General features: G+C 37.9%; 27 protein-coding genes, 4 long non-coding RNA genes and 1 pseudogene across 65 annotated transcripts in view; 17 read left to right on the top strand and 15 right to left on the bottom strand.

Moving 5' to 3' along the window:
* ap2a1 (adaptor related protein complex 2 subunit alpha 1) overlaps window positions 1–39,237 on the bottom strand; it is a 99,582-nt gene extending 60,345 nt beyond the window's left edge. For 2 of the 3 annotated variants that reach the window (XM_067416432.1, XM_067416441.1), the window contains exon 1: window positions 38,475–39,237. In XM_067416432.1, the coding sequence (XP_067272533.1) occupies window positions 38,475–38,541 (67 nt within the window). In that variant the 5' untranslated portion in view covers window positions 38,542–39,237. The remainder of the gene's footprint in view (window positions 1–38,474) is intronic. The other variant, XM_067416440.1, reaches the window with a different exon arrangement.
* Window positions 39,238–46,272: 7,035 nt separating this feature from the next.
* On the top strand, window positions 46,273–51,459 carry prmt1 (protein arginine methyltransferase 1). 2 transcript variants are annotated; one of them, XM_067416412.1, is made up of 10 exons: window positions 46,273–46,373; window positions 47,564–47,659; window positions 47,749–47,904; window positions 48,111–48,174; window positions 48,299–48,441; window positions 48,563–48,650; window positions 48,739–48,854; window positions 48,965–49,115; window positions 49,235–49,356; window positions 50,167–51,459. In XM_067416412.1, the coding sequence occupies exons 1-10, from the start codon at window positions 46,347–46,349 to the stop codon at window positions 50,248–50,250; spliced, it is 1,047 nt and encodes a 348-aa protein (XP_067272513.1). In that variant the 5' UTR covers window positions 46,273–46,346; the 3' UTR covers window positions 50,251–51,459. The 2 variants fall into 2 exon arrangements, with proteins under 2 accessions (XP_067272513.1, XP_067272520.1); XM_067416419.1 differs by having other exon boundaries at window positions 46,315–46,373; window positions 47,573–47,659.
* A 1,771-nt stretch (window positions 51,460–53,230) lies between these two features.
* LOC137048904 (GTPase IMAP family member 8-like) lies at window positions 53,231–62,118 on the bottom strand. Its single transcript, XM_067427251.1, has 4 exons — window positions 60,668–62,118; window positions 57,906–58,070; window positions 55,569–55,647; window positions 53,231–54,315 (listed from the first exon to the last, which is right to left on the bottom strand). The coding sequence occupies exons 1-4, from the start codon at window positions 61,880–61,882 to the stop codon at window positions 53,231–53,233; spliced, it is 2,544 nt and encodes an 847-aa protein (XP_067283352.1). The 5' UTR covers window positions 61,883–62,118.
* A 3,092-nt stretch (window positions 62,119–65,210) lies between these two features.
* prl (prolactin) lies at window positions 65,211–69,556 on the bottom strand. The gene is made up of 5 exons (XM_067428943.1): window positions 69,438–69,556; window positions 69,121–69,242; window positions 68,457–68,564; window positions 65,939–66,121; window positions 65,211–65,789 (listed from the first exon to the last, which is right to left on the bottom strand). Exons 1-5 carry the CDS (start codon window positions 69,469–69,471, stop codon window positions 65,601–65,603), a joined length of 636 nt encoding a protein of 211 aa, XP_067285044.1. The 5' UTR covers window positions 69,472–69,556; the 3' UTR covers window positions 65,211–65,600.
* A 1,443-nt stretch (window positions 69,557–70,999) lies between these two features.
* Window positions 71,000–77,434, top strand: LOC137040618 (uncharacterized). Of its 2 annotated transcripts, none has more exons than XR_010897939.1 (4): window positions 71,000–71,147; window positions 73,021–73,146; window positions 76,704–76,809; window positions 77,147–77,434. It is a non-coding gene; the product is annotated as an uncharacterized lncRNA (long non-coding RNA). The 2 variants fall into 2 exon arrangements; XR_010897938.1 differs by lacking the exon at window positions 71,000–71,147 and adding an exon at window positions 71,236–71,398.
* A 2,487-nt stretch (window positions 77,435–79,921) lies between these two features.
* brsk1b (BR serine/threonine kinase 1b) lies at window positions 79,922–104,256 on the top strand. Of its 3 annotated transcripts, none has more exons than XM_067416382.1 (19): window positions 79,922–81,281; window positions 82,709–82,803; window positions 83,193–83,278; window positions 83,420–83,560; window positions 85,845–85,961; window positions 86,047–86,080; window positions 86,206–86,274; window positions 87,686–87,832; window positions 88,335–88,366; window positions 88,890–89,054; window positions 91,183–91,280; window positions 92,782–92,932; window positions 93,935–93,995; window positions 94,780–95,065; window positions 95,172–95,220; window positions 98,449–98,572; window positions 98,662–98,875; window positions 98,957–99,046; window positions 100,998–104,256. In XM_067416382.1, the coding sequence occupies exons 1-19, from the start codon at window positions 81,194–81,196 to the stop codon at window positions 101,213–101,215; spliced, it is 2,265 nt and encodes a 754-aa protein (XP_067272483.1). In that variant the 5' UTR covers window positions 79,922–81,193; the 3' UTR covers window positions 101,216–104,256. The 3 variants fall into 3 exon arrangements, with proteins under 3 accessions (XP_067272483.1, XP_067272474.1, XP_067272489.1); XM_067416373.1 differs by having other exon boundaries at window positions 94,459–95,065; XM_067416388.1 differs by lacking the exons at window positions 79,922–81,281; window positions 83,193–83,278 and having other exon boundaries at window positions 82,719–82,803; window positions 94,459–95,065.
* Window positions 104,257–105,516: 1,260 nt separating this feature from the next.
* cpt1a2b (carnitine palmitoyltransferase 1A2b) lies at window positions 105,517–150,372 on the top strand. Its single transcript, XM_067416342.1, has 19 exons — window positions 105,517–106,482; window positions 108,191–108,333; window positions 111,445–111,584; window positions 112,184–112,355; window positions 115,845–115,946; window positions 116,104–116,241; window positions 116,783–116,860; window positions 118,565–118,672; window positions 120,707–120,794; window positions 120,873–121,068; window positions 124,405–124,593; window positions 124,678–124,783; window positions 125,109–125,225; window positions 129,559–129,723; window positions 129,988–130,116; window positions 135,787–135,942; window positions 146,305–146,418; window positions 146,545–146,637; window positions 148,562–150,372. Exons 2-19 carry the CDS (start codon window positions 108,193–108,195, stop codon window positions 148,670–148,672), a joined length of 2,343 nt encoding a protein of 780 aa, XP_067272443.1. The 5' UTR covers window positions 105,517–106,482; window positions 108,191–108,192; the 3' UTR covers window positions 148,673–150,372.
* LOC137040600 (uncharacterized) lies at window positions 146,249–151,408 on the bottom strand. Its single transcript, XR_010897933.1, has 3 exons — window positions 151,182–151,408; window positions 146,575–146,635; window positions 146,249–146,426 (listed from the first exon to the last, which is right to left on the bottom strand). It is a non-coding gene; the product is annotated as an uncharacterized lncRNA (long non-coding RNA).
* Window positions 147,274–147,390, top strand: LOC137056795 (5S ribosomal RNA; annotated as a pseudogene).
* Window positions 150,543–180,957, top strand: LOC137040591 (uncharacterized). Its single transcript, XM_067416353.1, has 14 exons — window positions 150,543–150,765; window positions 158,009–158,093; window positions 158,303–158,374; window positions 162,192–162,251; window positions 163,202–163,306; window positions 163,391–163,517; window positions 163,762–163,782; window positions 166,588–166,635; window positions 166,742–166,789; window positions 168,719–168,760; window positions 177,761–177,837; window positions 177,971–178,018; window positions 180,179–180,212; window positions 180,381–180,957. Exons 2-13 carry the CDS (start codon window positions 158,064–158,066, stop codon window positions 180,200–180,202), a joined length of 702 nt encoding a protein of 233 aa, XP_067272454.1. The 5' UTR covers window positions 150,543–150,765; window positions 158,009–158,063; the 3' UTR covers window positions 180,203–180,212; window positions 180,381–180,957.
* Window positions 180,958–181,564: 607 nt separating this feature from the next.
* Window positions 181,565–192,831, top strand: pih1d1 (PIH1 domain containing 1). Its single transcript, XM_067427237.1, is given in 12 exon segments — window positions 181,565–181,612; window positions 181,761–181,844; window positions 182,779–182,834; window positions 182,932–183,006; window positions 183,008–183,118; window positions 183,360–183,420; window positions 183,948–184,029; window positions 184,143–184,239; window positions 192,090–192,122; window positions 192,293–192,371; window positions 192,465–192,608; window positions 192,748–192,831. Coding segments are annotated over 12 exon segments (906 nt in total). The 3' UTR covers window positions 192,784–192,831.
* A 2,478-nt stretch (window positions 192,832–195,309) lies between these two features.
* Window positions 195,310–207,840, top strand: tnnt1 (troponin T type 1 (skeletal, slow)). Of its 2 annotated transcripts, XM_067416330.1 has the most exons (13): window positions 195,310–195,317; window positions 195,732–195,767; window positions 197,669–197,695; window positions 198,089–198,106; window positions 202,273–202,294; window positions 202,407–202,467; window positions 202,659–202,775; window positions 202,882–202,959; window positions 203,076–203,189; window positions 203,271–203,380; window positions 206,178–206,268; window positions 206,454–206,494; window positions 207,436–207,839. In XM_067416330.1, exons 6-13 carry the CDS (start codon window positions 202,411–202,413, stop codon window positions 207,479–207,481), a joined length of 654 nt encoding a protein of 217 aa, XP_067272431.1. In that variant the 5' UTR covers window positions 195,310–195,317; window positions 195,732–195,767; window positions 197,669–197,695; window positions 198,089–198,106; window positions 202,273–202,294; window positions 202,407–202,410; the 3' UTR covers window positions 207,482–207,839. The 2 variants fall into 2 exon arrangements, with proteins under 2 accessions (XP_067272431.1, XP_067272422.1); XM_067416321.1 differs by lacking the exon at window positions 195,310–195,317 and having other exon boundaries at window positions 195,702–195,767; window positions 207,436–207,840.
* A 4,138-nt stretch (window positions 207,841–211,978) lies between these two features.
* On the bottom strand, window positions 211,979–218,683 carry syt5a (synaptotagmin Va). Of its 2 annotated transcripts, XM_067428941.1 has the most exons (9): window positions 218,563–218,683; window positions 215,931–216,097; window positions 215,192–215,364; window positions 214,649–214,738; window positions 214,320–214,487; window positions 213,942–214,109; window positions 213,723–213,840; window positions 213,351–213,484; window positions 211,979–212,478 (listed from the first exon to the last, which is right to left on the bottom strand). In XM_067428941.1, exons 2-9 carry the CDS (start codon window positions 216,085–216,087, stop codon window positions 212,269–212,271), a joined length of 1,218 nt encoding a protein of 405 aa, XP_067285042.1. In that variant the 5' UTR covers window positions 216,088–216,097; window positions 218,563–218,683; the 3' UTR covers window positions 211,979–212,268. The 2 variants fall into 2 exon arrangements, with proteins under 2 accessions (XP_067285042.1, XP_067285043.1); XM_067428942.1 differs by lacking the exons at window positions 215,931–216,097; window positions 218,563–218,683 and adding an exon at window positions 215,536–215,593.
* A 10,887-nt stretch (window positions 218,684–229,570) lies between these two features.
* On the bottom strand, window positions 229,571–236,514 carry LOC137053224 (uncharacterized). Its single transcript, XR_010899941.1, has 8 exons — window positions 236,101–236,514; window positions 234,892–234,997; window positions 234,406–234,547; window positions 233,793–233,948; window positions 232,334–232,529; window positions 231,922–232,074; window positions 231,112–231,175; window positions 229,571–230,988 (listed from the first exon to the last, which is right to left on the bottom strand). It is a non-coding gene; the product is annotated as an uncharacterized lncRNA (long non-coding RNA).
* A 787-nt stretch (window positions 236,515–237,301) lies between these two features.
* On the bottom strand, window positions 237,302–238,781 carry LOC137053208 (ferritin, middle subunit-like). The gene is given in 5 exon segments (XM_067428940.1): window positions 237,302–237,652; window positions 237,779–237,904; window positions 238,008–238,136; window positions 238,138–238,155; window positions 238,487–238,781. Coding segments are annotated over 5 exon segments (528 nt in total). The 5' UTR covers window positions 238,592–238,781; the 3' UTR covers window positions 237,302–237,502.
* A 5,020-nt stretch (window positions 238,782–243,801) lies between these two features.
* On the bottom strand, window positions 243,802–245,135 carry LOC137053192 (ferritin, middle subunit-like). Its single transcript, XM_067428938.1, has 4 exons — window positions 244,892–245,135; window positions 244,526–244,672; window positions 244,242–244,367; window positions 243,802–244,147 (listed from the first exon to the last, which is right to left on the bottom strand). Exons 1-4 carry the CDS (start codon window positions 244,994–244,996, stop codon window positions 243,998–244,000), a joined length of 528 nt encoding a protein of 175 aa, XP_067285039.1. The 5' UTR covers window positions 244,997–245,135; the 3' UTR covers window positions 243,802–243,997.
* A 7,642-nt stretch (window positions 245,136–252,777) lies between these two features.
* Window positions 252,778–254,120, bottom strand: LOC137040561 (ferritin, middle subunit-like). The gene is made up of 4 exons (XM_067416309.1): window positions 253,848–254,120; window positions 253,532–253,678; window positions 253,257–253,382; window positions 252,778–253,163 (listed from the first exon to the last, which is right to left on the bottom strand). Exons 1-4 carry the CDS (start codon window positions 253,947–253,949, stop codon window positions 253,014–253,016), a joined length of 525 nt encoding a protein of 174 aa, XP_067272410.1. The 5' UTR covers window positions 253,950–254,120; the 3' UTR covers window positions 252,778–253,013.
* Window positions 254,121–255,452: 1,332 nt separating this feature from the next.
* aldh16a1 (aldehyde dehydrogenase 16 family, member A1) lies at window positions 255,453–274,836 on the bottom strand. 5 transcript variants are annotated; one of them, XM_067416198.1, is made up of 17 exons: window positions 274,719–274,836; window positions 274,503–274,582; window positions 273,142–273,241; window positions 272,922–273,048; window positions 272,670–272,827; window positions 262,766–262,843; window positions 261,957–262,303; window positions 261,413–261,571; window positions 261,136–261,292; window positions 260,959–261,034; window positions 260,742–260,847; window positions 260,457–260,587; window positions 257,753–257,920; window positions 257,426–257,630; window positions 257,154–257,339; window positions 256,081–256,206; window positions 255,453–255,844 (listed from the first exon to the last, which is right to left on the bottom strand). In XM_067416198.1, the coding sequence occupies exons 2-17, from the start codon at window positions 274,542–274,544 to the stop codon at window positions 255,668–255,670; spliced, it is 2,343 nt and encodes a 780-aa protein (XP_067272299.1). In that variant the 5' UTR covers window positions 274,545–274,582; window positions 274,719–274,836; the 3' UTR covers window positions 255,453–255,667. The 5 variants fall into 5 exon arrangements, with proteins under 5 accessions (XP_067272299.1, XP_067272307.1, XP_067272285.1 ...); XM_067416206.1 differs by adding an exon at window positions 273,404–273,450 and having other exon boundaries at window positions 274,503–274,822; XM_067416184.1 differs by having other exon boundaries at window positions 274,503–274,601; window positions 274,719–274,735.
* On the top strand, window positions 273,618–286,849 carry baxb (BCL2 associated X, apoptosis regulator b). 8 transcript variants are annotated; one of them, XM_067416295.1, is made up of 7 exons: window positions 273,627–273,757; window positions 273,931–273,970; window positions 275,574–275,604; window positions 276,401–276,571; window positions 276,681–276,816; window positions 276,951–277,055; window positions 286,160–286,849. In XM_067416295.1, exons 1-7 carry the CDS (start codon window positions 273,719–273,721, stop codon window positions 286,307–286,309), a joined length of 672 nt encoding a protein of 223 aa, XP_067272396.1. In that variant the 5' UTR covers window positions 273,627–273,718; the 3' UTR covers window positions 286,310–286,849. The 8 variants fall into 8 exon arrangements, with proteins under 8 accessions (XP_067272340.1, XP_067272396.1, XP_067272330.1 ...); XM_067416229.1 differs by lacking the exon at window positions 286,160–286,849 and adding an exon at window positions 277,208–277,621; XM_067416286.1 differs by lacking the exons at window positions 273,627–273,757; window positions 273,931–273,970; window positions 275,574–275,604; ... (1 more) ...; window positions 276,681–276,816; window positions 276,951–277,055 and adding exons at window positions 278,845–279,996; window positions 282,262–282,321; window positions 282,417–282,447; ... (1 more) ...; window positions 285,724–285,856; window positions 285,984–286,076.
* A 995-nt stretch (window positions 286,850–287,844) lies between these two features.
* Window positions 287,845–363,261, bottom strand: kcnc3a (potassium voltage-gated channel, Shaw-related subfamily, member 3a). Of its 12 annotated transcripts, XM_067416055.1 has the most exons (9): window positions 362,987–363,261; window positions 362,353–362,513; window positions 356,641–357,325; window positions 321,571–322,555; window positions 316,835–317,041; window positions 313,328–313,348; window positions 296,405–298,397; window positions 293,197–294,742; window positions 287,845–292,396 (listed from the first exon to the last, which is right to left on the bottom strand). In XM_067416055.1, exons 2-7 carry the CDS (start codon window positions 362,412–362,414, stop codon window positions 298,234–298,236), a joined length of 2,124 nt encoding a protein of 707 aa, XP_067272156.1. In that variant the 5' UTR covers window positions 362,415–362,513; window positions 362,987–363,261; the 3' UTR covers window positions 287,845–292,396; window positions 293,197–294,742; window positions 296,405–298,233. The 12 variants fall into 12 exon arrangements, with proteins under 12 accessions (XP_067272156.1, XP_067272150.1, XP_067272193.1 ...); XM_067416049.1 differs by having other exon boundaries at window positions 362,353–363,261; XM_067416092.1 differs by having other exon boundaries at window positions 321,661–322,555; window positions 362,353–363,261.
* On the top strand, window positions 359,287–366,815 carry LOC137040509 (uncharacterized). The gene is made up of 3 exons (XR_010897912.1): window positions 359,287–359,574; window positions 359,769–359,915; window positions 366,683–366,815. It is a non-coding gene; the product is annotated as an uncharacterized lncRNA (long non-coding RNA).
* A 248-nt stretch (window positions 366,816–367,063) lies between these two features.
* Window positions 367,064–379,219, bottom strand: zgc:193811 (uncharacterized protein LOC559801 homolog). The gene is made up of 6 exons (XM_067416158.1): window positions 378,873–379,219; window positions 378,665–378,783; window positions 378,112–378,291; window positions 377,775–377,891; window positions 375,770–375,858; window positions 367,064–367,561 (listed from the first exon to the last, which is right to left on the bottom strand). The coding sequence occupies exons 2-6, from the start codon at window positions 378,758–378,760 to the stop codon at window positions 367,207–367,209; spliced, it is 837 nt and encodes a 278-aa protein (XP_067272259.1). The 5' UTR covers window positions 378,761–378,783; window positions 378,873–379,219; the 3' UTR covers window positions 367,064–367,206.
* A 197-nt stretch (window positions 379,220–379,416) lies between these two features.
* lin7b (lin-7 homolog B (C. elegans)) lies at window positions 379,417–395,363 on the bottom strand. Its single transcript, XM_067416173.1, has 6 exons — window positions 395,082–395,363; window positions 386,419–386,537; window positions 382,978–383,049; window positions 382,697–382,906; window positions 382,141–382,304; window positions 379,417–380,314 (listed from the first exon to the last, which is right to left on the bottom strand). Exons 1-6 carry the CDS (start codon window positions 395,155–395,157, stop codon window positions 380,293–380,295), a joined length of 663 nt encoding a protein of 220 aa, XP_067272274.1. The 5' UTR covers window positions 395,158–395,363; the 3' UTR covers window positions 379,417–380,292.
* Window positions 395,364–395,457: 94 nt separating this feature from the next.
* Window positions 395,458–403,831, bottom strand: snrnp70 (small nuclear ribonucleoprotein 70 (U1)). Its single transcript, XM_067416146.1, has 10 exons — window positions 403,642–403,831; window positions 402,970–403,123; window positions 402,731–402,793; window positions 402,367–402,421; window positions 402,217–402,281; window positions 402,030–402,092; window positions 401,861–401,942; window positions 397,455–397,556; window positions 397,084–397,183; window positions 395,458–397,006 (listed from the first exon to the last, which is right to left on the bottom strand). Exons 2-10 carry the CDS (start codon window positions 403,114–403,116, stop codon window positions 396,196–396,198), a joined length of 1,488 nt encoding a protein of 495 aa, XP_067272247.1. The 5' UTR covers window positions 403,117–403,123; window positions 403,642–403,831; the 3' UTR covers window positions 395,458–396,195.
* Window positions 403,832–404,252: 421 nt separating this feature from the next.
* Window positions 404,253–408,479, top strand: rnf113a (ring finger protein 113A). Its single transcript, XM_067428937.1, has 10 exons — window positions 404,253–404,394; window positions 404,535–404,611; window positions 404,731–404,829; window positions 404,965–405,072; window positions 407,158–407,267; window positions 407,354–407,460; window positions 407,575–407,664; window positions 407,734–407,827; window positions 408,039–408,145; window positions 408,304–408,479. Exons 1-10 carry the CDS (start codon window positions 404,292–404,294, stop codon window positions 408,369–408,371), a joined length of 963 nt encoding a protein of 320 aa, XP_067285038.1. The 5' UTR covers window positions 404,253–404,291; the 3' UTR covers window positions 408,372–408,479.
* Window positions 408,480–411,936: 3,457 nt separating this feature from the next.
* Window positions 411,937–423,480, bottom strand: strada (STE20 related adaptor alpha). 3 transcript variants are annotated; one of them, XM_067416016.1, is made up of 14 exons: window positions 423,341–423,480; window positions 422,841–422,913; window positions 422,707–422,764; window positions 419,895–419,923; window positions 418,347–418,412; window positions 416,944–417,046; window positions 416,709–416,830; window positions 415,161–415,269; window positions 414,932–415,055; window positions 414,611–414,782; window positions 414,162–414,266; window positions 413,832–414,085; window positions 413,035–413,077; window positions 411,937–412,931 (listed from the first exon to the last, which is right to left on the bottom strand). In XM_067416016.1, exons 2-14 carry the CDS (start codon window positions 422,850–422,852, stop codon window positions 412,776–412,778), a joined length of 1,353 nt encoding a protein of 450 aa, XP_067272117.1. In that variant the 5' UTR covers window positions 422,853–422,913; window positions 423,341–423,480; the 3' UTR covers window positions 411,937–412,775. The 3 variants fall into 3 exon arrangements, with proteins under 3 accessions (XP_067272117.1, XP_067272126.1, XP_067272135.1); XM_067416025.1 differs by lacking the exon at window positions 418,347–418,412; XM_067416034.1 differs by lacking the exons at window positions 418,347–418,412; window positions 419,895–419,923; window positions 423,341–423,480 and having other exon boundaries at window positions 422,841–422,914.
* A 646-nt stretch (window positions 423,481–424,126) lies between these two features.
* Window positions 424,127–435,583, top strand: ddx42 (DEAD (Asp-Glu-Ala-Asp) box helicase 42). 2 transcript variants are annotated; one of them, XM_067415992.1, is made up of 18 exons: window positions 424,127–424,257; window positions 424,616–424,840; window positions 425,158–425,314; window positions 425,426–425,487; window positions 427,014–427,050; window positions 427,426–427,578; window positions 428,258–428,362; window positions 428,447–428,566; window positions 428,676–428,852; window positions 429,032–429,160; window positions 429,505–429,604; window positions 430,202–430,249; window positions 430,368–430,465; window positions 430,549–430,825; window positions 430,971–431,197; window positions 431,295–431,405; window positions 431,631–431,732; window positions 434,188–435,261. In XM_067415992.1, the coding sequence occupies exons 2-18, from the start codon at window positions 424,626–424,628 to the stop codon at window positions 434,773–434,775; spliced, it is 2,706 nt and encodes a 901-aa protein (XP_067272093.1). In that variant the 5' UTR covers window positions 424,127–424,257; window positions 424,616–424,625; the 3' UTR covers window positions 434,776–435,261. The 2 variants fall into 2 exon arrangements, with proteins under 2 accessions (XP_067272093.1, XP_067272103.1); XM_067416002.1 differs by lacking the exons at window positions 424,127–424,257; window positions 424,616–424,840; window positions 427,014–427,050 and having other exon boundaries at window positions 425,239–425,314; window positions 434,188–435,583.
* A 6,264-nt stretch (window positions 435,584–441,847) lies between these two features.
* zp3e (zona pellucida glycoprotein 3e) lies at window positions 441,848–443,944 on the top strand. The gene is made up of 8 exons (XM_067428936.1): window positions 441,848–442,441; window positions 442,517–442,638; window positions 442,721–442,824; window positions 442,885–443,062; window positions 443,150–443,267; window positions 443,519–443,604; window positions 443,675–443,763; window positions 443,836–443,944. Exons 1-8 carry the CDS (start codon window positions 441,881–441,883, stop codon window positions 443,901–443,903), a joined length of 1,326 nt encoding a protein of 441 aa, XP_067285037.1. The 5' UTR covers window positions 441,848–441,880; the 3' UTR covers window positions 443,904–443,944.
* Window positions 443,945–446,084: 2,140 nt separating this feature from the next.
* Window positions 446,085–466,223, top strand: limd2 (LIM domain containing 2). The gene is made up of 4 exons (XM_067415980.1): window positions 446,085–446,348; window positions 461,026–461,070; window positions 461,319–461,455; window positions 463,128–466,223. The coding sequence occupies exons 1-4, from the start codon at window positions 446,346–446,348 to the stop codon at window positions 463,285–463,287; spliced, it is 345 nt and encodes a 114-aa protein (XP_067272081.1). The 5' UTR covers window positions 446,085–446,345; the 3' UTR covers window positions 463,288–466,223.
* Window positions 466,224–466,820: 597 nt separating this feature from the next.
* On the top strand, window positions 466,821–505,368 carry map3k3 (mitogen-activated protein kinase kinase kinase 3). The gene is given in 20 exon segments (XM_067415968.1): window positions 466,821–468,141; window positions 489,401–489,441; window positions 492,599–492,689; window positions 494,455–494,585; window positions 494,675–494,715; window positions 495,096–495,195; window positions 495,550–495,663; window positions 495,885–495,929; window positions 495,931–495,996; window positions 495,998–496,007; window positions 497,064–497,197; window positions 498,698–498,771; window positions 498,884–498,951; window positions 499,043–499,135; window positions 499,226–499,387; window positions 499,532–499,680; window positions 500,139–500,270; window positions 500,661–500,790; window positions 502,498–502,675; window positions 504,035–505,368. Coding segments are annotated over 18 exon segments (1,860 nt in total). The 5' UTR covers window positions 466,821–468,141; window positions 489,401–489,441; window positions 492,599–492,685; the 3' UTR covers window positions 504,264–505,368.
* An 8,734-nt stretch (window positions 505,369–514,102) lies between these two features.
* gfap (glial fibrillary acidic protein) lies at window positions 514,103–523,454 on the top strand. Its single transcript, XM_067415957.1, has 9 exons — window positions 514,103–514,647; window positions 519,804–519,864; window positions 519,950–520,045; window positions 520,339–520,500; window positions 521,023–521,148; window positions 521,241–521,461; window positions 521,544–521,587; window positions 521,784–521,869; window positions 522,249–523,454. The coding sequence occupies exons 1-9, from the start codon at window positions 514,151–514,153 to the stop codon at window positions 522,288–522,290; spliced, it is 1,335 nt and encodes a 444-aa protein (XP_067272058.1). The 5' UTR covers window positions 514,103–514,150; the 3' UTR covers window positions 522,291–523,454.
* A 12,852-nt stretch (window positions 523,455–536,306) lies between these two features.
* On the top strand, window positions 536,307–575,670 carry kcnh6a (potassium voltage-gated channel, subfamily H (eag-related), member 6a). Of its 2 annotated transcripts, XM_067415933.1 has the most exons (16): window positions 536,310–536,912; window positions 539,812–540,042; window positions 544,600–544,752; window positions 546,132–546,235; window positions 546,317–546,563; window positions 553,470–553,672; window positions 565,961–566,386; window positions 567,916–568,333; window positions 568,660–568,859; window positions 569,056–569,308; window positions 569,666–569,859; window positions 569,971–570,067; window positions 570,163–570,456; window positions 571,754–571,937; window positions 572,034–572,232; window positions 573,559–575,670. In XM_067415933.1, exons 1-16 carry the CDS (start codon window positions 536,837–536,839, stop codon window positions 573,826–573,828), a joined length of 3,549 nt encoding a protein of 1,182 aa, XP_067272034.1. In that variant the 5' UTR covers window positions 536,310–536,836; the 3' UTR covers window positions 573,829–575,670. The 2 variants fall into 2 exon arrangements, with proteins under 2 accessions (XP_067272043.1, XP_067272034.1); XM_067415942.1 differs by lacking the exons at window positions 571,754–571,937; window positions 572,034–572,232; window positions 573,559–575,670 and having other exon boundaries at window positions 536,307–536,912; window positions 569,975–570,067; window positions 570,163–570,444.
* The last annotated feature ends 1,046 nt before the right edge of the window (window positions 575,671–576,716 follow it).

The following is a 576,716-nucleotide window of genomic DNA, read 5'->3' as shown; positions in this document are numbered from 1 at the left end:
TTTTATAAAGATCGGACTATAGGTGGCGCTATAACTGTTAAAAAGCTTTAAAAACCATGCATTTCCTATGGTAAATTGCCTATATTGGCTGTAAATGGACTGTTCCATCTATTATTTTAGTGTTTAAAATCTCGCTAAATAAAACTTAGTCTTTAATGCATATGTGCTTAAAAGGCCTTAAAGGCTTGAACCCCGCTAAATGCTGCTTGCAGCTTTAATTATTATTATTATTATTATTATTATTATTATTATTATTCTCCGCTAAAACGCATCGTGCAGACCAAACCGTAAGAGCTGGAAATTTGAAACTTTGTCAGATGGTAGTACTCATGTTGGGGAGACCCTGAAAAGCTATGACCCCAATTGGCCCATAGGTGGCGCTATAGCAATCAATTGCGAGAAAAGGCTCATAACTCCTAAACCGTTTGGTCCACACTCAAGTGTCATATATCATTGGAAAGCTGAGTCCTTGGCGAACAAAATGTATATCTCAGATTTTATTTCCAGTATGCAAATTTTTCCGCCATTTTGAATTTTATTGAAAACCTACTTTTGCAAACTAGTCCCTGGTTTTTTGACCGATCGGAACCAAACCAGTGTCAAAATGTTCTCTGGTCTCTGTTTATCAATAGTTATCAAAAAAAAGTTGAAATTTCGATTCATTTATGCTAATTGGCTTCAAAATGGACGTTCAGGGCGGAGCCTATTTTACTAAAAAGGCTATAACTCAAGAAGGAAATGAGATATCGTCACCAAACTTGGTACACATGTATATCGGCTCAATTTGAGGTCACGATAAAAAAATCGCGATGATTGGCCACTTGGTGGCGCTATAATGCGAAAAAAACATGAAAAGGGCTGTAACCACGCGACCGCTAGTCCGATTGACCTGAAAATTGGTATGCAGTGTCTTGGTCCAAGGCCCCATGTACTTCTATGAGGACATTGGCGTATCTCAAAAAACATGGCCGCCATCGGCCAATGAAATTTGAGCACCTATTAGATGGGGTTAACAGAGGCCGATCGGAACGAAACTTGATGGGCATGTTTGACTCATGGTCCTAGAGGTCTGTAAGAATTTTGAAAGAAATCGGCCACTAGTTGGCGCTAACGAGTTTTATGGCTCTGAAATCACGTGTTTTTTCACGCATCCACAAAATATGCATATCATATGATAGATCTCCTCATGCTGAACAAATTTGCCTCTAGAACCATTGCTGTCAATCAAATCATTAATTAAATATTCACAATTATGTTAAAAACCTACTTTTGCAAACTAGTCCCTGGTTTTTTGACCGATCGGAACCAAACCAGTGTCAAAATGTTCTCTGGTCTCTGTTTATCAATAGTTATCGAAAAAAAGTTGAAATTTCAATTCATTTTTGCTAATTGCCTTCAAAATGGACGTTCAGGGCGGAGCCTATTTTACTAAAAAGGCTATAACTCAAGAAGGAAATGAGATATCGTCACCAAACTTGGTACACATGTATATCGGCTCAATTTGAGGTCACGATAAAAATATTGCAACGATTGGCCACTTGGTGGCGCTATAATGTGAAAAAAAACATGAAAAGGGCTATAACCACGCGATCGCTAGTCCAATTAACCTGAAAATTGGTATGCAGACATTGGCGTATCTCAAAAAACATGGCCGCCATCGGCCAATGAAATTTGAGCACCTATTAGACAAGGTTAACAGAGGCCGATCGGAACGAAACTTGGTGGGCATGTTTGACTCATGGTCCTAGAGGTCTGTAAGATTTTTGAAAGAAATCGGCCACTAGTTGGCGCTAACTCAAAAGGGAAGCTCAAAAATTCACGAAAATTGTTGGGTATATGTAGCATGACATGTTGATGAAGCATGAAAAGTTTTAAAGAGATCAGACTATAGGTGGCGCTATAACTGTTAAAAAGCTATAAAAACCATGTATTTTTTATGGTAAATTGCCTATATTGGCTGTAAATGGACTTTTCCATCTATTATTTCAGTGTTTATAATCTTGCTAAATAAAACTTAATGTCTTTAATGCCTATGTGCTTAAAAGGCCTTAAATGCTTGAACCCCGCTAAATGCTGCTTGCAGCTTTAATTATTATTATTATTATTATTATTCAGCCGAAAAACGCATCGTGCAGACCAAACTGTAAGGGCTAGAGACTTGAAACTTGGCCAATAGGTAGTACAAAAATCGAGGAGAGGTTATCAAATTATGAGCCAGATTGGCCCATAGGTGGCGCTATAGCAACCAAAAGCGCGAAAGGGCTCATAACTCCTAAACCATTGCTCCTAAGGGTCAAGTGTCTTATATCATTGGAAAGCTGAGACCATGACGAACAAAACGTATATCTCCGATTTCATTTCCGTCATTAAAAAATTTCCGCCATTTTGAATTTTGTCAAAATCCTACTTTTGCGAACTAGTCCCTGGTTTTTTGACCAATTGGAACCAAACCTGTGCAGAAATGTTGTCTGTAGTCTGAATATCAATATTCATTGACAAAAAGTTGAAATTTCGATTCACGGAAGATAAGGGGATTCAAAATGGACGCTCAGGGCGGAGCCTATTTTACTAAAAAGACTATAACTCAAAAATGAAATGAGATATCTTCACCAAACTTGGTACACATGTGCATGGGCTCAATTTGAGGTCACGATAAAAAAAAATCGCGATGATTGGCCACTTGGTGGCGCTATAATGTGAAAAAAACATGAAAATAGCTATAACCACGCGACTGCTAGTCCGATTCACCTGAAAATGGGCAAGCATTGTCTTGGTCCAAGGCCCCATGTATGTCTATGAGAACATTGGCGTATCTCAAAAAACATGGCCGCTATCGGCCAATTAAATTTGAGCACCTATAATACAAGGTTAACGGAGGCTGATCGGAACAAAACTTGATGGGCATGTTTGACTCATGGCCCTAGAGGTCTGTAAGAATTTTGAAAGAAATCGGCCACTAGTTGGCGCTAACGAGTTTTATGGCTCTGTAATCACGTGGTGTTGCACACATCGGCAAAATATGCATATCATATGATAGATCTCCTCATGTTGAACAACTTTGCCTCTAGAACCATTGCTGTCAGTCAAATCATTAATTCAATATTTGCAATTATGTTAAAAACCTACTTTTGCAAACTAGTCCCTGGTTTTTTGACCGATCGAAACCAAACCAGTGCCAAAATGTTCTCTGTAGTCTGATTATCAATATTCATTGAGAAAAAGTTGAAATTTCAATTTACGGTTGCTAAGGGGTGGAAAAAGAATGTTGTGGGCGGAGCCTATTTTACTAAAAAGGCTATAACTCAAGAAGGAAATGAGATATCTTCACCAAACTTGGAACACATGTGTATGGGCTCAATGGTTGGTCTCGATAAAAAAATCGCGATGTTTGACCAGTTGGTGGCGCTATAATGTGAAAAAAACAACGACCGCTAGTCCGATTGACCTGAAAATTGATATGCGGTGTCTTGGCCCAAGTTACTATATAAGTCTATGAGGACATTGGTGTATCTCAAAAAACATGGCCGCCATCAGCCAATGAATTTTAAACACCTATTAGATGGGGTTAACGGAGGTCGATCGGAACGAAACTCAGTGGACATGTTTGACTCATGGTCCTAGAGGTCTGTAAGAATTTTGAAAGAAATCGGCCACTAGTTGGCGCTAACCCAAAAGGGAAGCTCAAAAATTCACGAAAATTGTTGGGTATATGTGGCATGACATGCTGATGAAGCATGCAAAGTTTTAAAGAGATCGGACTATAGATGGCGCTATAACTGTTAAAAAGCTTTAAAAACCATGCATTTCCTATGGTAAATTGCCTATATTGGCTGTAAATGGACTTTTCCATCTATTATTTCAGTATTTAAAATCTTGCTAAATAAAACTTAATGTCTTTAATGCCTATGTGCTTTAAAGGCCTTAAAGGCTTGAACCCCGCTAAATGCTGCTTGCAGCTTTAATTATTATTATTATTATTATTCAGCCGAAAAACGCATCGTGCAGACCAAACTGTAAGGGCTAGAGACTTGAAACTTGGCCAATAGGTAGTACAAAAATCGAGGAGAGGTTATCAAATTATGACCCCGATTGGCCCATAGGTGGCGCTATAGCAACCAAAAGCGCGAAAGAGCTCATAACTCCTAAACCGTTGCTCCTAAGGGTCAAGTGTCTTATATCATTGGAAAGCTGAGACCATGACGAACAAAACGTATATCTCCGATTTCATTTCCGTCATTAAAAATTTTCCGCCATTTTGAATTTTGTCAAAAACCTACTTTTGCGAACTAGTCCCTGGTTTTTTGACCGATCGGAACCAAACCAGTGCCAAAATGTTGTCTGTAGTCTCAATATTAATATTCATTGAGAAAAAGTTGAAATTTCGATTCACGAAAGATAAGTGGATTCAAAATGGACGCTCAGGGCGGAGCCTATTTTACTAAAAAAACTATAACTCAAAAATGAAATGAGATATCTTCACCAAACTTGGATCACATGTGTATGGGATAATTTTTTGGTCTCGATAAAAAAATCGCGACGATTGACCACTTGGTGGCGCTATAATGTGAAAAAAACATGAAAATAGCTATAACCACACGACCGCTAGTCCGATTGACCTGAAAATTGGTATGCAGTGTCTTGGCCCAAGGTACCATGTATGTCTATGAGGACATTGGCGTATCTCAAAAAATATGGCCGCTATCGGCCAATGAAATTTGAGCACCTATAAGACAAGGGTAACGAAGGCTGATCGGAACAAAACTTGATTGGCATGTTTGACTCATGGCCTTAGAGGTCTGTAAGAATTTTGAAAGAAATCGGCCACTAGTTGGCGCTAACGAGTTTTATGGCTCTGTAATCACGTGGTGTGGCACCCATCCACAAAATATGCATATCACCTGATAGATCTCCTCATGTTCAACAACTTTGCCTCTAGAACTATTGCTGTCAATCATATCATTAATTAAATATTTGCAACTATGTTAAAAACATACTTTTGCAAACTAGTCCCTGGTTTTTTCCCCGATCGGAACCAAACCAATCTAGGGCAATTCTCTAGACGCTCTAGATAAATATTCATTGAAAAAAAGTTGAACTTTTGAATTTGGATGACTATAACAGGGTCATTTAAAAAGAGGGGGCCTGGCAAAGCATGCTCAAAAACCTATTAATCCTGAATGAAAACTACAAACTTCACAAAAATAGGTGGGCACGTGCAGAATATTACTCTAAATAAGCATGAAAAATTTCATGGAGATCGGGCAATATATGCCTCTATAAAAGTGAGAAATGTGATGAGGTACCATTGCTTTAAATGGTGTGTTCCCAAAAATTGCTATAATAAACGGCCACCAGAGGGCAGCAGAAGACCACTCATTGGTTCATTCTGGTCAGTAAGCCAGTTTAGAAAATCATTATAACTACATTGCAAATGACATTTTGACAATGTTGACCAATTAATTTGTTCATACTAGAACGTGGTAAATCACAATAGAATCATAGTAAATCATACTACAATGTGGTAAATTGTGGTAAATCATGGTAAACTATGGTAAATCACTATAGAATCATAGTAAATCATACTAGAACGTGGTAAATCATGGTAAACCATGCCAGAACATGGTAAATCATGTTAAACTATGGTAAACCATGCTAGAATCATGGTAAATCATACTAGAACGTGGTAAATCATAGTAATGTATGCTAGAATCATGGTAAATCATTCTAGAACGTGGTAAATCATGGTAAACTATGGTAAATCACAATAGAATCATGGTAAATCATAATAAAACATGTTAAATCATGGTAATATATGCTAGAATCATGGTAAATCATAATACAACGTGGTAAATCATGGTAAACTATGGTTAATCACGGTAAACCATGCTAGAACATGGTAAATCATGGTAAAATGCTAGAATCATGGTAAATCATAATACACCATGGTAAACTATGGTAAATCACAATAAAATCATGGTATATCATTCTAGAACGTGGTAAATCATGGTAAACCATGCTAGAACGTGGTAAATCATGGTAATATATGCTAGAATCATGGTAAATCATAATACAACGTGGTAAATCATGGTAAACTATGGTAAATCACAATAGAATCATGGTACATCATTCTAGAACGTGGTAAATCATGGTAAACTATGGTAAATCACAATAGAATCATAGTAAATCATACTAAAACATGGTAAATCATGGTAAACCATGCTAGAACATGGTAAAATATGCTAGAATCATGGTAAATCATAATACAACATGGTAAACTATGGTAAATCACAATAAAATCATGGTAAATCATACTAGATTGTGGTAAACTATAGTAAATCACAAAATAATCATGGTTAATCATACTAGAATGTGGTACATTGTGGTAAACTATGGTAAATCATAATAGAATCATGGTAAATGAAACTGAGCCAATGAAAGATTCTCTGCTGCCACCCTACTGGTTAAATTAGTCATTTTGTTCTATAATTCATATTTAGACTTTGTAAAGTCACTATTATAACATTTAAAAATCACATTTTGTCAGTTTATCACTTCATTTCACCTGATATCTCTCAAATTCATTCAGTGCTTAAAAACCTTTCATGCAAAAGGCGTCAAATGCTTTAAATACCTACTTTTGCGAACTAGTCCCTGGTTTTTTGCCCAATCGGAACCAAACCAGTGCCAAAATGTTCTCTGTAGTCTGAATATCAATATTCATTGAGAAAAGTAGAAATTTCGATTTACGGTTGCTAAGGGGTGGAAAAAGAATGTTGTGGGCGGAGCCTATTTTACTAAAAAGGCTATAACTCAAGAAGGAAATGAGATATCTTCACCAAACTTGGTACACATGTGTATGGGCTCATTTTTTGGTCTCGATAAAAAAATTGCGACGTTTGACCAGTTGGTGGCGCTATATTGTGAAAAAAACAACGACCGCTAGTCCGATTGACCTGAAAATTGGTATGCATTGTCTTGGCCCAAGGTACTTTATAAGTCTATGAGGACATTGGTGTATCTCAAAAAACATGGCCGCCATCAGCCAATGAATTTTGAGCACCTATTAGATGGGGTTAACGGAGGTCGATCGGAACGAAACTCGGTGGGCATGTTTGACTCATGGTCCTAGAGGTCTGTAAGAATTTTGAAAGAAATCGGCCACTAGTTGGCGCTAACCAAAAAGGGAAGCTCAAAAATTCACGAAAATTGTTGGGTATATGTGGCATAACATGCTGATGAAGCATGCAAAGTTTTAAAGAGATCGGACTATAGGTGGCGCTATAACTTTTAAAAAGCTTTAAAAACCATGCATTTCCTATGGTAAATTGCCTATATTGGCTGTGAATGGACTTTTCCTTCTATTATTTCAGTGTTTAAAATCTTGCTAAATAAAACTTAATGTCTTTAATGCCTATGTGCTTTAAAGGCCTTAAAGGCTTGAACCCCGCTAAATGCTGCTTGCAGCTTTAATTAGGGGTTCAAGCACGAAGTGCTGAAACCCTATTGTAATTGTACTGATTTTTAGGGGTTCAAGCACGAAGTGCTGAAACCCTATTGTAATTGTACTGATTTTTATTATTATTATTCTGCCGTAAAACTCATCGTGCAGACCAAACCGTAAGGGCTAGAGACTTGAAACTTGGCCAATAGGTAGTCCAAAAATCGAGGAGAGGTTATCAAATTATGAGCCAGATTGGCCAATAGGTGGCGCTACAGCAACCAAAAACGCGAAATGGCTCATAACTCTTAAATCGTTCGTCCAAAGGGTCAAGTGTCTTATATCATTGGAAAGCTGAGACCTTGGCGAACAAAACGTATATCTCCGATTTCATTTCCGGTATGCAAATTTTTCCGCCATTTTGAATTTTGTCAAAAACCTACTTTTGCGAACTAGTCCCTGGTTTTTTGACATATCGGAACCAAACCAGTGCCAAAATGTTCTCTCTAGTCTGAATATCAATAATTATCAAAAAAAAGTTGAAATTTTGACTCATGGACGAAAAGGGGCGTGGAAATGTACATTTAAGGCGGAGCCTATTTTACTAAAGAGGCTATAACTCAAGAAGGAAATGAGATATCTTCACCAAACTTGGTACGCATGTGTATGGGCTCATTCTGAGGTCAGGATAAAAAAAATGTGAAGATTGACCACTTGGTGGCGCTATAATGTGGAAAAAACATGAAATTAGCTATAACCACGCGACCGCTAGTCCGATTGACCTGAAAATTGGTATGCCGTGTCTTGGCCCAAGCTACCATGTATGTGTATGAGGACATTGGTGTGTCTCAAAAAACATGGCGGCCATAGACCAATGAATTTTGAGCACCTATTAGACAAGGTTAATGGAGGTTGAATGGAACGAAACTCAGTGGGCATGTTTGACTCATGGTCCTAGAGGTCTGTAAGAATTTTGAAAGAAATCGGCCACTAGTTGGTGCTAACGAGTTTTATGGCTCTGAAATCACGTGGTGTTGCACATATCCATGAAATATGCATATCATTTGATAGATCTCCTCATGATGAACAACTTTGCCTCTAGAACCATTGCTGTCAATCAAATTATTAATTAAATTTTTGTAATTATGTTAAAAACCTACTTTTGCGAACTAGTCCCTGGTTTTTTGCCCAATCAGAACCAAACCAGTCTAGGATAATTCTCTGGACTCTCTAGATTAATAATTATCAAAAAAAAGTTGATTTTTTGCATTTGGACGGCTATAACAGGGCCATTTAGAAAAGAGGCGTGGCAAAATACGCTCAAAAGCCTATAAATCCTAAGGGAAAACTCAAAACTTCACGAAAATTGTTGGGTATATGTGGCATAACATGTTGAAGACGCATGCAAAGTTTCATGGAGATCGGAGTATAGGTGGCGCTATAAGTGTTAAAAAGCTTTGAAAACCATGTATTCCCTATGGTGAATTGCCTGTATTGGCTATAAATGGTATTTTCCATCTCTGTAATCAGGTGGGGTTAAAACAGCCACATAATATGCATATATTATGATAGATGTTCTCATACTGAACAACTTTGCCTCAAGAACCAATACTGTCAATCAAATCTTTATTTAAATATTCACAACTATGTTAAAAACCTCGTTTTGCAAACTAGTCCTTGGTTTTTTGCCTGATCGGAACCAAACCACAGCAGTATGATTCTCTGGACTCTCCTGATCAATAGTTGTCAAAAACATGTTGAACTTTACACTTTAGGTAGCTATAACAGGATCATTTGGAGAATAGGTGTGGTAAAACATGCTCAAAAGCCTATTAATCCTGAAAGAAAAATCAAAATTTCACAAAAATAGGTAGGCAAATGCAACATGTGACTCTAAAGAAGCATGCAACTTTTCATGGAGATCGGGCGTTAGATGCCTCTATAACAGTAAAAAAGGTGACAGTGCAAATGCGTATATGGCATATTACCTAAAATTGCCACCGGAGGCCAGCAGAGGACCAGTCATTGGTTCATTCTGTCCACTGAGCATAAACTTTAAAAAACATTATAATAGCATTTCAAATTATATTTTGTCAGTGTTACCAATTAATTTGTTCATTTGATTTATGTTTCACAAATAATTATTATATTACAATAAAAATAATGCCGGAAAATGTTTTAAAATGGGAAAACCTGGAATAAGCTAGTTGTTACCTATCATTTATTTCAAATATCTGTATCTTCAACAATATGTGCATGTGAGAAAAGCATGTTTGATTGCATTAACTTGGAAAATGTGCTCATTTAAAATGAAAATGAGTGGTGCTCTGCTGCCACCTGCTGGCTCATATAGTCATTTTGTCATACTATTTACTGATCATGTTCTATAATTCCTATTAAGACAATGTAAAGTCACTTTTACAACATTTACAATCACATTTTGTCAAAATAATTTATTTCATATATATCTGCAACTAAATTAAAGTTTAAATGAGTTAACATGAAAAATGTGCCTATTACATATTCCTTACAATTACAATTACAAAACCACCAGAGGGCAGCAGAAGACCACTCATTGGTTCATTCTGCTCACAAAGCATATAAATAAACGTTTTAAAATCATTAAAATAATATTGCAAATAAAATGTTCTCAATGTTTGCCAGTTTGATGTGTTTTTTTTAACAATAATATTACATTACAAATAAAATAACACCTGAAATTAAAGGGGAAAACAATGACTAAGCAATTTGTTATCTATCATTTATTTCAAATATCTATATAAGCATTATTTAATTTATTCATATGTAAAACAGAAGTGTGTGTGTGTGTGTGTGTGTGTGTGTGTGTGTGTGTGTGTGTGTGTGTGTGTGTGTGTGTGTCTGTCATGCTAGCAAACAGCATTTGCAACATGCTACACACGCTAGCAGTGATTAGTAAAGTGTTAAATCAGGCAAAGAACATAGTAAGAACTCTATAAACATTATAGTAACCATCTGTGACAACTAACAACTGACAAGCAACACCATAACAACCATCAAGAACAACCTAGCAACCACCTAGCAGCATGTTAATCCTGTTAGCAAAGTAAAATAGTAATTTTGTCATACTATTTATTAATATTGTTCTATAATTCATATTTGGACTTAATAAAGTCACTATTATAATATTTAAAATCACATTTTGCCAGTTTATCACTTCATTTCACCTGATATCTCTCAAATTCATTCAGTGCTTAAAAACCTTTCATGCAAAAGGTGTCAAATGCTTAAAGACCTTAAATGGCTTGAACCCCGCTAAATGCTGCTCGCAGCTTTAATTAGGGGTTCAAGCACGAAGTGCTGAAACCCTATTGTAATTGTAAAGATTTTTATTATTATTATTATTATTATTATTTTTCTTCTCCCCTAAAACTGAACGTGCAGACAAAACCGTAAGTGCTAGAGACTTCAAACTTGGCCAATAGGTAGTCCTCAATTTGGGGAGAACCTGAGAAGCTATGACCCCGATTGGCCTATAGGTGGCGCTACAGCGACCAAAAGCGCAAAAGGGCTCATAACTCCTAAACCGTGTATTCCACACTCAAGTGTCTTATATCATTGGAAAGCTGAGACCATGACGAACAAAACGTATATCTCCGATTTCATTTCCGTCATGAAAATTTTTCCGCCATTTTGAATTTTGTCGAAAACCTACTTTTGCGAACTAGTCCCTGGTTTTTTGACCGATCGGAACCAAACCAGTGCCAAAATGTTCTCTGTAGGCTGAATATCAATAATTATCGAAAAAATGTTGATATTTCGATTTACGGTTGCTAAGGGGATTCAAAATGGACGTTCAGGGCGGAGCCTATTTTACTAAAAAGGCTATAACTCCAGAAATAAATGAGCTATCTTCACCAAACTTGGTACACATGTTTATGGGCTCATTCTTTGGTCACGATAAAAAAATCGCGACGATTGGCCACTTGGTGGCGCTATAACATGAAAAAAACACTAAAACGGCTATAACCACGCGACCGCTAGTCCGATTGACTTGAAAATTGGTATGCGGTGTCTTGGCCCAAAGCCCCATGTATGTCTATCAGGACATTGGCGTATCTCAAAAAACATGGCCGCCATCGGCCAATGAAATTTGAGCACCTATTAGACGGGGTTAACGGAGGCCGATCGGAACGAAACTTGGTGGGCCTGTTTGACTCATGGTCCTAGAGGACTGTAAGAATTTTGAAAGAAATCGGCCACTAGTTGGCGCTAACGAGCTTTATGGCTCTGCAATCACGTGGTGTTGCAAACATCCCCAAAATATGCATATCATATGATAGATCTCCTCTTGCTGAACAACTTTGCCTCTGGAACCATTGCTGTCAATCAAATCGTTAGTTAAATATTTGCAATTATGTTAAAAACCTACTTTTGCGAACTAGTCCCTGATTTTTTGCACGACCGAAACCAAACCAGTCTAGGACAATTCTCTGGACTCTCTAGATCAATAATTATCAAAAAAAAGTTGAACTTTTGCATTTGGATGGCTATAACAGGGCCAATTAGAAAAGAGGCGTGGCAAAATACTCTCAAAAGCCTATAAATCCTAAGCGAAAACTCAAAACTTCACGAAAATTGATGGGTATATGTGGCATAACAATGTGAAGAAGGATGCAACATTTCATGGAGATCGGAGTATAGGTGGCGCTATAAGTGTTAAAAAGCTTTGAAAACCATGTATTCCTATGGTGAATTGCCTGTATTGGCTGTAAATGGTATTTTCCATCGATTATTTCAGCATGCTAATTGTGTTACCAGTATGTTAAAAACATGCTAATCGTGTTAGCATTTTGCTAAAAACATGTCAGCAGTGTAGGGTAGCAACAGGGCCACAAGTTTTGCCATTGCAAGCACAACTCAAATTCAGTCTTTATAAAGTCACTATTTTAACATTTGCAATCGAATTTTGTCAATGTATCACTTCATTTCACCTGAGCTCCCAGATTTAATTATTTTACTGCTTTAGAGCCTTAAATGCAATACGCCTTAAATGCTTAAATGCCTTAAGTCGCTTGAACCCCGCTAATTGCTGCTCGCAGCTATATTTATTATTATTATTATTATTATTCTCCGCTAAAACGCATCGTGCAGCCCAAACCGTAAAGCGTGGAACTTTGAAACTTTGTCAGATGGTAGTCCTCAATTTGGGGAGAACCTCAGAAAGTATGACCCCGATTGGCCAATAGGTGGCGCTACAGCAACCAAATGCGCAAAAAGGGTCATAACTCCTAAACCCTTTGGTCCACAATCAAGTGTCTTATATCATTGGAAAGCTGAGTCCTTGGCGAACAAAACGTATATCTCCGATTTCATTTCCGTCATGAAAATTTTTCCGCCATTTTGAATTTTGTCGAAAAACTACTTTTGCGAACTAGTCCCTGGATTTTTGACCGATCGAAACCAAACCAGTGGCAAAATGTTCTCTGTAGTCTGAATATCAATATTCATTGAGAAAAAGTTGAAATTTCGATTCACGGTTGCTAAGGGGTGGAAAAAGAATGTTGTGGGCGGAGCCTATTTTACTAAAAAGGCTATAACTCAAGAAGGAAATGAGATATCTTCACCAAACTTGGTAGACATGTGTATGGGCTCATTCTTTGGTCTCGATAAAAAAATCGGGACGATTGACCACTTGGTGGCGCTATAATGTTAAAAAAACATGAAAAGGGCTATAACCACGTGACCACTAGTCCGATTGACTTGAAAATTGGTAGGCAGTGTCTTGGTCCAAGGCCCCATGTATGTCTATGAGGACATTGGTGTTTCTAAAAAAACATGGCCGCCATCGGCCAATGAAGTTTGAGCACCTATTAGATGGGGTTAACAGAGGTCGATCGGAACGAAACTCGGTGGGCATGTTTGACTCATGGTCCTAGAGGTCTGTAAGAATTTTGAAAGAAATCGGCCACTAGTTGGCGCTAACTCAAAAGGGAAGCTCAAAAATTCACGAAAATTGTTGGGCATATGTGGCATAACATGCTGATGAAGCATGCAAAGTTTTAAAGAGATTGGACTATAGGTGGCGCTATAACTGTTAAAACGCTATAAGAACCATGCATTTCCTATGTTAAATTGCCTATATTGACTGTAAATGGACTTTTCCATCTATTATTTTAGTGTTCAAAATCTTGCTAAATAAAACTTAATGTCTTTAATGCCTATGTACTTTAAAGGCCTTAAAGGCTTGTTATTATTAGGGGTTCAAGCACGAAGTGCTGAAACCCTATTGTAATTGTACTGATTTTTATTATTAGGGGTTCAAGCACGAAGTGCTGAAACCCTATTGTAATTGTACTGATTTTTATTATTATTATTATTAGGGGTTCAAGCACGAAGTGCTGAAACCCTATTGTAATTGTACTGATTTTTATTAGGGGTTCAAGCACGAAGTGCTGAACACCTATTGTATTTGTACTGATTTTTATTAGGGGTTCAAGCACGAAGTGCTGAAACCCTATTGTAATTGTACTGATTTTTATTATTAGGGGTTCAAGCACGAAGTGCTGAACACCTATTGTATTTGTGCTGATTTTTATTATTAGGGGTTCAAGCACGAAGTGCTGAAACACTATTGTAATTGTTAGGGTTTTTATTATTATTATTATTCTCCCCTAAAACGCATCGTGCAGACCAAACCGTAAGGGCTAGAGACTTGACACTTTGCCACATGGTAGCCCAAAAATCGAGGAGAGCTTATCAAATTATGACCCCGATTGGCCAATAGGGGGCGCTACAGCAATCAAAAGCGCGAAATGGCTCATAACTCCTAAACGGTTTAGTCCACACTCAAGTGCCTTATATCATTGGAAAGCTGAGACCATGGCGAACAAAACATATATCTCCGATTTTATTTCCGTCTGGAAAAATTTTCCGCCATTTTGAATTTTGTCGAAAAACTACTTTTGCGAACTAGTCCCTGGTTTTTTGACCAATCGGAACCAAACCAGTGCCAAAATGTTTTCTGTAGTCTGAAAATCAATATTCATTGAAAAAAAGTTGAAATTTCGATTCACGGAAGATAAGGGGATTCAAAATGGACGCTCAGGGCGGAGTCTATTTTACTAAAAAGACTATAACTCAATAATGAAATGAGATATCTTCACCAAACTTGGTACACATGTGTATGGGGTCAATTTGAGGTCACGATAAAAAAATCGCGACGATTGGCCACTTGGTGGCGCAATAATGTGAAAAAAACCTGCAAATAGCTATAACCATGCGACTGCTACTCCGATTTACCTGAAAATTGGTATGCAGTGTCTTGGCCCAAGGTAGCATGTATGTCTCTGAGGATATTGGCGTATCTCAAAAAACATGGCCGCCATCGGCCAATGAAGTTTGAGCACCTATTAGACAAGGTTATTGGAGGCCGATCGGAACGAAACTCGGTGGGCATGTTTGACTCATGGTCCTAGAGGTCTGTAAGAATTTTGAAATAAAACGGCCACTAGTTGGCGCTAACGAGTTTTATGGCTCTGTAATCACGTGGTGTTGCACACATCGGCAAAATATGCATATCATTTGATAGATCTCCTCATGCTGAACAACTTTGCCTCTAGAACCATTGCTGTCAATCAAATCGTTAATTAAATATTTGCAATTATGTTAAAAACCTACTTTTGCGAACTAGTCCCTGGTTTTTTGCCCGACCGGAACAAAACCAGTCTAGTACAATTCTATAGACTCTCTAGATAAATATTCATTGAAAAAAAGTTGAACTTTTGCATTTGAAAGGCTATAACAGGGCCAATTAGAAAAGAGGCGTGGCAAAATATACTCAAAAGCCTATAAATCCTAAGGGAATACTCAAAACTTCACGAAAATTGTTGGGTATGTGTGGCATACCATGCTAATGAAGCATGCAACGTTTTACAAAGATCGGAGTATAGGTGGCGCTATAAGTGTTAAAAAGCTTTAAAAACCATGCATTTCCTATGGTAAATTGCCCATATTGGCTGTAAATGGACTTTTCCATCTATTATTTTAGAGTTTAAAAGCTTGCTAAATAAAACTTAATGTCTTTAATGCCTATGTGCTTAAAAGGCCTTAAAGGCTTGAACCCCGCTAAATGCTGCTTGCAGCTTTAATTATTATTATTATTATTATTATTATTATTATTATTATTATTATTATTCTGCCGTAAAACTCATCGTGCAGACCAAACCGTAAGGGCTAGAGACTTGAAACTTTGTCAATAGGTAGTCCAAAAATCGAGGAAAGGTTATCAAATTATGAGCCAGATTGGCCAATAGGTGGCGCTATAGCAATCAATTGCGCAAAAGGGCTCATAACTCCTAAACTGTTTGGTCCACACTCAAGTGTCTTATATCATTGGAAAGCTGAGACCTTGGCGAACAAAACGTATATCTCCGATTTCATTTCCGTCATGAAAATTTTTCCGCCATTTTGAATTTTGTCAAAAACCTACTTTTGCGAACTAGTCCCTGGTTTTTTGACATATCGGAACCAAACCAGTGCCAAAATGTTCTGTCTAGTCTGAATATCAATAATTATCAAAAAAAAGTTGAAATTTTGACTCATGAACGAAAAGGGGCGTGGAAATGTACATTTAAGGCGGAGCCTATTTTACTAAAGAGGCTATAACTCCAGCAAGAAATTAGATATCTTCACCAAACTTGGTACACATGTGTATGGGCTCAGTCTTTGGTCACGATAAAAAAAATCGCGACGATTGGCCACTTGGTGGCGCTATAACATGGAAAAAACACAAAAAGGGCTATAACCACGCGACCGCTAGTCCGATTGACTTGAAAATTGGTAAGCAGTGTCTTGGCCCAAGGCCCCGTGTCTGTCTATGAGAACATTGGCGTATCTCAAAAAACATGGCCGCCATCGGCCAATGAAATTTGAGCACTTATTAGACAGGGTTAACGGAGGTCGATTGGAACGAAACTCAGTAGGCATGTTTGACTCATGGTCCTAGAGGTCTGTAAGAATTTTGAAAGAAATCGGCCACTAGTTGGCGCTAACGAGTTTTATGGCTCTGCAATCACGTGGTGTTGCACACATCGGCAAAATATGCATATCATATGATAGATCTCCTCATGTTGAACAACTTTGCCTCTAGAACTATTTCTGTCAATCAAATCGTTAAATAAATATTTGCAATAATGTTAAAAACCTACTTTTGCAAACTAGTCCCTGGTTTTTTGCCCAATCAGAACCAAACCAGTCTAGGACAATTCTCTGGACTCTCTAGATCAATAATTATCAAAAAAAAGTTGATTTCTTGCATTTGGATGGCTATAACAGGGCCATTTAGAAAAGAGGCGTGGCAAAATACACTCAAAAGCCTATAAATCCTAAGGGGAAACTCAAAACTTCACGAAAATTGTTGGGTATATGTGGCATAACATGTTGAAGACACATGCAAAGTTTTATGGAGATCGGAGTATAGCAGGCGCTATAAGTGTTAAAAAGCTTTGAAAACCATGTATTCCCTATGGTGAATTGCCTGTAAATTGTATTTTCCATCTCTGTAATCAGGTGGGGTTAAAACAGCCACATAATATGCATATATTATGATAGATCTTCTCATACTGAACAACTTTGCCTCTATAACCAATACTGTCAATCAAATCTTTATTTAAATATTCACAATTATGTTAAAAACCTCGTTTTGCAAACTAGTCCTAGGTTTTTTGCCTGATCGGAACCAAACCACAGCAGTATGATTCTCTGCACTCTCCTGATCAATTCATATTTAGACTATATAAAGTCACTATTATAATATTTAAAATCACATTTTGTCAGTTTATCACTTCATTTCACTTGATATCTCTCAAATTCATTCAGTGCTTAAAAGCCTTTCATGCAAAAGGTGTCAAATGCTTAAAGACCTTAAATGGCTTGAACCCCGCTAAATGCTGCTCGCAGCTTTAATTAGGGGTTCAAGCACGAAGTGCTGAAACCCTATTGTAATTGTAAAGATTTTTATTATTATTATTATTATTATTATTATTTTTCTTCTCCCCTAAAACTGAACGTGCAGACAAAACCGTAAGTGCTAGAGACTTCAAACTTGGCCAATAGGTAGTCCTCAATTTGGGGAGAACCTGAGAAGCTATGACCCCGATTGGCCTATAGGTGGCGCTACAGCGACCAAAAGCGCAAAAGGGCTCATAACTCCTAAACCGTGTATTCCACACTCAAGTGTCTTATATCATTGGAAAGCTGAGACCATGACGAACAAAACGTATATCTCCGATTTCATTTCCGTCATGAAAATTTTTCCGCCATTTTGAATTTTGTCGAAAACCTACTTTTGCGAACTAGTCCCTGGTTTTTTGACCGATCGGAACCAAACCAGTGCCAAAATGTTCTCTGTAGGCTGAATATCAATAATTATCGAAAAAATGTTGATATTTCGATTTACGGTTGCTAAGGGGATTCAAAATGGACGTTCAGGGCGGAGCCTATTTTACTAAAAAGGCTATAACTCCAGAAATAAATGAGCTATCTTCACCAAACTTGGTACACATGTTTATGGGCTCATTCTTTGGTCACGATAAAAAAATCGCGACGATTGGCCACTTGGTGGCGCTATAACATGAAAAAAACACTAAAACGGCTATAACCACGCGACCGCTAGTCCGATTGACTTGAAAATTGGTATGCGGTGTCTTGGCCCAAAGCCCCATGTATGTCTATCAGGACATTGGCGTATCTCAAAAAACATGGCCGCCATCGGCCAATGAAATTTGAGCACCTATTAGACGGGGTTAACGGAGGCCGATCGGAACGAAACTTGGTGGGCCTGTTTGACTCATGGTCCTAGAGGACTGTAAGAATTTTGAAAGAAATCGGCCACTAGTTGGCGCTAACGAGCTTTATGGCTCTGCAATCACGTGGTGTTGCAAACATCCCCAAAATATGCATATCATATGATAGATCTCCTCTTGCTGAACAACTTTGCCTCTGGAACCATTGCTGTCAATCAAATCGTTAGTTAAATATTTGCAATTATGTTAAAAACCTACTTTTGCGAACTAGTCCCTGATTTTTTGCACGACCGAAACCAAACCAGTCTAGGACAATTCTCTGGACTCTCTAGATCAATAATTATCAAAAAAAAGTTGAACTTTTGCATTTGGATGGCTATAACAGGGCCAATTAGAAAAGAGGCGTGGCAAAATACTCTCAAAAGCCTATAAATCCTAAGCGAAAACTCAAAACTTCACGAAAATTGATGGGTATATGTGGCATAACAATGTGAAGAAGGATGCAACATTTCATGGAGATCGGAGTATAGGTGGCGCTATAAGTGTTAAAAAGCTTTGAAAACCATGTATTCCTATGGTGAATTGCCTGTATTGGCTGTAAATGGTATTTTCCATCGATTATTTCAGCATGCTAATTGTGTTACCAGTATGTTAAAAACATGCTAATCGTGTTAGCATTTTGCTAAAAACATGTCAGCAGTGTAGGGTAGCAACAGGGCCACAAGTTTTGCCATTGCAAGCACAACTCAAATTCAGTCTTTATAAAGTCACTATTTTAACATTTGCAATCGAATTTTGTCAATGTATCACTTCATTTCACCTGAGCTCCCAGATTTAATTATTTTACTGCTTTAGAGCCTTAAATGCAATACGCCTTAAATGCTTAAATGCCTTAAGTCGCTTGAACCCCGCTAATTGCTGCTCGCAGCTATATTTATTATTATTATTATTATTATTATTATTCTGCCGTAAAACTCATCGTGCAGACCAAACCGTAAATGCTAGAGACTTCAAACTTTGTCAATAGGTAGTCCAAAAATCGAGGAGAGGTTATCAAATTATGAGCCAGATTGGCCAATAGGTGGCGCTACAGCAACCAAAAACGCGAAATGGCGCATAACTCCTAAACCGTTCATCCTAAGGGTCAAGTGTCTTATATCATTGGAAAGCTGAGACCATGACGAACAAAACGTATATCTCCGATTTCATTTCCGGTATGCAAATTTTTCCGCCATTTTGAATTTTGTCAAAAACCTACTTTTGCGAACTAGTCCCTGGTTTTTTGACATATCAGAACCAAACCAGTGCCAAAATGTTCTCTCTAGTCTGAATATCAATAATTATCAAAAAAAAGTTGAAATTTTGACTCATGAACGAAAAGGGGCGTGGAAATGTACCTTTAAGGCGGAGCCTATTTTACTAAAGCGGCTATAACTCCAGCAAGAAATGAGATATCTTCACCAAACTTGGTACACATGTTTATGGGCTCAGTCTTTGGTCACGATAAAAAAATCGCGACGATTGGCCACTTGGTGGCGCTATAACATGGAAAAAACACAAAAAGGGCTATAACCACGCGACCGCTAGTCCGATTGACTTGAAAATTGGTAAGCAGTGTCTTGGCCCAAGGTACCATGTCTGTCTATGAGAACATTGGCGTATCTTAAAAAACATGGCCGCCATCAGCCAATGAAATTTGAGCACCTATTACACAGGGTTAACGGAAGTCGATTGGAATGAAACTCAGTGGGCCTGTTTGACTCATGGTCCTAGAGGTCTGTAAGAATTTTGAAAGAAATCGGCCACTAGTTGGCGCTAACTAGTTTTATGGCTCTGCAATCACGTGGTGTTGCACACATTGGCAAAATATGCATATCATATGATAGATCTCCTCATGTTGAACAACTTTGCCTCTAGAACCATTGCTGTCAATCAAATCGTTAAATAAATATTTGCAATAATGTTAAAAACCTACTTTTGCGAACTAGTCCCTGGTTTTTTGCCCAATCAGAACCAAACCAGTCTAGGACAATTCTCTGGACTCTCTAGATCAATAATTATCAAAAAAAAGTTGATTTTTTGCATTTGGATGGCTATAACAGGGCCATTTAGAAAAGAGGCGTGGCAAAATACACTCAAAAGCCTATAAATCCTAAGGGGAAACACAAAACTTCACGAAAATTGTTGGGTATATGTGGCATAACATGTTGAAGACACATGCAAAGTTTTATGGAGATCGGAGTATAGGGGGCGCTATAAGTGTTAAAAAGCTTTGAAAACCATGTATTCCCTCTGGTGAATTGCTTGTAAATTGTATTTTCCATCTCTGTAATCGCATATATTATGATAGATCTTCTCATACTGAACAACTTTGCCTCTATAACCAATACTGTCAATCAAATCTTTATTTAAATATTCACAATTATGTTAAAAACCTCGTTTTGCAAACTAGTCCTAGGTGTTTTGCCTGATAGGAACCAAACCACAGCAGTATGATTCTCTGCACTCTCCTGATCAATTCATATTTAGACTTTATAAAGTCACTATTATAATATTTAAAATCACATTTTGTCAGTTTATCACTTCATTTCACCTGATATCTCTCAAATTCATTCAGTGCTTAAAAGCCTTTCATGCAAAAGGTGTCAAATGCTTAAAGACCTTAAATGGCTTGAACCCCGCTAAATGCTGCTCGCAGCTTTAATTAGGGGTTCAAGCACGAAGTGCTGAAACCCTATTGTAATTGTAAAGATTTTTAGGGGTTCAAGCACGAAGTGCTGAACACCTATTGTATTTGTACTGATTTTTATTATTATTATTCTGCCGTAAAACTCATCGTGCAGACCAAACCGTAAGGGCTAGAGACTTCAAACTTTGTCAATAGGTAGTCCAAAAATCGAGGAGAGGTTATCAAATTATGAGCCAGATTGGCCAATAGGTGGCGCTACAGCAACCAAAACCACGAAATGGCTCATAACTCTTAAACCGTTGATCTTAAGGGTCAAGTGTCTTATATCATTGGAAAGCTGAGACCTTGGCGAACAAAACGTATATCTCCGATTTCATTTCCGGTATGCAAATTTTTCCGCCATTTTGAATTTTGTCAAAAACCTACTTTTGCGAACTAGTCCCTGGTTTTTTGACAGATCGGAACCAAACCAGTGCCAAAATGTTCTCTCTAGTCTGAATATTAATAATTATCAAAAAAAAGTTTAAATTTTGACTCATGGACGAAAAGGGGCGTGGAAATGTACATTTAAGGCGGAGCCTATTTTACTAAAGAGGCTATAACTCAAGAACGAAATGAGATATATTCACCAAACTTGGTACGCATGTGTATGGGCTCATTCTGAGGTCAGGACAAAAAAAATGTGAAGATTGACCACTTGGTGGCGCTATAATGTGGAAAAAACATGAAATTAGCTATAACCACGCGACCGCTAGTCCGATTGACCTGAAAATTGGTATGCCGTGTCTTGGCCCAAGCTACCATGTATGTGTATGAGGACATTGGTGTGTCTCAAAAAACATGGCGGCCATAGACCAATGAATTTTGAGCACCTATTAGACAAGGTTAATGGAGGTTGAATGGAACAAAACTCAGTGGGCATGTTTGACTCATGGTCCTAGAGGTCTGTAAGAATTTTGAAAGAAATCGGCCACTAGTTGGTGCTAACGAGTTTTATGGCTCTGAAATCACGTGGTGTTGCACATATCCATGAAATATGCATATCATTTGATAGATCTCCTCATGATGAACAACTTTGCCTCTAGAACCATTGCTGTCAATCAAATTATTAATTAAATTTTTGTAATTATGTTAAAAACCTACTTTTGCGAACTAGTCCCTGGTTTTTTGCCCAATCAGAACCAAACCAGTCTAGGATAATTCTCTGGACTTTCTAGATTAATAATTATCAAAAAAAGTTGATTTTTTGCATTTGCATGGCTATAACAGGGCCATTTAGAAAAGAGGCGTGGCAAAATACGCTCAAAAGCCTATAAATCCTAAGGGAAAACTCAAAACTTCACGAAAATTGTTGGGTATATGTGGCATAACATGTTGAAGACGCATGCAAAGTTTCATGGAGATCGGAGTATAGGTGGCGCTATAAGTGTTAAAAAGCTTTGAAAACCATGTATTCCCTTTGGTGAATTGCCTGTATTGGCTATAAATGGTATTTTCCATCTCTGTAATCAGGTGGGGTTAAAACAGCCACATAATATGCATATATTATGATAGATGTTCTCATACTGAACAACTTTGCCTCAAGAACCAATACTGTCAATCAAATCTTTATTTAAATATTCACAACTATGTTAAAAACCTCGTTTTGCAAACTAGTCCTTGGTTTTTTTGCCTGATCGGAACCAAACCACAGCAGTATGATTCTCTGGACTCTCCTGATCAATAGTTGTCAAAAACATGTTGAACTTTACACTTTAGGTAGCTATAACAGGATCATTTGGAGAATAGGTGTGGTAAAACATGCTCAAAAGCCTATTAATCCTGAAAGAAAAATCAAAATTTCACAAAAATAGGTAGGCAAATGCAACATGTGACTCTAAAGAAGCATGCAACTTTTCATGGAGATCGGGCGTTAGATGCCTCTATAACAGTAAAAAAGGTGACAGTGCAAATGCGTATATGGCATATTACCTAAAATTGCCACCGGAGGCCAGCAGAGGACCAGTCATTGGTTCATTCTGTCCACTGAGCATAAACTTTAAAAAACATTATAATAGCATTTCAAATTATATTTTGTCAGTGTTACCAATTAATTTGTTCATTTGATTTATGTTTCACAAATAATTATTATATTACAATAAAAATAATGCCGGAAAATGTTTTAAAATGGGAAAACCTGGAATAAGCTAGTTGTTACCTATCATTTATTTCAAATATCTGTATCTTCAACAATATGTGCATGTGAGAAAAGCATGTTTGATTGCATTAACTTGGAAAATGTGCTCATTTAAAATGAAAATGAGTGGTGCTCTGCTGCCACCTGCTGGCTCATATAGTCATTTTGTCATACTATTTACTGATCATGTTCTATAATTCCTATTTAGACAATGTAAAGTCACTTTTACAACATTTACAATCACATTTTGTCAAAATAATTTATTTCAAATATATCTGCAACTAAATTAAAGTTTAAATGAGTTAACATGAAAAATGTGCCTATTACATATTCCTTACAATTACAATTACAAAACCACCAGAGGGCAGCAGAAGACCACTCATTGGTTCATTCTGCTCACAAAGCATATAAATAAACGTTTTAAAATCATTAAAATAATATTGCAAATAAAATGTTCTCAATGTTTGCCAGTTTGATGTGTTTTTTTTAACAATAATATTACATTACAAATAAAATAACACCTGAAATTAAAGGGGAAAACAATGACTAAGCAATTTGTTATCTATCATTTATTTCAAATATCTATATAAGCATTATTTAATTTATTCATATGTAAAACAGAAGTGTGTGTGTGTGTGTGTGTGTGTGTGTGTGTGTGTGTGTGTGTGTGTGTGTGTGTCTGTCATGCTAGCAAACAGCATTTGCAACATGCTACACACGCTAGCAGTGATTAGTAAAGTGTTAAATCAGGCAAAGAACATAGTAAGAACTCTATAAACATTATAGTAACCATCTGTGACAACTAACAACTGACAAGCAACACCATAACAACCATCAAGAACAACCTAGCAACCACCTAGCAGCATGTTAATCCTGTTAGCAAAGTAAAATAGTAATTTTGTCATACTATTTATTAATATTGTTCTATAATTCATATTTGGACTTAATAAAGTCACTATTATAATATTTAAAATCACATTTTGCCATTTTATCACTTCATTTCACCTGATATCTCTCAAATTCATTCAGTGCTTAAAAACCTTTCATGCAAAAGGTGTCAAATGCTTAAAGACCTTAAATGGCTTGAACCCCGCTAAATGCTGCTCGCAGCTTTAATTATTATTATTATTCTGCCGTAAAACTCATCGTGCAGACCAAACCGTAAGGGCTAGAGACTTGAAACTTGGCCAATAGGTAGTCCAAAAATCGAGGAGAGGTTATCAAATTATGAGCCAGATTGGCCAATAGGTGGCGCTACAGCAACCAAAAACGCGAAATGGCTCATAACTCTTAAATCGTTCGTCCAAAGGGTCAAGTGTCTTATATCATTGGAAAGCTGAGACCTTGGCGAACAAAACGTATATCTCCGATTTCATTTCCGGTATGCAAATTTTTCCGCCATTTTGAATTTTGTCAAAAACCTACTTTTGCGAACTAGTCCCTGGTTTTTTGACATATCGGAACCAAACCAGTGCCAAAATGTTCTCTCTAGTCTGAATATCAATAATTATCAAAAAAAAGTTGAAATTTTGACTCATGAACGAAAAGGGGCGTGGAAATGTACATTTAAGGCGGAGCCTATTTTACTAAAGAGGCTATAACTACAGCAAGAAATGAGATATCTTCACCAAACTTGGTACACATGTGTATGGGCTCAGTCTTTGGTCACGATAAAAAAATCGCGACGATTGGCCACTTGGTGGCGCTATAACATGGAAAAAACACAAAAAGGGCTATAACCACGCGACCGCTAGTCCGATTGACTGGAAAATTGGTATGCAATGTCTTGGCCCAAGGTACCATGTCTGTCTATGAGAACATTGGCGTATCTAAAAAAACATGGCCGCCATCGGCCAATGAAATTTGAGCACCTATTAGACAGGGTTAACGGAGGTTGATCGGAACAAAACTCAGTGGGCATGTTTAACTCATGGTCCTAGAGGTCTGTAAGAATTTTGAAAGAAATCGGCCACTAGCTGGCGCTAACGAGTTTTATGGCTCTGCAATCACGTGGCGTTGCACACATCGGCAAAATATGCATATCATATGATAGATCTCCTCATGCTGAACAACTTTGCCTCCAGAACCATTGCTGTCAATCAAATCATTAAATAAATATTTGCAATTATGTTAAAAACCTACTTTTGCGAACTAGTCCCTGGTTTTTTGCCCAATCAGAACCAAACCAGTCTAGGACAATTCTCTGGACTCTCTAGATCAATAATTATCAAAAAAATGTAGATTTTTTGCATTTGGATGGCTATAACAGGGCCATTTAGAAAAGAGGCGTGGCAAAATACACTCAAAAGCCTATAAATCCTAAGAGGAAACTCAAAACTTCACGAAAATTGTTGGGTATATGTGGCATAACATGTTGAAGACACATGCAAAGTTTTATGGAGATCGGACTATAGGGGGCGCTATAAGTGTTAAAAAGCTTTGAAAACCATGTATTCCCTATGGTGAATCTCTGTAATCAGGTGGGGTTAAAACAGCCACATAATATGCATATATTATGATAGATCTTCTCATACTGAACAACTTTGCCTCTATAACCAATACTGTCAATCAAATCTTTATTTAAATATTCAAAATTATGTTAAAAACCTCGTTTTGCAAACTAGTCCTAGGTTTTTTGCCTGATCGGAACCAAACCACAGCAGTATGATTCTATGCACTCTCCTGATCAATTCATATTTAGACTTTATAAAGTCATTATTATAATATTTAAAATCACATTTTGTCAGTTTATCACTTCATTTCACCTGATATCTCTCAAATTCATTCAGTGCTTAAAAGCCTTTCATGCAAAAGGTGTCAAATGCTTAAAAACCTTAAATGGCTTGAACCCCGCTAAATGCTGCTCGCAGCTTTAATTATTATTATTATTATTATTATTATTTTTCTTCTCCCCTAAAACTGAACGTGCAGACAAAACCGTAAGTGCTAGAGACTTCAAACTTGGCCAATAGGTAGTCCTGAATTTGGGGAGAACCTGAGAAGCTATGACCCCGATTGGCCTATAGGTGGCGCTACAGCGACCAAAAGCGCAAAAGGGCTCATAACTCCTAAACCGTGTATTCCACACTCAAGTGTCTTATATCATTGGAAAGCTGAGACCATGACGAACAAAACGTATATCTCCGATTTCATTTCCGTCATGAAAATTTTTCCGCCATTTTGAATTTTGTCGAAAACCTACTTTTGCGAACTAGTCCCTGGTTTTTTGACCGATCGGAACCAAACCAGTGCCAAAATGTTCTCTGTAGGCTGAATATCAATAATTATCGAAAAAATGTTGATATTTCGATTTACGGTTGCTAAGGGGATTCAAAATGGACGTTCAGGGCGGAGCCTATTTTACTAAAAAGGCTATAACTCCAGAAATAAATGAGCTATCTTCACCAAACTTGGTACACATGTTTATGGGCTCATTCTTTGGTCACGATAAAAAAATCGCGACGATTGGCCACTTGGTGGCGCTATAACATGAAAAAAACACTAAAACGGCTATAACCACGCGACCGCTAGTCCGATTGACTTGAAAATTGGTATGCGGTGTCTTGGCCCAAAGCCCCATGTATGTCTATCAGGACATTGGCGTATCTCAAAAAACATGGCCGCCATCGGCCAATGAAATTTGAGCACCTATTAGACGGGGTTAACGGAGGCCGATCGGAACGAAACTTGGTGGGCCTGTTTGACTCATGGTCCTAGAGGACTGTAAGAATTTTGAAAGAAATCGGCCACTAGTTGGCGCTAACGAGCTTTATGGCTCTGCAATCACGTGGTGTTGCAAACATCCCCAAAATATGCATATCATATGATAGATCTCCTCTTGCTGAACAACTTTGCCTCTGGAACCATTGCTGTCAATCAAATCGTTAGTTAAATATTTGCAATTATGTTAAAAACCTACTTTTGCGAACTAGTCCCTGATTTTTTGCACGACCGAAACCAAACCAGTCTAGGACAATTCTCTGGACTCTCTAGATCAATAATTATCAAAAAAAAGTTGAACTTTTGCATTTGGATGGCTATAACAGGGCCAATTAGAAAAGAGGCGTGGCAAAATACTCTCAAAAGCCTATAAATCCTAAGCGAAAACTCAAAACTTCACGAAAATTGATGGGTATATGTGGCATAACAATGTGAAGAAGGATGCAACATTTCATGGAGATCGGAGTATAGGTGGCGCTATAAGTGTTAAAAAGCTTTGAAAACCATGTATTCCTATGGTGAATTGCCTGTATTGGCTGTAAATGGTATTTTCCATCGATTATTTCAGCATGCTAATTGTGTTACCAGTATGTTAAAAACATGCTAATCGTGTTAGCATTTTGCTAAAAACATGTCAGCAGTGTAGGGTAGCAACAGGGCCACAAGTTTTGCCATTGCAAGCACAACTCAAATTCAGTCTTTATAAAGTCACTATTTTAACATTTGCAATCGAATTTTGTCAATGTATCACTTCATTTCACCTGAGCTCCCAGATTTAATTATTTTACTGCTTTAGAGCCTTAAATGCAATACGCCTTAAATGCTTAAATGCCTTAAGTCGCTTGAACCCCGCTAATTGCTGCTCGCAGCTATATTTATTATTATTATTATTATTATTCTGCCGTAAAACTCATCGTGCAGACCAAACCGTAAATGCTAGAGACTTCAAACTTTGTCAATAGGTAGTCCAAAAATCGAGGAGAGGTTATCAAATTATGAGCCAGATTGGCCAATAGGTGGCGCTACAGCAACCAAAAACGCGAAATGGCTCATAACTCCTAAACCGTTCATCCTAAGGGTCAAGTGTCTTATATCATTGGAAAGCTGAGACCATGACGAACAAAACGTATATCTCCGATTTCATTTCCGGTATGCAAATTTTTCCGCCATTTTGAATTTTGTCAAAAACCTACTTTTGCGAACTAGTCCCTGGTTTTTTGACATATCAGAACCAAACCAGTGCCAAAATGTTCTCTCTAGTCTGAATATCAATAATTATCAAAAAAAAGTTGAAATTCTGACTCATGAACGAAAAGGGGCGTGGAAATGAACATTTAAGGCGGAGCCTATTTTACTAAAGAGGCTATAACTACAGCAAGAAATGAGATATCTTCACCAAACTTGGTACACATGTTTATGGGCTCAGTCTTTGGTCACGATAAAAAAATCGCGACGATTGGCCACTTGGTGGCGCTATAACATGGAAAAAACACAAAAAGGGCTATAACCACGCGACCGCTAGTCCGATTGACTGGAAAATTGGTATGCAATGTCTTGGCCCAAGGTACCATGTCTGTCTATGAGAACATTGGCGTATCTCAAAAAACATGGCCGCCATCGGCCAATGAAATTTGAGCACCTATTAGACAGGGTTAACGGAGGTCGATCAGAACAAAACTCAGTGGGCATGTTTAACTCATGGTCCTAGAGGTCTGTAAGAATTTTGAAAGAAATCGGCCACTAGCTGGCGCTAACGAGTTTTATGGCTCTGCAATCACGTGGCATTGCACACATCGGCAAAATATGCATATCATATGATAGATCTCCTCATGTTGAACAACTTTGCCTCCAGAACCATTGCTGTCAATCAAATCATTAAATAAATATTTGCAATTATGTTATAAACCTACTTTTGCGAACTAGTCCCTGGTTTTTTGCCCAATCAGAACCAAACCAGTCTTGGACAATTCTCTGGACTCTCTAGATCAATAATTATCAAAAAAAAGTTGATTTTTTGCATTTGGATGGCTATAACAGGGCCATTTAGAAAAGAGGCGTGGCAAAATACACTCAAAAGCCTATAAATCCTAAGGGAAAACTCAAAACTTCACGGAAATTGTTGGGTATATGTGGCATAACATGTTGAAGACACATGCAAAGTTTTATGGAGATCGGAGTATAGGGGGCGCTATAAGTGTTAAAAAGCTTTGAAAACCATGTATTCCCTATGGTGAATCTGTGTAATCAGGTGGGGTTAAAACAGCCACATAATATGCATATATTATGATAGATCTTCTCATACTGAACAACTTTGCCTCTATAACCAATACTGTCAATCAAATCTTTATTTAAATATTCACAATTATGTTAAAAACCTCGTTTTGCAAACTAGTCCTAGGTTTTTTGCCTGATCGGAACCAAACCACAGCAGTATGATTCTCTGCACTCTCCTGATCAATTCATATTTAGACTTTATAAAGTCATTATTATAATATTTAAAATCACATTTTGTCAGTTTATCACTTCATTTCACCTGATATCTCTCAAATTCATTCAGTGCTTAAAAGCCTTTCATGCAAAAGGTGTCAAATGCTTAAAAACCTTAAATGGCTTGAACCCCGCTAAATGCTGCTCGCAGCTTTAATTATTATTATTATTATTATTATTATTATTATTATTCAGCCGAAAAACGCATCGTGCAGACCAAACTGTAAGGGCTAGAGACTTGAAACTTGGCCAATAGGTAGTACAAAAATCGAGGAGAGGTTATCAAATTATGAGCCCGATTGGCCCATAGGTGGCGCTATAGCAATCAATTGCGAGAAAGGGCTCATAACTCCTAAACCGTTTGGTCCACACTCAAGTGTCTTATATCATTGGAAAGCTGAGACCTTGGCGAACAAAACGTATATCTCCGATTTCATTTCCGTCATGAAAATTTTTCCGCCATTTTGAATTTTGTCGAAAACCTACTTTTGCGAACTAGTCCCTGAGTTTTTGACCGATCGGAACCAAACCAGTGCCAAAATGTTTTCTGTAGTCTGAATATCAATAATCTTTGAAAAAAAGTTGAAATTTCGATTCACGGAAGATAAGGGGATCAAAATGGACGCTCAGGACGGAGCCTATTTTACTAAAGAGGCTATAACTCCAGCAAGAAATGAGATATCTTCACCAAACTTGGTACACATGTGTATGGGCTCAATTTGAGGTCACGATAAAAAAATCGCGACGATTGGCCACTTGGTGGCGCTATAATGTGAAAAAAACACTAAAACGGCTATAACCACGCGATTGCTAGTCCGATTGACCTGAAAATTGGTATGCAGTGTCTTGGCCCAAGGTACCATGTATGTCTATGAGGACATTGGCGTATCTCAAAAAACATGGCCGCCATCGGCCAATGAATTTGAGCACCTATTAGACAAGGTTATCGGAGGCCGATCGGAACAAAACTCGGTGGGCATGTTTGACTCATGGTCCTAGAGGTCTGTAAGAATTTTGAAAGAAATCGGCCACTAGTTGGCGCTAACGAGTTTTATGGCTCTGTAATCATGTGGTGTTGCACACATCCACAAAATATGCATATCATATGATAGATCTCCTCATGCTGAACAACTTTGCCTCTAGAACCATTGCTGTCAATCAAATCATTAATTCAATTTCCGTAATTATGTTAAAAACCTACTTTTGCGAACTAGTCCCTGGTTTTTTGCCCGATCGGAACCAAACCAGTCTAGGATAATTCTCTGGACTCTCTAGATCAATAATCTTTGAAAAAAAGTTGAACTTTTACATTTGGATGGCTATACCAGGGCCATTTTAAAAAGAAGCGTGGCAAAATACACTCAAAAGCCTATAAATCCTAAGGTAAAACTCAAAACTTCACGAAAATTGTTGGGTATATGTGGCATAACATGTTGAAGACACGTGCAAAGTTTTATGGAGATCGGAGTATAGGGGGCGCTATAACTGTTAAAAAGCTTTAAAAACCATGCATTTCCTATGGTAAATTGCCTATATTGGCTGTAAATGGACTTTTCCATCTATTATTTCAGTGTTTAAAATCTTGCTAAATAAAACTTAATGTCTTTAATGCCTATGTGCTTAAAAGGCCTTAAAGGCTTGAACCCCGTTAAATGCTGCTTGTTATTATTAGGGGTTCAAGCACGAAGTGCTGAAACCCTATTGTAATTGTACTGATTTTTATTATTATTATTATTATTATTATTATTATTATTATTATTATTATTATTATTATTATTCTCCGCTAAAACGCATCGTGCAGACCAAACCGTAAGAGCTGGAAATTTGAAACTTTGTCAGATGGTAGTACTCATGTTGGGGAGACCCTGAAAAGCTATGACCCCAATTGGCCCATAGGTGGCGCTATAGCAATCAATTGCGAGAAAAGGCTCATAACTCCTAAACCGTTTGGTCCACACTCAAGTGTCATATATCATTGGAAAGCTGAGTCCTTGGCGAACAAAATGTATATCTCAGATTTTATTTCCAGTATGCAAATTTTTCCGCCATTTTGAATTTTATTGAAAACCTACTTTTGCAAACTAGTCCCTGGTTTTTTGACCGATCGGAACCAAACCAGTGTCAAAATGTTCTCTGGTCTCTGTTTATCAATAGTTATCAAAAAAAAGTTGAAATTTCGATTCATTTATGCTAATTGGCTTCAAAATGGACGTTCAGGGCGGAGCCTATTTTACTAAAAAGGCTATAACTCAAGAAGGAAATGAGATATCGTCACCAAACTTGGTACACATGTATATCGGCTCAATTTGAGGTCACGATAAAAAAATCGCGATGATTGGCCACTTGGTGGCGCTATAATGCGAAAAAAACATGAAAAGGGCTGTAACCACGCGACCGCTAGTCCGATTGACCTGAAAATTGGTATGCAGTGTCTTGGTCCAAGGCCCCATGTACTTCTATGAGGACATTGGCGTATCTCAAAAAACATGGCCGCCATCGGCCAATGAAATTTGAGCACCTATTAGATGGGGTTAACAGAGGCCGATCGGAACGAAACTTGATGGGCATGTTTGACTCATGGTCCTAGAGGTCTGTAAGAATTTTGAAAGAAATCGGCCACTAGTTGGCGCTAACGAGTTTTATGGCTCTGAAATCACGTGTTTTTTCACGCATCCACAAAATATGCATATCATATGATAGATCTCCTCATGCTGAACAAATTTGCCTCTAGAACCATTGCTGTCAATCAAATCATTAATTAAATATTCACAATTATGTTAAAAACCTACTTTTGCAAACTAGTCCCTGGTTTTTTGACCGATCGGAACCAAACCAGTGTCAAAATGTTCTCTGGTCTCTGTTTATCAATAGTTATCGAAAAAAAGTTGAAATTTCAATTCATTTTTGCTAATTGCCTTCAAAATGGACGTTCAGGGCGGAGCCTATTTTACTAAAAAGGCTATAACTCAAGAAGGAAATGAGATATCGTCACCAAACTTGGTACACATGTATATCGGCTCAATTTGAGGTCACGATAAAAATATTGCAACGATTGGCCACTTGGTGGCGCTATAATGTGAAAAAAAACATGAAAAGGGCTATAACCACGCGATCGCTAGTCCAATTAACCTGAAAATTGGTATGCAGACATTGGCGTATCTCAAAAAACATGGCCGCCATCGGCCAATGAAATTTGAGCACCTATTAGACAAGGTTAACAGAGGCCGATCGGAACGAAACTTGGTGGGCATGTTTGACTCATGGTCCTAGAGGTCTGTAAGATTTTTGAAAGAAATCGGCCACTAGTTGGCGCTAACTCAAAAGGGAAGCTCAAAAATTCACGAAAATTGTTGGGTATATGTAGCATGACATGTTGATGAAGCATGAAAAGTTTTAAAGAGATCAGACTATAGGTGGCGCTATAACTGTTAAAAAGCTATAAAAACCATGTATTTTTATGGTAAATTGCCTATATTGGCTGTAAATGGACTTTTCCATCTATTATTTCAGTGTTTATAATCTTGCTAAATAAAACTTAATGTCTTTAATGCCTATGTGCTTAAAAGGCCTTAAATGCTTGAACCCCGCTAAATGCTGCTTGCAGCTTTAATTATTATTATTATTCTCCGGTAAAACGCATCGTGCAGCCCAAACCGTAAAGCGTGGAACTTTGAAACTTTGTCAGATGGTAGTCCTCAATTTGGGGAGAACCTCAGAAAGTATGACCCCGATTGGCCAATAGGTGGCGCTACAGCAACCAAATGCGCAAAAAGGGTCATAACTCCTAAACCCTTTGGTCCACAATCAAGTGTCTTATATCATTGGAAAGCTGAGTTCTTGGCAAACAAAACGTATATCTCCGATTTTATTTCCGTTATGAAAATTTTTCCGCCATTTTGAATTTTGTCGAAAAACTACTTTTGCGAACTAGTCCCTGGTTTTTTGACCGATCGAAACCAAACCAGTGGCAAAATGTTCTCTGTAGTCTGAATATCAATATTCATTGAGAAAAAGTTGAAATTTCGATTCACGGTTGCTAAGGGGTGGAAAAAGAATGTTGTGGGCGGAGCCTATTTTACTAAAAAGGCTATAACTCAAGAAGGAAATGAGATATCTTCACCAAACTTGGTACACTTGTGTATGGGCTCATTCTTTGGTCTCGTTAAAAAAAATCGCGACAATTGACCACTTGGTGGCGCTATAATGTTAAAAAAACATGAAAAGGGCTATAACCACGTGACCACTAGTCCGATTGACTTGAAAATTGGTAGGCAGTGTCTTGGTCCAAGGCACCATGTATGTCTATGAGGACATTGGTGTATCTAAAAAAACATGGCCGCCATCGGCCAATGAAGTTTGAGCACCTATTAGATGGGGTTAACAGAGGTCGATCGGAACGAAACTCGGTGGGCATGTTTGACTCATGGTCCTAGAGGTCTGTAAGAATTTTGAAAGAAATCGGCCACTAGTTGGCGCTAACTCAAAAGGGAAGCTCAAAAATTCACGAAAATTGTTGGGTATATGTGGCATAACATGCTGATGAAGCATGCAAAGTTTTAAAGAGATTGGACTATAGGTGGCGCTATAACTGTTAAAAAGCTATAAGAACCATGCATTTCCTATGTTAAATTGCCTATATTGACTGTAAATGGACTTTTCCATCTATTATTTTAGTGTTTAAAATCTTGCTAAATAAAACTTAATGTCTTTAATGCCTATGTACTTTAAAGGCCTTAAAGGCTTGAACCCCGCTAAATGCTGCTTGCAGCTTTAATTTAAACATGTTATTAAATGCCATTATTCATATACATCAAAATGATTTAGAATCTTTAGAAATTATTTTCAATGATGTTTAATATCATTAAAATCTAGTATCTTAAACACACACACACACACACACACACACACGTCACACTGTTATTATTACCAAAAACCCTGGCGTGATCATTGCAGATATTATGAAAATTAGTGCATTGAAAGTGAAATGAAAGGAGGGCCAGAAGAGCAGATGATGGTAAATGAAAAGGACAGGAAACCAGGAAAGACAACAGGAAATAGCAATACATTTTTGGGGAGTTTGGGGTTAAACAGGATGCAATTTTTTTTTTTTAAATCTACAAAAGCCTAAAATGGAACCAAACAATACATAGCCTAGCTACATTACATTTCTGATGTTTGCACCCTTGCATGACACAAACATATTCTTACAAGTGTATCAAAAAAAAAAAAAAGTTGTAGGGCCCTATAAAATCAGTTATATTTTTTCCCAAATTCCGTTTTATTTTTTCCCAAATTCCGTTTTTTCCATTTTAATTTTTGCAAATTCCTTTTTTTCCGTTAAAATGTTTGGCAATTCAGTTTTTTTTACCCTTTACTGTTATTTTGGTGAAAAAAGAGTGTGCTTTTAATGTTAATATAATAGAACATAAAACAAAAAATAGGAATGACCTTAAATTTATTGAGGTAACAAACATCACATTTACTTTTTAGGACAAATATGATATTTGACATAACACTGCACTTCAAGTACTTCAAATATTAATGGTTATTAGCTTTAAACTTTCCGGTAAAATAAATTATAATAGTTTATATAAGTTAAAATGAAAGTGCTCCAGTAGCTTTTTCTTTCAAGTAATTTTTAAAAAAAAGAACTAAAAAAAAAAAATCATAAGAATCATCTTTTACATACAGATCGCGATTCCGTGATCGCGGAAATTATAGGGCCCTACAGTTGTTTTACGAATAAGTAATTTAATCTTTGATTCAACAGATTCATTCAAAACGTTGAATCATTCAGTAACACACTGTTGTTGTGAGATGTGTTATGTTCCTGATGTGATCTTTGTTTGGAACTGTTTTCGCTGCTGAAATCGCGATAACAGTTAATTTTGCATCTAAAATGTAGATGACCTGATGTTAATGAACTGTTTATGGAACAGTCATATTTTTCCAATCGCGATGGTATTCAGGAAAACAGCACAATATAAAAACTCCACATTTCTCTGTGTGAGAGGCACTCATTTGTTTTGGTTTCTCCTCGAGAGGCTGCACGAGCATCAACATTGCAACCTTGTTACCGTCAGTTCATTGTACATTATATATTATCCACTATCGATTGCAACTTACAATAAATTAATGCAGAATCATTATTATTTTTGTTATTGTCATTTTAAACAGGCTAGACTAAACTACTTGTCCAGTCGGGCAAGTAAAATTTTCTTTCACTTGTTCCTTAAAAAAAAAAATCTACCTGTCCTGGACAAGCATTATTGTCGAGCCCTGATAAGGAATCTGATGACATCCAAATAACTACTGACACATGAGATAATGCTACAGTGAAAATAATACCTTTGCTAAAAGCCAAATTAATAAATACAAAATTAATAACTCAGAAACTAATGAATTAAACTGTTCCAAATTGTAGTTTGCAGTGGTTTCATAAGAATTGCAAACTACCCACTATTCTTGCAATGACGGTAGCAATGACAGACAGAATTAGCTTTTATCCACATAATACAATCGTATTGAACCAAAGTAATCTGACATAGCTGCAGAAAGCATGGGTCAGCAGATTGGGCCTCATTCATGAAACAAGAGCAGAACAAATTTGTGTAAATCATTCGTAAAGCCGCTCTGGCGTCAAATTTTGGATTGACGAAAATGTTCGTATTTTCAAAATGTTAGATGTTCAGAAAAGAAATTTACACCTGCTCCCTACCACTTGTAAATGGTGCTGTAAATAGATACTAGTAGTAACACATTACTGCCATGGATATTCTGTTTCAAAGTATCTCAGCTGGAAAAACGATGCCCTTGCAAAGTGCTTTCAAGCGCCACCAGCTGGCCGTTTTAAGAGCACCAGGTGTTTAGCTGGTTAAAACATGCTTTGGTGGACACACGATTATTTAATATTTATTGCTAGTCATATGGCCAATTAGTCTCTTCAACATTTATGCAAAATCCTGGAGCTAAACCTGAGAAAGAAGTCCAGAAGGGTCCACAGCATTCCTGGTCACGTCATTTGCAGTTGTAACTCATAGGCAGGGATTATGCTAATTATGAATGAGCGTGCACACGCTTCTTATTTACGCATGTTTGGAATTCACTAATATACACACGTTTAACTAATGAATCCGTGGTATACGAGGCGTTTGTGAATCTGGAGGAGTGTTTTCGTAAAGGTCCATTTTATGCGCAAATTACTCAGAATTTGCTATATATTTACGAAAGTTTCATGAATGAGGCCCCTTATTCCTACAATTTATGTAACTGTAGATGGTAGCCAACTTAAAGTTCAAGCTGGCTTCTCTGTGCGAAAGCTTGCAGTAACATGCAATCTGATTTCAACCGTAGCCACTAGCCAACACCAATCCTCACGAGCTCTTACACAAAACAACAAAATAAACAGTGACAATCCTTTTGCATACAGATGATAAAAAACAGATCAGCATGTTAAAAACATCAAGTGTCTCTAGCTGTACAATCCTAAACATTCACAAAAGTTTAATACACAAATTTAACCAAAGACTGACTCACATCAAAAGGGATCAATGACCTATCTATGGTTTGTTTGTTATGATTAACTGACTATGATTTCAAAATTAAATATCAGCTAGAATGTTAGCATGTACATTCATTTGCATATTTTCTGATTAAACAATCATTTTCTAATTCAAATCATGTCATGTTCAAATGCCCCAATGCATTCTGATCTTATTTTGGAGAGCATAATTGAGGGCTGTGTCCAGAATCATATACTTCCCTACTATAGAGTAGATGAAAAACAGTATGACAAAAGAAGTGTCCAAATTCACATGACTAATAAAAGAGTAGGCAAAACTACCCGGATGACCTATTTCTTCTGGTTAGATTCTAAAGTGTGCATACAATGGACAGTAGAGGATTTGTGAATGGCAGAGAAAATTCAAAGTCAATTAAATGTTTGGTTTTTTTTTTTTGGGGGGGGGGGGTGTTTTGGGTATATATAATATATACGTGTGTGTGTGTGTGTGTGTGTGTGTGTGTGTATATTAATCAAAGGGCACAAAAATCGAATCAAATCGTATCATGGCATGTTTTGAGATGTCTGCAAATATCATATATCGCTGGCTGAGGGATTCAATGTCAGATTGTACCATGACAAAACATTCAATTTACATTGCTAGTGAGCATATCATCTCCACAAACTCATGTATCCCCACTATGCCTATGACATCTGCTTGCTTTGTGGTATGGAAGCTACACAGAGTTGTGTGTATAAAGCACTAAAAGAAAATGTGGGTATGAGAAATCATAAATACAGAACAATAGCGAAAAAAGAGGAGCATGCCAGAAAAACATCAATCTCACAGGACACCTGGAACTAGGTGTGTTTGTGTGCACGATAAATTACAATACTCAGTATAAGAGATAAGATGTGTAAAACAATTCACTTTCAATTAATGACGAAATTTAAAGTTACTTTCGAAAATGGGTATTATGGGTTTTTTAGCAGAAAATGTGGATATCAATCTTTTGAAAAATTATCAATATCACCTATAGTAACGTAATCTTATTTGCAGTCATTCTTTAAAAACCAACAAAATTAAGTTAAAACGAAACTCAAACTCCTTCCATGACCCTTAAGAAAGCTTTTCAACATTTTAGAATGAAAATGTTTTGAGGTATAACACGGTCAGGTGCAGAAGACAACTGTAGACACATCCAAGCAAGATGACCCTCCTATAACGCTTAACGTTAGCTCAAGGCGACAGCTTGATAACTGGATTATCGTGAAAAACACATCTGAAACAAGTCCTCTTGGCGAGCAGCGATATCAACCGCTATCCAGCTAGTCAAGGTGACGGGAGCAACAGAGGCAAGACATGCTGTGGACAGATCATCTGCAGTGAAACACGGTTTTCGGTGGCGGCCTAGCGGGCTCTCTAACGCATAATTTCATCACCGGAGCTAAAGCTAACGGGCCTGAGTGATCGCGATTACTCTTATGACCTCCTTCACCAAGAGCCGCTGATCTGACTTGCACCGTTTAACTTTTAGTACTGGCTAAAAAAACATCACGGAGCAGATTACATGCCATTTGATTCAGTTTAGGGCGTACGTTGTATAGGAAGAGAGTTGAGTGCAGCTGTTCGCTTAAGAAAATGACTAATGGTGTATGAGTGTGCCAGGGACACTTACAGTTTCTGATGTCCGAAATGAACACTGCTAATCCTCGCATTCCATCTCCCTTCGACACAGCCGGCATGTTTGCAGTTTTTTCTTCAAGCCGGCTTCAACACGAAACAAATGACTTTCAGATGTTCAGGGGTGCAGGTTAAACAGGCAAATACACCGAGCTAGAGGGCTAACTACGTTACTAACACGAACTCACTAACACTAGCTGAGAATTAAGTCTGGGATTGTAAGCGCTCGTAAAGCACACAAATAATGTAGCAGCGAGAGTTTTTATGATTAAAAGATGTGAATGTAGTGGGTGAGAGAAGCTGGGGAGTCAGCAGCGCGACTGGTGTTTCCGTTGGCTAATTCATTCAATCCTGTGAACTCTCTTCAATGGGAAAGCGAAGCAAGGCGAACGCTTACGTTGCGGCACTAACTAATTAAAAAAAAATGAACCAACGTGTTGTTTATATGGTTACACACCTAAATGTCGATGACGTTAAAATAACAATTGATACCTCTCTAGCTTTGAGTCACGCACGGCAAGCTAGCCAAATAGCTAGCGAGCTGGCTAGCTCTATCAAATTTTAGAACACATCACCCAAATGACCGCGATAGGACAACGAGAATCCTACTTTTTGACGAACTAATCTGACAGACCTGTTTCTCGAAAAAGTTATAGCTATATGTTATATTTAGCCGTCAATAATGTACGAGACTTTTCGTTTGGTCGGTGTACCCGGACGGAGCTCGTGACAGAACGGGCACTGAGCTCGCTCTAGCGCTTCCTTCCAATATGTCCCGCCCCCAGTCCGTTTCTACTAATCTGATTGGGTACTTGCACTTCCGTGCCTGCCATTCAGTGCGTAATTTGTCCGTTAATACGTCAATTCATTTTTGTAACCATTTTAATTGGCTTGAAAACAAGATCGACACTGTTGAAAGTATCAAAGTACAAGTATGTGAGTATGATAATAAGTTCCCAGAGAGGTTACTATTATGCTAATTAATCTGACAATTAACGTTAGTTAAAACTGCTATTTACAAAAGAGCACGATTTTGACATCTATCTATCTATCTATCTATCTATCTATCTATCTATCTATCTATCTATCTATCTATCTATCTATCTATCTATCTATCTATCTATCTATCTATCTATCTATCTACAGAATATTTGATTTAATATTTTACATTAAACATTTTTTAATCCATTTATCAAATTGCTTGTAGGGTCACAGTGAAGCTGGAGCTTATCTGGGAACACCCTGGGTGGATCAAAGCAATAAAAGCTGCTTTTCAAATAATTTAGAGGTTTTTTATTTGCTTTGTTTTTCACAAGTAAGGTCTACATTTTCAAACCTCTTAATACAAAACTCCAAACTGATCGCACTTGTAAAAATAATAATTCTTTCAAAACCTGTAAACATGTAGGCTAATGTTTTCATTTGAGTTGCATTTCATAGTCCACATAATTATTGTTTCAAACACAAGATTATTATAATATGTAATGAGAACGATAATCGAAACACAACAGTATGATCTTCTTTCAGTTTAGTAACAATCAGTTCATCCAAAAACAAACAACACATGTTTCAAATCACCTGCATTTCTGAATTAAATACAGTAACACATGGCTACAGATGCTACATAAAAAAAACACACTTACTTTGTTTGTAATAGTATCTATTCAGCATTTTATCAAAAGGAGTGATAAAGCCATGATGTTCTGGGCTATAAAAACCATATGACAAAATGCTGTATTTGATGCAACCTGTCTGCCTTCTTCTTGCATTTCTGGTCAGTCTAAAGTGTAAGTGTCATTTAATATTTACTCTCCCTTATACTCTGTTCTGCTCTATGTGCAGAAACCGCAAATCTTTCTGTCCCATCTATCCACACACATTTCACTATCTCTGTGGGCACTCTCTATAATGGTTTTGATACTGCACAATCACACAAAACCTTCTAATTTTTTGTTACATTTTCAAAAAAACTCATTCTGTATGATGGGGACAAGGATTTAGGATATTGCCATCTTTATGGGGAGAAGGGTAGAGTCAATTAGGCCACACACATAGTGGTTCTGATTGGTAAAAAATAAATAAATTATATATATATATATATATATATATATATATATATATATATATATATATATATATACATACATACAGGTCCTTATAAAAAAATAGCATATTGTGATAAAGTTCATTATTTTCCATAATGTAATGAAAAAAATAAACTTTCATATATTTTAGGTTCATTGCACACCAACTGAAATATTTCAGGTCTTTTATTGTTTTAATACTGATGATTTTGGCATACAGCTCATGAAAACCCAAAATTCCTGTCTTAAACAATTAGCATATTTCATCCGACCAATAAAAGAAAAATGTTTTTAATACAAAAAAAGTCAACCTTCAAATAATAACGTTCAGTTATGCACTCAATACTTGGTCGGGAATCCTTTTGCAGAAATGACTGCTTCAATTCGGTGTGGCATGGAGGCGATCAGCCTGTGGCACTGCTGAGGTGTTGAAAGCCCCTTTCACACTGCACGTCGGACCCGCAACATTCCCGGAACATTGCCGGGTCGCCTTCTGTGTGAAAGCAACCACGTCCCGGAATTGATTACCGAATTGAACCCGGGTCAGGGACCTAGTAACATTGCAGGGTTTGATCCGGGATGAGCACTGTGTGAACAAAAGCCAAAACTAATGCCGCAACGTGTACGTAGTTATCGTGCGACTCTTAGAGCTTGTTTTTTCAATAATACAACTCTGCAGTGCCAGAAGAGCTAGTCTGTGTTTTAAACGCAGAGAGTGTTCGTATACAAAAGAAACTAAAATTAAACAAGTAGAAATATGCGCAAACCGGACACAAGTCGAGACCACGGAGCTCCTTACTATCCGCGCTGAAGCTGAGATCGCTTGCCATTATACGTCACATTCGGATGTTACATGTTAACTCGATCTGTGACCTCGTTAAGCGTTGTGTGTGAAAGTGCACATATTACGGTATTTTGCTGGCAGTGTGAATGGACCAAATCTAGCGGCCCTGGAACAAATGCCGGGTCCCATTATCGTGTATTTGCCGGAATTGCAGTGTGAAAGGGGCTATGGAGGCCCAGTATGCTTCGATGGCGTCCTTAAGCTCATCTAGAGTGTTGAGTCTTGCCTCTCAACTTTCTCTTCACAATATCCCACAGATTCTCTGTGGGGTTCAGGTCAGGAGAGTTGGCAGGCCAATTGAGCACAGTAATACCATGGTCAGTAAACATTTACCAGGGGTTTTGGCACTGTGAGCAGGTGCCAGGTCGTGCTTAAAAACCGAAATCTTCATCTCCATAATGCTTTTCAGCAGATGGATGCATGAAGTGCTCCAAAATCTCCTGATAGCTAGCTGCATTGACCATGCCTTTGATAAAACACAGTGGACCAACACCAGCAGCTGACATGGCACCCCAGACCATCACTGACTGTGGGTACTTGACACTGGACTTTTTGGCATTTCCTTCTCCCCAGTCTTCCTCCAGACTCTGGCACCTTGATTTCTGAATGACATGCAAAATTTGCTTTCATCCGAAAAAAGTACTTTGGACCACTGAGCAACACTCCAGTGCAGCTTCTCTGTAGGCCAAAAGTGTCTTGACCTGGGGAATGCGGCACCTGTGGCCCATTTCCTGCACACGCCTGTGCACGGTGGCTCTGGATGTTTCTACTCCAGACTCAGACCACTGTTTCCGCAGGTCCCCCAAGGTCTGGAATCGGTCCTTCTCCACAATCTTCCTCAGGGTCCGGTCACCTCTTCTCGTTGTGCAGCGTTTTTTTGCCATACTTTTTCCTTCCCACTGAGATGCCTTGATGCCTCTGGGAACAGCCTATTCGTTCAGAAATTTATTTCTGTGTCTTACCGCTTGAGGGTGTCACTGATGGCCTTCTGGACAGCAGTCAGGTCGGCAGTCTTACCCATGATTGCGGTTTTGAGTAATGAACCAGGCTAAGAGTTTTTAAAAGCCTCAGGAATCTTTTGCAGGTGTTTAGAGTTAATTAGTTGATTCAGATGATTAGGTTAATAGCTCGTTTAGAGAACCTTTTCATGATATGCTAATTTTTTGAGTTTTCATGAGCTGTATGCCAAAATCATTAATCTTTCAGTTGGTGTGCAATGAATTTAAAATATATGAAAGTTTAATTTTTATCATTACATTATGGAAAATAATGAACTTTATCGCAATATGCTATATATATATATATATATATATATATATATATATATATATATATATATATATATATATATATATATATATATAAAAATATATATATATATAAATATATATATATATATATATATATATATATATATATATATATATATATATATATATATATATATATATATATATATATATATATATATATATAGTAGGTTAACCATATTGGAAATTGCAAACAAAGTACAAACTATGTCTATAATTGATATTGATTGAAATGTAAGTGTACCAAATGATTCATTGATTAACCATTAAGATCAGTCGGAATACATAACAGACACATGTATTTTTCTGACCGAGAAAGATGCAAATCAAAAGTTTGATATAAGAGCTTTATGAAAGGCAGTTACTGTGAATGAAACATTTATACAGAGGGGCAAAAAAGTATTTAGTCAGCCTCCAAGTTCTCCAAGTGCAAGTTCTCCCACTTAAAAAGATGAGAGGGGGCTGTAATTTCCTTATAGGTACTTTATAGAGACAGAATGAGAAAAAAAAATCCAGACAATCACGTTGTCAATTTTTTAAAGAAATTATTTGCAAATTATGTGGAAAATAAGTATTTGATCACCTCCAAAAAAGCAAGATTTCTGGCTCTCACAGACCTCTAACTTCTTCTTGTCCTCTACTCTTTACCTGTATTAATGGCACCTGTTTGAAATTGTTATCAGTATAAAAGACATCTGTCCACAACCTCAAACAGCCAGACTCCAAACTCCACTATGGCCAAGAAGACCATGAGCTGTCAAAGGACACCAGAAACAAAATTGTAGAAATTTTGTAGAAAATTGTAGGAAAAACCATGCCCAGCGACAGCTCCAAAACACCACTGCTCCAGAGGAGATCTGAATGGGCCAAACTACCAGCAACAGTGTCAGGGGCGTGGGACTGGGGGGATAAAGGGTACTGAGTAACCAGGGCCCGAGGCGGGGGGCGGGGGGCTTAGAAGTCAGTTTTCTATACATACACATACAGTCCCTGACAAAAGTCTTGTCGCTTGTGTACAAATTGACCTAAAGTGCCGCTGAAATATATTTCTAATCAAGATTTTTTTTACAAGAAATGGCTTATTTTAATCCCACCAGCTTTTGTGATAATGTTTCAGTAAAAAACTAAACTTTCAAAAAGTATTCTAATATTCACAGCTTGGTAAAGCCCATTGAGTCAGTTTTTGCAAAGACATAAGTGTTGTCATCTTGTCATATGAGCTTTACCTGTGACTAAGAATGGATCAATTAGGTCTCAAGTGTGTATAAAAAGAACCCCAGTACACTAGACCTTCACATCAACTGCAACTAGACCTCTGCAAACATGCCTAAGATTCACCCTGAGACTAAAGTTTTGATTATCAAGAGGCTGAAGACCAGATCCACTGCTGATGTGGCAGACACCTTCAATGTGTCTCAGCGTCAAGTACAGAGGATAAAAAAAAGATTTGAAGAGACTGGAGACGTTTTTGACAAGCCCAGGTCAGGCAGACCCCGCAAGACAACTGCTCGAGAGGACCGTTTGTTGGCTCGAAAATCCAAGGCCAGCCCATTTTCCACTGCAGCAGAGCTCCACGAGACCTGGTCACCTGAAGTCCCTGTGACAACCAGAACAGTTTGTCGGATTCTGTCTCGAAATGGCCTCCATGGTCAAATCAGTGCCTAGAAGCCAGCACTAAACAAAAGACAATTGAAAAACGTGTGGCATTTGCCAAGGCCCACAGCCTGCTAAAAGGATGGACGCAGGAAAAGTGGCAGAAGGTAGATTTTTCAGATGAATCTTCTGTTGAATTACACCACAGTCGCCGCAAATATTGCAGGAGACCAACTGGTGCGCGAATGGATCCGAGATTCACCCAGAAAACAGTGAAGTTTGGTGGCGGAAAAATCATGGTCTGGGGTTACATCCAGTATGGGTGTGTGCGAGAGATCTGCAGGGTGGAAGGCAACATCAATAGTCTAAAATACCAAGAAATCTTAGCTACCTCTTATTCCCAACCATAAAAGAGGCCAAATTCTGCAGCAGGACGGTGCTCCATCGCATACTTCGATCTCCACATGAAAGTTCCTCAAGGCGAAGAAGATCAAGATGCTCCAGGATTGGCCAGCCCAGTCACCAGACATGAACATCATTGAGCATATGTGGGGTAGGATGAAAGAGGACGCATGGAAGACGAAACCAAAGAATATTGATGAACTCTGGGAGGCATGCAAGACTGCTTTCTTAGCTATTCCTGATGACTTCATCAATAAATTGTATGAATCCTTGCCAAACCGCATGGATGCAGTCCTTCAAGCTCATGGAAGTCATACAAGATATTAAATTTGGATCTCACAGCACCACAACTTAATTTGCTGACATCTTTTTGTATTTGCAGTAAATTTGTTCAATTTCTGTATAGGCGACAAAACTTTTGTCTTGCCAAAATTTGACCTTTCTGTCTTGATTAAATGATAAATATTTTTTCTGTGAACATTATTTATTTCAGTGCATTAAACATCATTTGGGAGGGTTTTAGCTTTTCATATGAGCTAATTCTAACACCAATGAATTAATTAAAAGTCAGGTTAATATCAGGTATTTCTAGAAAATAGATAAGCGACAAGACTTTTGTCAGGGACTGTACATGGTACGGGGGCCCAGCAAGATGGTTTGTACCCAGGGCCCAAAATTTGGTGCTACGCCCCTGAACAGTGTAAAAACCTTGTGATGACTTACAGAAAACGTTTGACCTCTGTCATTGTCAACAAAGTGTAAATGACAAAGTATTGAGATGATCTTTTGTTATTGACCAAATACTTATTGTCCACCATAATTTGCAAATAAATTATTTTAAAAAGATTTTATTTTCTCATTCTGTCTCTCATTTGATGTGTATGATGAAAATAACATGCCTTTTTTATCTTTCATAAAGTAAGCGCTTGGACAATATAGGTTGCTTGATGATTGTTTGATTAGCCTAATTCATCATCATCATCATCATCATCATCATCATCATCAAAAACAAAAACATGTAGGCCCTACCTTGTGATGTTCCAAACCTGCATGTCTTTATTCTGAGAAACACACAAAAAACAATATATTATAACGTTTTGGTTCAAAAACTATTTATTTTGACTGGGGGAAAATACAGGGAAGAATTAAATGGACACGGGGTTTGGTTTGCTTTGGGGGGAGGGGGGTCCATGTTTTTCTCCCTTTTCTTCTGTTTAAGTTTGGTAGTTCTCTGTTGCATGGAATAAATTCATTCAAACCATTTCTTGAGCGCATCACTGTTTGTTTAAACGATTATAAAATTACATCAGCCCAAATCTGATATCTGCCTGAAGGCAATGAATCATAATTGTCAGATACATAGTAAAATGTAAAATCTGTAGCTTAAAAAAATAAAAAAAATAATCGCCCAGCAGTTTGGTCCAATGAAAGTCACGCTTAAAAAGAGCGGAAAAAACGCAGAGAAGTTGAACCTATGACGGAGAGCTGCAAGAAAGAGGGCGAGGCTTTTAGTTAGTCACGTGATTGTCGTCCAATCAAATAATTTAATAGTCACAGCAAAGAGGCGGGAGCAATACAAGTGTGTTTTACATGAGCTTTGCTGCAGTCGTGGTTCTGGAATCCAGTTTATCGAAATGGCGGAGACGGCAGACGGAATGGAGGTAAGCTTAAACGACTTAAGGCCATTTCGCCTAGAACACCGATGATATCAATTAGCTTTGCGCTATACCAGCATCGATACAGGAACTTTGCTTCAGTTCTGGTTATGATTTTGTAAAAATCGTTGAACACATTTGTTTGCTGCGTATGTAACGTTAGTTATCAGGTGGCTAGAAAATGTGCGCACACGCATCTTGAGCATCCATTTTAGCCAGCCTCGGATAATTCATTCATTTCGCATCACGTGTTGGCTATTGCTAATTAGCTAAAAAATAGTTATTTCTGATATGTGCAGCCCCTAATTATTGGAATGAAATATATTAGTATGGGTCATGTTAGCTATCTCATCGTTTCGTTTCCATGAGGGCAATTTGTAGCACGCTGGTTGAGTGCTTGAATGACTTATTGTTGGGTAACGTTACGTTACAGACCGCATGGGACTGAACATCGCAGCTCGATGGCTATTATAGCTTTTGCTACTTATTGCAGTTTTGGTCCTCAGCCACGATTAATCTGATTTTAAGGAACAATTTTATTAGTGTTCTATAATTGGTGTGGCCTTTTTTGCCTTTTTTTTTAGCGACCACGTTTTCCCCTCATGCATGCATAACGTTATAATTTAAATGTTCACGAGGTCATCCGACGCTGTTAAAACGCTTAACGTTAATACTGATTTAAAGGCTGTATAACCTTTTCTCTCATTTAAGTTAAATGTTGCTGGAAGAAATAACTTATGCTCTAAGCCGGTTTAAAGAGGTAACGTTAACGTTAAAGCTGGTCTGTAAGCGCTAACGTTATGTACGATGAATCAATTTGCCAAAAACACTTCGTTCAGTGACTCTAAATGTTGTTTTTTTCTGTCGGCTGGTGGCGACAAATAGTTGTGTTGCTACTTAGCGAACATTAAACTTGACGTTAATAGATTTTTTTTAAGACGAGTCATTCGCGAACGAAACAAGTTATATTAATTGAAATGTGCGTATGCAAAAACTAATACTCCGGAAATTGTGGAAGCTCCATGGATACAAATAACAACAAAGCAGATCTGATAACCATTTGGTGTTTTTTTCCTTATAATTTTGTGCTTGTTTTGCAAACAAAACACATCTAGAACTTAAAAGAAGCCCTGCTCATGCTGCTTTCATAGTGTGTAGTTTGATTATTTTTTTTTAATGTCTTTTTGTTTTTTGAGGTATCCCAGGGAGAGAGCTCAGTGAAACCTGCAGCAGAAGATATGACTTCCAAAGACTACTACTTTGATTCCTATGCACACTTTGGCATTCATGAGGTACATTCCTATTGCTCCATGTCTAGTGGAATGTGATACAATTATTGTCTTCATGTCTGTGACTAATGTAACCCATTCTGTGTCCACAGGAAATGCTAAAGGATGAAGTTCGTACTTTGACTTACAGAAACTCCATGTTCCACAACAAGCATCTCTTCAAGGATAAAGTGGTGCTGGATGTGGGAAGTGGAACTGGCATCCTCTGTATGTTTGCAGCCAAAGCTGGGGCCAAGAAAGTTATTGGGGTCAGTGTAAATCCTTTACAGTTCTGTAAATGTCACCTCATTGTTTTCATCTTTTTTTTGTTCTGGATACAAAACGTATGTAATTGTTCTTATTCTGAGTATTTTAGTTGAATGAGGTAATTGTCCGTCCTGTTTAGGGAATGAGTGGGTTACCTTTCTATGCTTTTGTCAAGTTTTTCATTATCCTTTTGTCATTTGTTCACCAGATTGAGTGTAGCAGTATATCAGACTATGCTGTGAAGATTGTGAAGGCCAACAAGTTGGACCATAGTAAGTGCTTCTCAGAGCTTTTGACTTCCACATTCTTACAGACTTTATTTGCACAGCCAAGCTATAGCTTTTGTGATATTTTGAGCTGAATGTATTAAATGGTTCCCTTATATTCCCTGTCTAGTTGTTACCATTATTAAGGGCAAAGTGGAGGAGGTTGAGCTTCCTGTGGACAAAGTAGACATAATCATCTCTGAGTGGATGGGCTACTGTCTTTTCTACGAATCCATGCTCAACACTGTCATTTATGCAAGAGACAAATGGCTGGTGGGTGTATGCTGATGTCCTTTTAACGCTGTGGAGTGTTGCAGCCATTCAGTATAGAAATTGTGCGTGCTGACTTTAGTTTGAGTCAATGTTCACATTTCCCTTTGTTTTTCTCTTTCAGAAACCTGATGGTCTGATTTTCCCTGACAGAGCCACGCTCTATGTCACTGCTATTGAAGACCGACAGTACAAGGATTACAAAATTCACTGTATGTCAATCTCTGAACGCACTCTTGAGGGTTTTCAGCTGTGTCTGACAGATGACGTCCATTTCATTTTTTTATTTTTTTATTTTAGGGTGGGAGAATGTTTATGGATTTGACATGTCCTGTATCAAGGAAGTGGCTATTAAAGAACCTCTAGTGGATGTCGTTGACCCCAAGCAACTTGTTAGCACTGCCTGCCTCATTAAGGTTAGTTTACGCCACCAAAAATTCTCATACATGATAGATAGATGGGCTGTTTTTATTTTATTTTTATATAAACCTTGCTTTATTCACCCTGTATATTTTCTGTGCTTTAGGAGGTGGACATCTACACGGTGAAGATTGAGGACTTGTCCTTTACGTCACCTTTCTGCCTGCAGGTGAAAAGGAATGACTACATTCATGCGCTAGTAACCTATTTCAACATTGAGTTCACTCGCTGCCACAAGAGGACTGGCTTCTCTACTAGTAAGTACCATTTTTGTTTTCTTTCCCCCCCCCCCCCCCCCCCCCCATTTTCACAATTAGTTTTTTTAACGTATAAATAAATAAACCCTGTTGACAGACAAGTGAAATTTGTCTTTTAGGCCCAGAGTCTCCTTACACTCACTGGAAGCAGACGGTGTTCTACCTTGATGATTATCTGACGGTAAAGACCGGAGAGGAGATCTTTGGCACCATCAGCATGAAACCTAACGTCAAGAATAACGTAAGCCCCATCTGCACTTTAATATTCTAAGTAAGGGATAATGTACACCCAGCTGGTTGTCATCGCAGAATAAACTCCGACAGAGTGATCAGGACCCCGACGCGAAGCGGAGGCCTGGATATTTAAAAAGTCCAGGCTAACATTAAGCCAAGCTGTAGTTGTTTGGAGTCCATAAAAACGCAGCTGTCCGTCAAATAACGTGCTCCACACGACTCCGATGGGTTAATAGAGCCTTCTGATTCGAATCGATGTGTGCGTGTAAGAAAAATATCTATATTAAAAACGTTACAAAGGAAACCTGCCTTGAAGTCTTCCATTGTAACCCACTGCTGTTTAAGCCACAAGATGGCGCCAGCGTTAAGCATAGAAGTAGTACCGGTCAAGATAACTCGTAGTACCCGTATGAGCGGGTGTTATCTGGAAATAATATACCGCTGGAATGCGTGATTGAACAATCAGAATCAAGTATTTCACAGAGCCGTGTAATAAAATCTGTTATAGGAGTCTTGCATGATAGTGTAAAACAGTCTTTTAATATCTGTTTTGTAATTATATAAAGGTTGATTTAAAAAAAATAAAAAAAACTGCCAGGGTTTTGCCTTGTAAGGTACTTTTAATATTTAAGCCACATTTGATCAAATACAGTAGAGTACTGTCGGAAAATATATTGCTAGTTAAACTAACACTTTTCTATGTTGACATCATTTGGAATTTTTTATAAATTATCGGTCCTGTCTTTAATGTCACATGATCCTTCAGAAATCATTTGGTGAAGTTATGCTGAAGTTATACCCCCCCTTTGTCTTTCAGAGAGACCTGGACTTTACTGTCGACATTGACTTCAAGGGCCAGCTTTGTGAGGTGTCCAAGACGTCGGAGTACAGAATGCGCTAGATTCCTTTAGTATCAGTGTGTGCGAGGCAACTCAGAGCAGTGTATGCGTGTATGAAACATGTACTTTGTTACATGACTGCGCATGACAGACATTTTTATAAACTCTGTTTTTGCAGAATATTGTCTGGCATGGAGAATTGAGTTATTGACCATTTTTAAATTAACCTTTTTTTGGATTGCGTAGTGCACCAAAGGGGACTAAATATGGCAGATTTGTGCTTTTCCCCATATGTGCAAATTTTCCTGTTTTGTCTCTGCTTTTGCCCAAATTTTAGGTGCACCATCTTGGATGGGATCCATCGACTTTATGCATGCACGGGTGCACACATACAACTGCTCTCTTTTGTCTGACATGTCATCCATGTGTATGTCTTTTTTCTTTTTCTTTTTTTTTTTCTCCTGCCATGCCAACATGTCTGTGTTGGTCACTGTAAAAAAAAAAAAATGCAAATCAGCCATTCGTGTTTTAATATTCCATCTGATAAAGGTAACATCTTTCATATAGAGAGAACCTGTTGTCATGTTTCACTGTGGTCAGGACCTCTGCCCAGTGATATGCTGAATAAGCCCATATCATTTTGTATTTTTGCTGTGGGTTTGGACCATCAGTAGAGGGCACCTCCATAATGTGCCATTTGTCTTCTGTGGAGTAACTGTTTTTATTCACGTAGTGCCCCCATGTCCTCGTTTGTTACCCTTGTTTTGTTTTTGTTTTTTTTAAACAGTGGCAATGACCCAATTGGAGGATAATATTATGGATAAGATGGCATGGTATTCTCTTGTACAACTTGTAGATGGTGTTAATGAGCACTCTTTCAGATCTTTTGGTCTTTTTAATGTCACGTAGGAAGAATCTTCATCCAATGGCTGACTGTTTAGTTTAAGCTTATCTGCTGCTTTTTTGCACTATAAGCACTTAAAGCTAAGTTTCTCAGACCCAGAAGTACAATTTAATTCCACAGAGGAAAACCTTCAGACTAAATTTTCCATAGAAGTGCTTTTATTGATGGGTGACACTTTACCTGTGTTTGAGTAACTTCACATTTGTTCCATATTGTGATCTTCTCTCATAGTGTTGCTGTGTACTACAGTGTTTTGTCAAAGGGTGGGAGTTCATGTTTTGTGTCTAGCACTGGTGTGGATTATTACCAGGCAGGCATTTGTCCACTAGGAATTTCTTTTTTTTGAAATAAAAACATATTAAACCTGCATTTGTTTCAATGATTTAAAAAACAACAACGTTCTTGCTCAACTAGTTTATCATTTAGCAAACTAATGAAAGCATTTTAGGCATCTCTACTTAATGATAATCAGTTCCTCATGTTTAGTGTGAGGCCGCCCAAATCGTCCCAATGGTGGCTATAATGATCGGCGGGTAGATGCACGTTCGGTCTTTTCAGCGGGGCATAGGGATTATATTCAAATTTCTCTTTTATCTGACTCCATTTAATCACAATTTTGAATTTAGGTTAGCATTCCAATTGGTTATTAGGTCATTTATATTTAATTGTTTAAGTAGGCTACACATTTAATTATTCCGTTTAACACTTTGTTGAAATTATACCCGTTCGTAACCTGAATAATTGCATAGCAAGTCAGAATAAAACAAAGTGTAGCCATTTATTAACAGTCAGGTAAATGTATAATGCAAATTACATAATCAATTCAAAGGTAGCCTAATCCATACATAACATCAAATACTCTGAAGTATATACCTGACTTCTGAAAATGACATAATGCTAGCTATCTTGAGACGTCCAGCATTAGCCTACAGGCTGACCTTTAACGTGTCGAGCCCTGAGCTCTTTGCAACATTCCCTCAAATGCACAAACTCTTTCAAATGTAAATATGAGTTCACAATGGGTATTTGCATTAATCAAGTCCTATAGACTTAAATTGATGTAAAGGCCAAATGGCTGAAAGCCACACCCACCATATTAAGACAAGATATTTCTGAACTCTTAAAACATTGATTATCTTTTGGTTAACTTCTGAGGGGATGAGATCTTTGTAGGCTACCAGTCGCACTGAGACATTTCAAACGATATTAAACACATATAATACTCTTTCGTGTGGATTGACATTGTAAGAGAAAGATTTTGTGTGTATTTTCAGTGATCTCAGCATGAGAGAGGGTCAACAGGGAAAGATGTAGATTAGCTGAAGTGAGATGCGTCTCCAGTGATGTGTGAGGGACAGTTCAGATGTTAATTTACTCAGAGTCCTTGTTCCTCATTTAGACATTTCGCTATCTACTACTTTTTTCAGCCTTACATTAGAAATCTCATGGTTCTTGACATTTTTATATATGTTCAGCTGCTATTTATGCTGGAGCTATAGTTTTCTGTTCTGTGCTTGATTTGTTCAAGTTGAATCTGACCTAAATCAAGCATTCAAATGTTACTTAGAATTTGAAAAGAAGGCTTATATGTGGTCAGTTCTTGCACAAAGGTTTTCAGTAACAATACTGGCAGACAATTGCTTGCCATTTAAAATGATAGTCATTTATTAGCTGCAATTTTCCAGAAATTAAGGCAAACTAAAGTTTCAATCAAAACTTATCTCCTGTTAGCTCTCCTCTTTGGCTCTTCTCCTTTCGGTCTGTATCCTTTTTGCCTGTAAAATGTTGCTTATCTAACATAACACTCAAGCATTTATTTTTTAATCTTAATACATAAATGCCTCCTACTCTTAAGCGATACAAAGTTGCATACACAAAAGTATTTCTTTGTTATTCTGTGTGATGTGTCTGAGATGAAGGAATTCACTTTTAAAAGACATTTAAGTTAACTACTAAATTGTATTTATTTTGAAAGAGTCCATGAAAGCTCTTGTAGCTTTGAAGAAATTATAATTTATGAATGTGCTGCCACACATTAGAGAAATAGTTATTGAACAGCATTTATAACATTTCATGAAATAGATATTTTAACATTGTAAAAATATCAAATAATGCTCATTAATCTACGAAACTAGTTTTTATGAAATAATGCATTTGCTTTTCTTTATATTTTTCTTTAACATTCCCTCTCTTTCAGCTTCTGCCTGACGCGTCTGTTCTTTCAGCTTGAGTATTCTTTCTTCATACTTTAAAATTTCTTGCTTCTCCTGTTCAAACCTTTGCCTCTCTCTCTCCATTCTACGTCTATGCTCATGTGTTTCATTTTTTCTTCTCGTCTCCTCTTCTTGAATGCGACGTTGATAACTCAACCAGTCCTCTCTCCGTCGTTCTTCTTGTTTCCTGACATTTTCATCAATGTGCATTTGTTCCAGCAAAGAAAATATAGCATTGGCGCTGTTCGTTTCCTGTTGACTCAATTGTTCCCGCAGATGCGTTTCTCTCAACCTTTGACACTGCTGCTCCTGTTCCATGAGTTTTATTCTTCTTTGAAGATCAGCCTCTCTGATTTTCATCTCCTTTTTGGTGGCATCAGCTTTCTGTTGTAACTCAGCTTCTCTTTTCTTATATTTCTCAAGCAGCTGGTATGTTGAGTTGGTGTAGCATTCACCACCATTGTGTTTCACCATGTCTTGGATTTTTTGCAGGAGAACGGCCACTTGGTTATGGCTTTTATCTTTATTGTTGAAAACATGATATCTGCCATTGCACTTGGAAACCAAGGCTTGAAGATCTTCTGCAGCCCCTTTTAGATAGCTGTCAATGCTTATGTTCTCCAGGTCATCTCCCCTCGTGAACAGAATCATTGTATATCTTGTACTTCCTTCCCCAAAGACATCCTGTATCTGCTGGACTGTTGTCTTCTCTTCGGCTGTAAAGCGGCCAATCGCCAAGATGAGAAGAAAGACGTGGGGCCCTGGGTATGACATGTCGATGCATTTCACTGTTGCCTGTGTGAGCTCAACCTCAGAGAGCTCTGTGTCACACCAGCCAGGAGTGTCCACAACCTTGATTATTTTGCCGTCCATAATAGTGGTAGCCAGACTGCACTGCTTTGTCACAGACTTAGAGCTTGCTGCTTTGTGAAAACGATCTTTTCCAAGGATGCTGTTACCAGTGGCACTTTTCCCCACCCCTGTTTTACCAACTAGGACAATTCTAAATTCTATAAAAGGGGAAAATGAAATAAGTCTTTTTCACAGACAAAGCCATGCGATTTCTAAATAATCATTATATTTTTTATAATAACAGAGGCATTATTATTATTATTTTATGAAACTATGCATATACAACAACCTTTAGGAATACACAAATAAAATCTACAAAACAGTCTCAAATCTTTACAAGATACATCTGCTACAGACCTGACATTTGTTTATTCATTTTGGTTCAGTTTGTCAGAGATCCAGACAGAGAGTCTGTGAGAGAGAAACTAGAGAGAGTTTTTAAGGGATACCTCAGTCCATCCCATTTTTACGTAAACAGTTTGGCAAGTTGTCAGGTTATAACCTGATATCAAAATCGAGAGACAAAAAAAGAACTAAGCAACCAAATTGTTTAGTTTAGTTTAGTTGCCTTTGTTTCCAAGTGTTTGTTAATTGGGTCTCAAGGTTAAGTTTAGACCTGATTAATCCCTAGTTAGTTCCCTTAGTTACTAATTAGATTCACATGTCAATAATTATGTCTGTGTGTTTTTAAGCCCTTAGTTTCCATGGTTCTTTGTTTGCACTTGTCTTTGTATTCTGTGGTAGTGATGCTTTATTCCTGGTAATACTCTGTGTGTTTCCTTTTTGAATTTATTATTAATGAATTTCCTGCTTTAATGACTTTACTGTTCCTACTCCTGTGTCTTGCGATTCTTTGCAGCCACAACATGATATCTAGATATATTTTTTAAATTGAATTACAGGGTGAAAAAATGTCTCTCTTTTTTTTTTTTTTTTTAAGTCAATTGGATACATATTTAATATAGCTATGTCCTTTAAAGGGTTAGTTCACCCAGAAACGAAACGGATGTCATTAAGGACTCTAATGTCGTTCCACACCCGTAAGATCTCCGTTCATCTTCAGAACACAGTATAAGATATTTTATATTTAGTCCGAGAGCGTATCCAAGTGTATACACTATACTGTCCACGTCCAGAAAGGGAATAAAAACATCATCAAAGTAGTCCATATGGGACATCAGTTAGTTAGTTAGAATCTCTTCAAGCATCGAAAATACATTTTGGTCCAAAAATCACAAAAACTATGACTTTATTCAGCATTGTCTTCTCTTCCGCATTTTAAAAAAAATCCTCAAACAAAGATTCAAACGGTTATGAATCAGCGGATTGATTCATGATTCAGATCGCCTCTCAAACTGCTGAAATTTATAGATATCCATAAAAAAGGCTAGATGTTTTACGGCGGAGTCACCATCGTCATCACCGGCGGCCATCTTGTCACAGGCAGGCTTTCTGTCGAGCTCTGTGGAACCTGATGTAAGGTGATTGATCTGTACAAACATAAATACTTTTATCTCGTTGAAATCTTGACGGATTTACAAATGGTTTGGTTTCGTACAAACATTATTAAAAGGGGGGGTGAAATGCTGTTTCATGCATACTGAGCTTTTTACACTGTTAAAGACTTGGATTCCCATCCTAAACATAGACAAAGTTTCAAAAACTAATGTTGGACGTTTGATGGAGTATTTCTGTGTCAAAAATACTCCTTCCGGTTTCTCACAAGTTTTGGAGAGTTTTTTTTCGAGTATAGGTCCGCTTGACGTCGATAGAGCGGAAGGTCCTTGTATGGGCCGTACGGGCTCTTCTCCCGGTAGGGCGCGCGCGTGCGTGACTAGAGCGAGAGAGAGGAAATGCACGCCCATAAACAACTTCGTTTTTGAAGTTAAAATAAACTTAGTTTGCATGTTTTTTTTGTTGTTTTTTTTAATACAAATTATTTTATTATAATATTCTTGTTGATATTCTTGATATTCTTATTATAAAGTGTGTGTGTGTGTGTGTGTGTGTGTGTGTATATAATAATATATAATAAAGGCTAGAGTTATCCGTATATATATATATATATATATATATATATATATATATATATATATATATATATATATATATATATATATATATATACAGTATATATATATATATATATATATATATATATATATATATATATATATATATATATATATACAATATATATATATATACAGTATAAAATATTATATATTATTTAGTTATATACAGTATATTTATATTTATATATATATATATAGCTCTGGAAAAAAAATTCAGAGCTGTATGTATATGTATATATATATATACTGTATATATATATATATATATATATATACAGTATATATATATATACAGTATATATATATATATATATATATACAGTATATATATATATATATATATATATATATATATATATATATATATATATATATATATATATATATATATATATATATATACAGTATATATATATACATATACATACAGCTCTGAATTTTTTTTCCAGAGCTATATATATATATATATATAAATATAAATATACTGTATATAACTAAATAATATATAATATTTTACACAGTTTTAGTAGCCTATATATTGATTTAACATAAATACCTTGTGTGTGTGTGTGTGTGTGTGTGTGTGTATGTATATTCATTGCACCTATCTGTTCTGTTCAATGTTACTTTCATATTGAAGTCCATGGTTATAATTATTCATAGTGTCATAACTACATCTCTGACGTTTATAACAAACGAAACGATTGAAAATCGCTTGAAATTTTAGCAAGTTATGGTTATTTAAAAGTACATGCACCATTAAAACACACTGTTACGAGTGAGTGAGCTGCCTGTGACAAGATGGCCGCCAGTTGCGGACGGCGACCTCCATCAGCGCGACCGAGACATCTAGCCTTTATTATGGATATCTATGGCTGAAATCATGTGAAATTGCCGATCCGAATCATGAATTAATTCACTGATTCATAACCATTTGAATCTTTATTTGAGGTTTGAAAACAAACGTGGAAGAGAAGACAATGCTGAATAAAGTCGTAGTTTTTGTTATTTTTTAACCAAAATGTATTTTCGATGCTTCAAGAGATTCTAATTGACTAACTGATGTCACATATGGACTACTTTGATGATGTTTTTATTCCCTTTCTGGACATGGACAGTATAGTGTGCATACACTTGGATACGCTCTCGGACTAAATATAAAATATTTTAAACTGTGTTCTGAAGATTAACGGAGGTCTTACGGGTGTGGAACAACATTAGGGTGAGTCATTAATGACATCAATTTCATTTTTGGGTGAACTAATCCTTTAAATTTATGTTCTGTTTTGTTTATTATTTAAAATATATATTTATATATAAATATATTTGAATACTTTATATTCTGTTTTGTTTGTTTTTTGTTTTCCTTGCACGATATGACTTAAATTATAATTTGTCTACCTTGTACTTTTTGTGCCATTGCCTGGAATAAAAAAAAAAATGAAAATGAAAAATGAGTTTCCCCCAGCGGTCCTGCAGCAACATGAGAAGTGCTGGTACGCAAGAAAAAGTGGGGGTAGGCTTACACTACAGATTAAAAGATAAATGTTCTGGTATTGCATACTGGTGTGTAGCCTACTGACCCACTTCGAGCACTGGTTATCAATATTGCAGAACAGGGGTTTGTTTTGTCTTTCCGATATTGGCTGGTCTCATCAGCCCTTCGCCTGCACCCTGGTCTCATCTTCCACTGGCTCCATGTCAGTCGCCCCCCTGAGGTCATCCGCCAAATCTCCAGCATGGCTCCTTCCTTCCTTGACTCTGCCATGGGTCAACGTCCTGGCTGTAATCTGGTCCCTTCCTGGATCTTTTGTCATCATTGCCGCCTTTCTAAGGCCCTGTACCAAATGGCACCCTTAATCCTCAGAGTCTTCCAACTCCGAGTCTGCCCTTTCACGACGTAATGCCGATTTGAATGCGGGGTAAGTCCTCTGCATAGCTCGCAAACTCCTGGGCTCAGCTGAAGTGTGCATCGAGGGCGCATAGCAGCTACAAAGGGGGCATTCATGAGCACCCTTCTTTAAACTTAAATGACAAATGCGACACCCTACGGTCTTGTGGCCTTAACGGACACGCACTTTGATCCAAAGTGCACCTGCCATTTCGGACAGGACCTAATCCATTTTAATCGCTAGTTAGTTCCCTTAGTTAGTAATTACATTCACCTGTCACTCAATATGTCTCCCTGTGTTTTAAGCCCTTAGTTTCCTCAGTTCTTTGTTAGTTCTCGTCTATGCTTATCTTATAAATGACCGTTTTTGTTCCTATACTCTACAATTTAGGTATAGGAACTATTTTTGTAACTTACAAATATTTACAGGTTAAAAAGGTTCTATCCTTTTTTTTATCTGCCCTCGGGTAAAATCATATTGGCTGGGCGGTCAGGTCTTCCAGCACCATATGAGAAGTGCTGAATGCAATTGCAATGCAGCTCTTGTTTTCATTTTGATGAATATGCATTGTATCTGTGTTGTGCTGATAATAACTATTAAAAATCAAGCAGTTGTAACTAAGGGTGGTTTGCCTACAGTGGTTCAGGCTGAAGGGTTTGCCAATGACTAAAGAAACGTTATCAGCAGACTAGATCGAAAACTGTACATTTCTTGTTTATTACCACCCACTGCTACGACGGAAAGAAGCACAGTTACATTAGCAAAATATGTGGGAGAGCATTGCTATAGTGTAACGAAATTGTATTGCAATAGAGGTAGCAAAGTTAATCACAGTTATAGTTAGCACAATTAAAAGGGTTTAATATTCAGTAATTGTTACACTTAAAATAGTTACAAAATAGATGTCTGAGATGATAAAAAATGTATACCATTAATCGTACCCAGCATGTATAGAATATTACCTGAGAGTAGAGGTGAACATACAGAGTACACAACTCTATTACTTGAGTAATAGTTACAGTAGGCTACTACTGGTCAAGTATTTCTCTGTTACAAGTGAAAATTCTAAAAACAGATTTTTACTTAAGTAAAAGTATGTATTTGTTTGTAAAAGTACTTATCAAAAGTAAATTTCCTTTTTTATGTCAATGCATTATTTTATTATTGTTGTATAAATGCACATTATGCCATCATGATGGTTTAAGCCAGTCAGTAATGCTTCATCTGACATGCTAGCAACTACCTTAAACTCATTTCATTGTATAAAAGTTACAAAGCTCTTTACAAAGCTGCTGTCACTTTGAGGCCGAATGCACAGACCCTACATCTGATATTCTCCCAACTGTTTACTCTTCTCTTTCTCCCAGCCATTTACATTTCTAAACATTTTATGAGATATGCTTCAAGTGTATGCCAACTAAATTAATATTTAATCTTTTCAGAAAACTGAAACATACTTTGTAATTATGGCCGAGGAACTGTCTTCTTCCATTTTGCTATAAACTGATCAGTGTTCAAAAAATGTTGGGAAACTTCACATGCCCTTTTAAAGAAGAAAAAGGTTATCCAATGACTTTAAAAGCTGCTACAGAAACGACTTTCGACTATTATTGACTATTATTTAGTCAATAATAGCACAATGACACAAAAACACTATAACACAAGATGGAATTACACATATTCCATACACATACCTCTCCCTAATGCAGGCATTTTTCTTACTTTTGTGTTGGTATATTGTTTGTTTGTTTTGCAAGATCAGCACAAAAAAGCCCTCTTTTACCTCTTTATACCATTTGGTCATGTGATTGAAATAACATCAACACCTGAACAGCTCTTAGATGGGAATCAGCTGTGATTTATATTTTTGCATAACTCCAGGCCGTTGTTTCTCAGTAATAATGGAATAAAATATATGGGATATATAGTTGTGTTTTAGAACAAGGTGTTATCTGTTCTGATACACAGTGTTAAAGCATTGGTAAATTTGGTAGTAAAAAAACATAATTTTGGTTTTGTTTGAGTTGTGTGTAAAAGAAGTTTAAGCATTAAACATTTGTGTTAACTGTAAGCATTTTGTATAGAAACAATAAGAAAACAAAAATTGTAATAGCGATTATAAAAAACTGTATTTTGTCAAACATGATATACAACTGAGAATGTACTTAACAAACTCGGTTTCTGTGATTTATAGTCTCAAAAGCCTTTAATTGAATCAAAGCTCAGAATCTTTAATATTTAATAATTTTGAAATGATAGATAGATAGATAGATAGATAGATAGATAGATAGATAGATAGATAGATAGATAGATAGATAGATAGATAGATAGATAGATAGATAGATAGATAGATAGATAGATAGATAGATATAACTTAAGAATCATGATAAATTCCCCACAAAATTATTCATAATATTTTTTTAACTCGCTAAACATTTCATAAAGAACATTTGTTTTTGTTTTTTAATTTATTGTCTGTTTGCTTGGTCATAATTTCTTCCATCTGCGCAACATCATTCAGGATGGCCGTACTATAGTCTAACCACCTTTAGTCTTTTTTCTTCTTCTTGTAATTGTTCATGTTGATTTATAATCTGCTGCAGTAGTTCCAGTTTATTATCCGTTTGTTCAAGCTCTCTTCTCGTCTCTTCCAATATTTTTTGCAGTTCATTTTTTTTAACTTTCTCTTCTTGCAACTCCTGCATTTTGTCTTGCAGAATTTTCTCCAGATTAATACCTTGAATCTCTTGTCTCTCCCATGCATTTTCCACATTTCTCCTGCTTTTGCAATTCTGCTCTTCTATCACATTGCTCTTCAAAATGTCTTTTTCCTTTCTGTTCTCTGTCTTATGTTCGAAAATGTCTGTGTAGCATTTGTCCACATTCTTGTCTCCCAAATCTCCTTTCCCGTCTTGTAACCCCTCATGTTCCCTGTTTTGTGCGCCGTTCTGACGTAGTGTCATTTTCCCCGGACAACACTCTTGTTCCTTTGTGTCCTCTGATATAGATTTTCTCTCACCATCGTCTCCCTCAGCATCATATCTGTTTATCCTGCCTCTGTTTTCACTTTCAGACAGGTCTTTGTTTTTGTCCTGGTCAGAATGATCTGCTTCTCTCCTAAACTGTTGTTCTCTTCTGTCACCCATCTGTTTGTCCTTCACTGTTTGATACATGGCTGTTGTGTAACATTTTCCCTCATTCCTCTCCACCATCTCATTGATCTTCTTCAGAAGAGAAGCGACTTGCTGGTGATTTTTTTTGTCTCTGTTGTTGAAGACGTGATATCTTTTTTCACATATCTGAATGATTGTCTTCAGATTTGGGTGGACTTCCTTCAGGTAGTCTTCAATGGGCCTGTCCTCCAGGTCATCCCCTTTGGTGAACAGCACTATCATGTATTTGGTGACTTCATCCCCAAACTCCTTCAGGATATTAAAGACTGTGTTTATCTCTTCATTGGTAAACCTGCCAATTGGCAGCACCAGAAGGAACACATGTGGCCCAGGAATAGACATGTTGATGCATTTGATGATTTCTGGCTTGATGTCAGTTTCAAATCGAGAAGAATCACACCATCCAGGAGTGTCAATCACTTTGATTGTTTGCTTGTCCTCAGTAAACATGCCCATTACACAGGCTTCAGTGACCCGCTTTGAGCTGGCCGCTGTGTGAAATGATGGTTTAAGCAGAAGAGTGTTTCCTGATGCGCTCTTTCCTGCTCCTTGCTTTCCCAGCAAAACAATTCTCAGCTCATCCATTTTAGCTTTCCTCTGACACAAAAAGAACAAATAAACATGTGCGTCTAGTAGGCTATGCTGCCTGAATCATGCATTCGATTTTTTAAAAACAAAATATAATGTTGATAGCTTTGTTGATGGGTTTCAAAACATGAAACATCCGATTGTTAATTCAAACCTCTTTCCATTAATGAATAACTATTACAGTACCTGTTTAGTATATGTGCTCTGTTGTTGGCGGTTTCAGCTACAGTGAAAGCATTTCATAAATGCCAACAAATACAACGGTTGCTATCAGCTCTGAGCAGGATGCTCCGCCTCCGTCTGTGTCACAGACTATGGTCAAGTTTGTTTAGAGCACCATCCACTGGAGCTGACTTGATGCAGAAGCAGGTCTTTGCTTTTATGTTTCACTGATTAAATTTTTTTAATGTCCAATGTAATTAAATGTTCTGTACATTTGGGTATATTTTTTCTCCCAAATTGTATGCATTTATATTGTACCACAAACGAAACAGAACAGAACACAGTATTTTTTGCTACAGAAAATGAAATTGTAGCCTTCAGTAGTCTAAATTAAAAAAGCTTTTTCAGCCTGTATTGGTCATAAAATTAATAATGAATGTGTGCAATATTGTTAATTAATTTAATACACACATTTACCTAGCTTTCCTGGCAGCCTTTAATAAATGAACGTGTCTATGAAAATTTTTCATAAAACATTTAAATATCAGTTAACTTTCTTCACAGACGAAAATGGAAAAACTATATCAGTCAAAGTTCAGCTTTAGGAGGGGAAGAGACAAAGCAAGATAACAAAGAGAAATAGAGATAAGAAAAAAGACAAATAATACTGCCCACTGACATGGTTTTCAAACTACTGTTATCTATTTTTTTTTTTGGCCTTCAGAACATCTTAAAATGCACATGTAGAGCAAGCCCCAACCCCCCTAATTACCTCACACACTGTAAAAAAACAACAACAAAAAATGGTATGTCTCCAATTGAAAAATTTCGATATAGTGACTGACATTTACGTTTTTCCGTTGGCCAAATTGAATTTCTGTGAATGTATGAATGCAGTTTTAATTCAATTTGGCCAACTAAAATATTTTGATGTGATCAGTAACTAGAAAATGTTGAGTTGGAGACCTGATTTTTTTTTACAGTGCATTATAAAACCCTGCCTACATTAATTTTGCCTATAATTAAGGAATGTACAATATCATGATGCAGAATAAGGCATATCTATTTTTGCCTTTATACATAATGTGAGGGACCAAGCAGTCAAGGGCAAAGAACATAGGATCACCAACCCAAAAAAGTATTTATTAAATGCAAATAAATAAATAAATAAATAAATAAATACATAAATACATAAATACATAAATAAATAAATAAATAAATAAATAAATAAATAAATAAATAAATAAATAAATAAAGTCATTTATTTATTCATTCATTCATTCATTAAATCACAAATTAAATTACTTGACAAATTAAATAACAATATAGTCAAGTCAAAAATAAAAAAAAATAAAAAGTAAACTAAAAAGAACCAATTTAACAGTTATCAAAAAATCTAATCAAGAAAACATGGCCACCCAATGCCACACATGGGGGAAACTTATATACACAAAGGACTAGTCCATGGCATTGGGAATAACAAACATCCATTAACACAATTAGAATGAATGAAGTTATTTCACAAAGAAGTTACTTAACTACTCCACAAAAAAAATAAAGAAAAGGGTCATAAACAAGTTATATACACAAATAATGATAATCATTTGTTTTTTAAACTAATAAACAAACAACCTTACACTTGTGTGTTTTGGTGTTTCATGTTTTTAGGTGTATCATGTTCACTGTCATGTTCTATGTTTTCCTGGATTGTCATGTGATTCCCTCATTTGATCCTGCCATGTTATGTTGTCATGTTCTCATTGGTTCATTGTTAAATCATTGTTCATGATGTTCCTTGTCTAGTATTGAATGTTTGGTGTAACCTGCTTTTGGTGAGTGTGTGTCAAGTCTGGTCAAGCCAAGTCTTTTGTTTATTGTTTTGGCAAGTCTTTGTTGTATGTTTTGGATTTAAATAAACCACACTCCATTACCAAATGGACCTCATTGTTACACACTGGGGGCTGAGCCCCCCAACAATGAAAATCCTAGAGGTAAATTATACTTAATTTGTCTTCCGGGAAACATATTCCATATCTTCATCCTGTTCAAAAGTTTGCATCCCCAGCTCTTAATGCATTGAGTTTGCTTCTGGAGCATCAGTGAATGTTTGAACCCTTTGGACACTTTTTTTGTAAAGTCCCTCAATTGTCCTTAGTGTGAAAAAGATGGATCTCTAAAGTATGCAGTCACGGCTGGAAAGGGTTCAAATGTCAAACGATGTCAAAATGTAATTGAGTGTATATTAGTATGCAAAAGTAAAAACTGAAAAATGTGCAGGACCTGGAGGATTTAAACAAGGGACTCAAGAACAGCCATCACAAAACATAAAAATAGCCTTGGATCAACTAGGTAATGACACAGTATTAAGAATCAAGGGTACACAACATTTTGAACACAGTACATTTTATAAAATCAGCTTTCTTTCTTTCTTTCTTTCTTTCTTTCTTTCTTTCTTTCTTTCTTTCTTTCTTTCTTTCTTTCTTTCTTTCTTTCTTTCTTTCTTTCTTTCTTTCTGTTATTTATTTATTTATTTATTTTACTTGTGAATGTAAGCATCTTATGTTTACATTCAAATATATTATTCAGGACCGTACTAAATAAAAAAGTAACATGCATTTTGTGAAATCCCTCTTTGTATTGTTTCACAGATTCTGCAAGGGGTGTGTAATCTTTTGAGCAAGACTCTATAGCAATCAGTCAATACTGTTATCTTTACCTTTAATGCACCTCAGTTTTTCATGTGATGTTATGTTAAGACTAGGGTCAGCAGATCATAAACAGATTCTTCACTTTGTGATACACTGTAAAAAATGATATGTTCAATAAGTTATGACAACATATGTTTTTACATTGTTTTAACTCATCAAAATAAGTTAAGAAATGTTAAACTTGTTTTTATTAGTTATACAAGATGTAACTATTTTTTTAAGTCAGTTTAACATAATTTAAGTTGAAATAACTTAAACATCCAAGTCGATTGTACTGCAAAAGTTCAAAATTTGCCTTTTTTTTTACAGTGACATGTCAAGTGGTAGAATAAATGTCAATAAAAACAATGGAAAATATTGGCAATTGAAAGTCTTCATTATCTTACCATGTGTGTTTAAAGAGATTTCATGAGTCAATATGAATTTGCATGATAGAATTTTATTGATTGGTGCAAAGCTCTAAATATTGCATAAGACAATGTTAAAACAAACTTGTTAAAGATCCAACATTTCTTAATAAATAAATTTGAGTTACCTACTATACAAATGTCTCATCAAACTTTGTATGGTCAAACATTTCAATATACTCTGCATTTATTCATCAAAGAGTATGACTGCATGCAGAGCTTACTTTTTGTTGTCTTTTATCTTTGGGGACAGAGTAATCTGACCTGTTGGTCCAGTCATTTATTCAAGTACATAAGAAGGTGAATCAAATATCTACATATTCGATACAAATAATAAAAGGGAAGTTGTGCCATGTGATATTATAAAGAAAAACTTCAAATGATGTTACTCACTGCTTAACATCCACAACGAGAGAAGCAGACTACAACATTTTCACTCTAGCACATCTCAGGTCTCTTCTTGGCTGCCCGGCAGCGGAGAACTTTGAGGAAACTGTCAATTTTGTGGGAGTCCCTGCGGAAGCAGGACAACAGGAAATGGAAATTGACAAGTCGAGAGGTTTTATCCTGGCCAAGACTGTTGGTGTAAAAAGGGAGAGAGGACAGATTGTCTGAGGATGAGCCCATCTGTAGGGAAGAGAGAAAGGGACCACATATAAATCAAAGCGTGTTTTATATTCATGTTTATATCCAAAAATGATTCAGATTTACTTGTAATCTTACAAATAAACATGCACAATATATGCACTGTGAGCTGCTCCTAAAAGCGCACTTACCTTGTTAACGACATGCTCCAGACCGGCACCCAGGCTGTTGATGTTGTCTTGCAGCTCTTTGGTTTTGCTGTTAATGGTGTTGCGTTCTGGATGTGCCAGGCTGGACGCTTCAGAGGAGAGGAGGGCGAGGGGATCAGACCATGCCAGCAGCAGAGACCGGGCCAAAGAAAGTAACTCATCCTCCTGCAGAAACAATCATATAAAACTTCTCTCAGTGCCTTTCTGTCCTGCCTGTAATTATACAGAAGCCCACAAGAGGGAGATGTTTGCTTATGATCGTCCCTGCACAATAAAGTTGGTATGACGCGGAAGTTGCAATTGTGATTTATATCCGTGAAATGAACGGCTTTTCCAACAAGAAAGAAATGTAGGGTGGAACCAATTTTTTTTTTACCCATTTGTGACTTTTACAAAAGACTTGGCTTAAAGAGCTTGATTCATATGCCCCTGCCTGGTGCCTGTACCATGATGGTAGTTTAACAAACTCAGGGTTACAGGATTAGTTTTGAGTTGACAAAACCAAACCAATCTATTCAGGTTTTGTTGGTCCCATGATGCTGATCATCAGCTTTCTCTGTCAACTCGGGCTTAGATCCTGAGTTAAGCTGTGACATCAGCAGTGAACAGCCAATCACATGTTGTCGATCAAAATTCACTTCTCTTGAGAGAAGCAGCGAGATCCTTTTCTCTCTTCTGCAGAATATTACATGATTAAATAATATTAAGAATTTAAACAAATTTACACAGCATGAAGAAAAGTGCTGTCTATGAAAGAGGACAACTTAAAATAACTTAAACTTAGATTCATGATTTGGATAGCGTGTCAAACTGTTGAAATCACGTGACATTGGCGATCCGAATCATGAATCAATCCGCTGATTCATAACCGTTTGAATCTTAATTTGAGGATTGAAAACAAACAGGTAAGAGAACAATGCTGAATAAAGTCATAGTTTTTGTGATTTTTGGACCAAAATGTATTTTCGATGCTTCAAGAGATTCTAACTAACTAACTGATGTCACATATGGACTACTTTGATGATGTTTTTATTCCCTTTCTGGACATGGACAGTATAGTGTGCATACACTTGGGTACGCTCTCGGAGTAAATATAAAATATCTCATACTGTGTTCTGAAGATGAACGGAGATCTTACGAGTGTGAAACGACATTAGAGTTATTAATGACATAAATTTCTTTATGTAGGCTATATTAATTTTAACAAAGTGCATATTAATGATTGAGTAACTAAAATGATAAATGTGTAATTGATTATGGGTATAATATTACAGAAATTATATCTAAATCACGCAAAATTTTATTATTATTAATAAGCATTGTTAAAAGCCAGACGCTTTAGTCTTTAAAAACCATTTGCTCTGTGACCTTTAATTTGGAGCAGAAACAGGGGGAGTGGCTTTATTGCATCAGAGGCGTGTCACTTTTCTCACACCTGATTGGTCCAGTTTCAGTTTGAGATATTTTATCCAGAACATAACCTGCCCTGGAGCAGGTTAGCCGTGGAGCATTAGTTACTATGGAGATGAACTCTGCTAAAAGCCAAACCACGTTAATGGTACCTAAAACCCAGGATTGGCACAAATAAGCTTAAACATATCTGGCTAGCCGGCTAAACCGGCTTCATGGTATAGGCCCCTAGTTTCACAGACAAAGCTTAAAGGAAGTGTATGTAAGATTGTTGCCAAAACTGGTGCTGGAATCACTATCCCCTCTCCCCCTCCCCCTGACTCGAGGTTGCCAGATAGGCTGCAGGATCCTGCATTTTATGATTAATTAAAATACATTTTTTACATACAATTCCTCTAAACTTGTCTCAGACTAAAATGCATGTTTAAAGTTTGAACTGAAATCAACTTGCAATGGCATCTTAAAATTTGCCAATGCCATTGTTTTATGTTAAAATGCACAAAAGTAATGTTTAATTTCTATAAGGCATGTTTATAAAAGCTACTTAAATATCCTAATTAAAATAAGGTCTAAACTTGGATTAATGTAAACCCTGTCTGTGAAATCTGGCCTGATCTCTTTAAGGACATACATCTTAGATATCTTAATTTGTGTTATGAAGATGAAGAAAAATCTTATGGATTTGGAATGACTTAAGGTCACGTTCATCAAGAATTGTAATTGAATTTGATATTGTGAACTAGTCTTTTAAGCTAAAATAGGCTGAAAAAGTTGGAATATGAAGAGACTGAATAAAAAAGCTATTAGGATTTTAAATATTTGCGAGCTTTGTAAAGCATTTATATGTAAATATATTAACATAAAGTGTTTTAATCATGTGTTTTTGTATAGTTTGTTATTAAGTTAAAGTATAATGATTATATAATTATAATTTAGAAATTACAATTAAAATAAAATTATGCTGCATTATATATTTGTAATTTAACAAAAAAATATTAATATTTACTAAATACCAAAATAAGCTGGAATAGGAGAAATGATTTTAACATTTTAAAAAAAGGAAGATGAATGCAGCAATGTGTGCTCTTACCGGCACTTTCAGGGCTTGGTCTTTGTCATTGGGAATTTGAAGGGAGGATGTGTGGCACATCGACGGACGGGGCATCATTACCCTCCCAACAGGAGGAAAGTGAGAATCCTGTGGTGGAGAGGTTAATATCAAACAACCAACATAAAAAAACCCTGTTTGGATAAAACTGATTTAAAAAAGAACCCAATTGGCAAAACCCGAGATCTATCTTGAGTTGTGCTGGGATGAGACCCTTAAGTACATTTTGGAGTGGGATGGATGAAATCCTCGGCCAGATGTTACTGTTGAGTGAGGGTCATATAGTTCCTTGGTGGACTTCATTGATTACACCCTGTGGGTTTGTGGATCTTTCTACACGGTGGAGGAGCAGACCCACCAGCCCATCTCCCTATATGAGTATCTCCACCTCGGACTCCACCTCGGCTCCCTTGTCCCTCTGGCTCCACCTTGGTCAATTGTTGCTCTGGCACTGCTTTGGACTTGTGGATCTCATGCTGCGCCTCAACCTGAGGATCCATTGTCTTATTGGATCCATTGTCTTACCTGTAAACTCACCTGTGTCTTCAATAAACCTGGTTTGGGTTCTTTCCATCACCCATTGTCTGAGACAACATTACTGTAACAACACACATACACAATTTTTAAAAGGGTGTTTAGTACTGACCAGATCATTGGTGAGAGAGGTGCTGAGGGAGTGAAGTTTGTCTGAAAGTTGAGAGGCTCTTTCCAGTAAATCATTCAGACCGACACCATTGATAGAGACAAATGCACACATCAGGACAGTCACTGAAAAGAAAAGAGAAGAAGAACAGTTAAACAGTATTGTCATCAGAAGTACGAAAAAGAAAAAAGGCAGAGATAAGGAGCTGAAATCAAGTAAGCACAAACAGATAAAGGAAAAGGGGATGTAACAAGGGAGTAGAGATAAAGTGTAAAATGTGGCGGGGAAAGGTTAGACTGAAGAAGATAAGGTTTGCTTACCTGCAAAATATAGTCTAGATCCTAGAGCCATCATTTTAACTGGGTTCTTTATTCTCTTGCTTGAATCTTTGCTGTCTATGTTCCTCTCTTGAGCTTTTCATTATATAGACATACTCCTTTCATTTGAATATGCATTAAGTCTTACACTCCAGGTGTATTGTACCTAAACTAGTTCAATCCTGAAACTAATGAAAAACATTGTTTTGAGAGTTTGGTTAATCAATATTGATAAGCTGCTTGAGTAGATACAGGACACAGGAGGGTAAAATTCAAAAATCAGTCACATTTCTTTTAATACTGGATGAAAAAAAGAGCTTACCAGTATTTAAAGTGAAAAGGGCGTTTGGCGTTTTAAAGGTTTTTTTTATATAGTGTGATGCGACAACTTTTGGATATTTAGGATATCTGAATGGAAGAAGAACAATTGGAAAGTGAAATGATTTTCATAGTGGAGGTATACCCATTCTGCACTCTTGCAGCCATGTGCTGTTAAAAGAATGTCTACACATTACAGACCCTTCCCCCATCAGAAACACTCATTTGTCATGTCCTGCTGTGGACTGAGAGCTTTTATGCCCTATTTGTGTCTTTTCTTTTCTTACCTGGTATATCTATGTCTGAATGTACTGGTTATAATTCAATTCTTATGAATGTTTCGTCTTCTATTGTGTTTTCTTTAAGGTTCTTTCAGTTATGAACAAATGTTCTTCCAGTAAGTTATTTGGTTTGTCCTTAAAAAAATCCACATTTTTTATCTATTCATTGTTCATGGAACTTTTTTCCTGAAATGTTTGTTGGAAGTTTTTTCAGCATTTTTTAGGCCCACTTGATTCAAAATTTTCAGAGAACTTTCAAAAGTAATGTTTGCAAAATGATAAAATGGAATGTTCCCTTGGGGAATGGGGCATGAGCAAGACACCTAACCCCCAATCGCTCCCCGGGCACCACAGCAAAATGACTGCCTGCAACTCCGGGTGTGTGGGCTCGCTGTGTGTGTGTTCACCACTCACTACTCAATGTGTGTGCACTTTGAAGGGTTAAATGCAAAGGACAATTTCCGAGTATGGGTTAACATACTTGGCCTTCATGTCATGTCATGTTGTCTTAACGTTTGTATAACCAACAAAAACTTTTCTAAAACATTTTTCTGAAGCATTTTAAAAATACTGATTTTACTATTATTGTTAATTTATCAATCCAGTTACATGACCTTACACAACCCCGAAATGTAAAACTTCACGGCCTTATGTAACATTTGATGTTATTTTAAATTCATTGATTCATTGATTCATGGATGGATGGATGGAAGGATTGATTGATTGATTGATTCATTCATTCATTCATTCATTCATTCATTGTTAGCTCAAATTACCTTAAACTATTTCCAAACTGCAGGGAACTTAATTTTACATATATTTGTAGGAACTTAAACATTTTAGAATTTCATTTGACCAACCTCTAAAAACCTAATCAGTAGACCCCCACTGCTGTAAAATACATGTAGGGCCTATAGAAGGACAACAATTTCAACAAACAGCAATATTAAAGCCAGAACAGTATCGTTTCCCAGTGTGCCCACTGCATTATGGGGCGTTTCTGCTCCCCACAGACTCCCGAAGGAGGCGTGGATCCAGTAGGCTTTTCAGTTGAACAATATTCATTTTGTTTTCCAGTTAACTCTTGCCAGATCCTTCCGGACTGCAGATCCAGGTAAAAACGGTTGACATTTTATGCAAATGTAATTAAACCACTTTAGCTCGTTGACAGCATTATAAATATACATGAATGGGGAGTTGATTGTTAAGAGAACACGGCGTTCTGCTCGCATTTAAGTACCTCCGTCATTTTAGATGCGTGTGCTGCTTTCAGTCATTTGTTCCTACAGGTTTTATCGCATACTCTTGATTTAGACCGAAAGGTAGGCTTAACCGAGCTTAACTTTTCAACTCACCGTTGAGGAGGTGAGTTGTTGCAGAGATCCGCAGAAGTTTCAGATATTTTTAAAGTGGCTATGTATGCCTAAAACATGTCTTTTGTTGCAGTTAAAAGTAGCCTATCCACTCCACATGCTCAAAACCTATTGAATGCTTTTTAAAATGAATGCACAGATAGTGTAGTGTTCACCGTTTCGAATTTGAAATTACCGAAACTACTGAAAGCTTTAAAAATAATTTGGTTTATTATAAAGAACATAATGCAATAATAATTAACAAACAAAATAAAAATAAACAATAGCCTACAAAATTAAAAATTCACATAAATACATTATACAATAATATATAGCATATAGCCTACGTTTGAGTCCTATTAAGTAGCCTATTGATTTATAGGTTTACATTTGTTGTGCATCCAACCCAAACTGCGTCAACTTGACTCAAGGGAATTCAGTTTATTTGAATAGATTATACAGATTGCTTTTTAACTATTTTATTTAAGTTCCCAGCCATCACCAGCAACTTAAAAAAATGGTTAAAAAGCAATCTGTATAATCCATTCAAATAAACTAAATTCCTATTTAGTTTATTTGAATGTCAAGTTTAATGCAGTTTTAATATATATTATTCTAGCTTATATATTATTTTTTGGAAAACATCTTATAATCAAAACTTATGTAAGTTTAATAAAAAAAAGCAAAAAAAATGTAACAAAAAGCTACAAACATAGTTTTTTCTTTTTCTTTCTTTTTTTCTTTTCTTTTCTCGAGCTTCATAACCCGTAACACATTTTGGCCCAGGGCTTGAGGTCCGAGGCTGTCGGCTCCACGCTGCATGTTACTCCACAGTGGAAAAGCAGACTGTAGTGTGCAACTCACAATAGTTTAAAGTGGAAGTTTTACATTATGAGCTCTAAAGTGGCTGGTGCTGCTGTTAACTGTTGTTTAGTTGAGAAAACATTTTATTATTTTATTTTTTACTTCTTATGATGTGTTATTATAAGAAGTATTATTTAATTAACCTGTTTATATGAGCTACATTAGGGTATTATACATAAGACATAGTTCAATACATATTCAATACCTAATATTACCTAATACCATACCTAATACCTTTTTAAAATGTATTTTTGTTTATATTAATATACTAATGTCAGTTATACCTGATGTGTCTGTAAATCTTTAAAACATAAATAATTGAAATATAATAAATTGGATGTAATTTAAATTGTGTTGCTTTCATATGAACACATCAGGTGCTTGAAAGCTGTTGCAGTGCACCTGTCATGTAAACATGTTGCCATTAGGGGGTGTCCATGCACAAGTCTATGACATAACACAACAAATAGTGCCGCTTTTCTGTGTCCAAATGCAAGTTTCTTTGCTGCATACTTTCCACTGTCTCATTTCTTATAACTTTGTTACTGACTGTGCTTTTAGTTGCAGAAAGAATCCCAACTTTTTTTAAATGTTATCTTTGCTGAGTAAGGTTGAAGCCGATCACCGTTTGATCTCTTGCGCATGTACACATATGTGCACTCTCATGTCCCCCCCCTCCTCCCTCCCCCGTGTACTATGTACACTCCCCCTCCCTCTTGCACTAACACTAACTCCCCATTCTCTCTTTTTCTTCTCCACATGCAACCACAGGAGCGCACAGAGCAGGCACGCATAAACACCAACACCATAGACCATGTCGGACTCAGAGATTGCAGCTCCTGTCGAGACCCCTGTCCCAGCACCCTGTGTGGCCATCAAAACAGATTTAGACAAATGGTAAGTGACTGAGGTAGCAGTCATGTATAGTTCGTAGTACTGGTCCATTGCAACCCTGTATGGACCGCATGAATATTTGTTAAAATCTGATTCTATAGGTTTATTCCCACAAAGCTGTATTGTATAGATCAATAGTTAGAATCGCGGTGGGAAAGATGATATTTAGCAGAATGATGAAATGCTGTGTAAATTTTACATTGTGATGGCGATCCAAAATGGAGGGAAGAAAGGACCTTCGCGCAGGGGGTCCAGTTTTTCTAAAGATGTAACTTGATTAAGTTTTGAGTGTTTTTTTAAATGGTTTGATTGGTGTCAGTTTTATTCTAGTTGGCAGCAGCAGTGGGGGTGACGGGGTTGCTCATTAAGAGCATTCTGGGGTTTTTCTTCAACTTCTGTTCTTCCTCACGGCTGATTGGCTGTTGGGAATGTGTCTACGTCATGCTTTGCCTCTCGCTCGTCCTGCCATCCCTGTTTTCCCCTCTCAGTCTTCGCCATTTCTGTCCTTGCAGTCTCCGTAAGCTCGCTTTGTCATGTTTGAGGGTTGACAACTGAAATAAGAGGAAATTACTGATGTTTGCGAATTAACCTTTTCTCCGTTTTTCCCTGCCCTCCCACTTTGTTTCATATTCTGAAAATGAAGGGGATTGTGATGGCAAGTGATGAATGTTTGTTTGATATGTTATGTCATCCCTACTTTTTATAGTTTCATTGTTTCCTTTCTCCTGATCATTGACACCAGCCATTGCTCAAGCAGTATTTTGACCCACACCCGCTTACCACCCAAAAAAATGCAGATTGGCTGCTTTTGGTGTTTGTAGTGTCGACAGGCCTGGGCAGCATGAGAACACTGATAAGGTTGCACATACCCTGACCTTTGGTGTGGTAGGACCTGATAGTGTGAGGGTGTGGGGTTAAGAATTTGGTTGAATAATGTGTCACTGTTCCATCTGAAGCGTGCACTGTCCATCAGAATCACCTCTCTTTACATGATATCAAAACACCAAAAATCCACTGATCCAGAAATGACTGCTGGAAGGGCTAAGAAAATGGAGAAAAGGTGCATTTGCAAATATGAGTAATTTCTTCTCATGTGAGCAGTTAGCCACCACTCAAACATGACAATGGGAAGCTGCAGGGACAGACATGAGTAAGTCTATCAGGGAAAAAGATGGAATTGCAGATGGAAAATGGAATTGTCTGTCATTGAGCTTTCTGTGATCATTTTGACCAGCATCTTGCATGTGTTGCTGACTAGCTGAATGTTAAACCTCACAGAAGGCCGGCCTTTAAGTAACGTACACCACACTGGTATTTATAGCACACTCATACATGGTTATGCATAGATGTGTAAGTCATTTATTATACAGTGTGGCTTGTTCTGTTTACGGGATCACTTTACACCAGGTCTAAGCATGTCACAGTGGCCATCTTGTCTTTTTTTGACATGCTACTCCACAAAGGCGAATCACCTAGGCTTTAAAACCAGAAGAGGATTACCGTTACAGGTTTAACCCCAGAAGCCAGCAGTTATTCATTGTGGAGAATGCAATGTTGTGTGTTTTGGAACATGTGACCTTGAGTTTTCCTTTTGGTGCTTTCTGGCGGTAAATCTGTGCATAGTGATGACCTTATGACCTTGAGGTGTTCTATCTTTTGCTGTCTCAAAGTTTAACATACAGCCATTTTGTACTAGGGATGTCCTTTCAAGAATCATAATGCAAAGCAAAGTTAATCTTTTACACTTGAAGCATTCCCCCCCCTCTCGTTTATTAACATGCCTGTTCCTGTAGCAGTTGGAATGCAATATTCTAGTTTTGCAGAAGCCCCCCTCAGGGTAAACCCTGTTACTCAATCTATCAATAAACAAAGACCTGTGGTTTATCAGCACAGGGTGAGCGTTGTTGTTGGAGGTCCACATGGAAATCTAATCAATTCCATATGGATTCAGTAGTTATTAGATACCAATTGATTTATTTTCTTTTCTTTTTTTTTCTTTTCTTCTTAAACTCAAGTAAAACTATCCGATTTTTAGAGCACTATTTCCTGTTTCTTGTGTTTAAGATCAGGGCACTCCTGAGCCATGCCCTGTTTTCCTTTTGCATTATATATGTGGAGGACTGGCCATCATGTGAATTATTCAGTTTTAATTTGGGGAAGGTGATCATCCTTTTCCCATCCATCTGTTTGTTGCTCTTATTGTAGTTTTATATCCCAGATTAAGGTGTTTCAATATTTGACTCCCAAATAGCACATTTCGTTTTTTTTAATGCACTTTTGCAGTGATTTAACATATTTTAAAAACAATCTATCTGTCTTGAAAGGACATTTCACCCAACAACGGCTCACTCTCATGTAATCCCAAATTGTCGGTTCTTTCTACTGCAGAACACAAAACAATTTAAGTTTAGATTACCATTGATTTTCATTTTATGGACCAAAAAAACATCTTTTGTTCCACTGAAGAATGTAAGACATACAATTTGGGAACAACATGAGCGAGAGAGAGAGTAAGTTCTTGGGTGAATTACACCCCTTTTAAAATGTATTGTGCTTTTTCGCACCTCTTTCGATATTTGACTCTCAAATGAATGTCTTAATAACCATGTTCTGGTTCATTTAATGCAGACCAAAACAAGAGGGGTTTTTTAGTTGACTTAACATGATTTTATGATCTCCAGTTATTTTGTTGTTGAGGATAAGGACTTAATCTGCCCCAAAACATTTTATTTTGTACACTAAAAGGCAGGTTGTCTCACATTGTCGGTCCATTGTCCCCTTGCGTTTCCTCTCACAATCCCAGAAGTGTTAAAATGGCTGCCTATGAAAAGGAAATGCCCTTGGCAAGTGCTATCCCCCATGCATCCTTACACCTACGTCACATTAGAAACATGTCTGCATAAAGCTCTTAATATTTAAATTGACCAGCTGTGTGTTACATCACTGCTCGCGGAGGAGAGGGAGAGCTCACTTATGTCAGCGTGTGAGATGCAGCAGATGATCTGTGGGGGAGGAGACACTGAAATCGTTTGCTAACCAGGGGAGGGGCTCTCTCTGTCACGACATCTCCCTCTTTCAGCAGTAGGCATGTCTTTTCTATTACCTGCTTTGTCACGTGATTCTAGGGCTCTATCAGATGGATTATCTGGCTCCCTCTCTTTGAATTTCTTTTTCCCCTCTGCGCTGTTATTCCAACCCTTGTTTTCGCTCCATCAGTCTAATACAGTGTGTCAGTGTCTGCCGTTGTTTGGTGTGGAGAGGCTCAAATAATCTCACTCGCACAATTGCATACATACTGTCTCATTGAGTCCCAGCAGAATCCGGCCTGTTATGAGCACACATTTTATATGACTAAAGACACAAGTAAAGTTATGTAATATATATCTAAAGGGTTTACAGAACCTATTCAGTTTGTGTGCTTCAGAGTGACAAATCTTATTTTGTCAGCATTTATGTTTTTTTGTTGTTTTTTTTTTGATGTGAGTGTGTGTGTGTGTGTGTGTGTGTGTGTATAGGCCTGTGCATGGTGGAGTAATGACCGTGTGTTCTGTGTGCTTAAGTGTAAAGGAGAATGGCGAGGAAGCATGTAAGGAGCTGATGGAGGCGTTTGCTGCCTGTGTGAAGAGCAATGCTGAGGCGTCATGAGGAGCTCAACATGCAGGAAAAGTAATGCATTTTAACTTGCTTCATTCCCCTCTACTTTGTAAGATGTATATTTTATTGTTGTTGGTTCAGCCAGTGTATCGTGTACATCATGGTGTTGCATAAACAGTTAAAATAATTTTCTCCAATAACAAAAATAAGTTGATTTTAACTTTATGATTGAGACAATTTTTTTGCAATTTCTTTTAAATGCATGTTTACTGCAAATATACAGTACATATAGATAACAATGGGACTGTTATATTGTGCATTGCTATATAAAATATTTAAGAGTTCAGTCGCATTGTGGAATTTTGTGACTTATAAATCTGTGATTTATCATACTTGTGTTTGTTCACAGAGGTTTACTGCACTGAGTCCTCCACCTTCCCAGCATTCCCCGTAGCTCATGGCACTGGACTAAATGATGGGGTTTGGGGTTTGGCAGCAGAGACCAAACTTGTGTCTCCTCCCTTCTCCACTACTCATGTGAAGCTTACATGGATTCCTCCAACCACCAAACCCCCTTCCCTTTTGTGGCTGATTGTATTGATCTGATTTGTTGAAAGTTTGGAAGAGCTCATGATTTGATGTAAATGATGTGTCTCAGATGCTTACAAAATTTAATAAAGATTTTAAAATGGTTCAACATTTGTAACTGAATTTGTTTCTCAAACATTTAACTCACTTAGCAGATCCTAATGAGCCTAATGGTTTATACAAGTGCAAACCTTTAAGGTGGCTGCAGTGAAGTGGATTAATTTGTAGAAAAGGATTATGTAGATCTTTGTAATGGGTTTTGGTGAACTAAAGAAGGAGATTATGCTTCACAATGTCACTAATACTCTAAACTCCTCGCTTCGACTCATCAAGACACACATAAACACACCCACTCAAATCCCAAACTGCACATCTCATCAGTCAATCAGATCTGAGGCATTTTCATGAGCTGATATATTGGCAAACAAGAAAGGTAAAGGTGTGAAGACTTGTTCTATAACAAGAAAAACAAAATCATCATGGTTTGGATTATGTTTACACATGCAGTAAAGACTGGTTTTGTGTCATTTAAATAGTTCCAAACAAGAAATGTGAGCTATAATTAACAATGCAAAAGGCTTGCCACACCAATTTCACTTCTTGCATAAACTGAGAAAATTCTGAAATTTCGGATATTGATGTCCATGAAGGACTGCTCATGTTGAGATTGTTGTTTGTGAGTTGAATGAAATCATAAAAGTATATGAATAATTTGTATGGAAAATAAAATAGAATAAAATTCTGTTTAACCTGCATGTCACCATTAACTTTCATCAAAACCTTGCATGAACATGAATGTACTGTTAAATTATTGAAATACTTAAAATCTCAAACATTTTAGGGCAAACTGCTTTGGCTGACTATAAAAGTTATGGAATCCCTGTTCTGATACATGAATTGTTGCACTGGAGGGAAATGTTGATGTGAAATAATTTTTTTGCAAGTACAAGTTTGTTGTGAATGATGGTAATGAAATAGTGTTGCATCAATAATCTTATATCAGTAATCTTATAGCGCTATTAAAAGAGCTTAATATAGGCAACTGCAAAGTTAATCAATACCTTTCACGGTTTGCTTTATGCAAAATAGGCAAAACGCTATGGTTTGTTTTTATGCATAGCCAATACACCAAATAAGAGCTAGACCTATATAAATATACCATATTGTTTTCCCCACTTGAATGTGGCTTAGTTGTCACCTGGATTGGATAATTTTTTGTTTGTTGTTAATTTTGTCTATTTAAATTAGGACTACATTTGTGTGAGGGAAAATATGAAAGTTGAATGTCCAGGTGAATCCTGCAGGAATCACAATCACATAGGCTGACACAGTATTAGAAACCACGAATCAAGTCAGAAGATCTGACAACATTCAAATGTGCACCTTTGAACTGACTCGCGATGCAAAATATATTGAGTTTCATAGAGGCCTAGCGCAGGGGGTTTCAAACTTTATGATGCCAAGAACCCCCAAATATGATGAACACACACACACACACACACACACACACACACACACACACACACACACACACACACACACACACACACACACACACACACACACACACACACACACACACACACACACACAACAAACACAAACAAACATTAATATAAAAACATGCTAGACAATCTGCAAGTGTGACATAGTCTACATACAACATATTGTTTCTAAACTTAAATTGGCTATACTTAATGTTGGATGTATAAACCTGAAGAAGGACATTTCAATAAAAAAACATTTGTATAAACAATTTTCACAATAAATGTATGCAAGCAACTTATGTACTGTGTTAAGAATACTGCCTTACAACCCCAGTTAGCAAGATAAAATGGACTATGGTGAGGAAAAACTACAATAAAGGAGAGAAACATTTAGAAATGAAACGGATAGAATGTTCGCGACTTAGACAGTAGACCATTTTTGCTTTGTCTTTTTATTCTCTAAAATTTTCTGGTGACCCCATAGAAACTTCTGGAGGACCCCTGTTTGAAACTCCCCAAAGGCTATAGCCTACACAATATTTTCAATATTTAAAAATATCTTAATAAATAAGAGATCAAAAGAGCTAGACAAATGCCTCCTGCTGTCAGGAGGAAAAAAGAAAAAAGAAGAGCCTGACATACATGCGCATTAGATTGTTGGAGATTTTTCAATGACCTCTTGCCTGCTGAACACGCCCTATGTCTTTGTCTCTACTGTCACCTTGTGTTCATGCCTGGAACGGCAGGGATGATGCTTTAATTTTAGCAATAAAAAGTAGTTTTATAGGAGAACATACAGTTTCCTAATCTAGCATTCTAAAACCTAGCACTGTAGCCTACAGTGAATATTGTTGCCTCTGTGGCGAATTATGTTCCTTTATTTTTCTTTAAAAACAGGATTAAAAATGACAACAATCCGTAAATATTATGACAACAAATGATATGAAAAAATTATCTTGCCCATATAAAACAAAAATGACAGATGTGTCCAATGACAATAAAGTGCGGAATGGGTTCAATAATGTGAGGGACGTGCTCTCGGGCGGAAATGGGGTGGGGGTCTATGACGAGCATATTCGATGGGAATCGCGAAAGGGAGGGGACGCAAGCATCGCAGAACCCGGATGCTGATGCTGCTCGTGTCGGATGGGGAAAAGGAATACAGGGAGAGTGAGAACTAGAAAACAGAGAAAGGCCCCACTGACAGAGGGATTTCTATCCTCATGGTCACAAGGCAACCGAAGGGAACGGATTAAAGCCAGGTGGTTTCAAGCGACTGTAACTCAAACTCGAGAGAATGACTCCACGCGCGGTAGCCGAGGCGACGGGAGGAGAGCGAGAGAAGATGCTGTGATATGCACATAGCCAGCGCGAGCGGGAGGGAGGGGGAGAGGAGGCTCCTACGCTAGTTTAAGATGCTTGTTTTTTGACCAGGAATGTGTTCCGTATGCATAAAGCAAGGGATTTCTGCGCAAACACTATAGCTTACAATAGCGCGATGCACACTTGACACGCGCACTTTGTGGATTAATAGGCAGATTCATGTGACGGAAGACACTGAGGCTTTCTTTCGCGAAAGGGTGGCTGTTTTCTCCCTTATTTCCGGATGTGAGGCCTGGAAGAGACCGTAGTTTATATCAGGCACGGGACGCCCATTCTTTACATCCGCACATCGATTTAAAAAAGACGAAACACTTTAAAGAGTCGTTGACAAAAGAAGGAGGCACTATTAGACAGAGTAATACGTAGGCCTATGAGGTGTCACAAACCGGGTGTGCGGCTATTTCGCAGGATAGATGTGCCCAAGTTTTTAATAAATAGGTCACTTCTAGATTGACTTTAACGGCATACTACATGAATATTTATTTTTAAAGATAATATACCGGCGAAAAAAAACACCCTGATGACTGAACCAGGCTATCTAATAATCCCGTTATCTTTAACTGTCCATAATATTTATAATAATTTTACTGTTGCTCACAGCGTTTATCTGATGTAGTCATATAGCGTTAGCCCATACACTGAGATAGCCTACTTATCATCATTCTTACAACACAGACACCACAGGCCATGTAAATCGCAACGACAGCTGTCATTTGGTATAGGCTCGGCTGGTCGCGCACCCCCTGTTTATTTTTGGTATTTTCGAACGGATAATGTAAGCAAGCGATTTCCAGCAACTTTAAGGAGACGACAGATGTTTGGGAGTAGGCCACGGCACTGAAATCTCGCCTCAGCATCCCTGTGTCATCATCGCTCACCGTCGGTGATGTCTGTACGGCGGAGTTATTACGTGAGCAGGACAGGCACCAGTGGATACATTGTGAAAATACACTGATTTACCCCCTTTATATTGTCACACAAAATCGCTGTCGAACGAAATGTCCAGTAAGGAGTTGTCGGGGAGTCAGGCAGCTCAGTATGTCGGGCCCTATCGACTTGAAAAGACGCTGGGGAAGGGCCAGACAGGTAAGAGCATTTCCTCTTTGGGATATTAGTAGGCCTACTCACTCAGTTAATGCATTGGAATAAATTCTGCTCTACTTCGCTCTAATTCAAGAATTAATCCATCGAAAGGTTGATTCGGCAATAAGCAAAGCGATTAATGTGTGAGCAGTGGTATTTCAGCTGATGAAATGAAATGAGGCATAGAAGCAAATGACAGTATGGGCAGTGATTGAAGGAGGAGTATTATTTGAACTGTTTCAATGCCTGAATGTAATTGCTTGTTTTCTCCTTTATTTACTATTGTTGTCTCTAGTGCTTACTATTGTTATAAAATAGGCTAGTAACTATATTCAATGTACCTACTAATTTTCCTTTTATGCTAGTTGCCACTTATCCCAGCCTGTCAGACATCAGGCATAGTCATTCAATTATTCTCTGTGACAAGTTACTATTCTTTAGCTTGATGTACTGTTTAATCAGAGACAGATATAGTAGCCTACTTTTTATTTTTACTTTTAAAAAATGTGAACATTTTTGAAGTTAAAGTCTATGGGAATATGTGGTTCAGATATTCTGTTTACCTCTGACTAATATGTATTTCCATTGTATTCAAATGTTGAATAGATTCTAGTACTTAGTTACTAATTTAGTAGTTAGTAGTTTATTTATTCTAGCAGTTTTACTAGTGCAAATGTATTTGAGAAGTGTGTATTTATGAGAAAGTAACTATCAAAAAAGTATCATTTGATACAATTACTTTTTACCCTGTTGTGGGCAATGACTATAGTCTTCTACTTTAGTTCAGTTAAACAAGTAACAACTGGAATACTGCATAAACCAGTGTTTAATAAATAGGCACTTGTGATTAATCATCAAATTGCAATTTGTTACCAGTAACAAAAAGATGAAATGCAAATAAATAAATTAAAATGTATTTATTGTATAGTATAAAAAGTTAATAGTAAAATTGAAATTAATTCCAGTCTCCACTAGTCATGTAAACCTGTATACGCATTATCTTTGAGGAATAACAATGGCATGTCACTGATCTGCTCTTAATTCAAAGATCACAGAGATCCTGTTTGTCAGTACATTGTAAATTGAATGTAAAAGTGCACACTAGTGAGTGAAATGGATCTATGCATTAAGAGACCAGTTTTTGGCAAGTAAAACAGGGTGTGCCATTAATGATTTATGTGATTGCTTATATGGACAGTATTGGTGTTTTTAGGATATCGTATCAATAGTTTGGTAGTACTTTATTTATTTTTTTCAGGTGTAAGAGTTTGTAAATGAGCTTTGATTACATAAAATTGTGCAGTGTGCTGTCTGAATGTTGATGTTATATGCTGCCGACTTTTCAGTTTCTGAAAACTCATCTGGATTTGAATGTTATTCTCTTTTACAATGCATCTCATGAACCATGACCATCTGTGTTCCTCTTGCAGGTCTGGTGAAGTTAGGAGTTCACTGTATCACAGGACAGAAGGTGGCCATAAAAATAGTTAACAGAGAAAAGCTATCAGAGTCTGTTCTTATGAAAGTAAGTTTTGCATACCAGAAAATTGTACAACTGAAACATCGAAAAGTTTTTCTAGTTTTTCTTTTCCCAAGTCATCTCCCTGCGTATGCGCCATTTTCTTGTTTGCAGTAGCTCTTCAGTAACACAGCAGCTGCATAACTCCAACTGCTTTATTAACCACAGTTTATGCTGCATCTGCCCTAATGTTCTGTGCTAAAGAAATGCAGGACTCTCCCTGTTCAGTCATTTTTGTCCATGTCTACTGTGTACTGTCAAACTCTTGTTAACTTATTGAGTAGTAGTTCACATCTAAATGAGTGATCCTTTTGGTTGGTCTTTCCAACATTAAAGTTGCTCCTTTTCTCTATTCAACTCTCTTTCAATGTCCCTCGCTCTCCCTGTTTCTGCAGGTGGAGAGAGAGATAGCTATTCTTAAACTAATAGAGCACCCTCATGTCCTAAAACTGTATGATGTGTACGAGAATAACAAATATCTGTAAGTACTGCTCTGTTTCTCCACAAGCCTGGTCTTGTCTTGTCTAGACTTACATCCTGCATTCTCTTCTGGTGTGCTTACGTGGACCATTTCATGTGCATCTATCTCTGTGCATGTGTTTCATGAATGTCTTTATCTCAGGTATCTAGTGCTGGAACATGTATCTGGTGGGGAACTATTTGACTACCTGGTAAAGAAAGGCAGATTGACCCCTAAAGAAGCTCGAAAGTTCTTCAGACAAATCATATCTGCTCTGGACTTCTGTCACAGTCACTCTATATGGTAAATGTCTCTTTTTACTTTTTTATTTAATATGCTGCATACCCATGTTCCTTTTAGGCATTTTTTCATAATCATTTTTCATAATTAATATTCTGTAGCAGGTGTTGCAATTTAAGACAACATGGTTGTGTGTTGAGATTAGAGCTTGTGGCCAAATGAAGACTAAGTTGACTAGCATTATCTCCATATACAGTGGGTACGGAAAGTATTCAGACACAGAATTGTTGATTTACACAGATTTATTCTAAAAGAATTAAGTAAGTATTCAGAGCTTTTGCTGTGACACTCATATATATTTTACTCAGGTGCTGTCCATTTCTTCTGATCATCCTTGATATGGTTCTACACCTTCATTTTAGTCCAGCTGTGTTTGATTATACTGATTAGACTTGATTAGGAAAGACACACACCTGTCTATAAGACCTTAAAGTTCACAGTACATGTCAGAACAAATGAGAATCATGAGGTTAAAGGAACTGCCTAAAGACCTCAGAGACAGAATTGTGGCAAGGCACAGATCTGGCCAAGGTTACAAAAAACGTTCTGCTGCTCTTAAGGTTCCTAAGAGCACAATGTCCTCTATAATCCTTAAATAAAAGACGTTTGGGACGACTAGAACCCTTTCCAGAGCTGGCCGTCCGGCCAAACTGAGCTATCGGGGAAGAAGAGCCTTGGTGAAAGAGGTAAAGAAGAACCCAAAGATCACTGTGGCTAAGCTTTAGAGATGCAGTCGGGAGATGGGAGAAAGTTGTAGAAAGTCAACCATCACTGTAGCCCTTCACCAATCGGGGCTTTATAGCAGAGTGGCCCAACAGAAGCCTCTCCTCAGTGCAAGACGGATGAAAGCCTGCATTGAGTTTGCTAAAAAACACCTAATGGACTCCAAGATGGTGATAAATAAAGTTCTCTGTCTGTTAAGACCAAGATAGAACTTTTTGGCCTTAATTCTAAGTGGTATGTGTGGAGAAAACCAGGCACTGCTAATCACCTGTCCAATATATTCCCAACAGTGAAGCATGGTGGTGGCAGCATCATGCTGTGGGGGTGTTTTTCAGCTGCAGGGACAGGACGACTGGTGGCAATAGAGGTAAAGATGAATGCGGCCAAGTGCAGGGATATCCTGGATGAAAACCTTCTCCAGAATGCTCAAGACCTCAGACTGGGCCAAAAGTCCACCTTTCAACAAGACAATGACCAGAAGCACACAGCTAAAATAAGAGTGGCTTTACAACAACATTTACATTTACATTTAATCATTTAGCAGACACTTTTATCCAAAGCGACTTACAAAAAAGGGGAGAGTAATAGAAGCAACGAAACAGACAAGGCCAACAACCTGTAAGAGCTGTAAGAAATCTCAATTAATTAGCACAGTACACAATTTTTTTTTTCAACAACTCTGTGACTTTTCTTAAATGGCCAAGCCAGAGCCCTGACTTAAACCCAATTTAGCATCTCTGGAGAGACCTGAAAATGGCTGTCCACCAACATTTACCACCTAACCTGACAGAACTGGAGAGGATCTACAAGGAGGAATTTTTCCCAAAAAGACTCATGGCTGTATTAGATCTAAAAGGTGCTTCTACTAAACACTGAGCAAAGGTTCTGAATACATAGGACCATGTGATATTTCAGTTTTTCTTTTTTAATAAATCTGCAAAAATATCCACAATTCAGTGTTTTTCTGTCAATATGGGGGGGGGGGGGGGCTGTGTGTACATTAATTAGAACAAAAAATAAACTCAAATGATTTTAGCAAATTGCTGCAATATAACAAAGTGTGAAAAATTGAAGGGTGTCTGAATACGTTCTGTACCCACTGCATGTGCCAGTTTGTATATACACAGATATACAATAACTCCTGTTCAAAAAATGTTCCCCATTTTATTCAGCAAGCATGCATCAAATTCATCAAAAGTGATGACTTCTGTTTTCAACATTGATAATAATACAAAATGAGCAGAACATTTTAGAATGATTTCTGAAGGATCATGTGACAATGAAGACTGGAGTAATGATACTGAAAATTCTGTTTTACCATCACAGGAATACATTATATTTAAAAATATATATAAAAATAGATTTTTTCAATGGAATAATATTCTACAATATTACATTCTACAATATTTTGAAATGTATACTTGTAACATACTGCAGAAAATACAACACAATAAATAGGTCATTCTTATTCTGTAAATGAATTCTGGTTTTAGATACTTCAGGAAGAACATAACAGAATGCAAAAATATACTACAATGATGTCATTACGTCCTTTTTTTATCAGCCACAGAGATCTTAAACCTGAAAATCTCCTGCTGGATGAGAAGAATAATATCAGGATTGCTGACTTTGGCATGGCCTCCCTACAGGTTGGGGACAGCCTGCTGGAAACCAGCTGTGGGTCAGTAGCTTGTGTTTATGTGCATTTTATTCTGTGCTACTAAAGATGGAAGTTGCTATTAATGCTCTGCTTTATGTATCTGCAGATCACCCCATTATGCATGTCCTGAGGTCATCAGGGTAAGGACGATGCTCTTTGGGCATAAGCACCATATGTTTTATTGTCTAAGTCTCATAGATTCAAATCTAACAAAACTGCCAATGCTTATTTGTGTTCAGTGTTTTTTTTGTTGTATTTTTTACAGGGAGAGAAATACGATGGGCGTCGGGCAGATGTATGGAGCTGTGGGGTTATTCTCTTTGCTCTGTTGGTGGTAAGAAGCTTGCTGCATCTTATATTTGACATTTTCAATATTTCTCCAGCTTCTAAAGGGTTAGTTCACGCAAAACTCACCTTCATGTTCTTCCAAACCCGTAAGACCTAAGACGTTCATCTTCAGAGCACAAATTAAAGCTGCAGTCCATCGTTTTTCCTCTTTGTCACCATCTCTGTTCGAAATCTGCAATTGCAGTTATTTGCGGAATATTTACTTTTTCACTTACTTGTTCAGATGACATTTGACTTTTCAGATGACTCTTCAAAATTATTTTTTAAGGAGAATGTGCGGTTGTCAGTCACCACGCCGATGTGGGTACTGTCAATTGAATTCACAGATTCTACTTTTTGAAAGTATGACCTACAAGAATTTTCACTGTAAAATGTCATCTGAACAAGTAAGTAGCTAACATTCACTTTTGTTCTGACCAACTAGGTGGAAAAAGCATTGCAGTAAATCGTGATGATTAAATCTAATAATCGCTTATCATATCACGTCAAACCATGCAAGCTATGCTTTGTTTTTAAATTGTTAATGTTAAAATCAGCATTGCATGACCACATTTAATGTGTATTAGGGCTACCTGTAGTTCAGTTTCCATTTCTGTGAAGTCTAAATTCTACTTGTCTTATACCAACAAATTAATCTGCAGTAAAGGTGAATTGCTCCCTCTCATAGCTAGCACAAAATAATTTATATTTACCGTAATGCACATAGCAAAACGAGAAAGGCACAACAAAGAAAACTACATAACTTTATGAATTAAGCGCACAAGTGTGCTACTGTTACCTAATTTAACCATTTAAATCTCTTAGGCCTACCTGTCCAGCAGACAAAAAGCTGTCTCTATGTCCATTTTGAACCCCTTCAAAACACGGAGTTCACGCAACCTTTCAAAAGCCTTTTTATTTTTGTTTTCACATGGACCTGTTGCAGTGTCTTTTTTTCTGTAGCCACCCCAAAAGTCAGAAGTATTTGTATTTTACAACGGGATACTCCACAGTTGTCACTGGTGATTATTATTATTTTTCACAAAAAATATTTTCGCTTTTTTTAAAATTAAGGTTGAACCTTAATAGTAGTGACATGGACAATTTTAACAATGTCTATAATCTTTCTGGGCACTGAAAGTGGTAATAACATTGCAGTCTATAGGGTGTCAGAGAGCTTTTGGAGTTCACAAAATGTCTTAATTTGTGTTCCGAAGATGAACAAAGGACTTACGGATTTGGAACAACATGAGGGTGAGTAATTAATGACAGAAGTAAACCCTTTAATAAATTCTTTACGGGTCTATAGCAACTTATTAAGCATATAATGGTTAAGAAAATAGGGGTTTTATAAGTGTCTTAAAATTGCTAGCTCTCCTTCACTTTTAAAAATGTGTATGAATTGTAACACCTCACAGGGAGCGTTGCCCTTTGACCATGATAACCTGCGTCAGCTGTTGGAGAAGGTGAAGAGTGGAGTATTTCACATGCCTCACTTCATTCCTCCAGACTGCCAGGCTCTCCTCCGTGGCATGATTGAGGTCAACCCTGAGAAACGCCTCACGGTAAAGAACATGAATACAGCGCACCTCTTTTTATATATAAATATACTATATAATGTATGTTTCCTTTCATTCAAAAGTTTGGGGTTGGATAAAATACTGCATTTATTTGATTAAAAATACAGTAAGAAAAATAATATTGTGAAATATTGATTAAATGCAATTTAATCCTGAGATGGCAAAGCTGTATAATTCAGAAAATAATTTAGATGAAGCAGACCATGCCAATGACCAGGACTAATGTTAGGATATATATCAATGTTGAAAACAATTGCTGCTTAATATTTTTGTGGAGACCGTACAGAATGCATACAGTATTTTTCAGGATAAATCGAAAGTTCAAAATAACAGCATTTGTTTAAAATAGATATTATTTTATAATATTATAAATATCTTAATACTGTCACTTTTGATCAATTAAATGCATCCTTGCAGAATAAAAGCGATAATTTCTTGTGTACTGCCAAGGCATATTTATGATAATTCTTGTTTTTTCTTTTTTCAGTTGGAAGAAATACAAAAGCACCCCTGGTATCAGTAAGTATTGTGTGAGCTATTTTGAATAGTTTACAAAAAAAAATGTATTCACCATTTGGAGTTTTTTCCATTGAATAAAAAAGGAGAATTAAAAGAATATTTGAGGTGCTCATACATCAACAGTTATGTGACAAACAATGTGTGTTTTTCAGGCTCAACAATGTTTTGTGTAATACTGCATTTCTTGTCTTTCTTGTTTTTTTAACCTCAATTTTGTGTTCAAATTTCATGTTATGTCAGTGACATGATCAAACATCATGGGTTCTCAAATGTTTTATAAACAAATGCCATATTTAGGAGCAGAAATTTATGTCTGCTCTTCACACAAATTTGTCACGTCCAAATATGGAATATAGCGTACAAGTCATACAAACCACTTTTATGGTCTTTTCTCTGTCTGCAAAAATTATTTTGCGTTCCACAGAACTATTCCATTAAAATCTGATTTTCTTTTTTGTAGTTTTGTATATAAAGTGTACTCCACATCGATTTGTTTGTGTGTCTGTTTGTCTTTCTGTCTCAGAGGGGGCAGGAATGAGCCGTGTCCCGAGCAGCCACCCCCGAGGCGCGTGTGTGTGAAGAGGATTCTGTCTCTTACAGATCTGGACCCTGATGTTCTGGAGAGCATGCATTCCCTGGGCTGCTTCAGAGACCGTGTCAAGCTCACCAGAGACCTGCAGTGTGAAGAGTGAGTCTTAACTTCTGTGTGTGTGTACTCAAGACATTTCAGCCTTTCATTTAGAAAAGAATCCACTTGTTAAGTTGTGACGTAAGGAATGCTGTTTCTGGGCCCAAGTCTCTACTCGTTTCATGTGAGAATACTATCTCAACAGCCATTTATCAGCACTCTTATTTATATTAGACATTAAAGCTAAGCATTTAAAAACGTACAGTGTACACTACACTATCTATGCTTTTAAACAATTTATAAAAGATGAAAAACTACCTGGCCATCTGCGATTTCAGTATGGAGATAAAGGTTAGGATCATGATTTTTCAGTAGTATACCATCACATTGTGAGTGTATAGTAGCACCGGATCATTTGGATCTGGAAGTGGTGACGCGTGATGTCAGACTAAAAAAGTGGATAGTGCACAATCACAACATTTTCACCCAATTGACCTTAAAGTCGCCATTCTTATTTCTTTCGGATTATTGCGTTGTTTACTATAAATGATTTATCTGTGTTAATATTTGTTTTAAATGAATGTGGCTAAATAATCAAAATCTTTAATCAAATTAACTTCTCCTCCCTCTTGCAAGGATATCTATTCTCTTTTCTGTTTTTCAGAGTGAGGGCTGGAAAACCTGTCACTCATTTGAGATCTAAGTCCTACCCTACTGTTTTTTCTTGTTCAATAAGCCATTTGTCTTAGGAAAGAAAAGGCTATCACAACTTCTACTTTAAAGGGATAGTTCAGCCAAAAATCATTTACTTATTCAGGGTTTCCACTGGTCTTTAAAAAGTCTTAAACAGTCTTAATTTGACATTCAACAATCAAAGGGCCTATTAATGTTTTAAATTGGAGGAGACAGTCTTAAGTTCAATATCCTGGCATTGAATTCGGCCCTATGATTTCTGCAATGCAGGAAACATGGACTGATTTGCAAAATCCATTCATAAAAATTGAATTACTGTATAATACAGAATGTCACAGAATTTGTCAAATTTTGGATGAATAAATTCAGTACAAAAGTAGATCAGTACACTTAAAATGATAGTACACCCAAAAATGTAAATTCTATCATCATTTACTGACCCTAATGTCATTTCAAACCAATAAGAATTTTGTTCATCACATAAAGCGATTGAGTGTCTTCAGAAAATGTTGAATAAACTGCTTTATTTGTATGGATTAGTTTTAGGTTCTCTTTATGAACTTTTTTCAAAGTGGTAGCTGCTTAGACTCTCAATGGAGCTACAGAAATCTCTCTAATTTCATTCTTGTGTTGTGAAGATCAAAGAAGGTAAAATGTAATTTAGCCATTAAAGCAGAGTTTAAATTAGTTTAAATTAAAATAAATTGAATTGTAAAATGTAATCACATGCACTGCAAAAAAACGTTCTCCCTTAGGATTTTTATTTTCTAATAATAATTTAATAATAAAAATGATAATAACATTTATATAGTGCTTTTCTAGGCAATCAAAGCGCTTTACATATTGAAGGGGGGAATCTCCTCAACCACCACCAATGTGCACCATCCACCATGCAGACGGCGCCATATTGTGCCAGAACACTCACCACACACCAGCTGATTGGTGGAGAGGAGACGATGTCGAGTGATGAAGCCAATCAGTGTATGGGGATGATTAGGAGGCCATGATTGACAGGGGCCAATGGGCAAATTTGGCCAGGATGCCGGGGTTACACCCCTACTCTCTTTACCGAAGGATATCCTGGGATTTTTAATGACCACGAGAGTCAGGACTTCGGTTTAACGTTTTCTAGTTCAAATTCAAAACATCCTTGAAATCAAGTTGAATTTACTTCAAATGCAAAGTGTAGAAAATAATTCTTGTTTTCTGAAAAAGTGAACATAAAAGTGATTTAATGGTTAAACCAAGAACAAGTATTTCATTGGGTACGAAAGTTGACAGTTATTAGTTCTTGTTTTAATCATAGAATCACTTTAATTTTGTTTAACTTAAATTTTTATTAAAAAGCTCTTAATTGTACCTTCATAAAACCTGCAAAACCCCGCTATTCCAATTCTGGATGACTTACTTTCTTCAATGAAAAAATATATTTTGGGATTTTGTCAATACAATGAACATCATTTGGGTCCTCTGACTTGCATCTCTCCCTTCCCAGAGAAAACCAGGAGAAGTTGATCTACTACCTTCTGTTGGACAGAAAAGAGCGCTACCCTAGTTATGAAGATGAACATCTTCCCCCTAGAAATGATGTTGGTGAGTGAATTTTTGGAGTTCGACCTGAGTTCCATGTGTGTGTTACTGTTTTGTTCAAAGCTAGTCAGTGAACATCTTGACAAAAGTTGGTAACCTAGAAAGCATACTGGTGCTTTAGGCCTGAAAGTAAGCCAGTTTAATTTAAGGGCTCTAAGGCAAACATCAGTGATTTGTAAATGTAACGTATTGAGGGCTCGTTCCCCAAAATAAACAGATTAAGACCAGGACTAAAAAGAAATTTCAAGGTGAAGAATCATCATCATTAAGAGCGTGACAGGGAAGTTGAAACACATGGCTGTTTTAGGGCAGTGTAGGTGGGAAAACAGGTGCTGCAGGTTGGATCAGAGTGGGACTCTCCTAATGTATACAGAGAAAAAGCTGTCATTGATGCTGACATGCTTTTTCACATTTACCATTTACTGACATAATTATTTGAAAGGAATTTCTCTCCCTGATACTAGGGCAGCACAATTAATCAAAATAAAATTTGAAATATCATTCATAAGTCATTCATAAGATGCACTGAGAAAAGCGGCAGATAAACCTTTTTTATTATATCGTGAACGTAAACATGACAAGCAGTTCTATTGTAGTACTATTGAAATATTACTATTGTAATCTAAAATAAAAAGGCTAATAATAACAATTATTTATTATTATTATTTACATTCATTGGGACAAAACAAATGTCTAAATGGAATGAGACTCAAAAGGGGACTAAAAAAAGATTTGAGTTCCCTTTAAGTGACTTGAACAATGTGATTTGGTTCTTTTGATGTGTATACCCAATTGCACACCCTTAAAATATAACTATTTCTATTGGCAGCAGAGCAGAGTCCATACATAAATTTATAAAGTAGTTCACTTGTTAGTTTGTAGTTTTTGCACAATCTATTTAATTTAGATTTAAAATCTTTTTGTTTTCCATTTGCCTCAATATCTAAGCTGCAGCAAATTGCTAGATGGTAAATGTTTATTATAGCGTAGTTGTCATGTTGGTTGCCACAAGGAGAGTTGAGAGGCAGGATCTAATTTAGCAGTCCTTTTCTTTTAACAATACAAACTAAATAACAGATAAGCAGGAACTCTGGATAAACACTGGAGAACAAGATAATTCATTCAGCCCTACTGCCTGACTAATGATACCTTACTGTCCATCATCTCATTGTCACACCATAACTCATCTTTCACATAGGCCATGTTGTATGCAGGTACTATTTACCCTGTTGCTTAGAAGCTCTGTCTCTCATCAACACTGAAAAGGACTTCTTTTTCAGCTTCTATGCTAATTTCCCTCCTAACACTGTAATACAGATAATCTCATTGCAGTTGCTGCATTGCAGTTGTACATTTTATATATAGTTATATATAAAAAACAAACAAACCTTAGATTCCATCTTGGATGTAGTAAGGTTTGTAGTGTAACTTGTTCTTGAAGTGTACACAGTAGATGTTTGTGTTACAGTGGAGTGTGTGTGTGTTGTTGTGGTTGTGTGATCAGATCCTCCCCGTAAGCGGGTGGACTCGCCCATGTTGACCCGTCATGGGCGCTGTCGGCCGGAGAGAAAGAGTCTGGAGGTACTGAGTGTGACAGAGCAGGGCTCTCCAACACCTCCCCGCAGAGCGCTGGATACCTCTGCACATAGCCAGAGGTACATGCAAACTGTTTAAGATAACTGTATGACCCTTTATCAAAAAGTCCAGCTTGATGTATCACATGTCCTCTGTTCAACTTCAAGTTCCTTCAAAAAATGTGCAGGTGAAACCTTGAGGGGAAAATTCACAAATCAGTTTCACCACTTTTATGTATGATATTTTAGTGTAAATGTATGTCTTATTCAGTGATCAAACACAATCACGGTACACTATATGCAACACGTTTTTCTTACAATCTTATATTTTTTTCCATGTTGTTTTTTGACAACAAAAGCTAAATGCTGGTTGTGAAAAAATTCATTTCTGATTTGCCAACTTTTGTTTGCAATGTCCTCTTCCTGTATTTGTCAACGTCTCTCATGTGCCCTAATAATGTTGTAATAATGAGTTCTCAGCACTTGATTGACCAAGCACAGTCATGGGAAGTGGTGGAAAACTTACAATTCGAGATTATACCTTAGTTGTCAGATTGTGATGTTGGAAGTGGTGTGTTGGATTGAAACATGGTGAAAACAAAACATTAATTTGTAATGTACATAAACCCCCGGTTTCTCAGACAAGGCTTAAGCCTATCCCAGACTAAAATGCATGTTTGAGAAAAGCTGCAACTTGCACTGACATATGTTACCCTAGTTTCTACTGATACAAAGCCATATGCTAAATCACTGAAATAACCCTTTGAAATATGCTCACCAATAATGTTTTTTTTTTTTCCTAAGGCACATTTATAAAAGCTACTTAAATGCCCTAATTTTACTAAGGCCTAGTTTTAGCTTAATCTAAACCCTGTCTGTGAAACCAGGCCAATATCATACAAACTATCTATATATAAATAGAGATAAGTAAATGGAAAGTCCATTTTGAGTTGTGTAAAGTTAATAATTCCTTTCACAGTTTCTAAGACTTGTATTGTCAATAGAAATGCATATATCTAAGTACACAAACATATACATGAACATAAAGGAATGTTTGACTGATATGTCCTGGTGTTCTGATAGGTCTCGATCCGTTAGCGGAGCTTCAACCGGCCTCTCATCCAGTCCTCTCAGCAGTCCCAGAGTAAGTTACTCCACAATTGTTGGCCATACTAATATTGGATTAGAAGTAAAATTCCACTATGCAGTGCTCAGTTTAAAATGGTGAAAGGTATTGTGCCTTGTTGTTGTTATTGTCGTATGAATAGCAGAGTTGAATTGGATTGAATTGCTCTTTTTATGTTCATCTACCTCATACTGTCCTCATACTGGAGTCATTATTCACATCAAATACATGCACACACTCACAAATATATGTAGCTTGCATTTTGCACATTAACTAATGTCCTAATTTTTTACTAATTTATAATGGATTTCACATGCTTCTCAAAGAGCTATGCATCATTTTCCTAACTCTTCTCAGTTTAATTGTAATGTTAATAATCATATATCATAGCTTTCATTAACGCTCATGACCATTGCTGTGTCCATCTCTCCATTCCTCTTTCCCTCTCCATCCTTCTATCCTTTCTCTTCCTACCTGTCAGAGCCCAGTTTTCACTTTCAGCCAAACTGAAGTCACCTCTGCTTCCACCGCCCAGTCTAAAGAACCCAAAGCAGGAAGTTCCACCACAACCCGGGCGTCCCAACGCGTGGCTGACCAAAAAACCCAGACCCTACCCTCAAAAGCAGCCTCTGACCGTCCCCACCTGCAGTCTATGAAGTCCCTCCCCCTGCAGACTCCTCCGTCTCCTTCACCTTCCCCCTCTCCGCTCCTGTCCCCCATCCCTCGCTTCTTCTTCCCTACTCCTTCTGTCCTGAAGTCTGTCACTAAGACCATCTATCCTAACTCTGCCCATGTGTCGCAGGTCACCCCACAGGGCTCCCCACTCCCCACCCCTCTTGGGACCCCTGTGCACCATCCCCAGCACCCCCCACTCACCCCACCCTCCTCCTCCTCCTCCTCTTCCTCCTCACGAGCTGAAGGGGGTGGTGGTGGTGTGGGTGGTGGTTCCCTGTCCCTAACCCCGCCCTCCAGTCCTGGGGGAAGTGGTGGAATGGCTGCCAGTAGTTCAGCTCACTGGAGGACACGCCTCAACTCCTTCAAGAACAACCTGCTAGGATCGCCACGGTTCCACCGCCGAAGACTACAGGGTGAAAGAAACGTCAACCACCATCTTATAATTGTTAATCATTCAAACATCATTGAAAGTCAAATGTCACTGTAAAAATGTTTTGATTTTCTTGTTTGTTTCAATAGTTCCTACATCAGAAGACATGTCCAGTTTAACTCCAGAGTCCAGCCCAGAGTGAGTATTTAGAGGAATAAATGAGTAAAAAACATGGTCTGATATTAGCCCCTTTCACACAGCTATCTCTATCTGTTCAATTTGACACCATTTTTTGACATCTGATTGACAGGCATAAGGGGATGATCAAACAGAATGCGTTGGCTCTTAAAAACAGGAAATGCGCATGATAGTATTAGCAGTGATGAATGGAAAAGAAAAAGCTGCAAAGATAGTCTACATAGAAAAACTATTGAAAAGCTTACTGGAAACAACAGAGTAATCGCATCATCTCCATAAAAACAATCTTATGACTTGCATTAGCACATTCTGACTTTGTACGTGCTCATTCTGTGTTGACACACAGCATCATACTAGTCATTTACTAGTAATGTTACAACTTACACACCAGTAAGCTGATAACAAAAAAAAATCAGCTTATTGAAATAATCAGTTTTTCCCATTTACATGCAAACCAGTATACTGACAACGCAAGTAATCCGCGTTTACATGCCTTTATTAATAAACCGGGTTATTTCCTTGTAGTGACGTCATGAATAATAATGTTTGTATCTGACTCTGAGTATTTTAAATGTTACGTCAGTTGTGATGTTAAATAAAGCGTGCACCATGTCAGCGGGAGATTTACGGCTCATATTATCCCTCATGCAGCGTTTTTTGACTGAACCTCTTCTACTTCTGCTGCATGAGATGAGAACACATCTTTACAATTTTCTGGGTCTTAAAAGAGCCTGCGTTTGTGATATATGCCCTTATTTCATGCAAAACACTAGCTCCCTCTGACTGGATGCTTTAAATCTGCTCTAAGTTTGCTTTTTAGTCACCTATCACACATGCGCTCTTCAATAAGCTGACAGAAAGCAGGTTAATGCGTTTACATGCAGCACGAAATCAGGGTAAGAGGCAAAAAACTGCCTGTCCCGACCGGTTTATTCTTACGCCGTTTATGACCTTACTCTGATAAAAGAAAACGGGTTACCGCATTTACATGGCCATGTTCATTGACGGCTAATTATGCATAATCGGCTTAAGAACGTGCATGTAAACGCAACCAGTGAATCAATCAAGACAGTTACTGCTGCCACCTACTGTTGGTTTAGTTTCATCTTTCTAACATTTTTATTTGTATATTTAAACATATTTAAAACAATATTATAACATTATTTAATGCGGTTGTCATTTTTATTTGTTTGTGTAAATTATTTAATTTGATTGGTAACAGCCCTTTAGTTCCTTATTCTTGTTTAATTTCTAGATTTAATGAAAAAATACATTAAAAAAAAGCTAAAGCATAGCCTATATTTAATAAGATTATGGAAAAAATGCCCTTTATAAAAGGTAAAAATATCACAAATATGCAGATTTAAAATATGTCAAAGCTGATTGAACAATGGTGAGAATATTGTTTCAGAATAAATTGTATTTATAACACAAATGTAAAAAAAATAATAATCCAGACAAGCACATTTTTTACTTGGACAAGTGAATGACAGATTTAATTGTCCAAAGGACAAACACATGAAAAGGCTTAATGTCGAGCCCAGTAATATACTTGAGTACTCTAATTTACCTCTGTGTACTTTATATGTGTTTTTCATACCAACAATGTTAATGAAATGATTAAATGCATTTAGTGGCACTCATAATTTCTCTTATTTTTACCGGAAAAAAAATGTGGCCAGTGGAAATTCCAATTGGCTGGTGATCAAAAAATGTATTTAGATAAACTAATTTAGATTAATTAATTTAGTAAATTTAGAACTCTGAGCACAAACCGCACGTGCACACACATACACCCACACAAACACACACGTGTGCGCAGCCTTTAAATGTCAAGTCAATAGAGAGTGAACAGTGCAGATCAAGAAAGGAATATTATTTGACATTCCACCAGCCTGCTGACAGGCTTACGTTTTGGTAGCCTGTCTGGAAAACACATTGCCCCTGGACGTTGGGCTTTACGAGCCCTGGCCCATACATGTGAGTCCAGCATGCTAAAGGAATATTCTGTTAGACACGTACACAAAATCAAAACAATCTATAACAATGCAATACTATCACCTGTAAAAACACGTTTTACTTTGTGTTGTACCATTCCTGAGCCAATATAGAAGAAACAGTGTTGTGTTTTAATCTCAATATGTCTGCAAATCTAGCATCTGAGACTTGTTCACAAATGATTCCGCAGTGAAATGAAGCGAACACACAAATGTTCTTCCCCATGTGAGCTGGAACTTCATTAAAAATAAATGAAGTATCACACATTCCTAATATTACGATCAGAAGGAAGCTTATGTGACTGTGTTCTTCCACAACCAGGAGTAGTGCAATATCTTGCTATCTTCTTCTGAATGTTTATTGCTGTTGGCTAGCGCAAGACGATCAGCTCCATGAGTCGGTGGTCGGTGTGACTGAATTACATGTGCTTATTATTCTATAGAGGAGGATATGTTTCGTCACACGATGATGTATAATTGCGCACACGATCGTTTTCTGGGCCTGGTGTCTTTAAAAGCTTTTCTTTTATTAACAAGGAAGTTTTTAGCTCTGAAACTTACAGGATATTCTTATATTACCATGACTTTTTTATATATCAAAAGCTCGAGGGAAAGTTAATTTCTCAGTTCATCACCCCTTTAATTTATTTTCACAAAATAGAAATTTAAAGTTCAGAAGACAGAAGACCTCAAAACCAGTGTGGAAAATAGCCTATTACTTATTAGTTATGATGTTTTTGAATGTAAAAACCACACAAACGTCATTAGTTGACCTCAGACAACAGTATAAAAAAAGAATAACACCCAGTTCATGACTCCTTTAATGTCCTTTAATTTGATATTCATTTTGACAATGAATTTTATATTCTTTAATTCTACATGTGTCAAGTTCAATGTTGATACAACAACAACCTGCTCCTATGATTCAGTGTGTTTATTTTGAAGCTTTTTCAGTATATTCTGCTGCTTTTCCTGGAACGTGTATCATTCTAAGAATGAAGACAGATCAGACTTATGGTGGCAGTTTTATTTGTGCACTTGCAGAATTAGCTTCTGTATTTTCGAAGATAGAACTCTTAGCACTTAACTCTCAATAGATAAGTCCATAATGATGCTATAAAGTCTCTAATGTGTAATGCAGTGTACTAATGTAATTAGTTTTTGTGTTCAATGAGTCATGAAACAATAGCAAAATGTATTTATCTGCATATATTTTTATCTTTTGATATAGGCTGGCAAAGAAGTCGTGGTTTGGAAATTTCATCAGTCTGGAGAGGGAAGAGCAAATTTTTGTGGTGATTAGAGACAAACCACTAAGCTCTATCAAGGCCGACATTGTCCACGCCTTTCTATCAGTTAGTATCTTTTTAGTATGTTAGGTGTTTACTTTCCTCTTCCTCTTCAGTTAAAAAAAACTTTGATGCATGTCTCTGTTCTGCTCTAGATTCCCTCCCTGAGTCACAGTGTCATCTCTCAGACAAGTTTCCGGGCAGAGTACAAGTCCTCTGGGGGTCCGTCTGTCTTCCAGAAGCCTGTCAAATTTCAGGTTGACATCGCTTTCTCAGAAGGAGAGAGAGAACGAGAGAGAGAAAAAGAAAGAGAAAGGGAGGGAAGGAGGGAGACTGGCATTTACAGCGTCACCTTCACCCTATTATCAGGTATTTAAAAAGACGAGAGAGCCGGTGTCATGTGTCTGCACAAGCTGACATTTCTACAAATGTGATAATATTGTTTTGCAGGTCCTAGTCGCAGGTTTAAACGAGTGGTAGAGACCATTCAAGCTCAGCTTCTCAGTACACATGACCAGCCTTCTGTGCAGGCGCTTGCAGGTGAATGTTCCACATCTACACTTCCATCCAAAATCATGCACACATTCATAAAAAATATTATATGTAAACATTCATTTATTTTCATTAGTTTTTTCCTCCATTTATTTTAATTTTAATTTTAATTATTTTCAGGTTATTTATTTTTTATATTATTTTTCATATTTTAGCCAAAGTTAATGTTACATTGTGATGAAAATGATGATACACAGAGCATAGCGGATAAACAGCTGAACTTTATTAAAACCAAACAAAAGAATGACATTCAACAAGAAAACTAAACTAAATGGCGTGATTTAAACACAACCAAGACAATGAACTGAGTGAAGTGAAGGCATTATATACACAAGAAAATGTAACTCAATATGAAACCGGTGTGAACTAATCAATGACACAATTGATAAATAGTTGCGTTTACATGGAGCACTTTAATCAGTTTAAAAGTCCAATCTGAAGAAAATGCTCCATATAAACACCTCAATCAGAATAAAAATGCCCAAACTGAATGAAATTGTAATCGGTTTGAGAGGGGGGAATAAACCTTTTCATGAACCGATCAAACGAAAAATTTAACCACATACAGGACCTGACCCGATTACTTTGCAGTGTGCGTCCTTATATGACGTGATACACAGCGTGTGCCTTCACCACTGACCGCGCGCCGCGCTTACACTCAGGATAATGTTGAGAGGAAAGTTAGTTTTTTTGAGGGGTAAACTTTTTATTTCGTTAGAAGTTATGAAGATAATGTTGGCATAATAAAACATCGTCTCATCTTGACAGCGTTTGTCCCAGGCACTTTTTACTTCAACAGCGCCTGACAGAAGAATTTATTTTTTCTGAGATGATTACACTTTACAATAAAAAAAAATAGCTTTTATAAAACCGTATATGTCCTGGTGGCCATTGAGAGTTGCTATGGCACCCGTGAACACATTCCAGCTGCTGGAAAGGGCAGCTTCTGATGCGGCGATTGAAAGTCAGCACACGTAATCCCCAGATCGGTTTAGATAATGTCTCATGTAAACAGTCCACTAAAATTTTCAATTGGAATTATTTTAATTGGAATAAAAAAAGTGTGCATGTAAACGTGGCTACTGTGACAACAAAATGAAAACAGGAAGATGTGGACAAGAGTGGGAAATGGCTCTGCCAGTAAACCCAGTCTATCAGCCACTTTTAGACATCCAGCTCCACTAATACTCCCACAGGCACAGATATATAAACCGTCTCACACATCTGTGCCCTGTACCATGATGGAAGTTTAACAAACTCAGGGTTGCAGGACTAGTTTCGTGTTGACAAAACCAAAACAATCTATTCAGGCTTTGTTGGTCCCATGATGCTTATCATCAGCTTTCTCTGTCATGAACAGCCATGCTCATGCTGTTGATCAGTGAAACTGAAATTCACTTCTCGCGAGACAAGCAGAGAGATTTGGGTGTCACTTTTCTCCCAGCTGATTGGTCCAGTTTCAGTTTGAGATCTCTTCTCCAGAACATAACCTGCCCTTGAGCAGGTTAGCTGTGGAGCGTAAGTTACTATGGACAGGAGATGAACACAGCTTAAAGCCAAACCATTTTAATAGTACCTAAAACCCAGGATTGGCACAAACTAAGCTTAAACATATCTGGCTAGCCAGCTAAACCGGCTTCATGGTATAGGCCCCAGGCCAGACTGGATATCAGGGTTTGTTTCCGAGACAACTAACTGCTGTTATTTAAAAATGTTTAGCAACTTATATTGTTAAATAAATATTCAGTGGATTTTTCATGCACAGTGCAGATAAAATATACTTTTTATACTATACTTATTTTTTACTTTTTATACAATACTTTGTATCAAAATCTAAAACTAAAATGAAATAAATTAGTTAATTCACTTTTATTTGTATTTGAATTAACAAAAATGTTTTCAACTATAAAGCACACATCCTGATGTTTTCTTTTCCTAGATGAGAAAAATGGGCTTTCGTCTCGCCCACCCAGCACACCAACCCGTCAGAACTCTCATCGCTCCGAGGGCGGAGGTGATCGCGGTGAGCGAGCAGAACGCAGCGATCGAGGAGAAGGGAGCAGTATTGGTGGTAGTGCGAGTGTTCTACAAAGGAAGGGGTCTGGCAAGGATAAAGCTCGCCTCCTTTCCTCAAATGGAACCCAGTCTCAGCCCTAAGTGAACTAATCAGACAAGCTGTTGAATGGGTGGGGGAAAACCCCTCCTTTGATTCCCCCCAGACACGACTCCCTTAATGTCCATCTGCACAGTACACAACAACAGGTATACTCAGCCCTGAATTTCACATCACTTGCAGAAACCCTGAGATCCAACTGCGACAGAACAGTCAGGAGTCTATCCACATGGAAGTGTTCTTACATGCAAATGTTCATCTGAAGAAAAAAAATTCAATATCACTTATCCTTTTTAGGAGCAAAGGATTTGAAAAGTGACAACGAGATGTATCGCTGAATATAAACCCTAGCTACAAATTATTTCGTACACTACAAACAAGGGATTTGACATCCATGGTCATATCAAGTGATCTTATGGCAACAAACTATACAAACCGAGGAACAAACACCAAGTGGGACAGGAAAGAATGTCTCCCAAACGTATCATCGTCATTATCATAATCATCATCATTATCATAATCACACTGAGCTGCTTGAGGTAGAGAAAAGCAAACAGAATAGGAAAAAAGTGGGAAGTTCTTCATTCTTATCACCACTTGGAGCACAAAAAAAGGATTTCTAAAACACTGTGTAAAGAAAACAGTAGGATTTTTTTTGAATGGAATCTAAATTTTGTATCCCAAAATGCTACTATAGTCCAATGTGACTACAGTTTTATGTTTGAGATTTTAAGTGTTGAAGATATAGGCTATGTTAAACACTGATCCGTGTAGATCCTGAACTCTGTTGTGGGTCCAAAATCAGTCAGTGTCAGATATGCAGTGGAGAGCTGCCCACTGGAAGCTGCTGTTGGAAACAGTAAAGATTGAGCTGTTGTACGTCATTGCAGATCCCAGATCCACCCCACTCAAAGTAGGGCAAAGAGGGATGAGCAGGCATCTAGATTTCCTATGACATGTTCACATAGAAACAGAACAAGAGGAACGAAATGGAAGAAAAATGTTAAAGCCACCATCTTCTCATGTGATTCATAGTAGAACTTCCGTCCGTTGAAGTCCAAAAGTCTTTTTTTGTGTCCCCTTTTATATTTATATTATATTTTTGAGCTGAGATGTGAAATGTTTCCATTAACAAAATGAAAAAGCGAATGTCAAAAAAATTTACATTTTTAATTTGTTTATTTAAAGACACATTTATTTATTTATTTAAAGACACATTTATTTATTTATTTATTTATTAGTACTGGTCCAGTCAAAATGACAGGAGGAAAAATTAGCAATTTTGAAAATGGCAGTAAAACTTCCTATTTGTATTTGTTGTATGCTGCAAATGTCCTTTTAAAAGCCATTTCAACAACCTAATTTTCTCCATCTCATTTTCATTTCATTTTGAATTAAAAAAAGCAAAAACTCACAAAGGAGTAAGCTGGAGAACAAAACAAACCAAGCAATGACTCCATGCCTTGGATGTCTCCCACGGGGAAAATATTTCAAAACCCTTAAGGATGTACGACGTAAAGACTGAAGTGAACCTTATGGAAGCAGAGGAACAAAATAGAGGGAACAAGAAAGAGGTCCTCTCTGTTCGCTCTTCATCTTTTCGAATGTTACCCAGACAAGAGCCCAAAGTTTCGGACTCGTGCGTACCAGGCCAGCCCTTCGTACGAAACGCGAGCAGTATTCTGTCTTTTTTCACACATGCACACACACACAGACAACAAGAAGACTCTCCTTAAAACTGACAATAGGAAACAAAATGAATGATAACTGGATTTTGAAACTGGAATGCACTGTCCTAAAAAGAGAAATGTATTCAAACAAATAGTTGTCCCTTTCCTCGCCCACCCACGGGAATCAGTGAAGTGCTCTCTTAAGTGCAGACTCAGGATCAGTGGGGCTTTTTAGCTCATTACATTTGTGAATGAGGGGAACCTGATCCTGAATATCCACTTAAAAGCTCTTTCTTCAATGAGCCTCTGCCCTGAAGCCCAGAATCTGACCGTAATGCTCCTCTCTCTCTGATCCACTCTTTTCCTAATGCAAGGAGCACTAAATGCAAAGCAAGGTTTTGCTCTGGTCCTCCCTCTGCCACCATCCCGCAGCCATCATGTCCATTTTTGCCCAAAAATAGTATAGCGGAAATACATATACACTAAGCTTTGGACTGCGTAGTTACAAGCAGCTCCTGCATCACCATGAATTGATTTGGCACATTGAATATATTTCACCACTGTTGAATGTTTAGGAGCATTGTCCATTAGATATAATAAGGGGTATGTTCTTATTTTAGTACACTCCAAATGCCTTAAATCCACATATACAAAACGGCCAGCATGTGCGCTCTCATGCCCAGTCACTTGCAGAGGCAGAGGAGATGCCAGAGCAAAACCCTGAAAATGTTCTATGTTCACTTCTGTTAGTTCTCAGGCAGGGTAAGTCTGGGAGTGTGCAAATACAGACTGTCTGGACACCAGCTCTGAGTGAATGTGAAATACACTCCACATACTTTCTCTGTGTTCATGACACTCCTGCTCTACATGTCTGTCCCTTCCTCTTCCCCACATTATGCACTGAATGATATTGTTTTTGTTACTCACCTCACACATACAGCACACGTATCACATTTCATATGTATTGTTAGTCTTCACTTATTTACCATACATTATATACCTCATCCTGCTCCTGTCCCCCAATCATAGAATTATACTTTAGACCACCCCTTCCATCTTCTATCTCATTATATACATATGCCCTGCCTGCCCCCAATGTATGCTCACCTCTCCCATCTCTGTTCATTGTAAACAGAAAATATTACTCGTATCTTCATTCTTTATCCATTCTATATTCACCTGAGGATTATTGATTATCTTTGTCATCATAACTGATTACTCCTCTTAAGATTGTAAAGCTGTACTCTTTCTTCCCCATTGCGCACAGTAGGAACATTTTTTTCATAAGAAATGCAAGTCATTAAATTGGAGGGAAAAAAATAATGACAAGAAAATAAATGTCTGTGTTAAAATTTAAAAAATGAAAGTGCACTATTATTGCCTGTGATAAAGAACAATAAATCATACAAAAACTATTCTACGCCATGATGTTTTCTCTTTATTAAGTTCATAATAATAATAAAGTAACCTCTTGTTAACAGAGGTGGACAAAGTACACAACTCTTACTTGAGTAAAAGTAAAAGTACTGGTAGTCAAATATTACTCCGCTACAAGTGAAAGTTGTAAAAACAGATTTTTGCTTGAGTACAAGTACATAAGTATTTGTTTTTTAAAAGTACTTGGGTATCAAAAGTAAATTTTCTTTTTATGTCAATGTATTATTTTGTTATTGTTGCATTGTTGTTTAAATGCACATTATGCCATCCTGATGGTTTAGGCCAGTGAGTGAAGCTCCATCTAATATGCTAGCATACGACTAACTTAAACTCATTTCCATACTTGTATAAAAGTTACAAAGCTGCTGTCACTTTAAGGCTGAATACACAGACCCTATACTCTGATACACATCTGATATTCTCCCAACTGTTTACTCTTCTCTTTCTCCCAGACATTTAGATTGTATTAAATTGTATGAGACATGCATCAGGGGTACTAGCCCAATTAAATTAACTAATATTTTATTTTTTCAGAAAACTGAAATATACTTTCTAAGTATTGCCATGGGTGCACACTGTGCTGAAGAACCGTCTTCTTCCATTCCAAACGTTTCATTTATATAAACTGATCAGTGTTCAAAAATTGTTGTGAAATTTCACATAACCTTACAAGAGTGATTACTGATAGGCTCCAAAAAAGGGGAAAAAGAAGACTTTTTAAAGGAAAAAAAATAATCCACTGTCTTTTAAAGATGCTATATGAATGACGTTTGACTTTGAGGACCTTGATAGAAATCTAGTGGAGTAAAAAGTATGATATTTGTCTTTCATGTAGTGAAAGTTAAAGTCATAAATCATATTTCCAAAAAAAAAAAAATACTCAAGTATAGATACTCAAAAAGTGTACTTAAGTGCAGAACTCAAGTTAATTTACTTAGTTACTTTCCACCTCTGCTTGGTCACGTTTTCCGTGCTTTTTTTTTTTTTTTTTTTGCTGTGGAACTTGCTTTATATTGCAAAGAAGAAACAGCACTGTATTGAAATACAAAGAACATAAAATGAAAAGAAAAGATACAAATACAAACAGGTAAATGAAGGACACTCAATAATAATAATAATTAATTACATTGATATAGCGCTTTTCAAGGCACTCAAAGCGCTTTACATAGAAGGGGGAATCTCCTCAATCACAGCCAATGTGCAGCATCCACCTGGATGATGCGACGGCAGCAGCCATATTGCGCCAGAACACTCACCACACACCAGCTTGGTGGAGAGGAGACTGAGTGACAGTCATTAAATGGGGATTATTATAGGAGGCCATGATGGACAGGGGCCAATGGGCAAATTTGGGCAGGATGCCGGGGTTACACCCCTACTCTTTATCGAAGGACATCCTGGGATTTTTAACGACCACAGAGAGTCGGGACCTCGGTTTAACGTCTCATCCGAAAGCAGGATATAAGGAAGATACTGTCATAGCCCTTTAGAAACGAAGATATTTTACAATATACAGTGCACAGGCTACATTCAAGAAAACTGTTAAGAAATATGTTCTTGTGAATAAAATGTGCAATACAAAAAAAAGAAATTAGCAGTAGCTAGCTAAGCATTAATAAACATAAGTTTAAATCACATTGTTTTAAAAAATAGATTGTAAAAAAAAGAATGAGAATATGCTATCTGATATTGATAATGGCTTACACGTGAAAACATCAATTGGGAGCAAACTGGATAGCTATAGCCTATCTGAAAATAGGCTAGTTCTTGTATTGTTTTCGAAACTCTGTATTTTTCAGTGATGTTCACCATGGTGAAATGTTAAGAAGGTGTCTTTTTATGATTTTCAACTTTGTCGAAATTAAAAACTTAAATGTAAATTTTACAAGAACAATTTTTGACAATTCACTAAAAACGAGCATGCATGAAAGACATAAATTATTCATGCTCAAGAATGCTGACATTTATTCGAGTATGTCTTTTTAATGTTATTTTCATGCGAGTTTGATATCGATATCTCTGTGCCGAGCGTGATGTCATCGCGTATGTAAATGAGAGAGTGCGTGCGTGTGTGTGTGAATGTGTGTGTGTATAAACACATATTTCCTCAGGTATGTGTTGCTGCTTTCTGGAAGTGAAAGGGTGGAGAACCTAAAGTTTACATCTGTGTCAGAAAACTGTTCCACTAACATTCAAACTTACAGGTATGATTTTTCAGATGATAGCCTTTTTGTGTATGCATGCTTTTGAAAATACGGATTTAACGTTACTTTAGATTTGAAAAGTAACTTACTTTACATTTGTCACCGGTTAATATTAGCAGCGTGTTGTCGTGTCATGACTGCAGTGAATAACGTAACGATACAGCGTTCAGGAATATTCTCAATTGTTGAAGGGAGTGGAAAGATGTATCTAATATAGAGAAACGTTGTGTTAGTAAAGTCAAACGTTTGTATAATCAATGATCCCCCCCCCACCCCCAAGGCACTTCAAGTTTGATAACTCGCTACGCATCCGCACTTACTAATGTCCGTATAATAGCTAAACTAACACAAACTAGTATACTTTTTTCGTTTTAATACTTTTTCCTCTTCTGCTCAATATGCAAAAAAACTAAAACTTATGACCTGTACTACTCGGTCCTAAAGCTTTGACGCCACACCCAAACATTTCGTCACGGAATCCCCGAGTAGCCTAAGTTAATTTCTTAAGAGCTCCAGTAAGTTAAACAATTTCTCGCGCTGGTTGTCGAGTTTCGTTAGGCTACCACGTTTGACCAGTTTAACAAGATTCAAACCTCCCTCCCAACCTATCGCTTTCTTTATCGACCCATTCTATGCAAAATGGAAATATGTCTGTTTCTAGCCCTACTTCTTATTTCCCCCCACGTGTCCATCAGTTTAATATGGATGTTTAAATTATGTGAATTTCTGGCCCCGCGGTGTCTTATAAAACAATAAACTATATTAAAACGCGTGTTGTTTTGTTTGGAATTAACAATGTCCAAAGATGGAAAGTCAGTTTTGTGATTCTTTTCCCCCATCCTGAATCAAATCTGCAATAGGCTGTTTTTTTCAATTGCACTTAAGAAATAATGTAAACATCATAAAACTGTGCATATGCTTCTGTGGATGTGCGTTTTCTCTTTTGTTAAATAATAGAATAAATTCGTATACTTTATTAATAATCACCTAATTGGAAACCCTTTTGAATGAAGAGGTTATGTTTTACATCTTCCATATCCGCCATTTGGTAATTCAAAGCAATTCCTAGTGTTGCAATTGTAAATAATGAGTGGCAGAGGAGGACAGGCTTTTTTTTTTTTTTTTTTTACACCATAACTGCTCACTTTGCATAAGCGTGTTCATCAACTGTGCTTGCCCACATGCATATTCATGCTAAACTTTTATTGTTGCAAGTGCACCAGGTTTTCTAATTGGTTTTATGCCATGATTTCTCAGATTAATATACAAGGACACACATGACCAAAACTTTTAGTATGATCTTGTTTATTCTGTGAATACTTACAATTTTTTATTTAATTTTATATAGGGCTTTAAAAAAAAATATATATATATATAAATACACCACTAGGGGTCATTGAAGTCTTTGTTGTAGCCTCAGTTCATGATGTTTGGCCTTGCATTGCACCATTTTTACATTGGTTTACTAGATGTTACTGGCATATTGACAGCAGTTTCCTTCAGTGAACTTTCTGAAGATTTTGTCAATTTTTTTCATTCAGTTGGGCTTGCAACGTTAGCTTTAATAAAGCATGGAACCTGTTACAATAAAACTATTTGGTGCAAAATGTCTTTATTTTGAATACTATGACAAACAAATACCATGAGTTAATGAACACTGCTTTTTGTGTTTCAATGATCCAGTATATGTTTTTGTTTCTGTCGATAGTGATGGCAGAGGCTCACCAAGCAGTAGCGTTTCAGTTTACCATCTCTCCTGAGGGGATCAACCTGCATTTGTCCTACCAAGCCCTTAATCAAATCTACCTCTCCGGACTGCGATCCTGGAAGAAACGCATCAGCAGGATTAAGGTCAGTGACTCAAATGAGTGTGAAAAAATAGCATAAATCTTAAAATCTTTTTGTAATATAAATGGATACAAATCTCATAGGAATATTAGGAGTATGTAAAACTCTCAATAAGAATTAAAAACAGGACATTTGTTCTGCCATGAAATTAAGGGGGGGGGGGGGGGGTATGGACACTCAGTTTCAGTCAATCTCATGTCAATCTTGAGTACCTATAGAGTAGTACTGCATCCTTCATATCTCCGAAAAGTCTTTAGTTTTATTAAATTTTTATAAAAGTAAGATAGGCTGTACCGAGTCTTTCCGAAAAAAACCTGAGCGGCTGGAGGCGTATCGTGTGGGCGGAGCTAGAGAATGACGAGCGCGGAGCTACAGCACGAGAGCTTCTGAAAGCTGACATCGCCATGCGTGGAAAAGAAAACATCACCCTAAATAAACCATGGCTATCAATCAGATTCAACTAATACATATATGATCGAGAATCAGATCCGGAGGCTGAAATAAATTGAACAGGAGAAGCAACAACTGCAGGACATCCGTCTCTGTGGTATGTACTGTATTTAGTGGCCTGTCAACATTTGCGTTTACTTGTGGATTGTGAGGACATGATTTGGTTTATGGACTATTGTATGCAAATAAAACTTAGCGGTAGCAACTAAAACGGTTTTGCATGTCAGACTGTGTTATAGTGTTACATAGAAAAACAATGGAGTAGTGCATTTTAATGTGCTTTGTGTGAATGTCCCCTAGGTTTATGTTTGGGGTGGTTTTACAATAAACAAACAGAGACACCTATAGTGGTCAGCTAAACAAATGTATTTAAACACACACCATTAAAGCCCTGCATTTATGCCCGAGCCCGACGGGCCCCGACTTTTTTACGCCCCTCGGGCCGGGCTTCGGGCCAATTTTCATGTCATACCTAAAACGCGGGCCGGGCTTCGGGCCTTTTTATAGGCTTCTCCTTCGTTTTATATTTATTTTATCAATTAAAAGGAACAATGAGTTCTGCGCTGGTGGAAACAACACGAGACCATAATAGCTAACGCGACTGTCAAGATGGCTCGCACAGTGTTCAGAGCATAGGTTCAGAGTCCGCGCCAGCAGCAGCGCGCGTTTCTTCAGCACGGAGACACACTGCAAGCGTGGTGTGAGCATGGCGTTTCTGTTGCGTGTCATCCGCGGGGCGTCTGGTGCTATTAATGTACAGGGAAGCCCTATACTTCATGTTAAATATAAATATATTGCCTATTTATACAGCAAAGACAACTTCGGCAGCAGCCGGCCCATGCCATATCCATGGTATTGACGGCAAAAGGCTACAGAATAATTCGTTCTGTATTGACTGGTTTAATATTTCAAAATCGATAATTAGGCTATGTTGTCTTTTATTATTACAATTAGGCCTATCTGCATTTATGTTAACCTACAGACTTTCAAACATTATGTCATTATGTGTCACAATGTTTTATGGGCTATATGTTGTAGTCAGATAGATATGATGGTGCTGCAACACGCATCGCCGCAAATGACTAATGCAAGCCAACGCAAATGGCCGTAAATGAAACTTAAAATAAGTCTAAGATAGTCAAAAACACCATCATCTTCAATAAAAATGAATGAGATGAATGAGATCATTATCTTACCAGTGCGTCGCGCTCTCTTATGTGGTATTTGAATCTGAAATAAGCTGCTGAATAAAATGCATCTTAATCTTTTGCTTCCGTTGCTGTAAACTCCGTTAAATGAGCATATACCCCGGGAATTGAAGATGGGATTTATATTCATTTGCGTAGGTGTAAGGTAGGCTATAAGACAACCTGCATGTGCTTTTTTTATTTTATTTGTTTAGCTCCGTTTGCGAGAGCCGCGAGCAGAATCAGCCTGCCTCAGCTCGTCAAAAATGCCTTTTAGGCTACTGTGGTGGTAATAGTTGGCGAAATTAACTAACATTGTGATGCTTGACGTGTTTTATGGATTTTATTATAGGCAAGACAAGTCAAGAGTTGATTTGAGAGACTAAATTAATTAAATATGCGGTTAACTCACTGTCGGCCGCTGGCCGCTTTTGGTCGTCACTTAAAAAAATTAAAACTTTAATTTAACAAACAAAAAAATGCTCTAAACATTTTTCTAAATTAACGTACTAAAGAAACGAAACGAAAAATAACTACTTTGACATTAAAAACAAAACAGAACTATTTTAATGGCTGCAACAATGTAAAAAAAAAAAAAAAAACGGGCTCTAGTCGGACTCGGGCCGAGAATTTTGATAAGCTGTCGGACACGGGCCGGGCTAGGGCCTCAGCGTCTCGGGCCCGGGCCGGGCTAGGGCCTAGATTTGAGGCCCGTGCAGGGCTCTACACCATAAGTTACATCATGCTTCATTGATAAATTAACTATACAATCGTGTTGCTTACTGATGTTTACTCACGTGACCATAGCCAACAACATAGACATTTGAAGCAGTTTTACTCACCACCTGCTTCCAAAGCACGATCGTGCTCCATCAAAAACACACTTCTTTGGTGATGTTGTTGATTTAGTGAAGTCCTGCGACAGCAGTGAGAGCAGTGTTTATGGACGCCGTGGATTTGCTCTCGCTCTAGTCACGCGTGCACCCTTCTGGTAGAAGAGCCTGTACGGCCCATACAAGGACATTCCGCTCTGTCGACGTCAAGTGGACTCGTACTCGAAAAACTCTCCGAAACTTTTTGACACAGAAATACTCCATCAAATGTCCAACTTATTCTTTTAAAACTTTGTCAATGTTTAGGATGGGAATCCAAGTCTTTAACAGTGTAAAAAGCTCAGTATGCATGAAACAGCATTTAAACCCCCCCCTTTAAGCTCATTGATGTCTTGTATAAATACTGACTTGAAGTCAGTATTTATTGTAAGACTATTGTAAATGATCATTTATAATAAATACTGCAATATTTCACTTAAAAAAATAATTGCCTGTTTTAATTTCATGGTGACTTCACTAACTGCAGGGTTGGCATTATTTTTCAGTGTTAAAATCCAATTGTTTCACTACATCTCAAATGTGTAATGTATGTGTTTTAACATATGTTACATTAATTCTTATGGCCTCTTCTTTCTCATGGACAGAATGGAATCATTAAAGGCGTGTACCCAGCTAGCCCCTCCTCTTGGCTTTTTGTAGTCATAGCAATCATGGCCACTATGTATATGCAGTCCGATCCATCCATGGGCCTCATTGCTAAGATCCAGGAGCACCTGCCCCTCAGGTAACACCTCCTTTTACCCTTCAGTGGGCTTTATCTTCTATCTAAACAGTAAGCAGTTGAATGACAAAATATTCAACATTATGTCCAAACTTTTTATTGGTATTTATTATGAAAGTGTTTCACCTATTTTTTTGTTTAGAGAACTGATGAAGTAGACAAATAAAGAGAGCTGTTAACATACAACATGAGTATAGAGCTAGAGAATTTGTTAAGAAATGCTTCAATGAGTTAATATTGAAATCTCTCTCTCTCTCTCTCTCTCTCTCTCTCTCTCTCTCTCTCTCTCTCTCTCTCTCTCTCTCTCTCTCTCAAAAATAAAATAAAATAATTGTTTTGATAGTTTGCCATCTTTGGCAATTCTGTGCACAGTTTGATTCTTTTGGTATCTTTTCTGAAACTTCAGAAGATGCAAAAGTGCCAAAGTGTTTTGTTGTTCTAGCAATGTTTCATATGTACATCAACAACTGACATGATGCAAGCTTGTATTTACTTTAAAGCCTGTGTGAAATGATAACGTGAGCATATGTTTTACAGCAAATATTAAATATTAACCTGGAAGTGAGAATGCTGATTTGGTCCACTGTTTCTCTCTCTGTTAGTCTGTCATTGAGCTCTCAAGGTCAGACTATGCTGTCGGCGCTGCTGTTCAGTACTCTGCTGTGGTTGTCTCTCATTCTGACTCTGAGGTTCTGCCTGAAGCTTCTTCTGTCATACCACCGATGGATGTTTGAGCAACATGGATGTATTTCTACCAAGACCAAAGTCTGGGCGGTTCGTGTTTCATAATAATTTATTGGAGGGAAAAAGATAAAGTGCGTCCGGCAAGTATTTACAGCGCTTCACTTTTTTGTTACAGCCTTATTCCAAAATGGATTTCAATCATTTCCTTTGGCACCAATTACAGCCTCGAGTGTTTTTGATTATGATGCTGCAAGCTTGGCACACTTTTTTGTGCAGTTTATCCCATTCTCTTTGCAGGACCTCTCAAGCTTCATCAGGTTGGATTCCCCATGGTGCACAACAATTTTCAGATTTCTCCAGAGATATTCAATCGGGTTCAAGTCTGGGCTCTAGGCCACTCAAGAACATTCACAGAGTTGTCCTGTAGCCACTCCTTTGTTATCTTGGCTGTGTGCTTAGGGTCATTGTCCTGTTGGAAGATCTTTGCCCCAGTCTGAGGTCCAGAGTACTCTGGAGCAGGTTTTTATCAAGGAGGTCTCCATACATTGCTGCATTCATCTTTCCCTTGATCCTGACTAGTCTCCCAGTTCCTGCCGCTGAAAAACACAGCATGATGCTGTCACCACCACTCTTCTCTGTAGGGATTGGCCAGGTGATGAGTGGTGTCTGGTTTTCTCCAGACATGACGCTTACCATTCAGGCCAAAGAGTTTAATCTTTGTTTCATAAGACCAGAAAATTTAGTTTCTCATGGTCTGAGAGTCCTTCAGGTGCCCTTTGCGGCTTTGTCTGGCCACTCTACCATACAGGCCTGATTTGTGGAGTGCTGTAGAGATGGTTGTTCTTCTGGAAGGTTCTCCTCTCTACACAGAGAAAAGCTGGAGCTCTGCCACAGTGACCATCGGGTTCTTGGTCACCTCCCTGATTTAAGGCGCTTCTCCCCCGATCACTCGGTTGGTAGTCGGGTGGCCAGGAAGTGTCCTGGTGGTTCCAAACTTCTTCCATTTAAGCATGTGGGAGGCCACTGTGCTCATTGGAACATTCAGAGCTGCAGAAATTTTTCTGTTCCCTTCCCCAGATCTGTCCCTCAATATAATCCGGTCTCGGAGATCTACAGACAATTTCTTGGACTTCATGGTTTGGTTTGCGCTCTGACATGAACTGTTAACTGTGGGACCTTATTAGCCTGACAAGCCAGACCCACATCAAGATGTTTGGTCTGGAAACTCACCATAGACAGGGCTCAATCCGAGGGGCAGGATAAACAGTTGTCTTTCAAACTCCCTCTGCACGCGATAGGATAGCGGTACACCAACCGGAGCAACGACGGTGAAGGGGAGCTCGCTGAATGCATTCGCCGTATCCGGTCGGCTAAACTCCGAACACATCTTCCCTTTTTAAGAATGACTTCAGTGCCGTTCTTTGTTCTTTTCTCAGAGGAAAGCTTAACTCCAAGTCTTCCGGAGGCGCGGGCAGAGCTGATTCGAAAGACCGCCGCCGTTCGCCAGTTTCTGTGTTTACTAGAAGACAGTTACTAGAAGCACGCAAACGCAACTCGGCTGTCGTCATTATGGCCCCGCCCGCCGACTCTATAGCCTACCTACACGATGTGATTGGGCCGTCCAGATTCTGAGGAATACAGCTCAGATAGGAATTGAGAGTTGCTAGACCACACTTGCGGGCAAATTAAATTTGCTGCCGCTAGGGTGCGTCTAGATTTCTAGGCTAGGACCTTATGTGAGTGCCTTTACAAATCATGTCCAATCAACTGAATTTAACACAGGTGGACAACACAATTAAGTTGCAGAAACATCTCAAGGATGATCAGTGGAAACAGGATGTGCCTGAGCTCAATTTTGAGTGTCATGGCCTCTCAATAAAAACCCAAGGCTGTGAATACTTATGTACATGTGAATTATTATTATTATTATTATTATTATTATTACTATTATTATTATAAATTTACAAAGATTTCAAACAAACTTCTTTCACTTTGCCATTATGAGGTATTGTTTGTAAAATGTTTATGAAAACTATTGTACTATTGAAAACTATTACAACTCAATTTGAATCCATTTTGGAATAAGGCTGTAACATAACAAAATGTGAAAAAAGTGTAGCGCTGTGAATACGGACCAGATGCTGTCATGACTTTCCAGGGGGTCAGTTTTTATTGATTTATTTTAAATTAATACTTACATTTTAAATGGATTAAAAGTTACAGTAACAAGATAATGTTGCAAAAGGTTTATATTTCAAATAAATGCTGTTCTTTTGAATTTTCAATTAATCAAAAAATCCTGAAATCCAGCATATTTGATTCATTTCTGAGAGATCATGTGACACTGAAGACTGAAGTGCTAAAATTCAGCTTTAAAATCACAGGAATGCATTTACATTTTAATAATACATGTAATAAAAAAAAATAAAAAAAACATTTAAAACTTAAAAAAATGCATTTAACATTTTAATTTGTAATAATATTTCACATTATTACTGTTGTTACTGTTTTTGGTCCCATATATGCAGCTTTTCCGTTAATATTAACTGTATGGGAATTTACAGTTAAAGACCCAAGTACTAGATATGCTGAATGAAGACCTGGAGTCAGAGGTTCAATTAATTAAAGACATTTTTTAGTGAAGAATAGTTTGCAGTTCATCAGCAAAAGTCAGCTTCAACACTCACAAGGAGTTCATAGGCAGCTCTGTGTAGTGCATACATTCACTTTTCCATAGCAATTATACCTTATACAAGTCCCTCAGCTACATAATTTCTTCATGTTGAATTATTCTGATTAGCTAAGAAATGGATAATTTAATAAACTTTCCACACATGGATTGATAGACATAAGTATATAAGTATATCTTTATCAATTATACGGATGACACCTGGACTCTGGTTTTAGGCACGAAGTGAGCCTCTGAGGTCACAAAACAGTGTTTCTAGGTGCCAGCATGTTGAGGAAAACAAATAATTCCATCACCCCAGGGTGTCAGTCGGCCACCTCACCAATACAGGACCTGTAACCAAGAATACTAACACCACACACACACACACACACACACACACACACACACACACAGATACTCAGAAGACCCAGCTTCTCCAAGATTGAATTTGTTTGAGATCTAACTATAAATGACAAAGTTTCCCAAAACATACTGATAACGTGTTCTTTATCATGGTGAGAGTTCATCATGGTGAGAGTTCATCATTATTATCTCGTATTGAAAATGAAAAGTAATTGCTTCAACTAAGAATTGGTTATGTAAGCGACAAGCTGACCCCAAGTGACCCTAGTGACATCAGATGTCTTGAATGGCTAGATTAAATCTACTGTATCTTTTAACACATGTTGGGGGCCTCTCTCAAAAACATGGAGAGAGCACATTCCAGTAAACATCCAGGTAATGATATGATTAAGTAAAATCTCATAAGCTTGAAGAAGTCATTCAAATAATTTAATATGTTGAAGGATACATGTTGATTAATACCTTTGTTATAAATGACTCAAAAGGATATATATAGATAAAGCTTTTATATGTTTTCTTCTTGACTGTTTCTTTCTCTTGTACAGACTTTAGTGAGGTTGCTGTCTGGAAGAAAACCATTATTGTACAGTTATCAGACGTCTTTACCACACCTTCCTGTACCTCCCATTAAAGACACTTTGGAAAAAGTGAGTCAGTACAATATGGATTTAATTGTTGGCATGTAATGTGTATGAGTGCTGGTTTGCTAGAATTATGTAGTCTTATAGAAATTGGCAGGGTTCATGGAAATTTAGGCTTGAAAAGATACCACTGAATGCTATCTCAACCATTTTTCTGTTTCAGTATCTTGAGTCAGTGAAGCCATTACATGATGCGGCCGGTTTTCAGCGAATGAAGAGACTTGCTGCTGAATTTGAGAAAAGTCTGGGTAACCGACTACAAAGATATCTCAAACTCAAAGCGCTCTGGGCCACAAACTATGTACGTGCTGAAATCTGTATGGTTATTTTCTGGTCAATGTCATAACTATCATTAGTCGTTAATCTCATTCATGAGCATGTAGTTGCATTATTGATCGTTAACACACATGCTTTGGTATTTAATGTTAGATGCTTAAAACAACTTTATCAGATTGACAATGATTTTCTAATACTGAACAGGATACCCACACACACACACAATACGTCATGGCATTATGATTGAATTATACATTTGTGTATTTACATTATATGCACTTACGTGCTGATTGCCAACAAAACAGATATTTTCTGCAGTTTAACTCCCGCCTGCAGTTTTGACTCATGACTGGGAACAAACAAACACACTTGCAAAACTCCGTTGAAGGGTGGCTACTGGCTACTCTCATAGCCAACTCTATGATCATGTGATTGGTGTGTGTGTGTGTTTGTCAGCTTAACACAGCAATATCATAAAGTATTGATACCTATAATTAATAATTTATATTGTTATTTATAGACATTTCCTTGGGATGTCATATTTAAAGTTTCTCTGTATTTTCCAGGTTAGTGACTGGTGGGAAGAGTATGTTTACCTCCGGAGCCGGAGTCCTATCATGGTCAACAGTAACTATTATGGCATGGTATGTGAGCCTACAGTGTTACTCATTGTCTCGTATCACCTCTATTTTCATTAAACGTTTAAACTCATTAAGAGTAAGATATTTACTGAATTCCTTTGCTGTTCTGGATAACGTGTCCAACTCTTATGGGATACTTGACCCAAAAATAAAAGTTAACCCATGAATTACTCAACCTGAAGTCACCCTATGTGTATATGACATTCTTTTTTTCAGACAAATACAATCAGAGTTATATTAAAAAATAAATAGGCTAGTGTATATTTATATGACAAGGATATATATATAAATTATATATAAAATTCTTCACCCTGTGACAAATTTATATATATATATATATAAATGTGTCACAGGGTGAAGAATCACACAACAAGGATGGCTCAAACAAGGTGCCCTGAGGGTGGATTTATTTACAAAGTGACAACAAAACCCAGTGAATAATTATGGAGCTAGAAATATGAAAAAATGACCTGAATTGTATAAATCTGTATTATTGACTGTATTAGTGTAATCTAACAAAATTGAATATGATGTTGAATTTTACATAGTTCTGAATTTGAATTTTTAATTGTTGAATATAGAATATTTGAAATTGAACACATCTGAAATGTTTTTATGTCAAAATTGTATAGACATGTATTTTCAAACAGAAGATATTTTGTTCTGAATTAATAGACTGGAAAAAATCAGTTTTTGAAAATACAGATTAAATATTTCAAAAGAAGAAGAAATTCAGAACATCAAATTCAATTCTTTGTTCACCCACTGTCTGCTTAGAATAGCTTTCTTCCCGAGCCGATCATCCTGCTAAATTTCAATCTCGTTTCCAGAATTTCACATTTCAATTTCCACAGAGAAAATAAAAATGTAGTCTGCACAAAAATTGTTTCTAATAATTTATTTCCCTTGTCAAGATACAAAATTTAACATTTTGCTGCCAACACAGTAGGGGAAAAAATGAAAAAGACTCCCATAAATTAGACTTGCCTGACATGGGTTTCCAGTCCAATTTGAATGTCCTTAAAGACAGTGCATCCACACTTTGCTCTTCCATCCTTATTTTGCACTATCAGTCAACAACAACCTGCCTGTTCTTTCTGAGAGCGGTATACTTACCACCAGTACAGTCTGCCCTGAGGCCCGTTATGCACATTCTGCGCTCACGGACCCCGCAAACACAATGCATGAAGCAGAAAGAACTGCTGCATGTGTCAATAACGGTCCTGAGTGCAGGCTGTATACCAGGTGGTCGATTAAGTAAAGCAAAGATATGCTGTTCTGAAAGGACATCGGAAACGTGATATTGAATGACCAACCGCTCCCTTTCAAATTACACCAGTTACCGACCGCTATTTAATTAATAGGCACAAAATATCTGGTTGGGTGCAGACCTCTATTTCAAATCTACATTTTTTATGTAAATGTCATCTAAATGATTGCTTGAAAGGGTTGTATCCCTTGTGCTTAAAATGTGTTCAATCACTTATATTTTATCGGATGAAATAACATTCAGGCATTCAGATTTTTAGGTGTGGCTTTGTTTCCTTTGATTTCAGCTGTGTTTCAGTATTTAATACTATAGAAATCTAGGAAAGGAAAACTTCAGATGTGTTTCAGTATTTAATACTATAGAAATCTAGGAAAGGAAAACTTCAGATTTTGGGAAAATGCTTTTCTTATCTAATTGTCTGTATTATTCATGTGCAGGATTTCTTGTTTGTGACTCCAACTCCAAATCAGGCAGCTCGAGCTGGGAACACTATCACTGCCCTGTTCCTTTATCGCCGCAAGGTCAACCGTGAGGAGCTCAATCCTGTATGTTACGCATGTTCTTAGCAGAATTTGAATCAAACCCCACCTAGCACCACACTCACTTTCTGAATGAGAAACTGCTTTAGTAATCATGTCTCTACATGTTAACTCTCTTAGTAATTTCCCTGGATATCCAATTCCTTTTGATTTGGTCACTGGCCAGGCATACAAGAACAATGAAGACTAGTGTGTGCTTTAAGCACAAGTAGCATATGTTAAATATACAGTGGGTACGGAAAGTATTCAGACTCCCTCAAATGTTTTACTCTGTTATACTGCAGCCATTTGCTAAAATCATTTAAGTTAATTTTTTCTCTCATTAATGTACACACAGCACCTCATTCTGACAGGAAAAAAAAACAGAATTGTTGACATTTTTGACATTTATTAAAAAAGATAAACTGAAACATCACATGGTCCTAAGTATTCAGAGCTTTTGCTGTGACACTCATATATTTAACTCAGGTGCTGTCCATTTCTTCTGATCATCCTTGAGATGGTTTTACACCTTCATTTGAGTCCAGCTGTGTTTGATTTTACTGATTAGACTTGATTAGGAATGCCACACACCTGTCTATAAGACCTTACAGTTCACAGTACATGTCAGAGCAAATGAGTCATGAGGTTAAAGGAACTGCCTGAAGAGCTCAGAGACAGAATTGTGGCAAGGCACAGATCTGGCCAAGGTTACAAAAAACTTCCTCTATAATCCTTAAATGGAAGACGTTTGGGACGACTAGAACCCTTCCTAGAGCTGGCCGTCCGGCCAAACTGAGCTTTCGGGGGAGAAGAGAGGTAAAGAAGAATTTAATATCACTATGGCTAAGCTCCAGAGATGCAGTCAGGAGATGGGAGAACGTTTTTGAAAGTCAACCATCACTGTAGCCCTCCACCAATCGGGGCTTTATGGCAGAGTGAATCGACGGAAGCCTCTCCTCAGTGCTAGACACATAAAGGTTTGCTAAAAAAACACCTGAAGGACTCCAAGATGGTGAAAAATATGATTCTCTGGTCTGATGAGACCAAGATAAAACTTTTTGGCCTTAATTCTAAGTGGTATGTGTGGAGAAAACCAGGCACTGCTCATCACCTGTCCAATACATTCCCAAAAGTGAAGCATGGTGTTGGCAGCATCATGCTGTGGGGGTGTTTTTCAGCTGCAGGGACAGGACGACTGGTGGCAATAGAGGTAAAGATGAATGCGGCCAAGTGCAGGGATATCCTGGATGAAAACCTTCTCCAGAATGCTCAAGACCTCAGATTGGGCCAAAAGTTCACCTTTCAACAAGACAATAACCTGACGCACACCGCTAAAATAAGAGTAGCTTTACAACAACTCTGTGACTTTTCTTAAATGGCCAAGCCAGAGCCCTGACTTAAACCCAATTTAGCATTTCTGGAGAGACCTGAAAATGGCTGTCCACCAACATTTACCATCTAACCTGACAGAACTGGAGAGGATCTACAAGGAGGAATGGCAGAGGATCCCCAAATCCAGGTGTGAAAAACTTGTTGCGTCTTTCCCAAAACGACTCATGGCTGTATTAGATCAAAAGGGTGCTTTACTAAATACAGACCATGTGATATTTTCTTTTTTAATAAATCTGCAAAAATGTCAACAAGTCTGTGTTTTTCTGTCAATATGGGGTGATGCGTGTACATTAATGAGAAAAAAAATTAACTTAAATGATTTTAGCAAATGGCCGCAATATAACAAAGAAACAGAGTAAACAATTTAAGGTGGTCTGAATACCCTCCATACCCACTGTACACATTTAAATGAGTAAATGTTTGTAATTGACAGGAAATTATTTTGTAAGGTGACGTGACCTAAATTTAAAAAGAAATAATTAATGCAGGTTTATTACCTAGTATTACACCACAATGCCAGACCATTTAAAACCAACAAGTCACACCTAGTAAATTAATTATAAACAGCAACACTGTCATACTCCTATATTGTTAAATTCAGAATATTGAGAATTGTTGGACAGTTTTGCTGTAAGTCATTGAGATCCTTTATTCTGGTTTATCTAGAGTCGTATTCCTGGTACGGTCATACCATTGTGTGCAGCTCAGTGTGAACGTATGTTTAACACCACACGCACACCTGGAGAGGAGACAGGTAAACACACACACACACGCACACACACACACACAAAGAAAGTGATCTTCTGTCCTTGACAGTCTCTTGATATCTCAGATGTGCTGCAGCACTGGCAGGACAGCGAGTTTGTTGCCGTGTACCACAGGGGCCGATACTTCAAGTTATGGGTCTACCGAGCCGGACGCCTTCTGTCACCCAGAGAAATCCAGTATCAAATTCAAAGAATCTTGGATGACCCTTCACCTCCTTCTCCAGGAGAGGAAAAGCTAGGAGCACTGACAGCAGGAAACAGGTCAGATATTTAGACAATCTGTTTGCTGTCCAGCAGGGAGCGCTATAGGGTTTTTATGTCAAGCACAGCTTCCTACAGAATGTATTTACTATATCACATCCATTTGTTCCATATTGTCTTCTAGAGATTTAAACTGAGAGAGCCTAAGAGATTTTTAGAGAGAAAGATTTTTAACATGGCTTATATTATATTTACATATTTTCATGCTGATATGCTGATTCATGCTCCCTGAAGATAAAATAGCTGAATGTATAAAAATAACCCTGTCCAAAAATGTATGTACCCTGGATTTTTAGTACTGTGCGCCGTTACCTGGATGATCCACGGCTTTTTTTATGTTTTGTGTTGGTTGTTCTTGAGTCCCTTGTTTCTTCAGAAAAATCCTCCAGGTCCTGCAAATTCTTCAATTATCCAGCATTTTTGCATAGTTGAACCCTTTCCAGCAGTGACCATATGATTTTGAGAGCCATCTTTTCACACTGAAGCCAATTCAGGGACTTAAACACAACCATTAAAAAAACTTGCAAGTGAAAACTTTTGGAATTTGAAGATTGGTAAATTTTACTTAATTTGTCTGGGAAACATGTAAGTATCTTCTGCTTCCGAAGGGGAGTACTGAATTGAAGAAAATGTATATTTATACAAAATAAGAAAAATTTGGATCTCATCATGTTCTGAACCCCTGGTGAAACATTGTTCACTAAAGCAAATCAATTAGTTAAATCATTATCTGTAGACATTTCTGCAAACAGTGTGCACTGCCACCATTCTTTTTTTCTTTCTTTTCAAAATATTTCACTTACCATATTTGCCATCAATTTAACAATTTGCATGCCTTAATCATTCACAATGCTGCATAAGGCATAGAGATTGTACTTAGAAATTATGTAATTATTCTCAAACTCACTTTTATGTCATTCAAATCAGTCGAATATTAATGCTGCTCTTTTCCATAGAAATAATCCATGAAGTGATCAGAGTGTGGGTCTCTAAGTTCAGAAAGCACCATAAATTAACAACAATAGTCCCAAATATTTGTGAAGTCATATTATAGCATTGTGTTACGAGAACACATTTTTTAATTTATTATTTTATGTAATTTGGGCTCAAGTTTGCCTGGCAATGTTGCCTCACTTTACGAGGGGCGGGATAACGGTTGTCTTTCAAACTCCCTCTGCACGTGATAGGATAGCGCTACACCTACCAGAGCAACGAAAGTGAAGCAGAGCTTGTAGATAGATTAAACATTCGCCGTATCCGGTCAGCAAAACTCAGAACTCATCTTCCCTTTTTAAGAATGACTTCAGTGCCGTCCTTTGTTCTTTTCTCAGAGAAAAGCTTAACTCCAAGTCTTCCAGAGTCACGGTCAGAGCTGATTCGACAGACCGCCGCCGTTCGCCAGTTTCTGTGTTTACTAGAAGCATGCAAACGCAACTCGGCCGCCGTCATTATGGCCCCGCCCACCGACTCTATACACGATATGATTGGCCTGGCAAGAGTTTGCCGTTTACAGCTCAGAAGGGTATTGAGAGTTGCTAGACGACACTTGCGGGCAGATTAGATTTGCTGCCGCTAGGGTGCGTCTAGATTTCTAGGCTAAATGTTTACCACACCAATAGTCAGATAGTCAAATAGTATGAATATGGCATAAAAGAAATTTTCAACCAATTCCTATGGAAACCTGTTTCCAACACTAAATTAAAAAATAAAAAGAATAGTTGTAACTTTTTATCTCATAATTCAGATTTTTTTTTTCCCCGCACAATTGTGAGTTATTCTGAATTCTGAGATATAAACTTGCAATTGCGTGACAGATAGTCACAATTCTGCACAATTGCGAGTTTATATGTTAGAATTCTGACTTTATAACTCACAATTGTGAGATAAAAAGTCACAATTACTCTTTACTTTTTTATTTAGCGGCGGAAACAAGTTTCCATAAATTTCTCCTCCTAAATTCAGAGAAGCCGATTGAGATAAGATGTTTAATTACCACACACAGCCCTGGACTTTGTCTAAAAACAGTAGATCATTTTAGACTGAATGTTTTCCAAGAGAAACACTGTTTGGATGCCATTAATTCACTAGTAAAGGCTAAAATTACATCATGTACCCCATAGAAATTATTACTGTCCCTTGAGGGCCTTTGTAATCTTAAAAATCCAATAACTTCTGAAACTATTTTTTATTTTCCGCTGACATCACAGATGCCACATAGGCTTTTGGATAATCGAACCAAAAGTTAAATAGGCATTGCAAAACAAATTTGTATTTAGGTCTGTCTCCATTCTTATATGGAACATCCACTTTTGATCATCAATTTATTCCTAATAGATAAAATGGGTAAAAGTCCTGTGCGGTGTTTTAACTTCATTGGAATATCATTGGAAGTAAAATGGGTTGCACGTGCCAGTGAATTTTTACTTTAAAGGTTGGGGATCAAGTGCTTGCAGAATAATTATTTAATTTTCAATGGAAAGTTTAAATGTCCGGAAAAGAGGTTTTGTGCCTCATTATGATGGCAACACAAAGCACTGTCTCACGGACCTGTGAGGTCTGCCATACAGATGTGCACCTAAGAAAGAGTGTAGGTTGGAAGACCAAGCCATTTGCAACATTAGTGCCTTAAACCTGATGAGGGTTCAACCTACTCAATGCCACTACTTTCTATGTGATATTTAAAGGTCTCTGCATGTTGGAATTTTTTAGATGACGCAAGCCTGACTGTGCATTATGCTCAGATGTTGTGCACTAGATTATAAATCATCTGAAATGACCTTTACTAGAATGCAAAAGCATTTGTATAATATTCACCCTCAAGAATTGATACTGAGTCAGTCTGCTATACATCTGCTATATAATGTGTGTAATATTTATGGCAAACAATTTTTTTTTCTTTCTTTAATTTATTTATTTTTGTCTTTTTGTTCCTGGATCGCTAATGATAGAACAGCGAGCATACTTTCTCCTCTATAATATTCATTAACAAAAATATTGACATTTATGTATATTTCAAGTGTACTTAAAATCGATATACAGCAGATTTTTTTCAAATGTTCAGATAGTCAGCAAAAGACCTGTTTGTCACCATATTTTTTCCCCATACATATGGCAAATAAAAACAGAAGAGAAGAATGAGAAAATGAATGTTCTTCCTGATTCAAACCAGATACGATAACTAACATTCTTAAGGTTTTCTCTTTCATTCAAATATGTTTACAAGGAAGTTTTTTTTTTTTTTTTGCCTTATCAGTTAGAAGTGAATTGATGACTCAATAATTTTTTGAATGAGACCAAGGAAGTCGTTTTGTATATCTGAACTATCTGTCCTGTCAGAACACCCTGGGCTCAGGTGAGGAAACAGTTCTTCAGCTCTGGAGTTAACAAGCGGTCACTGGACTGCATTGAGAAAGCAGCATTCTTTGTCACACTAGATGATCAGGAAGAAGGCATGATGGGGGAAGATCCCTCTGTGAACTTGGACCGATATGCCAAATCCCTCCTTCACGGAAAATGCTACGACAGGTGGGAGAGCAGCAATAACTTGATTTTAGTTTAGAAACTTTGCATCTCTAGGACATTTTTTTATATCCATCCTCTTTCTCTCAGGTGGTTTGATAAGTCATTTTCTGTCGTGGTGTATAAAAATGGAAAGAATGGGCTGAACGCAGAACACTCATGGGCCGATGCTCCTATAGTGTCCCACCTGTGGGAGGTGAGTGTTTGAGAAACTTAGTGGTCATCATCGATCAAATGTCATGGTTCAAGTTTCTGTATTACTCACCAACCCACTTCCACTGTCTTTAAAACATTTGAACACACAGTTAAAGTGTGTGTGGGGGTTTTGCATGGACAAAGACCTCTTTTTATCTCACCCACAGCATCTTTTGGCAAAAGACAAATGTGTCTTCCATGCTCGCCTCCACACATGTTAAAAATGTATATCAAACATGGTGTGTTTGATAATGAACGTACTGTTGTGAAGTGTAAGCATCATTGTTTGAGAGATGTTTTTTAGATTGTCTCTTTCACTTTCTTAGTTCACTCTGGCCACAGACAGATTTCATTTGGGTTACACTCCTGATGGAAATTGCAAGGGAGAGGTTGAGCGCTCCTTACTGCCTCCTCAACGGTTGAGCTGGGACATACCATTGGAGGCAAGATAAAATGTTTCTCTTGTCACCTGTTATACATTCCGTGTTGTTGGTATGTCATTGTCACACAGCAGGTTTTTCATGGAATCTGAAAAATATCTGAGGATGCAAGATGTATAAACACACACAAATAATGCCTTCTTCCTTCTTCCTCCTTCATGCTTCATGTTTTGAAGAGATATTAATTTACAGATACTCTGTTTATACACAGTCACTTACAGTATTGGCCAAAAGTGATGTCTAGAGTGGATATTTGTTTTAATAACCCTACAAGTTTGATCAAACCATCAAAATATGTGGAAAATATTTTAATGATCTTTATGAGGAAAGAACAAATCACTACACTTGGTTAAGGTGTTTACAGCTAAAAAACTACAGCTACAAGTTTTACTTTCCTATGCAAAAAGAAAAGGTCACTGAAAAAGCATACAGTGACCAATCAGTTTGCACTACAATGCAATTAGTTTTTGATCTTTGGTTGGTTCTCGCCTTTTTGCACGCATTCGTAATTTCTTTGTATGTCATCCTGGCCCAACATGATGCCCACAAGATTTAGCATAATTAATTGTATTATCACAAATAAAATGATTGACAAAAACTAAGCACAACTGCGCAATGGGCTTACAAACATCAATGTTAACAAAATTTGAATGGTTACATCCCAGGTCAGGGAAGCAACAAAAAAAAGGCATCAAAGCACAAATATATCACATTAAACAAAACTTTTATTTAGTCTTAAGGTTTAAATTATAAAGATTATAAATGAACAACAGTTAACTAGCAAGGTCCAGCTCCTGAGCACAACTACAGGGTGTTCTAACAAAAAAATCAGGCTCCTGCTAAAACAAAGGCAAGGTGAATTCATTCATATTTTTAATGAGCGTTTTCATATTTCTAGGGCTGTGCAATAAATGGAAATTATCGAAATGGTGCAAATGTACATATTGCAACTGCTCGCAATATCTGAATGATTTTAATAGGCTACAACATTGTGAAAAGTGTATGTTTAAGTTGACGCATTTAGTAGAGAATAGACTGGGCACATGACTGTTCCTCATGTGACTTGCTTGACGTTTAATAGAGTTATTAAACGCAATAATTTGCAAAAAAACAATAACTCTGACACACACACACACCGAACCGTGAACAATTTCTGACGTACATTTTTGCTAAAACACTGCTGCTCACTTTCAGAAGTTGTAGTGATGCTTTCTTTTCCAAGAAAGAATGTGAAACACACATGGTTTCATTCTCAGTTTTTAAATATTTTTTTAAAATATAATTTAAATAGATTTTACAAACTAATAGCAATATCGTATCGCATATCGAATATCGCATTATTTAACAAGATATTGCATATCAAATTTTTCTTCAATATTGCACAGTCCTACATATTTCATACATAATGGTAATTGTCTGAATGGCCCCTCTCTAAATGGACGAGTCAGATGGCTTCGTTTGAGACTCACTAGTAAAAACTTCACAGCATACTAGTGTCTTTTTTACCCCTTAAAGGAGTGAAGTATCCTCCACACCGTCTGCCTCTGATGGCTTCTGGTGCTATCCTGCTGCAACCTAGTGTCTTACACTCACATCTGAGTGTGTAAACCCACTATCTCACTTCCCAGTTCTCTCAAATCTTCCAACCAGCCAAAAAATATAAATAAAACGAACAAAGTAGAAACAAGGATAATAAAACCATTTTAAAAGAATTAAAAAGTAAAAATGATGATAAAATAAAGTGCATAGATAAAATAAAGTGCAATCCGTCAGACAGTGGCATTAAACAAGTTAAGAATAAAAATGAGAATGCAAAAATAAAATATAAAAATAAAATAAAAGACAGACAGACAGACAGACAGACATGCATCTTAAATACGCAGTTCTCACTTTAGAACAGGTGTGGATCCTTCACTGGTAGCCTGTAAAAAATAAAAATAAAAAAAATAACAACAGAAATACCCAAAACAAAACTGAGCCGTAACAATTATATTTGAATAAAGGGTGAGGATGACAGTTTGTATAGGGCGGACAACACTTTTGGCCATAACTGTATGTCTGGTGTAGGATAATGACATTAACATAACAGAGTCCATTACCTATCCTCACCACATCTAGATAAGATTTTCTGACATTATAATGAGTATCATCTCCAAACAACAGGCAGTATATTTATGTATATTGACTTTTTATAATAATCATAGGGCCACTTTACTGTCTGATTGGACCATAAGTGCTTTATTTTCTGAAGTGAGATGCATTATTTGAGAATGTATCTCACTTCAGAATACCTGCTTGAAGTTGATTCTTGGTTCATTGTAATTGCAAGTCAGTGTGTATATGTATATATATATATATATATATATATATAAATATTTTGTAGGCGTTTACTTTTCTAGAGTTTCACTATTGACTGAGCTGTATGAGTGGCACTTAAGATCAAATTAAACAATCAATTAACAGATGTGTTAGTAAACGTACAGAATTATTGGCACCCTTGTTAAATAAATCAGCATTGTTAACCCTTTTGATATTTTATGTAAAAAAATAATTGAAGTAAAATAATTGATAATGTGGGGAAAATCTTTTTTATATGACTACACGTTGGCCACAATTATTGGTACACTTTCTTCAACCTCCTTTTGCCAAGATAACAGCTCTGATTCTTCTTCTATAATGCCTAATGAGTTTGGAGAAAACTAATATATAACACAAGAGATCCGAGACCATTCCTTCATACAGAATCTCTCATGGGGTGTTTTTTTTTTAATAATCTGGTGGATTTGATGCCGAAAAGCTCTTTTTATAGTTTCCTCTGACCACAGAACCAGGTCCAGGTTTGAAGTTTCAGCCATGTCTGACAATTGAATATTCTGGAATTTGTTTCTGGATGAGCGAGGAGAATTTTTCTAAAAACCCTCCCAAACAACATGTGGTGATGGAGGAGATTAAAAATTAATTAATTTTTTTAAATGAATAACGCTTTCTGTCTCCTAGGCTCAACTAATCTCAGCGATTCTCCATCTGTGATCTTTAGAGAGTCTTTGGCCTCTCAAACTTTTATCTTCTCCATGCATCAGGACAATACAGACACACGTCCTCTTCCAGGCAGATTCATAACATTGTTGATTGGAACTTTTTAATTATTGCCCTGATGATGTAAATGAGAATTTTCGATGCTTTAGCTGTTTTTCCTACAGCCACTTCCTATTTTGTGACGTAATCTCAACTCAGCTCAACTATATTTCATTTCATGAGACCCCACTTTCAATTTTTTTTTAATATATTTTTTTAATGGAAGATCAAAGGAGATAAACAATTTAGATTATTATTTGCGGCTTGCTTTGATCATATTTACAACGGGTGCCAATAATTCTGAGCATGAATATATAATAAATAAATTGACAAACAAACACACACATAGATATATTTATAACACAACCTTTTTTGTGCAGCCTGGCAGTCTTATCGAAGTGTAATCTGAGGATCCCGTATCAGTGGGAAATCTTTCTTCATGTTTTGTATTTTTTAAGGTTCTCTGATGTTGTACTGGCTCATACTAATATTTGTATGCAGGCCATTTGCCTGTTTTTGTAAAATAATTTATATTCCTATTCTTTGTACAGTAATTATAATTACTATACTCTTTGTAGTTATAATTTTGATTGCTGAAGCACTGTTCAGCAAAACTCTGCACTGAACTTTCTGTATACTGTGGTATTGTAGCTCTGAAAAAATGTGTCTGTTTGAGCAGGGATTTCCCCTCAGCCTGTCCTGCGTGTCAGTTATTCACTTTCAGCTTAGCAGTGGGGATTTTTTAAGAACTACGTTATGTACATGTACGACAAAGCAAGGCATTATTTATATTATTCCTTTATTTAAGTTCTGGTACACAGTGACAATATCAGTAACAATTTGATTGAAGGCTGTATGTATAACTTATTATAAAAGTACTCCCCAAAAATAAAGAAATGGTCATAATTTACTCGTCATTCCAAATGTCTATGCTTTTTCAGTGAAAACACAAAAGAGGTCATTCTGAAGAATGTGGGGAACAAAATAACTTTAAACTATTGCCTCAATGTTGGAGATTAGTTGGCAGTGTTCCCCTACAGTGAAGCCCAAAGTCCTCTTTCTGAGTTTCCAAATTTGTCTTACATCATGTTCCTAAATATATTTCTCTTCATTTCCAATGCCCCCATTGCCAACTTTATTTGTTCTTTTAATTTGAGTTGGCATCAGTAATACAACAATCAGCAATGTTCTTCGAGTACCAAAATAAATGAAAACCATACGGGCATACTGATGTCTCCTCTTCTCTCCTGTCTTTCTTTAGGTTCAGACACAAGTTTCTGAGTCTCTTGCTGTTGCACAAGCACTGGCTGATGATGTAGACTGCCATGTGTTTCCCTTCAGAGAATTTGGGAAAGGCCGCATTAAGAAAATGAAAATGAGTCCAGATTCATTTGTCCAGCTGGCCCTGCAGCTGGCTTACTACAGGGTACTTTCTCATTCTGATACAAAGGCAAAAGCTTTAATTTCGATACATATGTTTGGTGTCTTTATATGCATGTTTCAAATATTGAATTCCAACATTCCTAAGAGGTCATTTTTGCCCCTGGGATGGAACTTCCTTTCATTTGTCCCATTCAATGCTTCCTTCCATATTTTTATTCTGCTTGTTCTACAGCTTGAATTAATTAAATACGTTTACACGGGAAGCTGTCTTTCTAGACCACCACTTAATTTGTTCTTTGAACTTTAGGATAGAGAAACTTTCTGTCTGACCTATGAAGCCTCCATGACGCGCCTGTTCCGTGAGGGTCGCACTGAGACCGTACGCTCCTGCTCCAATGAAAGCTGTGCCTTTATCCTTGCGCTGGAAACAGGGGAGGTGATGTCAATGCTTTACATTTTTTGTATAATACTTCCTTCTACTATTCAACATTTTTTTGAAGAAGGAACTGTTGAAAAGTTCCTAAATCAGCAGTTCATAATGCACTTTTCACTTTATCAGTATGCTTCAGATGACTTGAAAAGCTAGCTGGAAATTCTGAGATTCTTACCATTTCCATCTTGGTTTTTGACAGCACTGCACTTGTATATAGAGGACTAAAAATGCCACTTAAAATAACATGAAGGAGTCCATTATCAATTTGTCAAATCAAAAATAAAAATGTAATTATTTAAATATAACAGTAAAATAAATTAATGAATCACTTTTCAAGTGGTCAAATAAAAATATAATGAAAACGTACTAGGTTACTTTCGTAACCTTGGTTCCCTGAGAGGGAGGAAAGAGTATTGTGTATGGGAAAAACTCCTTTTCTCGAGAATGTGAAGCAAAACTTTATTAATAAAGGTATTTCTGTAAAGTGCAGTGCAGCTGCACGGCCATAGCCCGGCGCGAGGAGCGCTCTGATTGGCCGGGCCGCGGCAACTGCAGGAACCTATGGTGAGGTGGCTGAGAGGAGCGAACCAATGGGGGCGCTCCAGAGAGACCGCCGAAAAAGGGGGCTTATATTTGCATACAGGAGGCTATATAAGACCCTGATTCACCATAGGTGTCAGGTTTTAAAATCGACTGAAGCGACACCTGAGAAGCACGAACACGGCACGGAACGGAACGCAATACTCGTTCCCTCTCTCTCAGGGAAACGAGGTTACGAAAGTAACCGAGTACGTTCCCTTTCGAGAGAGGTTCCTCGTATTGCGTATGGGAACACAACGTAAAACGCTGTGTGTGCTGACTGACCCAAAATCCCCAACTGAATGAGGGAAAGTCAAAAAACCTTTAGAGAGACCGACACAGGCGGGCTTCATAAGGAGAGTGAAATAACCGGAAGAGTCGGTTCGTTTGAACACCTGACCGGACATAGTCGGATCTATGGTAGAGTGTAATGGTGCTATGAACGATTGAGTATAAGCGGAACGCAATAAGCAATCGTGTTGCGAGGGCTGCAGAAAGAGCCCCAGATGGAGAAAACCACTGCTTGTAAAGCTGGGACCTCCAAATTGTAGAATCTGATAAAAGTGGGCAGAGAGGCCCAGCCTGCCACCACACAAATATCTTCCATGGAAGTGCCACATGACCAAGCCCAAGACGAGGCCATGCCTCTAGAGGAGACCTATATGCTAGTGGGATTGCATCCACTATCCAGTGTGAGAGTCTGTTTAATGACAGCACAAACTTTAGTGCGGCCACCGAAGCAATGAAGAGCTGATCCGACTGCCTGAAGAGCACAACCTTGAGCACAACCTTGAAGTTGCTGGACACAAACTCAAGACAGGAAAGGCTCACGGAGAGTGTGTGTAAGCCACCCAGTCGCTTAACCGAGGTCAAAGCCAGCAGAAAGCAGTTTTGAGTGATACGTGCTTCAAGCTCGTGGTCTGAAGTGGTTAGGAGGGGGGACCCTTCACGGCTTCTAAAACCCGTTTAAGAAAACATACAATAAGATCACTTTTCCCTAGTGAATGTGCCGTGATCGGAGCGTGGTTAGCTGCTATGGCGGAGACATATACTTTGAGCGTGGAGGGGGAACGACCCGCGTCCATTAGCTCTTGGAGAAAGCGAGCAGTTCCACCAATTCGCATGAGTGTGTGTCGATGTTTCGCGCAGCACACTGATTAGAAAACCACTGACCACTTCAAAGCAGAGCTGCCAGATAGCGGGGGCTCTAGCTTCCGAAATAGTGTTCATAACTTGTCAGAGAGGTTCCCGGATACTTGTTGATGGGCCATACGTGGAGGGCCCACAGCTCGGGACTGGGATGCCAGATCTTCCCTTTCCCCCCTTACATAAGGAGGTATTTCCTCAGCGGAATGGGCCATGGGGCTGTGTCTGACAGCAGAATCAGTTCGGAGAACCATGTGCGGTTCTTCCAAAGTGGGGCTATTAAAAGCACTGTGGATACTGTCTCCCTGATCTTTTTTGATGGTTTGTAGCAGCATTGCGATCGGAGGGAGCATATAGAGGGAGTCTGGGCCAAACATGGGCCAGGGCGTCCCTGCGTTTGCAGAAAAATATTGGGCAGCGTGTGCTGTGCGAGCTGAATCGTTTGTGGGTGAAGAGACCATTCCCCTGGGGGAATGGGTCCTCTGGATAACATGTCCGGACCCTGATTCAGAATACCTGGCACATGAGCCACCCCTAGGGAGCTCAGATTGTGCTCTGCCCATAAAAGGAGATGCTTAGCCATGCAGTGAGGAGAGTCTGATCTCGGCTGCCCTAGCGATTTTATGTACGTTACCAAGACGTGGTGGTTCTTATGCCGTAAGACGCTCGTTGAGTCTTGAGTCTATGACAGTGACTGTACTGATAAGCCTGCCCCTCGAAGGCGAATCTCAAGAATGGCCTTTAGTGGGGGGGCTATCTGAACATGAAAGTATGCGTTTTTCAGATCTATTGTGAAAACCAAATTCCCCGGGCGAATATGCGCGAGGGTTTGTTTCACCGTCAGCATCTTGAAACGAGCGTGTCATAAGTGCTTTGTTCAGATGTCTGGAAAATGGGCCTGAGACCGCCATCCATTTTCGGGACGAGGAATTAGCGACAGTAAAAACTTTCTTACTGAGGGCTCGACCACGGCTTGAATCGCGGGGGTCTGCGAGCAAAACTGTAGCGAGAACCTCGTTTTATATGTTATATACCCAATATTATATACCAGGAATGGCCTGCCAGGCCTGGGCTCGTGAAGCCAGGGGTTGAATTAGATTCAGGTGTGGGCCGCTTAGTAATAGGGGCCTGTTAACCCGGTTGCTTGTGCTGTAACACTGCTTGTAACACTGTGGGGATAGTGTTAGGTTTTGACGGTGCAGGCTTTGCAGTGGGCGCGCGCCTCACATTTATATTGTGTGTGCGAGAGTGGGCTTTGTGAAAAGTGCTTGGGTGCAGGAGTGCAGACTGTAAAGTGGGCACATTTCCTACATAGAAAAGCTCTTTTGTGTGTAGTTGTAAACAATGTGCAGTGGCGCGCAACCTACGTAGAATACCCACGGTGCAAATCAGTGAGCGAGTCCACAGGGGTAAACGCACACAGCATTAGTGTGCAGGCGAGCGTGTTTAACACAGGCTAGTTGACTGCAATATTTCATCTCCAGTCACTTAACTAAGGGAACTGGGAGAATGTAAGGAAGTGCGGGTGGTATGGGATCCATTCCACAATGCCGTTATGCTCTTATGTTCACACTTGTCATGTTTGGTTTGATTAAAACGAACCCTGGTGCGGTTGCTCGGTTAGTGCGGTTCATTTGAACATATGTGAACGCTGCCATCCGAACCCTGGTGCGCACCAAACAAGCGGACCGTGACCGCTAAAAAGATGGATCTCGGTCCGCTTCCAAACGAACTCTGGTGCGGTTCGATTGATATATGAACGCAACGCGGACCAAAGACATGTAAACGGACCAAAAACCGGACGTATAATGTCACAAGATGCGACGCATAATGCAGCTGATTTGACGCCGCGGAAAGATCAGTGTATCCAAAATGAGTAACTTTAACATTAGAGGGCAAACGTGGAGCAACGAGGAAGTGCCTAATAAATATTTGGTCAGACGAGCATGTTTCGAAAATGCTAGAAAAAACACACAAAAAGCATAGCTGGCTCTTCTCATCAAAGTTCCTGTGTTGCCCATTATTAGCAGGTACAGACGACAGAACGCCCGTCTCTTTTCTGCACAACGGAGGAAATCCTGCTGCTGTTTTGAATGTTTTGAACATTTTATGAGCTCTTCATGAGTTCTCTGGTAAAAAATAATGCCATATGTACACGCATAAAATGATCGCTTTTAATCCAGCACACAGCATTATTTTGAATGTTCTGAACATTTCATGAGCTCTTCATGAGTTCTCTGGTAAAAAATAATGCCATATGTACACGCATAAAATGATCGCTTTTAATCCAGCACACAGCATTATTTTGAATGTTCTGAACATTTCATGAGCTCTTCATGAGTTCTCTGGTAAAAAATAATGCCATATGTACACGCATAAAATGCCCGCGCGTGTAATCCGCACACAGCATTGTTTTGAATGTTCGGTAAGCGAGCTCCTACGTCATATAAGCCGACCAATCAGGTTGTTACCGTCTCCCTATGCCTTTGGTTCTGTAACTTTAGGTTCGCTGTTAAAAATGCCGGTGTGAACACTAAGCGGACCAGGACTATTATGTTTTGTTTTTGTTTTTTGGTCCGGACCAAACGAACCAAACTAACTGAACTACAAGTGTGAACGCACCCTTAGTCTAGACTGAAAGCGCGTGTGCAGACAAGCGTGTTTGACCACAGGCTAGTTGACTGCAATAAGGCTAGTTGACTTTACATGGTGTAATCCGGCTGCGGCGGGATTTATTTGTGATCTTGTGGGGCTGAATTAACAGCGCTTATGTAGGGGTGCACACTGTGTAGTGGACACTTTGTCTACAGTGTAAAAAACCTTTCCAGCCGCCTGAATAAAGGGTACTGGAAGTGATAGAGTGAAAAAAGGCTTAGCTTGGCAGCCATATTCCGACGCCCTTATGCTGTGACAGTGAGCGCGTGCTATGACGTAAGTCGCGCTCTAGTCAGCAAACATCAGCTAACAGCAAACATCAGCTAAGTCAGCTATCATGACAAGGCAGCCATTACAACTTCCTTGGCAGTAAGCGCGTTTCACCGCGACGGAATGAAAGAAGAGGGAGAGAGAAGAGCTCTGTCTTTCCGCGGCGCTTATACTGCGCGGCGGAACGAGAGAGTCCTCGCATAGAACAAGCCTGTAAGCTCTAGAAGTGGCGTTGCAGCGGCAACACACACACACGTAACACTCAACATAGACACACAGAATAAAGGATATTTAATGCCGGATGGCGCAGCTGGAACGCAGGTGGCTGAAGGCGGAGACCCGGAAGGAATCCGGCGTCCTCAGGGATGCAGGAATGTTCCGCTGGCTGCTTTTCAACGGCGGTTTGCTTGATTCCGGAGGTCAGCAACGGTGTCGCTGAAGGAGATAAAATCTGACACCTATGGTGAATCAGGGTCTTATATAGCCTCCTGTATGCTAATATAAGCCCCCTTTTTCGGTGGTCTCTCTGGAGCGCCCCCATTGGTTCGCTCCTCTCAGCCACCTCACCATAGGTTCCTGCAGTTGCCGCGGCCCGGCCAATCAGAGCGCTCCTCGCGCCGGGCTATGGCCGTGCAGCTGCACTGCGCTTTACATAGATACCTTTATTAATAAAGTTTTGCGTCACATTCTCAAGAAAATGAGTTTTTCCCATACGCAATACGAGGAACCTCTCTCGAAAGGGAACTGTTTATTTAATTCAGATTTAAAACGTTTATTGGCTGTTACCATATTCAAAGTGCACAATACTTGATTTTTATTAATGGATAAATAAAATTGTGAATCCTTTATACAAATTCAACATAAGAACAACATAAATTTTAAATTACATAAGCAGTCTTTATTATTTGTATTAAATACATTGATAGCTAATTTCTTCACTTTATTTTTAAGTGCCTTTATAATTGACATCCTCCTTGTTTAGTTACGGTGATTTGCATGTCAATTATCTTTTTTCATTTCTAGGAGCGAGAACATTGCCGCAAGCTTTTCCGAAAAGCTGCCGAGAAGCATCAGAATCTCTACCGCTTGGCCATGACTGGATCTGGCATTGACAGGCACCTCTTCTGCCTATATGTAGTCTCAAAATACCTGGGAGTAGAGTCTCCTTTCCTCAAAGAGGTCAGTGTGTCTTTGTATTGGAAGATGTGTGTGTTCATTTTGCAGAGTAAAAATGATAGTTCACCCAAGTGAACTATCTAGTTGGCGTGCGTTTTCCGGGAATTGTCCCAAAGCAAGAGCGTAGTGAGTGTGGGTGAAAGTGGTAGCCGTCTGTGGCTGGTAAGAGTGAGTTCTCAAACTTGTTTTCTTTGTAAGTGTTTTGTTTGTTTGTTTTTTGTTGGATAAACCTTGTGAGGATAGTCTACTTCCAGCTTTTTGCTGGGAAGCATGACGACTCCAAACATAATGGGTTTTGAACATTTAACTCAGCGTCATGAAGTGAAAATAGATTCTAACGCCAACGTGGAAGATGTTTGTTTGGCCGTAGGAGACTTGTGGGTCATAAAGCTATTGTGTCAGCTTCCTCTGAGTACTCCAGCCAATAAAATAGTACTTTCAAATGTTCCTCCTTTTGTAAAAGTATAAGAAAGATTGTTTCCCCTATCAAAAAAATTCTGCTCGGGTGTAAATCGCCTTTGGTAAAACATCTTGTCTTTTAGGAGACAGGTGTTTATGATTTAAAAAAATGGTGAAGATGAACTTGAGCTGGTTTTTAAATTCAAAATAGATGGGTTTGATTGTGCCGTTTTTGCATCATCTGATACGACGATCAAATGCTTTGGTTGTAGAAAGATCGGGCACCTCATTCGTAGCTGTCCTGAGGCCTGTTGCATAAAGCTAGTTGAACAAACTAACAAACCAAAAGTTTCAGAGTAGGTTTAGAGTTGACAAATCCAGATAAATCCAACCTGGTTTAGATCAAGTTCAACCATTTCTCTAAGCTTGGTATAAACTTTCTCTGTCAACTCAGGTTTCATCCAGAATTAGCAATTAACTCTGAAGCGCGTGCACCTGAAAGTGGGACGTGCGGCAAACAGCCAATCACAGTGTCCATTTGATTCACTTCTCTTCTGAAGATTGAGAGATCGTTTTGAAAATGATAATGAAATAAATGTGTTACAAAGCAGGAATAAACTCTGCTGCTGTAGCGACAGTTTGAGAAGGCAGCTTAAAGAATATCTGACTATATCAATTCATGACGTGAATTAAAGAAATATGTCTAATAATTATAGGTTCACAAAGAGCTCAAATGAATGTTGTTTAAAAGAAATTATGAATGCATGTATTATATTTACTATTTGGCTACTTGTCAATCAATATAGTATTTATATGAACATATTTTAATTCAAAGTGAGTATAATTCATATAATATAAATATAATAAATAATTAGCACTAAAAGTTTTTAGAAAATTTAAAGAACTAGCACCACAATTTTATCATTATGAATTAGTTTTTTCATTATGAACTGCTTTAATTTGGAACGAGAGATACAGGGGGTGTGGCTTTGTGTCTTTACTTGTAGTTGATTGGTCCAGTTTGGGTTTGCAATCTCAAACCCAGAATAAAACTTGCTCCAGAGCAAGTTAGCCGTACAGTGTAAGTTACCATGGTGATAAACACAGCTAAAAACCAATCCATCTTCTTGAGCCCAAAAAAACAGAGTTTGCTCAAACTAACCTCGAACTTACCTGGGTAACAACTAAAACCAGCTTTGTGCAACAGGCCACTGATAAAGTTAACAAAAACACAGGGCAGGTTGACGCAGATAAAGCGTGGAGCGCTGTCGTTGAGACTAGCGCATACGCGGCCACTCCACTGGAGGTGGAAACTAGCGCATCTGCTGGTATACCGTTAGACAAGTCGTCGCGGGAGAGAGTAATATGGGGTCGCTCCCGGTGTCTGCTGCTGGTGTTGATGGAGGTGTTGTGGTTGAGTCCAAGTCCGAGTGCGTGGCGGCAGAGATCGCGGTTGGCTTGAATAATGCGGTATCTGTACTTGTAGAACAAGACAGTGAAGTTATAACTGCATACTTCAGATTGAATGACTGTGAACTGGACATGGAAGTTGAATCGGAGTTTAAAACTCCTATTAAAAGGAAAAAAGGTTGAAATGATAAAAACAGTAAACAAGTCAAAAAATGTGGTGGTAATGATCATATTCGGATGATGATGATTCGGACTGTAGTGCTTCTGTTTGTTCAGAGTTCTCTGCTTGTTCTCAAAATGAAAATGAGACCCTTTTGTATAAAGCTGAAGATATTAGTGCTTTTCTTCAGGAAACGAAAGGGCTAAAAGGTGTACAGATTGAGGATTATTTCCCTAACCGTGCTCCGTTTGTGAAGGACACCAGATATTTGATTAAAGAAGGAGCTTTTTCTGATCTTGAAGTGTACTGTTTAAGAAAGTTTGTAAACAAGGTAAAAAAAAAATTTTTTAGAGATAAGGACGCTATGGTCTAATTTTCCGAGTTTGGTGTTCTTGATGTAAGACTGAAAAAACTAGTATATGCCGAAATGTCTGAATGAAGAACAAGGACTCTCTGAGAATATAAAGAAAATTAACATCTGAACTGTCCCTCACACACCAATGGAGACGCAAGTCTCACCTCACTATCAGCTAATCTACATCTTTCCCTTTTGACTCCCTCTCCCCCAATTCCTTCCCTCTCTCATGCTGAGATCACTGAAAATACACACAGAATCTCTATATTACAATGTCAATCCACACGATACAGTATTATATGTGTTTGATATCATTTGAAATGTCTCGGTGCGACTGGTACAAATATCTCAACTCCACAGAAGTTAACCAAAAGATAATCAATGTTTTAAGAGTTTCGAGATATCTTGTCTTAGTTTGGTGGGCGTGGCTTTCAGCCATTTGGCCTTTACATCAATACAAGTCTTGATCAATGCAAATTCCCATTGTGAACTAGTGTTTACACTTCAAAGAGTTTGTGCATTTGTTTCTGGGTATTTAAGGGAATGTTGCAAAGAGCTCAGGGCTTGACACCTTAAACAGGTCAGCCTGTAAGGCTGGACGTCTCAAGATAGCCAGCATTATGTAATTTTCAGAAGTCAGGTGTAACAACAATGACTATGAGTTTAATATCTCTGGGAATAATTAACTCAAAAGGGATTTAATATTCAATATTCATGAATTTATGAATATAATTTGCCAGTTGTTCATTACGTATTAAAATTTTCCGATAGGGAAAAATGTTTAATTAAATACAAGTAACCCTTTACGGACTTGCTTGAAATTATCCTACTAAGTTTGTCCACCAAATTAGTTTATAGACTTTTCAAATCAATTCTTAATAAGGGATTACTGCTTTACGAGCGCATAAGAAACATTAACTTTACTGATCAGGACAAGTTCAATATTTCAAATGGTCATACAGTTTACTTTACTAAAATAGTAGCATGAGCAGTTAGGTAACGTTAGATTGTAAGTTTCATTGACTTTGTGTATGTGGGAGAACAACAGACTCAACTCATTAAATGTCTTTTGGAGGTTTAATAAACACAGACTAAAAATAACACTACGATTCACATAGAAAGTACACACTAAATATGCATCAAGAGAGTAGACATATAGATATTAACGAAAGAATACATAAAATAGAATAATGAATAGACTGAAATTAGAGAGAGATAAAAGAGAGAGAGAGAGAGAGAGAGAGAGAGAGAGAGAGAGAGAGAGAGAGAGAGAGAGAGAGAGAGAGAGAGAGAGAGAGAGAGATGGTACAAAGAATTAGAGGTAAGAAGCAGCTTTCCTTCAGTTCATCAAATACAACCTTCACGGAGTTAACTTGTCCCAACGGGAAAATAACACACCCTCTTTACAGCAGTTTGAATTTGGAAGAATAAGAATACTTGCTTTCTTTTTGGTTTCGTTTTGGCTTCTCGCGTGTGTGCGTGTGTTCCTGCGTGTCCGGTGGTTCTTTCCGAGGTCGGGAGGGAAGCAGCTCTTTCTCTAGCGGCGCTTTGTGTTCTCCTCCTGAAGAAGGCCCGTGGGGCTAGTAAGTTGATGAAACGAGGAACAAAGGGTTGTTGAAGACCGGATTGTAGAAGATTTCGGAAGAGAGGAGATTTTCAGAAGAAGAGGATTTTTAGAAGAGACGCGATTGTGGTCTCCACTGGTCTTTTAAGACAATTAATCCACGCCCCCTTCTGGATAATTCACCCAATCCAGAGGGTGAATTCTGAGCGGGAAAAGTTCTCTTTGTCTTAGTTTATGACCTGTTTTGCATGTTTCTGAGGTGTCGTAAAGGGGTGTTGATTTTGTATGGTTTTACTCCCAAGTCGGCTAAACATATTAATGATACATTTCACAATCCCATTTTGTGCATCGTTGAGTAAGTCAAAGAAATAGGAATATTTAGATATCAAACACCTTATGGCTGGGAGATATTAAAACAGAGATACAATTTTACACAGGAATACAAGCATTTAAAATGAACTTACATTGTTTCTACGCCATGACTGAGTAGGCATGAGTCAAGGAGCATGCATATACACACCAAGCTACCTCGTATACAGTCTAGAATAGTCTTAATTAAAGCTTCATAAGGAATGTGTGTGTGTGTTTGTGAGTCCGTGTGTATTGACAGGAGTCTTGGCGCCTTTCTGTCTGGGGAATGAAAGGGGGGGGGGACAGGGTTCGAGTCGTGTGACCCGATCACCGGCAGTTTTACGACCCAGTCCAAATAAAACAGGCAGAGTTGTCACTTCCCCCAGACTCTGTGGCGTGGCTCTTAATTCACATGCGGCTAAAAGCTATCCCCCCCCTTTTTACAATCAACATTGGGTTCATCTTTGATCCTCATTGTAAGAGACCACAGACGCTACACAGGTATACATTTCATTCTTTACTTCAGAGTATTTGATGTCATATGGATTAGACTACCTTTGAATTGATTATGTAATTGGCATTATACATTTACCTGACTGTTAATAAATTGTTACACTTTGATTGATTCTTTCTGACTTGCTCTGGAATTATTCAGGTTGGGTATAATTTCAACAAAGGGTTAAACGGAATAATTAAATGTGTACTTAAACTATTAAATATGAATGACCAAATAACCAATTGGCATTCTAACCTAAATTCTAAATTATGATTAAATGGAGTCAGATAAAGAGAAATTGGAATAAATCCCTTTTTGCCCCGCTGAAAAGACCGAACGCGCAGCGACCTTCACCCGCCGATCGTTAGCCTCCATTGGGACGATTTGGGCGCTCAGCTCTTTCCCCTCTTAGCTTCTTGTTGAACTTTAATAATACAATGAGTGAGCTAAGAATGGGAACTTTAAATATAAATGGAGCTAGAGATGATGATGTATGAGTTTATCAATCAGAAGTCTGTTGATGTTATGTTTGTACAGGAAACGCATAGCGATTAAAGAAATGAGGTTGACTGAAAAAGAGAGTGGGGAGGTTCACTTTTCCTTAGTCATAAATCATCTATTAGTGGAGGCGTGGCAATTTTGTTTTCTAAAAATGTGACTCCAGTTTTTTTATGATTTTGAGGAAATTGAAAAAGGTAAGCAACAAAAGCATTTATATAGTTCTGTGGGGGGATTTATATAGTTCAGTGGTGGGATTGCGGGAAAATACAAATTAACAGTTTTTGCCAGCAATACACTCTTAATGTTACAAGAGAAATTACCCGATCATTAAATTCTTTGGAGGCTGAGATAGTTGATCTGTATAGTTTGAGTTTGTCTGCATTTACACGCAAAAAAGAACATACTGAAGCTCTGACAGTAAAGAAAACGTTATTGTCAAACTTGTTGGACATTAAGGCACAGGGAGCGTTAGTTCGCTCACATTTACAGAAAGTTACACAAATGGATGCACCTCCCAAATTTTTCTTCAGTATGGAAAAATAAATAAATAGTCAAACCAGAATAATTCATTCTTTGATTTCTGACACAGGACAGGAAGTGACTGAAACTTCAGAGATAAGAGAGGTTGCTGTGCAATTTTATGAAAAATTATATAGAGCTGATTTAGCAAATGAACAAATGACTGTTTGTTTTTTTGAAGGTCTGCCACAACTAGATGAAGAGAGTAACGAAAGTTTGAAATTACCTTTGACGATACAGCAATGATGAGCATGGAGAAGGGGAAATCTCTTGGAATTGATGGTTTACCCATTGAATTCTATAAAACTTTCTGGCCCATCATAGGTGCAGATCTATTAGCAGTGTTTGATGAAAGCCTGAGTAAAGGTTTTCTTCCACTAAGTTGCAGAAGGGCAGTTTTCACTTGTTGTGGAAATTCTCAATACGAATATCTGACTTCACCACGAACAATTCAAAACAACTCCCAGTTGTTGATATAAAGCTAAAGTATCTCAAGGTAATCCCCTTCTCGAATACATCTAACACAATTTCAATACTTCGAGGTAAATCACCTCTCGAAGTAAGGTGACGGCGTCCTGTCGAGAAGCTACTATCACCAGCGTATGCTCAAACATATGTGAGCACACAGGTCTTTAGCATCTATACACTGTCACCGTCCTTCTCAGCCCTACGCTGGTCTCTGCAGGATCCTTAATACTTTCGTATTACAGCCTCACCTGGAGGACGTCTCTGTAGTCTTCCAACACTATCACTGTCTCTGCCATGATCTATTGAGCGCAGAATCTTTAGTACTTCTATTCCTCAGCTACGTAGCAAACTGACACCACTACCAAGTTGCTATTTGCTGAAATGAAGTTTTATTCACGGCCGGGAGATCACTGGTCACAACAACCAAATGAGTCTCTCTGAACAGAAAGAAACATGTACATTTAAACAATACAGCTTGAGTGAAAATCAATGTCACTCAAGTTTCCTTTACTGTGATTGGTTCTGGTGATTGGTTTATAATGTATCTATCATATGACTTCTATTGTGTTAAGCACCTTTTTGGGTGGTCTTTGACCTGAACATCCTTAGTCTGCGTTTTTCTGTAGTTCCATGTTAAATAACCCTTTTACCACTTCTGAGGCCATTATACCAAATATTTCCATCACACACTCTATTGCCCAAAAAAGGTAATCTCCAAAATATAAAAAATTGGAGGCCTGTTTCTCTCTTGTGCTCGGAGTACAAAATCCAGTCTAAAACTTTGGCTACAGATTAAGTAAAATAATTGGGAAGGTGATCAAACATATTGCATACCAAATAGATCATGTTTTGCTAACAACTCTAATCAGAGATCTAATAGAGGTTTCAAAACTTTTTGGAATTAATACTGGCCTTATTTCTTTTGATCAAGAGAAGGTTTTTGATCGTGTTGAACACTTTTATTTGTGGCATACATTACAAGCCTTTGGTTTTAATTCAAATTTTATTGATATGATCAGAACAATGTTCTGTGAAATTGAGAGTGTGATCAAAATCAATGGTGGTCAGTGTACCCCTTTTAAAGTACAGAGAGGGGTCAGACAGGGTTGTGCCATGTCTGGGCTATTATATGTGCTGGCTATAGAACCCCTGCTTTTTATGTTATGAAGCAAGTTAAAGGGTTTGACATTGCCACTGTGTAATACTGCTTTTTATTTGTCTGCATATGCTGCTGATGTTATTGTTTTTATAAATGACAGTGATGATGCTCGAATTTTACAACAAACTGTTAATGATTTTAAAGATATTTCATCAGCAATTGTAAATTGGGGAAAAAGTGATGCTTCATTGCTTGGGAATTGGGAGGGAGGAAATCCCATTTTACCTGGTGGTTTACTATGGCAAAAAGACGGGTTAAAATACCTTGGTGTTTTCTTAGGCAATGACTCTTTCATACAGAAGATCTGGGAAGGGATGGCAGATAAAGTAACAGGATGTTTGATAAAATGGAAATGGCTGCTCCCTCAATTGTCTTTCAAAGGACGCAAACTTGTTATCAACAATCTTGTGGCTTCCACCTTGTTGACCCTCCTGTTGGTTTTTTTATCTTAAATTCAAGCAGAAATGGTGGACTTCTTTTGGGACAATTTACATTGGATCCCTCAAAGTGTCTTGTTCCTTGCTAAATAAGATGGAGGCCAAGGTTTAGTGCATTTGACAAGTAGATGTGCTGCTTATCGTCTTCAGTTTCTGCAGAAGTTTATGATGGGATCTGAAAGACTGGTATAGAGACCAGGGGCTCAATGCATTTTATGCAGAATAAGTGGACTTGGCTTGGACATTGCTTTGTTTTTAATGGATTTCAAAAAACTTGATTTTAGAGGAGTTCCTTTTTATTTTATTTATCAAAGTCTCTTTAAAGTATGGAGTCTGTTTAAACATCAGTGGATAGAACCTTTAACGTCCCTATACTGGGTACTTGAAGAGCCTATTGTGTGTGGAGCACGGCTTGATGTATCTAGTGAAGAAATACCTGGTCTTAAAGATTTGCTGTACAGAAACGGATCTCTACAATTGAAACACATCATAAATAATGCAGGCCCTGATTTTAAAGATGCAGATGCAGTTTCAGCCTTTTTAAAGGTAAAGTCTGCACGCTTTATTAAACACTTTTTAGATAAACTGCAGGGGGCCTTGAATGTACAAGAAAGATCTCTACTTGAGGAGTATAATAAGAAATGCATATTTCCAGACTGTGAAGATTTTTTCCCAGATATAAGTATTGTACCTGATTTTATTTCATCAAATTACACAAACCTCTTGTTAAAGGAATTTGATGAGCAAATAGACTTTTTTGCAGCTAAAGGCAACATATTGTACAGAAGTATTGTGAAAGTGACAAATATTAAGTGGTTGAAGAACAGAAGTGATACTGTATGGAGAGACACGTTAGAAATGACTGAAACAACAAAACCAGTGTGGAGGGTTCTTTATAAACCCACCTTACCTAAAAGAGTTGGTGATCTTCAATGGAGGATACTCCATGGAGCTATAGCAATTCATTCTTTTGTGGCAATGTTGAACCCAAATTTAAGTGAGAATTGTCCTTTTTGCAATGAAAGGGAGACTGTGTTTCATTGTTTTATGTTTTGTAAGAGACTTCCCATTTTGTTGAACCTTTTAGAGCTTCTTTTTGAATCTTTTGAAGTGTTTTACAAAGCAGGATTTTTTTCTTGGTTGTAGGTATAGTATGAAGGAAAAAAGGAAATGTCAATTGCTCAATATAACTAGGAGAAATAAAATTGAACAGAAAGGGGACAAAGAACTTGTACCAGTTTTAAAAAAAATGGTAAAATCCCGACTTGTAATTGACTTTTATAAACTAATAGTGTGTTGAATGTTTTTGAAATTGAATGGTGCTGTGAAAATGTGTTATGTGCATTAGTTGATAATGAAATTGCTATTTCAGTAGTGTTGATGTAATTATTTAATTATAATTTTTTATCTTATTTTAATTGTATTTTCTTTATGTTTATTTGATTTTGTGACTGGAGTTTGAGAATTTTTAAATAAATGGATTGCTAAATTAAAAAAAAAATTCTCTCTCTCTCTAAAAAAAAAAAAAAAAAAAAAAAAAATCACACACACACAGCTGTGCCTTTATCCCGGAAACGGGAGGTGATGTCAATGCTTTACATTTTTGGTATAATACCTTTTACCATTCAAACATTTTTTTGAAGAAGGAACTGTTGAAAACCCTATCAACAGTTAGGAGGAGTCATCAACTATTATAGTCAACCGCCTCCACACATGGTGACACGGGATTTTTACAGAAGTGTCAAGGAAGTAACGCGAGACTGAAATTATTAAAAATATAGACTGCAGAAAGCTTGTCTGTGACAATTTGCTGATTTACAGCAAAAAAGAAGAAAAAGGAAAAAGTTGGAAGAGGAACGTGTTTGGGGAGACTTAGGGATCAAGGATTGTGTTCTGCACAGAGCTGGAGATAAATAAATAAATAAATAAATGTTTTCAATGTGCTGCTGTTGCGGCTGGTCAAGCAAATGTTTGTGCTTTCTGTTTGTGCTTTATATATCTGATAGAATTTTTAATATTTCTATTTTAATACTGATATTCTGCTGCAATAACTCCTCCCCGAACGTTCCACTGCCCTGTATCATGCTCTCATTTGCTGTAGGCTATTTTCAATCAGAACATATTTCACACAGCAGGATTTTTAATCGAGCATGCCAAACATCCGGCCACGGGTGTTGACGACTCATCTGCGATTCTCTCAGATTGCGTCTTTGATAATTCACACATGTGGGATTGTCACTCACATTTTGGGCATTTGTCTGCGATTTCGCAAAACTGGTCACAAAGTAAAAATCTGGGCTAAAATTGGGCAGTGTGAACTCGCCATTAGAAGATGTTAAATAGTACCAAAAAATAAACTAAAACAACTCTTTAACTAAAATAATGCTTGAGCATGCAAAACTACATTAGCAGCTGATTTTTTTTTGTTAAAAATGTTTTTGTGATATAAAGGGTATTCATGGGTGAGAAAAGAGTTGCAAGCGATGCGTGTGTGCGCACATTAATTTGTTTAATTATTTGTTGGTTTGCCTGTATGTGACATGCAGGTTTTGTCAGAGCCCTGGCGCCTCTCCACATCTCAGACTCCTGTGCAACAGATTGAGCTGTTTGATCTGGTCAACCATCCTGAGTTCATCTCGCTGGGAGGAGGCTTTGGTCCGGTGAGTAACTGATCATCACATACACACACACACACACACACACACACACACACACACACGCACACACACACAGACAGGTAAAAGCACTCCTTTGTTCACTGTGTTTATGTTTTGTTCCTTTGTAAGGTGGCTGATGATGGCTACGGTGTATCTTACATCATCATGGGAGAGGAAATGATCAGCTTTCATGTGTCCTGCAAGCACTCGTGCACAGAGACTGTAAGAGCAAAGCATAATTAAGGACAGTTTATTTGCTTGCCTTTTTAGATATTTATGATATTTTTAATATCCAGATCATGGCATTATTTTAACTTCTTGTTCTGCACTGCAAATAGGCTTAATATCAGTATACAGGTCAACTAATACAAACTATTATAATTTTTATAAAGAAGCCAAATTCTCAATATAATATGATAATTTATATGAAGCAGTTAAACAAGTACAGTACAAACCAGGTCTGTGTAATAAAAGCAGCCCAAATGGCAATCAAAACTAGCCCATTGACCCTATCTATAAATATCAAAACTCAGCACATGCCATTTCCCATACCTAAAATACTTCACTGTTATGTGTTATACACAATTTCAATTTGAAAATCACATATAGTAGCCTAGGGATTATAAACAGACAAGGATCCTCCCTCGCCAAACTAACATGTAGCACATGCATTACACATGGTTAATACATAATTAATGTGCCAATGTGTGCAGCTGATGCTCTCACCAGATGTTTTTATTATACACTTGCACTTGCTCCAGTGTCGTCAACTTGAAATCTGATCAGCTATTTAAATATGAGCGATTATCTAATTGGTTAAAGCGCACAGTTTCATTGCTATTCATTGTAAGCTATATTACCAGCAGCCATATCACCCTGTAGCCCAAGACTGGTTTCCCACTGAAGCTAAGCAGGGCTGAGCCTGGTCAGTACCTGGATGGGAGACCAACTGGGAAAACCAGGTTGCTGCTGGTAGAAGTGTTAGTGAGGCCAACAAGGGGCGCTCACCCTGTGGTCTATGTGGGTCCTAATGCCCCAGTATAGTGATGGGGACACTATACTGACAAAGAGCACTGTCCTTCGGATGAGACGTTAAACCGAGGTCCCGACTCTCCGTGGTCATTAAAAATCCCAGGATGTCCTTCGGAAAAAGAGTAGGGGTGTAACCCCGGCATCCTGGCCAAATTTGCCCATTGGCCCCTGTCCATCATAGCCTCCTAATCATCCATCATCCCCCTATTCTGATTGGCTTCATCACTCAGTCTCCTCTCCACCAATCAGCTGGTGTGTGGTGAGCGTTCTGACGCAATATGGCTGCCGTCGCATCATCCAGGTGGATGCTGCACATTGGTGGTGGTTGAGGAGATTCCCCCCTTCTATATGTAAAGCGCTTTAAGTGCCTTGAAGAACGCTATATAAATCGAACAAATTATTATTATTATTATTATTATATTGATTCTGAAGGCCTCAAGGCCATATATAATTTTAGTCAGTGATTCTGATAGTTATCAGGCCACCAGAGAAGACCTTGCTGGCCCTGACGGCCCACCACAGGTAAAATGCAAGCTATTTCAATACAAGCTTTTCAGAGAAATACTATTTATGCAACATGTCAAACCTTTAACCTGCAAGACAAAAAAAATAACCCAAAAAAGCAGAGAAGCAGCTCATTATTGAGGGGAAACCGAAAACTTGGCAACCCTGAGTACAAAGTAGGTTATAAAAAAACAAAACATACTTCTGATATAGATTATATCTCAGGTTTCAATATACATTTTTAAATAAAATGTGTCTAGAATCCCTATTAAAAATACTTGTTATAATTTATAATAATTAATTATTTATAATATTAAATAAAAGAGAGCTAATTATATAATTTTGAAAATTCATAATATACTTGAATTGTGGCGTTTTCTTTTTACATAGTTTAGAAAGGTTTAGTGTCCATATATTTAATTTATGCATCTTTTATATCTTTTATGTGTATTTTGTGTTTTGGCTCCTCCAGTATTGTGTATTTGTAATTTCATTTTGTTATATAATAGACTCAGAATTAGCTCAGATCTGCATGACATATGTGAATGTTGTGACATATATGAATTTGTTTCTCTCTCTCTCGCTCTCTCTCGCTCTTTCTTGTGCGTAGGATTCTCATAAATTTGGCTCTCAAATCAGTCAAGCCATGATGGATCTTATGTCTCTGCTGAACCCAGACATCAAGGAAGCAACAAAAGCCAACCCTGTCATACAGTCATGAAATTATGACAGGAATAATAGATTCACATTTGTTTAAAGATGGGTTTATATTTATGTAATTTGTGGATTTTATATTTAATTATTTGATGTTTGTAGGGTTTGAGAGTGCTATATAGTGGAACTATCCCAATGTCAATACTGAAAAAAAGTGTAGTTTCTGGTTTTGCTAATTGTTGCTGATTTGCTAACACGCTTTTACAATATAATGTTTGTATAAAATATCTCACTACAATAGGTGTTTTAAGAATACATTTGTCTGTCTGATAGTTGTTTTTTTGTGTGGGTGCAAGTGTGTTGACATATTTGTCTTTCCAGGGTGTGGTTATGATATGATAAGATATGATGTGTGGTTTAAGCTACAGCATTAGCATATCTGGGAGTTAGCAAAAAAAAAATCTCACGGCAGCTGTAATGCTAATATGTTCTGTAATTTTTATTCACTGTGAGAAAAGATATGTGCAAAAATTGTGCCTTTTGGTACCTTAAAAGGTCATATTTTTACTTTTATATAACCCTTTAAAAGGTGCATATTCATACCAAAGAGTAGTTATATATCCTAAAGGTACTACTACCAACCTTTTAGGGGTGAATAAGACACAAAGTTAATCTTGTAGTGTAGATTTGAATGTGCGTGTTGATTTTCATTGTTTTGTAAATTCATTTGTAAAGAAGATTATTTTACTGGCAATGACGATTCCCTCTGTGATTTAAGATTATTTAAGGAATGTTACTGTTGTTTTTTTCTTTTTCTTTTGGAATATCAGATATAAAATGTCTATAACACCTTTAGGATATCACTGAATTGTTAATTTGAAGAAATTAGGCCTAAATCTGTCTCTGTTACCCAACAAAAAGATCTACAGTACCTGGAATAAGCTATCGGGCATTCTTGTTTGTCTCAATGTCTGGTGCTCTGCTAACCCTGTAATTTTGTGGGGCCAATAACAAATTTACTGGAGTAGGAATGACATGTCAGACTATTGTCAGATGTTTAATAGATCAACTTACCAAAATGATAGTGCTAAAGCAGTGGTAATAATGGCTTAATTGATCGGCTTGCTGCCAGCTGATGCAGCTCAGTTTAATCAATGCATTAGAGTTCTTGGGAACTAAATTACAGCACAAATAGTGATGTCCAGAGGGGATATTTATTTTAAATGGATATCAAACTCTACAAGTTTGATTAAACAATCAAAATAAGGAACATTTTATATTTTTCTAATATTTTATCAAAACACTACACTTGGTTAAAGTATTTATCTGACAAAATTATTTGGCATTTTTGTTGGTTCTCTTGTTTTTGCATGCATTCATACTTTCTTTGTATGACAGACTGGCCAAAGTTATGTCTGCAAAATTTAGCATCTTTCAATGTACTATCACAAGTAAAACAATCGACTTTCTAATACGCAATAGACTTACACAATATTTGGCAAATGTTTAATAATATTCTAATAACGGGTGACGTCATTTTCCCCAGGCTGGACATCACTTTTGGCCAGCAAAAGATTGTTACCGAATTATACTGTAGTTTATAATTTACATTTGCCCTTCAGTCTTGTATATTATGATAATCTCAGGGAAATATGAGTAGGTCTATATGTTCAAGCAGAGATCGACTTTGTAGACAAACAAAGTCGATCTCTGCTTGTGACGTATGTGACAGAAGGAATTGTTGGAGAGACACTGGTAAAATAAAATTTGTTAAATTGCTATGAAATATGAGGTATTCCTGTGACATCTTTCCCACGTTATAACTTTTATACACGTTGCAACAAAAAAAGTTTTATTGACATTTAAGTCCAACAGCAAACGGTGCAACGAAAGGGGGTGGGGACTTCCTTCATATTGCGTCTAAAGTTGCGGTTGGTTTTTAAACAGCGCTACACTTTGCACAGTAAACCCACGCGACGTAAGAACATTGTATATTTGGTCTATATTTAAATATACACTGGGATGTTCCACTCGGTCACTTTCTCACGCTTCCTGTCTGGTATCTTGGGGGTTTTTAAACTACAAACAAACACAAGGGGGCTCGTATATAGAGGCAAGAAAGCGAAAGTATGTTACAGATCAAGACAAGGCGGCTGAAAGGTAAGGCGTATATCTGAGTTCTAGATGCATGGTTTTCGAACTCCAATTGGGATTACTGTTATAAAATATTAAAAATAATGAAATGTATTTATTTACTTTTTAAATATTAATACAAAATACAAAGTTTGTGTAGTCTTTTTTATATAATCCAGAATTTTCCGTCCTGTTTTTAGTGGCTAGCTATTTGATATGAAAAGTTGAAAGTATGGCATCTGACACAGTTGACGGCTGACATGGTGACGAGGAGCATGGGCTACATTACGTTTTTGCCTGCGTAACTGGTGGATTTAAAACAGATTTGAATGTCAGATATAGGCCTATATATATATATATATATATATATATATATATATATATATATATATATATATATATATATATATATATATATTGCATATTTGTAATATTAAACATACCTTTTAGGAAATGTATCCATTGCAGTAGCCAGCTATGCGGTAATCCGGACGTGTTAATATTCAGTTCTCGTAGTAAAGAAAAATCAGTAGTCTAGCTTCTGTTTGTCTGCACGTATGATTTCGTTTTAAAGGTTGTCTAACAGTTTTCGGTTCAGTGTCCTATTTGTGATAGTCAGATCGATCGAATCACGGCACGTCACTGCCCAACTGCCGGTGTGTTAACGAAGCTTGAGAGGGTTCTGAGTGAGGGCACGCGGGTGCAACCACTCCCACCCAATGGTCTGACAGATGATGCTAGTACACTATCTGTAGGACAGGTAGTAGGCCTAGGCTATAAAATATGACCATTGACCATAATGAAGGCAAAGCTATTGTTCGTAGTGACATCAAGCAGGGTCGTGAAACAGTTGTTCTCTCCTCATTGTGGATCATATCTGATATGGGCCTGTGATAAAATGAAATGTTCAAAATTCAAAATAATGACCATGGCTATATTGTATTACTAATGAAATAATAGGCCTATTAGAACAGCATGCTAATAGTTTGTACCTTGTCTGTAAATTGTCATATAGACCATCTAATCAAGTCCCACCTTTATATTTTTTTCTTGTCAAACAATCCCTTTTACTCGGATATACTGTATGTCACAATAGAGAAGAAACGACTTTTGCAATTTCCGTTCCATGCTGACTTTAAAATATCTTTTGCAAACAGCTACAAGTCTCTATTTAAGTTAAAATACATATACACTATAGCAGTTGTTCACGGGACCCACATTTTCATATGGGTGTGCCGCCCGCAACACACTCTTTTAGGAATAATACATATATTTTTAAAAACAAGCACATTTATTTCACAAAAACTAACACACACACACAAGCACTTTATGCATATATTGAAAGGATATGACTATAATATTGATGACTAAATAGTAGGCCTAGGCAGGGCTATTAAATAGCAGTCCCAAACTATTTTTTTAATTAGATTTTTTTTTTTTAATACAATACATTTGGTAAGTCAGTATATGAGCCACCACCACAGTCATTTAAAAATATACAAAAAAACACAATATTTAATTGAAGTGGTATTTTGCTCTATGGAAACAAACATTACCATGGTGAATACACAATACTAATATCACAAGGCTAACATGAAAGGTTAGTATTGTGTATTCACCATGGTAAAATGCAAATTATAACTGCATGCAGATTCTTCCCAGATAACACATAACATACCAATTATGTGATTTATTGATACTTTTATTTCAAGACTTGCTAATTGACAATGCAACTACAATGTTGCATGCTACATTGCAATTGTAGAGTTGCGACCAAGCCTGCCACACTCATGTTAAAAACTGAAGCCAAAATGTCTCGATTGCCCCCAGGTGGTTGGTCCCAGTATAGGTCATAACCCCGCCCCTCTATGTATTCTAATTGGCACGAGACAAACTAAAGCCCCGGTTATACTTCACTTTCTGCTCCCGGACGCATCACGCACGCAGCCCTGTCTGTGCGTCTTTCAAAGTATACTACACCACCGCACCACGGATGTGCAAGTACACCTGGCTGCAGCCTGCAGATCGAGGCGGGGTTGCATGTGGGGGCGGGGCTGCACGTGTCCCCCCGCCCACAACTCGTCTCATTGGTTAGTGCCAAAGTATGACGTCGATTGAGGCGGGGTTGCACCTGGAGCGGGACTGCACGACTCGTCCCGCCCGCAACTCTTCTCATTGGTTAGTGGCGTCAAGTCTGACGACGACGTTGCGGCAAACAGGAAATGCGGTTAATAATATCGTTTCTTATACTTATGAAGTACTAGCATGCATAAAAAACAAAACGGTGAATCCGTTAATGACTTATACCTGGTGATAATATATAGTATCAAACACAACACATTGTAAATTGGTTAATTTTTGGAAAACGTTTTATGTATGTAGACTACTTTCCTAACAAGGTTAGGTTACTGCTTTTGACTTTTCACATCGCAATTGTAATGTTACAATGCAATAGTTTTAAATTATTTGTAATCTGTATATTATTTATTTATAACTAATTTGTAAGTTATATATCTTATTTGGTTGTTTATATTGTTATTTTAGTATATTCTTTATGGTTACACGCATGCATTAACATATAAATAAAAGTTTAATGTTCTCAGCAAGAATGTCAAGTCTTATGATGTTATTAAAATGAATAGATTATGGGTTTACTTGATAATGAAAAGGGTTAGGGTAAAAATACCAGCATGGTTTGTATATGAATAACATGCCAAGACAAATAGTTAAATGTTATTGAGATATAAAAACCGTTTAATTAATTCTAATAAAGAAGGTGGGATTTGTATATACAACTACACACACACACACACACACACACACACACACACACACACACACACACACACACACACACACACACACACACACCTTCTCTATAATTCAATTCAAGAAGCTTTATTGGCATGACAAAAAATACATTTTGTATTACCAAAGCATTCAAACAATAGAAAAATGATTTGTAACATCTGAATATATTTAGAGATATTAGTAATAATAATAGAACTAAAATAAAAAGACATACATAGTAGGCTATGTGCAGATGGCTAGATATAGCCTAGCAAAATAATACATTTTAATAAAATATTAATGATAAAATAAATAAATAATAATAACAATAAATAAAACATGTAATACAGAAATCATGTAACAACTGAACATATACATTATATACGATGTATAATATCTCTCTATTTCTCTATATCTTTCAGATATAGATCAGATTCAGATTTGTTTTATTGGCATGAATGTAAATCATATAATATTGCCAAAGCTAGGAATTTATGAACATAATTAAAAATACATATATGAACATTAATCATAATAATAATATATAATATATACACATAGCCTACATACACACACACACACACACACACACACACAGAGCTGAGGTTACTGTGGTGGACAGTAGAGAAACACACTGAGTTCAGATGCAATACATACATTACACACGTTTCAATGCCTTGGCAATACAAAATTTATTTTTTTGTCATGCCAAAAGCTTCTTGAATTGAATTATAGAGAAGCTGTGTGTGTGTGTGTGTGTGCAATGAACTATTTGTCTTGGCATGTTGTTATACAAACCATGCTGGTATTTTTTTTTTTTAACCCTTTTCATTATTAAGTAAATCCATAATCTATTCATTTTAATAACATCCTAAGATTTGCTGAGAATATTAAACTTTTATTTAAATGATGCGTGTACCATAAAAGATATATATAAAATATAATTATATTAACCAAATAAGATGGAAATAACAATAGAAATAACTTACAAATAAGTAATTAAGTTAATGTATATTGTTATAAACAATATACATTAACAAAAATAATTTTAAACTATTACATTGTACAACCCCAAATCAGAAAAAGTTGGGACAGTTTGGAAAACGCAAATAAAAAAAGTAGTGATTTCTAAATTTACTTTGACTTGTATTTCATTGCAGACAATATGAACACAAAATATTTCATGTTTTGTCAGGTCAACTTCATGTCATTTGTAAATATGCATCCTTTCCTGTCATTCAGACCTGCAACACATTTCAAAAAAAGTTGGGACAGGAGCAATTTAGGGCTAGTACTGAGGTAAAAGGGTTAAATAATGATGTGATTTGAAACAGGTGATGTCAACAGGTGATTGAAATTATGATTTGGTACAAAAGCAGCATCCAAGAAAGATCTAATCCTTTAGGAGCAAAGATGGGCTGAGGATCGCCAGTTTGCCAACAAATACGTGAGAAAATTATTGAAATGTTTAAAAACAATGTTCCTCAAAGAAAGATAGGAAGAGATTTGGATATTTCACATTCAACAGTGCATAACATAATTACAAGATTCAAGGAATCTGGAGGAATTTCAGTGCGTAAAGGACAAGGCCGCAAGCCTAAGCTGAACAACCGTGATCTCCGATCCCTCAGGCGGCACTGCATCAAGAATCGTCATTCATCTAGAAGCGATATCACCACATGGGCTCAGGACTACTTTGGCAAACCTTTGTCAAGTACCACAATACGTAGTTACATCCACAAATGCCAGTTAAAACTGTACTGTGCCAAAAGGAAGCCTTATGTTAACAGTGTCCAGAAGCGCCGTCGACTTCTCTGGGCTCGGAGGCATCTGGGATGGACCATCATCACTTGGTGTCTTCAGCCCCTAAACGTCTTTTAAGTGTTGTGAAAAGGAAGGGCAACATTACAAATTGGTAAATGCTTTACTGTCCCAACTTTTTTTTTAAATGTGTTGCAAGTCTGAATGACAGGAAAGGATGCATATTTACAAATGACATGAAGTTGACCAGACAAAACATGAAATATTTTGTGTTTATATTGTCTGCAATGAAATACAAGTCAAAGTAATTTTAGAAATCACTTCTTTTTTATTTGCACATTCCATACTGTCCCAACTTTTTCTGATTTGGGGTTGTAACATTGCGATGTGAAAAGTCAAAAGCAGTAACCTTGTTAGGAAAGTAGTCTACATACATAAAACGTTTTCCAAAAATTAACCAATTTACAATGTGTTGTGTTTGATACTATATATTATCACCAGGTATAAGTAATTAACGGATGCACAGTTTTGTTTTATACATGATAGTACTTCATAAGTATAAGAAATTATAAACATTGTTATTAACATATGTTTTTTTTATTGCGAGAAAAAACATGTAATATACAACAAATAAAACATATTAATACATATATACAACAAAATAAAATAAAAAAAGAACAATGAAACAAAAAAATGCCAGAGTGTACAAACCTTGATAAATTAATTTAAAAAAAAGTATATTCATTAAGAATATTACAAGTCTTTCTTTCTTTTTTATTCACAATATTATTCAAACTGGTGCAATAGTCCTTAGTCTCCTGAAGAAAATGAATAAAATGTGGCTTGGATCTTGACCATTTCTTTTTGTGTTCCCAAAATAATAAAAGGTTGAACAATAAAGGTGAAATTATTATTATTATTATTATTATTACATTCATTGGAATAATATACATATATCAAAATTATTTAATTTAAATATAACATTTGTTTTCCTTCTAATGAAATTTTCCACGTCCACCCAAAAAAATCTTTGTGTATATACAATAACAAAATAGATGAATAATATATAATTTTTCTATTGAACAAAAATCACATGAATAATCAATATCTAGCCTAAATTAAACCTCTCTATCGCACTTTTAGCTGGATATATACCATGTAAAAATTTAAATGTAACTTCTTTTACTTTATTATTTAAGCAGTATGCTTCAAAAAACACCAAGCTTTATTCCAGTTTATATTTCTAAATACACTGTTCCACAATAAACTTTTATGAGTAGCTGTTTCACCTGTTATAATATCCCTAATATGTTTATTAGTAGGCCTACAACTGTGTTTCAGAATATCAATGTCTCCTAAAAACATGCTGTCTTGAACATATACTGCCTCAGGACATTGTTATTAACCGCATTTCCTGATTGCCGTAACGTCGTCAGACTTGAACGCCACTAACCAATGAGAAGAGTTGCGGGCGGGACGAGTCGTGCAGTCCCGCTCCAGGTCCAACCCCGCCTCAATCGACGTCATACTTTGGCACTAACCAATGAGACGAGTTGTGGGCGGGGGGACACGTGCAACCCCGCCCCCACATGCAACCCCGCCTCTTTTTTCAAGCATGTGGCTGCGACAAAAATCACGTCATGCGGACGGCCAAAGTATACCCGGGGCTTAAAGGGTTAGTTCACCCAAAAATGTAATTTCTTTCATTAATGATTTACCCCAATGTCGTTCCACACCCGTAAGACCTCTGTTCATCCTCGGAACACAGTTTAAGATATTTTAGATTTAGTCAGAGCCAAGGCCTTTCTGTCCTTTGAATGTAAGTGTATGCCCACTTGCTGCCCACGTCCAGAAGGTAATGAAAACATCATCAAAGTAGTCCATATGTGACATCAGTTAGTTAGTTAGACTCTTTTGAAGCGTCGACAATACATTTTGGTCCAAAAATAACAAAAAAAATGACTTTATTCAGCAATGTCTGCTCTAGGTGTAATTACAGTACAGTTCTTAATATTCTTTCCATACATGATGTGATAAAATTGTTCCTGTGACAGCTCCAGTTTTCTTTTTTATATTGTGCACACAACTGCCGCATGATTTCAGGCTTAGTGAATGAATAAACAAATGAGTAAGCATTTATGTACACCGTGTTTTTTAATCCCTGCAGCATAACTTCTTCATGTTTTAGATGTCTCACTAATTAAAACACATAAACTCATCAGCTTTTTCGTGTGTTTGAAAGGGAGACATCTAAAACCTCCTGGGAGGTTGGTCCTAAGGACTGGAGTTGAGAAACAATGATTATGAGTTGCATAACTAACTATATGCATGCATTTAACATTACAGATTTTAATGCTTAAAGTATGTAGATCTTTATACTTGGTTGGCATCTTAAGATGATTTGTAATTGGTATAAACTCTTTCCAGTTATGTGATATTAGTGCTGGTGATCAACATGCTCTGCGTTTTTTTTAAGTGAAAATCAATTCAATTTATTCTAGAGGCCGCTAGAGGTTTTGGTTTCCTCGGTGGTTCACATTTATTGAGGAGAATCCATTAGCCAAAAAGATAGAGTGCATTCATCTAGATCAATAAAAGAGTCCATTACGGAATGAGCTAATGGCCGATTTTAAACTGATATGATCCCATATTTGTTGTCATTTCTTAAATATTTTTTCTTCGCTCTGACTCACTTCTGTGTTCCCTTTGTTATGCACAGGACGGCGAAGATTTGTCATATGGAGCAAACCTCTGATGGTTAACAAGGCAACGTAATGATTGGGAAAGTCTGGATACTCATCACTGTGAGTTATAATTAATAATTTAGCTAGTGAATGTCATTGGAATTAAATGTTTAAGCCACTTAGTTATGTTTTTTAGACCATGTTAAAGATGTCCATTGTATTACAAGAAGAGCTGGCCTAGTCAGAGTGTTTCCAGTCTTACATAAGACAAATTCATTCTAACGAAGGTTGTACAATGATTAATTTAATGACTTTTCTTTCCCTCACAGGCATTTTCATTCATCACGTATGTTCATCATGTCCGATCTGAATGTATGGATCGCGATATTAAGACACATCTGGTAAGTCTATCCTTCATAATTTTTGATGTTCATCCAAAAACCTTTCATCTTACACATTTCTGAATTTGTAACTTGGGAAAATAGCCTCCAATACTGCGCAAAATTGGTCAAAGGAAGTCAATGCCATGATGGTATGCCATATTATATGTCCATAACAAGGAGCTAACAACCCTCAATGAATGTGTAGTCATCAGTCTTACATCTAAATATTTTATTTTAATGACTCCATTGGGTGACACTCACTAGGCCATCTTTGGTAGTGAAATCAATAAATAACAGTTGGAAATGTATTTTACTGTTCAATAAGTAATGATCCACTGTATTCAATAGACACTAAAGCCACAATCAAAATGTATTATATTATATTATATTCAAAACATCAGTTGGCTTTTATTTTCAGACTTTGTTTGTTACATGTTTGTTAATTCGATGAGCTACTATTTTGTCTGAGTTTGAGGGGATCACACTTCATACATCCATGAAAGTGGTTAAAATGAAAGTGAAAGAGTGGTTCAGAAAAGTGAAATTAGTTCTTAGAAAGGCTCTAGCATCATTGGGAACACTTTAGTATGGGAAACACGTATTCACTATTAATGAGACTTTTGCCTCAATAAACTCCTAATTTACTGCTTATTAATAGTTAGTAAGGTAGTTTAGGTAGCGTTTAAGTTTAGGTGTTGTGTAGGATTAAGGGATTTAGAATATGATCATGCAGAATAAGTCATTAATACATGCTTTTTTGACTATGGTACCAAACAGAGATCAAGTTAGAAGCGACCAAACACCTCCACGTTTTCCCTATTTAAATACAGTTTAAACGACCTAGTATGGTGACACAGAGCGATTAAGTGCACGCACTGAGACGAGAGAGGTATGTATCAACTCGTCTTAGTTAAGGGAATAACAGTTTAATATGAACAAGCGGCAAACAAAAGATAGGACATCACTCACTGCTCTTGATTGAATAGCTTTTGTAAGTTTAATAAGGATTCATTTTTAATTTAAACAGTTAAATATGCAGTTATTTTACATTTGATTACTTTATTCAACTTCTCTACCTAAAAACTAACGTTAGGGGCGGGATAAACGGTTGTCTTTCAAACTCCCTCTGCACACGATAGGATAGCGCTACACCAACCAGAGCAACGAAGGTGAAACAGAGCTCGTTGACAGATTAAACATTCGCCGTATCCGGTCGGCTAAACTCCGAAAGTGATCCGAGTAAAAGTGATCCAAAAAAAAAAAACACCCACCTAATTACTTCTTGTTTATTAGAATTTATAAACTTAAAATAGAATTTATTGTGTATTCACAACGAGAACAAATAGCGATGCAGATTAAGATGATGTACTTTTCTAGGAAGATATTGACATGGGACTATTACAGGTCCGTCTCAAAAAATTAGCATATTGTGATAAAGTTTAATAAATGAATAAATGTATTATTATAATATTAATAAATTATTAATAAATAAAGTTTATTATTTTCCATAATGTAATGATAAAAATTAAACTTTTATATATTTTAGATTCATTGCACTCCAACTGAAATATTTCAGGTCTTTTATTGTTTTAATACTGATGATTTTGGCATACAGCTCATGAAAACCCCAAAATTCCTATCTTAAAAAAATAGCATATTTCATCCGACCAATAAAAGAAAAGTGTTTTTAATACAAAAAAGTCAACCTTCAAATAATTATGTTCAGTTATGCACTCAATACTTGGTCGGGAATCCTTTTGCAGAAATGACTGCTTCAATGCGGCGTGGCATGGAGGCGATCAGCCTGTGGCACTGCTGAGGGGTTATGGAGGCCCAGGATGCTTCGATAGCGGCCTTAAGCTCATCCAGAGTGTTGGGTCTTGCGTCTCTCAACTTTCTCTTCACAATATCCCACAGATTCTCTATGGGGTTCAGGTCAGGAGAGTTGGCAGGCCAACGGAGCACAGTAATACCATGGTCAGTAAACCATTTACCAGTGGTTTTGGCACTGTGAGCAGGTGCCAGGTCGTGCTGAAAAACGAAATCTTCATCTCCATAAAGCTTTTCAGCAGATGGATGCATGAAGTGCTCCAAAATCTCCTGATAGCTAGCTGCATTGACCCTGCCCTTGATAAAACACAGTGGACCAACACCAGCAGCTGACATGGCACCCCAGACCATCACTGACCGTGGGTACTTGACACTGGACTTTTTGGCATTTCCTTCTCCCCAGTCTTCCTCCAGACTCTGGCACCTTGATTTCCGAATGACATGCAAAATTTGCTTTCATCCGAAAAAAGTACTTTGGACCACTGAGCAACACTCCAGTGCTGCTTCTCTGTAGCCCAAAAGTGGGTTGACCTGGGGAATGCGGCCCTGTAGCCCATTTCCTGCACACGCCTGTGCACGGTGGCTCTGGATGTTTCTACTCCAGACTCAGTCCACTGTTTCCGCAGGTCCCCCAAGGTCTGGAATCGGTCTTCTCCACAATCTTCCTCAGGGTCCGGTCACCTCTTCTCGTTGTGCAGCGTTTTTTGCCACACTTTTTCCTTCCCACAGACTTCCCACTGAGGTGCCTTGATACAGCACTCTGGGAACAGCCTTTTCATGATATGCTAATTTTTTGAGACAGGAATTTTGGGTTTTCATGAGCTGTATGCCAAAATCATCAGTTTTAAAACAATAAAAGAACTGAAATATTTCAGTTGGTGTGCAATGAATCTAAAATATATGAAAGTTAAATTTTTATCATTACATTATGGAAAATAATGAACTTTATCACAATATGCTAATTTTTTGAGAAGGACCTATGGGGAAGCACAGGCGAAGCACTGTTACTTGGGCTGCTACTGAGATATGTTGGCTCTCATCCTCACGTCCTCCGGCTGTTGAGCGATCGCAATGTGTTGCGTGATATTTCTGCGCCCAAGTAGCCGTGCTTTGCCTGTGCTTCGCCTTAATCTGCGTCGCTATTTGTTCTCGTTGTGAATACGCAGGCCACAATAAGTAATTAGGTGGGTGGTTTTTTTTTGGATCACTTTTACTCGGCACATGCTAGCTGGCAACATAAGATCCCATTCATTAAGCTAAGCAACTTTTCGTCCACTAGAGGGCGCCTATTCTAAACGGCTCGCGAGTACCGGGACTTTTTTTATTATGACGGGACGGAATACAGTCGCCGGGCGCCCGCACTTACGCTTTTGCCGGTCAGGTAAAAACAGCTTTTTTTATCATATCAGATACATTTAAGGGGCCAAGGGCTTCGGCCATCCGTCACTCTCTTCCCTGAACTGAAATTAAGTAGTGGGCTGTACTTTCCACACGATTGACATCAGGTTCAAGTACGCCAGGTTGGCTGGTGGTTATGTTGCCCGCATACCGCCTCCCATGGCCGAGACTGGTATTACGATACCTGTCGGGCCGGGGCTAGTAATGCTACTGCTAATTAAGGCTGATATCTCTGCAGCACTATAACTTCATATTTTGTTAATGACATCATCGCCCTTATTTCTTCTCATTCTTTTGATGCGTGTAGCTAATTTTTTTGGATATTTTTACCTCAATTTTTACACATGGCACCTTTAAGTGTAAAATGAAGACCAGTTTTATACAATGTGTTTTATTCATGTCTGTTGTGGTTGTGGTCTCTTTATTCTACAATAATAAACAATCGTAAACAAATTAACCCATTTAAGATGACACAAGATACAAGATGATATCCTGATCACCCTGTCAGATGTTTGTTTTATGATTGACTATATATACTGACTGTATGATTCTTTAAATATGTACATTATCTATACATGTGAACTGTATCTTCTGGGAATCCTCTTAGGATGATCTGTTGTTGGAAGAGCACATGTTTGAGATTAAGAAATTCTCAACTAAAATAAAGGTAAGAGCAAACAACATAATATGACTTTTATTTACTTATTTACTTTTATTAGTTGTATACTGTATTATGAACAGCATTAGCCACTTAATGCTGTCCGCTAAAAGGACAGACAAATTATATAACAATTTATTAAAGGGATACTTCACCACTTTTTCATATTAAAGTATGTTATTCATTTAACTAAGACGAGTTGAAACATACCTCAATCGTCTGAGTGCGTGCACTTAATCACTCTGACGCGCGGTGACGATCTGATAGCATTTAGCTTAGCCCACTAAGCCCAGTTCATTCACTATGGTACCAAACAGAGATCAAGTTAGACGTACCAAACACCTCCACGTTTTCCCTATTTAAATACAGTTACACGAATAGTTGAACAATCAAGTATGGTGACACAAATGAGAGAGGGAAAGTGAAATGTGAGACAGGATTTTACAGCCGTGACTTTTTACTGCGCCGAGTCGAAGTACTCTCAGAAGTGATATTCCACCATACATTATAGTTCTCCTTTTTAATCCGCTTAGAAAAGCGTTTTATTTTGTCACCATACTAGGTCGTTCAACTATTCGTGTAACTGTATTTAAATAGGGAAAATGTGGAGGTGTTTGGTGGCTTCTAACTTGATCTCTGTTTGGTACCATAGTGAATGAACTGGGCTTAGTGAACTAAGATAAACGCTATTAGATCGTCACCGCGCATCAGAGCGATTAAGAGCACGCACTGAGACGAGAGAGGTATGTTTCAACTCGTCTTAGTTAAGGGAATAACATACTTTAGTATGAAAAAGCGGTAAAGTATCCCTTTTACTTAAACCAAAAAACTGCAATTATCAATCAGTCTACACTGATTTTCTACACATGGATTTTAGTTTAAAAAATTGAGTTTACTAAATAATTACGGTTATGATATTTTCCTGTTTAATCAGTGTGTCCTGTTTGACTTTTTCTCAGGAGCATGAGCTTCTTTCAGTAATAAACAGCCTATGTTCAACCTGGACTAAAAACAAGAAAAAGGCAGAATTAAAAGTAATACTTACTTTTAAAATAATGCTAGATGTGAGTATACTGCTTATACTATCATATTCTGTCATATCAAATAGAATAATTTCTGACTGCATGATTTTCCTATTTCTCTTACAGTGTTTTTCAGACGAGTCTGAAAGTTTTTGTGCAAATCTCAATTGCACAGATGCTTACACTGTAAGCTGGGTAAACACAACTGTATTTGGTGATATGTACAGAAGATCTTGTAATGGATCAATATCAGGTAAGGACATTTAATCTTTCATCATTTACCCTGTTTCTTTTCATTTTTCCCTCCAAACTTCATTCATTTATAGTATATCAATGGTCACTATAAATCTCATTGGCAAGGCTTCCTTTATTAATAGCTGAAAGCATTTAATAAGCCAGAATGTTTAATAAAAAAACTAAATTGCATGTCATGGTAAATATGTAGTTATGTATGGAAAATGCAAATTTCGCTCACATTTTCTCACTTTTCTTCTTAGATCTGAAATGTCCATTAAAAAGTAAGTTATTTGACTCTGCCTCCCTTTATACAAAATCAAAATTCCTTAAAAGGAGTTTTTTTTTGTTTACTTGCTGAACCAGATATGAAGCTGAAAATTATACTAAAGAAAACTTTGTACTTAAACAATAACTAAATATTTTTCATACATGTACACACACTTTGGGTCATGAAATTTGGTTTGGATGTTTCTAGTAACACTTAGGGACCTATCATACACCCGGTGCAATGTGGCCATGTGTAATATGATAGGTACAACGATCAGCCCAAACAACATATGCAAACACAGATATTTCACATTCACAAGATACATTTTTCATTGGTTCATGTACATGATAATGTACAATATAAAAACTATGTGAAAGTACCTGAACTAAACAACCCCTACTTGTCATGTCTAGTTTTGGTTTTGGTCTTCGTTTTTTTTTTTACCCATGTCTTTTATTCTGTCCACTTTCATTCATAGTCCACTGACAGTGAGCTTGACAAACCAAGTTTAGTTTATTTTCTTCCAAACATGAACAAAATACAAAGTAAACAATGAACAGACTTAATTGCATGAACTAAACGTAAACTTGATTATACACATAGCAGATTAACCAAAATCAGTTAGACAAACAATACTAGACAAGAGACAATGAAAACGTGAGGTCTATTTTTACTGCTTTACTGCTTCACAAAATGTCTACAGCACAAAATGAATAGCCTAAAACGGTTAACTTGCAATGTTAACTTATGAATTAATACAAAAGAAACATCAGAAATATTGTGTTTGATAAAATTACAAGAATGATGTTTGACAGGGAACACTTCTCCTCAGCATAATTGCCTGCGCTAGTCGCAAATATTAAAGGTGCCCTAGAATGAAAAATTGAATTAACCTTGCAATAGTAAAATAATAAGATTTCAGTATATGGACATCACAAACTCCATTGCCTCCTCCTTCTTATGTAAATCTCTTGCATGAAAAACACCACAGAAAAATAAGTGATGTGTGCCCCCAACATTTGCATATGTCCGAATTTGTTCATTGTCAAGCGGCACTGATGGAGCCGAATCATCGGGACTGCAGATATAAACAAACGATACTCGAGGATAGCGAAACGGCAGCTCTCATGGACACAGATGTCATGTTCCAGGCTGTGCAGGGGACGTGAGGACTTTTCATACCCTACCCACAGATAAAACAATGTCAACAGTCATGGTTGATGTTTATTATAATCGGATACCGCAACAATTTAATTCAATTTAGTTCGTTTGCTCCGCCCATTTAAAGCAAGCTTCGCACAGCATCTTAAACTGAAGAAAGGGGCAACTGTATTCCTGCAAGCAGTAGTGATTTATCCACTTATTGACTAGCTGTTTAAACAATTTCTGATTAAATTAAAAGTTTCTTAAAGAGTCCGCAATGTCTAGATGACGCAAGATGCTAGTACAGTAACAACAGGAAACTCCAAGTACCATACAAAACTAAATAGTGTGTCTAATGACAAAGGTTAATATTTTTTTGTATAACAAAATACAACCGTAGATACGCTGCTTACAGATCGTTCACTCGATCCTTCTAGCAAACGTCACCTTTTCCACCATGTAAGTTAAAACGATAGTCATTTGACAAGGCTATTCATTTCAAGTATGATGTTTTTGCATGCTTTTATTAAGAGTACATCATAGTCACCGCATAGCCTACATTGTGACTAACGTTATGTAAACATGCAATATCGTTGACGAAAATGTAGTTTAAAAAATAAAAACTTGAACAAAAAACACTGGTTTTGGTTTTGTCAGAGGAAAGAAGAGCGTTCGAGCGTTTGTGATTGCGGTTGCCAGATTTCAGTAATTAAAATCCCCCAATCAGAGCTTTTCTGTGAACTATCTGGTGTTTTACCTAAACATGTGCAATCTGACAACCATATGCACGCGAGCTCTCACACGCGGCGCAGATGATCTGAAAACACCAATAAGTAAGCTCCATTTTATTAATCTTTATTTGAGATGTTCTGCTGTCATTTAGTCGGTCTGTGTTCTGTCAGAACTCACGAGCTGCTTCGCTAAACAGCTGAACTGCTGTGAGCTGAAATAAGCAAATCAGAGCAGAGCTCAATATTAATTTTCATGACTCTTCCAAATAAGGCAAAAACAGAGCATTACATCCTGGGACAATTTATAGGGTTGTAAATGGACCTGTAAAAATGTATCTGGACAATTTTTGCCCTCAAATAAGCCACATACCCTCTGTGTAGATATCAGAGAACAATGTAACATTTGTTTCAACTCAGTCTAGGTCACCTTTATACATGTTTAATAAAATCTTTGTGAGAGTGACTGGCAACAGCTGGTTCTTAAATTCTAAGACTAGAATCTTTAGATACACTACACCGCATGATTTTTCGCATTGACTGTAAACACAAACTGAACAACCAAATTGCATTCATAATCGGCCTGTTTGGCCTTAACAAGGAACACCTGTGAACAATTAAGACACTAAACCAATCACAAACAGAAATGAGTATCACATGACAAAAACAACCAATGAGAACATAACACAACAAAAAAAACCATGACAAACCAGGAAACCAAAACTAGACATGACACTACTAAACAAACCCAATTATTAGTAACAACTATCCACAAAGTATCTCTTTCTGCTCTTTGATGTATCTTGTTGAACCACATATGAAGATAATGCTAAGCTAAAACTTATTAAACATTAAACATATTCAACATATTTTTTCTTTCAATTTCTGAGCATGTCTGGTTTTATATTGTTCTGTAATGTATTCTGTTTTCTAATAAATCACTTAAGGCACCACAACCACCACAATGGTTGATTCCATCACCACAGCTTATAAAAGTAAGCAAAGTCAATATAGTATTTCCTATTCAAATACTCAACAAAGATTACAGCATAGATACTTGGACATGTGAACTGACCTCATACCACGTTTTCTAATGCATAGGTGCAACATCTTTAACAACGGTCAGCCCAAACACCACTTGTCTTGAAAGTAAGCAAATTCATTCTTGAAGACATAAAGGCTGTAGTGTTGCATTCAGACAATTTTAATCTTCTTAAAGAGTTAGTTCAACCAAAAATGAAATTGATGTCATTAATGACTGACCCTAATGTTGTTCCACACCCGTAAGACCTCCGTTCATCTTCAGAACACAGTTTAAGATATTTTATATTCAGTCAGAGAGCGTATGAAAGTGTATGCACACTTTACTGTCCATGTCCAAAAAGGTAATGAAAACATCATCAAAGTAGTCCATATGTAACATCAGTTAGTTAATTAGAATCTCTTGAAGCATCGAAAATACATTTTGGTGCAAAAATAACAAAATCTACGACTTTATTCAGAATTGTCTTCTTTTCCGCGTTTGTTTTCAAACCTCAAATAAAGATTAAAACGGTCATGAATCAGCGGATTAATTCATGATTTGGATTGCGTGTCAAACTGTTGAAATCACGTGACATTGGCGATCCGAATCATGAATCAATTCGCTGATTCATGACCGTTTGAATTTTTATTTGAGGTTTGAAAACAAACCTCAAATAAACGTGGAAGAGAATATCTTTAAATGTGTTCTGAAGATGAACGGAGGTCTTACGGGTGTGGAACGACATTAGGGTGAGTCATTAATGATATAAATTTCATTTTTGGGTAAACTAACCCTTGAAAATAAGTACATTGATTATTTGCATTGATTATCTGTCATCCTTTACTCACCCTCAAGTTGTTTCAAACTGTATGAATTTCTTTTTTCAGCTGAACACAAGGGAATTTTTTTTTGAAGAATGTCAGTAACCAAACAGTTAACTGGAGCCATTGACTTCCATAGTAGGAAAAAAAAAATACTATGGAAGTCAATGGCTCCAGTTAACTGTTTGGTTACTGACATTCTTTAAAAAATCTTCCCTTGTGTTCAGCTGAAGAAAGAAATTCATACAGTTTGAAACAACTTGAAGGTGAGTAAAGGATGACAGAATTTTCATTTTAAAGTGAATTATCCCTTTAAAGGGTTACTTCAGCTTAGCTTTGTATCAGTAGAAACCCGGTAGTATATTTGAATTATCGTACTTTCCCCCCTCAATTCATCCCTGAGACAAGATAATTATGCATTTTATTTCTGGTAAAAAAATCCTTTGACGGCGCAAATATCGTCATTTTGCGTCATCAGAGGATTTTTTTGGCTTGAGGCTAAAGACTACAGCCAGTAGAAAGAGCTATTTCCACATGTTATCAAGGGGTGGGATCTCACTCACACAATGTGTATGCACACAGCCAGCTCAGATCTGGCATTTATAATGGAGCGGTGAAGAGCAAAGTGAGTGTTTCAACTTTTCAAATTAATTCCTATTAAAGTTGAGCTTCCATAGGAATGATTTGAAAATGCTCCAGACTGAATAAACGCTGTGAATTTATGCCGTGGCCGCGATTCCCTCAGCTCTTCTCAACTCTTGTGCCGTCACTTTCATTTGGCTATACTCACACTTTATTGAACAGACACTACAATTAAAAACTGAACGTGTCTATTCTCTAACTGAACAAAATGATTATTACTATGAAAATCATAACAATGGTGGTGGTGGCACATTCCAAGTGCATTCTGGGAGTTCTGGTCTTTCAACCAGTACATCTTTTGATTTTTCGCAGTATAGAAGGCACCAAATTCAAAAATAATTTCACATTTCTACTACATAAATTACCCAGTTTAAAAACACATTCATATTCCCAAAGCTGAAGTACCCCTTTAATAGATTAAGCATTACATCCTGCCTTTGTTTTTTTTTTTTTAAGTACAAATTTAATCAGATTTGAATAAAACAACAGAAATTTAACTGGATATATGCTTGATTTGCTCATATGTGGAGATCAGTCATGTATGGCCTTATTTAATTCAGTTCTTAATTGTGAATATGCAATATCTTGTAGATCTTTCAACAGTTTCATCAGCATTTACAGCAACCAGGAACGGTAAGTTTGTCTCTTGTGAAAACAGCTTGATATGTAATGAATAGCATGCCTTTAGCATTCACTCACAAGCCGCTTAAACATAACAGAACTGTGCCTGCAGTGGCATTAGTTTTTAGTTACACTCATAGAAAAAAAGGTTCCATGGAAGCTTAAAAAATTCAGTTAAAGGACAACTCCGGTGAGAAATGAACCTAGGGGTAATTAACAGATGGTTACAGAGTAGATCGTTCTCTGGGATGCGTTTTCATGGAAATCGAATGTAAAGAGTTTTATCTTTAAAAACAGATTAGCTTATAACTAGTCTATGGGGCACAGAGTAGATAAATTAAATCGCTAGTTAATACCACTAACAAGGCTCAAAATAGCCCCACACTAACACAGTAGCATAATGAGGGTCCCTACATGCAAACCGAAGCATTGAGAACTTTGTAAGAGTACAAACGGTTTAATAAGAAGACACTTTATAGACATAGTGCATTACGCGTTCACGGACAGGCACCATCTTGGAAAACAGTCTCGACTCATCGAGCCACGAGCGCTCGATGAACTGTGACTTGGAATCTCATATGGTCCGTTGTTTCCGGAAGAAAACCCTGAACACAACAGAGAAAATAAATAAATAAAACTAAAAATGTCCATGTTATTACATTTCACAAACTTAATTCCTATCGACCAGCTCACTTAGAACAGCGCTCGTGGATCGATGAGTCGAGACTGTTTTCCAAGATGGTGCCTGTCCGTGAACGCGTAAGGGTCTATGTTTATATATTATCTTCTTATTAAACTGTTTGTACACTTACAAAGTTCTCAATGCTTCGGTTTGCATGTAGGTACCCTCATTATGCTACCGTGTTAGTGTGAGGCTATTTTGAGCCTTGTTAGTGGTATTAACTAGCGATTTAATTTTACCACCCTGTGTCTACCCTGTGCCCCATAGACTAGCGTTATAAGCTAATCTGTTTTTAAAGATAAAACTCTTTACATTCGATTTTCATTACAACGCATCCCAGAGAACGATCTACTCGGTAACCATCTGTTAATTACCCCTAGGGTTATTTCTCACCGGAGTTGTCCTTTAAGAGCTTCATACATAGAACTTTTAAAGGGGTTTCAACCATTTGATTTTTTTATGGATTTAGTTGCAAATGATTCTTTAATTTTATTAAATTTTATTGACAACTCGTAAGCATACTTTATTAACAACCTTAGGATTCTATATAGTACCCAATTGAAACCCTTTTCTAGAGTGTAGAAAGAGTGTAATCCAGTGCAGTCTGGAGTAGGCCATCAGCCATATTGAGCATAGATATGAGAGAAGTTCTTCTGCTATCTATCTTGCTATCTTCTCATCAGCTCGAAGTAGTCTCTCTTTGACAAGGCCTTAAACCAGCAGTTCTGCTATCTGGCTGCTTTTTCTCAAATCATCATGTTTTGAAACATTATAGTTCAAACAGTAATGCCAAGGTCAAAGTCAACAATTATCCCTCATTCTGAAGTCCATGTATGAACTCTTACTCATTGACTTGTTGATGACTGGCTGATTAGATCTATCTAGCAGATTCACTAATAACATTGTCACTAATTACTAATCTCACTAATATAGCCATTTACTAATCACTAATAATGCTGTACATTGCAATGATTACTAATATTTTTGTTCGACCCCCCCTTTAACCATGTAAGATCATCTTTAAAATCAAAAGCCAACAAACCACGCATTTTATAGTTTGTCATGAATGGCCATATACAATATATCATCTTGTAAGTTGGTTGATGATGCCCTTTACTTCTCATGTTTTTGTATGGTTTCCATTTTTATTACAGATACTCAGAAACTCAGAAGTACAGTCCCTGACAAAAGTCTTGTTGCTTATCTATTTTGTAGAAATATCTGATATTAACCTGACTTTTAATTAATCAAGTGGTGTTAGAAATAGCTCATATGAAAAGCTAAAACCCTCCCAAATGATGTTTAATTCACTGAAATAAATAATTTTCACAGAAAAAATATTTATCATTTAATCAAGACAGAAAGGTCAAATTTTGGCAAGACAAAAGTTTTGTCGCCTATACAGAAATTGAACAAATTTACTGCAAATACAAAAATATGTCAGCAAATTAAGTTGTGGTGCTGTGAGATCCAAATTTAATATCTTGTATGACTTTCATGAGCTTGAAGGACTGCATCCATGCGGTTTGGCAAGGATTCATACAATTTATTGATGAAGTCATCAGGAATAGCTAAGAAAGCAGTCTTGCATGCCTCCCAGAGTTCATCAATATTCTTTGGTTTCGTCTTCCATGCGTCCTCTTTCATCCTACCCCACATATGCTCAATGATGTTCATGTCTGGTGACTGGGCTGGCCAATCCTGGAGCATCTTGATCTTCTTTTCCTTGAGGAACTTTGATGTGGAGATGGAAGTATGCAATGGAGCACCGTCCTGCTGCAGAAATTGGCCTCTTTTATGGTTGGGAATAAGAGGTAGCTAAGATTTCTTGGTATTTTAGACTATTGATGTTGCCTTCCACCCTGCAGATCTCTCGCACACCCCCATACTGGATGTAACCCCAGACCATGATTTTTCCCCCACCAAACTTCACAGTTTTCTGGATGAATCTCGGATCCATGCGAGCTCCAGTAGGTCTCCTGCAATATTTGCGGCGACTGTGGTGTAATTCAACAGAAGATTCATCTGAAAAATCCACCTTCTGCCACTTTTCCAGCATCCATCCTTTTAGCAGGCTGTGGGCCTTGGCAAATGCCACACGGTTTTTCAATTGTCTTTTGTTTAGTGCTGGCTTCTGGGCACTGATTCGACCATGGAGGCAATTTCGAGACAGAATCCGACAAACTGTTCTGGTTGACACAGGCACTTCAGGTGACCAGGTCTCGTGGAGCTCTGCTGCAGTGGAAAATGGGCTGGCCTTGGATTTTCGAGCCAACAAACGGTCCTCTCGAGCAGTTGTCTTGTGGGGTCTGCCTGACCTGGGCTTGTCAAAAACGTCTCCAGTCTCTTCAAATCTTTTTTTTTATCCTCCTGACGCTTAGACAAATTTGACGTGTCTGCCACATCAGCAGTGGATCTGGTCTTCAGCCTCTTGATAATCAAAACTTTAGTCACAGGGTGAATCTTAGGCATGTTTGCAGAGGTCTAGGCAAGGCAAGGCAAGTTTATTTTTTATAGCACATTTCATACCCAATGGCAATTCAAAGTGCTTTACATAGAAATTAATTAAAACAGTGGTAACAAATGCATGAGAAAAAAAGAATACCATATGGACGAATAAAAAATTAAAAACAAGCATAGTTAAAACAGTTGTAAAGATAATAATAGTAATTAAAAAAAATAACAATAATAAAAAAAATAAGATAAAATAAAATAAAATGGTCAGATCCACAATAATGGTCTGAATATAAAAATAAAACATTCTTCAGTTTACAGCCTACATACATGTACCATCTTAATTAGAACACCTCTCATTCATTTCTTTCTCAAACACATTCATAACATCCATTTTGATCACTATTCCCTGATTTTTACTCAGAAACCTTCTTGTTAAACCCATACTCACTCATCATACCCTCCACAGATTTACACATACTCAAACCTTATTGTCAAACTTACTATTTCCATCAAACCCAGTTTTCACTCATCATATTTAACTCGAAAGAACATATAAAATAAACAATAACATTATAAAAAGAATAAAGAGATAAGATAGGGTGCAATCAGTCGGACATACAGTGCTCAGAGCTCATTCAGTAAATGCACAGCTAAACAGATGTGTTTTGAGTCTGGATTTGAATGTGGCTACTGTTGGAGCAAATCTGATCTGTTCAGGAACCTGGTTCCAACTGTGGCTATCATAATAGCTAAAGGCAGACTCTCCTTGCTTTGAGTGAACTCTTGGTATTTCTAACTGACTTGATCCTGCTGATCTGAGTGATCTGTTGGGTTTGTATTTAATCAGCATATCTGCTATGTATTGAGGTCCTAGCTCATTGAGTGATTTATAAACAAGTAATACTTTAAAATTGATCCTAGATGTAACTGGAAGCCAGTGTAAAGACCTGAGGACTGGTGTGATATGGTCATATTTTCTGGTTCTGCTCACAATCCTGGCAGCAGCGTTCTGTATGAGCTGCAGCTGTCTAATGGTCTTTTTGGGAAGGCCGGTGAGAAGGCCATTACAATAGTCCACCCTACTGGTGATGAAAGCATGAACGAGTTTCTCTAAGTCTTGCCTGGAGACAAAACATCTAATCCTTGCAATATTTTTCAGATGATAGTATGCTGATTTAGTTATTGCTTTGACATGACTACTGAAACTCAAGTCTGACTCTAAAATCACTCCAAGATTCCTGACTTGATTTTTTGTTATCAGGCCTTTAGCCTCAAGATATGCATTCACCTTGACAATTTCATCTTTGTTTCCAAATGTAGTGATTTCGGTTTTGTCTTTGTTTAACTGAAGATAGTTTCGGCACATCCAGTTGTTAACTTCATCAATGCATTTGCACAGGGAGTCAATGGGGCTGTAGTCATTAGGTGATAGTGCTAAGTAGAGCTGGGTGTCGTCAGCATAGCTGTGGTAAGCAATATTGTTCTTTTTCATTATTTGGCTCAGTGGCAGCATATAAAGGTTAAACAGGAGTGGTGCTAGAATGGACCCTTGTGGGACTCCGCATGTCATGGATGTCCACTCAGACTTATGGTCTCCTATACTCACATAATAACCTCTCCCTTCTAAGTATGACCTGAACCATTTGAGGACCATTCCAGAAAGCCCAACCCAGTTTTCCAGCCTGTCTAGAAGTATGGTGTGGTCAACAATGTCGAATGCAGCACTGAGGTCCAGTTGTACCAGAATTGATGTTTTGCCTGTATCAGTGTTTAAGCGAATATCATTTATAATCTTTATGAGCGCTGTCTCAGTGCTGTGATGCGGACGGAAACCAGATTGAAAATTGTCAAAGTATCCATTTGAGCGTCAGAATTTGTTCAACTGATTGAAAACAACTTTTTCAATGATTTTGCCTATGAAAAGGAGATTTGAGAAGGGGAGGTCTGTAGTTGCTCAGTATGGAGTTATCCAGATTTCTCTTTTTCAGAAGAGGCTTAACTATTGCAGTTTTAAGGGCGGTTGGAAAAGTCCCACAGAGAAGTGAGGAGTTTACCACTTCTAGGAGATCTGCTTCTAAACAGCTAAACACACTTTTGAAGAAAGAAGTGGGGAGTGTGTCTAGGGCACAGGTTGATGTTTTAAGATGCTGTACTGTGTCTTCTAAAATTTTGCAGTCAATAGCGTCGAAATCTGACATTGTAATTTTCCGAGGGTTTGGTATGATCTGACTGACCCCAGAGCAACTAGAGGATGTGCCGATCGCCTTTCTGATATTATTGATTTTCTCGGAGAAGTAGGAAGCAAACTCACAGCATTTACTGTCTGAGAGCATTTCACTAAGAGTCTGACTCGGGGGGTTTGTTAGTCTCTCGACAGTAGCAAAAAGAGTGCGCGTGTTGTTTATGTTTCTGTTTATAATATTTGAGAAGAAGGTCTGTCTAGCTTTGCCTAGTTCAACATTGAAAGCATGAAGGGTGTCTTTATAGATGTTATAATGGACTACAAGTTTTGTCTTCCGCCACATGCGTTCAGATTTTCTGCATTGTCTTTTCATTATTTGTATTGCTGTTGAGTTTCTCCAAGGTGCTTTTTGTTTGGTACTCTTTTTCCTGACTTTTAGAGGAGCAATATCATCAATTACACTCTTAACTTTTGAGTTAAAGGAGTCAAGGAGAAAACAGATTCTGCAGATATGCTTGGTGTTAGAGATAAAGCCTTCATAAACAGCACATTAGTGTTCTCATTTAAGCATCTCTTTTTGACAGAGACAGACCTAGCTTCAATGGCAGGAGAGATTGATATATCACAGAAAATACAGAAATGATCAGACAGTGCCACATCCTTAATAACAATTGATGAAATGTTTAGACCCTTACTGATAAGTAAATCTAGAGTGTGTCCACGATTGTGTGTGGGTCCATTTACATGCTGTGTCAAATCAAAAGTGTTAAGAACAGTCATGAGCTATTTTGTTGTACTGGATTCAATATTGTCTATGTGAATATTAAAATCCCCAGCAATAGCAAAACAGTCAAACTCTGAGGAAATTATTGATAGCAGTTCTGTAAAGTCCTCAGTGAAGCCTTTTAAGACAATACCCAGATATTCTAGAGACAAATAATCACCAAATTATACTTGCTTACATTGAAAGAAATCTTTAAAAAGAGCAGCAACACCTCCACCTCTCCTAACAGCTCTGCAGACACTCATAAAAGTAAAGTTAGGAGGGGCTGCTTCATTGAGGACTGTTGCACTACAGTTTTCTTCTAGCCACGTTTCATTTAGAAGCAGAAAATCTAGGTTGTTAGTGGTTATTAGGTCATTGACAATAGCTCAATTTAAAAGCGCTAACTTAACAGTAATAATTTTTTTCTCCACACTAATCCTATTTTGGCAGGTAACAGGCAGCAGATTATATTGGTTTGTTAAACGGCCTGACAAGGCCTTAGACTTTCTTTCACGTAACAGAACAGAGATAGAGAAAGAGGCAGGCACACTGGGTTCCCCCTTGTTTTGTAAACATTTGATAAAGTTACTGTTATCATAGCAGGGACCCAAAACACATCACTGAGAGCTGGAATCAGTTGTTTTTGGTTCACCTACAACGGATGGAGGAGGGTGTGGGCCCTGGCGTTGTGACCGAAGAAATCTCACAGGAGGAGGGCGAGGGCGAGCTGGGCCCACAGGCTTTGGTGTTTGTGGGGCTCAACGATTTTTGGTCGATATTTGGGGGCTCATAGCGATCGAGTGTGATAGTCTGATTCCAGCATGAACCAAGTCCTCCATTTTCTCTGAGAAGCTCAGATGCGGGGATGCTGGAGAGAGGAATGACATGTCCGGTGAGAGGGGCTGTTGCTCTGGTGTTATCGGAAGCTGAAATATGTTGTCCTGGCTTCCCTGTCCATTTTCCAGAAAATCATCCTTGGGTGCTGAATCTTGGAGCAGATCTAATCCTTCACAGTCAGTCTGTGGTGAGCTCTGTGGGCAGGGCTCAGCTAGAAGTGTGTCCGTGAGCAATTGTTGTTGTGGGGGCGTGGTCTTATCATTGTCCTTGTGGGATGTGTCAGCCACATGTCCATTCAGCTGCTGAAAAGAAGTCCTGTGGTCGTCCATACTCTGTATAAGGTTGAGTGGGTTAGAACAAACAGCTGAAGGATGATGAAGGGAAAAATACATATTGTCCTTTAACACTCATGCACCAAGTTTGTTTGGGTGGTGGCCATTTGATGTAAACAATTGTCTCTGACTCCAGAAGAGATTAAAGTTGTCGATGAAATTCACTCCCTTCATCATGCAGGTTTTTTGCAGCCATGTATTAAGCCCAACCAACCGTGAGAATCTATTTGTTCCTCTTGCTGGCAGTGGTCCCCTGATGAACGGCTGAACTTTCAGTTTGCTAAGCGTTTCAAAAAGTTCATTGAAATCCCTTTTAATGAGTTCTGACTGCTCTCTCTGAATATCGTTCTTCCCTACATGAATGATAAGTCGATTTGCGGTCTTATGTTTTATCAGGATGTTCTGAATTTCCCTGTTTACATCAGAAATTGTTGCTTGTGGAAGGCAGCATGTAGTTGTATCTCTGCTGCTAATGTTTCTGACTGTAGAGTCACCCACTATCAGAGTCCTTGGCTCGGCTGCGCTCTGAGCTGAGGGCCGCTGTCTGCTCGAACTTGAGCGCCTGTTAGCATTAGTGTTAGCTGTGGGCTGATGCAATCTGTGTTCGATCACATTCATCACGTTTTGGGATTCATCACCCTCATTCATTAATACTTCAAATCTGTTTTCGAGATGTATCGATGGTGGTCGGAAACTAGTGTTTGCAATCCTTGTGTCTGGGGTAGAGCATGCAACGGCAGCAATATATGAAGCTCGTGACAATCTGACGTCTCGAGTGCGTTTGGGTCTTGCCCCCTGTTTGTGCCATCGAATAATGTGTTGATCAGTTTCATGTTTCTCTATCTGTTGAGTAGCACTAAATTTACGGGACTCACAAGCTGTGTGCAGAGGACGTTCGTGATGAAGCTCTGCTGTGTGATTCGTCCGGTTTGGTAGTTTCGCAAATAACTTTGTTTCAAGAACTGCAATCCGTTGTGAAAGTCTGTGGCAGTTTATGCAGCAAGTAGATTCTTGAACTAAAAGAGGCATTTTCTTATCCTTTCGATAGTAGGCAGCTGTGTTTTCCCTTCCGGAATGTAAGCTGATGGCAGGGAGAGGCTGGTTCGGATGAAGTGTTCGCTTTTTTGTAGTAATCCAGTCTCCAGAGTTTCAAGTTTTATCATAAAAATTAAGCTTTGTTGTTTGAGCGCTGTGTTGATTTGCTGAAGTTGAAGTTATGAGATAAAATATAGAAGCGATAGAGCAAAGCGCGGAGCAGTAAGCAAGAGCGTCCGAACAGTAGCGCAGCAGGAAGTGGAAGTTGCAGTTGATGTGAAGGTCTAGTGTACTGGGGTTCTTTTTATACACACTTGAGACCTAATTGATCCATTATTAGTCACAGTTGAAGCTCATATGACAAGGTGACAACACTTATGTCTTTGCCTCAAGGCTCAAGATATGCAATCAATTGACTCAATGGGCTTTACCAAGCTGTGAATATTAGAATACTTTTTGAAAGTTTAGTTTTTCACTGAAACATTATCGCAAAAGCTGGTGGGATTAAAATGAGTCATTTCTTGTAAAAAAAAAAAAAATCTTGATTAGAAATATATTTCAGCGGCACTTTAGGTCAATTTGTACACAAGCGACAAGACTTTTGTCAGGGACTGTACATGTGAGAGCTGTTAGTCTTTCTGACCAATTATTTCTGCATGCCATTGTTCTCTCTCCCTGCAAATCTCTTTGTAAACCAAATTATTGCTTCTTTTTTATCAAGGTACCATTAAAACATTTTCTGGAGTCCTTGTTGTCTCTCTACTACTGAATATCATCCTATTCCTGTTGGTTTTAAAGGTAAAATGCTCTAAGCATTAATGTGGCTTGTAAGTTTGTATAAAATTTAAAGCAGGTTACCTTATTTAAGTAAGACTTATTAACCTCAGATATGCAACTTTTTTGTCTAATAAATTTTTTTATTTTTTTACAGAGAGAGAGAGAGAGAGATTTACAGAAAAATAGGCAGACAGCTGAGCAGGTGAGGCTCTTACTTGCTCTGCATCTCTAAGCCAAGATGCTACCCAAGTTTAGGGGTTTAGCTGTTTATATCTTGACTTGCACTTTTTCACCATCAAAATGGAAGTGTTGCTTATAATACGCTTTTATTTTGGTGTGTTTGTGTGTAAGAGAGAACATGCAGCATTTATGTGCAGCATACTGGATATCTCAGAATGAACGTTTTTATGAAGTCTGTTTTTGACTTGTTCTGCATGTCCGATATAGAAGCTCATGGAACCAAGACAGTGTGTTTGTCCAAAAATCATGAAAAAAAAAAAAAACTTTGATTGCACCTTTAGACACTTAGACAGCTTAGCATCTTTAATTCACACATCTTTAGATGAGAGAAACCAGCTCTGATGGAAAGACTATCTGGCTCAGCTGGGATTCAATCCAGGGACCTTCTTGCTGTAAGGCGACAGTGTTTCCCACTGAGCCACTGGTGCTGCCCTTAATCACAGACATAAGAAACAGACACTTTGACTATTTCTGTCAGATGTCTACAGAAGCTCTTACTGAGAGTTAACAGAGGTTTAGATGTTGATATTTATGTTTGATTTGAGGTCACCATTGTGGTGGGAAGTGTTTGCTTTAGTTGGACTTTTGATCCTCGTACTTCTTTTGTGAAGAAAGCTTTTCTTTGGCTGCTGTAACTGTGTTTGTGAAACACACTAGTTGTTGCTGAGGAAGCCAAGATAAATTTCAGGTGTCAAGATGTACATAAATTATAAAAATGGCCATTAAAAACGTGTGCTTTTTTGAGTTTGATCAATTTTCTATCCAATATGAAAACATGCGCATAAATTACAATGGCAATGCTTTTACCTGAAGGCCTACTGTCTTTTTTGCTTCACTATTTCAAATGGAAACTTTATTGAAATAAACATTGAGTTTTAATTTGATTTATCATGAGAGTTTATTTAGTCTAGAAACGGTATATAAATTGTCTAAATGAGGCCTTATATGATGTTGAAAATATGTCCACAATAAGCACATTTGAACTAGTGTTTACCCTTGAGGTTCCATGAGCGTCTATATCGGAAGTGCAGAGCAGGGGCGGAGCCAGACGATGTAAACATTCGGGGCATAGCCCAAACCTAGGGGGGTCCGGGGGCATACTCCCCCGGGGAGATTTTTTTTCCCATTTACATCAGCTAAATGCACTATTTTCCAGGCTTTTTGAGATAATAGAATGCCTAAAAATCTATATACTATCTAGGAAAATAAAACATTTGCATTCACAAAAATGTCTCTATTTATACAAACTGCAGCACATTCATGCAAGTCTGTGTTTTGCACATACAAGTTGAAAGACATTTGTTTGTGGATAGTAAAACGTTCATGGATAATTGCTCGTGAATGTATTAATCATTTTGAGTCTAAAATCATCCCATACACTTTTGTCTGATGCAGAATCTCTCTCTGGCCGGTGAGGTTTAGTGTTCCTTTTAAAAAAATGTGTAATGTCCATGTTAACTATAGTTAACTACGACGCCGGTGAAATACAAAAGCCCGCCAATCCCTGATGACAACGACGAAGAAGAAGATGTATATTCTTCTCCGTTAGTTTTTATTGGCAGTTGGCCTTGGCAAACAAGCTGAGTGATGTGCGATGCATTGCCGACCGCCACACACACCGGTAATAGAGCTTTTGCTTCATTTTTTTGCCGCTCCAGTCCGAAAGACTGAGAGGAAATGAAGCAACATTTAAGGTTTTTTTGTTTTTGTTTTGTTTTTACTAAAAGATTCAGGGCTTTTGACAAAACATTCGGGCTTAAGCCCAATTTTCATTTTTTGCAATGAAGTTGTGTAATGAAGAACAACAGAGCATTATCAGGAATATCAGAAATTGGGGGAACATATTTAATTAATTGTTAAGGGGACTTAATAATTAAGGGACTTAAGGGGACTCTCAGATGTTATGGCCCTGATACATAAAAGAGGATCCATAAATCATATTTAGATTTAAAATGTCATATTTCAAATTAACTAGCTACATACAGTATTTATTACATAACACACTGAGCATTTATTGCTACCATTTCAGAGAAAAATATAGAAAACATTTTTAATATTTTGTAGATTTGTTCATTCCTTACCAGGCACTTTTTATTTATTTATGTATTATTACTTTTTACAGGCACGTGGAGATAGGATGCTTTAAATGGAGACAGGTAACACCATTTTGTAGCTTTTGCAGGGTGCATATAAAGTTTTTACAACTTGGACATTGGTCAGCCATGTACCAATCACATTATAGAGAAGAATGTTTGATTAATCACATTAATCAACAGTGTTTGAAAACAGTTAATTAATGCTTTTCACCTTTCTTCTTGTTCCAGTTGATTGTCTGGATCTGTTTCCCCCAGTTTCAGTCATCTGTTATTGCTACCACATGTGCATGACACACTGCTGTTGGAATTTGTGACTGACAAAAATAATCCCAACAAGTACAGCTTTAGACACTCACACACAAATATGGAAAGTACCCATGTGACTGTTATTCTTCATCTATCAAGCACCTCTGGCCTTGGTTTTGAAGGTGCCATTTCTAAGTCGCTTTGGTTAAAAGTGTCTGCTAAATAATTAAATGTAAATGACCAAGTGTGCACTGTGATAATCCTGTTATTTATTAATTAAAAATGTACCCTTCAGTCCTTAAATGGTTGTGCTAGAGAGTTTCTTTCGAAAAGAAACAAGGACCTGAGAGTATATTTTACTGTTAAGATACTGGCCTCATTAATTTGAATATATACTGTCTTTTTCAGCAGTTTATGCAATATATGCTTATATTTTGGTGTGTTCGTTTGTGTGTAAAAGGGAATATGCAGCATTTATGTGCAGATTCTGGGTATCTCAGAATGGTTATTGTATTGTGTTGTGTTTTATTGTATTTAGATGTGTGGGTGTGTGTGTGTGTGTGTGTGTGTGAGAGAGAGAGAGAGAGAGAGAGAGAGAGAGAGAGAGAGGAGAGAGAGAGAGAGAGAGAGAGAGAGAGAGAGAGAGAGAGAGAGAGAGAGAGAGAGAGAGAGAGAGAGAGAGAGAGAGAGAGAGAGAGAGAGAGAGAGAGAGAGAGAGAGAGAGAGAGAGGCTCTTACAGCTGTTTGCTTTGGGCCAATTCCCGGAAAACGTACGCCAAATACGCATGTTCTTTACTCTATTTAATTTGATGTAAGTGTGAACTTGTGAAACAAAAATAAAAGTGGTTTAAAACAATTTTTGTTGGTTTCGTGGTTAAATCTAATAATGTTAGGCATGTTAGGTTGGTTTAATTACACAGCACACAAGCTCCCACGCCATTGTCCTTAAATGACCATAAAACAAACTTTAGTGAATGATCTGCAAGACTTTCTGCAAGATCTGCAAGGGTCATTGATTCGAGTAACTGGAGTGAAACCGAATGAACTTTTATTTTGACACCTACAAGAAAAGCTCCTGTATCGTCATGCTAAACACATTGATTTTAATATTTCGTATTTTCATATTGCATGTCTGAGGCGCTCAGTGAGTATATCATGTTGTAAACATGCAGTATAGTTTTATGGTTTTATTTGTGTTCTACTCTCGCAAGCGCGTAGGTAACGCGAGATTTTAGTTGATCATCATATTAGCATTTTAGCAATGCTGTAGTATCTCACTCCGTAACACCTTGTTAGATAACTGTTCAAATACATGCTCATTTGTGTTTTATACACTGCTAACTTGTCCTGTGCGTCCAATAGTCATGGAAACGGAACGCGTCTCTCCTCGGTGTTGAACTAGAGCAGAAACAGCAAGAAGAGCTATATCAACAACTTTTGCTTCAGGTAACCGCGTTGACATATCTAACCTCAACAGTTACATACATTATGTGCTGTGTTTTGAAGCAGGTCCCAGCTATAAACATTATTAAACTTAGTGAATATAGACAATCACAGTAAACGAACACTAGTAGGCTACCAATGCGTTGTAGCAGCAGTGCAACAAAAAGAGTTCACCCGAAAATGAAAATGGTAACGTTAGCTGTCATCAATTACATATAATGGCTTTGACTAACAAGACTCTTACATTTCACATTTGCTGTCGGAAAGTGATTAGTGACCGAGTTTGCACACCTTTTTAAAAGACGGAAAAATATAGAGAAGCAGTTAGAATAGAGAAGTTAAAACAATAACTTTAGGCTATGTGTTTTACACAAAGAAATACAATATTTTTATTTACACTTTATCATACAATACAGCATCTGTGTGTGTTTCGTACTGTAAAAAGTAATTTCATTTTAGGGTATCCCTTTAAGTCAAGAAGAAATGTTATAAATTTCAATTTTTATTGGAATTTATTAGAATATTTTTTCTTTTGCATATCTAGACATACTGTATGTGTAGAATATAGAGCTTTTTTAAAATCTATGTTTGTAAATTCCAATGCTTTACCTTTGTATAGTTTTTATATTCAGACGTGTCTCTTCAGTTTGAATTGTTATTGTTTTTTGTTTTCTTTCTTTTTCCACTCTGTATGTATCATGAAAATATTATAAATGCATCATTAAAAAAAAGAGAAGAAACGTTACTTGCATATTGAGCTAGAGCTCATGCACTGGTGCTAACAAAATCAGTAAATGTGTTTGATATATAATATGTAAGATATATAAAATTTACAGCTTGAGTGCACTGTAAGTCCCTTTGGATAAAGGTAACTAAATTGGGGGACTAGTCTTTAAGTCTAATACAAAAATATTATTTGTTTTGTCAAAAATCACAGACTATGGGACAAATGAAGGACAGTCCCCCTTCCAAAGTCATCCGTCCAGAGCCAGGTTAGTTTGATATTTCAAAACATCTTTTCAGGATTTATGAGGACCCATATATCATTAATCCCACCCAAGTTCATATGAATTTTCTCTCTATGCCAGGCATGTTGCGTGAAGACCTCCTCAGTGTTAGACAAACAGAAGGTATTTATGAATATCTGTCAGTCACAGGCAGTACCCCCCTCCTCATCTGTCCCAGGATGCACTTGTGAAACTACTGGAGTCAGAGGACCCGACGAGTTACAGAGTGCCTATGAGTCTCGGCGAGCCACACACAGAAGTGGAACAACAGTGAGAAATGCATTAACATTTTAAATTTACTCCATTTTCCTTTTATTATTGTTTTCTCTATCCAAAAATCTATTGTTTCAATGCAAGGAAATTAAGTTTCTGCTATGGGTGACATAAATCACAAAAATGTAAATAACTCATTAACTGTAAAATGGCAAAACAATCTCCTTCATTTGTACTAACTTCCTTTTATAAAGCATTTGATTTGTGTTCAGATTTTTTTTTTCTTATGTTTGCCAGGCTCACAAGGCTGTACTGTGTATGATGTTGTGATCAATGATGAGTTCTTCCAGAAATGTCAGGTATGTGTCTCGTATGGGAATGTACACATTGAAAGTATGCAACTGCATTTACTGTGTAGTGAGCTAGGTTTTTACATCCCGCTCACTGGAAGTATTATTGTCCAAGATGGAAAAATGTAAATGATGGCCCAACTCACAAATACACTGTGGTGCAAAATATGGTGTTTAATTTATACAGTGAGGGGTAGTTGTAATTGCAGAAATGTGACGTTGAGATACAAATAGCAACTCTCGATACCAACAATTACGTTTAATCTCTGTCTCCTATGCGCTTGGAATCATACAACATATATCAACCAAGTGGGAATTATACTGAAATGTAAATGTATGCAGTGAGATTATTGTAGGGGGATGATGAGTGCATTGACTTTGAATGAACAAGAGCTATCGGTCTCGTGTACACCCGGGCCATAGCGATAACGGGAAAGGCAAATTAAAGAGTTTGTGTCTCTCAGAGCCAGAGCCATCCTGCCACCTGATCAGGTCTCTTCACTATTGTCATCACTGTGTATCCTTGTACCCTACAGAAAGATACCCTGTTCCAGCAGTTCCTTATTGCAGTTTCTTTGGAGGGACTGGAAAATAAATACAACCTTGAATTAAGCAGAGGTACGCCTACATACAGAACATTTGATATTAATTTATCTGCATTTGTCTACTTCAGAACATGCCTTTTCCATGCCATGTCCACTGATCCTATCATTTTTTCTTCTTCTTCTAAGATATTAAGATTTTGAAGAACAGGAAGTTCATGGGCTCTGTAGCAGAACAAAACATTCGTACCAAGAGCAAGCCAGTTATCCAGGAAATTGACTCAAAGTGAGTTCTTCATCTCTTTGGTGGATTAGGGGTGGTGCCAAAGCAGGTTGTGAAAAGGACTGGGAGATTGTATCCAATAATAGAACTAATATTCATTACTAGGTCTACTCTACTCTAAATTCTTTAAAAACATGTATTATAATCTACAGAGCCCTGCACATGACATTTGGGAAAACAAGTATAGTGTGGCCAAAAAAATTAACAATTTGTTCCCACCGTTAGATTGTGCCAACATGTTAAATCGTATGGATCTCCACATCAGAAATATCAAATTTTATAGATCCGACCCCAAAGTATATTATATTATTTATTATATTAAGTATTATATTATTTATAATACGCTTTAATACAATATGGATTGTTTCTGCAAAGCAACTTTACAATAACAACAGGAAAATAACCCAAACTCTATCTGGTGATAGAATGGAGAAAAACTTGGTGAATGGGGAGAAACCAGGCTTGGCCGGGGGGCCAGTTCTCCTTTGGCCAACAATATTCACCTGGTTCCTTTTGCTTGAAGTTTCATTCATCAAATCATCTCTTATCTCCAAACATCTCATTAAACCACACAATCAGATTCAACAATAATAGCAAGCGTTGCAATGGTAGGGAAATAAATAAAATAAGAAATAAAATATAAATACATTAAAAGGGCATAAATAAAAATAAATTATTAAATGGTAAATCAATTGACAACTACAAATGACAAATGATTATAAATTGAAATAAAATACAACATATGTATGGTTACTTTTGAGAATCCTTAGATCCTTCTCCACAACTTACTGATATGTCAGCATTTTTAACTATACTATATTATAATTTGTTCTCTTTTTTTAAGTTAAATCAAAATTAGGGAATGAATCAGTTCAACTTGGCCACGATTTACTAAAAGTCATGGAAAATAAATTATTAAACGTGTCATGAACTGGATTTTTTTATGCTGTTGTCTGAGGTCAACTTATGACATGTGCATGGTTTTTACATTCAAAAAACATCATAATGAATAAGTAATAGGCTATTTTCTTCAATCAGGGTATCTTCCATCCATTTCAAATCTGTTTTAGATTAAAAAACAGAAAAGTTTTTTTTGTTTTTGTTTTTTCATTTGTTTTTCAGAAAATAAAAAGTATGTGTATTTGGTTTCTACATGTGGTTGGTAATTATATGACCCTTTCTGCTGATTGGTCAGCTGAAGATCAAAATATTGTCATCAGTTCTTCCTCAGTTCCACACAGCAGAATAAAAGTCCTGCACTGCTACAGCTGTACGGATTCTTAATGCATTTATTGCAACTACATTTCATATTTTTCTTGTCAAACAACCAGACTAATGAATAGCTTGACACAACCTGTACTGGGGCAGAGCCTAGGCAGGGTTTTTTCGTATAGATATAAATTCACCTCTTTGCATCAGCTGGCAGGATATATGACGGCTGTCATAGCCTGCCTTGGTTAAGAGGTATAAAACATGCCTATATAAAGATTTTAAATACTAATACAAAAGGAAAAGAATAATGCGTTGCAAGCAACAACTGGAGAAAAACAGAGATATTAAAGGTGCCCTAGAATGATTTGAAACAGTATTTGAAATTGTTCTCTGATATCTGCAGTGAGGAAAATAAGTATTTGAACACCCTGCTATTTTGCAAGTTCTCCCACTTAGAAATCATGGAGGGGGTCTGAAATTGTCACCGTAGGTGCATGTGCAGTAGCCTTAGAGGTCAAACGTTTCCTGTAGTTTTTCACCAGGTTTGCATACTGCAAACACAGATCCTCCACACAGATCTTCTCTAGATCAGTCAGGTTTCTGGCCTGTCACTGAGAAACACAGAGTTTCAAAAGATTCTCTATTGGGTTTAGGTCTGGAGACTGGCTAAGCCACGCCAGAACCATGATATGCTTCTTACAGAGCCACTCCTTGGTTATCCTGGCTGTGTGCTTCGGGTCATTGTCATGTTGGAAGACCCAGCCTCGCCCCATATTCAATGCTCTAACTTGGGGAAGGAGGTTGTTCCCCAAAATCTCACAAAACATGGCCTGCATCCTCCTCGCATCCTCCACTCCTTAATACAGTGCAGTCGCCCTGTCCCATGTGCAGAAATAAACCCCCAAAGCATGATGCTACCACCCCCATGCTTCACAGTAGGGTTGGTGTTCTTGGAATGGTACTCATCATTCTTCTTCCTCCAAACACGTTTAGTGGAATTATGACCAAAAAGTTTTATTTTGGTCTCATCTGACCACATGACTTTCTCCCATGACTCCTCTGGATCATCCAAATCGTCATTGGCAAACTTAAGATGGGCCTGGACATGTGTTGGTTTAAGCAGAGGAACCTTCCGTGCCATGCATGATTTCAAACCATGACGTCTTAGTGTATTACCAACAGTAACCTTGAAAACGGTGGTCTCAGCTCTTTTCAGGTCATTGACCAGCTCCTCCTGTGTGGTTGATTTCTCACCTTTCTTAGGATCATCAGTCCCCACGAGGTTAGATCTTGCATAGAGCCCCAGTCCGAGGGAGACTGACAGTCATGATTAGCTTCTTCCATTTTCTAATGATTGTTCCAACAGTGGACCTTTTTTTCACTAATCTGCTTGGAAATTTTCCCGTAGCCTTTTCCAGCCTTATGGAGGTGTACAATTTTGTCTCTAGTGTCTTTGGACAGCTCTTTGGTCTTGGCCATGTTAGTAGTTGGATTCTTACTGATTGAATGGTGTGGACAGGTGTCTTTATGCAGCTAATGACCTCAAACAAGAGCACCTCATATTTACACAACAAAATCACCAGCACCTCAGACACACGGACACTTTTCAGAACTTTTAACTCTCTCCTCTGTCCCCCTCCACCACCTCCCACCACATCTCTATCTGCAGATGATCTTGCCCATTTTTTCACAGATAAAACCACAATTATCAGCAGTCAGTTCTCACCTCCACAACCACACAATTTTAAATCAGCCAGATCCACAGCCAAACATTTTCTCTCCTCCTTCTTTACACTCACTGAGGCTGAAGTATCCAAACTTCTCCTCTCCAGCCATCCCACCATCTGCCCTCTAGATCCCATCCCCTCACATCTTCTACAAGCCATCTCCCCTACACTCTTACCAGCACTCACACATATCATCAACACATCTCTCTGCACCGGCATCTTCCCCACCACATTCAAGCATGCTTGGGTAACCCCACTGTTTAAGAAACCCACATTAGACACATCAGGCTGCTATTTATGTAAAGAAGGCTTCGTACTTCAGTCCAGCCCCAAACACATAGGCTAAATTGGCATCTTCACATGCAGAGATATTTAGTTTGCAATAACAGCAAGTTCTGACTGGCACAGTATTGTACAACAGGCAAATTAAATTAAGCTTGAATTAAGATATGTTATGAGCACGCAAGTCGCCGGTGACATCACTTAATTTTTTAACTTTTTGTACATTTAAAATTACTACAAAATCTCATGCCTTTGAAAAATTAAGAAAATAACAGGAACTGCTTTAGCGTGTCTTGGTCTCAATCTTTCTGACGCACACCTCAGACATGAACTAAAATACAGCGAATAGCCTACTGGACGCATGTACTTTAAAAAGTCAACATTTCTATTATTTTCCGTTAAATGATAATACATTTAACGTAAAATAATCGAAATGTTGACTTTTTAAAGTACATGCGTCCAGTAGGCTATTCGCTGTATTTTGGTTCATGTCTGAGCCTGGTGTGCATTATGTCAGTATGTCAGTGATTATATCAGTCACTTTGGAATAAATTAGGCATGTCATGATAAAGAAATAAAAACGCATCCGGAAAAAACTTTTTTACTTTTGTCCACCCAAGGACACTAAGTAAGGTAGTGATTGGTACTCACGTCACCGCTGACGTTGTGATTTTTGGATCACACGTCACTTAAGGTGTGGTTATGAGTACATCAGATGACCACCTTCCCCCCTCTTAGTTTGGGACACTAGTCAAGGTCTTTTACCTTGGCTGTATGAGAACACTCCGAACAGGAGGCTGCCCAGTCATTTATAATGAATGTAAAGGGGGGAGAGTTGGTCAGCTGATTTATCTGAAAGATTGGTGAGATTTCTAACTTGTAGAGCCTTTTCTGTTTTATCAGCACAAGGACGACACAATTGTAATAAAATAAATTTTATTAACAAAAGATAAACAGAACAATTAACACAACTACTTAATGAATACAATGAATGATAAAGGAATAAAGTGCGTAATATGTATAAAATACATGTGAGTAAGTTAAGTGTGGCTATAGAAGAGGTACGTTATCTTATGGAAAGATAAACTGTTGTTTCTCTGAAACTAAGGTGAAGAACCTTATTATGTATCAAACAAATAAACGAAAGATTATTTGTTATGAACTTGCATCAGTTATCTTACTTGTAATGTAAATTACAAAATCATATACTGATAATATACAACAATGCCAAGGTCTCTATAAAGAGGTTTGGTTAAGTGATATTTACGTTCCACGTGGTTGAGTAAGCTGTCCGATGGTGATGACTTCTTCCACTGGTTTTGGTGGGAGACAGTGCAGTGAAGAAAGGAGCTGGAATCTGTTTCAACAGCCTTGAACACAAAGATCTGTGGGATGCTGATCTCCTGGGGCACCAAAGGGTCCTAAAATCTGGAACACGCAGATGAGGCCCCGAAGTAGGTGCAGAAGGTCCTTAATCTGGAACACGCAGACGAAGGAACCTTGAAGTGAAGGTTTGCTCTCCTGAGCTTAACCTTGTTGCAAATGTCTCTGTGTGTCTTCTGCCTCTTTGGACCAGACACTCAGAAGTTGGTCAATCTGCTCTGGTCTCTTTAGCATGGAGACTCGATAGTCGTGCTGTAGTCGTCTCGCTGGAGTAAAACTCTGAATGTAATGTTGGTTAATGTCTCTTTCCTTACAGGCTGGAGGCTCAGAATGTTGTCGTATCTGTTGCTGCCTCACAAGCTGTAGATTCAGATCCTCGGATCTTGTGTTGTCTCTCTGGTTAAACCAGAGGCTCAGAGCTTCGTTGCTCTGTCACAGTCTAATCCTTGGCGGACAGACTCAGAACCTGGTAAACTGTTTGTCTCTCAGATGTGGAGATTTAGAACCTGGTTGCTCTGTCACAGTCTAATCCTCGGCGGACAGACTCAGAACAAGGAGTGTCTATTGAAAGGGTACCTTTATCCTTTTCCGAAAAGGAGGAGATTGCAATTTGGCACTTCTCCATTCCAGTGTTGCTATTGGCTGCTGGCATCAGAGAGGGCACACAGTGTGACCCACCCTTCTTTCCCCTGTGGAACTAATTTGCATACAAAGTTTATCAATGCATTTCTCACTTTCCAAACCACCATCAGAATACCCTTGGCAAAATACTATGGAAAATTATTGAACTGTTCATTAACAGCTGATTCTGTGTAAGATGTTGCATTACAAATAGCTGTCACTGAGAATACTTATTTCTCTGAATAAGTATGAGATGGATGTGTGTAGTTTACATCAGTCTTAAGGTTTCCAAACATAGTTGGGTTTGGATTGGATTTGGATGGATCAGTTTTGGTCTTTCTTTGTTTCACCCACTACTGCAGAGGTCCTGAGGAACGTTTATGGCCGTCACAAACCAGGAAATTAGGGATCAGTCTCTAGGTGGGTGAAGGGCAGAAACTGCATGTGGACCAATGAGAAGTCCTGTCCTTCCTGGGCTTGGTACTAGAGGTCTTCTTCTTGCCCTCAAAGAGGTGTCTGGCTGTTGTCCAAGCATCTTTATCTAATGGCGTTGGACATCTTGTTTGTGCTAGTCCAACAAGATCCAATCAAAATGTAGCAAACCTTTGTCCACTGTTACGGGCAAAGAGGGGCCCGGCCATAAACTGGGCCCTGGAATGTGCTGTCCACTACACCAGTCATATAATAAATATCAATGGGGTGTTTTTTTATGAGTGTAAAAAAACACACAAATCCATATTAAACCCTGCAGCTCGTGGCAACACATTGATGTCTTAAGACACGAAACAATCGGTTTCTGCGAGAAACCGAGCAGTATTATATATATATAAAATCCACATTAGTGCATGTGCGGATCGGTCAAATGAGGCATCTATGTACACATAAAAGATCACGGCGTCATTTTGACCTTCTCTGGCAGAAGTAATGGCATTGAGAATACTGGATAAGATTCATCTTGTCTTAAGACATCAATGTGTCTCCACGAGCCACAGGGTTTAATATGGATTTGTATGTGTTTTTTACTCTTATATTGACTCAAATAGAAAAACACCCCATTGACATTCATTATATGACTGGCACAGTGCAACGGTTGGAATTAACAATCTTAATTTGTGTTCTACTGAAGAAACAAACACACCTACATCTTGGATTCCCTGGGGGTAAGCAGATAAATATCATATTTTTATTTTTGGGTGAACAATCCCTTTAATTTCACAGTGAATTTTAAGTACATGTTAAGTACAAAATGTAGTAGAATTTGTATACACTGTTTTCTAGATAATGCTATTAGCATCAGCCATTGAAAACACACTCTAAAAATTGTGCTATATATAGCACTAAAAGTGGTTAGCTCGTAATCATAGGGGAACCACTTTAAGTGCTGTAAAGTGCCAAATCTGGGTGCTTTAGTGGTTCTTCAGTGGTTATTTGGGATGACTGAGGTGCTGTATAGCACAGCTCTTTTATAGAACCTGTTAAGCCCCTGTATGGTTCTTCAGCGGTTCTTTGGGGTGGTTTAGGTGCTATATAGCAGCACAACTGCCATACAAAGAACATGTTAAGCTCCTTTAAAGGTTCTTTATGAGCCAAAGAACAACTTTTGGTGCTGTTTAGCACGATTTATGTTAAAGGCATAAATTGCGATATGCCACCTCTTATGGGTTCTACATTTTTAAATGTTTTTATGCACCTTTTGAAGATATGTTGCTGTACAGCACCAAAAGTGGTTCCCCTATGATTACGAGCCAAGAACCACTTGTAGTGTTATGAAGCAACATTTGTTTCAATGTATAAATGATGTTGGATCACTGCTGTGAAAAAAATATTGATAAATAATACAAAACCTTCATCACTTATCACAGAAAAACAATTTACAACAACCTTGTGTGGCATTTCTCATTTAGTTATTAATTTATTAGATGCAAAAGCAAATGTATCAATTGTTGTAACTTACTAACCAACCATACAGAAAGCCTTCTGCCTATGTTCTAACATGTCTGATGATACATAACTGAAACACAATGGATTGTTGCTCATACTTGACATGAACAAGGTGTGTCTGAAGAAGGAGTGGGATTTCTATACTTTAATTGTCTATAGTAGCAATCTGAATTACAGTATTTAAAATCTACCTGTTAGAAAATATAATTATCTCACAAACTTCTGCACATAGCCAGGCACTTGTTTGGTTATATGATAATTATTTAATCTAATGGTTATGCTTTCAGTACCAATAAGAGTTTGATGCTCACTGTTGACTATACCCTAATGGAATTCATTCCATAGAATGCTGGCAATTTTGTTTCAAAATCAGTGCCAAAAAAGTCTGCAGATTAATTTATCAGTGACAGTTTGCCTGTGTGTGTGTGTGTGTCTGTGTGTGTGTGTGTGTGTGTGTGTGTGTCTGTGTCTGTGTCTGTGTGTGTCTGTGTGTCTGTGTGTCTGTGTGTCTGTGTGTGTGTCTGTGTGTGTGTGTGTGTGTGTGTGTGTGTGTGTCAGTCAGTGTGTGCCATCCATTCGGTTAACATACGCAACTGCAGCTCATTACTCTTCTTTACACTTCATCCCTCAAGTAGTTTAAATAACTATAACTAGAATCGCTCTAATCACTTTTTCCTTTGTGAACAGGGAACCTGACTCCTTGCCTTCATCAACCAAACGGTACGTTTATTTGGAGTTGTTTAAATGTATTTGTGTATCTTATTGATTTGTAAATTGTTTGGTTTGGGACCCCCACCCCCCATTTGTTGTTCTCATAGGTTATGTGATATATTGGTTATTATAACAAAAACTTAATCATTCATACTTCTATTGTGCTTCATTAATTCCAGTCCAGAATTCAGTTTATTAGTGGAGCCCCCAAGTGGAAATGCAGAGTATTTGATCGCTGAGATATTGCTTCCTGGAGTGGTGAGGAATGGTTGCCTGGTTTTGTATTATATTCAATCACATGTTAACAAAAAGTAAGAGATTCTACTTGCTTTACTGTGTCTTCCTCACTAGATATCTGCTCGCTCTCTTGTTCTGGACTTGGGAGAAGACAGACTAGTGCTGATTGCTAGACCTGCTCTTTTCCACTTGGATATTTTCTTTCCTCTGATTATTGACCAAGAAAACAGTGTTGCCCAGTACAACACAAATACACAGGTAAGTTCTGTCAATAGTGTGCCTTGCCTCGCTTCCTTCCAATGAAAGTCTTTTTGAGTGCTACACAAAGTCTGCTCATTATATTTGTGCTGTTGCAGATTTGCAGTATGTCTCACAGTCTTTTCCTGTCTCCTTTCAGACGCTCACAGTGACCATGCCGGTAGTGTCTTCATAAAATATATTGTATGGCTATTATTTCACAATAAACTGACTTCATTTTGTACACTGTGTTGTGTGTTTTTCCAATTTACTCAACAAGATTTAATCGTTAACATTTCTGAAGATGTCTTCTTTGTTGCCTTTGACATTTGTGTTTTAAACAGCAAAAAGAGGCACTTTTGAGAAAGACCATCATGTCAAGAATGGAAAACCGTGAAACTATGGAAGAACAGTCTGTGGTCTGTTGAGTACAAATGCTTGCTTGTTTTTGTTATCTTCATGCGTAGGCACAGACAGACGGGAAAAAGTTGGCATGAAAAAAAATAAGTTTGATGTTCTGGATATGCTCAAATTTGAAGTGGGCGAACACTCAGTTGAAGTAAATTTCCATCATCCAATTGAACAGCTGTGAGACACAAGAAGAACTACAAAAAGAAGAAAGAAATGTCTCTCATTCTGATTCAAAATTAATATTCTAAATATTACAAGACTGCAAGCTCTTCTAGTTTGCAGACAAACAATGCTTTGTTTTATTGTTACAGTTTTAAAAAACAAATGAACTGAAAAGTCTGTTGTATTGCAAGCCAAGCAAAACATGCCTTAACAGCAACTTTCTCCATCTACCCATCCTTTGACCTTAAAGTTGTCTTGGCTATTACCATATTTTACTTTGTGTCAAATAGAAAATATGTCTTCTGGGAAGAATTGGGTCTAAATCCCCTGTGCTATTTTTGTCTGCAACTGTGCCTTTGTTTTTTCTATCTCTTTTTATATCCCTGTGTTTGTCGTGTGAGGTCATTCCCACTGTCTCCCCTAATCCCTTGTGGTGGTCATCTTTCTGTCCCTGGGTTCATTTCTAATCCATCCATGGTCCTATGCCGTAGCTGCTAACACCCTCCATCTGTCCCTGTCCTCATATAAAAACAACCCATTGTCCCGCATTACAAAACTCTCATAATTCACGGGGACTCTCCTCTCATCCTTTGTGAGCCTGTGTTTTATCCTTTTCCACCGTGAACCCATCCTTAAAGGTAAAAGTATTTTTGTTACTTCTTAAAAAACTTCTTTTAAAAACTTTAGTCCGTTCTTTCCATCTGGCGAAAAAGTAACGGAATTCATCAGTATAATTCAGACAGTAAATTAGCAGCATTTTATACAAGGTCTTATTTTTAGTTCTTGTGTGCAGTTATAATAATGTATCCATTATTATGTGCTTTATTTTCTTGTACCAGGCTTTTGTGCTACTTTAGGAGCAAAAAATATATGTAATTAAATAACTATGCAAAACAATGGTCATAACTTTCATACTTATTTAATTTCCTGTAGTTGTCTGTACTGATTTTTGTAGAGTTTGAGTGCGTCCTGGACCAAATGGAATTGGAACTATTAATAAAGTTCACTCTCTGAACAATAAAGATAATTTGACTCATGTAATCCTTCCCTGCGTCCTTGGCTAAAATGATCCTATCAGAATTCTGTGGTTAATGCTGCTAAGACACTCAATAACTTTACACGTCCCCAAATCAGCCTCTTTGTCTGCCTCTTTCCCCATCTTGCTGTCTCAAAATGACTGTTGCTTCTATTCCTACCTGGGACGATCCAGAACGAGGGGCATCTTTCATTTGTAATTTGATCAATTGGTGCAGAATTTAGCCAGACTTGTGCCCTTTAGATGCAGAGAATCTCCTTAACAAAGTGGGCGAACTGTTGAAAGGATGGTTTTAGATGGGCACAGCTTACAAGCCTTTGTATGGAGACAGTAAAGTACAAGTGGCGTGGTGATAGCTACATGCCTCATAAATTCTCTTTGCTGATGACAATGCAGCTATAACATTGTTTCAAATAGCAGAGATGAAATGGCACTGACGTGAAAGACGAGGCACAAGGAGAGAAATCTCTCAGTGGAGGGTTATAGACGGCAATCAAACAGTGTGAGTGTGTGATGGTCATCAACTGCAATTTGCAAGTTCCAGTTAGGAAAAAACAAGCAAAGGCAGAGTCACTCTGTTATCTCCATGATCTCACAAGCATGCTGTTTTGTCTACTTGCATGGCAGAACTAGATGCTTCTTGTTTTCTGAGATCTGAAAAAAGTGCAAGTTAAATGGAAGATCTGAACTGTAGAAAGTGTCAGAAGTTGCATCTCACCCGGTCTTTGTCTCCACATTCCCACCTGTTCACACTCCATCGATCTTCAAATGAAGCATTCAATGAGGTGTCAGCACTTTGGAACAATGGAACAATTTACATCTGGTTCTAATTTTGTTTTGTCACTCTCTCCTGCTCTCTCATCCTCTTTCTAAAGTAATAGCGAAATTTTAAGTTATGTGGTACTGCTTTAACATTCTTTCCTGTCTCACTCTCGCTTTCTCCCCTTCTGTCATGCAGTTTTATCATGTCTGATGTAGAGGAAGAATATGAGTGAGTAATGTTTCCTTTTTTAATCATTACTGACAATTTAACTATTAAAGTGTTACATTTAAAGTGTATACAGTAATGTTTACTCAGTCCTTTCTCTTCCCTAAATGGCCCGTTAGGGAACAAGCAGAGGGTAAGTCTTTATTTATTTGTTTAAATCTTTTTTTCTTAAATTTTTGCCCAGCTTGAACTGTAGCTTTAGTGATTATCAGTAAAGCCTTGGTGTAATGTGTACCTAGAGGCCAGTTATAGATGCCTCTAGAGGCCCAGATGAGCTACGCGCAAAACTGATTGGGTGCTTAAGCTTGTTACCCTGCCTTTTCTTGGAAGGGTTATTATTACACAGTGATCTCATGTTTCTGCTAGCATACATCCCAAACAAATGCTGTACACTTACATAATCCTTTGTGCACACTTATTTATATGCACACACTTACTCTTTTCTGATTGTCCTCACGTGCTCTGTCTGGCACACAATTGATATTCACTTAAGTGTTCCTTTCATTTATCACCCTGTCATTGCTGCGGATGTATTTGGGAGAAGCAGAGGAGGAGGAGGAGGCTGCAGAAGATGCAGGAGCAGGTAAAATAATATACCTCAGTGAGGGTTTAAGCATTGAAGCCTCTTCAAAGTTAACGTGAAAATAAGTACAAAAACACACATTATGAAATATGAGCTTTAATGCACTCATTTACTCAAGCAACACACCAGCAGAAATAGTGTGAATTAGAGGGAGTAGCTGTGAAATCCAGCAAGACAGACTGAGTGGCTAGTCACAGTGTCAATGGGAGAATGGGCTATACTGTTTCTGTAGGGGAAATACAGTTAAGGCACATAAAAAGACCAGTATTCTCAATGAAGACCAGGAGTCAAAGTTGACATTCAATCATTGGACAGATCTCCACACTTCCAAAAGCCATATTGACCAATAGTGACTAATGGTGCTATAGATTCTAAAAAGATTAACACACACTAAGTATGCATGATACATGTAATGTATTGTTGACCTCCATCCCAGCTAACAGGGAACGCTCTCAGAACGTTGGCTAACGTTCTCTGAAAGTTCTCTCAACGTTATCAAAAAACGTTCTCGCAGTAACGTTATTAGAACGTTGTGCCAACGTTTTGCTATTGAGAAACGTTCTAAAAACGTTAGCTATAAAACGTTATTCTTACATTGTTAGTGGAACGTTTAAAAAACGTTACCACATTAAAAAAGTATTAGTCATTACAAATTAGTCATACAGCTTTTTTCTCAAACTTCAGATACATCATTTGTATATCCAGAGACAACTTAATGACACTTAAATGCTATTTTCGTGTAAATAATTATTTTTTTACAATCAGAAGAAAAATCTAGTAAACTAATTATTTACTAAATATAAATGTAATATAAATATAAAAGTGGTTTTAGCTTTTTTAAGAAAGAATAAGATGTCAATAAACAAAAGCAAGTACATTAAAGGAGAAAACAGGAATATTTTATTTGATCATACTCCACACCCTTATAAGAACGTTATTTAACATTCTTAGAACCTAATGAGAACGTTAATACAACGTTCCACAAACTGGACATTTCAACGTTCCTAGAACATTCAAAAACGTTTTTAGAACTTAATGGGAATGTTAGGGAAACGTTCTCATAACCTAAAATTGTTAGTTGGGATGACCTTCTCTCATACAGCTATCACGAGAAGAGCAGAATAAACGGAATAAGAACAAATAGACAATTCGCTTTCTACAAAATATAATTCTTGATTAATTTGGTTGTATGGGCAAATTAATTAAAAAACAAGTACATACGGTATTTGTTCTGTGGAAGGTGGGCTAAATGAGTAAAAGCAGTTTGTGTATTCCAGACATGGGTCTGACCCTCAGTCACCTCTCAGATACCAAATACCGACATTGCCTGTATTTACGGATTGTAAGTCCTCTACCCTCAGTATAACTGGTGAAAATGGACAAACCAATAGACCAAAAAACTATATTGAATTAAATTAAATGACTGGTCAACTACTTTTTTTGTTGTTGTTTCTTCAGTTTAAAGTTTGTAGTGCTAGCTAATTGGTTTGGTTCCTGGTTTATAACTCTTTAACAAAGACTTTTTTTTTTATAATCCCCCCCAAAAAACACTTCTGTAAATGTTAAAAGTGTCTGTAACCAAGAGACCACTGACCATTTAAAAAAATGCATTCAAAGACCTAAACGAAGAGGGCCTCATTTCCCAAGTCAAAACCCACAGTAGCTCACACACAACTCATTATTTTTTTTAGTCTTGTTAAACAAAAGGAGTGAGCATATGGACATAGGCCTTTGAGGTCATAATATTTGCATCACAGTGGCAGGAAATCAAAAGTTCTGCATGAGAAGAAAACATGATTATTAAGTAGAACTAAATACCCATTTTGCTATATATCTGTTAAAGTTATTGATTTGTTTGACTTGATTTGATTGCATGTTTCTTTTCTGGATCTGTGTTACAGAAGAGCAGGAGTATACGGATTATCAAGGTACTTTGTTTATCTTCGTCAAAAGCAATCAGAACAGCATGTCAAATAAAAACCTTATGGAAGGTTGATGGTAGCATGCTTGTTTTATTGTTTGTAGTTAGTACTTCATTTTCAACAATGTTGAACATGTTTGTGAATATAGTGTTTTTTTGTAAATGTTTGGCTAAACTTAACAATAATGGCTCACTGGAGACTAAGTCATATGCCCACAGTGGGAAACTGGAAATGGAAAAAGAAGGTTTGTGCTGCGTCTGAACAGTATTTTTTGGAAAGCAATGCATCCACACACATCATTGTGTGATAATATTTTTAAGTCCATTTTATTTTCACCAAGCCCATTTTTCTCTGATGTTTTTCTTTTGTTATTTGTAATTTCCTTGTTTTATTTATCAGAGGAGACTCAGGAAGAAGGTGAGTGCCTTTATGAAAATTCTTCCTTCTCCTTATCTTTCCCCACCCTGCTTATCACTGTGAAACATTTGTGCCTTTAAATTTTTCATTGACATGAATGGCATTTTAATTATAATAAATTCTTCCTGTTACTAAATTTAACATCTGATGTGGCAAGAATCAGTTTTGAATATAATGCTCTGAAAAAAATGAAGAGACCACTTAACATTGAGAAATCCATGTTAAGCGGTCTCCACATTTTTTCCAGAGCTGTATTTGGACTAATGTGTCCAGATTATAAGTTAAATGTTTATACTATTCTTTTGGTCTGTTTATAAGTTGTCATTCCAGTCATTTCACACGGTTTTTGTATAAAAACAACAAAACAGTCTAAAAATATATTCTCACACATACTATGTATATACTGTACAGTCTTGCTCAAAAGTTTAAAATAATTTTAATAAAATAAGAGGGATCATACAAAGCACATGCTATTTTTAGTACTGTACTAAATAAGGTATTTTACATAAAATATGTTTACATACAGTATAGTCCACAAGACAAAAAAATTGCTGAACTTAAACAAATGGCCCCTTTCAAAATGTATTTATCCACCATTGGGTGACTCAAACACATCTATTAAAATGTTTGAAACATTCTCTGATGCTCCAAAGGAAACACGATGCATTAAGTGCATTTTGCATAATCCCTATTATTTTATTAAAACTAATCACATTTTCATCATATTTTATAGTGTGTGTGTGTACATATATACATATATATTTTATCCACATCAGATCAGTATAAACATATTCTAAATGTGTGACTGAATCTAACTTTTACAGCTAACTTTGTACTTACCACTGACATGCTTTTTACACTCAGAATGCAGAGGTGGACAGTATTGAAGTATTTTTACTTTCCAAGTAATTTTGCTTTTCGAGTATATGCACTTCATCAGTGTTCTTATTTGGAAAACTTTTACTTCACAACATTCCAAAACATAATATTGTACTTTTTACAGCAATACATTTCACACTTACTATCATTTAATACTTAATTACATAAAAAAATGTAGCACTGTATACTTTTTCAGAAGTATTCAAAGTTTTACTTGAGTACAAGTAAGAATGTACTGCATTTTTAATGTAATTAAGTATAAAAGTTAAGAAAACAACAACTTTTATTTATGAAATGTAGTGCAGTAAAAAGTATGACATTATATAAATAGTGCTTTGGAAATGCAGTGAAGTAAAAATGTTCTAAAGAAAAATACTGATAAAGTATATACTTAAAAATGTACTTGAGTAGAAAGTAAAAATACTTCACTACTGTCCTCCTCTGACAGAATGTTATATACTGTAACTAATGAACTGTAATTCTATTATTCAAATGTGGCCTGCACTGTAAATTCTAACAAGTTCAGTTTACTTAAAAAAAGTTTGGAAACCGATTGCCTTATTTCTGCAAAGCAAACTTAAAACTGAAGTTAATTTAATATTCAGATAAAAGTAAAGAAATCTAACACCTCCCAAGTGAATTAAGTAATACATATCAAGTCAATTTAATGCCTATTCTAGTTAACATACTCTAGATATTTACTAATCTTATTTAAGATTTATTCGTAATAATACTTGAGTTGTTCCATTTAACTAACAGTGTTAAATTATGTTATGCAAACATCTTAAATACTATTATACTCAACATAGTTTTAATCTGTCATTTTTAGCTATAGCAACTTAAAAAACTATGTGCAATCGGTTTCCAGGTTTTCTTCAAGTAAAGTGAACTTATTTTTAGTAGTTCACCTAGCATGAATGCACTTAACACTCAATTAAGTAAGCTTAATTGCATCAAGTTGTGCTTACTTAAACCATTCAAGTTGTTTCGACATAATTATATCTGTGAGCTGAGGAAGTGTACTCCCAGAATGCATTGCAGAACAAATAAATTAATCGCAGGGCAATCGTAACTTTGTTTTATTATTTTTGGCCTTATTTGACCATTTTATTTGCTGTATTTTGGTATATGCTGTCATTATTGGTATATTTATAACGCCAATAATGACAGCAAATGAACTTTTAAAGGTTGTATTAAGTGTTAAAAAAAAATAGTTTTACCATTGTTGTGTTTCGCATGCTGAATGTTTAGGTCTGTGTGTGACTTAAGCATGGTCAATTGTTAGATATTGTCACAAATATAAAAGCATTATATCAACACAATTAAAAGTTGGTCATAAGTGTTAGCAATTAAATGTTAAGAGATCATTAATTGGCATTATATATATATATATATATATATATATATATATATATATATATATATATATATATATATATATATATATATATATATATATATATATATATATATATGCGTGTGTGTGCGTATGTATACAGGGATTGCAGAATTATTAGGCAAATGAGTATTTTGACCACATCATCCTCGTTATGCATGTTGTCTTACTCCAAGCTGTATAGGCTGGAAAGCCTACTACCAATTAAGCATATTAGGTGATGTGCATCTCTGTAATGAGAAGGGGTGTGGTCTAATGACATCAACACCCTATATCAGGTGTGCATAATTATTAGGCAACTTCCTTTCCTTTGGCAAAATGGGTCAAAAGAAGGACTTGACAGGCTCAGAAAAGTCAAAAATAGTGAGATATATTGCAGAGGGATGCAGCAGTCTTAAAATAGCCAAGCTTCTGAAGCATGATCATCGAACATTCAAGCGTTTCATTCAAAATAGTCAACAGGGTCGCAAGAAGCGTGTGGAAAAACCAAGGCGCAAAATAACTCTCCGTGAACTGAGAAAAGTCAAGCGTGCAGCTGCCAAGATGCCACTTGCCACCAGTTTGGCCATATTTCAGAGCTGCAACATCACTGGAGTGCCCAAAAGCACAAGGTGTGCAATACTCAGAGACATGGCCAAGGTAAGAAAGGCAGAAAGTCGACCACCACTGAACAAGACACACAACCTGAAATGTCAAGACTGGGCCAAGAAATATCTCAAGACTGATTTTTCTAAGGTTTTATGGACTGATGAAATGAGAGTGAGTCTTGATGGGCCCGTGGCTGGATTGGTAAAGGGCAGAGAGCTCCAGTCCGACTCAGACGCCAGCAAGGTGGAGGTGGAGTACTGATTTGGGCTGGTATCATCAAAGATGAGCTTGTGGGGCCTTTTCGGGTTGAGGATGGAGTCAAGCTCAACTCCCAGTCCTACTGCCAGTTTCTGGAAGACACCTTCTTCAAGCAGTGGTACAGGAAGAAGTCTGCATCCTTCAAGAAAAACATGATTTTCATGCAGGACAATGCTCCATCACACGCATCCAAGTACTCCACAGCGTGGCTGGCAAGAAAGGGTATAAAAGAAGAAAATCTAATGATATGGCCTCCTTGTTCACCTGATCTGAACCCCATTGAGAACCTTTGGTCCATTATCAAATGTGCGATTTACAAGGAGGGAAAACAGTACACCACTCTGAACAGTGTCTGGGAGGCTGTGGTTGCTGCTGCACGCAATGTTGATGGTGAACAGATCAAAACACTGACAGAATACATGGATGGCAGGCTTTTGAGTGTCCTTGCAAAGAAAGGTGGCTATATTGGTCACTGATTTGTTTTTGTTTGGTTTTTGAATGTTAGAAATGTATATTTGTGAATGTTGAGATGTTATATTGGTTTCACTGGTAAAAATAAATAATTGAAATGGGTATAAATTTGTTTTTGTTAAGTTGCCTAATAATTATGCACAGTAATAGTCACCTGCACACACAGTAATTTTTACTTCGGTTTTCTTAGTAACAAAGGCATAGCATGCAAAGAGTTCAGATTACATTTTTTTGTAAGTAAGTTTAACAAGTTATTGGACATTAAGTAAAGTTAATTAAAAAGTCTAAGTAAGAATTACTATTGGCTTTTACAGTTTGTGAGTCCATGAAAGAACTGTCAAAGTTGTGTCCTTTGGTCTTATATTGCTTCAGAGGAACCAGCTTTATTAAAAAAATAATTTCCAGATATTTTTTAAAATGTGAAAAGAATGCATAAAATCCGTGTAATTCAGTCTAGGGCAGAAAGACTAGTATCAAATTGTACAGTTTATGTGGGAACAAGAAGAGCTGAATAATTACATTTAATACGAACTACCTTGTTTCTTTTGTCCTTATTCTTTGCCTCTTTTATCAGAGGAGGAAAGACCCCGGCCCAAGTAAGTGTTTGAACACACAGTGATCCAACCACAGACACGTTCTGCATTTTCCAGATGCTGTCAGGCCTTTAATCCCTGAAACTTCTTACTTTTATCACCCTTTCCCACACAGGCCCATGGTTCCACAACTTGCCCCTCCAAAGATTCCCGAGGGTGAGCGGGTAGATTTTGATGTAAGCATTTCAATTCAGTTCAATTTAGAATGAATTGTAAACTGAATGAAGCCTAAGCAGAATGTGTTTGTCTATTATTGAGGCCCCACTATACCCAATGAATTACCAAATGTAATCAAAAATAACCTTCAGCTTGGACTTTATGGAAGTTATGGCTTTCTATTTCTAATCTATATTATTTTCTATCTAAGGATATTCACCGAAAAAGGATGGAAAAAGACTTTTTGGAGTTACAGACTTTAATTGATGTCCACTTTGAGCAGAGGAAGAAAGAGGAGGAAGAGCTGATCGGTCTCAAGGAGAGAATTGTAATTGTTTAATTTTCATGACTTATTTACCACAGAAACATTCTGGACTCACTTTTCTGTTTGCTTTTGTCATAATTTTCTCCATGTTCTGTCCATCTGTCCTCAGGAGCGGCGGCGGGCAGAACGAGCAGAGCAGCAGCGTGTTCGAGCAGAGAAAGAAAGAGACAGACAGACGAGGATTGCGGTAAATTAGAAATCAAACTTAAATCATTGTAAAAAGAAATGCTTAAAAGTGTCTGTGGAATTTAATACAGAATATCAAAATCATTGTGAAATATAATGTCTGCGTTCTGTCATCAGGAAGAGCGCCAGAGGAAAGAGGATGAGGAGGCTAAAAAGAGAGCAGAAGACGATGCCAAGAAGAAGAAGGTTTTGTCCAATATGGGGGCAAACTTTGGTGGCTTCTTGGCAAAGGTATACTGAGCCTTACCATGAGTACATTAATGTACCATTAATACATGTTTGTGCATATGTGCTTTTGTGTTTGTGTTTTAGGCAGAACAGAAAAGGGGGAAGCGTTTGACTGGAAGGGAGATCAAGAGAAAGACTCTTTCAGAGAGGCGCTCTCCTCTTGGCATAGAAAATCTGCGAGAGGATGGGTTGAGGTAACCACACACGTTAAACATATAACATAACATAAGATAACATAAGATAACATAACATAACATAACATAACATAACATAACATAACATAACATAACATAACATAACATAACATAACATAACATAACATAACATAACATAACATAACATAACATAACATAACATAACATAACATAACAACAACTTTCCCTTAAACTTTTGATATGTAAAAGTTCATGGAAATATGAGAATATCCTGTAAGTTTCAGAGCTAAAAACTTTTATTGACACCAGAAAAATTAAGATACTTATGTGTGTTTGTCAAATGGTAGACATTTGAACTTGGAAATAAATGTCAAAGACTTTGTAACAGTGTTAAATTTGATTTTCCATGTATATTTCCACCATGTATATTTCCTTGTCTGCTGTAGAGTAATGCAGGGAGTTTTGTGAGAGGTTGTTAAGCCAGCCTATCAGATTTTAGCAGTCTCAGCTCTGATTGGTTGGAGTTATGTCATATTGTAATGTTGAGTTGTGTTGAGCAAACGAGCCGTCGAGCAGTCAGAGCGGGTATCGGAGCGCAAGCAAACGAGACGTTGCACATGTGAAATATAATGTCGGCGCACATCCAAATAAACTTATTTTAAATGCAAAATTGATTTTCGTTCGTTTGAAATACTTGCTTATTTGTGAGACTAACGTTTCTCCGCAAAACTCAGTTCAAAATATAATCTTGCGGGCACAGAATTGTGGCAGAATAGTAATCCCACAGAACACAGGCCGACTGAATGACACGTTAAGAAGAACATCTCAAATGGAGATTGCTAAAATGCAGTTTACTTGTTTATTGGTGTTTTCAGATCATCCGCGCGCGAGAAAGAGTTCTTTTTTTTTTTGCGTAAATTGCGTTCTTGCAGATTTCAGTAAATCCCCCAATCAGAGCTTTTCTGTGAAATATGTATATCCGGTGTTTTACCTAAACATGTCCAATCTGACAACCATATGCACACGAGCTCTCTCTCACGTGCGGATGATCTGAAAACACCAATAAACTAGTAAACTGCATTTTAGCAATCTCCATTTGAGATGTTCGGCTTAAAGTGTCATTCAGTCGGCCTGTGTTCTGTGGGATTACAAAGTTAGCTGCATTTCAGCAATCTCTTTGAGATGTTCTGCTTAGTGTTATTCTGTCTACATTTTAGACTTGTCTTTTTTCCTCAATGACAAGCCAGACCCACATCAAGATGTTTGGTCTGGAAACTCACCATAGACAGGGCTTAATCCGAGGGGCGGGATAAACGGTTGTCTTTTTAAACTCCCTCTGCACGCGATAGGATAGCGCTACACCAACCAGAGCAACGAAGGTAAAACAGAGCTTGTTGATAGATTAAACATTCGCCGAATCCGGTCGGAAAAACTCCGAACACATCTTCCCTTTTTAAGAATGACTTCAGTGACGTTCTGTTCTTTTCTCAGAGAAAAGCTTAACTCCAAGTCTTCCAGAGTCGCGGTCAAAGCTGATTCGAAAGACCGCCGTTCGCCAGTTTCTGTGTTTACTAGAAGCACGCAAACGCAACTCGGCTGTCGTCATAATGGCCCCACCCACCGACTCTATACACGATGTGATTGGCCCGGCAAGAGTTAGGCGAATACAGCTCAGAAGGGTATTGAGAGTTGCTAGATGACAGAGCGGGCAGATTAAATTTGCTGCCGCTAGGGTGCGTCTAGATTTCTAGGCTAGTAAAATGACACCAAAATTTTGAACCTAGACCACTGTATGTGTGTATGGGAGGCTTTTCTAATTAGGTAGGCCAAATCCAGGCAGAAATCCTAAAAAATGGTCCTGGAGTGTAAGAGATTAAACAGGATATCCCTTGCACTGTTGACCACTTAACCCACCCATAAACATGACATGAAGATAATAAGTACATTGTACTTTGTAAAGTGGGACTAGTCATTCTTAAGCCCCATTCGCACGGGACTAGTATTATCCAGGGACCTCTATTATTTGAAATAATTGCAGAGATCTTGTGATCTTAATCCCGTGCGAATCGGCCATGTCTGTAATTTGGTCAGGATTAGGCGGATCGTATATCATTTTTGCAAGCTTTTTTTCTTCCTGTGAGCATTTCTATCTTTATCTTTCACGAAGAATAAAGTCTGCATTCATAATGCGTTATGAATTCCTGTGCAGCCGTGCCCGCACGGATTATACTTTCACTTTAGAATGAGTATCAATTTGGGAGTAATCTGATTGAATGGTGTGTTTAATATTAACATCAATACTGCTCTTAATGAAGAACAGAACAGTACAGTACAATGACAAGCTTGTTTAAATAGGCGCTTTTACATTTAGTTTTGAAACTGAATCTTCCGCCGTATATATTCAGCTTCTCACTCGTGATAAATGAAATCTGACTCCTGCCGCTGGTCTGAGCTCAGTTCATGGCGTCTGTTTGCTAATTGAACGAAATTATGTTTATTTACTAGGCTTCTGTAAAATAATCAAAATGATATTGATGCCCGTTTATGATTTCATACAGCTATATCTATAACGAAGTCTTGACATCATATCCAGGAGAAGTCAGTAAATTCAAGTAAAATCACAGGCTTGCTTATCCCGTGCGAATGTGCCACGCAAAACTCAGATGTGGAGGAGTCATTTCTAAATCACAGAGGTCCCTAGATAATAATCCTGTGCGAATAGTGCTTAAGTCAGTAATTCAGATAACTATTGCTATTAAACATGTTTTTTTCCATGCTCCATGAATAATTGTTTTGCATTATTATCTGTTCCTTAACAAAAAAAAAAAAAAAACAGGAAGCGAGCTCAGGAGATGTGGAACTGGATTCACCAGCTGGAGTCAGAGAAGTTTGATCTCTTGGATCAAATGAAGAGACAGAAGTATGAGGTGTGGTCATTTCGTCTGTTCTGGACTGAGGTTTGAGAAATCTAGGTGGTGTCGACTGGAATGAAACCTGTGTTTGTTTTGGCAAATATTAATCTGTGTTACATTTAGAGAAAGCAGGATAGAATTAGTGTAAAAATTCAAAGTGCAAGGAAAACAGTATCTGAAATGTGCTTCCTTCTCAACAGATTGTTGTTCTTCTGAACAGGATTTCTCATGCTCAAAAGTTGTAAGTCATATTAAGTTAATAAGCAGTTTGTTTCTGATTAAGTAATTCTAAACATAACAAAGTTGTGCCTAAAAATGCGCCTCTGTGCTAAGAGACAAATTAAATGACAAATGAAAACAATATGTGTTCTAAAATCAGCTCAAAATATTGAATGTTTGATATCATCCACCTCGATGGATTCAATGTCTGAAAAAAAAAATTACTAACTTCTGAGCAAAAGGCATATAGTGATTTAATGAAAATGCTGTCATCATTTACTCATCCTCATGTCTTTCCAAATATGTATACATTTCCTTCTTCTACTGCACAAAAGAATATATTTTAGAAAAACATTGATAGCCAAGCAGTTTTGGTTCCCACTGTGACTTTGACTGTATGGACAAAAAACAATGGAAGTCAATGGGAACTGAAACTTGCTTAAAGGGTTAGTTCACGCAAAAATGAACATCATTTACTCACCCTCATGTTGTTCCAAACCTGTGTGAGTTTCTTTCTTCTGCTGAACTCAAAAGAAGATATTTGGAAGAATATTTGTAACCAAGCAGATAGAGCAACCATTCACGACCATATTGTTTTCCCCCTACTATGGTAGTGTATGGTTGTTCTATCGGCTGTGTTACAAACATTCCTCCAAATATCTCCTTTTATGTAGAAGAAAGAATCATACAGGTTTGGAATGATGACAGAATGTTCATTTTTGGGTAAACTATCCCTTTAAGCCAAGTTTCCACCAAAATTATCCAGAACAATTTGTCCCACGACAAGGAAATGTTGTTACCAACATTCTTTAAAATGTTCCACAGAAGCAAAAATAAGTATTTTTTTGGACTATCCCTTTAAGCGAAAATTTCATGAACAAGACATAATAACATATAATAATCTGTCTATATGAAAAATTGTCTCTCAGTTGTACTGAAGCTTCACCTCTTTCTTTATCACAGCAAAAAAGTCCATGGTAAAGGAAAGGTCGGAGGTCGCTGGAAATAAGACATAAGAAATAAGCCAACATGGATGCTTTTACTTCTGAATCTTCTGATTTCACAGCCTCTGCAAAAGAAAAACATTTCTGAATATGTTCAAAACCTCTCTCAGATCTGATGTGCTTGGATTAGATTAAGTGCTTCTGCTTGTTTTATTCTCATTTGTAAGGCACTGTGGATAAAAGTGTCTGCTAAATTAAATGTGAATGTAAACTGTGTCTGATTCATTACTTATTCACAGACTGACTTTTGGCAAACTAGACTGGTTATGCAACTGAAATCATTTCACTCTGAAAGGGAAGATGAATGTATGTTTAGGAAATGAAATTAAACTATCTGGGAGAAGCAACTTTAATGTGATTTAAAAACATTCTTCATTCACACTGAGAATCCTGTCTTCATGATACTGCACAAAAATGTTGCTTTCCAGTTCACATGTCTGGCTATTGATAACGAAAGTAATTTCCAAGTACTTCCCTAAAAATCTTTTGGTCAGTTTTCATTGGGTTTGCTGAAGTAAGGAAAGGAAACCAAAAGTAGGAAAAACTGTGTGAGGGAGTGTTCACCTGTTTCATAAAACATCATGCCGTTTAGCTCCCATCAAATATTTGTGTTTCAATTACAAGAATGATTGTAAAAGAAAAGAAGGTGTGTGCTCTAATAGTAAGACTATTAGAAGGCTCCATGAAGGCAATCGGCAGTAACATACGAGAAGTTAATGGAAGCCTAAGCAATAATTTAATATGGGCTGCATTTATATAAAGAAGGGCAAAAAAGTATTTAGTCAGCCACCGTTTGTACAAGTTCTCCCACTTAAAAATAAGAGGTCTGTAATTTCCATCATAGTTACACTTCAACTATGAGAGACAGAATGAGAAACCAAAAATCCAGAAAATCACATTGTCTGATTTTTAAAGAATTGATTTGCAAAGTAACAAAGGCTACCGTCAGTAGCACACTACACCGCCAGGGACTCAAATCCTGCAGTGCCAGACGTGTCCCCCTGCTTAAGCCAGTACATGTCCGGTCCTGTCTGAAGTTTATTAGAGAGCATTTGGATCCAGAAGAGGATTGGGAGAATGTCAGATGAAACCAAAATATATATTTTTTTGGTAAAAACTCAACTTGTAGTGTTTGGAGGAGAATGAAACCTGCGTTGTATCATATCTACTGTGAAGCATGGGGGTGGAAACATCATGCTTTGGGACTTTTTTAGCCAAGGGACCAGGAAGACTCATCGATGAAAAGGAAAGAAAGAATGGGGCAATGTATCATGTGATTTTGGGTAAAAACCTCCTTCCATCAGCAAAGCCATCTTTTAGCATGACAATGATCACAAACACACCACCCGGGCAACGAAGGAGTGGATTTGTAAGAAGCATTTCAAGGTCCTGGAGTGGCCAGCCAATCGCCAGATCTCAACCCCATAGAAAATCTTTGAAGGGAGTTGAAAATCCATGCTGCCCAGCGACAGCTCCAAAACATCCCTGCTCTAGAGGAGATCTGCATGGAGGAATGGGCCAAACTACCAGCAACAGTGTAAAAACCCTGTGACGACTTACAGAAAACGTTTGACGTCTGTCATTGCCAACAACAGGTATATAATAAAGTATAGAGATTAAATTTTGTAATTGACCAAATACTTATCTTCCACCATAATTTGCAAATAAATTATTTAAAAATCAGACAATGTCATTTTCTGGATTTGTTATTATTTTGTCTCTCATAGTTGAAGTGTACCTTTGATGAAAATTACAGGCCTCTCTCATCTTTTTAAGTGAGAGAGCTTGCACAGTTGACTGACAGCTGGCTGACTACAGTGTTTGCCCCACTGTACATATAATAAAATTGGGCCCACTTCAAATTAAGTCTGAAGGTTATGGAACAATATCTGTTGTTTGATTAAGTTTAAGGTTGAGTTAATGGAAAGGGTCAACAGTGTAATAATAGATAAAGAAATTAATTACAGATCTAATTACATGCAAGTATACATACCATGTGAAACATGCATGTATACATGTACTCCGTATCAGATCATTAATTGAAATGTTAGTACATAGTAGCAATATTATATAAAGTGGGTTAAAAAAAATTGGATAAGTTTTACATTTTACAATAATCATTATATATATATATATATATATATATATATATATATATATATATATATATATATATATATATATATATATATATATGAATGATAAATGATTATTGTAAAAAAACTTATACATTTTTTTCTATACATTGTTATTGTACCTAAACTGAATAGGTTGATCTGCTATTGCCATCTGGTGGCCGGTGTATGTTTTATGTTCTTTTAGGTTTTATGTTCACAATTAGGCCTCCAGTTACAAATTTTGTTTCATGAAGTATGCTGCTGCTTCAGTATTTGTATAATTTGAATTTCAGTTTTCAATTTTTTTAATTTCAGTTTTCACATTCCTATGGCAGGCTATACTTCAGGGATCTGGGATCACATAAACGTCGCACACCTGTGTGTGATAGGTGCGTAGGAGAGCAGGACAAAAAAGTCCTATTATCATCAAATGAAAAGGAGAAGTCCCGCACACTATCAACTCGCAATTAAAAAGATTTATTGTTTCATTGCAACGTTTCGATCTTTCGATCTTCCTCAGGCATGAAAAGTTTCATAAGATAAGCACTTAATTTTCACAAGTTTTAAAGGGTTTTATTGGCAAAAACATTCATGCAAAGAGTCAATATATTATAGTTGACCCATTTACTTAATATAACCTCTGCAATTTGCTCTGGCATGCTTGCCTTATTAGGGCTTGCAGTTGATAATAATGTGTGGACTTTATCTTGTCCACTTGCCTTTATTTCTCTTTGGGTTTAATATACAGTTAAAGGTTTTTTCAGGTGCAGTATTCTTTGCAGCAATTTCCTGGAAAAAATGTGAAATTTGTGTTTCTGTGATAAAGTAAAAACTTTTGGCTAATGAAGATTTTTACAGTTATTTAAAATCCATTTGATCACTCTGAACAATATTCTATAAACAATTTGAATCAACAGCACAAAAACTGAAGCAGCAAACAGCAAAACACACCATTTGTGTCACTGCCAAGACATTTGGCCATTGATGTAAACTTTTTTGCTGTATAATAATATAAGAGCCTTTGGGAAGCAGATTTCAAAAATCATTCAGTCTAAGATAGTCTAAAAACATCAGCGTTGTAGCGTGACAATCAATGTAGATTAATTAGCACTCTCGGATTAAGGGGATTTTTCAGATGACTGCCAAATTATAGCCTGACAAGCCAGACCCACATCAAGATGTTTGGTCTGGAAACTCACCATTGACAGCTCAATCTGAGGGGCGGGATAAACGGTTGTCTTTCAAACGCCCTCTGCACGCGATAGGATTCGATACACCAACGAGAGCAACGAAGGTGAAACAGAGCTTGTTGAAAGATTAAACATTCGCCGTATCCGATCGGCAAAACTCCGAACACATCTTCCCTTTTCAAGAATAACTTCAGTGCCTTTCTTTGTTCTTTTCTCAGAGAAAAGCTTAACTCCAAGTCTTCCAGAGTCGCAGTCAAAGCTGATTCGAAAGACCGCCGCCGTTCGCCAGTTTCTGTGTTTACTAGAAGCACGCAAACGCAACTCGGCCGTCGTCATTATGGCCCCGCCCACCGACTCTATACACGATGTGATTGGCCCAGTAAGATTTTGGCGATTACAGCTCAGAAGGGTATTGAGAGTTGCTAGACCACACTCGCGGGCCGATTAAATTTGCTGCCGCTAGGGTGCGTCTAGATTTCTAGTACAATTACTGATCTAAAGCTAAACTCATGACCATATTCTAAAGATAGAAACTGTTTTGTGAATTATTCTGATTTGTTTGGATAAACTCTCTCAGTCACGATAATTTGCTATCTTGGCTAAGTTTGCAAAATACTTACTGTTCCATATAGCAAATATCAGTGTGTGTTAATCTATCTGTTTTGTAATCTTTTACCTATTCATATTTAACCAGTTATCTAACTTTTTATTTAAAACGTAGTCTCTCTATCTGTTCAACCTTCTCCAATCTCTTTTTCTCTTGATGACTTTGCCTGTGTGACCTTTCTGGTCTCCTTCATCCTCTCTCCGCACACCCGCCCTTCCCTGACTCTAATTCCCTGCTCACATGTATGGCTTAGTCCAGCACTGCACTTGGAACACAGCCGGAAACAGCACAAGATTAATCCAGGCTTCCACCTACAACTGGACATCTCTAAATACGGCTGAACCCAACCAGACGAATGCTTCTGATAGACATGTTTACAGACAGTAACGGTTTCCATATTATTAAAGCCTTTTATAGTATAGTGGTGCAAATCTACATCAGTTAATTACTAGGTTTTACTCCTAGGAGAACTTTTGTGTCAGTATGTATTTAAAAGAAAATCACATTTTAAAATCTGTTACAATATATCCAGTTGCTGTTTTTATAGTCAACTTGGTTCACAGAAAATAGACGAGGCAAATCAGGACAGTTCTCATACAGTAATAGACAGACAGATACATACATACATACAACACTTTCAAAAAAACCACACACTTATCATACACACACAAACACATTTGAATAAGAAACAATCCAGATGAACAGAAAATACATAACATTTATAAAAGTTAATTCTCCTTTGTTTCACAGTAAAGCAGGGTACAGGAAACAATGAAATTAATAATGTGACAGACAGAAGCTCCTCAGTGACAGGATGTATGAGATTTAAATGATGTTTTAGCAAAACCTTTTATTTGAGGGGTGGATAAGTACGATATTTAGCGGATGGGTGCTTTAAGGGCAGCGTCTATTTCCTCTTCAGGCTGAAGGGTGTGCCACTGGGCCACAGGCCGTCTGGGATTGGCCAACATGTCTGACCAGTGTCGCAGACCCACCCCACTAGCACCAAACCCAATCCAGCACTTCCCAATCGCATCATTGCTTCCCAGTTTATCATAGTCATAGACAGTGATCAACACCTGGATCTTCTGCAGGGACACAGAGGAGCAGAGAAAAATAGGTCAATACGCATTTAATTCACTTTGTTCTTCGGTCCCGCTTTATATGAAGTGTCTTTAACTACTATGTACTAACATTTAAATGATATATTTAAAAAAAAAAAACATGATGTTAGCTGATGTTGGCCAGGGCAAAAAAAAAAGCAGTGTTGTAGCGTGACAATCGCAGATTCACATAGATTAACACTGTTGATTAGATAGATTTTTCAGGTATCTGGCAAATTACTAATCTAATTACTAAGCAAAAAACGTATGACAATAATGTAAAGATAGACTTAATATATTTCTATTGAGTTGGATAAGCTCTCTCAGTCATGGCCATTTTCTATAATTTTGGCTAACTTTGCAATGTACTGATACAAAAATACATGCATATAATTACAGATGTTTTTATAATCACATCTATAATTACTCTGTTGACCTTCTCTAAACCCACCCTTAAACCTACCCTTCCCACCAAAACTGTCCCTAATCTTAACCATATCCCACCTCAATAGCAGCAAAAGTGTTTTTTAAAGGGGTGATGAATTGAGGAATCAACTTTTTCTTGAGCTTTTGATATATAAAAGGTCATGGTAATATAAGATTATCCTCTAAGTTTCAGAGCTGAAAACGTCCTTGTTAGTCAAAGAAAAGCTTTTATAGACATCAGGCTCAAGAAACGGTTCTGTGCTTTATACTGACGTCAGTGCGCGACGAAACACGCCTCTACAGAATCTAATCAAACTGAATTCTAAAAGGACAGTGGTTAAAGACACCTAATATAAAGTGCGACCAAATATGTAATTCTGCAAACGTATTAGAGATGCAAGTACAGTTGTGTTTCAAACAGATATGTTTACCTGAATCTGAGCGAAGGGGATTTCAAAGCTGAAACTCTCATTGAAGTAAGGGTTCAGAGTGTTCTGCTTAACTGTTGTCTTCTTCTTTTTGATGCGCTTTCCGTTGTGTTGCAAAACCACTTTCACAAAAGGATCTAAGAAAGAAAGGGAAAGAGAAAAGTAAGAAAGAGAAAATGCCATTGTGATGAACACAGAAATACACTTTAGTACCACATTTCCAAAGAAATTTTTTAATTAAATAAATTCATTTAAATGATAAAGTCTAATTATATTAAAATAAAGTCACATTTGATGTGTAGAAAATATTTTCATTTTAATATCAAGTAAATCACAGAATGTAACCTAATTTGAACATAATGCTTCCACAATCACCTGATAAACCACCCACGTCCATCTTTTTCAGGTTCTTGGCTTCCATGATACAGACGGTCAGTTTACCGGAGGTAGGCACATAGCGCAGGGAGATGCAGATGTCTCCAAGCTTTTCTTGCTGTTGGAAGAGAAGAGGAGCGTAATAAGCTAAAAAGCATTAAAAACAGACTATGGCAGCTAATAATTTTTTTTTTTTAAAAGTCTGAAAGACAGCCTTACTTCTTCTTTCTCTCCTCCAACCAGGTCTTTCCATTCGTGTATGGGCTGGCCCAGGTCAATACTGTTCATGGGGATTTTGATCTCTCCAATTACATCATGTTTACCAAAGCGGTCAAAGTCAAACACCTGCAGGACCAGAGTCTGTCCTGCTAGATCGTTGAAGGGGATCTGGAAACATAAATATAAAACATCATATTTGAACACGGACCCAGTACCCTTTATGCAAAGAAATTGCATTTGCTTTGTTTGGGAAAAAAAAATTCAGTTGCACTTTCTTTTTTTACAGTACAATCACGCATAAAAGATAGAGTGTACAACAAATTTCCTTTTGACAAATCACCCAAAAGATGCATGATATTACGAACATAATTGCAATACCTTAAATAGGAATGTCTCATTGAAAACAGGACACAGGTTCTTGCGCTGGACCTTTGTTTCAAACTTTTTCTTTTTGTCTGGTAGCATATAAACTTTGACATAGGGGTCCGACGTTCCACCCAGATCCATGGCAGGAAGGTCTTGTGCTTGCAAGATACCGACAATGAGCTGAAGATTGTGGAAGAAAAGGTTGTTGGTCAGGTGTTCAAAATCAAGAAGCTTGTAAACATTATTTAAAACAGCACGTTTTGCTGATTTGTATAAAAACTAATAATATCATCTCACAAATAGCATGCATACTGTATTATGAACATTCACTTTCAACCAACCTGATTTTCAGTGAAGTTATAGTCCAGAGAATACTCCAGTTTGCCATAATATTCTTTTTCTCCCTCGCCCTCTCCTTCTTTAGGTTGTTCCTAAAGGGGTTGAATATTGATCATGGCCAGTATACATTTAAAGTACTTGAAGGAATAGTTCACCCAAAAATGACAATTCTGTCATCATTTACTCACACTCCATTTCTTCTAAACCTGTATACATTTCTTTCTTCTGATGAGTAACACACAAATATATTTGGAAAAATATGGGGAACTAAACAGATGATGGACCCCCACTGACTTCTATAGTATGGAACAAAATACTATGGAAGTCATTGAGGTCCATCATCTGTTTAATTACCGACACTTTAAAATATTTTCTTTTGTGTTCAGCAGAACAAAGAAATTCATACAGGTTTAGAACAACTTGAGGGTGAGTAAATGATGACAGAATTGTTATTTTTTGGGTGAACTATTCCTTTAAGCAAACCTTTAAGCCAAACTGTTTAAAATGTAGAATTTGATCAGCTTTGAGCTTTCATGCTCTCTTACCTCGCCTGCTTCCTCATCTCCCTCTTTTTTCACCCTTCTTCGTCCTCCCTTCCTCTCCCTGACTTTCTTTGCTTTCTTCTTCCCTCCCAAGCACTTCTTATAGATACAGAAAGCAAAGCAGCCAACCAAGGCTAGCACGACCACAACTATGGCACCAATAGCCCACATGGGCACTGTGCAGTAGAGAAATAAACAAAGAAAGTTAAAGGAAAAATCTGAATTATGTAAAGAAATTAAATTCTGTCATTATAATTTCTGTATTTTCAAACATAATTTCTGCTAAATTGATGTATGGATGGATGGGTGGATGGAGGGAGGGATGACAGAAAAAGACCGGAACTTACTTTTGATCTTGGGGTCTGTTTATGGAATAGATGAAAACATGAATAATATACATGGAAATGAAAGAAAGTGGAGGAATTAATTGATCACACACAGTTTGATGGGAATGTATGTTTTAATAATAATATGATGAGATATAAATTATCCCTGCTGGCACATTGGACAGATGTTTCATTTTGGTTGAATTTGTTTAATCAGTTTATCGTCAAAAGCACTGGACAGATACATTTTAGTTACTTAATACAATGAAATAACCATCTGATAATGCCATTAGACGTTGTTGTGGCATTAAATTTTGGTCACACATGTAGACCAAATTTCTATGTCTTATGACGTTGGTGGCCAGCTGAGATAAGATTAAGTGTGGCATATATCTTGACATAAAATCATTACTTACTAGGTAGATGGCCAAGCTCATTGAAGAACTTGTTCTTCATATTTAGGAAGTTGTGGGAGTGGTGAGAGGGAGGGGGCGGAGGGGGTGGAGCAGGATTAGGCTCCTCCTCTGATTCTGCTGCCCTCCGCCCACGATGCTGCATACTGACCAATCGCATGGCTGATCAGCTAGAGACATAAATCAGACTGTAACTGTCCTGAAATAACCTATGAAATGCCCCAAATCACATATATACCCTAGATCGTTCTTGTATTCTCTAAAGTATTCATTTAATGTCCCTCTTTTTTATAATGTGCTCCTTTCCATCCCATCCACCACCCCTCCTTCTGTCAAGCTTTGCGACTGGCGTGACTTTTGATTGAGTAAACTCTGATGCTATAGGGCTCCGCATGTCCCTATTTAATCCTTCTGGAATATAATGCACAACCATGCACACATGATGCCCACATGTGTTCAAACACTATAATGTGCTCAGAAATATAGTTCACACACATTAACACACAACGGATATGTCTCCACCTGCCCTGCTCGGCGGATCTGGCCTCGTCACTCTCAGCAGATGCATAACGAGATTAATTGCCAAAGCTAATCCAAAAATCCTTGGCTTTAAGTAAATCAGGAACAAGGTCCCCTCCCCTTACGGCCTCACTTTCACACTTGAGCCTACAATAACAACATCTTGTCACCAGACTGATAGACTTTAGACTTCAGGAAGCCACTGCCCTTTTTTGTGTAAGAATTTGTTGAGCAGTAAGGTCACGGTTGGATTAATGAGGGCAGGACTTTGTGATAATTATTTTCCAGTTTAGCCATCAGCCACATGGACTGACCACAGTAATGAAAGATGATGAACATAAAGCTTGTTAAAAGGACGAAATTCCTTCATTTCTAGAAGCTTGATTCAGAGATAGCCCCAAAGCTTGATTCAGAATCCAACTCTTCCATAGCCTACGTAACCTTGCTGGTTCATGATGATTAACAGGGTCCCATTTCCCCCACTTTGCATTCACATGATATATAACACACCAATAAAAGGGTTGACTTTTTTTTATATATATATTTAAATTATTTAATATATTTTTATAAATTACATGTATGAAATACATTAAACTGGTGATCACTTTAATATTATTTTCCAACACTGGTTAGATTTTTTAGAGTTTTGAATTCCTTTTTCATGCATTAAAAATGTTTTTTATTTATTTAAAACATTTTCCATTCATTTTTAAACATTGAACGTCCTACATGATGTGAATATATTAGGGTTATATACTTCAATGAGTTTGCTGCTTAGAAACATCATTGCTACAGTTGATTTGTGTGTGTGTGTGTGTGTGTGTGTGTGTGTGTGTGTGTGTGTGTGTGTGTGTGTGTGTCACGCCTTAGCCTCTTTTTTTATTTTACTTTTGTTCAAATTATTTTATTTAGATACAAGTATATATATATATATATATATATATATATATATATATATATATATATATATATATATATATATATATATATATATATATATTGATATTGATATAGGCTATAAATATATTTAAAGAACCTTCTTAAAAATATTCATTAATGAATTTGGAATGAATGTCGTATTTTTTCCATAACATAAAGTGTTAAACCAGCGCTGATTTCTTATCTTGTCCGAATAGAGAAGATACTTAATCTGAGAGTTCAGAAACCATAATTTGTGTCACATACAGACAGGGCTGTCCTAATCTGCATGGCTAAAGAAGGCCTGTCGCTCTGCGTCACGCGCCATCAGGCGGCGTCATACGGCCTTGGTTTTTTCCCCTTTTTTCTTCATCGGTACTTTGTCCACCAGCGGGCATAACTGCTGTATTTTCGGATTACCTAAATCTCATCCAGAAACCCCTTTTTCGTTCAAAAAAGGATGCTTAGTACACACAGTGAAAAGCATCTACGCACACATATAGACTAAGCATTAATTTAGTCGAGAAAGAAAAAACGCAATGCCAGATCATAGGCTAGAGGAAATATTATGCTTATACAAAATGTGAAGAAAAAATACAAAACGAAAAACATTTTGCTTGTTGTTCGTTACCGTCATTGTGCTATAGCCTATTACAGTTTGAATGGCCTTTTTTCATTTAGCTTGTGTGTGGTCTGGCCTGTATTTCCTATATAATCTCCATGAATTTAACTGGTGACAATATTTTAATAGCACTTGCACTGTAAAAAGATAAAAATCAGGTCTCCTTTTGAAAATTTTCTAGTGACTGATCATCACATCTAAAATTTTCAGTTGGCCAAACTGAATTTCTGTTAATTAATTTGCATCAATTCACAGAAATTCAATTTGGCCAGATGAAATGTTTAGATGTAATGATCAGTCACTAGAAAACCTGAGTTTTTTTTTTTTTTTTTTTTTTTACAGTGTGCTGTTAATTTCAACATAGAGGCATATTATTTTACATAATATTTAACTATTAGTTTCATAAAACTGCGTAGATTATATTAGACCTATGTGATATAGCACAAATAGGCCTAACTAAAAACTACTTTTTAAAAACACTTTAAATGACACTGCTTGGCATGTCAATCAACTGCATGATAGTTGCCTAGCCTAATATAAATGCATACCAAATCGATAGATAATAATCAAATTTACCTGAAGATCTGCAGCTGATCCAACTCTGTTAGCCTATACAGACAGAAACTTGCGCGTTGGATAGAGATGCACTAGCCCTCTCACACACTGCTCTACTTACACTTATCATCCACTTTATCATCTGTCCCTCGCTCTCTCTCTCCCCAAAGCGCATTTGAAGCGCCAAACCCTCTTGGATTAATCGTGCTCTCCCTTCTGTTCACAGTTATGTGCCCTGGGTTTTCTCATGTGACAATCTTATTTCGTCCATTTCGTATGTCGTTTATCAATTTGTTAGTATCCCATATAATCTCCTGTATGCTGTTTATCCGATTCTAATTTCCAATATAATTTTCGTTCAGTGACCCCTCTGAATCGGATTATGCTCGGTGGCTCACGTACCGCTGCTAATAGACGAGATTGATATGGCATAAGAAACTGAATTTAAATGGTTTTGAAATTAGAACAAGGTGTATCCCACAGTTGATGATTAATGAGATATATTAAATAAAAATGGTTGTACCAAAAAGGGCCTCGCTACACGCTGAGGGTTTATGCTGTGTGATTTGATAGCCTATAATCAATATGCGATTGTAGCCATACGGAGGAAACACCACCCTCGTGTGGTAAAAATTAAATTCTAACCTTCATATTTTTTACGGTGGAATTTCATGTGGATATTTACGTTTATTCATTTAGCAGGTTAAAGTAAGTATTTCTGTAGGCTATCATTTTAGTTTTCAATTTAATTAAAATACTAGCCTAATACAAATTTTACTAATAATAGGCTACGCCATCATCCTTGCAGGATGAAAACTCGAGGGCAGGTGTTGTCTCTTTTTTTACTTTATCTTCTGTTTTGTGAGGTTCGGTGTCCCTGTTACAGTCATTTTGTACAGTAATCAAATAGCCTGCCCTACACTGTAAATATTTTATATATATATATATATAAAATTCTATCATCTTAAAAATATATCTAAATTACGGCACATGCTTTCAATGCAAAATGCTGAACAGTTAGTACATGCGTTCATGAGCTCAAGGCTAGATTATTGTAATGCTCTACTGGGTTACTGGGTTGCCCGGCTCGCTTAATAAACAAACTCCAGCTAGTCCAAAATCCAGCAGCTCGAGTTCTTACTAGAACCAGGAAGTATGATCATATTAGTCCAGTTCTGTCAACACTGCACTGGCTCCCTATTAAATATCGCATACATTTTAAAATCTTGCCTATTACTTATAAAGCACTAAATAGTTTAGCTCCCCGGTACTTAAGCGAGCTTTTAACACATTATACTCCATCACGTCTATTCCGGTCTCAAAACTCTGGCCAGTTGATAATATCTAGAATATCTAAATCAACTGCAGGCGGTCGATCCTTTTCCTATTTAGCTCCTAAACTCTGGAATAGTCTTCCTAGCATTGTTCGGGAAGCAGACACACTCTGTCAGTTTAAATCTAGACTAAAAACACATCTCTTTGCTATGGCATACACATAGAACATTTTTAACTTTCATTATTCAAATCAATTGACTGATTGTTAGGCTGCATTAACTATAGGTCAGCCGGAACCGGGAACACTTCCCATAACACCTGATGTACTCGTTACATCATAAAAAGAGTGACATCTACGCTAATGTTAGTCTCTCTGTTTATCCCGAGGTTTATCCCGGATCTGGGCCCTGTCCGGATCGGATGGTGGACCTGCCTGGACATGACCAACGCATCCTGGAGTGTCTGCTGAGCCGTGTCAAATGGTGTCTCCTCCGAATTTGCCTCACCGGCATGACATGCTCAAAACCCGTCTTCGGCGCAATAATTCCGATCTTTCATGTATTCATACTCTTGTGTAATCGACGCCCCATCCTAAATAAATCTGTCTCTTCACTCAAAAAAAATGAACTTATGATGCTGTTCACTTTATTTAAGCAATTCATATTGATTTAACACCATTATATCAGGTTTCTGGTTCAAATGTGATTGATTCATGTTAAACGGACTTAAAACCGTCACTCTTTGACATAACTTGATGTGTTTATTTTGAAATAACATGATTAAATCAAGTAAGCCGAACAAACAGGACTTTCACTTCCCATCATGCTTTAAAAATGGGCTGAATTTGGAGAGTAAATGTTTAAATAAAGTGCTATTTTATGCATTTTTTAACGAGATGAGAAAATGGAGAGACTTTTTAATGTTTAATGTTTTGTTTGGTTGTTATTTAAAAGTTTGTGTTATGTTTGTGTTTTTGGACGTTACCATTATAGTGAAGTGTAGACCTTGTGGTTAAGCTGTGCTGTTCTCAATGAGCTGTTAACTGTGCTAATGCCAGTGATGAGAAATGCTTTACTTGATCATTGTTTGCATGTTACAATTCGCAAGTGATCAAGTGTTGTTGACTAATAGTTTTTATACAAATAAAGAAAACTAATTCATGTGACGCAGTTCCCATAGAATAAAAATGGACAACATTTCTATCCCTCTCTATCCTACTTTATCTAATTGGAATGACATGATTTTTTTTAGTAGTTTTGACTAAATGATTTTAAGCTAATACAACAAGATTACAACAAATTTGTGTAGTTGAGCTGACACTATTAAATTAAGCTGTGCCCAACCATAGTAAATAAGTTGAATCAACCTTAATAAATAAGTACATTAAATTGGAATAACAGAATTGTATAATGCTGAAATAAAGCAAGTTAATCATGTGGAAATACTTTCCATGATTTTTTTATGTTCATTCAAACAGTAATTTTTTTGAGTGTTCCGTGATACCCTGAAATTTTGAATATTCCAATCTAATATGATTTCTGACCTGTAAGGTTGCCAGAATAATAATATTACACGGTGTGTTAATAGGCCAGAGGAGAACTGGCACCCCGACTGAGTCTGGTTTCTCCCAAGGTTTATTTTTCTCCATCATGCCCTGATGGAGTTTTGGTTCCTTGCCACTGTCACCTTTGGCTTGGCTTGCTCAGTTGGGGACACTAAAATTATGATTAAAGTTATTCAACTAATTATACAAAAAAATTATGAATTAGGCTTTTTTTTTATTCTATAAACTATAATGCTGATATGCCAACATTGTCGCTATATGATAAATTTAAATGGGCTGATAACATCACTGTTTTCTCCAGTACGACTGTACAGCCAAATCTAATTTTGTTGCAGTGTAATCCTGTTTGACACTGTGAAGCTGCTTTGACACAATCTTGATTGTAAAAGCGCTATACAAATAAAGTTGATTGATTGATTGAGTTTTAGTAGCCTATATATTGATTTAACATAAATACCTTGTGTGTGTGTGTGTGTGTGTGTGTGTGTGTGTGTGTGTGTGTGTATTCATTGCACCTATCTGTTCTGTTCAATGTTATTTTCATATTGAAGTCCATGGTTATAATTATTCATAAGTATATAGTGGCATAACTACATCTCTGACGTTTATAACAAACAAAACAGTTTGAAAATCGGTTGAAATTTGAGCAAGTTTTGGTTATTTAAAAGTACATGCACCATTAAAGGGATACTTCACCGCTTTTTCATATTAAACTATGTTATTCCCTTAACTTAAACAAGTTGATACATACCTCTCTCGTCTTAGTGCGTGCTCTTAATCTCTGACGTGCAGTGACAATCTGATAGCATTTAGCTTAGCCCACTAAGCCCAGTTCATTCACTATGGTACCAAACAGAGATCAAGTTAGAAGCCACCAAACACCTCCATCTTTTCCCTATTTAAATACAGTTACACAAGTAGTTGAACGATCAAGTATGGTGACAAAATAAAACATGGCGCGTTTCTAATCGGATTAAAAAGGAGAACTATAATGTATGGCGGAATAGCACTTCTGAGAGAACTTCGGCTCAGCGCAGTAAAAAGTCCCTGCTGAAACATCTTCCCTCACATCTCCCTATTGACAGAAATGAGAGAGTGAGGGGGAGGTGTGAGGAAAGATGTTTCGGCCGGGACTTATTACTACCTCAGGTGTTTCTCAATGTCAAGGATGCTTACTTGGAAGGACGGATCCTTCCAAGTCACTTCCTTCAGAGGCTAGGCGAGGCTCCTCTTTAGCATTTGGAGAGCACACGTAAATGGAACAGGCTAGCAAGTGCACGTCATTGCGTCATTACGTCAGTGAAAAGGTCCGTTGGCCATCAATAACGTTATGTGTAACATTATTATTATTATTTTTTTTATCGATACAGTAGTAATTTGTACCGGTATTTAAAAGTTAAACTTTACTTATATTTACTACGGTTATAACAAATGTTTGGTAACGTAAATAAAAGCATTGTGGTGGCAATCAGCGAGGTGAGGGACCGTGGAGTGATAATGAGCGGCAGCTGATCGCCGCCACACCGGTCTCGGCTCACGGCAGTGACGGGAGTATAATTGGAGGAGCATGGAAGACGAGAGAGGTCTAGGCCTGGACTTTATGTTATGGTTTGTTTATGTTTTATTATGTGTGTGCTGGCTGTCGCCCGTGAGGGGGCTATTATAAAGTTGTTGAACGTTTGCCGGTTCCCGCCTCCTTCCTTCCCATCTACAAACCCCGATACAAGCATATTTGCCCCGTTCACGCTCCGACTCCGGGAACGTCTTATAGCAAAGCTGCGCGCATAGGATTGTGGGTGATTTGAGAACGCGAAGTGCGCAAAGGCTACTCATATGCATCCTTTCCTGTATATGACATATTTTCCGAACGAAGGACTCAGTCCTTGGTTGAATTCGCCTTATTCACCTGGCGGCCATTTTGAAAACTCTAACGCTGTTGTGAAGTACACAAACCCGGAAGCTGGACTCCGATACAGTACTAATCAATAGCAGCATTCTGTTTCACTGCACTTCGTCACTCAGGAAAAAATCCTACGGAGGATAAGGGATTACATGGAGAGTGGATTAAAAAAATATCAGAAGGGATCCTGGTCGTAATTTCTGCATTTTACTACAGACGAAGTTCGAAAGACTTAAGCAATAGCAAGACTGGGACATGTCAAGTCAGCTTTATTTAGCGCTTTTACAATACCGATTGATCCAAAGCAGCTTCACGGTGTTAACAGGACAATATTGCAACACAATTTGATTCGGCTGTAGTCATTCTGGAGAAAACGGTGATGTTATCAGCTTATTTTAATCTATCATATAGTGTCAACGTGGGCAGATCAGTATTATAGTTGATACAGTTAATTTACATGTGGGAGATATGTGTATGTATAAGCTACTGGATCTTCATATATGTAAAATAAAATGTCCATTTATCTTAATAAAGTACAATTTTATTTCACATGGATGATGTCTTTCATAACTTGACAACTGGTCAGAACAACACAGAATGCTGCTATTGATTAGTACTGTATCGGAGTCCAACTTCCGGGTTTGTGTACCCCACAACGGCGTTAGAATTTTCAAAATGGCCGCCAGGTGAATAAGGCGAATTCCGAGGAACCTCGACATTGGAACAGTCCTTCGTCGGATGTCGATGACGTGGCATCCTTAGAATTCTGGCTTCCGAGGATCCTTCCTTGACATTGAGAAACGCCTTCCGAAATCCTGTGAAAGAAGGACGCATTCGGAGGTCGCATTAGGAGAGTCCTACTCACTTTTTTGAAATGAGACGGCCTTATGACGTATGCACCCTTCGAATGCGACCTCCGGAGGACGCAGCCTTCTGAAATGAGACACAGCTTTTATGTCTGGGGGAGATTTTATTCACTTAACGAGGTAAATGCCCACTAGGGGGAGTTGTTGTATTATATGGAACAGGGGCTGCGTCCGAAACCTGGAAAATGCTGCCTTCGGAGGCCACGTTTGGAGGCAGGAAGGCATCAGCTGCATCCGAATCTAATGTTTGCTTCCCTTCCTATCTCCTGAGATACCTTCTTCTGATCGATTTTTGAAGGCAGCGTACATGTGTCCTTCGCTGCCTTTGATATCCCACAATCCTGTGCTTTCTATTCAGTGACAGTTGAGCTGGGGGGAAAAAGATGGCGTCCAGAAGTTGCGTCCGCGGGTCAGTTTGTGTGTAAATGTACGAATTTTACCAACATATTACACTTCTAATGTAATTTCCAGGGAGAAATCACTACTGTAGTAATTAAATATGTGTTTAGTTCTCACCAAAGCTCTCTCTATTTTGCTGTAGATCATTAAACTCTTAACCTGCCTTAGAAGTCTGTCCGAAATTAGTTTCATGAGATGCCTTCATCCACAAAACTGCTGTCTGATGAGGCAACGAGTCAGCAGCCTAAGTTTTCGGATGCAGCCAGGGTAAGGTTGCACCAGTTCGTTAGCCTGACAAGCCAGACCCACATTAAACAGCACTAGGTAACTTTTCAACCTTCATAATATATTTTCAAGACTCTTTGCGATGATACATCGACTTACAATAGGTTGAATGACACGTCTGCCAAATTTTGATGGGGTCTTTATCGTTTTAAATCGTAGTTTTAAACTTCGGGTTTTGGTTAGTAACCCGAGAACAAGAAGAACTACAAAATTCAACTGCTTTACGGCATATACGTCACTTCCACCAAAACCCACACTTTCTTAAATTCGGACGTGCGAGCTCAACTTTGTTCGTCGGATAATATAGTCATGTCCGTAGCAGCACAGACAAATAAGAAAGAAAAGGTTTTGTTGGAGGAAAGCAATAAGAGGAAACGAAAAAGTGATCGGATTAAAGGCAGGACGCAAGGATCAACATTGGACCAGCGTTTGCTCGTCGGCGTGAGCTGAAGGAGGCGTGCCCGACCGATGCTGTCCTGCTTGTTATGGTGATTACCTACCACTCAAACATTGAACTGAAGTATCATATAGATTCTGTAAAACTGTAACCAATAGACTACTATAATGACTCTGGCTTAAAAACGTGATCATCGTGATTATTTGGTGCTTGAAAAAAATAAAACCCATGAAATTATATTCATATGACATGCTGAAACATAAGCCACTGACTGTACCTGGGATGAAGACATTTCACACGTGCCGCCAGAAGAACACCTGCATGTAAACTCCTCCTGCAGTGTTCAGGTCAGGGTAACTGTTGGTGCTGCACCAACCCGTGGGGGCGCTTTTATTAAGTTATTTGGCCCGTCCCGCACCACTGTATTTTTACAACCCGCCCGCACCCGCAACCATTAAATAGACATACAGGGTCCACGGGTTATGAGACGACCCGCGCATTACTAGTTCAGGGCTGTCAGGGTTGTCATGTCAACAAATGCACGTGCGATGGCATCCCCTGTTGTAGGATGACAGAGCTTATGACAGTAGTTGAGGACATTATTTTTTCCCAACTGTAGGGGGACCCCGAGAGCAAAAGTTGCCAAGTGCTGCTTTAAGATGTTTGGTCTGGAAACTCACCATAGACAGGGCTCAATCCGAGGGGCGGGATAAACGGTTGTCTTTCAAACTCCCTCTGCACGTGATAGGATAGCACTACAACCAACCAGAGCAACGAAGGCAGAGCTCGTTTATAGAGTAAACATTCACGTATCTGGTCGGCAAAACTCCAAACACATCTTCCCTTCTTAAGAATGACTTCAGTGCCGTTCTTTTAGAGAAAAGCTTAACTCCAAGTCTTCCAGAGTCGCGGTCAAAGCTGATTCGAATGACTGCCGTTCGCCAGCTTCTGTGTTTATTAGTAGCACGCAAGCGCAACTCTGGCATCATTATGTTCAGCCCCGCCCACCGACTCTATACATGCTGTGATTGGCCCGTCAAGAGCTTGGCATTTACAGCTCAGAAGAGTATTGAGAGTTTCTACACTCACGGGCAGATTAGATTTGCTGCCGCTAGGGTGTGTCTAGATTTCTAGGCTACCAGTTCGTAAGTTCTTTCTTAAATTTGAACGTATAAAGTCCACACTGGGAGCTTAGTAACTAGCTAGTTTGTAACTAACCCTGTACTTTTTTCGGTTGCTCCATTTGATCTTAATGCAGAATGTATAGGTCGTAAAGTAGCCTAGCCTCTGCGTAGTCGCAAACATGACGTTTACCCTCAGTGATCCAGCCGTAAAATATGTGAGCAGAAGTTGTGTTGAAATGCTCTGAATTTCAGTTTATGCTTCATTATAATAACTTATTTTGCCTCCTGTAGGCTAACCAACGGTAAAAATACGTTTCCATTAAAGTGTTTTTATTAAACTTTCAGAAGCATTCAGTAGGCTAGCCTATACGAAACGACATTAATAAGGATAAATAAATAGTGAAACTAAAACAAAACTAAAACATAATAAACTACTTATATTGATTTTGACTGATTTTATTTAACATCATGACATGCACAACACGGAGCGATGGGATGCTGTATTTGCACAGGTTCAGGTCAGAGCTGCTAATGTATTTAATGTTTTCTCTCTTAAAATATAAGTAAGTCTAAATGTCAGCATTATCATTTACGTGTAAAGAATTGAAGTCTGTCATGTAAAACAAGAGCTTTATTATGCTTTTCACTTTGAAAGTGAAAGTGCTACCCTTTTCAATCGCACCACAGTGGCCCTGCGAACGCTATTTCCACCCCAGAACGAGCGTGCAAATCAGGAACAAAAATTGGAGATCAAAGAAACAAAACACTTTACACTGTAAAAAAAAATGTTGGTTTTTGTTGGTTTAACTTAAAAAAGTAAGTAACCTGGTTGCCTTAAAATTTTGAGTTTATTGAAATTAAAAATTATAGTTGATACAATGAAGGAAATTTATTTAATAAATAGAAACTCAATATATTATTTTATCTGAACCACATAAAAAATGTGATAAATCAACACAAAATCTTTTAATAATCTTTCAATAAAGGTTGCCGAATCTCAAAAAATGTTCATTGTATTAACTCAAAATTTTAATTTCAATGAACTCAAAATGTTTAGGCAACCAGGTAACTTTTTTTCTAAATAATTTTTTACAGTGAACACGTGATTTTAGTTAACCGTATGTAATTCTGAAACATTAATCCAAAAGAGTTTGAATGAATAAATAGGCTAGGCCAAACCCTATATAAGGGAAATCATGAGATCATGAGATGAGAAAATTTGATACATTTCTCAAATGAGATGTATCATACTGTTAAAAAATTATATGTTCAATAAGTTATGGCAACATATGTTTTTACATTGTTTTAATTCATCAATATAAGTTAAGAAATGTCAAACTTGTTTTGATTAGTTATACAAGATGTAACTCATTTTTTAAAGTCAGTTTAACGTAATTTAAGTTGAAACATCCAAGTCGATTGTACTGCAAAAGTTCAAAATTTGCCTTTTTTTATTTAGGGCTACCATACCCATGTTGATTAGAGTATTAAAAACTGGAAACATATTAATTTAAGGTACATTAAGAACTGATAAAAAAAGTGCGATTAAATTATTTTCAATATTTTAATCAATTGACAGCCCTACTAATAACACAATATGAACAGCCATCAACAGGGGCACTAATACGATCACTTATATACTGCTACGTGCAAAAAACAAACAAACAAAAACCTGAGGAAGACAAGTCGGCCTTCTAGACAGTTTGTGATTGGTCCCTGGATTTCCGGAATCAAATCGCAGCAGAATGGCTAGCACGAAACATAAGGAGAAAGGTGGATGGAAAAAGGTTAAAGAAAAGAGGGCCAAGTAGGCTACAGTGTAGTTAGTAGTACATAGTACAGTGTCTGTCTGTTGCACACGGCTAGGGGTGAATGGCCGGATGGTGGGCCTATTTGGGAGAAAGTCCAGGGCTGTTTTTTAGCCCCAGTCCGTCCCTGGTTAAAAGAGTTTATTTGTCCTTTTCAACAAGAGAATTGAGTGAGAGTCAAAACTTTGTAAATTATTTTGCGACGTAAACTGTCTTATCAGACTTCATGTGTCCTGCAACCAGGCACCTGGTTCTGTTAGTTGCAGTTAACTCTAGCCAATGGTTTGCTTGTTGGGTGAGGGATATTATGGATTATGTGTTGAATATAACAAATAATTCCTTTAAAACGCTACAAAAATAAACTGGCCCCCGGAATATGTTGTTGTATGAATAGGCTTAAAAAAAGCAAAAAGACAAAACAATAGAACATTTCAAAAAATTGTTTTGGAATAGTTTTGCTTTTGAGATGTGTGATAGAAGGCAGTACATTATGCAACTGCCTGTACAGTGGAACCCCACACTATATTATAGAAGCATTTAAGGCAAATATCACAAGACAATCCTGCAATAACATGTTTGAGTTGTGTGTCTATACAGTTTTGTACCAGAAATTGCCCCAGGAGTGGCATCTCTGTGACTCAGCATTTTCTCCCTCTCATCTCTCATGTGGAACATGCAAGTATATTTGAAACCTATCGATAAAGCATGCTGGATACTGCAAATGGAACTGTAGTAATCGGTTCACTTAATGTTTTTTATTATTATTATGTTGTTGTACAAAAACGTTTTAGTAGTATTAGTGTGAAATTTATTAGTTTGTAACACTTTACTGTTACATTTTAATATCGCACCAATTTCTGTTGTAGTGTTTTTGCTCATTGATACTTTAATTAGCTTTTTTACAACAAAAATGGTATACCTATAAGTGAAAATAAATTTTGATATTTTCATTATTCATTGACATTTATGGCAAGATGAAACCTAAATTCTATACATGCAGTTCCAAATGTATTTGGTAAGAGCCTAATCATTCTGTCATGTCAATCGTCATTATGAGTGTAAGCAGCAGTCATTGCACATTGCAGTCATTCCAACTCCCCACACTGTTAGAAAAAATGTGCAAAATTTGTACCTTTTGGGGTACAATGGCTTGTCACTGGGGCAGTACCCTCAAGGGTACACCCGTTGTACCCTTATACATGGGTACAAATCTGTACCCTTGCAGTATGTACCTTTCAAAGGCAAATATGTACCTCTGAAGACAAATTTGTACCTTATAGTGCATGGTACTATAATGTACCTTTAAAAAAGGTACATATTTGTCCTTTTAAGGGTACTGCCCCAGTGACAAGCATTTTGTACCTTGTGATGGCAAATTTGTACTCTATTTTGCACATTAAAAAGGCCAGAATAATTTTAATCACATTTATTAAATTCTCACATTTTCAGAAGAGGTTTCAAGCAATCACAATGTCACAACAGGATACATATATTGCACTTTTTTCAACAGTACATTAATTTATTAACATTAGTTAATTAATTGTAACTTTATACCCTTAACATTTTATCACATATTATTCTCACAGTCATTACAGGATGCTTATATATTAAGCAATTTTACTGTTAGGTTTATACTAACTTCATATAAATAATATTAAGCTTTCAAAATCAGTACATACCATTTTAACCGTAATAACACAAGTAACATTAACAAAGTTATTTCATTTTTTTTAAAAACAGTACTAGATCTCATTTTAAAGGTCCCTTTCTTTGCGATTCCATCTTTCAAACTTTAGTTAGTGTGTAATGTTGCTGTTAGAGCATAAATGATACCTGAAAAATTATAAAGCTCAAAGTTCAATGCCAAGAGAGATATTTTATTTAACAGAAGTTCCCTTTCAAAGCCTACAGCGAACGGCCGGTTTGGACGACAGCAGGAAGTGCCGGGATGTAATGACGTCACTAGAACCGTTTGTTGACTAACCCTCCGCCCACAAGAACACAAAATAGGGGGCATGGTCTCGTTGCTCTCCCATGTGGAGAAGAGCGCGCATTCAGCGCATGCATCTCCCCGTTATGGTAAGAGGCGGGACCTTTCCGGGCAAAGTGCGCTAAGCTGCTGTCCAATCACAACACAGGAAGCGCTGGCCCAATCAGAACTCGTTACGCGTTTCTGAAGGAGGGACTTTATAGAACAAGGAAATCATCAGGCCGCTTTTAGGACAGAGGAAACAGCAGTGTGTAGATAATTAAATTGTGTGAAAAATACTTTTTTTACGAAACATGAACTCATGTTATATTGCACACTGTAAACATCATCAGTGCTTCGAAAACACACGAAGAACGGGACCTTTAACATTTTCTATTAGTCTACATGTTCTAAAATGTTTTGAACATCAATAAATCAAAGCAATCTTTTTTCAACAGTAAATTCATTTTAACTTTATACCCTTAAAACATTTGATCACAAACACACATTTCACTAAATGCAGTATCTGTAAGAATTTTCTGTAGCTCTAATGGGAGCAAAGACAACATAGTCTCTTTTAGTACAGGATATTGATTATTCGGGTGACAGTTTTTGGAAGGGGCTTGCCACCCACCTCACCAATCTTTGCTATGGCATGCTACAGGAAGGTCAGTGTATTCTTCATGTAGGGTGGATGAGCCATGTTTAAAAGATAGTAGGCACTGAAGGCTGCAATTGTCCCTTCTTCAACTCCTATTTCCCCTGCACACCTCCACTTTGACTGGAAAATGGCTCTCTCCAAGAGGGTTCAAGTCAGTGTCTACCAAATGTATGGTTGGGTATGGCGTATCAGCATCACACTGCAAGGAAAAATAAAGAACGTGTTAAACATCTATCAGTTAAACAATTCAATAACTATCAGAACTTTATAACAGGACATGTATCAGATTATTAAAAAGTGAGTTTAACAAATGGTTCCATACCTCTCAATGCGAATAAGCTCTCAGCTTTCTCAGTGCTTTAAAAGTGCTGCCCGAAAGTCAGAATCTGTAATAAAAATAGATAACACACTCCTCAATAATGTAATATTATAAACTTCCTGCTTTCATATTAATTTATACCCTCCCAAAAGTGGTTTCCTTTATTCATTGTAAGTCATAGTTCAGAAATTTTAAAAACAAAACAAAAACAAATTAACTGGAAATATCAACAAATGTAACATTAATATAATTTTTTTCTACTAACCCTTAAGTGACAGCAGCCTAATAATCCAATAATCTAATAATCCTAATAATTATTTAAAAAAATGGTTTTGAATAAATTCAATGAATCATTAATAAATACGTTTTATAACTGGATGAATCAGTGTTTTTGAAGAATCTTTTGAATGAATGATTTATTGACAAAACATTTCTAACGGTCACTTGATTGCGTAATATGTAAACGATACAACCGTTAATTTCAAAAGGTGGTTTGCTCTATTTTGATCACTATTATTTATATCCTGTGTGGTTTAAAACTTTTCTCTCTGGCTCAGCGAAGCAGCACGAACACAGAGTTGAATGTTTTTGAGTTTAAAAAATTCTTATCTTTTTATGGTTAACTTGAATTAGGGATGTGACAGTGAGGAAATTTTCCCACAGGTTAATGACGTGTGACAACACCAGTAATACCAGTATCACCAGCTGGGCTTTTAAATCACTAAATCTATATAAACTGAAAGTAACATGCACATGGTCGCTTGGGCACATTAATCCGTAATTGCTCAAAACCACTATGTTTTATGTCAATACCTGGTAGTTCTTTTGCAAGCATCTCTTCTTCTTTGTAGACTTTGGCCAATGGAGCATTTCTTTGAACAAGCTCAAGCACCTTTGGCACAATACTGGTGAAGCCAACCCTGAATCGCTGGCTTAAACTGACAGATGAAGAACTTCATCACACAACTGAAAATTGACAGAATGAAAAAGTTAATCATTCACATGAACTAAAAATACTTTAAAATCAAATCAGTAATTTTAATATTCTTTGTCTCAAATATTTCTAAGCTTGAATGGACATATTTCATCACCTGAAGGTTTAGAAAATTACAACAATTTTACAAACTCTTAACTGTAAATTAACATTTTTGCATACTTTGTTTATAACGACATTCAACATTTATTTTAAGCTGCAAACTGATTTAAAATCCGTGATATCACTGACCCTTGAGGTTGTTTTTAAGAAAGGATATTTCTTAAGGATATGCTCCAGTCATTCCATCTCTTATCTCCCGTCTTCGCACGCAAAAGTCCGCTGCATTCGGTCATTGACCACAGCAGTGTTTGATCGCATCTTGCTGGATATGTAGGACATTCACAGGACCCTCAGAGGATGCATCCTCACCAATGAAAGCAATCGCCTATTGGATCAAATGTTAAAAAAAGTAAATAATAATAACAACAACAGTTAAACCTCAAAAACACATGATTCCATTCACTAATTCTTTACCTTACAGAGATATTCAATTAAAGAATGCACAATGAATTCCTTAAAAAAAATACTATGCAAATGGTTCTTTCCATGTCAATGGTTAAACCTTAAGTTTATAAAGCGACAAGAATACTTTTAGTGCGCAAAAACAAAATGAATGACTTTATTCAACAATATCTTCTCTTCTGTGTCAGTTTCATGTGCCCTTTACATTCAGCACTTCCATTTAGGTTCTACATCAGAATGCTGGCTCAGTATTGGCTGAATCCCGAGTCAGCATCACATGTATGCGACATGCTGCTCAGGTTAAAGGGTTAGTTCACCCAAAAATTAAATTTATGTCATTAATGACACCCTAATGTCGTTCCACACCCGTAAGACCTCTCTTTATCTTCGGAACACAGTTTAAGATATTTTATATTTAGTCTGAGAGCGTATGCAAGTGTATGCACACTATACTGTTCATGTCCAGGAAGGGAATAAAAACATCATCAAAGTAGTCCATATGTCACATCAGTTAGTTAATTAGAATCTCTTTTTAGAATCGAAAATACATTTCATGATTTGGAACGCGTGTCAAACTGCTGAAATCACGTGACTTTGCTGATCCGAATCGATTCACTGATTCATAACTGATTGAATCTTTATTTGAGGATTAAAAAAAACAGGGAAGAGAAGACAATGCTGAATAAAGTCGTAGTTTTTGGAGCAAAATGTATTTTTGATGTTTCAAGAGCTGCTTAATTAACTCACTGATGTCACATATGGACTACTTTGATGATGTTTTTATTCCCTTTCTGGACATGGACAGTATAGTGTGCATACACTTGCATACGCTGTCAGACTAAATATAAAATATCTTAAACTGTGTCTGAAGATGAACGGAGGTCTTACGGGTGTGGAACGACATTAGGGAGAGGAGTTAATGACATCAAATTTACTTTTTGGTGAACTAACCCTTTAAAAGCGTCGGCCAATAAAGAGTTGGAATTCTGAAGTAGAACCTGGAAATGCTGAATGTAAACAGCACATGAGATGGATACAGAAGAGAAGACATAGTTAAATTAAGTCTTTATTCATGACCTGAAGGCAGACAACCTATTGTAAAATTTTTAATTAAATTACTCTTTAGTTGTCAAATTATATTTAGCTCTTGTTTAGTAACCAATTTTAACTACAGGAATCCACTTACCCCTGACTCAGATCTGCAAGATGCTGCTGGAGATTGTACAGGGAGTCTCACATTTTTGTGCCCAAACTTCTCCTTACTCTTTCTTACCTCATCTTCATGGACCAGAGCTGCACGCTCAGCTTTAAATTTGCGCTTGAGGGACTGGTGCCAAGTGTCCTAACACATGTGGGAAAAATATGGTATAGTTAATACAGGCAAGATACTTTGAATGCATATAAACAGAATCTACCACTTTCTGTCAATTAGAATAGCTAAGATGTAAACAAAATCTAAGACCAATTAATAAATGGAACAATAACCTTAAGGAACTAATATTTACACTGGTAAAGTCATTTCACATGTTGTAAAGTCTACCATTCCTTGTAACTTACATAGCCGTTCCCTTCAATATCCTTTAGAAAAGGGTATTTCACAATAAGTTATTTTGCAACCTGCACATATTCTGCATTTGTTGGATACCTAAAAGATTAATTTAAAATCAATTGGAAAAAAACTAAAAAAAATTTAATTCTTATTACTTAAGTAACAAATACTTCAAATGCATGTCAACAAAGCACTGTTTCACACATATGCATTCAAAATATTTATGTTGCTTTACAAGTTGCTGACTTACATTGTGTGTTCTATCATGAAGAACTCTGATGATTCTGTGTCTATCCTTCTGGCATTGTTCTTTGTAATCAAGCTTGGCCTGAAAATCTCCAGAAAAGACTGGAATGGCAAATCCAGCAGGCAGTCTTCCTCTAGTTGCATTTCTGCAGTGAGGGTGGAGTAGTAGTTAAAAACTTGCATTAGTAGTAATACTGATGATTAGCCACAATGCTGAACAATTTTCTAATGTGACACATGCATACGGTTACTAATGTACCAATGAAGATAAGTAGTGGTCGGCTGATGTATTGACAAAGCAGACATTGTCTGAAAATTGGCCTTTATAAATTTCACCATCGGCTTGTACGTTTTCTGGCTGGTCGATGTTACTTATTTTGACAGCGCTGAGAAGCACAGTCTTGTGATATTGAAAAAAAATCAATATCGGTTGATCACTAAACATAAGGCAAATATAATACACAAACTACACAAAAAATGTTATACTTACATTTCTTTAATCGAAGTTTGTTGATAGGATTCTGCTGGCACTGGTTCTAATGTTAGTGTCCCCTCATCTCCTTCACCTCATGTAAAAATTTGTTTTTTAAAGGAGCCTTGAAATAAATGAGAGATCATGTTATCTGTAGGCCACACTCTATTGCTTCTCCATCTACCTCATTTTCTGAAATTTAAAAAAAATTTTTTTTTTGATTTATCAGTGAGTTGGATGTTTTAACATCAACAATAAATACAATGTCTTTTTCAATAACCATTCAGCAGTATATAAAAAATCAACTGTAATTAAGAAAAATACATAATAACACTACTTGTACATACTGAGAAAAGGTACAAATATATCACTGGAGTAGTATCCTAAGGTACAAAATATAAAAGGTACTGATATGTACCTTTTAACGTAGTAACAGATAAATTAACTTTTTTCCGAGAGTGAGAGTAGAGGCAAAATCTTTTAAATTAGCAGCTCAAAGACTAGAAACTTATTTCACTAGTTACCGTAACCAGTTCTGCTTAATAATGGTAAACTAATTTCACTTGCTGTCCTTGGCCAACGCACAATTCCGGGCACTCGCCTCAGTTGACTGCTGCTTACGTTGTTCGCTCTTGCATGACTGACAGGACTAAATTATTATAACTCACGTGGACATATGTTTGCGTTATTTATAGAATAAAACTGATATAAAATCAACTTCGATAATATTCGTAAGGCATATGATTTTAGACTGACCAAGAGACACGTTAAAATTAACCCAGACAGGCTTTCGCTCGCATCCACAGAGAACACGTATTAACGTTACTGTAATAAGACAATGCTGGGAAACTGAATTAAAAAATCTGGGGTTACTTATTGAGACCCAGCTTTAGTGAATAGAAAAGTCTATTCACACAAAGCGCGGTAGTTAAATCTGTTAACGTTATATGGCCGTTTCATTGCTTTTTTTCACAACACATTGAGCAATGTCTCGCGGTAGAGTATAAGTTATCTTAATTTATGTTTAAAAAATAATTTTAATAACAACAATAAACTAAAAAAACATAACAATGCGTTGGTTTGTCAGGTCAGTGTTTTCGAATAAATTTTTCCCTCACGCGTCAGGCAGGCCTAACCTAAAAACGTTACAGAGGCAATGTGAAGGTGAACATGATTTGAAAGGTAACCAATAATTTTCACTGTAAAGTTACTTAAACCTAAACTTACCTCTGAATTTCTGTGCTTCGTCTTCAGTAACATGTATTCCAGCTTCTTCCATTTTTTGAAGAAAACCCTCCATCGACAGCGTCAGATTCAGAAAAGAGCCATATTGTCGAATAACCGTCGTGCACAAGCTCAACTTCTTTACGCATGCACTGCGCGGTGCGCGCGGGCTACAATCCCATTTGACAACACGAATTTAAAGAGGACTCGCAGCAAATATGCGTGCTTGAACTTTGAGACAATGTAAAAGTATCCATATAAAAGTATCCATTATCCAACGTTAAATAGTTTCATCTACATTGTGCGTTTGCTACGAAAATTACGTGCATGTATTTGTTTAACGTTATATTAATAGAAGAACTTAAAACAGCTTTTATATCAGTTTAAAATTACAATACAAAATTCAGGCTTACTTTAACAAAGTTGCTTTATGTTTAAAAGTTATTATCTTTATACTTTGTATAATCAATAAAATGTCATGCGCAAAATGTACAGAACTAATCATTAAAGATGTGGGCTTTTAAATATATATTTTTATATTTTGTATATCTAAAATATACAATATTTTAAAAATATTATATTTTTATAAAATTTTGTATATATATAAAACTATATGAAAATTAATCTCTTGCTCAATGTTGAATCTATTTGTGGTTGAATAATGTTTTGTTCACTGAATTGTTCAAATCAGATCACTGTGGATGTTTAGCCTGGAATAAGCTTTTACTGTTTCATCCACTTTGGCTTACTCATTTTGTCACACATGCAATTGTACCTTTGTTTGTGGATTTAATGGTTCAAACATGGACCCTTTGACAGTTGGGAACATATGTGTACCTTTTTATCCCCAAAATGGTACATATGAGTACCATAAGGTGTAATTATGACCCATTGAGGGTACAACTTCACCATTTGTACCCTAAGTGTTCACAAACGTACCTTGCCCGTACCCTTTTTTCTGACAGTGCATCTCCTCCTCTATTTAGCTGATTCATTCTGTTATACAGGGATTGAGCCTCCAATTGAGACAGCCAATCAAGTTCACTTTTTCACCTATTAAGACTAGATGGGCAGTTTTGTCCCGGCGGCTTGTCTCTGGGACAGTACTTTTAGAAGTATGCATTTGTGTCTTATATATTTATTCTAAAAGTGAATGTGACTTCATGGCCAGGTCTCACCATTGTAAAAAATAAAGACAAGTGAATCCAGTTAATAAAAGATTTATTAATCAATTTTGTGCACATTCAACAGGGAAGCATAGGCTTGGCTAGATCATGACTAATAAAAAGAGCAAAACTGCATAATTATTATAGTAATATCACATTTCATTTTCAACAAGAGCTGTGTGATGAGAACATATTGGTTGATGATTTAAGCCAAGTGCACATGGTCTGCAGAGCTGCATTTAGCTGCTCAGGGTGTGCTTGTCAAACAGGTACTCCGCCATCCTGTTGTTGCCAGCATCCATCTTGGAAAGGTTGGTGATGTGGTCACCAAGCTTCTTGATGGCCTCAACCTGCTCATTCAGGTAGTGAGTCTCCAGGAAGTCACACAGCTGTTGGACAACACATCCGAAAAGAATTAGGAGGATGCAAACTTCCCTAGATGTGAAACTTAAAAAAAGAACGAAAAAAAAGAGGCATTTATGTGTCTCAACTTTAACAAATGAACATTGACTTACATGAGGGTCTTTCTTCTCAGAGGCGACCTTATGAAGGTCCAGCAGAGCCTGGTTGACGTTCTTCTCCAGCTGAAGAGCGCACTGCATTGCGATCAGCCCATTGCCCCACATATCACGCTCCGGTTTCTGGAGAGCACAGATCAGTGAGCATGTTACATGACATAAGGTCATTCCATAACAAGAGGTCTTGAGTCTTTGGTAATGTTACAATGTCATTCTATCAAAGCACCTTCATGTCTTGAAGGACAATTTTTCCGCCTCTCTTGTTCTGGAACTCCATGAATTTATCAGCATGCTCGCGTTCCTCCTCACTGTTCTCCTTGAAGAACTTGGCAAAACCAGGAAGAGCCACATCATCCCCGTTTGAAGTAGAAAGCCTGAACAACATCGGACCAGAATAGATTTAGAATATGTCAAGGAACAAAGAACAACTTAAGTAACGGCTTTTAATCAAGGACTTATAAATTATTTTTATTATTTTTATCTATCCAGCGAACACATCCAATCAAACTCAAGCAGTTACTCCAATAACAACTGTAGCTGGGATGTTCCCATCTGGCTATTGCCTTCATTGCGCATCAGATGGGAACATCCCAGCTATAGTAGTCTTCTATTTAAAAGCTAAGTAGGCTATATTATATTTTTATATAGGCCTAACGGAACGTATAACGATTTCACAAAGTGATAAAACCAATAAGAGATACTTGCCATTGAAGTGTAAGTGTAAGAAGCGTAAAGCTCCAAATTGATCATCTTGTTGATCAAAGCCTCGCAGTCGCGGTCGTAGTTCTGGCGGATCTGAGAAGTCTCCATTTCTGCGGTTTTATCACAACGTTGGTGAAAAATAAATAAGAAATATAAATAGTTTTAAATAAATTGCGTCGAGATCGAAGTTCCGTTCAATCACTGTTGAAGCAAGAACCTCTTCAGATCTTCCTGAAGCTGTGAGTAAAATGAAGGTGCTCGCTTGTCTTATATACGATCAAAACATGATGCGTCACTGGAACATGAAACCAGTAACTGGAACTGAGTCACGAAGTGACTTGACAATCCGCTGTACTAGGTTAGACACCAAAGACAATATCACATTTCTTTTTCACAATTAATAGCCTACCATGTAAGTAAGTAAATGTAAGTGTTATTTATTTATTTATTATTTAATTACAAGCATGATTTGCATTCTGAAATGTTACTATAGAAACGTAGCTGTAAATTGACATTTAAATTAACCATAGACCTTTTTTACTAGAGCAAATGTTCTTATTTTTCATCAATAGAAAACTGCATTACGAAGTTCCAGGTTATGCTAAGCCTGATAACACCATATTACAGGAGCCTGTGCATAATATGCTATATCAAATATCATGGGACAATAGCAAATCATTCTTCTTTGGAGTTAATGCCATTTTTCACTTGGTAATTGCCTTTAGATACCTGACACCTGACTGATTAGAAGACTACAATGCAGACAGGTGACCATTACAAAGCAATTTTGTACCAGAAATGGTCCATGAAAGATCATTCTGTGTCAGCGATAAATGCAAACTCCCAAGAGCTGACATGGAGCTGAATCTCTGTGACTCACCATTTTCTCTCTCATGGAAGATGCGTGTATGTTTGTAACCTGACCAACTTGCTATAGGCTACATGTGTGAACCGGAACCCTATTCCTTTGTGGATTATTTTCAAACTTTGTTTGTAATCTGTCCATTTATGAATCAGTGTAGGCCTACCTGTCAATTATTTATACTCTGTATCATTATTTATAATTATAATGTAATGCAAATTAATTTTAACGGGACTAATTGTATTAACGCGCGGTTAATGCAGCGCACATTTTCTTGTTTGATCTGTGGCGTAGGCCATAGTTGGAGAAATCGAGAGAAGCCATAGACGTAAAGGATATAACAAGTGCAGTTATAGCTTACATAATATACCATATTTTCTGTTTTACTTTTTTAGACTCCAGGTTGAAAGAAAAGTGCATTTTTACACTGAGCAGCACATTCTCTGCAGTCCAAGTCAGAGCAAGATGCACAAATACACTGCAAGCTCACTCTCCACATATCACCACTTTCAGTACATGCAGTGCCGGCCCCTGAGGTTGTGGGGCCCTAGGCAAGATCATAAAATTGGCCCCATAATTGGAGTAAAAAAAAAAGATCTTAAGATTGAGGGGCCCCCCCAAGATAAGGCGGGGCCCTAGGCGACCGCCTATATTGCCTAATGGAAAGGCCGGCTCTGAGTACATGTGTTTAATTAAAGTAGCCATACATTTCAATCGGCTAAAACGAATATGCGGGTTACTTTACTGAATAAGAGCGCTCCATATTAAATATTTTAATCGATTGACAACCCTAATATATATATATATATATATATATATATATATATATATATATATATATATATATATATATATATATATATATATATATATATATATATATAATAGACACATATGTTACACATACAGGCGCTGGTCATATAATTAGAATATCATCAAAAAGTTGATTTATTTCACTAATTCCATTCAAAAAGTGAAACTTGTATATTATATTAATTACACACAGACTGATATAGGCTACATTTCAATTGTTTATTTCTTTTAATTTTGATAATTATAACTGACAACTAAGGAAAATTCCAAATTCAGTATCTCAGAAAATGTTTAAAACCAATACTAATAAAGGATTTTTAGAAATCTTGGCCAACTGAAGAGTATGAACGTGAAAAGTATGAGCATGTACAGCACTCAATACTTAGTTGGGGCTCCTTTTTCCTGAAGTACTGCAGCAATACGGCGTGGCATGAAGTCGATCAGTCCGTGGCACTGCTCTGGTAATATGAGAGCCAAGGTGTCTCTGATAATGGCCATCAGCTCTTCTGCATTGTTGGGTCTGGCATATCGCATCTTCCTCTTCACATGGGGTTAAAGGGTTAGTTCACCCAAAAATGAAAATTATGTCAATAATTACTTACCCTAATGTCGTTCGACACCCGGAAGACATACGTTCATCTTCAGAACACAATGAAGAGATTAGTTTTTGTGCGCAAAACAAAAACCTAAATGACTTATAGTGATGGGCCGATTTCAAAACAAAGTTTTGAAACGTTATGAATCAGTGTATCGCTGCATGATTCGGAACAAATGCGTAGTTTGATGACGGAAAGTTTGAGCGCAGTATCTTGGGACATGTGGTCTTCACCTCACAGAAAATAGGACTCGGGCAGAAATCACGTTCATGCAAGTGGTTATTACCGTTACCACATCTTTTTTCATTCCTTCGCCTCTCTGTTAATGTGCTTGGACACAGCTCTGTGAACAGCCAGTCTCTTTTGCAAGGACCTTTTATATCTTGCCCTCCTTGTGCAAGGTGTCAATAGTAGTCTTTTGGACAACTGTAAAGTCAGCAGTCTTCCCCATGATAGTGTAGCCTACAGAACTAGACTGAGATACCGTTTAAAGGCCTTTGCGGGTGTTTAGAGTTAATTAGCTGATTAGAGTGTGGCACCAGGTGTATTCAATAATGAACCTTTTCACAATATTCTAATTTTCTGAGATACTGGATTTTCCTTAGTTGTCAGTTAAACTCATAAAAATAAAAAATAAAATAAAATGTTTAAATGTATCAGTCTGTGTATGAATAATAATAATACGCAAGTTTCACTTTTTGAATGGAATTATTGAAATCAACTTTTTGATGATATTCTAATTATATGACCAGCACCTGTGTGTGTGTGTGTGTGTGTGTGCGTGCGTGCGTGCGTGCGTGCGTGCGTAAAAGGAAGAGGTCACTGCAATTTTTGTCTTAAATCAGCATCTTTGCATTATGGAAGCTTTTCCATTCCGATGTCTGTTGAATTCCAACACAGGCACATTCGGTAGAATGAGGTGCTGATTATGTGATCACCTGAACCAAATCTTATCTAATAAGGAAAAGTACAAAAAAAAACACTTCTGTGGTCATCACTATCCTCTTGCAGTAGGACCAGGTGGATGGCAAAAAAAAGTGCTAGTACTACCTCAAAAGTGATTTGAATCAAAAAATAACTATTGACCATGCCAAAAAAGTTGTAAAGGAAAGTTTTGAGTACGGAAAAATGGAAAATAGACTGCATTTATATAGCGCTTTCAACAGACCCTATGGCCATCCAAAGCCCTTTACATTTTGCCTCACATTTACCCATTCATACAACAACGCCAATGTCAGCCATGTAAGGCTGGGCATACACTGAGCGATTTCTATGCGATTTCAGCAAGGTTACCTACTCAGACTGTACGAGTAGATCACATGTGATGTAAATGCAAAGCTCACCATTTGCTCATGTGCTCACACTGTACTGGTGAAAAATGCGCAATAAAACCTCCGTGCCTTGGTGCGATGATAGACCATGGACGATAGACCATGGTAGGCTAGAGAGATAGCCTATCAAATGCATCAGCTATCAATATCAAGAGGATTTAGAATTTATGTATTAAAAATATGAATATTATTACTAGAGTAGGCCTACTTTTATTATTAAATTGATATTACATTAATTTGTACCCCCCAACAATTTGTAATGCATAATCGACACACTGCATAATAAAATAATAGATTACTCCTCACTATTTAAAAATTAAGGAATTATAGGTCTATAATTAAATGATTATCAGTCTATAATGTCAGAACACTGCAATAATATCAGTCTCAATGAAAAAGAGAAGCTTTAGTAGGCCTATTTCGTATTAAACAATTGTTTTTAGATAAAGCCTGTATCTAAAAACAACTTGTTTAAAGGTGCACTATGTAACTTTCCGTCCACTGGAGGGCGCCTATTCAAAACCAATGTGTAGTTTGATGACGCAAAGTTTGAGCGCAATATCTTGGGCCATGTGGTCTTCACCTCACAGCCGGTGGAAAATAGGAAATCACGTTCATGCAAGCGGTTATTAATGTTACTGTTGTGTAAAGCGGAGCAGGACCGAGTGTTGTGGAACTGAGCACAGCTGCTGGAGCAATTGTTAAACAAATACCCGCCTCGCGAACACCGGGACTTTTATTATGACGGGATGGGACACATCCCCCGAGCGCCTGCACTGATCTGCTCTTCCGGTTATGATTATGAGGTAATGTAGTTCTGTTTATCATATTAGATACATTTAAGTGTTTTGAAACTGTGTGCCAGGAAAATATAGAACTTTTTAGGAGAGTTTAAGAAACAACCAACATCTATCAACTGCACACACACTACAGTAAAGATATACGGTTACTGGTCAGTACCTGCACAGTAGACATCCTTAAGGAAACTAGTTTGCTGTTGGAAGAGGTGTTAGTAAGGCAGACAGAGGGGTTTATCCTGTGATCTTTGTGGATCCTGATGCTCTAGGATACTTTTGATAACACACTGCCTACACATGACTCTCTGTAGACAGTATAAAAACAAAGGTTTCTCTCAGGTGTAGCCCTACAGTCATAATAATCCTCATGTTACATGTCTGTATCACACTTGCCTTTCCCCAAAATGACTGACTGTATTGGATATTGTTTGCAGTTTTTTTTCCTGAAGTTCACTTGCTGTGCTGTGAACAGATTTTTAAAGGGATAACCAAAAATTAAAATTCTGTCATGTTCTCACTCTCATGTCATTCCAAACTTATATGACTGTACTTCACTTTCTTCTGTGGAACACAAAAATATTTTTGTCCGTAAAACAAAAGGGATTATGCATTGTTATTTGGACCACATTCTCTTAATATCTGCTTTTGTGTTCTTGCGATACTGCTTCACATACATGTTATTCTTATTGAATTACATTAATACGTTCCTGACCCTCAATCCTCACCTCAGATAACATAATCTGCATTGATTATATAGGTAACAAGTTTCAAGCGACATGAGGGTCAGGTAGCATTTTTCTTTTTCAACAAATAATAAATAAAGTTATCAATCATGAGCCTATTCCAGCACTGCACATCCTGGATGTGACTACTACTGGATATAGACTACTTGATGCTCACAAAAAACAACAACAATCAATCCAGCCCAAAATGTTTATTCGTCAAATCCACAAGATTACAACCAATGAATGTACATTTAATAGTATAGGCCTGACAACTATATTTTATTAAATTACATTAACTAGATGTAACCACATGTCTCAGACTTTCAAAATTTGCATAAGAGCAAAACTAAGCTTGATGATTTCTGCATGCAGGTGATCCGAGAGCTGCATTTAGCTGCTCAGGGTGTGCTTGTCAAACAGGTACTCCGCCATCCTGTTGTTGCCAGCATCCATCTTGGAAAGGTTGGTGATGTGGTCACCAAGCTTCTTGATGGCCTCAACCTGCTCATTCAGGTAGTGAGTCTCCAGGAAGTCACACAGCTGTTGGACAACACGTCAGAAAATATCTTAGGATTTTTAATACAATAAATCAGGATGGAATAAAAGCATGAAATAGCAATGAACGTTGATTTACATGAGGGTCTTTCTTCTCAGAGGCGACCTTATGAAGGTCCAGCAGAGCCTGGTTGACGTTCTTCTCCAGCTGAAGAGCGCACTGCATTGCGATCAGTCCATTGCCCCACATATCACGATCAGGCTTCTGAAGAGAGAAACAAACAGAAGTGAGCAAAGACCTCCATAATATAGTGGCTTACATTTAGGCATAATTTCATTCCAGAACAATTGTTCTAGAGTCAGCTTTGCCTGTTCAAAACAAAACAGGGAGACACTGCTTAGTGCAGAATACTATCAAAGCACCTTGATGTCCTGAAGGACAATATTTCCCCCTCTCTTGTTCTGGAGCTCCATGAATTTATCAGCATGTTCGCGTTCCTCCTCACTGTTCTCCTTGAAGAACTTGGCAAACCCAGACAGAGCCACATCATCCCGTTTGAAGTAGTGAGCCTGATTGGAGCGAATTAAAAAAAAAATATATATTTCTGTTATCTTTAAAGAGTGCACACAGCTGCGTTTAATGCCACGATAGCTGATGCTTGTGGAAGGGGAAAAGAGCATTAGGCTATGAAGTAAAAAATAAATAAATAGACGCAAAGTTGCAAACTTGTTGCAACCAATACACGACATGCAGAGGTTCTAAGAATAGAATAAACAAGAGGGAAATACCATTGAAGTGTAAATGTAGGAAGCGTAAAGCTCCAAATTGATCATCTTGTTGATCAAAGCCTCGCAGTCGCGGTCGTAGTTCTGGCGGATCTGAGAAGTCTCCATTTCTGCGGTTTTATTATCACAACGTTGATAAAAAAATAAATAATTTAAATAAATTCTGGTGAGATCAAAGTTCCGTTCAATCACTGTTGAAGCAAGAACCGCTGCAGATCTTCCTGAAGCTGTGAGAGTGAATGAGTGAGAAGGTGCGTGTTTGTGTTATATAGGCTACGAGCACAACATGCTGCGTCACTGGAACTGAAACCAGCCAATCAAAGAACGAGCTGAATGCGCACGCGACAAGACAGTTTCTTACGATAACAAGACATATCAACTTTCATAGTGGTGTCCTTTATTTCCTTCTTTAAAAAATTTAAATCTTTAGTAGCCTACATCAAAATATGCTTATTATAACAGTACTAAACCTTTATGTAGCCATTAGATAGCCTAAAACTAAATTCAGATACAGACAAATTCATTACTGAACAATAATTATTTGAAACTTCAAGTAGGAGAGTTTTGAGTAATATATTATAATATATTCAAATATAAAGTAATTCAAAGTGTGATGTAATATTGCTCACTTCTGATCATTTTCACAACAATTAGGTCAAATCTGTATCCATGCCTATTCTCTGCCTTCATTCCAACTGCTTGGCTGTTTATACCCATGAGCTTGATGGGAAGTGAAATGTTTACAAGCCAATTGACCCATAGGAGTCTCATGGTGGTTCACACTGGTTTGAGTGGTTAGGCCTGGTTCCAGCTCACATGACTATGGGCTAAGCTCAGGATTTAAGATGGCTATTTAAATGCTATTATTTAACTAATTGTTTATTTATCTTAAATTTAAAGTAATTTAGATTTAGAATTTAAAATAATTTAGCTTTTATATCTAACAAATAAAAAAGTTACCAATTTACTAATTCTTCTGCATGCCAACTGTATGTCATCAGTAGACCATTAGTTTTCGAGAACAAAAGGTTCTTCAGATTATTTAATGTTCTTCACACTATGCGAAAAAACAGTTCTTTTAATAATTGTTCACTAAAAGGTTCTTTGGGGAACCCAAACTGGTTCTTATGGTATCGCCTTGAAATGCCCTTTTTGGAAACAGTTAAGTCAGGTGACAATGACAAAGCATTATTGCATCAACACAAGCACCCTTAGTGTGTGTCAGCAACAAGTGTAACCACACCTGACACTGAGCTGTGTCCTGTGTCCTGGTTTTCCCCCAGTGGCCAACACTGATCTGCTGCGGGTGGAATCAGCTGTTCATTAGTCTCTCTTAATAGCAAGGTTGATGATTAGCTCTTATAAGCCTGAAACAAATTAATATTTTTTCCTGCAGCTTTTGAGGTCACAACTCATTCAACAGTAGAATACTCAATAGTGATGCACCACAGGACAAAATTGATGTTCGGAAGAGATATTTGCATTTAATGACATTTCAGGTTCTTTTTAGCAAACAAGTATATTATATTGGGAAGAATACACTATAAACTTGGTTAAGGTATTAAGTAGCATATCATTAAATATGAGTGTTATTGTGCAAAAAGATTTCAGAGAAACCAAAGGCTCGGGAAATAAAGCAAATACTGACCACAATGTAATCCTTGTGGAAATCCATTTTGATTAATTTTTTTTTTCAGCCAGGGTGCTTATACTTATACTAATAATACTATGGTAAATACCCCCCAAAAGCATTATTTGTATAATCTATTTTTTTTTTTAAATAATTAAACGTGTTATCAGTGGGAGTGCAATCAGAAAAATACCCATCCATCTATGAAGAAATAAAAAAATGTAGGCAAAATAAATATTAAACAATAAATCTGCTAGATAATAATTGATCCCTTTTTTCTATCATAAGCATGTCTATGATGTTAGCTGACAAAGCGATTTAGTGGAAACAAATCAATAAAACCTTTTTTTAAAAACCTGCATTTAATTCTATTTATGATGATGCACACTTTATGTGTCACATAATATGCAGTCGTCAACAATGACAAAAGATTTTGCAACCTTAGCTGTCATGGTGTAAATCTGAAGAGGGCCAGATCTGACCCCATGGTTCCTATATTATAAAAATAAAAAATGTGACTATATCATAAGTTACCCCTAATATCTGTAAATACTGTGTGTTTCTTTGGTTTATATTTTTTGTATAAATGTTTGTTAATGTTTCCCATTGTTTGTTTGAATATGCTTTTGGTTAGCTTTTCTAGCCTAAGGTGCACATTAGATTAAAGAACAAAGACATCAAGAGTTGTCTTTATTTTCTTTATTTAGAATTTATATAAACTACATATTCAAAACGTACTCATGGCTGCAGCATGGTTCCAGGGGCGGGTGTTTAAGAGGAAGTGCGGCCTTCCTGTTCCACATTTTATGCCATCCAAACCATCCTAGATAATTGTCTTTTCTTTTTCTTTTTGACTTGTTGCAATGTTACATTCAAACATTTTACAGCATAATTCAGCAAATGATTTTCTCAAGTTAAAAAGAGTTAATGAAAATGGAAAGAGTTCATTATCTAATTTTTCAAGGATGCATATGACCCTGAATACTATAGCAACAGCCGGTATCATGGGACTATTCTGCAATAACATGCAATGGTGATGAGATTCATCATGTTCACCTGGTCATAGAATGACAATGACAATGACAAAGCATTATCGTACCAGTCTGTCCGCAGCAAATCGAAATGGAAACAGACATGACACAGCTGTATTGCTATGACTCAGCAATTATGGCACATGTACGTACTTGATCAGCTCTCTAGGGTCCAGGGGTGTAACCTTTAGTTTTACACCTGCCATCATGTTTTACACCAAAATCCCATCTAAATCCATTTTATTATTCTAATGTAAACATGATATCTATTCTATCTTCTGTTACATTTAATTCTTAAACAACAACAACAAAACTAACAATTACAGACAAACACACAAGAGTGTAACTTTTTTTCTAAATAAAACACTACAAACACTACTTTACATGATAAAAGACAAATTTTTACCTCAAAATGAAAATGCTGTTACCATATACAACAACATTTTTACACAGATTTGGATGATTTGAGGGTGACTAAATACATTTTATTTTTGAACGAACTATCCATTTATTGCCATTCATTTTTATAATGGGAAATTCATTTATTTAAAAGAGTCTTAAATCTGTTTGACTATTTAGTTTAACTGGAAGGCTGTTCCAAATTTGTGTACCTTGAACTGAAAATGTGGATTGTGCAATTGTAGTTTTCCTTTTCGGTACTGTGCAATTCTGATTAGTCGTACCTCTTGTAGTCATTCCCTTACTATGTTGTTTTGTTATTAATTGGCAAACGATAGCTTTAGCAAGATTGTTTATACATTTAAAAAACATTTTAATAAGAGAAAGCTAAGCAAATTATACTTTTGTAAAATGTTACAATGATGCCATCTAACTGGTTTCTTATCCAATATTTTTAATGTTCGTTTATATAAAGATCTAACAGGTTTGATAGTCGATGAGAAACCTGACTCCAGACAGACAATAAGATAAATGGGAGAATACATTGCATGCCTATATATGCATATGAATATATCCCTGTGCTGCTTTTAGGGGTATATGCGGCCTAATCATATCAAAACAATTCAAGTTTGTTCTGATGGTTCTACACAACCCTTTTACATGCACATCAAATTTTATTTGAGAATCTAAAATAACACCTAAATATTTAAAATCATGAACTCTCTCTATTGCCTTTTGATTGATCTTAATTATAAAACCATTCATTTCCTAATTGAAAAACACATTTTAACAATTCAAGGTCAAACAGTTGTTTTGCAGCCACCGTGACACACCAGTCATTTCATTTGTTAATATATCTGCAGCTAACTGAGGAGTCAGTGCTGATACATAAATGACTGTTTCATCTGCATATAACTGACATTTAGTTTCTGTACAACAATTGAGTAAATCATTAACATACAAGGAAAACAACAGTGGACCTAAAATTGACCCTTGAGGGAGACCCATCTCATTGTTTTGTAAAGATGATTTTTAATTATTTATCTTATCACTGATCTCGAGATTCTGAATATGATCTTAATCAACTAATTGCCTGCTCAGAGAAACAAAATATAATTATTTTATGAATGAGTATTTCATGATTCACAGTATCAAATGCCTTTTTAAGGTCTAAAAATACTGCGCCTACCACATTACCATTATCTTAAGCTCCCTTAATGAATTCCATGAGATGGCAATTTGCCATTTCTGTTGAATACTTAGGCCTAAAAGCAAACTGATTAGAGTGAAGTAGACAAGTTGTTCAGCTACCAACTTTTCCAGAATTTTAGAAAATACCGGGAGTATAGAAATTGGTCTAAATTTTGAACCTCATCAATCAATCTTGGCTTTAAAATTGGGGTTATAATAGAAGTTTTCCAGTCTGAGGGGAATTTACTTTCTCTAATAGATTAATTTATCAAATGTACCAATGGCTTTAGCAAACAAGCACTATATTTTTAACAAGTTCTGTATCCATTCCAAATATATCCTTAGCTCTTGAATTGTTCAATTGATTAATAATTTGGAGAACCTTATCTTCATCAACCTCAGAGATACGAAAGGATGAAGGTGTATCTTTTATTGCATATTGAGGCAATTGTACAGGTTCAAAACATATAGCAAGTTCTTCCACAAACTGGATAAAATATCTTTTAAATTCATTAGCAATTTCGGTGCTATCAGTACTACGTCTTCCATTTATATTTAGCTCCAAAAATGGTTTTATTCATCCCTTCTAGTTTAAAAAGTTTGTTAATGCACTTCCAAAGAGATGAGCTATTCCCCCTGATTCTGCAATAAGTTGCTCAAAATAGGCAGTTTTTGCCTTTCTCGTTTAACTAAATACTTAATTTCTTAAAGATTTAAAGATTAGAATATCTGTCTGTTGTTTTGTAAGCAAAATCTCTCTTTTTCCTTAATTGATGTATGTCTGAATTTAGCCGTAGTAAGGATGCACTATTTTGTCTATATTTTAACGGTTCTGTATACTTTTGAATATTTTTTTCAGTGGTTCTCATCACATCACATCACAATCAATGGTTCTTGATCAATACCCGAAGTGAATTGCAAAGTAAACCACTCCTTCTGGACATGACACGACCCATAATAAACCACAGGGAGAGAAGAAATTAAAAAGTAAGAATGCAGATGTTGCAGAATCACGTCAACCATAATTGTCATTCTGAGTGTCACAGAACTGGAACAACTGGAACAAATCAAGTATATCAGCAGAAGCAATCTATAAAAGTTTGCTCAATCGTGATGGGACATGATTCATTTTAGATGACAACTGACACTGGACAGTGGATTTCTAATTCCTAACATGCTTTGTGTGGGAATTGTGAAATGTTATTAATTTCCTAGTATTTTTTTATAACCTTGAATTGCAGAAAAGTTTTTTCTCAAAGTAAAGAAATATTGAAGTACATAGTGCTGTTCAGAACAGTGTTTCCCAACCTTTTTTCACTCATTGCACCCTTTGACAATTTTCAACATTTTGTGGCACCCCTCACATACGTTACGCTAGAGGTGTTATGGTTCAGATTGCTCACGGTTCGGTTTGTATCGCGGTTTTAGGTTCACGGTTTCAGTACGGTTCGGTATTTGCTATGTTCATGGAAAATACTGTCAAATAAAAATGAACAAAATAAGAACAACTAAAATACAAGCAGCAGCACAAATAAATACTATTGAGCAAAAGATACTAATAAAATAAACAATGCTTTTCCAAACTGCTGAAATCACGTGACATTGGTGATCCGAAACATGAATCAATCCGCTGAATCATAACTGTTTGAATCTTTATTTGAGGATTGAAAACAAACCAGGAAGAGAAGACAATGCTGAATAAAGTCGTAGTTTTGTGCTTTTTTGACCAAAATGTATTTTCGATGCTTCAAGAGATTCTAATTAACTAACTGATGTCACATATGGACTACTTTGATGATGTTTTTATTCCCTTTCAGGACATGGACAGTACACTGTAAAATCCAACAGCTGTTCTTACTAAGACTTTTTAGTAAACTTTACTTAATGTCCAATAGTTTGTTGAACTTAAAACAATTTAGTAATCTGAACTATTTGCATGCTATGCCTTTGTTACTTAGAAAACCCAAGTTAACATTACTTGACTGGTTTGAGTAACATTTTGCCAAAGGAAAAAACAAAACAAAAACAGGTGGGCGGACAAAAGGTTGAGGTGGGGCAATTCTTAATAGACTTTTCACTAATGTCCTCCACTTCTGCAGTCATCGTTCTTCTTAGTTGCATTCACTCATTTTCCAGTCATCTTGAATGTTATTGAAAATAAAACTAAATACTTTTGGGAAAGCGTCACATAAGCTAACTTCATACATTTATATTGATTTCCTAAAACCACCATTATGGTGATCAGTGTTCCCTTTGGCCTGGCACTTGGAACTTAAGTGATATTATTATAAATCTCTTCCTATTGATGAAGCAATGCAACACAAAATCACAGTTATCTGTTTTCAAAGGAGGGGAAGGTGCGTGCGTGCGTGCATGCATCTACATGCACATGCACATCTACACCTATGTATAAAAATGTAATGCCAATTAATGATCTTTTAACATTTTATTGCTAATACTTATGACACACTATTAATTGTATTGATATCATTTATATAGCCTCCATATTTGGGCCAATATCCAACAATTGAACATGCTTGAGTCACACACAGACTTCAACATTCAGCATGCAAAACACAACAATAGTATTATTTTTTACACTTAAGACCATTACAAGTTAATTTGCTGTCATTATTGGCGTTATACTGACAAAAGACAGCAAATAAAATTGTAAAATAAAACCAAAAATAAAACGGTGTTACGATTGCCCTGAGATTAATTTATTCGTGCTGCAATGCATTCTGGGAGTACACTTCCTCAGCTCACAGATAGAATTATGTCAAGGTCTGCTTACGAACCTTAACTTATATAAGTTGGCTGAACTTTTGAAATTGAGTTACTTGTACTCAAGTTTTATGGTAACCTCTACAAATACACAAGTTAACTCTAAGTAGTTGCAAGTCAAAAAAGATGACTTAATTTGCTTAAATTCTGAGGCAATCTGTTTCCACAGCTTTTCTCAGTAAAGTCAACTTATTACATAGCGTACACTTTCATGAAGGAACAGAAACGCACTCGGATTAAATAGATCTTAAAACTGTGTTCCGAAGATGAACGGAGGTTTCACAGGTGTGAATAAAGGAATAAATTGATATAACTTTAAAAAACAAAAACCTTAAAGTTTGAATAGATTTGCTCCCAATACGAGATGTAAATAACTTTTTAAAATAACTCTGATCACACACAAACCCAGTAGTGGTCATTTTGATGCAAATCTCAATTTTAAAATCAAGACACATTTAATCAAAATGGCAAAACATTGTCAAATTGATTTTATGATTAAAACAAAGCTGCCAATGGGTTAAGAAATCAACTGAATTCAGCACACTTCATCATAGGGCCTAATTTAAAGCCATGAGCTTGAATTTAAGATGTTTTACTCCAACTTAAGAAATAAAGCCAGATTGTAGAAGCTAAAAAGACCCAAATTCCTAAAAGAGGTTTCCTCCTGCAACCAGTCACAAGCGTAACTAGTTTAATTATTACCATTTTGTACAGAAGAGAAATTAAATGCTGAAGTCAACATGGTTCAAAAACCGTGCTCACTGTCACATGTCTGTAACAAACCTTTCAAAGCACCCTTCTGTTTGTGGAGTACAAATATTTTTACAATTCAAAAACAGGCCAAGACAAGTCAATCCAGCCAGGAGTGTTTATTCACCAAATTCACATAAAACCAGTACATTTAACACGTTTTTGCTTGAATTAGATTCTAATGCATGTTATACAGTGACACATAGCCACTAAAATGTTAATGTTTCAATCTTTCAAGGTTTAAAAATTTGCCTTAGAGCTGCGTTACAACATTAGCTTGATGACTTAGGCCTAGAATATAGCCGGAGGTTCTGTGGCATACAGATAATGAGAGCTGCATTTAGCTGCTCAGGGTGTGCTTGTCAAACAGGTACTCCGCCATCCTGTTGTTGCCAGCATCCATCTTGGAAAGGTTGGTGATGTGGTCACCAAGCTTCTTGATGGCCTCAACCTGCTCATTCAGGTAGTGAGTCTCCAGGAAGTCACACAGCTGTTGGACAACAGGTCAGAAAATATTTTAGGACATTTAATACAATAAATCAGGATGGAATAAAGCATCAAGGAGCAGTGTTAATAGACTTACATGAGGATCTCCCTTCTCAGAGGCGACCTTATGAAGGTCCAGCAGAGCCTGGTTGACGTTCTTCTCCAGCTGAAGAGCGCACTGCATAGCGGTCAGCCCATTGTCCCACTCATCGCGCTCAGGTTTCTGGAGGGAAGAGAAAAAAGAAAAGACGTCAGTGAGCCTTTATGCCCCCTCCCGCCTCAATTTAACAGGCCCTACAAAGATGCATAACCCCAGAGTCCATTTTGCTTATCAATGTTCAACGTCAAAAATGACATTTCAAATGCGGTCACCTTTACGTCCTGAAGAACAATGCGTCCGCCCCTCTGGTTCTGGAACTCCATGAATTTATCAGCATGTTCGCGTTCCTCCTCACTGTTCTCCTTGAAGAACTTGGCAAACCCAGAAAGAGCCACATCATCCCGTTTGAAGTAGTGAGCCTGATGGAAACAAATCGATGGGTAAATATTAAAAAGTGTTGTAGTCTTTCACCGATTCGAGGCGTCGTGAAAAAAGGCGTAAAATGCCTAGAGTGAACAAATCCAAGCTGCAAGTCTTTTGAAAATATGAATATTTATGACGAATAAATAAGAATAAAACTTAGCTTACCATTGAAGTGTAAGTGTAAGAAGCGTAAAGCTCCAAATTGATCATCTTGTTGATCAAAGCCTCGCAGTCGCGCTCGTAGTTCTGGCGAATCTGAGAATCCATTTCGGCGGATTTTTTTTTTTGTCGTTTTATTATCAAAATGACGGTAAAAAATAATAAATATGAAAGAAGAAGAGTTTTTCAAGGCGAAATTCCAGCGAGATCGAAGTTCCGTTCAATCACTGTTGAAGCAAGAACCTCTGCAGACTTTCTTGAAGCTGTGACTGTGAGTAAAAAAAGAGGGTGTGCGTTTGCTTTATATACGATCACAACATGCTGCGTCACTGGAACCAGCCAATCAAACAACGAACTGAAAATAAGGAAGTGGTAAAACAGTCAGCTGAGAGTCAGAAGACAATGAAGATAAGACAAATTAACGCATTTTCCACTCCTTTTAATAATTAAAGGTAAACCGAATCCACAAAAAAACGATTTGTCATTCCAAATAAATGAAAACAACTATCAAACCTTTAAGAATAGTAAATTCGATGTCGTTTTGTAATTAACAAAAGATGTGCGATTCTTACATTATAAGGGGTGTAAATAAATAAATACATTATTGAACAGTAATTCTGATTCTAGGATGCGCACTAAAATGATTAATACGAATAGATTTTTTAGTATAGGCCTACTTCAGCATGTTGTTCGCCATGGTCAAGATGACACTTGTGCCTCATTCTTTTTTTAAACTGTTTTTTTTTTTTTTTTTTTACAGCAAACATTTAAGTTTGAACCTTAAACTATTTACAGAAAGGATGAACTGACCCCTGCCTTCATTGCCACACTTGTCTTTGTTCACTCAGGTCAAACAGTGAAATAAATAGTTTAATAAGGCTTAAAACAAGTAATTTTTTTACAAACATTACGATAATCGTGTTGCTGCCTGTGCAACGGAAGCCATGGTGACGTGTCATGGGATAAGCTTTTCAATAACAGCCATATGGAGCCGTTTGTTCACTTGGTAACTGACTTTGGATACAAGTAATCCATCAGGTGACACTGACTAAGCATTTTGATATTATAAACTGCACACGAAAACTCTGCGTCGGCAATAAAAAATGTACACTCACAAAAAGACGTGGCAATATGTGCCGTCTCACCGTGACTCAGCATTTCTCAATGTACTTCCTATTGGGGATTACATGACTACACGCTTCAAACTTTGATGAACTCGGCAGGGTGTGGTGGAGTAATTTCACCTCTGTCGTAAACAGCGTTGAGTGTCGAGTTTATATTTATGTGTGTGACTATTTTAGTAGTTAAAAGAGTAAAAGAGATGTGTGTCATTTCGTGAAGTTTAGTTTTTATTAAAAGAGTAACACAGACCCGTTTTCTGACCATCTAATCTTTTTAGTTACCGTTTTCATTTAAGCAACTATATCTACATAATAACAATCTTGCAGCGCTTAATGAGGCCCCTCTTATATGACAACAGGGAACTGAAATTCACTGCAATATGTAAGGACACAATGTGTTTAACAAATTGTTAGGGCTGTACAATGGTAATCTTTTTTATTTTTCTATTGTAATAAATCCTGATTAGTGTACTGAAACAAACAAGTTAGACTAGTTATAACAGTTATTTATTTGTCAGAATACATTCGTCTATCATAATGAACAATAAGAAAAAAAAATGCATCTTCCTTATTTTACATGACTGTAATGAAAATGAAACAAAGGTTTTCGTAACATCCACAGCAACTCTATTCTTGGCTTGTGTGAAAACTTCACTGAATATCTACTAACCCCCTTTAACTCCTAAAACTGAATGACAAGTGATTTTATGCAGTAGGGATCCATATACTTTTCCAGACCACAGCCTTTCTCCAAAGTTCTTCTTGAAGAGAGGGATTTGAATTGGTCCAGTTTCGGCCTGCTTCCTTCTCCTCTTCCTCTTCACAGTGTAGCCACAAATGTTTAAGGGGACTGATACATGAGTACTGAAGAAACTGACAGCCCTAAAAAGAGAAGATTCATATTTCCAATACGACCAGTGCTGACAGAACATTTTCCTTGTTCAAAGCAGTCACAATAGCATGTATGCTTATACAGTTCTATATAACAGAAAATTAATAATGGAGCTCACCATACATGCAAAATAATCTATCTTGCCATGGTGAAATAAACAGTTTTACCATTCTCTGCATCTCAATGCCTACTTTTCCCATTTAAAGATTTTTAAAAATCCCCTTACCTCTTTACTTCCCCAATACCAAATGCTTTGAATCACACTGTGATTGGCAAATGCCTGGGTCAGTTGGTCCCTGCCTCCTGTTATTATACTGACCAGACCGGCAGGGATATCAGAGGCTTGCAGGACCTTTGAGCAAAAAACAAAAACAAAAAAAATAGAAGTTACACAATTTACAAACATAAATTAAAATGTGAAGATTTATTCTGAAAACTGAACTGTAATGGTAGCAGTGAGATTGATGTGTCTCCTGCTACCACTTTAAAAATGCACATATACAAAAATACAGATTTTTACCTATAAAGCCCTGAATGGTCTAACTCTTCTGTTTAACTGATCTTCTATCATTCTATAATTCCATCATGCTCTTTAAAGTCACAAAATGCTGGATTTTTGATAGTTTATTTATTTCAAAGTCTATTAAAGGTGGTAGAGCGTATTTTTAATTTGGCTCCTAAACTCTGGAATAGGCTTCATGATAATATTTGGGGCTCAGACAAATACTCTCTCATCTAAAGTAAACTTGTACTATAATTATATCTGATGAAATAGTACCAAATACACCTTTTGCCTAAATTGCTATGAAAAGGCAGTGATTCTTCTCCCTTTGCTTCCCTATTTCTGCCATAGGATGCCCATCCTGGAGTAACTACAGATTGCACTAGCTCTGGTTTGGATCCAGACTTTGTAATGGTTTCAGGAGACGTGAAAACTGCTAAGATTTCAGATGACAGCAACATATGATATGCAAAATTTCAAATATGATCCCATTATTGTAATATAATCATTATTTTGCATTGTAATCATTACGAGCATAGGTATTAATTGCTGCTAACACGTTTGTTGTGTTAACTAATGCATGAAGTTAACTAACCACAAAACACAAACTATATTATAGCTGTATATTACTGACAGATGGACTCTGCCTGAGAACAAATTACTTTCTAAATTTTGAAATGTTTTCAGTAAATCAATATGCATTGTTAAAAGCACCAAACAAACTAATTGGGTTGTTTTGATATACGTTGTTACAGGATGTTGTTTTATTTATATATAAAATGTAAAAAAATTCAAACCTGTATAAATTCAAGAGCTGGCAGAGGGTATTTTTCACTTGGCACCATGACAACAGCATTGCCCATGGCAACGGCTGCCCCCAGCAGAGACACCAAAGAGAGCAGAGGTTCAGAGCTGGGGAGAATCACTCCCAGCACTCCTAAAGCCTCAGGAGATGACAGGGCAGAGCCAGACTGGGGCGGGAACTTTAATAAGATGGACATGTAGTTAGAAAGCAGGCACATTAAATCTAGGAGTAATCAAATAATTATTCCAATAATCATGTTCTTACTGGAGTTCCACCCTGAACTTTATCACAGTGTGCAGCCCAATCAGAGAGCCTGGAGATGCTAAGCTCCACCTCTTTCTCTGCCTCTTCAAATGAGATGCTGGTTTGAGTTTGGATTGACACAGCCATGTCCCGCCTCCTCTTATCCAGGCTGTCAGCAAGTGAATAAATGGATTGAGAGCGTGTAGCAGGGCTCTTCTTCATCCACCTGTAATGACAGGAGTTCATCACAGTAGTTCTGTCACTATTTTCTATTAAAAAAGGTTGGCTACCATAACTGGTCCATATATTTTATTTTAAAACATATGGAACCTTTCCATGTGCTCTTACCCAGGCTGGACTTTAATGGCGGCCTCCACTGCATTCCGGACATCCTTCCTGCCTCCATCTGGGCAGTGAGCCAAAACATCGCCCCCAGGGGCCATAACTGACCTGCTGCAGCCCGAGTCAGCTTTACGCAACTGACCACCCACTAACTGTGAGTAAAAGCGAGGGACACTGCGAATGAGAGAGAGACAGACAGACAGAGAGAGAGAAATAAGTCATAGAAGAAGGCAATAGAAGGTCTGAGTTTAGCAGTAATGGTCACTTAGCATGACACCCCATAATAATAAGCACTAAAAATAATTTGTGTTTTAAAAATATAAAGGATGCCCCTTTTTTTATGGACATTTTTTATCCCTCTTCTTTTGTAGGCCTACTGTTATCATAATTCATTTTGCCTCTATTTTTGGCTTCTAGAAGTTGAATAGAGTTTTTAATAGCAGACCATTTATCCTATTTCAATAGTGCAGACAGGAAGTAAGTGAAGTGCGGGGAAGTATAGTGAACTATAATAAAGGAAGCGAAAAGGGGTGAGTGGAAAGTCCCACAAAATCGACACAATCTGCTACTGCTATTGTCAGTAATCATAAGACAATCTTGCAAAATATTAACATTTTTGGTACATTCTGTGTCAAATCACCAAAATTCAGAAACGTTCCCAGATAAATGCTCAGATACAAATATTCCGCTCTGTCTTTCAAAGCATACTCTATTGACTGAGAGCGCAGATGGATGTGTTTTGCAGGTGTGCACCATGAACTAGACTTTTTTTAGCATTCAATCATTCATCATCGAGCACAGTCCATGTTGACACAAAAATCTGTCTGCACGTGGATGGTGTCCAGGAAACTCAGCATGGAGCCACATTAAGCCTATAACTCTGATATTGATTCTTTAAAATCAAGGTTCTTTCTTGGCATCAATAGTTCCATGGAGAACCTTTAACATCCATGGAAGCTTTCTATTGCATACAAGATTATTTAGATGATTAATATTTTCTTCACTAGGAAAAATGGTTCACTGAAAGGGGAATTGTTCTTTTGTGACATCACAGCAAAAAAAAGCATTTTGGAATCTTTATTTTTAAGTGTACAGCCTTAAAAATGAACAAAACATTTAAGTAATAGAATTAAAGGGATATTGAAATGCCTTTAATACTTATTGAGAGACACAAACCTTGGAGAAAAGAACATGAAGCATGTCCTTTTCCATTTTTGAACTGTCACCATTGGCATATAATGCAACAAGGGTTGCTTGTTGTCAACAGATATTACATAACAAATCTCTCTTTGTACAAAAAACAAAAGTAATGATGATGCCCTCTTTCTAAAGACCCAGCAAAATAGTGCTATTTACAAAATAGTGGATCATTTAGTAAATAAATTGACACAGAATGACCCTATAGAGATGAAGAGTTAGTGCTAAAACCTAAATTCAATTGAAATACTGCCCAGGATTAGGCTGATGTTGTCATACTCATACTCGTGTTTCAACCAAACCAGGAAAGACCTTAATTGAATAGACCTACAACCAATCAGCACAACAGAGCGACTCATAACGTTAGTTGTCAAATGTCAACAGAACTGCACTGTGTTGCCAAGTCTTCGGTCTTCCCGCGGGTTGTTTTCATTGTCCACAGGTTGAAGCGACCTCAATTATGTGATACATAGACCCAGAAATGCGAATTTTAGCTGGCAACCTTGCCAAAAGAACACAAATTTTACCCCCCAAATGCCATTTTTTTCTGGAGAACACCCCTGAGAGGCTATTGGGCTTGTTTTGGGCTGAGAGTTGGCGGGTTTTGTTGTACAAACTTGGCAACCCCGTCTGCACGCTGAAATAAATGATAAATGAAAAAAAAGAATTTAAAGCTACACTGTGTGATATTTCCCCCATTTAGCGGTGTAAAGGTTTATGACCATCCAGTGAATAATAGTTTCTGTTCCTCTCAATTCTGATTTCGTTTTAACACCTACGGTGGCCGATTTAGTCCAAGATTAACATGGCAATCCCCCTCTTCACATTCAACGGTGCCATCGAGTGTTAAAACGCGAAAGGCAAAACTTGAATTTATGGGTATGTCCCTCTTTGGCTAATGTACTTTCAAGATGGAGGGGCAACATGGCGACCAGCATTCAAACCCCTCACCCGTGTGTATTTTCAATGGCATATTATAAACTTTTACTATTACTTGAAAGAAGTAAATATACATTAATGAGCACATATATTTTTGAAAGAACTAAGTGTTTTTAGCTAAGAATAAACTAAAAAAGTTACACAGTGTAACTTTAAGTAAACACAGAGCACTTGCCAACATCATCATCATCTCAGAGAGAAACAGTGAAGGCGAATGCATATACAAACAAGTTTTCTTGTTTAGGATTAGAACAAATTCAACCAAGTGCTTTTGATGACATGGATGATTACGTTACTGTCATCATCTGTCCATCATTGTCTAAAGCCCACCCTGACAATTTCATTGGTCTGAACAGTTTCTGTTCGGGCTTAATCCTGACAGAACTGCCCGAGCTCAAATGTTGTGAGTGGGGCTGACTTCGGCTGGCATCCAGGCTAGCCTAGGATAGACCTTTGATCAAATTTAGATGTTTATACTAGCTGGGCTGTTTGTGTTTAAAATGTTTATGACCATCTACAAAACCTATGTTAATTTCTCAGTTAACCATTAAACTATGAGCCACAATACACGCACCTGGAAGGATCAAATCCTTCGGGTATCATGAATTTGGATGCCACAGAGCCAAATGCAGCGTAGTTGATAGAGCTGGGACTGGAGCGAGGGAGGGAGGGTGAAAGCGACGGCCGAAGGAACTGATACAGCCCCTATAGAAGAACAGAAATCACTGAGACATTATGAACTAGACACCAAACAAAACCATACAACCAATCAGAAAAATAGTACAAAAGAACAGAAACAAAGGCCTACACACTACTTTTAGCACATGAAATGTCACTTCTTATAAATCTTATTATACACCTCTCTGCCTCCATCGGTGCAGTTCCCGCTCTCCCTCCGTCCACATAAAGGCAGTGCGGGATCCATTACAGAATGACAGTTCACCCACACCGAACCCAAGCAAAGACTATGGGGAAAGAAAAAAAGAGGGTTTGAAAAAAAACTGAGAAAGGAAGAGAAAGATCAAAATGAGATCAAGAACACAGTCATATGCACAAATACATGACCAGGCATGCACCTCTTTGCAGACTCCAAAGCCAGAGTCAAATCTTCAGTCCAGATGGAGGCAGCCTGACCATGAGGGCTGTGATTCCCTACACACAACCACAGATTAAAAAAAAACTTTCAACTTTTCACTACATATATAGACAATATATTCTTCATAAAAATCAGTTCTTTTACATTTCACCCTCACCAAGTGTAACTCCCTCAGCAGGGCTTCTGAAGGATATGAGAGGCAGCACAGGGCCTGGAGGAGGTGAAATCACAGACTCACAGGAGGGAGCTAGCCCACATAGAACAGTAGGGGGGTAAAGACCACCAGTCGAAGGAGGAGAACATGACTGGATCAGCTAAACAAAAAACAAACATTTGTAATGTTTGTAAACAATTTGTAATTGTCTAGTAAATTATGTAACGATCTGTACTCAAATATTTGTTCTGGTGACATCAACAATTAAAAATCTACACACTGTTGCTCCCTGCTGCTGTGCCTGCTGAACAACAACATCTATAAGGTTCCTGTCAGATTCAGTGACAAGAGAAACACATTTCATCCCAGCCATTCTCAGCTTCAGCCTGGCCACAACACTGTCCAGCACTGACTCCTGCACACAGAGCACCCACTGGAACTGGAGAAGAGAAAGAGAGAAACAGGCAAAAAGATAAATATTATATATTTTTCATGACTCTGCTGCATTGGTTTTCGATCTGTGAGCACCCCAGTGGAGCATGATATAGTTAAATAACCACTAATATATATAAATTAAAAGCACAGCATTATATATAAAATATCATATACTATTTTGCTATTTTCTAGGCTGCTGAAATCCTTGGAAACATATGGAAACATATTGGAAACATGGGTCATATATTTATATATTGGAAATTTGAATGTTATGATTTTTAAATGTTTTTGAACGAAGTCTCTTATGCTCTCCACAGCTACATTTATTTGATCAAAAACATTGTAAAACAGTAATACTGTGTAAATAACTGTATTTTGTTTGTTCTTACGTCTCTCTTCTTCTTAAAGGCCAGCTCTATCACTGCATCCACAGCACTGTCTAGGTCTGCCGAATCAAAGATGATAAAAGGGCACACAGAGCTGTGTGTGAAAGAGAAAGACATTGGGACTCCCCAGCCAGCCGCAGCTTTAGCCACAGCTTCTCCGGTCTGTTTGCATCCACTATAGGTCAGGTAGCTCACTTGTGGATTTTGAGCCACTTTGGCAGCCAGTGATGCTTCACTACCTGTCACCACATTTAACACTCCAGCAGGGATTCCAGCCTCCATAAACAGCTGAGCCAACAGAAGGGCAGGAAGAGTGGTAGTCTTGCCAGGCACTACAATAACAGCATTGCCTAGGGAAATAAATATAGATGGCAAACAAATAATAGTTGGCCCACAGTTTGGTTTGCATAGGATTTACAATGAATTATGCTATTTTAAATAATGAACTATGATCTAGGTAAACCAAAGGTAAACCCCAACATGTTACAGTAACAATGTTCAAAATACTGTCAATACTAAGGACAAAAACATTTATATTTAGTATTATTACTTTAAATAGAAAAGAATAGCCCAATTTCTAGTTTACCACTGGTTGAGCGAGGAATTTTTTTAATACTGGTAACTCCGTTCACAGACGTTAACCTACAAATGGTTTAACTGTCTGTGAGATTGATCTTATTTTCCTGAGGTTGTTTAAATCAGATTCTAGGTCAGGACTATCTGTTTTACGTCCCTTTATTCATCCTGGAAACGTGAAACTGACATGAGTGAAACTTCAAAACAAGAAAGTGTCTGTTTTAAGAAAGACTCACCCATAGATAGGGCTGGTAAAACTTTCAGCAGAAGAAAATAAACAGAGCAGTCATCTGAAACTACCACAGCCACGACACCTAGTGGAAAGAGCAAAACATGACATCAGACTCGCCGTCAGGCTTCCTGCTTATTTTCACTCAAGTCGATTATGCAGGCCTTGTCGATGTTCACGCGGCAATGATTTACTAAAAACAAAAGGTTTTCCTTTGCAATTTTCATATAGAGGCAACAATGCTGTCACAATGATCCCCGTTCCCACATATCTGTGAAAATAATCAAAAACTCTGTATTGTGCTGGCAATGTCACTTTGTAAAGTAATAGTAGCCTACACTTGCGCATCACATTTTCACAAATTCTTGTTTTTGTAGAAGATGATAACGGTATCGTTTTCAAAAATGTACACTTTGAAACCCACTCTCAGGCCCCAAAACACCGTTGTCATGTCAATGAATGAGCGTCCAAAATGCTAAATGTTTTTCATTTTTAGTTTAAAACAGTGTTGAGTTTAAGTCGCCCCTTACATGTTAGTTTGAAAACAATTATTTTTCTCTCGGTGTGGAGCTTCGTCTTACGTTGAGACAACATTTTTGTCAATGAAGTGCTTTTTAAAAATGTTCTTCCAAGCGGATACATTTGAAAATGCAGTTGTCGCGTTGTAGTAGGCCTATGGGCTGTGAAAATGAGTTGGCTTAGAAATCTAGACGCACCCTAGCGGCAGCAAATCTAATCTGCCCACGAGTGTCGTCTAGCAACTCTCAGCGTGACTAGAGCGTGACTAGAGCGTGACTAGAGCGAGAGAGGAAATGCACGCCCATAAACACTCTCTCAGCTGCAGATCCAGTCGTTGTTATAGTCCGCTCCGCGCTCCACTTTATTCCTATGGGTGACATCAAGCGACTTCAACGCTTCAGCACAGCAAGTCACTGCTGTCAGGACTTCACCAAATCATACCAAAGAAGTGTGTTTTTGACGGAGCGGTCCCAGCAATAAAGGTTCGGTCCTACTTTGGAAGCAGCCGGTGAGTAAAACTGCTTCAAATGTCTATGCTGTTGTCGCGTGAGTAAACATCAGTAAACAACACGATCGCGTGCTTTGTCATTCAAATGCGCTAAAGGACTCTATTGTTGTTCTATGTATAACGTTACACTAGTCTGACATGCAAAACCGTTTTGCTTGCTACTGCTAAGGTTTAGTCGCATACAATAGTCCATAAACCGAATCATGTCCTCGTAAACTGCGAGTAAACCCACACAAATGTTGACAGGCCACTAAATACAGTACATACCACAGAGACGGACGTCCTGATGTTGCTGTTTCTCCTGTTCAATTTATTTCAGCCTCCGAATGATTCTGGATCATATATCTATTAGCTGAGATCGATAGCAATGAGTTTCTCCACGCTTGAGGACGTCACCGCTTAGCGCGCTCGTCATTCTTTAGCTCCGCCCACACGATACGCCTCCAGGCGCTCGGTTTTTTCCAGAAAGACTCGGTACAGCCTATATTTCTTTTATAAATATAATAAAACTAAAGACTTTTCGGAGATATGAAGGATGCAATACTACTCAATAGGTACTCAAGATTGACATGAGATTGACTGAAACTGAGTGTTTCACCCCCCCCCTTAAGCTTTTCTCTGAGAAAAGAACAAAGAACATCACTGTTAAAAAGGGAAGATGTGTTCGGAGTTTTGCCGACCGGATACGGCGAATGTTTAATCTATCAACAAGCTCGGTTTCACCTTCGTTGCTCTGGTTGGTGTAGCGCTATCCTATCACGTGCAGAGGGAATTTGAAAGACAACTCGGATTGAGCCCTGTCTATGGTGAGTTTCCAGACCAAACATCTTGATGTGGGTCTGGCTTGTCAGGCTAAAACGTGTAGTATGAAGCTGCAGACTCGGAGCCTGCATTGACAGTCCCGCATTCACAGACCCCTCGTTTTTAAGAAACGGGGCCTCCTGCTGTTCTGAAGATCGTACAACACCCTTATCCAAATAAGATGCATTGTACAATTACAATTACAATACAATTACAGATTGAACTATCCTTTGAAAATGTTTGTCATATATTTCTACAATGTTTTAATTCCAATTCCAATGTTTCTTTCAGGTCAACCTATGCTAATGGTCTAATTAACATATACACTGCTAGCATTTCAAAACCTGTTGATAGCAAAACTCACACAAGAATAGACAAAACACCAATAAAAAACATCTGTACAATTTTAAAATTGTATTACTAATTGTAAACTGTATTATTTACAGTACAGTTATTATTTTACTATTTCTCTGCTTTGTCCTGTTTACAGCAAGATGATGTTTAGACGATAGTTTAAGTACAGATTTGTTTATTACTGGTGTTTCGACTATTCTTGTGTGAGTTATGCCTTGCATTCCAGATATCAAAAAACAGGTTTTGTAATGTTAGCAATGTATAATACAGGTCCTTCTCAAAAAATAAGCATATGTGATAAAAGTTCATTATTTTCCATAATGTAATGATAAAAATCATATATTTCAGCACACCAACTGAAATATTTCAGGTCTTTTATTGTTTTAATACTGATGATTTTGGCGTACAGCTCATGAAAACCCAAAATTCCTGTCTCAAACAATTAGCATATCATGAAAAGGTTTTCTAAACGAGCTATTAACCTAATCATCTGAATCAACTAATTAACTCTAAACACCTGCAAAAGATTCCTGAGGCTTTTAAAAACTCCCAGCCTGGTTCATTACTCAAAACCGCAATCATGGGTAAGACTGCCGACCTGACTGCTGTCCAGAAGGCCATCATTGACACTCTCAAGCGAGAGGTAAGACACAGAAAGAAATTTCTGAATGAATAGGCTGTTCCCAGAGTGCTGTATCAAGGCATCTCAGTGGGAAGTCTGTGGGAAGGAAAACGTGTGGCAAAAAACGCTGCATAACGAGAAGAGGTGACCGGACCCTGAGGAAGATTATGGAGAAGGACCGATTCCAGACCTTGGGGGACCTGTGGAAGCAGTGGACTGAGCAGGGGCGTAGCCATTTTTTCAGAAGTGAGGGGGACAGAAATGTCGTAATACCATTTTTTTTTTTTTTGGACCAATATAATTTATCGCATCTCTTGCTTTTAATTGGGCAAGATATCAAATACACTGCTGAAAAATAACCAATAATTAATATCTATAATATTATTCTCCTATTTTTTTGTGTGGCAATTTTATGATTGGTTTATATACTACAAACACTTCTGCATTAAGACTCCATAGATTTACTCATCTGTTCTCTATGTGAATATATAGTAAAATGTAATTTATTCCTGTGATCAAAGCTGAATTTATCATCATTACTCCAGTCTTCAGTGATCCTTCACTAATCATTCCCATTTGAGGATCTGATGATCAACACACATTTAGGATTATTATCAGTTGTGCTGCTCATGGTGATGCTTAATTTTCTAAACATTTGTGGTAAAATTAAAAAAAGAGAGAAATTAATACTTTTATTGATCAGACATGCATTAAATTGATCACAAGTGATATTTGTAATATTACAAATTAGATAATTTATTTAATAAATGCAAATAAATGCTGTCCATTGAACTTTCTATTCATTAAAGAATCCTGAAAAATAACATGTAGGCTATCATGGTTTCCACAACATTTTGGGAACTGTTTTCAACACAGATAATAATCATAAATGTTTCTTGATTATGAAATCCTCATCTGAGAATGATTAGTGAAGGATCATGTGACACTGAAGACTGGAGTAATGATGATAAATTCAGCTTTGATCACAGGAATAAATTACTATATATTCACATAGGGAAAAAAGCGGTTTTAATTTGTAAGAATGTTTAAAAATATTACTGTTTAAACTATTTTTGATTACATAAATGCAGCCGTGGTGAGCAGAATACTAAACATTAAAAAAGCTGCATTATTCATATGATACTTTATTGTCAATAAATAGCCTACATTGAGATGACTTGAAAAACACACATAAAGCATATATTGTCGCAATCGTCTGATTGTCGTCGTCACGTTTCATCACTCATAACGTTTGTTTTCCTTCAGCTGCAGCTCTAGCGTGACAGGGTATTACGAATCCACTTTTGGACTTTCTGTGAGAGCGCCCTCCTCATATTAAGATTCGGAAAAAATTACAGGTCATGCATAGATAATTTTTTGTCTCTGAATATAAATCTTGATGTATTCACATTGGTTTCTATGTAAATACACTTGCCCGTGACCTCAAGAAGCGCGCTATCAACCGAGATTAGAGAAGGCTGTCGTTAGCGTCCCTGTTAACTTGTCCGCCCCCGCGCAGGGTAACGCTGGTTCGAATCCCGCTCGGAGTGGGTCGACTAGGATCGCTGAGACCCAGTAAAAGTGCGGGGGACGAAAATACATTTTATTAAAAGTGAGGGGGACACGTCCCCCGCGTCCCCCGCGTAATCTACGCCCATGGGACTGAGTCTGGAGTAGAAACATCCAGAGTCACCGTGCACAGGCGTGTGCAGGAAATGGGCTACAGGTGCCGCATTCCCCAGGTCAAGCCACTTTTGGGCTACAGAGAAGCAGCACTGGACTGTTGCTCAGTGGTCCAAAGTACTTTTTTTGGATGAAAGCAAATTTTGCATGTCATTCGGAAATCAAGGTGCCAGAGTCTGGAGGAAGACTGGGGAGAAGGAAATGCCAAAATGCCTGAAGTCCAGTGTCAAGTACCCACAGTCAGTGATGGTCTGGGGTGCCATGTCAGCTGCTGGTGTTGGTCCACTGTGTTTTATCAAGGACAGGGTCAATGCAGCTAGCTACCAGGAGATTTTGGAGCACTTCATGCATCCATCTGCTGAAAAGCTTTATGGAGATGAAGATTTGGTTTTTCAGCACGACCTGGCACCTGCTCACAGTGCCAAAACCACTGGTAAATGGTTTACTGACCATGGTATTACTGTGCTCAATTGGCCTGCCAACTCTCCTGACCTGAACCCCATAGAAAATCTGTGGGATATTGTGAAGAGAAAGTTGAGAGACGCAAGACTCAACACTCTAGATGAGCTTAAGGCCGCTATCGAAGCATCCTGGGCCTCCATAACACCTCAGCAGTGCCACAGGCTGATCGCCTCCATGCCACGCCGCATTGAAGCAGTCATTTCTGCAAAAGGATTCCCCACCAAGTATTGAGTGCATAACTGAACATAATTATTTGAAGGTTGACTTTTTTGGTATTAAAAACACTTTTCTTTTATTGGTCGGATGAAATATGCTAATTTTTTTTAGATTAATTTTTTGAGATTTTTTGAGATTGAGAATTTTTTTGAGGTTTTCATGAGCTGTATGCCAAAATCATCAGTATTAAAACAATAAAAGACCTGAAATATTTCAGTTGGTGTGCAATGAATCTAAAATATATGAAAGTTTCATTTTTATCCTTACATTTTGGAAAATAATGAAATTATCACATATGCTAATTTTTTGAGAAGGACCTGTGTGTTAATTAGACCATTAGCATAGTTTGACCTGAAAGAAACATTGGAATTGAAATAAAATAAAAAATCATTGTAGCAATATAAAAATCACATAATTGCACCTATTGAAACCGTTAGTGTTCCTATTCTTCTTCTTCTTCTTCCGCCATGGGAGTCTATGGCAGCCCATAGAAGTGCTTGCAGGAAAGTTATGAAATTTGGCACACCGATAGAGGATAGTCCCATTAGTAATCACACCAAATTTGGAGTTTCTAACTCATTCTCTCTAGCGCCACCACCTGTCCAAAATTCCAGTCATATTTATGCTTATAACTTTCGACCCCTAAGGGCTAGAAACAAAATTCTTTTTTCCTCTGATTCCTTGGCTCAAGCCGATTCTATAGCACCATATGATGTCATTTTCCGATATGCAAATTTTCCCGCCATTTTGAATTTTCTTAAAAACCTACTTTTTCGAACTCCTCCTAGGCCGTTGCTCCGATTTTCACCAAAATTGAAACAGATCATCTTCAGACCATGCCGACAAAATTTTTTGCAAATCATGTTGATTCGTCAAATAGTTTTCAATAGACGCGCAAAAATATTTTACGTAACGTTTGTAAAAACACACTTAAGGCAATATTTCCGCAACACTTTATCGTATTCAAACTAAACTTGGTACATGTCATCACAAGCATGACCTGAGGCAGCATGCAGTGTTTCGGCGCAGCGCCAGCTGCTGGTCCGGAGATACGAAAAATGCCTCTTTTTGATTATAACTTCTGAACGTTTATCCAAAAATCATAAAATTGGTCTCATTAGATTCAGGACGTCATGCCGAGTCGACTGATAATCGATTTTACCATGTCGGACATTTTGGATGTCGGCCATTTTAAATTATGTGCTAAAATGCTGTGTTTTAGGAACGCATGAGCGGATTGTTATGAAACTTGGTATGGGTCATCACCACAATGCACTGAAGTAGCCTGAGAAGATTCTAAACAGCGCCACCTAGTGGATAATTTTTTTTTTCAAACGCCTATAACTTTGGGTGTGGTTGACATATTTTATAGGGAGTCACTTTTTTGGTCTCCTGAATCCTTGCCGAGTCCAACGATACCAGACTTGCCAGGTTTCGGCATATGGTTTGCGCAGCGTTATAATTTAGCGCTTAAAAAACATTTGCTGATATCTTCGAAACCGCTAGTCCGATCGAGTCGAAACCAGCGTCAGAAGTTCGGAAACATAGGTCGAAAGCTAAATGCTAATGCCCAAATCTCAAAATATTGATAGTAAGGGGTAGTAAAGTCAGGTGTCAGTCATTTTTTACATGTTTTTTCATATAAAAGTCTATAACTCCAAAACAAAATGAGATATTTTCACCAAACTCGACACATATGTATGGGTTCACTATGAGGACACATAAAAAATTGGTGGGATTGTGCCTCTTGGTGGCGCTATAATAAACCAAAACATGATATTCCCATTGACTTCAATGCAGTATTATGGTTTAAAATGCTAATGCTATAATTTACGAATGCATTAGCTTATCGTTACAAAACTCAGTATGTGTCTTCCGCTTCCATGCATTGAAGATACTCAAAAAGTTTCTGGGCAGCACCACCTTGTGGTCAAAAGTTGTAATAAAATGAACAGAAATGCTAATAACTTTTGATTAAATTAACCCATTGTAATGAAACTGGTCATAATACATTCATTGGCTCATGCCGAGAACATGGATACCAATTTTTCCGTATTTTGCAAACCTATCTGTCCTCCATCTTGTTATATGTTAAAAACCTACTTTTTCAAATTCATCCTAGACCGTTTGTCCGATTTTCAGTGGATTTCGTGTTGATAGACAAAACAATTTTCATATACCACTGCAACAGAGTTGAGCCATGACGCAAAAATGACTCTTGAGGCTGTATCTCTGCAATGCTTTGACATATTGACACCAAACTTTGCATGTGTCATTGTTATCTCAATCTGACTAAACCACATCATTTTCGTAACAGTAACACCTATTGGTTGAAAGTGATAATCCATTAAATCATTATTATTGACTGTATTTAAAATTCTACTTCTATTTTGCCTAAAATCAACTTAATAAGTCTTTAATGGCTCATTGTTGCAGTTGGTTTGAGACTTCCAGCCATGCTGGCATGTAGGGGTGTCAACAATAATCGATTCGGCGATGCATCGCGATGCGGGGCATGAACGATTCAGCATCGATGCGGCAAAGTGCCATAATCGATTATGTGCAATTCACCTTTATTCCACAAGGTGGCAATATCTGATACCCAATGATGAAGTGACGTTTCACTCATAGTTACCGCTGACAGAAAAAGAAAAGATAATTATAATCTGCAAAACTTGAAATGGGTTAGTGATTTACTTCAGAGAGCAAGTACTAAACACAATCATATGTTAGTGTCACTGTCTCTTGATGATGGATGTGGTCAAGAAGCTGTCAGTGATCAAAATATTGATTTTGAAGACGTTGAAAATGAGTCTGGAGAATTTGCTCGAGATCGCGAATATGAGGCAGATGCTGAATCTACTGGTAAACTCTGACGAGGTCATATGATGATGGTATTAAACATCTGCTCAAACTGAATCCTTCCAAGCTCCAAAAGGTAACGAAATAGGTTTTATTTTATTCTTCTGTAGCTGTTACTCTAAAATCAGGAGTTTTATATATTATGAAGACAGGTAGAGGTCTATCCATGTTAAATATAGATCCGGGTCGCTAACGACCTGAATATGTAAGAATGTTTGGTGAAACAGTCATGCATTTAAGGGTTAATTGCATTTTATTTAATTTTATTTAATTACATTTTATTTTATTTAATAACTTTTATGTCAAAGATACAGGAGACACATAGCAGCCAATACAATCTGTTGTTTAATATCTGCTTGTATTGCCTCATGACTGATGAAAAATTTGCTTTGTGTGCAGTAGAATTTTGATGCATCACAATGCATCGTAGAATCGAATTGAATCGAATCGTTACCTGGTGAATCGTAATCGAATCGAATCGTGAAGGCAGTGCCAATGCACACCCCTACTGGCATGTCTTGTCTTCTTATTTACGCTTGTTGACTGTATTTTAAATTGTACTGCTATTTTGCCTAAAATCAACTTAATAAGTCTTTAATGGCTCATTGTTGCAGTTGGTTTGACACTTCCAGCCATGCTGGCATGTCTTGTCTTCTTATTTGCGCTTGGCCCCGATAATTGCTGCTTGCAGCTATATTTCAATTTGTAATTGTATCTCTTCCATCAGTAATTTTCTTTCAAAGTAATATAGCATCCTATTTGGATATGGGTGTTACGATCTTCCGAACAGCAGGAGGCGCTGTTTTGGAAAAAAACGAGGGGTCTGAGACTCGTGAGTGCGGGACTGTAGATGCAGGCTCCGAATCTGCAGCTTCATACATTTGGAGTGAATAGAGGATTACAAACCAGATGGCATATGTTTAATCTGTGATTCATATTTTACCCCATACATATCTATGGTTATACAGGCATTTCTGTACCTATTATACTTTCATAGTGTTATTAAAGAGAAATTTTCCTTTGTACAAAGTTCATATTGCACTCCTGCAAAGATGAATATAGAAAACGTGGTTACACTTTTTTTTAAGGTGGCTTTATTATGTTTGACACCCGTAAGACCTTGTTCATCTTCGGAACACAAATTAAGATATTTTTGTTGAATCTTGAGAGGAAATGAAATTGGTGTCAATGGAGGCCTTTCTGAGCCATCGGATTTTAACAAAAATATCTTAATTTGTGTTCCGAAGATGAACGGAGGGGTGTCGAATGACGCGAGGGTGAGTAATTAATGACAGAATTTTCATTTTTGGGTGAACTAACCCTTTAAGTACTGAGTAATATTAAGTAACTACATGTACTTAATATAAGGTTAGGGTAAGATTAGGGTTTGGTTTATGATTTTTTGGATGCAATTGTGCATAATTTATAATTATTACTATAGTAACTATTTGTGACATATATAACAATGACACTGTAAAATAAAGCGTTACCAAAAATATAATTGCGATTGCTTTCCTGCATAAAAACATGACAAATGCATTATAGAAAATGCGATTTTGAGAGCAATCTGGATGCAACATTGAGTGGTGGGGTATTTTTCTAAAAAAATGATAATGCTAGAAGAGTAGAGTGAGAACTTTGTTATGTCTGTTCTTTCTTTATCATCTTGTGAACTTTTATTATCTTTTATGCATGCACAGAAAGGTGATTTAAGCACTTTTTCAATGAAGATGAGAAACTTTTGGAAAACGCTTGAAAATTCTAGTGTGACTGTACACATAAATCTGTTTTCAGTCGTATCTGAATTAATCTAGAAATAGCCACATTTTCTCCCCTTTTATGAGTTCTGTTCAGATTCATTTAAACGAATAAACGCATACATACCTTGTGGAGTCCACTCAGGCATGAGTGTGTCTCGCATTTGAGCCCAGCTGGCGTAGTATTGGGCCAGTCTAATGAGCACCGTAGGAGAGGTAGAAGACTGAGAGAGCTCACACAGCTCAGAGACACACTGACTGTGTCTTTGCAGAACACTCGCTAACCTGGGGCACAAACATATATTATAACGATATAAACCTGACAATTATTGTGAAAGGATAATTGTTTATGACATTATTTTGAGTAAAGATCTAGTACTTGAGTAAGACTTTGGCTCTCTGGTAACAGCTCAGTTCACTCCAGGTTTTGAAGCCTCCAGCTGCAGAGGAGGCAGCAGACGCAACATCCTCATCTTTAACACACACAGTGCTGCAGACCACTGCTGCTGCAAAGAGAGAGGAGGGCAGCAGACGTTATCTTATCATTTCATGGAAGACTGGATAACGGATAAGAACTTCAGGAATCCAATATTGTTCACCTTTGGAATCAGTCACATTCTGGGTTTGCCTGTCTGCGGGACTGGAAAATTTCCCATCAATAAAGAAACCAAGAGTGCGAGAACGCTTCTCCAGCCAAGACTGAGGGAGAGAATGACATGCAGGAAAATTGACAACATTGAGAAAGAAATTAAGATACTATACTTGAGAATTAGGTGCAACTTATGTTGAAAAAAAAAAAAACGAATTTCTCTGATAATTTATGCTTCTAACTACAAGCATGTTTGATTGAAGTAAACATACTGTGGGTTGGTGTGTGTTCCACCTCATTGAGAGAACCAATAGATTGGCTTGGTGAAAACAGGGTGAAGGTTACAGTAGATCATTCACAAAATACATGAACAGTTAACAGTTTTGAACTTTGCTCACAACAATGACTAATACTAACCTGTATAACTTTCACTTGGGTTTTTGTAAAGCGTAAAATAAGACATACACTGATCAGGCATAAAATTATGACCACCTTCCTAATATTGTAATGGTATTACCCTTTTGCTACCAAAACAGCCCTGACCCATCGAGGCATGGACTCCACTAGACCACTGTGCTGGCACCAAGATGTTAACAGCAGATCCTTTAAGTCCAGTAAATTGCAAGGTAGGGCGTTCATGGATCTGATATGTTTGTTCAGCACATCCCACTGATGCTCGACCGAACAGTTAACTGGAGCCATTGACTTCCATAGTAGGAAATTCCTACTATGGAAGTCAATGGCTCCAGTTAACTGTTCAGTTACTGACATTCTTCAAAAAATCTTCCCTTGTGTTCAGCTGAAGAAAGAAATTCATACAGGTTTGGAACAGCTTGAGGGTGAGTAAAGGATGACAGAATTTTCATTTTAAAGTGAACTATCCCTTTAAGAGATAATCAGTGTTATTCACTTCATCGGTCATAATACTATACCTGATCAGTATTAAACAGACAGCCTCAGTCACTTTATTATCAAAAAGATGCAATGGAAGTTAATGGTGAAGCTATCAGTTTTTAATCTTCTACCATCTAATTTTGTATTTTACATAAGAGTTATGTGGATTTAGATGTAACGGATGGATACATTACTGAATTTACATTTTTAGCTCAACTATTACTTGGAGGAGACATGCATCAAGAAGGACAATCCGCATAGTGTTGTTTTTAATGCAATTTTACAGCAAGAGGACCACCAGATTACTGTCACATGCTTTTCTCGTGAGCTGTCATGCACCTTGCTTTATACTGTCACATGTAAACCCTTTTCACATTAGGTGAAAACGTGACAGCATGCTATGCTGCTTGAAATAATACAAAGTTGCCCAAGATACATTTAAGATACAAATTTCCCCCTCAGGGGAAAGCGCTTTACCTGTGCTGTTGCAGTGCTCGTGCTGGATGATCCATACTCCATAGTCTGAAAGATTTCGTGCACAGTCTTTGCAGAAATACCTGCCATAACAAATTAAAACTAAAGAAATAGCAATTACGGATTTCTTAAAATATGCCAATTCAAAATAAAATAATAATAAGTGTGTATGATATTCTAACCGCAAACAGATATAGAAATGTGCAAAGCTGTACTAACAAAAATATGGAACAGACGATATCTCGATCGCAAAAAAACACGTAAATGTTGAATAAGTCTCACTATTTCAAAAGAACATTCAACGTGAGTTCTCACGTCACGTCCACGCGGGTATTTCTTCCTGGGTTGTATTTGTGTTGCCAGATATTGCGCAACAGAATCAAGCAAAGTGATCTGCAATAACAAGCACCCCGAAAAGTTTTTCTCGATTTAGAGAAAGTTTTTATAAAATAGTGTATTTTCAATAATATATATATAATTTTTTTTATTTTATTTTTTTATTTGAATATTTTCATGAATTGATAAAACGCAACCCTTTACGTTTATAAATAAAAATAACTTTCTGAACAAAAATCCCAGACAGATATGCTGATAGTACATGGACATGGCAACACTGGTAGTTCATGTCAAATGGAGACCCTAATCATACTACTGAACTACACAGCAGAGGAACTCATTCACAACACTGTATGGCATGTAAACAACATATACAAATTTTAAAAATTGAAAACAATTCCATGTTTAACTCGCTAATAAAATAATTTAAGGAAGGAGTTCCCATCTGTAGTACCGACAAATGGCAACTCCAGAGGGCGTAGTCTCTTCGTCAGAAGCTGCGAGGAAGAAGAAGCTCGTGAAAAAGTTGTGAAGGCTACTGTCCTGAAATAGAGTAGGATTCCCCCCAGAGCTACATTCATTAGGAAACATTATCTGAGAAACTAAATATCAGCAATAATATATATAGATATATTTTACTAACATGGCTTGCGAAGTCTCGCAGGGTAAGTGTCTGTTTGTTTGTGCTCTTCAATCGGTGTTAGATGTTTGTTACATGTGTTCCTCTTCGATCTACAGATGATCAGATTGGAGAAGCAATCTTAATCAGGTATGTTTCACTTTGTAAACATTTTGGATTTGTTTGTCGCAGTATAAACGTAACGTTTCCATTAATGGTTACTTTCCTTACTTTTTTGACACACACACACACACACACACACACACACACACACACACACACACACACACACACACACACACACACACACATTGTCCTGTGTAGAAGGTTAAATTATGATTAATTAAAAACCATTCTGTGACAAATCATTCATTATCACTAGTGGACAGTCACACAGGTAGGCCTATGTCATGAGTCATGACTAATCCAATACATGGCTCTACGCTTAGTTGACAGGCAACATAAATGACAATTTCACCGTTTTAACATCATTTCAATGGCCGACCTTGTCTGGCCAACCATGTCATTTTCTTTATCTGGTAAATAACAAGTCTGGAAATATATTTGAATTGAAATCATGAAAATATTGCAAACCGTAATTACCATAGTTGGCAGTCAAGATTCTCCTATTATTGTTATTGTAGATAGAATATTGAACAAAATGAGAGAACACTTAAAATAATGTTGTCAACATTTCCACCACAGAAGAAAATAGCATCATATGATGCTGGTCGAATGGTGTTGTTATTGTTCTGGGGGTTATTCAGTTAATAACATAGTTGAAAGAACTCTTGTGGACTGTACAAAAATAAATGACTTCTTAATTTTCTCATATCTTAATATTTCTCTAATATCTGTGTGTGATTTTATAACGCTTTTCCCTGCAATAATAGCTCTAAATATTTGACTCCAATGCAGTTAACATACAGTATAAAATGTCTTTCAGGGTGGTAAGAAATGAGGTGATGAATGTGGCAGCTGAAGGGAATGCAGCCCCACCAGACCTTCCCGAAGATCGACCAATAAGCAACCGCCAGGACCAGAAGCTTGTTCTACAGTTGGCAGAGACCATTAAAGTGATCGGTGATAGGCTCGATCAAGATCAAGCATTTAATGAGTCAGTTTGAGATTTTAATCTTTGTCTGTCTTTACTGAATATCAGTGGTGTTATCTATACAGGTTTTTAAAAACCTATGGTTTCTCTTTCTGTTGTTCTAAACTCACAGCATGATTGATGGCTTAGTAAAAGTAGCTGATCAAAGAAGTTTTTGGAAACTGGTGGAAAAGGTTTTCACAGATGGCCAGATCAACTGGGGGAGAATTATAGTTCTGTTCTATTCAGTTGGAAAGCTGTCTTCAAAGGTATTGGATTAGCTAGATCCTGTATGTTTTCTGTCAAAATTATTAATGTAATGATGATTGTCCAAATGCATATCTTTATGTTAATATTTGTACAGTTAATTTGCTACTTCTAAGCTCCTCTTTGCTCTCAATAGATGGTCCTTGCACGCTTACCCAGAGTTGTTTCAGGAATTCTGAACTTATGTCTGGATTACTTTAGGAAGAATCTGTTGGAATGGATTCGCAAAGTGGGAGGATGGGTAAGAAATATTTTACATTACTCCTTACTGTTTCGAATACTGGAATATAAAGAAGCATTTGACTTGTTGTATTTTCTTCTTTAGAATATGTGTTGATCATTATTGGTCAAAATATCACATGTGTATTTGTTTGTATATATGCCGTAATACAGATGCACAGTATTCCCGCATTGGCCTGTTTCTCCTTTGAGCAATTTTCTGGTTCTTCACTGAGAAGGTATTTTCCCTATTTCGGGTCGATGTTTGCCTTCAGCTGCGGCCTACTGTTAGGTGGCTTCATCTTCTCAAGACTTCAGAAAAACTAAAAGAGAGAGAATGGAGATACAGCAACAGAAGTATCAAGTCTGTAAACCTGAAAGAAATCATGTGAATCATGCCGATCTGCAGAATGATTTAGTAATTAGTTTTATATTTTATTTTATATGTATTTATACTATTTTGTAAGAAAACATTTAATATGGTAATGTTATGATAATTGAGTTAAATAAATGTACATGCTCAGGACAAATTGTACAGCAATAAGAACTGAGCCTTAGTTTTTTTTTATTAAAAATTGTCATATGCCATGTAAGTGTTGTGCATTTAATGTGGCTAAAGTTCCCAATTTCTGAAACTGTTTTTTGGTCTTCTTTTTTTCTGTTTTTAAAGGGATACTTCACCACTTTTTCTTATTAAACTGTTATTCCCTTAACTAAGACGAGTTGATACATACCTCTCTCGTCTGAGTGTGTGCTCTTAATCTCTCTGACGCGCGGTGACGATCTAATAGAGTTTAGCTTAGCCCACTAAGCCCAGTTCATTCACTATGGTACCAAACAGAGATCAAGTTAGAAGCCACCAAACACCTCCACGTTTTCCCTATTTAAATACAGTTACACGAATAGTTGAACGATCAAGTATGGTGACATAAAATAAAACGTGGCCCTTTTCTAAGCTGATTAAAAAGGAGAACTATAATGTATGGCGGAATAGCACCCTCAGGGGGAAGATTTTTCAGCCGAGACTTTTTACTGCGCCGAGTCGAAGTACTCTCAGAAGTGATATTCCACCATACATTATAGTTCTCCTTTTTAATCCGCTTAGAAATTTTATTTCACTATTTTATGTCACCATAATTGATCCTTCAACTATTTGTGTAACTGTATTTAAATAGGGAAAATGTGGAGGTGTTTGGTTGCTTCTAACTTGATCTCTGTTTGGTACCATAGTGAATGAACTCAGCTTAGTGGGCTAAGCTAAATGCTAAGCTAAACATCAGAGAGTTTAAGGGTGTTTTCACACTTGGGTCCTCTTTAAAAGAACCGAACTCAGACTCCTTTAAGTGGACCAAGAAGTGAACCAAGTGAAAAAGGACCCAGTTCTCTTTACGTTCACACTCTCCCTGTCTCTGAAAGAGGACTCAGATCATTTTTGTTCCCCTTTAGTAGGAATGTGGTCTCAGACCCCTTTGTGTTCAGACTGTTGCTTTTTGGATCTAGTCCAGTTCAGTTTTTGATGGCTGACCCTATGGCGTTCAACATTTGATCCCATTCACTTACATTGTTTGTTCCTCAGTAACTCAAGATATTTGTTTGTAAAGATTATAATTACTTTATGACAGTACAAATGCTGTTGTATTAGTTTATCTTAAAAAAAAAAAAAAAAAAAAATATATATATATATATATATATAGGCCTATATATATATATATATATATATATATATATATATATATATATATATATATATATATTATATATAATATTACATATTCTTGCACTAGCTATATAACACGTCCTTCTTTTCAACTAACATTTGAATTGTTTTCCTTGATTCATGTTTATTTTATTGCAGAAGGCAATGATAACATCAGCATACAAAAAATAAACAACACAATAAAAAAATAAAAGAAAGATGCAAATTAAATAAACTGCTTTCAATTTCCCAGGTAAAGTATAGATATGCCTAAAAGCAGCATTCAAGAAAGCAATGGAATAATCACATGAAAAAATAAAACCGCATTCTTCACTGTATGATGAACTGCATATTCTGCATATTCTCCACTGATTCTTTTATTAGGCTAATGCAGATGTTTACATTCATTTAAGACAAAACCACCTGTTTATGTGAAACTTGTGTGTTTTTGACGCTTTAAAATAAATGCAATAAGACGCTAAAGATTCAGTTTATTTCACGCGCTGTGACAGCTGCTTCTGCATGTGCTAGGTGTGTGTGCTCGTAACACCATTTTAAACTGGCGCGCAGCCGCGTCTCTCTCACACAGTTCGGAAGCGGTTGAAATTGCAATAAACAAGTGTATGTTGTGAACGAATAATTTGTAGAGATTTGTCAGAAGAATCAGCCGCGATGAACAGCCGATTTGTACGGAGGCATCTGATGACCAAACTACATTAGAATTCAAGAACAGAAAAAATCAAGTAATCCCAGAGCGGTTTGTGTTCAGACTGCGTGTTTTTAGCGAACCGTACCATAAGATGAGATCGAACCGTACCCAGACCGTCTCGGCTCGGTTCGCTTTAAAGGGGTCTGAGATCGTTAGGAGTGTTCACATATGGGCCAAAAATCACGCGAACCTCGCTCAGACCCCTGAAAAGGACCAAGTGTGAAAACACCCTAAGGGTGCTTTCACATCTTCGGTTCATTTGGTCCGAACCAAGGGCAAACAATTATACATTGTTGCATTTTTTCTGATTTTTTGGTTCCTTTTCACACCACACTGATTGCTTTGGTCCGAACCAGTTGAAACGAACCAAAACGCAGGCATGTGACAACATCCACATCACTCATTGGCCATGGCGTGTTTCCTAAACTGCTTTTCGTTTGGTCAGAATTTACATGTGGGAAAATTCCAACAGGAGAGGCAAAGCCAGCAAACTATAATAACACTATGGAGAGACGACTACGCGGGCCAGTTTTGTCCCTGGCCATAATCTACTACACTGTGTGTATTTACCACAGTATGCAAACAAAACATTTCTATAGTGAAGCGCAGATGCGACATGAAAACAACGTTCTAATGCACTGCAGACGGCGAACGCGCATCGCTCGTCACTTCAAGAGGAGGCGTGCATTAATTATTAACTCTTGACATGCTTCCATCTTCCGAAAATATTGCCAACGATCTATCAGGTAATAATATCATGCACACAATGTCAGCGCAGCTAACTACGGCAGCTGGTTCAGTCCAAAAATGATCAGTACTTTTGCAGTTGGTTCTGTTCGAGGTCGGATCACGTTCTCACCTCAAACAAACCGCTCCAGAGTTCGTTTGAAATCGTACCGAGACCACCTCTTCAAGGAGGTCTCGGTACGCTTGTTTGGTCCGCTTTTGGTGCGCACCCGAGTGCGATTGCTGCTTTCAGACCTGACCAAACGAACCGCACCAAAGAGGGAAACAAACTCTAGTACGATTCAACCGAACTAAATAAGGCAGGTGTGAAAGCACCCTAAGAGCACGCACTGAGACAAGAGAGGTATGTATCAGCTCGTCTTAGTTAAGGGAATAACATACTTTAATATAAAAAAGCGGTGAAGTATCCCTTTAAGATAAATATATTAAGGTATTTACAGCTTCTATGCCCCATTGACATGATTCTGTGAGAAAACACACGTGTGTGTGTGTGTGTGTGTGTGTGTGTGTGTGTGTGTATGTATATGTATATATATCACAAATACACACATACAGGCTACGTCGCCAAGACGCTTGAAGAAACCTTACCTCATAGCTACAGTAAGTATTAGCACTTGTGTAAAAATGCTCTAAAGGATTCTTTTTAAAACTAATGTCATAAATAGTTTTTATTTATCAGTTAACCTCTGTTAACTAAATTAAATCAAGTTGTGACCACCCTTTGCGTTTAAAACAGGTTTTGTCCAAGTACGCATGCACATAGTTTTTCTGGTAACTTTGCAGGTAGGGTTCTTCAAGCATCTTGGTGATGTTGCTGCAGTTCTGGAATTAATCTGTCAGTATTTCTCTTTTTCTTCATGTAATCATGGACAGACTTGATTATGTGAGATCAGGGGCCTGTACCATGATGGTATGGTTACAGGATTAGTTTCGACAAAACCAAGCCAATCTATTCAGGCTTTGTTGGTCCCATGATGCTGATCATCAGCTTTCTCTGTCAACTCGGGCTTAGATCCTGAGTTTAGCTGTGACATCAGCAGCCAATCACATGCTGTGGATCAACTGAGATTCACTTCTCGGGAAAGCAGCGAGATTCCTTTATCTCTTCCGCAGATTAATACATGATTGAGAATATTAAGAATTAATATTAAGAAAGAGCATAAGTTACTATGGAGATGAACACAGGTAAAAGCCAAACCACTTTAAAATCCAGGATTGGCATAAACTGGCTAACCAGTTAAACCAGCTTCATGGTATAGGCCCCTGATCTCTGTGTGGAACACTAGCTGTTGTGAAATAAATAAATACTATTAATGGGAAAATAAATGTAAATTGATATTTCCTACTGACACTACAGCAAAACAATTTTGTCTTAAAACAATTTTTCTTCGGTGAAAATACTAACGTGCACAAGACTTTTGCATGATAGTGTATATTACACACTTTTTCCACTCCATGTCATTACATTGTTCAAAGCATAAGACACAAATTGGTAGAAAAAAAGAAAAACATTTACAAAAAATTATATTTTATTCATAGGTTATGATATTTCATCTGCAGTGGACCCCAGGACACAGCTAAAATGACATGACATTGCATGTATAGGCAAAAACAATGGGATTTTTTCAATATTTAGGTTTCAGGATTTAAAAAAAAAGAAAAGAAAAACGATTCTTAACTTGCTATGGAAGATATAGGGAAATTAATTGATATACCGTTACTTTATGCAATATATGGGTAAAATGGTCATACATGGGTTTTCCCAAATAATATGTTGTGCCTATACACTGTGTAATTGGAGCAACATGTAATGAAACAAGAAGTGTAATAATGGGAGTAATAATGCAACATCTTCATCATGTTATTTGATCGACAGACAAAAGGAAATGCACCAAACAACACTTTCACTTTTATTTTCACTTAGACTATTTCGACGCTAGCAGTAATGCGGAACTGACGAATATTGTCTATGGCTATTGTTGATTTAAAACAAGACTTACTAAACCTGTTAGAAATTTGCATTATGTTATGACGTATAGGCAATAGATAGGTACACTTTCATTTTGTTTTGAGAAGTGACCATCAAAACCTGAGGACCAAAGAGGAAGATCAGTAAAGAAGTGCTCATGGCATCAGGTATTCAGACTTCACCAAACTGGCCTTTTGCATGATTTATTATCGTGCGCTATTATAAAATCCATTAATGTGACATTTACGTTTGTATCTTTTAGATGAACAGTTTTCAAAGAATCTTTTACTTCGGTAAGTTTCACACATAGCTATTCCTATATAGCCCAAGGCTACATATTGGTTTGTATATAGCCTATTGACATATTTGTTTGATATTGAGCAGATAGCTTTATAAATAAACTAAAAAGAGATAAATAAAGACTTGTAAGTAATCATTTTTCATAATGTCAATTTAAAACGTAGTAATATATGTAGCCTAACTATTGATTCATATTCTCAATGTTATTCGTTGTGCCATTTTTATTGTAATTCATTTTACGCATTGAATAAAGTATCGGGTTGCCATTAGTTTGGTTTCTTTAAATCATCGATTTTCATACTCATGTTTTCAGATCGGTGAAGGACCAGGCACAGAGGGCGGGAACATGTGCACTGTCTCTTCCTGAACCGCTGCCGATGAGTGAGGAGCAGGAGCAGCTCCTGGATCAGATGGCTGAACTCATCAGGAACATCGGCGACATTGTCGATCGGGATAAAAAATTAAAGAAGTTAGTATCGAAAGGTCTTTTTGCTATGCGAGTGTATCACTGGAACCTATAATAATCATGGGAGTTTTTTAACCATGAACGTGAAAAAAGTGACAGTTTTAAATAGCCTATATCACAAAAGAGAAAGTAGCAATTACAAGGAAAAAGAGTTGAAATTATGACACAAAGTTGCTATCTTATTATGGAAGCAGGAATAATGAATTGTTTTATCAAGCAGGGGAGAGTGTTGCACAACCTAGCACTTTTTATTCAATTTATTTAAATCCACTTGGGGTTCAGAGTATTTATTTTATTACACATTTATTTCACACAAATCTACTACAATTATGTGGTTTGTTTAATTAATACAGTGTACTTTTTCATAATTTAACCCGAAATAATTCAAGTGAAATGTGACAACATGCCCCATAGCACAATGACACCAAATGACCGCTTTAAATGTTACCTAATCTAATAATAATAATAATTAAAAAAAAAAAAATCCAAGACAAACTAAAATATTTAGTCAATATAATACAATAATTAACTTTAAAACTGACAACAACAAAAAACTAGTACTGGGGAAAAATACATCGTGATTAAACGCATTCAAAATAAAAGTTTGTGTTTACATAATATGCGTGTACTGTGTATAATTATTATGTATACATAAATACACACACACAAAATATATATTTTTATATAAGATACATTTTATATACAGTATGCAAATATTTCTTAAATATAAACATGCATGTGTGTGTATTTATACATAATTATACACAGTGCACATATATTGTATGAGCCATATTCAGTTGTAATTTTAATTTTGTAATTTTGTCCTGTGCCACTATAGGGGGCTGGATGTGCTCTGTGGCTCAGCTGATGTCAGGTGCCTGTACCATGATGGTAGTTTAACAAACTCAGGGTTACAGGATTAGTATTGAGTTGACTAAACCAAACCAATCTATTCAGGCTTTGTTGGTCTCATGATGCTGATCATCAGCTTTCTCTGTCTACTCGGGCTTAGATCCTGAGTTTAGCTGTGACATCAGCAGTGAACAGCCAATCACACGCTGTGGATCACCGAGATTCACTTCTCACGAGAAAAGCAGCAAGATTAATTTCTGTTCGCTTTTCTGCAGAATATTGCATTATTGAAATATATTAAGAATTTAAACAAATTTACACAGCAAGAAGAAAATAGCTATTTATGAAAGAGGATAACTAAAAGAAAAATATAATTATACGTCAATGCAAGTAAAAGTTATGAAGATAGTTAAGTTGATATAGAGAAACATTTAACATTTGTTAACATTTGTTTATTTAACATAAATGTTAACATTTAACATTTAAGCTCAGTCAGCTTTTTAGTAGATTTTTTTAATAGCTTTGTTTATTGATTTTAAAGCTTATTTGTATGACTGTATAGGCTATTAATATTAATTTAACAAAGTGCCTATTAATTATTAATTTACTAAAATGATAAATGTGTAATTGATTAAGGGTATAATAATTACATAAATTATATCTAAATCATTCAAAATTAATATTATTATAAATAAGCATTGTTAAAAGCCAGACGCTTTAGTCTTTAAAAACCATTTGCTCTGTGACCTTTAATTTGGAGCAGAAACAGGGGGAGTGGCTTTATTGCATCAGAGGCGTGTCACTTTTCTCACAGCTGATTGGTCCAGTTTCAGTTTGAGATATTTTATCCAGAACATAACCTGCCCTGGAGCAGGTTAGCCGTGGAGCATTAGTTACTATGGAGATGAACTCTGCTAAAAGCCAAACCACGTTAATGGTACCTAAAACCCAGGATTGGCACAAACTAAGCTTAAACATATCTGGCTAACCAGCTAAACCGGCTTCATGGTATTGGCCCCAGGGCAGCACGGGTATGTCATTTAACTTGGAGGAAGTTCAGAGACAGGTGTTGCTGATTGGGAAGCAAACTGTTTTCGACTGTCAAGTTGTGTCTTACCTTTATGGTGAACAATAGGGTTTGTTGTTTTGGTTATGTATTGTGAGTTAAGAGATTTCCTCTAAAAGATGTATTGGAGGAGAATAAACTTGCTAGATAATAGTAAAAAGACTGAACTCTTGATTTGTATGAGACCGCATGGGCACACGTCCGGACTTAATCCATTATATTAGCAACCAGTATTAGACTTCGTTTAGGACTTAGTCAATACATATATATTTTATGTAAACACAAACTGGATGCAAACACATTTTGGATGTGATTAATCACTATTAATTTTTCCCCAGCACAAAGAGCTCAGCATAGTTCAGAACATAATAATAATGAATAATTTCTGAAAATTGACACTGTCATTTCATTATTCACCTTTTTCTATGGTTTCTCAAAAGAATTCATGAAAGTATAGAATATCGTAGTTCTAATAGTGGCTCATTGTAGTGTTATAACATCACCCCCCTGCACAACTAGGATTCAAACCATGACTCGTGTCTTCTGCTGATAGATCAGCATTAAGGAACAATCTCAACTGTTAAATAACAGATATTAGATTGAAATAATAACAGATTTGTTTAAGTTTTAAATGAACAAAAAATTATGAAAAATTTGCAAAAAAAGTAGGTAATTTACTTTTGCTATGGTTAAATAAACATTAAGTGATATCTTCTAAAGATTGTTTAATTTTGGCACATTTTTTCTCTTAATAGTGTTGATATGGGAACAGTAAATGCACGAAGTTTCATCATTCTGGCATGTGTGGAAAGTTTTAAACCGTGTGTGTTACAACAAGCCCTGCGTTAGGTTGTGCCCCGCTCACCTCTTTGTGTTTAATTTTAGCATGGTTGATGGGTTTGCACGAGTGGTGGACAAACCGAGTTTCCTGAGGCTTGTAGACAAAGTGTTTGTTGATGACATCACATGGGGGAAAATTGCTACTTTCATCTGTGTTGTCGGAAAAGCAGTTGCAAAGGTAGGCCTATGCAGTGCTTTCTTACTTCTGCTGTAATTTGTGTGTTTCAGTGCCCAAAGTGTTAACTTTGCGGCCAGCTGTGGGGTTGCACTGCATTTGTACTTGTTTTTTTGTTTTGCATGAATAGATTCTGGCAGATTATGTCTCAGGGATTGTGTCTTGGACACTGGATTACTTCAAAGATAACTTACTGAACTGGATCTGCAATAGAGGAGGATGGGTAGGTATCAATAAACATGACAACACAGCACTGATGAGACACATCGGTAACAGTCATTGATTAACTCTTTTAAATACCTTCAGATCAATAGTATCTCTTCCTTGGCTCGGTACTCCTTTGAGCGAGATTTCTGTTCCTCGTCCCGCCTGATCTCCCTCTCTTCTGGAGTCCTCTTTATCAGTGGAGTACTGCTGGGTGGTCTCATCGTCTGGAGACTGAACAGATGTGCCTGAGGAGGGGCAGTCGAGGAGTGGCGAAGTGCGACAGACGTACTGTGATATTTTTTGTGTGCATCTCTCAGTCTCTCAGGATAAAAGGAAGATGAAATTTGACGGCCTTTTTCTTTAATTTCCAAAATGGGACAACATGCAATTACCAGCAAGACTTGAAATGTTATATAGATGCTGTGCCAAGAACTGTTCAGTCATTTTGAATGCTGTTGTTATTAAATAACCTCTACCTCATTTTCATTAGTGTTACTATTTTAACTCCATGCATTTTGTTGAAAGAACCTCTTTTAAATCTGATCTCATCTGCGCCTAATTAAAACGGACTGGTTGTGGATCAGTGCATATAGACAGTGCTTTATAAATAGCCCTGTAGTTACACAAAATAACTACATATATGGAGTATGAAAAATTATATTGTTATATTTGAATTTCACAATAATGTAGATTAAAGCTACACTTTGTAACTTTTTTTGTTTATTCTTAGCTAAAAACACTTAGTTCTTTCGAAAATATATGTGCTCATTAATGTATATTTACTTGAAAAAAAATATGGACGACTCGACATCATCCGTTTCCACTTGCCAGAGTTGAAGCTTTAAGGCGGCCTGCACGGCGCTGACATCTTGGGATCGAGTCTGCGCAGTAGCGATTTCGGGACCGGAGTTGCGCAGTAGAGCGCAGGAAGTACAGTCGCGATATCAAAAGCCCGCCCACACTCTCGCAGATGCAGAACAATTAATTGTGTTGGTGTGAAATAAACAGTTATGGAAATGTAGAAATTAAAGCTAAAGCTCCAATCTGCTCCCAAAAATCCCGAAAAAAGTCTGTTAGTGCCTCAGTGACAACTTCACTCAGAGAAGACATCAATCTCAGCTGTCAATCATGAGGTCACACCCCCCGTTTTTATTGCATCAAATGACTAACTCAAACTAAACTTATTTTAAAAACAAACACTTGAAATGAAATCATCGTGATGATAACTGCCTCCGGAGGGGGGGGGGGGGGGGGGGAGGGGGGGGGGGGTTCAAACCAGCATTGAATGCTGGTCGCCATGTTGCCCCTCCATCTTAAAAATACATTAGCCAAAGAGGGACATACCCATAAATTAAAACTTCACCTTTTGCGTTTTAACACTCAATGGCACCGTGTTGAATGTGAAGAGGGGGATTGCCATGTTAATCTTGGACTAAATCGGCCACCGTAGGTGTTAAAACGAAATCAAAATTGAGAGGAACAGAAACTATTATTCACTGGATGTTCATATACCTTTACACTGCTAGATGGGGGAAAATATCACACAGTGTAGCTTTAAGAAAGCCCAATGCTACATGTAGAAAAATGATTATTAAATTTAAAATGTATTATTAAATCATTTGGACATTTGCTTAAGAAGCATGCAAAAGAAATTAGGCTATTTATTCTGAAATGGAAAAAAAAATCTGAAATAAAAATAGGTACTAATTATTACGTACATATGTATTGGATCCCAGAGTAACATGAAGAAATCACAACATTCGAAGAATCACACAGGACACATGTTGAAAATTTTGGCATGAGCTTTTAACATTTTTATTGACTTTTTGATAACTTTTTCTTTTTAAATTGGATTTCATTTTTCTAATTGTTTTTTTCCCTATCTAATGGAGAAGATTTGATCAGGTAGGTTAGCATTCACGTTCAAACTTTCATACTTTTAGTAATATAACGATTTTTAAGTCTCATTTTTCACAAACTCTGTTAAATTATTACAGTTTATTAATTTTTTTCTTTATACATTTCAAAAATATAAAAGGTAAATAATAAACATTCCATTGAAATATATTTTATACAGTTCTTGATATTTTTTTCCCTTTTTGTATGACAATAAAATTGTATCCAGCATCAATCTTAATAGCATAGAACTCATCCATTTCTTTGAAGGACCTTCTCTTTCTCACTGGTCTCTCTCTCTCTCTCTCTCTCTCTCTCTCTCTCTCTCTCTCTCTCTCTCTCTCTCTCTCTCTCTCTCTCTCTCTCTCTCTCTCTCTCACACTCCCCGTTTCTTAACCATGGGAGTTGGAGGGAAGGGGGTATGGTTAGGGTTGGGGTTGCGCTCAGCAGTAGACACAGCAGCTCCATTAGCTGTGATAGTGCAATGAATTTCCCCCCTTTAAACAAGCTACATAAAGTAAAGTATAAAAGGACAATATACAAAAACAGGTAGTGCATATTGGGCCAAACTATACTATAGCAAATGTACAGACACACGCAGTGAAAACTGAGTTCCTGCAGGGTGTTTTGTTGACATCTGCCCTCACAACTGCTGCATCTGTTCCGCTCTGAGTCTGTGGAAGCTCTGATAAATATTTACTACAAGTACACTGACATCGCATTTAAAAATATAATCTCGAAAACAATATATAAACATGTTAATAGAGTCTTTCGAAATGGCTAGCATACAGCCATAACTTGTATTTGGTGCGGCTACATTTTGAAGAAAAACTGAAGGGCAAGGAAAACTAGAAACGATATGTTCTTTCTTCCTCTCTAAGTGTCTCTGAGAGAGCAGTCGCAGAGTAGAGAGCCCAGGTGAAAGAGATGGTTACCTCATTCTGGCCATTCACAAATTATTCACAATTTATGTCCTCATTGTACTCCATGCATGCATTATAATTCAACTTCAAACAATATGATAGAAAAACACAAGAACAAGGGATGCAAAAAAGCTTCTTCCTCAAAAATTGAGAAGGAGAGGAAACAGATGAGAGAGAGGAAGGGAATGCAAACAGGAAGTTGAGAAAGCGTGGAGACTGATTCTGGCTTTGTTCTGCTCCTCTCTGATATGTTTTGTATTTGGGTTTCAAGTAAAGGTATGTGAGCTGTCAGCCATCTGGAGGGGTTGTGATCTCATTCACGCTAAGACAAACCCTCATGGGAAGCTTTTGCAGAGAGAGCATCTTCAATTGATGTGGCTGTTTACATACACATTCAGGGAACAGTTTCAGGCACACTGGGATTCCTATTAGGGATGAAATGAACATGTCCCCCCGATTTCTGATGCGGACAATGAGTAAAAGGTGGCCATCCATCATTATTGCTCCAAAACACCATCCGATTTGACTTTATGAACGACCAGAGAGGTACACGTTATCTTAACCACTAAGCAAATGCTTGTGAGATGCTATTTAGAACAGATAAGTTCTGGTAACATATATATCCTATATACCCTCTGAGATGAGTATATGCTTACATATAAATGTATATGCTAAATCGAAAAGTGCATGAGTGTCTTCCTGCACCCAGGAGCACACGGGAAAGACATTGTAGAAGACGCAAAACAGGCCTGACATATTAACCGAGAAGGAAAGGGAATTCAGTGCACCACTAAAGAAAGCGACATGGCTACTACAGCTGCACGCGTCTGCCGCACCTTCAAGCTACTTGGACCAGCTGCTAACGTTTGAAGTAACACTACATGGTCAGCAGATAACGCTGGCTCTTGTGGTGATGGAGCTGCATCTGTGTCGCTTTCCCTCCCTGGACACACAGCACCGGTAAACAGACACCAGCCAGCTGGCCTGAGCGCATGGCATGTTTTGTGTGTGTGTGTGTGTGTGTGTGTGTGTGTGTGTGTGCGTGAGCTGCTAAGGTCTTGCTTAGGTGTTGCATAGGTAGTTACTAAACTAAGCTTACATCATATTCTGAACGATGAATGGTGACAGAACACATTCATGGGGTTTAAAGACAACAAATGACACTTTAAGTGACATAAAACAATGTAAACATACTCTAACACCTAGCCAGACTCTTTAAACAAGAACATCAACTTACAACATATGCTGTTGGTGAAACAAAAAAGACAAGAAAAGTTCTGAACAAACTGCCAAAGACTTGATCACGTGTCTAATCTATGATTTAAAAAGAGATATTGGTGGAATCATGTCCTCCTCTCAAACAGGATAATGCTAATACTAATGCTAATATCAGAAACCTGCTGCCAAGTTAATAAGGAAGTCCATTTTGGTGTGGCATGGCTGGTTTTAGTGAGTGCTCAGCAATATGCAACTTTTTTTTTTAAACTTGTGTAATAAAATGTAGTAATCCAGAAAAAAAATATTAAAGAGAGAGTGTGTGTGTGTGTGTGTGGGGGGGGGGGGGGGGGGGTGGATACATCTCAAAGCCGAGACGACTTAAAAACTACAAAACCATGTTCAGCATGTTCTCCTGAGCACAGTTGAGCTCAGAAGATGGCGCTACTCTCACATTATGGCTTCCTGATTGGACAATAGTGCTTTGCAATGTAAGTGCTTGGGTCTCAAGAAAGCAATCCACACAATGCTAATATTCACTAGAGTGATATTAAGTGGACTCAGGCTCACTTTTGATGAATAAAGCTTTGATTTACCCACAGCATGTGGATGAAATAAAAATAACAAACATTGCAGAACCCAAAACTTTCCATCAGGACTCAACTTGAAAAGAAAACTTCACCCACAGCCTTAAAATCCCCTTTCACCTTGCTCTTTAGACCCATAACCGTCAAATGAAAAGAGCCCTGTAGGTGTCAGAGGTCTCCAGAGGAGCTGTCATGCCACTGCTGGAGGCTGCCATGACTGAGGGAGATTGTGAAGGGCAGGGCAGAGCAGAGAGCCAGGAGAGTTCAAGTAAAAGGTGAAACGGCGGAGAAAGAGAAGGAAAGAAATGTCACTTGAAGCCATGAGGGGAGCAGTAGTAGTTGAAGGAGTTTGTCTCATCATTCAGCTAGACTCAGTGGGGTTTGTTTCTCTTTTATACAACAAAATCTTATATATTTTTACATTATTCTTTTTTTTATTCAAAAACAAAATATAGAGCCTCTCTTTTTTTTAAATATATTCTTTTTTTCCCCTAAATTTTGTTGCATTTAGCATAAACTTTTATCGTTTCCATTTGATTTCGGTGTTTAGTGATTCCAAGCCCTCTAATTTGGGGTTCAGGGCTTGCAGAAGTCATGCAGTTTAGTCATGCTGGTAAACAAAGTGAGAAAAATGCATTTTTAGTTTTCTCTTTTTTTCAGCTTTTGTTCATAGTTCAACCAGTCCACTTAAAACCCCTCTGTCCTTCATCAGGTGTCATGCACTTATGTTGTATTTTGTGTTCCCCATTTAAAGGTCATCCGTGACCCCATCCACTGCTCCAGAGTCACCCATACTGTACTGTGCAAACAGAGCGGTCAAGTCTGCAGTTTCCTCTTGTTCCTCTCAGCATGATCTCTACCATCTTTCTCTCTGTTTTGTTTTTTGTGTTTTTTTTTCTCATTCATGCCATGCAGTTCATCTACAGTGGAACAGAAATGCTGAGATGCAGAGAGCTGAACTAAGAGAGAGAGAAAAGAGAGAGGCTGACGCTCTTTTCTTCATAGGGGGACAAAGTCACCTTTCCATGGGCCCTGAGAAGGACACTAAACAAGATTTCCAATTAGATGAATGGGGAAACTGTTCGTACGATATAGGAGAATGGCAGGCTGATGACGCCGCTGTCTATTTTTATTTAAAGCACGTGCAAGATCTCCAAAAGGTAAAGGAGTGGAAAAAGTTTGGCTAATAAACTGTTCAATCGAAGTGCTTGATGAACTTGCTTGTGAATGTGTGGTTGAATTGCATAGCGTTGAAGGGCATGATGGGTGTTTTTCCACACATTATTTGTATTTGAGACTGGATTGAGGGTTTTGTTGTCCACTTTCAGGTGCATTTATCTTGGTTGGTGGAAAGCCCCACAAAAATTGTTCTCATCACTTCAAATTTGCATCCATTTCCACCAGGAAGGGTCTTGCCAGGACATACTACAGTTTGTATGCTGAATCCCAAGGCTGGCAATCCTTGTAGGAAGAAAATGTGTTCCGTATCCTCCCAGGATATCTTATGCTTATTGCACCTACGTTGGGGGTTAAAATTAGTAATGGAGAGATGAGCGTTACAATGTTTTCTTCAAGTCAGTTTAGCGCAGCACTCCTTTCATCTCTCGTTTTCTCTCTTTCGCCGTCTCTATTTTCTGCAGTGACCCTGGGGGTTGCCCCTGGACAGGTTTTGCAGTTGGGGAGCTCGAAAAAAGGGGCAGTTCAGAAGCTCAGCACTGTAGGGAAGAAAGACAGAAAGAGAGGGGAATAGGAAAACGGAGGACAGGAAAATCAGTATCGCATCACACATTGCATCGGCTCAATACAAACACATTAAAAGCTACACACCGCTAGAGGCTATCGCAGATGACGGTCGGTTCAGACTGCGCAACTGCGAGAGCCAAAGCTAAAGAAGCCAAACACACATTTTTTCTTTTTCTTTGTTTTGGAGTGATGTCCATAGAACATTATTTTCATAGTCTCCTAAATATCAATGTACAAAAATTGAAACAAACAAAAAACCCAAGTGTACTCATAGCAAAGCCCATGTAACATGCGCTCAAAAACAAAACACACAAACGCAAGACTCTTGGAATCACACTCACAAAAAACAAAGACACAGAAAGCTGAATAAATGTTCCAGTCGTTGAGGGCCACAAAAGCGTGTTTTTAATCTAGGTGAATCAAATCAACAGAATCAATTAACAATCATCGATTTTGTCAGCCCTCTAGGATGGACCAGAACAAAGCAAATTTTCAAAAAAGCTCATTGTACATCAGTGAACTCCTTCACACAAAGGGTGCGTCCCAAAACGACTCCCTATTCCCCATGAAGTGCCCTTTATTTTGATATTACCAAAGAGTAAAGCTGGCATAGGGAATAGAGAGCGAATGCACCATTTGAACACAGCGCCAAACATTAGAGCGGGAAAACAAAGTGTCACACAATAAATAAATAAAAAACACTAAGCACACAGTCAGGCACATCACATGAGAACACAGTGTGAGACACAGAACACCATATGCACATTCTTACACTGAGAAGCGTTCAGCTCCCTTCCTCCTCTCTTTGCTTTTTGTTCTTTCTTCCTCAAACTGTCCTCCATTTCACGATGCCTTTCTTCATTTGTTGACAATCCTCCCAATACTCTGTTCCCCAAACACACAATCTGTCCATCTGACCCTCATGCTTTCTTGTCCTGATTTTGGTTGCGTCCTGATTCCACATACAGTTTTTTTGTAATCCACTTATGGCAGACCTTGTTTGAAAAGTTCTTTTTTTTTTTTTTTTTTTTTTTTTTACAGATCACTGATTATTTTTCCTCGGATTCTCATAATGTCATCCGGGCTTTTTTTGGTTGTTAATTGGAAGCAGTAAGAGTTTGTAGTTGGGAATAAATGAAAGTGAAAAATGAAATGAAAAAAATAAAGGAAGAGAAGGACACTGTGGGAAAGGAAGACTTGTAATGAGTGTTGGGATCAAAAATTATTTCATATTTACACAGATGCATGTGTACAAGTGGTGTGTGTAACTCATCCGTCTCTCTCTCTTTGTTTCGAATGACATCATTTTGGAAGCACTGGTATAGACGAACAAAAAGAGATTTACCTGAGTAGTGACAGGGGAGCATAAGTCTGACAGGGGCAGAGAGGATACAGGGTAATGTTGCTAAATCATTTGAACTCGACCTGCTCTCCTGGTTTCAAATGCCACATTTGAATCAAACAATAGTTTCGGTGCTGTTAACTCCACATGCAGTCTGTGTACAAGAGAATTATTTACACTGTCCTCCGTGATCGCATGCAGCCTCTGCTTACCAGAGGCATTTGATAAACTAAGCTAACTAGTGGCAGGCCTCTCTCTTCCACGTCATAATTTCAGGATTGAGATAAAGGGATATAACTGTTCCATCCACTCTGTCCACCCTGACTATGCATTTACTGATAGATTACACACAACAAAACCACAAAATGCACTAGGATGCTAAGTGCTAGCTATCGTGTATGTGTGGAAACATGCATTGCTGTAGTGAGCAGACTTGTTAGCATTAGCATCTTTCTGTCTGCTCTGATCAGTGTTTTTGTTGTCTTTTAACTCATCACACAAGAGAGAACAGAAAATCCTTCAGGTCCGAGCATGTTAAAAAATGCCTAACGTATCTTTTCGTTAAACTTATATATAACAGGTAAACATTAAGGGCTAAATCAGTATTTTAGCCTCTAAAGTGACCAAAGAGTGCTTAATGATCTACGACACCGAATGCTACGTCCGTCAGTTCATCCCTCGTAAAACCAGCAGAGGGGGCTAGAGCTGAGGTAAACACAACAGCAAGGGGAAACAGGACAACTAATCTCCTCATTAATAATGCTCAGATGATTAAAGAAGATTGATGATATCATGAGATGAGAATACAAAACTAAAATGGAGTTACACTGGAGCTGATACTGGTTCAGGGGCTCAGGTGTTCGTATGGGAATGTTTTTTGTGAAGGAAGAAGTGGATTTTCTGTTCTAGTCTTAGTTCACAGTTACTGCTTCTTTTTGCATATATCTGATAAGCACTGGGCTTTCAGAATAGTTCTCTGTGAAAAGATGAAAAAGAATAAATCATAAAATGACCATTTGCAATGCTTTTGATGTCTAACAGAGAAAATAAAATAAAATCAAACATGTACAGAGTTAAAGCACATTCAAAACCCCATATTCAATACAACAGTTGTAATGGTCTCTGCCACCCAATAGCATCTTAGCATGCAGAACTAAGCCCCGCCCCCCACCCATAGCAATCAAGTCAAAAATGACAGATTGGTAACAAAACAGCAATGAAAGAAAAAAAATTGTACATTTGTTTCATGCAAATCATTAATATGCATGTGCATATGAAAATACACATCCATATGTACACACAAACATATACATAAACCTCATTGTTAAAATACATTTTTTATAAAAACAGATATATAGACTTATAATTTCCTTATTGCTCGCAATAGAAACCCATGCATGTGGAAATTACAAAGTCAACCTTCAAAACTGTACATTTCATTAAAACCTAAACTGTACAACCTCATAACGAGCATTAAAAACACAAATGCAAAGAAAAGAGAGATGAAGAGAAGGAGAAGGACATGGAAGAGACACAAGGTGGGAAATAAAACTGAGTTTTGGCTGAACCTGAATCATTCAGGGATTTAGTCTCCTTCTTTCTCTCTTTCTAAATATACCAGGTCATTTGTCTAAATTTAAGGTAATACATAATGCACACTTGCAGTTGCTTGTTTTACAAGGCACCTTGTAACATACATTTTTAATAGACACCTTTTAAAAGAATTTAAAAAATCTATGTTAGATCATTTGCCTTAAACAATGCTGCTGTGCAAAGACAAAACGCAGTTATTTTCAAGATTGAGTTATAATCTTGTGATGGATGGGTTTGGCTCAACTATGAAAAGCTGTGTGGTGTAGTTACTGCGTTTTGACTTTGCACGGCCGAATAACCTGCTGGTTCAATAATAATAGTAATAATAATAATAATAGAAAAAACACTTAAGACTCAAGGTCTACACTTAAATGTCTAACTGAACACTTCACAGAGCACACGTATGGTGTCGCATACATCCAGCAGATGGCCCTCGCTCGCTATCCTGAGACCTTCGATGTATATGAAGCATGTACATAAAGCAGTGCAGCGCACATGCAGACGAATAATGATCGGTGATTTACTCGTTAAAGCACCGTGCCACACATTTGTTTTTGTCGCCATGCAGATGCTCCATGTAATCAACAACCTCCATGACTTTCTTCACTCTAGCAGTGAACGTCTTTAACCAAGAAAGAAGAGAGGAGGGAAAGAGGAGTGTAACAGGCAAAAACACATGAAAACAATATTGATTCATTCAAAAGAAGGATTACAGATGAACTGTAAAAATAATAACAAGTAATTAGATATGGGTATGTTGCAAGACAACAGAATCATCGAAATAAATAATGCCACTTTGCTTTCTGATAAAACTGAGTCACGTATATACCCCAGGTTTTCTGTTGTTTCACATGGAGAGAAAGACAAGAAGAAGCTTTGTGAGCTGCCATTGCAGAGATATCTTCACCAGAGGTGTGTTTTGCATCTGTGCACTCAAAGATGCAGCAGATCGACACAAATGCCCCACACAGTGAAACATATGGCTCATATATCTGCATTACAGAAAGTTCATTTTGTCATCTTTTCTTTTTCTTCTCTTACTGACCGCTGTCAATCCAGCATCCATTCAATGTTCCCTCCTTTATATTGGAACGAAGGTCAGCATCCAAGAGACAGAGCAGGCAAAAAATATATTTAAACAGAGAAAGAAAAGAAGGGGACCAAAGAGAAAACAAACTGAACTGATTCAAATACTGCATTCAAATAATAGGAATAACAGTAATCAGAAAGTGATTATAATGAGGGAGGGTAATGCCAGTGATGGCGATGATGAGGATGAAAATGTCCAGCTAATTCTGTCCTTAGTAGGAAAACTTTGAGGACACTCTCTGGCTCAGCCCAGCCCCGGGATATGCGAATATGCAGTGAGGAGTGCAGTTCAGCTTGATATGTCTTCATATTTATGAGGAAGTACCATAGGAAAGGATATATTTTAAAGGAAGTTCCTTCATGCACTAGTATACAAATTGGAAAGGGTCCCGAAGAAGTGCAGAAGGTTATAGGCCCTTAATAGGATGGCTCCTTCATATTTTTTTATTATTATAATAATTTTTTTTTGCCATGTGTCCAGACCACTGCTCTTTTGGTTCCGTGGTACTTGGAGTTGAATATGTAGAGTCAAAATACAAAAACCAACACATTAATTGTAGATCTCCATGCAACAGCACGATATCCTGTCCTCCCAAAATGTCAACTCAAAGCCGCCCACGCAACTCCAAACCCCGATCCGAATCGCAATGTCCAAACGCTTAGTACAAAAATAGCCTATTTTTTTGTTTCGTTGTAATTATCAGTTCTCGGTCTCTCTGTTAAAGTTAGTAGTTGCACATAGTAAAGTTTGATGGGTTCATCTTCAGCTCCTCTGTGTCATCATAAGAGTTGATATTGCACAAGAATGGTTTAAGCATTTTTCTTTGTCCTAAATAAAGAGCATAATAATAATAACAACGGTGTGAATTATATGTTCAAATATTGAGTGACAACAAGTTGCTGCAGGAAATACTCTGTATATGAATAATTGAGGCCTATGTGTCCTTGTGTTATTATAATCATAATACGTATCATATTCTATGGCCTGAATCACCAAAAACTCCTTCATCACAGTCAAACCATTCATTCTCGACTGCAGGGCTTATTTGTAAGTTCAAATCAGTCCAGCATACAGTGCGTTCAAATCTTCATAGCAGTTAAAGGGAATTGGGAGTTTAGATATATTCTACTTGCCTAACGGACATCTTTTCTTGCATGCACTTGAACTACTTGCATGTTGTCTGTGACCTATGACCTTTTTCATTCCAAGCTTTGATATGAAGTGGATTTTTCAAGGCCTATAATGGTGTATCAAAGCTGATCTCAGCGTCTAGTACTCAATGAATAAGCCTGCTGGATCACAGTCTCGTTTTTTATACAACCAGCTATCAGGCAGGAACGTGTGGGTAAGCCAACTACTGTCATTCAACTACAGGGAAAGATTTCCTACGGGGGTACTCGTCGCTGCCTATGGACCAGTGAGGAGTTTTATCCTAATAATATTCAGTGCTTCTTCTTTTTTATATATATCTTCGATAATAAGGCATAATCCGCTGACGTTACAGCATATAATTGTTTTTAGTTGCCTGTCTGAAATATTGCCTGAAGTATATGTGATGAAGTCGTTTTAGTACTTAAAGCTCTAAATCCCTAAATAAATGTATCCCGTTCCCTTTGAGGCACGACATATTAAAAAGAGTGACGTGTACCCCCACCCTGTCCAGTCAATGGAGGAGCGGAGGTGTGAGTACTTAGCATCCTTATCACGATTATTAATACTGTTGCGTTATGAGGTGCGTGAGTGTCTTTTATTCTGTTTATTTAGTTGCTTTTCCCTAAGATGTGCTACAGAATGGAGGGTATGGGGGATCGGCAGCGCCGAAGAGGGCCAGGGGACTCGTAGGGTTCGTAGGGTGGGTTGTTGATGGGGGTGATGGGGGTAAGGCGCAGGGGGGCCCCTGTCATCCCCGAAATATTATTCAGGCTGCGGGACTTCTCGTAGCCAGCAGCTACAAAAGCCGAAAATCCAGAAGGGATGGATGGTTAATGAATAGATTACATACATCAGAGAAGGATGGATCAATGGAATTATTATGGAAGCAAAAAATATTTGGATTCATTCATGGTGAATGACAGAATTGTTATTTTTTAAAGTTCAAAAATCAGGGGAAAGAAAGAGAAGGAGAAAAACAAAATTAAAGGCAAAGAATGACGAAATGAGATGGATGTAAAGGACACAGAAGCAGACAGACAGAAGGACAGACAGGGACAGACAGAGACAGAGACAAGGACAAAACAGGAAAATGAGAGTTATGAAATGTCATCAAGTTTTCTTTTCAAATTCTTTTGTTGTTGTTTGTTGTTGTTATGGCACAGCAGTAATAAAAAAACTCCCTTTAGTCGCAGCCACATACAATTTTCAGGGAGAAATAAGAGCAGATGTGTAAAAGAGCAGGTGGATGAAGCACCTGATGGCTGACTCAGACCAATAGTGAGGTACCGAGCGTAGCTTCCAGGTGTTTGACCCAGTCTCAGATAGAATACTCTGCGTTCTGATACTAGCACTGGAGTCCAACAGAGGAGTAGCAGAGGAGCTCCGTCTAGTCAAAGCAGCCTTTACTCAGCACTGTGGGCCAGGTGAAGCTTCTGCGTTCCAGACTAAATGTCTTTCCACTATTAGCAACAAATTTATCTTCCTTCTACACAGAAGTGTATTTCTGTAGATTAATAGTGACTTAAAACAGCTTCACGTGACCCGAAAGTGCCTGAAAGCTTTCCTTCCACATCCATTTCTGGCTTTGGTAAACTTCTCATTTTTTTCAGTTTGGCCAAACTTTAATAAAAGGTTTGGCTTTCATTGCCAAAGTCCAGTGTTGTTGTAATTTGGTTACATATTCCCTTAAGATCTCAGTGATCTTTGTAGGCCATAACAATTGATCCAGACAGATTTCAAACAACTTCAGGAGGAGTTCACTAAAAATGCTATGTGCTAATGACAGTGCAAACACAGCAGGAAAAAAATGTAAATGTAATTTTTACGACACAATCTTGCAGATCAAAGCTGAGACTAGCTAGTGGACGATGCATCGCAATGTGTCGTTCTTTACCGGGACTGCGTTGTTCCACCACTGTAATGAAGGCACTTGAACTGGCTTTTTTAAGTAAGAGATTTGTCGTTCTAAACCTGCGTGAATTTCATTCTTCTGAGGAACACAAAACCTGACTTTCATTGTATGGGCAAAAATATAACTTCAATACAAAATCTTCTTTTATGTTCAGCAGAAGAAAGTCATTCATTTGATTCGTTTTTCAATAGGGTGTTAACTTGTTTATTGTTTTATTTTGTTAATATTCATATATTTATTGTTTTACTTATTATTATCATTATTCAGGTTATAAAATAAAAAAAATATATGTTTGATTGTCTATGAGAACTGGACTCACATATTTGCTGTTTTTGTTGAAAAAGCCAACACAAATTGATATGGAAGGAAGACCCGGCACGTTACATAGTAGACAACCCCCTCCTGACACAGGAGAACTTCCCACACGGACACAAACACAGTGAGTTAGAAGTCTTAACAGAACAAAACAAGAGACACAAGCTCACAAGGAAGGAAAAACACGGGGTGTTAAGAAGGTCCTACTGTCGTATAGTCGGCAATCCTATCTCCAGTCCCTCGTGTGAGGTACTTCTGTTAGGAAGTGTGTGTGTGTGTGTGTGTGTGTGGCTCAGAGGGCTGCTGGGACACTCTGGGTGCTGCACAGCCACTTGTCATTCAAAATCTACACCAAATCATTAAATCATTGCCTATAGGAGCTGCAAAGGAAGGCAATGGTAGACAGATTGGGGTCATCATGTTCCTCACACCAGACCACTGGTGCAAGCCAGAAAGTGTTTGCCACAGAGGATTTGAGGGAATATACATATTTAACTATTTGTTGTTTTACACAACAGAGTCAAAAGTGTTCATTTAGTGTGTGTGTGTGTGTGTGTGTGTGTGTGTGTGTGTGTGTGTGTGTGTGTGTGTGTGTGTGTGTGTGTGTGTGTGTGTGTGTGTGTGTGTGTGTGTGTGTGTGTGATGCAAACACTGTACAGATAAGAACAAACATTTCCTTCCTATTGCTGGACATGTCTTTAGCTCTCTATTAGTATTTGCTTTCTTTGTATGGGATTAATTATGGGTCAGAATGTACGCCTTGCGGTGTTTCTCCTTCTCTTTCTCTGAACAACTGCTACGTTAATGTGACGGTTAAAAAACATTCTTAACATAGCTGCTTTAGGAGAATGCCTACATGAAAATAGTCCAGTTCGAAGATATCTAAAACGACAGATCTAAATACCTATAATGCAAACTAAACACAAAAAAAGAAAAGAAAAAGAAACAAATAGAAATATAGCTGCAAGCAGCCATTATCGGGGCCAAGCGCAAAGAAGAAGACAAGACATGCCAGCATGGCTGGAAGTCTCAAGCCAACTGCAACAATGAGCCATTAAGGACCTATTAAGTTGATTTTAGGCAAAATAGCAGTAAAATTTTAAATACAGTCAATAATAATGGTTTAATGGTTTATCACTTTCGACCAATAGGTGTCACTGTTACGAAACTGATGTGGTTTAGTCAGATTGAGATGACAATGACACATGCAAAGTTTGGTGTCAATATGTCAAAGCATTGCAGAGATACAGCCTCAAGAGTCATTTTTGCATCATGGCTCAACTCTGTTGCAGTGGTATATGAAAACTGTTTTGTCTATCAATCCGAAATCCATAACTATTTGTCAGCATGGTCTGAAGACGATACGGATCAATTTTGGTGAAAATCGGACAAACGGTCTAGGATGAGTTTGAAAAAGTAGATTTTTAACAAATAACAAGATGGAGCACAGATATGTTTGCAAAATATGGCAAAATTGGTATCTATCTTCTCGGCATGAGCCAATGAATGTATTATGACCAGTCTCATTACAATAGGCTAATTTAATCAAAAGTTATTAGCATTTTTGTACATTTTATTACAACTTTTGACCACAAGGTGGCGCTGCCCCGAAACTTTTTGAATATCTTCGGGACATAGCGCGGAAGACACATACCGAGTTTTGTAATGATACACTAGTGCATTCTTAAATTATAGCATTAGCATTTTAAACCGTAATACTGCATTGAAGTCAATGGGAATTTCATGTTTTGTTTTATTATAGCGCCACCAAGAGGCACAATCCCACCAATTTTTTTATGTGTCCTCGTAGTGAGCCCATACATATGTGTGTCAAGTTTGGTGAAAATATTTCATTTTGTTTTGGAGTTATAGACATTTATATGAAAAAACACGTAAAAAATGACTGACACCTGACTTTGATTGGATTTTACTACCCCTTACTATCAATATTTTGAGATTTGGGCATTAGCGTATAGCTATCGACCTATGTTTCCGAACTTCTGAGGCTGGTTTCGTCTCGATCGGACTAGCGGTTTCGAAGATATCAGCAAATGTTTTTTAAGCACTAAATTACAACTCTGCGCAAACCATATGCCGAAACCTGGCAAGTCTGGTATCGTTGGAGTCGGCAAGGATTCAGGAGACCAAAAAACACACTCCCATCAAAATATGTCAACCACACCCAAAGTTATAAGCGTTTGAAAAAAAAAATTCTCCACTAGGTGGCGCTGTTTCGAAACTTCTCAGGCTACTTCAGGGCATCGTGGTGATGACCCATACCAAGTTTCATAACAATCTGTTCATGCGTTCATAAAATACAGCATTTTTGCACATAATTCAAAATGGCCGACATCCAAAATGGCCGACATGGTAAAATTGGATATCAGTCGACTCGGCATGACGCCCTGAATCTAATGAGACCAATTTTATGATTTTTGGATAAACGGTTCAGAAGTTATAAGCCAAAATAGGCATTTTTCGTATCTCCGGACAGGTAGGTGGCGCTGCGCCGAAACGCTGCATGTTGCTTCAAGTCATGCTTGTGATGACATGTACCAAGGTTGGTTTGAATACGATAAAGCGTTGCGGAGATATAGCCTTTAGTGTGTTTTTGCAACCTCCACGTAAAATTTGTTTGTGCGTTTATTGAAAACGATTGGACGAATCAACTTGAATTCCATAACTTTTTGTCAACATGCTCTGAAGATGATCTGTTTCAATTTTCGTGAAAATCGGAGCAACGGCCTAGGAGGAGTTCGAAAAAGTAGGTTTTTCAGAAAATTCAAAATGGCGGGAAAATTTGCATACCGGAAAATGACATCATAGGGTGAAATCGAATCGGCTTGAGCCAAGGAATCCGATGAAAAAAGAATTTTGTTTCTAGCCCTTAGGGGTCAAAAGTTATAAGCATAAATATGAGTGAAACTTTGGACAGGTGGTGGCGCTAGAGGGATTGAGTTAGAGGCACCAAATTTGCTATAGTGACAGCTCAGACTGGCCTCTATGAGTGTGCCAAATTTCACAACTTTTTACCATACGGTTCTATGGGCTGCCAGAGACTCCTATGGCGGAAGAAGAAGAAGAAGAAGAAGAAGCAGAACAAGCAGCCATTATCGGGGCCAAGCGCAAAGAAGAAGACAAGACATGCCAGCATGGCTGGAAGTCTCAAGCCAACTGCAACAATGAGCCATTAAGGACCTATTAAGTTGATTTTAGGCAAAATAGCAGTCAAATTTTAAATACAGTCAATAATAATGGTTTAATGGTTTATCACTTTCGACCAATAGGTGTCACTGTTACGAAACTGATGTGGTTTAGTCAGATTGAGATGACAATGACACATGCAAAGTTTGGTGTCAATATGTCAAAGCATTGCAGAGATACAGCCTCAAGAGTCATTTTTGCATCATGGCTCAACTCTGTTGCAGTGGTATATGAAAACTGTTTTGTCTATCAATCCGAAATCCATAACTATTTGTCAGCATGGTCTGAAGACGATACGGATCAATTTTGGTGAAAATCGGACAAACGGTCTAGGATGAGTTTGAAAAAGTAGGTTTTTAACAAATAACAAGACGGAGGACAGATAGGTTTGCAAAATATGGCACAATTGGTATCCATGTTCTCGGCATGAGCCATTGACTGTATTATGACCAGTTTCATTACAATGGGTTAATTTAATCAAAAGTTATTCGCATTTCTGTACATTTTATTACAACTTTTGACCACAAGGTGGCGCTGCCCCGAAACTTTTTGAGTATCTTCGGGACATGGAGCGGAAGACACATACCGAGTTTTGTAACGATACGCTAATGCATTCTTAAATTATAGCATTAGCATTTTAAACCGTAATACTGCATTGAAGTCAATGGGAATTTCATGTTTTGTTTTATTATAGCGCCACCAAGAGGCACAATCCCACCAATTTTTTTATGTGTCCTCATAGTGAGCCCATACATATGTGTGTCAAGTTTGGTGAAAATATCTCATTTTGTTTTGGAGTTATAGACATTTATATGAAAAAACACGTAAAAAAGGACTGACACCTGACTTTGATTGGATTTTACTACCCCTTACTATCAATATTTTGAGATTTTGGCATTAGCGTATAGCTATCGACCTATGTTTCCGAACTTCTGAGGCTGGTTTCGTCTCGATCGGACTAGCGGTTTCGAAGATATCAGCAAATGTTTTTTAAGCACTAAATTACAACTCTGCGCAAACCATATGCCGAAACCTGGCAAGTCTGGTATCGTTGGAGTCGGCAAGGATTCAGGAGACCAAAAAACACACTCCCATCAAAATATGTCAACCACACCCAAAGTTATAAGCGTTTGAAAAAAAAAATTCTCCACTAGGTGGCGCTGTTTCGAAACTTCTCAGGCTACTTCAGGGCATCGTGGTGATGACCCATACCAAGTTTCATAACAATCTGTTCATGCGTTCATAAAATACAGCATTTTTGCACATAATTCAAAATGGCCGACATCCAAAATGGCCGACATGGTAAAATTGGATATCAGTCGACTCGGCATGACGCCCTGAATCTAATGAGCCCAATTTTATGATTTTTGGATAAACGGTTCAGAAGTTATAAGCCAAAATAGGCATTTTTCATATCTCCGGACAGGTAGGTGGCGCTGCGCCGAAACGCTGCATGTTGCTTCAAGTCATGCTTGTGATGACATGTACCAAGGTTGGTTTGAATACGATAAAGCGTTGCGGAGATATAGCCTTTAGTGTGTTTTTGCAACCTCCACGTAAAATTTGTTTGTGCGTTTATTGAAAACGATTGGACGAATCAACTTGAATTCCATAACTTTTTGTCAACATGCTCTGAAGATGATCTGTTTCAATTTTCGTGAAAATCGGAGCAACGGCCTAGGAGGAGTTCGAAAAAGTAGGTTTTTCAGAAAATTCAAAATGGCGGGAAAATTTGCATACCGGAAAATGACATCATAGGGTGAAATCGAATCGGCTTGAGCCAAGGAATCCGATGAAAAAAGAATTTTGTTTCTAGCCCTTAGGGGTCAAAAGTTATAAGCATAAATATGAGTGAAACTTTGGACAGGTGGTGGCGCTAGAGGGATTGAGTTAGAGGCACCAAATTTGCTATAGTGACAGCTCAGACTGGCCTCTATGAGTGTGCCAAATTTCACAACTTTTTACCATACGGTTCTATGGGCTGCCAGAGACTCCTATGGCGGAAAAAGAAGAAGAAGCAGAATAATAATAGGAACACTAACAATTTCAATAGGTGCCTCCGCACCTTCGGTGCTTGGCCCCTAATAAAGAGAACTGGAATAGATTAGAGGAAGAGGGCGGGGTAAAAAAAAAAGAGAAAGAAATGTGCATCAACTTCTATTAAACAAAACATTTAAGATATATTTATGAATTGAGCTTTTATGGTCATGGAAGTGCAAAAGTCTAACAAAATACTGATGTGTTGTAATTTTCTGTACTTACTAACAGTACAATGATTCCAGCATAATCATTGACCTGTTGATTCGTCTCATCATCACCATCACACGCACAGAAACACAACTCCAGCCTTACGCATGCAGCACAGAAGGGCTTCGGTGAGAGGTTACGTATGAAGAATTACAACAGTGTTGTGGACTGGTGTAATTCAAACTTAAGCTCGACAGACTCTGTGCTCCTGCAATTCTTCAGCATCTGTGATAGAGATGTGGCGTAATAATTCAATGTGACTGTTACTGTACGTGCAGTATACAAGGCTTTGTCAAAACGTATTAAAGTTATCCGAAGGCATGAAACTCAGAGTCTTAACTTGATAGCGTCACTGCTTAGCATAGTTTATGGTGGCTAACAATCATGCCAATAAGCCCATGGAGATGACGATACTACTGCATCCGTATAGGCAAGCTCTTGATCTGACATGGGTGAAAATCCCTCTCTGCTGTGTGCACGTACCTCATGTCAAACTTTAGTGACACTACGAGGACTGTACGAGTGGCCTGGGGGTGGGATGGAAGGTGAGTGTTAGTAACTAGCACAAATATTAACCGCAGGATTGCTTAGATATTGTACAGCAATAAAATGATACTGTGTGGAACACTTTTGGTCTGTTGCAGTAACTAGCATGTTAAAGAAAGTGCATCTTTTTATGTGACATTACAATGGTCAAGTGAGGAAAGTAGGAGCTTTCGCATTGTTTTTACTAGTCGTCAATTCATATTTAATGTTATGACGTGAATGCACCAATATAGACTATAATGCAGCTATGCTTCAATAGTGTGTTTGAGTTCATACACAGTATTCTATTTCATCTGTGTAATTCTATCCAGGTTAATATTTGCAATATCCACCAGTGGATATTTTTGTTCTTCCTTTAAACACGAACACTGATAGTCACATACACGTTATATGACATCTGCATGTATGATTTAGACACCCAATAGCATGTAGACACAGCTCAACACGACACAACAGTACACAGCACGATATGAACACAACACGAAATGACAGTACACAATCATTACACAGCAAAGACACAAACACTGATCATTACAAAAGAATACTTAAAAGAGAGCAGGAATATGTGATGTAATGACTGCAGTGAGAAGAGAGGAAATAGTTTACATTCAGTTCTTGCATATGCAGTGCAAGGATGGACAGAACTATAAAATGAGTACATTAATATGGTCAGTGATAAACAATTAACACAGAGCGCAGTTCCCAGTAACAGTGTTTGACATCACTGTGGACTGCAGAACAGTATATGAAATGATATCAATAATAAAAAATACAATTTTGTAACACTATTAAGCATTAGTTAACTCATAATTTATAAAGCATTAATTTACATTAATAAGCAGTTTATAAATACAGCTATACATGCTTTATTCTATAAAGCAAGAAGAAAATCTGTTTAATAATTGTATTTTCATACTTTATTAATGATCAATTTATCATTTCTAAATGATGTATTATATTATTTACAAACTAGTTAATTAGAAGTTGTCAGTGGTTCATAAGATCATTTAGAAAGTGAAGGTAAAGGATTAATTTAAATTTATATTATAAGCATTAAAAGCATTTATTAACACACTGAGTAACTATATGTCCAAATAATATGTATACATATACATTTAGTTAGTTTATTAATTCTTTACTTACACTTTTAAAATGATCTTATGAACCACTGACTACATCTAATTAATTGGTTTATAAATAATGCAATACTTAATTTAGAAATTATAATACAATTAATAAATACATTATAGATATACTTATAAATCAAGAATAAAGCATTTATAGCTGTATTTATAAACTCCTTATTAATGTCTAATGCTTTTTAAATAATAAATTAACTATTTACTAATGCTTACCTGCGTCATAGCATGCAGTTATTATAAAGTGTAACAAATAGGGTATAAAAACATATGCATCTAACAGCAGAATCTAAGACAGCAGAGAACACAGCGAAACAGCAAACGCTGAAATAATATTCACAGCACATCCACATCAGTGTGATATTTTACATGCAGTACACCGTCAGTGATGGTGGAAGAGTCACGTACATCCATAAACAAAACATCTGATTTGAAGAACAGTTAGATAAAAAAATAAAATAAAATAAAAAACACGTAAAAAATGTACTGCATCCTTTTCCTAAATTTTGATAACAAATTAATGAACATAAACTGGTCCCAATTTACCATAAAATGGAACCTGAACAAATACAATTCTTACTATTTATCTTACTTGTTTTATCAACTGTGCTCAGGGCTTCAGTGCTACCGAAATAAAATGCAGTGGATGCATATTTTGTTATGACTCAAATAATAATTTTTAATACAATTAATAAGAAATGCTGCAGAGACAACGGTTAAATCCAGCAGTCTGGCCTAGCAAAAAAAGATATAATGAATATACGAATTAACATAAAAATAACGATATAAACTTCACTATAAAATTGGCACTCGTACTAAATGAACCCTTGCCATATTTAAAACGACAGGCAGACATTAAATTTTCACTTCTTTTCACAGGTTCTTATATAGAAGAATTATGAACTATTTTTAATAGCCTTTATGAGGGATGTATTTTAAATAAAACACTCTTGTGACAGGTCCCTCCCCCTTGCAGTGTTCCTCAAGGGGCAGTGACCTAAACAGAATGAGAGCACTGACCCCTCTGGAAGCATTATCGGCCAGGCCAGCAACATCTCTGCCATATTTTGTCGCTCAATTTTTACTGCACTGCAGTCGAATTCTCACACCGATGCAACCTGGAACTCTGACAGTTGGCTGTAACGCCTGTGGGAACTGCATGAAAAAGCAGTTGCAATCAGCAATTATGTCAATTCGGTTGTTGGGGAATCATTCTGGACTGCCGTTCTGTGGACATATTCACTAATTTATAATATGATTTGATTAATTTCTGCAGACTGTAGCAAATATATGAATATAAACGGATTACTGGCATATACCATTATATAAATACAGAGTGTCAGAGAGAGAAAGCAGTTAAGGTTTTGCAGCAACTTTAAAAATGAATGAAAAGGACAGGGATCACTTTTGATACACATTGTGATACATGATATGGTGAAATTGATAATGAATAGGGCTCATCTCATCAAGAGCCCTGGAGAGAGAACCCTCAGGTTCTCCGGTTACGGCAAAGATTCAGAAGTGAGGTTAAATGAGAGTACAGGGGAAAATCAATCAGTCTGCAGAGGGAGAGGAATGGAAGGGAGGGAGAGAGGGAGAGAGGGTGGGGGGAGAGATGGTGACTGCAGCCCTGCAGTGCAGCACTATTTCTACGCTTTAAGACAATGGCCAGAGAGGAAGATGACCACAATGCCCTCAGTCATTGTGCCAGCATCCAGACTGCAGCACTCACACATTGAGCCTCACCACCAGAGTCTGTCAATGGCAGGGCCCAAGGGTATGTGTCAAAGCTCTCAGTGTGCTTAAAATATAAAACCACATCGAAAGAGCACTTTAGACTGAATAAATGATTGATAAAGGTGTGTGTGTGTGTGTGTGTGTGTGGGGGGGGGGACAAGTGCATCATGGGAGTAAGTGGGAGTCTGAACGTTAAGGTTGTAACCAATTTGCCAGGTTTTAAAGGCCAAATTTCATTTCTTAACTTGAACCACCTTGAACCCCTTCGTTTTATATTTCACCATGTTTCGCTTAGTCCCAGAATGCTCTCTTCTACTGTTTCCTTGGCAACAGTGGGCAGGAAGGAGTGTGAGGGGAGAAGGTAGAAACAGAAAGAGGCAGAAGTTTGAGTGGGGAGAAGACAGAAGAACACATGGTGTGGGGATTTAGGAGGAGAGCGAGGGAGAGGAATATAAAGGGATAGTTCACGCACAAATTAAAGTTCATTTACTCGTATGACTTTTTTCCCATAAAAGGAGATATTTTAGTCCATGCTGCTCTTTTCCACATAATAAAAGTGAAAGATCACACATGAAGCTATTCTACACTGTAAAATATTATTTAAAAAATAAGTTACCTGGTTGCCTTAAAATGTGAAATTAATTTAATATTTTGGAGAATCGACAACCTTTATTCAAATATTATTCAAAGATGTGGTAAGCATATTGGGTAATTGTGTTATATTTGTGATGACGCAGTGAAAAATGTTAAATTGTGCTATTTTCATGATTTATCACATTTTTTATGTGGTTCAGATACAATAATATTTAGATGTTTTATTTATTAAACCAAATGCCTTCATCTTATCAACAAAACATTTCAATTAAAAAAAAAAAAAAAAAACTCGCATTTTTAAGGCAACCAGGTTACTTACTTTTCTAAGTAAAACCAAAACATTATTTTTACAGTGTACCGTCTGATGTCAGAATACTTGGAAAATAGAGTGCAAAAGCTGGAAATACACTACACAACTTTTGCCTTGAGATTTTTGCCTTGAGATTTTTGCCTTGAGATTTTTGCCTTGATTTGCAGTCTAGACAAGTCAACATGGAAAGTCATAGTCAGTCTATAGATTTTGGGTCATCAGTGTAGACAGATTTCACCTAAAATTGTGTAGTGTATGATGGGCACAGACTCTTCGAACATGCTTAATATTTTGAGCTGATTTTTAGAACATATTGTTTTCTTCTGTCATGGTTCTTAATGAGTGTTTTTCTGCAAGAGTTTGTTATGTTTGCAATGACTTGTAATGTGTGGTCCTCAGTCTTTTAGTGTATGATGCCCAGTTTTTTCTGTAACATTTACAAAATTGGTAAGGATGATGCCTACCCCCGGGTTCACACACTGTAAAAAATATTGTTGGTTTAACTTAAAAAAGTAAGTAACCTGGTTGCCTTAAAATTTTGAGTTTATTGAAATTAAACATTTGAATTGATACAATAATAAATTGGTTTAAAAAATAGAAACTCAAAATATTATTGTATCTGAACCACAAAACAAATGTGATAAATCATGAAAATAGCACATATTTTCACTGCGTCATCACAAATAAAACACAAAATTACCCAATATGCTTACAGAATCTTTTAATAATATTTTAATAAAAGTTGTCAATTCTCAAAAAATGTTAATTGTATCAACTCAATTTTAAGGCAACCAGGTAACTTATTTTTTAATTTTTTTTTTTTTTTACAGTGCAGATAAGGCTTAAAGCTAGTCCCAGACTAAAATGCATGTTTGAGCTGTTTTATCTGAAAGAAACTTGCACTGACATATCTTAAAATATGTTATTGTTTTATCTCCAGATACGGCACACCAGTAATGTTTTTTTCTTTCTAAGGCATGTTTATAATCCTGGCTTAGTCTCGGCTTTGAAACCAGGCTCCAACGTTTTTAAATATGTTCAGTTTTTATGTGCTTAGTTTGTGTAGTAGCCTAGAAATCTAGACGCACCCTAGCGGTAGCAAATTTAATCTGCCCGCAAGTGTCGTCTAGGACAGGGGTTTTCAAACCATTCCTGGAGCCTCCCCAGCTCTGCACATTTTGGATATCTCCCTTATTGGACACACATAATATCCAACATATGCAGCCCCCTAAGAAATGCATCTCAATAGATATGTTTACTTGCACTACTTTTCCAATCCGATTGCAGATTCTTAAAGGGTTAGGCTTCTGTATAGTAAAAGGTGCTGCATATGATGGATGGGTGTCTTATTTAACACAGCTGTATTAACTCATCAGCTGATTAGTTTAGTACTCCATGACCTGAGCTGGGTGTGTCCAATAAGGGAGACATCCAAAATGTGCAGTGCTGGGGAGGCTCCAGGAATGATTTGAAAACCCCTGGTCTAGGAACTCTCAATACCCTTCTGAGCTGTATTCCTCACAATCTGGACGGGCCAATCACGTCGTGTATAGAGTCGGCGGGCGGGGCCATAATGACGATGGCTGAGTTGTGTTTGCGTGCTTCTAGTAAACACAGAAACTGGCGAACGGCGGCGGTCTTTCGAATCAGCTTTGACCGCGACTCTGGAAGACTTGGAGTTAAGCTTTTCTCTGAGAAAAGAACAAAGAACGGCACTGAAGTCATTCTTAAAAAGGGAAGATGTGTTCGCAGTTTAGCCGACCGGATACAGCGAATGTTTAATCTGTCAACAAGCTCTGCTTCACCTTCGTTGCTCTGGTTGGTGTAGCGCTATCCTATCGCGTGCAGAGGGAGTTTGAAAGACAACCGTTTATCCCGCCCCTCGGATTGAGCTGTCAATGGTGAGTTTCCAGACCAAACATCTTGATGTGGGTCTGGCTTGTCAGGCTATTTGTGTAGTGTATTCCAGCCATATTATTTTTATGTCTTTTATTAAACTTGACAGCCCATTTACAAATTGTATGAAAGACAGCAGCTTATATTCTTATATTACATTCTGATAAACATCTCCTTTTGAGTCCCATCGAAGAACGTCAGTGCGCATGACTGACTTTCTTGTGTGAGACACAAAAGGAGATGAAATTGAAATAACAAACTGTAATAAAGATGAGTAAATGAATTGTCGTATTGGGGTGAACTATTTTAAAACATCTATACCAACCGAACACACTGAAAAGCAATAGCACAAATATAAACTAAAATAACAAAAACCTCAGAAACCCCTTACTTTCATACAACATATAAACATATACAACTCCAAACAACCCTATACACACACACACACACACACACACACACACACACACACACACAAACACACACACACACACACACACACACACACACACACACACACACACACACACACACACACACACACACACACAGGTCAATATTATGGAATCTATGAAGAAAAATTAAGAAAACATCCAAAAGAGACACTTTTGACCTTTCCTGACCTGTGCTCTTCTACATTAGTCAACAGAACTAAAAAGTGTAATTGAAGAGGCACGAAGTAATACCAGTAAAACACACTCTTGGGGACAACTCAAGCAGCCAGAAAGAGTGAGAAAGGAGAAAGCAAGAAACAGTCCCACATTAAAAACAAAAACACACTATTTGTGTCAATTTCCCCCAGTTTAGAGCCTTAACATATATGTAAACCTTTCAGTTTCTATTCATAACTACAGCACCACAGCACTTATAGTGTCCGGTTAAAATGACAACAGCCCAGGTATGTCATTACAGCCCTACAATAACTTACCTGTGTCTGTGGGCATCAGTAATATGTGTTTGCTGAGCTTTTAGTGTCTGTGTTGTGTTTTTTCATCTTACCTCACCATAAAATTCCCTTTAAATGTCCATGCGTCTTTTTCAAGTCTATCAGGCAGGTTTTGTGTATATGTGCGGCAGAATTGTGTCCCTGATCAGTTAGACTACAGGACTGTAGCACACATCCTAACAGCCTCAGTGTTTCAGCACAGCCCTAGACAGCATTTTCAATATTAAAATACTCTTCATGGCTAGAATGTTGGAGAATATATTTCATATAATGAATGGTTTTCATCTGCTGGCTGTGATGAAACACTGGTCAGTGGACCCCAGAGTGGAGGGCAGTTCCAGGAGAGAGAAGAAACCAGCTTTATTCAAAAAATAAAACAGAAAATGCAAATAAAACACAACCCTTCCCAGTGACCGTTCACCAAAACCCCTAAGGCACAAAAAGGCATTCCTCTTTGGACTTCTTTCAGGTAGTATATATAATGTGGGATGGCAATTATACAGCCCTAAAAAGGCAAAACAGAATAACTACACCCACATTGGATTCACTGGTTTTATATGATTTCCATGTTTTTTTTCCTGAATCAGAACATAGTTGAGCCAAACCGGTTAGTAAAAGGTGAAATCAAAGTTTAACAAATGCGATTTTGGACATGCAATGTGTAGTTACTGCGCTTTGCCTTTTAAACGACAGTATAGTGAGCAATGAATCTCTGTACAAAGACCTGAGGGGCACTATACTAAAGTGAAAGGTCACCGCTAGGGAGGAGAAGGAGGAGGAAGAAGTCACAGCAACACCGAATGGATTACAGTGCACACACACGACAACACACGAACAAGGGAAGACATGTGAAACAGTGTAGCAACAAGAGCTGACATACAAACGCATGACACGACACAACCTGAGGAAGGAGATAACACAACAACAGCTCGTCAGACAAGCGCACCTCAGAAACACACACATTATAGAATACATCCCCAAACACACAAATTAAGCAGAAATAACACATAACCACCTGTCAAAACACATTTAACATTTCAATTTCTTCCAGTCTGTGGGTGTTTGAACTTGAGTGTGTGCTGAACTATACTAGCCCGAGGGTTAAAAGTGCAGTGCTAACTTGTGCTCAGTTCAGTCAAGAGAGAAGAGTGTGAACAATGAATAAACAGGATGAAGGAAAACAACTGAAGAAATAATCAGAGGAAAAAACAATTAGAACTACTTCATAGGGTAAAATGAGAGTGAGTGAGTGAGAAAGACAGTGATGAGGGAGATAGTGCTGTAATGGTGTCACTCGTATATTGAACGCTTAGCCTTTGAGATATATGTAGGCTAGATATATATAGTGGTTTCAAAGCTAGTCCAAGCAAACCCTTGTTCATTTTCGAGTCAGAGAGACACAAGGTTTGACTCTAGTTTGTTGTGAGTCAGGTTAGAAATTAAAAAAAGGCTCGTGAAAAGTTACAGAAATGCTCTTGATATTTAGAAGAAAAAAAGTTAATTATTTTATGATGAATCATATATTGAATTTTATGTATATATCGGGATTAGTATGAAAATACAAGCGACAATTATTTAAAATTGGTATTCTAGCATTTTTTTGGTTAAGACATCTTTGGACTACTCATTTCTTAATTTATTTTATATTTTATATAAATTATAAAAAGGAACTTGATGCTGTTTTTATGGGGTTAGAAATAAAATTCCGCTCTTTAACGGCTAAAAATAAATTATTCATTCATTAATTCCAGGTGCAAACTGAAAGAAAATGAAAAACAATATATATGTACACACTCACCTAAAGGATTATTAGGAACAACTGTTCAATTTCTCATTAATGCAATTATCTAGTCAACCAATCAACATGGCAGTTGCTTCAATGCATTTAGGGGTGTGGTCCTGGTCAAGACAATCTCCTGAACTCCAAACTGAATGTCAGAATGGGAAAGAAAGGTGATTTAAGCCATTTTGAGCTTGACATGGTTGTTGGTGCCAGCAGGGGTTGGTCAGAGTATTTCAGTTACTGAAATCTGCTCAGTTACTGGGATTTTCCCGCACAACCATGTCTAGGGTTTACGAAGAATGGTGTGAAAAGGGAAAAACATCCAGTATGCAGCAGTCCTGTGGGCGAAAATGCTTTGTTGTGGCCTGGTCTGATGAGTCTCTATTTCTGCTGAGACATTCAGATGGTAGAGTCAGAATTTGGTGTAAACAGAATGAGAACATGGATCCATCATGCCTTGTTACCACTGTACAGGCTGGTGGTGGTGGTGTAATGGTGTGGAGGATGTTTTCTTGGCACACTTTAGGCCCCTTAGTGCCGATTGGGCATCGTTTAAATGCCACGGCCTACCTGAGCATTGCTTCTGACCATGTCCAACCCTTTATGACCACCATGTACCCATCCTCTGATGGCTACTTCCAGCAGGATAATGCACCATGTCACAAAGCTCAAATCATTTCAAATTGGTTTCTTGAACATGACAATGAGTTGACTGTACTAAAATGGCCCACACAGTCACCAGATCTCGCCCCAATAGAGCATCTTTGGGATGTGGCGAAACGGGAGCTTCGTGCCCTGGATGTGCATCCCACAAATCTCCATCAACTGCAAGATGCTATCCTATCAATATGAGCCAACATTTCTAAAGAATGCTTTCAGCACCTTGTTGAATCAATGGCACGTAGAATTAAGGCAGTTCTGAAGGCAAAAGGTCAAACACAGTTTTAGTATGGGGTTCCTAATAATCCTTTAGGTGAGTGTATATATATATATATATATATATATATATATATATATATATATATATATATATACACACACTGTATATAGACCGTTAGTACAAAAGTGAATTTCTGACACTGCTGTGATTGATGCTACTGTGATATTTAGTACATGCGAATATTAAATACTCAAGTTAGATTAGTGTACTATGGTACAAAATTGTCAAACACATAGACAAAACACATTAAAGGCATATTTAACACAAAATTGATATTGTTTCTGTTAAACTCAGTTTAGTAGTGTGACTTTAGTACTGAGTGTGACTAGTGATGTTTGTGTTTCATATCTACAGTTGCTCTAAAGTAAGAAATTGCTAAATATAGTACAAATAATAGTAAATGTGTTGTTCTTAAATATAAACGTAATCATAGCAGTATGCTGTATGGAGTAAATGTTGACCATTTTTGTACTCTAATCTCTACGCTGCATCACAGGTAGCTTTTTTAAGTTTTACCTCTTATTCATTATGGTTTGATCCAGGAAGAGGCAGAATTGGCATTGAGGTCCTGCTGTAGCAGTGGCCCTTCCGGCTTGAACCATTCCTCTCCTGGGTTGGCGTCTGCAGCTTCTAGTGTTTTTTCAGGGGGTTGGATGTAGGATTTGGTTGTGTAGACGGGTGTATTTAGGATATGTGGAGGTTAATAGAAAGGTGCAGGAGTAGGATATTATAGAGAGGAAGGCAGTAGATATTAATCATGCCGTTGCAAAAAAGTAAAAGACATGAACAGACATAAGAGGATGTGTCGCAAAGAGCGTGAGGTTCAGAAGATTGGGAGAAAAGAGGGCAATTTGAAAGGATGGAAGGAGGGAATAATACATGAAGAGAGTCAAGACAGGGAGGGAGGCCAGGAAGAGAGAAAGAGAATGAAGTAATAAATCAATGAATGAGAGCAAATGCAAGCCTGATAGATAGATAGATAGATAGATAGATAGATAGATAGATAGATAGATAGATAGATAGATAGATAGATAGATAGATAGATAGATAGATAGATAGATAGATAGATAGATAGATAGATAGAATTTGAAGAGCTTCTTAACCATACGCAGTTTATTTGCTTAATAAATCTGTTTATTTAAATTCTGTAATATGAAAGGATTACTTTCACTGAAAAGTTCTGATTTTATGAAAGATTAAACACTATTATCAAAGATACGAATTAAATTATTACTGCGTGTGTGGTAGCAGCTTTGCTAACAATGAGCGCCCTTCAGAATGATTGATGTGGTGAATAATGAGGAAAAAATGCAAGAGATGGAGCTATGCTGTTAGTATGGATGCAGAGAGTATGTTTTATGGCGTATACCTCTGATGTACTTAGTGAAGTGCATCTCAGTGCATGTATATTTGAGTATAAATGTGTATAATTCAAATATCTGTGTATATATATATATATATATATATATATATATATATATATATATATATATATATATATCTATATATATATATCTCGCTGCAGTCGTTTTTTGTTGTTGTTGTAATATGTGTCTTTGCCCTAATACGAAATAACAAGCATTTGAACATTTAACTTACCTTTCTTTGTAATGTACCCTGAAAATATGAGTATAATAACATGTTTGTTTGTGTGTGCCGCATACCTTTCCTGACATTGCTGTCTGTGGTGCGGAACTCTCCGGTACTGAGAAGGAAGCAGGCCCTATCGTGGGGGTAACGCTCACGCCCCGTGCCTGTCCCCAACCCACCAGTGGCCGGACTCCTGTCATCTGGCCCCAGCACCTGATCTATGGTGGGACAGTCCTCATTAGCCAGAGCTGCGTTTGCAGCGTCCCCGTTTTGCTTTGAGTCTGAAAGAAAGAAAGAAAGAAAGAAAGAAAGAAAGAAAGAAAGAAAGAAAGAAAGCGACCGTTAGCGGGTGATATTAGAGAGAGTATAGTAACATGAAAAGACAGGGGGGGGGGGGGGTTAGGAAGAAAAAAGTCAGGGATGAAAAGGGATAAATAAAAAGGAGCAAAAATAGAGATGTGCTACAAAAAGAGCATCAGCATCACTTGATTAGAATGGAGCAGGGGGGTTCAGAACATCACGCATACACACACACACACAACATGAATGAGTGTGTCTGAAAGACTGAGATGTGTGCACACTCAAACAAAGAAGCTGCAGGGGCACTTGTTCTTATAGCTTCCGACACAGCTGTCAAATCTAATCTGACGTGAGTTACCGCTCAACAATTTACAGAAATAAGCCAGGGGGCAAAGCCTGCTAAAGACATGGAGAGAGATAGAAAAAAAGGAGAATGGGAAGGCGAGGGAGAACATGGCATAGAGACCGGTTATGTAATTTGACCTCATTGGAAGGAATTACAAATATTTATCTGTGAAGACCGCAGTCCAAATGACTGTGAAATCTGGAAGATGATGAACATTCACACTGGAGTGGTGATGAATGGATGTCACAAAAGTCTATAGCAAAGGTCATGACATAAGGTTTGCCACACCAGATATAACTCACTTCTCTGACAGCCATTAAATTACAGTCATTAAACGGATCATAAAAATGCTTATAATACGATAAATGTAAATAAAATACATTTATTCACCATGTCTTTAACCCTCATGTTGTGTTACCTTTTTCTAGAAAATGCTAGTTAATGTTATCGCATTGGACTAAAACTTACTGACATTACTCACCCAGGGTATAACTTGTCATACATGTGGTGTACAAAAAATTACTCTTTTTCACATGATTACTATCACCAAATATTTGATTCAATTTTTTTGTTAACTTGTTCAATTATAGGCCAGGGTTTGTATTTCTTTGATCTGATTTGTGTCATTTTGGCAATATTGAATACAATGTAAAAATATTCCCTGCTTTAATGTTTAATGTTTTGTACAAAATGGCACAAAGTCACACGTGTGGTGTTCCTGGTCAAAAATGGCCGGCCTACAAAAATAACTTTTAAATTGCTGGCAATGCTATATTATCACCAGATATTGTATTCAATCTTTTTCTCAACTTATTTTCTTTCAGTTAGTATATGATTTGTATATATTTATTTTAAATTGACTGATTGTATGCCTCACTGATCTGAGCTTATATTGGTTGAAAATGACCATCCATTGAAAATGAACGGGCAAGATCAAAAACATGAGAAACATTAAGTGTTCATGAGCATGTTCATCCTATTCATGTTCACATATTTATATGTATGCATGCAATGATAAAGGCCTCGGACCGGTGCATGTTTGGACACATGCACACTCACGCTAATGTGCAAAGACACACACACACACACACACACACACACACACACACACACACACACACACACACACACACACACACACACACACACACACACACACACACACACACACACACCTACACACACACTCACACACACACACACACACACACACACACACACACACACACACACACACACACACACACACACACACACACACACACACACACACACACACACACACCTACACACACTCACACACACACACACACACACACACACACACACACGTTCATGTACACAAACAAACTGAGTATTACAGGCTTTCTTTTTCACACAGACAAACCTTATTCTCAGATTAATGAGGCCTACAACCAATCAGATCCAAAAAGAAATAGAAAACCTGTCTTATTTGAAAGAAAACAAGTTGACAAAAAGATTGAATCTTATATTTAGTAATAATATTACTAAATAATAATCTTTGACCGGGAACACAAAAGTTGGGCTAAATATCTACATGAATTTAGTTTATCTGTGGAACACAAAATGAAAAATCTAGTACAATGATCAAGCTGCTCTTTTCCATACAATGAAAGTAAATGGTAACCACGGCTGGCTTTTGAGTGCATAATGAGTCAATTTCTGTCTGTTCATCATATAAAACTATTGCATTGTTTTGACTAATTTTATTATATATCATATTTAATTTCTTTGAAGCTTGACAGCCCTTGGTCCCTATTGACCTTCACTGTATAGAGGTGAGCAGCTCGTCATTCTTCACAACATCTCCTTTCGCTTTCCATTGAAGAAATACAGTCATAAGTGTTTGGATCGACATATGGATGAAAAATGGTGAGATTTTTAATTTTGGGTGAACCTTTTAAAAATCTCAAGTATAGAAATCAATCTACAGAATCAGAGCATCTCTCACACATCCCCAAAAAACACAATCATACATGGGGACGGGGGACAAACAAATGACCAAATATTTTAGGTTTTATACTTTTAGTTTTACACTACTTAAGAGGCTACTTAATAAAACGTAATTCATAGTACACACGATGGATATGATGCCAGTATAGGTGTCAAGGGCGTGTGGGATTTAAAGCTATGGGAGGGCACATGTGCTAAAGCGCCTCTTCACAGCAAGTGTCTCAGGATGCTTATGCTTCCTTTTATTTTCCCCTGGAACTTCCAGCTGTGAGGACTCCGAGAAAGATTAAAACAAAGAAGGGAAGCTGAAAACTAGCTCTCATTCACTTAAGAGGCTGCTTGTTCTAAAAAATGTTATATGAAAAACGATCTAAGTTGTCCTATTTATAAGGATGCTATGCCAAGTCGATTACACATCTGGCATAATCCGTTTCTTTGGTGTTGAAATCAGATGAAATCGTCAGAGGTAAGCAGAGTGCTGTTCATCTGAAACCTTTTGCTTGCATTATAGATCAAATATAGCATATGCTAATCTGAGTTGCCGTGACTCATTTGCCTCATGTTAATCTTAGCATGGGGTGTGTATATCGGTGTTCTGCACAGTAATGACAGACGGAGCTCTCTCGGCTGCCTGAACTCACTGGCTCAACCTGACTGACACCTTCACATGGAAAAACACGCAAACTCATAGCGGAATAAAATTTTCGTAAACAGTATTTTGATCTGGTTTTAATTAAAACATCCTTAAAACAAGAACAACTACTTAGTAGCAAAATTTTCTGAGAATTGCTTGAGCAATGTTATTTTCTACTAACCAATAAGGTTCTTTAATATCAGGTCTACCAATAAATAGCACCATTTGGTGGGTTATAAATAATAATAATTACTATTATTAATAAATAGTGAAATATTCATAGTGCATGGTATGCTTTTCATAGAAATTTTTTATTTATTAAATAAATTATAATGATTAGTTATGTTTTAAGGTTTTGCTAACATTCCCATTATGTTATAAAATGTTATTTGAATATTTGAATTGTTTTGGTTAAAGGAACATTCCATTTTATAATTTTGAAAATTATCTGAAAATTACTTTGTTTTGAATATTCTCTGAACATTCTGAAACAATTAGTAACATTTAAAAAAACACACATCAAAAAGCTAAAATTTTCAAAAAGTAAAAAAACATTCATACTTTTACAATAAACTAAAAAGTTCCATGAATGATGTATAAATAACACTATTGTGCTAACATTTTAAGAACATTATTAAGGTCCAGATAACTTTGAACGAACATTGTTTTAATTTTACTGGAAGAAATTTTGTTCATAACTTCGAGATATCCTTCCCAGAATTCTGAGAACCAGTGTGTATCAACTAATGTCACATATTAATACGCTGATTTGGAGTTGACTGAACATTTAAATGTTGAAAACATCTGTGCTGCTTTTTTCAGGAGTCTTGGATGAATGGAAAGTTTAAAAGAACAGCATTTATTTTCAATAGATTTTTTTTGATAAAATGTATGCAAATTTAATGCATTTAATGTTTTAATTTAAAGTACTTTGTATATATATTTGGAATTTTGTAAAAAAAAAAAAAAAAAAATCCAACTGATTCCTAAAATCAGTTTGTGCATTGAGTGTGGAAATAAACTTCACACACAAATAAGACAGTAAACTCCATGTCAATCATCTACCAAAAAGCTGTTAGCTAGATTCAGGGTCATATTCCCTTCCCTTCTGATTGGCTGCAATGTTTCCAAGTAGTCTAAGAAACTGATTGGAACACATGAAACATAATCCTGCTATAATTTTAATAACATCCCTGCCCTCTGTCAAACCCAGCCGTGACAGGCCAGTTTCGCATATTACTACTCTCAAATATTTGTCAAGTGTATGTGTGTAGACAGCTACACGAGATTACATAAAAGACCCAGTTTAGGCGATGACAGTTCATTATAAAGATCTATAAGTGATGGGCACAGGCAGAACTTTCATGATGGGTGAGACATCACACCCAAAAATACATTCACTTTAAGCGGTGTTTGTTAATGGCATCCTTTGTTTGTAATATAGCAATTATTTGGCTTATTGTTGGAAATGATAGCTATTAATACAGAAAGACCTCACACACACACACACACATACAGACATGTAAACACATGGGTACACTCACACGCACACACACCTGCTCTGTTAATCTCTATGATTTCCTCCTGTGCAAGAGGACAGTCTCCTGCCATGCTTCCAGAGCCCACCATACCGCCCAGCACATTACCCATGATCCTGTGCGGCGAGGCAGTGGCCATGGCCAGGGCATCTGGCTTACAGTAGTTGGGCGATCCAGGCTGCGGAGCCCGCGGGATGTGCTTGTTCTTTTTCTTGGGCAGCTTCTGCTTGGCCATGGCCAGAGAGTAGTACATGCCGAAGTTGTTCACAATGACGGGCACAGGCATGGCGATGGTCAGCACGCCCGCCAGAGCGCACAGGGCACCCACTAACATTCCAGACCATGTTTCTGGATACATGTCACCATAGCCCAGTGTTGTCATGGTGACCACTGCCCACCAGAAGCCAATGGGGATGTTTTTGAAGGTGGTGTGGGCGCTTGCCGTGGGGTCAGCCGGGTCAGCGCCAATGCGCTCGGCGTAGTAGATCATAGTGGCGAAGATGAGCACTCCAAGAGCAAGGAAGATGATAAGGAGCAAGAATTCATTGGTGCTGGCGCGGAGCGTGTGACCCAGCACTCTCAGCCCCACGAAATGCCGAGTAAGCTTGAAGATTCGCAGGATTCGGACGAATCGCACTACGCGCAAAAAGCCCAGCACGTCTTTCGCCGCTTTAGAGGAGAGGCCGCTCAGCGCCACCTCCAGGTAAAAGGGCAGGATGGCTACAAAGTCAATGATGTTCAGCGAGCTCTTGAAGAACTCGGCCTTGTCCGGGCAGAAGATGACACGGGCGAACACCTCGATGGTGAACCAGATGACGCATACGCCCTCCACGTAGGTCAGCCAGTTGTCAGTCACTACCTCAAACACAATCTCCTCCCGCGTGACGTTCCCCACTGTCACGTTCTCTGTCTTATTGTAGATGGTGTTGAAGGCCTCGTGTGTCTCCAAGCAAAATGTTGAGATGGAGATGAGGATGAACAGGAGCGAGCCGAACGCCACATACTGAAAACAGAGAGAGGAAGACACAGAGAGAGACAGGAAGACACAAAGAGAGATGAGAAGATGAGCACAATTATATTATACAGAGAAATCAGTGAGATCACTTTTGGATCACTATTTAAATGTTAAAAAAAGTGTTACAGTGTCATTTCTATGGCAGAATTGCACAAAAATAATGACCATCAACACGATCTAGATCAGGGGTCTTCAACAGGCGCCCTGCCATTTATTGCTTTATAACAAACTAAAGTTGTGTCCCAAATGATGTACACATTAGTGAAATTTCACGGACTATAGACCCGGTATAGTTTGGCTTTGAGTAACCTACTTATAGGCCAAATAACCTTGACCTTGGATACGTCATTTTTGCCTTCATGTAAGCAAAGTCAGCAGTGATTAGAAGGTGTTTGGTTTCATTTATTGGAAATGTTCATGTTCTAGATGACTGGTCTATTCTTGGGCTATGGCTATACGTCTATTAAATTGTCACTGACAGTATATATTTTGCCTTGTTTTAGCCTAGACGTCAGGGCTGTGCTTGGATGGCTATTAGACATCTTTTTAACACAAAATTGCTTGCTGGGTAGTGATGTATTAAGCATGTTTGCCAATGTGTTGAATCCGCAAACTCTGCATGACTATCTTGCGAAATCTGCGATGGGAAATCTCTCGTCCTCATGTGAAATTCAATGAGAGGATTCCTATTAAATTGACTTTTTATATTGAATTTTGCCTGCATAACAATGTGTCTGCAGCTTAATATATGAATTTCAGAAGATTATTTTCTCGTCCAGCATCAGTCTAAAAGCCATTCCCCTTCCACTAAATAAAACAAAATCAGTTTCAGTTAAAAAAGGGCATGATGCAAGTATTTTACTTGTTGGTATTTTCAGTGAACACACTATTAGGCTACTGTATACTACAAAATGGTTACAAGTACACAAATTGGGTCGCACCTTAAATTTAGTTAAAGATTTACCAAACTAAACCTTTAACTAATGAAGCTGGGTTCCACTAAACATAACCCATTGTTCCTCACACATTAATACTTTAAAATTATGTAAAGTTTAAATGTAATAATAATAGTTTTTTATGGCTTTGCAGCTTAAGTATCCTAAAGTATGTTAATGCATTAATGTGAATAAGCACGCATTATTATAGGCCAGGCTTAAAATGCAACACTCAGTTTTAAACAATATTTAACAGAGAGTCCCTGCTTAGTCTTTCTATACAACAAAGGCTTCTTAGATTGGAGAAAGGTTGAAGACACCTTTTCTAGATAGAATTTCTTAATCAAAATAGCATGCTGGGTTTCTCTTTCTCTGGTTAAAACTGTAAGGCATCCGTTACACAAGAACACTGAAAACAAGCACTTGAAAATAGACAGAAAGACACATGACAGAATAAGCTCTTTAACATCCAGAGGCTGCTGTGATGCAGTTTGGACCACTGCAGAGGTCCTTCACAATCAGAAAGAGACGTACCACAGATAGAGGGCGCCAAATACCACAACAAAACAGCAAAAGTGCTCTGCGAATCGTGGGGATGGTGTGAATGCAGCAGTCTCATTGACACACTGAGGAAACACCACAGAGGAAGAAGACGGGGGTAAAGCAGACTCTGTGGAATGAGTGTGAAGACGAGGAGAATAGATTATGAAGGCAGTGAAAGAGAGAAGAGATGGTATGTATCCAAAAAACTGCAATGAAAGGGAATGAAAAATAAATGTATATTAAGAAATAAAAAAGAGGGAGAAAAGGGGAAGCGAGAGGCCAGTGAATTATAGTGGTCACCATTCTAAAAACAGATGTCATGTTGTCTCTCCTGTAGATAGATGTGCATTGATTTGCTAGTACACGTCTCTTGTTAAAGCCCACGGCCTCTCCTCCTATCACCTGCAATCAATATAATCGCAGTCCACCTCAGTGTCAGCATTTATACTATGATTTTTTTATGTAGCCCATCAAAGTCATTTATTTGGAAGTATATGGGTGTGAAACACTGCTGCTGCCATTCCCCTCCGCAGTGCTCACATTTTTCTCCCCACTCCTCGCTCCTCATTTCTCCCCCACCTCTCTGTCCGTCCATACTTGCCCCTCCTCCCTTTACTGGGGTAAACCATTTCTTTTTGCAGAGGAATATCTCTCCACCTCCTTCTCTGTCTCCAGTCTTCTGGCTCCCCTGCACTGACAGTCCTCCTACCATGTTTTCAATGTTTCTGTCTCTGTGGCTTTCCTTCAAGTTGCCCAGATGTCCCACACATCTCACAATGGCATGGCAGACATTTACAGTGCAAAAATTTCCATAAGCAGTGTTTTAGCTTGTTTTAACAGTACAATATATCAATTCAATTTATATAGCCTACCTGAGAAGATGTGTGTAAGATTGGTTTTCAGAGAAAATATTGTGAATAAAGTTTTTTTTATCTTACACTATTGCCAAATAGTTTTTTTAAAAGAATGAATATCACAACATTACGATAAAACTTGCCAATGGGGTAAGAACAATAAATGTAATGTATTCTCTGGAAAGAAGACTAACTATCTTTATCATTATTTTGTTTATTAAAACAGAAGTATGGATAGATTTTTTATTTCGTATTGTGACGTTCGTCCGAGTTAAACAAATTATGAAAAATAAAAACAAATGTAAGATGGGGACTTGGTTTAATCAGTTGTTGACTAGATTTTAAGATGTGGACATTGCACTCAATTAATTAAATATTACATTTTGATTAAACATTATGAGGTTGAAAAATGTAAAAGAAAAAAATTAAATTAGGTTGCAATCAAAATTATTTAACCCTTGGAGAGCTTTTCTAAAGATATTTTTTTTTTATTGCATCTATAACAGTTTAGTGTAGCAGATAAAAAGTGATAATGTCAATATATAATGTTGCGCTTTTTTGTAATGGTGTGGTACAAAACTGTTAAAACAATTAAGCATTTGGAAACTCTATATCAAAACTGTATTAGCTTGTGCTGTTATACATACATACATTAAGCCCATGCATGTGCTAAAGGTAGCAAATATGGACAAGTCAAAAAAGCTCTCACAAACGCTATAGAAAACAAATTGTTTTATTACATTAGAAAGTCTATGGCTACTAGAAGATTTCCAAACACTAAAAGCTCCTAGAGACACAGCTGGCAGTCTTATTCGTAATTCTAAAATGTGTTGTACCAGAAAACCTCTGAGGGTGTTGAAGAAAAACACAGTATCATTAAGGGGAATAAAATGTTTGATTAGATCAACTGAGAAATTAAATTGAGAAACCATTACATTTACTGTCAAGGCCTTGCAAGATGATCTGATGAAAGGAGGAAAAAACATTTCAATGCAGAGTATAAGAAGAACATTAGACACGCATGGACTTCATGTTGGGACTTTTGTGACGAATGCCACTCTGGGCCAAGAAGAACATAAAAGGCCCACTTGAATGTGCTAAAATTCCTTTGGATAGACCTGTGAAGTTCTGGAAGAACGTTTTATGGGTGATATGATGACCACACTGGAACTTTTTGGACCCATGGATCAGAGGTATGTCTGGTGGGGAAAAAAAAACTGCAAAGCTTATGAGTAGAACACCATCTCCATGGTCATATATTATCCAGTCTTGTTATGGGGTGCTTTGTTGTAGAGGAAAGTGGAAATCTTGACTGAATGAAGGACATCATGAATTATTTGAAGTACCAAGCCATTTTGGCAAAGATGGTGATTGTTTTGGCACACAGACTGAAGCTTGATGATCAATGGTCTTTATTGCAGGACAGTGATCCTAAAGTATACATCCAAATCTACTTAAGGTTGGTTTAGGGATCATTCGTAGAATGTTCTTCAGATTTTCTGTAAATCTCACTGAAAATATTAAGTGGAATTCGAAGAAAGTGATGGGAAAACCAAAGATGATCCGTGAAAGATGATCTGGAATCTTTTTCAAGCGAGGAATTGGGCCAAGATTGCAGAAGAGAGGTAACACAAGCCTCTAAGCACTTACATGTAGCGGAAGCTATAAAGAGTAAAATATTCTGCACAAAATATGACTTTTGGGTGGTTTAATTATTTTGTATATGAATGTTTAGATCCAAATATATATTTCTTTTTTTTATTTATTCTTTTTTTACATTCTCAGAATCTCTCAAATGTGTATTAATAAACTTTCTAAAATAAATTGTTTTCATAAAATTTTGTTCTTGGCAGCAAAATGTCTTGAACGTCAAGAGGGTTGAATAATTCGATTAAGAGAATTAAATTAAGAGGGTTCGATTGCAACTGTATGTAAAAGTGAAGCATATATACAGTACATTCACAATAAGCTTTACGACATACATCAAACATACTAATCAATATGACATCAATTTAACATCTAAAACATGACATTGCTGTAAATTGAACATCAAACATATTGGCCTACATACATTAAACCAATTTCACTGTGGGATTAACTTCCTATTTTCACCCAATTACCACATGCATTTACAAAATAGATAGGGTGAATTTTTATTTCATACTAGAGCTGCACTTGTCTGGCTAAAAGCGTACCAGTTGGATAAGCCAGTAATAGGCTATTGTGTACACTGGTTTTGAGGCTCTCTCCTGAACGCTGAGTTTTGATGGGTGTGCCGCACTGGAGACTAAGAGCTAAATGCCCACGGCTAGGATTGGATAAGATTTGCATATTTAATGAGCTTCTGTTTCCCCTGTCAGTTCACATGAGGGAGGGACTGTTTTAAAAGCGGCAACCAGAATGCTTCTCCCGACCACAGGGCTCGTAAACGTCTTTATCAAACAAACACAATGATTTATTTCTCATCCAACCCTGATTACATGGCCTGCCTGATCTTTGCACATAAGCACGAACTGCACACGCCCTTCAAATGTCAAGTGACATTTGGCAATTACACATGATTAAAACAATCTATAACAATGCTATACTATTACATATAAAATGCATATAAAAAACACGTTTACTCACATAAGTGAGCTGCACCATTCCTGTCGGATCCAGTATAGAAGAAAGAGCACTGTGTTTTAATTTCAATATGTCTACTAATCCAGCATCGACCTGAGACTTCCTCACATGACCTGGAATTTTATTAAAAATAAAGTTCAAGAACTCATTCCTAATATTACGATCCGAAGGATGCTTTTGCAGTGACTGTGTTCTTCCACAACCAGGAATAGCGCAATATCTTGCTATCTTTATCGACATGTTCAATGCTGCTGGCTAGCATGATCCGAAAAGATGAGTCAGTGGGCGGAGCTACTGAATTATGGGCCTTTCACACAGAACGCAGCAATGGCTCCGCTGCGCTAAGAAATCCATTCATTTCAATGGCTTGCACCGCGCAAGGACGGTTTGTTTCTGCGTCGAAACAAAGTGCACGCGCAGAGCGCACCGTTGACGAGCTTGCGTGCACGCAGTGGTCAAAGTGCAAACATTTTTAACTTTTGCCAGTGCTCTATGATGGTTACCCACGCGGCCAATAGAAACGGTACATCGAAACAAGCACGGAAAGCAAAATGGATGGGCAGCTCGAACTGAATTCGGCTAAATTCACCGAATTGTTCACTGGACCTGAGGGTTTCATTCACCCACAGCCTCTTCTTCCTTGACGCTCTTCCTTCTTCTCTCTCTCTCTCTCTCTCTCTCTCTCTCTCTCTCTCTCTCTCTCTCTCTCTCTCTCTCTCTCTCTCTCTCTCTCTCTCTCTCTCTCTCTCCCCTTCTTCTCCTTGCTTCTTAGCACAGGATAGATACATATTTACTCCTGCCCGAATGAATAGAAATATACATATAGAACTCCCGCTAAAAGTTTTAAAATCTCTGCCTAATCTTTTAAAAACTTTGCTCTGGCCAGCGAAGCGCATTCTGCATCCTGTGTGAAAGCCCCAGACATGCTGTAGAGGCGGTGTTTTGCAACAGATGACGGTAAGATGTGCACATGATCATTTTCTGGGCCTGGTGTCTATAAATGCTTTTCTTTGACTAACAAGGAAGTTCTCAGCTCTAAAATTTACAGGATATTCTTATATTACCATGACCTTTTATATATCTAAAGCTCAAGGGAAAGTTGATTTCTCAATTCATCACCCCTTTAAATCTCTGCGTCGGCGCTGCTGCTGATCCAGAGAGAGCAGTTTCAAATAACAACTGAATTAATGACATTGTTACACCACTAGGTGACAGCAAACAACTTTTATGCATTCATCATTGAATCATTCATTCAAGATATCTATTCAAAAACGCTGATTCATCCAGTACTGAAACAAGTAAGGTATGTTCATTTGGAAGCAGACCGATCAGTGTATGAGATCAAAGCACAACGAGAGCGGTCCGATAGCATGTGGAGCTTCAAGTTTAACACACCTGTAAAGTATTTATGAGTGAGTCATTGAATCATTTATTCAAACTGATTTTTTAAAACTAATTCAAAAATGATGAATTATTAAATAGACTATCAATTTGAATTTTTTTCAGTAGTTTACATGTTATTTTGTTTAGTTGTCTGTTCAGAATTGTGGGGGACATCTATATTTGAAAAAATAGATTAAATATATTATTTAATATTATATTATAAATTTTAATTGATCAAGAATCGGATACACAGATACACCACTTTCAGTTCCTTTGAGTACTAAAAAAACAATAACAAATGAAGAAAACAGATAGGCTACAAACAAAACTTAACCATTTAAATGAAGACACCTAAAAAACAGTTTTAAGGACATCTCTCAAATAGCTGCAGTCAGGTCAATCGTCCCACGATAAAGGAGGAGCAGTCAAATGAAGGACTGAGGCATCCTGGGAGAATTAACTAATTCCCCAACCCGATTAGCATGGACTAATTTAACGAGCCCATCTTGTCGTGCCCTCAAAATTCTGATGAGGGACCCGTTTGTGTGTCAAGCAGACACTCCACCACGCATGATGTCATCAGCGCTCCACACGTTCTGCTCCAGATACAAGCAAGCTGCAATCTCTCAACCTCGGGATCACAAATGGGATGTACTGAAGAAAAAATAAATTAAGATGTCATACTGTTTTGAAAAAAGATATATTTTTATATTTTGGAGAGTAACGTGTTTGTATAAAAATTGCACCAGTGCAGACTGCATCATTCCATGAACATCAATTAATTAAGCTAACTCACTTGGAATGGCAACAATTTCTGATACAGAGTATAGGCCTATAATTTTATGTCTCTATTTTGCCAACACCGACTGCAGTGTCTGACAAGTCTTCACAGCAGCTGGCAGTCGTCACTTATTTGCATAAAGTTAAACTTCTTTCTCAACTTTGTCGGCATGTCGCGTGACTTGCATCGACAAAACTCAGTTCGCTCAGGTGGCCAGTTATCTTTGAAAATCAACATATTTCGGTTGGCTTTCACACTGCACAGCACTACGAGTGAACACCCCCTTGATTCTTGATGGACACAAAACCTCAGTGCTTATGCAAGAACAGAATTGAGATTTTCTCGTATCACTGCAGTCTGGCTCCACAGTCGTGGAGCGAAGTCTAAGAGCATCACTGTTTAAAGATTTAGAGGATGCATAAGGACTCCAGCAGGAGAGACTCTCCTGGAATGAAGTAACTCTTCACCATAATGCCTTAATGCCACTCCTGGGAGTGTAGACACGCTCCTAATGGCTGTTTGCTGCCCACATATCTGCTCTTGTTCCTGTATTCCATTACAGGATCCACAGCATGTTTGTAACCATCATGACCACCTTTTTCTGTAAGAAAGGTTGCATGAAATATGACCTCTTGAGATGGTGCCTGCTGACTTGATACATGCAGCCAAACTTTCTAAGAACACACCATGCAAAAAGTGAATGCGATAAAAGATGGGTTTTAACTCTTAAAACCAGCCTAATAAGAGTTCATTGTGTATATAAGACACCCATATCTGAACTGCAGGAGAATGAGAAGGGATTTTACACACTCTACAGTATAACCATCCCCTAGCGCACCAGTAACGATGATCACATAAGTTCAACATGGAATTTCATACTATTTTTGGCCCTTTACATTTAAGTGTGGGTATAAATGTTCATATTCTTGAGAGAAGTTTATAAAGGGAACAGGCTCAGGCTGCAGTTCAGCAAAGACTTTAGCCTACTTGTCAGACAATGAAAATGCGCGTGAAGCTGCCACCATGAACCATAAGCTCATAACCTTAAAAAATGAGGGGGAAAATAACTATTTGGAGCTTTTTGTTTATTATTATTTTCATTGTGACATTTTCAGGGAAATTAAGCTCATTTAAATGATGCACATGTTTGCAATGAAATTTTAAAATGAAATCAATTGTTTTTAAAGGCAGAAAAATCATGTGAACATATAGTTTAATATTAGTTAATATAGTTAAATAATAACTTAATATATTCATATTTCCATATTTGTCATGTTATTAATGAGACTCTACATATTGCATTAGATTAATGAAAATTAATGAAACTTAGCTCAGTTGTCTATAAAATATAGTCACAAAATAGTTTTCCTACTTTAAGCAATATGTACATAGCATAAGATCATCAAGTGTATGATTCTAAATTATTTCAACAACTAATTACATATTTATATTCATATTGATATATGTATATTTACAGTGGAGTTCATTTACAAGACCAAGTGAAAGCCCACACTCCATATAGGATTAGTACAATCATCATCTTTCCACAGAAATTTGCAGCAACTGTTTCAGAAAGCTCAGGAGAACCTTCACTATTACTTGGCTTGAGAACGGTCGAGTAAGTAAGTAAAGCGAGCTATTCCAAGAGGAGCATTTAAGTGTTGCTTTTCCCAGAGATACTGTGTCAGCTCTGTGGGACACGCCTGCTAGATTTCTACAGGAATTGCCTGCAGAGCAAGTACAAAAAACATGCTCTAGCAAATCATAAGGCCTGATGAGATCAAAAACCAATGCATCATGTCTTACAAAACAACAATATTTTGTTGTATCGTGCAGAACACTGCATAGAACACAGGACTGCACATTCTTTGAAGCACAAAAGGTCAAAGCTTTGGTCTTAGACACCTCTGAACATTTTTTCTCAGATCAGCAGTGTGTGTGTGTGCTGCATAGTCACACCGTGTCTACATCGGATGCAACCAAGACCAAGACTGAGAGATCAAACAAGTCCACAAGTAAAACAAGTCAAATTAATATAGGCAATGCTGTGTATTTGATTAGTGAGCAGCACATTACAGCTGCCAGTCATGTTTTAGGGACCGTTAACACGTTCTTGTGTATAACAAATATTTATGTCCCCATTGTGATGTATATCTGAGTAAAATGGTTTGGACAGGACTGGAGGACAGGACTTGATTTTGTCCAATAGATGTTTAAATATGTTTAAATAGAAAAGAGTTTGAGTCATTGATTATCATATTTTGTCAGGATAATCTATAAATCACTCATGTGGGAACCATTGTAAAATGCACAAAGCCAGACAATATATGCTACATCAAGATAGAACATGCTTTTATGACATGCTATTGGAGTTGTGTTATGTACTGTATTGCAATAAATGTGAAAAGATGGATGCGACAGCTTGAACAGACTCCTAAATGTGCTCAATAAAAACTCTTCCTCTTCTCTGCATGGCCTCACCCCCATTGTTGCGTGTTCCAGGGAGTGGGGTTTATGTAAATTTAAGGGTCAGTGATGTCACTAACCTGTGAATAAGCTTTTTGTAGTCCCCACCAGCCGTTTGTTGTAGTCCTTTTGTTGTAATAGAAAACATCTCCCTTTGATTTGAAAATTGAGCACCATAATTTTGCAGATGTTGTTTATGCTCAAAAAGAAACATCATACACAGACTAAGGTTAACAAAACGGAAATCATAATCAACCACCCATTTGATAAAACTTTGCCAGAAAGGTATAAAAAGGCTGTTGTCTTCCTTTTTGCTAAAAATGTAAGAAAACTTCAACACCCATAATACACTCTAAAAAATGCTGGGTTGTTTTAACCCAATGTTGGATCAAATATGGACTAACTCAGCAATTGGGTTATTTTAATCCTGCGGTTAGGTTGAATATTTGCTTAAGACAACTCAATCGCTGGGTTAAAACAACCCAACTGCTGGGTTAGTCCATATTTGACCCAACATTGGGTTGTTTTTTACTCAGAATTTTTTAGAGTGTACACTGGGCATCTTGCTGTCCTAGGCCACTCCCACCAGTCTGCTCCGGATATGTTAACATAATCAAATACCAACACTACCTTGCTTTATTAGGAAATACTTAGCACATTTTTAGTCATAATAGTGTCGGCCCTTTTTGTTCCCGGGTGCAAGAATCCAAAGAGTAAACGTTTTCCAGTGAAGGATCCAACACACTGTAGGCCGTGGCTAAAGGCCGTAAGGAATCTTAACACGGAGAGAATGCTCCACACATTGACTCTGCAGTGAGCAGCCTCTCTTTAAAGAGTAGACCATCATTATTAGTGATAAACTAATATCTGTTCAATATCAATTTCTCTTTTGTTAATAAACCTCTATTGATCTGATTGTCTGTGGGCAGGAGGCAGGAATTCTTCTCTCTAATTTCTAATTTCTAAATCCCAAAGCTTTCCCAAATATTCTTTATGTGTTCTCAGACTAACACTGCAGCAGAGTTTTAACATCTTGTCTTAGCCAACACGTTGCTGCACGATACTGCGCCACAGATAAGGCACTACAGAGAGGAGAGTAACCACTGAAATGAACAGGAATTACCCATATGCAAAGCTAAAACCACAGCTGAATAATTTTTTCTATCATTAATAAATCATCTACAGTTGGTGTTTATGAATATACATAGGCTCTGGGCTAAAAATAGAAGTCTAGATTTGTCTGGTGTATTGGAAACAGAAGGCAGAGTCTCTAGTAAAAGGAGCAATCTGGCCAAAGGCGCACAAGTTTAAAGAGCAGATGACTGGAGAGGAGATAGGAAGTAGATACAATAGAGGAGGCAGATGTCGTAGGTTAAAGAAGCAGAACTCATCTATCACATCCCTCCACTACACACATATGCATCTACGAAATGTTCTGATCTCTCTAATCTGTCAGGAGAAAATCCCTTCTTTTTGTTCCAGCAATTTCTGTATCCTCATTCTCTTCACCCTCCTTCTTCATGTCTCTGTTTTCTCCTCTAACCACATCTTTCATTTGACATGAAGTGACCTAATTTTTATTAGCACTGTGCAGTGCATCCTAAATATTACAGAACACACTGTCTTACGCACATCATAGTTTGCAGACTGCCACTCTTCACTTAATCTTGCTGTCATATTCTCAGTGTTATTCTCTTTATCTCCCTTCTCTGTCCATCCCTTTGTTCCTGTCTTCTTTCATCATGAATAATGAATACAAGTGTAAATAGGCCATATCTGACTAAACACACTTAGCATTAGCCAAACGCCTGACCTCAGACAAAAGACCACGCAGCATCATTTGTTTCTTTTTGTTGTCTTTTAAGCACCATGCTTTACTTGAATGCTTTTTTTAGCCATGTCCCAAAAGCAGACTTCCTGTTTCAATGCAAATAAATCATAGAAATATGAATTTTAATCTAAACAAAGAGTGTAATAAACAAACCATGTTTTTCAGTTGCTACATCTTTATAACAAAAGTGTAACCCAATAAAGCTTTCTTTAAAAATTACGTAGAATACTTAATCAACCAGAACAACACTGTCAGTGAATAGCAGCATCAGAGCAAATATGAAATGTGACAAAAATAAAGACAAACGAAGGCAAATATCACTTGTGAACAAATTATTTTAATTAATGATTCATTTGCAGTGACACTGTCAGTGTCAAATTACGCAGGAAGTGTGAAAGTAGTGATTCATTGTGTGTATTTGGATGCTAGCTATGAGAATAAAATGCAATAGTTAACAGTAATCAATAATCAAGTCCACAAGGGCAAATGTGCGCATAGTTAAAGAAACACCCAAGAGAAAAATACAAAGAAAGATGCAAAGTGTGTTTTTGTGTGTCAAAGATGTAAGAGAATTAACAAAATGTAGAAAAGAAACGTGGAAGCATGGTGGAAGAGTCGAGAGAAGTACAGTAGGATTAAGAGAAGGAGAAACAGCATTTCCGACAGAAGATTACAACAGACTATTAGCATCAATTAGCTGGGATGTATAAAGCCCTACAGACAGGTCTATACTAATCAGAGCCCGGTGATGCTTACGTGACCTAACTATGCCACAGAGATAGTGATACTGATACAGAGAAAGAGAAAGAGAGAATGGGAGAGAAAGAAACGAGCAAAAGCAGGGCAGGAAGCGAGTACATCAGAATTTCATCAGAACCGAACAGAAGAATGTAATTCCTAAACGAGAATGCACAGAAAAACCCTGCCTTCGTAAAAAGCAGAATTCAGATCCAAATATACAACACACTATTAAGTCAGCTCATCTGCACTTTCTCTTCACACAAAGGAATGCTCTAACAGCCATAAAAACAACATCATTGTAAAATGTTCAGGCAATATCGCTATTTTAGGTTTAATGCACATGGATGCAAGTCTCATTGTGTATTTTTCAGAAATAAGCTATTCAGTACAGTGATCGCTTAAAGGAACACTCATTAAAAGTTTAACCAGTGAAGAAGAAAAAAATGTATTTATATATATATATATATATATATATATATATATATATATATATATATATATATATATATATATATATATATATATTCACAAGAATAGCCTAATAAAACATTATACACAAAACAGGGCCAATTCATAATCAAAAAAATATTTTTTCACGTACTGTGATGTACCTTCCTCCTATACCTCACAGTAAACGAGGGATGGTATTAACAAGAGAACAGAGAGACACAGTAAAATTAAAATGCATTTGCTCTAGGAAACATTCAAGATGTCATGTTTGCAGTTATATGAATGTGACACCTTGGAATAAGAGACAATGGATAGGATTTATGCATTAAACTGTAGCATTCAAAATGATTTATACACTATTAGATCATTTAATACAAACCAAAAGCAGATCATTTACATTAAAATAAATCCTTTACTTGAATTGTCTCGAAGAGCTTAATTTAGGCCTTTTTTTCAATCAGTAAACTGGTTTTTAATGATCTCAAACATCTGTTTGGCTTAATCGTTTTTTTTCTGCACACCATACAGTAAATAGCATGTAAGTGTGAATATAATCGGAGTGTGTAATGGTGTGTAGCTCCCTGAGGTCACATAGCAGTTGTCTGTTTCTGCAGTGACTGGGAAGTGTGCGTGTACATGTTGCTGCAAGCCACAAATTCTGCATTCACTGCAGAGATAGAAGAGTATCAGAAAGAGAGAGAGAGAGAGAGAGAGGAGAGGAGAGAGAGAGAGAGAGAGAGAGAGAGAGAGAGAGAGAGAGAGGAGAGAGAGAGAGAGAGAGAGAGGAGAGAGAGAGAGAGAGAGAGAGAGAGAGAGAGAGAGAGAGAAAGAAGGACTGGAACTAGATACTGGGGATGTTAATAAGGTCATATAAAAAGCGCCCCCTTTATGTCAGAGGTGGAAGTGCAGGTCTCTCTGAGATCTGGCATGGGAAAACTGAGGGTCCTGCTGTTCTCCCCATTCAGAGCTCATGTTTCTGCCTGTTGTTGCTCCCTGCACCCCAGGTCTGTTCTATTCATATCCAGCAGCGCTGTGTGTGAGTGAGTGTGAGAGAGAGAGAGAGAGAGAGAGAGAGAGAGAGAGAGAGAGAGAGAGAGAGAGAGAGAGAGAGAGAGAGAGAGAGAGAAATCCTGCGCTAACCTAATCTGCTATATGCCAGTGCACTGCAGCATTTGCCTGATGCAACTGCACATACGGACAAGAATATTGTGAATCACAATATGCAAAATTAAAAAGCATACACGCATATTAGGAATCATTAGGGAGTGCGGAACACAGTGAGAGAACACAGACAAACACTCTCCTCTGTCAAGCAGGGTCATGTCTGCCAACATTACAACACTATGCCAGTTGCAGACACAACAACAGCAATGGTTGTGCAACATTTCCATATTAAAAGTGTTTATATTTCCCCAATCCTATCTGAAATTATATTCGTACATCATGATGAAATGTAATGCATTAAATTGTTTATAATAAAAAATGTATGGAAGTCAAAACTATATATAAAAATAATGATGCACTTGTAATGTGTCTCTTCATTATGTGTCTGTTTATATTTGTCTATTTATACTCTTAACTTGTATATAATATTTGTATATAATCATTGTCCATTTAAAATTCCATTTGTACCCTTCACTGAGTAAACATCACAGCATATATGTGGACTGAAGTTGCCATTTCAGAAAGGAAAAAAAAAACGATTCAAGCTTATGGCTATGTCAGGCGAAAGTTTTTTATTATCTAAACACAAGTATAATAAAAAAGTAAATAATTAACCCTTAAATGCATGAATGTTTTGCCAATCATTATTACATATTCAGGTCATTATTACATATCTAACCCAGGGATGGATCTTTGCCTGTTGTGATAATATACAACTCTCCTCATATCAAAATTGACAATTGCAGTAGAAGAAAATGAATCATATTTTGTTACCTTTTGGAGCATGGAAAGGTTCAATTTGAGCAGATGTTTTATACATCATCGATGTCCTCATCAGAGCTCATTTAGTATATTCAGCTGGCTCATATTAAGAATCTCTCAAAACATAAGAACATATTCTCAAATCTATCATTTTCAACATTTTCACAATAAATATTTTTTTATCAGAATAAATATAGTTCGACAGCTTCTTCGATAGCTTCACCATCAAGTGACAGTGACACTACCATTTGAATGTGTTCAGAAATTGCTGAGCCATTTCAAATTTTCCTTATGATTCTTCCTATTGTTTTACTTTCTGCCTGTGGTGACTATGAGTGAGACGTCACTTTATCATTGTGTATCAGACATTGCAACCTTGTGGAATGAAGGTGATTTGCACTTATTCAGTCTTTAACGATTCAATTATTGTTGTGCAGAATTTATTTTTTTACTATAACACGTCATTAGCGACCCTGTACAATTTTTTACAAAACTTAATGAGAAAACAGGCATTTTTTTATAATTGTATTATAATTGTATTATATAATTATATTATCTATTCATAAACATTATTGTATTATGTTTATGAATAGATTGAGGAATTACTAAGAAAGTTGACAGTTAACTTAAAAAAATGAATGATGTCCCAGGTCACCAAAGACCCCAGGTTTACGTTAAAAGTTTAAATTGCACAGCAAAGGGCTAATCTGGTGAGTTTTAAAATCTTAAAAGCTTCTGAAACATGTCAATTAAAAGCTAAATTATGATTTTAAAGGGGTGGTTGCATGTGATTTCACTTTTTTAACTTTAGTTAGTGTGTAATGTTGCTGCTTGAGCATAAACAGTATCTGCAAAGTTCAATGCAAACATAGATATTGTCTTTTAAACTTATGGCAGTTTATTGCCTACAAAAACAGCCGGTTTGGACTACAGCGAGCTTCTTCCTGGGTTGGTGACATCATAAACCCTTGCCAGTCACCACAGATGTAACTTCTGCCCGTAATGGTAAGGGGCGTTTCCAGACAACCTGTGCTTGGCACTTCAGCCAATAAAAATACATTTGGCCATCTAACCAATCTAAGACAATTGTGTTTTTCGGAGGGGTGAGCTCCATACACTCTAAAAATGCTGGGTTAAAAACAACCCAAGTTGGGTTGAAAATGCACCAACCCAACAATTGGGTTGTTTTTACCCAATGGTTGAGTTGTTCTTACCCAGCAATTGGGTTGTCTTAAGCAACATTTAACCCAACCACTGGGTTAAAACAACTCAACCACTGGGTTAAAACAACTCAACCACTGGGTTAAAACAACTCAACCATTGAGTTAAAACAACTCAATTGTTGGGTTGGTGCATTTTCAACCCAACTTGGGTTGTTTTTAACCCAGCATTTTTTAGAGTGTAGAAGCAGGAAGCAAATGAGCCGTTCAAAGGACAGTGGACACAGCGGTGTGGAATAAAGGTTAAATATAAGAAAAATATGAAGTATTAAGATGTTATACTGTGCCCCATATCTTATATCCATATCCATATCCATATCCATATCCATATCTTAGTATTGATTCCATGGCTGGTAGATCACACTTCTGATTTTGTTCAATATTGATATTTACCCTAAGGTTGCAGTCACATTGCTCTGTGAAATTGTGCAGGCAAGATCCAGTCATTTTAATAGGAATCTAGAATTTTGCACAATGGTGAACATTTTTGCAACAGGATCATTTTTTTTTCATGCAAATTTGCTGCATTGACCAAAAGAAAGCTGCTTGGTTTGAAAGTGACTTCTGTGTGATCGGTGCTTTATGAATCGCAACACAATTGTTTGCTTTGTCTAATAAACCTACCATTACGAATATCGCTGGCTCTGTGATAAATTGCTTTTGTTCCTCTTTTGTAAGTTGCTTTGGATTTTTAAAAACTTCTGCTAAATGCGTTAATGTAATTGCATTGACAAAGGACCCTTTTTTGCCCACAAAATTTCACTAACATGATCACACCTTAAGTCATGTTATTATGCATATTATTAAGTCTATGCAACAATACATTAGGGTACGTGATTTATTTTTTTGGGCCATTTTTGCCTTTATTGGATAAGGCAGTCAAGGAGAGAAAGGAAACGATAGGGGAGTAGAGAGGGGCACATGATCAGGAAACTCTGTTAAAAAAAACTACTGTTGCGTGATGTCAGAGAACTGCCTACAAGCCTATGGCGCAGATGATACATGATTGTAAAGAGAGTTTTGTGTATCTCTGTGCAATAAACACTTTTGGTATTGCGTTGGCTCATCCAATATAAAATCTGGATCCTTAAGCAAAACCAGTTGAGAATCACTGATCTAATCAAGTGCATGCACATCATAAACACGTATACACACGCCTGTGTGTGTGTGTGTGTGGGGGGGGGGGGGTAATTGGTACCACTCAGCGCTTGCGGCTGATCACTGTACTGAATCAGCATGAAAAAAATCAATAGGATAATTTAAATGAAAAACAAAGAGTGGTGGAGAGGATTTCATTATAAATCAATTGATAAATCCATTGACTAAAAGCATCTCATTTAATATGTCAAAAATGTGCAGCCTTCTGCTATACGCATACCACAGGACACACTGGGTCTTACCGGACAAAATATCATACTTGGCCACTAATGTAATGTGCTAAGCAAGCATGTTAGCGAGACGGAAAGGGAAAAGTAGAGAAAGAGGGGGAAGCGTTCTGAACCGTCACAGTAATGTATCGCCTCAAGCCCTCTCCCTCTTTTGCCTTACTGCACCATAACGACAAGAACCAACGGATACCCAAGGTGGAAAACAGATGGAGGAGGGGCACAAGAGGAGAAAAGGGTGGGAGAAAGTAAAAGAGATGGGAGAGTGGGTAGCTGAAACGGTCGTTTGCTAAAGAGAACCCATCCATAATGCAAAAACAACCTATAACCGGCATCAAACCCACTTCGAGTGTGTGTGGAGATGCATAAAGGGGTTAGCGGGTGTGATAATGGAAACAACAGAAGAGCACACCGCTGATGAAAAGACATCAAATGAACGTCGAGGGGGAGACGGAGGGATGTGAAATGCAGAGGGAACGGCGATATACGGGAGGAGGGGGAGAAGCGAGAGGCGGCTCGTTCTGCTGTGTAAGGAGCAGCTCTGTGTGCCGAGCACTGATTGGTTGGGGATTCTGTGCAGTGGCTGGTGCGGAACTCTGTAAAAATGACACGGACACCTGCCAGATCCTCCTCCTCCTCTTTCAGCCAAGGCCGTATAGCACTCGACTGCCAAGCTAAGATCCTCCCGATAACGTCAGCGAGAGCCTCTGGTGCAGGGATGCTGGGAGCACCGTCTCACACACACACCTACACGGCGCAACGATATAACAGCTATAGCGGGAGGGATGAGAAAGAGGGTTTAGGGAAATAACTGGCAAGCACGAGATTGTACTGTGGATTGATACTGTATGTTGCTTCAGCTAACCATGAGAGTGTATATGGCTACATCATACTGTAAAAAAATGCAGTAACACTTAAGAGGTTGAAATGTTAAAATTAAGTTAATGGGCTAGGTACATGAACTAACAATGACCAATTCTTTTAAAGCTTTGAATCATTTAAACCAATGCGGCTCTAATTCAGCAAACCTTTAAGGAAGGTTCGAGGTGAGATTTTTATACATTTTGTGAATATACAATCGATTTCTCTTTTGCGCTTGAATAAACAGAATTAAGCCAAAATATTTGGGTATTCTCATAAGAGCAGTCTTAAATGAATGTTCAGCAATGGAATATCTTAAAGTGACAGCGGCCTAAAAAACAGTTGCTGTATGTGATGTCTATCACTGTTAATTTAAGAGCAAAGGTAACAGGGAAAATTGTATCAGTGAGACTGGCTTTCATTCATAAAAAGATGCCATTAAACAAATATTCACACACACACACACACACACACACACACACACACACACACACACACACACACACACACACACACACACACACACACACACACACACACACACACACACACACACACACACACACACACACACACACACACACACACACACACACACACACTTCTTGGTCACTGTAAGTTCATGAGACCTAATGCATTAACCAATGTTAATGTATAGACCCTTGTTGTTTACCTAAAATGTTTTGCCAAATTATATTTAAAAAACACAGTTCCTGTGGTAACATCTAAATCATTTCAGTATTTAATATGACTGAATCAAAATTAATTGATTTAGGTTACAGAAGTAAACCTTTTTAAAAGTCAGATCAGATAAATATCGTAATTCATATTCACTTTCTACAGTGCATTAAGCTTTATCCGAGTGAAATTCAAAAGTAGATGTAGGGCAAAACACTATTAGACATCTCTTATTAGTATAAAACCGGCAGGGATGCCTCTTGCTGTGAGGTGTACGTGTGTGATGTCATCCTCTATGGAGGCCATATTCTCATAACGCTTTTCATATTGATCTGCTGTCAGCTGAACTGCTGAGTTTACATGAACGAGCTGTGCGAGAGCGTGTTTATATGTGATAGTGTTTGATTAGAAGCATAATGTGATTGAATGAGAAAAAAAACAGTGGATGAATGAAACAAGATAAGAGAAAAAGTGGACAGTGAGAGAGAGGGAGTTCTGCCGCAACAGCCATCTGGGAAGAGAGCAGGACAAGCTGTGCTCCACCCTCAACCCATCTCCATGTCCCTCTCTCTCAAGATCTGGCAGGACACCAGGGTGGGGAGAAGGCCAGAGCCCTGGAACCCCATTGGATCAGCATCTGGTACCTCCACCACCCAGAGAAAGAGAGAAAAAGTGAGAAAGAATATGTTTGAAAGAGAGTGAAAGAAAAAGTAGTTGTGCCATTAATACATCTACCTTTCATCAATCCTTTCACATTTTAAGAGGTCTTATATATTTATATATTTCTATGGTTAAGAGTACAGTGCTTTTGGAGATTTATAAACTGACATAAACCACAACTAACTACTATCTTATATACCTTCCCTTCTGAGTGCAGGGCGCTAGAGCGCAAGTCCAGGTCTCCAGGAATCCAGTTACAGACAGAAACAAAGTCAAACACTAAGGTCATGGCAAGCGGCTTGTGTGCTCTGATACTGCTGATAACCACCACATGGACACATATAATGAGAGAGGGCAGAGGCTAAAGTAAATTTAACAAGACGTTAATGACAGCATACAGTGACTTGGTAAGTACATATCATTTGGAATAAATGGGTCCAAATGAAGAGAAAAAAACAAACAAACTATGGCAGGAACTCAAGTGCTTACTGCACAGAAACAATGAAAAAAACTAAACAATAAAACATGAACATATTAATTGTTAATCACTGGTAATCATCTTTTCTGCCATGTATTGCCAAAAGTATTGGGACACCTCTCCAAACATTGAATTGAGGTGTTCCAGTCACTTCCATGGCCACAGGTGTATAAAATCAAGCACCTAGGCATGCAGATGCTTCTACAAACATTTGTGAAAGAATCGGTCACTCTCAGTGAATTCAAGTGTGGTACCATGATAGGTTGCCACCTGTGCAATAAGTCCATTTATGAAAAATCCTCACTACTAAATATTCTACAGTCAACCATTAGTGGTATTATAACAAAATAGAAGCAATTGTGAGCAACAGCAACTCAGCTATGAAGTGGTAGGACACATAAAATCACAGAGAGGGGTCAGTGCATGCTGAGGTGCACAGTGGGCAGAAGTTGGCAACTTTTTCAGACTCAATAGCTACAGACCTCCAAACTTTGTGTGGCCTTCAGATTAGCTCAGGAATATATACAGAGCATGCAGAGAGAGCTTAATGGAATGGGTTACCATTTCCAAGGAGCTGCATCCAAGTATTACATCACCAAGTGCAATGCAAAGTGTTGGATAAAGCATGCCGCAAGTGGACTCTAGAGCAGTTGAGACATGTTCTCTGGAGTCACCAACCATGCTTCTCGGACTAGAAATCCAATGGATGAGTCTGGGTTTGGTGGTTGCCAGGAGCACACTTGTACTAATGTATGAAGTACTTGTCTTACTTCATTGTGCCAAGTGTAAAGTTTGGTAGAGGGGGATTATAGTGTGTTTTTTTTTTTTCAGGGCTTGGTCCTTAGTTCCAGTGAAAGAACTCGTAATGCTTCTGCATACCAAGACATTTTGGACAATTCCAATTTTCTCAACTTTGTGCGAACAGTTAAGGGATGGCCCCTTCCTGTTCCAACATGACTGTGCACCAGTGCACAAAGCAAGTTCCATAAAGACAAGGATGAGCCAGTTTAGTGTGGAGGAACTTGACTATTCTGCACATAGTCCTGACCTCAACCTGATAGAACACCTTTGGGATGAATTAGAGCGGAGACAGCGAGCCAGGCCTTCTTGTCCACGATCAGTGCCTGATGTCACAAATGCTCTTCTAGAAGAATGGTCAAAAATTCCCATAAACACACTCCTAAACCTCATGGAAAGCCTTTTCAGAGGAGTTAAAGCTGTTATAACTGCAAGAGTGGGCCAACTCCATATTAAACCCCACGGATTAAGAATGGGATTTCATTAACGTTCATGTGCTTGTAAAGGCAGGCGTCACAAAACTTTTGGCAATAAAGTGTATGTTCTAAATTTCTTCAAATTTACAGGTTGAATTCTTCTCGCTGAATTGATGTTATAAGTGTTTATGGAGCAAAACAAATTTGATATTTATTTCAACACCAATCCCTCTAATTCAACACTCTCTTTATGTATGTTACATAAATATGCAATATAGCAAACATACTTCATTTATTAGAGGAACAAAATGAAGCTAGATGTTTTTATGTCTTACACATACTCCCTCACTCACACACATTCTCTCTCTCTCTCTCTCTCTCTCTCTCTCTCTCTCTCTCTCTCTCTCTCTCTCTCTCTCTCTCTCTCTCTCTCTCTCTCTCTCTCTCTCTCTCTCTCTCTCTCTCAGCACTTTAACAGATTAATTACAGTCACTGACTGACAGGACAGAATGAACCCTCTCAAATCACCACAAAAGAAAAGCAGCAGACACAGCGCCTCTTACAAACACAGACATGCTCAAACAATCCACCTGATTACTTCTTTCCTCCAGTGATGTCCAAAAGTCTGAGATAACTACTAAAAATGCATTTTACATGAACACAAAATTTGCCATTGCAAATTGTATTATGAGAATAACACTGAGTGGAACACTTGGAAAATCTTAATGTAACGTTTGTCCTTTCATGCTTTAATGGCGGCAGCACAAGCTGCATTAACTCAACAAGTTTGAGTAAAACCTGATGTTCTCCAGCATGATATGAGAAAACGAGTAAACATCCTCATGTCTGTGGTGCGAGTCTGGAGTGTGGTGTTGTGATTGACAGCTCAGGGAGAGTAAAAGATGAACCTTTGAGACTGAAGATGAGTATATTGCATAACAGTAGTTGATGTAGTGTGATCGAAGTAGCTCGGGGATATAGACAGAGAGAGTGAAAGAAAGAAAATCTACTATTGAGTTTAAGTGTTTGTTTTCTTTTGGGGGGTGGGGGGGGGGTGACGCATTGGTTCCCGTTGATAAAACACAGAGGGTCTCTGCCTAATGGAGGACAAGAGAGTGACTCACACTCCCACCAGAATCTATCGTTCTCCTTTTCATATCCTCATATACATTTCCCAGGACCTTTTGGAGATGTTGAGGTTACAACAAAGACATAAAGAAGAGAATTTCTATAGCCTGTTCACTCAAGGAATATATAAATCCCATGTGAGGTTTGTGTTTAAACAATAAATAGTGTAATTTCTGCACAAACAATTTAACAAATAACATGAAATTCATGTATTCATGTATTTTTATTATAGTCTCAATATTCATTACGATTATTTCACTTTATAAGGTGCATAATGCCTACACAATAATAATAATAGAATTCTATATATTTATTATTATATAGCTTATCACATTATATAGTACATACAACAAATTATTAATTATTATATACTATATTGCTTTATGGTCTTTGTCAACAATCTAACTCTATCCAAAACTGTCTGCTCATGTACCACACATTTGAAGTATTGACAGACACGCATGCCAAATGCATCTAACTCCCTGACATAAACAAAAACCACACACACACTCGCTCCATCGAGGTGAAACAGAGGAAATAAGTAGCACAGCATTTTTTTCTGCTTAGTATTCGATCCTGATAACTGCAGCATACTACACACATTTGTCCTTGCAAATTTTCCGTCTCCCTTCCTCTCTTCATCATTGCTCTCCTTGTAATCACTCCTTCCTAGTCTCTTCCTATCGCTCTAACACTCTCTCCTCCTTGCATGTCACTTCTCCCTCCCAGTCTGGGCCATAGTTTGGCAGTGTTCTCCTTCTCTCTGTACTCTACGCCATTAGCTGGAATGATAGAGTGCCTTTCCCTTTGTCCTTAATCCAAGTGAGAGCCCCACTCTGCGAAAATGCTAAAAGCTAGCATGCAGTAGCTAGTGCCAAATGCACAGAGACGCACAAACCTCTCTCCGATGTACGCATACACAACTGAAGAAGAAAAACACCCAGATTTAGAAGGGCACATACATACACCTGCGATTTACACAGCAATTTTACTGAACTCTGCACAATTATTTCCCTACAGATCAAAGCTAGTTTACTGGACTTCGCTTTTCTCCCAGCTCTGTTGACTGGTTTTAGAGATTAAATCAGATGACCATCTTAAATAACATCAGATAGCACCTGCAAACCAGTTTAGACCTTGGTTAAGATTGTAATTTCCAGACAGGTAATCAGTCATTTTTGTCCTGTTTTCCAGTAAAAATGATGTAAACATCATTAAAACAATCGCACACTTTTTGGAGGAAACCTCAAGTTCACAGAGAGAGAAAAAAGACCTAGTTATAAACCACCCTTAATCTTTCCTCAGTTTCTGTAACCAAGATGTCACATACTTGGTCATCATTTTAACCTTATTAAAAAGTTTTGCACATAAAGAAAATAATTAATGTTTAAAATCATGTAAGGCCACATGAGAAGTCATAACAGTAGAGTAATAAAATATCTTATTTTACAGTTAGCGGGTCACCTCATGGGGTCGACCTGTCGAGATCACACGACCAGCTGAATACTACTTACTTTATCTTAGACCCTGTCTCAAATGGCACCCTAGACACTTGCGGTAATGCTGCTTTGACTGTCAAGAAGAAGTTTGTGGAGCTCGCTTCAGTGCAAAACTGAACAAACAAGTGTATGTGTATATATATTGACCACAAAGGGGGTGCTCGATAGAACCCTTCTGAAACCTAAAATGACAAATGGGACACCCTAAGGTCTCATGGACTTCATAATCCATAATTGCAAGTTCACAAGATCGTGAGTGCACATGAAGTGCATGTGCCATTTGGGACAGGGCCTTAGTAACGCCCCACCACCCCACTCCCCTTTACTGGACACTTGCAGTCCAGCTTGCAAATGAATTAAAGAAATTAAGCATTATGGAAACTGACCCAATTATGGCTCACTATGTATAGAGCATTTCTACAATGACATAATTAACTGACACGGTTTGACTTTGTGTTAAGCTGCATCCACAGCACTAGGTGTCAGTACACTTGCAAAGACGAACATCAGCCTGCGCAAAATAAAAAAAGCAAAACAGCTGTATGGATCAGTAGAGCAAATCTTTGATGCCATTCAGCTATCATTATGTCAGCCATCTTTACTCTTTCATTGCCCAATGCTCCTTTTACCATTTTTCTGTTTTTCTTCTCTCTATATTTCTAACAAGAGCATCTCAATTTACCACCTTATCTTTGCTCTCATTCAGTCTTACTCCCTCATTTCTCATTTGCAATTCCCCTCTCCCTTTCTTGCTCCTCCATCCAACATGCTGCAGTATTACCACCATCAGCATCTTATGAGCGCTGCTCTTTCTCCCCTCGGTTCCAGTGCGCTCACACAGACACACGAACATGCAATCTAGCCACATCCATGGGGAAAAGCCTTATCTGAAACTGGCTGGCAAAAAAAAAATGTGTTTCATAGTAATATTCTGGTGTGAGTGTGTGTGTGTGTGTGAGAGAGTGATGCTTGTTCCTTTCCCTTTTTCTTTCTTTCTTTCTTTCTTTTTTTCTTTCTTTCTTTCTTTCTTTCTTTCTTTCTTTCTTTCTTTCTTTCTTTCTTTCTAACGCTCCTTCTCATTACTTGAAGTCTTGTGGGAGTATGCCTAAAAAAAAAAACGCAAGGGAGTTGGTAGAAAACGGAGGGATGAGGGTGGAAAGTGAGAGATAAAGAGTGTGTGTGTCATGTATGCCGCTTCCATCAGAGACCGCAGAGTCCCTCTTGTGACTGTTTTGAATATATTTTTATGTGCCATGAGCAGACATCCAAATAGATGTTTTCACTCCCGTTTGGGAATGTGTGTCAGTTTGTATTGCTGTCAGTATCACTAACAGCATTAAAAAGATAGTTCACCTAACAATGAACATTAGTTCCTCATTTTCATACCGCTTCAAAACTGTTTGACTTGCTTTCTTCTGTGGACATTTAAAAAAATGGCTAGTCTAGTATTATTGCCAAAAACAAACCAGTTGAAGCATTCTTTAAACGTTTCTTTAAGTCAGATAGGTTTGGAACGGCGTGAAGGTGAGTAAATGAAAATTAAATCTAGACTTTTTTTAATACTAGACTCAAAGGGTTAGTTAACCCAAAAATGTAAGTTCTCTATCACTTCCTGCATTTTGTTATTTTTCTAGTAATTTACCTAAAGCAGCTAAGAAATCAGAAGCCTCACACATTTTCTTTTTTTTTTTACAAAAATAAAATAGAAATTGCTAACCTATCAGAAAAAGTTTAATAAAATAATGTGCTAATGACAAACTCCACTGAAATCAACTGAGAATATTTTCTTTGAGAATTAAGGGGGGAAAAAATCAACACTTTACTTGCAAACAAGCAGTCTACAAAATGTAAAATAAAAATGATGTCCGTGGGTAAGAAGAGTTATTGTCCTGTTAGGCCCAGAAAAAACCTCTTGGAGGTGTATAGGGCTGAAATACAAGGATTTTCTTTTCTTTTTTTAACTGGCTTTTCCCCTATGTGACCAACGAGTCCTCGAGGGAACATGCTCTTCCATTTGCCCTATGGACAAAGTGCTAAAGTGGTGAAAAGGTGAAGCAAAATGAGCAGGGGTTCCTGGACATTGCTGGCCATCCTATGATTATTTTGGCAGTATCGTTGTCTTGCAATGAAAAACTCCTAATGTAGGTGATTTCACACTAACTTGTTGGCTCTGGCATTGGCTGGTCTTCAACACCTATTTAAATTTCAAAGTAGGAGCACTGCACCACATTTGCCGGCATGTACAAGTTCACTGGCTGACTAGACTTCAGGGTGGAGGACCGGCTCACTGCAGTCTATAGGGGTTTGGGGGAATGGGGATTGTAGCTTGAGCCAAGAGAATATCTTTCTATCTTCATCGGCATGTTTTATGCTGCTGGCTAGCATGATCTGAACAGCTCCATGAGTCGGTGGGCGGAGCGAATTAATTAGACGTGCTTATTATTCTGTAGATGCGGTGTTTCGTCACTCGATTACATCAGGATGAAGCACACGATGCCTTGTAAAACCAAATACGCTGCAACTGAACCGAATCATTCGCTGGCGAGCTGGCTCCACTTTTATAAACACCAGGCCCAGAAAACGATCGTGTGCTTCATCCTGACGTAATCGAGTGACGAAACACCGCATCTACAGAATAATAAGCACGTCTAATTAATTCGCTCCGCCCACCGACTCATGGAGCTGTTCAGATCACGCTAGCGAACAGAATTAAACATCCCGATAAAGATAGAAAGATATTGCGCTACTCCTGGTTGTGGAAGAACACAGTCGCTGCCAAAGCTTCCTTCGGATCCTAATATTAGGTTAGAGTGGTTGAACTTTATTTTTTAATTAAGTTCTAGCTCGCGTGGGGAAGACATTATACGTGTGTTTACTTCATTTCACAGCGGAATCGTTTGTAAACAAGTCTCAGGTCGAGGACATTTTGAGATTAAAACACAATGATCTTTCTTCTATACTGGACCCAACAAGAATGGTGCAACACACTTATGTGAGCAAAACGTATTTTTTTATATTTAATAGTATTGCATTGTTATAGATCGTTTTGATTATGTGTACGTGTCTAACAGAACGCTGTCACAAGGGTGGAGAATCCCTTATTTGTTGGTTCTTTGCAATGCGGGGTCTGACTCGGACATGTATGGGCCAGGGCTCGCAAAGCCCAAAGTTCCCGGCGCTATGTATTTCCAGATGGGCTATCAAAAAGCCTGTCGGCAGGCCGGTAAATCTCAAATAGTAAAATAATATTCTTTTCTTGTTCTGTGCTGTTATCTCTCTCTAGACTTGACATTTTAAGGGTGTGCGCATGGTTCGTGCTTATATCCACCGATCAGGCGGGCCATGTAATACAAAAATGAGATTGCAATCAATCGTGGTGGATGAGAAATAAATCAGTGTTTTTTTTTTTGATAAAGACGTTTACAAGCCCTGTGGTCGAGAGAATCATTCCAGTTGCCGCTTTTAAAACAATCCCTCCCTAATGTAAACTGAACTGACAGGGGGACAGAAGCTCATTAAATATGCAAACCTTATTCAATCCTAGCCGTGGGCATCTCGGTCTCCAGTGCGTCACGCCCATCAAAACCCAGCGTTCAGGACAGAGCCTCAAAACAAATGTAGAAAATAGCCTATTACTTATTAGTTATGATTTTTTTAATTTAAAAAACACACAAACATTATTAGTTGACCTTAGACAACAGTATAAAAAAATAAAAAAGCCAGTTCATGACACCTTTAAAGAAATAAAAACATACATACATAGATGCATACACACACACACACACACACACACACACACACACACACACACACACACACAAACACATACATTGGATTTCCCAATAGCACACATGTCCCAAAACCATCTTATAGGGCTGTCTCCCCACCAGGTGTTTGTAAACAGTTAGTGAACTGAATGTGCCAAAAATAACCTTAAATGTCAGGACTCCAGGGACCTGAAACTATTTGAAAAGTGTGTCGCTCCTTGCGTGCAATGGAAAATGAATATTACTTCTTGCTCTTTTTGCAATTTTTTATTTATTCATTGCAAACACGTTAGAAGTGCATTCTCAAGGGCCGCATAGACCACGGCAGTGTACAACACATCGAATATGACTGGATTCCTTCAGATGCTTTCCTTTTAACTGCAAGCTTTTTCTTGTAAAATGGGCCTGTGTTTATCAGTTCCTTGGAAGTATCTTTTGTGTTCCATGTAATGATCGTGCTCATTTGTAACCTGAGTTAGTCTGCCTATAAAATCCTTCTTTTCAGATGAGACCTCTTTTGGCATCCGTGCTCACACCTCCAGTCTTCCCCCACTGTTTTTCTTCTTCTGCTTTTACTACATCTCTAAATATAGTAAGAAAATGAGGAGATATGTGGGACAAGATCTCAGGCCTCCGCTCTTCCTCCTGTACTGTTCATTTGCACAATACTGGCAGCAAAAGCTTAACCAAGCCGCCGAGGCAACTTGGTTTTATGCAGTATCTGAGCCGCACATGTCTTCTAGCCACACATTGCAGCAGCAAAATGCATGATAATAAAGCTTATTGAACCAGTCATGCTGAGACCAATAAATCGGTGAATAAGAGGTAGGGCGCTGAATGCGTTTGAATCGCCCCCCCCCCCCCACCCCCCACCCCCCAGTTGCAGCGTATTTGGTTTTACAAGGCATCTTCTCTTGGCTCAAGCTACAATCCCCATTCCCCCAAACCCCTATAGACTGCAGTGAGCCGGTCCTCCACCCTGAAGTCTAGTCAGCCAGTGAACTTGTACATGCCGGCAAATGTGGTGCAGTGCTCCTACTTTGAAATTTAAATAGGTGTTGAAGACCAGCCAATGCCAGAGCCAACAAGTTAGTGTGAAATCACCTACATTAGGAGTTTTTCATTGCAAGACAACGATACTGCCAAAATAATCATAGGATGGTAGATGTATCATACTAATAAATAGGTGAAAATCATACATTGTGATTTTATTTTAGATTTTGTTTCTCACAGTGGACATGCACCTACGATGACAATTTCAGACCCCTCCATGATTTCCAAGTGGGAGAACTTGCTAAACAGCAGGGTGTTCAAATACTTATTTTCTTCACTGTATAACAAAAGCTCAAGGGAAAGTTGATTTCTCAATTCATCACCCCTTTAAGTTATTTGTCTTTTAGTTGAAGGTTAATCAAATGTTTGCAGTATGCTACCCTAAAATAATTTGACCTAAAAATGAGTCATACTGGGAAAAACATTTTGATTTGGTGAATCCTTTTTGTCCCTAACTTTGATCAGAATAGAATTAGATTAGAATAGAAGTACTGGGAATGCAGAGTTTCTTTCTAGAGTTTTCCCCACAAAATCTTTCCCCAATATTTACATTTATTGAATTATTTATTAAGTGATTATTTTTATTTATACAAATTCAAATGTCGAATGTTTGTTGTATGGTACACCTAAAAAGAAGTCATTATTATTTATAGTACTAAATATTGGTAATGTGAACAGTATTTGTTAAATCACGTATGATCTAATCTAGCATTAGATTAGAATAGAAGTACAGGCAATGCAGACTTTTTCTACAGATTTGATTTACTTTTTTCTCTAGTTTCCCCACAGCATTTTCCCTAAAAAATTTTTTGATTCTTTTTTATCTATTGAAATTAACTGTCTTTTAGAAAAGGGTGATTAAATGTGTAAATGTATGCTACATATAAGAAAGGATATTATTTGTGAAAACTAAATATTGGTGAGGTAAACTAAATATTTTGTTAAGCAAATTCCTTTGACAAGAATATAATTAGATTGGATTAGATTTAATTACTTTCAGCACTGGACAGCTCCAGGGACGTCATATTTTTCCTGGTGACATGCCGATGATGCCCACAAATGCTGTCTAGTTAGGAAGCTCACTAAGGTTCGGGACACTCCGGTTGGATTTTCTGACATAACATAAATGAAAGCAGTTATTTAGTAATGAGTGTCATGACAAATGCAAAGCGACAAAACAAACATACATTTCTAAATACATACCAGATCATCTACCATCAGCTCTCTTTCTGTTCTGTTTTCTGTGTTGGTTGATTGTTTGTAGTATTCTATATTTTTACTTGTTATTCATTTTTTTTTTTTTTGTTATTTTTTCCCCCCTTTGTTGCACTTTGAGATTCTTCGGAATGAAAAGTGCATTATAAATAAAATCTATTATTATTATTATTATTACCTCAAGCAAGGTGAATTGTGAAGTTAAGTAAAGGCTTTCTGCATATATATATATATATATATATATATATATATATATATATATATATATATATATATATATATATATATATATATATATATATATATATATATATATATATATATATATATATATATATATATATATTACGCGTGGGAACAAAAAAACAGAGCACTGCAACATGGGATTATTTTGACTACGGGCTGTTGCTAAGAAACACTGCTAGAGCTCTGTAGTTCATTTAATAGTTGTTCATCCTTATCGAATAGGATTTTGCACGTGAATGACTATGCACCCGCAGGTTGTTATCCATCCGCTCATACAACATGTGCTCGACTACAAGCTTGAGATGCTGAACAACAGTAAAGCCATTCCGATCATTCTTAATACAATGCATTTGCTCCTCAGGTAACTGTCATCGAGGATGTTTTATCGTGCGATCCTGTTACTTCTTCCTTTATTAATCTGCCCTACAACGTCAGTGTGTAAAGTTCCTTTTGTGTCTTCTCTCCAAGAGATGCACCTTTTGCTCTAGCTCATCGCAAATGAATTACAAATAACACAATAGTGACAAGTGTCAATTAGATCAGTGGTTCTAAAACTGGAGTTTGAAGTGTGCTAGAAAAATAAAAATGCTGGGAAGAAAAAAATACATCACCAATGTAATAGAAACTAAATATTTTCTAGATCATATTTCACACATATTTATCATGATTTTATTCACATTATAATAGTAAGATAAAATAACTATAATGTGGGTAGAAAAACTTATTTTACAAAGATAAAATTGTACAAGTTTTTTATATATTTGTAACAGTATAAATTGTAAAATAAAATGCAATATAAAAATAACTCTAATGGTAGGTAGAAAAAATACAGTGTCTGCTTAATAGAAAGTAAATAGTTTTCAGATATATTTCACATATTTATTATACATTCTTTTTTCAATAAAAATCTTAAGAAACTAAACGAAATGAAAAAAAAACAGTACTCTAAATGGGGGAAGGAAAAAATACAGTGTGTACAATTGAAAGTACTTTATTCACAAAAAAGTGCTTCTTTAGACATGAAAAATATTTGCCTTTAATAATTTAGGAAAGGGATCTCAATGCGGATCATTGTATTTTGAAAACCCCTGATTTAAATGATACTTTAGTTAACTGTTATCTGAATCCTTTAATCTGGCCAATAAGGAGCCAGGGTTTGCTGCAACTGTTCACTTATGTATGGGCTCACTGGATCATCCGATTTAAACCAGGGATTTAACCAGAGAGAGAGAGAGAGAGAGAGAGAGAGAGAGAGAGAGAGAGAGAGAGAGAGAGAAAAGAGAGAGACAGCCCCTCGTCCTGACACCACAGATCAACTCAGATGCTCACGCCAGTCTTTTAAAAGTCAGCATTTACTTTGAAGACACATTCATCTTCATAAGTGCTTGAAATGAAAACTGGATCAGTTAAAAATGTTGCCAAATATCTAGATAATACACTTCTTGATTTAAAAAAGTGAATAACAGCAATGCCTCCACGCACATACACAAATGCTCTGCCTCTGTTGCTCTGCAGCAGAAATCAGCACGCAGTCAGCTAGTATGAGACGCCGCAGTGTTACGCTATAGCACAGCCAGAGAAAGGGACATGGAGGTTGTAAGTGATGATTAGCAATCCGGCACGAGGCCCTGCACCCATACAGCAGCCCGCTAATAAAACACTATGCGTGTCACGCTTGATAAAAGACCTCCGTTCAATGACGACGCAGTAAAACGATGACGACATCTCTCCCTCCCCTTGAGAACTGTGAGAAGAGCTGGGTAACTTACAATCGCAGACCCTTCAAACACATTAGGAGCAATTCTGCAATTAAACGCAGTCAAAAATGCAAAGTAAAACTAATCAGTTAAATGGAACCCAGGGGAATTAAGAAAGCGAGTATGTATCGACTGCTCATGACTATGATCTATTGACCTAGATGTGACGAGGGAGATAAATATCTTAAATAACCAGCCTGACCTGATAAAGGAGATAAATGGTGGCTGTGCACTAGCTCGTGAATGACGTTCTGAGAGCCAAAGGGTGAATTACCTTTCATGTGCTCCAGCTGAAACATCTCTTAACACACAAGGGTCACTAAGTGACTTTGCTTTCCTAAAATCATTACAGGTTTTTATATAACGACAGAGATTGTCTGACAGGGGGAGAAGATTATGTGATTACTCACTTAAATTGGCAAGCAAATAGTTTGGTGCATCTTATTGGGATGTGTGAGGTTTAGGAATTCATATAACCTTCTATGTTCATTATCCCAAAACTGGCATCTCAAGAGTGGCACCCCAAAACAAATAAATCTAATTTGAGCCTCAGGTCTGGCTGTGAGAGGTAGGATGTAGTTATAATCAGGTGATTGTGGTGCCAGTGACATACGGCGCTTCTGCTGAGTAAGCAGGAAACCGATTCAGTTAAACGCAAGACCTGCGGGAATCTCTAGTTCCTGGGATACCGCGAATATCCTGTGACCCAATGTGGGCGCATAAGCACAACCTGATACAAGTAACTTGCTTTGATAAGCTAGAATTTTCTCAAATATCTTGTCTGCTTAAACATATGGGCTACCTTACCATTGGTATGGGTCACATCATTGACCCAATAAAAGGTACAAAATGACTAAACAGTTTGAAAGCATCACAACATATTTACTATCATAGGGTGCATCTCAATCAGCTCCCTAGTTCGGTCGTCAGGGCACTGATGAGGGAGCCTGCAATTTTAAGGGCGTCTCAGTCGTAAATTCTTTCCAGTGCACTGAAATGTTCCTCCTTCAAAAGTCCCACAATGTACCTTAATGAAAGTTCTGAAGCACGAAACAATCACATGAGCCAATGACATGTAAAACAGCCGCTATTTAATTATGTATCAGCATAAACATACAAAGCTAGACAGGTAATCAACATAATCTAGCCAACGTTTATTAATAATTTACACTTGAAATGTTGCAACAATCAAAGTATTTATCGTAATGTAATATTCGTGATGCTGTTGTTCATAAATGCCGGTAGAGGCAGTGTACATTGAGGACATTGCCGGGGAGAATGATTGTCATGGGCCCCAGCCTTATAGGGAGGCCTCTCGGTTTCAAATGAGTTGGACCCACAGCAACAACCTGCACCGGGACCCCGGATGCCCCAAATAGAGCTCTATCTTCATATATAGAGTCATCTGTGTCACAAGTAAGGGTCCTTACCAGTGCCGGAATTCATGTACATGATATACTGATTCACGACCTAGGGAGCTGAATGAGACGCATTCATTCAGGCAATGAGCAGTTGCTTTCCCATTTGTTCCTGCTTTGCTGAAACGTTCTTCTAACAAAAACATTCAAGATCTGCAAGGCAATGCAATGTTCATAGCCAAAACTCAATAGTGTACACCTCAGGGTAAATGGCATGACGTTCAATATCGTAGGGGTCTGCCAGGTACCGTTCTGCAGTATGGACAACAGCGAAATGTGCATACTCAATGCACATGCGCAATGACAGACGGCTGTGATCTGAATGCGTGTATATTAATTAGGGGGTTTGATTAAGCTATGATGACCGTCTGGCTGTAGATAAATTAGCTTGCTACATGTATACTTGGTAAATAAATTAACATTAAATACATTTGATCGCTGAATGCAGCAACTGACCAACCAGCACAACGTAATTAAACAAATAACGGAAGAACAATGTTCTTCAAACCATTCAAATAACTTTTTTTCAACATTTTATAATTTACATTGACAACAGAACCAAAAAGGTACGTTTTAAAAAGGTGCGCATGCTGAGAGCTCGAGACGCAGTGTTCACCGCCAAATAATGCGCGTGGAGAGTGACAGCCAAAATACTGCATTTTCAGAGAGAGTGACAGAGAATAAGTACACATAACGAACCAAAGTCTCTTTTCTCTGCGAACTTAGCTAACAAACTTCCCAGAAGTTTACAACTTATCAGCTCATGCCAAGTACTACGACAGTGGACTATTCCTTTTGCTGCAAATGTCATGAAGGTGTCGAGTAGGCTAGTAGGCTGGCTGAACATGTCACACAAGAACGATAATGCCATACTACAAGCTCACATAAAGCAAGCTCAACATCTGATATAGACACGTTTAATAAAGTAGATTTCGAACAATTCCGATACACTCACTCACCCTGGCGTATTTCGAGGAGTAGGGGTCCTCAAACAGCGCCCAGATGCGGGGCCGCCAGATACTCCACCAGCTGGTGTTGCGACCATCCTCCTGTAGACACAACCTCTTCAAGTCCCCGTCAGCACCGCCCGTTAGCGCCGGGTCGTCCTCTGGCAGGTCCGGCTCGGGCGTCTCGAAGCTGTCCAGCGCTTCCTCGGCGTCCCGATGCTGTCGGTAGTTCATCCAGCAGCAAGCCTCCACGTCCGTCTCGTCGATACCCCAGAAAGCGAGCTCCTCCTCGAAGAGAGGACCGCAGACATCATTGGGACAGTGCAACTTCCCTGTGCGGTAATAGTTAAGGATGAAAGCAAAGGTGGCAGGGTGACGGTCAAAAAAAAATTCGTCGGATTTGGGGTCATAGTCAAAGTTACTGAACGCATCTGGCTCCGTGAGCCAGGACAAGCGGGTCCCAGGCAGCGTCTTGAGTGTGCTGCGGTACGTCTCGTGCCGAACCCCCCCGCAGTTTATTACTATTTTCTCGCTGTCTGAAGGACAAGTCATGTCTGCGCTGTAACATGCTTTGTTGGACGACTTGTTCCCACCCTTGCGCCCTTTGAAAGAGGAGACACACACCGAACTGAGCATAGAGGAGACGGGGGAGGGAGAGGAGGAGAGAGAACCGTGGTGGGAGGGGGGGAGGAGGAGCCTGCGGTGGGAGAGCAGAGGAGAAAAGAAAATTAGTGATGCTCATACCTTTAAACATCATCAAGCTGGTTAAAAGTAACCCGCTTTTAACTTGTCACATCATTAGTTCTTAACCAGTCACTAATGTGGCTCTGTATAGGTGCTGCAATGCAATGGCAACGGTCAAATTCCAGTTAAAATTCTTGAGAAAGTGCAAATATAAGGCTACTGGAAACAACGTGAGGGGTGCCCACTAATGTCTTTTATGGTATAGTATACTCATTAGGCCTAAAAAAGAAAGTACCTGTCCATAAAAATAGTGTTATTTTAGTGATGACCCTGGCAAACATACAAAATAAGGCTGGATGAATGTTGATGCAGGTACATGGGATAGGCATTTTAATGAAGGAGTGACTTCTATACAGCCAAGTGTCACCTAATAATCAGGAACGAGACCCCTCCTCTTCCATTTCCATCTTTTGCCATCACTCAGCTCTCATGTCCCTCAATTCACTAAAACACTCTGCTCAATTACAGCAAAGGGAGATGAAAATGACTGAATGTTTCAAAGCCGCCCCCCTCCCCACACCCTACTCTCAGCGTATCCAATAGAAAGAGGGAGAGGAAGAGAATGAGAGCGAGAGGAAGGGTGGGAGGAAGAGGGAGAAAAGCTAAAGGCAGAACGATTATTTGCTGAGCTACACAAAATAGGGAGAAAAGACTGCAGAGCATTAACTCTTACACTATCTCTGGCTTTCTCTCTTTGGCCAGTGCTAATGTTATGCAGGCCGTTTAGTACAGTCAGTGTACAGTATTACACTTTTGTTGCAGTCATAACTGTCTGAGTATGCAATCTTCAAAATTAAAACATTCTATTAAAAAGGGTTGCATTCATATGCACGAATGTGCATTTATATATTTTTGGTATTACACAGAGAAGGTGCTTAAAAATGGATTGTTCTTATTTCTCAGCTGTAGTGAAACAAATGAGTAGGTGCCGCTCTTTTTCCAATCATAATGGTCCCATTTTGGAAATATGGAGCAGGGAAGCTATTATCTTTTTCTCTTGGGATGATCATACACTGTAAAAATGGTAACGTGCTATTGGATTTGTACCTGATTTAAATTTTTATAATAACTTTTGTTAGTGTAACCTAATGTAGTTAAATTGATTCAACAAGGTTAAACCCATTAATGAAACAAGTTAATTTAGAAGTTACAACATTTTTTTTTTTTTTGATTGCTTAGCAAAACAGTGTACAAGGGTCAGATTTCACCGACAAATGTCCTCCTCCCATGTTTTGCTGTGCTGTCTTTTCCTGCTTTCACAATAACTCTCCTATATCTGCTCCTCTTGTTTGGCTGTGCTGCATGGCTGCTCCACACATATCTGTCAAACTGTCTTCCTTCATTACTTAGCCACTCTTATCCATTCCACTCAGCTCGGGCTTTCTCTTGCTTTCCCTTATGTCCCCCTTTGATTAACTGTAGAAACAACAAAGATCACTGGAGAGTGAGACCCATCGGAAGGAGAAAAGCTGAATCCTACGAAACAAGGTAAATGGATTCGCTGCTTCTCTAAATGAAGATAATTAGGTTGGTTTCTCCTTTCAGCACCATGGACAGCGCACGCGTTTCAGTTTATCATTTAAAGCAAAGTGCTATAAAAGCACTGGGAAATAGTTGAAAAGTTAAGCAAAAACAAATTGTATACCAGACATCCAACAACGATTCATAAATAAATAAAATAAATAAAATAAAATAAATCGCACAAATAATAAACCAAAGTAATAATAACAAATAAAAGAATATTTTTAAAAACTCTCACAACTATGCAGGCGTTACTATAAATGATCATAAATTAAACTAAATACTCAAAACACTATTTGTGTAATGTTTGTCAATGGCGTTTTTGTGAGGTGTTTCAATATGACAAGCTTGGTGGTGAAATAGATCACTACAAGGAACACAAGTGGGGAAATAAATAAAATGATGAATATAGGAAAAACTGAAACAGAGGAAACTGGGTTGTGCTGACAAAGCAAAAAAAAAGGCTCCCACAAAAAGGGAAATCATTGTTAAGTGTGTGTGCCCGGATAAGGGGGAAGTACATTAAAGTGTGCATGTCCATCGGGATGGGGGTTGGTTGTAAGGACAGATACGCCTATAAAAGCCAACAGAACTGTATCGACAGAGCGCGAGGAGAGAGGAAAAACGGAGAGAACATGTTACGGCCACTGAGGGGAATGTGAAGGAATGACTGCAGTAAAGGTAAATGAGGCTCTATTCATAAATTATTCAGTTTAGAGAAACAATGTCAAAGAGAAGTGATGCATACATGCACTATTATGAGAAGGAAGCAGAACTGAATCACATCCACGCTACTTTTCTTCTATCTAACAGTGTGCTGTAGTGCGTCTGCATTATACCTTCACTCTCTCTCCCTTTCTCTCTGTCTGGTGCAGTGTTGGTTCTTTGGGTATTTCTACTTGCTATCCCACTGCAGTTGAAGCTCAGTGGTGCTCAAAGGCCACCTAGAGGACTCATCTGGGAACTGCACGGCACAAAATACTGCAGTACCCCCTCCTCTTCAAGCTTTCTCCCCGACTGAGGTATGGATGCCTTATGCAAACCATCTGTCGATGCATTGCATACAGGTTTGTGTGCCTTTTTAGCCCATGCACTATTTTAAGTAACTGAATTTACTTAAAAAAATGCAATATAATAGCTGATTTATATGAACTGAGCAGGTATTTTCTCAGCCTCAACCTGCTGCTTGAGCCAAGTGATTGTTGAGGTTTTTTGCAATCCCTCCCTCCCTCCCTCCCTCCCTCCCTCCCTCGTTCTCTCTCTCTCTCTCTCTCTCTCTCTCTCTCTCTCTCTCTCTCTCTCTCTCTCTCTCTCTCTCGTGTGCACTAAGCTACTCTCAGCCGAGTTGCTCATATCGACGTCTCCTGTGGAATAGCACTAAAAGAAAATAAATTAACAGAGCAAGGACGCTTGCGTACACAAACATAGTCACATTGTGGGAAAAAAGCTATGTCGCAGCACAATTAATTAGCTTAAAATGAAATTGTGCTGCGCAAAGACAAACTACAGAGTATTGGCACACGCGCTTAATACGATATATCCTCAGAAGGTCATCAGTCAGACTCTGACCTCTGCTTTGAAACTAATCACACGGCTCTGACGGCTGAGAACAGAAGCCCTTTTCAAAAAGCCCTCTCTTTTTCAGTCAAGAGAGAGAGAAGGAGATACAGAAAGGAGCTTAGAAGACTCATCTTACAGTGACAGCATTGAGACTATAGTACATGACTATATTCCCATATCTAACACTAACAGTGTTCTTAAGATAGTTATACCCCCCTCCCACCCCCACCAGCCTTAGCTCTCGTTAAAACCTAATTAATAAAAGTGCCCTCTCCGGTTAATTACCATCCCTTTATAGTCTCCCATTAAGTACTCAGGGAATGAAGCCGGAGAGAGATGGGATATAATTGTGTTAAGCCAAATCACACATGAACTTGATGGAAACTATTCTTAGTGGTGGGAAAGAATGGAGCAGGGTGACAAAAAAAAAAAAGGAATTAAAAACCAGACGGAGGACAGAGAAGGTCATCTCAGGTGATCGGTAAGGGTCACAGGGGGGTATTTGTGAGGATGCGAAATCATGGAAAGACATCAGCAGGAGGGAGAGCAAATTATTTGAAATAAGGCGCTGCCAATAGGATGTGAGTGAGTGAAAGAGGGAGGGAGAAAGGGAGGGACCAGAATCTGAGAGAAACAAACAGAAAAAGTTCAACTGGTGTGCGGTAAGATGAGAAAGTGTCGAGAAAGAGGAAAACGAATTAGAAAGAAAGTGCTGTTTTAAGATCAGTAGTTCTTAACTGATTCAGGGCTTAAATGAATGCCCATATATCTAACATTATAAAAGTAAGTAGAATTAAGAAGCACAGACAAATGTTTCAACAACAAAAGACAAAGGGAAATGTTTTGTCTTTTATTTTAACAGCTGTTTTAGCCATGCATTTTGTTATTTAAATAATGCAGATTTATTATTTGTATAGCAGTGTTATCTACAACTTTATCTGTTATTTTGGGGACCCTCTAGTTAAGAATTATTGGTACAGAATTGGCAAAAGATTTGGGCGAGATGGGAGGGTGAAGAGAGCTCCATCTACAGCCAAAAAAAATTAACTTTAAAGAGTCATAATGACACACACACACACACACACACCTTTATGCAGTGGATGGAATGAGAGTTCTCTAACATGCAGTATGGCATATACTTGGCCACTCTCTTTCAAATAAAACAGAGTTAGGGATCTGCTTCAGAGGAGAAGAAAATAGATATAGGTATACAGGTGTGTCGTGTATGCTAAGTGAAAAGACACATCAGCTATCAAGGTGACGCGACTAAATATCTAAAAATAAAAAATAAATAAAAAAAACAACAACAAAAAACAGACACCAATTATTGTGGGACATGAAACTTCCATATATTTGTTGGACTTACAACTCAAAATGTAACATACCAGAAATACCTTAAAATAATAAGAAAATACAATCATGAAGGGGTTTAAGTCAGTGTGCGAATTATTGAGTGACTTTTATGGAGCCTGTGTAATTTTCGTCTCGCACCATAGCTAACAGTCAAATAATAAACCGTGACATTTTTATAATTATGTACATCTATGATTATGTGACAATAATGACTAATAGATAGGCAACCATGGGTTGATTCGCCATGATAGCCTACTCCGGCTAACAGGAATTATTTTCGCGAACTTATATTGCGCATTATTTTTTGTAATGTGACTTATGGTAACCAAATTCTTCCATAATTCGCACGCTGGTTTAAACAAAGTAATCCTGACTACTACTTGTTGAGTCCGTTGACTGGCAGAGGCAGAGGGTTGGCAGGCCTGCCTCTCTGCATGGGTACACCGGGCACACAGACAGAAATACTCACGACAGAAGTGATAGGTTGTCACTTGTACACAAGATCACGACACATACACAGCACAAACACCTATATTACATACTTACTCGCTTTGGGTCTGGCTGTGTTCGCGTGCGTGCAATGTGCGTGTTGCTAAACACACACACATGAACACACAAACTGCACAAAAATGCTACGTGGAATTGACTGTTTTCTGACTGAACAGAGGGATCCTCTTGGCGTGGGGTCCGAATGACTGTACAGAATACTTGAACATAAGATTGTTTTATATAAAATGGCTTCAGTTATGAATAATGTAATAGCCTATGTTTTTGCTACAACTGCCAGTTCAAAAAAAATTGCAATAAGCTACTGCGTAGTCGCGCAGTTCCTTTTTTTGATAGGTATAAAAGACTAGCCTCCTTAAAATATATATATTTATGATAGGTCGCCTATGTTGCACCTCTGCTACCCTCAAATAAATTATTCTCGTTATATACATGGGTGTTACAGGTCTCATATACAATTTCCACCCCCTAAATAAATAAGCATTTCTATGATTTAACAAAACTCGTCTTAACCAATTAGCTACTTTTATTCCCTAAACGAATTCCAGCCTATCCAACCAAGCGAAACGAGCAGCGGGGAAACACCTCTCTATTTCTTTAATCCTCATGCACTCACTCCATTAACAGTCTATCCCCTTCTTCTGTTTTAGCATCCTTTCTTCCGTATGTTCACCTGTTCCCGTTGTCCAGGGTCAAAAAGACCGTAACCAGGTCTTTAGTTGCAGACTGAGAGGTCTGTGTGAATGTATTTATGCCGAACAAACAGCATGCCGGGCACGACTAGAAATGTTATTCCTTAAGCTTAAGTCTCCCTTATCTCTTCCGTCCGTTTCCCTCCCTCCTTTCTCTGTCGATGTTTTTGTTTTGTAAATCTGTATTTCCATGCAATTTAGTCCTTAATCTAATGGTGACATGGGATCCCTCTGTGTTGTTCCCTCCCTTCAGCTCTTTAAAGGGAAAGGTGGCAGCTGGTGCCCCCTCCCCAAACCCCACCCTGTGCCATTTAACCATATACACGCCAATAATCAAACCTGTCGCTATTTCCAGCATTTTGTCCGGTGTCACGTTTTCTTAAAAAAAAAAAAAAAAAAAAAAAAATCTTGAACAAATTCTAATACCCACTTCATGAAGAATTTATATATATATATATATATATATATATATATATATATATATATATATATATATATATATATATATATATATATATAATTAAGTTGGATGGATGGATAGCCTGAAGGACACACCAACATTTGGAATCTTCTGAAATTTAGCTTGCATTAAAAATAGTCGAATTTACAAATTAAAAATATACCACCTGAGGACAATAAGACGTCATAGGTGTCTAGACATGGTCAGTCGTGTTTATTCTTTCTGATATTTTGTTAACCCTTACCCATTTTATCTGCTTTTAATAGTTTTCTAAAAGATAAATCTTGCCTCCTCTGCTTTGTAATCATTGCCTTCACCTCCTGTTCCTTCATTTTTATTAAAGGGGTCATATAATGCCATTTTTGTACAAGTTAATATAATTATTTTGTGTCTAAATGAAACGTTTTTAATATACTTTAATTAAAAATTCTCCTTAGTATTATTAGAAAACATTTAACATAAAACTCATTTAACCTGGACAAAAACAGCTGTTTTCAACAAGCCATTCTAGTGCATATGGCTTTAAGTGATAATGAGCTTTGCTCACCCCGCCCCTCTGTTCTGTGGGGCACTTTGAGAGGAGAGTTGCTTCGACAACAGTTGCGGTATATTTTTGAGAAAGAATGGTAACAGGACTCTCTGAGGACACATCGTATCAATTTGAACCCGGAACAAGATGACGGCTGTTGAGCTGGACGTTTCTGAATAGTTGGTTAACGTAATATCACTTTGATCTATCTTTGTATGTTCTGGTAGGGTAATGTTAGTGCGAATGCTATGTGTTTACTGATGTTAGTTCATTGACAGATTAATGTTACAGCTAATGGTCATGAAGAACTTTTTTTCTGTAAATATAAGCTTGTCAGTGATGCGTAACGTTATCTATGCAGTGTTAGGTAAAACTGTCAGGGCTGAAGCACTGACATTATAGCCTAGAAATCTAGACGCACCCTAGCAGCAGCAAATTTTATTCTGCCCGCGAGTGTCGTCTAGCAACTCTCAATACCCTTCTGAGCTGTATTCGCCTAACTCTTGCCGGGCCAATCACATCGTGTATAGAGTCAGTGGGCGGGGCCATAATGACGACGGCTGAGTTGCGTTTGCGTGCTTCCAGTAAACACAGAAGCTGGCGAACGGCGGTCTTTCGAATCAGCTTTGACCGCGACTCTGGAAGACTTGGAGTTAAGCTTTTCTCTGAGAAAAGAACAAAGAACGGCACTGAAGTCATTCTTAAAAAGGGAAGATGTTTTCGGTGTTTTGCTGACCGGGCGAATATTTAATCTGTCAACAAGCTCTGTTTCACCTTCGTTGCTCTGGTTGGTGGTAGCGCTATCCTATCGTGTGCGGAGGGAGTTTGAAAGACAACCGTTTATCCCGCCCCTCGGATTGAGCTGTCAATGGTGATTTTCCAGACCAAACATCTTGATGTGGGTCTGGCTTGTCAGGCTACTGACATTATGTCACCACAGGAATGTTTCAACAGACACCGTTATAAGCCATCTACAGAAGTAAGCTTAGTGTAGTGTTACCACGTTAACTTTATCACCAGCTTACACAGTTTGTAATAACAAAATAACCATAACGCGTTGTTCATTATAAACGTGGGATTATGAATTATATTGAGAAAATATGCATTCAACGTGAAGCGTGCAAGCGTTTCAAACTACACACACTTCTTCTGGAGGTGCAGCAGGACCACGAATAGTACTGATCTTTTTTTCAGGAGCAATTTCTTAGCAAAACCTGCTTCATACTGACCATCGTTTTAAAGCATGGTGAGAAATAATTCACACGGCACAAACATGAAAGCGTTGAGGTTGATCGAGGTAATATTCCCTTCGAAACCAAAACTCAGCCACTGTGTCTTAAAGCCCCACTTGGCTACTTTTGCTCTCGGGGTTCCCCCACAGTTTGGAAATAAAAAAAAAATGTCCTCAACTACTGTCGTAAGCTCAGTCATCCTACAACAGGTGATGCCATCGCGCGTGCATTTGTTGACATGACAACCCTGATAGCCCTGAACTAGTGATGCGCGGTTCGTCTCATAACCCGCGGACCCCGTATGTCTATTTAATGGTCGAGGGTGCGCGGCGTGTTGTAAAAATATATACAGTGGTGCGGTGCGGGCCAAATAACTTCATAAAAGCGTCCCGCGGGTCGGTGCAGCACTAACAGTTCCCCTGAACAGTTCTTCTGGCGTCGCGTGTGAAATGTCTTCATCCCAGGTAACGTTACAGTCAGTGGCTTATGTTTCAGCATGTCATATGAATATAATTTCATGGGTTTTATTTTTTTCAAACGCCAAATAATCACGATGCTCATGTTTACAAGCCAGCGTCATTATAGTAGTCTATTGGTTACCGTTTTACAGAATCTATATGATACTTCAGTTCAATGTTTGAGTGGTAGCTCACCGTAACAAGCATGACAGCATCGGTCGGGCACGCCTCCTTCAGCTCACGCCGACGAGCAAACCCTGGTCACATTTTGATCCTCGTCCTGCCTTTAATCCCATCATTTTTTAATTTCCTCTTATTGCTTTCCTCCAACAAAACCTTTTCTTTCTTATTTGTCTCTGCTGCTTCGGACATGACTATATTATCCGACGAACAAAGTTGGGCTCGCACGTCCGAATGTAAGGAAGTGTGTGTGTTGGTGGAAGTGACGTATATGCCGTAAAGCTGTCGAATTTTGTAGTTCTTTTCTTTTTCTCGGGTTACTACCCGAAACCCGAAGTTTAAAAGTAAGATTAAAAACGATACAGACCCCATCAGGCTATGGCAGACGTGTCATTCAACCTATTGTAAGTTGATTTATCATCACAAGAGTCTTAAAAAATATATTATGAAGGTTGAAAAGTTACCTAGTGCTGCTTTAAGCGGTTCAGATTTAGGAACATCAGAATGACTGCTGTGTTCATTATTACACCCAAGAACAGAAGCCCACAATCGCTTAGACAGCATTCTGCTCCAGCCTATCAACAATGGCGGATATAGCAGGTCTGTGTTGAAACACTGATGTCAATCAACAGTTGTGGGAGGGGCATCTGACCATGTGACGCCACACGGACGAATGGCTTGATTTGAGACAGGGGAACAATATTTGATGTAAAAGAGCACATACCATTATATGACCCCTTTAATATAGCTTCCATATATGGCCTTAAATCATTCATACTCTCTCTCTCTTTCTCTTTCTCTCTGGCACATTGCCGAAGGCAGAGGTGGGGGAGCAGAGTGAGATGTCGCAAGAACAAGTAGGTGGAAGAAACTGGGTGGGTCAAAACTTTTAACTAAATTGCAATATTCTTTCGAATCATCTGTTTCCCATTACCACCCTCTGTTTTGTTTTTGGCTCACTGCATGAGAGTGTATTTAAGCACACACTAATATGCAACCCTCTTGGGTTGTCTAGGTGTGCAGCCAGCTACCTTCTCAGCGATATTTCTGCCTCCCCATGGTCTTCCCTCTTTATTTTCCCTGAATATTTCTCCATGATTTTTTTCTCCAAGATTTTTTTAGCATAGCCTACTTCATGTAATCTTGAATAATACATACCCACAAAAGGCACACACTCCAGATCAATAAATCAATAATGTTTCCACCAATCACTTCTAATATGTTTTGTTCTCCATTTATTACAGACCCTCTGAGTGACAAAAGTACAGAAATGAAGCAATATTGATGAAACCATTTTTTGAAGTCCAGATAAATTACAACATAACTGAAAATCATTATTTTCTTATACCATAGACCTCTTATTTCTTCCATAAGTTTGATTCTCAGTACTATACATTTTAGGAACACCTAAAACGTCCAGTAACAGACCTCTACCGTTATCTTCTTCCCATTTCACCCGGCTTTGTGCAATATCAGCAGGTTGCAATGTTGGGGGAGGCACAGGTTCCGTAAAACTGTCCATATACAGACTGCTTTTGCCCCTATGGGGCAAAGGCAGAGGTGGGCGAGGCAGCCGGGGTTGACATGATAAAGTGGATGGAGCTTTGTGAGCTGGAAATCGGCTGTGAGCGCCGCTCTTGGTAAGTTTTCCATTAAAGGTATCTGCATCCAGGACAGAGCGAGGAGACAAATCTGACCTGAAAAAGAGGATTATCAATGACTAAGAAAAAGAAAGAGAACATTATTTAGTGGTAAAGAGGAGACACAAGGCTCACAGAAGAGTTTTAATACATTTCATGCATTATGTTCTTGCTTTATCACTATGCTGACCATTCACTTAGCCCATACATTACTTTGTTAATAGAAACACTTTTTCCTCGCGCTTCATTCCTTAGCATAGGATACATCTTTGTGTATATGCCATAACACTGCTCCCTATAAAAATATAAGCTAATACACAGGAAGCTTTAAGAACTCTTAAAACAATTTGTTCTTAGTTATGAAGTCAGCAAATCAGATGTACCAGTATAAAAAAAATGCACAAAAAGAGACATTCCCCATTTGTTACACTGTCATACATAAACCCGCTGTGAAGAGCTGTGTGAATTAGTGTCAATATGGGTTTGTGACCTTCAGTGTAACCCACCAATCAAGAGCTGACAAGGTTCAGGAGGGCAGGAGGTGAGATGAGCTATGCTACACTAAATCATTTCAATCTGCCTGCAACATGAAAAATAAAACAGCCATCTGATGCACCATATTCAAAGCTGGATGAACCAAAGTGTTTGCCTGTTATGCAAAATTCACTTTTACATGGTGTTTTAACATAAATGTGTGTTGCCAATGTGTGTACACAACCTCCCAATAATGGTAAATATCCACCCACCTCCTTTTTTTTAAATCCTCATAAAATCATAAGCACTGTCTCAGAATGCGTTTGCAGATTCCTGGCAAAGTGACATCACATTTTACAGGCGTTGCCCACTAGTGTTGATGGACACTGATAGATCTCGCCCTCAGAGAGCTGTACAAAATCTGCCATTTTTATCTCCTCGCCAGAGCACAGCAGCATTCAAGTGAGAAATGTGCTTTTCATAAAGCTACTAAAGTTCATTTAGTCAAGAGCAGTAAGTGATTTTCTTATTTAACTCTTGTTGTTTGATTCATATAACAGCATATATAACAGTAGGTACTGGATATTACACTGCTCTCACTTTCATACACAGATCTAATAAAATATATACAGGATTTCTGTACTTTTTTGTTTAGTTTAGTTATGTGAACTTTGTGTAACCAACTGTTTTCATGTGAACTTTGTGTGTTTCTGACATAACCTTGTGTGCATTTGTCAGTTTAATCACAACAAAACATTGAAACACTCAGTTTCAGTCAATCTCATGTCAATCTTGAGTACCTATAGAGTAGTATTGCATCCTTCATACCTGCAAAAAGTCTTTAGTTTTATTATATTTATAAAAGAAATATAGGCTGTACCGAGTCATCCTGAAAAAAACTGAGCGCCTGGAGGCATATCGTGTGGGCGGAGCTAAAGAATGACAAGCGCACACAAAGCGGTGACGTCCTCAAGCGTGGAGAAGAAAACGCTACCCTAAATAAACCATGGCTAAAAATCAGATTCAACTAATACGATCCAGAATCAGATCCGGAGGCTGAAATAAATTGAACAGGAGAAACAGCAACAGCAGGACGTCCGTCTCTGTGGTATGTACTGTATTTAGTGGCCTGCAACATTTGTGTGGGTTTACTCGCAGTTTACGAGGACATGATTCGGTTTATGGACTATTGTATGCGACTAAACCTTAGCAGTAGCATGCAAAACGGCTTTGCACGTCAGACTAGTGTAACGTTATACATAGAACAACAATGGAGTAACCGTTAGCGCATTTGAATGAGGAAGCATGCTTTGTGAGAATGCTAGGTTTATGTTTGGGTGGTTTTACAAAAAACAAACTGACACCTATATTGGTCAGCTTAACAAATGTATTTAAACACACACCATAGATCGCATGCTCCATTGATAAATTAACTAAAGTTATACACGATCATGTCGTTTACTGATGTTTACTCACGCGACGGTAGCCAACAGCATAGACATTTAAAGCAGTTTTACTCACCGCCTGCTTCCAAAGCAGGACCGAACCTTTATCGCTGGGACCGCTCTGTCAAAAACACACTTCTTTGGTAACTGTTTTGGTAATTTCGTGAATTCCTGTGACAGCAGTGACTGTGGAGATCCACTTTTGCGACACGACTGAAGCGTGATGTTATGAAGCTTCTCGTCATTTCTGCGTTCAAATCGGTTCAAATGCAGCGCTGCCTTCCCGGAATGCTGTGCTGAAGCGTTGAAGTCGCTTGATGTCACCTATAGGAATAAAGTGGAGCGCGGCGCGACCATAGGGCGCGTCAGAAGTGTTCACGGATGAGTGGATCTGCACCTTGAGAGCAGTGTTTATGGGCGTGCAGAGTCAACTTCCTTTCTCACTGTAATCACGCGCATGCGCTCACCCTTCCGGGAGAAGAGCCCGTACGGCCCATACAAGGACATTCCGTCAAGCCGACCCATACTCGAGAAAAACTCTCCGAAACTTGTGAGAAACCGGAAGAAGTATTTTTGACACAGAAATACTCCATCAAACGTTCAACATTAGTTTTTGAAACTTTGTCTATGTTTAGGATGGGAATCCAAGTCTTTAACAGTGTAAAAAGCTCAGTATGCATGAAACAGCATTTCACCCCCCCTTTAAATGATCTGTTAGGAACTGTTGTCTGAAACTTCACAATACACACTCTTGGGATACCTGAGACTTATATTACAACTTGTAAAACGAGCATAATAGGTTAGCCTGGTCTTACCAGACTCTTGTACATTTCGTTTGTACATAGAGTCTGGCCACTCTCCATTGACAAGCGTTTATTTCAACGAAGGCGGGTATCTGTTGAAGTTTAAAGCTATTGGATCTGCCCTGAGCCACTCTTGATCTGCCATAACCAATGGCTAATGTTTGGTCATGATGTATGTCATGCGCTCTTCGCCTGTTTCACTCAAATCAGTCAAAATAAATGTGCACTTGTGCAGGCCACCTCAGTTATAAAACTATAGGATAAAACCTAAAACTTGTGCATTCGGATTGTGATTTATTCACGTGGTCCGTAACATGATTGTATGATGTAAATAAAATGTTGTATGCTTGGTATGATAATAAATGCTGATATAAATAACGGACTAATTCAAATGTTAACGTGCTTTTATTTTCATTTGTTTGAGTGGTGATGAAATATATTGCTCTTGCCAGCATTTTAAAGAAATACAAGCCTAGAAATGCATCCAAATAACAGCAATGCGCAACCGTACAATGCCCTGCAGTGGTCAAAAATGATTATAAACAGTGAATTTGGAAGTGATATATTCTTTAAAACTAGGAGATGTGGATTTGGACAGCAATTACACCACCACAAAACCTCTGTGTTTGTCAAAAGCAGGAGGTAACTCGGCCTGGGGATTTTTATGTGGGTGGTGGGAAACGGACGGCAATAAAATCACTGACTAGCCCCTGTAAATAATGGCAATACCTTCTGAGCCCACGAGAAACAATTACCATCCGAATAGGGCTTCAGCCAACTCCTTCACCACTCACGGAGTGAGCTGGAAAATTAAACTTTCCCGAATTCACCCTGTTGGGGAGGAGGGCCACAGCACCATAGCCACCAACACACTCCAGCAAAGGTTGCTATTGCTCCGGCTTTAACTTCTGGATATTCGGCAGCGGTGCCACAACGGAATAAATGGTTTCGTTCGCATCTTTCTCTACTGCCATTACTGAACTACAACTCAAACTAGCGCACGACATCAACGTCATCATTTTCAGCCACTCCCTCTGTTTGCTGACTGGACCGGTAAAAATTTGTTCGAATAAAACCTAAGAATGCACCGCAGTACTGAAGGAAAATTAAAATTGAGCGGAAGTATGTAGGAGGGCAGAGCCAGGCTAATAATAGGTGCCCTTTAAGCCTTATAATTAATAAAGGGATTGTTTGCTCAAAAAGAAAAAGAAAAAAGGAAAGTACCTCATATTAGCTGTGTCTGATTTCATAAAAGTGAGAAGGACACTCCAAATGGGACCTTCAAATGCATCCTTCTTTCACAGGAATTCGGAGTGTGCATGAGGTGTATCCTTCGCGGCTGGAGATAACCCACAATTCTTTGCGTCGCCGTTAACTACTACTACTTCTTTCGGCTGTTCCCTTCAGGGGTCGCCACAGCGAATCATCTGCCTCCATCTATTTCTATCCTCTTCTCTCAGTCCGTTAACAACAGTCTTTTTTTTTTATATTATATGGAAAAACGGCACCACCGCAAGATACACAGGTCCTTCTAAAAAAATTAGCATATTGTGATAAAGTTAATTATTTTCCATAATGTAATGATAAAAATTAAACTTTCATATATTTTAGATTCATTGCACTCCCACTGAAATATTTCAGGTCTTTTTTTGTTTTAATACTGATGATTTTGGCATACAGCTCATGAAAACCCCAAATTCCTATCTCAAAAAATTAGCATATTGTGAAAAGGTTCTCTAAACGAGCTATTAACCTAATCATATGAATCAACTAATTAACTCTAAACACCTGCAAAAGATTCCTGAGGCTTTTAAAAACTCCCAGCCTGGTTCATTACTCAAAACCGCAATCATGGGTAAGACTGCTGACCTGACTGCTGTCCAGAAGGCAATCATTGACACCCTCAAGCGAGAGGGTAAGACACAGAAAGACATTTCTGAACGAATAGGCTGTTCCCAGAGTGCTGTATCAAGGCACCTCCGTAGGAAGTATGTGGGAAGGAAAAAGTGTGGCAAAAAACGCTGCACAACAAGAAGAGGTGACCGGACCCTGAGGAAGATTGTGGAGAAGGACCGATTCCAGACATTGGGGGACCTGCGGAAGCAGTGGACTGAGTCTGGAGTAGAAACATCCAGAGCCACCGTGCACAGGCGTGTGCAGGAAATGGGCTACAGGTGCCGCATTCCCCAGGTCAAGACACTTTTGGGCTACAGAGAAGCAGCACTGGACTGTTCTCAGTGGTCCAAAGTACTTTTTTCGGATGAAAGCAAATTTTGCATGTCATTCGGAAATCAAGGTACCAGAGTCTGGAGGAAGACTGGGGAGAAGGAAAAGCCAAAATGCCTGAAGTCCAGTGTCAAGTACCCACAGTCAGTGATGGTCTGGGGTGCCATGTCAGCTGCTGGTGTTGGTCCACTGTGTTTTATCAAGGGCAGGGTCAATGCAGCTAGCTACCAGGAGATTTTGGAGCACTTCATGCATCCATCTGCTGAAAAGCTTTATGGAGATGAAGATTTTGTTTTTCAGCATGACCTGACATCTGCTCACAGTGCCAAAACCACTGGTAAATGGTTTACTGACCATGGTATTACTGTGCTAAATTGGTCTGCCAACTCTCCTGACCTGAACCCCACAGAGAATCTGTGGGATATTGTGAAGAGAAAGTTGAGAGACGCAAGACCCAACACTCTGGATGAGCTTAAGGCCGCTATCGAAGCATCCTGGGCCTCCAGAACACCTCAGCAGTGCCACAGGCTGATCGCCTCCATGCCACGCCGCATTGAAGCAGTCATTTCTGCAAAAGGATTCCCGACCAAGTATCGAGTGCATAACTGAACATAATTATTTGAAGGTTGACTTTTTTTGTATTAAAAACACTTTTCTTTTATTGGTCGGATGAAATACGCTAATTTTTTTAGATTTTGGGTTTTCATGAGCTGTATGCCAAAATCATCAGTATTAAAACAATAAAAGACCTGAAATATTTCAGTTGGAGTGCAATGAATCTAAAATATATGAAAGTTTAATTTTTATCATTACATTATGGAAAATAATTAACTTAATCACAGTATGCTAATTTTGTATATGCAAGCGTAGGTGTGGTGTTTAAAGGGGGGGTGAAACACTCAGTTTCAGTCAGTGTCATGTCAATCTTGAGTACCTATAGAGTAGCATTGCATCCTGCATATCTCCGAAAAGTCTTTATTTTTTTAATAATTATATAAGAAAGATGCGCTGTTCCGAGTCTTTCCGAAAAAAGCCGAGCGGGTGGGGGCGTGTCGTGTGAGCGGAGCTAAATAGTGACGTGTGCACCGCCGTGTTGAGTGCGTCGTAATGCTGTCATCCCTAACAGCGGGAAAAACTTTATTCAAACTAAAAATATGGCTTTTAATCAGATACAGCCATACATCTATGATCCGGAATCAGACCCAGAGGCTGCAGTTGAACAGGAGCAGCAGCAAAAACGACTAGAGCAGGACGTCTCTATCTGGTACAAGTTATACACTAACTATATAATATGCTTAGCGGCTTGTGTTATTTACATATTTATACTTGAATTATATCGTCGTATTTTTGTCTTTGAAGGTGTACATGTGGGAAGTGCAGTTGTGCACGTGTGTGTGTGTGTGTGTGTGTGTGTGTGTGTGTGTTTACGCGTGGTTTGTGTAGACAACACGGAATAGTAGCACATTTGAATGAAGAAGCGCGCTTATTTAGTTCAACATATTTCCCCACTCTTTGTGTATTGTTGTTTGGAGTGCTTTTACAATACACAAACATAAAGTTACACATATAGTGGCCAGCTAAACAAATGTACACGCACTACACATCGCATGCTCCATTGATCAATTTCTATATATAGTAATATATATAGTAACTATACGTGATCATGTTTGGGCTACTTGATGAGCATAGACACAGACATTTGAAGCAGTCTAACTCACCGCCCGCGGTTCTATCGTTGGGACTGCTCCATCATTCAGCATTAGGCGATTGGGAAAATCCGGCGTCGAGCTGGGCCTTGTTTATGAAACAGTCGGCACCGACATGCAGTGAACAGATATAAACATTCGCGCAACTCAGTTGCTGATCCGGAAAAGCAAATTACATCCACTGTTGCCTTAACGCGGGGTTTTTGGAGAATCTGTGCAGGACTGTCTTGGTCTGGCAACCAAAAACGCACTTTTTGATGTCATTGTTAATTGTGCACATTACCTGTGCAGCGCAGACTACGAGCCAGCGCTTTGATGGGCATAGCCTGTTGCTTTCGCTCTCTCCCTCTCTCTCTCTCTCACGCTCTTCTGGTAGAATTGTCCGTACGGCCCATACAAGGAAATTCCGCCCCCATTAACGTCAAAGGGGACGCATGATCTCAAAAAACTTGCCGAAACTTATGACTAACCGGAAGTAGTATTTTTGACAAAGAAATACTCCCATCAAACGTCCAAGTTAACTTTTGAAACTTTGTCCATGTTTAGTATGGGATTCCAAGTCTTTAACAGTGTAAAAAGATCAGTATGCATGAAACAGCATTTCACCCCCCCTTTAAATGTAAGTAGTTTAAGCTTGTTTTTGTTTTTTAAGCTCTATTACCTGAAACAGATAGTTGTGGTAAACAGCATTACTAGTGCTTTTTTAAACGTTCAGAACAGTACATTGCTGTCAAGGCAAGAAACATTTCATAGTCATTTTCAAGTTATAAATAATTTTCATTCAAAACTTGCATGAGAGCGCAACGAGGCTGAACGTGTTGCAACATGATACTTCCAGCCTGTGTCCTACGAAGGACGTCTCGTTTAATTCTGATTGAGGAAACTCCGTAAACTGCACCCTACAGAGGATGTGTCCTCCAGAGGACGCAGCCTTCAAAATTGAACGAAATGAGACACAGCTATTGTTTCAAACCTGTAGGACTTTGTGGAACACAGAATATATTTTGAAGAATGTTTCAACAGTCTTTGAAAGTAAATGTGTTGCAAAACAACATTGTACAGACAAAAACAAATACTAAGACATTTATTCAAAAATATTTAAAAAAATTGTGTTCCACAAAATAATTCACATCATACAAGTTTGAAATGAAATGGGGGTGAAGAAATGAAGACAGAATTTACATTTTCAGGTGAACTATTCTACTAAGTCACCCAAAAAATGTGTTGGGATCATTCTGACACACCATATCTTATGTGTTAAAAGCAGTTAGATAACCAAAAGTGTATTATGTGTAATTCCGTAATTCTAACTCATTTTAGCAATGTGAAAAGTCAGGAACCACTTGCAGCTTTAACTGCACATGAATCACTATGGGCCAGATCACACAGATTTACATCACCCCTGATGTTCTTGGGATGGATACTTTGCTCTAATGGTATCCAGAAAGCAGATTACACAGTACATTAGTTCATTATCCTCCACTTACATTTTAGGACCGAGTCAGATCGGGATTGTGATTGATCTCCATTATTTCTTTTGAGAAGCCATCATTGTTGACCTCAGAGCTCAGATCAGTGCATTCACACTGCCCTCTGGTGGTGGACAGTTACCTGTAAAATTGCTTGAAGTCAGTCTTGGTTGTGCTACGAACTGGTTCTTGCAGGAACACCTGGGCTGTTTCCAGCTGTCTGTACAGTGCCTGTGTAAAAATCCAGAGAAGTGTAATTCATTCCATCAGCCCAAAAAGCTCCGGTGGATATTAAACCCCATCCATTAAGACGTTTAGCATGAATTAGCATTATTTTAATATTTATGTTTAAAATTCCCTTGTCCACACAATTATTTCACTCGCCAAAAAAAAAAAGTTATGTGGCTCAGTGCACAGTTTACCCTAATATTCTTGGTTTAATACAAATTAAAGGGAAAGTTCACCCTAAATCTACATTTTGTCATTATTGACTAACCTTCATGTTGTTCCAAAATTGTTTGACTTTTCTTCAGTGGAACACAAAATATATATATTTTTGATAAATGTATCAGTGTTTTATCTCAATACAATGGAAATCAAAGATCAGCAAAACTGGTTACCAAAGTTCTTTAAAATATATATATTTTTTGTGTTTCGCTGAAGAAAGTATGTCATAAAGGTTTGGAAAACATGAGGTAGAGTAAATGATTCCAGAAGGAAACATTTTGGGTAAACTAACCCTTTAAGATCACATGACAACATTTGTAGCTTTAAAAAAAAAGGTTAATCACTCATTTTCTTTAAAGGGATACCGCTTTTTAATATTAAAGTATGTTATTCCCTTAACTAAGACGAGTTGATACATACCTCTCTCGTCTCAGTGCGTGCTCTTAATCTCTCTGACGCGCGGTGACGATCTAATAGAGTTTAGCTTAGCCCACTAAGCCCAGTTCATTCACTATGGTACCAAACAGAGATCAAGTTAGAAGCCACCAAACACCTCCACGTTTTCCCTATTTAAATACAGTTACACTATTAGTTGAACGACCTAGTATGGTGTTGTGGCAAAAATATGTTAAAAACATGTTAACTCCGTTGCATTACCGAATAAGAGACAAACATTAGCCAATTGTGTCTTTATAAAGATTTATAAAGACACAGCTTTTATACCCCTCCCAAGCTTTTATACCCCTCAGTGTCTCAGTGTTTTTCCTTACAGAGAAAAGGTGAAACAAATGCCTTGCCCCACCTTTCTGTCAAGGGACACAATGGTCCCCGTACCTACACGGGGAAGGTAAGAAACACACACACACACACACACATACACGGCCCCCATTCTGTCTTAGATCTAATTAATAAAAAGCAACAAACAGTGGTCTTAGATCTAATTTTGATTAGCCGGCACCTTTTATGAGGGAAAGCTCTCAACCTAGGGGTCTCGTCACTACCCCCCTGGGTTTCAACAGACACTGTCTTTTGGTGTTTTATTACGGCAGAAACAGATGTTGACTTCATGTGTGAACTCAAACATTAATTATTAAAATTTCCCTAACAGTGAAAAAATAAAACGTTTTATTTCATGTCACCATACTAGGTCGTTCAACTAACTATTTAAATAGGGGAAACATGGAGGTGTTTGGTGGCTTCTAACTTGATCTGTTTGGTACCATAGTGAATGAACTTTGGGCTTAGTGGGCTAAGATAAACTCTATCAGATCGTCACCGCGCGTCTTAAGTGCACGCACTGAGATGAGAGAGGCATGTATCAACTCGTCTTAGTTAAGGGATTAACAGTTTAATATGAAAAAGCGGTGGTTTCCCTTTAAATAAAGCAAAAATCGAGATTACACTGTAACACAATTTATTTTCCTGTTAAATCTTGGAATTTTTACAGTCCTTTTAGCTCTTGCATTGTCTTGCAGAAGAAGTACAATTTAAATCAACTTTACGCAGAAAAGGTTAGTAAGTGATTGTTTTTACACTAACATCATCTTACAATACAGATTACAGGGTATTTAACATTATTTTAATGTTTACATACTGACAGAAATCAATAATATTGTAAATGCTTAGCTGTAACCTAGATTTTGCTTTTTTAAAAGAAAGGGATGGACAAGTGGAACCAACATTAACAACCTTTATCTCACCTGCATCTTGCTAAAGTGTTCACCAAGAGGTTCACATGCTGCTAATTGACCTCTGTACTGGTCCTGCATTTCACTAATGGGGTTGGAGACCACGCGCACTGTTGGATGGTCTCTGAGCTGCGGAGGATCAAACATTAATGTGCATATAGTCCCAAACACTTACAAGGCATTGTCCAAACAAATCTCTCTCTCTCTCTCTCTCTCTCTCTCTCTCTCTCTCTCTCTCTCTCTCTCTCTCTCTCTCTCTCTCTCTCTCTCTCTCTCTCTCTCTCTCTCTCTCTCTCTCTCTCTCACACACACACACACACACACACACACACACACACAGAGATCTCACCCTCTGGGCCAGCTCATTGAGGAAGTGTGTGGTCCAGTGCGGATGGGCTTTAGAGTGGATTTCATTGTACAGAGGTCCACTTAATGGTTTTCTGTCATGTTCAGTGTGTGAGGTGAGAGAGAAGTGAGCAGAGGCCGGCACTCTGTTCTGATGCTGGATGACTGGAGGAAGAGGGGCATTCTGGGACAGTTAGAAGATGATGGTTGAAGGTATTTGTTAGTACATCTTGTTTCTTCAGGTATTATTTCATGTAGGCTATACAGTAAGTTAGGCTAATGTTACATGTGGTATCAAAGCTCTTAATTAATGACGAACAACAAATTACCACACTAACAGTTTTTGACCAAGTGTAATTCTACAATTATTGGCTTGACCGTTAAAAAAAAACAGTTATTAAAAATTATAGTTCATTTGGGCGTACTTCAAACAGACGAAATTTATTTTAATGTGGTTAAGTTTCGTTTTTGGTCAAGTAATGTTAGCCTGAAGTTAGTCGGCTAACAACTGCTGTAACCATAATTTTAGTATATTTACAGATAGTGACCCTCCCTACCTTGTATGTTTTTAAGTAAAATGGAGAAGGCTGCAAATGCATATGTCCAATGGTTGTGCTAGTTTGGACCTTTCGTCTTTTGGTAACGTTATCCATTTTTCATCCACTCATTCGCTGAACTGAAAAAAACCGAATACATTCAGAGATGCATATTTTTCTAATATCCATAGAAAATTAGATAAGTGACATATAACAACAAAAAACAAACCTCGATGTGTTTACTCTGAGATAATGCTGCTTGCTTCTATCGATATGTGGAGAGTGGAGTCTGCTTGTTTCATAGGCTTGTTTATCTGCTGCTATGGAAACGAAACCGCGTCCATCTCCGCCCATCAGCGGTTACTTTAACGTAAGTTAAAAATAAAAATTGTCCTCGATCATGTGAGCTTCATTTACACTAACCTACATAGTTAAAAAGCTTAAATAATAAAATAAAATAAAACATAAAAACAAAAATGCCTGTAATTTCGGCTACTAATGCAAGATTTTAGAATATTTCCTTTCATTCGGTTTCGTTTTTTTTGTGCGACAAAATTAGTCGGGCTATTCACAACGGTAGAGGGGAATTTAATACATTCAAAACATATTCTAAATGAATCAAATTAAAACATTCTATTCCATTTAAGTTTCACTCGTGTTAAATAAAATACATGTTTGTTTGTTTTTGTAACCATTAAGATTTATTTGTTATTCTTTTCATGACAATCACAGTTAAATTTTCATAAACCATAATGCAAAACAAATGCTCACTCTCAATAAAACAAAAATAAATGGTATATTATTTAAATAAGACTATAAAACTCAACAAAATAAAATACCATTACCATAGTAAATGTAAATTTAGTAATATTATAGTAAATTTAAACAACCGATTGAGGGCATAAACTATAGCTCACCAGACAACTAAATTACATGTTTGATTTTAATAAACATAGACACTATGACTGGCAGCACAAAGCCACTCAGCAGCACACTTTCATGACAACCCTATTTGAGTATGACATGCTTAGTACAGAGCAATCAGTTCATTCCGGAAGTGTCTTTTGCAATAACAGTGTTTGTCCTTCTGATATATTTCTCTCAGAGCGGACCACATGATGCAAGAATACTTATACTGTAAATGGGATGCATAGCTTTAACTATTTTCAATGCATGTTTTCTGAAACAGACTCAATAAGTGAGTGAATAAATAATAGCCTAAGTAGGAACCATCATGCCATTCAATTCATCAATAATCCTACAGCAAAAGACAGATTTTGTCCTACAAGTACACATACTGTGTGCTATTTTGCACTCTCAGACAATTGTTAAAGCTCTATCTTCTGTGCTGACACACACAAACACACACAGACAGACACGCGCACAAACACCCCAGCATATCACAGGGTGCTCATTCCACATTATAATACAATTGAAAATCAGACTCAAGACAGACCAGATGCACTATGCAGTATCTTCATCTGCATGGCCAAGGAAAATAGTATATTTGAGGTCTACATGTTTTGAGATCGTTCCACTAACATAAATATCTATGGGTCTACACTGATCTCCCCAGGGACTTCTGTCTTCCTAAAGTTGCAGAAATTGTGGGAGAACAGATCAGCAGTCCATTCAGAAGTTAAGATTGGTTAACCTCTGGACTCCAAAGACCTGTTGGTGAAAAGACAATGGGCAAATGTCAAAATACAGATAAGCTAACTTGCACGTTCAATAGCATTTCCCATGTTTCATAAAAAAAGTTTTTTTTTGTTTTTTTTTTAATTAACAATGCTGTAAAAGTGCAGTTCAGTATTTAAAAACTAAACTAAAGTAGTTAACTAAAGTATTTTTTAAAAACTGTGGATTCTGTGTGATAGAGTGGAGGTGTATACTAAAGGAAGCAAGGGTCTTGAGTTACATTCAAGCTATTTTAAAAGGCATAAAATACATTTGACAAAAGAAAAGAAAAAAGTAAATGTCATTTTGGTGATCAAAGAGGAGTTAAAGGATATAATTGACTACATGGGGACTTTAATGTCAACTAATGAAACATTGTTACTGAAATGTTACTTGAGCACAAATAAAATATTGGAAAAATATTTTTCTAAAGGATCTTTCGACAATGAAGGCTGAAATAAATGAATCTTTGCCATTACAGTAAGAAAATTTGTCTAGCTATCAGCAGACCAAGCTCAATTTAAGATTGATCATTGTTCTGGGGAGTCTGCTCTGTATTTTCTGCACAAAAAGAGTGATCAGCGAGCATTATTCAAATGACTCTGTATGCAATTGGATAGTCCTTCAACCAATCAGACCACAAGAGGAGTGATCAACAGGCAACGACCCATCATTTCGTGTTAAACCCAAGGGGGTAATCTAGCACTCGGAAAGCGTTCCACCCATAGGGGCGGCCATTGCTAACCAAGCCATCACCTGCTGTTAGCATCCCATTGACTCCCATTCATTTCTGAGTCACTTTGACAGTGAATAACTTTACATTGGAGGCGTTTAAAGACTCCATTTGTCCATTGTTTATTTATAAAGAAACACGACAATGCATAAAAGGCTCCATTACCTTGTATCTTACACTATCGCCCCGTAGAAGCTGTTTTTGTAAAAATAGGCTAACGACTGATTCATAACCAACGCGTCTCTGTCGCACAGTTAAGAAATTACCGTACAGACAGGAGGAGACGCTCAGAAACAATCTTTTACTGTCTATAAGACAGTCAGGGGGACGTGGAAACAAAGTCCAATAAAGTCAAGGGAGAGGAATTGGGAGAAGCCGATAGTGAGCCAAAAGCAACGTGAGAAAATATTTAAACAACGGGATTCAGATTTCACTTTCCACAACTACTAGAAGACCTACAACTGTCAGACAGGAGGCTCACGTCACATCTACATCATCAAGCTCAGTCTGAGTCTGCGCAGTTCGCTCAGCCATCAGGAAGTGATTGCCTCTGATTGGCATCATTTTTCCGCCATTGAAGTCTATGGGATAGCTCTGTCCATTTCTTTTACTGTCTATGGTTAAACCCACTAATAGCGTGCCAGGTGGATAAGCCAGTCTGTAATTGGTTCCCGCAAAAGTGTAACAGAAGCAGTAGAAATGAATGTACAGGTTTAAGATCCAGACTAATTTGCAGGGTGAAATCAAATCGCTGGCAGATCAGGCTTTGTTTACCCAGTATAGTAATAAATATAATTTAAAAAAATAGAATAGAAATAGTTTTTAAAACTATTATTCCACAAATATTTTTACGGTTTTTATTATTTCACAAATATTTTTACTGTGGTCGAATAAATATAGCCTTGGTGAGCATCAGAAAGTTCTTCCAAAAACATCTGAAAATCTTACCAAACCTAAACCTTTGAATAGCATAATATTTTTGAAGAAATAAAAATGAATCAGCTGAAAGAAGAGGATAAAAAGGAAAGAAAAGAACCACAGAAAAAAATAATAGTAAAGGAAAATAAAGTGATAAAGTCCCACTCACGAGTAACTGGTATGTTGCTGGCGTCTCCTGGCACTTCTCATCTTCTCAAACCTGGCTTCCATCTCTTCTAGGACTTTAGGGGTGTAACGCACCACCAGCTTCACTGAACCCTGAGCTGCCTTTAGCAGCTCTACAGCTTTCTCATGGTGTTCTCCCTCCACACTCTACACACAATAAAAAAAAAAAAAAAGGACATTTTGAAGTCTGCAGACATATTAACATACAGTGCATCCATTGAGTATTCATAGTGTTTCACTTTTTCCACATTTTATCATACTCAAAAAGACTTGAGGCTGTAATTGGTGCCTAATGTGCTTCAACAATGTATTGAGCAAATTGTTGTCATTATGGGGTATTGTTTGTAGAATTGAGGAAAATAAATGTAATCCATTTTCGAATAAGGCTGTAACAAAATGTGGAAAAAGTGAAACGCTCTGAATAATTTCCCTACGCACTATTATTGTGGCAAAACACAGCTTTTGAAATCAAAGCCATGGCCACATGCAAAAATATAACTGATAAATTACACAATATCAAAAGTACTGTCCCAACATACCACTCCATTAACAGAGAGCAGTTGATCTCCTCTCTTCAGACCACCCTGTCGGTCAGCAACACCTCCTGGGATGACCCTGGAGATGTAGATGGGAGAGTTTTGTTCTTTCCCCCCCATGATGTTGAATCCGAGCCCCTCATCAGTTTTAGGCAGTTCAACCACTCTTGGGTGTGCATGGCCTTCACTGGCTGCGAACGCTGCTACTGTGGCCTGGAAAGACAGGTAAAAAGTGTTTTCTTCAGTGTATGATTAACAGTGGCAGATTTTTGGTGAAAAGTTACCTTGGCAGTGGCTTGTGCTCGGACCTCAGGTCCACCTATAATGTCCAGTGTATCATAAAGCTGCTCATAGACCTAAAAAAAAAAAAAAAAAAAAAAAAGTAGTCAGTCAAGACATTACAACTATATAATGAGAAAATATTAGTAGTTTACAGGGAATTAACAAATTAACAAAATACTCTAAAAAGAAATGCACACAAATGTAATTATTAATAATAATAACAAAAGCAACTTTTAGTTTAATAATAACTCAAATGAGTTTATACAAGGGGTAATGTAAATCAACTGGTCACAATTGGAAAATGTATCCCAAAAACATTCTGCTTCAAAACAAGGTGACAAATTTTGTGACAATGACCATGTGACTGTCCATTATCATGGCTGTTGTTTACCAAATACTATTTTATTTTAGCTTTAATTATTTAATTATATAAGAGGAAAAAGAACACACGTTGATGAGAGAGACCTGAATCTAGCACTGCTACACCTTTCAGGAACCTAAAAATAAAGGTTCCTGAAAGGGGGTTTTTCATAGCAATGCCTTTGAACCCTTTTTGCTCCCCAAAGAACCTTTCAGTGAACAGTTCTTAAAGGAACAATTTCTAAAAGAACATGTATTAATATGAAAAATCTTTTTTTATACTATAAAGAACCTTTTGTAGAATAGAAAGGTTCCATGAATGTTAAAGGTGCAGTAAACGATTTCAGAGAAAAAAAAGACAGAAAACCCCCCCACCAAAACAAAGACGCCCATCTTGATAGCTCCGCACCCTAATTCACGAACACACCCTGCATCCCAGTGTCAATACGATCCCTCCTAATATAAGAGGTTAGAATAAGTTCTGTTTCAAATCATAGTGAAGGGTGTGGATAATATTTATAAATCAAAGCCTTAATATTTATCCTCCTATTATTATAATGATTCTTTCCAGTTTTGATATTTAAACAAGAGAACCACTGATTGTTTCATGTTTTCTAAAGTGTGTACTTGGTCTCTGATGAGTGACTGAGGGTCTGTCCTAGAGATGTGTGATCTTTCACTAAACACTTGTTAGCAACATGTCGTGTGTTTGGATTTTGGAGGGATCACACACCCCTAACATGCTTTTCTGGTCAGAACTGAAGCTCAATCAACTCCAACCTTGGAGAGACTGTGTATTTGTGTATGTGCATAGTATTCTGTGTTACAGATCAGTATTGAAGGAGTACAACATGCATCCTAGGGAGAGTGACAATATGTTGCTCTGGACAAGCTGGCGCCTGCTTCAATCCTGGGAGGTCATTGCATGCCTAATTCCGGGTGAACGCGTCAACAAGTGACATGCCTATGGACAATCAGTGCAATCAGCTGAAATTTACCTTGACTGTCCATTTTATTTTAGCCAGATTCAGAATCATTTAAGTTGCAGTAATGACATGTCTAGACCATGAAAACAGCATAACTTGAGAAATGGTATGTACAAAAATCTGGTAGAGAGGGAGGACGGTCTACGAACTCCTTGTGAGACTTAAAGCTGGCTTCTGCTGATGAAACTAAAAAGAAATTTACTGAAAAATATTTTGCAGCTTCACTCCTGACTATTGATCTTCATTCTTCACAACTGATCTTGGGTCCTAAACTGTTATCCCCTAAAAAAAGTATGTTGAAAAAGTGTCAAGTCCCCAGATAGTCTACTTTTTTTCAGATGTGCGGATCTGTGCACACTAAAAATGTTAATATTGCCCACAAGTTACCCATTGCACTTTGGAGGAGGATTCAGTTCAGAACTGCACGAGCAACAGCAAGGCGGATATCCTCAACTGATGGTGAGAGGTTTAGATAAAGGTTTGAGTGATTAATAATTGGTTTAACATGATCAAAAATATATATATATTTAACGTTATCTGTGGTATTTGTCATCTGCAATAATGTGGGCTTCCCCATGAAAAAAAGATCTGTTTAGCCAATCACTTTTAAATGCTCCATCATTATGTATTAATGTGAGGAGTTCTCTGCATGAAAGACCTGCGACTGCAGGGTCCGTGCTACTGCATTTCTCTCCAATATGGTAGAAAATGAAATGGAGGATTTTAATCGTGACAAGATGATTGACAGGCATGCGACAGGATTCATGTCAGGATCAAACGTGCCATACGAGTCCTGAAAAGTAAAGCCAAAGAGTCTTGATTGCCCCCAGGTGGCTGGATTCAGATTCCCCTTACTCCTGATTGGCTACAAAACCACATCAAGATGTTTGGTCTGGAAACTCACCATAGACAGGGCTCAATCCGAGGGGCGGGATAAACGGTTGTCTTTCAAACTCCCTCTGCACGCGACAGGATAGCGCTACAACCAACCAGAGCAAAGAAGGAGAAGCGGAGCTAGTTGACAGATCGGCAAAACCGTATCCAGCCGGCAAAACTCTGAACCCATCTTCCCTTCTTAAGAATGACTTCGGTGCCGTTCTTTGTTCTTTTCTCAGAGAAAAGCTTAACTCCAAGTCTTCCAGAGTTGCGGTCAAAGCTGATTCGAAAGACTGCCGTTCGTCAGTTTCTGTGTTTGCTAGTAGCACACAAGTGCAACTCTGCCGTCATTATGTTAAGCCCCGCCCACTGACTCTATACACGATGTGATTGGCCTGACCAGAGTTTTGGTTTTATAGCTCAGAAGTGTATTGAGAGTTGGCATATTAGATTTGCTGCCTCTAGGGTGCGACTAGATTTCTAGATTACAAATCACCTACTGCACCTTTAAAACGTTCTTTAATGGAACCACTGATGCTAATAAAGAACCATTATTTTTAAGAGTGTGTAGGAAATCAGTTTCTTGGAACAATGGCCAATTACAGTTTAATGTTCATAGAAGAGTATTTGACAATTCAATTATCGTACAATTAGATTACAATTATATAAAATGAAATATAAGCATGAAATTGCAGTTTTAGCAGTAAATCCTATAAGATTTGTGAAGTAGAATGCAAATTTTAGTGGGAGAAATCAACCATTGCAGACATACAGATCAAAAGTAAATATTGGTTTCATTGTTGTGCATAGATTGTGAACATTGGACTCCTGCTATTGGAACCGATTACCACAACTCAAGCAGTGAGATATGGAGGTTGAAGTGAGACGCAGTCTCAGAGAAACAGAAAAGTGAGTCATTCAGGAGGAGGAACAGTGCAACACAATCATATCTATAGGAAACAACCATATGTGCAGGTGGACAAGGACTCTTAGGCCTTATGTGGTGACAACTATGTGTAAAATCTTAATTTTATATCTAGATATTAGTTAAATTAGTATTCTGTGAAATCAGCACAAGAAAAGGGTAATTAGTAAATATGTCTCACTGTTCAAGGCAATTTGTTCCAACTGAAAGCAAGAGAATCCAGGAAACAGTTATTAATACAAGCAAAGTCACAGAGTCAAGCATCCTCATGTTTGAAGGACTGAAGTAGCCTTTACCTCTCTGATGGCAGCACAGAACTTGCTCTGTAGAACTCTCTGTAAAGCCTGAAGTTTGGGAGGAGGAAGCTCACCGCTTCTTTGAAGCCTGTCCAACAGTTCTATTACTCTGCAAACATCTGGATAGGAAAAAAAAAAAAAAAAAAAAAAAAAATCACCACAGAAATACACAGTAAGAAACGACTTGCTAATAACAAAGTTGCTCAGGGATTGAACGGAAACTAGTCATTGAAAGTCCTGTTTTGAATGTTTTTAAAGCACCATATTTTAAAGTAATGAATGCTTTAAAAGGAAATTAATGAAATCACTGAAGACATGCCATCGATGAAGTACTTTCGTTAACCAAAATTCGGATTGTTTTATTTAATGCCATGTCAGCATCTAAGGCTATATTCATGGCAAAAACTCAAATACAAACATCACATATACAATAAAAAGTTATATAGGATATTTCAAATTAACATATGATTAAAAATCCAAAACTTTTTCAGGCATAATATTTCTAAATAAATTCTTAAGTGAACTAACTTCAAAAAGAGCAGATCATTCTACTTGTATTAAACAGGAAAATCCAATAAAATGTTAATAGAAATGTTGATAGAAAGAGTCTTGCAAAACAAGCATGACCACTTGATAAAATCTACATTTAAAAGAAATGAAGTATGTTTGAGATTTCAGGATGGATTATCGTTAACCAAGGAAAGAAAGAAAAAGGGAAAAAGGAACAACTGGCATGAAGTTGGTTTGACGTTAGACGTTTGATATTCGCAAATTTAGGGACCGTCTCTAAAGTTGCATACGACATTGGTATGCACGTTTCAAACTTCAATAACATTTGAATGGAATAATTTACAGTCATAAATCCAACTGTACAGTGTTCATCCAGGTGTAAGCTATCATGCACATCTTTTAAATTTTTGATTTATATTAAAATACACTGTCAAGTCATACTTAAATATTGCTGTTTTTCACTACTGTATATTGGCTCATACATAAATATGTCATAATTTAGAGCTCAATAACATTTGAATGGAATAATTTACAGTCATAAATCCAACTGTACAGTGATCATCCAGGTGTCGGCTATCATGCACATCTTTTATATTTTTGATTAATATTAAAATACACTGTCAAATCATACTTAAATATTGCTGTTTTTCACTACTGTATATTGGCTCATACATAAATATGTCATAATTTAGAGCTCAATAACATTTGAATGGAATAATTTACAGTCATAAATCCAACTGTACAGTGATCATCCAGGTGTCGGCTATCATGCACATCTTTTATATTTTTGATTTATATTAAAATACACTGTCAAATCATACTTAAATATTGCTGTTTTTCCACTATATATTGGCTCATACATAAATATGTCATAATTTAGAGCTCAATAACATTTGAATGGAATAATTTACAGTCATAAATCCAACTGTACAGTGATCATCCAGGTGTCGGCTATCATGCACATCTTTTATATTTTTGATTAATATTAAAATACACTGTCAAATCATACTTAAATATTGCTGTTTTTCACTACTATATATTGGCTCATACATAAATATGTCATAATTTAGAGCTCAATAACATTTGAATGGAATAATTTACAGTCATAAATCCAACTGTACAGTGATCATCCAGGTGTCGGCTATCATGCACATCTTTTATATTTTTGATTTATATTAAAATACACTGTCAAATCATACTTAAATATTGCTGTTTTTCACTACTGTATATTGGCTCATACATAAATATGTCATAATTTAGAGCTCAATAACATTTGAATGGAATAATTTACAGTCATAAATCCAACTGTACAGTGATCATCCAGGTGTCGGCTATCATGCACATCTTTTATATTTTTGATTTATATTAAAATACACTGTCAAATCATACTTAAATATTGCTTTTTTCACTACTATATATTGGCTCATACATAAATATGTCATAATTTAGAGCTCAATAACATTTGAATGGAATAATTTACAGTCATAAATCCAACTGTACAGTGATCATCCAGGTGTCGGCTATCATGCACATCTTTTATATTTTTGATTTATATTAAAATATACTGTCAAGTCATACTTAAATATTGCTGTTTTCACTACTGTATATTGGCTCATACATAAATATGTCATAATTTAGAGCTCAATAACATTTGAATGGAATAATTTAGTCATAAATCCAACTGTACAGTGTTCATCCAGGTGTCGGCTATCATGCACATCTTTTATATTTTTGATTTATAATAAAATACACTGTCAAATCATACTTAAATATTGCTGTTTTTCACTACTGTATATTGGCTCATACATAAATGTCATAATTTACCAAAAAGGAGCAAAAAAATTATACATTTCTTAATAATGAAATCGAACAGATTACACAAACATTTTATTATATCAAATTAGCATTTTCTTCATTTTATTTTCTGTCAGCTGGCCACCAATATAACTGACAAATTATGTTTTTGATTGCAAAACATGGGGGGAACTGTGTACAATATTTGAATAAAGACAGATTGGCAGTTGGAATGAAATAACTTATTTACATAAAGAACATTTCCATTCAACCTTCTGAGCCTTCTTAAACTGTCTCTTAGACATGGAAAGGCATGCCACATGGAACCACCTCTGACACCGATGACATTCAATCTGAAAAAAGAAATAACAAGAAAATACCTCATCAGATGTATTAGTAATACATTTCTTTCTTTGTGCTGTTCTTTGTACTTTTTTTTTATTATCAATGCAACATTGATCTGGTCCCGCTTGCTGCCGAGGCGGAGCGGAGGCTGCAGTCGTGGGGATCACAATTGGATGTTGCAGAGGGGTTAGAGACGGGCGCTGCCTTATCTCTGCCCTCACCTGCACCATCCAGCGGCTCTTCTCGGGGCATGGAAGCACGCATGGCGGTTTCTTCCCCCCCGAGAGAGTCGCCGGTGCTTCAACTGTCCAGCTCTGAGGAGGTGGACGTTGAAAGCATCGAGACTGAAGACTCGCCACTTCAGTCCCCTGCATGCGAGGAGCTCGTTGAGGTTCTGACGCGAGCGGTGGCCAGGCTTAACATCGACTGGCCAGCCGAGAGATATGAGGCAGGAAGAAAGCGTACAAGCAAATTAGACGAGAGATTCCTGCCTTCTCGCGCCTCAGAGACGGGGATTGCCGTTCTTTCACGACTTGCACACTGAGGTGGCAAGGTCGTGGAGGAGACCTGCATCATATCGTGTTTTCAGCCCACAGACTTCGGTCTACAGTAACATCGCTGGGCTGAAACAGTATGGTTATGGGGCGATGCCAAAGGTCGAGGAGACGCTTGCGAGCCATCTCTCGCCTTCTTCGGCATCGTCCCTTAAAGCCCCGACTTTGCCCACCAGACCTTTAAAAACAACGTCGGCGCTGGTGGGCAAAGCGTACTCGGCAGCGGGTCAGGCGGCTGCATGCCTGCACACGATGGCAATCGTGCAGGCGTACCAGGCTGACCTGCTGAGGGATCTGGATAGTAGTGATGTCGTGGGGGGAGATATTATTACAGAGCTGCGTTCCTCCGCTGATCTAGCTCTCCGGGCCACCAAGGAGAAGGCCAGATGTGTGGGCCGCTCTATGGCAGCCTTGGTGGCCACGGAGGGGCATCTCTGGTTAAACCCCACAGACATCAAGGAGAGGGAGAAAGCCTTTCTGCTCGATGCGCCGCTTTCTCCTGGAGGCCTCTTCGGTGACGCAGTCCATACTGTCACCGAGAGGTTCCAGGAGACGAAAAAGCAAGCTGCGGCGCTCAAGCAGTTCCTCCCTCTCCGGGTCCAGGTCCCTGGGGCTGCTGCTGACATCAAGCAGCCCAAACCGAGTACGAGCGCCTCGCACAGGGCAAAGCAAAAACAGAGCGTCGCCACCCGAACTCCCCCTCAGCACGGGGACGAGGGGCGGCGCTCTCAGACGAGGCCTTCGAGGGGCAGGGCTGATCTGAGGACAGTCCTGATCGCCAAGAAGGCCTCGTCGAAGTGTTCCTGACGCCAGAAGCATCAGGACGCTGAGGGTGGTTCCCCCCGTAAGGAAACGGTGTTTACCCCTGCCAACGGTACCCGTTTCTCTGCGGCACCCTCTAGGGGCCGCGCTGCCAACCCCGCCGCAATGCCGGGGCGCAGTCGGTCTCTGCGGGCCACCCGAGGGTGGTCCGCGCCCCCCTCGGGGGGCCCCCGAGCAGTCAAGTCAAATGTTCCCTGCCGGTCCGCCGCTTCAGGGCACTGTGCTTGTTGCTCAAAATACACCAGAGGCCAGCCTCGAGAGGCTGGTTCCCTTAGTAGATTTTCTAGACGAGTGGAAACGTCTATCGAACATATCTCGTTGGGTCCTGCAGATAATCGAAAGGGGGTACGCCATTCAATTCAAAAGGCGGCCACCTCCTTTCAGTGGTGTCCTACCTACAGAGGTGGGCCCAGAGCAGGCTCTGGTAATGGCACAGGAAGTAGAGACACTCCTGCAAAAGGGAGCTATAGAAAGGGTTCCTCCTCCCGGCAGGGAGTCTGGGTTTTACAGCCCGTTACTTCATCGTGCCAAAGAAGGATGGGGGCTTACGCCCGATATTAGATCTGCGTCTATTAAATCGCTCAGTGGCCAAGCTCAAGTTCAAGATGCTCACACTCAGACAGATTGTGTCGCAGATCAAACTGGAGGATTGGTTTGTCACCATAGACCTCAAAGATGCGTATTTTCATGTCTCCATCCTTCCACATCACAGGAAGTTCCTCAGGTTTGCCTTCGGGGGAGAGGCATACCAATATCGAGTACTTCCTTTCGGTCTTGCACTGTCACCCTGCACATTCACCAAGTGTGTGGATGCAGCTCTGGCGCCGTTGCGTCTGCAGGGCATCCGCATACTGAATTATATCGACGACTGGCTGATTCTAGCGAATACAGAGCAGATGGCGGTTCAGCATCGAGATGCTGTTCTCGCGCACATGTCGAAGTTGGGGTTGAGGCTGAACGCCAAGAAGAGTGTGCTTTCTCCGGCTCAGAGAACCACTTTTCTAGGTGTGAACTGGGATTCGGTAATAATGCGGGCGCAATTATCGCCAACATGCATAGCATCGATCCTGGCAGCAGTCAAAGAGCAGAAGCTAGACCGGGCCGTCACTGTGAAACAGTTCCAGAAACTGTTAGGTCTCATGGCAGCAGCGTCCAACGTAATACCTCTTGGCCTACTGTACATGAGGCCACTGCAGTGGTGGCTCAAAACAAAAGGGTTCTCCCCGAGGGGAAATCCGCTCCGCACGATCAAAGTCACGCGGCGATGCCTACGTGCTCTGGTCATGTGGAAAAACCCGGTGTTTCTATCTCAGGGTCCCGTGTTAGGGGCTCATGTTCGTCGCGTAACGCTAACGACAGATGCCTCTCTCACGGGCTGGGGGGCGTCCATGAGTGGTCGCTCATCCCAGGGTCTATGGCAGGAACATCAGCGGCACTGGCACATAAATCGGCTAGAGATGCTCGCAGTGTTTCTTGCATTGAAACAGTTTCTGCCCGACCTCAGGGGCCACCATGTGTTAGTCAGGTCAGACAACACATCGGTGGTCGCCTATATAAATCATCAGGGGGGTCTGAGGTCCAGTCCGCTGGACAAATTGGCGCATCGGATCCTCCTGTGGGCCCAAGGGAAATTGCTGTCAATCAGGGCAGTATATATCCCGGGGGTCCTGAATCAGGAAGCAGACAGCCTGTCGAGACAGGGGCCGAGGCCCGGGGAATGTAGACTTCACCCAGAGGTGGTGGAGCTCCTATGGAAGGTATATGGGAAGGGAGAGATAGATCTTTTTGCTTCGGCGGAGAATTCCCACTGCCCGCAGTGGTTTTCTCTGTCCCATCCAGCCCCGCCAGTTAACTACCCGGTTGGTACAGTGCTGGAGTTTCTGGAGGCTAGGTTCTCGGCAGGGTTGACCCCCTCCACAATAAAGGTGTACGTGGCGGCCTTGGGTGCCTTCCACGTCCCTTTGGGTGGAGTGTCTTTGGGAAGACACCCTCTGATTACACGCTTCCTCCGTGGTACTTTAAGGTTGAGGCCGGCCATGCACTCGAGGGTCCCAGCTTGGGACTTGGCCATTGTTTTGAGGGGCTTGTCCGAGCCGCCATTCGAACCCTTAGAGGAGGTTTCAGACAAGTTCCTCACCCTAAAAACTATCTTTCGTTTGGCCATATCGTCTCTCAAAAGAATAGGAGATATTCAGTCCCTGTGAGTGGGGCCCTCATGTTTAGAGTTTGCGCCGGGGATGGTGAAGGCCTTTCTACATCCCAGGCCGGGTTACGTCCCCAAGGTTCCTACGAGCCCACGGGGCCCCATTACTCTCCGAGCCTTCTGTCCTCCTCCGTTCACGACATCAGACCAGGAAAGATTAAATCTGCTCTGCCCTGTTAGGGCATTAGATACATATGTCCACAGAGCTGCCCTGTGGAGAAAGACCGATCAGTTATTCGTCTGTTTCGGAGCCCCTAAGAAAGGGGCTCCAGTATCTAAGCAGAGAATGAGCAAGTGGGTGGTCGAGGCCATTTCACTTGCTTACGATATTTAAGTATGATTTGACAGTGTATTTTAATATAAATCAAAAATATAAAAGATGTGCATGATAGCCGACACCTGGATGAACACTGAACAGTTGGATTTATGACTGTAAATTATTCCATTCAAATGTTATTGAGCTCTAAATTATGACATATTTATGTATGAGCCAAAATACAGTAGTAAAAAACAGCAATATTTAAGTATGACTTGACAGTTTATTTTAATACAAATCAAAAATATAAAAGATGTGCATGATAGCCGACACCTGGATGAACACTGTACAGTTGGATTTATGACTGTAAATTATTCCATTCAAATGTTATTGAGCTCTAAATTATGACATATTTATGTATGAGCCAATATACAGTAGTGAAAAACAGCAATATTTAAGTATGATTTGACAGTGTATTTTAATATAAATCAAAAATATAAAAGATGTGCATGATAGCCGACACCTGGATGATCACTGTACAGTTGGATTTATGACTGTAAATTATTCCATTCAAATGTTATTGAGCTCTAAATTATGACATATTAATGTATGAGCCAATATACAGTAGTGAAAAACAGCAATATTTAAGTATGATTTGACAGTTTATTTTAATACAAATCAAAAATATAAAAGATGTGCATGATAGCCGACACCTGGATGAACACTGTACAGTTGGATTTATGACTGTAAATTATTCCATTCAAATGTTATTGAGCTCTAAATTATGACATATTAATGTATGAGCCAATATACAGTAGTGAAAAACAGCAATATTTAAGTATGATTTGACAGTGTATTTTAATACAAATCAAAAATATAAAAGATGTGCATGATTGCTGTCACCTGGATGAACACTGTACAGTTGGATTTATGACTGTAAATTATTCCATTCAAATGTTATTGAGCTCTAAATTATGACATATTTATGTATGAGCCAATATATAGTAGTGAAAAACAGCAATATTTAAGTATGATTTGACAGTGTATTTTAATATAAATCAAAAATATAAAAGATGTGCATGATAGCCGACACCTGGATGAACACTGTACAGTTGGATTTATGACTGTAAATTATTCCATTCAAATGTTATTGAGCTCTAAATTATGACATTTATGTATGAGCCAATATATAGTGAAAAACAGCAATATTTAAGTATGATTTGACAGTGTATTTTAATATAAATCAAAAATATATAAGATGTGCATGATAGCCGACACCTGGATGATCACTGTACAGTTGGATTTATGACTGTAAATTATTCCATTCAAATGTTATTGAGCTCTAAATTATGACATATTAATGTATGAGCCAATATACAGTAGTGAAAACAGCAATATTTAAGTATGATTTGACAGTGTATTTTAATATAAATCAAAAATATAAAAGATGTGCATGATAGCTGACACCTGGATGATCACTGTACAGTTGGATTTATGACTGTAAATTATTCCATTCAAATGTTATTGAGCTCTAAATTATGCCATATTTATGTATGAGCCAATATACAGTAGTGAAAAACAGCAATATTTAAGTATGACTTGACAGTGTATTTTAATATAAATCAAAAATTTAAAAGATGTGCCTGATAGCCGACACCTGGATGAACACTGTACAGTTGGATTTATGACTGTAAATTATTCCATTCAAATGTTATTGAAGTTTGAAACGTGCATACCAATGTCGTATGCAACTTTAGAGACGGTCCCTAAATTTGCGAATATCAAACGTCTAACGTCAAACCAACTTCATGCCAGCAAAGGAACAAAATTGTGAAAGAACTTACATGAAATTACGGATGCCAATTAAAGCAGGAAACATAGGGATGTTACTTAATAGCCTATGCCTACCATGTGCTTTCATATGGACAGATGTAACACTTACCGATAACAGTATCGGAAAGTATCCGTTTTATTTAATTTAATGAATTTCAAACGTAAATCAAACACTACTACAAATGATTCATTCACACTATGGGCACCCACTCACTCAGTGCATGGCCACTAACGCTGACTGATTAACAGGCATAAGAACCTGTCGGTTCATTTGTTAAGCTATTCGCCATAGCATTTTCCACACACCACTCGTGTGTTTGGACATAATCAGGTCTAAGTAAATTACCTCTTTCCAAGCAGAGCGGTTCCGTCATCGCCGCCATATCCACCTCTTTCCCCGTATGATAATACGATGACATCATGAAGACAGTCTGCTGCAGTGGAGGAGTGAACCGCTTTCAAAGTGGTTTTACCAGAGGTAGATGGTTAGATATTAGATGTCGTTTTGTACCAAATTTCAATTGTGAAGAAAATGAATCGTCTGCTGTTGCTGTTCCACAGTGAAAGCGCAGATGCTTCTACTAATGTGGCGAGATGCGCGAGGAGCCTGTGCGCTCGTCCTAGGCAGCCGCTTACTGAGTGACGCAATACTACACGTCAGAGGCGCAAGTTAAATACCGTTTGTAAGACAAGGATTTATAAAAGGAATCAAGACAACTCAATGTCAATAAAAAAGTATTTATTCAAGAATGAATAGCAGAACCAATACGACCAGAGATACAAGCAAAAGAAAAAAAATTAAGAGCAATTTTCGTGAACCCGTGGCAAACATTCCTATTTAAAAACGTGTGTCAATGTTTCCAGACTTTGTTCCTTCAGTAAAATTATGGGCCACTGTACAGTTTGCACACATTCCAAATACTGGACCAAATATAAAACAAATGTACAAGACGAAAGAAAACACTGCAGAGAAACTGGTGCATGGGAAAGACTAATGTAAAAGGAACATTGTATAGATAACCTTTTAAACCATTAATTACCCATTCCATATTGAAATTACACTGTAAAAAAAAAAATGCAGTAGTTCAGTCAAAAAGACCTCTTCCCAGCAATACGGGCAATTGATACTGAGTTGATGTTATAACAGGGAACACAAATGCATCATAAGGCTAGTTATCAAGTGAAGTTTTATGCAAAAAGCCCGAGATAAAAAGTTAACTGGGCTCAAAAAAATGCTCACAGTTTAGCTACATAATATTTTTATTTAACAAAAGGATGCGTCTTACCAGGGAGACACTAAGCTCTCTCAGTGATAGCCGTTGGTAGTACAGTATAATACTCACACTGTGGACATAGTGCAAGCAAAAGGTGGAGGCATTAAATAATGGTTGAGGAAATTTATGAATCAAATCAACATTTCAACTGGATGACCCTGGATCATTCACACAATGGTGGCACTTTCAGTACTCGTCACCCTGGCCCTCCAACCTGTACCCATTCTCATTGGAGGCATAGCCCTCTCCTGACTGCATGGAATCCTGATCCATCATCATCATCCTCATCCCATCCTGTGAACCTTCTTCTGATTGTGGGGGCACTGGCTCTTCACCCCCATCACCTCCGTTACCCAAACCCTCTTGATCTCCTGAGGAGGATACGTGTCTATCTTCCCTCCGCTCTCCACGGTCCCGATCACCCCGGTCACGCTTGTGTTCACGATCTCTATCCCGATCTCGCCTTCTTTCCCGATCCCGGTCTCTATCTTTATCTCTATGGCTGCGCTTCCTATCCCGGTCTCTTTCCCTGTCTTTGTCTCGATCCCTGCCTCTCTCCTCTCCTTCAGGCCCTCCATCCTCACTTCGTCCCGGTTCACCACTCAATGGGTCCTCCATACCCCTTTCTCCCCCTTCTGGCATCATTCCGTCAACTAGCCCACCCATACCTTCCTCCCCTCCTTCTGCACCCTTGCCTCTTTCCCGGTCTCTCTTTCTATCCCTGCTCCGGCTTCTCCTCTTGCGGTCCCTTTCTCTATCTCGATCTCTACTCCTCTCTCGGCTGTCTCCGGCAGCACCTCTGTCTCTTTCTCTGTCTCGACGTCGGCTACCGCCCACAGCCTCCTCCCCCGGAACCGCAAGGGCCCTCTCACGCTCACGAGATCTGGTGCGTCTGCGTCGCTCTCGGGATCGAGAGCGGCGGCGCTCTCCACGCTCCTTGTCTCGGTCACGTTCGCGACTGCGCTCCCTGCGTTCTCCGCGGTCCCGATCACGGTCACTGCAGGACAATAGACAACAGGGGTAAGGACCGAAAGGTACTGATCAAAAAAAATAATTACACTCTACGCAACTGACCTTCCAATTGGTCGGTCGTCATAGCGGGAGGTGTCATCTCTGCCAGAGTGCTTGATGTTGACATCTGCTCCTCCTCGCCTTGTACCGCCAAGACCTCCACCTGGACAGTAAAATGCATGTTAAAGATGTGAAGTATTAACACGAGATCCCAACCATAATCTTTACCAGAGGTGGGCAACTCTGGTACTCGAGATGCACGGTCATGCAGTTATGTTTTTTTAACAAGCTAATTGAGGACTCCTTGATTACTAGAAACATCCAGGCAAGTATGTTGGGGAAGGCTAAGGACAATGGCCCTCTAAGAACATTATTGAATATCCTTGACTAGATTTAATACATTAAAAATACTAACAAAACAAAGAAAACATTACCAAGTCGTCGGGGGCGCCATCCTTTGACCGTTCTTCCTCTTTCAACATCAACAAGTACTCTGCGTCCATCAATCTTTTTGCCATCCGCATGCTTGTAGGCAGCTAGTAGAGTTGATAGACGAGCAATAGAAAAGAAGAGATTGAGGGATGAAGGGAATAAGGAGTACAAAGAAAGAGAGGTGGCCAATGAGAATTCAAGAATACACACAACAGTATTTCCTACTACATACCTTGAATTGGGATGAACTCCATTAAAAACACGAAGCTATTTGAAGACACACGCTTACCTCCAAATGGATAAGACACCAGGAATGAGATCAAATTGATAATGTTGCTATTAGCTTAAAAAAAAAAAAAAACTTCTATATCGGTTTTCATTTATGATAACTCGCATGGATTGAGGAACGCATTAATAAAAGACAAAAATACCGTCTTTATAATTATTATAATATATTATAAGCTAATTTCAGCACTTAATAAAAAAACTGAAAAAATAGAATATTGGAAGTTGCTGAATATGCTAAATACCTTCAATTTAAGGTGTTATGCATCAGGGAATCAGAACATTGCAGTGATGCCTACATTTTTAGTATGGAGATTAAAACTCTAGAAACTACTCAAGTCGGGCGCGCCCGATAACATTTTTGGAGTCGTACAAGCTCATACAATACATCTCCCCTCTGGAAAAATCACTTGAAAATTGTTGTCACTCGTATGGTCGCAGGCTCGCAGCTCACATTGTGAGAGGAATTAGGAGCCAAGAATGTTAAAGGCACCTCCTAACGTCGTGTTTATTATCTATCTATCACATAGGCTACATCTATGAACATATCAGAGCCCAGTGGATGCACATCTGCAGGGAATACATGGACACGCGAATACACAAATTTTTGTTGAAAGGAACGTCTGTGCCATTCTCTGCTTTTCAAACTATTTGCACACAAGTCTTTTTATTTTTCCTATATAAAGATACAGGCAACAACATGCTCCAGTCTTTGTGTTAAGTGTGAAAGCCATGCGACTGCCACGCCGAGTACCAGCTGCTTCGACGCCATTTTAAGATTAACTAAGTTCCTCACAACCTCCCAAGTGTCTGAACTTGCAGTGTACGCCCGAATTTAGAGTTTAAAGACACTAAAATGTGCCTTCTAAAAACTGCAATATTCAGGGAAAATGCCATCTCTAGAATTCAGAAAGAAATATGAAGAAACATAAGTGCTACGGTAGACCTTAAAACAGATACAAATAAAAGGCTACAAATTGAGGCAGTTCTAACAGTGCAAGATGGATCACAAAAACAAAGCAGCAATGTACTCAACTTGGACCACTAATAGTCTCCAAATTAAGCGTGATCCACATTAAACTGCCCATTAATGCAATTTTATTATCATTAAACCTTGAGAAGCAGCATTAAAAAAGGCACTTCGTGAATACAGTTAAGCTAAAAGTCACCCTCTCCATTCTCCAAAATCTCTCAAAAACATTCATTCACTCACACAGAATTTCTCTGAGCATTAAAGCGCCATTCACACTCACATCACGACAGACCAAAGGGGGAGGGGGGGATTTTTTGCAGAGCTTTACTTCTAGCTTCTATATGTTATAAAAAAATGGGTATGCTAGAAGTACAGCTTTTAAATAAGTTGCACAATTCCCACACACTTCAATGTGGTCAATAACCTTGGGTCTTTTCCTTCGGCTAGTCTAAAATAAGTCTAAGCCCTTAAGTATTTAGTCATTATCTCAGTCTTACCACATTACCTGAAGATGCTATCTTACCATAATACCTGGCCAAGGATGAAGTCCTTGATGGAAAACCCCACGGAAACGTAGCCTGGCGATTCCAGCAGCATCGAATCAAAACGTCTTTCAGTACATTTGATACAATTTTTAAAAATCAAAACTGGACAACCTTGAACCAAGGAATTAGGGATCCAATCCTTCAACAAGGGATACGATGAAATCCACGAAGCTACTCTGGTCTGCACTGTTGACGGCGTTCAGTTGAAACCCATCATGAGGGCCTTACCATCACACCCTCAAATTATTTTGCACACACCTGTCCTGACATCTTATCCAGAGGGCCTTACCAACAACCCTCAGTCTACCATACCAATCTAGAGGGGCTTACCAAACACCCTCAGCGCACTTACTCAACAAGAGGGCCTTACCATTCACCCTCATTTAACTGTTAACAGAGGGCCTTACCACAACCCTCATCTACCTAACCAACAAAAGGGGCTTACCAACCACCCTTATATCCGTAACAAAATCTCTCAGATCAGTTTTTCCATTCAATTTAATTCTTTACGATTCTAAGGGGCCTTGCAAGTGAAGTTTTTATTTAAATTTTTTGTAAATAGAATTCAGAAAAATATGAGTATTGTGAAACAAAATGGTATGAACCTTAACATGTGTTAAGAAAAATAAAGAATTCTTATTTTCTTGGTTGTATCCATTTTTTCAGCCCATTAAGAGCTTTTAAAGACAAGTATGTAAATATCCAGTTTGGACACAAGGAAAGTCACGGGAACGGTTGCAGCTCCTCGCTTAACCTAAATAGACATTTCTTAGGCCTATGGATCAAGTGTCTCACAGAGAAACTCTGGGACTGAAGTTAACCATTTATGCTTAAGGTGAATCCATGGCAATAAGAATCTTAATGTAATTAGGTTCCAGGGAGTGATTTGGATATCCAAAGTCCTTAGTTAACCTATTCTATTAAAGCCAACACCACCATTTCAGTGAATAGTGCCAACAGACACTAAGAATTTGGATTTAAATAAAAATACATTACCAAACAAGTATTGTGCCATTACAGTCCTGGCTTATTTGAAATGGTTAAGCTTAGCAATATAGTAAAAGGTTACAGTACTAACGTGAAACATTCCCATTGTCACTGCACAACACAAGAGCAGATCATTTTCCTCTAGTTGCTGCATAGCAACAGTGTTAAGGTTCAATCACATTATCACAATTTTGCAGGGATCCACTGTCAAATAGTGTAGATGTCACTTTCAAACCAAGCAGCTTTCTATTTTTCAACATGCCAAAACCACATGTCCAACTTGAACCTGAAATCTGTGTGGGTAAATCTTCTACCCACCTGAAATGCAAAATTCTACATCATGTGGATTACTATTGAAATTACAATTTCCTCTGCAAAAAGGCACTGAAAAACTGTAAAATGTAACTGCACTTTTATGGTTATGATTACGCAACCACATAGAGAAAAAAAGGCACTTAACTATGTGTAATAAAAACAAAAAAACATGCATCTATATTTTAATATCACCATCTACTTTGACAGCAATTGTGTTGCAATACAACCAACAGGTTCTCTTCACAACAGTTCGCTTTCAAATGTAACCAATACCACACGTTACAACTACATTAGTAGTTCAATGGCTTTAATAGAAGAGATTAATGACAGGCTTGCACTCACTATAACTGGCCCAAGCCAATGTCAATGATAACTGGCAGCCCTATGTTTAGCCCTAAAATGGGGCAGATGAGAAGTGATTTGGTACACCTATCACCTATCAACTAAAATTAGATGAGGGGTGTAAAGAAATCTTACCCATCATACAAACCCATCATACCAACCATATACTGAGCTGTGGTAGTAGGGTGTAGATGTATCAAAACCATCATCATGATCTGCAAGCCAGCTCTGGCCAATAGCCATCAGAGATAGGCGGCTGCAGTAGCAATGAGAACAACACACAATTAATAGATAGCATTGACTTGCTCCGCAACACTACAATCACAAACGCCCCTGTGTGAACTGAGGTATAAGCCTTGATATTAACAGCTGTTTGTGCACCAGACATGAACAGGTGTGCAAGTTTATGGGTCACCTTTTTCACTACAGACAGCATTAGCCTTTAGCTTACCATCACCGCTCCATCCGGAAACACACTGCTATGTCACACTGCCTAAACATTACAGAGATGCCATAGAGTGGCAACATTCATCAGAATGTGTGTTGGGCTAACGCACAGCCACACTCCGCTCTTCACCCACATGTGCTGCACCGTCACACTCACACAGATGCAACACACACACAAGGGGTAAAAAACAGGAATATACTACGAACACAGGTATGATAGGGTTGACATGAGCGGTCATACAAGCACGCACACACACACACATGAAGTTTTATAACACGAGTTACAGTCTCATTCTTTTACATTTTTGATTGGTTACCCAAATTTATGGTGTGAAAAAAAATAAAAAAAATAGATGGACTATGAACAACATAATTTGCTGCTTTAAATAAACAAATATTTTCATAAGAATGAATGCCTCTTTTTCATTGCAATAACAGATGGTGTAGTATTTCAAAGTATTGCTTTGAGTCATATAAGGGGTTTAAAGAAAAACGAGATGCCTCGTTTACTCACAGTGCATGTCTCTCTCGTGTTCATATTCAATGAATGCATAGCCTCTCGGTTTTCCAGTTTTCTTGTTGTACACAATGTAGATCTATTAAAAGCATACAAATTAAAGATGAACCTGTCGGATTTTAAAAAAAAGGGCATAGAGGAGAAATGTACATTTACAACAACTTACCCGTTTGATAGGACCATAGACTTCAAACTCACGCCGTAGTTTGGATTCTGTGGTGTCATAATTCTGTATAAATAGAATGCAATGCACAATATTACATTCCCAGGACTAGATCTTAAAATACATTTATTCTTGTTAAAAACAATAACATTCAAAAATAATAAAAAATAATCTAAAAACAAATACTCACAATACGAGCAACAAACAAGGTCTTAAAAGCATCTCCTTGAGCATTAGTATCGTTATGTGGGTCCCCTGTGGAAATGATAATAAGAAAAAATAATTATACGTTTTATAATACAGTGCTACAGCAGTTCACTTGATAAGTTCAGATACTTACACAGCTTCAGTTCTGTTTCCACCACGACTTGCCTCCTTTCCATCTTTTCTCTTCTCTGGAATTGAAATCAGTACACCAAATTAAATACATATTAACATATAGATACATGTATATAAAGAACCTCCCCATGTTCCCATTTTCAAGAAACACATGATCATTGTTCATAAATATGAGTACTAAAAAGGTTATCCTATTGACAAAGCCTCTTTTCCATATACCTGCTAAAATATTTGCCATCATAAACTCATAACCCATTTGATACCATTAGAATGAATGTCTGTAAATCTATAAGCCATTCAGCAGGAGCAATCAACAACAGTAAATTTCCAACAGAAACTAAAACAAAAAGTTAAGACTTCCTCACCTTCCTCTCCAACCTCTCCTCCCGCGTCTCTGCTCTTGTAGGTGGCGGAGCATCTCTGGGGTCCTAACCAACAGTGGGTAACAAAAACAAAATTTAACGTTACATAATAGTGAAAAATATCTTAAGTCATTTGCATCATGCATACAACAACCATCAGATTTGAACACTTGAACTGTAATATATATATATATATATATATATACACAAAATCCTTTAAACAATATTATTGCAAAAAGTACCTCAAAATGCCGGATAAAAGGGGCAATTCCGCAGTACGGCTGGTTGTGGTGTTTCTCGTGGGGAAGTTTCTCGAGTTGAGGCAGGAAAGGTATCGGGTCCCGCGGGGCAAACAATGCCAGCAGGTTCGGCGGAAGAAACTGAGTCATTGTTCACCTAGAACAAAATAAATTAAAACCGATTAAATTAAAATTCAGACCAACTTTTAACAGACGCCCTAAACACTAGATCTAACGTTAAGCAGTTACTGTGAGCAAATGATTGAGAAACTTAAGATTTCAGCTAACTTACTAACGTTACAAGAAAACCCAGCATCGACAAATTCGACATTGGTAAACTTTAACTAAAATGTGGCGTTAAGTATCTTCCGGTATCTGGATCAATAACGAAACACCCCCTAAAAGTTAGCAGCTAGCAGTACAGCTAGGCTAGCTTCGGGCAAAAATCATTATAGTTACACTACATAAATGATTGAATAATCAGATTCTTCATTATTAGGTATTACATAAAACATAATGAATTACACAAGTAAGGTATCGGTAGTGCAAATTTTGTTATAGGCGTGTAAACCAAAGCTTAGGATCGGCTCTACTAATACATGTCTAACGTTATCGTTGCTGATCAGTTCAGAAGATCGCCAACATTTCCACGTACGGCCTCCTGTAGCAAATTACCTCAACTTCTCATTCGGTTCCGACGAAACCTCCGATTTAAGCCCAATAACCTCGGCGTGTTTCTGTGGGAAATCTTCGTGCATGAATATTTGAAATCTCTTTAGAATTTTTTTTAAATATTTCGGTCCACACAATACCCAACGTGTACTCTCTCAGCAAGCTGAACGAGTAGTTTCTTTCTTAAAATGGCGCGAGGCCGTAAACCATTGTGGAATATTACGACGTTTTTCTCGTCTGGTGGCACTTTACGACAGGGGTGTGGTTAAGTGTTAAGTGTAGCAAAATTCTTATCTTTCTATCTATTAAGTGTTTTTCTGTTATTTGGATTTGTTGAATTTGTTCATTTAAGTAATAATAAAATGTAAAAAAAAAAGAGGAAAAAAAAAGAATAATAACCCAATGTCTGCAATATAAAGCATGTATTTAGCTAAACTTATAGATTCTACACATGTAGGTCCTTGGCACTGAGAATGTCTGAAACCTCTGGTGTATAGTACAGTGTACAGTATAAAATGTTAGTGTTGTTCTGTAGGGTTCTGTATCAGAAAAGCAAGCTGTCATTTTGTGTTATTCATCCCAAACACAAGAGGCACTATAGCTGACATTCCTCATTTCTACTCAGTGGTTTGTTTTCATCATACTAGTTCAAGATGGCGGAGTCAGAAGAGCCTAAAACAACCTGCAAGTTTCTTTTTAAGAAATCTAACAAGAAATTTTCTGCACGGAAAAGAAATGCAAGTGATAGCGATAAAGGTACAGTATTTTGTTCTTATTTATATTTTATTTTTAATGCATGAGTTGACTGAGCTGTTTTCTAGTCAATACAGTTGTCTGTTGTAATTCTGATCACAACCGACGGATGCATTAAATCAGTATCTTTGTGTGTTCATCAGGCAGAAGTAGCGACGAGGAGGGCAGTGCTGTGGTCAGAAAGAAGAAAGCTGCTATTACGAACCCCATGATTCAGAAAGTATGTCGGTATTTTGCATGTTTCATGAAGTCAGAACCAGTCTGCATTTTTCTTTCTTTTACGAAGCTGTTGTTTGCTCTGAAACCATAACCGCAACACCTGCACATCCCAACGTTTAGACAAAGAAAGTGGAGAGGGAAGCAGTCTCGTCAAGTGAAAGTGAAGAGGAGAAAGAAGGCAAGAGTGTCACTGTCGCCTACAAGTCGACTCGGTCAGCGGTGAGTCTGTCTGATGTTTACAGTGTGGCAGTCGTGTTTTCTTATGATTCTCATTATATTAAACTTTAAATGCAAATGATTAATTTGATTCCATTCTAAACATGTGATTCTTGTAAATCTGTGTGTGTGCTACAGAAACCAGAGGGACCGGATGACATGGGGGCCACTGCTGTTTATGAGTTGGACACAGAGAGGGACAAAGATGCTCAGGCCATCTTTGAGCGAAGCCAGAAGATTCAAGAGGTACTGGTTATAATACAATAATTAGCACCAACATTGTTAAGTCAAGTGTATATGAATTTTTACATTTTATATAAGATTTCTTCAAAGCAGGTTTACAGCAGTAAACAGAAAAAAACATCTGCATTACAAAATTGTCCAATTAGAATTCATTATTTTCAGTTATTTAATTATCTAATATTATCATTACACATATTTCTACTCAAAAGAAGATAATACAGGTGCTGGTCATATAATTAGAATATCATGAACAAGTTAATTTTTTCCACTAATTCCATTTAAAAAGTGAAACTTGTAAATTATATCCATTCATTACACACAGACTGATATATTTAAAATGTTTCTTTTAATTTTGATGATTATAACTGATAAACTAAGGAAAATCCCAAATTCAGTATCTCAGAAAATTAGAATATTACTTAAAGGGTTAGATAACCCAAAAATGAAATTGATGTCATTAACTCCTCACCCTAATGTTGTTCCACACCCGTAAGACCTCCGTTCATCATCTTCACACTATACTGTCCATGTCCAGAAAGGGAATAAAAACATCATCAAAGTAGTCCATATGTGACATCAGTTAGTTCATTAGAATCTCTTGAAGCATCGAAAATACATTTTGGTCCAAAAATAACGAAAACTATGACTTTATTCGGCAGTCTTCTTGTCTGCGTTTGTTCTCAAACCTCAAATAAAAATTTGAACGGTTATGAATCAGCGGATTGATTCATGATTTGGATCGCCAATGTCACGTGATTTCAGCAGTTTGACACGCTATCCAAATCATGAATCAATACGCTGATTCATTACAGTTTGAATCTTTATTTGAGGTTTGAAAACAAATGCGGAAGAGAAGACAATGCTGAATAAAACCGTAGTTTTTGTTATTTTTGGACCAAAATGTATTTTCGATGCTTCAATAGATTCTAATGAACTAACTGATGTCACATATGGACTACTTTGATGATGTTTTTATTCCCTTTCTGGACATGGACAGTATAGTGGGTATACACTTGGATACACTCTCAGACTAAATATAAAATATCTTAAACTGTTCTGAAGATGAACGGAGGTCTGACGGGTGTCCGAACTGCCCGACCTAAACATTTTGTGGGCGGGGCTAAGTTCGGCTGGCATCCAGGCTACAGTGGACCAACACCAGCACCCCAAACCATCACTGACTTTGGAAAATTTACACTGGACCTCAAGCAATGTAAATTGTGTGCATCTCCTCTCTTCCTCCAGACTCTGGGACTGAGATACTGAATTTGGAATTTTTATTAGTTGTCAGTTATAATCATCAAAATTATAAGAAATAAACATTTGAAATATATCAGTCTGTGTGTAATGAATGAATATAATATACAAGTTTCACTTTTTGAATGGAATTAGTGAAATAAATACACTTTTTGATGATACTCTAATTATATGATCAGCACCTGTATAGTAGCATTATTCAGGTCAAATCAGTTAAGTTTTTTATTGACATTCAATATTTTTGACATACATTTTGCTGAATAGTAATTGTCTGTGTAATTAAATAAATATAAGATAAAGAACCTCTATTTCCTATAATAACAAGTGTAAAAAAATCTCAATACTTTTGATATCATCTACTCACCCACATATAGTTTCAACATGTTCATGTATTGAACACAGAAGGAGATATTAAATAGGATATTTGTTTCTCTAAAACTGAAATGAACATAAGACAAAATGATCAATAACATTTCAAATTGAATGTCCGGCAATGAAACAGATTATCAAAAAAGAAAAAAGGCAGGGGCTTGATTATATCCATCGGTTGGTTGATTGATTGAATGCTTGTTGTGGGTTTTAATGAAGGGGAGACTAAATTATTTCGAAGCAACCTGTTGTTTCACAGAGAGCTTGAGTTATAACATTTAATTAAAAATTAAGAGGTGAAAAAAATGAAATGTATGCATGGGGGAATGGTTTACAATAAGATCACCAAGAAAATAGATGGTGATTTTCCATTTCATGCCGACTTTTAAGATACATGATTACCGATATTGTTTTGGTGGCCACAGGAGGCACAATCTCTTAATGTCTGTATTTTATTCATAGGAGTTGTCTGGTAAAGAAGATGATAAGATTTATCGTGGCATCAACAACTACCACAAATTCATTAAACCCAAAGATTCGACCATGGGCAATGCTTCCTCTGGTATGGTCAGGTGAGTCAGTAGAAATGGTCAAATGCTGTGTCTTTGCTGCAACTAAATATTTAAGACACAACACCACAATGTATTTTATGTGATAGGAAAGGACCGATCAGAGCCCCTGAGCACCTCAGGGCCACAGTCCGGTGGGATTACCAGCCTGACATTTGTAAAGACTATAAAGAGACAGGCTTCTGTGGGTTTGGAGGTTAGTAAGCCACATGATTACTCTCTATGCTTGCCTCTCTTTTGAGGTTCATGTTAACACACCTATGGCAAAAGTCATTGCAGAAACAAACATGTAATTTTTTTTAATCCTTAGACAGCTGTAAATTTCTGCATGACCGCTCAGACTACAAGCATGGCTGGCAGATTGAGCGAGAGCTTGACGAAGGAAGATACGGGGCAAACGGTTAGTACAGGTTTTTGAAAACATTTAGCTTCTTTTGTTCAGTTTTCTGACATATTATCTCTCTCACAGATGATGAGAACTATGAAGTGAGCAGTGATGAAGAAGATCTTCCTTTTAAGTGTTTCATTTGTAGAGAGTCCTTTAAGAACCCTATTATTACAAAGTAAGTGCAACATCAAGCCATGGCCAGTTTGAATGGCAAATGCTGTTCTCCACTCTTACTACCATAGCACAAATCCATGCTTTATGATGCTTTGCATGTACATCATATCTACATTTTTTTGACATTTGTTTTTGCATATTGTAGCCACATATTTGACTGCAGACCTAGTATGTCATTCTCAAGTTAAAATTATAATTTATTTGTTTTCCAGGTGCCGGCACTACTTCTGCGAGACCTGTGCTCTTCAGCACTACCGCAAGTCCAAGCGCTGCTATGTTTGCAACCAGCAGACCAATGGTGTCTTCAACCCGGCTAAAGGTGCTTATCTTTTCTATTAATCACAGATGACTAGACAAACTTTGCTTTAATTGGTCAGACACTCTTGGAGCACTGATAAATTCACTCACTATTGTCATATATAATATGAAATGGAGAATAAGGAAGTACATTTTGGTGTATTTTTATTTCTTCTCCAGAGCTCATGGCTAAGATGCAGAAACAGCAGGCAGCTGCTGACCAGCCTCCCTCAGATGAGGATGACTAGCACTAAACAGCCTCTTTTCCATTCTGTATTCTACCTTAGTCAATAAGATTTCCAGTTGCGTTGTATATTTTCAGAACCTTTGAAATAAACTTGTACTCTTTTGTAGAACTTTTTTCTTTGGGGATTTTTTTTCATTCTCAGAAATCTCCCAGCTTGAGACTGGACAAGCTGTATGTCATTCACTAGAAATGCACTGTATTATTGGACAATATTTCTCACCAAGGAAGAGAACTTTAACTGAAGTTTTAATAATTGTTCTAATTCTATGAAAAAAGTTATAATAATAACGACGCAGAGGAAGAATAATATTCCAATAACATTTGTTTTCCATCTTATGAATGATGAAAACATTCAACAGCCAATCAGAATCCACCCTACTTTAAAGGGCTTGAGCATTCAAGGTGGCAGATGACATATCAATCGTCAATGTGGATGACAGTATAGTAAACATCATTTTCTATCTTTTTTGATGTCAAGAAGAATTAAGACAGGCTTTTTAAATGATCAGTATCAGTCAATATTAAAGGTGCCCTAGAATGAAAAATTGAATTAACCTTGCCATAGTGAAATAAGAGTTCAGTAAATGGACATCATTGGTCTCAAACACCATTGCCAACTTCTTCATATGTAAATCTTTTTTGTGAAAAGCACCACAAAAAAACAAGCGATTCTCAACATTTAGCGAAAACGGCAGATCATGGAAATAAATGTCCTGTTCCAGGCTGTGCAGGGGATGTGAGGACTTTTCATACCCTTCCCATGGATAAAAAATGTCATGGTTGATATTTATTTACAATTCGATACCGCAACAGTTTAATTCAAAGTTGTTCGTTTGCTCGGCCCATTTCACCACGGACAGTTTTTCTAACCTGGGACAATATCAAGCAGGATTCACTCAAACTGAACTGTGTCTAAAACTGAAGAAAGGGCCGATTCCAACCCTATTCCTGCAAACAGTAAGTAGTGATTTATCCACTTATTGACTGTCAAACCCATTTCTGATTAAATTGAAAGTTTCTTAGTAAGACAACATTACGATAAAATCGTACCTGTGTTAAAAACCTGTGTTTTCTAGATCCAATGCAACATGCTAGTAAAGTAACAATTGGAAACTAAGTAGCACACATAACAGTGTGTCAACTGACAAAGGTTAATATTATTTCCTGCCAGTGTTGACATAAAATACAAGAGTAGATATGCATGTCATTCCCTTTTGACAGATTAAAATCTAAATTAGCCTATATTTCATCATTAACACATAACTCAGAAGCTAACTACGTTTACTACTACTGTTTAGTTGCTTACAGATCGTTCACTTGATCCTTGTAGCTAACGTCACCTTCACCATCTAAGTTGAAACAATAGTCATTTGACAAGGCTTCTAGTCAATTTTTTAAATAAATATACATTTTTGAGAACTGAAGTATGATTATTTTGCAGCGGGTGAGTAGCAAACATAACACTGACTATTTTGAGTGGCTTCTGCATTACTTTGTTGTACGCCCCCAACATTTGCATGCCAGCCAATGTTCATTGTCAGGCGGAACTGACGGAGCCGAATCATCGGGAGTTCTGTAGGTAAACAAGCGTTACGCGAAGAGAGCAAAAACGGCAGATCATGGACTCAAATGTCTTGTTCTAGGCTGTGCAGAGGACGTGAGGAAATTTCATACCCTTTCCAAAGATACATTTTTTTTATAAAAAATTGTTTGTATTGAAGGGGGGAGTGGGTCGACACCCTTGCCTCTTCATCATATGCATCTTATCCTTTTGAATGATTTTTAATAACCTCATGAATTAAATAACCAGTTATTATCCTTTCAAAATAATGAATTATTGACAATCAATTATTTGATCATTAATACATTTAACTATTATTTAATATGATTTTGACTCTATGTCTGCTGTATGGTGTCTAATTTGCTTTCCAGAGACGGTCTGACAAAGACAGTCTGACCCCTATCTATGTGCCCTGACAAAGATAACCTGACCTCTATCTCTGGGTCCTGACCAACAGGGCTTTGGAGAAAAAGTTAGAACTTCCAAGAGGTGAATCCTGCCTGTTGTTAATAACCACAGGACAGGAAGGGGTGGGAGGATTTGAGTCTCCCAATTGTGATTTCTTCCTATTTTATATAGTGTGATTTTTCCCATTGATAGAAGTACATTTTTGTCTTTATATTACTTTATAGAATGAGGTAGATGATATAAGTCTTACTTTTCTTTCTGGAGATTTGTTTGTCATGTGGTGTTGATAAGCTCACTGCTGCACTAACCTTGGAGGAGAGATGTGCCCTAGAGTCTTGTGTGTGTGTGTTACATGTTCTGTGCAGGTCTTTCGACTGGATTGGACCGCTTTTCTCACACCCTAGACCTCTTGGCGTCTTTCTAGGACTCCACTGAAGTCAACACTACCCCAATCTTGGGATTGTCTGATGTATACATCCTGATTAACAACAACAACAACAACAACAACAACAACAACATCTATCTATTCTCGCATGACACATTGTTTAGACTTTATGCCAAACAGTAATATTCCACGTGTTTGTAATGATGTAAATCATGCCCTTGAAATTGGTATAACTGGAGTGGTAATTTTGTGTAAGGTTGTGTAGAGTAGAGTCTGGCCTGACACCGCCCTGAGAGACTCTGAAGCTGACTCTACTGATGAAACTGCAAACTATTCTTCAGTAAAATTCTCTCCGATGATTGAAAATCCTGACTCCTGGTCTTCATTTCGCATATCTGGTCTATGGGTCAAAACTGTCAACACCTAACAGTATTTTATATATATATATATTATTGTATTATTATTATTATATATTTTTTTATATATATGCATGCGAGTGCTGCCGTATATCCCAATATGACAAGTCGTTTTGACGTTATCTCCCGGGTGTAGAGTCAGAAGACCTGAATGAGAACTCGCGCACGGTTATATATATATAACTCTACACCCGGGAGATAACGTCAAAACGACTTGTCATATTGGGATATACGGCAGCACTCGCATGCACTGAACAGTTTACAAAGAGAGACCAAATCAAAGTCCAGACCTGAATCCAATCGAGAATCTGTGGAAAGAACTGAAAACTGCTGTTCACAAACGCTCTCCATCCAACCTCACTGAGCTCGAGCTGTTTTGCAAGAAGGAATGGGCAAAACTGAGAGACATACCCCAAGCGACTTACAGCTGTAATCGCAGCAAAAGGTGGCGCTACAAAGTATTAACTTAAGGGGGCCGAATAATTTTGCACGCCCAAATTTTCAGTTTTTTTATTTGTTAAAAAAGTTTGAAATATCCAATAAATTTCGTTCCACTTCACGATTGTATTCCACTTGTTGTTGATTCTTCAAAGAAAATTATAGTTTTATATCTTTATGTTTGAAGCCTGAAATGTGGCAAAAGGTCGCAAAGTTCACTTCTGCAAGGCACTGTGTGTATATATATATCTATCGCTTCGCGTCGTGGCCGCATCACCACCTCGGGTGTGCATTATTTTTCAAATAATTCAACGGCCCGTCGTCAATTATTCCTTACATATTGTATATAAACAGCAAACAACATCAACAGCAACATTTATTCCATTTGACCAAGATGTAAATATGCTGAAAATACACATACGGTCCATTGAAGTACTTCCTTCAGTAACGCATGCCAAGAACAGAAATTTATCTTAGCAATAATACAACCAAACGAATATTTTTAAACTAATAACTGCTCCAGATTGCAGGAAAAACAAAATAAAACGTGTCCTCTAGCATATTATTTTTTTGTGGTGTCATTATTGAGCACCATTCCCACAATCAATCCATAAATTGGGACAGTGCTATGGTGAGTTTGACTTTACTGACAGCTCTTTATGCTTGACTGGACAAATATGCTAGGATACATGGCAATTCAATTGTGAACCTGTGTTGCTGTAAGCTGGTAGACATTCATAGAGTGTCATTAGTTCAGTTGAAACGCATAGAACACGTTCCTGAAGTAGCCTGAAGTGATCTCCATTGTCACATGGCTAGTCTGTAAGCGTAACTAAAATGTAGGCAAGGGTGCGCAGTGCATGCCTCAGGCTCCAGTTCATGCTTCTGAATGCATTAGCAAGGCTATGTGGCTGCTGGCTTTTCATTTCTCTTACAGTCTCTTCTTGTGTATGTTTCATTGACATACACAAACCACAAAAACAACCTAGAAACATTCCAGAGTCTCTTGTAGCTTCTTTGAAGCTCTTTGTAATGTCTATATCACATTCACATAGCACAGGCCTTCCCTTGTTCTCCCTTCACACTAAAAAAGAAAAAAGACAAAACTAAATCTTCCACATTTCTCATTAAGAGTCCTATGGTAAATCACACCTTTCCATCCAATCCATCATCCCTCCATCTCTCATCTGCTTAATGTCAAAAATCCCAGTCATCCACATCCAGGTTGCTGAGATCAGACTCCAGACTAGCTAGTCCAGTTGGTGAATCCTGAGGTTGCATGCAGTCTAGGCTGCTGATTGGAGAAACTGGACGCAGGAGCTCAGGAAGAGCCTCGGATGGTCTGCGCTTTATCTGAAATGTTACATTGATAACAATTTATTAAAAAATCAGCGACCACTTTGTGTTTAAATTTGCACGAATATCAAGTTTTTGTTTAGAAGAAGGTAAAACTCACTTGTTTGAAGAAGGAATGGCCTATCAGAGAGCTGGCAGAAGGTCTGTGGTAAGACATAACATCAATTTCAATCTATTCATTGCACCACAAATGTAGAACATATTTGGTAAAACTTAACAATAAGGTTTCATTGTTAACATTAGTTAACATGAACTTATCAATGAACCACACTTCTACAACATTTATCATTACATTTACAAAAGTTATATCTGTTAAATAGATCGTTCACGCATAGCGGGGATAGTTCAATAACTTTACATAACGGAAGTCCATAAGTCCCGTCAAATATTTGGTTACCCATATTCTTCAAAATATATTTTTTTGTGCTCAGCAGCACATTAATGGTAATAGGTTTAGATTGACATGATGGTGAGTAAATGTCAAAGATGACATTAGTTTTTAAAGTTACTCAGAGAATGTTAATCTTTTAACATTATTTAATGCAACTAAATGAACAAATGTATATTTATTAACTAACATTAACACAAAATATTAAATACTGTAAAAAAATATAATGCTCATAGTTTATTTTTAAATAATGCTTAGAAAGGAGACCTTTTGTAAAGTTTTCAATCATTTACTTATGAGAAACTTTCTAAAGTTTATCCATTTGGAGCTCAACATCCTGGATCCCCTTTCTCTTTCATTATAAGGAAAAGAGTGTTCAGTCCATTCCTGAAAACTCCTCTTTCTGTTCCATACCGGTATGGAATGATATGATGGTCAAACATGACAGAATTTTGAATTAGTCCTTTAAAAATAAATTGAAATCGGAGGCAGTTGAGTTTTATATTGACCTTTTCTCAGGATCTCTCTGCAGACAAAGTTCCACAAAGGCATGAAAGTGAGGACTGAAGGTCCGGCTGTATGGGTTTCCCGCAGAGGAGGAGGAGGGTTCTCCATTAGTGTGGCGAGCTCCACTGGCACCGAGGACCTCGCAGATCCCAGAGTCGGCCCCTGAGCGAGATGGTTTCATGCTCAGTTCTTCGGGGGGGATGGTGGTGGTGTCCAGCAGGCAGGGGACTGTACCATTCAACTTTTCTAACAACATCTAACAAAGGCAAAGAGTACATTTATAAAACTAAATGGAAGTTGAAAAGGATTGATAAAGCAAGCGTTTGCCTTACCTGTGTAGCTGGCATGTCTTTGAAGGGGACGTGTCCATTAGCTAGCTCACATGCAGTGATGCCCAAACTGTAAATGTCTGAGCGGAAGTCGTATCCCTGAAGATTCTGTCATATGCACAGATTTATACAGGTATAATCAAATTTCATTTCAGTATACACAGTATTTAGTAATTATATTCTCACCTGCATTTAATTGATCAATAATAACAATAATAACGTGGTGTAAATGGTTGGATTAACAATTATAGAAAAAAAAACTTAAGCAAAACATGGTCAGGTCAAAATGTCTGAATAAATTTGGTCACAAAATTTGTATCTGTTTAACTGGTAGTCGACTCTACTGTATGAAGAATTTTTCTCACATAAATGAACTATAGTGTCCTGATTGTGTGTGTGTGTGTGTGTGTGTGTGTGTGTGTGTGTGTGTGTGTGTGTTATAAGAAACGTACCTGCTGCAGAACCTCCGGACTGAGCCACGGAAGTACTTTAACACTATACTGGGGAAAATCATGTACAACACGTGCTCTCTGACCGTGACGAATCAAGCTAAAGATACTCCTAAGACCGGACAGATACACCTGCCCATCTGCTGCAATCAGGATGTGGCTTGACTTCACACTCCTATAGACACAGATTAAGATAATTAAAAAGTATTCTCGTAGCACCTACATTAAAAGCATAAGACCAACAGTCTGGTGTGGTGGTTGATATATTAACCTGTTTGACTAATAACACTACTAAATAATCATGAGTGTACATGTGTTCCTCACCGGTGAACATAGCCCATCTGATGTATGTACTCCAGTGCCCTCAGCACACCCAGCAGGATATAGGCAATTGTCTGCTCACTCAAACCATCGGCAAAATGTGTACGGATCAAGTCTCGTGCTGATCCTGATAAAGAAGGGAAACACAAAAGTATGTTAAGAAAAAACATTTTCAACTGGTACTATGAGCAGTTCAGACTTGATATAGTTGATGCAGAATATCTTAGCTAACCGTATGCCATGAAGGGTGTGATCACCCACAGTTCATTCTCAGCAATGAAGACGCTCTTGTATGGGAGGATACAGGGGTGGTGGAACAGCTTAGACACATGGAGTTCTCCCTATGGAAAAATACAAATAAAGTGGTTGCAATGCCTATATATACTGTATATACTATTGACATATACATGATTATGGTAATTTACTACTTAAAGTGGCCCTATTATGCTATTCCAAAAGTTTTTTCCAACAACAGGTTTACATGCATCAGGTCAAAACAATTTTTTTTTTAATATACACTGCATATCACCACAATATTCAATGCTTCTCAAATGACTCCATGGATGTGGAATGGAGTTCAATTAGCAGGTCACACACACAGCCTCAATCAGAAGTTCACAATATGAAACACAATGAACACATTGTAGAGCACGGCATCTTCTCGACATGACGCCATCCAGTATCCACAGGAATCAGCTGCAGTGTTTGAGGGGGTTCAAGTTCACCCTGGAGCCTGCGCATGCAATAAGTGCACTTAGCAATATCCTAATGTTTCGTCTTGACACCACAATGAAACGGCTTGCGATTGTTTAATTGACTCAGGGTCGAATCTTAGTTGTGAGCGATAATAAGTAAAAGTGCACTTTCATATATAAAACATTGTAGGATGTTTTAATTTACTTAGAACTATATAACACACCAGTGGCATGCGCAAGCAGGGGGTGGGGGCTGTGGAAGAGTTTATTATTTAAGAATGAATAAGTTTAAGGCTAAATAAGCAGTATGAAAATACACTATTATCTATTCTGTATCAGTGTGCTGAGGTTGGTTTTGCCCTGTATAGCATGTGTGTGGACGTTATGGGTGTGTTAAAAAATGGACATACAGAAGTTGTATGATCGACAGAAAAAGAACTTGGAAGGTGGTGACGTGAGCCAGGAGAGCAGCTATAGAAAGAACTAAAGGTTAACTACCATTTTGGGAAGATTGCTGGAGTATATATGTCAGACAGGCCAAGGAACAGGAGGGTCTTTTTTGCACAAACCACTCTGGCTTTGTTGCTTGGTTGGTGTGAATAAAGCCGTTTCTGAAACCAATGATCCTGATTGATTTCCTTATTTATGTATATTTTATTTTTGTAATATATTTTCAAAAATATATTACTTATTTTTGTATATGTATATATGTATATTTATGTATTAGTTTTTTTTTTTTTTTTCTCATGCATTTGTTACCACTGTTTTAATTAATTTCTATGTAAAGCACTTTGAATTGCCATTGGGTATGAAATGTGCTATACAAATAAACTTGCCTTGCCTTGCCTATATATTTTTCCACATTCGATTATTTATTCTTTTATTTAGTTATTCATTTAGAAATGTTTTACATTTATGTATTTTTACATTTCTTTGTCGGTAGGGTAAGGAGGAGGATGTTAATTCAACTAAATATTTATTTCAGTTATTTTGCTTTATTCATAATTGAAATAAATACAAAATTACTTAAAATGTCCATATGTAAGTATATCTGTAGGGAAGCTATGTGGTCCCTTTCTACTGACCTGTAAGTAATTGACCATGTCATTAGTGCAGGAATCCAGGTCAATACGCCGGATGGCCACATGTTCCCCTGTCGGTTTGTACCTGGCCATATTCACTGTCATCAAGTCCTCCAAACCTCGACCTACACAAGCACAGACAAACACACACTCATCAGCAGTAGGAAATGGAATCACAGACGTTAGCAGAGAACCTCACAGAGATGTCTATACTAGCAATGTGCAGTCTTGGTCTCACCTACGACAGTGCACAGCTCATAGGCACTGTTGTCTGGAAGAAAGCTTCCCATGGTGTCCCTGCGTGGGAGAGGGCTCAGAGACTCTTGACTGTCCTCATGGGCCTAAGTCAATGAAAAGAAGTCATTAGTCAAATGAGGCAAAAAACTCTAGACCACACATGTACTCACAACCTCTACAGTGTTATGCCACTGGGGGCAGGGCTAAATAAACAAAGTGCAAACTAAATATGGCTGTGTCTCGATTGCCTTATTGTGAACATAAACTCGGGCATTAGTATGGGCTTTGACCCACTAAATATTGAGAAACTAGAAAGAGGACTGAGAAACAATTCAGATCCCAATTCAGTATTTCTAGTGTCGCCCAATCAACACAATTAAATCCTTTTATCATACTTGAATTATTAGATTGTGAGCCCAGTGATTTTACTGGAGGTACATTTTGGAAAGTAATTTTCAATTTCATCATCCAGTGACCCAATAAAATATTTCAACACTAAATTAACACTTACAAAATGTATGAATGCCACTACATTAGATTATCAAATATCTATTTTTAAGAAATTTTATTTTTCTCTTTTCCAAAAAAGCTTGTCACAATAAAGAAATGCCTTATTTAAAAATTTCAAATAAATACATTTCTTGAGCAGCAAATCATCATATTACAATGATTTCTGAAGGATCATGTGACACTGAACACTGCAGTCAGTAATGAAGCTGAAAATTCAGCTGTGCCATCAAATATTTAACATTTTTTAATATATTCAAATAGAAAAGTGATTTTAAATTGTAAAACAATTTCACAATATTACTGTTTTACCGTACTTTTGATCAAATGAATACAGCTTTGGGGAGCATAAGATACTTCTTTCAAAAAAACATTAAGAAAAACCAACTCCAAACTTTTGCACTTATTGTACATCTGTGCTTACTCTGCTGGTGTACCGGTGTGAATTTTTACATCCACTACAAAGACCTTAGGACCAGTTTGTTGAAAGTCACAGAAAAGTTAAAGATCTCTAGATAAAGGCCTAACATTATTTGGTTAGAGATGCTATTTTTTGTATTAATGCGAAGACATTTTGTTTAACTGTTGTTTTTTTTTTACTTGACTGTGCATTCACAGATGTTGTAGTTTGGATAATGGACAATATATTGAAACATAAAAAGTCTTTTGAATGTGAGCCAACATCAACCTTTAGTGATTGTGACAGGATTTGTGTCACCTTGCAAGCAGTGTTTGGGCTGCAAACATCTTAAGTGCATGTTAGCTTTACTTCAAAAGCATCATAGTATTTTGAGATGTCAACTAAACATACGATGACCTTCAATGTCAATTTCCGTGAATTAAAAAAACATTTCAAGTACACACATTAACAAATCACAGTTAACAGCACAAACCAACCTGGTTTTGAAGAGGGGAAGGGTTTTTATTGCACATACACTGATAAATCCCAGCCATTGCAAAGCTCTTCAGAGAATCATACAGATCAAGTACTGAGAAATGGCAGATTATGGCTAATTAAAGATTCTGTCCAACAGTTCTGAAACTCAGCACGAGGCGAGACGAGAAGTTGAAACTGCAGCAGGAATGGCCTCACAAAACTCTGCATATTTGCAAAAGCATGTTATATAAGCATCAAATAAACTGTACCATACACTGCTGAATTTGGTCATAGATATACATGATCCCAGGGCCATTAAGACAAAAAACTTTTTTCTTTTTCTTAAAAAGAAAAGCACTGCCATGGAACTCACAATAATATTAACAATAACATCCTTTCAAATATGATGCAAGTTTTTGTCAGTGGAGATCATGCAAGTCTATGGCAATTCATAAAACAAATCATTTTATGCCCTTTGATGTGTTTGCAGGACTATTTCAGTGAACAGTGCAGCAAGCCCAGGCTTTGACAGGATGACTCCATGTGTTGCATGAACACAATGAGCATCATCCCACTTCGCATGCTTAGGTGACCAATGACAACATTATAATTAATCCTGGTTTTGGTTCGTTCTTTGTGACAACTCTTATGAGGGAATTCCGTAAGATAGATGTCTTAAATTGCATTAATAAATGGTAATGCAGAATAAGTTGCACTGATTCACAATGTGTCAATTAATGAGGTTAAAGTGCAGTAAACAACAATACACGAATCACAGACTAAACCTTTACGTTCTTAATTATCTGTTGAATTAGACTGCTAACCATTATTAGCTAAAGAAGACATTCATTAAATTCACTCAAAGTTTATGTCATCCATTAAAGGGGCAGCTTATCCAAAAGTGCAAACAGTATGTACTCATCCCTTAGGCTACCACATGAAATTTGAAGTATATTTCATACTTTTATTCCACAATGGCACATTGTTCATAAGTGACAGTAAATGTGTTTATAATGGCTCAAATAAATGCTATTCTTCGGAACTTACTATATAAAATCATGGCTTCCAATAATGCATCCAAAATACTTCCAACATTGATGCATCAAATCATCATATTAGAATAATTTCTGAAGGACCAAGTGACAATGAAGACTGAATTGCCATCAAAGGAATAAAATTACATTTTAAATAGTGCATTTAAAATTGAACCAGCCCCAAACATTTAATATTTATACCCCAAGTCTTTGCTTGCCTTTGGTTTATCAATAACTCTTTACAATAATAAACCCCTAGTGACCCCAGTGAGTTTCTTGGGCCATAATTTTCCTTTTCCTCATTAAAAAAAGAGCACTTCCCTCTTCTGGACCCTCAGTCTGAGCGGGTGTGAGGTATGAGTGTCACAGCAGCACAATGAGTGCATGCACACAAACACAGGAGCACGGGGATGTATTCATCGGAGCGCCACATACACCATCAATCTTACATTTGCACATTTACACAAGCACACGCCAGCTCACATGCTCATCAACACACCAACAGGCGTGATGGGAAAGATATTCCACACTTACTTTCCTTAGTGGGCTTGCCTGAGTTTGCTCTGGCGTAGAGAAATCATGTAAATGACGCAAAAGACACACATACAAACAAAAAATCTGCCTTTAATGGGGTTCTCACAAATTTAAGAAACATCTGGAGCATCTTTTTTCTAAACCCTCTCTTAGTTTATTTATCAACATCCTGCCAATGTGATTGAATCAACTCCAAAAGATATTTGGTATAAAATTATAGATACATATTTATTAGATGGCTATCTTAGGCATCAATTATATATATTCTTACATTTTTTATTGAAAAATTTATTTTAAAAAAATTCTCAACATTGAAACAGACACTTAAAACTCAGAATATATAAATTATTTTAACTGTCTAGTCAAAATTGACAGCACATATATTATGATTTATAAATCGCAACATATTGCATAAATGATCAAAATCATTTAAGAAAGCAGCGATTCTATTTATATTAATTGAGCACTCAATTCAACAACAACAACAAAAAACATCAGAAAGACATTCTTTAATATTTACTTAACTATCTTGGTGATGGACCGTTTTTATTTATGCATTGCCATGAAAAACGTCGTAACAGCCAAAAGCAAACAAAACTTAGCGTATTTAAAGCAAACATGATGCAGCGATTATGGAGTACAACAAAATGAATGGAAGCAGACATTGAAAAAGCAACATCTAAAAAATCCTGTCAATCTCCATGCTAGACCTTCACACCCTCTTAGAGACAGGCAACTTAGGAAATTAATTCATAACAGGTACGATAAAAGCCCCTTCCAAGGAAAGTCTGTTCACTCTGCAGTCATGCATGCCTTCGGGCAGATATTTAGGGCATCCAAGACCTATCGGGGAATGCTGAATTCTCAAAAACGCCCCCATAAAAGTTGTTTCTAATGCTCAAATAGCAATACAAAAACATATTTTTCAGGCTAGACCAAAGCACAAGTTCAGTCCTAACCACGAGTCTCAGGTTTCTATGGGAACCGGAGCTTCTGTTAGCAGCTGCAGTGACACAATGACTTTACCAATCAGAGATTGGCTCTTTTATTTAGAAGGCGGGACGTATTCCGCGATATTGGGTGCTGCTGTTTCTCCCATTCATAAGTAAAAGGAGTGAATTGTACGTCTATATCTATATTATTTGGTACTACTGTACATAGAATTCAGACTATAAAGACACTGTGGCTGTACAGTTATATACATTTCAAAGTCACTTGGCATTAAAACAAATCTCTTGAACAAGACCAATGTCAGCCAAAAAATATTTTTACATGGCCGCTAAAGTATAACATATTTGTTCAAATTATTTCCAATAGTCTAATATAGACTTCCTTTCAAAAGTCTGGAGTCAGTGCAATTCTTGGTCAAACTTTAGTATGGGAAACACATATTCATTATTAACTATGACTTTTGCCACAATAAAGTCTTAATTTACAGCTTATTAGTTAATAAGGTCATTTTTGTAGTTTTAAGTTTTGTTATTGGTAGGATTAAGGGATAAATATGAATTTATAACACAACGCACAGCCAATATCTTAGTAATATGCATGCTAATAAGCAACTAGTTCATAGTGAGTGAGACCTGAACCCTAAAATAAAGTGTTACCCAATTATGTTCTTGAAAGACTATTCTACACTCATCAAGGCTGTGTTAATTTGAACAAAATCATTTGTGAAATATTACAATATAAAAGTTGTTTTTTGTTAATTTACTGCTGTGATGTCAAAGCTGAATTTTCACCATCATTACTCCAGTCTTCAGTGTCACGTGATCTGTCAGAAATCATTCTAATATGATGATTGATCATTCTAATATGATGAAACTTCTCATAATAATCAATGTTGAAAACAATATTTTTGTGCAAACCTTGATAGTTTTTTACAGAATTATTTGATAAATAGATGGTCACTTTTTATCATTTTAACACATCCTAGCAGAATAATAGTAATCATTATTTTTAAAGACATTTTACTGACCCCAAGCTTTTGATTGGTTGTGTAAATTATGTTATTTATTGCAACTAAATGAAAGAGAATGTTTGTACTGATGCTGTCAAAAGAGAGACACCAACGAGTAAAAAGACATGAAGCCTTTTTATATCTGTATTTCACAGTAAACTAGCCTAGGAGTAAAAACGTTCACAATCTACATATAGTACTCCTCTAACAGATTTCATACGGCTTCACCTTAGACCTCCCTACATATCGGTTGCAGTGACTCAGCTGTCAGTTGCACCTCAGAAGCAATCTGTCAACACCAAGCAATTACACTAGATCAGAGTCGTCCTACATACATACAGATACATCGCCACAGGAAGGAGATTAAAAAGCCTCACAGACACATGGCTGTCATCATCAGTCACAATGCTGCACTTTCATTACAGAGCAGTAGCACAACACATTTACAACGAAACCCCACAAAGCTTGACAATATTAAATTCACAAAACCTTTAATGAAGCACAAGCAAAACAAACAGCGAGCCAAAAGCTGTACTGTTGCTTTTGCAAAGGTACTGGTTGGTTGCGAATCTGCACTTGTAGAGTTTTTTGTTTGCTGTGTGTGTGTCTGCATAGCTATGACTACACAGCTATAGACTATGAGGGGGATTTATGTCCAAAGTTGTGTATCTCCTTGACGAGTTAAAAATGGGCCAATTAACCATTTGATATATTTTGTATTATAGGAACTATTTTTTGTGCCAAAGGTTTGAGTTTCTAGGGCTAGTCTTCATACTCACACTGGCTACCACTGCAATAAGCGCAGACGGGTGGGAAGCAGAGCGACATGAGATGCTGGACTACTGAACTCACCTCCAAATAACTCCAGGTCCCTTAGGCTTTCCACACTAAGTTTCTCTGACACCCAGCGCTGAGAGAAAGCAAGAGATAAATGTAATTTTGTCATTTTGACAATCATATATTTTAACCCAATCAAGCTCACTCACCAAAAAAGACATGGATCCTGGAGATGGTGATGGTAGTCAGCAGCACTTCCACAAACACATAAAGAGTAAAGATCTGCAAGAACATAGCAGAAGTAATGATAAGTTTCATAAAACGGATTCGTTTCTCCGGCTGTGATACTTTCTGCAAAGTAAATTATGCTAATCAATTATTAATCGATGAAGATTTCAGCGGTAACTACAAGAGGACAGTGCTCGAAATCAAATGGGATTTATTGCTAGATTACTATATGTATTTGTTAATAAATGTACTTTGGGTTTGCTCAGTTAGTGAGGAGTATGAGAGGTGTGTATTCACTCACACAAACCCGCTACAGCATGGTAACGCTAAGTTAAATCGTTTAGAAACAAATGTAGCATTCAAGTTTCAGTATCTTTCAGTTAGCCAAGCAGCGACAAGAATATCTCTCAATTATGATTAAAAAAAAGCTCGGAGGTCCGATGTGTTTGTGTAAGTAATACAGTATAACCGTCAAACTCACCCTCTGTTAACTCGCGTTCGTATTATTGATCAAATGGTCATATTTTCAGGCATCAATAAAACTGGGAGATGTAACGTATTTCTTCTCCTCGCAGTGGGCTGGGTCGTGTTAAAGAACGTCGGGTGATTGGACAAGTGGCGTTGACGACTCGGCGTCTTCGTGTTCCTATTGGTCCAAAGGTTAAATGCGTGTCTCCCTATTGGTCGAAATTCGAGAGCAAATTAAATATTCCGTTGCCAAATCTTCTAATTATTGCGTAACAAGTATGAGCTTTTTGCGGGCTGCAGTTTTTTAGGGTTCAAAGACTAATCGCAACTGTCATGGTCAAAATAAAGAAAGATTTATTAATTTACCTAGACAGTTTGTAAAATATATATACAAATATATAAATTATATATGTGCATTATTATTTTTTAATTGCATTATTATTATTTTTAAAGGTTTAATAGTCGGTTTTGGTATATTTTGTATATTCTTCTCTATTTAGAACAATTTAACTTTTCTCCTTTCATACACTAAGATGCATTATTACTTATATGAATGGCATAAACAGTCAGTTTACAACAATAACTGGTTTGAAAGGTTCAACACATTAGAACCATATCTAAAACAAATAAGCTAACTTAAACGATAATAAATATATACCGATATTATAAAATTCATAAAATTATTACTGTAAGGTGAAGTAAAAGTATCATACAACGAAATAACATTGGGATCTGGCAACATTGAGTTCTACGTTCTACACCAAACGCGTCGCGTAAATTTTACCCACACACAAAACGAGTCCATTGTAAATGACGTAAAACACAATCTCCAAAGTGTGTGCAGGATAGCCTGAAGTGGTAAATACGTTGTGGATAAATAAGGTGTCCACCCACTTTAGAAGATCGTTCTTTTCACCGTATCAGCGACAGGTAAATAAACAGAAGGCGAAGAAATATATATATATTACTACTTTGGCGCACGCATAGGGAAAGTAATCGAAACACAATCCGTATAAACACAGATCAAGGCCTCTCCCCGGCCATGAGCATAACGTTAGCTTACTGAGACAGTTTCGGCTATTTGCTGTTTGACAATAAGTTACATATATTTAGAGGAATTTTAAATAAGCGAACACTGAAAATGAAAGCTATGGGAACAACAGACAAAAATTAGCGATATTTACAAGCAGATTCTGTTCTTGTTATGCTTCAGTAGGCTAATGGGGTTATATACATATGTATATAAATTAATTTATTTACTTATGTATTTTACAAAAACTGTTTGCAGCCCAACAGCAATGAACTGGAACAAGGGAGGCCCGAGTGGCAAGCGAGGCTTTGGATTCGGGGGATTCTCTCTTGCGAGTGGGAAGAAAGAGGAACCTCCTGTTCCCCCAAAGGCCCACTCCGCATTTGGAAGCTCAGGACCATCAGGTGGATATGGCAAGAATCAACAACTTTCATCTTTTTACAAAATAGGAACAAAACGAGCCAATTTCGACGAGGAGAATGCGTAAGTACTTCAAATGAAACAATTTTTAAAATGAAAATATTGCACCCCAGTTCAACCCTAAAAGAACATCTGAACCATCATGTTGTTCATAATCATAACCCATATTTCTTCCTTGTTATGTAGAACACAAATGGAGATAAGTTTTAACTCACTTTTTATCTTTTGTTGCACCATTCGCACCATTCATGAAAGTGAAAGTTGTCAGAGATTGTCATTATGCCTGATGTCTCCCTTTGAGGTTGTGTAAATTAATTATTGTAAGGTGAATGAAAGAGGCCGTTACATTTAATGCTTGAAATATTATTATTATTTTGTAGTTATTTTGAGGATGATGAAGAGGAGTCTAGCAGTGCAGATCTGCCATATATACCCGCTGAGAACTCTCCCACTAGAAAGCAGTTCCAATCTGGAGGTGGAGGGGGAGGCTCAGACAGTGAGGATGATCCCCTTGATGCCTTTATGGCTGAGGTGGAGGTGAGAGCTGGGTTCCTGAAACTATCTATAGTAGCAGAACTGGCAGTGAACATTGTTGCAAATTTTTTGCATTAATTATTGTTCTTTTAATTCTTTTGACTCTTCCTTCAGGATCAAGCAGCAAAGGACATGAAGAAACTTGAGGAAAAGGAAAAAGAGAAAAATTTGGTCAAGTAAGATATTCCAATTATCACAGAAAAAATAATAATAAGTTTAAAGGGGTGGTTGATCATGATTTCACTTTTTTAACTTTAGTTAGTGTGTAATGTTGCTGCTTGAGCTTATACAATAGCTGCAAAGTTTCGACGTTCAAAGCAAAGAGAGATATTTTCTTTTAAAGAAATCGCTTTGCCTTTAAAGAAAGGACTACAACAAACAGCTGGTAGGGACTACACTAACCCTGAAATTTACATACACCCTGCCCCCAGGAACACGCAACAAGGGGGGTGAGGCCACGCAGAGGAAAGGAAAGTTTGCTGTTGTAGTGTTGTTGTCTTGCAGTTGATCTACGCAAGTTAAATGCAGGATTTGTGAAAAAGCTTGTTATGAAAGAAAAAAAAAGCTTTTTTTTTCTGGAAAAAAAAATCTGTAGTTTATGGGTCACAACCTGTATTTTATAACTAGTTTCTATACAGCAACGTTGTTTGGCTCCACTAACGTTAGCCAGTTACCAAATTGCCGATTCAAATTTATCCAACAAACACCTACAAACTTCTTTTTAATCCACAAGCGAACTTTGTATTTCTGTGTTTGTTGGTGTTTATTTGATCAGTTTAAATGATTCTTTGATTAGATTCTTTGATTTTTTTATAGTGTTTACTCACATGCTTGTTTGGCTATGTAGCAGACTAAACATGGTTCTGTGAAAATATGATTCTTTACTGTAGTTAAGTTAGTCTTCGTCATAGTTCTGGCGACAGATATTTGGCTACACGTGTTCTATAAAGACAAACAGTGTTCTACAGTCAGTAGCTATCACTATAGATCTGCAGTCTGTCGTCAAATAATCCCTTTCAGGGTTTTTTTGCATTATCTGTCAGAATGGTTATATGAAATGCATGGATGTTTTGTGTGCGTATGAACATAAACAGCAGTAGCATCAACAAAAAGAGACGACTACAAAAAAAACCCATACCATTCTGAAACGTCCTTTAACAGCTGTTCTTTCACAAGTTCCTCTTCACTAAATTCGCTGGGTCTGATTCAGGCTCAGCTTGATAGGGCAATATTGACACCATTGTTTGCAATACACCAGAGCACTTGCAACTACCCGCAATCATAGATATTATATGCACGTAATGGTAAGGGACATGGCGTTTACGGACAGCATGCACTATGCTGATAGCGAATCACAACTCACTGGGCCAGCTAACCAATCTGAGCCCATTGCGTATTTCTGAGGGAGGTGATTTTACGAGAAACGACACAGTGGTGTAGAATAAAGCTAAATTATGTGAAAAAATAATGTTTTTTTTTTTTTGTTTTTTTTTTTTATAAAGCATGACCAAATGTTAGACTGCACCCCATAAACACAATCAAGCCTTTGAAAATAGCTGATCAACCACCCCTTTCATCCAGATAATATTTATAGCAGAGAGGATGGGAATAGAAAATGGGTATGTATTAGTAGAATATGGGTTTCCATGGGTGATTGAGCGAGTCGCAGGGAAGTTTTTTTTTCTCCGCTTGTTTCTTCCAGGGGTATACGGGATGACATTGAAGAAGAAGATGACCAAGTGAGTGACCCTCTTGACGTTACTACCGCCATCGTATCTTTGCCACAGCAATGGCTGTGCCCCACCTCTCTTACTATCTTTCTTTGTTATACTCATATATAATACATACACAAATACACAAACATAAAATGTGCTTTTGGTGATAGAGTAGGTTTAATAGAGAGTCTGTAGCTTGTTTTTAAGGCTTTAAATGCACTCATCAGATTTGATTACTCAACAGATTCATATGTTCATAGATTCAATATTCACAGGCAGAGTGATTATTTTGTGACTGAAACACGAGATTAGATGTAGTTCAATTTAGATGACGTTCTGATATTCAAACATTAAGGCCTGATTGTCTTGATCTAAAGCATGGTTTTATGTTCTTTGCAGGAAGCATATTTCCGTTACATGGCGGAGAACCCAACAGCTGGCTTGACCCAAGAGGAAGAGGAGGAAGAAATGGACTATGACAGCGATGGAAATCCCATTGCTCCTACAACCAAAAAGATTATCTTGCCCCTGCCCCCCATAGACCACTCAGAGGTACTGTTACTGGTATCTCCTTTCAGTAGTTGGTGCATTACTGTCCCTAAATAGAGTGCTGTAGGGATGATGTAATTTTGTAAGCTGAAAGTTTGCATCTCCTTGGTTACCTCAAGCAAAAGCAATTAGGAATTTTTGTCATTGGCTTTTGGATTATTGCAGAAAATATGCTTTGTGACCTACAAAAGTTTATGATTTTTACATGTTTGTTCAAGATAATCTTCACAAATGATCACTTTTATGAATTGTGAATTGTATTTATTTAAATTGTTCAAAGTTTGAGTAGTTTGCAAGAACGTGCGTATAAAGTAAACAGGCTCTAAAAGTACAGCATTTTTCCTGTTTACCATGATGACATTTAATGTTCCCAACAGTCTTTGTAGTCCCATTTAGCCACTTGATAGCAACCAACTTTTTCAAGACAAGTAAAAGCTTTGAAAGAAAATCACAAGGGGGTTATTACAGATTTATTTGATGTCATAGAATAAAATCTTATTTCAGGCATTGACTTCAGAAGGATGGAACTGGAAGTGAAATATTGTGAACTTGTTTCCGTATTCATTCCTGCAGCACTCTATTGAAGAGCAAGTACATTATAGTTTATTAGATCTCCCGTATCAAAAAGTCGCTGTATTTACGAGATGTAAACAATGACCTTTTATCTCTCTTCTCTTTGTAGATTGACTATCCTCCCTTTGAAAAGAACTTCTATATTGAGCATGAGGAACTCAGCAGTCTGACAGGGGCTGGAGTGGTGGAACTGAGACAGAAACTCAACCTGAAGGTCGATGGCAGCATACACAAATACATACACAAATGATTATGCTCTTTCTTTCAACCAACATTAAACCATATTCAAAATGAACAGGTTTCAGGTGCAGCCCCTCCTAAACCGTCCACCAGTTTTGCCCACTTTGGATTTGATGAGCAGCTTATGCACCAGATCCGAAAATCAGAGTACACTCAACCCACACCCATCCAGTGCCAGGTGAGCTGTCAAACCCACCCACAAACGACCCTTTGTTCATTAATGCTGTCATCAAAGTAGTTATTTGTGGTATTGGATATTTCTAAAGTAATGTGTGTTGTTTCACTAGGGTGTTCCCATATCTTTGAGTGGCAGAGACATGATTGGCATTGCCAAAACTGGCAGTGGAAAGACAGCAGCTTTTATTTGGCCAATGCTGGTGCACATCATGGACCAGAAAGAGCTGGAGCCAGGAGAAGGACCCATTGCTGTAATTGTCTGCCCCACCAGAGAGCTCTGTCAACAGGTCAGTGAGAAAGAAAGCTCCTTCAAGTTAGTGTAAGGATGATGAATGAGTGGAAGGAGATGGAAAAATAACTACTGAGCACAATAAGGAAATGTTTGAAGTAGTAGTCTTGGTCATGAATCAAGGTTTTGTGTGTTTTAGACTTTAATTACTTTGCAATGCTTACCTCTGTGGTTCAGATCCATGCCGAATGCAAGCGATTTGGGAAGGTATATGGTCTCCGCTCAGTGGCAGTGTACGGCGGCGGCAGCATGTGGGAACAAGCCAAAGCTCTACAGGATGGAGCTGAAATTGTTGTCTGCACTCCAGTAAGAACATCTTGGCCTGGTTTCACAAACAGGGCTAAGATTAAGCCAGGATTAGGCTTTAGTTTAATGAGGACATTTAAGTCGCTTTTATAGACTTAAAACATTACTTAAAACAAAAAAACATTACTGGTGTGCATCTGGAGACAATACAATGGCATTGGTATATTTTCAGATATGTCACTGCAAGTTGCTTACAGTTAAAACAGCTCAAACATGCATCTTAAGCCTTGTCTGTGAAACTGGCATTTACCTTTCAATACACAATCTCATTCAACTTGTTTCTATTTCCTAGAGGTATTTCTTGGTTTATCTTTTGAAGTGGAGATGTCATTCTTTTAACACAGGGTCGACTGATTGATCATGTGAAAAAGAAAGCTACATCTCTGCAGCGAGTGACCTACCTGGTATTTGATGAAGCTGATCGCATGTTTGATATGGGCTTTGGTACGTGTGAAATGTCACACATTTTGTTTTATATCATTCATTTTTATCCCTTCTTTTTATTTATTAAAACCGCAGCGCATTTCACAATCGATGTTGGCCACCAAAGTATTGAATTAAAGAGATAATTTTGTCACAATTTTTTTCCAAACCAATAAGACTATTGTTCATCTTTGAAACAGAAATGAAGAACTTTTTTATGAAAGCCTGAGAGATTTCTGTTGTTCCACTAAATCTGTTCCAAATGTCCATAAAGACTATAATTCAGTCTTCTGAAGACATGATGACTTATATGGTGAACCGATTTAATTTAGGCTATTATTCACATATAAACATTGATCAGCACACACACATAGAACACATCAAATATGGTAAATGGAAACTCAAATGCACTTGAAAAACAAACCTCATTGGTTCTCATAAAACGTTTACCATATTCAATGTGCTTTAAGTATGTGCATTGATCAGTGTTGTTCATACCAGCATGAGAGGGAGTAAATGATGGTATAATTTTGGGGTGAACTATCTCTTTAAGGTAAAAAAAAAAAAAAAAAGTATAATTGTGATGCCCTTGTCTTAAATTTAATCTGCATTATACAGAATATCAAGTGAGATCCATTGCCAGTCATGTCAGACCTGATCGACAGAGTAAGTGTCTTTCACATTCATATTATTGAGCTGCTTTAAAGCATTTATTTTCCAGCTTGAAACCATCCAGTTCATTCATTGTATTTATAAGCCCTTCATGACCTCTGATCCCTCACAGCTCTGTTATTCAGTGCTACATTTCGGAAGAAAATCGAAAAGCTGGCACGAGATATTTTGGTCGACCCCATCCGTGTTGTCCAGGGAGACATAGGAGAGGTGCAGCCCTCGTTTCTTATAGAAGAATTTGTGCATGTAGTATTTGAATAAGTCTATTAAAACTTCTTTTCTTATCCTCTCAGGCTAATGAAGATGTCACTCAGATAGTGGAGGTGCTGCAGACTGGGAAGGAGAAGTGGGGTTGGCTGACACGCAGGCTGGTGGAGTTTACCTCCGCTGGATCAGTGCTGGTTTTCGTCACAAAAAAGGCTAACTGCGAGGAGCTGGCTACAAATTTGAATCAGGAAGGTTATAGCCTGGGGCTGCTCCATGGAGACATGGATCAGAGCGAGAGGAACAAAGTTATTGCTGACTTTAAGAAGAAGAATCTGCCTGTATTGGTAGCTACTGATGTTGCTGGTTAGTGTTATTTAATCTTATCTTGAGTATCAATCTGCATCTGTTCGGGATAGATGAACTGTTTCCATTTGTGTACTTTTGATTATTATTACTATTATAAATATCTCTGTATTCATTCAAATTCATTTTTTCTTACATTTCTCAGCTCGCGGGTTGGATATTCCATCTATCCGCACAGTTGTGAACTACGATGTAGCACGAGACATCGACACACACACACATCGAATTGGTAGAACAGGTCGTGCAGGAGAGAAAGGTGTAGCTTACACTCTGCTCACCACGAAAGACACTTCATTCGCTGGTGACCTGGTTCGCAATTTAGAGGGAGCCAATCAGTGTGTTTCAAAGGATCTGATGGACCTGGCAATGCAGGTAAAACAACATCCTGTGTACAATATACCATTTTTTAATAGTACATGTTTTATTGCACTTTTTCCACTAACTTTGCATTTTCTGTTTTTTTTTTAAGAATCCCTGGTTCAGGAAATCCCGCTTTAAAGGAGGGAAAGGAAAGAAGCTAAATATTGGGGGTGGAGGCCTGGGTTACAGAGAGAGACCTGGTCTAGGATCTGAATCCACAGTTAGTTTGACATTACTTTTGCTTTAGTTTTTTAATTTTAGTATTTATTTATTAATTTTCTTTTAATAATTTATTAAAAAAATTTATCACAATTAGTGTTTTTTTTTCTTCTCCCCCTTCTTTGATTTTTCTATTGAACCTAGTTATGTTTTTACAATTACTGTACAAACAGGAACCAGAGATAATTCATTGTTAATGCCGTTTTTTTATTGCATCTTCTATCAGGAGCGCAGTAGTAGTGGTGCCTCTCTTGGTAACTATGAGGCCTACAAACCCTCCACTGGAGCCATGGGAGACCGTATGTCTGCCCTGAAACAAGCTTTTCAGGTAAAAAAAAACACAATTAATTATCTATTCATTAGTGTTATTTTCTTTGCCCCCTCTCTGTTAAGGTTTTTACAGGGTTCCCGCGGGGTCTTAAAAAGTCTTAAATTCAGAAAGTTACATTTAAGGCCTTAAAAAGTCTTTAAAACGCCCAGATTTTCATCCTAGGTCTTAAATTTAATTTACCAAAGTCTTAACTTTTACTTCCGTTCAGAAACAAAACCTTTTAGTTTTCTTTACCCGACTGCTTCATGCATTTTTACTCCTTACACTTTTCCTTCAGCTTTTCAGAAAGCTGCGATTGGCAAACGGAAAGCAAGAAATTACCGTAATAAACCATATTTTGGCAAAAAGCGCTATTTGTCTTTAAGGATTTTTTTAAGCGCGCCAAATGTTGAGGATTTACGGTCAAATAGCGCTTTAATATGCTGGCGCCAACACTCGCATTATAATAGGGTTAAGCGTAATGTATTCTGATGTATTTGATCTGACTGGGTGGGCAGCTGTCAATCTCAGGCCCAACCGTAGATCCAACCCTATCTTAGGTTGGTTGTTTTGTATGCACTTGTGTCTACGCGCGTTTTCAAAGAACATGGGTCTTTGCACACTGAGTCCGATATTTTCGCATGCGTTTTTTCATATTCGTGATCCGAAAAACTCGTCACGCACAGAGATCTTGCACACTGAGTCCGATGCTTATTAATGAATGTGTTACGGAAAAAAACGCAAAACAAGACAAAGTGACGTCTAGTGAGGATGATTTGTTTGTCCTGAGGAGATAATGGGTTCATCTAACGTTACTCCTGTGATCGTGTAGAGAGGAGAGTTTCCCTATCAAGCGGGATTATTCAGATCGACCGATTCAAAGTTGCAGTTTCAGTGGCTCAGTTTGATGCTTTGCTAGCGATACTGGAGACATATATAAAAGAAGACCACTAGTTTCTGTGAATCAATTGATCCCGAACACCTGGCAGTATGTCTATGGATCCGATCACACACACACACACACACACACACACACACACACACACACACACACACACACACACACACACACACACACACACACACACACACACACACATACACACACAGACAGACAGACAGAGCTTTACAGACCCTTACGAAACAAAAATATATTGCAATATATTTGAAAATATCATGCAATATATTCACATATATTTATATATTATATTTTCCAATATATTGCATTATATTGAAAGCGGCCATCATTTGTATATTTTCCAATATATTGCATGAATATATAATATATTTTATAATGCCATCAATATATTATTCCATATTAAAATATATTTCAAGAAAATATATTGGTAAATATATTTTCCTTTCGTAAGGGGAGACTTGATGTGCTATAATTATAGCTGTGATATAATAATATTTGTAGCATTTTTGCTAGAATAATATGTATGATGGCTCTGAGTTGTCAAAACGTCTCAAAATGCGTTTTTAAGGATGCGAAAACGCAGAAAATCGAACCTGTTCCAAAAAATTTTTTGACGAAAGAAAGTTTCGGAGGCAGTGTGCAAGCGTGATTGACATAACGTGAGGTTGAATTTATTTTTGGAAGTGCGTAAATTATTATTCTAGCAAAAATACCACAAATAATATTATTATATCACAGCTATAATTATAGCACATCAAGTCTCTGTAAAGGTGTGTGTGTGTGTGTGTGTGTGTGTGTGTGTGTGTGTGTGTGTGTGTGTGTGTGTGTGTGTGTGTGTGTGTGTGTGTGTGTGTGTGTGTGTGTGTGTGTGTGTGTGTGTGTGTGTGTGTGTGTGTGTGTGTGTGTGTGTGTGTGTGTGTGTGTGTGTGTGTGTGTGTGTGTGTGTGTGTGTGTGATCGGATCCATAGACATACTGCCAGGTGTTCGGGATCAATTGATTCACGGAAATTAGTGGTCTTCTTTTTAATATGTGTCTCCAGTATCGCTAGCAAAGCATCAAACTGACACTTTTAATCGGTCGGTCTTGATCCCGCTTGATAAGGAGGGGAAACTCTACGCGATCACAGGAGTCTCTCCACATCTCCTCAGGACAAACAAATTATCCTCACTAGACGTCACTTTGTCTTGTTTTGCTTTTTTATCCCCGTAACGCATTCATTAATACGCATCGGACTCAGTGTGCAAGATCTCTGTGCGTAACGAATTTTTCGGAATACAAAAAACCGCATGCGAAAATATCGGACTCAGTATTTTGATATCAGTTTCTGAGTTTATTTAATTTTTCTATAACTGAATCAATAAAAATAGAATGTTTGAGAGTTTCTGAGATCATTTATAATGCTTGTCTTAAATTTCACTCATAATGGTCTTAAAAGGTCTTAAAAAGGTCTTAAATTTAACTTACTGAAACCTGCAAGAACCCTGTTTTAGTATAGATATAGTTGGATGTCATAATCTATTGAGCTTATTAAACATGCTCTTGTTTTCTCTCAGGCTCAGTATAAAAACCACTTTGTGGCAGCATCTGGTGTTCCTCCTAAACTTACCACAAAGTCCAGCAGCTCCTCTGGGTGGACCAGTGCAGGAAGTCTAAGTTCTTTGCCTTCAGGAGCACCTGAGGGGCCTGACAGACCCCACCTGTCCTACTCTCCATCATCATCATCATCATCATCATCCTCCTCCTCATTTCCCTCCATGCCGCCACCCCCCGCCCTCAGCTCAGGCACCAAAATGAGCGGCTTCAGTAGCGCGGGCTCCCTGAGTTCGGTTTCAGACTCTTACTCTAGCTCTTCTTCAAAAGAGGGGTCTCGTAGCGATAGGAATGCTGACGACAGGGGTCGTCATGGCGAAAGTCATTATCGTCATGGTGACAGGCATAGTGGTGGAGACCGTGATCACTACAGGGAAAGAGACCGCTATAGTGACAGAGAACGTCATGGTGATAGCCGAAATGGTGAAGGGAGCCATAGGGACAGAGAGGGACGGTCAGAACGAGATGGGGGTGAGAGGTCAGGGACTAATAAAGACAGCTTTGCAGTTCCTGATCCCCCCAAACGAAAGAAAAGTAGATGGGACAATTAAAGTGTATAGGATAGAAGCAGTCAACTGTTCTTAGATCAGAACACACAGCTGACCCAGTCTCCCCAGCAGTGTCTTTATTTGTATGTTGTTTTTTTTAAGCTGTTTGAGACATTTAGAGCTGTGAATTGGCAGGATGAATAACCAAATGCATCTTGAGCCCAAGTGTTGTGTTAAAGTAGATACCTGTTCAATGGCACGGAAGTCGTTTAGAAGAGACTAATAGGGTGAATTTTTTTTTAATCTGGCTGTGTAACAGGAAAAATAATCTGATTTCAAATAGTTGAATACTTTTTTTTATTACTGTACTATTAATGTAACTATTGTGAACTATATATTTTCTTTAAGATTCTTCAACATGTTTAAATGTGTGCTATGTCATGTTTCAAACACCAACATTTTTTTAAGTTGTTAATGTCCATTAATGAGCTTGTCTTTTGTTCATACCTGTTAATATTTTAAATTGTTTTTTTTGTTGTTGTTGTTTTTAGTAGACTGTTTAGATTGTCTTTTAGTGCTGACCAGCATATAGCAAGAAGGAATAAATTCTCTGATCAACCTAATCATAACAGTTGTAATGGGGAGAAAACATGTAAGTGAATCTATAATAAAATCAATGATAAGATCTTTAATTCCTTTGGTTCTGAATTAAATCACTCCATTTCAGTCCCTTGTGAAGATTGCTGTCGATGTGAGGGAAGAACATTTGTTACATTCTAAGCCTGACTATAAACATACTAAACTTTATTATTTTGGATACTTAAGTGTATAATTCTGTCTGTGGCCATGATTCTGAATTAATAAAAAAGGAAGACACAAAAAGACATGAGGTTGTTTGTGTTTCAGATAATTGATCTGTCATTTTGATGTTTTCGCTACTAATAATTATGCTGCCGTCGCATGCTATCGGAAATATCCTTCTTCCCACTTCTGAAGTCGTAATTACGAGCTCATTGGATTAAAAATTTTGACTTGAGAGAGCGTTCATGTCCAACTTTTTAACTAGGAAACGATAATTATGATAGCACGATAGCACGAAGAATCAATGACTTTCACCAGGCTGTGAAATGTTAAGTAAATTGGCAAAAAATGATTCTTGGCTGTGTCCAAAAACCTAGGGAGCTGACTCATTGCCTCGCTATCTTATCAGGCAATGGCTTGTAAGGCAGCATTTTGTGCATGAACTCACCTCACGAATCTAATTCTGGACAGACTTCTAAGGCAGTGTAACAGTTTCATGATCAACAGCCAAATAGAGCGAGCTTTGTTGAGAAACTAAACACATTGCAATTACTACATTAGTAATTTCTCATTAGAAATGATTGTAGCACCTTAGTGTGTTATTGAATCAAGCTTCGCAATAATGGGGGTTTGGCAGGTTGGTTTTGGCTTGGTATTTGTTCTTGCTCTTGGAATTTCTGAAGTGCGATGGAGAGCAAGAGCAGCAACTAATCCGAGTCCAAGCAAGTTTAGGTCTAGGGCATTAGCTCAAGCTTCTCAACAGGCTGATTCCAGGAAGCCTTTGGTTCCCAGTAATACTGTATTTGCACCACAAAGGTTTCCTGTGCAGACTCCAGTCAGGACTGACTTTAGAAGGCCTTCTCAAGATATTGTGGGTGTTCAATTAAAAGAGCTGTTGCAGGGTCCAGTGAACTGATGTGGAGCTTTCCAAATCTACCAGAGGAACCAAAGCAGCCAGACGTCCCTTTTGAGTTGCCGCATCCTGTCCCTGCCAACAGTGTAGCTGCTCAGTGTGGAGAGGGTTTTGTATATGTGGAAGTGATGAAGGACTTCTTTGGGACTGGGCACCCACTGTTGTCCTCTGCTTTTACACTGGGAGGCTGTTCTGCAACTGGAGAGGATTCTTCTGTTCAAGTGCTCATCTTTGAGTCTGAACTGCATGGATGTAGCAGCACATCAAGTTCTGTTTTGATGTTATCGTCCGGTATTTTTGAACTGTCCCTGTGAGTAATGTTCTTCTATTGCCTTCTGTTAAATATACCTGCTATTAAGGTTAATCAAACACGACATAAAAACCAGTCACTATATTGACTAAACTTTAGTAACCAGAATCATATATAATTAATCATGGTCTAAGGATTTATTTATTTTTGTTTGTTTGTGTTTTTTCTTAGGTGACTGAGGATGAGCTTTGCTATGCGTTCAAACTTATCTACACCCCACAAGAGGTTCTATGGTGTTCCTATTGTCCAGAGCAGTGGTGTGGTGGTTGGTATCGAGTGTCATTTTGTGACGATTAAATTTAACACAGGCTCCCTCATCTGCTAATCCCACCATTTATGGACATGTGATGACTGCTTGTTTAACTCTTACAGAATGCATAATATAGGTCCTTCTAAAAAATTTGCATATTGTGATAAAAGTTCATTATTTTCCATAATGTAATGATAAACATTAAACTTTCTTATATTTTAGATTCATTGCACACCAACTGAAATATTTCAGGTCTTTTATTGTTTTAATACAAAAAAGTCAACCTTCAAATAATTATGTTCAGTTATGCACTCAATAATTGGTCGGGAATCCTTTTGCAGCAATGACTGCTTCATTGCAGACTGTGGGTACTTGACACTGGACTTCAGGCATTTTGGCATTTCCTTCTCCCCAGTCTTCCTCCAGACTCTGGCACCTTGATTTCCGAATGACATGCAAAATTTGAGCAACAGTCCAGTGCTGCTTCTCTGTAGCCCAGGTCAGGCGCTTCTGCCGCTGTTTCTGGCCCAAAAGTGGCTTGACCTGGGGAATGCGGCAACTGTAGCCCATTTCCTGCACACGCCTGTGCACGGTGGCTCTGGATGTTTCTACTCCAGACTCAGTCCACTGCTTCCACAGGTCCCCCAAGGTCTGGAATCGGTCCTTCTCCACAATCTTCCTCAGGGTCCGGTCACCTCTTCTCGTTATGCAGCGTTTTTTGCCACACTTTTTCCTTCCCACAGATTTCCCACTGAGGTGCCTTGATACAGCACTCTGGGAACAGCCTGTTCGTTCAGAAATTTCTTTCTGTGTCTTACCCTCTCGCTTGAGGGTGTCAATGATGGCCTTCTGGACAGCAGTCAGGTCGGCAGTCTTACCCATGATTGCGGTTTTGAGTAATGAATCAGGCTGGGAGTTTTTAAAAGCCTCAGGAATCTTTTGCAGGTGTTTAGAGTTAATTAGTTGATTCATATGATTAGGTTAATAGCTCGTTTAGAGAACCTTTTCATGATATGCTAATTTTTTTAGATTTTCATGAGCTGTATGCCAGAATCATCAGTATTAAGACAATAAAAGACCTGAAATATTTCAGTTGGTGTGCAATGAATCTAAAATATGAAAGTTTATTTTTTTATCATTACATTATGGAAAATAATGAACTTTTATCACAATATGCTAATTTTTTAGAAGGACCTGTATATACCTATATACCCATATACCTCAATTAAGGTTGCAGAGGAAGTCTTTGTGTGCGTCTCAATCAGCTCCCTATTGCAGTAGTCAGGGCAATGATCAGGGAGTCAGCCCATTGACTTAAGTCCTGATCAGTGCCCTGACTAACTAGGGAGCTGATTGAGACGCACCCTTTGTCTTCTCCCTCAAGATCATGACTTGTGCATCCAAAACAGATTTGTAACATGCCTGTGCTTGTAAACCTTTAAAACGCTCTCTCTGCAGATGACTGGAGATTTGAGAGACCTTCTAACCTGGGTGACATAGTCCAGTTTATAAAAAGCATCAGTGCGTTTGTACAGCCATGTTCCCATCCATGAGTTTGTGGACAACTGCATGGCTACTGAAATGTTGTTTTTGTCCCCAGATACTCCTTTATTGAGAATAATGGGTATGCTACCTCAAGAGATGCTACCTCATGTAATGTTCGCAGGTGCCTGGTTGATGCCAAGCTCACCAGCTCCATGTCTCACTTTATGCCTTGAACTCAAAGTGATTTAAGCTACAGTTTCTGCTAGAGGCTTACAGGTTCCAGCAAGCAGACAGAGGACTGGTATGCATGTTGTAACTGCAGCTCTTTGTGTACAACAGAGATATTCAAATCTTGCCCTCAAGGGTCAATGCACTGCAGAGTTTAGCTTCAACCCTGATCAAACTTCTTCTTCTTCTTCTTCTTGTTTTTTTTTTATTTGCGGCTGGCAACCAGCTTAATTAGGTGCATTACCGCCACCTTCTGCTACAGAGTGTGGAACAGAGCATTATATTCTATTTATTAAACCCGTCCTTTTAAGAAATTCTAAAAACACTTTACTATTCATTTTTCTTTTCAATTCTAATATATATTTAAAATGTATCTCTGTATTCTTTATTTCAACTATCATACTATTTCTTTCTTCCTCATATCTCTTACATTCAAAAACTGCATGAGATGCAAAAAATACTGTTTCTTCTACTTTGCATTCTTCACACAGACCATTTGGAGCACTTAATGCTTCCATCTGCTGAAAAGCTTTATGGAGATGAAGATTTTGTTTTTGGCACCTGCTCACAGTGCCAAAACCACTGGTAAATGGTTTACTGACCATGGTATTACTGTGCTCAATTGGCCTGCCAACTGTCCTGACCTGAACCCCATAGAGAATCTGTGGGATATTGTGAAGAGAAAGTTGAGAGACGCAAGACCCAACACTCTGGATGAGCTTAAGGCCGCTATCGAAGCATCCTGGGCCTCCATAACACCTCAGCAGTGCCACAGGCTGATCGCCTCCATGCCACACCGCATTGAAGCAGTCATTTCTGCAAAAGGATTCCCGACCAAGTATTGAGTGCATAACTGAACATAATTATTTGAAGGTTGACTTTTTTGTATTAAAAACACTGTTCTTTTATTGGTCGGATGAAATATGCTAATTTTTTGAGACAGGAATTTTGGGTTTTCATGAGCTGTATGCCAAAATCATCAGTATTAAAACAATAAAAGACCTGAAATATTTCAGTTGGTGTGCAATGAATCTAAAATATAAGAAAGTTTAATGTTTATCATTACATTATGGAAAATAATGAACTTTTATCACAATATGCAAATTTTTTGAGAAGGACCTATATTATGCATTCTGTAAGAGTTAAACAAGCAGTCATCACATGTCCATAAATGGTGGGATTAGCAGATGAGGGAGCCTGTGTTAAATTTAATCGTCACAAAATGACACTCGATACCAACCACCACACCACTGCTCTGGACAATAGGAACACCATAGAACCTCTTGTGGGGTGTAGATAAGTTTGAACGCATAGCAAAGCTCATCCTCAGTCACCTAAGAAAAAGACCCTTAAAAAATAAAAAATAAATCCTTAGACCATGATAAATTATATATGATTCTGGTTACTAAAGTTTAGTCAATATAGTGACTGGTTTTTATGTCGTGTTTGATTAACCTTAATAGCAGGTGTATTTAACAGAAGGCAATAGAAGAACATTACTCACAGGGACAGTTCAAAAATACCGGACGATAACATCAAAACAGAACTTGATGTGCTGCTACATCCATGCAGTTCAGACTCAAAGATGAGCACTTGAACAGAAGAATCCTCTCCAGTTGCAGAACAGCCTCCCAGTGTAAAAGCAGAGGACAACAGTGGGTGCCCAGTCCCAAAGAAGTCCTTCATCACTTCCACATATACAAAACCCTCTCCACACTGAGCAGCTACACTGTTGGCAGGGACAGGATGCGGCAACTCAAAAGGGACGTCTGGCTGCTTTGGTTCCTCTGGTAGATTTGGAAAGCTCCACGTCAGTTTTGCCACTGGACCCTGCAACAGCTCTTTTGATTGAACACCCACAATATCTTGAGAAGGCCTTCTAAAGTCAGTCCTGACTGGAGTCTGGACCCCCTCCCACATCTCTTGTGACAAGCATAATTTTTCTCTGTACTTGCCAATTTTACTTAATCAACATGTCATAGGTGAATGTCATTGATTATTTAGTACTCAGAATAAAAATTTAAGAACCATATAAGGCTAGGGGCCTATACGCCGTTTTAGCTGGCTAGCCAGATATGTTTAAGTTTAGTTTGTGTCAATCCTGGGTTTTAGGTACCAGTGGTTTAGGTACAAAGTGGTTTGGCTTTTAGCAGAGTTCATCTCCATAGTAACTAATGCTCCACGGCTAACCTGCTCCAGGGCAGGTTATGTTCTGGAGAAGAGATCTCAAACTGAAACTGGACCAATCAGCTGGGAGAAAAGTGACACCCTTTTTCTGCTTCAAATTAAAGGTCACTACATAGCAAATGGTTTTTAAAGAAAAAAGTGTCTGGCTTTTAACAATGCTTATTTATAATAGTAGTAAATAAATGTTAAATTCTCTCTATATATCAACTAAACTTACTTCATAACTTTTACTTGCATTGATGTATACTATTTTTCTTTATGTTGTCTTCCATATACTGCTCTTTCCTACTGTGTAAATTTGTTTAAATTCTTAATATTATTTAATCATGTAATATTCTGCAGAAGAGAGAAATGGATCTCGCTGCTTCTCTCACGAGAAGTGAATTTTGATCGACAACATGTGATTGGCTCTTCACTGCTGATGTCACAGCTAAACTCCTAAACTCAGGATCTAAGCCTGAGTTGACAGAGAAAGCTGATGATCAGCATCATGGGACCAACAAAGCTTGAATAGATTGGTTTGGTTTTGTCAATTCGAAACTAATCCTGTAATGGTATTAGTTTGTAATCTATCATGCATGGTACTGGGCCTTTATCTCCCCAGTGCAACTGTTATGATTAGGTTGATCAGAGTGTGTAGATTCATTGGAGACTTCATTCCTTCTTAATCTGCTGGTCAGCATTAAAAAACAATAATCTGAACAGTCTACTTAAATAAACTGAATTTAAAATATTAACAGGTATGAACAAAAGACAAGCTTATCATTGGAAATCAGCATTAAAACATCTTTAGCTATAAACTAGCCTTATGGGACTTCATTTAATTCTGAGTACTAAAGAATCAATGATTTTCACCTGTGACATATTGATTGAGTAAATTGGCAGGTGCAGTGAAAAATTAATTGTCACGCGAAAGGTGGAGCCATGCTGATTTATATCTGTATAAATTTGGATTGTAACATCCTAGTGTGTTATTGAATCAAGCTTCGCAATAATGGGGTTTTGGCAGGTTGGGTTTGGCTTGGTATTTGTTCTTGCGCTTGGATTTTCTGAAGTGCGATGGAGAGCAAGCGCAGCAAATAATCCGAGTCCAAGCAAGTTTAGGTCTAGGGCATTAGCTCAAGCTTCTCAACAGGCTGATTCCAGGAAGCCTTTGGTTCCCAGTAATACTGTATTTGCACCACAAAGGTTTCCTGTCCAGACTCCAGTCAGGACTGACTTTAGATATTCTCAAGATATTGTGGGTGTTCAATCAAAAGAGCTGTTGCAGGGTCCAGTGGCAAAACTGATGTGGCGCTTTCCAAATCTACCAGAGGAACCAAAGCAGCCAGACGTCCCTTTTGAGTTGCCGCATCCTGTCCCTGCCAACAGTGTAGCTGCTCAGTGTGGAGAAGGTTTGGTATATGTGGAAGTGATGAAGGACTTCTTTGGGACTGGGCACCCACTGTTGTCCTCTGCTTTTACACTGGGAGGCTGTTCTGCAACTGGAGAGGATTCTTCTGTTCAAGTGCTCATCTTTGAGTCTGAACTGCATGGATGTAGCAGCACATCAAGGGTAGGTTTCTGTTGTGAAAAATAATCATGGGTGTTCTGGACCATCCACGTGACTGTTCTCTTTATTAACTTCTAGGTGACTGAGGATGAGCTTGTCTACACGTTCTCCCTTTTCTATAGTGCCCCAAAGGGTTCATATAGTGGTCCTATTGTCAGGAGCAGTGGTGCAGTAGTTGGTATTGAGTGTCATTATCCAAGGTGAGGACTGAATTCATCCAGGATTGCAGGATGTGCTTGTATCATCTGCACTAAAAGGTGACTGGCTCTAATTTCTTGACAGAGTGCATGATGTGAGCAGCGACGCCTTAGTGCCCACTTGGCTCCCCTATTCCTCAACTATAGTTGCTGAGGAACTTTTGGTTTTCTCCCTCAAGCTCATGACTGGTTGGTATGAGTTTGTAACGTGCCAGTACTTAAACCTGGGCTAAAATGCTTTCTTTGCAGATGACTGGAGATTTGAGAGACCTTCTAAGCAGTATTTCTTGAGTGATTCCATTAATATTGAGGCTTCAGTGAGTGCCTACAACCACATTCCTCTTCGTGTGTTTGTGGATAGCTGTGTGGCTACATCAGTCCCTGATATTAGTGCTACACCCAGATACTCCTTTATTGAGAATAATGGGTGAGTAGAGGTCATTTCAGGTAGCTCTCAATGTGGCATAATGGAATGTCTGAATTGATTGGGTTTTCTTTTCTCCCTCTTCCATAGGTGTCTCATTGATGCCAAGCTCACAGGCTCCAGCTCTCGCTTTATGCCTCGGACTCAAATTAACACACTACAGTTTCAGTTGGAGGCATTCCGATTCCAGCAAGAGCTCAGTGGACTTGTATGTACACTGTGTATATAGATCTATATATCTATAGAGAGAGAGTGAGGGAGAAATCATGTCTCCAATTAAGAACTTTCTAGTGACTGATCACATCTATTTTCTTTTTTTTCAGTAGGCCAAATTGAATTTGTGACTTAAATTGCATATCTCCAACTGAAACGTAGATGTGATCAGTCACTAGACATTTTTAGTGTATGTGGATTGGATACATGCTAGCATGGTGTGTACAAACTTTCTTTTTCTGGTAGGTCTATGTCACTTGTGTTCTCAAAGTGGATGCAGCATTCAACCCTACTAATGTTGAGCAAAAAGCTTGCTCCTTCTCTGACAATAGGTATGGTTCCCACTCATTTGCATTACCACAACTTTAGCGAGTGAGGACTTAATATTGAGTTTATCTGCAGGTGGGTGTCTGCTGATCAGGATGACCGGGTGTGTGGCTGCTGTGACACAACCTGTGGCATTGGGCGTGGTAGTGATCCACTTCTTAAAGGCATGTTGGGTTTTTGTTTGCAAAATTTAATGTTTTTAATGGTAATTGACTTTAACATTCTCTCTTTTGCAGATTGGCAGTGGGACCGGGCATCTGTTGGCCCCATCAGAGTCAAGGACTATAGTTTCAGTCCAATGTAGTGTACCAACTGCAGAATGTCTAAATAAAGTCATTGATCATGCTTCTGAGTTACTGGATTATCTAGAACTTCAGTGTTCCTGGCTAAAATGTATACCTTCCCTGTAGGAAATGAGTGACTTTGAACTTCCTGTGCTGTGTCTGAACTAGAGGTTGACTGGCTAAACGTTTTTTGAAAATGCAAAAATACTCATCTTAAATGTATTTAAATACAAATTGAGAATTATTTCCCCAAAGGCTTTAAAATACATCTTTTAAATACATGTATCTGAAATACTGCCCATCCCTGACTACTGTACACCCAAACTATTTACTCATTATCTTTATGAGAAGTGCCATGGGATTTTGAATGACCCCAGATGACCACTTTAAGGCTGGATGGTATTACATCTAACTCTGGGGGATACAGTGAATAAGCTAAAGTCAGTGTGTTCCTTTAAAACAGTGTTAACTTGTGCAAACAATGAGGCCTGTTGTCTGTCATTGTCAACATATTTAATGCTTTCATCGCTCTTTACATCACAGTGAACACAAATTGAAACTACAGTATGGCAACCTGTTCATGTTTGCAGACAGGCCATACTTTATCAAGCTACAAATTTATGCTATTTTAAGTGTGGACTTCATACCAAATAATAATGGCAAACAAATGCGGCTATGAGGCAAGCAACGCATAAAAGCGACACTTTCCTAACACTTTAATTGCCACTGGTAGGTTATTTCCTTCAGAAAATGCAAATGATAGGGTTTCTTCCCAGCTGCAATCCTGGTATCTACCCACAAGGTGGTGTAACCACCTCCCACCCACATAACATATACACACCACCAAAGTACATTAATTACTTCCCTGCATGTTACACTAAACCCTCGCCTCCTTTGCTATGAAAGGTGAATCCTGCACGTTTCCAAATGAGAGAGTCTCACTACTAACTTCATATGGGGATACAATTATTTTAAAATTCCTCTCATGATACACTAATTCTGTTAGCTTTGTAGGGGTTGTCATTCTCCTTTGTCTTAAGTTTTATTAAAAACAAAACCTATGCACAATTGCTTATCTGTAGGCTTATACATTTGCAATCTTATATATTCACAGAATCCCAGACCTGCAGAAAAACACAGTAACATAGAAAATCAGAGGAATAAATAACTTGTTAAACCAATTAGAATTATTTTTAATTATTGAATTGTATTTTTTTCCTTTTACTCCATAGCCTACCTAGTTTAGAATTATTGTATCACTTCAGAAGACTTGGAACGTTGCATGACCTACATTTTTGAGGCTTTTATGGGGTCTCATACCAAACGCAATGCTTTTCCACTTGGTCTACACTATTTAAACTGCATTTGAGTAGGCCTATGTTGAAATGTATAATGTTATTCTGTGTGTACTAAGCTACATCAACATTAGAACATACTGATATTCTAATATTTCATCGTTTAGAGCTACATTGATTCGTTTTATGTAGGCCTACATTTGCTCACCTGTCTAATAAAGCACACACAACAACAGCATCTCTGTCAAGTCGAAGTTTGTTGCAAAGCTCTCGCCATCTCGAAACTGGTCTTCCTTTGGTTTCTCATTTTGTTTCAAAGTTTGCGTGCCATGGTAATGCTTGAATGAATCTATAACAGCGTGGTGTGAGAAATTACATAGAAGTTGTTCACGTTTGTTGCCATGATTTCTACTGCAGTAAAAGTGGACACCGAGGGTAAAGTGCATGGAATGGACACAGACAACGCCCACGTCCCGGTTCCTTGGTTAAAATTCTCACAATTTACAAATAGTTGGAATTTGGAAACATTTAGGATATAGCCCAGTAAGTATCGCCTACTCAACTGAACAAAATATATAACGTTAACACTTTAGTTCAAGCACTTGCTGAACTAAACCCTTTAACATTCATTACATTGTAGAGACCATCAATCAAAGCTAGCCTAAATCAGTCTGTCTATATTTCGATTGCTTAAAATGAATTAGCCTAATATAATATTAGTCACTAACGATTTAATGAAGAATTAGGAAAAATAAAGGCGAGAAAGTAGGAATTAATATGGTTATTTTGTGCAAAAGTGTATTAGAAAAAACCCCCCGAATTTCTGAGGTTGGAGGAGAGCGCGCGGACACGGCACGAGCTGCGTCCAATCGCGTGCGACATCCTGCTGAATAAAAAAAGGCGTGATGAGGAGGAGAGAAAAAAAACGTCCGTTGAAAAGAGCGAGGTGGGGGCAAAGCACGTCAGCTCTCTAGCTAGACGGCTCGGGCGACCAGAGACTGTGCGGGTAACGTTACATTTCATTTAAGCTAGCCGGAGAAGAACATCATTTCCGACCAGCACAAAAAGCGGATGAGATTTCAATCGCCTCGCGAACACTGAGTGGACCAGACGGGACTGCAGACCTCTTGTCTCCTTTCTCTATAGCAGGCTGATAAGGGAACCCAGATGGTGAGTCTCTGCGCTTTGATTCAGCAGAAGGCAGTGAGTGAACCCAACGACCCCCTCATCGTCTATTGTGGTGAGGTGCAGTACGCTAGCTAGGGAGCTATCAAGAGCTAACTGGGATACTGGGCTGAAACCTGCTGGTGTTGCAGTGATCCATCAAATCATATGGTTCTCTTATTGTAGAGATGTATTTTTGTGAGGGTTTAGATTGGAAACCGAAGATGAATACTAATCAGACCTTGTTGTGTAGTGAGGGTCTAGGTCTGAGCCGCTGAGGGTCCAAAGCTGTCATGTGTCTTCCTGAAGATGCGTGTTTTCCAGACGAATTAAAACCGTAAAGGCACCTATAAATGCTAAGCCATGTTTTGATTTCTGGTTTTCGTCGACCCAGTTTAGTTCACGGAAAGGTGGACTTGTTCTTCCGGACTGAAGCAATCATTCAGGTTTTGAAACCATAAATTCATAATACTAACTTACCGTTATATTGCATAAAAACACGAAGCGCAGCCTCTCTGTCTATGCATCCTTTCTCCTGTCTGTCATTTGGCCGAGGCGTTTTTACAAAGTTGCAGTGTAGTAAAGCTTCACATTTTCTCATGTCTCTGTGACAATTGAACGCTGTAAAACTGAAACGTTGACATTTCAGTACTCATCCCACATTGGTCATAAACTGTTTGACTACTTTCATAGCCCAACAGCCTTTCTTTTTGTCACTGTATGATGGAAAACTGAGTAAGCACAGGTTTGATGTGGAAATTTATGTAAATGTTTTGACATGCACACCAGTGAATTTGAGCCTAATGCTGTCATGGCAACATGTTTAACTTCGCACTAATGAGAGACAACGTAAAATGCTCATTTATAAAAAAGAAAATATAGTTGCTTCGACTTCCATTTAGCAAAACTTGGCCCGCTTCTATTCTGCATACTGCAGAGTAACAACCCGTGATACAAAGTGTGAAATGCCCCAGTTTCATACATCATATCAGTACTGAATCAAATATGAAGAACAGAACTAGCAAACGGTTGTATAATGATTTATTTTTATCAATTAAACTCAACCAATGTAACTTAAATGTGCATATCTTCAGTCTTTTAAAGCTTCCTTTCCTCATTTGCACTGTTGTTTGTGGTCATAATCAGTGACAGTGGCATTTTGTTTTGGTGATTATGGATAATCTGGAAGTCTGATCAAACATTCTCAGTTAAATTGACTCCATTGGGCATTCAGCAACATGAGGAAAATGTACAAAGAAAATGGTTTTAGCTAATGATGTGCTTGAAAGAGCAAATGGTAAAAATACACATGTAATTGCTTTTATAGTACCATTTATTTCAGAAGCAGGTGTTGCTTTTTAATGATGTCTTCTTGCATTAGAGGTGTCAATCTCTGTTGTACAGAGAAGTTGAGAGCAGATGGCAGAAGCACTGTGGGTTTTCAGATGAAACTAAGCCCAGAGGATTGTGTACACAGATTATTCATGTGGAGAGGAGATGACAGCCTGCGGCATCAACTGTCCAGTTGTCAGAAACAAACGAATGATGTGGTGGAGGGAGGCATGTCATTCCAGGTGTTCCAACAGAATGTTGTAACTTGTAGGAACTTAAAAGGTTTTTGTGTTACATCCCAAGAAATCATAGCAGAATTTCTTTCTAAGTTCTCATTCATAGGAATATCAGAAGAATGGAATCATGAGCATCTGTTTGTTCATTCAAGCCTGTCCAAGTCTACTCTCGAACGCAGTTTTCTCTTGTAAAAACCTCAGCGACGTTCATGTTACAGCTGAATGTCACACACCGAGGTTCTGGTCCATGATCTACTCTTAGTCTCTTGACTATTCTTAGAGCTCGATACTAATGAAATTATGCCAACAAGGACTCTGGGACAGCCTCTGCAGAGTGATAATGGAACCCTTTTTTTCCTTTGCAAAAAAATGTGTCCTTATATGGAGAAAGAAGAAATTAGGCTTGCTCCATAGGCTTAAATAGAACTTTCCACTGAGTGACTAGCTGTAGCGCCACATTTGATGCAGTTGTTTTCTGTAGTGTCCCAGCCGTATGTCTTTGAGTTGAGCAATATTGTTAGCTCACCGTACATGCATGTATTTGTTGTATAATGTACTTTTCATCAAATTATGCTTGTTTATGAGAGTCAAGTATCACTGAGTGTTTTGGCCTCTTGACCCTTTTGCTTGCATCGAGTTTAACCCGAAATTAAACATTCTTAGCCATTTGTATTTCACTTTTTTTTAGTCTTCGTAAAGGGGCCTTTTTAAGCTGTTTAAAAAAAAATATTATTTAATTTGCTGTGTGACAATTAGTCTGTGAAGTGTCCTGCGTAATAGCAGAAGAGAAGATGTTTGCCATCTCTACATGTCTTTTTAAATTCCATGGAACGGAGCAATGTCCCTTGGCAATTCTGTCAGTATGTTTCTTGAGTTCTGATTGCAAAATGCACTCCCTTTCCTGTGATAAGATCATGGTATGGTAGATGATGACTGCAGTGTTTTGTGAAGTACCACAAAGTGCCTAGATCAAGTTTCGTACTCTGTCTGAACATGTCTGAAAAGCTTCAAAATAGAGATGTCCTAGCAGTACCGTTTAAGATCCACTGGTTTTCTTCCCATTTTGATGTAAAAACGCAAAGCTTTTTGCAAACATACCGGAGTCTACAGAAAATGGGGAGGTACTTTGGAAACCGTGTTTGAAAACAATCATTATTTTTGCAGGTGTGTTCTAGTGGCGCCACTTCAGATTTATCCGGTGAAATCTTACACCATGGACTTTCTCTTGGTCAAAGGGGTGTTCTGGAGTCAAATGAAACCTTAGACTGTTCCTCTTCAACCCTGCCCACATGAATTCTCTTTAAAACGTTTACAGTACAGGCTTTTTTTTCTGCCTCAACACATTTAAAGTTTCACATCCATGTGTCTACTCCAGCGTCAGCTTCTGTCTGTGGCTCAACACATTGGTGAAGACTCATGTTCTTCTTTAGAAGTGTTTGAGCCTCAGCATTTTTCCCCACAGTCACTCGCTCCTTCCTTCCAACCCAGAGTTTCTGCTCTCAGATAGAATTCAGTCAGCTCTGGTTTACGAAAACTAGCTCTATTGTGGTTAGAGAAGCAGTTAAAGCCCAGGAAATAAGCCTAACAATGGTACGAAAGAACTTGAGTTTGGCTTATTCAAATTTCTACCTCAAGGCTTCATTTAAAACCTAAACCAGTCATGCAACTAGATACAAGAGAAATTGGCAACCAAACGCTTTGAATATTTTAGTCCTTTCTGTCTATATCTCATTTGAGTTGTCTGTCTAGAATTGGAGTAGAGAAATGCACAAAATGACTGACACTTTCAGGAACAACTTCCTGATAACCACCACCACCAGTGGAAAAATACCAACCCTAATGTGTCATTTGGTAAATTAATGTATCTGTTTTGGTGCCCCAAGGCTCATTTTGTTTTTTTTTTAGTTACTGGGAGATCAATCATAACTTGGCTTTAAAAATGGGCCCTCTAGCATCTTTCAGTACATTGCATCTCATTCATGGAGCCCAGCCAGACTCCCTCAGGGCTGCTGCATGAGCCTCATATCTGCATTGCCAGGAATTTTGACAATAGAGTTTTGTCTTCTAAATCTGACTCGTTGCTCTTGTTCTTTACAAATTATTAGCTTGGCAGAATGTGGCAAATGGGACGTCAGCCAAACCATTCGCTCCATGTCTATGTGGCCTTGTTTGTATTACCTGCTTGATTATCAATCTACAAGTGGTCACTGAAAACCGACTGCCATTAACACCTATTATTAACTGTAGTATAGCGTGCATGTTGGCGCATGTTAAATCAGGCAATTTCTGTTGGAATTTGCAGATGCCTTACAATTGTAACATGTCCTGTCTGCATTCCAGGTCATATTTGAAAGTTGTTTGAATGATCACAAGATGCATTCGACTCAAGGTGAGCATGAGTTTGGCTGGTGGTGACCACAAGAAGGTTGTTGCAACTTGCCGCCTCAGCCCGCTGAACTCCCCGGCTGTCTGGACCCATGGGGAGCAGCTGATGGGATTTTGTCTAGCTAATGAGATTAAAAGGGTGTCTGTAGTCTAGTACCAGAGAGCAAAAGTAATGGAGAGTGAATGTTGTGTGTATACATCGCTTGTGGCTGTGGGAAAGGGTAAAATACTGACCTTTGGATGGCAGGGCATCACAAATCATACTGGCCTGCCAGTGTTTGAGGGGGAGCAATTGGTTGAAATATGTACACACTGCCCTGGGTCATTGTATGACTTGCAGCCCATCTGGTTGGCTTTAACGTTTTAAATTTGGGATGGTATTTATTAAACTTGTTCTGTCTTGTGTACACTCTCTCTGCCAGACTTTGCTTTGTTTAGAACATTTGAATCTGAAACTAACAAGGTTTTTCTTTCTTTATTGTCACTGATCAGAAAAGTTTTAATGTCATCCTTCAGAATGATTTTATTATTTTTATCTATTTGTTTAATGTCATGTTGGCCAATTATCTTTAATATTAAAAGTTAAATTAAAATAGTATTTAAGTATGTATTTTTAAATGTTGTAATTATTCTATATTATATTTGATCTTCTTTTAAAATCATAACTTCATATTGTTTCCATCATAAAATCAACACGTTGTCTGTGGTATAATCACTTATTCACTACTATGCACTGCTCGTATTTTAGATACATTCATGAAAAATTAGTGGATGGCTTGAAAATTCCTTTTAGAGTCTGAATTTTAAAGGTGCCCTAGAATGAAAAATTGAATTAACCTTGCCATAGTGAAATAATAAGAGTTCAGTACATGGACATCACATACTGTGAGTCTCAAACATCATTGCCTCCTACTTCTTATGTAAATCTCGTGAATCCAAAACACGGAAAAAAAAGTTCCTCTCAACATAAACCCAACCGTGACGCAAGTGTTGGGGATCATTTTATATGCACGCCCCCAACATTTGCATCTGTCCAAACATGTTCATTGTCAGGCAGAAATGGGAGCGACTCATCAAAACAAGCTGCTCGCGTGGACATACTTCATGTTCCAGGATGTGCAGGAGACTTTTCTTCCCTTTCCACAGATAAAAAAATGTCAACAGTCATGGTTGATGTTTATAATCCGATATCACAACTATTTAATTCAAGATCGTTCGTTTGTTCGGCCCATTTCAAGCAAGCTTCGCTCAGCGTCTTAAACTGAAGAAAGGGGCAATTACAACTTTATTCCGGCAAGCTGTAAGTATTTTATCCACTTATTGACTGTTTAAACAATTTCTGATTAAATTGAAAGTTTCTTAGAGAGACAGCATTTTCTAGATAATGCAAAATGCTTACAGTAACAATAGGAAACTCCAAGTACCATACAAAACTAAATAGTGTGTCTAATGACAAAGGGTAATATTATTTTGTATTACAAAATACAACCGTAGATACTTTGCTTACAGATCGTTCACTCGATCCTTCTAGCAAACGTCACCTTTTAACATTCACTATATAAAAACTACATTCATTTGACAAGGCTATTCATTTTGTAAAAATATAAGTTATATATTTATATTTTTGAGAACTGAAATAGGCCTATGATGTTTTTGCATGCTTGTTCAGAGTACATCAGTCACTGCGTAGCCTACATTGTGACTAACGTTATATAAACATGCAATATCGTTGACGAAAAAACGATATTGCATGATATTGATTTAATTACTGAAATCTGGCAACCGCACGAACGTGTGCTCTTTCTCGCGTGCGGATGATCTGAAAACACCAATAAACAAGTAAGCTGCATTTTATCAATCTCCATTTGAGATGTTTTGCTAAGTGTCATTTAGTCGATCTGTGTTCTGTCAAGATGGTCAGGACTCATGAGCTGAACTGCTGTGTGCTGCTGAAATAAGCCAATCAGAGCAGAGCTCAACATTAATATTCATGAGTCTTCCAAATAAGGCAAAAACAGAGCATTACATCCTAGGGACAATTTATAGGGGTGTAAATGGACCTGTAAAACTTTACCTGGACACTTTTTGCCCTTAAATAAGCCACATACCTTCTATGTAGATATCAGAGAACAAGTTAACATATTGCTTCAAATCATTCTAGGGCACCTTTAAGTCTTAAAATTAAGCTCTGTGACATTGTTAGATTTCACATTATAACCCCTTACTTTATATTTAATGGCCTGATTGTATTTCTTTTCCTGTAAATGACATTTACACAAATAATATTTTTGAAACGTCTGAACTTTAGAGAGAACATGGTGTTCAGTGTTTTTTTTTTTTTTTTCATCTTTTTTTTCGAGATTTTTGTGAAACCCAGAGGAGCTGTTACTGCGAACTGTAGTGATCTTCAGGTTCTTATGAGACTGCATATGGCATACATACGGAACTAAGACTTGACTTGGGTCAGCTGATGGCTGATTTTTAAGGATCTCTAGGGAGTGCGGATTGGGACCCATCATCATAAAATGCATCTGAGCAGAGCACAGCACAGGAAGATGATGTGTCATCACTCCTTCCTGCCACAGTGCAGACAGTTGGGCAGCAGTGCTATCTGTGTGTGTGTGTGTGTGTGGTGAGAAAGCGTGTTTTTCTTCATACTATGTACAAATAAGGCAATAAGGGACAGATGGCACTGGCTGAGATAGGGCTCCATTGGTTTGTGTGCTTCTTGTGTGCAAGTATTAACACTCACAGATCTCTAATCCCATTTTTTGCCACCATTTAAACTGTGACTGACCGAAGCATCTTTGTTTTGGGTTCAATAGTTTGTGGCATTATTTTGGCACTTCTGCTTCCTAGAAGACAAACAACTATTTTAGGTTCCCTTTGTTTAGTCTCCTTCACACACTCACTGCTACTGCTCTATTTATTTTCCAACTTGACCTCTTTTAAATGTAAATAGTGTTTTTGATATTTGTGTGCATTTAGCATGAATATGTAAATCAACTGTGGCAATGGCTCTGAAACAAACGTGTTACACAAACTCTGAAACAGGAAGTGGGTTGACGGTTGTCTTGCACTCAGGGTGTGTTGACTTTTACCAGATAAAGTGCATGTTTGCTTCTCTTTTTACATTTGTAGATGCATGTTACATTGTTATTTTTTTATTGACCAGGGGATAACCATATTGCACTGAGCATTGCACTTTCTTGTGCAACATGCTTTGGAAAGTCACTTGCAGAATTGTATAATTTTATTTAGCAAAAGTATGTATTTGGGTTGGCAGTCATAATTTGACAATTTATTTATATATTATATATACACACACACACACACTCACCTAAAGGATTATTAGGACCATACTAATACTGTTTGACCCCCTTTTGCCTTCAGAACTGCCTTAATTCTACGTGGCATTGATTCATCAAGGTGCTGAAAGCATTCTTTAGAAATGTTGGCCCATATTGATAGGATAGCATCTTGCAGTTGATGGAGATTTGTGGGATGCACATCCAGGGCATGAAGCTCCCGCTCCACCACATCCCAAAGATGCTCTATTGGGTTGAGATCTGGTGACTGTTGGGGCCATTTTAGTACAGTGAACTCTGTAGAGGATCGTGTGTGGGGTAAGGAAGAGGACACGGGGGTCGGCTGGACTACTGACGTTTTATTAAATAAACTCAAGGTAACGGTATACTGCACCACAGTGTGCATTAAATCTCAAAACATTCGTCGTTGTCACTTCCGGGTTACATCATCCGGGAACTCTTGGGGACACGTCACTAGCCCTTCTCTCTCTCTCACTGGTTTCCGTTTCTCCATGGCTCTTATACTCTCCCCGCGCCAATCACTGGAATGAGAGACAGGTGTTGGTAGTTTGTGTCCAACCCACTCACTTACCGCTCGTCTCCCGCCTCTCTCTCCCGTTGCAGCCCTCGCTGAACCACGCCCCTTCTGCCACAAACTCATTGTCATGTTCAAGAAACCAATTTGAAATGATCAGTTAGGCCGTGGCAATTAAAAGATTCCCAATTGGCACTAAGGGGCCTAAAGTGTGCCAAAAAAAAAATTCTCCACACCATTACACCACCACCACCACCAGCCTGCACAGTGGTAACAAGCCATGATGGATCCATGTTCTCATTTTGTTTACGCCAAATTCTGACTCTACCATCTGAATGTCCCAGCAGAAATCGAGACTCATCAGACCAGGAAACATTTTTTCCAGTCTTCAACTGTCCAATTTTGGTGTGCATACCTCAGTTGTAACGAGTGGTTATTTCAGTCAAAGTTGCTCTTCTATCAGCTTGAATCAGTCGGCCCATTCTTCTCTGACCTCTAGCATCAACAAAGCATTTTTGCCCACAGGACTGCCGCATTCTGGATGTTTTTCCCTTTTCACACCATTCTTTGTAAACCCTAGTTGTGCGTGAAAATCCCAGTAACTGAGCAGATTGTGAAATACTCAGACCGGCCCGTCTGGCGCCAAGAACCAAGCTCAAAATTGCTTAAATCACCTTTCTTTCCCATTCTGACGTTCAGTTTGGAGTTCAGGAGATTGTCTTGATCAGGACCACACCCCTAAATGCATTGAAGCAACTGCCATGTGATTGGTTGATTAGATAATTGTATTAATGAGAAATTGAACAGGTATTCCTAATAATGTGTGTGTGGAGGAATAGAGAGCGCATGTGTTGATTTTCTTGATTGTCTCTTTTTTATTTTTTTTATTTATTTATTTTTATTAATGTTAGATCAAGATAGAGACCTTACCTCCAACTTTAGAGTAATAGGTCAATCTAGTAGTAACAGAAGATACTAAAAACTTTTGAAATATAATTTGAAAACTTTATGAAATATATTTTAGAAAAATAAAAGCATATTTCTAAACCTCAGGGATAAAAATACTACTTTAGTCAGTGTTCGAACTATACCATGGCCTTTGGGGGAGCCCACTTTTCGGGGTGTGTGTGTGTGGGGGGGGTGCGCGTGGAAGAGAGGACGTGTATATTCCTTCACACACAGACAAACGGGTCAATCTATTGCTTAATGCATTGCGGAGACTCTTAATATACAATTGACAATCATTGAAGAGCATCTTTGATTTTAATGAAGGAAGAAAAAAAACAAGAATTGATAGGTCAAAAAGCCCACAAATAGTCTATAAACAAAGCATCCAACTGTCTTTGAGTTCACATGAACGGTTGAAGTTACTCGTCAGGCTACAGAAGAAAACCATAATTCCTTCATTCAGCTAACGTTAGTCTTATTAGGACATTGATAGTCGCGCAGACCTATATCAACCCAGCCGCTACACATAATTGGGGATAACATGCCTTAACACAGAATTGACCACAGAGGCGTGGGGTCAGCTTCCTTTGCTGTTCTTCCAGAAATCCAAGATCAAGAAGTGGATATTCGTTTTTGTTTTTTGTGTTGACATGCACTAAACATGAGTGGAATTAGCACCGCAGCGCCACCACACCTTGATGGTCATGACAAGAACAGCATGTATAATTATCTTTATTGAAGTGAATTAGATTTAAATTGCCGTCATGCATGAATTAATTATATATTTTTAGAAATGTTACATATAATAATCCACGATGATCACATTACAGAACACTGAAATTTCACCTCAAAATAACACAGTGTCAATATTTTTGAGACCCCCCAAAATTTTTCAAATCACGTTTTCAGGGGAGCCCATGTCTTATTTAGGGGAGCCGAGCTCCCCCTAGCTCCCCCGTAGTTCGCACCCTGACTTTAGTGTAGCTTGGCTTAGTCCCACCTCATCTGGCATGTTCTCAGAATAACTTGTTTTTGTCCATCAGAGCGCTGTGTTTATCTATGAGTGTACACAAGATCTTATTTCACTAAGATAACTCATTTCCAAAGAGCTGTAATTATTTGTGTGTGTTTGTTTGTTTTTGTTTTGTATTTAATAAAGGTTATATAATAGATGTTAATACAATTCAAGGAGTTTTACACTAGTGGATCATGGTAAAAGCTGCATTCGGTGTTTTTCTTTCCAACATGCACTCATTCATGGCTGTTTTATTTAATTAATGTGAAGTTAGCACAAAGTTTACATGTCATGAATTTATGTAACATACAGGGAGTGCAGAATTATTAGGCAAGTTGTATTTTTGAGGATTAATTTTATTATTGAACAACAACCATGTGGCAGTAGGACTGGGAGTTGAGCTTGACTCCATCCTCAACCTGAAAAGGCCCCACAAGCTCATCTTTGATGATACCAGCTAGGCATGTGCCGATATTAATTTTTCATGTTGCGATTAATTGATGAAGTTTTATCACGATATATGATATTATCACGATATTGAAATAAGTTGCAAAAAAAAGTGTTGCCATAGCATAACAGCTTTAAGAACTATTTTTGTAAGAACAAAAATATCTGAATGTTTAAATACAATAATGCACCAAAAATATATACAGCTCTGGAAAAAAAAATTAAGAGACCCCTCATTGAGAAATCAATGTTATGTGGTCTCTTGATTTTTTTCAGAGCTGTAAAAGTACAATTTTCAAACAGATTAAAGTGCAAAATAATTAGGCTATAAAGAACAACAGGTAGGCTAACAAATAAGGTCTCATTATTTAATGCATTAACTAAGATTGAGCAATAGCTACATTTGGTACAGAAAGTATAATGTTTTTGGTAATGTTAGTTAAGAAATACTGATCATTGTTAGTTTTATCTTAGGTCCATTAAAAGTTATTTTGATTTTGATTGTAATGTTATTAAAAAGTAACTAAGAAATTAACATAGAATGATTAATTCTTTATAAGTATTTTTCATTGTCAGTTTGATAATAATGAATTAAAATGTTAACTAATGAAGTCGTATGTCTCAAAGTTATACTGAACAATAACAAATAATTAGAACAGTTCTAATTATTAGGGTTGTAGTCCAGATTAAAACATAAAAATGTTTAAATTTGAAAATAAATAGCCTATTAAGTCTTTAAGTATTAAGTATTTGGTGCTGTGATGAACAACATTGAGATTACAAAAACGAATGGCTGTTTTAAAAACTACACGCGTTTTTTTGTTTGTTTGCGGTGTTTCCGGGGTAAGCGCTGCATTCTGCAGTTCATCAGCGCCCTCTGCTGTCACTGAGCGGCACTTCAGCAGCGCGTCTCCTTCACCGGTTCAGTCATGTGCAAACGCATGTTGGGCTTGTTTATATCTGAGCGCGTGTCCCTTTGACGCAGAATATAGCGGTGTTGAGCATTTATACGGTTGATGGGCAAAGTATTCTTGAGTGCATTATAAAAAAAATATAAATTGTTAATAAATTATTATTTACGATATTTTAAAGTGCCCACGATAACAATATCGTGCATATTCATTATCGTGATAAATCGCATTATCGAACCAGCATCTGAGTCAGACTGGAGCTCTCTGCCCTTTACCAATCCAGCCACGGGCCCATCCATCTGGCCCATCAAGACTCACTCTCATTTCATCAGTCCATAAAACCTTAGAAAAATCAGTCTTGAGATATTTCTTGGCCCAGTCTTGACGTTTCAGCTTGTGTGTCTTGTTCAGTGGTGGTCGACTTTCTGCCTTTCTTACCTTGGCCATGTCTATGAGTATTGCACACCTTGTGCTTTTGGGCACTCCAGTGATGTTGCAGCTCTGAAATATGGCCAAACTCTCATCTTGGCAGCTGCACGCTTGACTTTTCTCAGTTCACGGAGAGTTATTTTGCGCCTTGGTTTGTCCACACGCTTCTTGCGACCCTGTTTGACTATTTTGAATGAAACGCTTGATTGTTCGATGATCATGCTTCAGAAGCTTGGCTATTTTAAGACTGCTGCATCCCTCTGCAATATATCTCACTATTTTTGACTTTTCTGAGCCTGTCAAGTCCTTCTTTTGACCCATTTTGCCAAAGGAAAGGAAGTTGCCTAATAATTATGCACACCTGATATAGGGTGTTGATGTCATTAGACCACACCCCTTCTCATTACAGAGATGCACATCACCTAATATGCTTAATTGGTAGTAGGCTTTCCAGCCTATACAGCTTGGAGTAAGACAACATGCATAACGAGGATGATGTGGTCAAAATACTCATTTGCCTAATAATTCTGCACTCCCTGTATCTAGAGATGGGACGGTATGACAATTTTGTATAATGATTATCAATATTCTAACGGTTTTGTTAAAGTAAAATGAAGGTGTTCAGAAAAAACTTGTGCACACACTGAAAACACTTTTTATATTTGAAAATTAACAAGCTGTTCTATGAACTTTTTTTTAAAAGCAAGCTCCTATTCGGTGGCATTTCCTTCCTTATGATCATCGGCGATAGCAACACATTATAGCAGCGCACATCCTTGCATCACGATGGACTCGTTTCATTCAAATGTAACTTACGTCCTGCATCTCCGTTTTTGATTGTATTGAATTGAAATCAGAGGACTTTACTATTAATTCAGCTACAATTGTTGTGATCATCTTCTGTTTGAGTGTTTTGTATGCTGTACAAAATGGATTTAAAACCTTAATCTCAGTTCAATGAATACTTTATTATACCTTACATGTAACCCTTTATAGTCTTGTCTAAAATTATTAGTTAGTATTTGGCTCAAAGCCCCTTGTTGCAAACTTTTCTTAGAAGCTTCACATTAATTTCAAGTGAGTGAGAAAATATTTCAACTCAAAACAATATTTTGTGTCTAATTATTTCACAGAGGTAGTTTTGGCATTTTCTACTTGCCTTGTATGCGTTATAGTGAGTGGTGGTCACAAAGACGACTCTTAGAAGCGTTTCCTCCTATAGCAGCGACTTTCTTTTTGCATGTTCCGCAAACAGGGTGACCATCCTCGATTAAGTTTCCCTCAGGACTTTTGTAAAGGCCAAAATATGACCAGACCTCAGATTTGGTCTTTTTAGAAGGCTGAAAAATCTCCAGAGCACAGTCACTGCCTTCCACTATTTCTTCTCATACAAAAAACAATGTTGTGCGCTGTGTCTGTGCCAGACAGATGCTTGCTGGACAGGATTTACCATGAGTTTAAAAAACTTTTAACCCTCAAACATGGCTTTAATGATAATTAAATTTTAAATGATAATGTTAACCGTCAGTACATTTTAAATTGGTTTATCGTGAAACCGGTAATCGCCTCATCACCAAACGTATCTCACTTGTGCATTTAATGATTGTTTTCCTAATTTATTAATTAAGAGAGGCAAGTTATTTTTACCTTTTTGAACACTCAGTTGTTGAATTTCGGTTTGTCTTGCACATAATTCTAAAAACGCCAAAAGATAGTTTTTCAGTGAATCAGCTATTACAAAACCTATTCCCAATTACGGGAAAAATGTTAAATATCTGTAGAACTGGTTATCCATCAATCTCTAATTACAAGCAAATTCTTTTTAAATAAACCATATTTTTGAATAAACTGACTTTTCTTGCTTATCGCCAATTGTCAATGCAATTTGGTTTGATAAATAATTGTTTGACATTGATGCATCTCTATTTTTCGTTATTTTTAACATTTAAAGCAGGCATGGCGAACTTTTAACCAGTCATTTTAGCTGTTCAAAAAGAGTCCTTTACAGTTGCCCATTTGTATTTACCATATTTGATTTCATTTTCGTAATCATAATTTTACAATTTAATGGACTTCTACTGCACTAGCTGCTATAGGTAAATGACTTGAAATGCAGTAGTGAATCAGAACTCTCACACATTCACAGGAAATGACTTTTGCATTGAAGGAAATGATAAATGAAAAGGTGAAATGATTAAAGACAATTTGTTGCGTCTGATACTGTTGACATTCTTGTCTGATTCAGTTTTTAAGCCAATATCATCATGTTGAGGAGGCTGAGTGGTTGTAATTCATTTCCAGGGCTTTGTGTGTGTGAGAGCCCTCTAAATAATGGCTATAATTTGTGAAAAGTGGTTATTGAATGTCTAATGTGATATATAATGGTCATCACTGATACTTCCACTGCCTTTCTGAGCTGAGCAAATAGTGTGTGTGTTGGTATACCAGCAGATCTGTGTAAGATTCAAGCTCTAGGTTTATACGAAAGAGACAAGTTATGGATGCTGTAGTGGAGGTGGAGAACTGCTTTTGGCTTTCTGACAGTCCTGAGCAGTTACATAACCTGTCAGTTCAGCATTTTATCGAGCAGATGCTTCTTACACGGTACTGGTTTAACATTGCCTGAAAAATCTATCATAAATGGCACGTTTGGTTCATAAATTCCCATTCTTCCTTGTGTGATTTGGTGGCCTGTACAGATTGGCAGCTGTTTTGATTAAGCTCAACAGAATATGTGGTGCAGACTGAGTTGACCATGGGACATGGGCCTGTGTTACGTAATGTCATATAGCTTTAGACTGGCTGAAACAGAAAGCATGTGTGCACAGGGTCTTTATTTCATGGGGTGATTGAGTTAGAAACGCTCACCAGGCTTAGTCTTCGCTGATCCCTCTTCTTGCATTTGTGTGTGTGTGTGGGTACACGGACAAAAGGTGCTTGTATAAGCATGCGACCAGATGGAGGGACTGGATAAAGTGGTTGGAAGGGAACATTTTGAGTTATGTCAGGTTAGGAGGAACAGTGACTGTGATGTGCAGGATTATGCACAAGGCAGTGCCTGAAATGGTGTTGCCATGGGTAACCTGTCTTAGGACCACTGGCATAATTTTCTTTCTTTCTTCTTTTTTTCCCCCCAGGACAACAGAAACACATCTGATGACAAGCCCGTTCAGCGTTCTAAGGTATGTCTTTTTTTCCCTTTTTTTTATGTTCACATCCTTGTCTTTTCTCTATCTGTTTCCTGATTGCTTATTACGCGGTGACTCTGTCTCGCTATCTCTACCTATCTGTCTTTATGAATCATGCACTATAGCTAGAGTCAAAAAAATGTATGTAATTTGATTAAAATTGATCTGTTTCTTGCAAATTCATTGAGTGAACTTGTTTTAAATGACTGAAAACAAATGGCATTGCCTTTGTTTCCTACCAGTCCTTCAGTTTCAAGACACAGAAGGATACCTGTGCGGCATGTGAGAAGACAGTGTATCCGATGGAGCGATTGGTGGCCAACAACCTCATCTTCCACACCACATGCTTCTGCTGCAAGCACTGCAACACCAAACTCAGGTTAGACACTTCCACACAGCACAGACACAGAAAAGTGCAAAACGCAGTTAAAAGTGTTATAAACTGAAAGAAGTCTCTTGCTCTCACAGGCTGTGTTTATTTAATCAAAAATACATTAAAAGAAAATATTTAAAAATGTAATTTATTCTTGTGATGATGGCAAAGCAGCCATGACTCCAGTCTTCAATGTCACATGATCCCTCAAATCATTCTAAAATGAGGATTTGTTGCTTAGGAAACATATTTTATTATCACTGTTGAAAGACGTTTTAGCTGCTTAATATTTCTGTAGATTATTTGAACAGAAATATCAAAAGATCAGCATTAATTTCAAATGGACATCTTTTTGTAATAATGCTAGCAATCCTTTGTTAGAGATTTACTAATAGCTTTTGCCAGCGCAAAAACCTCTTGGCTTTAAACTAGGGCCGGGACTCGATTAAAAAAATTAATCTAATTAATTAGAGGCTTTGTAATTAATTAATCGAAATTAATCGCATTTTAATCGCATATAAATATTTTACCTGAGAACAATGAGAAGTAATTTTTCACATGTATTTTTAGTATACCATTGAATAATGACTGAATACATAAGCTTAATCAACAAAATATTGTTTATTTATTTCAGTCCAGCAGACCAGTGCAATGTTTGCTATTAAGTGTAGCAAAAGCATATTTGTGATATTTGAGGCTCGATGTGCTGCGGTGATACGCTAATTCCTTGTTGTATAGCAGGGGTGTCCAATCCTGCTCCTGGAGGGCCACTGTTCTGCTGAGTTTAGCTCTAACCCCAATTAAACACACCTGTACCAGCTCATTAAGGTCTTATTAGGCATACTAGAAACTTTAGCAAGCTGGAGCTAAACTCTGCAGGACGTCAGTGGCCCTCCAGGACCGACTTTGGATACCCCTGTTGTATAGCTTGCACACAACCATGCTCTTGTCGACGCTTCCATCATTTCGTTTTTTAAAACTAAATTTCCCATCCACGGGGCCAAGCAAAGCGGTCTCATCAGCTTCTTCGTTCATGTTCACTATGGTTTGTTGTTTTCATGGTTGTTGTCGTGACTCATGAGCGCTAGTTGGTGTTCCAGTATAATCGGTCCGTCAAAACTCATTCATTGAAAAACGTTCCGCGGGGCAAAAATAAGTGCGATTAATTTTTTTTTTTTTTTTTTGCGTAATTAATTAACGCGTTAAAGTCCCGTAGTTAATTAATCTTAATTAACGCGTTAAAGTCCCGGCCCTACTTTAAACTACTGTCAGGGTTTACTAAAGACACGCAGTGAAAAATTAGCACGGGAAAGGCGTTATTTTTTTCAGCTGACCTTTATTGCATATGCATTTATAAGAGTTTCACTTTCAGATGCAAAATTTATGGGAGGAGAATGTGATTTACTAATTTTTGCGCTTTTCAGTTTACTGGTGTTTGTTCCATTATTTACCACCCCCCAAAAAAGCTTAAACCAGACGCTAACTGAAAGATTGTGTTGGTCATTGCGTAAATGATCCGGCGGTGTCTGTGTAAATTGCGCTCTCACGCTAATTTACCCGGTTTAATATATCTGGCCTTAAATGTCTTCTTTTATATATATAATAACTGATTATATTACTGATCCCATATTTGTGTATGCATATATGTTTTTAATCTCTTGGTTTCTCTTCTCTGTAGTCTGGGCACCTATGCAGCACTGCAGGGGGAGTTTTACTGCAAACCACACTTCCAGCAGCTCTTTAAGAGTAAAGGGAACTACGACGAGGGCTTCGGACGCAAGCAGCATAAGGAGCTCTGGGCCTCCAAGGATGCAGAGAGCATCACCAAGACGCCATAATCCTCAGTGATTTTTCCAAAAGTTACCTTTCCCTCCACTGGCCAATGATGATGACCCTTTATTTACTCTGCCCACATCTTTGACACACAATACACACACACACATGCATCCACACTTTGACACTCTTCAGCCAGGCTCTTCATCATATAACACAATCACAGATATTTGACCATGTGACAGGGTTGATCAACTTCCCCCATTTTTTGGTTTTCTTTGTCCCACCCAACACCCCCCACCTCCCGCTCAATTTTAATTTAGTTTTAATTTAGTTTAATTTTAATTTTTTGTAGTGTTGTGTTAACAGTTAGTTGATTGTGACCAAAATGTTTGTATCCCTATAGGTGGGATGATTCACTTATTAGCATCATTACAACCCTGTTTGGCAGTACAAGTATGGTTGGCTTTCTGTCGTAAGACTGGTTTCAAGATGGTTTAGATTTATACACTCAGGTAATGATTCTGGGGTGTTGTATATTAATCCAATTATTCAGCAAACTTTTATGTACATGGTAGACTTTTTTGTCCCTCTAGTTGCAGCAACCGGCACTGTTTTCAAACTATATGAGCTAACAATGTTCCTTACAATGGAAAAAAAATCTTTTATTTTGTTTTTCGCTGGTGCAGAATATTTTATGTGTGAATCTACAGGGTACACTGTACTGTAAAGAACTCGCTTGAGTTTACATCCCCTCATTCCTTTTCTTTTTCCTGCCTTTTCCAAATGTTATTTTCTTTTGACATTTAAGAATTAGTAGTACTTTCTAGTTCCTGAAAGACTGGCCTCTGCGAACCCATCAAATAATATCATTCTTATTCTGAAGCATGGATATCCTTAACAAATGTAATTGTTAACTCACAATATTTGCTCAAAGTATTTGAGAATATATTCCATTTTTTGAATATTGTCCATTTTCATTTCAAAATTGAGACCTTGACTTGGACAGTCTTTATATATTGCCTCTCTTTTCTGGCGGCCTCTAGTGTTTTTGGATGCTTTTCCATGTTTGACCTAATAGACACTCAATGCTACCTAGTGATTTATCTATGCTCATATCAACAATAAATAAGTCTTGTTTGTCTTATTTTAGTCATTTTAGTGCTTTTCTGCAGACTGCACATTTTTAATAAACCTTTTATTTTTATTGTTGCTCAGTGATTTCTTGCATAGGCATTTGTACGTAAGTACCACTAAGCAGAGTGAATGTACTGTGATGCACTGTACTGTACTTATGCCTTGCTGCATGGGACCAAGCTTGTACAACAAATTAAGATATTTACAGGGAACTAGGTCTCAGAGGAAATGACATTTATGATTCTTCGCACCATTGCCTTTCCCCCCCTTCCACCACTTCCTGTCATCACACAGTTTTTGTTCTTCCCCCCCCAATAGGCTTCTCTGTGACTAGGTTTGGTGGGACTTTGGGTACATGCGTAACCGTGTGGCTCCTAAGTATTGCTCAGGAATATAGATGGGTCACAATGATCCAACAGCGTCACTCCTAGTTTTAAGAGCTGTTGAAAGTTGTTAAATAAATGAATCCTTTTTACACTCAAAATTGCTACACAGTTGGGGTTTGAGCAGGAAGGGGGTGATGTACATCTAAACAAAGACTTCCATCCCAGGTTTTATATGCACATGTCAGCGTGAAACTGACTGCATCTTGTGAATTGTCACTGTGGCCATAAGCTGTGACCTCTCTAGTGGTTTGTGTATTTGTGTACGAACATCATTGATGCTGTCATGTAGTTTCTTTTAATGAATGAAATGCCTCTGTGTTTTAATTCTATTGCTTTTGTAGTGTAACAAACGTAAAGCTATACTGATGTCTGTATATGTTAAATGCCATAAGGAAGTGGTCTTTAGATAGATTTGCCCTTAGTTTTAGTCCATGATAGTGGCTTGTTGTGTTTTGCAAGTGTCTTGTCTGCCTTCCAGTGCAATGGCCTTTTGTCTGTTCATTTGAGATGATCCATTTTAGACTCGCTAAGCCATTGAAAATCATCCAAATATTTTGAACAACTTGAATGCCACAAAAGTCCCTGTGTTTGTATATATTTAAGATTACTGTGAAATGGAAATGCATTGCGAGTTTTAGAGGAATTATTGAAAGCTCTTGGCATTAACGAGAATAATATTTTCATATTACGCCTTATCTGTTTAATTGCATTTTTTTTCTTCAAATCCTTCATATTAAGAACACTTTATTTTCAGCGTTCTTTTTGAGTTTATTTACCCAAATTCATCAGCTTTTTAAAATGTCAACTTTCTCATTCTAACAAAATGTTTCACCAAATGTAAATTATTTGGATATTTTTACAATGCTGTCATTTTCTTTTCTGTTCAAATGTGTGTTTATTTTTGGAACAAACTTTCCACATACACAAATCACTGTGTTTAGCCCAACTGTTAGTTGTAATTGCACACAGTGTGCCAAGGTACAAATAACACAATATCCTGCAAGCACTCAGTCTTTTATAAACTACAGAACAAACAGAAAAAGGTACACTCTTTGCTCTTTTCTGATGGATTTGTAGTTCTTGAAATGTATGAGTGTGTCTTTGATATTAAGTGTATTGATATTTAAGGTTGCAAAAGATTATTTTTTAAATGCTGTTGACTGTCTGCATGCGTTGAGTGAGAGGAGAAAAATGTAAGCAAAGTGTATTACTCTATATCTAAAACTTGATCAGTGGAACAAGGTGGCCTTAAAGCAGAAGGAGGTCTTGGCTCTTTACTTGTTTCTTTTGTCCCCATCAGGTTTATTTTTGTCTTGGTACTTATATCAGCCCTCCTGTTCAACTGCTACATCAATTTATAATAAAATGTGATTATTCTTTCTTTCAGTTCCCACAGAAATGTCCTTTTCTCCTTTTTATTTCTCAGTTTTGTACACGCTTTTGTACACACAAATAAATGATATGCCGGTGTTGATCAACCCTGAGTTTGGATGTTTTATTATAATAAAGCTTGCATGAAAGTGTTTTGTTAAGTGTGTGTGTTGCACTTAATTGTACTTTGATTTGTATAAAATACTTGCATATAAAAACTATTAATATGGATATATACATTTAATTATAAAGACTATATAAATAAAATATATTTAATTTGAAGTGTCTATTCAAAAGCATCAATAATGTAAATAAATACTGGTCCCAGATACAAATCACAGTAATGATTTGTCTGGAGGATGAAAAATCTTCACACGGTGGTGTGCATTTGTTCAATGCATCACGTTATTCACGTAAACAGCACCGCGCTCCAAAGTCTCACCTTTGAAAATTCCCTTTTGACATTATAATGCTTACCTTATGATTTCCTGAAGGTGACTAATTTATTGAATGTTATCTATTTTTTTAGATGTTTAATGAATTGCTTTTTTTTTCATGAGATTATTTCCATACTATGTATTCCCCTTCCCCTGTTTTTCATTAAAACAAATCTTCTGACTATTACGTCATAAATGTGTGCGCGGCAGTGATGCTGTGCTGTGTGCTTTACGTCACCAAACAGAAACTAAAGAGAGGAAAAGCGCGCCCCCGAGCGTACACAAAAGTCTGTGCTTAACAGTTGTCATCTTGAACGTGTTACGGAAATTACAAACGTTATACAATGCATTTTTCCACCGACGACGAGTAAAAATGATGAAAGCAATTGTATCCACGCACGGGCATTAACATGACGAATATTCGGCTGGTTATAAAGGAAGCGAGCTTTTGTGTTCCGGTGACGACCTGCCTTTTCGCTGTCAGGAAACTTACTGCGCTAAAGATTCATTCTCCTAGCATCTGCTGTTTATCATCATCAACATCACGAGAATGCTTGGACTAATGTCGCCTAAAGCTCTCACCTCCCGCTTAATATCACCAAAAGCGATTGAACGGCCCTCGGGGAGCGTGTTTTCCGCACTTTCGCTAAGTTTTAACTTTCGCTGAGTTTTAACCGTCATCAACGGAAAGGGGAATTTGTTCTCGAAGTTCAAGCAGCCGCTGACTGTAACGCGCACGCTCTTTTGTCCAGATCATCAGTGTTTTCCCTCTGCAGTTATCCTCATACATTTTTCGCTTTTACTTCGGTTTAAGTGGATACTTGAATGCTGCTTTCACAGTCACATGCCTTCATTCATAATCATTTGTCGCATAATAATGCGGAGGTTGTCCAATCATCGAGCTGAGGACTCATTTTCTGGTCTATTTGTCTTTACAAAGTTGTTACGCACAGGATTAATGATGATATACGGACTGTTACAGATTCGCCTTTGACTAGAAAAGTGACAATTGTACGTTCGTGCAGTGAAGCTGGCCAGACACTTCGACGGAGGAAAAAAATATGCAAACCTAGCAGGAAAAGAAGCCATCAGAATTACGGAAATCCTTTCTTTTCCTCTAATCTTCTAATACAATTTGATTTCATGTAAACAGCTCTCGTATATCTGCACCATTGCTGTTATGAGACATTTTAGCTTTAGCTTTGGGACGTGACGCTTGTATTTATTTTGAACTCTCCGTACAGTAGTTATGCTGTCTTCACAAAACTATAAAGAATGTCGCTTCATGAAACGTCCATATTTTATTCGTAGTCACTAGACTGTTACTTACTCTCAGCATAAACTTGTTTTTCCTCTTGCCTGGTCTGAGGAGTACGTTTTATGGATGATATGGGAGACCCTCAGGGGTCCGCGCTCCTGGAAGCGCGTTAGCAATGGCAGCGGCCTGGATGTTTCTGGACAGTCATATTCCAATATCTGTAGCTATTACGTTTGTCTTCACGATTTACATCGAGTTTCCGAAGACTGGGCAGAAAGTGCCTGAGTGAAGAGTCCCACTTCAGCTGCCTGCGCTTCACCCCAAGCTCAGGTCAGTATTTTAACTTGGGGTTTATTAATACTCTTGCATTTAACATGCTTCAGGGTTTGCAAAGTTTTAAGTTGTGTTGAACTTAGCAACAGGTTTTGTTATTGTTTTGGGTGGATGACTGTCTTGACTAATGAAACTGACATGCCTATAGGCTAGTGTTTTCTTCCCTCTTCATTCATAAAATGTGCGCTAAATATGCCCGAATAACCGATGTAAACTGATTGACTAGTGCTGGGAATTGTGTTGAAAAACAATTATAAGTATAGTTGCATCGTGGACTTATATTGAGTTCTTCGTGCTAATGTGCTTGATTTGAAATATTAAAACTGACTTTATGTTTGGTAATAAGTCATAACTCGGTTGTTAACAGTTTTCTCATTTAACCCACCTATGTTCAGGTATCAATTCTATCATGTGCATGACATGCAAGTACTCATGCAAACAAATGAATGTTCACATTTTTGGTGTTTTACAGTAAGAAAAGAAGGGCTAAATGTCATTGTTTCCCGACCCAACTGTTTTTGTCTTATGACACCACAGCCGCATCAGTAAGGGTTTATCGACACAACCAGAAATTGTTCATTTAGCTAAATGATGCTGTACGTAATTGGCCTTGTTATATCACAAAGCAGTGAAAATTATATTATTGAAGCCATGTCAAACAAAAAAGTAGATGATCATGGAGTGGAAAACGCTTACAAAGCACATTTATTTGGATTCTTATAATTAAGGCTGCATTCACACTTTCAGGAGTTGACAGGAGTCTCGAAATGTTTCCGTTCACACAGACTGTCTTGAATACTGTCTGTATGAATTTACAATGGGAGTTGCAATAGCGATTTGACCAAAGTTTTTTTTAAAGATGGTGACATCCATAAAACTAAAAAGTTAAAGGTGCCCTATAAAAAAATAAAAAAATAACCTTGCCATAGTGAAATAATAAGAGTTCAGTACATGGACATCACATACTGTGAGTCTCAAACACAGAGATGTATATCTCGTTTATGAAAAACACCACGGAAAAATAAGTGCTTCCCAACATAAACCCAACTGTGACGCAAGCGTTGGGGATCATTTATATGCACGCCCCCAACATTTGCATCTCTCTAAACATGTGCATTGTCAGGCGGAACTGACGAAGCCGAATCTACTGATGGTAAACAAGACACTTGAAGATAGCAAAAACGTCTCTCATGACACATATGTCATGTTTAGGCTGTGCAGGAGACGTGAGGACTTTTCATATGTCAACAGTCATGGTTGAGGTTTATTATAATCCGATACCACAACAAATTGTTAGTTTTCTCGGCCCATTTCAAGCAACAAGCTTCGCTCAGCATCTTAAACTGAAGAAAGGGGACACTATATTCCTGCAAGCAGTAGTGATTTATTCACTTATTGACTAGCTGTTTAAACAATTTCTGATTCAATTAAAAGTTTCTTAGAGAGACCGCATTGTCTAGACAAGATGCTAGTACAATAGGAAACTCCAAGTACCACACAAAACTAAATAGTGTGTCTAGTGACAAAGGTTTATATTATTTTGTATTACAGAATACAACCGTAGATACGTTGCTTACAGATCATTTTCCTTTTCCACCATATAAGTTAAAACGACAGTCATTTGACAAGGCTATTCATTTTGTAAAAATATGTTATTTATATTTTTGAGAACTGAAATAGGCCTATGATGTTTCTGCATGCTTTTATTAAGAGTACATCACAGTCACTGCGTAACGTTAGCCTACATTGTGACTAGCGTTATATAAACATGCATTATCGTTGACGAAAAAAGACAAGTCTAAAATGTAGACTGAATAACACGTTAAGCAGAACATGTTAAATCAGAGCAGAGTTCAACATTAATATTCATGAGTCTTCCAAATAAGGCAAAAACAGAGCATTACATCCTAGGGACAATTTATAGGGTTGTAAATGGACCTGTAAAACTGTATCTGGACAATTTTTGCCCTTAAATAAGCCACATACCTTCTATGTAGATATCAGAGAACAAGTTAACATATTGCTTCAACTCATTCTAAGGCACCTTTAAAACGTATAACTTTTGACACAACGAGAGTCCAGTTGTGCTGCTAGTTCATCCATCAAACCTTCATTAACTGAAAGCAGCTTTTATATCTGGGTGTAGCATTTAAGCCACGCCTAACACAAATCTGACAGAAGAAGCTCCAGGGGAGAACAATGACACATACATAGCTTATATTGCCATTGCTGTATAAATTATCAAAACCACACACAAAAACCCAACCGCAGTACAGAAAGACTCTTTCACACTGTATGAGGTGAAAGACAACTAGTCCAGTTCGATTCCGTTCACACTACACCATGGGTTTTCCAAGAATGTGGTTGTGAATCCTAAAAAAGTACATGTGTGGGTAAATAACTGTACTGTGTGTGAACGTAACCATATTAAGGACTTACAGACAACCGTATATATTGCTGCTGTGTGGATGTGAACTAACTGATAAAATATTTGCATAAAAAAGAATATTAATCATTATTAGTTATCATTTTGATTTATTTTTAGTTCAATAAATAAACCATCAAATTTGTGTCCAATTTGAGAGTTCCAGATGCGACTGGCAGCTTTACTGAACTTGAACTATCCCTGCACACAAATTTTGTATACTATTTTTTTCTCAAGCAAGTTTGTTTACAGCTTTTACCACCATTGAATTGTATCATATATTTCAGAATTGTATTATTCAGTGGCCAGCTTGATTCTACATATCAGCGTTGGCCATTAAAAACCTGTATCAGTTGACTGCTTTAACCAAGCAATATTAAAATATTTCCAATGCTGAGTACTAGGGATGTCAAGATACCAAAAATCTAGTAGTTGGTACCGATACCACCAAAAGTACATGTAAAAACCAAAGAAATGTAATAATCAAATATAAAACAACTCTGAATAGAAAGTAGCCGGTTTTAAAGGCTGCTATCACTACGACCTAATGGACTGAGATGATATGCTGTTAATTTTCACATAACCAGTGCGAAAATTAGCATAAATGTGTGTGTATTGGAACTTGATTGGAACGTTTCTTTAGGGTAATAATCCCCAAAATCTGACACTCACGGGAGTGTGTACTAAGTGAAGACCGTCTCAGACAGAGTGCAAGTACTTTATAGTTTAAAATCGCTTGAATTTATAAACTGGCGTAATATAAAGCGAAGTCTGCTAAAGTCTTGTACAGCGCTGTGCATCTCACTTGCAGAGCAAAAGCAATCTGGATACTATGAAGCCATTAGCGCATTTTAAAAGAGAGAATATTAGGTTTTAAAATGACCGAATGCCCTGATAATCTGTTTGGGTTCAACCTACATGTTAAAGTGAATAAATGTTGGTTACCATCAGTACTTTGAAAAAACAAGCACGTCAGGATTTTAAAATGTTGATAACAACTTGGTACCAAAGTATCTGTTCTCGTGACATCCCTACTGAGTACCCTGGTTGGGAATCACTGTTCTAGATGAATAAATCATAATTACACACATGTCTGTTAAAAGTTCTTCAAGTACACTGGTCTACATTTTAGAAATTTAGAAGTTGCCTCATAAAGAAAGATCTCAGACACCAAAGGAGCTTTTAATCAGACATTTGTTTACAGTAGATAAAATAAGGTAATAACACTAAGGATCTGAATGTCGGCAGAGAGTTATTTCTGTTTAGATGTATTTAATTATAGCTTTGTAAATGTGTTTTTTGTTTTGTGTTTTGCCTGTATTTAGAAAATCTATGTCTTCAGTGTCAATATGCCTTTGCATCACAAGTTTGACTGCACAGACCACCACAACTTACACAGATGGTGTCAGATGTGTTTGTTTAATTTAACATGGGTTTTTATCCAGTTTATGACTCTGGTATCTTCTCCACCATCTATAATTATTTGTCATCTCTACTAGGGCTGTCAAAATTGCTCAAAAATGACATTCAAATATTCCCTCTAAAACAAACACGAATATTCGAACTATACGAACATCTGGTTGCGCATTTTGTCAATGACGCCATTACGTCAATAACAGGACAAATTAATACAAAGAGACATTAACTACAGTCCCTGACAAAAGTCTTGTCGCTTGTGTACAAATTGACCTAAAGTGCCGCTGAAATATATTTCTAATCAAGATTTTTTTACAAGAAATGGCTCATTTTAATCCCACCAGCTTTTGTGATAATGTTTCAGTGAAAAACTAAACTTTCAAAAAGTATTCTAATATTCACAGCTTGGTAAAGCCCATTGAGTCAGTTTTTGCAAAGACATAAGTGTTGTCACCTTTTCATATGAGCTTCAACTGTGACTAATAATGGATCAATTAGGTCTCAAGTGTGTATAAAAAGAACCCCAGTACGCTAGACCTTCACATCAACTGCAACTAGACCTCTGCAAACATGCGTAAGATTCACCCTGAGACTAAAGTTTTGATTATCATGAGGCTGAAGACCAGATCCACTGCTGATGTGGCAGACACCTTCAATGTGTCTCAGCGTCAAGTACAGAGGATAAAAAAAAGATTTGAAGAGACTGGAGACGTTTTTGACAAGCCCAGGTCAGGCAGACCCCGCAAGACAACTGCGCGAGATGACCGTTTGTTAGCTCGAAAATCCAAGGCCAGCCCATTTTCCACTGCAGCAGAGCTCCACGAGACCTGGTCACCTGAAGTCCCTGTGTCAACCAGAACAGTTTGTCGGATTCTGTCTCGAAATGGCCTCCATGGTCGAATCAGTGCCCAGAAGCCAGCACTAAACAAAAGATAATTGAAAAACCGTGTGGCATTTGCCAAGGCCCACAGCCTGCTAAAAGGATGGATGCAGGAAAAGTGGCAGAAGGTAGATTTTTCAGATGAATCTTCTGTTGAATTACACCACAGTCGCCGCAAATATTGCAGGAGACCTACTGGAGCCAGAATGGATCCGAGATTCACCCAGAAAACAGTGAAGTTTGGTGGCGGAAAAATCATGGTCTGGGGTTACATCCAGTATGGGGGTGTGCGAGAGATCTGCAGGGTGGAAGGCAACATCAATAGTCTAAAATACCAAGAAATCTTAGCTACCTCTTATATTCCCAACCATAAAAGAGGCCAAATTCTGCAGCAGGACGGTGCTCCATCGCATACTTCCATCTCCACATCAAAGTTCCTCAAGGCGAAGAAGATCAAGATGCTCCAGGATTGGCCAGCCCAGTCACCAGACATGAACATCATTGAGCATATGTGGGGTAGGATGAAAGAGGACGCATGGAAGACGAAACCAAAGAATATTGATGAACTCTGGGAGGCATGCAAGACTGCTTTCTTAGCTATTCCTGATGACTTCATTAATAAATTGTTCATCAAAATTTGACCTTTCTGTCTTGATTAAATGATAAATATTTTTTCTGTGAAAATTATTTTTTTTCAGTGCATTAAACATCATTTGGGAGGGTTTTAGCTTTTCATATAAGCTATTTCTAACACCAATGAATTAATTAAAAGTCAGGTTAATATCAGGTATTTCTAGAAAATAGATAAGCGACAAGACTTTTGTCAGGGACTGTACTTGTATAGTTTGTCTATTTAAGTTTAAACATATTTGACCACGTATTACTTACACAAAAACAGGTAGATTGTTATTATAAATTATATAATTATTATTATATATAATTATTATATATTATTATATATAAATTAACTAATGGCCAAGACCGCAGAGTGCAGACCTCTCTCTCTCTCTCTCTCTCTCTCTCTCTCTCTCTCTCTCTCTCTCTCTCTCTCTCTCGTCCTCACTGCGGATAACGGTTTAAATGAACAAACTTTGAGTGCTGATCAAGAGTTTTGTGCAAGCAATTTAATAGGGCTGTGTATTGCCAAGACTCTGGCGATACAATACGTATCACGATACAGGGGTTACGATACGATATATTGCAATATATTGCGATATTGTAAGAGAGGCAATATATTGCGATATTTCTTTTTTGTGTGGTTTTGTTTTTTATCATTTAAAAGAATAAAGAACACAACCATAAGCCTAAAACATGAGACAAAGTATTTTATTTAATTAATACAGTATAATTTATATCACTAATCATATGCAATGTGCAATCTAAGTTGAGGGAAATGTAAAGTTACTGCAGGATTCTTTGTGTAAATGTTTTAAAGGTTCACAGTATAGCAGTGGCTATTTAACAACAGAAAGTGCAGTCCATTTCATGACTGACTGACTGTTTGTTTTATATTTAACACAGTAGCCCCGATCACACAGAACACGTTTTTGCAGCGAGGCGCCTTTTTTTAATAGATTCCGTTTGGCGGAGAGCGTTATGCGCGCTGCTTATGCGCCCTGGGCGCCTCGCAATTAAACCGCTTGCTGCGCCTCGGGTTTTTGAAGGAGCGCTCCGAGCGCATGAAGTTGAAAAAAAGTCAACTCTGAGTGGAAAAGTGTGCAACATTATCGCGTTTATTTTCTGTTGTCCAGTCGAATGAATGAAGCGGCGGGCCTTCTGTTGTGTTGACCGTTATATTGATTTGACTGACAGTACAAGTGATTCGGGGGTTGCCTAGAAACATTAAAGCGCACTGCTCATTTTTGAATGAGAAAACGCCAACCAAAAAAGGGAGTGCAGTGCGCCTCGCGTTTTCAAACCTGAAAAACGCGTTCTGTGTGATCGGGGCCTAAAGCTGTTTTCTATAAAGCAGTCTATTGTATAAAGTGCTATTTCAAGTACTGAACTGCAGAGCTGGTGCATCCATATCCACATCGCAATTATCTTTCGTTCTCCTGCCACCGCTGTCAGTTTTGGAGTGTGTTTATTTTGTTACTGAGAGGAAAGCGTGCAGGACATTCTATCGAAATGCTTCTCAGCAGCGCGGGTGACGTCACGATGTTAAGCGAGCTCTCTGTTTCAATGTGTTTCCCGAGTATTAGATTATAACTTGGCCTATTTTGCAAACAAAATGATTCTTGTCGATTTCCTTAGTGGCTTCTTTTTAGCTGAAGCCAACATGAGTCCACACTTCAGCTCTGTATACTGCAGGAGCGGAATAATTCTATCGTCTTGAGAGCTGGATTTGCTAATGTAAACACTAGTAATCCACTCACTTTCACCAAGCGCTTCTCCGGCTCCGCGTCAGTTATACGTTCTGAGATAACACTGCCAGCTAGCGGTTGGGTGTTATACAGTCTGTGCTTTAAACCGAACACAAAGCCACGAATCTTGGATGTAAATAAATAAATAAATAAATATCGATACAGCGTTTTTGAGAATCGATACAGTATTGCCAAACATAATATCGCGATATTCACGTGTATCGATATTTTCTTACACCCCTACAATTTAAGGTCGTGAGACTCGCGACTCTTGTCCCAAAAATAGCAGGCTTCATTCAGTGATTGAAACAAATATTATTAATATTAATTGAATTTTACAGCATATTAAGCGCTCCGAGCGAGCTGTGCTAAACATGGAACTTTTCACTGACATGGTAAATAATCACACCAGTGAAAGCAGTCCATTTGACCTGTCCATGAACCCCCATGCACGTGCTCACTCGCAAAGCAGACAGCCACGCCTCTACTACCGCGGCGGGGGATTTTTTTCCGCTTTTAAAAAAAAATTCCAATATTAATTTTCACCTTGGGAATTCGTTTTTTTTAAAACTATTCGAATATATATTCGAATTTAGAATATTCGTTGACAGCCCTAATCTCTACCCCAGAGCTGACAGGAACAGTTTTAGACTAGCCACTCCAGAGTGTTGGGAACCCTATGGGGATTTGTGCTGTAAGCCTCTGAGTCTCTTGTACTGTAAGCCCCTCCATGAGCAAAAGCCAACAGCCTCAGCGCCACGGCTGGGAAAACCAGCCACAGACTAAACAGCCTAAAATCAGGCGAGAGGTGGTTAGAGGCGGGAAATGGTAAGAGAAATTTGTTGAGATTCTGGCAAGTACTGGAAATGGGATACAAGCAAAACAATGCAGGCCCAGTTGACAGGGCCCATGGACGGCCTTCTCCCTTTTCCAGATTCCACACATACTTACTACAAGGTAATTAAAAGCAGGAGAGAGGGAAAATGAGACAGAAATGGGATTAGAGAGAGACTCAATAAAGACTGAATGAGGAGTAAAAAAAGTCTTACGAACCTTAATGTAGGGGATCTCAGTCATTTGTTGCTTCATATAGTGAACCTTTTAGGTTTCAACAGAAGGCAGTAGTGGCAGTTTTAGGATGCTCATTCAGTATCTAATATCCATCCAAGTTGAGAGAAATCGCAATGTCACGAAAAGAAGAAGAGAGAATTCTATTTTCAACAGAAAAAAGTTACTTCTCAGGAAATTGGTGAAAAATAAGTATGGAAATGGCAGTAGTAGCAGTGCCGTCCCCAACAAGATTTTTTATTTATTTTATATATATTTTATTATTAATATTTAGTTCTTTTGCTATTTCGAGGCATAATGATTAGTTGCGATTATTGGAGTGAAGTCGCCATGGTGAAAGTGGCGCTGCTGTAATGAGATCATGTAGAGGGTGGCAGGGAACGTCGTCATCCGTGCTTTAGTTTCATCATCAGGAAAAGGTCAAAGCCATCAGGGGCTCAGTATCGAAAAGAAAAAAAGAGTAAATATAAAAAAGAAAGCGAAATATACAGGTAAGTTAGCCTACTTATTGGTTACTTGTTCTCTACTAAGCTGGTCGCTCTATCCTAACATTGAGCAAAACATTACACTGAATGTTAGTACTGGACGGACCACACGCCATGCTCATTTATTTCAGGTGCAGAACATTATAGCATAGTTAATTTGAATAAAAAAAAACATTACATCAGAGATAGCTGTTCAGTGTAAATTGATCAAGTAATACTGTCATAACCATGGGCGTCAGTTGGCCCTTTTTTATGAACTTATGCCTCAGCCCCCCCCCCCTGAAAAATATGTGATTAACCTTTAAAACATATGAAACTGGCGCGAGGCTTCGGCTGCGGCTTCGTCCCGTCTTTTAGTGAAAGACATCAATCTTGCCTAGGGTGCCAGAAAGGCTAGAAACGGTAGTAGTAGACTACTTGGGAGTAGTAGCCAAGGGGAAAACCCGTGATTATTTTATTTATTAAATATGTTTCCATTATATACAAACTAGGGATGAAACGGTATGAAAATTTCACATCACTGTTATAGTGACCCAAATTATCACGGTTATCAATATTATCACGGTTTTATTCAAATGAGATAATGTTCAAAAAGAACAAATGCACACACTGAAAACATTTCAACAAGTTTTATATTTGAAAATCAACAAACAACAATTAAATAAAGCTGCTCTATGCACTTTTTAAAAGCAAGTTTATATTCTGTGGGATTTCCTTCCTTATATTGGCCGTCGTCAATTGCACCACATAATTCATAAATAATAATTTGGTGTAAATATAATCTCTAATATTATCTCTATAAAAATGTTCAAGCAATATTCTCATCAGTTTCCTATCAGCTATGACTAGGGATGGGTATCGTTAAGATTTTAACGGTATTACTACTTTTACTGATACTGCTTATCGGTCCGGTACTTTAACTGTATTCTTATCGGTACTTTTTGAGTTTTTATGTATGTGTATATATATATATATATATATATATATATATATATATATATATACACACACACACACACACACACACACACACACACACACACACACACACACACACACACACACACACACACACACACACACACACACACACACACAATTAACAAAAAGACACATTATATAAGCCTACGCAGTGCTTTTATTTCAGGAAGAATTCTAGTAAAATAACACTGCATAGTTTATCATAAATAGCCAAAATAATGCTTATTAAAGCTGAAGTTATTAATTCAAGAGCTGTGAGTGATTTTCTGTTTGCATTTGGTTGCTTAATTCGTAGTAATTCGTCAGCATGTTTATTTACACCGCTGCCTCTTTAAGACAGATGTGCAGATCTATAGGCGACTGATAATAGGCAGATGCACTACACTTTACACTACACAATATCCATAATAACGACGTCCATTTTAGACACAAACTAAAACTGTTAAACTGTTGTGTTTAAGAGACTCTCCAAGCCGGTCATTTTGACATAGATGTTTGTGTACATTTGATCGTTTAGACGCGAGTGTGAAACCGAAAGTGTAATTTGCTCGTCTCGTTGCGGCTGTTTCAGAGAGCACGCCGACTTGGGAACGATCTCTTGCGGACATTTTTGTGCTTTTAATCGCTCTTTTTATTATTAAACGCGTCCCACAATTTACCAACTGTAGCTAGACTGTATTTTACAACAATCACTGATCGTGCTGATTCTGTCATTGCGTTTGAGTTTTAGGGAGAAATGGCAGTGTAGGCTACTGCTGCAAAGGGAATTACATAAGTTGCGCTAGACATAAATATTATTATTTTAATCTTTGGAAGCCAAAATCTAAAATAAAATCAGACTATCACAGATCTAAAGTGTAACCAGGCTATGTTTGACTGTTTAGTTCTGACCGCTGTCGTTTTGTGCGTCTCTCTCTCGCACACACACACACACACACACACACACACACACGTCACGTGTATTTTCAAAAGTTCCGACAGCAGAACCGATAACGTCCGAGCTTATCGATACAACGGTCTTTCAAAATTCACCCCCGGGGCCCGTTTAATACCTGTTTTCGGTACCCATCCCTAGCTATGACGCATTTAAATCTAGCATATTTTGTGTACAAGCCAAACAGTATCCCAGTAAAATAAATCATATCCATATTTTCATATGATTTGACAGTTTATTTTATTAAATATTACATTTACATTTATGCATTTAGCAGACGCTTTTATCCAAAGCGACTTACAACTCAGGAGTACAGGAAGCGATCCGTCAAGAAGAGGCAAAGAAATGCAAAAAGTGCCCTAAATACCAAGATTTGTACACTACTCAGAGTAGCGAAAACCAGAGAAGGGAAGAAGAAAAGAGAAGTAGAGGGGAGATTTTTTTTTTTAAATGTAAGATTAAGTGCTCATGGAAGAGATGAGTTTTTACCTGTCTTTTGAATGAAGCGAGTGATTCTGTCGTCCGTATGGAGGACAGAAGATCGTTCCACCAACCAGGAACAATGAATGAAAAAGTCCTGGAGAGGGATTTCATGCCTCTCTGTGATGGTACCACAAGCCTTCGCTCATTAGCTGAGCGAAGGCTTCTGGTGGGGGTGTAGACTCGTAGGAGCGAGTCGAAGTGTGCGGGTGCGGAGCTTGTGGAAGATCCATAAGCAAGAGTCAGAGCTTTGAATTTGATCCGGGCAGCGAGTGGTAGACAATGCAGAGAGATGAATAGAGGTGTGACATGAGTCCTTTTGGGCTCATTGAATACAAGACGTGCCGCAGCGTTCTGGATCATTTGCAGCGGTTTGATTGCACAAGATGGAAGTCCTGCCAGAAGAGCATTGCAATTGTCAAGTCTAGAAATTACCAGGGCTTGGACAAGAAGCTGTGTTTCATGCTCCGTAAGGAACGGTTTGATTTTCCTGATGTTGTGCAATGCAAACCTGCATGACCGAGCTGTCTTTGAGATGTGGTCTTTGAAGGACAGCTGGTCATAAAAGATTACTCCAAGATTTCTGACCGACCCTGAAGGGGTAATCAAAGATGAACCTAGCTGGATGGTAAAATCGTGTTGTATGGTCGGATTAGCAGGGAAAACAAGCAGCTCAGTCTTTGCTAGATTGAGCTGCAGGTGATGTTTTCTCATCCATGCCGAGATGTCCACCAGACAGCTTGAGATTCGTGCAGCTACTGTGGGATCATCTGGTTGAAAGGAGAGGTAGAGCTGTGTGTCATCAGCATAGCAATGATATGAGAGGCCATGTGCCTGAATGATGGGTCCCAATGATGTAGTGTAAATGGAGAAGAGGAGAGGTCCAAGCACTGAGCCCTGATAAACCCCGTGGTCAGTTGATGTGCTTTGGATACCTCTCCTCTCCAGGCAACCTTAAAAGACCTACCTGTGAGATAGGACTCAAACCAGTGGAGTGGAGTCCCTGTGATGGCCAGTGATGAGAGGGTGGACAGAAGAATCTGATGATTCGCAGTGTCAAAGGCAGCAGACAGATCAAGGAGGATGAGGACTGATGATTTGGAAGCAGCTTTTGCCATCCGCAGGGCTTCAGTAACTGACAATAATGCTGTCTCAGTTGAGTGGCCCTTTTTGAAACCTGACTGGTTTACGTCCAGTTGATTAGACTGTGAGAGGAAAGATGAGACCTGGTTGAAAACAACTCTTTCAAGTGTTTTCGCAATGAATGGTAGGAGAGAAACAGGTCTGTAGTTCTCTACAAGTGATGTGTCTAATGTGGTTTTTTAAGCAGTGGGGTTACCCGAGCCTGCTTGAATGCGGTGGGGAAGATGCCGGTGCAGAGAGATGTGTTGATGATGTGTGTGAGTGCTGGTAAGAGTGTAGGGGAGATGGCTTGTAGAAGATGTGAGGGGATGGGATCTAGAGGGCAGGTGGTGGGATGGCTGGAGAGGAGAAGTTTAGATACTTCATCCTCAGTGAGTGTAGAGAAGGAGGAGAGAAGATGTTTGGCTGTGGATGTGGGTGATTTTAAAATTGTGTGTGTGTGGTGGTGGGAACTGACTGCTGATGAGTGTGGTTTTATCTGTGAAAAAATGGGCAAGATCGTCTGCAGATAGAGATGTGGTGGGAGGTGGTGGAGGGGGACAGAGCAGAGAGTTGAAAGTTCTGAAAAGTGTGCGTGTATCTGAGATGCTGTAGATTTTGTTGTGGAAATATGAGGATTTAGCTGTATGGACATCATGCGAGAAAGAAATGAGCATAGATTGATACTTACTCAGGTCATATGGGTCGTTTGATTTGCGCCATTTTCTCTCTGCTGCCCTAAGTTTGGTCCGGTGTTCACGAAGAAGCTGGCCTAGAAGACAGAGGGCAGATACTATCTAGACAAGAAGTTAAAGTGGAACATAAAGTGTCTGTTGCAGTGTTGACATCCATAGAGGAGAATTGTAGGTGATGGAAGAGAGGATGACACAATGGAGGAGAGGTGAGAGGGAGAAAGAGAACGCAGGTTTCTTCTGAAACTAACTGGTAGAGGAAGTGGAAGTGTACGAGTAGTAAGGTAGATTAAATGCGATGAAGTAATGATCAGAGAAGTGTAAGGGTTTGACCAAACTGTTTTCTGTAGTGCTGTTGCGTATGTAGATGAGGTCAAGTTGGTTGCCAGATTTGTGTGTGTGTGAGGTAGTAAGCAGTTTGAGATCGAATGAGGATAGAAGGGAGTGAAAATCTGTAGCATACATTTGTCCAGGTGCACGTTGAAATCACCAAGGATTACAAGTGGGCTGCCATCCTCAGGGAATGAGGATAGCAGCACATCTAGTTCCTCAAAAAAGGTGCCCAATTGACCTGGAGGGCGGTAAATGATTACAAGATGGATTTTAGCCGGAGCTGTAACTGTAAAAGCATGGTATTCAAGTTGTTATTACAGAGAGAGGTGAGGTGTGGTATTTCCAATTGTTTGTGATGAGAACCTGTGCCTCCACCTCTGCCAGTGTGGCGAGGGGTGTGTGAGAAAGAGAAATTATTAGAGAGAGCAGCAGGGGTTGCTGAGTCTTCTGGACGGATCCAGGTCTCAGTCAAGGCCAAAATATTCAGATTAGATTGAGTGGCAAAGGCTGGAATGAAGTCAGCTTTGTTTACAGCTGACTGACAATTCCACCCAGAGAAAAGGAGGGAGGAATATTAGTAGAGAAAGGAATAGGACGCAGATTAGCAGTGTTGCGCTGCCGTCTGCGTCTGATAGTGGAGCGTGGGTTAGAGATAGTGGGTATGTATTGAAAGCACATTGTGAGAGATGAAGAAAGAGGACAGAGAAATAAATACTTAAGTGCCATTCGGTGTTCGTTCTACGGTGGAGTCGATCGTAGGTAGAGTCGAAAAAGATGTCTTTACACTTGTCGGTCTTCACACAAGGCGGCTGAACACGACGGCTGAACGCTCCCGCTGACGCTACCGCAACAGCACTGACATGCTTATTAAAGGGGGGGTGAAATGCTGTTTCATGCATACTGAGCTTTTTACACTGTTAAAGACTTGGATTCCCATCCTAAACATAGACAAAGTTTCAAAAACTAATGTTGGAAGTTTGATGGAGTATTTCTCTGTCAAAAATACTCCTTCCGGTTTCTCACAAGTTTCGGAGAGTTTCTATGGGCCGTACGGGCTCTTCTCCCGGTAGGATGCGCGCGTGACTAGAGCGAGAGAGCAAATGCACTCCCATAAACACTCGCTCAGATGCAAATCCGGTCGATCCAGGCGCCGCGCTCCACTTTATTCCTATGGGTGACTTCAACGCTTCAGCACAGCATTCCGGGAAGGCAGCGCTGCATTTGAACCAATTTGAATGCAGAAATGACTTGAAGCTTTACAACATCGCTTCAGTCGCGTTGCAAAAGTGGATCTCCACCGTTCACTGCTGTCAGGACTTTACCAAATCATACCAAAGAAGTGTGTTTTTGACGGAGCGGTCCCAGCGATAAAGGTTCGGTCCTGCTTTGGAAGCAGCCGGTGAGTAAAACTGCTTCAAATGTCTGTGCTGTTGGCTATCGTCGCGTGAGTAAACGACACGATCGTTTAAAATTCGCTAACGGTTACTCCATTGTTGTTCTATGTATAACGTTACACTAGTCTGACGTGCAAAACCGTTTTACTTGCTACTGCTAAGGTTTAGTCGCATACAATAGTCCATAAACCGAATCGTGTCCTCATAAACTGCGAGTAAAGACACACAAATGTTGACAGGCCACTAAATACAGTACATACCACGGAGACGGACGTCCTGCTGTTGCTGTTTCTCCTGTTCAATTTATTTCAGCCTCCGAATGATTCTGGACCATTATCTGTATTAGCTAAGAATCAATAGCCATGAGTTTCTCCACGCTTGAGGACGTCACTGCTTTGTGCGCATTTGTCATTCTTTAGCTCCGCCCACACGATACGCCTCCAGGCGCTCGTTTTTTTCCAGAAAGACTCGGTACAGCCCATATTTCTTTTATAAATATAATAAAACTAAAGACTTTTCGGCGATATGTAGGATGCAATACTACTCGATAGGTACTCAACAATTGACATGAGATTGACTGAAACTGAGTGTTTCACCCCCCCTTTAAATACAAACTGATCACTACTTGAGTGCGAACAGCTGTGGATGCTTTTATAATTATCCCAAAGATTAATCAGCGCAACAGGCTGCCAATGACTCAAATCGAAACCAAACTATGACTCACTACCTGTGCTAAAAGCCACCAATTATTATTTGATAATGGCTGACAATTGCGTACAGTGCGTTTCATATTAAGAATCCAAAAGAAGTTTATTATACCAGACACCTAGATGAACACTTTACAGTTAGTTTTATACAAATGTGCATACCAATGTTATATGTAACTTTAGAGACGGTCCCTAAATTTGCGAATCTCGAACGTCAAGCCAACTTTATGTCAGTCATATTGGATGTGCTATGGTTCTGCTGTGTTTGTTTTAAACTATATTTGCTGCTGAAATAGGCTAGAACAAAAACATTCAACCGTATGCTGAATGAATCTCCTGTGGACAGCGCACATTCATCTCTGTTTCGAGTGCAGATTTTAGTGAGTGAGAGCGCGCTCTGAACAAAACTGGTTTATCTGAACGTATCAGATTATTAGACATTGCATTAATAAACTCAATAGAAACACGTGTGATAGGTTATAATGCGCAACATGATTATAACAGATGGCTTTTGAGAAGCCTATAATAAGTAGGTGACTATAGCAACAGCGACGTGAGTGACTGTGTTAAACGACACAGCCGAAATACACCAAACAAACGGCGGGTGTTAATGTCACGCCTGAATTGTATTCCTTAAATGTCACCGTATTCGTGTCCGAACGTGTTCGTTCGTCTTTAGCTCAAGCTTCACGCTATTATTTCCCAGACGTAGATTTGGTATTGAGGTCAAAGTCCATTTGCCTTGCGTTCGCAAACCTTTGCAGATTTGAAGTGTTTCCTCTATTACAGCGACTTTCTTCTAGCATGTTCTGCTGCAGACAGGGTGACCGAGCATCTTCGATTAATTTTCCCTCAGGACTTTTGTAAAAGCCAAAATATGGCCACACCTCAGATGTTGTACTTTTAGAAGGCTGGAAAATCTCCCGGTGCTGTTACTGCATTCTGTCATTTCTTCTCATTCAGAAAACAGCGTTGCGTCACGCGCTGCGCGCGCCTGCACCAGACTGGATAGGATTTACCGCAAGTTTTCAAAATCGTGAAAATCACTGACGGTTTTAATGATAATTAAATTTTAAATGATTGAATAACCGTCAGTACATTTTATCGTGAAACCAGTAATCGTTTCATTCCTAATACAAACGTGTTGGGAGTAACACGTTACAAAAGTAATGCTTTACAGTAACATTACTTTTTGCTGTAATGCAGTAGTAAGGCATTACTAATCAATTTTCTGTAATATTTTACTCGGTACATTTTCAATAACGCTTGTGTTACAATTAGGGCTGGACGATATGGCCAAAATTCATGTCACGATATTTTTCTTAATTTCGGTCGATACGATATAATTCCGATATCGATATGAATTATATAAAAGCTTTAGAAAAAACTACTAAGAACTGCCACAAAGGATGTCTGTACCTACAAACTTCTGAAAAATGTATTTGCCAAGTCTATGAATAGTCCTCCTATAAAACTATATAATTTTTTAGAAATAAAACCAGTACAAATATATTATACACACACACCTAAAGGATTATTAGGAACACCATACTAATACTGTGTTTGACCCCCTTTCGCCTTCAGAACTGCTTTAATTCTATGTGGCATTGATTCTGCAAGGTGCTGAAAGCATTCTTTGGAAATGTTGGCCCATGTTGATAGGATAGCATCTTGCAGTTGATGGAGATTTGTGGGATGCACATCCAGGGTACGAAGCTCCCGTTTGGGTTGAGACCTGGTGACTGTGGGGGCATGACTGACATGGTGCATTATCCTGCTGAAAGTAGCCATCAGAGGATTGGTACATGGTGGTCATAAAGGGATGGACATGGTCAGAAGCAATGCTCAGGTAGGCCGTGGCATTTAAACGATGGCCAATTGGCATTAAGAGGCCTAAAGTGTGCCAAGAAAACATCCTCCACCACCACCAGCCTGCACAGTGGTAACAAGGCATGATGGATCCATGTTCTCATTCTGTTTACGCCAAATTCTGACTCTACCATCTGAATGTCTCAACAGAAATCAAGACTCATTAGACCAGGCAACATTTTTCCGGTCTTCAACTGTCTAATTTTGGTGAGCTCGTGCAAACTGTAGCCTCTTTTTCCTACACTCTAAAAACTAATACTATGATTTACTCAATTTTTTTGGTGAAACATTTTTACACTAAAAAAATTGAGTACATTTTAAAGCAGTGAAATCAATTATAGACACCATATGATCTGAGTAAATGTAAGTAAAAAAATTAAGTAGATCTGAGTAACTGCATTTGTTACATTAACAAATTCAATTGAGTAGAAAAAAATGGGTAAAAAGCATTTTAAAAACCAATATTTATGACTAATATGAACTGTTTTTATTTATGAGTATTACTAACTTGTATAGCATAACTTTAATTTCTTCTAAACCTTTGTAAAATACTCCACAGTCAACACAAACACATACATGACATGGCCTTTATTGTCGATGAGTACAGCAATAACGTTACAGCATATATTACTGTTTTGACATGTAAAGAATAACAGTTATTTTACAACATTTAAACTCATGTAACAAACATTTAAGAAGTAAAAATTAAACATTTAAAAGTAATTCAAGTGTAATCAACCGGTCTGTTATCCCATTTCCACCGTATCAGCGCTGTTTTTCAAACCTGAGAGTAACTAAGGTTAGCGGTCTGCGGGTGGACTTTGAACTTGAGACCGCGAGGCGCCAGACTCCATAACCTGACAATAAACAAACAGTGCCCAGTTTTAATAAGATTTTATCATCCAAATTCATAATATTCATTATCTTTAGGAATAAAGTTGTGTGTTTTGAGCAACACAGCAGGCGCTTCAAAGACCAACGCCACACGTTAACTTAAGGTGACTCACACTGTCCCTGTATGTTGTTTTGAATTAAATAAAATGCCTTTAAGCACAGTAATGATTATATAGATAATAAAAAAAAAACATACAAACCTGAATTTCACAGAGGAAATGCCCCAATTCTGCGACGCTGAGAAGAAGAAACTGCTCTCTGGTGACTGAGGAGAATTCAAATATCCGCACTCACTCAACCGTCGAGCTGTCGTCACGTCAGAGGGTGGGGGAGGGGCGCATTGTTTTAATCGAGTAAACTTACTCAATTTCTTCAGTGTGTGTTAAATATTAATAATCTTGATTTTAATTAAGTAATATTTGTGGTTCTTGAAACAGATCGGTTTAATTCTCCATTCTCAAATATTTTGAAATAAATTTCGCAAATGTATTAAGTATATTTAAAATAAATAATTGGTTATTTGAATACTAAATTATTTTAGTGAAAAAAACTTAAATATAACTATACATTTTAGACAAAATTAACTGTTGGATTTTTAGTCAATTATTTTGGTATGTTTAATTAAACCATCAAGTAAATGATATTGAGAGATTTTATTAAGTTAGTAAAGTTAATTATTACTGTGATATTTACTAAGCCACTGAATTATTTTTTAGAGTGTATTTGTAGTGGAGATGAGTGGTACCCGGTGGGGTCTTATGCTGTTGTAGCCCATCCGCCTCAAGGTTGTGCGTGTTGTGGCTTCACAAATGCTTTGCTGCATACCTCGGTTGTAACGAGTGGTTATTTCAGTCAAAGTTGATCTTCTATCAGCTTGAATCAGTTGGCCCATTCTCCCCTGACCTCTAGCATCAACAAGGCATTTTCACAGGACTGCCGCATACTGGATGTTTTTCCCTTTTCACACCATTCTTTGTGTGTAACCCCTGGTGTAGAGTTACAATCTATGCAATCTATAATCTCTTTTTAGAGATCAAAGATGAGTTTTAAGGGATATAATTATTGATTTCAGGGGGGATTTTTTTCCTGTGATGCAAAACTTAATTTTGAGCATCATTATTGATCAAGTAAATGCAGACTTGATGAGCTTAACAGACTTCTTTCAAACGCATTAAAAATAGCAATGTTCCCTTTGTCCAGTACTGTATATGAATGCATAAAAAATATTTTATTTTCAGGTGGGTTCTTAACTCTAACATGCTTTAATTATCATCATTTTTGGTGACACTTTACTATAAAGGTCTCATTTGTTATGTAACTAACATGAACTAACATTGAGCAATACATTTATTACAGTATTTATTGATATTTGTTTAACAATTCACTGCTGGATTTTTATTAATTGACATTGTCAATTCACAATGCATTAAGTAATGTTAACAAATACAACATTTGATTTAAAATTTCATCTCACTCTCTCCATCAATCCATCTATCCATCTCTCTCAAGCATGTTAGTGTTAAGAATCTGTGCCTTGAAAGTATTACATCTTGGAGTTTAGACTCTAGATTTATCCTCTAATTTAAATAGAAAGGAAAGTGACATTGGTCTGACTCTGATCAGAAAGGAACAAAAGACAGAAACTGAGATGATTTCCAGTGGTGTGGCATCAACCCAGCACATGTATATTCAGACCTCTCATGAAGGAAGGAAGTGTTCATCAAACCCTTTGTGGAGCATTCTGGTTGAAGGTCTGTTTAAATTAGACTTGGATTTATATAGAAAGCATCATCAAATAAAGCTGAATGCATTCGCTGCTTGTTCATAGGTGCAGTTGGTCAGGCCACTTGGGATATTTGACTTAATGAGTGCAAATGAACGATGCCTGACCTCTGTAATTTCTCTCGGTTCAGTTGAAGTTGCATGACCTGCGGCGCTGAAACAAACGCAGGCATGCGCGCACATGCTCCTTACCTCATCCGTTTGGTTAATAATTTTAGCGTTGACCATAAATATAGGATGCGCAATATTTAGCAGTGTGCAGTTAGTCCTCTCTCCTTCGGACCACTGTAACTGGATCAAAAGAGTTTTGCAGGTGATGAGGTCTGGCAGTGAAGCACAGGCAGGTAATGTCATTAGGAATGCAGTCTTATCCACAGCTTCACTTTTAAAGGTCAGGATATGCTGACGGAAGCATTCTAATGAAACTTTGCCCCTCAACAGCTCACCTGGTTTAAGTTCTTCAGGATGTGAAACTGATTTCCTTTACATTTTGCATTGTATAGATTTGACATGGCATTTTTTTGTCTTTAGTGTTGTATAATTTAATTAACTAAGGCTTGAGTATTGATACAGAGTATTGATGAGCCGATTCTATTTCAGTTAGATTTTTACTTCCATATGAAATACATTTTCTCTAAGCTAATGCTGTAAATGATCTAAAGCAGTGATTTAAATGATGAATTTAGTCTTTCTTAAATATTTATTAAAATTATTTTAATAACTGGGCTACACTGGTTCCACTTTGTTTTTGAACTGTTCATATGAGCCATCTGGTCATGAATCTGACTACACTGATTACAATATATGTTTGTTTTTGCATGTAGCCTGCAAAGACAATTCAATAAAATATTTTCTTGACATAGCGGTACATGATATTTTTATTTCATCACACTCACAGTCAATGCAGGAGTTATTCACAGCTTGGGTAAAATATTATTTTGTTGCAGATAAAGCAAAAGATTCAGCCGAGGGAGTTCAGCAGAGGCAGTGACACCTGCCTAATAGTCAGCACAGTACAAAAACATTTTTACGCAGTCACTGAAAATAACCATCATTTTAAGATGATTAATCTTGCGATTTTTAAGAATGATTTTGAATGAAGATTGCGATTAATCAAAAAAATAGATATTTTTGCCCAACTTAATTTAAGTTACAGTAGATTTAACACTAATATTTTCCATCAAATGTATTTAAAATATACTGTAGTTTGTAGAATATACTATAGATATGCTCAAACAATATTTCCAGAAACAATTAAGCTGAAAATCATACTGCTTGTGCTTGGTAAATGAATACTGGCACTATAGATTCCATGCATAACAGAGATTAGCTGTGGTTAAATGGATTTCTTCAGAGAAATGGCTAACATATTATGTGTAAATACCAATTGAGACTTTTTCTTGATAACACAGTTTTGTTTTTTACTTCCAGGATTAGCAGATAACATTTGAAGGACATCAAAAGTTTATAAGGTAAGATTTTATTTATTTATGAAAATTAGCCATTTTTAAAGTTCCAAGTCCATTGTCAACGATTATGGACCGAATGATTTGTCACATTGTTTCAATGTACAGTACAGCCATTTTGATTCACATTTTTTTTCTTAATGTGAGCCACCTGTTTTCGTGGGTAAATTAAATGTGAAAATATTACAGCTATAGGGTTTATAGGGAGTATGGCATTGTGGAGAGGGGCTTTTATGGCTGGAATGAAGCCTGTGGAGCTGAAATCTGGCCATTTTTAAATGGTAAATATTTCCCTCCGCTCATTTCCCCTCGGCTGGAAGGTTTGTGCCATGGTTCCCCAGTGCCAGCAATGGATCAGGTTACAGTCCTTCAGTTCTCACGTGCACTAACATGCATGCATGGCTCGTACTCTCACTATCCCGCCACACATGTAAAACATTCCACATTCAGTTTTCCGGCATTTTAAATGGGGGTTGTGTGCATCTAGCTTCAGTAAAATGTGTGACCCTATTATGCTATTTTATAGATTCTTCATTTTATTTTGGAGGTCTGCTACAACAGGTTTACATGGATCATAGATCAAAAACCACTTTCATTTTATCATAATATACACTGCACATAATTTACCATTGTCATATACCAATAATTTTTAAGTAATTTTTAAAGACTCGTCTGAAGATTCTGTCTCTCTCTAACTCCCTCCTTTCTGCAAACCTACTCCGCTCTGATTGACCAGATATGGCTCAGCTGTTGCGATTGATCTTCCGCTTGCTGTACGTGTCAGAATCTAACTGGCAATTACCATTCCTGAATTTCAGCTCTGGAGGCTTCCTAAAGCTCAGCACTATAAAGACCGTAACAATGGCGACAATTTAAATTTTGATGATGAAAGTTAGGAAGAACTAGTTATGCAACTCGAACCTCCGTCCTAAACAAGTTGATCCAAATAAACTGGGTACTGTTCCAAATTTAATGGATACAACAAACAAAGTGTTTTGTAAATCTCGGTTAACAGAGGTTGTAGGAATGGATCCAGCAGTAACGTTTGTATTGTAACTGCAGCTGTGGTAACTAGAGCAGAGCTGGCAACCCGGATGCTGAAATGCTACTGACTTTGTGATTGGTAGATAGGTGGAGGGTGGAGCTTCAGGTCAAAACACAACATGACAACATCAACATCAGTTGAGGTCTGCAACAACAACTTTTAAATGACAATATCCTGGCAGGACTACTGTTTGTCAGTGATATAAGTATTTTAAATTATGTCTAGTGACAGACATATCAGGGCCATTTTATGATTCATTAAAATACATTTCTTACATACAGTTTCTTTAATTACTGACTCTTCACAACCTCTGTTTTTACAAAGTGTTTAAAAAGAGAATTAGCTTTTGCTGAGCAGAAAACTGCGTCTTCTGGACATGTACACAACACCAGCTACAGTGTTTGAAGGAGGGTCAAAGTAGACGTTGTTTGCGAGCAGCCTATGAAGACCATAGGCTTGCATTAGTTTTACCGTAGTGCATATGAAGGTCACTGATGTGAGACTGGAATTCCTGACGACTAATTTAGGCAGCTCTGAGTTGATTCTTTCTTTTGGGAGACAATAACTATTTTATTGGCACTTTTGACTTTTACAACTTTGCAGACAGTTTACATTCACAGACAGCTATATTACACACTGCATGAAAGGGAATATTCCTTAAAGTATGACCGGGCACTTCAGCGTGTCCAAAAAACACAGAGGAGGAAAACGGTATGCTATTAAAATATTCTTGTAAATGAAAAGCCCCTGAAGTATGACAATGTAATGCATAATTGTCAGTGTTGTTGTGGTACTGTTGACTTATTGTTTGTTGGCCCAGAATACTGTTGTTTTTTGTAGAAGATTAAAGGGGGGGAGTAATGCTGTTTCATGCATACTGAGCTTTTTACACTGTTTAAGACTTGGATTCCCATCCTAAACATGGACAAAGTTTCAAAAACTAATGTTGGACGTTTGATGGAGTATTTCTGTGTCAAAAATACTCCTTCCGGTTTCTCACAAGTTTCGGAGAGTTTTTTCGGGTATGGCTCAGCTTGACGTCGATAGAGCGGAAGGTCCTTGTATTGGCCGTACGGGCTCTTCTCCCGGTAGGGTGCGCGGGACTAGAGCGAGAGAGAGGAAATGCACACCCATAAACACTCTCAGCTGGAGATCCAGTCATCCGTGAACACTTATGTCGTTATAGTCCGCACCTATGGGTGACATAAAGCGACTTCAACGCTTCAGCACAGCATTCTGGGAAGGCAGCGTTGCATTTGAACCGATTTGAACGCAGAAATGACGGGAAGCTTCACAACATTTCTTCAGTCGTGTCTCAAAGTGGATTTCCACACCACTGCTGTCACAGGACTTCACCAAATCATACCAAAGAAGTGTGTTTTTGACGGAGCGGTCCCAGTGATAAAGGTTCGGTCCTGCTTTGAAAGCAGCCGGTGAGTAAAACTGCTTCAAATGTCTGTGCTGTTGGCTATCGTTGCGTGAGTAAACATCAGTAAACGACACGATCGCATGCTTTGTCATAGAAAAATCCGCTAACGGTTACTCCATTGTTGTTCTTTGTATAACGTTACACTAGTCTGACGTGCAAAACCGTTTTGCTTGCTACTGCTAAGCAAACTGTTTAGTCACATACAATAGTCCATAAACCGAATCATGTCCTTATAAACTGCGAGTAAACAAGCGCAAATGTTGACAGACCACTAAATACAGTACATACCACAGAGACGGACGTCCTGCTGTTGCTGTTTCTCCTGTTCAATTTATTTCAGCCTCCGAATGATTCTGGACCATTATCTGTATTAGCAGAGAATCAATAGCCATGAGTTTCTCCACGCTTGAGGACGTCACTGCTTTGCGCGCTCGTCATTCTTTAGCTCCGCCCACACGATACGCCTCCAGGCGCTCGTTTTTTTCCAGAAAGACTCGGTACAGCCCATATTTCTTTTATAAATATAATAAAACTAAAGACTTTTCGGAGATATGAAGGATGCAATACTACTCTATAGGTACTCAAGATTGACATGAGATTGACTGAAACTGAGTGTTTCACCCCCCCTTTAAGTTACAGCTGTTGGCTCATTTTATTTCTGTATAACCTGAATATTGTTTTATTTCTAGGCTATTGATGGGTGACACTAGGGGAAGGGGTGTGTGAGGAGCTTCAAACCAGAACTTCAATCAATAGCACACTTTCATACCGGCAAAATGAGTGAGTCTTCATGGTTTTTTTTTTTTTGTATATCAGAGATCCTCAACAGGTCTTCAATCATTGTTTTATATCAAACCATTTTTTTATGAACAAAAAATCATTAGCTAGATGTTTCTCTCACTTATTAAAATGTACACTACGGTTCAAAAGTTTGGAGTTTATTATTATCACCAAGGCTGCAGTTATTTGATCAGAAATACAGTAGAAACATTCATATTGCAAATTTAAAGTCAGTCAGTCACACGATCCTTCAGAAATCATTCTAATATGATGATTTGCTGCTCAAGAAACATTTATTATTATTATCCTTATTATTATTATTATTATCGTATCAATTTTGCTACTTAATATTTTTGTGGAAACTGGTGCATTTTTTGGGACCCTTTGATGAATAGAAAGGTTTTTGTAGATAAAAGTATTAATAACTTACTGATCCTAAACTTTATGAAATTATTATCTACAAGTGTGAATAGTTGTGTTTCTAATTGAAAGCGACACTGACAAAGTTTGATAATTTTTAATACTTTAAAGATGTTTGCTTTTAAACAATCAATTGTCCAATGTCCAATATGAATAAGTGACATAAGTAGTATGAAGAGCTGAATTTGCTATGATCAGATGATCAGATACTTAATTGCTGTTTTCTCACCTTTGTCATTTTTGTTGTTTATTTTTTATTTATTTTTTAGAAGGATGTGTGCAGCACATATTTACATATTCATCTAATTGAATGCCTTTGAGAAAAGTATACCTATAGAAAGGTTTTTCAAACTTCTCTTTACCTCTCTAAACGAAGAACGAAAAAGAAATTTGCTGTGAGTGTATCAGGCCCTTCATAAATGATAGACAAGCTTCTGTTGAGCTGGAAACAACTGTGACGTCTGGTATTAAAAGGATGTTGGGAGATATTAAAATAGAGAAAGAGGGAAATATGGAGACAGACAGTGATGCTTATGTTCTCACTAGTCACATAAATACACAGATTTTCACCAGCTAAGTGGTTGAGTCTGTTGCTTGGGTTGATCTGCTGTGTTCTAACACAGGTTTCCCGGTATTGGTCAGTAGACGAGGCTTCTCTGTTTCTCTCCCTCTCCGGAGGTGTGTGAAGTCCATCCAAACAACACACTGTGAATATTTTCCCTTCTCGAGTGAGCTTAGCCAAGACACAGCTCATTCTTACATCAAACATGAGAACAGAGATCTCGAAATCAGGTTTAGTCGTCTGACTGTGAGTGTTTATTCACAAAGGAGAGCAGAACATCCTCTCAGCTCTTCTGCACCTGTGCTATAACTACATAGCAGGTTTATAGTTTCTGCAACATATTACTTTATTTTAAACTAAACAAATATTAAGTCACTCAAGGACACTCATTACAATGATTGATCGCAGTTAAGGGTCGGCCACAAATTGATTTCACTTTCGATTTTAATTAGTTTGATAGATACTTTGTCGAAGCAATGGCACAAAACACAATGTTAAAGACCTTTTTATGTTATTAAGAGAAAAGTAAAATATTTCATTATGAAACCGGGGCGGGACAGATTAGACCATGGCGGCTCGCCAGAGTAATTCATGAGAAGCACTGGATATCATATCAGTTATCAGCTATTGGTATGAGAGATCTTTATTGACTGAAAATCTGCCATATTGTGCACTGCACTTTCTTAAAAAGTAATATGAGTGTGCCATATTTTTACACCTTTAGCTTTGCCATAACATAAAAGTAATTATCGGCTAATCTGTATCCTCTGTCTTTCTCCCCAGATGAGAGACAGGCTCTCCATTCAATTATGAAGGATCTGGTGGCCCTGCAGATGACCAGGCGCCAGCCGGCATCAACTTACGACACGGCAAAACCTAAACCTGTCAACATTGCCAGCTCTTCCAAAAGAATGGTAATACACACAGATCCATCAGAAACCATGACCTTGTTTCTCCTATATGACCCTTATGTGACCTCACATCTCTTTTTCTTTCTCTCCAGGAGGATGTCAGGATTAAGTTTGAGTTCTGTGGTGAAAGAAGGTGAATTTAAGTTCCTTTTCTACTGGAATGTGCATGTGTTAAAATAAAAGTAATGATCAAATAGCAGTGCAAAGACATAAAACAACATGTACACTGGCATTTTGCTTTTGAGAGATTACACACAGGCATGCTCTCTCTCAGCTCTCAGCTCTCAGACTGGTAACGCAGTGGAAAGGGAAAGGACTGTGGTTTGTCTGCGGCTGCCAGGACAGACCACAGCTATGCTAGGTGTGCTCGCAGGAATGTGTGCACTCTGCAGATCCGTGTGTTTGACTTGACTTGCCGGCTCGGATTACACATCTAAAGAAATCTCTGCTTCCTGTTTAATGTCCCCCCTCTGTGTGCGTGGCGTGTGTGTATGTTTATATATGTTTGTGTAGGATTCTGATGTTTGGGCGGCCTGTGCAGTTTGAGGAAGTCCAGCAGAAAGTCAAAACATTCTTCGGTCAGCAGTTAGACCTGCATTACATGAATAATGAGGTATTGATTCACATTCAAATGCACTCGCTGTCACTTACCAGAAATACTCAATACTCAATTATTTTCCGCTATTTTAGTCCGTTATTGAATTTTGTGTATTATTTTGCTAAAAGTTTTAATCTGACTGATTCGCTGTGTCTCCTAAATTGATAAGTCTTTGAATGACTCATTTAAAGCACTAGCAAGTTATTCACACATGAATTCGACTCATGAATCGGTCAGACAGGAAACATGATTAGTTCATGTTTTAACACCCCCCTTTCATTGCTAAAGTACTGAGTATACTTTTTAGCAATTAGGCAGCTCTACTAATGTATGTATTAATTGTATTTACGCATATGTTTGTGCACACAGCTGTCCATCCCCCTGCGTGATCAGGACGACTTGGACAAAGCCATTGATCTGCTGAACCGCAGCTCAAACATGAAGAGCATCAAGATCATGCTGCTGACACAAGAACAAAGCAATGTGAGACTTACAATTAATATATGTTAATATGAGCCAGTTTAATTCTGAATGAAGACAGATGGTGCAGACCAGATTATTAAATCTCTGCCCACTAGAAAGAGGTTTAAATGTTAACTCGGTTGTGTTTCAGTTAGTACACAAAAGGCTCCCATAATATGTTGTTTCTTCTACACATAAAATGATGTATTAGATGCTTAATATGTACATCTGTCTGTGTGCAGGCCTCCTCTCCATCTCATCACACAGTCAGTAAGCAGGTTCGCATCAAAAACTTCTCAGTCCACCGGTGATGTTAGCACTGCCTACCAGTCCTCTGAACCTAGAGGACGCCACCCACTCCACCAGTGAGTTCACACACACACACACACACACACACACACACACACACACACACACACTACTGCGCATAATGAAAAACACTTTACCTTTCTTATTAATCTTCTTGTCCTGCCCCCCCATCCCCCCAAACTATATTTCTCTCTCTCTCTCTCTCTCTCTCTCTCTCCTCTCTCTCTCTCTCTCTCTCCTCTCTCTCTCTCTCTTCTCTCTCTCTCTCTCTCTCTCTCTCTCTCTCTCTCTCTCTCTCTCTCTCTCTCCTCTCTCTCCTCTCTCTCTCTCTCTCTCTCTCTCTCTCTCTCTGTTGTTTCTCCAACTTCCTCTGTGAGCAGTTGGTCCTCTTCCTTTTCCTGTCCACCATCACTGGCTGCTCCACAATGGCTTGCTGGCTCCCAGCCAATCAGTTTGCAAGACACTATTAGCATGGCGGGCCAATGGCCTGTTGTAGAGATAGTGTGTATTTTAGGGGGGAGGGGTGGTTGTTACAGCTTGTAAGGGCGTCTGGAGGAAAGCGTAAGCTCTTTGAGGCTCTGTGACTGGAGGAAAAAGACATTTGTTTATACTTTCCTTCAGTTTCATGATTCAGCTGTTTTGCTTTTAGATCCTGGCCTTGTCACAGTGTATCATGTAGCATGGGACTTGTTTCTTATTTTCTTTGAGCTCAATATAATCTACTGTCTGATTACATCATGCAACCTGTAAGTCTAATAGGAAGGCCATAGATGAAATAGTTATTCAGATGCTTTATTTGACAGTGGCATTAATGACATATTGCAATTATAAATGGAAATATAAATATTAATGTGTATGACTTGTTAGGTGTTGATTTGAATACCATTCATATGGTATTTTATCTCTCACTAAATCTCTGTTTTGGTTTCCTTTCAATCAGTACAGTGAATTAAACACGACGCAAATACAATCTCAATCTCACATCACAGCAATGACAGTCCAACTGTGATATATGTTTGCCCCTTTAACAGGAAGACCAGATAAATATCTTCTTGCAGTTGTTGAATTATTAATTTTTAACATTTTATGTCTTTTGTCTTGTCATTATATAGGCTCTCAGAACACTGGGCGAAGTTCTCCGCCCCCTGGTTACGTTCCTGAGCGGCAACAACGAATCGCACGTCAGGGATCTTACACCAGCATCAATAGCGAGGGCGAGTTCATACCTGAAACAAGCGACCAGTGTGTGAGTTTAAGGACACATGCACAAATATGTCATATGCGCTTTAAAACTATAGCAAGTTTAGTGCTTTGTGAGTTAATTATGTTTATGTGTATATATATATATATATATATATATTAGGGCCGGGACTCGATTAAAAAAATTAATCTAATTAATTAGAGGCTTTGTAATTAATTAATCGAAATTAATCGCATTTTAATCGCATATAAATATTTTACCTGAGAACAATGAGAAGTAATTTTTCACATGTATTTTTAGTATACCATTGAATAATGACTGAATACATAAGCTTAATCAACAAAATATTGTTTATTTATTTCAGTCCAGCAGACCAGTGCAATGTTTGCTATTAAGTGTAGCAAAAGCATATTTGTGATATTTGAGGCTCGATGTGCTGCGGTGATACGCTAATTCCTTGTTGTATAGCAGGGGTGTCCAATCCTGCTCCTGGAGGGCCACTGTTCTGCTGAGTTTAGCTCTAACCCCAATTAAACACACCTGTACCAGCTCATTAAGGTCTTATTAGGCATACTAGAAACTTTAGCAAGCTGGAGCTAAACTCTGCAGGACGTCAGTGGCCCTCCAGGACCGACTTTGGATACCCCTGTTGTATAGCTTGCACACAACCATGCTCTTGTCGACGCTTCCATCATTTCGTTTTTTAAAACTAAATTTCCCATCCACGGGGCCAAGCAAAGCGGTCTCATCAGCTTCTTCGTTCATGTTCACTATGGTTTGTTGTTTTCATGGTTGTTGTCGTGACTCATGAGCGCTAGTTGGTGTTCCAGTATAATCGGTCCGTCAAAACTCATTCATTGAAAAACGTTCCGCGGGGCAAAAATAAGTGCGATTAATTTTTTTTTTTTTTTTTTGCGTAATTAATTAACGCGTTAAAGTCCCGTAGTTAATTAATCTTAATTAACGCGTTAAAGTCCCGGCCCTAATATATATATATATATATATATATATATATATATATATATATATATATATATAAAGAATTATACATTGATGTTATTTTAATGTATAACTTTTTTTATATACAGTAGCGTACAAACGTTTAGACTCATTTGAACAGTAATATTGAGAAACATTATTATAATTTAAAATTAGTTCAGCTTTGTTACTCCAGTCTTCAGTGTCACATGATCCTTCAGAAATCATTCTTGTATTAATATCACATTTGAAAACTGTTTATATATACATATATATATATATATATATATATATATATATATATATATATATATATATATATATATATATATATATATATATATATATATAAATTGGTAACAGTAAGTGTTGAAAAGGAGACATGTGCAGCATAGATTTCAAGTACTGTATAGAAAAGGTGTCAAGGTTACGTTCAAACAGGGAGATTTTCCCATAGAAATGCCACATTCTGCAATTGTCTTAGGAGCTTGGAAATTACATGATGTCACCTAATCATCTAGTATGCCATCTGAGTCCATTGGTCTTACAATTCACCTGTATTGAAAGGTGCTGGATCCTTGGAGCAGTGCAGAAAACTCTGTGTCCGGCAGTTGTCAGTCACTGGACAGCAACTCTGACAGGTAAGGTGACAGATACAATCAGAAATGTATTTGAATGATACTGTGAATTTTTTTTTTTTTTTAAGCACCTGTCACTGTTATTTTGCATTTATTGGTGTCTCTTGTTCCGTAGCCCCTCACTCAGGAAATCTCGTACACACAGGGTTAAGAGTTACTCTGACAACCGACAGGACTGTGCAGGTGCCTCTCAATACTTTACTTTACGAAAGTTCTACAAATCTACTGTTCCATTGACCCAAATGTCCGTTCTTTTCCCATTCTCCTCGTTTAGACCGGGAAAATCATGTATATGATAAGATTGGTAAGGGAGGGACGTATCCTCGTAGGTATCATGTGTCCCTGCATCATAAAGACCATAGTGAAGGTGCGATATAAATTATATATAAATTTGAGTGTACTCACACACTCCAGGTCCTCCCATGTCATGTTTTAAACGAACAATGCTGCTTTTCAGGCCGACGGACGTTTCCGCGGATCCGTCGTCCCCAGGGAAACTTGTTCACATTGGTGCCATCACGGCGATCGCTGAACGGCAGTGAGGAGAGTTTAGGGAGCTGGCAGCTGGTGGATACTCAGGCCAGACTCCGTCCACAGGACCGCCCAGTCCCTCATAAGTGTGAGTGTGATGTAGATTATTTGGTATATTTAAGGTAATGTTCATAAACGTTTTAAAACTGCTTTGATGTATTTCAGATGTTTGTATTTGTGTGAAATTTTCAATTTTATTGGTTTCATTTATCATTATTGTCATACTTGTCAGCCCCTACAGCTCCAGTGACGTGGCGTAGGGGGAAGTTGCTGGGTCAGGGTGCTTTTGGAAGGGTTTATCTGTGCTATGATGTGGACACAGGCAGAGAACTTGCAGCAAAACAGGTTCATTTTGACCCTGCCAGTCCAGAGACCAGTAAGGTACACTACAAATAGTTATTTTATTTGATTTTATTTGATTTTGCTTTTTTTTTTTCTCTTGATTTATGTCTATCTTTCTTTCTCAAACTTTCCCCCACTCTTTAATTCTTTTCCTGTCTGCCATTGCAAAAACATGCACTGTCGCTTCCTGTATCTGTGCTTGATTGTGTGTCGGCCAGAGGGGGGTTTTAGGCAAGGGGAAGTGGGGTAGTCTAACAACGCATTTGTCGTTGATCATGCCATCATTTGACACAAATACAAATGTATGCTCGCTCACACAATCAAAGACTAAGTGCTTCTAGTATTTTTGTGCTTTTTAACCACTGTTTGGCTTTAGTGTGTTGTGGTTTTATATTTTTCCAGTTGATCTTCCACCTACATCTCACTCATACTCTCTCTGGTCACAGCCGCTCGGCTCAGCTGTGGTCGTGTCATGACTCTTGTCCCCCTTTCTGCAGGAGGTCAGCGCTTTAGAGTGTGAGATACAGCTGTTGAAGAACCTGCACCATGAGCGAATCGTCCAGTACTACGGTTGCCTTAGAGATCACAGTGAGAAGACCCTCACCATTTTCATGGAGTATATGCCTGGGGTAAGTGTTGAAGAGCATTGGGTCATCAAGTTTTGGGAAAACAACAAGGATTAGACTTCTTATTGGAGAAGATGGCACAAAAAGTACACTTCTATAATTCCATTATGTACCTCATTATGTTCTAAACCTGAAATTCATGAAAAGAATGGGGGGAGTTTTAAAAATGTCACTTACTACCTAATATAGTAAAAAAAGTCACTTACTACCTAATATATCCCACCCACTAACAGGTGCTGTGACAGAGTTAATCAGTGTTATTCACTTAACTTTTTTGAAGACAACATTCACAAAATATCTTAACCACTCCAAATCTACCTGTTTGATAGCAATACTGTGGTTGTGATGTAGAGTTCAGTGTGGCTCACATGTGCTGTGGTTTATGTCCCCCAGGGTTCAGTCAAAGACCAGCTAAAGGCCTATGGGGCTTTGACAGAGAATGTTACGCGCAAGTATACGAGACAGATTCTGGAGGGCATGTCCTACCTGCACAGCAACATGATCGTCCACAGGGACATCAAAGGTACACCCTTGCATATACTCATATATATATATATATATATATATATACAGTGCCTTGCGAAAGTATTCGGCCCCCTTGAACTTTGCGACCTTTTGCCACATTTCAGGCTTCAATTATAAAGATATAAAACTCTAATTTTTGTGAAGAATCAACAACAAGTGGGACACAATCATAAAGTGGAATGAAATATATTGGATATTTCAAAAAAAAAATATATAAATCAAAAACTGAAAAATTGGACGTGCAGAATTATTCTGCCCCTTTACTTTCAGTGCAGCAAACTCTCTCCAGAAGTTCAGTGAGGATCTCTGAATGATCCAATGTTGACCTAAATGACTAATGATGATAAATAGAATCCACCTGTGTGTAATCAAGTCTCCGTATAAATGCACCTGCACTATGATAGTCTCAGAGGTCCGTTTAAAGCGCAGAGAGCATCATGAAGAACAAGGAACACACCAGGCAGGTCCGAGATACTGTTGTGGAGAAGTTTAAAGCCGGATTTAGATACAAAAAGATTTCCCAAGCTTTAAACATCCCAAGGAGCACTGTGCAAGCGATAATATTGAAATGGAAGGAGTATCAGACCACTGCAAATCTACCAAGACTTGGCCGTCCCTCTAAACTTCGTGCTCATACAAGGAGAAGACTGATCAGAGATGCAGCCAAGAGGCCCATGATCACTCTGGATGAACTACAGAGATCTACAGCTGAGGTGGGAGACTCTGTCCATAGGACAACAATCAGTCATATACTGCACAAATCTGGCTTTTATGGAAGAGTGGCAAGAAGAAAGCCATTTCTTAAAGATATCCATAAAAAGTGTTGTTTAAAGATTGCCACAAGCCACCTGGGAGACACACCAAACATGAAGAAGGTGCTCTGGTCAGATGAAACCAAAATTGAACTTTTTGGCAACAATGCAAAACGTTATGTTTGGCGTAAAAGCAAACACAGTTCATCACCCTGAACACACCATCCCCACTGTCAAACATGGTGGTGGCAGCATCATGGTTTGGGTCTGCTTTTCTTCAGCAGGGACAGGGAAGATGGTTAAAATTAATGGGAAGGTGGATGGAGCCAAATACAGGACCATTCTGGAAGAAAACCTAATTGAGTCTGCAAAAGACCGGAGACTGGGACGGAGATTTGTCTTCCAACAAGACAATGATCCAAAACATAAAGCAAAATCTACAATGGAATGGTTCAAAAATAAACATATCCAGGTGTTAGAATGGCCAAGTCAAAGTCCAGACCTGAATCCAATCGAGAATCTGTGGAAAGAACTGAAAACTGCTGTTCACAAACGCTCTCCATCCAACCTCACTGAGCTCGAGCTGTGGGAGGAATGGGCAAAACTGATAGAGACATACCCCAAGCGACTTACAGCTGTAATCAAATGATTGTATCCCACTTGTTGTTGATTCTTCACAAAAAATGTTTGAAGCCTGAAATGTGGCAAAAGGTCGCAAGGTTCAAGGGGGCCGCAAGACACTGTATGATAATGATAACAGAATTGAAAAAAAATAAAATTATATATATATATATATATATGAGTGGGCCCTAAGTGTGTTTTCTTATGCAAATAGTTTTGGACATATTATATACACATATTATAGCTTGTAAATCTCTAATATAGCCAACCTATAAAATAGCCACCACTGTATGTTAAGTGCTCTCCCTGGCCACTTCCTCTGGTGCATTCAGGGGCCAACATCCTGCGAGATTCAGCCGGCAATGTGAAGCTGGGAGATTTTGGCGCCAGTAAGCGGCTTCAGACCATCTGTATGTCCAGTACTGGGGTCCGTTCTGTTACTGGAACACCATACTGGATGAGCCCAGAGGTCATCAGTGGAGAGGGGTATGGCCGGAAGGCAGATGTTTGGTGAGAGCAAGTTTTTATAAATATTTTTTTTTTTAAACTATGAGATGAAATTGTAGACACTAGGTCTCATTCACTATTGACTGGGGGGATTCTTTCTTAATTTTATGCACACAAGAACTTCTCGCGAAAAAGCTCTGCTTTTTTTGTTTTTTATCAATATATTTATTATTTTTACATGAACAATTTACAGAATGTGTTTTATATATACAAGTAAACAATATTTTCTAACTATCCCACCCCTCAATAGACAGAACACTCCTATAGGCATTATTACAAGACTGATGTATAAGAAAGAAACATAATTATAATAAAGAAAATAGAGAGAAAATTAAAAATATTTTATACGAGTAAAGAAGTGTTATATTTTCACATCAGCATTTTCAATCAGTGTAACATCCAAATTATAAGCTTTTCCTACTCTGTATATGATTGAAAGTATTTAAGATGAAAATAATTATTTATATATGGTAATATATGGATTATATAATATAATTAATGCAATATACTTCAATGTAATTATAGTCTGATTAGGATGAAATATAACTTCTTAACACGATTATGAAGCCATACAGAGTAAGTTGTTTTTGTATGTGTAATGTGCGTACACGTGCTTGGTGAATGAGACCCATTGAGAATATAAGATTCTGGCTTTTTGCTTTTGAGAAAAACTTCCATCTTCATTCATGGGAACCTAAAAGCTGCATATTTATACTAGAGTGAGAAAAGCAGCTGGGATTTATGGAAGTGAATGTTAGTGTGGCAAGACATTTGCACCATTATGAGCTCATCTACTCAAAGTCGCTTTACTGTAAATTGTTTATTAAGCAGACATGATTGTGAGTGGTTGTGAAGAGTTTAAAAAAAGCATCATTCTCTAAATATTAAGAAAAAGAGCAGCCATATCTTAAGAACTGCACATATTCTCATTCAGTGGGAGTGGCTTAGTTGCTGCTTAGGGATTCCCCGACATAAACTGATTGGACAGTCTCCCGGCAGGTCAGGGGAGCATTATGATTGGCTGAAAGTCAGCACGGAAAGTTTGTGGTTGTCTGGGTCTCCAGATAGTCCACTTGCATATAAAACTACAACAAATATTCTCAATCCGTATTATTATCTTATCTGCAGTTAAGAATGTCTATAAACATCCATGATAAGTTTAATACATTTAATTGCTAAATTTAAAAGATAATTGCCAAAAAGCTATCAAAATGTATGTGATGAATTCAAGATATATATATACACTCACTCTAAAACATCTGGAATCTAATAACTTTACAAAAAAACGTAACAGTCAGTACATGAAAACTCGACACGTGACCTAACGGGTCATTAATCTTAAACTGTATGTTGTGTGAACAGGAGTCTTGGCTGCACTGTGGTGGAGATGTTGACAGAAAAGCCCCCTTGGGCTGAATTCGAGGCCATGGCGGCCATATTTAAGATCGCCACTCAGCCCACCAACCCCCAGCTACCCTCCCACATCTCCGAGCACACGCGGGACTTCCTCCGCTGCATCTTCGTGGAGGCCAAGTACCGGCCGAGTGCGGAGGAGCTGCTCAGACATCCCTTCTCACAGATCTTGTGCTGAGGAGGCCCGTTGTCCATCCAACTGCTTCAACTTGTTAAAACCCCCAGAGGAACCTGTTCAAAAACATTTAAAAGTGTGATAAGCTCAGTTTCAAAGGCAAACTAGGTTTCCAGAGCATGCTTGCTGCCAGCACCCAATCAGCTGTTGCCTGGACTAGGTCACAAAACTGGTTTATTCTCTATCAGTTTAAAATGTGATGTCTTTGTGACAGCAGGGGGCGCTACAGGACTTTCGTACTGCACACACTCTTTATTTCAGGAATAAACAGGTTGATGGTGTCATCAGATGAGCAGATGCAGACTTATTACAACAACTGCCAAATGTTCCCTCTGAAGCCAACAGGGTCTGAATCTCCTAGAATGAGGTTTTCAGACATCAAGAATGGTAATGAATGTTTCGTACAGTCCACGGCAGAGTTGTGAAGTCAGTGTTTTAGGTGTTCATTTTCTCCATGTGCGTCTGTTGCTTCTGACTACAGGCACTTAGTGTTAAAGAAAACGTAATAATTACGTCTCGGTTTGTGTCTGGTGAATGAGGGTCTTGTGCACGGCAATCTTGAATGCTTTTAAATACTCTTTATAGAATTGCACTTCCTTTGATTTGTCGTTTGTAAGTGTTTTAGTCCGTTACAGAAAGCAGCTTACTTTGTTTTTGGCTTGAGAGTCAGGCCATGAGGTTATAGTGTTATAGTGAAGTGGACAAAGCATAAAACTTAGTTGTTTTTTTTGTACCACTGAAGTGCCTTATGGTGTCCTGTAGAGAGCAGCAGGACAGTACTTAAGATGCAGCTAATCTCACTAATAGTCTTCCCATAGTGTTGAGATGGTAAATTGGGAATCTCGTACGGCGTTTTATCGGTTATTTTGGGTATGGTGAGATATTGAGAGCACATTAAGATGTATATTAGTTATTTCTCCAGCCCAGCCAAAGAAAACCTATTAAGAAAGTGTTGTGCCTTAAGCGTCGCATGGCAGTATATCGGACTCATTTGGATCAGATGCACTTTTATTAAATGAATGTTGAATTTACCAAATTGTTCGTTTGTTACACAGAATGTGAAGCCTTTTTCACTTTTATTTATATCCCATTGTTCAGCCATTTTTGTATACGATTTTATATATATATATATATATATATATATATATATATATATATATATATATATATATATATATATATATATATATATATAATATAAATAAATCTATTTTTATATAGTGACTCTGAACCGAGTTGTGCTTTTAGGAACAGAAGAAGAGTTAGAAACAAGCAGCTGGTTTTGCAGAGACTACATCATGATTTCACATGTGTTTATTCCTGGCTGGAAATTGAGCTCTGGCGATTTACGCCGTGCCTGATCTGTGCAAGTCATAAGTCCTCTGTACTTAGTTTTTTTTTAATGTTTATTGTGTGTGTGTTTCTGTTAATCGGTCAGCTTTTTTTTCCCCGTGAGGATATTGGAGAGAATTTCACGCAGACGGGATTTTAATGCAGGTTGTTACAGGAAGTGACCAGTGCCTTGAATCATTCTCAGAAATACATGTACACCCAGACATTCACATTTGCTGCCACTTAGGAATGACTTGCACAGATATGTATTTACCTTTATGTATTCAGAGTTGCAGTGTTGGAAAGAAAAATATAAGAGGTGTAAAAGAAAGGTTTTTATGTTAAGAAAAAGAGGGTTTAAAGGTTGATGTACACTACCATTTAAAGTCTGGTGTCAGTAAAATTTTTGTAAAAGAAGGTAACTTATTCACCAAGGATGCATTGAATTGATCAAAAGTGACAGTAAAGACATTTATACTCTTACAAACTGTTTCTATTTAAAATAATTCTCACATATTTCACAGTTTCCACAAAAATATGAGAGGGCACAAATTAAGCTGAAAATTCTGCTTTCATATCACAAACAAAATTACATTTTAAAACAGTAAAATAGACATTTTAAATGGCAATGATATAGGTTTTTGATCAGAAAAATGCAGCCTTGGTGAGCGTAAGAGATTTCTTTATAATATATATCACTGTAGTGTATTTCACAATTATTCAGAATGTAAGTGTTGTTATACTTGGAAAGTAAGCACATGGGACTTGGCAAGTTTGTGATGAACTGAGAAAAGTTTATGAAAAAGCACCAAGCTTTCTTTGAAAATGTATTATGGGGTGTTGCTCAAATGAAAGGGTAGGTCGATGCCAGGGGCAAAATTCCACTCAGCTTGACGACTTTGTTTAGCTCAGGGTTTGGGTGACAGGTGTCCATTATATGGGCACACCAACACTGACCCCAGGACCAATTGTCCTCTTTTTATGTTGTTTTAAAAAGTATTTTGGCCTCCTCAAAAGAGTTGAATGGCTCAAATATGATCTTAAAAAGCTGCTAGTTCTTGTTTAGGCAGCTAAGAATCAGTATTGTACCAAAGAATCAGATATTGTACCAAATGTCTCAGAGAAATGTCACAGTAAGTCTAAGTTGAGAACCCTGGGATAAGCAAAAGAATACAAACCAATAGGTTAGATACACAGTATAATTATGGTTATGTATCTTGACATGAGACTTGCAGTGCAAAGTCCAGTGTATCAAATATTTTCCAATAAAATAATATGCACAAAACAATCTTGTGTGCTTGTTTTTAAAGTTGAATTTGTATCGTATCATTTTCAGTGTTCTCTAATGCCTATTATGTGTGTCTGTCTGTGATTCTTGCTAATAGTGAGTTTCTCAGCATCTGTCTTTGTCTATTTGGAGTCAGTCTTAGCCAGTCACAGTACTTACTGTTTTTCTTTGTGAATACTCGCCATTGTGGCATCAAGGAAAGGAGTGACTGAATTTATAGCGCTTCCTCCCCTCTTCTCTCTGTTTGGTGAAATATAGTGCAAAGAGAAACATTATGCTCAGACAGGAATGAGGCCTACGTAAAGAAGTGACTTATTCAATGTTTATTTCTTCACTGCATTTTTTTCCTGCTGGTCACTGCCTTTTTTAAGCCTTAATTTATGAGTCACGGTGTTCCTCAGGTCTTTTGGCAGTCAGAAAAGTAAATGTTCTGCCTTGTGTATGTTGTTATACCAGTTGTGACCGAGAAAGAATGCATTTCTTTTAAATTCATCTGAAATAAATAATAAAATTATATATATATATATATATATATATATAGTATTTTGCTGCAGGTGGTGACATATGTGATAGTTCGAAGTTTATTCTTCATATTTGTCTTTTTTTACATACGTGTTAATCTTAAGATTAACAAGTTAGAATATATATATATATATATATATATATATATATATATATATATATATATATATATATATATATATATATATATTCTAACATGTTAATCTTAAGAAGGGTAGAATATGAAGAATAAACTTCCAATTATCATGTAGTGTCACTGCCTCCAGCAAGATATACACACACACACACACACTCTCTCTCTATATATAGAGTATATATATATATATTACATTACATATACTAGGGCTGTCAATAAATTAAAAAAATGTACTGCAATAATTGCACATTTGTCGTGAAATTAAACATACACCATTTATCTCATTAAACATATTAGTTTTGTCATAATTTGCTATAGCCATAGTAAACAATTAGACTGAAGGGGGATTCTCACAAAACTATTTTCTGCAAGCTTCAAGGATCAGAGGAGACTCCAAAAAGACATCAAATAACCAAATATAAGGACGCCATATAATTATATTAGGCCTATAAATGTATACACACTTAAGCACCCATGAAAAAAAAACATGTATATTGATTATCTAATCGACTTAAAATACAATATAGTAGCCTACATGGGCATTTGGCAGGTTTATTTGTTTTATTTTTAATTTGTCCTTTTTGTAATATATGCAGTTTTTACTTTAGTTCGAGTATTTTATGGCTGGCGCAGAGATGATGCGTAACGATACTGAAGACATTTCATGTTTAACATGACAATATTCAGGGATTTCTCGATATTTACAGCCATTTTCATGCACAAAGAATCCATGTAATAAACATTTATAATAAAAAATGTTTTAATTGAGATCAATTTTATTTTGGGATGTTTTTCCCTCTCCAAATTTTTATTTATGTACTTTTAGTTTTTTTTTGTATTGCTTATTAAGCATATTTTATATGCTTAATTTAACATACATTTAGTTGCATTTTAGTTTGAAGCACAACAAATGTCTCTTGTCTTCTAAGCGGAGCACCTGGCTGGATTTTTTGGCACAACATTCACTGAGCACTGGACTTGCTATTTGGTGATGCCACATCATTTAAATTTGTATTCCTCAGATTTATCTGCACACAGTACGATTCACGATCGACATGCACAGAAACAAACATAAATGCACACACAAACACACACATAGTTTGGCAGATTAGTGCAGTCTCAGAGTCTGGTTGTGGCTTTGTCTTGGCCGATGATCAGTCAGTGAAAATATCATTAGGATTCTGCTGTTCGCTCCTGCCTCATTACACTGGAGACATGAATCAGCTGTTTGACAATCCCAAACCCGAGAGACCAAGGAAACCATGACAGGTTGACTAACAAAAAAATGAGATGGGATTGAAGAGGGACCAACTGGACGTTTCTATGCTTCTCGTACAGTAACTGACTTTCCTCTTTGAACTTTTCACCTCTCTTGGATGTTTAGTCTCAGATAGACATTCCCCCAGTTACCGGGGCTGAGGCAACCACAGTCACCCCTGCAGATATTTATTAGGGGATCGTAACAACGGCTTCCCTATGTTAGGCCTGACACTAAACACACCAAACAGCATTAATTACAGCTGGCCTTGTAGTAGGAACATACTGTGATAAAAGGGTCATTCGTATTCTAGTCGCTCTGTCAAGTTAAACCCGGCAAGTTTGTTGATAATTTAAGTGAGAGGTTAAAATCAATCAAACAACACATTAAAATCATTTATGCAGATACATTCTTTAACTTTATAGAATTTTTACATCACATTTTAGTTATAATAGTGAGCAATTGGTAATCGGTTGATTATTTGATACATGATATTGTTTTGTATAACAAGGCTCTTTGTAAACTGGACAGAGACGTTCAGCCGCAGAAGTCTTGATCGCAGCAGTAAATATTTTCGCCAGGTGTGCAGGACTCCTCACATGTACGGGACAAATAAGTCACTGAAAAAAAAAAACATTCATATTTAAAAAAGCATTATTTTAATTATATATATATATATATATATATATATATATATATATATATATATATATATATATATATATATATATATATATATATATATATATATAATATATATATAATTAAAAAAATGCTGTACTGTTGGCCTCAGTCCTGCAGAAGTTGGCAGATGGGGGGCATTCCGTTACGACCTTGCAGTTGTCATCCACACAGGTGAAGCACTGCAGGGAGTGCACTGCACAGAGTGAAAGAGACATGACCACAAACGGATCATGAGGTGCTGTGGAACTGCATATGTAGAAAGACTAGATATATATATAACTACATGGCTACAGTTGATGTGTCCTTACTATTTGAGAACAATCATCTCAGACAACATTTCCATTCTTACTTCATAGTACTGAATTCCAAGTCCCATCACCAGTATGCTGAATCTCAGGTAGGGCTATTCAGCATCTTTTATTCAGCAGTAATATAATATAAACTCACCAGTAGTGCTGCACACAAGCATCAGAACTAGAGCACAAACTAGAGCCTTCATGGTTTCAGCTTTAGCAAACTCCTTTTGAAGCAGTAATAAAGGAACGTGGTGTCAGTGAGTGTCTGGTAAACAGCAAGAGTGTGCACCATTATATACTGCTTGCTAAATTAAAACCCCTTTTGCTGAGAGTACAGCATGATGGGCATGTTGCAGTACAGGATTATTAGCATGCTGCAGTACAGGTTTACACCTTGGGGCTAAATATTTTTATTTATTAGCTAGAAATTACAAACTTCTGATTCCTAAATATTTCCATTGACTCAATTACTGTGAATTGAATGTGAATTGTGTTTGGGATTTCAACTGCAGTTTGAAAGACTTAAAAAAGTACTAAAATTAAATTGAACTGCCTTTTAACAAGTTGTTAAAAGTTTGGCATCTACATTGTTTGATTTAACATTGAATATATGAGTATTAACCTTAAGCCAGCAGATCTTTAAAATACATCTGTGATTAAAAAAATGTATGCTTTAAAGGTCTCATCTTCATAAATTCTAGCAGAGTATTTCAGGTAAAGATGTTCGGCGTGCTGTATAGGGTTCAAGGAAAGATTATGGTAAAAAGAAATCCTGCAATTAATTACATTTCGACATTACAATTCTTAACTTTGTAGGGAAATATGACATTATTCTCTTCTTTATCCAAATTTGCCTTTTTAAGTATATTTTAATGTATCAAATTTATATATTTTTTTAAAACGTATATTAAATCTTTCAAATATTTTATTTTAAAATTTTACTACTATTTAAAAGTTTTGGGAAAGTGAGATTATGTTTTAAAGAAAGGAATACTTTTACATTATATTCTTATTCATCCAAACATGGCTTTTTCACAAATATTCCAACGTTTCCACAAAATAAGAAGCACTGTTTTCAGCGTTGATAATTATAAATGTTTCTTGAGCAGCAATTCATCATGATTTCTGAAGAATCATGTGACACTTAAGATTGGAGTAATGATGCTGAATATTTCATCACAGGAATAAATGACATTTTTAAATATAATAACATAAACATAAAATATTATTTATTAATTTTAATAATATTTCACAGTATGAATTTTTTTACTGTATTTTTAAACAAATAAATGCATTGTTGGTGGCAATAATAGTATAGTTGACAATAAAAATATTGAAAAAGACAATTTCTCCACTGACACGTCTTACCCCACTTTTCTTTGCGTGATTTTAGACACCTTCCTAATCAAACAACCAACACCCACAAATACCAAACACTCACTGGACCTGACCATCCACCCATAACAATCCTGCAGTCTGCAGGCATCAGTGTTGGCTGCCGATGAGCTCATCATCTAGAAATCTGTTGTGCTGGATGTGTTGTTTTCTGTCTGGCTGTGCCTCTGTGCCACTGATACGCTCCTCTAGTATTTTGTAGACTGCTGACGTGGGCATTTGTGTCCTAGATCTTCTATACTTCAGGAATACATAATGATGTAAAGCAAGTCTTTGGTTCTTTTGACTGGATGTTTCCTACATTTTTATATTTCTATTTTTTTTAAACAATTTAAATATATTTGATACATTTCCAAGCTACATTTTTAAAAACAGTCAAGTGAGTTTATTAAGACAAGATTATTATTAAAATAGCGTTTATTATTTCTAATTTCTTTTTTTTCTTTTTCTTTTTGGTAGATTATTGAGGAATTTGTCTTTTTTATTAATTACTTTATATATACAATATATTTATATTTGCCTTTAATTTATTTTGATTTCAGATTTGTGATTTTAGTACTTAAAGTTTAGTACAAACCCGATTCCAAAAAAATTGGGACACTATACAGGTTGTGAATAAAAAAGGAATGCAATAATTTACACATCTCATAAACATATATTTTATTCACAATATAATATAGATAACATATCAAATGTTGAAAGTGAGACATTTTGCGGGACAGTGGGACAGGTAGCAATAAGAAGTCGGAAAAGTTAAATGTACATATAATTGATGATTATTGTAGACCAATTTGCAACTTATTAGGTCAATTGGAAACATGATTGGGTATAAAAAGAGCCTCTCAGAGTGACAGTGTCTCTCAGAAGTCAAGATGGGCAGAGGATCACCAATTCCCCCAATGCTATGGCAAAAAATAGTGGAGCAATATCAGAAAGGAGTTTCTCAGAGAAAATTACAAAGAGTTTGAAGTTATCATCATCTACAGAGCATAATATCATCCAAAGATTCAGAGAATCTGGAACAATCTCTGTGTGTAAGGGTCAAGGCCAGAACACCATAATGGATGCCCGTGATCTTCAGGCCCTTAGAGAGCACTGCATCACATACAGGAAGGCTACTGTAATGGAAATCACAATATGGGCTTGTGTTGTCAGTGAACACAATCCATCGTGCCATTCACTGTTGCCGGCTAAAACTCTACAGGTCAAAAAAGAAGCCATATCTAAACATGATCCAGAAGCGCAGGCATTTTCTTTGGACCAAGGCTCATTTAAAATGGACTGTGACAAAGTGGAAAACTGTTCTGTGCTCAGATGAATCAAATAAGTTCTTTTTGGAAAACTGGGACACCATTACATCCGGACTAAAGAGGACAAGGACAGCCCGAGTTGTTATCAGCGCTCAATTCAGAAGCCTGCATCTCTGATGGTATGGGGTTGCATGAGTGTGTGTGGCATGGGCAGCTTACACATCTGGAAAGGTCCATCAATGCTGAAAGGTATATCCAAGTTCTAGAACAACAAATGCTCCATCCAGACGTCGTCTCTTTCAGGGAAGACCTTGCCTTTTCCAACATGACAATGCCAGACCACATACTGCATCAATTACAACATCATGACTGCGTAGAAGAAGGATCTGGGTACTCAAACGGCCAGCCTGCAGTCCAGATCTTTCACCCATAGAAAAGATTTTGCCCATCATATAGAGGAAGATGCGACAAACAAGACCTGAGACAGTTGAGCAACTAGAAGCCTGTATTAGACAAGAATGGGACAACATTCCTATTCCTAAACTCGAGCAACATGTCTCCTCAGTCCCCAGATGTTTGCAGACTGTTATAAAAAGAAGAGGGGATGCCTCACAGTGGTAAACATATCCTTTTCCCAACTTGATGTTGATGAAGAACAGATGTGTTGATGCCATGAAATTTAAAATCAACTTTGTTTTCCCCTTAAAATTATACATTTTCTCAGTTTAAACATTTGATATGTCATCAATGTTACAGTCTGAAAAAAAATATAGGAATTTTCTAGAATCTGGTTTGTGCTACAAAACATATTTTCAGTTAGTTGCCAAGGGAACTTTTTAAATCTAATATTTTATTTTATTTCAGTTTTATTTATATTTGGGAAAACAATTTTTATTAATAGTATAGTTTTAGTTAACAATGACAATAGTGGTTTTGACAGTGCTATTTTCTGGAGCTTGACATCCCCTGGTCTCCATTTACTTTTTATTGCATGGAGCAGAGAAGCTCACACGCTTTTCAAAATATCTTCTTTCATGTAACAGAAAAAAGAAAGTCATCCATGTTTGGAATAACATGAGTTTGAGTAAATGGTGACAGAATGTTTAATGTTGGGTAAACATTCCTTTTGATAGTTATACAGTGAGTTCACTTTAGTCAAATCCTTTGAATACTTGATTTTTCTGGTAAACAGATATGAATCAGTGATGCTGAAAAGTGTGTGTGATGTTCCCAGATCAGCACAAAAGAGAGCGTTAGACTCTTTTTATAATGAAGAATTACGTAATCACCCCAGTGTTCTGTGACATCATTAAAATCCCTCTTGGAACTGCAGAAAAACTGTGAACGAGAAGGAGAGGAACTCCAAATTAACCCAAAAGAGGTACAAAGCAGCACTTTATTATGGGGTGAGAGAGAGAATTGAAATGGCAGTCAAATATCAGTGCCATGACAGTCTGTCCCTGTGTGTATGTGTTCCAGCAGTGGCATGAATAGGATTTTCTCTGACTGACTGTGTCCCCTCCCCACACACGGTGCACCCCACACCAGAGAGACAGACAGAAGAGAGTGAAAAGAGGCAGTCAGGAGACTGGGTGGACAAGCACAAACAATTCCGGGCTCGCATACACACCCCCTGGCCTTTGCCCTCCCCATTGGACCCCCTCTTTCTCCCCCGCCTTCTCTATAAAAACCCAAAGTTCACCCACACTCGATCTCATTTTCCACTGCCATGGAACCCCAGCGTGCTTTCTCATCCTACCGAAAGCGATTCGGGACATTGGGCGGCTCCCCGTCCATGGGGATCACCAGCCGCCTCAGCACGGGCCGCCTGTCCCACCACAGCAGCCCACGCCACCTCACCTCCAGCCCAGCCACCATGTCCACCTCACGCTTGTCTCTGGGTGGGGAGCGTCTGGACTTCTCGGCGGACTCCCTGCTGAAGGCCCAGTACCGGGAGACGCGCACCAATGAGAAGGTGGAGATGATGGGGCTGAACGACCGCTTCGCCAGCTACATCGAAAAAGTGCGCTTCTTAGAGCAGCAAAACAAGATGCTGGTGGCAGAACTGAACCAGCTGAGGGGGAAAGAGCCAAGCCGTCTGGGGGACATCTACCAGGAGGAGCTGAGGGAGCTCCGCAGACAGGTGGACGGCCTCAACGCTGGGAAAGCCAGACTGGAGATAGAAAGAGACAACCTGGCCACAGACCTGGCCACTCTTAAACACAGGTAAGGGCAGATATGACCATTCAAAGTGCTCTCCTAGTCTACAGCAGGAGTTTCCAATCTTGTAGATGCCACGGAGCTCAAAATATGATCCTCCATGTGTGAGGGACCTCCATCCTAAAATGTATTAACATCTGCCTTTTATGAACACTTAATTTATACACACAAAACAATAAGAGTATAAATCATTATTATGTTACATTATTATGTATTTTGTTCTACTAATGTAGAAATGTATTGTCATGTATATTATTCTTGTTTATTTATATAATTTTAATATAATTTTAATAATATATAATTTTAATAAGTCATTTGTATAAGATTTTGTTTATTTTAATCAAATGTTAGATTATTTATGTGGAATTAATTTATTATTTACTCGTTTATTTTAATCAAATTATTATAAAATATTTTTTTACAGTTTTTTTCTAGACTTTTTCACGGACCCCCTGTCACTCTCTTGCAGACCTCAGTTTGAAAATCCCTGTCCTTGAGTTTTAAGCTAAATGGATTTTGAAAGCAATGCAATCAAATCAATAAAATCAATATTTTATACCTTGCACCTTTTTTGCACCTGGTTTTCGGACAAGGGTCCAGGGGTCTGCAGAAATGATGAATGAAAAAGAAACCTAACAAAAGTATTATGTGAAATAAAGGATTATACAGCAGATAAATACTTTCCACAAATATTTGAATGTATATTGTGATTGTATAATAACACAATTTTTTCTTACATTACATTTTGTCTTACATTTTAAGACAAAAATATACCTACATAAAATATATTATTTTATTTCATCATTTTCAAAACAAATTATTTATATATATATATATATATATATAATATATATATATATATATATATATATATATATATATATATATATATATATATATGTATGTATATATATATATATATATATATATATATATATATATATATATATATATATACGTGTGTGTGTGTGTGTGTGTGTGTGTGTGTGTGTGTGTGTGTGTGTGTGTGTGTGTGTGTGTGTGTGTGTGTGTGTGTGTGTGTGTGTGTGTATTGTGTGTAACTTCTGATTATGCCAGTTGTCTTCTATTGATATTACCTTCACATGTATGCCATTGGCAGACTCTTAAAAACAATTATTCAGCTTCTTCATTAGTTCACTTTCAAAAATGAAAGGAAACCCATGAGGAACCCCTGGAACTTTGGTTTACTGGGGTCATGCTGAAAACAACTGGCAACACAAAGTTAAAATCACTCTAACCACCATGTCAAAGTAAATTATACCCTTAAAGGGGTGTACTTGTGTACAAGTAAATGTGTCTGGTGGGGTGAAGGTATCACGCATTCCAGGACATACCAAGAAGAACGCTAAGAGCAACATGAGATCAATGTCACAAAAAAGCCCAATAGCCCAGTCAAAGAAAGTGCCATCTATTAACCTTCCCTTAAGAACAGCTGTCTTATGGGTAGAGAATCCCTTACGATTAAACAACTGCAGCACTTTAGGCATTTTTCCGCATCAGTACTACACTGCCAAAACTACAATGTCACTAGTGAATTTATAGCACCCAAACCCATTTTCAATAAGAGGCTCTCCATTTCTCGCTCTCATTCAACCTCACACTGGCTCTCTTTTCAAACCTCTCCTTTTAAAGCCTGACACACTGAGTGCCATGGGGGCAGGGAGGGGCACAATACCTCAGCTTCTACAAAAGCTGAACACACCCAGTGCAGATACCCTGTTGTTAGATATGAGAGAGAAGAATTTTAACTACATTCCAAACCGTCAAATTTACACTTGACATAATAAATGGCTGACAGGAGAATGTATGTTATAATGTACCATATGAATATTAATACATATTATACCATATTAATCAATTGCAATTCTATTTTATTCCCTGTTAATATTTCATAAAACACCAGTAACAGTAATGCAAAATTATGGGCCGTGGTACCAAAAAAAAAACATAAAGTTGCATTGGGACCGAGCTATGCATCTCAATTCAAAGTTACATTTTTATTTGTATTCTTCAAACTGGACACTATTTATTTGGAATTGTTTGCACTGATGTACATTAGACTGCTTGTGGCAGGTAGATGCTCAGTTTAGAAAAATATGAAAGGGTGTGCATGTACTCCACCCCGTGGGAAAGAGGGGCTGTTGCAGTGTGTGTGTGTGTGTGTGTGTGTGTGTGTGTGTATGTATGTGTGTGTGTGTGTGTGTGTGTGTGTGTGTGTGTGTGTGTATGTGTGTGTGTGTGTGTGTGTGTGTGTGTGTGTGTGTGTGTGTGTATGTGTGTGTGTGTGTGTGTGTGTGTGTGTGTGTGTGTGTGTGTGTGTGTGTGTGTGTGTGTTAATGATGCATGAGTGATCCACTGAACCCTGTCCTGCCCCCTCCTGCAGGTCTCACCACATCCACTGGGAGCTTTTCATTACAGATGTCATGACTGATTTATCATAAAGAACTTTTTAGGATTTTTGTGGTAATTACATTCATGCCATCACCTACCTATCTATCTATCTATCTATCTATCTATCTATCTATCTATCTATCTATCTATCTATCTATCTATCTATCTATCTATCTATCTATCTATCTATCTATCTATCTATCTATCTATCTATCTATCTATCTATCTATCTATCTATCTATCTGTCTATCTGTCTGTCTGTCTGTCTGTCTGTCTGTCTGTCTGTCTGTCTGTCTGTCTGTCTGTCTGTCTATCCGTCCGTCTGTCCGTCCGTTTCTATACGCTTTCTTGTTTGATTCTTAATAACAAATAAATAAAAGTTCTATTTTTTGCCAAAATAAAGGCCCTTTTACAACAAAAGTGAAATGAATAAGCCTGCTGGATTACAGAAAAAATAGGACACAGGAGAAAAAGTTACACACAATTTTTATTTAAGGTTAAAAACAAAGTCATTGGTTAATAAAGTGAAATTACATAAAGTGTATTTGTGTAATTTACATTTGTTCATTTAGCAGACGCTTTTATCAAAAGCATCTCATAACTGAGGGATAGACTACAGGAAGCGATCAGTCATAAAGAGCTGAATAATCACAAAAAGTGCTAGGGAGGGAATAGAGGAAATCAAGCGACTTTTATTCATTTTTTAAAGATGAGGTTAAAGGGATAGTTCACCCAAAAATGAAAATTGATGATTCCCTCAAATCCTCCTAGGTGTATATGACATTCTTTCAGACTAATAAAATCAGAGTTATATTAAAAATGTCCCGGCTCTTCAAAGCTTTATAATGGCAGTGAATATCGTCCTTGAAGTCCATAAAAGTGCATCTATATCCATCATAAAACTGCTCCACATGCATGGCTCTGATGGGTTAAAAAAGGCCTTATGAGGTGAAGTGATGCGCTTGTGTAAGACAAATATCTTTAAATATAAACTTTATAAAGTAAAATATCTAGCTTCTGCTAGCATTTATATGATGGTTAGATGCACTTTTATGAAAAAATAAGCAACCATTCACTGCCATAAAGCTTTGAAGAGCCAGGACATTTTTAATTTTATTTGTCTGAAAGAAGAATGTCATACACACTTGGCTTGATGGTGAGTAAATAATGGGCTGATTTTAATTTTTCACCCTTTAAGTGCTCACAGAAGAGCTGAGTTTTCAGCTGTCTTTTGAATGTTGTCAGCGATTCTGCATTCCGGATGGAGGTGGGAAGATCGTTCCACCTGCAGGGAATAAAAATGTTCTGGAAAGGGATTTCATGCCTCTCTGTGATGGTACCACGAGCTGTCACTGCTTAGCTGAGCGAAGGCTTCTTGTGGGGGGTGTAGATTTGTAGGAGCGAGTGGAATTGGGATGCTGAGCTTGTGGTGGATCAGTAAGCAAGCGTCAAAGCTTTGAACTTAATGTGAGCAGTGAGTGCGTCAGTGCAGAGAGAAAAAAATTGGTGTGGGTAAACCCAGCCTGATCTCAATGTTCAATCTTAAATTGAGTTTGTGACAGCCAGACAAGTGACATGGGCCCATTTGGACTCATTGAAGAAAAGACAAAGTGTCATCATTGAATCCTTTGAAGCGTTTTATCGCACACGATGGAAGTCCAGCCAGTGCATTGCAGTAGTAAAGCCTAAAGATGATCAGAGCCTGGGCGAGAAGCTGTGTTGTACTTGCATGCTCTGTTAGGAATGGTCTGATCTTCCTGATGTTGTGCCGCGCAAACCTGCATGACTGAGCTGCCTTTGAACTGCCAAATGTTACTCCAAGATTTCTGACTGACCTTGAAGCAGGGGTAATCAAAAATGAACAACAATTACATTATCTCGCTATTCTCTCAAAATGGGGAAGGGAGGCATCAGTCAATCGCTACATGGGAGAATTCTGAAAATACTTATTTGAAAAGGTAACTGATATTTTGTTGTAAATTTAAAAGTAATGTATTAGCACTAGAAAAAAGTAATCTGAGTACATAACTCACATTATCCCCAACACTGTATATACATGTATAGAGAGAGAGATTTATAAAAGTTATTTATGTTTCTTGAATTTAATTGGATGAGTGAACTGTGAGAGACATAAAAAAACAAAAAAATCACAATATATGAATATATGATTTAATTATTTATTTGTATGATACAGCTGCAAATACTAAGTATTCAAACACCTGTGAATCCTGACCCTCAAATACCTGTTAGTCTGTCTTTAAAATGTCCATCAAGAAGGACATCATGGGACTTTTAACGACCACAGAGAGTCAGGACCTCAGTTTAACGTCTATGGTTTAACGTCTCATCCGAAGGTACTCTTTGTCAGTACAGTGTCCCCTATCGCTATACTGGGGTGTTAGGACCCACACAGACCACAGGGTGAGCGCCCCCTGCTGGCCTCACTAACACCTCTACCAGCAGCAACCTAGTTTTCTCAGTTGGTCTCCCATCCAGATACTGACCAGGCTCAGCCCGGCTTAGCTTCAGTGGGAAACCAGTCTTGGGCTACAGGGTGATATGGCTGCTGGCTAAAATAAGAATACACCATGCACCAGTATCAGTGCTTGGGTCTCCGGGGGTTGTTTTTGTCACAAATCTTGAATATGTGGTTACAGTCATTTGTTGAATTTAAGAAATAATCCATAGGTTGTGAGAAAGTTCAGTTTTAGGAATGGTAACTGTCTTTGTTTTTTTTATCCGTCTTCCAGACTTCAAGATGAAACTGCCCTACGACAAGATGCAGAAAATAATCTCAACACCTACAGACAAGTAAAGAACACTACATTCCTGTCTCATTCATACATATCAAGAATAAGTTAGCATATTGCTATTTTGAACTTCACTTTGATTCCAGGAAGTGGATGAAGCGGCTCTGAACCGTGTACAGCTGGAGAGGAAGATTGATGCTCTGCAGGATGAGATCAATTTCCTGAAGAAGGTCCATGAGGAGGTGTGTTTTATCTCCTCGCTACCTCCATTTTTTCAGTCCTTCCCTGTCTCTATAGATTTTTCTCCAACTGGCATATCTGGCTCAGACCAGTTCATTTAATCTATCTATTTTAGCTATTTATAGCTCTAATGGATTCTGATGACTTTGCTTGAACAAACAGATTCACAATTTCCACATTTGCAAAATGACTGTGGACATAAGAACAGATGTGATCGGACACTGTGCTGTAACAAACCATTATATTACATGGAAATGTCTCTAATGCTTTCTACACTTTCTCTTCCTCTGTGTAGGAGATGAGGGAGTTGCATGATCAGCTGATGGCCCAACAGGTTCATGTGGATCTGGATGTGTCTAAGCCAGACTTAACCACTGCCCTGAAGGATATCAGAGCTCAGTTCGAGTCCATGGCCACCTCTAATATGCAGGAGACTGAGGAGTGGTATCGCTCAAAGGTTACATGAACACACACATACACACATGCATTCTTCTTGCTGGATTTTCTCTTTTAGAAGAACATTTTATTTATAATATAAAAATGTAATATAATAATAAATATAAACAAATACATTACAATTAATATTATAAAATTACCCAACACTTTAAAAATTATTGTTAAAAGATTATTGAAATGCATTTTACAAGAAAATACAATTTCAGTCATTCGTGGAAACGATTTACAAAAAAAATAAAAAATAATTCACGGAACAAATTCTTAATTTGGGAGAATTAATTCTTACTTATGGCCACAAAAAATTATTAGTTGACTTGACTTTTAAAAAGTGAGGAATCCCATTATTAAGTAAATAAACTTCATGCGTAACTGAATAAATAAAGTTATGTGAACTTGACAATTCCACATTACAATTTTTTTTAAAAATTTTAAGGCAATGGGTTTCCATACTTTTTATAATTGTATTTTAGTCTATTGCTATATAAAAAAAACTACTTTAAAAATGTATTATGTATTTTATTAGTTTGCTGATCTGACTGATGCAGCCAATCGGAACGGAGAGGCTCTGAGACAAGCTAAGCAGGAGGCCAATGAGTATCGTCGGCAGATTCAGGGCCTGACCTGTGACCTGGAATCTCTTCGTGGGTCTGTAAGTATTTCTCTGGTCACCAAACTTATAAAGAACAACAATACTTTCACTCATGACTCATGACATGGAAAAAAATACACACTGTCTTTAAGAACGAGTCCATGGAGCGTCAGCTGCGAGAGATGGAGGAACGTTTCGCCATAGAGACAGCCGGTTACCAAGACACTGTGGCTCGTCTGGAGGATGAGATCCAGATGCTGAAGGAGGAGATGGCCAGACACCTGCAGGAGTACCAGGACCTACTCAACGTAAAACTGGCTCTGGACATTGAAATTGCCACCTACAGGAAGCTGCTCGAAGGAGAAGAAAGCAGGTGAGGAGAGGAGAGAATGGCATGAACCATATTGACGAATTTAATTAAAATATGATTCAATTAATAGTCCCATCTCTTCTAGGATCACTGTTCCGGTGCAGAACTTCACCAACTTACAGTTTAGAGGTGAGTAATTCATCCTCCAGTTGTTGATTACAGCTTGATTTAAATGGCTCTGTTCAATAATTTGTGTGTGTGTGTGTGTGTGTGTGTGTGTGTGTGTGTGTGTGTGTGTGTGTGTGTGTGTGTGTGTGTGTGTGTGTGTGTGTGTGTGTGTGTGTGTGTGTGTGTGTGTGTGTGTGTGTGTGTGTGTGTGTGTTAGACACCAGCATGGACACTAAACTGACTCCTGAGGCACATGTGAAGAGGAGCATAGTTGTGAGAACTGTTGAGACACGTGACGGGGAGGTAAACACTAGGGGGCGCTGCTCATCAACTTTTAAAAATACATATTTAAAGTTTTTAATAGCCACTTTACACGAATGGACTTCGACTAAATCATACAAAGATTTTCTTTATCCAACAGTCTTTCTCACAGAAGAATAAAATTATTGATTATTTTGTTTATTTATTGATTTCTTTCATACATTGCAATAGAGCAGAGTTACCCAAAATGTTCACTATGAAGGGCCAAAAATTCAACTTGATTGAGGGTAATGGGCCAAAAGTAAAGTGTTATTTCCATTTATGTTAAAGTTGACAATAACACAAAATACAACAGCATTTATTTATTTAGCTTTGTTTTCTGTTTCAGCTAAAACTAACTTGTGCCATCTCTCTTTCACAGATCATTAAAGAGTCCACTACGGAGAGGAAGGATTTGCCGTAATCAGTCTACGACACTGGATCTGCTGCAACTCCTTTACTAATATTGAAGAGTATTAGAAAAGCTCCAGTACTAATACTGTGATCAAATATGTGATTTCTTGCTAACTTATTCTTGCTGCTTATTGTCTCCTAGTATAGTTCCTTGGAACTATGTTCAATTGCATTAGCAACGATAAGCTATACACTATTACTATAAAACTATGTTTTTCTCTTCATGGGCTATTCTCTTAACAGTATCTGTCTCTTTTGTGGCAAAGAGTATTAGCATGACAGTAGACTAGTTTTCGCTGATTGTGCCATAAAAAGTTATGGTTGGAAAGATGAAAGTAGAACAAGATGTTGCTAGTGGTCAGAGTGGGTAAACGAAGATTAGTGTTTTTTGTTTGTTCGTTTTCTAGCACAAACTGTAGAGATTTCATTCTGAAATGTATTGTAGTTTTTAAGAATTATGTACTAGATGAAGAAGAGCAGGTTTGGAACCGGTAGTTTATGAATCTGAATGGTCAGTGTCAAAGTGAGGCCGAAGGGAACTATAACAGCAAGACCTTTGTTAGAGTTTTAAAGGGATGATGGATTTTGTCAGCGGTGCTATGAACATTTTTCTTCTTCACTGTGTATGTTTTTACACAGTATCTAACTCATCTCTTTGGTCCCATGGTTAAAATGCTTTAAATTGCTTATTGGCTTGATTTGACCTGTAGAAAATACCAGCTTACGGAACTCATTATAAACTTCTGACATTGTGATACCCATCATATGCACAGATTAATTATTGACTTTTGCTCCTGATGCCTTTTCTATTGTTTTAAGATGCAGTCATATTTACCATTGCTCTGAAATTTTGCAAGCAAATCGGTCTTTCCAATAGGATCAGGAATTTTGTATGGGGGCGAAATGCAGATTACATTCATGCCTGTGAATTGACCGACAAAAAGCTACTTGGTTTGAAAGTCACTTCTGTGTAACATTTATTAACAATGGACCTTTTTGCATGCAAAATATTGCTCATGTGACCACTCATTTTCTGTGAGATAATACTTCAATTTAACACTGAACTATGTTTTCAACCAAGGGGGGCTAACTTTCACACTATTTTTGTATACTGAACTGGACGTCAGTGTATTGTTGTGGCTAACATTAATAAATAAAATATAATTTTTATTCAGTAGTGTCTGTGTCTACTTATAGAAAAGGACTTCTCAACAAAACAGTGACATTACAGCTGATGTATTATGAGTGTTCAATAATGACTTAAGTGAACGAAATAGGAAGTGACAGACGTGATCTGTCACATGTGAACATGCATGGGGGCAGAAGGTTTGAGTGACAGGTGTGTGTGACAGGGTCACTGACAGAGTGCGGATCCCACGCTTGGTTAGAGGGGATTACACATCTTTGTCCGGGTAAGTTGTGAGAGCACAGATAAGATACTGTAGAACTAGGTTTGCTGTTATTTAAGGTTTCAATGCTCTGGATATCAAGATAATGAATCCTCCCCAGATAGAGGAGGTATAAAGAAAGTTCTCAACCCGAAATCATTTCACACGTTCTTCTTTGTACTTCTCAGAAATATAGCCTAGCCTACTAGAAATTACATTTAGGCATAGTATACTTGACACTGATCGAAAAGTCAAAGTATATTTGACCTACACTTGTAGCTCTGTCTTTGGATCAAAAGATACTTAAAAGTATAATTAGGCTATTCAAAGTATACTTGTCTTTCAGTTATTTTTTCTCTTTTGTTTGAGCAGCCTATTAAATCCCTTTTCTCACATTGTTTTACATACCGTCTTATAAACTTATATTGTTTGAAAATAATGATTTATAAAGAAAACCAATATGTTCCTAACTGATTTTTTGAGTAGGCTAGTCCACAAGTAGTGTATGTAGGACTTTACTCCAAATCTACTTTGCTCTTTCCCCGTCACTGATGGAATTTTCCAGCTATCCATGTTTTCACTGTAATACCGTAGGAGTATGGAGGACCAAATTACTCAAAATGAAATAATTAAATAAATAATGAAATCAGTAAAACAACAATTAAATGTACCAGATTTTCTCAAAGATTTTTTTCATAATAATAGAGGGCATTTCACAAATGCCAATCAACAGGCAGTGGGCGGAGCTTGGCGGTGATTGGTTTGAAGTTGAAGAGTCAACAGACAGACAGATCGATCTGTGTGTGGTGTGTGTGTGGTGACATCACGGAAAGCACCATGGGTGCTTCTCATTTCTTATTTGTGACTGAAAATGTATTTCGACTCCATTTTCTAAATTTTCTAAAAACCTGAAAACTATGAGAACTGTGGCTGTGTTTAAGGCAATCTGAAAAGATTATCCAATCAGCGCCAAGCACCACCCAATGCCTGTTGATTGGCATTTGTGAAATGCCCTCTATTATTATGAAAAAAATATTTGGGAAAACCCATAGACCGTTAAAAAAAACAACGATAAAATAGAAAAGAAAAGAAAGGAAAATCGTGCTTCGTCAAATTGGTGTGATTCGTAAATGCAGCATATTATTATGAAATTATGATATTACTAAATTATGATATTATTATTATGACTTTTTGAAAAAGCGCATTTAATAATAAAAATAAATATTTTTAAACAACAATAGTGTGTATGGAAGAGGAAATTGTGAAATATATTACACAATAAATGTTGTGTTTTCATGTAATTTTACAAAGTAAATCGATATATGTATTTATTTAATATTTAATTATTTCAGAATAAACTGCTACATTTAAATTGTTGTTATTTTATTGAATTCTTTATTTATTGAATTATTTCCATTTTGAGCAATTTGGTCCTCCATAAGGGGGCACTATTATGAATTTTCTAGGACATAATCTCCGGATCAAAACACAGGTGAAGAACAAGCAGAACGCGATGAAAGATTGCTTATGCAAATATAAAAATAACTCCATAATCACAGATTAAACAGCATGTAAACAAATCTGCCTAAAGTTACAGACTGAAATGTCGACCCAGGAAGGATTTGCAGATCTTGCAGGCGGTGAGTGAAACTGCATCGTCTGTGTTTTGTTGGCAATCAGCACTTATGCGCATACAAAGTAAACAACAAAAAGGTATAGTGAATTAAAAGTTATCTATATTGCGATGCAGTGGCTTAACTTTGTTTTAAAAAAAGTGTGGGAAGTCATGAGAAGTCATGTTTACTGTGATAGTTTTAATTTTACCTCTCCTATAGCATAATATAGCCTGAGCCTGACAAGCCAGACCCACATCAAGATGTTTGGTCTGGAAACTCATCATAGACAGGGCTCAATCCGAGGGGCGGGATAAACGGTTGTCTTTCAAACTCCCTCTGCATAATATCGTCAGTCCCGAAATTATTCATATAGATTCACAGTCCAGAGCGTTTGTCTGGCGAGCGTGTCTATGAGCGTGTATTTAGTATATTTAAGTTGAATGAGTATGCTTTTTGTACACTATAAAATGGTCCAATGTAGTCCCAACTAGTACTGAAACACTTACAAGTATAGGCCTACTTTGAACTTTACTAAAGTATAGGCTACTTAAAAAATGAAATTTATGTCATTAATGACTCACCCTAATGTTGTTCCACACCCCTAAAACAGCGAAAATCAGCGTATTGATTCATGATTCGGATCGCCAATGTCACGTAGTTTCAGCTATAGATATCCATAATAAAGACTAGATGTCTCGTGCGCGCTGTTGGCCAATGGAGGTCGCCGTCCGCAACTTGCGGCCATCTTGTCACAGGCAGCTCGCTCACTCGTAACAGTGTGTTTTAATGGTGCATGTACTTTTAAATAACCGTAACTTGCTCAATTTTCAACCGATTTTCAAACTGTTTCGTTTGTTATAAATGTCAGAGAAGTAGTTATGACACTACATACTTGTGAATAATTATAACCATGGACTTCAATATGAAAGTAACATTGAACAGAACAGACAGGTGCAATAAAAAAGGTATTTATGTTAAATCAATATATAGGCTACTAAAACTGTGAACCGAATGGCAACATGAGAAATTATATATATTTATACACATACAGCTCTATTTTTTTCTCCAGAGCTAGCTATATATATATATATATATATATATATATATATATATATATATATATATATATATATATATATATATATATATATATAATTTTATAATAAGAATATCACTATTATAATAAAATAATTTGTATTTTAAAAAAATTAAACAAAAAACAAACAAACATGCAAACTAAGTTTATTTTAGCTAAGATTGGTTGTCATAAAATCGATATTGGTGTCAATAAAACCTATATAATTGAACAGCTCGATTGTGGTCTCAGCCTTGATAATGTGCATGTAAATTAGCCGTGATACACAAGCTGCACGATTAAGTCGTTTATCTAAACAAAAAGCTGCAATTTCAACGTGTTAAAGCATCCAGATTTGTAGCTATGTTAATAACGTTTGTAAGAAACCAAACCATTTGTAAATCCGTCAAGATTTCAGCGAGATAAGAGTATTTATGTTCGTACATATCACTCACCTTACATCAGGTTCCACAGATCGAGCGAGACAGAAAGCCTGCCTGTGACAAGATGGCCGCCGGGGATGCCGATGGTGACTCCGCCGTAAGATATCTAGCCCTTATTATGGATATCTATGGTTTCAGCAGTTTGACACACGATTTAAATCATGAATCAATAAACTGATTCATGACCGTTTTAATCTTTATTTGAGGTTTGAAATGGTCGTAGTTTTTGTTATTTTTGGACCAAAATGTATTTTCGATGCTTCAAGAGATTCTAACTAACTAACTGATGTCACATATGGACTACTTTGATGATGTTTTTATTCCCTTTCTGGACATGGATAGTATAGTGTGCCTACACTTACGCTCTCGGACTAAATATAAAATATCTTAAACTGTGTTCTGAAGATGAACGGAGGTCTTACAGGTGTGGAACAACATTAGGGTGAGTCATTAATTACTTAAATTCCATTTTTGGGTGAACTAAGCCTTTAAAACTCTTAAATAATGCATCAATGCATCATAATTCTCATTAACAACTATCCAAACTGTTTTACACCTAAAAGATTGTAGTAGTAGTTCCAGTAGTCGGTACTAATACCATAAAAATTGTCTGGTACTCAGTTAGCCTAGAAATCTATACGCACCCTAGCGGCAGCAAATCTAATCTGCCGCGAGTGTCGTCTAGCAACTCTCAATACACGCTTGAGCTGTAAAAGCCAAACTCTGGTCAGGCCAATCACATCGTGTATAGAGTCGGTGGGTCTGGCTTAACATAATGATAGCAGAGTTGCGCTTCGGTGTTACTAGTAAACACAGAAACTGGCGAATGGCGGTCATTTTTAAGAAGGGAAGATGTGTTCAGAGTTTTGCCGACCGGATACAGCGAAAGTTTATTCTATCAACGCGCGTCCGCTTCACCTTCGTTGCTCTGGTTGGTTGTAGTGTTGTCAAAAATATTGATATTTCGATGTATCTGGAATATATGAAATGATAAGATACTCAGTTTCTACAGTATCGATACCAGCAGCCCTCTCCTCTCCGGCCGACAGCAAACAGTGGACACTTTACTAGATTTATGAATGGCATGCAGTGAAGTGACATAGGTCACATGATAATGACAACATGGTGAATGTATACGACACACATTACTAAATAAAAGATACTTTTTAGCATATTAAATAGCTACTAAATTACTCTGTGTGGACTGTCTTACTTATTTTAAATTAATTAAAGTATTTACTTACTCAATATAAGTCTACTCATCCTTAGAAGGTAGAGGTTATTATGTGAGCATAGGTGAAATCTGGGAAATTGGAGTCCCTCAAGGCTCAATTTTTGTGGCACTCCTATTCAACATGTACATGCTCCCACTGAGCCAAACAATGAGAAAAAAAACGAATTGCTTACCACAGTTATGCTACTTAGCCCTATCGCATAACGACTACAGCATCATTGATTCCCTGTGCAAATGCATTGATGGAATTAACAATTGAACTTTGAATTACCATTTTGTATGAAGTATGCACATTAAGAGTTTCGGACGCAACCAAGGTCCTCGCGATTAACAGAAAGCTACAGGCAGATAAGTTTGATCAGGGGTAAAGCTAAACTCTGCAGGAAAGATCTTGAGTTAGGGGCTTTAGGGGCTCTGTAGGCCTCTAAGAGAGCAAGATAAAAACAAATTTCTCACAATTTATAAAGGGATGTGATTTAAGAGGTGTTGGAAAACACATCTCTTCTGTGCCCGTCAGACACCAGCAGCACCACTTCAGGCTGTAATCAAACATCTCCTCTTATTTAACCTTAGCCTGACCCCCCAGCGCCACCACCTCTTTACTCAGGCACCCAGAGAATCTGTACAAAGTACGTCACAATCAGCTAAACCTGTCACACAGTGTTAGATCTCTCCACGACCACAGCATTTCTGTAGGTTCGTTCACACATAGGCTAAGACTGCCTCCAGCAGTGAAACATTTATCTCCTGTTAAAAATGCAAATCACTGAAGTGAGCTTAGTGCGGAAGCTAAGAGAGACAGGATATTACTGGATATATTCGATATAAGAATACGTGGAACGATTGTCATTTGAGAATAAGGCATAGCTGTCATTATGATCAGACAGGTTTTGAACTTGGATAATACAGTGTGGGACACCAGATGTTTTTTTCAGAGTCTGTCCTCTCTGATGTGTTTGTATATAGTTAGGAAGCAATCAGTTCTGGGATACTGGAAGTATGTGGGACAGATAAAACACTTCAATAGTGGTGTTCTCATTTGGCTAGACACCGATGTGGGATTTTCCATTCTAGGATCTTACTGAAACCACTAGAGAGGTGACAGAGAGAGAGAGAGAGAGAGAGAGAGAGAGAGAGAGAGAGAGAGAGATAGATCACTGTTATTTAGGCTGATGAAGAGATTTTAGCTGTGTTTTTTCTACCACTCTTCATATAGCAATGCAGGTCAATTTAACCTAGGGGCAGTTTACACTAACCTGGATGCCAGCCGAATTTAGCCCCGCCCATAACATTTTGAGAATCGAAGTATGATGGAGCCAGGTTACGTTTACACAACACCGCTTTCAACGAGTCAAAGACCAGGGTGGGATTGAAGGGACAGACCAGGACGGGACGGGCGGGACGGGAGGGACAGACCCGGGTGGGACAGATCAGGGTGGGACAGACCAGGGCGGGGTAAACAAGCGAGGAACAAGGAAAACAAAAAGTTCTAGCAGCTAGGGCGGCCCGCCGAGTTCAGGCCGCCATCGTGGCGCGGGCAGAGCAGGGCACCTCAGAGCCACGGGCAGAGCAGGGCACCATGGGCAGAGCCAGGAGCCCAGGCGACACGCCTGGAACAGTGGTGATTACCAGAACTGTATCCACTGGAACTAAGTCCACCGGAACATTCGTGGAAGAACCCTTTCTCCTCCTTCTCTGTTTCGGAACCAACGGAACTGGAACCACCGGAGCAGGGAGCACCGGAGCCGGGACCACCGTAATACGACCCACTGAAACTGGAACCACCGGAACATGATCCACCGGAACAGGGACCACCGGGACGGAGTCCACCGGAACAGGGACCAATGGAAAGGAGTCCACCGGAACTAGATCCCCCGGAACAGGGACCACTGGAATAGAATTCCGGGATAGAGCCACCTGTCTGCTGAGTCCTCGACATGGTCGGATCGTTATGTCACGTCACAGATACAGGAAAATAGTGAGAGGTGCAGAGGAATAAAGATTTAATTGTAAAAATAAACATAAACAAAACAAACAGCGACGAAGGGGGCAAAACACATAATAAAAGTAAACATAAACCAAAACTCAAAACATACCACATGGAAGTCACGGGGGAACGGGAGATGTAGACAGTACAACGATCCGACAAAGACTGATGAGTATTTGGAGCTTAAAGGCTGCAACATACTCCGCAAGAACAGAGAAAAAATTAAGTTCTCGCTTCCAGGGCAGCGAGAACAAAATGACGTAATTTTGTTCTCGTAGCCCTGGTTTGGGAGTTCTCGCAGCTTGTTCTCGACACATCGCCTGAGCAGAACTTTTTTCTTGCGGGTGTTCAAGAACTATTGTGTGATTGGTCAGACATTTAAAGTAGGCGTGGTTAATGCAGAGAAACGCAGATGATCGGCACCTGCTTTTCTCATGAAGTATGGAATGTACTGCCTGAACGAACTTTGTTCTTGTTCTTGCCACCTCGTTTAAACGATCACATTTCTTTGTTCATGCAGAGTATGTTCCAAGCTTAAGAAGGGAAGAAATCAAGAGGGAACAGGTGGGACAAATGAAACCAATAACGAGATAAAAAAGGGGGTGGGATCTAAAAGAGACAGGAGCACATGCTCAACATTACAAAACCCACATGTGCACGCAAGACAGGATAGTATGGAAGCAGAAAAGACTCATTAATAATTCACGCAAAAAACACGATGCACACGTGTAGCCAATTTCATGAAACCAAATTCACGTGCAACTATTCACGTGTGCAAAATAAAGTGATATATTCATAAAATACATTTTACAAATCAAGTGAAACACAATTCGTAGATATACAACTGTGCACAAAAACGTTCGAATGTTTAAAATGTACAAGTTTTTTCTTGAATGTGAATGTGCAAATCATCATTCACGTGTGAATTGCCTTGGATTTGTGTGTGTATTTTGAGACTTTCCTGGCAGTGCTCTGCTCTCCTCCCACCCGGAGCAGTCGTATTCTTTAGCCAATCAACTCACAAGTTATTCTGAATATACACATAATCAATATATATTTAGAAAGCCAAAAACTTTTACAGTTTACAGCTGAATACTCAGAATTACTCAGACAGTTATTAATATAGAGATATATAGGCTAGAAGATAATTTTTTTTTTAAATATTTAAAATATTTTTCTTCATGTATAAAAAATGTAAATATTATGTGAATGTAGTATAACGACTTAAAATTACAACTAGAGTGAAGCCACAAGTGTGGCCATGCGTTATTTAAAATCTGAAGCTGGTATGTCTAAAACTGAATTTCATGAAATATTTTCTAAGACCATGTTTGGATTTTATTAGAGATGCTTTTATCAAGTAAGTTTGTTGGCCTTTTGCAGTCTTTTGTCTAATGTCTGGCAAGGAGAACAGCTCAATTAATGCTTCAATGTGCTCCCTCGAAGTTATACTACATGCACATAATATTTAAATTTTTTATACATTAAGAAAAATATTTAAATATTTACATTTTTTATTTTTATGTTTTAGCCTATATATCTCCATATTAATAACTCTAAATGAAGTAATTCTGAGTATTCAGCTGTAAACTGAAGTTTTGGCTTTCTAAATATATATTGGTTATGTGTATATTCAGAATAACTTGTGAGCAGCTGTCTTTTTACTATAAGTATGTCTAAATACTCAATTTGCCAAATGGAGAGGTGACAGGCAAGGGGTTGCAACCATTGCAGTTCTGGCACGATCCTAGATATATAGATTCCTCATTAGTGCCTGCACGGATCGGGCCAAGGCATCTACTGTCACATGCCTTTCGGAAGCAGAAAAGACTCATTAATAATTCACGCAAAAAACACGATGCACACGTGTATGCCTGCCTAAATGGCCCATTAACAGTGCAACCAGCAGCCATATCACCCTGTAGCCAAAGGCTGGTTTCCCACTGACTCTAAGCAGGGCTGAGCCTGGTCAGTACCTGGATGGGAGACCAACTGGGAGTTTTTTCACACCACTATTTACATTCACGTTGGACATAACTGACTGTGTTTATGTGAATACTCATTAAAGACGGAAATTTTTACATAATTTTGTGTATTTAACTGTATAAGGAAACTTAATTTGGAATGTGCGAGCTCTAAGTTACAGGCTTGTCGTTCTCCTATCCTATGTAACCGTAACTGCTATATAACTCATATTCGCTTGCATATTCAAATTTGATTTCCGTTAGCCATCCCGAGACGAACGTGAAAATGTTGAATCAGAGCATGCATATTGCTTTAGTGTAGGTGCGTTTTGCACCTTTCGCGGTTTTTTTTTTTTTTTTTTTGAAGCCAGAAGCAATTTGCTAATTTTGAGAGATTTTAGCTGAAATTATTTCTCATAAGAAAGTTTTCAAATGACTGATTTGATGTGATAATCTGTGGTGATTAATTTACTAATAAACATTTGTGGTAATTTCCCAGTTTATAAACTCAACTTGCATAATTGTACTCATTCTCGTGCAATATACCCGCGCCAAAATCAGACCGTGTGGTATCGATTCGGTTGTGATTGTGGTACCGTAGCGAACCTGTGAAGATTGTGGTATCGAGCCATCCCTACGTGACAGCAAGCTACCATGATGAATGTCCTCATTCTCAATAGGAAACTCCAAGTAGCATACATAACAGTATGACAAATGACAAAGGTTGCCAGTGTTGTCATAACTCTGCAAAATACAACCATAGACACATATGGCAATCCCTGTCGGATAGAATTATAATTTAGCCTATATTTCATCAACAGCATAACTCAGGAGCAAACTATGTTAGTTTAGATGCTAGCTCACTTATATGATCCTTCTAGCTATCGTCACCTTCTCCACCACTTAAGTATATATATATGTGCCTCCCCAAAAATTGGATGAGAAAAAAGTTTTGAATTTTTTATTGAAAAAAAGGTGTTTTCTAAAGTAACACTGTCCAACAGCGACACCAACAAATAATGTTACAGTGGAAGTCTACGTCTCTATTGCCTCCCCTGAGCCTATACTGAGTTTTATTAGATGACTAATGTGTGTGGTGGGTTTAGTGGGACGTAACTGATGAATGGAGGAAAGTCATGTGAGTAGAAACAATGCCTCTGTCACACTATGATTATAATCAGTGGTTATAACAGGATACGATTTGTTTATGTGATCAGTGACCAATCAAAATCAGCTTGGTAAAATTAAAAGCAGGCCTACTGTATCTTTGTTGTATCAGAAGTGGGTCATATGGTGACACAAGCAGGGGAATTGCTGAATGAATACGCCTACATATTTCTGTGACACGACAGAATTAATTTAGTCATGAACTGCATTATTTTATTGTTTTATGTTTCCTGGGGTGCACTTCTAATGTTAGTATGATTTTTTTTTTTTACATCAAAATGGTAAAAATTTATAAATAAAAGGCATTTTTACCCTGATTTTAGCCCTCTGATTTAGATTTAAGTGTAAACGCCCACTTCTGTGATTGGCTAACATAACTAATCATGAAAAATGTTGTTGTGGCTAGAGTCCAGAACACAGTCACAGATAATTTTGCGCTGTTTGATTTTGACAGCTCCAGTGATTGGTTGCTTCTTTGATCGCTTTCTACATATAATTTGATCACAGTTTAAATAACAGAGTATTTTCGTTCGACTAAGAGAAACAATGTGAAGTTGAACATGAACATTTATTCACGTGTTTGATTTACTGACACAGAATATCTGACTGTACTTGAATCAGTAATCACTGGTCAAAGATCCGGTATTAGAATCAACACGGTTACATGTTGTGGCATTACTGTCCAATCCATATCGTAAAAAAGTCTATTTGCAAAGCCTGTGCTGAAATCGCAAATGATTAACTAATGAATCCACAGTGAAATGTACTGAACAAATGTCATCTGAGACATTCACATTGTTAAAAAAATAAAAGAACACATTTATAGCATTAGGATCCTTTAGAAAGTAATGTTATTTTTAGTCCAGTGTTCAACTTTCTCCTATCACTTTTCTCTCCTTGTCATCGCATTAACACGCCAGTGGGCGGGGCCAAAGTTCCAACGAAGTAGGCGTTGATCATCTTCTGCAGAGGCAGTCTTTCTCACAGTAAGTCATTCTCAAGGCAACCTCCCACGGCCTTTCTTGAAGCCAACACGGAAGTGACTTAAACTGCAATTAATCGACCATGGCCGCTAGAGAGAGGCTTCAATAAGGAATAAGATCTGTACGTTAAAATGACCAACTTTAAAACAGAATTTAAAAAAAATAAAAATTTACAGGCTGGAACAAAAAGTGGTTTTGATCTAGCTAACTTTAAGGGATGACTTTTTTCTGTATAACTCATTTGTTTAAATTATATTAAGCTTTACATTTTTGCATAATTAAGGGCGGGGCCCCTTGAGTTTGAGTGACAGGTGGATTGCCACTATGGTTGAGCTTGGCGGGAGTGGTTTCATCAACCAGTCACCATAGCTCCACCCATGTCCCATCTCTTTTCCCATTTTCAGTTATCCAGTGCTCTGTCAAGATGGCTGACTTCTTGACTTAAGGCTTCAAAAATGCTCTTCAGAAAACCTACGAGTGACATCACTGGTCGTTCTCTGGTTTACGTTGCTGTTTTTGGACTAACAAGGAAGTTTAGTAACGGAGAAACATACAGAATATTCTTATCTTATATGTCAAAAGCTCAAGGAAAATTTGATTTCTCAGTTCATGACCCCTTTAAAACCACCAGCTGGTAAATTTGAACATGCCCTGAGTGGCCATATAAGCTACAAACAAATACACAAATACATTTCTTTGTAGATTATATAACAACAACTTGGAAAACAAACAAAACAGAAAAAGATAAGAAGTTTGAGAAAAGCGCCTAATAACCACATGCAGACCGTAGCAAAATTAACTTTATAGAGTGACCATACTTGTGAAATTGGCCTATTGTAAAGGTAGGTTCATCACTGAAAAATGTACTTTGCCTCTTTAAACAGCATTATGATAAATATGAAACTCTTAATTGCAATTGTTGATGTTTTACTTAAGGAGTTGGGGGACACAACTGACAGAACCTTTCTTTTAGTTTTTTCCTCTCCCTGTGGCCTGGTCATCCAGTTTGAAATGCTGACTACAAACACTGAGGTTTTTCTGTCTTTACCGGAAGTAACGCACTAAACATTTACTCTTTGAATTCTTGAACTCTTGAACATTACAGGTTGATGCCATTGACTGAAAGTTTTCTAAGCAGCATGTCCTACTAAAGAAAGTTAAGCCTGTTCATAGACGATTGGTGGGAGTGGCCATGGACTACATCATGCCTAGTGATAGAATGTTGGCTGCAGGTGCATTATGGGTGTTGCAGTTTTCCTATACTCATTTGGAAACAGGGACGACAACAGCCTTTTTCTTTGTTGTCTCTCAATTTTTTTGCCCTTCTGCTGCATAGGCAGCCCAGTGTTTTTCTAATATTGTATGTATTTTTTAGTGCTACTGAAAGTCATTGTAATGTAATGTTTTAAAATTGTGTGCACCTGCCCAGGGACTGCAGATGGAAACTAGCACACTGTAAAAAAATATTTAGAAAAAAGTTACCTCGTTGCCTTAAAATTTTGAGTTCATTGAAATTAAATTTTTGAGTTAATACAATGAACATTTTTGAGATTTGACAACCTTTATTAAAATATTATTTTAAAGATTTTGTAAGCATATTGGGTAATTGTGTGTTTTATTTCTGATGACGCAGTGAAACATGCCAAATAGTGCTATTTTCATGATTTATCAAATTTATTTTTATGTGGTTCACATACAATAATATTTCGAGTTTCTATTTATTAAACAAATTTCCTTCATTGTATCAACTCAAATTTTTTATTTCAATAAACTCAAAATTTTAAGGCAACCAGGTTACTTACTTTTTTAAGTTAAACCAAATATATATATATATATATATATATATATATATATATATATATATATATATATATATATATATATATATATATATATATATATATATATATATATATATATATATATATTACAGTGCATTAATTCTGGTACAAAACATATTTTCGTAAGATTAATGTATTTTGGACATTGTCCCTGATAAATAAACTTAATTAATTAATTAATTAATTAAATTAATTAATTAAATAGTAGCCTAGCCCTTAATGTAAATGCTATTTGACAGTATAGTAAAAGGTACTGTGCTGCTATGGTGTTGTGCTCGTTGGTGGACCGCATCCCACTAGGACATAGATAAACGCTCTCTGAAAGGGAGAAAGAGAGAGAGAGGAGCATGAGCGCGCATCTGCCTTCTGTCAAAAGTGACAGCTGTGTCCACTGCGTCCCCTGTGAACGCATCGCATTATTCCACAACGAGCAACGAGCTTCATTAACCAAGCCTCTGAGGTGTCCGGCGTCAGTTCTGCTGCCTCGCGTTGTTCCTCTATTTTTGTTTCAGAATATGTTTCGTCTGGTTTCAGAGAGCACATCCGCGCGTTTCCACCGCACGCAGCGACATTTCATCTGACGGCGCGAGAGTTTCGAAACTGCAAGACATTTGCTTTCATACAAACGGGCTTCATTTTTATCTCGCATTAAGACTCGGCGACTTTTCACTTTCGCGAGGAGACCATTGGCGTTCACGTGCCCTTTTTGTTTAATGCTGGGGCTATAAACACTTGTTTCTTGTACAATGTGTACGAGTTCTAGATTATCGTATTTTGTCTTGCTCGGTCGTCCTTGAAAGAGGGAGAGAGAGAAGAGAACCAGAATAAGAGGGCTCTTGAATCTGTCCACGCGTGAAAATGCCTGTGCGCCGGGGACACGTTGCTCTTCAGAACACCTATCTGGACACCATCATCCGGAAATTCGACGGGCAAAGTGAGTTTTAAAACTTTTTATTTTCTTTCTTTGGGCGAGAAGCTATTTTATAGCTAAGAAAGTTGTTGTAGTCTAAAATAGTAGATGTAGTAACCTAATGTTATTGTTTATTTAGCAATTGGGGGGTCGTATACGTACTACGTATAGTTATATATACTACGTATAGTTTCGTGAGAAACTGTCAGGGCTCGAGCGGCCATTAGAAGTGTAGGTCAGTCACGGCATGCATGAGTATCAATTTGAGATGATTTGCATGGCAGTTGATCATGAGAGCAATTCAACGAACCCGGCTTATTTAGTCTACATTATGTAAATGTAGTGGAAAAAATGAATCTTGACTAATATGGAAAATTGCTAACAACCCATCTGTCTCTGTTTTTCCATTCTTCTTTGTATATGTGCGCGCGTTTGTTTATTAATTTCGTGCACCTGTTTTTTTAATTCAATCAGGTTTCCTGATTTTGGACAGATGTGTCATTACACATAACGCTTAGAAATTAGCGTAATATCAGTTATATAGGCCTACCAACATTAGTTATTTAACAATTTACAATGTGTATTTGACCACATTTGTCTTGTAACTGCGTGTTTGATCCTTTCACTCACTGTTTATGTGAGTGACATGTGAAGGCCAAGTGTGGTAATCCATGCTCGAAATTTGTCCTCTGCATTTAACCCATCCAAGTTAGTGCACAGAGAACTAGAAGTAGTGAGTAGCCTACACACACACACACACACACACACACACACACACACACACACACACCCCCGGAGCAGTGGGCAGCCCTTCGCTGCAGTGCCTGGGGAGCGATTGTGGGGTGCCTTGCACAAGGGCACCTCAGTCATTTCCTGTTGGTATTGAGAATCGAACCCACAACCTCGGGTTACCTCATTAGGTAGGTCTGACTCATTAGGTCACGTCTGCGAACTTTTGAGTGTCTAAAGTACCTAAAGACTAAAGGAGGAAGCATCTTTAGCAGAAGGTTTCCAAGTTTTATCTTTATAAAGAGCGCTTTGAAATTTGAGATCCAAATCCTAACCTTAATCTCTATCCATGCCCTAATTAGTCTTCCCCCGTGATAAACCCAAACCCAAAGCCTGGCCTATGCCTGCTCTGTAAGGCCCTTTTCCCCAGAAGTCAAAATAAAGAAGGTCACGGTATCTTAGTAAAAGTCTTCTATTTTTGTATACAGGTGAAAATATAAGATGCAACAGGATTTTTAGCATTTTAGTAATGATAAATGTTAAAGTTAGCCAGAGTCTGTATTTAGGCAAATAGATGCTAACGAGTGATACGTTTAATAACGTTTCACATTCCTTTAAAGATTCCAGCATAAAATTTGATCAATTAGAGGCATTTTAATCATTATTGCTTTAGTCATGATTCACAGTAGTTGTCACATATTTTTGAACTCTCAAAAACATGTATAAGAGACTTTGTTTTGAGTTCTTTACTCTCACAGCTTTGGCTTGCTTTTGCTTTATGTTAGTTATTATTTGTGAGCAAATGATTCATCATTTATTCTCCCTTTACTCCATGCATCAGTTATCAGCATATATGTGCCAGTGCATATTGTAAACCTGAGTGCAGCTCCTCCCTTCACTCTATCAGTTAAAGCTAAGTGTCATTTTGCAGCTGCTAGGCAACCATCTCAGTGCATTGTGTTCTATTCCTGAAGTAAAAAGGCGATAATGAGTTTGATGCTGAGGGGCATTAAAGTACCTGTCACCAAACACAATTAACATTCAGAGATGGAGAAATAACACTGAGATCCAGAGATAAAAACAGGCAGTGTGTGTCCTGACTCCTTAGATGCACTGGTAAACATACCCTTGAATATATTTTAATTTGCTAAAAGGGGCCAATAAATATTTCCATTCCCTCTTATCTGCCTTAAGATCAACTGTTACTTCCACCTGTTGAAGCTGATGTGTGATTCAGCTCTTGCTGCAAAAATAGCACTGCTGTCATTAGATTTCCTGTTCATATCGGAAATACAGAAAACGTTCTGTATGATACAGGGAGAAGAAGGAGATAGAAAAAGCAGACACATGAAAAGACTAGACGTGAATCAAATCAATAGCATCCATTCAATCATCAATTGTGTGTACATTTTTTAAAATTAGAATAAACCTGGAAAAAAAGAGTTATAAAAAAGTTAAAAAAGTTATTTGTTAAAACTATGGTCTCAGTTTAGAATAGGGTCCAATTCTCTCTATTAACTAACTATTAGTGACATTTGCATCAAATTACTCCTAATTACTGTTTATTAATAATTCACCAATATCCTAATGCGTGCTAACAAGCAACTACTAACTAAAGTAATACAAAAATGAGACCTATTAGGTCGCTAATAATTGTAAAATTTACATTTTCACTAATTATCTCACACTTTTATATCGAGTACAACTATTTTTATCCTGGATTGTGGATAAAATATAGTTAAGACACAGGGAAGAAAACTAGTAACTCTCAGTAAGAAAGTGTGGTTATAAAAGTGATCACTTTTCATTTCTCTAACAGTTCTTTTGTATGTTGCTTTCAAACATGTTTATTTAAATACATCGTTCACAACCCTCTTGAACTAGATAAAATGTTTGTTTCATTATAACAGAAAAAAAGTTTGTTAATTCCATAATTTTTCATGTCAGATTGGGACAAGTTGTTTTAAATGCTGCAAGTTAAGTTATAGCTGTTATAATAATAGTTTAGGATAAGAAGAAGTTGCCTATTGTGACAACTTACCCTATAGGCCTATAATATGACAACATTTCTTACAAAAGTTGAGTGTGTTTTAAATGCACTTTTTAAATGTTTTTTTTTGTTTTTGTTTTTTTTACTGATAACAGTTGAAATGTTCGTGTTTATTAATTTCTTTCTTAACCCTTATCCGACCAGATCGTAAATTCCTGATTGCTAACGCCCAGGTGAAGAACTGTGGGATTATCTACTGCAATGAGGGCTTCTGTCAGATGTTTGGTTTCTCGCGGGCAGAGATCATGCAGCAGTCCTGTACGTGTCAGTTCCTGGTGGGGCCGGGCACTATGAAGAGCGCCCTGACACAGCTGGCACAGGCCCTGCTCGGCTCAGAAGAGCGCAAGGTGGAGATCCTGTACTACTCTAAGGAAGGTATGCTGGGCATGGCATGGATTTCACTTACACTTTCCTTATACACCAAAATAGGGCTTGAGACATGAAGACTGGATTAACGATGCTGAAAATATATAAATAAATATACATAAACAGAAACAGTCATTTTAATTTGTAATAATATTTCACAATATTCCATTTTTTTTTTTGTATTTTTGATCAAATAAATGCAGCTTTGTTGAGTGTAAGAGACAGTGTAAGACAGCCGCTGACTTTTATTTACAGCCGCTGACAATTACCTTGCCTTAAAGGAACTTAGAACTTAGGTTTTTAGTGGCATCTTTTGAATAGTTACCAGCATTTCACTGGAAAGACACAAGTGGCCATATCTACAAATCATTCTTTTATTCTATCTTCAGTTATGACACTGTTTCATTGAGCACACACACACACAAACATGGAGAGTAAAGGCCTGTTCACACCAAGAACGATAACTATAAAGACAACTAATAATGATTACTATGTTACTATGATTGGCTATGTTACCACAACGGCAGATGATATCGTTCTGTTTATTCTAATGCTGAAGTTCTGTTTGCTGCCACTTTAAATTCTTAAAGAGATAGTTCACCAAAAAATTCTGTCATTAATTACTCACCCTCATGCCGTTCCAAACCCGTTAGACCTTTGTTCATCTTGAGAAATTTCATTTTTGGGTGAACTAACCTTTAAAGCAGGATGGATTGGCTGTCTTTTTTTAAATAATTTTTGTTAGCTGAAAAAAAAAATGGTTCAGAAAGTGATTCCAGCGATGATCAAGCATTAGAATTAGTTCTGGCAGGTCAAGTCAGTTAAGCTCGCACCAGCTGATCCATGTATAAGGATATGACACATCACAGCATCCCTGTAGGCCACCTTCAGTATTATCAGAAGCTTAATCATGTTACTCAGGAGCTAATTACCCTCCTTCATCCCCAGCTCCTCCTCTTCTCCACAGACAGGACTTAGCCTTCTGGTATTCCTTTTCGAATCAGACTGTCATTTATCTTGATTATGTTGTTACATTCATTTATTGTCATAACGACCGTTAATGGTATCTGTAATACAGTTATGTTGGTTCTGTTTATTCTGTTTACCCTATAAGGGGATTATCGCTGCAATCCCTGATCTTTTCCATGCTAGGGCGGGGAGTTCTTGCACAGAACAGAACCAGACCACCAATCCAAAACTCAATGTTAATCGTCTTTGACGGTTGTGGTCCTGACAGAATTATTTGTCTGTGTCGTTATCGCTATAGTCATGATGTAGATTCCATTATTCTATTATATTTAGAGCGATTTTTAGAACTATATCTTTATTGCTATTGTTATGGTTAACCATCCCGTGGTGGACTGGCTTAATACAGAGACCTGTGTGACTAACAGAGCCACCTATTTCACAGGCACTCTCTTTAATTCTCCTCAGACAGGAACAGATGAATGGAGTCACTGGCTCTCTGCACGTCGTCGTTTAGTCAGTGTTTGTGCGTGTCTGCATTCATTGTAGCTCAGCTAGAAAGTAGACAGGTGTTCCTTCGGCCGGGAAGCAGGGCACAGATAGCATTACCATGACAACAGGACTCTAGAGACTCACACCCCTATCACTAAACTAATGCACTGAGCGCAGATGCACGCATAGGCTGACATGCACACACTCACACGTGCCACCACCCCTCTGTTCTTTTTATCCGTCACATATTTTAGTGGATACAGCATCTCGATCTGTGTCATAGTTGAGCTGGAGAATGAACAGCACCTTTGTGTGTGTGTGTGTGTGTGTGTGTGAGGGCAGGGTCTATATTTAGAGTGGTTGATGGCCTGCTTTAGTCAAGAGCTGAGGGGGGTCTGGCTGACTTTAATCATGCTGTTCTTTCCCTGGTTTTTCTGTCCTCCTTCCCGTCACTCCCTTCTCATTCCTTTGACTATCCCTCTCTGCTCTGCGTTCTCATTACTTTGGTTTGCATCTCGTTTATCTCCTTTAGTACCTTTCTGTTAATCGTCATGTCTGGGTTAAAAGTACAACTCACGATGCTTTGATTTCTCTCGTGCTCCATGCGCCTCATAAAGGGAGTATATGTTTAAAGCCTCATAGCCAAAATATAAGTGACCTCTAAATGTTCTCAGTGCATCTGTGTGTTTGTCTGAGAGGTTTGGAGACCAGGGAGTTTACCTATTAGAAATGATCCCCGGGGGTGAAAACACTTATACATGAACCGGATGTGGAAGTTAAATGACAAGTACTGGTGAGTTAGCAGATTGTCTTTAATTTGACATAAAACATCCACACAAGTTTTTCATCCACACTCCTGTTAAAAATTTGGGGTCAGTAATATTTTTTTAAAAAGAAGTCTTTGATGCCCAACAAGGGTGCATATATTTGATCGAAAATGTATCATCACAATGTAAAATAAATAGCTGTTTTCTATTTTAGGTCAAGTCACCTTTATTTATATAGAAGTTTATACAATACTGATTGTTTCATATAAAGCGGAAAATAATGGTTTAGTGATGCAAACACACTTGGCCATTATTCAGATGAAATCAGTTCAGTGATGATTCAGTTTTGTTCAATAACTGTGTAAAGTTCATGAATTATGAAACAAGTCAGTTCAGTTCTCCTCCGATAGTATTAGTGCAGTCAAATCAATGAGTGTCCACAACTAAGCAAGCCATAGGCGATAGTGGCAAAGAACTCCATCAGGTGACATAATAAAGAAACCAGGTTCAGTCGAGGGATCAGTTCTCCTTTGGCCAAATGAATGAACATGGATGGTGGGAATATGGTTCCGAGCTGCATCACAAGTCAGATTGTGGATTGATATATTTTCAAAATATTTAACCTAGTTTCTTCTAATTGAAGATCGGGATACATCACGCCAGCATTTGGTGGGAAGGAGTTGTAGCTGGCTATAGGAGTCTGTTGACTTGTCTGGTTCTCATAGTCTTTGCTGAGGATCTACACTGATGGTCTTCACAGGCGGTCTGTTTCTAGGTCTAGTCGTTGTGGTCATTCAGGGCTGCTTTGTGGTCATCTCTTTGTGCAGGTCTGGTCTGAATACGGCAACCTCGGGATAAGGATGAAACAGAGAGACTAATATAAGCGTAGATGCCATTATGGCAAGTACATTGAATGTTGTGAGAAGTGTTCCCGGGTCCTGATGACAAAGACTTGACAGAGCAGCCAATTCTAGGTTATTACTTGCAGAAGTTTTGGGTTTTTGGAATCTCTGTTTAGTTGTAGGAAATTACTAGTCATCCAATTTTTATAGCAGCAAATGCATTCAGTTATTTTTGTGAATTGGTATGTTTCGTAAGGGGACATAGAAATATAGAGCTGAGTTACATCAGCGTAAAAGTGAAACATGATACCATGCTTCCTAATGATATATCCCAAGAGTAACATATACAGTAACATATTAATTTAATTTAATTTAATTTAATTTAATTTAATTTAATTTAATTTAATTTAATTTAATTTAATTTAATTTAATTTAATTTAATTTAATTTAATTTAATATTCAGTTCAATAAATATGAGAACATTATAACAGTTTTTTTTAGTTTTTTTTTTTAAGTCATGCAAACATATACCAATCCACCCACCCTCCCAACTTAACCCAGCGGTCTCTGTGCAATGGGGTACATAATGCATGGAGATATTAACAGAAAAACAAAGCCACAGGATTTATTAAAGTATTAATGAGTCCTGATCATTACTTTGTCTAATATACTTGGATATCTTTTCAGCAGCTATAGTCCAAATCTTTAATGTAGAGATTTGTGCCAAGTTCACACGGGCCGTGGATAATTCCAACATTATAAGGTCCCGAAGCTGAAACCATCCAGGGAGTGAGGTGGAAGCCAGTGTTGTGCTAGCAGTTTTTTCGCAGATGTTAAACCGGCCAGCCAGATAATTTTTTGCAGTTCAGAGAAATTCAGCTGAGAGTCGTCATTCAGTAATAATACAGAGGGGCTTATGGGTATAGAACATTGAAGAATTTTTGACAGAGTAGCGCATACCTCCTTCCAAAAATTTAGATTTTTTTTTTTACATTCCCACACCATGTGGAAAAAGGATCCAAGTTGTTGGTCAGAGCACTTATCACAGAAGGGGTTAAAAGTGAAGTCAATACGATATCTTTTGAGTGGGGTCCAGTAAGTTCTGTGACAGAAGTTATAATGGATCATTTGGTGATTGGGATTTCTAGATGAAGTAAAAATGTTTTGCCACACTCTTTCCCATTCCATAATACCTTCCTCTATTATATCAAAGTTTTAAGACAGAAAATACACACACACACTGAAATAATGTTACAGCACTCCACAGTCTCCCCTTTTTTATGATTTATGTAAACTTGCAGACCCCCCGATCAGCAGCACCTGTGTGTGGGTGTCTTATTATGTGTTTGTGCAAGTGTGTTTCGGCTACTCACAGCCCTCACACTGGTATTTATAACAGCTCTTCATGAAAACTAAACTAAATTTCTGCTGTATTTTGTACATCTCTGCTTTCTGACATCCCTGTTAACTACATGACTTCTCTTTCTCTCCTGTCTCAGGGGTGTGTAGGCCATGTTTAGTTGACGTCGTTCCAGTAAAGAATGAGGAAGGAGTTGTAATCATGTTCATCCTGAACTTCCAGGAGCTTTTAGACTCTTCTATGAAAAAAGGTGGCATCAAACAACGGATGGCACACAGTTGGCTACAGGCAGGTGTGTGTGTCCCTTTCTCTGTGTAGAGAATCTTTCTATAACAGCATTAAAAGGAAGCACATTGACTGCTGTGCTTGGTGTGACTGTTTGTGTGTAGGTGTAGCCAGATGCAGTATTTGATAAAGGTAGTGTCAGATAGTTGTCAGTGTTCATGAGAAGTGCAAGTATGCTAGGCCATCTTTTCTGTTCAGTGTTGCATTTAACTTTTATTTTAGACTTGAGATGTATTTAGTTAACATGAGTTAAAAATGTATGAAACGACTTGTATTCGTTTTTAAATATATTATTATTATATATCATTATATTTCGTTATTTTAGATATTGCAAGTAATATTGTAATATTATTGATAACAATAATAGACATGCATATACAACAAATTTATATAAAATAAATAATAATATGTGAATTATTATCATGTTATTTAATTAAATTATATGTTGACAAATAAAATAAAAATTAAATGAATACATTTTTTATATTATTGTTATCATTAATTAAATAAATATTTAACGTTTTAGTATACAATATATTATTATTATTATTATTATTATTATTATTATTATTATTATTATTATTATTATTATTATTATTAAATAAGCAATATCACATGAGTAGCTGATATAGGTGCTGATACAGCACGGCTCTATATCAGCCGTGCTGCTATAGAGCAATATCGCATGGCTATGCGTGTGATATTTAATTTATACAACAGTTTGAATGTTGTAAATAAAGTGTGTGTATTTTAATAAGAAACAAAAACAGTGTGTTTTTAAAAACCCTCTTTTGTGAGGAACTGCGGAACTGCTATCACATGGCTGTAAAATCAGATTCGAGAACCAGAGAGAACTGTTGTGTAAATAGTCATTTTAACAATAATATTAATATTTAATATTAATCTTAATAAAAATATTAAATAAATTATAAAAATGAAATAAAATAATAAAATATTCATATTAAAATAAAATAAATATAATAAAATAAATTGTGATTATTATATTTAGTTATCTAACTAATTTGACAATTATCAAAGGTTTTTATCCTTTTTTTTTTTTAACTGAGCATCTTAGATTGGTAACCTTTTAGTCACCTGCCCAGTTTCATGCCTTAGTAATCTAATATATAAAAATCTAGACATCTCTTTAATATCTTAATATCTAGCTTATCCTAGACAGCAATGTATTTAAATTAGAGAAAAAAGGGGTCTTTCTTCACAGGTTTAATGCTCAGGTAATCATGCTCAGATTTGTCAGATTCTACTAAAAGGACCTGCCACCCTTCAGAACCAGAAAGATTAGAACTTGTTTCTCACCAGTTATGTCCTCTGAGCTTGAGCTGATATATCTTTCTTTTTAATGATTTAATTGTGTTTCTGTATCAGGTCAGAGACGTAAGATGAGGCTTAGAATGCCCTCTCTCCGTGTCAAACGGCAGCCATCCCTCCCTACGGACCACTTTGAGGGAGTAGTGGTGGACTACCTTCAGGTACACGCAGGCATATACTATACATACGTTTATATTCTCACAGACATGTGATCTACAGCTCTCCTCTTGTGTTTCCTGCAGCCCTCTCATGAAGAGGTGGCCCTGAAAGACCTCCAGATGTCTCCAGACAGCTGCTTAAAATCAGAGACCCAGGCCTTGATTCAGCAGACCCCCTCATGTGGCTTCTCGTCCCCACTCTTACGGCCCTCAGACCGGCTAGAGCCTGGCGGACCCCCTCTTAAGCACGGCCACTCCAGAGAGAGCGTTCACAGCTTGCGTCGAGCCTCCTCGCTGCATGACATCGATGGCATGAGGGACCAGTGGAGCGGTATGTGTTTGTGTTTGCAATCATCTAGTTCTTAAAACAGTCAAAACTTTATTACTTCTACCTTATCAGACAGTATTTGAAGGTAGAAAGACATCAAGGCAAGTTTGAATCCAAAGTCAGCATAGCATCTTCCTGTCTCTGTGTGATTTTCCTGTTGATTGAACAAATAAAGATGATATCTCATATCACAGATTAGAAGTTTATTTAGAAATATTTGTATTCAAGGTATGATTCTGCGTTTACCAAGTAATAGTCATTATAGTCATAGAATATTCTTTTGGATGTCTCTAAAACTTACTGGCATTTGTTCTAATCTAGATCATCAGATATGATTTAATGGGGATATAAAATGCTTAACAAGGCTTAATGTACTGAAATCGACATAGATGAACCCAGTTTCATTGCAAACAAAGCCATAATTCACAAAGATCCACTAAAAGGACCACACTCAGAATACAACACTGATTTTCTCTTAGAAGCAAAAAATATGAAGCTATAATAAAAACACACATCACATTTTTCCCTAATAGAAATAAATTATAAAGTAAGGGCTTAACATAAAATATTGTTTGATTTTTCTTGTCCTGTTTATGTGTTAAAGAAATGTTTAGGACACTGTAGCAAAGTTCGTGAATGTGAGGAAGGAAGAGGACACGGGGGTCGGCTAGACGGTTGTTGCGCTTTTATTTTGTAACTCAATAGTCAAACACACTCAATAGTGTGGCTTCTCTCAGACTCAAAACAATAGCGATCACTTCCGGGTCGGCACTTCCGGCTTCCGGCAACTCAGTCTCTGTATGGGTTTGGCAACAACCGTCCTGACTCTCTCTCCTCCTGGTCTCTGGTTCCGCTGGTGTTTTATCCCGTCTCCGCGCTCATTACTGGAACAAGAGACAGGTGTTATTAATCTGCGTCCAACCCACTCACTTACCGCTCGTCCCGCGGCCCTCTCTCCCGCTGCAGACCTCGCTGAACCACGCCCCCCTTGCCACATACCCCCACCGCCCGACTCAGGCCGGGGAGCCGTCCGGCCTGCAGCCCCCCCCCCCCCCCCCCCCATTTCTGGAGAGGAAATCGGCCACAGCCATCTGAGCACCCGGCCTGTGGACCACCTTGAACTTAAACGGCTGAAGAGCTAGATACCAACGGGTGATCCGCGCGTTGGTATCCTTCATCTGCAACAAGAAAGGGAGAGAAAAGTCAGGGGAGTGTAAAAGCGGCCCGCCACATAGAGCAGCCTTCACTTGGGTAAAAGCCTGTTGACACGGCTCCGTCCACTGGACCGTATCTGGTAGCCCCTTTCTAGTAAGATCAGTCAAAGGGCTGGTGAGGTCCGAATAATTTGGTATAAACCGTCTATAATATCCCGCCAGCCCCAAGAACTGTCTTACCTCCTTTTTGGTCTTGGGCCTCGGACAGGTTGCAATTGCAGCAGTCTTATCAATTTGGGGACGCACCTGCCCATGACCCAAGTGGAAGCCCAGATACCTTACTTCCACCCGCCCAATCGCACACTTCTTCGGATTGGCCGTGAGCCCCGCTCCCCTCAGCGACCTCAGGACCGCCCTCACATGCTGCATATGCCGCTGCCAATCGTGACTATAAATCACTATGTCATCCAGGTACGCAGCAGCATATGCAGCATGGGGACGCAAAATCCTATCCATGAGTCGCTGGAAGGTTGCGGGTGCCCCGAACAAGCCGAAAGGAAGCGTGACAAATTGGTGTAATCCAAACGGCGTGGTGAAAGCTGTTTTTTCTTTGGACAATGGAGACAAGGGGATCTGCCAATAGCCCTTTGTTAAGTCCAGTGTCGAATAAAATCGAGCCGTGCCTAACCGATCAAGCAGCTCGTCAACCTGCGGCATTGGATACGCGTCGAATTTCGACACAGCGTTCACCTTGCGGTAGTCCACACAGAACCTGACCGAGCCGTCTGTTTTGGGAACCAAAACTATCGGGCTCGCCCAGTCACTGTTGGACTCCTCGATTACTCCCATGTCGAGCATTGCGCCTAATTCTTCCTGAACTACTTTTTTCTTGTGTTCAGGCAAGCGATACGGCCGGCTGCGAACTACCACGCCCGGCTCGGTCTCGATATGGTGCTGAATCAAGTCGGTACGTCCCGGTAGGGGCGAGAACACGTCAGCGAACTCCGCCTGCAATTTCGATAAATCAGTGAGTTGTAACGGTGAGAGGTGATCTCCCCCAGGGGCCAACGCGACTGATTGCGCTTTAATGCTCGCCTCTGGCCCGAGATCATCCTCTCCCCCGATCACCGTTGCCAACAACACCGATTCCACCTCATTCCATTTTTTTAGCAGGTTGAGGTGGTATATTTGACGTGCCCCGTTCCTATCGGATCGTATCACTTCATAATCGAGCTCACCTATCTGTCGTGCGACCTCAAACGGCCCCTGCCACTTTGACATTAATTTTGAGCTCGACGTTGGGAGTAGATCGAGCACTTTCTCTCCCGGTGTGAATTTGCGTAGTTTAGTACCCCTATTATATGACCGGCTCTGGCGGTCCTGGGCTTGCAACAAATTCTCCCTAGATAGCCGCCCCAATGTGTGGAGTTTTGTTCGCAAGTCCATGACGTACTGAATTTCGTTTTTGGCCAACGAAGGCCCCTCCTCCCAAGTTTCTCGTAGGACGTCCAGCACCCCCCGTGGCTGCCGACCGTAGAGAAGCTCGAAGGGGGAAAACCCCGTGGAGGCTTGCGGGACCTCGCGCACAGCAAATAAGAGGGGTTCTAACCACCGATCCCAATTTTTGGCATCTTCCTGTACGAATTTACGGATCATGGATTTAAGAGTGCGATTAAATCGTTCGACCAAGCCGTCTGTTTGTGGGTGATAGACGCTGGTTCGAATGGATTTAATGCCCAATAATCCGTACAATTTGCTTAACGTGCGTGACATAAACGCCGTGCCTTGATCAGTGAGGATTTCCTTCGGAATCCCCACCCGGGAGATTAAACGAAACAGTGCGTCCGCAACACTCTTCGCCGAGATGTTGCGGAGAGCCACTGCTTCCGGATATCGTGTTGCGTAGTCCACGATAACTAGCGCAAAACGATGTCCGCGTGCGGATCGCTCTAATGGCCCGATGAGGTCCATCGCAATTCTCTCGAAGGGGACCTGCATTAATGGAAGGGGGCGCAATGGCGCTTTTGGGGCGGCCAGTGGATTCACCAACTGACATTCCGGACAAGACGCGCACCACCTGCGCACATTGTCATGAATGCCTGGCCAAAAAAATCGGGTCATTAAATGATTCAGCGTGGCCGCCTGTCCCAGGTAGCCCGCCATTGGGTTAGAATGAGCCGCCTGGAAAAGCATTTCCCGGCGGCTCTTTGGTACTAACAGCTGGGTTGTATCTAGCTTTGTCTGAGTGTCTTGGGTCACTCGATACAACCGATCCTTAATTATGGCAAAATATGGATACGAGACAGGCAAGGCAGGTTGGAGAGACTGACCGTCAATCGATCGGACCTGTTGGAAGGCATTTTTGAGGGTCTCATCTTGTGACTGCTCCAGCGGAAAGTCATCGCGGTCCGAGAGAATCAGTCTCTCGACCCCGCTCGGTTCCGCTGAAGCTGTCCTCAAGGGTCCCGTCTCAGTCTCCCCAAGCTGCACTCGCGCAGCCCCCCTCCGCGCCTTCTTCTCCCAAGCGGCATCCGCGCATAACGACCCCAATAACGCCGAAAAGGCGGGCCAATTTGTCCCCAGAATTAGCGGATGCCAGAGGTGTGGACTAACCGCCACCTCTACACTATGCTTTTTCCCCCGAAATTGTATCGTGACCGGGACAACCGGGTATTCCACCACATCCCCGTGCACACACCGCACCTTAACCACGCGGCTTGTATCCAATGCCCCAGGCTGCATCAGGCTTTGATGGATCGAGGTTTGGTTACATCCTGAATCCACCAAGGCCTGATATGTACCCCCCTTGATACTCACAGGAATTTGGTACTCTCCTGCCTGATCGGGGGTGGTCCGCTGGACGTTCGGGATCCGGATCATTGTTCCGATGTCCATCATCGGACATCGGTCCACAAAATGATCCGGATCGCCGCACCGCCAGCAGGCCAGCCCAGGCCTACCCGCCGCCCCGGCGGCGGGGAGTGGGTTGGAGGATGAGCGCGGAAAGGGGGCGGAACCAGAGCCATTGTCACTACCAGCCCCCAGCGGCCCCGCCCCCCTGGGCGGGACCCGCGAACTCCCAGACGGTCCAAGGCCCATCCCACCCCGGCCTCTGGGGGGGACGCGAGGAGGGCCTGGAGGGCGGGACCTGGGGAGAGGGACAGGTCGAGAGAGAGAGAGAGAGGGGGGAGAGAGAGAGGGAGAAGTTAATGGGGGTTCGCCGACCCCCGGGCACGCCACCAGGTGGTCCTCCGCCAAGTTGATGGCCGTCTCCAGCGACGTGGGCTGGTGGCACTGGACCCACTCGGCGGTCTTCCTGGGGAGCCGAGTGATAAACTGCTCCAGCACCACCAGATCGACAACATGGTCCACGTCGCTGCCGCCGGCCAGAAGCCATCTGCGGCACTCGTCCCGGAGCTGTTGGGCCAACGCGAAGGGTCGACCGGACTCACCGCACTCCAGGGACCGGAAACGCTGACGATGTTGTTCCGGGGTCCGGCCGACCCGCTGAAGGATGGCCTTCTTTAGATCATCGTAGTCCAGGAGGTTCGCGACCGGTAGTTGTTGCGCGGCCGCCTGGGCTTCTCCAGATAGTAGGGGGATGAGGCGCACCGGCCACTGTGCCCGGGGCCACCCGCAGGCCTCCGCGGCTTTCTGGAATAGGTCCACGAAGGCCTCGGGGTCGTCTTCCGGCCCCATCTTCTGGAGGGGCACGTGAACCGGTGCGCTGGCCCGTGCGGCGACCTCGGCGCGAACCTCCCGGTCCATCCAGCTCCGGAACTGCTCGCGGTCCTCTTGCTGGCCTTGGACGATCGCCTCGAAGCGGCGCTCCTGTTCGGTCCGAAGGTCCAGCAACGCCTGGTGGTGTTCTTGGTGGAGGACCGCGAGGGAGTTGATGACATCCGCAAATGGCGAGGCGGAGGGCGTTGTCATGGCGGCGGCACTGTCCTACTTCCTTCCCGGGTTTCGGCACCAGTGTAGCAAAGTTCGTGAATGTGAGGAAGGAAGAGGACACGGGGGTCGGCTAGACGGTTGTTGCGCTTTTATTTTGTAACTCAATAGTCAAACACACTCAATAGTGTGGCTTCTCTCAGACTCAAAACAATAGCGATCACTTCCGGGTCGGCACTTCCGGCTTCCGGCAACTCAGTCTCTGTATGGGTTTGGCAACAACCGTCCTGACTCTCTCTCCTCCTGGTCTCTGGTTCCGCTGGTGTTTTATCCCGTCTCCGCGCTCATTACTGGAACAAGAGACAGGTGTTATTAATCTGCGTCCAACCCACTCACTTACCGCTCGTCCCGTGGCCCTCTCTCCCGCTGCAGACCTCGCTGAACCACGCCCCCCTTGCCACAGACACTAAGCCACCTTTTTATACACTATTGTTCAAAAGTTTGGGGTCTGTTTTTAAAAAAAAATGCTGAACACATTAACACAAACATATTTCTATTTAAATTAAATGCTGTTCTTTTGAACATTCAAGTCATCAAAGAAAAAATGTATATGTGGGTTTCCACAAAAGCTCTAAAGCGGAAAAACTGTTTTCAACATTGATAATAATAAGAAATGTTTCTTGAGCAGCAAATCATCATTTCAGGAATGGAGTTATCAGTTTTGGAGTAATTGTGCTGCAAATTTTATTTTTTTATTTTAGGAATTCAATTTTAAAATATATTAAAATAGAAAACTGTTATAAATGATAAATTGTGATAGATGTCATATTGTGAGATATAAACGTGCAAATAATTAGATGATAATAACTTAAATATGAAATATGATATGAAAAATGAAACAAAAATTGTGAGACGTAAAGTGAGAATGACCTTTTTTGTTTCCTCGGTGATGGAAACCAGCTTCCATAATTCCACTTTCCAATAGGGTGCAACATATTTGGTCTTCCTAAGCCGCTGTGTCAGTATGTTTACCAATGTGAAACTGTTTCCTCTAACAGACTTTTACAGTGGAGAAAACGCCGTAAACATTATTGTTGTCGTAAACATTATTGTTTTAAATGATAAGTCTGAGAATTTAAATATGTCCGACACGAGCGGAGACACCCCATGCGGGCTTGAGTGGAACAGATGGTTGTCAGCTTATTGCTGCATGGGGCCTTGTTTGATCAGCTCTTTCATCTCTTAGCTGTGATTAAACAGGTGTACCATTGACAGAATACAGAAAATGCTTTTGATGGAAAATGAGCATTATATTTTAATGTATTCTTGACTACATAACAAGTCAAAACTAATTAGCTTAAAATATAAGTAGCATTTGATAAAAATGAGCTAGTGTGCTTTTCTAAAGGAGTCCATGGAACAGCGCCAAAAATCAGCACAAAGCGTAATGTCTTAATGTGCATAACAAAGAGGCCCATTCGAACATGTTAAACTGTATCATTTAAGTCTCTGTAAGTCCAGAATAAGACTTGACAGGCCTATTTCTGTAGCTGTAGCCCTAATCAATGCTTTTGTGCAACTGTGATTACCCTCAGCCACCCCTGATGCATTTGCCGCACTGCATGTGTGTGCGCAAGCTCTAAAGAGTTTATTCTGTCCCTATACAGGTGTCCAAATGACTCATATGTCTATAATAACATGTTTTCATTATTGCATACAAACAGTGACATAGACCGCAATGTAATTAGCAGACGTATACAGGATGGCAATGCAAATCACATGGCATGGCATTGTTTTAATCAAGCCCTGTGTTTTTCACTACTGTGATGAAAGCTTACTAGAGGATGTAATATTTCTTTCTCAGATCTGAAGCCCAGTAATTTAAACTCCACCTCAGACTCCGATTTGATGCGGCACCGCGCCATTGGCCACATCCCTCAGGTGACAATATCCTTTGGCTCGGACCGTCTCAGACCACCTTCCCCCACAGAGATAGAGATCATAGCGCCCAGCAAGATTAAAGACCGCACGCAGAACGTCTCAGAAAAGGTCACTCAAGTCACGCAGGTAATATGAAAAAGTACTTGACAGCACAGTAATGTATTTCATACACATTTTCATGCAAATGTATTCTTGACTGATTCAGTCATTTGTTCCTTTTCTTTGTGTTTCCTTAGTGAGGCCTATAGTGATTTTGCCATTTCATTTATTTTATACCCTATGATTTATGTATGATATTGTTGCTATACAATATCATAGATATGAGAGGAAAATCTGTCAAGAAAATGCGATGATAGCATTTGACATTTGATTGTTTTACACGCCTTTACAGCCCTTACAGACTTTATTTCACTTAATGTACTACATTAACTTTGTCATTCAAGTTATTTCCATGGAAATATATATTTAAAATTATGCAAACATCTGTATACACACAAGAACTGGTTGCACTAGTTGACATCACAAAAGCTTTCACCCATCTTCATCAGCCAATGAAAAGGTTGATGACATCATCTACATGATTTACTATTTTGTAACATCTCCACACAAGCAGTTAGTGACCTATTTATAGGGGACCACTGAGTCCTGTGCTGATGTGGGCAGTGCTTATTGGGCTGTTGTGTAGGGAACGGACACACACTGACACACTTTTCCAACCCCTGTATGTTATGTGTGATTATAGCTTTGAATTGGGTGAACTGGAATGTGTTCAAGCTACTGTACATTATGCTTCTCATAATGACTGTGAAGATTGTGTGGGCTCCTCGTGCCATGGTCTAAAAACTTGAAAGATTGTCTTCAGAGGTTAGGGATAAAGAGTGCAGAGTACTAAAAAGAGGGGTGCAGTACAGCAGAGAAAATGACGAGAAGAATCAAAGAAAGACAGGGAAAATGACAGAGACAAAGAGATTGTATTGGTGACGTCTCTCTCCATGGACACACGTGGGAGACTGTGTGTTGTCCTACCAGTGGAAAAATCAATCATGCCGACAAATCTACTGCCAGCTTGCACATTCCAATCATAAAGCCTGTACGTGTGTCTGTATTCCTTTTAATGAGGCATATGACACATTCCAACAGGTGAACTGAACATTTTTTCCCCATTCTTCCTAATTGTCTGTTTTCCTTCTTTAATAATAGTTTTTATTTATATATTTTTCTTTAAGCCTCCACTTATAACTTTCTTGATACATTTGAGTAAGTTCACAAACTATTATTTAAACTGTTGGTCCTTTAAAAAAAAAAAAAAAAAAAAAAAGTCATTTACTCACCATTGTGTTGTTCCCATCTTTTAATTTCCTCAGTGAAACACAGAGGATATGTTGAAGAATGTTCTTAACCAAACAGTTTTGGTGACTCTATTGGCTTCCATTTCATTGGCAAAAATAAAAATAACGCTTAGATAATGCTCAAAATCTTTTCATACAGGTTTGGAATGACATTTGGCCTTTGACATTTAAGGGCATTTTAATTTGCGTGAGCATGACCCGTATGCGAATGACTGTGTGTGTGTGTGTGGATGTGTGTGTGTGTGTGTGTGTGTGTCTCGTTGCTCTCTGCTGGTGACCTTGGCTTCTAGGGCTAATGGAAGTAGAGGGCAGTGACAGCAGGGGCCAAAGATACACTGACTGTGTGCTTCTCTACTCGCACACACACACACACAAACACACATCTGTCAAAAGTGTGCATGCAAGCACACTCTCTCTGGTCCTCTCTACCAACTCTCTCATTCTCTCTTTCTGTCTCTTTCTACCTGCTCTTTCTCTTTCTGTGTAATAGTCACACAAATCTTTTTTAGAACACTACCCCTAAACTAAACTCTCATATTTTTTTTGCATTTTGCTTTTCTTTTTATACATTATTTAGCATGTTCACTGAACCACTTTTAGGATGCTAATATGAGTAACTAGTGTGCAGCTTTTGTATGACTAGTTGAGTGTTTACTTGATGTTACGGTACACGTATTAAGGCATATGTGCAGTCTGTGTTTGGCATTACGTCCTGAGGTAGAACAGACAATTTCATGGCTTGATAATTGGACTTCGATTTGACACTGAGCAAGAAGGGAAATGATCATCTGCATTGATCAATGTCGTTATTGATTTGTCTATATAACATGACGTTCCTAGTTATGTGACTAGCTGTACTGTTTTTAGTAGACTGGTTCACATGTGAGAAGCATTAGCCTTTGAATGAAATATGATGATGAACTCTGTAGGTCGTGGGGTCCTACAATCACAGAAAAAAACCCTAGAAATATTAGCGAGGTCATGGAAAAGTTCTGTAGTCAGTTGGAGCCTTTGGGCAGCTCTGACATATGGTGCAGATGCGCTTTTGGCGACCCAAGTTCAAGTACTGGCTCAAGGTCCTTTCTCGGCCCTGCTTCTCTCTCTCTCTCTCTCTCTTATTATCGGTGTTTCCTGTGTCTCCTCTTACTTTAAGATTTTTTTTGTTTCTTTGTTCATTTTTTAAAGAATTTTCAAAAGTATGCACACCAAGGCGGCATTTGTTTGAACACATACAATCAAAAGCAGGAACATTATTTTTCTGTTTCAGTATGTTTTAAAATGTCTTTTATTTCTGATATCTTTATTTTCAAATGCTCCTTCAGAAATCATTGCTTAATATTTTGTGGTATTGTGTAATATTTTTTCTTTTCAAAAGAACAGTATTTCTTTGAAATGGAAATGTTTACTGTCACTTTTGATCATTTGGATGTTTCCTTGCTGAAGTTTTTTTTTGTTTTCTTTTTTATTAAAAAGTCTGGCCTCATTTTACATTAGGTGGCTTTAACTACTATGTACTTACGTTATAAAAATAAGTACAATATACTTATTGTGTTCATATTGTATTGCAAAACACTTTTGCTTATATAGAGGTGGGATACAGGTAAAGTTAAGGACAGGTGTGGTGGTATAGGTAAGTTAAATGTAACTACAGAAATGAATTACAGATGTAATTACATGTAGCTATGTAAGTACAATGTAAAAACATGTTTTTATACTCAATAAGTGCATTGTATCAAATTATTAATTAAAATGTCAGTACATAGTAGTCAAGGCCACCTAATATAAAGAGGGTCCAAAATTCTTACCCCAAACTTTTACATGTTAGTGTATACAAAAATCTAGAAAGACAAGTAAAATCATGTTCCCGGGTTCCTGCTTTTACTTCAGTTAAACTCAGTCATCATCAAGAGCAACATGGCATTATTTATCTAATAATTTCTCTAATAATAAGTGTGAATAGGCATGTGACATAAGCACGCCACAGTCCTGCTGCAGAGGGCAAATGCATTGACATAGCGCCTCTCAGAATATCAGTGCCAAGCATATAAAGTGTAGTTACAGTGAAACTGATCAATACGTGTACATCATTTACACCAATTTACTTCCTGTACAAAATTAAACATTTTATATTGAATTTGAGATTTTCATTATATTTTACACTATAATATGTTTAAATAATAAAACTATTAAAAAAAGAGGAGTACAAAATGAGTTTCAGAGCTTGTGTGTGCACATAAGTGCAAACAGTCTGTTACATTTTTTACATTTTTTGTAATGCCTGTATCACATTCATATTCTGTGTACGCAGTCGAATCTTTATGCAAATAGGATGGCTGTTGTCCGTTCCACACCTTTATCAGTATGTGTGTGTGTGTGTGTGTGTCCATGAGGAAAAAGAGAGCGAGCGTGGAAGGGCGGTGTTTCCCTGTGTCAGTGCTCTGTGTGTCTGTCTCAGCACTGCTCAGAGAATGCCACCATGAGCTTGAAACAGAAACTTAAGCCTGTAAGTACCAGACTTGCCTTGACCTTTATTTATCTCCTCTTCATCCGCTCTTTCTTTTCTTACCTTCGCTGCTTTGTGTTTCTCTTCCACTCTGCTTGATTTTCACCTCCCACACCTGGTTGAAAAAAAAAGGTCAGGACCTGGAAGGATTTGGCTGACAGCTGATGCCACACACATAGATCACTGTTAATGGTGTTGTTTCAGTATCAGGCTCTGGTGACTTTTTGACTCGAGACATATGCAAACTGAGACATGTTTTTGCCTAAGGACAATGTTCCTTTATTTAGCCTTATAGTGTGATTGTCTTTATTTTTGTTTTGTCTTTGTGCCGTTCGCCGTATGGTCCTTTTATTTGTAGCAGTGGGCTTTTATTTTGCCTTATTTCGGCTTTATTTCTTTGTTTTGTCCTCGTGCCGTTCACCGTATGTTCATGTTTTTGTAGTAGTGGCTTGTAGTTACATCTCTGTAGTTTACTTTAGTTTGTTTTTTTATTTTTTCTGTTTAGTTTTTTATTGCTCTTGGATTGTTGCCTTTTTTTTGCTTTATTTTGTTGCCCTTCCCAATTGTTTTAGTTTTGTCAGTTGTGGTATCATGTGAACACATCCTTTCATTTTGCTTTACTTTGTTTTTCCGTTCTTCTCTCCATTCATCTTGTTTTTGTTTTGCTTGTTGAAGTGCAACGTTGCGTGCTGTAACATTTTCTTCAGGGCACTCATTTTTATTATTATTTATTAATACAAACAACAGATAGTGCCAAAGACTTGTCATGGAAATGTTACATTGACCTTAGCTACAAGATAAACTGTTAGTGAAGTTTTGCACAGTGTATGTTTTACTTTTGATAATCTCAGTGTGTCACACAGAGTTTTTAGCTGTGATCAGCGTGCAGACAGTGGCAATGGATTTGCCTGGTTCCATCATTATGAAACGGAGTGTTAGATTATATCAATAAGCACAGATATCTCGCTCCAGTGAATTCGTGTATGTGCATGTGAGCACCTTCTGTCATTAGGATCTCACTAGCACATGGATTTGAATGTTCGCTCACACGGCATGTTTGTGTTTGTGTGTCCCCTGACATGTGCAGACTGATAAGAGAGGACTGTGACACCGCATGATGAGTAAATGTTGATACAGTTACATAATGTATATAAAATATGCACAGTGTATTAAATCTGAACATATTTGCATTAGATTAATCCTCAAATTGAGGATGGACATATTTGTGTTTTGATGACTGCATAGTATAAAAATTTGAATTTTTAGTCCTGACAGAAATATGAGGCTGCAGTATAGTATCTGTGAGCTGTTCATAACCACTTTTCAGGGTTGCTGGCTTCTTTTTGCCACTTTTAATTCAGCAATAAGATGGTGTGTGTGTTTGTGTGTGTGTGTGTGTGTGTGTGGGGGGGGGGGGGTATACACAATATACACTATATTGCTCTGCTCTAATTCATCTTAAAGGTGTTCTATCGGTGTAGGTCAGGACTCTCTTCATACCAAACTTGCTTATCCATGACTTTACAGACCTTGTTTTGTGCACTGGTGAACAATCATGTTGGAAAAGGAAGGGGCCATCCCTTAAATTGTTCCCAAGTTAGGAGCCTGAAACTGTCCAAAAATGTTCTTGTTACGCTTAAGCAATACAAGTTCCTTTCACTGGAACTAAGGGGCCAAGCCCAACCCCCTGAAAAACAACCCCACACCACAATCCCCCCTCCACCAAACTTTACACATCACACAATGCTTTTAGGTAAGTACCGTTCTCCTGGCAACCACCAAACCCTGACTCGTCCATCGTATTGCCAGACAGAGAAACGTGATTGGTCATTTCAGAGAACACATCTCCACTGCTCTAGAGTCTAGTGGTGGTGTGCTTTACACCATTGCATCTGACAATTTGCATTGCACTTGGTGATGTAAAACTTGGATGCAGCTGCTCGGCCATATAAACCCAGTCCATGAAGCTCTCTACGCACTGTTCTTGAGCTTATCTAAAGACAACACAAAGTTTGGAGGTCTGTTGACTCTGCAGAAAGTTGGCCACACTGTAAAAAAAAAAATGTAAAAAAACGGTAAATGACTGGCAGCTATGGCTGCAAAACAAAAACTGTAAAATTAAAGTAAAATATCTTCATTCAAATAAAGTGCTAAAACAATATTTTTACAGACATTTACATTAAAAGATTTAGTGAAAAAAACTGTTATTTTACCTTTAACGTTTTTTAAATACAGTGTTAAACTGTAATTTTACAGATTTTCTTTGTTTAAATAAAGTTGTTTTACTTTAATTTTATGTTTTTTGTTTGGCAGCCATAGCTGCCAGTCATTTAACCGTTTTTTAATGATTTTTTTAAAAGTGTAAAACTGTTCTTTTACAGATTTTTCCTAGATTATAATGATCAAACACCATCAATAAAGTGATAGTAGGCTACTAAAAATTCTGCAGAATAACAGTTATTTTACAGATTATTACAATAAAAAAAAACATTCAATAAAGTGTTAAAGCATGCTCAAGATTGTAAATTTACAGTTTTATTTTGTAAGACAAAACAATACAATACACAATACATTTAATGAAAAAATACAAAACTGTCAAGATTGTCACTGTTTCACTATTGATTCTAAAATTTCTATTATTCAGATATACATTTATGTAAACAAATTCTTCACAAACAATTTCTCAGAGCGCCCAGGAGGAATTGAAAAACTAGAAATTGAATTTAGCTTGTAAGGTATAGGGTTACTAATTTACATGAGCAGTCCTATTGCAGATCAGAGGCCGCGCCTGAACGCTCCACCAGCAACGGCTGTAAATTCAAACCTGAGCGCGTGAGCGGTAGAAGGCGCACACTGCTGTCATTGGCCAGATTTCTGGATGACGGTCAGAATGACCAATCACGCTCAAATTTACATGGAAACGACTTGTTTTAAACTACAGTTAGCAAGTGTGTATATTTATTTTTATTTGCAGTTATATTTTAATTTAATTTTGTCAAATGGTGTTTTGTGGTTTGGGCAGAGGCCTGGAAGTTTCAACCTGAAGAGCAGTGCAGATTTGTACTCTTTAAAAACAGATTCTTGTTTGATATAGTTTGCTATATAGTTTGCTATATTTGTACGAAGAATTACAGTGTTTGAATGTAAAAAAAAAAAATACTCATAAACTGTAAAAAAAGAAAAGAAAAAAAAGAAAGAAAGAAAGAAATTAAGAAATGGTCAAGTGACAAAATTAAAGAGAAAAAAACTGTTTTCTCTAAACCTTTTAATGTAAATCGTTTTTGCACTTTATTTGAATTGAGATATTTTATTTTAATTTTATGTTTTTGTTTGGCAGCCATAGCTGCCAGTCATTTGACCATTTTTTGTGATTTTATTTTTTACAGTGTAATTATAAAACTAATAATATTTACTTTAAAATGACAAATAATAATGTTAAGTTGTTAGGATGGACATAAACCTTTAATATAATGAGCTTAAGATTTTATTACTGATTATTTTTGTTATTTTACATACATTTGTATAAATACTGTATGAATACTGTATAAATAATACAGTGATTTTTCTGTATAAAAAAAGAGAATTACTATTTGTAATTAATTATATAATCCCTAAAATAACAGTCAGATTGTTTATTTACAGATATTGTTTGTATTTTTACATAGTTTTAAACGTAATTCAATGTTACAAGAAAATACTGTAAAAAAAAAAAATTAGTTTAATTTTTTTCCGTTAAATTAGGATTATTTGTTGATCTGTTTATTTTTATGCCGATTATTACCTTATGATAATGGAAAACGGTTTTAGCGTGTTTATGTAACCCCACACGTCGTTTGTTTATTAAGCATTATCGGTTTAAAATGTAAACGCGCTCTTTAATTACAAAATCTGTAATCATTTAGCAATGGTCCATATGAGGAAAAATGATTAATAAACATACAGTATAATGTTGTAATGTATATTTTGAAAGGTTTATGTGATATGCAGGGGTAGAATCAGAGCACACTGTAAAATGTTATGTTATGACAAAAACATTTCAAAATGAGTTAAGCAATTAAAAAATATATTAGTTATAGAAGATTCAAAACACTTTTGTATGTATTTTAATCATCCAAGTTGATTTTTATTTAATTTTTTTTTTTTACAGTGTATAGGAAATATTATTAGCTCAGTATACAAACAAGTATATGAATAGTTCCTTATTCTGTGATGACAGATGAAACTGCCAAAAATGATAAGAGACTTTCTGAACAACTTTTGGCAATGGCTATTTACAATGTTAAAACAAGAAAGAAAAAATATGTATGCTGTTTACATAGATCACTATACTGTTTGCATCACAAATAGCAACACATAGTGTTTTGTTTACACTATAGGTGCAAATATTAATAGATAAGTAAAAAGCTATTTGAACTAAAAGTAAAACACCTGATATGTGGTGGGCAGAGTTAATCAAAAATCTATTTTGCGCTTATTGTAAATAGACACTTAATAATAGAGAAGAGACTCTCTGGAATACTGGCCAGTTGTGGTTTTCAGCTGTTAAATGTTTCTGAATAATGACTGTTGCCCATGGTAACACTATATATCTGTGCTTTATCTGTATATAACTGCTTAGACCTGCAGTGTTGTAATCTGGACATCACCCTTGTTGTTTTTATGAGCTAGAACTTGAACTCTTAGTTTCAACAGCACAATTTGACATTAGCCACAATACTGTTAATAGATCCTTAGTCATTTTATTCAGTAGTGATTAATGAAAAGTTTTAGATCTATACTAAATCATCTGGTCAGTGTGTGAGGGAATTTGATTCATTTAAATTTATGCATTTAGCAGACGCTTTTATCCAAAGTGATTTTCCATGGAGGAGTAAATGAAGCGTTCCGTCATGATTTTGTTATGTGTTGATTGTTTTTATTTATTTAAAAATTACTCAGAACTCTCTACCCCGATCACTCCGTTTTGTTGCCACTATCTCTGAATTCAAATCCATGCTCAAAACACACCTCTTTACTGAATGTTATAGGTCTTAGAATTTTTTTTTTTTCACTCCGATTTTTCATTTATTGTACTTGCACTCTCAATTGCCTACTGTTGTTCTGTCTACTCTGTTTGTCAATTGGCTTTATTGTTGTTTGTTTATTGTAAAGTGTCCTTGAGCTTATTATTATTATTATTATTATTATTATTATTATTATTATTATTATTATTATTATTATTATTATTATTATTATTATTATTATTACTCAGAGCAGCTTAAGATAGAATAGGGAGGGAATAGAGAAAGGTAGAGGAACAAGAATATATATATATATATATATATATATATATATATATATATATATATATATATATATATATATATATATATATTATTATTATTATTATTTTTATTTTTTTAATGATAAGATTGTGCTCACGGAAGAGATGAGTTTTTACCTGTCATTTATATTACAACTTCTTACAACTATCTTTATTTTACTTATCTATGGTGAAAAACTGAAGACAGCTATGGTTTGAAATATCTGCTCACTGGTCAGTTTTAACTGTGTTTTTAACTCATTGCACTCAGTTGCATTGTTATTGTATGTTATGATACTTATTAATATTTTTAATGGATTCCCCAAAAAACATTTCAGTGAACAGTAGTGTGAAGAACATTTTAATTATCTAAAGAACCTTTCCCAACTATAAAGAATATAAAGAAATGTTCAATGAATGTTAAAGTTATGGGACCATCAACATCATATTTAAGAACCTCTATTTGTAAGATTGTGGCTTTCATTCAGTTTACGGACTTTGAGCATTTCTTGCTCCATGCACCTGTGGATGCAATTCTTTCTTCCATTACCAAACGTTGACAACTAATCAGTGCATGAGGCTCTTTCAGCCTATTTAGTTCTCATTCGGTTTGACCTGTTGGAAATGTTCCACACCCTCCCTCACCACTCCCTTTCCTGTCGATTTTTTTCCCTGCAAATTGGTGCATTTAGGCAGTTTAGCCTGTTTGTTCAGCAATCCATCTTTTTGTTCCCTTGGATTCAGAGGTGTCGTCCATCTATCCAGTTCTGCTTTCTTTTCCCCTTTAGATCAGGTGTTTTTGTACAGCATGTGTGTGGTAAAGATGACGTGTCTGTTTGGAGGTAGAGACTGTGGAGTTTCTTCTCTTTCTGAAGAAACAGTTTTGCATTGGATGTTGTGAGTCCGCATAACACCTTGGACAACATGGACAAGGAGCCTCTCATTGTTGTACCGGTCAGTACAGACTGCAGATAATGCAGAATGCGCGTGTTATATTAAGAAAGATTTTATGAATGAACGTGTACATTGGCAGACGTTACAGAGGTACTTTCTCATTTAATGGCATGTGATATGGCTAATGAACTAAGACATTTATCATGTTAAGGTTCTGTGTTTTCACCTTGAGTAGTTGGTAAGTGGTGGCAGGTAATTACATTAAACCTTATTCAAAGCTGTTATTTGTTTAAATGAAGCCATTCATGCTTAAACAAAGGCGATTCTTAGCCCTTAAATGCTTAATAAAAGTAAAAGCCCTGAATTAGATTCAAACAATCTAAAAATATAAGAAAAAGACATGCCTCTTCACATCGTTCATCACTTGCTTGACAGTGAAAGGCTGTGATTTGCATTAGATGGTCATGTGTTCTGAAATTTGTGTAAAAGAAAACTGAAATGCATATTACTAGGTTCGAGATCTTATTATCAGTGTTAAACATAGCATTTGCAATACCACAACACAATTCATACTGCTATTTAAGAATTTGCTTTCAAAATAGTTTTTTTCCCATCCCAAAAGAACTCTTTTGAATCTACCAACTTTTTCCACATGACTGATGTTCTCCGATCAACTTGTAGTTTCCATGGCAGCCAGTGGTTGCCATGGTCGTCTGTACGAGGAGTAATCATGGGCTGCTAATGGTGTATTAAAGGAGAGGTTTTCTGTTGGGGAAAAGCTGTAGCAGAAAATAGGTCTCAGTGTAAAATAGTTCAGCAGTTACAAATATAGCCCAGCGGCACGCTTGTTGACATAATGTGTTAGACTTAAAAAAAATAAAAGAAAAAGAACCTAAAAGTTCTTAAGATTTATTAAAATGTTCTTCACACTGCAAAAAAAAAAAATGCTTCTTTTAAGAATTGTTCACTGAAAGAGCCAAAACAGTGTCTCTATGAAACGCCTCCTTTTGGAGCCCTTGTTTTAAAAGAGCCATGGCCAGTGATTGATCTTCGATCAGAGTCGAGGGAGGTAATGGAAAGCTGGAGTCTGTTCTGACGTGACAGAGGATGTGTACGGATGAACTGATTCTGACCACATTGCAAAGCCTCTCAGTACCAAAATACAAACTCTAGCTATTCATGTCTAAGAGAGAGTAAAATAGTCGGCTGGGAATAGTGCAAGTCATGACGTCAAACCTGTGCCTGTGCAATAGACCTTATTCACAGCAGCGGCAAATATTTGTTGGGAATGAAAGCGAGGCTGTGAGGGATAGACTGTGACAGTAGGTTGGACTGTCATTTAAAGGTTTTTTTTTATTGTTCTGCCGACGAAACAGCAAAAAAATCTTTCCAAAAAAGTATATTCAGCCGAGAAAAAACTCCAGACAACAAGATCTAGGAGCCTTATACAGCTTTTTACAGCAGATGCCATTGAAAACATGGCAAGCTGATAGCATTGCTTTCATCTGTCCTGGCTCTGCTCTGAAAAAGGTTTTAGCTGCCATGTTGCAGTATTTGATTTAAAATGACGGTTTCTCACAAAGAGCGTGTGACTTCAAAAGCAGACTAAGACATACAGACTACTTATGTCATACTTTTATTGTTTTATCATGTGTGTCTGCGTGTTTGTGATTTTGTGTGTGTGAAAATATCTTTCATAAAACTGTATTTCATGAATGAAATAGCAGAATATATATATAAAAATGGAAGACTCTTCAAGGTTTAGTTCTTTTTTTCCTGATTATTTCTGTCACTTCTCATATACCCTCACATTTACACCACTTCAAGCAGTGTGGTTGTTTAACATACAGGTCAGAGTCAGAGACAGATCCCTTGTGGTGCATTTTTCAGTCCGTGCCCTTTAAAATTGAATCTGGTCTTCAGAACATGGCTGGTGCCCTTCCTTTTAATAATGGCACATGTCAAGAGGAAGAGGAGGTGTACATCTTAAAGAACAAAGCAATGAAGATAAACAGATGTCTGCAGGTGTTTCGTGCTCTGGGTTAAAATGAGATATGACAATACAGTTCAAAGTAAATACAGTTCAATGTCTGTTTTTTTTAAATGCCTTTGAACAAGATATCATCTAGTGTCCATTGTATTTTCTCCTGTGTGTGTGTGTCTATTGAGGTAGATTCTGACTTTTTATACTGTCACTCATAGACGTCACCTTATAGTAGGCATTTTTGTTTGTATGATTGCATTGGTTTTGAATTAGCAAAGCTGTCGGCGAACTGTCTATGCTTACCTTGACCCTTTGCATCCATGAAATTTCAGTTAAAGATACCCACTGACATCCTCAGAAACATCTCTCCTTTTCTTCCCAGGTACTGTCACTTGGGGCAGATGTGCTTCCTGAGTACAAGCTTCAAGCTCCACGCATCCACAAGTGGACCATCCTCCACTACAGCCCGTTTAAAGCAGTATGGGACTGGATCATCCTACTCTTGGTGCTCTACACTGCCGTCTTTACGCCCTACTCGGCTGCCTTTCTCCTCAACGAGCAGGAGGACGAGAGGAGGCGCACCTGCGGATACACCTGCAACCCTCTCAACGTAGTGGACCTGGTGGTGGATGTCATGTTCATTATCGACATCCTCATCAATTTCAGGACCACTTATGTCAATCACAACGACGAGGTGGTCAGCAATCCCGCTCGCATCGCTCAGCATTACTTCAAGGGCTGGTTCCTCATAGACATTGTGGCTGCGATTCCCTTCGACCTGCTCATTTTCAGATCAGGTTCAGATGAGGTGAGGATTGTGATGTGCTAACTAGGTAAAATTCAGGTCTCCAATTGAACATTTTCAAGTGACTGATCACATCTAAATTTTTCAGTTGGTCAAATTTTAATTCACAGAATTTCAATTCGGCCAGCTGAAAAATGTAGATGTAATCAGTCACTAGAAAATGTTCAATTGGAGCAATTTTTAATTTTATTGTTTACAGTGAATGTACAAACAAGAACGTGCGATTGTAAAACATTTTACTTTTAGTACACTGTAAAAAATTATTTAAAGAATAAGCTACCCGGTTGCCTTAATTTTGAGTTTATTGAAAAGTTAAGTTCGACAATCGACAAACTTTATTCAAATATTATTAAAATATATATATTTTTTAAAGAATCATATTAGGTAATTGTGTGTGTTTTATTTGTTATGACGCAGTGAAACATGCCAGATTGTGCTGTTTTCAAAATTTATCAATTTTTTATGTGGTTCAGATAAATCATATTTTAAGTTTCTATTTATTAAACCAATATCATTCATTGTAAAAACTCAAATTTTAAAGGCAACCAGTAATCTTACTTTTTTTAGTTAACCAACAATATTTTTTTACAGTGTAGAACCATTCAGACTAGTCAACGAATCATCTAGAATATTGATCATATTGATTGTGTTTATTATGCTGAATGATATATTGGCATATATTCTGCTATACTGGTGAAGGTCACCTTCACAGACTGATGAAACAGCCATTTTAATAATTAGCATGTTCATATGTTAATTATTCATACTTATTTCTTACTTCTTACAGTAAAATAGTCAAGTATGTCATTTGAAGTCTGCCATTTTTTCTCATATAAAAACCAGTCAGATTTTTTTAATGAAAGTTCTGATTTGCATATGAGCACATATGAACACATATTTTTAGATTTACATGTTTAAATTCCCATTGAATACATTGTTCCTGTAAATGATGATCTTTTAAGTACTTACCAGCTCTCAAAGGGATATTCTGTCATTATTTCCTCTCCCCCATGTGAGTTGTGAGCTTTAATAAAAATCTTCTTAAGCCATATGATTGATTTGTATGAAGAACAGACCAAAATTAAGGTGTCAAATCCTGATATCAGTCCTAGTCAAGAGTTAATGTGAGTAGTAGGCTAGTAATGTCCATTATGGGAATGAATCATTCTTGTGATTTGTTTGATCTGGTTCATAAAATTAGTCTGAATGATTTAAATTAACTTACTGAATGCCGTTCACAGCTCAGTGGAGAAAAGATAATTGGTGAATGAATTATGATTTGTTCCTCCCATAAAGCTATCCAATCAGTTCCGAAGAGTTCTTGATAGTCTTACGATGACTATTTAATAGGCTTACTTGTTCACTTTCATTACATGTACAGAAGTGACAAGGACTTCTTCAGAGATTCCACTTATGTGTGCCATGGAGGAAAGGAGGTCATAAATGCATTCTGCCACAATCATGCAGAAAAAATTAAAATAAGAGTGATTGTTATGCATTGCAAATTAATCCTCTCAAACTCCTCCTTCCAGCCTCAAACCACCACTCTGATTGGCCTTCTAAAGACTGCGCGGCTGCTGAGATTGGTGCGAGTAGCGAGAAAACTGGACCGTTACTCTGAGTATGGCGCGGCAGTTCTCTTCCTTCTCATGTGCACCTTCGCCCTCATCGCTCACTGGCTGGCATGCATCTGGTACGCCATTGGTAATGTGGAGCGCACCAGCTCTGCCCGTATCGGAGGCATGAAGATCGGCTGGCTGGATAACCTGGCCGACCAAATTGGCAAGCGCTACAATGACAGTGACTCTTTCTCTGGCCCCTCTATCAAGGATAAATATGTAACTGCGCTGTACTTCACCTTCAGTAGCTTGACCAGTGTGGGATTCGGAAATGTCTCTCCTAACACCAATCCTGAGAAGATTTTCTCCATTTGTGTCATGCTCATTGGCTGTAAGTTCTCTACATTCATTATCTATATTAGACATGACAGCTAAGGCTTAACATTTCTTTTAAAGAGATAAATACTTTTATTAATCAAAAACACATTAAATTGATAGTCAGGACATTTATAATGTTACAAAAGATTTCTATTTCAAATAAAAACAAATCATCTTTCTAATCATCTAAAAATCCTGAAATAAACGTATACCAGTTTACACCAAAATATTAAGCAGCACAACCATTTTCAACAAATATTTCTTAATGTTTTTACTGTATTTTGATCTTTTGATTTATTCTCTTTGCTGATGATAATGCTTGTTGTTCTTCCTTTCCAGCCCTGATGTATGCCAGTATCTTTGGCAATGTGTCAGCTATAATTCAGAGGTTATATTCTGGCACAGCTCGTTACCACACTCAGATGCTACGTGTGAAAGAGTTCATCAGGTTCCATCAGATCCCAGGCGGCCTTCGGCAACGACTAGAAGAGTACTTCCAGCATGCCTGGTCCTATACTAATGGCATCGACATGAACGCTGTGAGTTACACACACATACTCTTCAAATCAACCTGCAGTTTTACATAACATTACTTGTATACACAATCTGCAGTGTTCAAAGTATGATGAGGGCTGGTCAGTTTCCGGGGTTTAATTATTATTCAATTCTTTTAATTGTTTGAATTAAAATGGTAAAAAATATTCAATGTTGCATTTCTCCTATGTCTTGCTGTAGGTGTTAAAAGGTTTTCCGGAGTGTCTGCAGGCTGACATCTGTCTGCATCTGAACCGCAGTCTGCTGCAGAACTGTAAGGCGTTCCGGGGGGCGAGCAAAGGTTGTCTACGGGCTCTGGCCATGCGTTTTAAGACCACCCATGCCCCACCCGGTGACACTCTGGTGCACAGTGGAGACGTATTAACTGCGTTATATTTCATCTCCCGCGGCTCCATAGAGATTCTCAGAGAGGACGTGGTTGTAGCCATTTTAGGTTTGAATACTTTCTAATTCTGTCTTTATCTTTTGCTACGTTCTTCATTTAATTTAAATCACGTCATCTTGGAAAAATAAAGTTTAATTGCAGCCTTAACAGCTTTAGAAAGCAACACATTTACTGTTTCAGTTTTGCACAGAAACTACAAAACCAGCAGACAGGAAAACCAAAACACTGTGATTATAGAACGAAACTAAACAGAACATATCCGGTTGAACTTTTTTTGGATGTAGTATTGTAAGCATTACACGAAACCTACAGTATTTGATACCCAACTGTGATGTTCTTCTTTCTATATTTCTGTTCTTTTCTAATTATTCCAACCTCCTGCCTCTCGTCCTGTTTTGACTCTAGGTAAGAATGATATTTTTGGGGAGCCAATCAGTCTATATGGCAGGCCAGGGAAATCAAGTGCAGACGTGAGGGCTCTGACATACTGTGATCTGCACAAGATTCTGAGAGATGACCTACTGGAAGTGTTGGACATGTACCCCGATTTCTCCGACAACTTCTGGAGCAACCTGGAAATCACGTTCAACCTTCGAGATGTAAGCCACTCAAACACACAACACAGAGAAAATGAATTGGATGACAGCAAGTCTTCATGTTTCTGTATGTGTTCTGTAATTATGTGAGTTACTGAGGCTTGTGTGTATCAGGCAGACAGAATCATGCATCAAACCCCAAGCGAGGACTCAGACTGTGGCTACCGTCGGCCCAGACATCGGAGGAACCCCCTACAGCGAAATCGGCCTGGTAATGGTGCCTATCTAGTCTATGAGGGCCACAAAAATTATTTTGCTGCAGGTCTATAGTATTCTGATTCTTCTTTTCTCTCTTACGTCACCCAGATGGGATGGACAGAGATGGAATGGACACGTACCCAGTCCAGTCTTGTTCCCCTGTGGGGAACCATCGGGGGGCAATACCGCTCTCACAATGGGATGAGTTATGCAGCAATGCCAGTGCTGTTTCCCTGTCCAGTGAAGAGGACATGAAGCCCCTGGTGTCTGGCCGAGGGGAGATGTACTCACCAGGGACAGAGATGCAGGAATACTCCCATTCTGCAGTCAGCTGTCTGCCCCAGGGCAACAGCACCGCTTCTGCCATGGGAGAACCACTGGGAGGGGCACATCCATACACAGGTAGCAGGATAAAGATTGGTGCTACCTGAATCATATTACACTGAACATAATATCAAACCTGTCTCATAAAAAAATAAGTGCCTGTGGTGACATTTTTGTAAAAAATATTCTGTTGCTTCTTGTACATTTTGCGGCATGTTCCAAAGTGAAATGTCCACAAAGTGGTGCACAAAATCACCGAATATTTTCTCCAAAACAGATAAGTGACTGTGCCAAGTGCCAACATTTTATTTAGCTGGTTCATGCCGCTAAAAGGATAATGATCTATTGCGAATGAAAATAACGTTAATAATGTAAAAAATGAGGTAGAGTCAATGAGCCTTGAGTTTCAAATCCAGCTCAAATCAAGTAGAGCAGGTGGAATTCATCTGATTAAATGATCCTATGACAAAAAGTAAAATAAAACAGCTTTTATTCTTATTAGGCTACTGATATGACATGATTAAAAAAAGTACTATTCATTTTTTTATGCAGAAAAACTTTTTTTTGAAGACAAATGATTGAATATACAATTAAAGTTGCGATATAATGGAGGTAGTGACAGATCTTTTCTTCTGTATTGTGACACATCTGAGTGAAATTCATTATTGAAAAAGAAAAAATGTAGGGTGGGAACTGTTGTTGATTGAATGGTGTTAGATCTGATTCAGAGTTTGCAGTCCATTGTAAAAAGGGGCGGGGTTTAAGCAGACTAATTGATTGGAGAAGTCCAGCATACATCACCAGAGAGAAGTCTGTCTTTTCTGTCATGGAAGACGAAGTCATAATTTTATTAAAAACTATTGAGGTCAAGAAATGTTGAAAAAGGAATCACCTAAATGCATGTATAAGATCTATAACATGCTTTTAGAAAAAAAAAAGTATTTTCATTCATACTAACTTTACGATAGCCAGTGCAGAGTATGTTTTGTACTTGGTAGAATTATGCAAATTGACATTTAGCTATTGTTTATTTTTTTATCTTGCAAATTTGTGACCGTTTTCAATGGAAGCTTGTTTCCACCACATTATGAAAAAGAAAAATTGCATGATATGCTGCAATTGCAAGTTATAAAGTCAGAATTGCAAGATATAAACTTTTTCTTTTTTCCTCCCAGAAATGGCAGAATTTTTTTCTTACAATTGTCCGAATCAGAATTGTGAGATGTGAACTCGCAATTGTTGGCTAAAAAGTCTCAATTATCTGCAATATCGCTATAGTTTTCTAATCATTTTGGTGTTCTCTGTCTTTATCTTGTCCATTATTCTGTATCTTTCTGTTCCTCATGGTTTTCCCACTCATTCTTCCTCCATACAGCAGCTCCTCTGAATGTGTCAGGGTTATACAGCTATTTGCCAGACCGCAGGGCCAGTCAGTTCTCAGAGAGCCAGAGACATTCCTCTGCAGTGCAGGCCTGCTACCATCATCACAGCCCCTGTGTTGAGGACAGACCGAGCCAACTGCAAGCCCGCCTGGAGCTGCTGCAGTCGCAACTCAACAGGTCCAACATCTAGAGAAAAAATAAGCTTTAAATGCAAGGTCTGCATTAGCCTTACAACCCTCCTCTCTCTCTCTCTCTCTCTCTCTCTCTCTAAAGACTAGAGACCAGGATGACAGCTGATATAAATGTGATCCTGCAGTTGCTGCAGAGGCAGATGGCACCTGTACCTCCCGCCTACAGCGCAGTTTCCCCAGAACCGCTGACCCACCCCGCTCACCCCACCAGCCTGTACACTACAGCAACGCACCACACTATGCCCTCTTTACAGATCACTGACAGTACATCGCCTGGTAAGGTAGGTTTTCATGTGAGCAATGAGAGAGGGAGGGTGCGATATGTACATGTGGGTTTGTAAGTGAAGTTATTAAATGGAATTTCGGAATGAGTATGCCCATCTAATCTTCCAATTAATACCAAGGTATAAAACCAGCAGCTTACCTCTTCCCATTGTTAGTTCTTGCAGCATCCCTCCTTATCCCCTTCTCCTCCTTTGGCAGACAGAAAGCCAAATCTGTTTACCACTTTTACTAAGATAATATGGGCACACAAACTCATGAAATTGCATATTAAAGCTACACTGTGTGATATTTTCCCCCATCTAGCGGTGTAAAGGTATATGACCATCCAGTGAATAATAGTTTCTGTTCCTCTCAATTCTGATTTAGTTTTAACTCCTACGGTGGCCGATTTAGTCCAAGATTAACATGGCAATCCCCCTCTTCACATTTGACACGGTGCCATCGAGTGTTAAAATGCGAAAGGCGAAGCTTGAATTTATGGGTATGTCCCTCTTTGGCTAATGTACTTTCAAGATGGAGGGGCAACATGGCGACCGGCATTCAAACCCCTTACCCGTATGTATTTTCAATGGCATATTATAAACTTACGAGAATACTTTATTACTTGAAAGAAGTAAATATACATTAATGAGCGCACATATTTTTGAAAGAACTAAGTGTTTTTAGCTAAGAATAAACAAAAAAGTTACACAGTGTAGCTTTAACAGTAGACGTGCAATTAATCAGTAAAAGGAGGAGGAAATTAACCACTCATATAAAAATTGAGATGCTGTATATAATCCTGTCTCAAAAGTTTTTTGATGATCCTCAAATATGACAATATATGAGTATATATATACACACTCACCTAAGGAATTATTAGGAACGCCATACTAAAACTGTGTTTGACCCTCTTTCGCCTTCAGAACTGCCTTAATTCTACGTGGCATTGATTCAGCAAGGTGCTGAAAGCATTCTTTAGAAATGTTGGCTCATATTGATAGGATAGCATCTTGCAGTTGATGGAGATTTGTGGGATGCACATCCAGGGCACGAAGCTCCCGTTTCACCACATCCTAAAGATGCTCTATTGGCTTGAGATCTGGTGACTGGGGGGGAGGAAAATTAACCACTCATATAAAAATTGAGATGCTGTATGTAATACTGTCTCAAAAGTTTTTGTGATGACCCCCAAATATGACAATACTCTTTCAGACTTTGGTAATATAGTGACTGTAGCGATATTTGTCAGATAGACGGAACTCTGTTGTTACCTCTTTCATCTTTGTAGCTAACATGTTGCACGTCTGTATTGAACCGGACCTGTTTTCCACATTACACAGAGCCCTGACTTGGACAGCTTCAAAGAAAAGTCTCCAGACTCTTTGTCCAGTGGGATCCATCTGACAGTTGCCTCCAATGACACCATGTCCATGTCCCCAGAGACAGAGTTGGCTGTGCCCACAGCAGAGCCTCATCTACAGCCCCCGGGACTGCTGTGTAGAAGCCTGCGCTTCCCATCGCTCCCGGACAGTCTGGAGAATCCAAGCACGCTGGGGGGATCACCAGAAATCCAGAGGCACTCGTCTGATCCAGTCTTACCTGGAAGCTAGAGGCTGAAAACAGACTAATGTCTGTTCTAAGACGATTATATACCACATTTTCATGGTCTCCCTTTTTTAAATCAGCTCAATATTGCACTTCTGCAATAAATGTATTCATGTTACTCATAGTTAGAATCCAAAACAGCGACTGTAGATTTCTCTGAATCTCTAAGGTGTTTTGTCTCATATCCCTTCTCATTAAGAGCAGGATTTTTTTCCCGCTGATGCGAGAGTATTTGGTAACACCTCAACTTTTTCTGTTATCGAATATGAAGAGAAGCACAGTGGGCAATAAAGACAAGATCAAAGAGTCAAAGAGAGATGCTACATTATGATCACTTGACACCATCATGTAATAATTGTATATTTTTTGTCTGGTTTGAGATGTGTCTTTACAATTCTAAACTTCATCCTGTCTTCTTGCGTCAGCTGCTATTTAGAGGCAGATCCTCTGAGGCGGCGGCAGCATCACTCAAATCAGGACAAATATAACACAAACACACCTGAGCTTTAAAAGTATAATGAATTTCTTGTGTGTACTGATATTGCAAATGTGCTAAATTTTCTTTTCAATGTATAGATTTTCTAATTATAAACAATTATAATTATAAAAAATTATATATATAGTGTCAGGTAAGGTGTTTAACCCAAATCTAATGTATTACTAAATCAAATGACTGGCACAAAAATGAATCTGTATATTTGGATTCATAGTAACCAAATGGGCATGAATTCAGGGTTCAGGGTTTTGAATTTGTCTCACTGAAGGGGTTGTTTTAACTGCTGATGGGTGATGTGACTGTGTGTGGATGTGTTTAGACTTACGACGGGTCTCTGAGGATTTTCTCTTGAATTCTTGACATTCTGATCGGAAAGTGAAGGACCGCTTTTGTAATTCACTTTTCAAGAGGAAATCAGTGTAAAGTTTATTTCACCTCTGCAATGTAAGCAGATGAATGTATGTAAAATGACTGGAAACCTTTGTTGGACTGTGAAGGTTTCCAAAAGCACACAACTGTTATTGTTATTTTTTAGATTAAATGTTATTTATAAAGGAGTAATAATATTCCAATGGGTTTAAGTTATGAATATTCTTTGTCCTTATTTTCATTGGTCCTTTTTTTACTAGAGATCCACTGATATGAAAATAGTTACATTTATAATTATTTTCAAGTTAAAAACAGTACTTTTTGTAATGTGATATTATAGTATTTCAATCATGACAACTCTCAGAGTAGGTAGAGTGAACCAGCATTTTATTCGCATTGATCATAGAATGTACATACGCTTGATTTTGGCAGACGAGATAGGCTGTGCAAAACATAATGTTCAGTTTCTGCAAGATAACACAAGAAAAGGCTGCTGCAGAATGACAGATCTCTACAGGTGGCACTGGGGAGGAGGGGGGATTATAGGATTTCTCATATTGTGCGGCATATTGATAGCGGCTAGAATATGGTATAAATAAAGCCAAGTAAATGAGGAATTACCTCTAATTGGTAGATGTCGTAGAACTGAAAGAACCAATCAGCGATTAATAGAGTTTCATGACTGAATATTATATTTATTAATATTAGCATTAACATTTCTAGTGTAATTTCATTCCAACTCACGTGGGGAAGACGATGCATGCGTGTTCTCTTTATTTTACTGTGGAATCATTTGTAAACAAATATCAAATGATGGATTTGCAGACACAGTGTTGTGCCTTCTATATTGGATCCGACAGGAATGGTGCAACAAACTTATGTGAGTAAAAGGTATTTTTCAATCAATCGCGGGTGGATGATAAATAAATCATTGTGTTTGTTTGATAAAGACGTTTACGAGCCCTGTGGTCGAGACAATCTTTCCGGTTGCTGATCCCTCCCTCATGTGAACTGACAGGGGAGCTGAAGCTCATTAAATATGCAAATCTTATCCAATCCTAGCCATGGGCGTTTACTTCTAAGCCTCCAGTGCGGCACGCCCATCAAAACCCAGCGTAGAAAATAGTGTATTACTTATTGGTTATGATGTTTTTGAATGTAAAAACTACACAAATGTGAGTGTGTATATATATATATATACACACTCACCTAAGGAATTATTAGGAACCCCATACTAAAACTGTGTTTGACCCTCTTTCGCCTTCAGAACTGCCTTAATTCTACGTGTCATTGATTCAACAAGGTGCTGAAAGCATTCTTTAGAAATATTGGCCCCTATTGATAGGATAGCATTTTACTGTTAATGGAGATTTGTGGGATGCACATCCAGGGCACGAAGCTCCCGTTTTGCCACATCCCAAAGATGCTCTATTGGGTTGAGATCTGGTGACTGTGGGGACCATTTTAGTACAGTCAACTCATTGTCATGTTCAAGAAACCAATTTGAAATGATTTGAGCTTTGTGACATGGTGCATTATCCTGCTGGAAGTAGCCATCAGACAGCCGGATCTCACGAAATGTCGTGGAATGTATACGCCAAAACTCATTTTGGCGTGTATATGATACGCTGTTTTTCGCGTGCATATGATACGCACTTTATGGCGTATTATACATACGAACCCCCCAACCCACTACCCTAAACCTACCCAAGAGAGCGTGCGTATCAGGGATGGAAATTAGCACCCGCCACCAGCCAAATGCGGGTGATTTTGAGTTGTGGCGAGTAAACTCGCTTCACCTACTGGCCACCGTGGCGGGTAAATAAAAATAGCATACTGTTTCACCTCTTTGTAAACTTTGTTCAATGCATGCGAGTGCGGCCGTATGTCCGAATATGACCAGTCGTTTTCGCCGTCATTACCCGGATGTAGTACCAGAAGACGCGAATACGAACCAAGGGGGTAATCTAGCACTCGGAAAGGGTTCCACCCATAGGGGCGGCCATTGCTAACCAAGCCATCACCTGC

This window comes from Pseudorasbora parva, chromosome 2, assembly GCF_024679245.1.
Source record: "Pseudorasbora parva isolate DD20220531a chromosome 2, ASM2467924v1, whole genome shotgun sequence".
In the NCBI taxonomy this organism is placed as follows: domain Eukaryota; kingdom Metazoa; phylum Chordata; class Actinopteri; order Cypriniformes; family Gobionidae; genus Pseudorasbora; species Pseudorasbora parva.
This window is presented reverse-complemented; position numbering and strand designations above follow the sequence as displayed.

Coding starts and splice junctions, on each gene's coding strand:
- LOC137053192 (XM_067428938.1), bottom strand. CDS start 244,996: ATGGAGACTTCTCAGATCCGCCAGAACTACGACCGCGACTGCGAGGCT. Junction 244,673..244,891: donor CCTACATTTACACTTCAATG/GTATTTCCCTCT, acceptor CGCTCCAATCAG/GCTCACTACTTCAAACGGGA. Junction 244,368..244,525: donor TTGTCCTTCAGGACATCAAG/GTGCTTTGATAG, acceptor TTCTCTCTTCAG/AAGCCTGATCGTGATATGTG.
- prmt1 (XM_067416412.1), top strand. CDS start 46,347: ATGGCGGAGACGGCAGACGGAATGGAG. Junction 47,660..47,748: donor CACACTTTGGCATTCATGAG/GTACATTCCTAT, acceptor CTGTGTCCACAG/GAAATGCTAAAGGATGAAGT. Junction 47,905..48,110: donor GGGCCAAGAAAGTTATTGGG/GTCAGTGTAAAT, acceptor TTTGTTCACCAG/ATTGAGTGTAGCAGTATATC.
- LOC137048904 (XM_067427251.1), bottom strand. CDS start 61,882: ATGGATGAGCTGAGAATTGTTTTGCTGGGAAAGCAAGGAGCAGGAAAG. Junction 55,648..57,905: donor CAGTGGAAGATGAGACCAGG/GTGCAGGCGAAG, acceptor ATGTTTGTACAG/ATCAATCACCTTACATCAGG. Junction 54,316..55,568: donor GGCCGCCGGTGATGACGATG/GTGACTCCGCCG, acceptor CCCCTTTTATAG/AATTTAGAATTGTCCTAGTT.
- aldh16a1 (XM_067416184.1), bottom strand. CDS start 274,589: ATGGCAGGTATTTCTGCAAAGACTGTGCACGAAATCTTTCAGACTATG. Junction 262,844..272,669: donor GCCTGAGTGGACTCCACAAG/GTATGTATGCGT, acceptor TCTTTCCACTAG/GTGTCGTGGCTGTGGTAGTT. Junction 260,848..260,958: donor GCTTTGGAGTCTGCAAAGAG/GTGCATGCCTGG, acceptor CTTTCCCCATAG/TCTTTGCTTGGGTTCGGTGT.
- cpt1a2b (XM_067416342.1), top strand. CDS start 108,193: ATGGCAGAGGCTCACCAAGCAGTAGCGTTTCAGTTTACCATCTCTCCT. Junction 118,673..120,706: donor ACCGTGAGGAGCTCAATCCT/GTATGTTACGCA, acceptor TGGTTTATCTAG/AGTCGTATTCCTGGTACGGT. Junction 121,069..124,404: donor GCACTGACAGCAGGAAACAG/GTCAGATATTTA, acceptor CTGTCCTGTCAG/AACACCCTGGGCTCAGGTGA.
- LOC137040591 (XM_067416353.1), top strand. CDS start 158,064: ATGATTGGGAAAGTCTGGATACTCATCACT. Junction 162,252..163,201: donor AATTCTCAACTAAAATAAAG/GTAAGAGCAAAC, acceptor ACTTTTTCTCAG/GAGCATGAGCTTCTTTCAGT. Junction 166,636..166,741: donor CATCACCACAGCTTATAAAA/GTAAGCAAAGTC, acceptor TCTAATGCATAG/GTGCAACATCTTTAACAACG.
- ddx42 (XM_067415992.1), top strand. CDS start 424,626: ATGAACTGGAACAAGGGAGGCCCGAGTGGCAAGCGAGGCTTTGGATTC. Junction 424,841..425,157: donor AATTTCGACGAGGAGAATGC/GTAAGTACTTCA, acceptor ATTATTTTGTAG/TTATTTTGAGGATGATGAAG. Junction 430,466..430,548: donor TCCAGGGAGACATAGGAGAG/GTGCAGCCCTCG, acceptor TTATCCTCTCAG/GCTAATGAAGATGTCACTCA.
- rnf113a (XM_067428937.1), top strand. CDS start 404,292: ATGGCGGAGTCAGAAGAGCCTAAAACAACCTGCAAGTTTCTTTTTAAG. Junction 404,612..404,730: donor CGAACCCCATGATTCAGAAA/GTATGTCGGTAT, acceptor CCCAACGTTTAG/ACAAAGAAAGTGGAGAGGGA. Junction 408,146..408,303: donor TGTCTTCAACCCGGCTAAAG/GTGCTTATCTTT, acceptor TTTCTTCTCCAG/AGCTCATGGCTAAGATGCAG.
- lin7b (XM_067416173.1), bottom strand. CDS start 395,157: ATGATGTCATCGTATTATCATACGGGGAAAGAGGTGGATATGGCGGCG. Junction 386,538..395,081: donor ACCGCTCTGCTTGGAAAGAG/GTAATTTACTTA, acceptor TTTCCTATCCAG/ATGTTTGCAGAGTAATAGAA. Junction 383,050..386,418: donor TCTGTGCTGCCATCAGAGAG/GTAAAGGCTACT, acceptor TTTTTTTTTTAG/GTCTATGAGCAGCTTTATGA.
- tnnt1 (XM_067416321.1), top strand. CDS start 195,713: ATGTATTTGGGAGAAGCAGAGGAGGAGGAGGAGGCTGCAGAAGATGCA. Junction 202,776..202,881: donor TCGGTCTCAAGGAGAGAATT/GTAATTGTTTAA, acceptor ATCTGTCCTCAG/GAGCGGCGGCGGGCAGAACG. Junction 202,960..203,075: donor ACAGACAGACGAGGATTGCG/GTAAATTAGAAA, acceptor TTCTGTCATCAG/GAAGAGCGCCAGAGGAAAGA.
- baxb (XM_067416229.1), top strand. CDS start 273,719: ATGTTAACAGCAGATCCTTTAAGTCCAGTAAATTGCAAG. Junction 276,572..276,680: donor CAAGATCAAGCATTTAATGA/GTCAGTTTGAGA, acceptor CTAAACTCACAG/CATGATTGATGGCTTAGTAA. Junction 277,056..277,207: donor TTCGCAAAGTGGGAGGATGG/GTAAGAAATATT, acceptor GCCGTAATACAG/ATGCACAGTATTCCCGCATT.
- limd2 (XM_067415980.1), top strand. Junction 461,071..461,318: donor AGCCCGTTCAGCGTTCTAAG/GTATGTCTTTTT, acceptor GTTTCCTACCAG/TCCTTCAGTTTCAAGACACA. Junction 461,456..463,127: donor CACTGCAACACCAAACTCAG/GTTAGACACTTC, acceptor TCTTCTCTGTAG/TCTGGGCACCTATGCAGCAC.
- gfap (XM_067415957.1), top strand. CDS start 514,151: ATGGAACCCCAGCGTGCTTTCTCATCCTACCGAAAGCGATTCGGGACA. Junction 520,046..520,338: donor TGAAGAAGGTCCATGAGGAG/GTGTGTTTTATC, acceptor TCCTCTGTGTAG/GAGATGAGGGAGTTGCATGA. Junction 521,588..521,783: donor CACCAACTTACAGTTTAGAG/GTGAGTAATTCA, acceptor TGTGTGTGTTAG/ACACCAGCATGGACACTAAA.
- LOC137040561 (XM_067416309.1), bottom strand. CDS start 253,949: ATGGATTCTCAGATTCGCCAGAACTACGAGCGCGACTGCGAGGCTTTG. Junction 253,679..253,847: donor CTTACACTTACACTTCAATG/GTAAGCTAAGTT, acceptor TGTTTCCATCAG/GCTCACTACTTCAAACGGGA. Junction 253,383..253,531: donor TTGTTCTTCAGGACGTAAAG/GTGACCGCATTT, acceptor TCTTCCCTCCAG/AAACCTGAGCGCGATGAGTG.
- prl (XM_067428943.1), bottom strand. CDS start 69,471: ATGATGGCTCTAGGATCTAGACTATATTTTGCAG. Junction 69,243..69,437: donor ATCTAGACTATATTTTGCAG/GTAAGCAAACCT, acceptor TTTTCTTTTCAG/TGACTGTCCTGATGTGTGCA. Junction 66,122..68,456: donor ACCAAGCCCTGAAAGTGCCG/GTAAGAGCACAC, acceptor TTGTTTCTGCAG/GAGGATGAGTTACTTTCTTT.
- kcnc3a (XM_067416049.1), bottom strand. CDS start 362,414: ATGTGTGTGTGTTTAGCAACACGCACATTGCACGCACGCGAACACAGC. Junction 357,326..362,352: donor CACAGCCAGACCCAAAGCGA/GTAAGTATGTAA, acceptor CTCCCACCGCAG/GCTCCTCCTCCCCCCCTCCC. Junction 322,556..356,640: donor ACTCCTCGAAATACGCCAGG/GTGAGTGAGTGT, acceptor CTCTGTTTTCAG/TATGTGGCGTTCGGCTCGCT.
- zgc:193811 (XM_067416158.1), bottom strand. CDS start 378,760: ATGGATAACGTTACCAAAAGACGAAAGGTCCAAACTAGCACAACCATT. Junction 377,892..378,111: donor TCAATGAGCTGGCCCAGAGG/GTGAGATCTCTG, acceptor GATCCTCCGCAG/CTCAGAGACCATCCAACAGT. Junction 375,859..377,774: donor AACACTTTAGCAAGATGCAG/GTGAGATAAAGG, acceptor ATTTTTACACAG/GCACTGTACAGACAGCTGGA.
- kcnh6a (XM_067415933.1), top strand. CDS start 536,837: ATGCCTGTGCGCCGGGGACACGTTGCTCTTCAGAACACCTATCTGGAC. Junction 566,387..567,915: donor TCAGATCAGGTTCAGATGAG/GTGAGGATTGTG, acceptor TCCTCCTTCCAG/CCTCAAACCACCACTCTGAT. Junction 569,860..569,970: donor TCACGTTCAACCTTCGAGAT/GTAAGCCACTCA, acceptor TGTGTGTATCAG/GCAGACAGAATCATGCATCA.
- snrnp70 (XM_067416146.1), bottom strand. CDS start 403,116: ATGACTCAGTTTCTTCCGCCGAACCTGCTGGCATTGTTTGCCCCGCGG. Junction 402,422..402,730: donor AGGAGAGGTTGGAGAGGAAG/GTGAGGAAGTCT, acceptor TTTCAATTCCAG/AGAAGAGAAAAGATGGAAAG. Junction 397,184..397,454: donor ATGGCGCCCCCGACGACTTG/GTAATGTTTTCT, acceptor TTTACTGTCCAG/GTGGAGGTCTTGGCGGTACA.
- syt5a (XM_067428941.1), bottom strand. CDS start 216,087: ATGCGATTGGTCAGTATGCAGCATCGTGGGCGGAGGGCAGCAGAATCA. Junction 214,488..214,648: donor ATAACTTCACTGAAAATCAG/GTTGGTTGAAAG, acceptor CACAATCTTCAG/CTCATTGTCGGTATCTTGCA. Junction 213,841..213,941: donor TTGGAGGAGAGAAAGAAGAA/GTAAGGCTGTCT, acceptor CTCTTCCAACAG/CAAGAAAAGCTTGGAGACAT.
- zp3e (XM_067428936.1), top strand. CDS start 441,881: ATGGGGTTTTGGCAGGTTGGGTTTGGCTTGGTATTTGTTCTTGCGCTT. Junction 442,825..442,884: donor CTCCCTCAAGCTCATGACTG/GTTGGTATGAGT, acceptor CTTTCTTTGCAG/ATGACTGGAGATTTGAGAGA. Junction 443,268..443,518: donor AGCAAGAGCTCAGTGGACTT/GTATGTACACTG, acceptor TTTTTCTGGTAG/GTCTATGTCACTTGTGTTCT.
- brsk1b (XM_067416373.1), top strand. CDS start 81,194: ATGTCCAGTAAGGAGTTGTCGGGGAGTCAGGCAGCTCAGTATGTCGGG. Junction 86,275..87,685: donor TTCTCTTTGCTCTGTTGGTG/GTAAGAAGCTTG, acceptor AACACCTCACAG/GGAGCGTTGCCCTTTGACCA. Junction 89,055..91,182: donor AGAGACCTGCAGTGTGAAGA/GTGAGTCTTAAC, acceptor CTCCCTTCCCAG/AGAAAACCAGGAGAAGTTGA.
- strada (XM_067416016.1), bottom strand. Junction 414,267..414,610: donor GTCCGGAGGTTCTGCAGCAG/GTACGTTTCTTA, acceptor TGCATATGACAG/AATCTTCAGGGATACGACTT. Junction 414,086..414,161: donor AAGACATGCCAGCTACACAG/GTAAGGCAAACG, acceptor TGCCTTTGTTAG/ATGTTGTTAGAAAAGTTGAA.